At 41.4% G+C, this 576,716-nt stretch overlaps 5 protein-coding genes and 1 long non-coding RNA gene across 18 annotated transcripts; 3 read left to right on the forward strand and 3 right to left on the reverse strand.

Annotated features, from left to right (window-relative positions):
- Window positions 1-7,663: 7,663 nt before the first annotated feature.
- On the reverse strand, window positions 7,664-58,978 carry LRRC28 (leucine rich repeat containing 28). 5 transcript variants are annotated; one of them, XM_074600356.1, is made up of 10 exons: window positions 58,831-58,978; window positions 55,948-56,176; window positions 51,402-51,442; window positions 48,767-48,804; window positions 47,866-48,003; window positions 25,041-25,247; window positions 18,534-18,636; window positions 14,695-14,870; window positions 11,923-12,082; window positions 7,664-8,966 (listed from the first exon to the last, which is right to left on the reverse strand). In XM_074600356.1, exons 2-10 carry the CDS (start codon window positions 56,113-56,115, stop codon window positions 8,894-8,896), a joined length of 1,104 nt encoding a protein of 367 aa, XP_074456457.1. In that variant the 5' UTR covers window positions 56,116-56,176; window positions 58,831-58,978; the 3' UTR covers window positions 7,664-8,893. The 5 variants fall into 5 exon arrangements, with proteins under 5 accessions (XP_074456457.1, XP_074456458.1, XP_074456459.1 ...); XM_074600357.1 differs by lacking the exon at window positions 58,831-58,978 and adding an exon at window positions 57,939-58,031; XM_074600358.1 differs by lacking the exon at window positions 51,402-51,442 and having other exon boundaries at window positions 58,831-58,966.
- A 161-nt stretch (window positions 58,979-59,139) lies between these two features.
- LOC141748900 (uncharacterized) lies at window positions 59,140-99,627 on the forward strand. The gene is made up of 3 exons (XR_012589135.1): window positions 59,140-59,320; window positions 59,406-59,492; window positions 96,860-99,627. It is a non-coding gene; the product is annotated as an uncharacterized LOC141748900 (long non-coding RNA).
- Window positions 83,953-106,809, reverse strand: SYNM (synemin). 3 transcript variants are annotated; one of them, XM_074601588.1, is made up of 4 exons: window positions 105,898-106,809; window positions 99,621-99,745; window positions 93,032-93,105; window positions 83,953-91,501 (listed from the first exon to the last, which is right to left on the reverse strand). In XM_074601588.1, the coding sequence occupies exons 1-4, from the start codon at window positions 106,681-106,683 to the stop codon at window positions 87,687-87,689; spliced, it is 4,800 nt and encodes a 1,599-aa protein (XP_074457689.1). In that variant the 5' UTR covers window positions 106,684-106,809; the 3' UTR covers window positions 83,953-87,686. The 3 variants fall into 3 exon arrangements, with proteins under 3 accessions (XP_074457689.1, XP_074457690.1, XP_074457691.1); XM_074601589.1 differs by lacking the exon at window positions 105,898-106,809 and adding an exon at window positions 92,553-92,589 and having other exon boundaries at window positions 99,621-99,747; XM_074601590.1 differs by lacking the exons at window positions 99,621-99,745; window positions 105,898-106,809 and adding exons at window positions 92,553-92,589; window positions 94,634-96,863.
- Window positions 106,810-158,067: 51,258 nt separating this feature from the next.
- On the forward strand, window positions 158,068-348,189 carry IGF1R (insulin like growth factor 1 receptor). Of its 2 annotated transcripts, none has more exons than XM_074601120.1 (22): window positions 158,068-158,124; window positions 159,064-159,186; window positions 192,165-192,710; window positions 301,538-301,850; window positions 304,925-305,070; window positions 306,873-307,017; window positions 313,505-313,719; window positions 315,709-315,835; window positions 317,162-317,400; window positions 317,879-318,046; window positions 318,232-318,436; window positions 322,771-323,057; window positions 324,572-324,708; window positions 324,935-325,094; window positions 326,143-326,248; window positions 327,651-327,721; window positions 329,983-330,212; window positions 330,460-330,570; window positions 332,579-332,738; window positions 334,967-335,096; window positions 339,687-339,821; window positions 346,001-348,189. In XM_074601120.1, the coding sequence occupies exons 2-22, from the start codon at window positions 159,093-159,095 to the stop codon at window positions 346,365-346,367; spliced, it is 4,092 nt and encodes a 1,363-aa protein (XP_074457221.1). In that variant the 5' UTR covers window positions 158,068-158,124; window positions 159,064-159,092; the 3' UTR covers window positions 346,368-348,189. The 2 variants fall into 2 exon arrangements, with proteins under 2 accessions (XP_074457221.1, XP_074457222.1); XM_074601121.1 differs by having other exon boundaries at window positions 326,146-326,248.
- Window positions 348,190-350,038: 1,849 nt separating this feature from the next.
- Window positions 350,039-367,347, reverse strand: PGPEP1L (pyroglutamyl-peptidase I like). Of its 3 annotated transcripts, none has more exons than XM_074601127.1 (6): window positions 367,103-367,347; window positions 364,416-364,468; window positions 357,246-357,362; window positions 356,514-356,743; window positions 355,468-355,555; window positions 350,039-351,587 (listed from the first exon to the last, which is right to left on the reverse strand). In XM_074601127.1, exons 1-6 carry the CDS (start codon window positions 367,134-367,136, stop codon window positions 351,339-351,341), a joined length of 771 nt encoding a protein of 256 aa, XP_074457228.1. In that variant the 5' UTR covers window positions 367,137-367,347; the 3' UTR covers window positions 350,039-351,338. The 3 variants fall into 3 exon arrangements, with proteins under 3 accessions (XP_074457228.1, XP_074457229.1, XP_074457230.1); XM_074601128.1 differs by lacking the exon at window positions 350,039-351,587 and adding an exon at window positions 353,952-354,470; XM_074601129.1 differs by lacking the exon at window positions 350,039-351,587 and having other exon boundaries at window positions 355,242-355,555.
- A 4,813-nt stretch (window positions 367,348-372,160) lies between these two features.
- Window positions 372,161-415,697, forward strand: LOC141748685 (protein FAM169B-like). Of its 4 annotated transcripts, XM_074601125.1 has the most exons (10): window positions 372,188-372,299; window positions 385,640-385,773; window positions 387,175-387,268; window positions 388,547-388,646; window positions 396,259-396,344; window positions 397,902-398,076; window positions 408,240-408,422; window positions 410,770-410,898; window positions 414,222-414,298; window positions 415,309-415,697. In XM_074601125.1, the coding sequence occupies exons 3-10, from the start codon at window positions 387,200-387,202 to the stop codon at window positions 415,528-415,530; spliced, it is 1,041 nt and encodes a 346-aa protein (XP_074457226.1). In that variant the 5' UTR covers window positions 372,188-372,299; window positions 385,640-385,773; window positions 387,175-387,199; the 3' UTR covers window positions 415,531-415,697. The 4 variants fall into 4 exon arrangements, with proteins under 4 accessions (XP_074457225.1, XP_074457227.1, XP_074457226.1 ...); XM_074601124.1 differs by lacking the exon at window positions 387,175-387,268 and having other exon boundaries at window positions 372,161-372,299; XM_074601126.1 differs by lacking the exons at window positions 387,175-387,268; window positions 388,547-388,646 and adding an exon at window positions 386,038-386,118 and having other exon boundaries at window positions 372,176-372,299.
- The last annotated feature ends 161,019 nt before the right edge of the window (window positions 415,698-576,716 follow it).

Consider the following 576,716-nt stretch of genomic DNA (forward strand, 5'->3'; position numbering starts at 1 on the left):
TGACAGCAAGACCCCTCTGGCAGCTGAACCAGATCCACACAGCTAAAAAGCAGTAAGCTTTAAACTAAAATATTGTACCAGAGCAGCAAGTCGCACTGGGAAACAGACAAGGGGGAACACCACGTCACCGTCACCACCATGCAACTCAACAGGCATGAAGACACTGCGCTTTTCAGAGCCAGAGGAGAAAGGCAGGTCAGAGAGAAAACCATCCCCTAATCAGTTCCTCCCTTACCAACCCCACGAGGACACAGAGCGAACAGCAGTGGCTGAGACCCCACCGCAGCCTTGGATTGTGTCTAAGGAACTCAAACCGCATCCAGCAAGGAGTGACTTCTGAAGGCAGCTTCTTACCTTGCCACCTGGGCAGAGCAAAGTCAGGCCAAAGCATTCCTGCCAGTCGCGTTTTCATCTGAAAGTGTGATGGTGGAGACGTAAGAGACATTTTCACTGCAGAAAACTGAAATATTCCAAGCCATGTTTCAAAGCTGTATTTCTCAATTTGAAATATTACATCAAAATAAATTTATTTGAAATGTCAAGAGACAGATGTTTCAGAATAAAACAGTAGGCTAAGATCTGACATGTAACAATGTTTTCCAGTGTAGTGTTTCCAAACCAATTTTTTGTCAGAATTTTCATGTTCTCTTTCGCCCCGCCTCCAATCTTACCCTTGCAAGCAGAAATTTTATTTTCCAACCAGGTACTTCCCAAAAGAAAGAGTTTTACGCAATAAATCAGGTCTTGTTAAATGAAAACAAGGATTTAGCTACACATGAGATCTGATCCAGAACACAGCAGGGTGTAAATTCATAAAGAAATAGTTGTCTCTGATTTAAACACCAGGTGTGTCGATGCACTTATTCCCAAATGAAATTAAAGGAATTAAATTCTTTCATAACAAGGCACTTTTATTCTGGAATAGGAGCGTCCACATATGAAATTAATCAAGAATAGCTAAAGCCACAGTAAGGTCTCGGGCTACTGACTGTAAATGAAAACAGTAAATTCATTCTCCCTCTTGCAGCTTCTTGCTACGTAACACACTAGATCCCCCCGGATAAATGTTCCTGTAAGTAAGGACTAGTCCCAGCGTGTCTGTAAACACCTCATGATAATACTTCAATGAGATGGACTGGAATCAATATTTTTCATCTTTGCAGCTTGGGGCCAGAGAGCAGCGCGCTGGGCAGGGATGTCAGACACGCCACTCGGCATGGCGGGGAGGGGAACCGGCTCAGCGCTGACCTAGAAAGAAATGTCTAGCTGGTAGGTACCAGTTCCTGCACCATTTGAGCTTCCTTGAGGGAGGCAGGAAAAAAAAAAAAAAAAAGGAGATAATTAAGGAGAGGTTTTCAATTCAAACCTTCTCCCAAATATCCTTATAGGAGTCAGACGTAAGTTTGGCTACACTTTAGATAGAGCTACTGGAGAAATTTGAGCCTCCGTGTTTCATAACGGAGGCTTTAGAGCCAGGATTAGATATTGCTAGATCTAAAAATCTGATAAGAAGTACTGATTTAATATAAATGAATCCATTAATTTAAGTTAGATAGCCTCTATTCATCTTCAGCCAGAACAGAATGCATATTTGTGATCTAGATAATTTTACAGAAACACGTTCAGGTGCTTTTGCCTGATGAAGAACAAACCCGTGTCACTGTGCATGTAACACACTGCTTTAATATTAGTAAAAATGAAACCATGATAGAGTTTGTGTACTGACTAGAGAATGCAGTATCATTTTCTATCTAGGAGTAAGGCCCAAGAGAGGAAAAAAGGGCTGTTATTTGCAACTATATAGGAAAAGAAACAGAAGAGGTATTAAACTGTGAGAGTGATGAGTGTATCAGGAGAAGTACAAAAATCAATCTTAATTCCACAAAGACATAATATACAAACTAACTCCCTATCATGGCAGTTACTCATTTTTTATAGAAACAAAGATATAGAACTGTAAGGTGTGAACATACAGAATAATTAATCCTGGTACTTTTAGAGATGGGGCTCTCTACTGCCTGGACAACTCAGTGTTTTTCACCCTACTTTAAAAGGAGCACTTACCTAGAATTCATATCGGAGACCTTGCCAGCCCTATTCCAAGCTAGACCTTTTGAAGAAAGTTAAAGCTGTTTTTCTTGGGAATTCTTCTCTCTTCATGTATCTTCTACATTGATTTGGCTTTTTGCAAAATGAAAATAGAGAGCCAACAGAGACAGGGCAGAAGCAAAGGCAGCCAAATTCAAGTCCATGCTCAGACTGTTTTCAAAACTTCAGTGCCAGCAAAGCAATCACAGTTATCACAAACCGACCCACGAATATTCAGCTTGATTCTTCTAATTGCTTTAACAATAGAAATCAATGCTTAGAACTCTAAAGTATAAAGGAAACATAAGGTTGATATAATAGCTACAACTACAGAATTATAGGAGTCAGAAAGTGGATCAACAAAAGCAGAATGGGGTGTATTCGATACCACCATTAGTTAATACTTACCCCTAGAAAGAACATCAGTTATCTTTTAAAACATATTTTTTCATAAGATCTACACAGTGTCATCAGTATCTTCAGACCATATCTCCATTTTATCATGGATTACGTGCCCTAGTTGTTTCTCATTCTTAAATAAAACGTTAGACTTCCTGGGGACCTTGCCTGTACCAAACTGGACTTTTACAATGTATTTTTTGCTTTCTTCCTAGGATAGCTTGATTCGCTGTTATAAGAGTGCACTTAAAGAACATTCATATCACCAATCAATAAACAAACTCAGTATTGCACTTTACATTACGAGAAAGCTTTCTTAATTGATCTGAAGAAAAAAAAAAATAATTAAACCTCGTAACTTCATGAGGTTCACAGAAAATGACAGCAGAACACCTTCAAGGCACTGGTCCTCATACCACAGTTGTAGTCATATTTAGCAACAGAACAGCCATCCATGACTGACAGCTTTCTTTGACAGAAAGAGCCAGTCAATATTTACATTCCTCATGAACATAAAGAAGAGCATCAGGGTACTTGAGAAATTAGCCCTTGATTGCCACTTGGAAGGCATCATCAGAAAGTCAAATCACTTCAGCACCTCCAACAACAGAACTGCTTTCATTCTTGAGACTCAAGATCTCTCACAGATGTGTCAAGGTCTTTTGCCTGGGAGCAGGAGATGTCTGAAGGGCATAATGGGTGCTGAAAAAGCATGCTATGAGGGTTTTTTATTATTTAAAATGTCAAAAGGTAAAGAAAGAGTCACTCTCTGCTCTCTTTCTTGCTGAAGTAGCAGACACAAATCTGACAGTCATAAATGGCCACTCCCAGACTCCTGAGCCAGCTACAGGGAATACTGCTAGGATTCCTCAATGCAGAATAGAGGGCTCCACTGTAATATTAAGTGATCACTGAAGTTGGGGGATGCAGATGCAGTAGTTCAATTCGGCTCTCAAGTTCCCAAAACGTCACCACATAGAACGGCCCTAAATCTTGGCTTAGAAGTCACAAAACATCCAGTGCCTTTCCAAGTGAGATCTCAGCTCCTCTCATTTCCTGCATACAATAGCATTATTCAGCCACTGAAGTTTCCACTTAGCTTGCATTTATGCCAAGTACTTTTAATTGCAAAGGAAAAGGATGTTAAGCTCTTCCATTTGTTTTTTTCTAATTCATAAGGGACACAGCAGTGGCTGGTAAAAGTTATAGGTTAAGGGTTTTCTCCCCCCCATCTCACTTCTTAAGGGACTCGCATCCTCCTCCTGCTGCCTCAAACAGAGGTTACCTACATTGCAAGGGTAGGAAAAATTATGTTGTCATTTGCAATATACTAAAAAGGCAAGTCATTGTAAACTTACTAGCAAACAAGCATCAGGGAAGTCTGAAGGGTATCTAAACCCTTCAAGGCATCCATTGTAACTGATGTTCAGAGTCACCTTGACCAACGCAGGTCTCATTTAAGACTAGGTACGCTAGTATTCACCCAATACACATACAGTAATTCAGACAGCATCCAACTCAAACAACTCATCAGAACAGATACAGAGCAGCGGCTCTGACTGAAGCAAAATGCTGCACAGCAAGGAGTGAAATAACTGGAAAAACAGATGCTTAATTTCTACTTATTTTTGGCAACCTTGTTTCTATGATATCTGTTAGATGAGGGGGGGAAAAAAGGTTGCTGAATGCGGCTTAGCAAATAATACATGAACCACAGCCACATGTATGGACTATCAGGGTGGCCCTTAATACAGCCCTATTGAAAGTTGGTTTTGTTTTGATCAATACATAGAAGCGTCTAAAGTAATGTCTCCATATGCGTTTTGTTCCTATTATGCAACACCTGATGAACTACATTGTCTGTGACAAACGGGTTAAGTGAATTGAAGTGGTGTTTTGGGGTTGGTAGTGTTTTAAGAGGTGTCTTCACCTCACCTCTTCAGCCTTGGGACAAGAGACTTATAACTAATTACTATGCAAATGAAATGAAATGTAAATTAAATACCACATCCTAACATAGCTTAATAGCCCCAGGAACAAGAATTTAGTTAACTTTAATGGACTGCAATTCTATCCAAAAATATAGTTTATTAACAAGCACATACAATAAATTGCACCACTAACTTTAAATAAAACATCTAGCAAGCTCACCTTCACACTAAGTGACACGGTTAACACCGAGCAAAAAAGCAATACACAAATGCTTTCAACAGACATAGAATGAACTCAGTTGCAATCAAAGTTCAAGTTGTAATCCAAAGAAGGACACATAAAAGCAAAAGCAATGAAGACTTCACATGAACCTTGCCATTTCTTTCCACCAGACCTTTGGTCTCTTACAAAATAGGTCTGTAATACAAAAAGTAATAAAAACTCTGGATTCAATTTACTCAGCCTCTTCCTTCACAAGTTAACTATAACATTTTGCAACAACGTGAGTAGTATTAAGAGGGAGGTAAGAGGCAAAGATAGTTAAACTTGGAATTATGTTAAGTTCAGCTGCAGATAGAAAGGCTGCCTAGCAGCAGATATGGCCTTCAGTGTCATTGTCCCAGTTTTTGCAAGAAACAAACACGGTAAAACGCATTCTTCTCTCTCATCATTTAAAACTTGATCCAAGCTCCACTGACATCAAGGCAAAAGTTCTTCTGTTAACAGTGGTACTCTGATGGGGCCACAGTGGCCTTCGAAAAGAAAGTAATCCTCTCTAGTGAAAGGTTTGTCACTCTCCAGTCTTCAACTTGGCTGTGATGTCAGTAAAACCTGACACGCTGTTACCACACGGGTGTTCCCTTCATGCCAGAAAAAGGGATTCAGCAGAATTCGATATGTAAGAATTGAAGCCAACTTGGCAATAAACAGCTCCGCTCTGCTCAGTGTAAGATCTTAACCTCACCGCAACGAAGTAAATAGAAGGTTTGTAATTAACTTCAGTGAGAGCCCAAGAGAAGTATCAGGCCAAAACAGAAAAAAACCCCCACAATTCTTGATATTAGACCTTGTTCTTTGCAACGGAAAGGACATTTGTATTTCTGATCCTTTGGGGGAGTAACAGGAAGGTTCCCAAGAGGAGTGCTCCAAATCTAACAGTGTCCATGGTAAAACCGCTCAAGTAATATATTTAAGCAAAGCCAGAGATTCTGTTTCCTTTGTGGTAGAACACAAAAGTTATCTTTATAAGCAGTAGGGCCCCAGTTTCATTAACATGGTGCCTGTTATCACAACATAAACAAAAATTATGCCTGTGCCCCTAATCATATTAAGAGTTAATCTTTAGTGAGAAAAAATTTATAGCAATATCAATGGGTTAAAGACTTATTTTCACGCATTTCTCTCCTGCATCTTTCTCTTTATAATGCTTAGAAAAAAAGCCCAGAAACTTCTGCTCCCACCCTAAGTGAAGAGTTAAGATCTACTTTTATGACAAAAAACCCTTTAAAAATGGTCATTTTTTTCAACTGCTGGAACCAGACTTTTAACCAAAAATTACCTAGAAACATATGCATTAAAGAGAAGTCCAAGTATTGTGACACCTCCTATTGAAAAACAAGTGATGCACAATTCAATCAGCAACAAGCTCCCTCTCCCCTCTACAACTTGCATAGCTGGCTCCCATGTTAGGAGTTATGAAATTCTTTTACAGTAGAACAACTTTAGAAAAATTTGGACAAGTAAGAATGGAATTATTTTAATCTAGAACAATATCACCTAAAGATACAGATGAATACAAACACGGTTCGTATAAAAAACATCAGAGGAACATGAATTTTAAGCTGCATTTTCAGTCTATATATTGGCTTTCCTCTTCCTCGTTTTATAAAAATAGGGTATGACATTTCAGCTTCAATTGCGTGTTTAAGTCATTTATTCATTGAACATTCCATTCTTGAAATATCATCTATTAAAATGTTAGTTAAGATTCATCCTGCTTATAGAACAGACTAAATTTCTCCTGAACTGCACTTGTAGACAATAATAAAGAGACTGATATGAACTCAATAAAAAAATAATCAGATTATGGGAAGAAGGAAAATAAAAAATAATAATACAAAATCAAGCTCCACTCTTATCTGACTCCTAATAAAACAAATGTCAATGTCTTTTAGCTGATCAAGAGATTTAACTGCAAAATAACTTTTAGAGCTTGAATTCAGAAATAAACTGTGTTTTAAAGTCTGTAAGTTCCTATAAAAAGAGGACTAAAACTTCCAACAAAATATCTCCATAGACAACAGAGGAAGCCACAGTAAAAATAATGCTGAAAATTCCTGATCAGAGTATTGTATCAAAAATTAATATTCGTAACACTACCATAGTTTTCTTATCCATTAAAAAAAATGGATTCTGTGCTACACTTGCACATTTCTGATACAGGTATAACTGTACCTAGACAATTCACACCTCAACTATGTACTACTGAAGAAAAAGAAAAAAGCTGAAGACTTATTTTGCTGCTTCAGCAGTAAACCCCCCTGGGTGGGAAGGCGTGTTGGGGATACCAACATTGAAAAAACCTGGTGAAACGACAGAGTCTGATATCCAACAGTACAAAGTCTGCTTGGACATGGCTCTTTCCCCTACTGCAAAGCAGATTTAATAAATGGGCTTTATTTTAGAAAGTTTCACAATTCTTAAACAGTAGATGATACTTGCATTCCTGAAGGATTAAGTTCTACATTTCTTGATGCTAATTCAACTCTCTAAAACCAACCCAATAAAACCAGCAAAGTTTTTACAAGTAACATGCACAACCTAAAAATTCTACCCTCAAAAACTGCCTTTTTGGTACTCTCTTAAGCTCTTAAGATACTCTATTTATTGAAGAAATGCCAGGAAGCCTGCAGCGGGAACAAATGCTTCTTTGGCAAAAGGAAAACATTTTAATGCCTCCTCCCTTCAAAGTATGTACACCTCACCACAACATATGCTAATATACTACCAAATAAGTCTCTTTATCTTGCCATTTTTATAACAAACTGTTTCATTCATATCTATTTCAGCTTGTAACTACCTACTGCACAGAGGAGCACACTGTGCTAAATCAACAAGTAGTTTATACCTAAGAAATTGAAAGTAAAAAAAAAAATAATATATATTCCAAAACAAGTCAAGAGGGGCTAATTTTGTATAAACTGTTTCAGTGTAAAATAAAAATTTAAAGTCATGCAGACTTTTTGGGCCTTTTTTCCATCCTTTGTCCTTTATTTAAAATGAACAAAGTCTAACAAAAAAGGATTCCCACAAATATGATAGCGAGTGGCAATTTGTGCTAAATCTGCCATTAATATACAAAACCAAATGTTACAGCCCTTCTGTGAAGATATCTATGTGTGCATATATACCTAACGACATGAAGATACCATGGATTTCCAGCCTGGATTTCCAGCCTTCTCCGAGATTAACACAGTCCACTGACACACCTTCACAAATCAGCCGAATGCTGAATCTAGAAAAAGATGAAAACCAAGTCTTTGCAGACCTACAGTCTGCAATTGTAAAGATATAATAAATATAGTTAAATATTTACTGTCATATTACTAGGGTGGTTTTTTTTTTTCAAGTGAAATTCGTACTTAAACTCATCTTCCTGAAGAATTCAAAGAAGCAAAAGAGGAAGCGTTTTTAAAAATAAAAAACTCAAGTGGTGAAAAAAAAAGAAAACACACCCTTGAACATGCTGGAACAAGACCACTTATTGGAGACACGGCCTTCCTCACTGAAACACGATCTTTAGTCTCCAGATATATCCTAGTTACTCCAATGAAATCAGTGTGGCTTCTAATGATACCAGAAAGAAAGATTTGCTTTTAATATGCAGATTTAAATAGCACAGTTAACTGTCAAAGACCTGGTACACAACTGGGATAATTCTGCTAGGGAAAATATTATGAGGGGGAAAATAAAGCTAAATTCCATGTGAAAGTCTCTGGGATCCTTCAAAGGTTTCTGTAGGCTTAGATCTATGTACCTGAATCCAGCTGTAGGGGCGATGAGGATGAGGGGGGGAGTAAGTGAAAACTGGTTTGCCATAACTGGACCTTTTTTCTTCCCCCCTGTTAAAGGAATGAAAACTGCCTCAAATGATGCAATGGGTCAACCTGAAGACAGCCACATCTGAAAAATACTGGAAATCCTGAAGTCAGAACTTATGAATTTGTTTGGTTTGTATGCTGCCTTAGAGGAGAGAGAAGTTAATACTTTTAAAAGCTTGGTATTTACACTTCCGAAAAGTTTCTGCAGTTCATCCAAATTTGATAGGATGGGATTTAAGTGCCTCTTAGTGTTCCCGACTGGGCACTTCTGCTGCTTTGGCACATGCGCGCACACAAGTATTCCAGTACCAATGGGATACGACGTCTAATGCAGCTTTAAACTGGCAGCGCTCCTGAGTAGTTTTAAATGTTTATCAACTCAGTAGGTCAAAAGTCTGCAGACACTGGGTGGAGCAGCAGTATGCCACAAAACTAACAGTTGTCCTCCTAGGAAAAAAAAAAGGGGGGGGGAAACAGTTGTCAGTAAAGGTTAAAGCTCCTGGCCCCATTCCACAGCAGACAATATGCTAGTTTGTAAAACACGGGATTAGCCGATCCCAACACTTCAGAAAAAAGAAGGCTCATTTGCTCTATATGTGTGCCTGACACAAAGGCAGGGAAACACTGCAGGGGTTCTCAAAAACCTTCCCGGTTTCTTATGCATTCAGCTTAAAAAAGCAGCATGTGGTTTTTCGTTCTGTGGCGGGTGTGGCTGGGTGTTACAGCCAGTAGGTTTAACAACTAAAAGGAAAATAGCGGGTAATTCTTTGCTTCACCTTTGCTCATGTGTTTCTTAAATTACTGCTTGTAGGCATGAAATAACTGAAGTCCAGTGTCCTCCTTTGGTTCAGCCGAGTGAACAAACTGGGCCCCGATCTTCAGAAAGGAGGATCGACAGGCAGTGCTGTTGCATTGTGCCAGCTATGACAGCAGGGGTGGCAAGATGAGAAAGAGTGATACTAGCCTCACTGTGCTCACAGTGACCCTCCTCCTGCCCCCATCCTGGCAGGGACCTAGATAGCTGCTTTAAAAATGTTAAGATGTGTTTTTTACTAACCCAGAAATCACGCTTTACCCAGTGCTCATGTCATCTGTGCTTTTTCAGATACAGAAATCCAGTTCAACACTTCACTATCCTTTCCTATAAGAGGATACAGAATGATACGAAGTCCAGACAGAAGTTACTGGCATGGATGTGGCATGTGCTAATCAGTGCTGTTCAAAGGTTCAGGATCCCTACCCTGTGTGCTTTCATGGTCACTGTAAGCTCTTTAGAACAGAAACCCTGTGCTTCACATCTTTCTAAACCAGCTATCACACCTCTGCAATTCCACGTAATCTTACCATCTCAAGTGCACAAGCTACAGAGATAAGGATGACAGGCTACCCTGTTTAGATCTCATTTTCTGTGGATTTGCATCGAATGTCAGCTACTTAAGACTGCATTCATTATGGCATTTTGCAGAACACAGTACCTTCTTGTTTAAGGGAGGGAATGCTAACCATTTTTTAAACAAGTGAAAACCATGCAGAAATAAATATTTTCAATTAATATATTTTCGAACATTAATATAGTGTTCTGTGAAAATAGCCTTTAAGTATGCTTTGAGTCATAACTTTAATAATTCCTAAAGGTGTCTACTTACATGTGTATCATCTCATAACTTTTAAGTTCTACAATGAGCAGTGCTTCACAATCAGGAAGTAGAGCTCTCTACTCTAGTCCAAACTCTCCCGTTGCTGGATTATTTCTGATAATATAAGGATTTAGTGACCAGCAAGTAGTTTTCCATCCGTTTCTTAGAAAATTAGACTGCTCTAATGGAGCTCAATGCTTGAAAGAAATACTTTATAGCATGATTATAACATTTTATGCCACCCTGAATATAATGACTGTAATGTGGAAGCAATTAATTTAACTCGACATGAAATCCATTCAATTTCAACATACGACTGAAGTGTAACAGAATGGCAAGTTGAAGTATGCAATCTCTACAATCAGATCTTTCTAAGAAAGATGACTTTTCCAAAATAGCATTTATGCAGCCTTCTGGACGCTGTCCAGATTTAGCATACCTAAGTTGTTTTCATTTCATAAAGTTGAATTGCTTACAAATCAGATACCTCTTACGCCACAAAAATCATGGGAAAATAACCTGTGGTACAGCTCTGGAAAACAGGTACCATCAACCTGAATCACCAATTAGTCTGCTCTTTTTTCGTAAGGATCTTCCTATTGAAAAGCAGTTTTTTATTTTTATGGAAGATAACGGTCAAGTCAATGGATTTCAGCAGGACAAGAACTAAGTGGCATTCTTGTGCATTATATATACCAACCAGTAATTTCAGAAACACTCCTTTTTAAAGCACCTGTCTTTTCTGCTCCCCACCTTTAAGCAGATGCTTTATAAATAATGGCTTGAACATGAATTCCCTACAAAGAACCTGAGCATCACATTTGCTTAACTCCAAATGACTTTTCTTTAAACCTTATTTATTAGGTTTCAAACGGTACTGTAGTTTTGTCCAAGTAGAATGAGTTTAAATTTCTCTGAGGATACTTTTCCATTGCAGAAAGTGGATTTGTTGGTATTGTGGCTCATGGCTGGCTACAGTATCAGCTCAGACTAACATGGGTTAGGGAAAGAATCACTGGAAAACGATCAGTGCTCAGCTTAAAGGCATTGTAAATCTTTATCTACATGAGGGCAATATTCCCTGAACCATATCCCCATTTTGAGTCCCTTCTATGACTGTACTGTCCAGCAAGTCAGAAGTCTGTATAGGCTTGTCTACTTGTCTTGTGAATCCTGCAGACACACTCACATCTGCTACAACCATAAAAACGGAAATATTTTTGAAAAGATGTATTGCTACGAAACGTATGTTACAATGCAGAATGTTTCCACAGCGTATCTCAATTTAATTAGCATGGAAAGAAAAACAAGAATATGTTACTGCAGAACGCTTTCATTAAACTCTGGCTTTAGAGCTTTTTTCTGCCTTTAATCCTACAGCACTTTTATTTGCTGGTGGCATTTTCCTGACGCTCGGGTTGAGACTTAACTTGGGAAGTATTGGAGTTAGGTAGTATTTCCTTCCCAAGGCACAGCATGTGCTGCACTACCACGAACAAGTCAATCCCATCATATCAAAACCCTTCACTATCTTACAGCAATCTGAAACAGGCAAGTGTGATAGTCCTTGTTAAACAGTCTAACAGCGGTATGCTGGTTGTCTTGCAAATAAAAGATTTGTCAACTTTTATATGCAATCAGAGGACAGGGGCTTTAGATCTGAAAGGCTGCTAAGTTTAAAAAAAAAAATCCTTAAGAATATGCTTTGTTCCATAAGGTGTTTTTCTTCCTAAATGAAACCCCAGTGTAATTTCCTGTATAATTACCCTTGATGCAATCCTGCCATTGGAGTTTCCCTCAAGGGAAAGAGCTTTGGGTAGACAATGGTAAACATAGGCTGGCTGCAGCGGTGGCAGTGTCCCAAGGGACAGTGCAGCAATTCCAAGAGGCTTTTGGGTAGTGAGATTGGAGTCAGAAAGTTCAAATCTAGAGAAGAAAAGAAAAAAAAAAAAAAGGCTTGTAACAAAACAATTGCATGATAAAGTCCAACACAACAAGCATGATCCATGAACAATTCAGAAAATCAGCTGTCAAACATTCTTAAGACTTTGTGAAAAGAACAGCAAGGAAACACAAATTATCACAATTAGGGTTGGGCACATGGTACTTCCCATGTATAAACTCAGAAAGTTGAAGTTGAATGTGTAAGTTTAGAATCTGTCAGTATAAAATTAACTGGACCTAAATACCCAGGTGAAAATATTATAGCTCAAGCAAATAATAAAAACCAGATATCATAAAACATTTTCAGACACAAAGATGATCTAGACAGATAATTAATAACAATACAAAATTATGAAAAGGACATCAGTAGTATTTTACTAAAATATTTCAGTAACCAATCCAGCAGGATAGCTAAGCTCACTAAAAAAGCCCAAACTCCACCATCAGCAAAAAGGGATCTGAAATATTTAGAATTACTTGAAATACAATCCAACCTAGCATAATTCTCACCGGTCCAACTAAAGAGACCACTCTACAAAGATCAATACATTCATAATCTCTTAAGTGTGCCCCCACAGTTTACAAGACGCCATCATTTTCACCAAAAGGGACTCCAGGGTCATTTTATAGGAAAGAGCAATTATTTTCCTCAGGCTTGGCCCAAGCGACATAGTGTTTTATAAAAAAATTAAAGCCAACATGCTAATCTCCATCTAGAAACTGAGAGACAGCCCAGACAGGTGAATGAGTTTAGGTGCTGAGTACTCAAGACAAGATGCAGTACCCAATAAATCAGTTTTGCAATATCACACTAGTTTCAGCTTTCAAACACTGTAAGGATTAACCCCATACACAATGTACCACAACAGCCTCAACTGAGACGACAGGCACGACGAACAGTACATTTGCGTCAGAAAGAAAAGGTCACATTCTGTAGCCAAGCAAAGATTGAGGGAAAGTAGTCTAGTCACTTCTGTCATACTTACCTAGCAGCCGCCAAGTATTTAACAGCACCCTTGAAACTGCAAATTTAGGCAATGATAGATCAAATCTGCTGCTTTAATCATATGTGCCACCTGCTTCCCCAGCACACCATTATCTTACACCTGTCTGAACTATGCATTACTCCTGCCTCACTGAAGTGTGGGTGTTGCCGGTGGTAATGCACATAAGTCTTTAATAAGGTCACTCAGAATAAGAAAATATGTATGTGTGTGTGTATATGTATACATAAATATATAAAAAGACTTCACAGTACAGTGTAGCAAACTATAAGTAGGCAAGACAGTTAAAAAATGTTTCACCATGGTTTTTCAGGTTCTGCACCTTGGCTGTAACCAGATATAGTTCTCACAGTCTCGTATAAACGATCTATGAACCATTTCTCAAACTGATTTTACAATGGTATCTTGCTGTTTCCAAACCAAACTTCACCAACATCTTCAGGAACCACATTCACACTGTCGTATTCCAGAAATTATTGTGCAAGTCACAGCTGTGTGAGAAAAGTAGTTACTGATGGTCTTGTACCTGATGTTCTCAAACTCCTTTTCAAAGACTAGAATTTTCCAAATCAAAATGAAACAGCATCCATCATTGTGTAGTTTTGGTGCATCTGATATCCTGATACTAAACAACTAAAAACCTCCCATCTCCCCCTCCGTATGCAGAAATATAAAAAAAGACACAACCTCAAACTGGTCAATTCATCAGTAAATACATCTACATCACTCCACAAAGCAGTGCCATTTCCTGTGAACACAGGCTTGTACGTTTATCCCACCCCTCAACATGAAGCTTCTTCCCTTCAGTGTATTTGCTGCCAACCTCCTCATATGCTGTTCCCGGCAAAGCAATAGTTCGGCAGTTATGATTTCCTCCAGTGGCCATGGTACAAGTGACCCCTCACAATAACCCTCTAATCTTCCCATTGTAACTCTCTACCCTTCTGCTTCCTACTGTCACCTCTAAAGCTAACAAATTCCCAAGATGCCTTGATTAGGGGAGAGTCACAATACATCTAAATCTGACAAAATCTGAATCTGCAGGTTATCATCAGATAGTACTAACTCATGTGACTGCACGATGCATAACCAGATGAGCCAAGGGCCACTTTACAGCAAAGAGCCTGAACTGGGGCAGAACTAAAACAGCTCAGCTGTCACGTTGTACTGAAATGGCCAAGGGCTGCTAGCATTTCTTTTGCCTTATGTATAACAAGTCTGCCAGTTTAGGAGTGTGCTGCCTGGCGAGAAGTTGCATTGTTGGCTGATGCATCTCATCTTGCCTCAGGAACTGTATTTCTCATCTCCTATTTCCATTAAAGAGTTTCTCCTGCAAAAAGCGTCCTTCTTTATACAGTCCTCAAGAAAGAAACCATTTGTAAGCACCATTCGACCTTAGAAATAGTCTTTGGATCTCTGGTTTTTGATATTGGACATCTTTGTTCTAACACAACATTTCAAACATAATTTGATCAAATAAAACTTTTAAAATATTAATCTTTACCCAGCTCTTTGAAGAGCTATTTGAAATGTTCCGATCATTGCCAGAAAAGCACTTCCTGTAATCTGAGGAATGCGGAAATATCATACCTTTTAAAAATCTGTAGTAGGCGTTATAGAGGGTCCTCATGGCCAGTTCTTGCAAAGGCAGCACATGATCTGTTTCTGTCCCTATAGATTTCACCTCTGCTGGCAGGAACACAGTTAACTGGCCCGATGAAAAAGAAAGCAGTTTCACCTCTGAAACTTGAATTGGGGAACCACAACTAGAAGGACACAAGAGATTTAGAAAGTGGTTAGGAAAAAAAATAATAAAAGTAACTTATGGGGAAACCCAGATGACCAACCCAGAGTATGCCTGATACTGTTCTTCAGTGCAGCACCCTTCAAGGATACCTTGCAGAGTACAATACATGTTGGGGTTCGACCAGATGACCTTTAAAGGTCCCCTCCAACCCAAACTATTCTATGATTCTATGTTGACACACATTTTCTATAGATTTGCACCTTCTGTGATGTGCTAGTCGTGGGACAGCTGGAGGTCTTTACTTATCAAGTAACATACAGAAGCTGGAGAAATAAGAACACAATCCCAAGGAGGTGAACAAAGTGCACTACGTGTCCCTAACTTTGCCAACACACGAATCTCTTTTAGCCTCTGAATGCTATTATTACTAAATATGTTACATAGAGGAGCAGTTTCATACCTAACAGTTGGCCTCATGCGTCTTGGATCAACCAGTTGAGAATGGTAAAGGATTTCTCAACTATAATACTTGAGGCAAACTACAACCACCAAAAAAACCCCAAAACAGTTTAAGTGCCACTGAGTGGTTCTGTACTATACTTTTCCTCACCCAGCTTCCTTGGAGGGTGCAGGGAGGTAGGTGAAGGAAAAATAAAGAGTAGCCTAAGCTGTAGTAGAAATATACCCTAGAAAGCCCACTAGCCTTTATCCTTCTCAAATCATATAAGGAAAAGAAAGGTTATTTGGATCCAAGGAGAGAAACGTAGCTTGTAGTAAAAATAACAACTCTTTACGTGATCCTTGTTGCAAGCTATCATACCAAAGAGACACACATAGGAAAATTCTACTAAGAGGTTGGGGAAGTCAACAGGGGAATCGGAATTGTTTATGACAACTTAAATTTGAAGCCAAGAGCAACTTGTTAGGGCCAGTCTTAACAAATGGAACAGAAACACAAATTCGTCAGCCTTCGCAGATATCGGACCTAAAACTGAGGTAACTACACTCAACCTTATCAGATGTGAAAGAAAGCTCTCAGTACTTCTCTGATAACAAAGACTCTCATCTCTTCTGATTAAAGGAAAGATAGCCCAGAGAAACAAGCAAAAAAGAGCAGCATCAAACAGCAAGTCAATAAGCCTCTTGTTAAATATTTAATACTTTCCCACAAACCATTAATGGGGTTAAAATATAATTGGGAATTCAGCAATACAATATTCCAACAATCCATTCCCCAGCAATCCATACCCAATGAGTCAGCTATCACAACAAATATGTCTATAATGTTGTATTTTCAAGCTGATTGACTGATCACCAACCTAGCTAGAAGATACACCCACAAACTCACTACAGTTTCTGCAGTTCAGAGACTGGCCATTTGGTCTACTTTATGTAAACTTTAATGCCTGACCACAACACTGAAAAACAAAGTAAACAAGCAAAACAGACCATCAAGAGGAATAATCTAAGAGATATACACCCTTAAATCAGGATGGATTAGGGAATGAATCTCAACCTATGCATAATACTGGGTGCAAGAACAAAGAATTAAAAAAAAACCCACACGAAATCCTTGGAGGTTAAAAAGTGGAATAGAGGATGCTCTACCTAGCTGGAAAAAATGGAACTACAGAAGAACCCTGGTGAATAAATAACTGAGGAGAAAAAAAGCTGTGACCACCTATTGGCTGCCTTCAACAAGACTGACAGATATCTAGCTGGAGACTATGAAATCCAATCTGCAAAAAATAAGATCAAAATTTATTTTGAGTGGTGAGATCATCACCTCTTACATAAAAGACTTTTTCAGTCAGTCTGACTGCAGGATTCCCAGACAGAGATTCATTACTTACACAATGCAATTTATATTCTATTTTCAGAAATCTAGCTTTATGTTAGTAACAGCAGCATGTCAGATTTTATTCTCCAGTGGATGACCAGACAGAGCACTAAAGCCCGGATCTTCAACTCTCGCCTGACCCATGAAAACCTTGCACTGGTTACTAATGCTGTCTTGGAAAGAACACAGAAATTCTTCACATGGTCATTATTACACAATTTTAACATCACTCAGCACAATCAAATAAGAGCTTTGGTTTCTTAATAATATAAATAAGTGCTCTTCCTATGTTGAAAATTTTCCTTAAAAATAATCTATTATATTTCAAGATGGTTTCAGAACATAAAGACAAATATCTGCTACACAAATACAAAATACAAATACTGTGTTGCTTGCTAAAAATAATTTCTTTTTATTCTTTATTATTAAGAAAAAAAAATATATTTTTTTATTCCACAGAAGCATTACAAGAATTAATTTCATTGCAACAATTTTTGGTCTCTTCTATACTAGATTTTTAAGACTCTCCATCAGAGATACTAACAGCTAGCCTTACCAGGAGCGTACATGTGATGACAACAAAAAGAACTGGTAATATCTTCACAAAAGATCAGGGCAAAGATAAAATTATTTTGACTGAGTATAAAATAAGGACTTAAAAACATTTTAAAAAAATAAAGATACGGTTGTTGAAAATCACCTGAAATAGACAGGACAGTTGGACCAAACCTGTTGGAAGATTTCCTGCATTGTCACTAGTGGTTTTGGTCACAATCAATACAGCTCTGTTATCTTTAGGATCAATTTAATGTCTGTCTTACAATTTACAATCAGTTCTGAAAGAACAAAGGCTAGAAATTATTTTTCCAGAAAAACAAAATTAGTAGGATCTTGAGACTGCACACAGTTCAGCAGAATTATAATCCAACTATAAGTATTTAAATATCACACAGCCAGCTGACACAAGAATATTAGAAAAACCTTAAAATGCCAAGACTCAGCATCTCGCATATTGCAGTAGAGTGCAGGCTGTAGAGAGGGAATTTATATTTAATGCAAGATTTGCTGAGAGCGAGCATACCAGAAATTTATAATTAGATGGTAATGGGGACAATCCTCTTCTGATCAGTTTTACACCAGTAAGGCTCCATTCATCAGTGGTGCTGATCCTAATTTATGCTAGTGTCAGTGCAGAAAGAATTAAGCTAGTGTCCTAGACAGACCACGTTTTTCCTCACATCCTAACCACAAACATGAGACAGCCTACGATATTTTTAAAATCCACATGTAAAAATATACCTGTCAATCCATAATTCCTAAAAAAAAAAAGTTACTTATTTTAGTTAGTAGGTACCAAGACCTACAAGAAGCTGACACTAGGATGTAAAATGAGTGAAGGAGCTGCGTGTGACGTTCCAAGAAATGGCCTATAACTTACAGAAATGTGAGAATTTACAAACTGGTTAGATGCTGCAACACATTAAAAAAAAAAACCCGTTTTGTTCATTCTTTAGTTCTGTAAATTCTGTGAAGCTTACATTTTTGGCCAGCCTTTAAATGCTGCTAGCACTCAGCTTTAGGCCTTACATTATCATTACAAATTGCTTCAGAATAACTGCACTGTCTCTTACGGCTTAAAAGGAAAATACTGAAAGTCAGCAATTAACACAGAAGACTTATTACAAAACGAAAACAGAACTGGGAGCTGCAGTAATCCCCTCAAAGTAACATCAGTTCTGAATCAATCACACACACAAATCAGTTTTGTCACACAGGAAGATATTTTATGAGAAGTTTTATAAGGAACAGGTATGCAAGGCATCTGAATTAATTCATACCTACCCACTGCAACCAATGACTTTATTATACAGATAAGATGGGAGGCCTTTCAGGTGAATATTGTTATCCACGTAAACATATTGTAGCTCCCGAGAACGACCTAAATCTGGGTTTAGAAAACAAGAAAAGTCAGGGGGAGAAGGGATGACATAGCAACAATTATAAGCAAAGCAATTCTCTTCAGTTATAAATAAACTAATCAGACTCAATGTAAGCAAACATAAATTAGTACTTCCCAGTTGTAAAATTTCACCCAATGGTTTTTATTATGGATGAGCTGTTTAGGAAAAAAACAGCTAAAAAGCTGTTTAGAAAATAGCATTTAAAATTACTGAAACAAAACGAAACGCCTTTTCAGTAGCCCTGAAAATCCCGTTATAAATAATTAAATTTTCACATTGACAAACTCCGAAGTCAGTTTGAAGACGCAAAGGGACAATTGATTTCAAGTCTACAGTGCATATTTCAAGTTCATAAGGTCAAACCTGCTTTCATTAACTGGCCTCATGTCACTGAAATCACAACTTCACCATCTTTGGTAAAGTGGTAAAGAAATATACTAGAATCTCCTCTGTCCAGCTTTTTTTTTTCCCCAAGAAGAGATACTTGTTTGATTCCATTCGCCATAACCAAATACAGCCAGTAATCATTCAGAAACAAGTCTGCATGATGCGGTAATTACAGAACACAAGAAAATACACAAGCATTAAACTGCAGAATATTCTGCAACAAAAGTTGTGGTTACAAGTAAGCGATCAATACATCTGAAGGTGTGCTTCTTACTTTATTTCTGTTAAAATATTCATGTCTGGCAGTCAAAAGAGGCAACTACAGCATGTTTAAGCAATACTTTCACAGACTAGAGATATATTACCATACCTCCAGAAAGGAGCATATAGGTAGGGAATAATTTTATTTTGTTTAGAAAATTAAAGTGGGAAAATGGAACAAAATTAAAGGGCAAAATTTAGGCTTCTAGGAATAATTCTCAGAAACAAGTATTTTGCTTATCAGCAAGATCTAGTCAGTGGTAAAACTGTTTGCTATCAAAAGAAGTGAAAAACATGCCAATGTGAGATGTTTAAAAAGACAATCCAAACAGCTAACTAAAAATAATAGTCAAAAAGAGTTTTGAACTGGCAAGAAAGCTGACATGTAGGATCATCTGGGCAACTCATTTTATCTGTAGCTCCTATGTCATTCAAGCTACTGGGTTAGGAAAAAGGCATATGCATTTAATACAAAGCACAAACCAAGCAAACAATGTTTGAAAGCCTCTCTGCCTGGGAGCGGAGAGCTGCAATCCAGACAAGTTGCATTATGAAAAAAATAAAAAAAAAAATAGTATCTGTATGCCTCTCAACTTCTTAAACTTTTACGAGTATGATATAGGAACTAAGCAAAATAAACAGCCATTTGGCTGAAACAGCCACACTGCAAAACAATACTAATATCAACTAATTCCGACTACCCATCTTTATCAACTGTCAGCTACCTTGGTTGGCATAAAGATAAGGATAACCAGAGAAATTAGCATAGCTTCTGTCCCTTTCGTAATCGTGGCCAAGAACAGAATAAAAATCAAAAGAATTTCCATGATATTTCTCAGAAATTCTATCGGGAATAATGATCTCTTATCATTCCCTACCATGACAATAGGTAATACAATCCCTTCTTTATTATTAAATAGTTTTAGTGTACACAAGAGCTCTGGACACCACTTAGTGCAGATAAAGCAAACGATATTTTGAGTGATTCCCCCTCAAATGTTTGGCCATCTTAAAATATACTGAATGCCTTCAGCTGTCACCCACTTGAATGGCAGCTGTAAGCACCAGAAACCTTAAAAGCTCACATTTGAGGAGGAGCTTCAGAGGGTGTGACATTGTCAATTCTTTAATATAAAGAACAAGTGATCATACCAACAGAAAATTAATAGATTCCTTTTCTGAAATAAAAATGTTAACATAGAAAAATTAAGGTTTGGGTTTGGCTTTTTATTTTTTTTTTTTATTACAGGCCCTTGCCCTTCAACAGTCTATGGAGGTTTCATGGACCATAATCTGGGCTTTGTTCTAACCAGAGTCACTGGACATCAGGGGACACGTTCAACCATCAAATGCTTCTTTGACGCTGTCCCAAAGACATTCTAGTTCACAGAGCTATCTGCTGCATCCATCAACTGTCCTGCCCCAAGAAGCAAGTACAAATATCTCTGCTGACTGATGGGCACTGCTGTGAGATGCTGCTGTGCATCGTTATGAGCTAACACCTCAAAAAGATGATTTATTTTGGCTCAGTATTGCAGAGCTGAAAATAGTTTAGTAAAGTTCTGGGATATTTTTAGATGAAACAAAAACATTGTTATCTTACAATGAATAAAAATATTGCAATAGTGAGGCACTATAACACCATAAGATATTTTAAGGCTGGGAAAGGATCAGCCAATAAAATTTAAAGTAGATAGCATGTGCGTGGCACACCTCACGCTTAGAGAATATCGCCTGATGTTGCAGAAGCCAATTATACTAAGAACGGCATAAAACTATGGGTTGCTGGGGTAGCTTGAATGTGCTACTGTTTAACTTATTAATTTAGAGAATGGAAGAAAATTTTTTAAAAGAGGCTCATCTTGCTCATTTCTACACAGATGTATGCAAATGGACTGAAAATCAGGCAAGTCAAAAAAAGCCCTAAAGCTGTTCTTTTCATACGCATTGAGGGGGGAGTTATGCTGCATCTCATCTCTTCCCTCTGTCTTTATCTTATGCTATGTTTAGATTCTAAGTTCTGAGTTGACTGCATTTCCTAGGTAATTAAAGCAAATTTTTGGATGTTAGACAAAATATCTCAGTAGGAAAAATTCAATTCCCAAAGCCAAATAGCCTGTAACGATAAGTGTTCCTTTGATATAGTTTCTTTGCATTAAATAACCGAGCATCTTCTAGTCCCCAAAAGATTTTTTCCAGTTGCAAACATTATCCATAAAGTTTAAATTTAAATAAATCATCACTTTCAAAAGCTCTTTGTATTCCATCCACATTAATTTTTATGTCTTATATCAGTCAACAAATATTGTTAAAAGTTCTCTAAAAAACATGCTTCTGAAGAACTTTGTAAAATAAGGAAGCTGTCCATCTCTGAAAAGGCTAAAGCTACAAAGAAGGTTTTCATGTGGCTTTTGCAAGCACTGTACTGTGTCTAAAACATTTCCACTTTCCTCCTTCCAGGCTCCCAGATCAAAGACCTTTCTCCCAGAAATGACCAAATGCCATGAGTCCTGAACAAACCCCAATTCTATTTTTTTTCTTTTTCTCCCTTTTTCTTTTTTTTTTTTTTTTTAACCTCAGGGCCCTGCCATATGCATTCCACATGGCTGAAGATGGAACAAAAGCTCTTGTGTGTCTGCACTGATGCTCTTTTAACCATACAGGACACAAAAGCAGCATATACTGAGGTAGAATAAGACCTTTGTTTACTGTGCACTGATAATTACTAGACCCATTTTCTAAACAAAAAGTGCACATAAACCCTCAATAAAAAGTGATATAACACTGAATATTTGCTGTCATAACATCTCCTGTACTGCCAGTACACTGGAGAATTTATGGCCTATTTTAATTGTATTTGTACTTTATTACATAAATCATTTTTATTTTTGCAATGTCATCAGATTCAAATTTCTGCTTGCAGTGGAATTTGTTTTCAGGCACTGGAGCATTTGCTAATGGTAAAATTTTAAAGTTAAATTTCTATCAAAGGATAATTTATATTTTAAGTAGATTGATATAAAATGATCAGTAGTTCCATCTGCCATTCAAGAACAGAATTCCTAAGATCATTTATCAGAGCAGCATGAAAGCTACCCTGACAATATTGGGACTGTCCAGGATGCCGTTTCCAGTTCAACTTACACATAGAATTTGGGTTTTTTAAAAAAAATAAATTTATTAGGAAGGCCCAAAGGCTCAGATCCACACAGGCTGTTTCTTTGAATATAAACTGGTATATTCAACAGTTGAAAAAAAAAATTTTTTTTAAATATTGGCATATCCAAGAATTAAGTGCATTCTGCAGAACAAATGACTAATTCATTATTGTTTACCCATATGCTTATTTATGTACCAGTTCTGAAAGTGAGAGAGTGGGATCAGGTATTTTTGTTGTATTTTGTAAAACTGATTAATAATGTTTCACTTTTTTTCTTTAGATGCATGTGCCCACAAACTTCAAAGAATGTACAGGACAGAAAAACCTACATAGTACCTGTCCAGCAGTGCTGTGAAAGTATTGTGCTACTGCTGGAATAAACCTTACACCTATTGATCCAGGAACAGGAAAATGCGGATTTCCATTACAGTTAACAAGAGGCTCTACTGGCAGCTGCAAGGGACATAACTTAGATGAGGAAGAATGGATTCCTTGGCACAGTAGATGTCAACCACCATATGAAATAAAGTAAATCACACTTTAAAAAGCATTAAGCAATATGTTCTAAACATATTTCTTCCAACATGGATGTGTCTAATAAAAAAGAGAAAACAACCTCCATTCTGCCAGGAGATGAATAAAATATCTGCTTTTCAACTCAACTCCCTAACTGAAAAAAACCTGACAATTCTTGCTTGAATATCACTTGTAGATATTTCTACAGTATCTTTCACTGTTACTTAAAGTCATTAACTAGTAAAGTTGGATGTAAGAAGACACACCCGAAAAAATAGCCAACATGTGCAGCTAGCAGAAATAATGCTACAATTATGCCTTAACTTCAGTAATACTCCAAGAAAAATATTTTCTCATACAACAGAAGATAGATTTAATCTTTTTGCTTTTCAATGCACTAACTCTCTGTTCTACTTTATTTCATCACATCTTGACCACTCTGAGGCCTTCTAATTCTTCAGAGGAAGGATTAAACATTTACATTTATACTGTGCTGCTTTCCTCTGAACTCTAGGATTTATGATTCAGTTTCATATCCACAGATAGCAAATTATCTCCAAATGTTCACGAGTGAGTCACTATTAAGAACTACTGAACAAGGTCAATTGACAGTCTTTGATGTTTCCCGTTATTTTAAAAGTTCCTTTTGAATGTTTTGAATTTGAGTCTAAAAATAAAGAAAAAAGAAGGTGTGTCATTATATTAGAGATTTATTTCCTCCTTTTGAACTTAAAACACTTCAGCAGATCTATGGCTCATCCAGGTACTAGCGCAAAAGTAGCAAAAACTTTTAATCTTTAATATTTCACATCTCATCTTACCGAACAGCATCTTATTTTTGCAAAATTAAAAAGATTCAACTTCCTATCTCATGAAATGCAGTTAGAAATATTTGCCAAAATAGAGGAAATTACTTTGCTTAGTTTAGTTCGTACTATGGAATCTGGACAATGCATCCTGGAACTCATTTTCTAATTTATATAATGACATATGTTGGGACATAACCAAAACACTATGCGTAGAGACATTATTTCTACTTACTTTCCAGTAATACAAACTAAGGTGCTAAGAAAATCAGAAAGATCATAAACTTCTTTAAAGACTAAATTGCTAGTACTGAAAAAATTAAGTTAAACCTATACAAATGTAATTAATTTAGAAATTATTATCTCATTTTTAGCCACCTCAATTTTCAGCTTCTTGTCAATGTGATTATCATAACTTCATCTGCACCTAATTAACACTAAACTCCGTATTCTAGAAAAACTATTAATGGCTATGCAAATGACATGACAGATCTGCATGTGTGTCTATATTTCAGCAGCGATCAGCCCATGGCAGGGCTAAAAAGCAGCAAACGCAGGGAAGAGGACTTGCTTTTCACAAACAGAATATACAGTCTGCGCTTACTGACAGCACAACTACTTCCCACAACAAACCACCACACACTGACTGCACCTCCTACTCTCGAAGGCCTGCTCTGACACTTCCAGACTTCGAAAGAATTGAGAGAAAGGCAGATAAATTCTCTCCTGTGCTACTACCATGGAAGTTCTGATGGATGCCAATATACAGCACAAACTAAACCTTTGCTAGATTATGCAGTACTGACATTCCTAATGATGAAAAATAATTTATGTAGGGGTAAACGGGATTCCACAGCAATTTTTAAACTGTAGCTGAAGAATCTTAGTTAAATCATCAGATCCAGCAAACAGAAACAGATCATTACCCAAAGTGGTGGAACTCAGATTACATAGTACTATATTTAAATACAACATCATTTAAACTTTTTTACCCCTCAGTTAGCTAAAAATAAAGCAAATTTGATAGTTGACCTATTGCTTTAAAACAGACATGAAACCTTAAGCTGCTTTTTTTGTTTGTTTATTAACAATTTCAACAATATGACAACTCCATTAGCAGAGTTTGTAGCGACCACCAAAGAAAATCACTTGGTTTTGTGTGTGTTTGTTGTTGTTTTTTTCCTTTTTGGGATGGAAAATTTGTTTTCCTGTCTCTTCTCTGACCCACCCCCCCAGCCCAACGGTGGTGGTGACTCACCAAGTGGCAAAAATGCAAGGCGGTTTCCAGCCATGGAGAGCTCATTGAGGCTTGGTAGTTGGCACAGGTGGCGGGGAACATACCACAGGTGGTTTCGGTCTGCAGTCAAGTACTGCAGCGAAAGGCACATATGCAGCCTTTCAGGTAACGTTATCAAACGATTGGTTGAAATATCCAGCGTCTGCAGCTCCCTCAGGTCTCCAACCTCTACAATCCAAACAGGAGGCATTGAGAATTATTAATGTAACAACATTAATAATTCACAAACAAGACCACAAAAAAACCCACCCCTCACATAAATCAAAGGTCATCAGTTAGCTGTGCTGTTTTTCTCCTAAGATACTGCTCTAGCAATCTGTGTTCAGAACTGATACTAATAATCTCTATCATCTTTATATTTCAAATGTTTTTTTATGAAGAACAGTTATCAGTTAAGCAGTACATATAAATATGAGATCTCTCAAGATAGAGCATTCCTGAATTGTAGCAATTACTACTGACAAAAATATCTAGCAGTTTCCTGGTCCTAAATTAGAACTAGAAAAAAAAAACCAAAACAAAACACATTACATAGTGTGCTGTTATTGAGGGTGTTTTGCATGACCCCCAAACTCATGCAAATTCAAATTTATTTTTTTTTTTTTTAAATTTTGAGGATGCAGGGCTTATATCCACCTTACTTAAGATTTTCTTGCAATGAGACTTACAAATACATGCATAGCACTTCTTGCTTAGTGACAGTCTTTCACCAAGCATGCTTAGGAACAACAGCTCTGTCTTCATAATACAATTCAAAAGACCTAGTTGAAATTAGAAAAGAAATTTCTTAATAACCTGTAAGTTATTTTGTAGGAAGGTATTACAGTAAGTTCTAACCTACAGTTGCAATAATTACAGCTTCTAGAGATCATCTTTTTTAACATTTTAAGAATTTTTAAAGTACATTTTGTGTTTTAAATAGTATTGTCTGATTTTTTTATGTAGGTAATAAAAGAAATTCTTAAAAGTCTGCAATAGCTGATCACACAGGTAGCCTCACTTGTGCAACAGAGTGATTTTCCCTGTGTCTGGCCTGTGGGACAAAGATGCACCTCTCTAAGGACTAACAGATCCATTAAGCAGCTCTACAGGTTATCTCATTGTTTATTTAGTTATGCTTTTACAGTTACTCTAAAAATTGGATAATTCTATAAATTATTATCCCCAAACATGGGGAAACACTAAACAGTTTTGCGTTGTTTTTAAATACTTTACAGTAATGAAACCAGCTCGTGAAGTGCTTGGTGCCCCTAATTCTTACTGCAGTTCTCAGCATCTTGCAGCACCAAATGTACTTTGCTCTTGGCTGAATGAAACCAGCTCTTGCATCTGATAGCTGCTAAAACAAGATTCACTAGAATTTTCTACACTGAAAACACCAGACAATCTACACAGTCCACAGTCTGCACAGTTTACAGCTCTAGCGCCCATTTTTTTTTTTAAAGATATAAATAGGGTAACACTGTTTAAGTTAAAGCTGAACAGAACCTGTTATGCCCTTAAGCTCTCTCTGCAGCAAGAGCTAGAAAATTCTCTATTCCCCGAGTTCTGAGGTAGCACTTTGCGTACTACACCCAAAGAAGAAAAAACACTACATTAATTTCAAGCTGTCTTCTACACAATGGGAAAAAGAAACGGCAAATCTGAAGCTGACCTTGGGAAAACTGCTATGGTACTTTCACGACTGAAAACATGAAGAGGAAAAAAGGGGAAGTTATAATTGAGTATTAGAGATTCTCACAAAAGTACTAATTAAACAAAATGCATGTGCACATTTAAAAGGAGTTTCTGCCCACTGCAAACAAACCCAGCATTAGCTACAATAAAGAATCAACAACATAGTATATCCATTCTTTTATAAAATATTACTGACAGAAGCAGCTGCTATACACAGATGATCACATTCTTCAAACCTCTTAGTTTCGATGTCAACCGGAATCATAAGCTTTGTTTTAAAAGCATTTTGTTTTTTTTACTACAAGATTGAAAATGAATGGCAAAAGCAAAATAATCACTACTAAATAGCAAAAGACTACTGTGCAAAAGAACTTCAGTAGAACTCATTTTTAAAGAGTTTTATATTCATCACAAACAAAGCCATATGCTTGAAAACAGTGACAGGAAAAGAGCCACCTACATTCAGCCAAACCACTGACCACATGCAGTCAATAATAGGCCTAGCTATTTTCATGCACTAACCTTTTTCTCTGCCACTAAAAACAGTTTTCTAATTCAGTTTAGGTCCAAAATCCCATAAATGTTACGGTTGGCAAAGCTGGCAGAGTTTCAAAGGCATTGCTAGAATGATATGTTTCGAATCTAAGAGGAAATAAAAGTATTCTCACTTTATCCTTCATCCAAAAAACACATACTTGCCCAAAACTTCATCCTCTCTACCTTAATCTTCCAATGCATACCAGATGTAAACATCCACTTTCAACATACAGTGCCATATGTTACAGAAACACCCACCAACCCATGATGAAGTTAAAAAGTAAACCAAACAACTTAAAGTGCCATCAGATTAAAGGTATAACCCCCAGACTCCCCATCATAGTGTTGAAAGCTCATTTTGAAGAACATGCTCAGACTTTTACTAATGACACCAAATTGCTTTCAATCTCATTAAAGCAAAGGAAAACAATAAAGAGGAATAACACAAAATATAAACAGTCCATTAATAACTTTTTCAAGCTTTTACTTACTAAATACTATTATCCATGCTTTAAAAATCTTGCAACATAAATACTGAAGGATGCCTTGGCTAACAAACACAGCGAAAGCCTTACAAATCTCTCTCTTGCTATCACCTCATCAAGCACTAGGGCATATATGAGATGGACTGGGGAAATTTCAGGCAGACCTAGAAAAGATAGCTATTCCCAAATAAAAAGAACTGACAAAGAAGGGACTGTTATTCAGAAATCTCTTCCCCGCCCCGCCCCCACCTCCAAGGATAAGCGAGACAAGCATTATACATCACCATTAAACCACATTGAGGAGTTCCAATTACTTTTAAATGAAATTCATAAATGTATAATTTAAAATTTATATTAGCTCCAGGATATCAAAATCAGCATGGAAGAGCACTGAGCCCCATTTTGATATGAGAAGCCAGAGAAAAAAATCCTCAGTGGCTTTGCTAAACCTTTAATGTGGAGAGACCTGAGTCCAAACATGAAGTTCCTGTGCCCGTTCTTGGACCCAAGTATTTCAGCCGTGTCCATCTGCATGGATTACTGCCTTCACATACAGCTGGGCAATTCCATGGCTTGGCCATATGGTACAAACGTGTTCATGGTGGAGTACACATAAAGTGTCTGACAGACTGTAAATCCACGCACTACCATACTTCACAGAAACTTAAACACAGGCTTATACCCAGAGTCCTGCCTACAGCCTTCCAAAGGTGGTTTCAGTGACACAGACGTACACATAAATACTTCAGACTGTATTCTAAAATGGCTAGCAATTGAGTAATTAATTAATCTTTTTCATCCTTGATAATTAGAAGATTCAGAATGGATTACCGTGGCTCCAAAACGCAGCCTTTGCGTTCAGGGTAATAGCTTTCCCGGCCACTTGGAGAAAGGGACAAGTGAACTGTCATCCTACGCGTTTGGGTTTTCAAAAGAAAAACCACCAAACAGGTTTATCTCTCAACACAAAGAGAAAAGAAACATCAGATTTAAAAGGAAGTGAAATCTTGAAAGAATTTCAGGAAGTTTCCAAAGTTATTGACCTTCTAGCAAAACTGATTACATTTGTATAAACATACCTAGCACCAGGAAAAAAGAAAAAAATCTATTTATGATTCAGGTGGTTTAAATGCCAGTTTTTAAAATTAATTCCATGGTTTTACATGAAGGAAAAAAAACCATCTGGAAGTAAGCAGCCTATACAACATGTAATAGTTGCCAAAGGCAATTCAAACTTCCTTAACCTTCTGAGGGTACAGGCATCACCAGCTGCATAACTCAAAAATAACAGTTTTCTTTACATTTGAAGAGCAATCCCACCTTTCCCTGTTGGGCCATAACCCAAAATTTCATCCAAAGATATATGAAACACATACACAATTGGATCTGAGTGTATGGACGGCATGGATTTACTTTAAATCAAACGCTATCTGAGTCTTTCCATCCAAGTAAAGGAAAAGAGGGGACAGGAAAGTGCTACAGACCTACCTGCATGAGAATGCACCTCAAAGCAGGATATTAAGAGAAAGCAGAGAACCTACAAGGAATGGAAAAAGGGACTGATCAGCAAAGAGAGCTGGCACTTAGAGGTCAGGCCACAGAAGTTAAATTAAAACTGCCAGGAGGCCAGGAAAATAGGAACTCACAGACAAACAAAAGGTTTCTCAACAAGAAATAAAGAACAAGAAATGAAGAACTGGTGTCAAAATGGGGTAGAAATTAGGATGCCAGACCAAATATTAAATTAGCTTTTTGCATCATTTTTTCCTGTAAGGATAATGCTGTGTATGAGGACAGAGACAGAATACCTCATGGGAACAAGGACAAAGCACTGAAAATTACCACATCCATGAAATGAGGCTGCTTAAAAAATTTCCATCCCAGAATACTGAAAAAATGGGTTATATATCAAAATTGCAAGCTCAGGCACGAGGATTCTCAATGAATAAGACATTTTCTGGGATAGCAGCCTAGGGCTGGACAAGAAATGTAGAACCTGTGCTCAAAAAAGCCCTCTTAACATCAACTCGGCACTCTTCGGTATCTTAGAACAATTGTTCTAAGGGGAAGAGCAACCAAGGGTAACCAATGACGGGAGCGTCAACAGGAAGCAGACTGAAAATGCAACCCAGATCTTTCCAAATGTAAATCATGTTATACTGGCTTGTCTGTCTTTGAGGAAATTTCTTGGTCAACGATAACACATGAGTACGACATCTCATGGTAAATTACTGGGATGGAGACAACATTACTAGTGGTGGTGCTCCTCAAGGGTCTACTTTGTTTAGAATTTCCATTTTCTACTTTGGTTAAAAAAAATACTAGGTTTTGGTTTGCTGTTGACACAAGCATTTCAAGTACTGCTGATATGATAGAGAACCTAATTATCATACAGGAAGAAGAGCAAGAACATTTAGATTAAAGTGATTGAGATAGAATGAAAAATAACAGAAAATAAGCATGATAAGAAGGTGCTGCGAGTCAGGCCTCTGCTTGAAACAATGAAGGAAGAGGAGGTCTGGCTGTACAGGTTCACCACCTAAGGATAATGAGCCACCAGTGAAAATAATTAACTTCTAGATATAGCCATCACTGTATTAGGAGCAAGAAAGTATGTTAATACACCTTTGTATTGTAGGCAATAACGATGATCTTGCTATTATCACACAAATATTTACATATGCCACCCTGCCACCAGAGGGACACAGAAGTGATCCTCTCTTGCCTGCCACCCACTCCGCTATGCCAGCAGCACGTTGTCACTGTTCCAAGGCTGCAGCACTCTACTAAAAATCTTTGCTACATACAATGGAGTAGTGCTTTCCAGCTTTGGTACTCAGAGGGACATATTCTTACAAATCCTTACAGAATCAAGCACTGCGATGACTGGCTGCAATTTTGAAGCACTGGACTTCAAGCACCCAGCGATCCCCCTCTATCCTGGGGTCTAAAAAGAAGTTGCTTCAGGAAAGGAACAGAAGGTAGCCACTAGAAGTGTCTACCATACTTCACCCTTGAAATAACGTTTTAATCGACTTCCATGAACCTGAGTACAAGATGCATTTTCCTATTAGACCTGTAAAAACATGTGATGGTGAGTAAAAGGTGTCTGAAGTCTTTCATACTTAAAAAGCTTATTACCTGTCCCGTTAGGAAAAAAAAATGCAAGTCTCTGTATATGCCTGTGAATGAATTGTGATACTATTATCAGTTTCAAACTGTAATGGACAGGAAATATAAGTTTAAATCACTAAGAACTTGATGGAAAAGATCTCCTTTAGATCTGCTCTGGGATGTCTCAGAAGGACTTAAATAGATTTTAAGATGGTTGAAACAAATTAAATAGCCTATTATATATTACATTACATTTACTGTCCTACCATGCAGCTCACATTTCATAGCCTATAAAAATTATATTTTCTAGCACAAATTGGCACTTATGATAGACCTGTGCCATCTTCAAACAAGGAAGTTTGACCGTAACTGAAAATTGCCATCATTAAAGGACAAAAAGGGGGAGGCAAACTGTATCACATTTACATTTTGACACGGCTGTATGCAGATCTGTTACTGCATTGTTAGTGAGAGAGCTTAAAAAAATATTCTGTTTCTCAAGCCTAAGAGAACTGAAGATTATTTTTTTCCTTGTATTTTTCCCATGTAGGCTAATATTTGCTCAATACTTAAAGCAAAAAAAAAAGAAGAGGGACTGGAAGAGATATTGTGATACTGTAGCAACTATTTTATGAATAACCTGTTTTTAAATAAGGTGCTGAATATGAGTTCAAACCAAATTCTATGGAAAAAAGCCTCTATACAAGCTGATAATACTCGAATCTATTACTTTTAAAGCAATACTCATGGCTGCGTTTCAGATATCCTGGCTGGAAAGAACAGGGGAAAAAGATCTTCTGGGGCAGGATTGTCTTTGTGAATGAACATAGTCATTCACACTGAGATGTTCCCAATTCTCAGTTACACCTACTTCAGCCATGGACTATACTGACTCTTCTCCAAAACCTTTAAGCAGCAGACAAAACCCAAAACCACCTGAAAAATACATACTTCTGCTGAACATACACAAATAGAACCATTTTTTCCTTAACCTTGCTAAATGTCACACACAAATTTAGTACCAAACCTTATTTATTTTGTACCATCATTCACAAGCAAAGGTGAGAAAAGTGGCTTTCTAAAGTCCAATCGTGCTAAACAATAATTTTGGTTCAGCTGAAAGTGGCTGAAAAGAGACATCAGGCAAGAGGGTCTCATTAAGTCAAACTCTTCTAAAGGTCAGTGGTTCCCCATCTTTTACCATAATTAAGCTTCAATTAACAAAACCATCAGCCTTCTGTGTTTCACATGTCCATCACTCTGCTTTCCTCAGCATCAGCACTGAATCACCAGACAAAGAGCACATATCCAGAGTGGTTATTAGGTTGTGCTCCATGTTTCCCCTCAATGCAGGTTTGGGATTCAATTTTCTTCCATAATTTGATGGTCTCAGTGAGAACAGTTAGAACAAATCATATGATAAAAATACCAGAAATTAACATACATGAGAGAAGTGGAAAAGGTGGGTGAAAGGGCAATAAGGATAGGGAGGGGAAAAAAATTGTTTATGCAAAAAGGTAACTCAAGGCCATGAAATGATCAGGTTTGCTGTTTTTTTAGTTTGGTTTTGGTTTTTTTGTTTGTTTGGTCAGTTTGGGGTTGTGGGTTTTGTTTTTTTTTTTAGAAGACAACCTGTCCTTTCATTTTGTTCTAGTGTACTCTACCTAGTACTTTACTGCCCCACAGCAAGGTACTTTTGCTACATAAATAAGTAATAGATGTGAAATTAATACATTTGTATTATTCTATGGTTTTATTAAATGATATTCCAAATTTTGGATAGAGGAGCCAAATTGAAGTGTGAAGAGAAAGAATGGTACTTTGTCAAGTATGTAGCATGAAAAATTCTGCTAGCACCTTACAGAAAAGTCTCTTATTTAGGAAGTGATGTATTTTTGCTATTGTCTTTCCTTTGAGGAGCAGCCGATTTCCTTTTTCTGGGTGTTCCTGGGTGGTATGAACATAAACAAATGTGACATGAATAAAGCATGAGACCTGTTTCTCTTTTGTTTATGTCTTACCATCTTTACTGTTGTACATCATCTACAGTTCCCTGTGCACTAATATCACTATGTGGAAAGGCAGGGGGAAAGTCTTCCAGAAAAACTTTGGCATAAAATAAAGAGCTAATAATTTGACCTCAAGACGTCAGGCAGCTAGAGATGGCTACTTGAGTACCCTGCTTTGATTAAGTACAACAAATCAGTAATTGCCTAAAATTAAGGCAAACAAAATGAGTATCCTAAGGAGAGATTCAGGATAGTTCAGGAAGCCACAGAGACAGGGCTAGCCCTGGCTATAAATTCTAGGACAGCTTTTTCCTTTCTTCTTCAAACAAAAAACTTCAGATCAACACAAGGACCGGTTTCTCTGACAAACGAAGATTAGTATCTCCTAACCCGTTACCACACCAGTGTCTAAATAATCCAAGCAAAGACCTATCTGTTGTGACTGTTGCTATCAACTGTTTCCAACCAACTGGAAACAGAAACATCTTTCTTCCTTTTCTTGAGGTTAGCAGGGTTCTTTTTTTTGTCTTCCTCTCCAAGAAGTAACTAAATGCATAAGAAAAGCAATTGGTCCAAGTTCGATTTTCATCTTTGAGTGGAAAAGTATTACGCTACATCAAGCCAAGTTATGCTCACTTATCTTACTCTTGGGAGATACCAAAGAACCCCCTTCCCTGAAGGTAAACTCCATAGCAAAAAAAAATGCAACTACAAATTTGAGTGGGATGAGGGAAAGGAAAAGAATCAAAAGGAAGATCTTTAGTTTGGCACCACACTTATGGCAGTGAAGTGGCCGTATTTGTTTTTCAAAGGAATGCTAATGGATGGGATTGTCTTCGCTGAGTCTTATGAAAATAATAGCTCTCCCAGGCCACTGGAAGTTACTACAAATTACAGCAGTAATTACAGGGGAGGGACTGGCTAAACATTCATAGAAAATATTCCCACTATAATAGAGGTGCATCTTTCTCAAATGTAAACTATGGATTCAGATGCCCTTTTCTAGCAGCAGTAACAGGAGCTTCTTTTGCTCCTCCTCACTTGCCCAAGCAGTGTCTGTGTGGCCACACAGCAGAATGGCTAATTCACCAGTTGAGAAGGGTAGGCAGGACCTAGTATAATGATACCGCTACTACTAAGAAAATGGTATGGACCAAATACTAACAGTTTCTAACTAAGATTATCACCAAAAAAGATGGTATCTGACTTCAAACAATACTAGCAATGTCCCAATTTTCAAAATGCTGAGAGCAACTGCAAGCTGTATCTTAACCAGTGGAAGACACTGCTGTTTAGTGTTTCAAATCAGCACAAAGTAGACAAGTAAGGCTTGCAGTTATACTCTAAACCCCCCACTCAGTCATTCTCAATTGCATTCCTTTAGCTACACAAATAAGTAGTCTTAGTCCATAAAGCTCTCAAACATTAAAAATTACCAACTGGAGTGTATTTGCAGTTGCTCAGTATCAAAGCCTTCCATAAAGCATGACAATTTAATGCAGATTTGGACAATGCTAAGTTAAACACGGGTCTTTATTTTAAATACCACTGCAATAAAATTAAGATAACTGAAATACAGGTATCAAACTCTGCATGTGTGACATGAACCACAGGAAAGTTAATCTCACATAATACCTCTTCTTTTACACGTTCTCATTAAAGGCATTTTCCATTTAGATTTAGTGTCAGCAAATGATGCATTTTATTTTGCCTCAATTTATTTAACAGACCAGCTGAGTAAAAGCAAGGATGTCGATAACAAGTAGTATTTTAACTCTCTCACAATGGTATGTATAAAATAAAATTATATTTGGCCAGCAAGGTCAAAATGGAAATCAACACATTCTAAAATTCTTCTGTTGCACAGCACTAACAATTTGTGTTTGTTCACTTTCAAAGACTGCATGACTTTGTTCTCCAAGCTTCCCTGAGCACTCAAGACCTACTAGTAAATTGCATTTGCTTAATGCACAAGTAAAATCAACTACCCGTTAATATAGCTAATCACTGTACATAAGTTACAGAGAGCTTATGGAAAGAAAAAAAACAAACAAGGGAACCAAAGAGACAAAAGTACATCCATAGATAATAAAGACTTGAAGAGTTTAAGAGGAAAACAAGTTAACTTTTAACATCCAACCCTAAAATTTACAAAAACTAAGCATCCAGACCTAATTTCTTCCTGTCACGATTGTTACTTTGATGCAACAAAAAAGAGTCTCAAAAATTTCAAATTAGTAAGAGGTTTTACATGAAAAAAAGAGTAGCAAATTATTTTAGCAGTTTAGTTCACAGGTAATTTTCTTCCAAAAACTGAATACCTGAATAGCGTCTATGAACTAACAACTACTGAATTTCATGAACAAGTTTGCAGCCATGTGCTGTCATAGCAGATACACACAGTTTCACTTTTACCAACCTCCTTACAGTGGTGAAGGATACAATGAACTGCAGTTTTCACCATTTACTTATTTATTTTAAAACAATGTCGGTAAAGGCAGTAAGCATGAACATAATCCTCCTGAAAAGCTGATTTTGCTTGTATGGCTTACTTTGTCTTTGCTTCGGACCCTCCTCTGAAATAAGTCAGTGCAGCAAAACAAAGTTAGAGCTCTTTGGCAGTGGCAGTACAGCATACTGAAGTCAGTAAGGCGCTTCTAATGTAAACCTGGAATTTGCAAAGCAGTTACTACTACTATTTCCTTTTTCACACATTTACAAACTGATGAAAATTTTCAGAGAAAAAAGACCCACAGTTTAATATCTGTTCAAAGCTGAGGTGTTTTGAAACCCTGACTAAACACTATTGAACAGATTGTCTGTATTAAAGAAGTTTTCATACTACAGAAACACAAACACCATTTGTATATGAAACACATCTTTCTCAGCATACATCCAACTCTCCATCTCAGAGGTTCAGTCTCAGCCTTGTCAATACACATCTGTCTTCACCCATATGAACAGCTATTGGCAAATGTTTATGAGAGAGGCCCTTAGAACCTTAAAACCCCCTTTAAGTTCAGTTTTGCTTTTGGGTAACGGTTCTAAAAAGAAAGACTTTTACAAGTATTTTACAGAGCATCTGTTCTGAAGTTTCAGAAGTTTCATATATATCACGTGTGCCTTGAACCGGCAGTCAGTAAAGTCAGATCTTTGCTATAAGAAACATCAGCTGAAGAGTTCAGTGCTGACAGATGAGTTACAAACCAACTTTTTCTAAAATTCCTTCCTTCACTTAGGAAGCCAGACTGACATTAGGCACAATATGACCACTTCAGTTTAGTTTCTCAGAATATGTTAACTCTCAATAATAAGTGATGATTTTTATAAGAACAGACAGTCAAAGGGAAGAGACTTACTAGAAGTCCCATATTGTTCCTCGCATAAAGTAAAGACAAGCCAATACATGCATTGCGCAAGAAGGAGAATCCGCCTCATGACAGCCCCAAGCAATGTTGCTCAGAACATGACTGTTGCCAGCCATATCATGGAAAAACCCTCGTATCAAATTCCAAAGAGGAGGCTTTGCTGTGCTCTCAGTAGAGGATTCAGCATGTTGAGGGAAGAAGCTCCAAAAGGAGGGGAATGACACCCTGGAAGAAGTTTCAGTAACTTACGTGAATTTTATTTTCATGTCATTTTTTCTTATGTAAGAATAAAGTTGAAAAATACTAAAGATTCCTTTCTAAAGTACAAAAGCAAACAACACTCCCCCCAATATCTTAACATAGATCCAAGCATTCTATTGTAATAAATACAACAGTGATTACATTCATATTCAACAGTACTGAAGACAGTTGTACAGCAAATCAACCAGACAAGCAGTGAAGCATCCTGCCTTTATCAGAGATGCCAACAAGAATCTGGAGGGCGGGAGGGGATTTGCTAGGGTTATGAACAGAGTAATGATCTGTAGAGCTTTAGAGCCCACTCAAGTAATACATAAAATTAAAGCAACTAGGAATGTTAGGTTTTATAGTCTTTATGGCTTTTCAGATACATTTATATAACTAACACTTTCAAACACTTGGAGCAAGGCTACAACACAGAATTACATACCTACAAAATTAAATTCATGGTAGTCTGCTTTTCTAAATCTCAGATTCAACTCCACAGGAATAAGACCGACCAAAACTAACCAAGGACCCTCCACTCCTCCTTCCTTCCCTCTGCTATGCAGTCAATAAGCTCACACAGAACAAACATCACAAATGGAATAATTACTGAATTCAAACACAACTGTGGCCACTTCCAGAGTTGTTTTCTTCTGTGGTATATAACTGTGTCACAAAGAATCCTCTACATAAATCTCAAACCCAAGTTTTCAAAAAATCAAACATAAAAACCAAATAATTCTATTTGACCTTCATTATTTAGGTCTGTGTGCCAGGTCTAATCAGTTCTCACAAGCACATTCCACTTCTTAAAAACAGACTGTAGAAATAAATTTTTCAAACTAAAAGGAACAGAATGCATTGTTTTGATGCTACAGCCTGAAGCCCTTTATCTGAGTTTTATCAAAGTATACTCTATCACTGATCAAAGCAGCAATGACAACTTAATGTTCTTTAAAGTTATATATTGCTGCATAAACTTCCCACTTTTGTCTTGTGGCCTCCGGCTCAGCATGTCATTGGGAGCATATTCAAAGGTCAAGAGACATTCTTTCAGAAGCCCTCAGCTCCCAAGTGGCAGCTCTAATGATTGCAGGAGTGGAGAGTAGAGCGGGGTAGATTAATTCCATCAGGGCTCTGTTCTCATATACCCTAGAAAATTCAGGTTGTCGTTTCTTCTGTCAGATGTTTGAAAGACTACTTGGTACATTACTGTATGAATTATTGTACATGGTAGTAGTGTTTCCATGCTGCCCTATTGCTGATTTCATTATTGTCTAAAGACCTTTTCTCACTCTAGTAGTGAAATCAGTATTTCCTTTTCATTTAATATTTTGCATATGCCATGTGACTGGCTGACTTTTTAAAGCAAATTTTGGAAGTTACTTGGATATGTGAGACAAAAAAATAATTTTTTTTAAAAAATCTCTATTTTAACAATTTACTGAGAAATCTCAAATAGAGTTTACTAGAAAATATTATGCAATTTTATGTTTAATGAAATGTATTGAAATGAGTTGTACTTCAGACTTATTTAATAAAAAGGCGTAAGAACATGCAACGTAACTCCCATGCTTCTACAGTTATATTTAAGATCTCTAATATCTCCATAAAGTTTTAAGCTTCAGATGAATGCTTGTCATGATTACTTAAAGCTCTCTCAACATCTTCAAAGTTCCTGTCCACCCTCCACAGAGAAGAGGAAAACCCCTGGAGAAATAAGGCTTACAGTGACTTGAGAAATCAATGACTGCTGAACAGAAGCACGAGCCAGGATTCAAGAGGCAGTACCAAATCTCTTAACAATAGAGAATCCAGTTAAATCTGCTCCCATACTCTGAGGAATGCACAAATCGTCCAAGTACCTCAACATTAGACGCAGCGCTCAAACTCCTTTATCTTGGCACAACGCCTTTATCTCCTACCTAAAAGCCCTTGAGGGGGACAGCTACAAGGGGGAAAGCCCATGGCCCAGAGCTTAGAAAATATACGTGTTCCTGCAAAGATTTTCATTTTCACAAGCGGAGTACTGCAAAGCCAGAAGCACAACAGGCTTGAGAGCACCACTGGTAATAATTAGGTTGGCTTTTCTCTCCCCCGTCCTGATTTCACCTACACCTCACCAGGTTTCTTACTAACTCCTTTTCAGAGAAGGAAAGGAACAGGACGGGGAGGAAGTACGGGGCTGGTGGGGCCAGATTCTGCAAGTCTGATGAATGGTAACTTTCACAAGGATCTCACATGGAAAAGTACAGAACAAATGGCAACATTGGTTCCTTCTCAGAAACTAGTATCAAAGGTCTAAAAATATAGGTATCTGGGATTTTGATGCTTCAGAGGAAATCAAAATTGACAAGAAGAAATTGGGCAACAGCAGGTCACAGGTAGCCTTGCACTGACAGAGTCTTACCCTCTAAAATCACCTTCGTTCTACAATGTAATAAGAAAGCATTTTAGTGATTAGAACTCACATGGCGTCATTCTGAGAGATGTCTCCTTCCAGACATGTGATGCCACCATAACTTTCACTAAGATTCTGTGGCCAGTAGGAATTATCAGATAAAAAGGGAACCATTACAGGTCAATCTCTGCCCAGATCATGTGAGGAATTCAAATGAAATTAACATGGTCTGAAACACTAATGTACAGTGCCCTACTATCAGACACTCTTGGACTTATTAATGAACTCAGTAATCACATGAGCACACTGTTCATATTTTAAATACAGTCAAGCACCAGCCAGGCAGAGACTTTTCAAATTAAAGCATCACCAAAACCAAAGTAGGGACCTAACAAAAAGTGGGACTGATCCAGTATCATTATCCTCTTGCTAAAATACGTAAGAAAGAAAAAAAATAATATTAAATTGGTGAAGTTATGTTACAATTCTGAACAACTTTTGTATGTTTTAAAAGTAATATTAGAAAACTCAAACATTTGGTCATTAGGCTTTTGCTTCAATAGGATTTTAGCTTTCAATTTATTGACATGAAACCTCAATGCCAGTTTCAGTTTGTCCCTGATCACCTTTCCACATACGTAATGACCACAGAAGTCATTTTAAGATCTAGGTTTTATAAAATTGTAGGTACTTGGAAGTATGATGCATTGAGCCATATCACAATTTCTTTTTTTAACTAAAAATATGCTCATTAGGAAAGCTTAATTTCCAAATACTTTTTCCAGTGATTGTGCTACATTAGAATAGCAAATTCTAAGATGGAATTTTCTAGTCCAGTAAGCCTAGTACACAAAAGCAATATTTGAATATGTAATTTAAATGTTACAATGAAAGACATTGATGGCTTCTTCCAGCTGTTTCCTATTAGTTTTCAGATTAATGAATTACAACACATACATACTTAGCACATGCATTTTTGAGAACCTGCTGTGCAACACCATAATGAGAAATACCGCAAGCCATTGTTGAAAGAGATAGTTTTGTTGGCTTTTTTTGTTTCTTAACGTCATTTCTGCTACAGTTACTGGAAATATTTCAGTTCCAGTATGCCCAATAGAAGCCTATCTGGAACAAAAGCATACATTAGAACAACATTTTAGGCTTAAAATATAGCTCTAGAATTTTTCTGACTATATGTTTATACTACTAATTTTTGCCAGCAGCATCCAGTGAAATTATGAACGTGTTGTATACTAAAATATGTTGTATGATACTAACAAAGAAGCTTTTAAAAGCCCCTCAACAAGGGGGGGGAAGTGGAAAAAAATAACTGTAAGAAGGGACAAGCAAATAGAGAATAGTGAGCAGCTCTGTGTACACAGATGACTCATTCTGACACACTATACAGGTGAGGGTATACAGGAAAAACTTCAGTTAATGAAAATTTCCAGGAATTTAATGGAATTTTTTTATTCTCTGTCTTCACTTCTCTCCCCATAAATTTAAAGCACTCTGAAGTACCAGTAGTCCTCCTGAGAATTTAACCCAAACCAAATGCTTGAGCAAGGCAGACTCTGTTATAAAATCTCACACAACCAACATCCTTTAATTAAATAGGTACCACTGTGTTTGGACGTGCACAAAAGCTCATCTGTAACGAACAGCACTTGTACAATATACTACCCTGTGCTCTGGTCACCTCTATTTAGGTCACAAACTCCAACGACAATCAGTGACCATCCATGTTGCCATTTTGTTCCTAAGTCTTCAGAGATGACTATGATATAATTTCCTAGGGGAAATTTTTCTCATAAAAAAATTTCAGTCCTTATAGGCTGTCAGGAAAGGGCTGTGTTGGAGTTTATTCAAGATCAAAACATGTAAAAATCTTTTCCTCTTGGAAATCCAAAGAATGTCTTAAAGATACTATTAGGTATTTTTATTGTGCTTCTACATTAATACAGCCTAATTACTGAAGTCTTACTAATCTAAAAACCCCAATACAGTAACAGGTGTAAGTTTTGCATCTATTTAGGTAAAAAAATAATATTTGTTTTTGTTGAACCTAAGAGCTAATGTAAACCTTGGTATGCTGACTCTGGGTTTTATACAGTAAACTGAATCTAGAAATGAATTATTAAACAGAGCGTATATTTTATAGATCTGTGCAAAGAAAAACTTATTTTTAATAATGAGGCATCAACCTACTTCAAGGAAAACAATGTATTATGATAATAATGAAAAGATATTTTTATTTAGGAGTCCATGCTCCTTTAAACAGTCACATACTTATAGAGTGCAAAGCTCATGTAACCTAATCTATGTTTTCCTCAAATCCCCACAAGTCCATTTACTTAAAAACACCACACTCCTGGATGGGTGCCTGGCGTACCAAACCTGTCCCGTCGTACATATTTTTATACATGTTACTAAATTAGGAAAGCAGAGTGGACTAAGGTTATGCCAACTCTGAAAAAAGAATATGGTCTGCATCAGTCTGTGCCTTTGCTTTTAAAGTTACAATCATTATTTAAGAAATTTGAACTTTACTAAGTATCAAAGCAATCTACCCTAATCAGAGACGGTAATAAAAACAGAAGGAAAATATAGGAGGGGAAAAGGGGAGCACCAAATGTATCCTTCCCCATTTTGAAGTCTCTAAATCAAAACACAGAAAACAAGTTTAAAAAATGAGTTAGAACTACATATTTTAATGCCAGGGTCTAGAATAAGAATAGAATTATTGGCATGCTGTAGCCATGATCAGTGGAAATCTACTGTGAAAAGGAGGCAGGGAAGAAGTCGTGTTTATATGCCTTTAATTAAGATTTACTGAAATACCCTATATCGAGCTCTATTCAGAATTACTAAGTTGGGTATTCAAGAAGTCTTTACAAGTAAATACTGGCATGAATAGTAAATACAGAAACTGTATTTTATAGAGACTTTAAAAAAAGTGAGAGAAATGAATATTCAGTTTTCATGTCTCGAAGTTTCTCTTGCCCCCAATTAGCAAAGCAAATTCCTAAGCAAAACAGACTTAGCAATAATCAATTAACATTCCAAGGTTTACTTTATAAATAGACAAAGCAGTAATCACCAATTATAGTTTGGTTTATAATTTTAGTAATGATTGAACCCTTCTTGTCATTACCACTGAAGTTACCAATGCAAGAGAAAATAAATGATCTACTATTTATCTATAAGTTACATTTTTCAAAATTCATCTTCATGAGCTCTTCCAGCCTTCTGGAAGCACAAGCTGTTTCAGTTACAAAACCTCACTGAACTTACCACTATTAATTTCCTATTAACTTAGAGGGTTATTAATTATGGAGAGATAATTATTAATTTCTTAATAACGGGTGGAAAGACTCAATCCTCCCCAATATTAAATATGATCAACCTCAAAAAGGTGTGGTCTTAACAAATGGAATGGGAACACCCAAGTTCTATTTCTGGCTAACACTGACTCCTGCTGTGGCCTGGAGCAAATCGCTTCTGTTAAAAACACTTTTTTCCATTCTGTAAAACGAGGATAACACTCCCTTATCAGTTTCACAGGATCTTTCTCAAATGCTTTGAAGATGAAGTTTTATAAGCCTACAAATGTATTTTAATGAGGCTTAAACTGACTATATTTCTAAAACAATTTGCCTTAAAAAGGAAAAGGAATTGAACAAAACTGAGATGAAGAGCATATATGCTATTAACCTCCTCTAAATATCATTGAGTTTGCACTTTAAAAATACCAAAGGCAGATGAATACATTTTCCTTCAGATTCTGCCTAAACGAAGCAAAACGGCAACAAGTGGATGCAATATGCAGAAGTCTCAAGAGACAATGCAGAAATGCCAATTTGAAATGGAAGCCACACGTTGCCTTATATGGGGAAGAAAGGGCATTTGCTAAACCTATCTTTGACTCCTGCAGAGATCTGTACCCCCGTTCATCAACACCAACTGCTGGGTGTTGACTAGGTGCTCCCCAGTCACCCGTGCTCTCACTTTACAGATTAAAGAAATAGCATTGCACAGTTTACATGAAGTTTGGTATTATTTGACTGCATTTCATTTCTTTTTGCCTGATCAATGCACTCAACTCTTCATTTTGAAAGTTCCGTGACAACAAACACAAAGGGAAACTTGGTCTAGCCCATCTAAATGCAACTGCTGATAGAGGGTTTCTTCCCTTCTTAAAGAGAACTTTGCCAAAAGATGGGCTGGGATCATAAACCATACCCTATTCTTTGTTTAATTACTTAGCTTTTGCTCTTGACTTGGCAAAACATTAAGCTTTTCATTTTAGTAAATCTATAATTAACTCCAACATGTGCTGAGTAAACATAACCTCATTTTTAATTAAATCTTAGAACAAGATGCTACAACTTGCCATTTCTAAGGAGAAGTATTTCTCAAGTAATGTGCAATAAAAAAATCAAATCCTTGTCAAATATGAAACCTAAGTCCATCTGAGTATAACCCACCCTCTTTTAAGTCATCTGCTGTCCAAAGTGCATTCAGTAACTACAAGACCAAAGTGTAAACTTGAACAGCCATTACTTCACATCAAAAGTTTACAAGACTAAAGTCAAATCAAATCTAAATGGTAAAACAGCAAAACTGAGAGATAACCTTGGCTCTGGGACTCCTGAAGAATAATTTTCCAGTACATCTCACTGGATTATTTTGTATTTTTTTTTTTTTTTTGCAAATGATGCAATAATTCTTACACAAAGAGAAAATAAATACAATTTCTCAAGAATGAAAGGAGTTGAAATATCATATGCATTATAAACATCAGAAACAAACTGGAACATTCTAATTAGTCATTCATAGGTGAGAAGATTCAGAAAATTTACTTCTGACAGCACATTCACATAGGACTAACTCTACAATTCTAAATTAAAATGAGACAAATTCTCTGAATAAAGAGAAATCTCTGAAAAATAAAGTTAAGCTACTATGAAAACATAATGTCAACTCTGTAAGTCAAGCTTATACATGAACTAATATAATACTATGAAATATTAATCAACTTTTGTTTATTCTGCAATTCTAAGATTTTTTTCAAGTAAGATCTCTGGCGTTACAACAATTCCAAATGGCCCTCAAGAATTTAGATTATTTAAGTGCTACAGTTAAATAGTAGAAAACGTCACAAAAATTTACTTCATGTTCAAGAATTACATGTACCAGAGCCAAACAAAAGAACGAAGAAATTGTTACAGAGAGAAGCTACAAGATTTACAGTTTGCAGGACAAAAAAAAATGTTGCGCATTTCAATCAAAAAGTGTGCTCAAGAGAACTTTATATTAAATCTCCTGTTCTTACTCATCTGCTCTCCTCTCAAAGACAGAGTCTCTCAGTTAGAGGTTCTGATTACCATAGAATGTAGATGCTGATGACGTTGCATTAGGCAGAAGCCGGTCCGCTTATTAACCTTACCCAAAATATATTCAAAACATGATTTCAAGAGAGTTTCACAAAACATTTTCTTCCAGCCATTTTATATTATATTTCAATTTCAACATGCTTATTCTAGACAAATTTTTCCCTTTGCTTCTCATCAAGTTTAGCTTAGTCATCTTTCAGCAATTCTCACAAAAATTTAATGATGCATGATGGAAGTACCATTGTTTCAGTGGTACTGCACAATTAAACAAAGTGCCTTGAGGCCAAAGTACATGATCTTATCCATGGGTGATGCAGATTTGGTAGCGTTTGCTAAGCACAAAGGTAGGATTATCATTTACGCTACCAGAGTACCACGACATAGAAAGTGTTTTCTAATCTTTAAGGAGCACAAATTCCATGCTTCACCAAATGCCCTTTTCCCTCCTCATCAGTCCTGCATTGCCTGATCTCTTCAGGAAACTACGGCTTATGTATTCTTGCTGTCTGCATGTATTTTCATCATTCTCCCCCACCTCCACTATTAAAGTTAACTTTGTAAAACTAGTTGGGACAATCATGACCAAACCAGAGAAAAGAAAAAAAGAGGTCTTCATTATTAAAATCTCCCAAGCTCTATGAAAACAGGTACTTAGAGACTAAACTCTTGCCCACCACATTGAAGATAAACCGCAGCATAGGCTCAACCTTTATTAGAGTCTGAAGAATGTCTACAGTCAGAATGAAGACATAAATCTTTTTAGGGCTTCATTATCCATACTATTTAAATTGTTTTAAAATTAGAATTATGCTAGATTTCTATAAGGCAAATCTTAAATACTAAAAATGAATGTTAAGAGGACAACTGTGGAACAAAAACATTAAAAATGGATAATGAATCAACATATGCTATTAACTGCTTTGTTTCTTTCAGTTCTTAATCACAATTAAGGAAGACACAACAGAGAATCATTCTTAAAATATAAAATTCAATAGAAAACTGTGGGTGTTCAGATGCTCAATGGCAAACATTTACCATCCAACTGTTCTGCAGTTGTAATCAAGAGATTTTTCAGCAATTGATTAAGGATATTACTAAGAGTATCCTCCTAGATATCCATGTAGTTTCAACAAAAACTGAAGGTACTTATAACATCAGACACTGGGAAGGGAGAGACAAGAGGAATGACAGGGCAACCACTCTAAGGTAAGCTTTTGGTGTGATGACATCATTATGCTGCAAGTTGGCCTATCTGGTTACACCAGGTGAATACTGATCAGCTTTTCTTAACTGGACCCTTTGTTGTGATAAACAGTTCACTGTGTGATATGTGCAGGACTAAGTCTGGAAGAAAATGATGGTCATGAGTTTTGAAAAGTTACTTCCATAAATGACCACCACCTATACCTGAAAGTTATTTTTTAATGCAGATCTTTAAGTTCTGCAGAAGTACTAGAAGCTGAATTATATCTTAAATGGTTACTTACTATAAATTAAGAGCTTTCTTTCCCTAACAATGCATTGCAATGCAGTAGCTGTTGTAAAGAAAGCAGTTAACATAGAGTAAAATGATGTTCTGCAGTGAAATCACATCTCATCCTAGTTCATTTTATTAACTTTCCTAGCTTTCCTGACAGAATGCTCTTTAATGCTATTACGATGATTCATGCTACCAATATAACTAAGGCTAAAACAATTTATCAAAACTTACTATTTTGCTCTATTTTTTTCAATTTAGTTATTTTCAAACTCAAAGGTTTTGTTATAAAGCCATCTTTGAGATCTTCACAATTCTACAAAGAAAAATATGAAAATATGCTTGGAAGCCTGCTTCAGGAAGTGTTATGTTTAGGAAACATTTAATGCAGTAGATTAACTCTCCAGTGGGTAAACTCTCCCATGTAAGTGAAAGATTAATCTTGCTCGGACTGATAACACTCAAGCTGTATGACATCCAGTCATCTTGATAGTGACAGGATCCGAACAGAGAGGATTAGTAATGATAGCAGTAATGGCATATGTATAAACTGATGGTACACTACCAGCAAAAACAGGAAGACCAGACACCACTGGATTCTCCAGTTTAAGAGTAGGCAACAGTAGCATTATTCTAAGCATGCAAAATTTTCACGCACACAAAACTAAACACACTTCGGGACAATGCTCAGTACCAAATTTAGTAAAATTCAGGAGAAATTAAATGCAGCGTGCCTATGCAGCTGATACCGGTTCCTAATCAAATGTGGTAGACTCGAAATCAGCTCTTCAGTAATGTAAATTATCCGTTTGAAAGTCTTTTTTGGAACCTTTTTAAGTTAACGTGTGAAGTTTTGCAGAAAATGTGTCACTTTTTCTTTGAACAAGTCTTTCTTTCATGGTACAGCACTATAAGGTAAATTATCTTTGAGGAACATAAAGCACACTCAAGTCATTCCTTTCTTTTGAATGTAGGACATCTGAAAATTGATGGAAATTTTATTGGCCTTGGGTCATAATGTTTAACTGGTTTATCTAATTTCATTCCAGAGCATTTACATAGTCATATAAATTTTTTTCTTTCTAATCATAATCATCCTTTGACTTATTCTTATTAAGCTTATTATGCCTAGAAAAGTACAAGGAAAGGACAGCTAGATTTCTGCACCCAAAACTTCAAGGAGCAATTGCAACATATTTCTTGAGAATAAGTAATGTGAATTTACAAACACACGAATGCCACATTGAGAAGTTAGTTAAAATTAGAGCCAAGAGCTAATCCTCATAGATTAAGTTAGACCAGTTTTTTGAAATGCTGGTCTTGGATTTTTATCATCTCTGCAGATCAGAAAATGCAAATATGCCAGAGAAAGATTTAAAAAAAAACAATGGTGATTTTTAGTTTTTATTATTGTTTTATCTGGAAAGATCTAAGGGCAATGGAAGAAGAATAATCACTTACGTCTGCTTATCAAAGTACTTAGAAGGCAAAAAAATATTCAAGCAAAATCTGCCTATGGTCAACTTTTTCTGACTTTGTGTCACATTTACTTTGAATAAATTTTGCCTTTTTATTATAAACTAGCAAGACATACATTTGTTATTTACTGTCATAGTGAGGTAAAATTGCCACAGGCAAACCTGCTAGACATGTGTCTTTTTAGAAAATACAAGAACGGGGCTGTTGAGTGAAAAGCAAGGAAGGACAGACTGGAATCCTGGAAAATTGCACAAAACAATGTTTTATCGTAATGACAGTTGTCACTGTCATTTTGCTTCTTCTCAGGGATGTTCAATATTTTCTTGATAAAATGGCAAAGACTGTTAAATAGATACATTTTTTTCCCCACTTCCGAAGCATTTTCCAGGACTTTTCTTTAAGTACATACAGCATGGCTTTTTTCTAACTACAGAGTATATTTAGCATACATACAATGGCAATCCCTGCCTAGTCTTTAAATGCAAGTTGTACCATGCTTCAACAGTAAGATACTAATAAACTTGGAGCAGATCGCTATGCAAATTAAGTTCAAATGGAGTTTGTCATTGCAATAATCCCTTACGCATTTGTACTTACCTGCAGGTAAATATTTCAGCTGGTTGTTAGCCAAGCGAAGATGACGTAAAGATCTCAGGCGGCCAATCTCTGGACACACAATTTCGAGGGCATTATCACTTAGGTCCAGAAACTGCAGTTTAACGAGGGAGCCAATGGCTTGTGAGAGAACAGATTAAAACATGAATGTGACCCAACAGTAATGTTAAAATCTTAATAGGACTATGAGAGGATAAAAAGCCACAGTACCTAACACCTATGTCTGAGCAGATTTTGATGTATTAAAGCCGGTCTCACAACTGAATGACATAGTTTGTGGAAACGCTTATCTATCTAACACACAGTTCTGCTGGCAGTGAGACAGGGAGGGGAAAAAAAAAAAGTGATGTACAGAACACTCCCATTTCTAGATTCGTCTCAGACGATTCTGCTCTGAAATCACTTTTTCCATTCCTTTGCTTTGAGTCTATCCGCTTTATGTATTCAGAAAGAGTTTAAACTACTTTCCTGAAGTTAGGCACGTAACTCTACAATTAAGGCAAGGAAGAGAAACTACTACAAGTTCTTTATACTTTAGGTTTCAAATCTGTCATGATCTAAACCAGCAGACCATTCTGTGTGGGAGCTGGCTGAAAGCAGACGACACTCTGGATTTTTATTTCTGTAGAGGAGTGCCATTTAGCCTTTTGACTTTCTGCCATTAGAACTGAGGCAAATAGCATTTAGATGCATTTGATAATTCATTAAAAGAATTTAACATAGCATAAACAAGGATATTAGCAACTAAGAGCTACACTGGTATATTTTGTATGGAAATCTTTAACGTTTTATGGGAAAATAAAGGAAAAATAGGCCTCTTCAAAAAAGAAAAATTAATATTTTATGATTCCTGCCACTTATTGTGAGCTGGTAGATTACTTACCTTCAGGTACAACAACTATGTTATTTGAATGAAGGTACCTGGGGGGAGGAGAAAAAAAGCAGAGGACACCACCTGTTACCCTCAAGGACTTCTGCTACATAATCAGTTTGCAAAATATCCAATTTCAGACTGCAAGAACACCCTCAAAGCCATTCCTCTCTATGACCACAAAAGCTGTGGAAACTGTATAAACTGGCAATGGATAGATACTTAAGTTTCACTTAGACTATTAAATGACGAACATAAAAATAAAAGAGAATGACACACAATTATTTAAAACAAAACATTCACAATTACAATAATAATAATGGGCTCTAGTTTTGAAAGTCATTACATGAAAACAAAAAGGAAAAAGAATAAAGTAGACAGAATAACCAAAATGAACCATATTTGATGACCATGTTATTCCACACTAAATACTGGGTAAGAAAAGAAAAAAAGCCCAAACCCACAGAAGTTATACAATTACGAACATCTTCCCCCCCACATAAACTCTTCCACCTTTACTGACTGAAGAAACAAGCACATGATCTACCCACTCCAAGTGGGTTTTTCAAACCTAGAGTTCATTTTTCAAAAGAAAAACCCAATCTTACACATGGTCATTTGGGTAGTTAGTGAGGGTGGCTAGATCTCTAAGAAAGAATATTCGGCGCCCTCTGCTGGAGCACTTCCAGTACTACTAGTAACATAAAATCTATTCTTAGATGAACAAAATTTTCAAATATTGGTATCTGATTGTAAAGGTATACGGAGTAAACAATGTCCAATCGCCTAGGCACACACGGGAATTATTTGCACAGCATATTTTTTCCCCATTCTATTCAAACAGCATTTTCAAAAGTAGGAGCCTGTCTTTTCGGGGAGATAGAGGCAACACAAGGAAAAAGACATATGAACGTTTCAGCTGCATGCAATAACTAAGCCTTCTCTTTTTCTTTAAAAACTGCAGACATTTAAAGTTTACTAAAAATGTAACAAACACAAGGATAGCAGATATGTTTGTAGAAATCATTATATATAACCTCAGGTTGCGAATTCTCCTACTCATTTCAGCTGCAGCTCCTGAAAATACTTGTGAACTATTTCACTCAAGCTAAAAAGTATTTATTACAAGGATCTACACCTAGTATCCCAGCATGAGGGATATGATATACAAAGAAACACAAACAACAGTGACATTTTTAAAAACATATAGTGAAATTGTTAAGGATGTAACTTTCAGGAAAATGAAAGGAAATCAGTTAAGTTTGTCTCTCAAAATTTAAAGCTACCATAACAAATTATTCTTTAAATAATTATTTTGTGGTCTCTGTCAACAAAACACCTCTTATTGTCTGATCAAAACTTCACTTGTACTATTAGAGCTACACAAACCACAAGACCTCTGCCGTTCTCTCAAGACCTCCAGAATGTATGGGATAATGGTGGTACAACTAAGCTTGCTGAACCCCAAATAATTAAGTTTGACTCCTACAATTCAGTGTTTGTAAGAGATTATTTTAAACTGTAATTTATACAGGTTTTCCTAAAGGCACCATCAGATAACACAGAGATTTCCTGATGCCCCATGGCAAACCATTAAGTACTAAGTATATCAAATACACAAATATTTATTTTACTGCTTCAGAGCATAAACATACTCTCAAGACTCAGGCATGATGAAACAAGACTGTCTCTTAAGGAAGTTGGAGACTGCAATGACCTACAAAACAGTTCAATTATACTGTGGTCGCGTGTACCAGAAAGGTGTGGTTTCAAGGGCCAAATTAAGATGACAGGATCAGACAGCTGAATGCATTAGACTACTCAGATATACACCTCCTCCCATTTGGAGCTTTCCATTAAATAAACAGAATCAATGGTGCATCCCTTACTCAACTGAAAGTGAGCCAAATGAGTTATAAGGGGAAAGGAAGATGTCCCTTTTACACCCCCTGCTGCCAATCATACCATACAAGGAAACCGTAACCTTACAAGAAAAGGGGAGGGAAGAAAACATTGACTCAGGGGCTTACAGTTTAAAATTAATTGCCAAAATAATACAGTTCATGTGACATCCATTCTTTGGACAAGATTGGATAAACTACTCTGCCTACAGCAATTATCATTAGTTATTACCCCTACTTGCTCACTCCTGCTCCGATTTGACAATCTGTGACTTGGTTCCAAAAAAACTTTTTACTACAATCAACAAGACTGAGATCATAATACCCCTGGTAGCTGGAGTGAAAATGAGCAACTAGGGATGGGCTGTTACTCTGGCTCTGTCACAACACTCTGACCATTGCATTTGGAGGTTCCAGTGCTTTATCAGGGTGACAACAGTCTACACAGGAGTTGGGCGGTATGTATTTTTTCCCTTAGCAGTGCAGACATTTGTGTAATAGTTCTTGATATAAAATAAACAATAAACTATTTAAAAAATTAACATGGGACTGAATAAATCTGGATATACCTCCTTTAAATAAACAAAAAACCCAAAATCCCAACAAAAAATTATCCTTTCTTGCCGTCCAAGAAAACCCTTCACACTTAAGAGGTAGATTATGTGCAAGCAATACATTCTAGAATTATTTTAAGATAAAATGCATCAGCATAATAAAAATATATTAGAACTCCTACACAAACTCACAATTCCACGAGGTTTGGAAGCTTCTGTGCAAGGTTTTCTGGCTGAAAAAGAGTTAGAAATTTTTTAGGTTTCAAAATAAAAAACAGACACACATATTGTGTACCCAACTCATTTTAATAACCATACTAAGGCATGTCAGCAGCTAGTCACAGAAAAAATGGCAACAAGGAGCTTGCATACAATACCCTATCTCCACATCCCCACACGTTCTCCATCAGTGCAATCTGGGATATGTCAAGGGTGAGCAATTCACTACTGAAACAGAACTACAGCCTAGAAATGGCATTAACATGTCCGCAAACAATGGTAGTCAGAATTCTGAGACTGAAAAGATGGATAACCAAACCTTACTTTTGAAAATAAATTCAAATAATTGAGTTAGTTGAAGCCAAGAGACAGCTAAGAAGCTGCAGCCCTTACAGACTTAAAGCAGAACAAGAACTATACAAGATGTCTAACCATAATGTATTTTATTTTGTAATGCTGCTAAACTGGCAAATGACCTACAAACTGTGTAGCTTAATCAATTACCACCAAGGCAGAAGTGCTGAATCCATCAAACTAGATTTCCATATTTACATATTAACATGCATATAATTTTCTAATTGCTAACTGATCCCTACCTGCAATTCTGTTTCTTGATGGCATTCATAACCATTAACATATATCACAAAATCAGCTTCACAAGTTTCAGATGTCATGTTGGTAACCATACTCAAAATTATTCAAGGTTAAGACAGTTTTATTGCTTAAGAAATCTACTTTAAACATAGATATGTTTTATTGAAAAAAGTTTTTACAATATACATATATGCAGAAACAAATGTATTTTAAAAGCAGCTCGATCACACGGTTGATTTCCTGTTAAAAAAACCTAGCAATTTTCACTGTCATGTAAATTTAAGGTATATTACTATCTAAAATACTTAACTTTGTGTTTATAAATTTATTATGAAGAAATATGCTAACCCGAAAAAGTAATGTCATAATAATCTTATGTAGCAAACATGCCACATCCTAGATCTGAGTACAAAAAATAGTTTGTATGGAGCCACGAATGGGCTACGGAGCAGCAAACGATGGCTCAATAAATGAATCCCTTACATCAAAACCCAAGAAACAGGCTATAACTAATCAATTGTTGCCACCTACTGGAAGGTTTACTACAGTACAGCTATCTACTCGACAGAATTTTATTTGGTCAAAGAGAAAAGCTTAAGCTGGGAAAATATGCAAAGGCTGCAACATGCTCAAGAACAAGAAATTCAAGCTTTAATTTAAAAAATTATGAGGGAATGTGAAAAACACAAATTCACTGTCATCCTACACCGTTTATTAGAATAAGGATACTAACCTGAATCACAAACTATTTTCACATTATACATGAAGGTTATACTTTTATTCCTGCTTTAACTTCATATTGTGACAGAGCTAAACTCAGGAGAGAAATAACTTTCCAGTTTAGCAAGTCTATAATAGAAATTCTGCTTATCTTCTTGAGTGACACAGTAACAATGGGTCTGAGTCAAAGTTGTTCAATACAACATCCTACAATGAAATTAAGTTTAAAAAAAAAACTATTCATGATCCATCAGTTGAAAGGTAAAACTAACTCTGGTCTCTATTGGTGACATGACAACAAACAGTGATGATAATGAATCATCAATTCTGCCACCAGTTTAGTGAAGCTTGCCTCGTCTTCACACCCACTGGACATTTTTCAAAAAGCAAACCTGCTGTTTTGTCTGAACAGAACAGCATTGCATATTCTGAGTTAGTAAATTAAGACCAACTGTTCTTTGATACAGGTAGATCATGTTTCAGACAGTGCCATCAAGGCAAACATGCATTTCCTTTTAATAGATGGGAAAATAGGATTACTGGAAGGCTACATGAGGAGAAGTTGTAAGACTTGATGCTGAGACATAGGTGTGCTATATAGCTTCTTGATCCATTCATTATGTCATAGCCCTCTATCATTTCCATCTTGCCAATGAAGACAAAAATGAAATATTTCTCAGGTAAAGTATATGTAAATTCTGTCAGCATAACTATTCCAACCGTTTTCATAGGAGCCATCTGTCAAGGACTAGAGTCATTTTAGAAGAGCAAAGAAGAACAAAAGCTGATTTAGTCAGCATTTTTCAGAACTCTGAAGGAATGAATTGGTGGGACAAAAGCACCATCTAACTTTAAAGAAATACACTGCAGATTTAGTTTTGATGATTGCTAATAATCCATATGCAATTTAAAGTATTTATTGCTAATGCTTATCACCTTGCATAGAATCAAAGGAGCACAAGAGAGCAACTCTTCCTTCAATAATCTATCTGTTTTTAACTATTCTCAGATGAGATTCCCCTCCCCACGCCCACAATAGAACTAACTTACTACTCCTTTACAGAAATTGAGAGTATTGCTTGTCCTGCCAGCAGCGGACACTAAAAATAACCATTATGAAAGTACCGCTTTCTAAAAATACTGATGACTCCTGCTCTCCCCTATTCCTCCTCTTCTACCTTTTTCTTTTCTGTCTTCTCTTTTTGCAAAGGAATTAACCTAAATCTCTCAACATTCTTTCATTGGGCATGTTCCCTCAAAATCTCTTGTTGCTGCTTTCTAGCTTCTTTCCAATCTACCTAGGTTGTTCGTGAGTATGAAACTCCACTCAATCTTTGGTCCAGCTTATGCTTTAACAGTATCCAATAATTATTTCCTTCTGCTTTTAATGGAGATTGTGGAATGTTCTATGTTCAAAAAAAAAAAAATCTGCCTTTTTTTGTAACACACTGCTGACTTGATCTATTTTGGTCCACTACGACTTCCAACATCTATTCTGCTAACAGATGCTCAGTGAATAAGACCCAGGTTTTTTTGCCTGGTTCCTAGCTATAGTGCTATGCAATTGAATAAGATTCCACCAAATCATATTATGAGCAAGCTATCCTGATCATTTTGAATCCTAATGCTCTGCTTCACACTGTTTGCAAATCATTTTGCCTAGGTATGATCTACATTTTAAGTATTGTTTCAGTTCCTTTATCCCAGGCTTTAATTTCAAACAGTATTGGGCAAGAGCTGCCTCCCTCATTTGATACATCTTCTGTTGACAGTAACCACGTGTAATTACTTTTATACCATCTTAGAAATCTATTGGCTGGTAGTATTAATAGGTACAGAGAGGAAAACAGAACTCAACTGTTACTTATGAGACTTTGTTTTGGTTTCTATTTTATAATTGCTTTAAAAACAAAACTATGATCTAACATACATGCAGAAAAATAATATGCAAAACTCTCCTTAATATAATTTCATCTTTTGAGCAGTGCAAACTTCATGAACCTTCCTTACACCACTAAATAATCACTGAATTTCACAAAGTGTCAAAGCAGAACTGTTTACAGTCTTTGGTTAACTTTTAAGCAGCTTTAATTTGTAACCATGAATCCTATCCTCCCATTAAATTATTAAGCAAAGGACTCACCTAAAAAACACACAAAGCGCTAAAATAATTCTCTACCATACAAACTTAAGTGACTCATTCAAGATGAAGAAAAGGCATAAAATCTTCAGAATCCTGTCATCATTTGGCCCATGAAGTGAAACCTTTATTGAGGATTTCTAATGTATCATTGTCAAAGTTTTAAACACTATTCCTTAAACTGGAGTACTGTACTTTTTCTAGGAAGTACTGAAAAACATTCAGATTTGGTGACTTTTAAGTAGTCAGGCCCTCCAGCTCCTCTGTCATGGCTATTATTTTATTATCATACCATAGAAGAGCCCAGAAAAAAAAAAAAACAAACCAAAAAACTGAATTACTTGGAGACTTGAGCCTATTGACAGTGGCAAGTTTTGACTCTCTATATAGAGAGTCTTACCAGCTCAGAATGTCTCACACAGTTATTTAACTACCCCACACTGAATTCTGAGGTCACAACATTTATTCATGGTGAGAATTTCTGGAGTTCAGGGAAAAACAACAAAACAGGAACAAACCACAACAGAAAAATCACACAACCTTGAAATTAACTTCTCCTGTCAACAGCAGCCCATAGACACAAGTTTTTGCTGGCATCTTAACAGCAAGCTTTGAATTAGACCCTGGGATTGACGATGCCTTTAAAATAAGGCACACGCCAAGGTTAAAGTTGTTTAGTCTAATGAAGGAATGTAGACTAGACTGCATAGTATCACCTGACAGTACAAAGGCCTGATCACTGATGTGAGCAAGATTTATAGCAGTTAAAAAAAAAAAACCAAAACAACAAACCTCACAAGAAAACCCCCAGCAGATCTTCACAGAGCTTCAAAAGTGTAATCATAAAATGTCATAAACTTTCGTTTATTATTCTCTACATTACCTATGCAAGTTCAAACATAATACAATCAAATACTCATATTTCACAAAGGATGACATCGTTCAGGGTCAGGTTTGCTATAAGGTGGTCGGTTTTTTTTTTAAATTATCATGTTTTTTCTGTTCCAAAAATCAGAATTCCTAAACATACAGACAGTAAACATTACAATAAAGAGGTTGTCGTACCAATGTGGTCAGGGAATTTCTTTTCATATAAAGTCTCTCCAAGTACTGCAGCCCCTCATCTTTCAGTAATTCCAAAGGAAAATGATGGAGATTTCGGTAATTTAAGAACAAGTTCTTGTGCCTTTCCAGCTTTGCCTCAGAGATTGTTTTACATAGTTCTGATGCCATGACTAATCCTGTTCCAAGCACCACATCTAGTGCATTGCATCTTCTGAAAGCAGACCCATTTCTAGGAGATAAAAAGAGGAAAAAAAAAAGACATTATCAAGGTGTATGCTATGCATTCTTTTGTGGAGTTAGTTATTACATATTACCTGATAATTTATCTAAACACACTTGTTCCAGTTAATATATAAAGCACCCAGAACATCCACACCATAAGATATATTAGAAGCAAGTCTTTGACTATCTTGTGGATGAAGTTTTGGCATGTTATCGGACTGGCAATAACACGATCTTAAGGTATACGTAATGCTTTTTTTTTTCCCTTCCATTTTCAATGGACCTTTCAGATAATTTTGTCAAAGCTGCCACCACAAGAAAAAAAAAAAAAGAAAGCCCTCTCTACTAACCATTATTGATATCCTACATCTATTCTGTGAAGTGTGCTAAAATAAGAAAAACGCACAATTTATTAGATGACTTATTCTCAGATGCTTAAAACACCCTTACGTAACTTTTAAGCCAGAATGACAAAAGGCAATGAAATTTTGTTAAGCTTTCCCATACAAAACTATCAGAAGAATTTATCAGTTGGAAGAGATATTGGGGATGGACACCCAGTAAGGCCATTTTAAAATAATAAACTAATATATGAGAAATCTGAAACTTACATCAAGAAAATTTATAGAGCTAAATGTGACAACAGATTTTCAGCTCTCTTTACTAAAAATAAAACCAGAAAGAACTAAATGTCAATCTTTAACTGACATTTTCAAAACCAGAAAACAGAGGTATGAAGACAAATTAAAAATTAACTTGTCTCTGAAACCAGACTTTATTTAGCTTATTTCTCATATGTAACCAAAATTCTAGTCATTATTATGTTGTCTAGATTTAGATAACAACAGTCTACATCTTTTCAACTGTCTCAGAAGTCAGGAGAACATAATAAATCCGGACTATTTATTAATTTAAAGTTACCAGTTTGCTAGAGAGTCATGTGTATAAATTGATTTCCATTAATGAAAGGCAAGGAATCGTAATTGCTTTCCACCAATAACATTTTCTATTTTAGTTCATTCCTTTACTGAAGGATTTCTAATCCTAATAGATAATGGAACTGAAGGTACAGAGTTAAAATCATGAATTCTATCTGATTATACAGTAGTTGTAAACAAAGTTCTTACCCAGCTGAAGACTGGTAACTGGACCATACATATAAATCAAGCTACTTTATCAGTTTCAGTAATTCCCTTGATTTGCAGATAAGCAGCTTTTACCAGTGACTTGTGTCTTTCTGGAAGAATACAGCATTTATTTTCTTAGAGTCCCACAAGCACAATTAACCACAGCTTGGGTGCAATAACCTGCACACCTTTTCAAGTGTTGAGTTATCCCCAATTGAAGCCATGCTAAGATCAGTTCTGCAAGCAAATGATTACCCTCTTGAGAATCCTATATAAGATTAGAAAGTATCCATCTAACTTTGGTAAAACAATATTTGTACAAGAAGAACCATGGCTCTAACAGTTGCCTTCATTAGCTATCTTGAGAAGACAGGGCACACACACTGCTGGCCCTTGGCACCAGCAACATTAAAGCTCCCTTATTTCAGCAGATAAAGAAAATTAAATCATTACAACTCCAAATTCCACATCTGTGATCAGCATTAAAATAATTCAAGCAAAAGCATTAGACTTTTTAATGTGCATAGGCTGAAAGCATTTGAGCATTTACTGCTACAACGTAAGAAATTATAAAGGAAAGCTCATCTTTCCCTGAAGTATTTTTTTTTTAAATGAAAAGCTGTGAAGTCACAAAACACATACATAAATACCCAACAGCCTTCCAATTTGTCCAGAGATGCTTTTTAGGTGTCCTGCAATCACAAGCTTCTCTTCAGCGTTGTGACTCCATATACCAACTGGACCGCATTCAGCCATGGCACACATGAACACACAGACGTGCAGGCCCACAAATGCGAAGTCCAGCTATAACGTACTATATTTTGGCTCCTACTTCAAAGAAAAACCCTCCTACTCCCGTCCACCACCAGCCAAATTTTTTCACTCTAAACGATGTTCTTCCAGAGATGAAGGAAAAAGGAATGCCAAAAAAGGAAGACACAACTACGGTCTTTAAGGAAGGTAAAAAGGGAGGATGAGGACGGATAATTAATACACAGTGATTCCCTGTGAGGAGTCAGGTCATTCAGGGGAGAAAGCCGCCGTTTCACGGAAGATGAAGACGGCAATAAGCCTCCCCGAGCACAGGACAGGGAGGTGAGGACAGGCGAAGGTGTGCGAAGGGCTGACACCGGGAGGCCCAGGAGACCCGCAGACCCCCGGCCGACTGGGACTGCTCGGGGGGAAAGAGCAGACAGGGACGGGTGAAAACTCGGAGGAGCCTCGGGGCAGGAGAGGACAAGGCTGTGAGGGGGGGCTGCATGGAGCCGCCCCCCGCTCCCCGCTGCTACTGGGGCCTAGGGAACTGGGGGAGGCCGGTCTGTCACGGGTGGGTGCGTGGGAACCGGCCTGTCCCGGCTGTGAGGGAGCCGCCAGAGGCGGAGGCCTGTGAGGGCTGATGCGGCGGCGGGAGGCCGCAGCCACGGCCGAAGGGGGCCGGCGAAGGCTCACACCCCCTCACGGAGAGGGTAGAGCAAGGGGGGGAGGCACACAGACCCTGTCCCGCTCCCCGCCCGACGGTGGGAGAGTCACTCACCGGCGCCGCCACAGCGGCGGGGAGCTGCGACCGGCCGCGATCGGGTCCGCCGGGCGCCGCCGCCGGCCCAAGCAGCCGGAGGCGGGGCGGGCCGCAGCCGCGCGAGACGACCACCACCAACACACACGACTCTCGCGAGAAGCCACCCAACCCCGCCTCCCGCCACAGCACCGCCGCCTCTTACCCAATCACAAGGCAATTGACCGCCCACCACCCAATCACAAGCTCTGCCCTCTCCTTGTCTTGTGCCCGCGCCTCTATCAGCCAATGGGAGGGCGCCCCACCTCAGCGTCTCGCCCGCCCTCTACTGCGGCCGAGGAGGGGTGTGAGGGTCTGGCTGGCCGTGGGGACGGGGGTGTCTTTCCCTCCCGGTGGGTTTCCGTGTGGCAACATGAAGGCTCAACTTGCCTTCCCTGGTGTTTACACAGTTCCTGGTGTGAGCAACAGTTATATCTTCTTGACAGCCTTTGAAGGAGAATGTCATTGGCAGGTAAAAGTTGTAGTGACCAAAAAACATCTTTCCAGACAAATTTACGGGCAGCTAACGCTACCTTTTATTTCTTTGTTACCAACAGACTGGAGACACTTAAGCAATCCTGCCTACACCCCCAGCCTGCCCATCATGACCGTTTTTACCCATGATGGTTGACCTGTGGAAGCAGGTAAGGGAATCATGGAAGCTCTCTTCATCCTGTTCACCTGATTTTGAATTTAAATCTACATGTATTCCCACATGTTGCAATGATGCAATACAGAAATCCTTCAGTGACAGCAAGTTCCCTCATACTCAGAATATTTAACATTACTGGGTATTAAAAGTTCTTCTTTGCTGAAGATTAGCCCTACCAGCTGCCTAAAAAAGGAATCCCAGACGGAGAAATCCTCTTCCTAGTTCCCACAGGATAATTAACATAAATTCATCTTAACAACATTCATATAGCAGGTCTGCAGGGGAGCCAAGAATAGAAGATTAATACCTTACAGAAGGCATTTCTTCTCTCCTATATATTCACAGAACTTTCACCTGAAGCAAAGCAACATGCAGAAAAAGCTTTAAGATTTTTTCTTGCAGACTCATTCCTCTCTTTTTCAGTTCTAAATAAAGAACAGCAATCTTTAATTGCTCATTTGTCATTTTCTTACACTTGAAAGGCAATTATTGATTTTGACAAGTATACTTGCTCAGTCTTACTTAGCACTTGCAGTCTTTTTGGAGTCGTTTTTTCCAATAAATAATTGGATTTTGTTGAAATAATTTGAGATGAAATAATTTACCCTTCAAAGTTCAACATCCTCCATATTTACCATATCATACTGCATAGGTTTTTTTTCTTACTGTGGTGGATAGCACTTGTGTGTTTTTCTCAGCTGGATGTCAAATTCCAGGAAGTGGCCAGCTTATATACCACCATGGTTTTAAAAACAGCAGCTACATCACACATCTTAATGTTGCTTCAGTCCCATGTTATAAATATCTGAGAAATTAGAAATTAAGCATATTTCACACCAAATTAGAAGCTAAATATGAGCACAGTTAGCAACACATTCCTCAGAGGGAATTCAATGATGTGTCAAACCAAATGTTCTCCAGAATATTAAGTCATAGATCAGGACAGAAACTGTGTTCCTGCCTTCTTTTAACAAAGTACAGATAGGAAGGATTTTTTATTGGGAAGACCTGCTCTTAGCAGAGCCAGGATACTTAATGTGTTTCTTTACACTTAAGTTGTAATGGTTTTGGTTTTTTGGTTGGGGTTTTTTTTGAGACAGTTAACACGGAGGAGATAAGATTACTGCACTCTGATATTTTTGAGAGCAAATTTATGTCTGTTTCTTCTTTTCTGCTCACACCAACAAAGGGGCTACAGAGATCAGAGCAATGCTAAAATGTCTTTGGTTCTGCTCTGTCACGAAACAAATTCAGCTCTCAGGGTGTGCCTTCAGTGGTTGTAAAACATACTGTACACATGGATTCAGCGTAAACTGCGTGAGCAGTTTAGGATCACTAAAACTATTGAAGATGTTGTTAATATATATAAAATACCGGGGCTGTCAATATTTCATTGGGGAGTTTTAAAACTGAGGATTTGAAAGTCTTTTTTTAATCTCTCTTGTTTTCTGAGTGAGAGGATCCCTACTAGCAGTATTTAAAATGTCTCCTCCCAACTGTTAATAGAGTGATGTATATGATTCCCTCCAGACTCTTTTTCAATTGGTAGAAGTCTGTAGAATCAGATGAGTTGTTCTTTGCAAAAGCAAACAAACATCCTCACCCACCTCAACCGTATTACATTTTTCTTGCTTGTTCCAGACCTGTATCAGGTTTATACCAGCTGAATAGAGGTAAATGCCAGTTACGTCATAGCTTTATGATATCCACAAGAATTTCTAATGTGATTTGAATGTTCACACATCACTTTATCTTATGTCTTCCCTCCTGAAGCAGTCACTCGGGATTCTCTATTTATTGTCTTGCGTAGCCTGCAATCGTCACATTCATTCTCAGTCTGATTTCCCCCCCTCCCCCTTGACCAATGCCATCATGATCTCCCAGGCTTGTGTCATCAAATTCTGTGCAGTGCTTCTAAAAAGTGCTGTGCTCTTAGATGTGAAAGCTGATCTCTGAAGCTCTGATCCTGCACAGCACAGGTGTACAGTCTTGCCTGTGTAGTCACAAGGCTAAAAATGATAAGCGGAGCAAGGGACGTTGGAATCCGATCTTCCGTTAAGGAGAGTGCTTGCCTCATGATTGCCAAGTCGTTCCCATCTAACAAGTGAGACTTGTGGGATGCCCTTTTCTAAGTAGATTTTTACTGTTTCTTTACCCTGGTCTAATTCTTAATTTTGTGCTTGTGAGAGCAAGGAACACAGGGGCTTGAAATTTACATCTTGTTCAGAAGGATGACTGATCTTATTGCTGCCTACATAAAGAAACTAATAAAACTTGCTTTGAAGGGCAACTTTGAAGATGCTGATCTATTTAAGTAGTTTGCAGTTGCCAGGGTCTTGAAGACCCACCTTCATCAGCTGGTTTACTGGAACAAATCCAGTAACTGGAGCAAATGGGCACAGCTCCATTGGTGATGCCTTGTTTGTGCCAAACCTATGCAAGCCAGATGAATGTAGCATGAATAAAAAGAGGTGATCATACTTTATCAGATTTATTACACAAGGTAACTATTTGAGACTAACAACTTTGTGAAGATGCAGTTGGAAATATTTTTGTATAGCAAAGCTTTATGCAACCATTTTCTTTTGTTTTGCCAAATGAAACATGAAGAAATTATTTTTATTGAGGTCTTTTTGACAAGATTCCCAGCTCTCAGTTTCACAATACTAGGAGATCCAAAATGTCTTACTGAGCTTTTGGATATAAATTATGAACACCCCGAGGTTCTCCCTAATAATCCTGGGTGAAGCTTTTCCACCCAGTGCTGTGGATACCACTTATATTGAATCACGTGCTGTCCTTTTGTTTTCTGCTTATCCCTAGAAAATGTAACTTTGCCTAGAATTTTGAAATTTCTCATGCAATTGAGTACACAATTTCATTTTTCTGCTCTTGCAGACTTTCTTGCAGACACTGAGAGTAGCTTTCTCCCTCATCTGTGAGGATTACTGATTTAACATTTTTCTTCTAACAAGAGCTGAGGGCCTTGTGTCATCACCAGATTCCACATACTGATAATTTAAGACGCATACTTTCCTACTTTACTGGAGAGACAATATATGCTATGGTGTGATTGTTACTATTAAAAATGTTTTCAGTTTGGATTCTTTCTTCTAGAATTTCAAATATATTAATTCTACTTACCCTTGTTTTCACTTTATAATGTCTTACACAATGCATTTTCAGTATATACAGCTTTCATATACACAATGATACAAGAACTCAATTGGTATAAATTTCGGCAATTTAGGATCTATTCTTTTCATAGGATGGGTTTTTGCATTACACAGACGTTCATTGATTTGTGTCTCATACCAGGAAGAAGGAAACTCACTGAAATGTTCTGGTTTTACTGATGGAGAAAGAATCCATTCTCCAGAAAGCCCTGGCTCTTCTTAGGAGATTTTTCCTAACTTTCAGTTAGTAATTTTGATGTGGGGACAAAGCTGTTTTATTTGAGTGGAATAAAGTTACAGTGACTCATCACAGTACTGCTAACTTCCCTTCCATAAACCTTTTACTTAGAACTCTGACTTTTGCAGCAGTACCAAAAACTGGAAGGCAGATGGAGCTCGTGCATGACAAGTGCCAACATGTCAGTATTCAATGTTTAGACATCATCCATCTTTGGCTCAAGTCTTTTTATTTTCAGTTTATTTGTTATTATATTTGTTAAACTTTAACTGACTCCTTTTTCAATGGCACGGTAATGCTAATGAAAAAGCTAATTTGAAAGGAAGTTGTCTGCCTGGTATAGTTCAAATCAGCATTGAACCATCATCTATTCAAAATAGAAGCTTTTAAAACAGTCTATCGCTAATTTGGGCTGAACTTATTTTTTGAGGAAAATTTCCTGGCAATCACATTGATTATGTTGTGAAATAGATTTCCTCAGAAGTAATGGAAAGTCCTAATAATTCGGACAAACTACAATTTGAATGGAACAACCCTAACACTGAATAAGCGAGCAGTGGGTTTTGGCCCCGATGATGCAGTCTCTGCTCATTCTATATTCCCAGTGATCTAATTAATCTCAATTGGAAGAAGAACAATGCCTCACTGACTGCCCCAGAAACCAAATTCCTCCGTTAATCTGCTAAGCAAATGTGACAATAGGCAGAATCAACGTTTCTGCCTCTGCTCCATCGGGAAATCTCAATATGGGATTACCACAAAGGTAACAAGTCAGCCAGCTCTTCCTGGCTTACTCAGTTGTTAGTCATTCTTTAATGACTGCTAAAGGTGCATGTAGCTGATACGGAGATATTTTGTGTTACCTCTTGTTGACAAGATAATCAAGGCTTTTAAATTCATTTCAGTTAACCAAATATTATTTTTCAACTTAGCAACATTGCTGTATGTCACAAATGCATTAATGAATAAAATTTTGTTTATCTTTTGGAATTCACTTTATGAAACTCCTTAAACTTGAGTGATTTAGTTCAATTAAAGCCACTTAGAATATTATGTCCAGTTTTGCTTCACTTCAAATTAGAAAAGTAGTGAAACTTAAATAGCAAATTTAGGCAGCACATGGATGTTTATTAGTTTCAGGCAGCAAATGGCATGAAATGTTCTTTGGTCTATTTTTATATGACCTCAATAATATTATTTTTTACTACCGCCCTCTGCTGTCATTGGGGCTGTATGTTTTTTTTTCCCTTTGTCTTTTTGCCTGGCCCAAGATCTGATTTCTTTTCATCCTCACTGCACTTCCCTTCAGTTCAACCCACAGATTTGCTGCGTTTGCAATAATTGTCAAAAGATTCCTGAGCATTTCTAATAATTCATTGCATCTAATCAGACCAAAAGTTGTTATTCATTCACCTGAAAACAGGGATTTTAAGCTTATTCTGTTTTTTGTATTTAAGCTGTTTCTACTTCCACATACCAAATTTACTCCAATTCTTTAATCTGGCTATTGCTGCCTAATGTAATTTTCTTTCTCCTTTCTTAGCCATTTATTTTTTTGAGGGAGAAGTCCCATGCTCTTCTGTGTGCTGGAACAAAGTCATGTTTTATAGAGAGACTCCGTATGGTCAGCAAAGCTCCATTGTTCCTATAAATTTGCTCTAAAAATTTGATAGACTATTAAATCCTTATACTCTTCTCTACACAGTTGCATAATTTTACTACGTGTAAGCTTGAAATGGAAGTGTGCTGCACCTGGTTTTTAGTTACACATAATACACATACTTGAAATAACATATTTCCGTATATTTATGAGATGTTTGTATTTCTTAGGGAAGAGTTCTAAGTGAGGTGCCAGATGTCTTGGTTGTGTAAGAGTGACCGTTTTTGTAATTTTATTCTGCCATTCATATCAAAAGGGTGTTAACTCTGTGGCCTGTTACATTGTGATAGAAATGAGGCAGGTGGTAAGCTGTTTTTCATTCCAAGTGAATATAAATAGTGAAGGGGGGAAGCGTGGTGTATACACAGCTCTTTGATTTATGCAAGCATATTGTGGAACCTGTTATAGTGAGGTCAGATATGGAAATCTTCTGTTCCTGAGACCAGTGAGAGATTTGCTTTTAGAGAGCTTGCAGGGTTTCTCCTTTTCACATCAACCATCCCTCTGGTTACAGCTGGGGTCTGACCTTTCTTTTTATCAAATACACTAGAAATAGCTTAAATATATGCCTGGATGTTCCACGTGTTGGTGAGACACTCAGTAGACTGCTTCCTGTTAAATGCAGAATTTTTAGTTTTTGAGAGCAAACCAGAGAAGTCAAAGATACTTGGGTTTTTGCTATGCTCTGTGTATTCTTTCAGAAATTTTTCTTGTGAATTCTGGAGCACTTTGTTACTGAGAAATCTAGTCGTCAAAATTCGAGCTAAAACAGGTAACAAAGGTCAAGACATAATTGGGCTTGAGGAGGCTCTCAGGTAGTTGTAAATTAACAGTCTTGCAGTAGTGACTGCTTAGCATATGTACTTTTTTCGAGTACATATACTTTTTTTTACCTTCTTCCTGGTTTTGTCACATTTGCAATACAACACTGATAAAGGCCTTTCCAGATTATAATATCATGGCATAATACTAGCTACCAGCTCCCATTTTCCTTGGTGTGAGGAGTGTTTTGAACAATATGGCATTGTGTCTCGCACCAACTGTGCTCCTAGGGAACTATTCCAGACCATATGTCTGTAGCAGGTTAACATGTTCTATCTGACAAAAGGAGCTAATTTAGCCTCCTTTCAAAATCAGAAATGGAGACTCAGAGTAATTTCAACTGACTACAACTAGACCCTGACACTGAAACTATTTATCATTTTTTACCAATGGCATAGGAAAAAGAGTCATGTACCTTTTACTCTCTTCCAAGGATTAATACCCCATAATTCTGGGACAGTGAAGTAATTAGGTCTATTAAACCCTTTTAGTGACCTAGTGCTTTTAGCACTGAAGTCATGCTCAATGAGTTCAAGTTTTTTAAATACATATTGATATACTTAGAACAGCCATCCTCTAGTGAGTGATTGCACCTTTATAATGGTAATTCATAGATACACAGAGCTACAAATTAGAGATAGGCCTATAAATACAGATTACCAAAGAAGCACAGCTGCAACTTTATTATAATCCTTATGTCTGTTTCTTTCATAAAATAGAAGCCAGCCTGACAACCACATACAAAATACTTACCAAATTTGGCTGCTGGAGAATACATACCTGTCAATGCTGCAGTCCTTTTATGCAACTGATAAGGAATTTTCATAGATGGACTTTTGTTTCTGTTGCATTTTACTTTGCCTTGAATTGGTGGATCAGTAAGCCAGTGTATCCTCAGTGAATTACTGAGGAACTCTTTCAACAGTAGGAAAGAAAACTAATTTTAAATATGCTTTGACCCACCTATTTGTTATTTTGTAGCAAGAATATGATATTTCTAATTTAATCAGGGCTACAATCTGAAATTTAATGTCAAAAGCAATTTTTCCTTTTATTTCATTAGAGGGAAGAAAAGAAACTAAATAAGGATCTGAGTTTGCCAATACATTTGTGAATATAAATATTTTAGAGCATATACTGGTTCTGTGTATGTTTCTGTTATCATTATCAAATGTGTGGTAAAACCTCTAAAAGATTTTTTAGTCCTTGCATTAATCAAATAACCTTTTTTGTATTTAGTACCTTAAACACACAAGTATTCAATAATCTTGTTGTATGTGAGCAGGACTATGCCCAACATTAAAGACTAATCACAGCTGTAAATCTTTCAAAGAATCAAAATGTAAATAGAGACATAATTTTGATTCAATTCTAACTTGATGAATTTAGTATTGGTAGACAAAGGAAAGACACCTTCAAGTGGCACAAATGCACCACAACAGGGACTATTTCCACCCAAAACTTGGCACAACACATAAAAATGCTTCTGTTAATGTCTCTGTAGAAAGTGCAATAAAAGACATGTGCATCTTGGAATCTATTTATGTATAAGTCACTTTCATATAGTTCCTTAGACTGATCACATGATACCAGTGAACCTTGAAACTGCAACAGCTTCATTCATTACTTCAGCACCGTTGAAGATCTGTTCATTTACTACACCATGTTTCCTCTTCTAGTGTTCTTTTGGGATACAAAACTTCCAAGATGATTTCGTTGCTTCTTTTTTTTTGTTTTTTAAGTACTCTTCCTACTATATGACTCTAACATTCTGCCCAACAAACAAGGGGACTATGCATTTAATCATTTACTCTTTTGGCAGGTTCCAATTACTTTACAGAATCACAGAATCACAGAATCTTCAGAGTTGGAAGGGACCTCTAGAGATCATCTAGTCCAACTCCCCTGCTAGAGCAGGATTACCTAAAGCACATCCCTCAGGGCTGCATCCAGGCAGGTCTTGAAAATCTCCAGAGAAGGGGACTCCACAGCCTCCCTGGGCAGCCTGTTCCAGTGCTCTGTCACCCTCACCGTAAAGAAACGGAAAACAAGAATAGAAAATGACTTTTTTGTTTTCCTGTGCTTAAGTAAAGAACAGCTGACCAAGTTCTGCAGGCTAACGTAATGTAGGTAAAGAAAGCAAAAATCAGGAAAAGCGGAAGTATGTAGTTAAAGAAACATGGGTTTGCTCTAGGTTTATCAGTTCTCTTACAGTTCCTGAACACTTTGATCAGGCTGCTAATAGCCATCTGACACAAATTCGATTTCTAAGCTGTAGCCACAGGACTTTGCAGAGAAGGAGTTCATTAAAATAGGCAATCTCCATACCTCTGCTTATATTTTAGAGACAATGTATAAATAAGGGGAATTGTGGTAGTGAGAAACCTGATCTAACATTGAAGTTAGTTCTGCTCTGAGCAGTGGGGGTGGGCCACTTGGCCTCCTGATTTCCCTTGTGGGGAAAGCGCTCTTGCTGCTATTATAACTAATGTGGTCATTGCTGTAGCATTAATCAATCCTTGTTATAGACTGGGCAGAATAGCTTTGCACTGAGTAGACATGGCATTTTAAAAAAGCCTTTCAGGCTTTCCCTCTCTGTTTTTTCAGCCTGGGCGAGGTCCTTTCCTTGGCTGAAACATCAAATTCTGGCAAAATATTTTCTTCCAGTCCCATGAATGTGTGGGTCTATGAGTAAACATCCTTAGCACAATGGTATCAGGCGGAAAAAAAAGTTAATATTTTATATTTAATTGTATTTATTTATTAACAATAATGTACATCTAAGACCAAAGGAGAAATTTATACTAGAACTGTTTTGCGTGTTTTATATTTTTGAAAAATGGGCATTCTCTGTGTATATCCTGTCCTTAGAGATGACTAGTAAGTAATGCCACTCCTGACCTTCCCAGATTTTACTCAGCAATAAAACACGACAGATGTTTTAACATGTATGTCTTTAACAATGTACAGGAAAATACAGGCAAGGATGGAAGAGCTAGAAAATGAAGAATAATATCGTAGTCTCCTACCAAATGTAGCCATAACTGAGACTGGAAATAAGACAGAGCGAAAGAATGTTTTTGCCCATGTCATAATTTTGGCCTGAGTAGCTACTAGTGCCATTGTTCATGTGCAAGATCTGTCTGTTGGGGTGTTACAGTGACTAAGGTAGCAATTGTTACTGTTCCACATGCTAAAGATAGCAACTCAAGGTAGTATGTTGGTGATACCTAGTTTAGTGTCAGCTCAGAGAAACAGTGCTACCTATTTATTTAATGTCGGCAGTTTATTTGCTTCATCATTTCCTGGGTGGACAGTTTATTTTGAGTGAAAGCAATTCTAGGTGATCTCCTGCCTCTCTCTCCAGAAGTGTGCTACCACTAGCAATTTAAAGTGACTGCCTTTGGCTGGTGGAGACTTCTTAGATAAAGCTCATACCTTTTTAAAACCAGATTGCTAATGCATTGCTTACGCACAAGTGCAAAGAATGCAGATAGCTTAGATGAAACCTGTTTTGTTTTGTGGGTTTTTTGTTGTTGTTTTATCCTATATCCATTATATCCCAACAGCTATGATTTTTTTTTTTAATTGAAATAATTCCCTTATTCTAGCTTGAGATAGGTAGTGATGAGAAATAGATCAGTCTGGATTTGGAAAACAGGTGGAGAAATGCAACACAGTTTGGCCTCTACTTTATATTTTTAAATAATCTTAATATCTCCTTCAACAAGTGGAGAAAGAGAGGAAACTGATAACATGTTCTGATATTATGAAATGGAGAAGCACACTTCCATGGAAGATTTATGTGGTACAGTATGCCAGCATTTAACAGCATATGTCAAGCGTGCATGGGTTGATGACAGGATAAGTTTTATTTTGCTGAAGGGAGGGCTCAGTTCTCAATGACTTGGCCATCCCCAATGCAGAGAAAGCTGTGTCAGTGAAGCTAATAATTTTTTCCTACTTCCATTTGCAGGTGTTTCCTCTCTGACCTCTTCACCACACATACATGATTTTCAAAGCAGTACAGGGTGAAGGGCAAATCCTTTGAGTTTGAAAAATCTCTGATCCTTTTCCTTCAGTTCCTTAGGGGAAAGACTGGAGTTGACTGCAGGCTAGCAAAAGTGATGCCCTTCTACAAGAAAGGCTGCAAGAAGGATCCGGGGAATTACAGGCCTGTTAGTCTGGCCTCAGTGCCAGGAAAGGTTACGGAGCAGATCATCTTGAGTGCCATCACATGGCACACAGAGAACAACCAGGCAGTCAGGCCCAGTCAGCATGGGATTATGAAAAGCAGGTCCTGCTTGACTAACCTGATCTCCTATGAGAAGGTGATCTGCTTGGACGAGGGAAAGGCTGTGGATGTTGTCTGCCTAGACTGTAGTAAAGCTTTTGACACTGTTTCCCACAGCATTCTCCTGGAGAAACTGGCTGCTCATGGCTTGGATGGGCATACGCTTTGCTGGGTAAGAAACCGGTTAGGTGGCTGGGCCCAAAGAGTTGTGGTGAATGTAGTTACATCCAGCTGGCGGTCGGTCACAAGTGGTGTTCCCTGGGGCTCAGTATTGGGGCATGTTCTCTTTAATATCTTTATCAATGATCTGGATCTTTCTGCCTTAAATTCTGTCTGTGGCACAGAACTCAGCAATATGCAAATATTGCAAGAAGAATATTGCAGCACTACCCAAAAGCTTGTAGTATTTCTCTATGCTTTTCTTTATACAAAGCTAGAATGGGGGAGGATCTTTTTGAAAAAGAGACATTCCTCCGTAAACCTGAAATTCAGCTCAATGCAGATAAGGCTGCAGTTTGCTTCATAATATTGCATTCCATATTATGGCTCTAAGTGCAATAATATGAAATGTTCAGGTGGTTGTACAGACTCTCATCTCTGGAAGTTCAGTGAAAGCAAACTCTAGTGAATGTTAGTGCAAGGAAGAAACTATGCTTACTTACTAGGAATTGGTATCAAGGAGGAACCAAGGTAAAACAGGGATTTTGCAGAACTGAGTAAATTATTTTAAAATATTTCTAATATAATTGCTGCAGGCACAGTGTCACTCAAAGATAAAGATAGGCCCATATCCTTTAACCTTCCTACCTGCACTAGCTATCCAGTTCAAGCAGATCTGTTAAATGCAATGCGTCAACAAAAGATAATATTTCCACAGAATGATTTATGCTCAGTATTTCATTGGTATATAAAAGTGCTGCTAGCAAAGTAGTTTCATGCATATTTTAAAAGGCTGTTTCAAGTGACCAGAGACAGGAAGGCCATGAAAGATTTGTGGATGGCAAGTTTATAAAAGGAAAATAAATGGAAGGGAAATAAAAACCCTTTCCAGCAGTATTTGACTTTCCCAACCCATGTGATGGACATAGGCAAACTTCTAGCATCTTGTTCATGACACTTAGCCACGTTCCACGCTGTTTTTAGATCTGTTGGACTGTTTTTGTTTCCCATCCCTTGGTGAAGAGATAAGTTATCTTCAGAAGGCTTAGATACTAAGTCCAGTGAAATTACAGAAGTAGAAACGTGCTAATCAGAAAAGAAAACATACTATCCTATCTAAGTTTACAGTAATCTTACCAGTATTTTACCCAACATTTTATTTCCTTTGTGTTTTTCTGTGTATTTTCCTTCTTATTTTCACTTAACAGTTGGATTATTAGGAGTTATGCTTTCTTGCTTCAAGAATTTAGGAAGAAACCATGGCAACATCTTCTAAGCAAAAAATTCTCTATTTTTGCTGAGCATTGCAGCAGAGAAAAGAGCTTTGATTTTGTCAGGCTACTATAGGCTTGATTCAGCCCCAAGCTCATGGTAAATGGAACAGCAATATCTTGTCCTCATTTTTCATATGTAATCTTCTATTGAGACTAGCACTTTCCTGTTGCCTTTTTTTTTTAACTGGGGCGGGTTCCCCCTCAGGTAGCACCATACCCCTTCAACTTCTGTTCCATTCCAGCAAATTTGCAGATCTGCCACTGGTTCTATCTGCATTATATTCAGAAGGGGCTCTTGCTGATGGTTCTGTACAGCTCTAGCTATTGGCATCCACACAACCCTTAGATACAGGGCTTGGGTCCAAGTCCTCCCCCATAACTCCCTGGAGAGGCATGAAGACTCATACATAGTCAGTGTGGTGATCGAAGTTTGGGCTGCAGGCTAACATATCGATATAGATAAACCCTGGGTTAGAACTCTATCACTGCTGGGACTGTACAGCTGCACTGAATCTCCAGTGGGGGGACAGCAATAAGCATTTTAAAATGGCATACAACCCAATGTCAAATTCACCAGTGCAACTTATAAGGTTAGCAATATTTGATGACTGTAATACCATATAAATTCTAGCTACAGCTTACTAGTCAGCTCTTTTCCCAACAAACTGCAACTGTACATGTAAATTGTCCACTTGAGATTTCTAAGTGCTTTAATTTCCTGGAGCTATTTACAAATCTTAGAGAATACAGAGAGAACTTCCTTAAAAGGGTAAGAAAAGCCACTGCTGTGATTGCAGCCAGAAAAGTTTCTACAGTCAGATTGTCCTTCTATTGTTAGGTTGATTGAAAAAAGAGAGTGAAAAAATTAAAAATGTTTTTGACTATGTCCTGAAGCACAGAAGTCCCGAAGCACAGAAGTCCCATGAACAATCATTCCCAGAGGTGACAGCTTTCTGCAAAGACTTTTATTGTCAATTGAAGACAGTTGTAGATGACATTAAAAGGAATGTCCTGACTTTCTTAATTAACATTGCTGATGAGAAAGGCTCGCACAGGTAAACCAGCTCTTGGAACATTCAGGGCTTATGAAATTAAAATTGAATTGCACCAAAAGCAAATTGATAGTGCACACTTAGGTAGAATATGTTGGCAACTTCACCCATCATGAATTTCAGTTAATTTCAAAAGAAGTTTCAGTGCTTATATATGCTTGTAGTGACTGCCTGGTCTGCATGCAAGAAGGGCATACATGTCCATTCTGAGGTCACTTAGCAAGGCTCTTATCACTATGACTATTTTTTTCAGACTTCCTAATACTCCAAAGACACACAGGCCACAAATAATCATATACCCTAAGTCTTTAGAATATAAGTACATTTTCTCCCAGTTTCAAGTTTTACAGGCTGTATTGGGTAACTGCTCATACTGGTTTAGAGGACTGCTGAAACATCTGTATCAGACAAATTTTGGTCGTCTTCTCATTACAACTCCTCTGGATGCACAATCAATTTGGAGAGGGAAAGTCAACAAATTACAATCGTGTAGTTATTTTCTACTATGCTGGCCTGCAAAGTGATGATAACCTGAGGCAGACTGGCTTTACCAGGGCGGCCAGTGTCAGCTGGTATCAGACTTTTGTAATAACACTTCTCCCCAGCACTGAAAAGCATTCAAGACATTTGCCTTTTGTTTATAGCTCTTTCCATAAATGATATGAATCTGAAGTAACTTGTGAGGCAAAGAGCACTTCAGTGTAAACCTTCAAAGGGTGATACCAGAAACAGAGCTGCACACAGGCAGCCTTGTTTGGAATTGTTTCCCTCTTTGCTTTTCAATGCTTGAGCCCCTTCCAGACTGTGTTCTTTAAAGAGCATTTGAATACAGAGTCTGCACAACACAGCAAGGACTAGGCAGAGAGACATTTCTTTAGCTCTGCTGTTCTTCCCCAGGTTGCAATTGTCACAGTTCCGTACAAGGCTAATTGTACCACATTTCAAAAGCGGATTTGGGCCATGTTCACACTTACTTTGGAATCAGTTCTATCTGCTGTAAACTTTCCTAATTTATATTTCATGCTTATATGTCATCCCTTACACTAGGCAAAACACATTAGTACTTTCCTTAAAATTTATTGTATAAGTTGTGGCACCTTTGATGTGACAATCTAAAAATGTTTACTAAACAGTGCTATGTCTCACTAAACCTGTTTGGTTTTTTAAAACTCATTTGAGAGATGATTAAACTGAGATTAAGAATATTCATGTCATTTTGCTAAAAATGCTCATAATAAGTAAGCGAGGATTTGGGAATAGAACCCAAATTCTTGTTTGTACTTCTGTCCAGAAATATCATCGTAGAATACTAGTCTGAGACAATGATCAGAGCTTTAACATGGATTGTGTTCAATTCCATTGGTTTTCAACGTTTAAACTCTACCATCAAAAGTCAAGTATGTAAAATAGAAATTCTTCTTCTTGAGAGAACCAGCTATAATGAATTACTTGCTTGTCACTCAATAAAATACATATATATATATACTTAAATCAACAAGAGTATACTGTTCTCATAGGAAGTGCTTATATCATCTCCAGATCAAAACAGCTCAGGGGTTTTGACACTATAGGGGCTTCACTTTCAGTGTATATATTTTGCATGTTCACTTAATAAAATATTATTCCAGTCTTCAAGTCCTATATTTGCATTCACATTACAATTATATAGCAATTTTGTTGAAAAAAATTAGATGTACATTTTTTGCATTACTGAAGAGCTAATAATGTCATTTTAGCACAGATTCACTCTCTATCACTAGGATTTCAGTTCAGAGATGTTCAGTGTCCAAATCAGTCAAACTGAATTTAATTTAGACATCTAACTCCCTCAGGCCTAGTTGGAAAATGTCAGCCTAAAATAGCATGTGCTTGAGTACAAACTAGAAAGGCACTTCTGATGTATATATTTGTACGTATAAACAAATGTCACAAACAGAGTATATTGGAATGGCAACTACCCCCTTCTTCACGAAGCTGAATTGCCATTCACAGAATTAAGGCAATGATAAGGAGTTGCAGGAGCAATACTTCCTTCCACTTGCATAGCGCCTGAATAAAATGAGAGAAAGAGCTCCTTAACTTCACCAGGTACTGACTAGTGATCATAGGAAAGATTAAAATAGCCACCACTGAGGTACCAGTTACAGACTGGCCCAAATGCCAAGGGTTTAGAAAGTGAGCTAATGCTCTAAACAAGACTATATATATATATTGGGTAACTTAGGAGTCAAGAGCAGAATTTAATGCTACTCAGTAACACAAACACAGAAAGCAGTGATAATTTATTTGCTTTTGAACAGGACCAAGTTAAATGTTTCTTAGCTTTGTTTTCAGTTAGAAAAATAGGATATCAGATGTACATGCACAAATAATTTAGTTTTGTTTATAGTTCAGTAAATGAAGTGCAGAAGTTACACATACCTCTTTCAAAGTGTACAAGATCAGTCATTACCTACCTGCTGCCCTAAACCTTCCCTGGAAGCAAGTGAAAAGCTTGTCTAAAGTGTGCTGAAAGGTAAATAAAGCACTTAACACACCAGAGAAAACATAACATAGCCACAATTTTGAGGGCACAGGGACAGCACAACAGAAAGAAAAAATCCTGAAGCATGTTCTTGAATGAGGCAATTATTAGGCAAAATGCCAAAGAATTCATATGGGAAATTTCTCTGATTCTTTCACTTAACAGAAAGCAATCAATAACTGTGTTTTTTCATCCTGAGCTCATTTTAAAGAAGCATGACAAAAAACTTCTAGTAGAAATAAAGAATTCTGCATTATCACCTTGAACTACTTAAATCATTCAATATTCAGAAATTCTTAAATAAATAATTCTTAACTTTTTCTTCTTACTATTGGTTTATAGATTTATTATCAAAAGCTAAAGCTGTGAACTTTCTTTTTTTCCTATCAAAATTGGTAATTTATACCATTTATACTGAAGAATGGCGAATTGCTTTAGTGTTTCAGTTGTAGTGTTTCGGTGTTATAAAGAGCTATAATATGTTTCAGTCAGATTCCTTGTAAAGCTGATTGTAAACAACATTTGAATTAACAATTCAAGTATAAATTTACAATTCAATTAAAAGTCAAATAAAATTCAAAGAATTAAAAATAAAATTAGAAACTAAATTATTGGAATTGGAGTTTGTTTTACCAAAAGTTTGTTGAAAAATGTATTTGGGAAAAAAAAGCATTAACGATGTATTCTGTGATATCTGAGATAACTCCTAATGGATGCGTTTTTATAGAATTCAAGAAACTGCATTTAGCTTTTGTTTAGGTGGCTGGAAAACACTTTCAGAATTCTTTCAAGAAAGCTGAAGGTAATATGAAAAATAATGCTTTAAAACTGACAAGTGTTCCTGTTTGTTTCTTACAGACTCAAAACAAAAAATGCAACAGCATTCCCATCTTTGCTTTTTAACATAGTTCAGCAGTAGCAGTGAGTATCTATAGTTTTTTTTTTGCTATAGTCTTTCCATAGAGTACTATAATTTTCTTCAGCTTACCATGAATAGCGATAAAGAAAGAAAAGACAAACACAGATAATAATTTGATCATCTTCTTCCCACCGAATTAGTTAAATTGCATAGCTAGTACTGACATCAGGTTATGATTGTTAAGAATTTTATTTGCAGTGCCTTGATACTAGTTTGCTCATATATTGGTGGTGTTAGCAATCTCACACGCTGATGAAAGTAGAAGGCAATGGGTTACTTCAGGCTTAGTGTGCTATTGCCATGGACAAAGGGAGGCTCTTGAATATATTGTGCAGATTTTCAATGTGCTAGGAGGGCCCTTCCACAGTGGCAAATTTTCACAACTATATATTTGCTCTGTTAGCCACAATTTGCGTCTTCTATTGTTACTAATAGAGACCTTATTTGCATTTTTCCACATTCTGGATTTTGCAAATATTTGCACAGTGAATCAACAGGCTTTACAGACAAAAAGTCTGATAAATACATTTGGATTACATTTAAGGATAATAATTACAGTACCAAACTAAAACTCATGGAAGACAATGGCAAGATCTCCACTCTATTCAGAAGGCTTTGGATGAGGCAGTTTGCAAAAGCAAGTTGGCAGAAACACAGGAAACTATTGCCTATCTTAGTTAAATCCCAGAAAGTAAATGTTGGGTTTAGGGTTTTTTTTGGTTTGTTTGTTTTTTTAAAGGCTCCCCTGTGTTAAGATAAAGAAATTCAGGTAGCAGCCCCTGATGTTATCTTGCACATACGGTTTAGGTATTCATGTCCTGTCTTAACTAAGAGCATTTTAAGATGAGGCCACATACAGAGAAGATTTGAGTTTTGTAATAAGATTTATTTTCATCTTGTTTCCTAACAAAAAGGGAAGTTAAATAGCTCATGTAAGAGTTGATATTTTTTCCTCTCTTCTCTAACCACCAGTTCTTAAATATTTTGGTCACTATTCCTCTCACAAAAAGCGACTGTGCTGCTGAAAGAAGGGCCAGGAATTAGAATGGCTGCATACAGGGATCTTAGCCCAGAAGTAACCAAGACAGAGGGGCGCCTAGAAGTGACAGAATGGGTAAAAGGGCACACAAACACAGCACACATGAAACCTAAGTAGGTACAACCATTAGCTTAAGAGCTGGCAATGTTATAAAGATGCTTTTCAGATAGGCAATTTATACCCTGGCAGATCTTATTCTGGCTGACTCTTTGTAATGAACCAGGCTTCTTCATCTTAGTAACAGAAACTTGGCTCAGCCAAATCATCCACAGAACTAGGAGAGTGCAAAAGCCAGCAGTGAAGATAAATTCCATATTTGTAGTTGCTGCTGAATGATTCTGCTGGAGAATCTGATGCTGGCATCTGCAGTCTGTAACTCATGGAAAAAGTTACACTTTTCAGCTCTGCCATCCAATATTAACAAGTATCTAACTCATTTCTTATTCTGCCAGCATGTTTGAAAGCTTTGTTGTGGTAGGAGGCAGGTGCTCTTCTCCATAACGGATGTAAGTTCTCCATAAGTTCATGTAATGAACTCTGCTATCTTCCCTACTTTCCCCTGCTGTGAATCATGGCATTATGGCGACAAGGGGGCATCAGTTAGAACATCAGTGTACAGCTCTAAGAGACACCAGAGCAACACAGAAGGTTGTTCATCTGCTTGGATCCAGAACTCATAGCCAGCTATATGGTTTAAATAGAAATGTAACCATTATCTAATGCAGTCTAAGCTGACACTCATGTCTGTGAACTATAGAAACTGAAGAACTTGTACATGTCCCCTTCTGCTGTCCTTGATACAGGGCTAGCTAATTGTTGGCAGATAACTGGGGGCAATGATCTCCTCAAGTGACAGAGCCCATCTGCCTGAGCCTTCCTACACTCTTTGGAATTTGGCTGGTGGTTCACAGGCACTGATAATAGGAGATTCCTCCCCTCCGCTCTTACTGGCAGGAAGTGTTTTATTTATGATACCACAAAATATTTGCTCTGCTTCAAGACAAAAGAAGAGCGGTTGTCACTGCTTTACAAACATAATCTTTTCAATGTTATTCCTGTGAAAAGAAGTCCTAAAAGGGAGTCACCAGGTTACATTGCTATGGATTTGGTCATCTCTTGCATGAAGTTAATGTCCCACTTACTATTTACTTTAATGATGTGGGATCAGGGCCCAAGTATCAGCTATTCTTTGCAAATCATACCATATTCAAATAATTGCTAAGAAACATGCTTTTTCTTCTCCCCCCAGCTGAAAGGTATTTGTGCCAGGATAAGAGAGGAATCATTAAGCTGTCAATACATTGAATGGCCTGCCAGCAACTGGGTTACATGAAACAATTTTACTTTAATTTAGCAACTCAGTGGAGCTATTTTAATAACGAGCGTGTCCTTTGTAAGTTTCCAGAAAAGGGAAAACTAATACATTTATTATAGAACACTTATGTTTTTGTTCTGACAGAGAATTATACCCACTTCGGAATGCTAGCACAAATTTTACTTGTGTTTTTGTTTTTCCCTAGAGTTAATGTACAGTTAAAGTGAATTCCCATGCTTCAGATGAGATTAATCTATTTTCAGCTGCAAGTAAACAAAACCATATTTGGTGTCACATAGAATAAACAGCAAATCTCCAATTTAGATTTTATAACATCAGTAACCTATTGATATGTTATTTACTCTTAATTGAACCATGGTGCAAAATAAGATGTACAGTTAGTTATTAAAGAAAAATGGGGCTCTGTTACATTTCCCCTTAAGGAATTAATATAATATTTTATATTTTGTTTATTTTCTTTCTTTAAAAGAAAGCAAGAAATTATACTGCTATTCTTCTGGTCTATAGCATCTATAGTTCACTTCATTTTTTAAAAAAGAATACAGAACATTATAATAAGGTTTTTTTCACATTACATTGCTCAGAAGCTGATGTTTTCCTTCTGCAGGAAAACTCTACTATTCTACTCAGTAATGTGCTGTTACAGGTCTAAGTGGAAGAAATTTATTAAACTTGACCAATTTTTAGAGGAAGACTTCTCAATAAGAATTGTGCAAACTGTTCCTTTGTAATAACTAATCTAATGCTGAATAGCAACATCTAACAAAAAGACAAAACTTCTAAAGCTGAATCCAAGCCACAAAAGTTGCCTGATTCAAGATTCAAAAAGCGAGGCCAGGAGTCTCTTAGCATCGGCTGTTTTTTTGGACTGTTTTAACTGTCCATTCTGCATTATGACAGCAGCTGCAGGGGTAGTTTCCAGCATAGCTGTTTGGAAACCATTTCAATATAAGTTTTTCCAGATGTAGGCTCACGTCTGCCAAATGGTCTGGCTCTTCAGTATAAAAAGCAAATTGGAAGTTGAGACTGGTGCTTTAGCAGTAAGCAGCTTTAATCAATGCTCAGTTCAAAGAACCTGCCTGCCTGAAAAACTGTGATGGTTCCACAGGGCTTCATTTGGAGAGTGATATAAAAATGTGTCAAAGCCTTGTCCCCCCTGCCAAGTTTTTCTTTTTCACTCCCAGTAACATAAATTGTCTAATAATCTATATAAAGTTAGAAGGATTTCTATTGAGGCTTCAGAAAATTGATTTTATACCCAAAATACATAAAAAATACCCACAAATACTCTATGTTATGTATAATTACTTTCTCACACAAGGAAAGGATACATTACCAGCTATCCAACCAATCAAATTATTTACTGTGCAATGAGATGGGATCTTATGGAATAAATAAATTCTGCAAAGGTACAATTTACCTACCAGAAAAGCATCTTTGTAACATTGCTAGTTCTCAGGTTGTAGGAGTTCTAAACTTTAACTCTTCCCCCCTTCAAAGAAACATTGATATTTAGCGAAGAGACTGATGTCTATGTATCACCTTAGAATTATCTGAAGTTTTGTTGAGTACAGTCTACCATTGTAGATTATTCTATTCTATTACTGTTTGTCAACTGTGAAGTACCTGGGCTGTGTTTAGTGTACCACTTCCTACTGCTGAATTAGAGGAGTTGCTTAAAATACTAAATTGGAAGAGTTACAGCTTTTCAATTCACTCACCTAATCTGGGATTCTGATTATTTTATTAGAGGAGGATTCACAGGGAGGGGGATACGCGTACCCTATGGTGTTCTGTAGCATATTTATACAGTACTAATTTTCAGACTCCTTTTCCTCTTCCTACTTTCTCACTCTCCCTCTCTCCAAACCACTGCAGGATCCTTAGATGTATATTATGCCATGAACAGTCAATCGGATGATGAAAAACCATCTGATTTTGCAGATGTAGTTCCAGTTACCACGTATTAATGTCCGTTTCTCAATTACTGCCACTCAAAGTTTGTAGAGTTGCTGGTAAAAAGATTATTTAAAATATACTGAGTGTTGAAATTAAATCTTGACATTCAGAGCTAGTGGGTTGAAAGCATTCAGATTTCCTCCCACTACAGGAACAAGATCTACCTTTGTATGAGGTGTCACTGGCATTTGAAAGATGGATCTCTGAAAACTTGCAAGTTTGTATCTAATTGATAACAAGAAAATTAAAGGTTAATACTTTATAGTATTGCATTTAAAGCCAACCATAAAACTAGTTATTAAAAATCAATTTCTTGTGCTATTTGCTTAAAATTTGGATTAAACAGGCGCTGCATAAATAGCACCACATTATCTTTGTCTATGGGTATAATACCCAGCACATGCTGCATTCAACTGGAAAGTATCACGTAAATGAGAATAAATAAGATTCACAGTTTCCCAAACACAGGAAATAACCATGTACCTGAAAACATTCATTTTCTTTTCTAAGTCTGTGAGTTGATCTGGAAAGGTTTGGGTTTGTTTGGTTTTTTTTTCCTACAATCTTTACTTTCAGATTTAGTAAATACGGTCTTAAAACACTCAACTCCCTAAGGACTAATATTGTGACCCCAGATTATTCATTCCCTCTAAACATTCTTTGACTTCCATAAAATTGCCATGATAGATGAGGGAAAAGAAAAACATCAGTTTATAAGTTCAAAGCAAAAAACAAAAACATGGTATATGAAATATTTTCACTCATTTTCAGGGTGTTCTCTCCTGGCTTTCGTTGGTAATCTAAGGATTTTAGAGTAATTTCTTTAAAAAATCCTAAGGCAAATTTCAAGGACTCTGCTGTAAGAGCAATTCCCTTTGCCTGGACCAAAATATATGAACCTTCGGGTCAAGCTCTCACCAAAACCCCTTGCTGAACAGAAGCTAGTCTGCATTATCACCGATAGCTGAGTAACAACCAGTATTTCTATAACTGCTCATCACTGTACAGTCAAAACCATTTACAATAAATATACTTTACTTCCTAAAATGGGATAGTAAATACAAAGTTATCTTAGTCACACTCCCACCTCAATGCATAGCTCCAGAGGCAATGCTTTTATGAAAGCTGAGAGGTTTAATGAAATTAACCACATCCTTACTTAGTTTGACTGTCACAGGGCAAACTCTGTTACTCAGAGTAATAGTATTTTTCAATACATCTGTATATACTAGTGAAAAATAAATGTATTTGACTTGTCTCTTACTGTTACTCCAGTGAGAGTCTAAGAAATTTATATAGTTGAATTATATGCTATACTACCTTCACTTACAAATCTCATTTGGCACCCACAATAAAAAAAAGGATTGATAGCAATTCAAGAAACTGCTGACGTATTCAGAGCAAGTTTTTAATTAGATCTCTTCTTGGCTGGGCATCTTTTTGCATCATTAGAATCTACGTTCATTTGCACTTCTCAGAGATATTTAGGCACAAGAGTCACACAAATGCCTGATGGAAAAGACAGACAAGTCAAACTATTGGATCGTTCCCAGGGCAGCAGTTCAGATAGCTAACTCTTCAGACTTTTTCCTCTGCTAAATGTCAGATGTGTCACCGTTTTAACAGCCATTGCCTGAAGAGATTTGATGGTGTGCCACCACCACCCCGCTTGATTAATCAAAGCAGCAAGTGAAAAATGAGAAGAGAATATGTTCAACTTCAATTTTATTCCTAACTCATAGAAAGCAAATCAGTTAATTCTCTTGGTCAACTCCTCTGTTTAAGTGATAATAGCAAACAGTGACAGAGGTGGTCATACAGCATCTCACTGTTTTCACAGGATGATACAATAACATTCTGCAAAAGGAAAGCCAAAATTATGAGAAAAATCAACAACCTAAAGCAGCAGTTTCCAATTTAAAAGAGAATTTGCCTTTTTACAGAGTTGTATGAAATAGCTGGCTATCTTGCAGGCATACACTCTCTGCAACACAAAATTAAAATGGCAAACAATGCTGACCTGATAATAAACTACAAGCTGTATCTCCCTGCCTGTTTTTCAGGGCTGCAAAAAAGGTGACAAAACAGAGATCAAATAAGATCAAAACACTGAAACCCACCATGAATCTCCTTCTGACCATTGTCCCAAAGCACAACATTACTATCAGGAAACAAAGCTGGTATGACAGGCTTCTCATTCTTAACAAAAATGAATGTACTCCGTTTCTCCTATCCATCATGAAGACCCAGTGTCCCTTCTTCATATTAAATACTGAAAAAAAAAATATTTTCCTTGAGGATAGATTGGTTACATAGATGAGTACAGGAATAAAATTAATACAGGTGAGCATATTTCTTACACTCTGTCTTTTCAGAATAATAGTCACTGTCTTTATTTCCCTTAGTAAAATAACGACTGAAATTCAGTACAAAGGAAGTAAAATAAAAATAAAATTTAAAATTCATGCAGACATATCTGCTTGTGGATTACAAGTCAACCTGTTAACTTCTTGTATCCACCTAGATTTTAGTTTTCTGGTCTATTCAAGGTAAATTTTTTACTGTAGAATGAATTACATAAGTAAAAGGAAAGTAGAACTTTTAGCCTGGTAGAAGCATTTTGGTTAAAGTATACTGAAAAACTGAAGCAAATTCTACCTAGTATTAGGGTTCAGCATCTCTTAACTCTTTCTCACCTGAATCAAGGGTCTGTAGTTGAACAAAGCAGGCTTCATTCCCATTGGAAATTCCTGCCACACCAACTCCACATTGTGATTAGGTAATGAAAACCAAAACCAATACTAGTGGTTTGTGACAAGCCAATAGGTAGAGATAACATCTTTCAAAATACAGAGGTTTTACTAGCTGAAATAAAGCTTTTCCTTGTTTGTTGGGCACATTGCTTATTATTTTGCTCACATTTGGTTGCAGGGATACATCAGGAAAACAGTTTTACCTTTGAAACTATTTAAATTTGGAGTATGGATAAACACCTTTTCCCCCCCCATTCCTTTATAGAATTTAATATTGAGAGATGCCCATATTTTCATTGCATCTTTAAAATGTTATCACAACTGATAAGTGTGTCAAAACCCAGAAACTGAAATCTTTACCAGTGTATTAAACACCAATCCACTGTGAGTCCCATTCCTTACTATTCAGAGACACGCTTCAAGTTTCTCAGAAATCAGATCTTCACCATTGACAGTTTAAACGGTAATACTACTTAACTTAGTAGATGAAGGCTGAAAACATGTTTTTCTGACAGAGGCCAGTTTCAGTAGAAACTATTTTGCTCATCATGTAATCATCTTCAGAATATGCTGTGATTTGTCAGTAGCTTCAGGTACTGTTTTTCCCTGTTTTGCAAGAAGTGGTGAACTATGCGTTTTTCTCAGTATATTAAAAAAGGATGATCTCTTTAGAAAATCTCACTCTTTCACACAAAAAACTCGTTATGACACATTTCTTTAATCAACAGAAAACGGGGTTAAAGGCATGATATTTTCTTCATTACAAATAAAGCACATGGTTAAAGACAAACGCCACAACAGAGAGAGAAGTACTGTTTAAAAAAAAAAAATCCTTTTCTATTAAAGGTCTAAACGTGCATAAAAAGGTTGTCTTTACTAGAAAAGAGTAAAAGTTAAGACTTACCTTGGTCAAATCCCAGGATCCAAGGAAGACTATGATGCTGGCAACTCCAGAAGTTCCACCTTCTGTGTTGTTTTATACTCTGCCTCTCCCACTGCCTGCTGCTGAACTCGAGAACCACTGCTTGTCCACCCATTTTGTGTGTAATTACAATAAAGAACATGCTATATTTTGCCACCATTTCTATTATCAATGTGAAAGCCTTTGCTGGAATGAAAATTATGTTCATTCTTTGAACCGAAATTAACTCATCAGTCTGAGAGGCCTTAGAGCAAGATATTTATAGACTCAAGGTCCTTTTTCTTTCACAATGCAACCTTAAAAACATCAGACAGGAAGAAAGAGATTTTGCATTGATTTTGATTGTTTAATACGCAAGAGTGAAAAAGTGTAAAATCACAAAGCTTATACCACCACAAAAATGCAGTTTCATTGCAAATGACCAAAACACAAGCTGCCTGCAAAGTTTCACACAGCTGACATCAAACAACCCAGTTTCAACATTCTTACCGTCTTTTTTAAACACCTGCTATTCACAAACATCGCTCAATACAGAGTTCTAGGTCTCTTGCACATCTTTCTTTATATTCTATGTTATATTTGCTTTCTAGACCAGCGGTTTACACATTTGGAAAACAGTGCCCCACTTCTGATCTATATCAGCATATAAATACATAGGTTTTACCCCCCGTATTACTAATTATAATTTAAAAGCATTTTGTTTAATCCAAACTCAGCAGTAAAGTTCTTATTTGTATTTAATGAAAAGCACAACTTATATGAGTAAGCTTCAGAAGTGCATGCTGACCGAGGTTATATCACCAGTCCTTTCAGCCACAGGTTACAATACTTATGCAGAAAGCGATCATACAGGGTGAGTTAGTACGTCAGACAGTAGGTTATATTTGCTCTTACTAGTAATGCATGTACGTACGGCCTGATTCTGCAAATGCAACCATTAGGCCTGCAGGCTGTGATTGTCCACCTAAGTACCTTTTGTTGCCTGAAGGTAGTATTATCCAAAAGCTATTATTATGTCAAAATGTCTCAAGTTAATGACAACTAAATGGAAAATGGGCTGCTTACACAAATAATTTTAAAACTTAAAGCTTTTTTACATGAGATACCTTTGTTTTCACAGCCTGAAAGTATTCATGCAAAGAAACTGTGCATATCTTTAAATGTTATGCTAAAGTACATTTCCAGTTCCCTACAATAAACTAACTTTCTAACAGTTGATGAAAATCCTGATCTTAAATAGAACTAAAGAAAGTACACAGAAGAAATTTTTCCCTCCAGACAATTTAAGTAGAAATGGATCTTGGTATAACCTACTACATCTGACAGTGATGTGTAAAGGAATTTTTAAAGAGCTGTTGTTGCCTCAGTGGAAACAATGCTGATTTTTTTTTTTTTTTTCCTCCTTCAATACAAAAGCCATCTACACTTCATGATTGCTCCTTACTGGTTTATTGCTTCATCTGACATTATAATCCTCTGAGCAGCTGAAGATAAACGTAACAGAGTGTTGGTATAGTTGTTCCTAAGGAGCATGGGTGTTAAAGATTCCAGAAGGTATCAATAAATGGGTTTGATCTTGTAAGCTTTTTGTTGGTTACAAAATATCTTTTCTGCAGATATTCTTACCTCTGTTTTACAGAGAATGATTAAGTTTCATTTTAGAATAGAACTTCAAGAAAACTAGCACAGATTAATTTTTTTTCCACTGTGCCGCTTATTGCAGAGCTGACTTCTTCCTTTATGCAGTTTTTTAATACCTGAAGTACAGAATCTGATTGCTTGCGGTTAGACATGTAGCTGGAAGATTCTGGCTTATACACAATTATTAAAATAAACACAGAGATGTTACCGTCTTTAAAATCATATGGTCAGCTGAGGAAACAAAAGTATATTTTAAGTGTTAAAATTAACAACACCCTATTTATAAATGGAAGCACAAGATCTTTTTAGCATGTATGAATAATTTTGAAAAAATATTGTCCATTACACAGTGAACAGTATAAATAAGCTTAGCATACATGCCTTTAGTGCTTCTACACAACGCAGTTTCCTATTCATTTTCCAGCTGTTGGTTACACTTCCTATTTCAACACGTGATTTCATAGTATATGATCAAAAAACATCCAATCTTGATCTACGCTGATACTCACACTTATACAAAATGAGGAAAACATAGAAAATTTTGCAGTGCAGACAAATCTCATGAGTTTATCTTTGGAACATTAATAGTTTTGTACAGTTTTAAACTTAGTAACTAAGGCACACAACAATTAAACTGTCCCATATCTGAAACAGCATGATATGTCAGTCAGCATGGAGCTTCTCTTTAGCTTTGCATTTACATTTAATATTATAAAGTAGCAGTCAGTTTTGAAAAATCTAGCTTCTGTTAATACTAAGGAATCTGAAAAGTGACTAGCCATGCCAGACTACAATAGTTTAACTGGATTCTAATCTGGATTAGTATACACAAAACTATGCTTACATAACCACAGGAAAAAATTCTGAGTCAGAGACCCCCGGATTGGCACAACAGAGCTATCCGGATACAGGTGTGTTTCTACTCTGCAGAGGTGTGAGAGTGAGTCAGTGAATGTGTGCGTGTGTGTGTGTGCACGTAAAAATAGCAGCTTCTCATTTGTCTATCTTATTTCTCCTATGTGTCCGGTATGGTATCTTCTTACTCCAGTGACAAAAATATTTTGGCTGCTATTTTTGCTTCTCCTAGCACTGCACAGTTTAGTACAGTTACTGGTACTGGCTTCTGATCTGGACTTTGAAGTCACTGAATTATAATTTTAAAGTTAAATTATGTCCTTCATTTAACCAATGTGCAATCCACATGAAATTAGCTTATTTTCAAATTATTTAAGTAGAAACCAACTTTGGCCTGAGGCAAATGTTACAACCAGAAAAAAAGAAGGGGAAAAAAAAAAAAGGAAAATTCAAATCTCAGGTTGGGTTTGAAGGCCTAGTAATTGAAACGGGCATCTTCTCATTTGTAAACAAAAAATGATTATCTGGAAATGACTTGACACACAGTGATCATAAGTGTCATCAATGCCATTTTTTACAAGCTTTCTTCAAAATAGAACACATATTAGCTAATTTCACTGTGTTAAGAAATTAGGCATTATATAATAATGTTTGACACTTCACACTTAACCTTTAGCAATACTTAGTATCAAAGTAACCCATATACTGCAAAATAAGTTGATGTTATTAACATACGTAGCCACTGAAGCTGTAAAGAGTTCTCCTTACTTCAGTGGAAACAATATCCAGACTATTTTTAAAGTTTGCTTCCTTTTGAAAGTTATTAAATGTACTACTGTCTAACAATAAAAAACACTATTTCTCATTATGAATGCTGTGAGACATTTTTGCTTCAGTGTTACCTCTTTTTTTTTTGCACTGCATTCCAGCTATACCAATAATATAATTTTTGTCAATTCTTTCTATGCTTAGTTTGAGTCTACAGAATTGTATTTATTTTTTATAGCTGTAATAACTGTATCTTAAAATATTTTCATTAGGTATTGCATATAAATACGGAGAAATTGAACTGAAAATCAGCTACCTACCACTCTTGTTAGTCTTATATTCTATTTGTGGTTAGTAGCTTGAGATTTAAACAGAATTGCTGAATGTTTTAGCAACCAAGTACAATACAGTATTTTTAAAAAAATAGAAAAGTCCTATTCAACCACACACTTACTAATTGACCTGCTATACAACAAACAAAAAATACAATCCTTTGAATTCCCCAGTAGCAAAATCCTGTCTCTATGGGTGGAAAAATCTGAAATAATTGGACACAGGTCTCTGAGGAAAAACATACTAATAGCACGATTTCTCCCAAAAATAAAATTTCCAATAAAGTAAAGTGTGCTGAATAGGTAGAGGCTTAGATTCAATACTTCTCAGTCCACTATTAATAATCTAAATAGTGTGAGTGTTTCACCATCCCTTTTTTCCTTTTTTTTTTTTTAAAAAAAAAAAGGATAATAAAAAATTTGTATAATCAAATTACTAAGTAGACTTCATTAAAGCGTCCTTTCAGAACCACTGTCCATCATTATCATCATCATCTTCCTCCTCATGGTCCAGATAGAGAAGAGCGACTTTCTTTTCATCAGAAATAACTGATCTTTGGTCTACCATTCTTTGCAACTGTACAGTTTGATCAAAAAATGACTTTTGCACTACCTCTTCACCATGATCTTGAGAAAAACTGGAGAGAACATAGCCTCTTCTATTTTCATTTTCTACAATCTGGTCACTTTCAACCACAATCTGTGATTGATTAGCAGAATGGTCTTGCTTATTGGACATGAGCATTGTTGCTTGCTGTTCTCCACTTTTTACTGTGGATATTCCACCCATCTTTGAAACATCCATTTGAAAAGTAAAAGATGTTTCCTTGGATCCTACTTTAATATGCTTTACAGACCTGCTGCTCTCAGATGATTCTTCTGTTTGTGAAAGATCTTCTAGTGTTTCAGAAATAGGTCTTGTAAAGATTATTTGCTCGGTATGAGTTTCTACAGGACTTATTTTAACGTGTCTGAAAGATCTATTGATATCTGAGCTTCCTTCATTCTCTGAAAGATGTCCTCCTTTATTAATGAGCTCTGGAGTTTCAGAAAGGGAGCCTTGATACGTGATTTGTTCAGTGGTTTTAACTTCCACTTGACCTAGTCTAACATGCTTTATTGAGCCTTCTGAAAGAGTCTGGTCTTCCAGTTCACTGATTTCTGTGTGCTCAGAGACAGGCCCCTGGTAGATGATTTTTTCAGTTGTCATAAACTCTTGGGGACCCAACTGAATGTGTCGGACTGAACTTTCTGTCTGTGAAAAGTCTCTAGTGTCACTGACCTCCACTTTACCAGAGACTGGTCCTTCAAAGATAACTTGTTCAGTATGAATCTCTTTTGGACCTAATCTAAAGTGCTTTACTGATCTGCTGACATCCACAGACCCTTCTGTCTGAGAAAGGTTACCTGAGCTATTGAGCTCCAGAGAGTCTGAAACAGGCCCTTCAAAAGAGACTTCTTCAGTTACTTGCCTTGATCCTACTGTGACATGTCTTGTGGACCTATTGAAGTCAGTTGAAAACTTCTGGGAAAGATTTCCAGAATCAATCTCTTCTACGGTGGTAGTAATAGGGCCTGTATAAATTACTTCTTCTGTGGTTTGGATTTCTTTAGGACCCAGTTTAAAATGCTTCACAGATCGGCTAAACTCTGACGATCCTTCCGTCTGAACAAGATCTTCTGTAGCACTGAGCTCCAGTGTGTCAGAACCAGGACCTTCATATATGATCTGCTCAAATCTCTGAACTTCTGATGGACCAACCTTAATACGCCTTACGGATTTGATCTCATCAGTTGATTGTGGTGAGTGAGAGACTTCTCCAAAATCTGCAGTTTCCAAAACTGAACCATCATAAATAACTTTTTCACTGGTATGATACGCTGCGCCACCACTCCTCCTTATTGTGGATGAGTTATAGATTTCTTGATCAGCCAAAGGAGTGTACTTATCACTGCGGGAAGAAACATCTATTTCTATATTGCTTTTACCATCAACAGCTCTCTCCAATCTCTCTTTTTTCAGAGAGTGTGATGTTGTCTTCTCCTTCTCACTTGCAATTACTTCACCAAGCTGAGCTACATCAAATTCATCAGTATTAAGGGTCTGTGACAGATTGACTTCAGCAACAATTGTCACCAAGCCACCCTCCTCCGTTTGATCAACTTTTTTGATATCAAATTCTAAGCTACTAGAGTCAGCTTGATTTTCTTTTGTTAATGCAGACAGCTCCTCTTTCACGCTTTCTGGGAGACTGCCCTCCAACTGCTCCAAAGCTTCCTTCAATTGATGTTTAGGGTCCTTCGTTTCCTTTGATAAAAGCCCTTTAATTGAAGTCTGAAATTCATGGGGTATTTTAATTTCTTTTTCAATAACAATGGATTCAACATGGGATGTTTCAGCTTCAGGATTCTCTTTTAAAATATGTGCACTTGCTTCCTCCCCTACCACTTGATACGTTTCTTCTGGAGAGCTTACACCTTCATCTCTCTTACTTTGTGTGCCTTGCAAAAATTCATCTTGCCAAGAATATTTAATAGTTGATTCTTCTTCTATATGAATTTGCCCATATACTGAGTCATCATCTTTTTCATTAATAATAGGATGCTCATCAGGAACAGATACAAAATATTTTTGTTCAATAGGTGAGTCATCTTCCTCAGTTACTTCTTCCACATGAGTGAAACTCTCATGGCGTTGCTTCTTCTTTTTAACATCTTCATATGTGAACGTTATGTTTTGTTCCTCTTCATCACCGTAACGCCTCTCTCTCTCAGGGAACGTATCTTCCACTTCTTCTACTTCAAAAGGTGTTGAAAAATCGGTCCTTTCATCAGTGGCATAATCTAGTGGCTCCTCTACAATCTCAACATTAACAGACACGTTCTTTCTGCCCTCTTTTCCTTTCAGGCCATGATGTACTATGTCTTCTATCTCTTCTTTGGAAAGAGCTCCCTCAACACCTCCTCGAACCACTTTTCTAACATCCTGCTTTGATAGACCTCCTAGGTCAGCTTCATCAGAAATATCTATGTTTTCTTGAACTTGAGATTGCACTGTGATCTCAGTCTTTATTTTCCCATCATCTGGTTGTTCTTTCTTATTAAAATAGGTCACTTTTGTGTCTGTTGATATTTGTGAACTAGAAGACTGTGTAAAACTTTTAAGAATGTCAGCAACAATGTTCTCTGCTATGTTTTCAGTTGACAGAGTTCCCGTTTTATGACTTCTGTCACTAATTCTCTCTTCATCTTTCAGGTTGGATTCTGCTTCTGAAATACTCACTTTGTGAATTTCAGCAGGCTTAGTTACATGGTCATCTGTTTCTCTTCCCATGGAAGTTTTAAAACCTTGTAACCTTATTTCTTTATTTTTCTGAAATTCTTTGTCAGAAGCAGGCATTTCAAGACTGATAGGTATCTCAATGACTTCTTTGCCTCTTGATTCCAAGGTCACACCTGTATCTTTTTTGGTTGATTCACTTTTCAAAGTTCTTGCATTAGAAATATCACTCCCTGTTAACTTCTGATTAAAGACTTCCTGCCGGATATACTTTTTCTCCTCAGTCTTCCTTCCAAAATCAACACTTCTTTCTTCTGTTAAAGGTTTCTCATCCATTTTCTTTTTCTCCTCCGTTGTTTGTTTCTCTAGTTTATCTTTTGGCAGAGATTTTTTCTCTTCAGTTGGTTTGCTGCCTCCTCTTTTTTCTTTTATTGTGGTCTGAGTTTCAGTTATGGTTTCTTCATATTTAGATGGTTTGAAATTGGTATGCAGCTCGTAAGTTGGAAACCTAGTGAAGCTTGGTTTTGTTCTTATATTTTCAGAAATCCCTGGCTTCGCATCAGTCTTGTGATCCTTGTCTGATCTTTCAGCATGTGCTGCTTCTCTTGAAAAAGATACTGAGGATGAAGTTGTAACTTCCGTTTTCTTTCTTTCTGGAATTGTCTTTTGCTGCATTTCAGTATTTTTCCAGCTACTGTGGGCTGGAGTAAATGTTCTTAATTCTTTGTGGTCTGTCACAATCCTTTCATCCTTTGTAACAGTCGTCGAAGGGTGATATATTGAACCAAGTACATCTCTTCCAAAAGCTCTCCCACCAGCTGTTGTCTGTGATCCAGTACGAGTTGATTGAGCTGAGTAACGTGCAGAACTGCTAGTATTTGTCACCGGCATTCTATGTCTTGTATCAGTGATCCTGATAGCTGGTGAAGCTTTATTTCTATTTCTTTCTTGATAAGTAGAGTAAATATCAGTATAGTTATATGAAGTGTTTATAAAATCTGCAAAGAGAACACAGTGACCAAACATGAAAATAATGGCTTGTGTCTAAAATAATATAAAATAGAGGGCATGAACTATGAAATTTTATACTAAATTTTTGAAAGAAATAATAGCTTCATTTTTAGCGCAGCTTTGTAAAGGCATTCCTGTAGGTTTTGTGTGATAATTAAGTCTATGCATAAATTATATTAAAACTGAAAGCAAAGCTTTTTGCTAAGTTGCAAGTTCTTGCTAATTTTACCTGATGTAAGCTACTGGGTATTATGGCATTTACTTAAGAATTACACCCTTTGTATTTATATTAATGTTCATTTACATTTACAATTTCTTATTACATAATGTATGCTAATATCCTAGACTTGATTTTTTGCTTCATTAGTCATAGTGGCTTGAAGTTTCTCAGTTCCTATTCAGAATTAATGGCATACCTGCCACCACATACTGGAAATTGAAAAAACAAATACAATCCTTCATAGCCACAAAATATAACAAGGTACAACAAGGGAGAGAAATAAAAGAACCTTTTAGGCTATATCTATACAATTTAATAAAATGGACGAGGAATCATTGTCTGGCTCTAAGACCAGCCAGCACTGCACAACTCAAATTTTATACTTCTAAAAAGCTAGTCACATCTCCTCTGACTTTTGGGAGTGCTTCCTGGTCTGTGCGAACCACTGAATATGCCTAAGCATTGCCTGCAAAAGCACTGGCTACTTCAGATCAAAACTGTGCCAGGGACAATGCTAACAATTTAACAGCACAGGCAATTTTACGTGAGTGTTTCAGCCCAGGCCCTAGTCTGTTAACTTACTACTACAGACATAGCCTTCAACTCTCTTCTGGGACTACTGTCTATGATAGTCTGATTATTTTAAGACCGCACATTGTTAACGTCAGGAGTATTATCGAGACTAATTCTGTTATTAGTAACAACGGCCATAGCAGTCAAATCAAGGGTCTGTCTTATCTAGTATCCTGTTTACAGTGACCAACAGTAGATACATAGGGAAGAGTATAAGAACAGGGCAAGTAAATTGCGATACTTCCCTGGTATACTCTCACAGCCTCCAGAGATTTGCAGCTCCTAAGATAGAAATGGTATCTTTATGTTTAGTAAGTCTTTGATTTTTCTTTCATTACTCTGCTAAAATTTCTCTTTAAACCCATGTAAACATTTTAACACTCACAATGCCTTGTGATGATGAATTCCATGGTTTTAACTATGTTTTGTTAAATACCTCTTGCTTTATACTTCAAAACTCTCATAAGAGCTATGGGCATCCAAAAGTTCTTGTACTATTAACAGCTACGAAACATCACTCCCTACTCTACCTTCTCCACTTGAGTCATGATTTTATAAATTATCTCATATAGAATAGCACTATATTGATTTAAAATATTAACACTCAAAAACTATTCACTTTGCAATACACTTGTACAAGTATGCTTCAGGAATACTGTAACACAATAGCTTCCAGTTATATTTAATTTCATTCAGCATTCATTTTCTAACATTCATATTTTACCTTGAGGCAATTTTCCTGCATGCTGCTCTCTCCATGTAATAATCCACTGGTTGCTCTCCCCTTCTAACAAAGCTCTGCAAAACACAAAAAGGCATTCCGTTAAAATATTGGGAAGAATAATCACAATACTTAACATTTATAAGTCTTATAAATGGAAACAATTATCCTGCAGTTGGGTCAGATCCTGAGTGTTTTTCATACTCCATATTTTTATTACTGGGAAAGAGAAATCCTTAGCATCTTCCAGACTCTTAATTTGCAGAGTCCAGTTCTTGAGAACAATATAATAATCTTAACAGTATGTGACAGCAGCAGACAATACAGTTTTAGATCAAATCTTCCACATAAGTCAATAAACTGCTTTCTGACATGGACAAAATCCACTGATTTCCACTATGGAATCACACAAGCTAGCAATTTTTTTCCAAAATGGTGAAATTAGAGTTAGGAGAAAACAAAGCCAAACAAAACAGATATTCAGTAAAGCTTTCTGAGAGAAACACATGGAGATGTTTTATAAAGAAAAGGCAAAAATGAAAAAATATTTGCAAGCAAAGAGTCAGCAGCTTTCCTGCTGGTAATACAGTACTAAAGGTGTTGTTGCAGTATATGAGGGAACTGTTACACCCAAGATTTCTAAGTTCTATCCTTTTCAAATGAAAATTGAAGGAAGGAATTACTTCTGCTGTCAAACACTGGCTAGTGCTGGAGGAAACAATTTACAGTATTAAAATAACTATTCTTAACTTCCTATTCAATCCAAAAATCAATACAACATATTTTACAACAAAGGACTAGGAAAATTCTTTGTGACAGAAACTGCTTGGTTTCTTTTAAGGACATCTCTGTTTGTCCCCCAGCCTTCCAGTCATTTTTTTTTTTTTTTTTGCAGTGACTCTCCAATAGCTTCTGTAGTTCCAGGAAGCCACCACTTCCACAGGATTACTGTGGTCAAGGCTTCCTCTTGTTGACCAACCAAGACATCATGTTAGCTCAGCAGCAATTGATCGGAAATGGACAGGACACCAATTTGGTCACCTTTACTTTATGAAAATTATATCACCACAAGCAAATAGCAGAAGCAGGCAGCAACTGCTGATGATCCGCTTCATAATTTTGTCTACTGACTATTCTTGGATGCTGACGCACAGAATGGAGACTCTGAGTTGCCTCTTCTATGCTGGTGACACACATTAGCTGTTCTTGGAGACATTATACCCAGCTGATTACTTGATAACACTAGCCATCTTTCCTTTATGCCAAAACTTTGTTCCCTATACAGCATGCACGTACAAGGACCACACTCCCTCAATACCCATCTGACAGCAGCCACAGGCTCATTCTATTCCTGCAAAAGGCTACTACCCTACATTTTCTCCTTTTTACAGTGGTGGAAAATACTCCAGAGGTACATTTCCAACAAAGATTAGCACAACTGAGGGGCGAAACATTTTCAGGAGTAATTCCTCTGCATTAAGAATATTCAAACAGGCACACAGCATACTTTTGTCCTCTTGAGGGGGAAGAGGACAAAATACATCTTCTAGAATTACCCAACTGCTCTAAAGAAATAAAACAAAATTGTTGGCTTCTTCCACATACCGAATACAAAAAGTAGATACTAGGGTGATCTTTTTCAGTCCTAGAAGTTTTAGAGATGATTATCCAGTAAGACTGGGTCTCAGAATTCCTGATAAATTATCTGGTAATCTTTGCACGCTTTCCTTCCCTCCTCCTGTCTAAATGCCTGTACTGTCTGACATAAAATATGTACAAACGTTTTTTAAAAAAAAAAAAAAAAAGAAAAAAAGCAGTTTGTTCTTTTTCCACTTTTGCAGGGCCAGAAGCTATGTTACCCAAAAGAAAAAAAAAGCACTCAACTGCAGCATTCTGGGGCAACAGCCAACAGCCTAAAAATTCTATGGCAGGTTCTTTCCGTATGCAACTGAATGCTATAATCAGTACAGTAAGTTCGGTGTTTTTATATTCGCTTCTAGTGAGATAACCGTTTCATCATTTCCGGTTTTGGAAATGCCAGATGTTTTGCGCTGATAATATACAGCTGCAACATGAAAGTTGTCAAGAGTAAGGCTGGAGGATTATGATAGCCAAGGCTTCTGACTCCATAGGGGGTAGTTGAAAGCAATTTAGGATTGTGATATACACATATTTGCTGGGCATTTCTGTCAAAATTAAAAAAGCAGGCATTTTAAGTGTCATCTGTAGATTTCACAATTCACCTGACTGATCACTTTGGACATTTTATGCTGCTTTTGGTTTCTAACTGCCTCTAGATTCAGGAGAACAATGCTACATTAGCAAAATATTATTAGTAAGGTTTTCTTTGCAAACATGGATTTGCCTAAATTCAGAAGAAAAACCAGATTAGAATTACCTAACATATTTACAGGTCACTTTCCCCCTTAAAACAGGCTTAGATGGACACCTTTATTTCTCTTTTGTTAATCAAATTCAATCCTAGGATAACCTTTATTAGGTAAAAAAAAAAAGTAAAAGCAATTTATCTTCCTCTGTGTTAAGAGGAATTAGGAATTTATAGGAATTAGATCACTTCAACACATAGAGAGAGAATGTTTCCAAGACCAAATATCTGATCTGATGAAGCTAGTGAGTGCCAAACAAATTGTTCTGATAGACGCAAACTAGAGAAGCTGGTGGTGATGTTGCAGGAACATATCAAGGAGCTGGCAATGAGAGTGTTAACCATGACGAAGGAAACTAGGAATGTGGGTAGTTTGACTAAGGATTTCTGGCTGCTGTTAAAACAACAGTTGCCCAGTTGCTGCAGCAACGTATGAAGTCACTAAAAATAAGTTCCAAGAGGTAACTGTATATGGCAAAGGACAACAGCACACAGAAAAGCTGGATCTGAAATATTACTACTGAAAATACATTGTATTTGAAAATACAATGCTTCATGAAACTTCTATAAAATCGGACAGTGAGTCGGTGTTTTACTGTACACAGTTCATAATGCGTACTTCCTCAAGGATATCAGGAGAACAAGAAAATGTTAAAACTGACTTTGGGTTAATAAACTAGCATGAGAAACTGTAGTGTAATGCACTGAGCACTGGACTGGATGCCAGCAAACTCAGGTTATGTTCCTCAGCTTGACTATACCTTCAGTTTATGCAATTCATTTTGCTTGTCTGTTGCTTTGTATCCTTCCCTAATATAACCATTTCAACCATAAGGTCTTCGTGGTGAGGACTGCTTTTAAACCTAATTTAAACTGCCTGAAGAATAGGGTGTTAATCTCAACTATACGAACTCTTTAAGCATTCACAGTAATAACAAAAAACATTCCTCCAAGCAGCACTCTTTAAAAAAATAACCATACCAGCTACTTCCTGGAAATCAGATCCCAATACTTCGTTTAAGTGTTGCCAGAAAATATTCCAACTGCACCTTTAACTCATCTCATTATTAATGTCATTTATCTAAAGTTAGCAGTGACATGTTAGCCAGCCCGGAGCCCCACAGTGTGCTGGATGACAACAGAAATAACTAGTCCATGAAAGCAGGTGGATGAGATAACTTATCTCTCCCCACCCCAACCAGTTTAACAAAAATAAAAGAATGCAGTGCAAATGTTATCATCGTCATTCACAACAGCAATAACTTTATTTCAACTACAGAAACCCAAAATCTCAGACAGGGGCAGTTAGCCAGCAGGCCATTAAAAAATCCTCCTCTCTATATGGGTATTTGGGAAGAGTTATAAAAAAAAAACCTCTCCAGGAAGTGGAATGGAGGAAGCATTTTTAGGGCTAAAGGCCACTCCACATCTTTTTTCCATCACAGGATGGGAGGACAAGGACTGCGTGAAGAACAGCAGATAACTGCATGTTAAATTCCCTGGGTGTGGAAAACTCAGAATGTTCTCAAAAGAAAACAAATACAGGAATAGGATACATTGGAAGGTACAAGTTGTGAACAGCAAATAATGAAACTGACTGAGAAAGCTGCGGTGAGTAGCTGAGGATGGTTTAATGCTGGTGATGATTTCTTGAAGAAGGCATGGAAAGGGTCAGAAGAAGCATTGATGGAGGAAAGCAACCAAAGGAGGTTTGGAAAACATGCCTGACAAGCATATTGAGAGATTATAACAATGACCATGACAAAAAAAGAAAAAAGGGGAAAAAAAGAAAAAAAAAAAAAGAAATAAATGCTTTGTAGCTTCTGCTGCTTCAAAAAGCACGGTGGTAACCTAGAACAGAACATATGCATGACACTAGGATTTCACAGTAAAATATTTTACCCTTCAACAGCAAACATATTTTAGAGAGGGCAGAAAAACAACTTATGGCACAGGCTCTGGGCAGCCTCTGCTATTTGAAGAAAAGAAGCTTCTGATAGCTGAGGAGAAAGGCTTGATAGTAATTGTGATCCTAGGCAGATTTTCTATCTCCTTTTAAAATTAAGAGTCTTACACAGTGAATAATTCACCACTTCTGTCTGGAAATAAAACTTAAGCATAGTCTAAGTAGCTGTGGTTTTGCAGGGTTCCAAGAATATAGAACAAAACTGCAAGACACTGATAAATATTTACTTCAACACCGGTGAAAAACGATTGGGAATGAAAATTCTCATGAGGTATAACTTCCTAAAGCCACATAAGACATATAGTTCACTTCCTGAGCGAGCCTCCGCTCCCAGAGTGGGAAGGGTAAGCAGAATCAGAAAGGAAGTACGCTTGGTCCTTGGGGAAGGGTGTTCCTTGCAACAGTCATCCTTCTTGCCAGTCTAGGAGCAGTGTTGACTAATGGAAAGAACTGGCTTTAAAAAAGGACCTGTAGGAGTTGAAAAACAAAGAGAAAATACAGGGTGGGAGGTACAAAGAAAGCTCCAAGAAGTAGACCAGATACCACACCCTTAACCTGTAATGCCAGGAGGAGACTAGGTGGCTTCACGTGCTCTGGTTATCATAGATAAAAAGACCTGGGAGAGGAACAGGATTTGAAGAAGTACATAGATGAAAAGTCCAGAATTCTTTTACTAAACAGCTTATTAACTGGATCCATACTGATTCCTTCCCACAGCAGTGTCGATAAAGGCACAGAGCAGGGAAGGCATTATTTTCTTAAGCAAAGCGCAAACAAGAAGAAAAGAGGAATAGGTAAAACCACATAAATGTAAAAACATAAATCAAAACAATCCCTCTTCAGCAGCATTGGATAGACTGTTTTCTGATCCCAAGCAAGGCCCATTTCTCTGTTTTCATCTGTAGATCTTTTTGTAGGTCATTTATCCCCTGAAGTCTGCCTTGCCAAGGCAATCGGTGATACAAGTTGCATTCACTAGTATCAGACGAAGAAACCCAACAGGCTTAGGAGGCTTCTTAACTGGACAACACACAAATGCTGCAGGTGATGCTGAATTGTTCTCCTTTCATTAATGACAGCAGGGAATCCTTAGACAAACCAATAATGCTGATATAATCAGTGATATGGCCCCTGGAGAAGTTCCAGAATTTAATGGGCTTACAAGGTTTTACAGAGCAGAAGAACTGATGGTTCACTTATTAACTGCGTCCAAACAGCTAAATATCTGGGCATTAGCATTCCTACTTCTGGATGAATACTAATCATCGAAACAATTCTGATAATTCTGTTATTGTGAAAGCGCTAATCCCATTTTGCAGATGAATAAACCCAAGGGAGAAAGTGTAAGTGACAACAGTAAAAGTCAACATCAGAGCTAGGATTAAATTTAGAAGAATCATATGTTCTAGCAAAGTTTACAGAATTAACACACAGAAAAGGATCACAACTGGCCACCTTTTCCACAGTTTCTCGTCTACTACTGATGCTCCAGACACTACTGGCTTTCCAAGGATCACAGGGATCCCACTCCACCAACAAACATCCAGGTACTGTGGCTCACCAACTGACTGCGTGTGATTTCACCTCATCCAGAAGCCAGCCTTGGTCTGTACCCCATAGCACACAATATTCAAGGCATCTTGAACAGACTGGTTCTGCTGTTTGGTGGATTACAGACATCATTTGCTCACTAGCCTGTTATCAAGCTGCTCGGAAGTTACTCTTTCAAGCTTCTCATTTTCAGTTATGCAACTACAATTGAATTTCATGTTTATCAGTGGATTTCTTTAATCTACAAGTTTCACCCATAATTCAACTGGTGCCATCTTTATCCAGACTTAGATGCTTACTGGTTCATAGCAACGTTACAGGCTTAGGACACAGTGTTAACGCTTTAAGACACAGAAGCGTATATCACATATAATGGGTAATACCACTGTCTGTTTACACAGGTAGACTATGAACAATGCACACAATATAAACAAGCTAATGACTGAGGCATACTCCTTAAAAAGAATATAAAGAATACAAAAAGGAACAGTGAGCTAAAAACTGGTATTAGGAATCCATTCACTCTATTTAACAAGCCACAATACATACAAGGAGTCTTGATCCGAGACTTTAAAAGTAGCTGTCTGTATTTTAAATGCTGGAGAGAGGATGAACAGGGCTCCCGTATTTATGAAGAGGGGTTTAAGTTATCCTCCAATTCGACAGTTTAACGTGACCACAATTCTTACCTGTAGGTTTCAATTTCAAGGATGAGGCCTGCTTTCACCTGTAGTAGTTCTTGATAGTCCTTCAGGTAGTCTGTGATTGACATGGTCAGGAACTGCTTTTCTTCTTCTAGGGCATCAATTATCCTCTAAACAGAAATAGCGTTTTTTAGTTTTGAACTAACATAAAAATCTGTACACTTGAATGCCTAAAAACTTAAAACTTTTAATCATAAAAAAACAACTGAGAGAACAATAAATCGATATGTTCCATCACTTCAAAAATCGAAACAAATCAGCTCTAGGGCCTCCCCATATACAATCTGAAACACATTGTTACTGATGCAGAGTTTTATGCTAAGATTTTATTTTATGCTTTACTAAACTAGTTAACTATTCAAATAAAACCTGTTTGGATGCCCTGTACAAAAGTTATCAAGTAAACACAGCAAGGAAAATACACTCCTTTATAAAGTGCATTTTGTCATTTTAAGGATGCAGATGCACATGTTTAAATCATACTTGAGATCAGGAATTTTGGTGACTGCTTTGCCATGAGAACCTGCACTATTTCTCTTCATCGGTATTTTGAGTTCCATAGACACGTGGGTCCAAATCAGTTTTTGGATTCTAGCATCTGGAGTTATTCATATTCCCCTGAAGGTGAAAGATGAACCGCCAGCAGTTCCTTCGAGCAAGGTTTTCTACAACATTTGAACACCTGTTTTGTAGTCCACCCAGCTTTGTCCTAACTGCTACTCAGAATATATACAAGGGATTGCTCATTTTCATTGTGATAACTAAATGTAACTTCATACCTTCATAGCTGTGTGTGTGCATAGGAGGGATGCAGTTTATATGACACCGACAAATGACTTGAGAGCAGCAGCACTGATGAGACAGTAGGTAAGGATTGCCCACCTTTCTTTAACAAGTTTTGGAAATGAAGAAAGGGACTGATGAGCAGAAAAATACCAAAGTTCAAAATTATCTAAATTTGAACATACTCCAAAATACTAAACGGACGATTAAATACTGAATAACTGCACACAATAGAAAAAGCAATGAAGACTCATGCAACAGAACATTAAGATTTGATTTAAACCAAGACAACAGACTCTCATGCTCTTGAAAAGAACATTGCAGAAATCACGTGCTTTAATCACTAGTGATACCTCTCATATGAAGGGCAAATTGCCATCTTCCGGAAAATAAGCCCCCCCCCCGATAATTGAAAGATTGAGAGGAGCTTGTTGAGTACAGATGCAGAAGTAAAAGTACCAGTGTTAGCTGTTCAGTTCTTACTGGTTTCCTTGCTATGGATAGAATCTACTAACCCAGATGCAATTCTCCGCAGCCAGAAGATTGATGCTAACCAAAATGCTATAGATTACACTTTGTCCTGGGGGCTGGGAAGACAGAAGTTAAACTTCAGCAAAGGCCTGATTCTGTTTTGCTCACATCACTTTGTACTGTGCAAGGACACTGAACTGTCATTTACAGAGCAAAATCTCATACACATGTACAACACTGAACAGGAATTCATGAGAGCATATTTTAGATTACATCCTAACAAATACTTTGAAATACAAACTGGAAAATCAAGACACTGATAGTCTAGTTTTACAACATTCAAATATATGCAGCAACCCTTCAAGTATCACAGTATGCACAATAGCATAAAAATGAAGATTACAGCAGGGGACTCCCCACACTGGTTAATGCCAGGATGATATGCTAACCAGAAGTAAGGTTTAAGAACTAAGAATATAAAGCGCTTGGCATTTCAAACATTAATGGTTTTGTTGTTTGGGTTTTTTAAGTGAAAGTAAAAAGAAAGCTTTATGAAGGAAGCTGCCTGTATCTTCATATACATGTGGGTATATCTCTCTATATAACATACGTTAATCAATTTCTTCATTTGCAGCTGTTGTTAAATGATTACACTGATGTTTTCTTTGACATGACAAACCTTGCCTACAGTCTTCAGTGTACTTAAAACTCCCTTTTTATGGCACAAGACAAATCATATCTGCATATCTGAAAAAGCACTACCCAACAGCCTCATCCAGACTGCAGTGGAGGTAACATCCTGTATGGTCATGCACAGCAGCAAGCAGAACCACTGACCTTTAGCGGCTCTGAGACAGCAATCCTGTTCAAGAACTGACACAATGGAAAATCCCAAGATGAGAAAGGAAGAAAAGCGCCAGGCCCTCTTTTAAAAGGACAAAGCTATCAAGCAAGAATGGACAGGGTGTTGACAGAACCAGAGAAGTCCACAAAATGAGCATAAGACAAGAAAGACTGGATCTCTATAGGACCAATCCCTAAAGGTGATTAAGAGCTCCGATACAAAACATGAAGTGCATCAGGTGTTTGCTAGCTCCCCAATTAAACATAGAGACTAACCTATACATGTGCATGCATATTAAAAATAGCTTTATAATGCACAGGTCTTGTGCCAGTAAAAGAGGAATCTATAGAGGGAATCTGTATGCTGGACTACAGAGTGCGTGGAGCTCTGAAAGACTGGGGATATTCACACCTATCTTAAGATAGGAACTTCAGTCCCTCACCCCCCAGTTCTGCAGTCTGGGTTTGAAAAGCCACCTAGATTCTATCCACTGGATTTGGAGAGCACTCGGGATCCAAAAGTTTGAGTTAAATACAGTGTCCTAATGATTACCATAAGGGGCTACATAACTCAGCCAGCTGTGTAACAGTTCCAAAGGAATTCATTCCAACAGGAGCAGACATTGTATAGACTGGATGGCAGACAGCCACCCGCTTAGCCCTCCAGTCAGTGATGCTTAAACATAATGCAGAGGACAATTGGTCTTAAGTCCTGTTTCCAAACATGCCAAAAAGTACATAAACCACTTTGTCAGCTTGCAATCTCCTGAACTTTGCCAAACTTACATTTTGCAAAAGGTAACCTCTATCGTTACATCTCTGTTTGCTTCATACAGGACTTTCTTGGAAATATTTGCTTCTCAACCACATCAAACCCACGTCCCCTGCAAACCTCCATGATGTCCTTGCTAGAACCGAGTAACTGAATAGAAGTGATTTTCTCACCCTTCAGATGTTCCTTTTCAGGCAGCAGTGGGAAATTTTAGAAGGGCAGTAGGGGGAAAAGAATTTACTTGGGTTGTCCAAGCTGCACCTAACTCAGGGAATAAAGAGAGGTTTCCAGGCTCCAGCCCTTTCCATCTGGTACTATTTACCGATCCCATAGCTCATTGCGTGGCTCAGCAGGGGAGGAACTGACACTCTGCGCTTAGCTGGCTAGAAACTGGTACACAAAAAATGTACATGACATATTGATATTATACGTTCATTTGACAAGATGTTTTCTTCTTCTCTGGAGCTCACAACACTGATGCAGGAACCAATCCTAAACCCACTGTATTACTGCAAAATTTCTGCCTCTTTTCAAAGCAGCAGGATGAGCCACAGCCTTTTTTACATCCAAAAAAATACAGGGCTTTCTCAAATCACTGAGAGTTTTTGTAAGTATTGTCACAGCACACAGCTAAAATTATGGAAGTAAGAGACCTACTGAGTTCATCCCTTTAGCACCCCGGCCCAGTGAAAATTTTCCAAACAGCGTATGATTTACAGCGTGCCTGGTTCAGCTAAATTATAACTCCAAATACATATTTCTATTTAACATTGCTGAAAGCTTTAGTGAGGATAAGGACACTGCAGGAGGCAAAGATGGACATATAAGGCGACTGCATGATATATGGAAAATATGAATAAATCTAATTGCCATTGCAGCTGCAGTGAACAATAATCACTTGATTTAAATCTGTACACACATAGCATTTCTATGTGGCACTTTACAAATAAGCATGGAATAGATGCTCTTTAAAGAGTAGTCTAAAATCCAAGCTGAACATACTTTCACCAGTAAAAGGAACAATGAGGGAGGGGAAAAAATGCTTTGATCACTGGAACAAACCCTGAAACAGCTGCTTCTACACATTCTATAATTTTTCTTCCTGGATGTGAGCAAAAGGTATTTTATTCCTCAGGTACAGTATACCAGCCACTGGAAAAGGCTTTTCTCATTAGAAACCAAACATTTTAAATACGAGAATGTTCAGAAGTTATAATCCTTATGATATCATTTTCACCAGAACTTAAATATTATCTAGATACACATTTAAAGGTAAGACAGCTCACATGTTTCCAGGTTGGCTATCAAAGAACTTTTTTTTTTTCTTGTTGTAGTACTAAGATTTGAAGGTATTGTTCCTGTAAAATCCAAATCACACCAAATGCTTGTGAGAGTAAAACAGAAGTTCATTATCTCGGTATCTAAATAACAATCCATTTTTGAGTATTGAATCAGAACAATTAAAGGGCATGCATTGATTTTGATTGTCTGACTTCGAAACCGGGTTTCTCTGTCTCCACTTGCTCTCCTGAATAAAATTCTGTAACGTTGCAACCAGATACAGAGACAACACACTGGTACAAAAACACCAAATGCCAAGCTTTAGAAGAAAAACTTGTAGCACAGGTAATGAGCTATACAAAATGCTCTTATAAACAACACCATATTTAAAGGTTTTAAATTTGGGTGATGATGACCGAAGATCAATGAAGTTTTCATTATAAATCCCTAGTGACAAATATAGACTGCAAGGAGGACATATTTTGGAACTGAAAATAACTTTAAGTATTAGTAGGCTTATGTACATTTATATTACACCTTAAAAACAGGGAAAAATTAGGGTTTTTTTCTTCTTTACATTTTCACCTGGCTTTGACTGATGGATAGATTTAATTAATGAGGGATTTATGTATAACATCTTCTAAAGCTTTGGAAATGTTTACATACATGATTGGAAGAATGAACTGTCCTGTCAAAAATGAAAATAAGATTCATTTAAAAGTTAAAAGCCTTTCTGATTACTTCTTACATACCTAATGTGCCTCACTTCACACAGCATCTGCAAACCACGCAACTTGCAAACAATCTAGCACTGTACAAAAACCAGACACACAGCAACAGGTTCCCATCCTTTCCCAACCACCAGCATCTCCGTAATCTACCAGGGCTGTTGGACACAATGTGATCATCAGCACGGGGGGTTCAGACAAACACGGAGCTCCAGCAGAGTGTTAATAAGAGGTCTGACAATGAACAAAAGAAACATTGCCCTCAGGAAATCGATTGATGGTCTGGATGATCTAATACATGCTCTCCACTCCAAATCTGATGAACTGATATTTTGCTGTTCCAGCATTTGCTGATCTCTTCACATGCACAGGGCAATTATATTTTGTTATACCAAATGTTATTCTGACAGCAAGCAAGTTCTCAGCTACAGGTGCTATAACCCTCTGTTTAACACCACCAAACATTCACCTTGAACAGATACCAGTCACCTGCATCGCTGAAGTTTTATTTCAAAAAATTCCCACTCTGCTCACTGCCTGTAGCACAATAACGAGTCTTCCTGCCTTTAAACAACTACTACTGTCCTTAACTACACTGGGGCCGACAAGCTTTTCTCTAGGCTCGGGGTGCACAGGACTGTGTGAAGCACCAAGAAAATTCAGATTGTTTCTCTGATGACAACAGGTCAGCCTCAAGTTTCAGGCTAGAAGGGAAGCTTTGTGTCCCACCACATGCGGACTCGTTCACCTGTGCCCAGGGATTGCTCCATGTCCCATGTGCCCATGCCAACCCGAGCAGGAGCCCTGGCAAGCCCATGTGCCAGCTCCATGCTCTTGGGTACTTGCCGAGGGCAGGTTGGGAAGGGAGCACCTGTCACCAGGAAGATGTCCTCAGGGTCACCATCTCCCTTCTGATCCCCACCCCTCACACACAGCTCTCCCCAAACAGAGCAGTGGGTCTCAGCAGGACTCCCTGCTCCCCCCAGAGAAGGGCTCAGCAGCAACAAGCTCTTGCTGGGTCACCTCCTCTTCCAGCCTGAGGAAACCGTACTGCAAGGAGGCAAAGCGGAGCGAGGAAGCCCCCGGCCCATGCAGAGTCAGAGGGAGCCTTCAGAGGGAACCCCTCCCCGCAGCAGAGGGAGCAAGAGGGATGGAAGCTGGTCTATCGGAGCGGAGTACCAGGGTCAAGGGAAATCGGGCTCACATCTCACGATGCGCCAGAACTAAGGGGGAAAAGCGAGTGGGAAGGCAGAAGGAGATTAAGAAGAGCACCAAAGCAAGCACCGGCACGGCTAGAGTCCCGGCGAAGAGGGCCAGGAGAGGCCCGGGATCAGGGGGACACCGGCCAGGGACCGACCAGCCGCGGCGGGGCACTGCCACCCACCTGGTACTCCTCCACCTCGGCGCCGTGGCGGTCCTGCATGGCGAGCAGCTCCTGCTCCAGCCGCTCCCGCAGCCCGCAGAGCTCCCGGCCCTGGCGGTGCAGGTCCTCCAGGTGCTGGCGGCACTGCCGGCTCTCCTCCCGCAGGAGCTCCAGGTCCTCCCGGCTCCGCTGCGCTTCCTGCTCCTGCAGCATCTGGAGCTGCTCCTGGTAGCGCAGCAGGGTCTCCCGGCAGCTTTGGCTGAGCAGCATCTCGTAGGTCTCCTCCAGCTCCTCCAGGCTCAGCCCGGCCAAGGGGGGCGGCAAGGCAGCCAGGTCCATCCGCAGCTCCCGTATCTCCACCGCCTCCCGCCGCTGCCGCTCCGCCAGGTGCCCGTGCTCGGCCCGCAGCTGCAGCAGCAGCTCCTCCAGGGCGACGCACTCCCCCCGCAGCCGCTCCAGCAGCTGCCGCTGCCCGGCCAGCTCGGGCTCCAGCCGCCGCCGCATCGCCAGCACCTCGGCGCCCAGCAGCTGCAGCTGCTCCAGCTCCCGTCGCAGCCCGTCCCGCTCCAGCTCCGCTTCCAGCTTCGCCTGACTCAGCTCCTCCAGCTGCATCCGCAGCCAGGCCAGCTCCTGCTCGGGCACACGGAGCCCGATCAGCTCCTGCTCCCGCAGCTCCGCCAGCTCCCGCGCCAGAAAGCGGTTCTCCTCCTCCAGCTCCCGCACGCGGGACACGAAGACCCGCAGCCGGGAGTTGAGCTCCTGCAGCTCCCTCTTCTCGTCCCATCCCGCTTCCCAGCGCCGCCACATCTTGCCGGAAATCGGGGTCGGAACCGCCACGGACCCCAGAGCTGCGGGCGCTACGCAGCTGCCGCCCGGCCGCGGGGCTCTGCTCGCCGCTCCCGGCAGGCCCCGCCCTGCCCCGCCAGGCCCCGCCCTGCCAGGCCCCGCCCCGCAGGCCCCGCCCCCGTCCCCGCGCCGCTGCGCTGCGGCGCCCCCTGCCGGGCTCTCGGCGCCTTCTGCCGAGGTGCGCCCGGGGGGGAGCCGAGGGATGGCACGGGGGGGGACGAGGCCCCGCTGAGGGCGCGAAGCCCCGCTCAGGAGCAAAGCCCGGCTCTGGGGGAGAAAACCCGGCTCAGGGGTGAAAACACCGCTCTGGGAGCAAAGCTCTGCTCATGGAGCAAAGCCTGGCTCGGGGTGCAAAGCCCAGCTCAGGGAGGAAAACACCATTCAGATCACAAAGCCCCGCTCAGGAGCAAAGCCCGGCTCGGGGAGGAAAACACCGCTCAGGGAGCAAAGCCCGGCTCTGGGGGCAAAACCTGGCTCAGGAAGGAAAACACCGCTCAGGGAACGAAGTGCGGCTCATGGAGCAAAGCCTGGCTCAGGGAGCAAGGGCCAGCTCAGGGAGGTAAACACCGTTCAGGGAGCAAAGCCCCGGTCAGGAGCAAAGCCCAGTTCTGGGGCTCCCCATCACTGCTCTCACCAAACCCCTTCCGTGACATCCCTGTCCTCCCCTCCCCTGGTGGGGGCTGTACCGGCTAAGGCTCAGCCTGCTTTTCCATCACTGTGCCATGGGAACTCAGTTCCCCAGGAGGTATTTATTCAGTTTGTGATCCATCGGCTGCTGTTACTGTACCGTGGCTGGGCTTAAGTTAAGATAAAGTGTCAAATGCCATTTTAGAATGCCACTTTTAAGTTGAGGAAGCTATGGAAATGCCTCCTATTTTGAGCTTGTGTCACAACTCATAAAATCTTTGTACAACAGAAAAGCGTCCCACCCCCCGGGCTGACTGCACGGCAGACGCACCCGCAGCCAGCGCATCCCCGCGCCCGATTCTCCTCTGCCTTATTTTGCACCATATATGGGCTGGATCCAGAGACATCCTTTCATTGACGGCACTGGAACTGGCTCTGCACGAGCTGCTCAGCAAGGAGGCAGCGAAGCATCACACCCTGTATTATCTACCAAATTAGACAAAAAGACGAGGAGTGACTCATTTCAACCTTTTTCATCTCCCCAGGCATTCTTTCTCTCCCTCTCTCTCTCAGACACACACACACACACACATTTAAATTTCACCCAGTGCTGCAGCACTGGAAGTTTTGCAGAGATTTCCTGCTTCACGCAAGGCAGCACAGCTCCCGCATTTACTCCTCAGGACCACTTCCCACCAAAGGTCATGCAGGGAAAGGACTGGAATTTGGCACAAGCCCCGCAAAGCTGGGATCAGGGCACAGGTGGACCACACCAACCTGCTCTGGGCACTGCACCGCCTTCTCTCTCTGTCCCCCCCTTTCCCAAAGCCTTCAACCTCAGCACCTCCCTGCTGGCAGACAGGCCAAATTTTGGCTGCTGCTTTGCTCTCCGCTGAGTAAGTTTCCTTCTAATCTCAATAAAGCCTCCAGGATTTGAGCCCAACCAACACAGATAAATCATTGGCTTGGGCCTAAAAGTCAGCCAATTTAGCCTTGGCAGATTTGCTCCGTCAGAGGTCACCGAGAAGCTGAGATTTACTAAAGACACTTGCCTTTTCTTTGCTTTGTGGTCAAAATCAAGTCCCTCGCTGACACTCGTAACACCTGCTGTTCTTTTATGAGGGAAACCAGTATGCTTCTGGGAAGAGGTGAGTTCCTGTGGTTTACGAGGCTTTTTCTCCCTCTGATGTCACTGCTATCCTAAAAACCCCAAGTAAAGAGTGCACTGACAACTGGCGTACTGCGCAGAGCCACGCTGCAGTGTTGGCAGGAGTGGGGCGGCTGCTTTAAATGAGCTTTCTGGGGTCCACTGTGGATGTCCTGCCAGATGTCAAGCCAGCAGTTGGTTGTCTTTTCTTGCTGACAATTTGACCAATTTTTTTGCTGCAACTATATTCATAAATTTTTATTATTTCATTGTTGAAAACACAGTAGATACCGAACCTCTGCTTTTATCTCTCTTGAAAAAACGCCATAACCTCTCTCTAGATGTTGGGTAGCTTTCCAGGCTGGGGGATCTACTTCTCCATCAAAGCAGTATGTGCTGATATCTGCTGAACAGCCTGTAGGTAATTCCTGTGTCTGGACCTACAATTGGACAAGGGATTTGTGGTCTGGGACAGGGAATGCCTGAAATAGGCAAAGTTTGGGCAAGCCATTTCTGAAGCAGATCTTGAAGTTTTGTTAATTGGGTTCCCACAGTCAGTAGCCCATTGAGAATCCCCCGACCAATGCAGGTGTGTGGAGACCTGAAATGCAAATGAGTCGTTGGAGTCCTTCTCCCTGAAGACTTTAATGAATTAATTTGCACCTGCAGAAAGAGGGAAAGAAACCTGATGTGCTCTACCGGTGATGAGCAAATGGAAAACATACCAAGGCTTTCACTGACACCGTTGTTTCTTTTTCTTTGCGGAAAGAGGCGTGGTGGAGCCACAACTTTGTGCTGTCTCTGTCATCGCAGATGGCAGCAGGAGATCCTGACAGAAAGTGAAGCAGCAGACCTTTGGCGCAGCTGAGACAAGCGATGGCTCAGAGCATCCCTCTTCCCAAGGTAAATCCCTGGTGCCATGGGCCACGTCATGCCCCTGGGAAGTCATCTGTAACACACAGGCAATATTAGCAAAGGTCTGGGGAAGGGGAGGGCAGGGGGAATTTACAGTCTTCATTGCCACTTCAGCGATAGCAGAGGCAAATTGGGTCTCTGTGGTCTCTTCAGCGCCAGTGAAGGTCTTGTGCTTTTGAGAGGCTCGTTGTCAGCATCCTCCAAAGTGTCACCCTGGTAACTCTTAATCCTGCTCCAGCACAGATTGTTCTGCATGCTCTCTCATCTGCGGAGTTTAAAGGATGAAGCTGTCACCGGGGAAATGTTCTGATTCCAACATCCTTGAGATAGATTGACACAAAGAAAACATAGTTTATTAAAATGGTGCAAGATGTTGTGATGCCTATTTATATGGGAGTTTCAAAACACACGTTTGTTTACAGACGGTTCCTGCAATTAGCTCAGTGTAGAAATATTCCCCCATGGTGGGTGGGGAAGGGGTGTGAAGTGCAGTATTTCCCACCTTCACCTTTTGGCTTTCATGGCTACCCTGCATTTATAATAGAGACAACAAAGCAAACACCAACCATTTACTATTTTCATGAATATCAGATACTTCCCCAATACTGGGGAAAGCTGGACTTCAGCTCTCTGCATCCCCTTTGCTGGGCTCCACAAAGCTTGGAAACCCTCAAAACCCAGCTACAACGTCACCAGGGGAGGGGACGTTTCTCCGGGGGCAGGGACTGGCTTCCAGACCAGGGGGATGCTTTGACGCTCCCACAGTCCCCGCAGTGTCTCCACTGTCCTCGCTGACTTCAGTGGGAGTGTCACAGTTTATGGCTTTCTTCTGCAAGAGGTACCTAGGAAGATCGATTTCCTATATGCCATCCTGCTGTATTTGCACCCCTTTGGATAATCCTTTGCAGATATACAACCTGAAAGTAAGAGTCCATCTGCAGAGGAATTTTGCTGTCCATACATTCCACTGCCCCCAGGAGTAAGCACTGTCCTTCTTTTGACCTTTGGGAGTTAGAAGGATGAGCAGTAACCTGGTTTTCTTTCCAAAAGGCCTTTGAAAGCAGGAGCCTTATTTGACTTGGTACAGAAGTGCCTTTTCTAGAAACATCCTCAAAAATATTTTTTTCAAAGGCGGCTCATGTTCTGATTAAAGTATTTTTGTTTCCTCTATCAGGGTGGGTTTTCTTCTTTTCTGCGAGCGGTTTAACCGCCCTCTGCAGTTTTTTTGAAGAGCACTTGCAGAAGTGGTGTCCACCTCTAGATGGTGTGGTTTACTCAGAAGAACTTTATGCCTGGGTCTTTACATAACTTTTGCTCACTTGTTTGAGGTTGCGAACACTCTCCAACCAAACCACACGCCTTTCAGTAGTTCCTTGTTTTCTTAACATGAGGATCTGGCTGCAGCGTAATGCAAAAATCATAAGAATATATTACTTAGATGCTTCAAAAAGGTATATTATACAGCACATATGGTTGGACACGTGAGATATCTACTATGTGACATATCTACTGTACAACTGATAGCATTGCGCATCTTCTGGGTTCGTTCCTGTGCTAACTAAATTAAAACAGAATCTCATTTTTTCTAATACAATGCCTCTGCTCTTGTACTTGAATGTAAAGGAAGAGGGAAGGAACAAAAATGGGTAATACCACCAGGCTAAAAGGGTGGTGGTGTTGCAATAACTAACTCCATACACAGTATTTATACTCCTTTTCTCTGGACAGCCTAGGATGGAGCTATGAAGCTTTAGAGGGGAAAAAAGAGTATTTCAGCAAGTGCATAACATTCCCACAAACTTCTGAAGCTCTTTGAGAGCTGTAGGCTGCTTGGGTAGATGATTCATGACTGTTTTAAGACGGTTTCTGTGGGGCATGCTGCCCAAAAAGCTAAAAACTCTTTTCAAATATTAATTAATTAAGATGTAAAAGCTTTCTGTGAGGCAGATTAAGTGATCGTGACATGGTCTTCATGTCCCCAGCCCCTTTCAGGACATCACAGCTGCTCTAAATATGTCGCATGACAGTCCTGGACAGACAATAAAGAACATCACTATCAGATCTGTGTCATGGAGGACAATCACAACTCCCTGAAATCTGAATTTCCATCTTGGCAGGCACAACTCTTACCCTGATGGTAAGAGGATGGCAGGTAGAGATTAGCTTTGCTGTGCACTAACCAAGGAGTTACACATTACGTGTGTGTAGGGCTGTGCTGGGCTGCATTGTAGACCTTGTAGAATTGCTCTGTGGAAATGTCTTGGAAGAATCAAAATATGATCTATCATTGGACTTGTGATTTTATTTTTTACCAGTTTTTTGATAGTCTGGAGGAAAAGTGTACAGAAGTGTGTCTGAGAAGAAGGAGCATCATAGCTTATGTTATTCTGTTTTAATTCTGTAATATTTAATTCTCTGTTACCCGTCAATACCCAGGAGTGTAAGTGATATGCCCTGGTTAACCAAATAGCCAAGATATAGTTTGTGACTTACTTGAAATAGAGAGTGGTTTCCTTCTGAATGTCAGCATTTCCCTGCCTGAAGGAACAACATGAGATAATTTAACCCCCCAGTTTTGGTCACTTTAGAAAAGCAATGAGAGGACATAGAGAATTAATATCACAGTTTGGGGCCAGGGATGAGGGTCATTTGTTTTGGGGTTTTGTTTTGGAGGCTGTTTGTTTGTTTGTTTGTTTGTTTTTTTAAAGAAATGGAAAGAACACGTAGTTGTCTTCACTGTTCTTGGGCATAGGAATGGTACAGTTAAATTAACTAGGAGCAGAAAAGACACCAACCCGCTTGCAGTGTCCAACTGAAACATACAGAAAGTAATCAAATAGAATAAATGATAAAAAAGAAATTAGATCAAAAAAATTTGCTGTGCTTTCATAAGCTAAAATGTTCTTCATAACACAGGTAAGGAAATTGCTCATGCCGACTTCAATGGGTCCAAGATTTTCTCCATGATTTCTAACCTGAGATTGCTGCTTTTGGAAGTTTAAAAAAAAGGCCTTCAAATAAAAGGAATCAAGTTTTCTAGTGCATTATGAGTAATATCTACTGCTTTTATTTTACATCTCAGCTTAGCGATAAAACTTTCTTGTAAATAAGGGTTATTTCCACTAAAAGGCTATTATGACGTTATCTTTGATGCTGAGGCTGCAGTCTCAGTTCCCAAGCACGAAAGAACACTTTAGGATATAAACGGCTTCGTTATGTCTGCTTAAATACCCTGTTTTCTCCAGGAGCAGCCTAGGGAGGAGCGAGGGCGCAACCTGGGCTGCTTCGCTGCAGCGTGTGACATTCCACACTCCGCTGGCGGGTCCCTGACGAAAGGCCACCAGACAGGAATTAGGCTTTCATGTGGTTATCGCAGGGTGTTGCTAGAGGGTTTCGTTTAGCTTTTTACCAGGAGATTTTTCCTCCCGATTGCTGAGAGGCCCATAAATGCCATCAGAAGTACCTCTCCCGCCGAGCCCCTCTCTGTTTTTGCTTGCTGTGACTGGGGCTGAGCAGCCACGCGGTTATTGCTGGGTCCTGATTGACGCCATGTTCTCCTTCTTCCTCATCCCTTTTGGCCTCCCTCCCCTTCTGGGCCTGCAATCCTGTTTTCAGTCTGCTACCTTTTTTTTTTTTTTCTGCCTACAATCCTGTTTTCAGCTTGGCACCCCATTTTCAGCCTTTTTTCATTCATCCTCTGACCCCTTTTTAGCTTTCTACACTTTTTTGGCCTCTAACCTCCTCCTGCCCTCCCACCCGTGTTTTGGCTGCCCCTGTTTGGGGCTCCGTGAAGGGCAGCACTGCAGCTGGGCTATTTTAGATTCTGGAAAACACACCTGAGAGGCTGTTGATCACATTTTTTAACAGCAGGTTGTTTGCAAGGAAACTGCTGGGAGCGTTTGCACTCAGAATTTAATCAGGCCCGAAATATTCGGAGAAGCCTCAGCAACAGCATTCCTCTTCTCCTCGTCTGTCAGCCGGGCGTCTGTGCAGGCGAACGTGGGGAGAAGTGGTAGATCTGCTCACACAGATACATCTCCTCTGATATTAGCCTTATCATCTTGCTTTCCTGTGTCCCCACAATCTTTTGGCCATGGCTTAGCATCAGCTGTGATTGTTATTTAAGATTAAAAGCCTTCATGTTCTTGGGAGAGGGTGGTACCTCCCGCGTTGGTGGTCCTACCTCACCAGGAGCGGGGGCACAGGGCGAGGAGAGCCCGACAAGGGCAGCTCGCAGGGGCCAGGCTGGTCTCCCGTCTCCTCTTACCCTTGGTAGCTTGGGTTAAACCTTCAAAATGGATGTTTTCAACCCACACATTGATGCGACAACTTCTCCCCCAAGTTCTCTGCACCCTGTTGAGCCCTTTGTGTTGTTCTGGCTGTTTTCACATTAAAGACATGTTTTAAGTTTCTTCATGCACAAAGGAAATGCATTTTCCAAGCCATGCAATTATTGTCAGCTTTCTAAAAAGCAGTGATGGGACAGACCATCTCAGATCTACCCCAGTTTTATCTCAGACTTGTATAAAGTTGAAGCAACTAGATTTGCAGGGCAAATCTTAACGTTCCTCCTCCCATGCCCTTACCAATTTTGACAGTCAGCTAGTGGAGGTGAGTTTAATTTGTTATTCCAGCAATACTGACCGTTAACCTTGGGTCCTCATTTAGGGCAATATTTAATCACAAGCTTAAAAAGCCTTGAAATTAGTCATTTTTATAAAAGATAATCTGAGCCATTTGTGCCGCTCAAGGCCTTGAGAGTTAACAACAGGAACATCTGCAAGACGGTTATTGTGGCAATCAATTGCAAAATACAAGTAACTCAATAATTGATAGTAGACCCCCACCATTAAATTGTACTGTGCTATTTTTGTTGAGCTCAGTGCTTATTATGTGTGTTACACTCATTTATAATAATCTATCTGGCCTTTTCATTTACTTACTCGTGCTCACCAGATTTAGCTCTGGTCTGGTACTGGAAAGCGGGCTGGGTCTAGCATTTTAATTATTATTCCAATTCACTGGATGAAACAAATCTGAATCAGGAACTAACAGTTAGCCACATCAGAGTGATGAATTCTGGTCGTTCAGAGGAATTAATACATGCGATTATTTTGTCTTTGCAGGTTTCAGAGTCCCAGTCCAAATTTCAGGTTTTGCCCTGGAAGAGAGAAAAGTCCCCTGGCCCTTACCTCACCTTCGTCAGCACCTCTGAAGCAACACTGGGGCACAGTTACATTGAGAACCAAAATTACAACTGGGATCTTTTCTGCTCCAGGATCTTTTATAACACCAGGGCTCTCAACATATCTCTTCCCCAGGGACCGGCCTCAGCTTTGCAGGTGAAGGCTGCAGTGTTGCGGTCGAAGGGTGTGGAACTGGAAACCCAGAAACTCAACCCTGCTCGCAGCAGACGTGAGAGCACGCAGAGCAGTTGGCTCTGGACAGACCGCTGAAAAGGGAAGAGGCACTGTGATTTTTGGGTGTCCATGCAGGTGCTCCCACAGCCTGAGGGCATCTGCATCCTTAGTCACGCAGCAAAAGTGACTTGGGCAGGGAATGTGGTTCCTGTATTTCCCCGTGTTAGGGTTCCTGTCAGGTTTTCCTCGCTAGACAACGTCAAAACGAGACAGGCGTGGGGAGAAAGTCCTCGAAGAAGCGTGTGAGGTGGTGCCAGAGGTTTCACAGGTGACACTGCTGTTATTTCTGAGCGAGTGCGGAGGTGGTACGGGGAAGGGCGTTGCTTTGTGCTGTCTCGGATGAGTTGAGAAAACAAGGTCATTAGGGATGCCGGGTGGCTTGGTGCTAGAGCAGAGCCGTGTGTTGTGCAGCACAAGGAAGGCTTTAAAGCTAAGCTGCACGCACAGCTCCTCAGCCTCGCCTGGACTTTCTTGTTCTTACAAATTAAGAAGCTTCATGCGAACCGTCATTTCTCAGAGGAGTCGGATCAGGCGCTTGCTCAGGAGGATTCAGTGATTAGGTTTTTAGACATCTTTGACCAGAAAGTGAGAGTTGTGCAAACACATTCCTCAGCGGAAAGGTCTTTTCCCAGCCAGACTTCCTGGTGCCCTCCCTGGTTTCCATCTCCTACTAGGCAAAGCGCTGTGCTCCCGCTCCCTTGGCATTTCGGAGGGGTGGGCTGATCCCCGCTGCTGTTAGCGGAGAGGGCTGCGCTTCAGTCCCCATGGAAACAATTTGGAGAGTTTTTGAGCTTGTGTAGCATTGCTGTGCTGTGTTTTGCCTTCCTTTTCACTTCCATCAGGAGGGCTGCAAAGCTTTAATGCATTAATGTTTGAAAGCACTTTCAGGTCCTTGAAGAAGGTGCTACAGAGGAGCAAAGTGTTATTACCTCAGATTAACTGTTTCTGTTTTGCCCTGGAGTCACAGCTGTGAGCATTCGCTGCTCTTGATTGAAGCCAGAATAAGGGAGCGAGGTCTTCTTGTAATGATGGCCTCCTGGAGAGCTCTTCTGCCAGCACGTCCGCGCTGCAGAAAGTCACCTCAACACCGACGGGAAGTCTGAGCGAAACTTCTGCGACTGAAGTCAGACTGGGAGTACATTCCGGAAAGCTCGATAGCCTGATTTACGCGGGCAAAATGGAGGGAATTCATAAGAAGAAACAGCACCGCACGGTTTATGCGCTCTGGTGCGTATCTAGACACAGCAGCCAGCAGGACAGACCAGGAGAGAGCTCACCCCACTCTGCACAGCAGGGGGAACTGGGGATCCACTGCGAGGGTCATCCCCAAAAAGCTCTGCTGGAAGACGCTATTCAGTGCTATTAAAATATCCAGCCACTTCAGGAGTGTATATCCACTTAATCCAGTTGCAATTAGGAGGCCAGTTTCTGCTCCTGACTTCAGTGGTGTGAATGCAGAGCTCTCTGGTATAGCTTGGAGCAGATTGCTCCCTGGTGCTGTGGCGGGGTAATGCTGCATATTTGTCTGCACTTCAGGAATGTAACATGCTATGGCCTAAGGGATTTTACATTTCTGTTCCCCACCAAGTGTCTCAGCACCTTTCAGATATCTGCTGCTCTCCAGCCCCACCTAAACTCCTGCTAAACCCATTTCCACTTGGGAATCATTGCACAGCACTGTGTACTTCTGCATCTATGGATTGGGCTCCAGTTTCCCCATCCCTCACTCCTCTGTCTGGTCCCCTGTGGGGCAGAGCCCTCAGGGCAGGTCCCCTGCAAAAACTTCTCCATCTTCTAGACACATTGGCCTCTCCAAATCTGGAGGAGGAGTCTGCAGCTTCTGACTAGCTTTCCTGAGGAGCCTGCCAATAGGTATTCTGTCTGGGCTGGCTTTTTCCTTCCCTTCTTCAATTCTGTTTTATTTTTTTTTAGGGTGGTGGTGTTTTTTTTAATTCTGTTTTTCTTTTCTTTTTAATTAATCATGTTTTTTCAGGAAGTTACAAGTAATAAACAAAAGATGAATCTGCACTGCCTGCCTTGTTATGGGTATGGAGAACTGGAACCACATTGCCCCACCTCTGCTCCTAGTTCCAGCAACAATTACAAAAGCCAGTTTTAAACTGTTTGTTTCAATATTTAAAACAAATCTTTTTCCATACACGCTTTCTCCAGTTCGGCATGATCAACTGAAAAGTAACCACACCAAAAAATGAAGGGATCGATTTCCATCTCGGTCAGGTCCTCACCTGCAAGACTGCCCAAATCCCGGGCAAGGGCGAGGCAACGGGACAGAAGCAGGATGAGTGCAGCCAGGATGGGCCCTTTCTGTCAGCTTTAGGTCAGCTTGAGCCTTGAGCCACCCACATGTATGCCCTCACTTCATCCTCCTCTTCCCTGGAGATGCTCCGTCCCCTTCCAGCCCTTGCAGCTTTTGGCCCTCTCCTCCTCCTGCCTCAGGCTCCCCTTCGCCCTTCCGTACATCCTCTCGCTGCCGTGCCTGTGATTCATTAATGCTTCAGAGATACCAGTGAATGGAAAAAACCTAACCAAACATCAGGCTGTGCTGCTCTGTACATTTTCTATAGTGACTCACAAGTCTGACCAGATAACTCCCCTTCCCTTTCACTGAGTCACTCTCTCCCTCCCAGATAGGCTTGTCTGACTCCTCACTTCACCCCCAGCTTATTATTACTCGCTTTTCTTTGCCGTTCCCTTTCCAGCCCGTGCTCTACGAGGGAGCTTCGGGATGCGAAGTTCTCCCTCACTGACCTGTTGCACACAATGAAGAGCAATGGAAAACACTGACTGCAGCAACTTTGCCTATGGAGAAACCATAAAGCAGAGCTGCACTCTCGCCCCCCCGCTTTCTCCGCTTGGGCTACGCACAAATTACTTTGTCATTGTGGTGAAACAAATAAGGCTTCATTATCATTACCATCCTGATGGGAGTAAACAAGTTTATTTACACTTGAGCACTGCTGAAGAATAAAGTCATAGAGAAAAGTTCAGGGTAGGTGGCCTGTCTTTGTCATTAGGGACAGCTTTTACAAAATCACTGCCCCGCTCGGCCAGACAGGCTGCTATTCAGGCAGGCCCGGGTTAATGAAAGTACGGTGTGTGCTTGTTAAAAGGAGGACTACAACACTTGTAATCATGGGTGGTCACATTTTTATTTAATGATACGTATCTTTCCTTTCTCCAGCATTTGCTCTTAACCCTTTGCCTCCCACTTACGGGTCCTTATGCAATGACTAACTACGACTCGCCAAGTAAAATCTGATACCAGATCCACAACGAGCTAAACCCACTTAACAAGCGATTTTTATTTTTAAATAACCTTTTCGTTAACAGCCCTGAGATTCCGACAAAGCAAAAAGACCTCGGAGCATGAAGGGCCCCACATGTGTAATCACTGGAGCTAAAATAATAATAAAAGAACAACTGCAAACAAACTTGGGGGAAGAAAGGGCTGCAGAACAGAACCGCTTCCTTTCTTTCAAGGCCTTCGTGTGGCCCCAGTGATAAATCTGTTGGGACAAGGATACTTCAAAGCCAGAGGTCAAACTCTGCTCTCACTTGTGCAAGTCTCACAACTCGTGTCAATGGAGTTACACCCGGACAGGAGGCTCAGACCCCCGCTGTTCTGCTCTCACAAATGCAATGAAAGCCAAAGCCAGCCTTGACATGGAAAAATATCTATTTATCTACAACATGACCTTGCCGAAGTTCTGGGTACAATCATGCTACACTAAAAAACCTCCCAACAGCTCCCAACTTTCCTGCTATTTCTTAAGCCTAACCAGTCTGAAGTGCTCACACCTGGATCGTGGGGAATTTCAAGCTCAGATATGTGTATCTTTTTGGCTTCTCTTTGGTATATTAAAGAGCGGCACAGAAGGATGTGCACTCACAAAGGCAGAATTCACCATTGCTCACCCAGTATTTTCACCTGCTGTTACTTCTTTCTGTGGTCACGCACGGAAAGTTTGTCTGTTTGTCTACCAGCACCCCTCTCTCCCCACAGTCATTTTTGAGCATCGCAATCACTTTTGGCAGAGGAGCAGAGTTGTGAAGACACTAAATTTCTCCAAGTTTTAGAAAACCCATCACTGTGTGAAAAGCTCATGCTCCAGTACATGTGAATTGTCATCTGTCACTTACGTATCTTATTCACAAACATTTTCCAATAGTACTTAGGAATGTAGAACCACAAATTACAAGCAATTTTGGGAATGGGGAAGGTTCCCTCCTCAGTTAGACTTTGCATCTGCTGGTCACCCCGACCCGTTCAGGACAGGGAGAGCAAAATGCTTAAGGCAAAGCTTTGTGCAGTGATGTAGCTTAGCTGCAACCCATCTTTTGGTTTCCTTACCAGGTCAGGGAAGATCTCACTGCGGCTCCTGCCCTGCTGTCACCTCGTGTCCCCCTCACCGAGGAGGGGCCAAGCCCGTCTGTCCCCACATCCCCATCCGAGGCCTGGGGCAGCACTTGAGCAGGAAACTTGCTGATACAGAGAGAGAAGGAGCACTACAAACATGTCACTGCCTGCCCTGGTGCTCCCAGCGCTCTCTGGCCCTGTTTTAACCTCCTTTTCAAGGTATATTTATTATTCCGGAGGAAACAGCCTGTTGGCTCCATGAGTTATGGTAAGAGGATGAATGATGGACATTCAAAGTCAGGGCAGCCTTAGCCTGGGCGTATTACAGGTTCATCAAGGAAAACTCAGGTAGCTAAAGATATATTTCAGTACAGTTGTCACAGATTTGTGGGAATTAACTCCAGCAAAGCTCCCATAGCTCCTGGGGGAAGGCTGTGCAGGAGCTAAGCCGAGAGACTGCTGGGGAGCTTGGCAATAGCCGCAGGGCAAGCTGGCCTCCAAGAGAAGTGGCCAGCAACCTCCTTCCCTTAGGCTGCACAAAGAAACAGATGGAAATGGCTTTTATATTTTTCTTCAAATCTAAAGACATTCTAAAAAGTGCAGAAACATTGGCAGTGATTAGCATCACTGAGATGGAGCCTTAGCCCCGGAGCTCCTGGTTGCCTGGCACGGGGGTGCCAAGGAGATGCGGGAAACGGACCCAGGGTGGCTGCACTCCACACACTTCATCCCCAATTTGCATGGACAAACCTGGGGGGTGAAGGCATGCGTGTTTGTCAGGGGGAAAGTCTGCATAAATAAGGAGAACAGGTGATGCACCACGGCAGGAGGGCAAACGAAACCATTGCTGAGGCTGCAGGTGACAAATGGGGCAGTGTTGCCTCTGAAGTAGAGGATACAGATATATTTATTAAATAAATATGCTAAGATAATAGGCAATGCTGAAACAATGTGCATAACTCATACTCGTTGCTTAAAAATCATTCACCTCTCCAAGCGCTTTACACGTATGAGCAGGCAACCCGTGGACCCTGCTGCTCTCCCCTGCGGGAGGCAAATCGAGACGCAGAGGGTGAAGGATCCCGTTTCCAGATGTCGCCCCTGAATTTGGGAGCCCCATATGAGCCTCTCTAAACTAAAAGGAATGCTCTGAAAAAAAAGGAGATGAGAATGAGGGGTTCTTAATGCAGAGTGATAGAAACTGTGTCTCTGCATACCCAGCAGGGATTAATTCAGGTGAAGAAAATTCAAAGTGAAAACGTGAACCTCTCACCTTATTTACTGCTCTATGCTCAGAGGCAGAAACAAACCCGAGCAGGCAACCGAGAGCAGCCAAGGCCTCCCCTGAGCTCTGCAGTTACTAAAGGCATCTCTGTTTTCCTTCACCTTTTTCCTCTTCCTTTTCTGTCCTTTTCCCCATCGTTTACAGGAGGCAAAGAGGAGTCACTTGTCGTGCGAGGGTTAATGAGCGAAGGCTTGCACCTTGCTAGAGCCAGGCAAAAACTTACCAGTCTTCATGTTGTCACCAAGGTGTTGCTGAGCTTACGCTGCATGAAATATCCCAGAACTCCTACAAACTGTGGGATTTAAATTCACAGGCTATAATTACAGAGTCTCCAGCACCCTCCCACACTTTGCAATGCCTCCACAAGCGAGAGCAGCAAAAACACCTGTCCCGGGCTCCTGTGGGCTTGTAGGTCCTTGCCCGCAGCCAGGCAGGGCTCATTCCCTGGCAGGCAGCCGGCCGTGCGGGCTGTCCGCTCCCAGCACAGCCTCCTGCCTGACAAGGATCGTGGGGCGGGAGCCTGGGTTCTCCCGGGTGCCTTTTGGAAAGAGCCCCGAAGCAGAGTCAGAGCGGTCACGTTTACAAACAGGTGCTCACAGCCAGGTTAATTGGATGCCATTTTATAGTCAACTTGATGACCGGCTTAAATGCAAGGCTGGGAGGACTTGGAGAAGCACTGGCATGAAAACAGCTTTCCTGGGATTGCTTCTGCCTGAGTGAGCCCAAGGACCATCACAGCTGTGGGCCCCTGGTGACGCTCCTGAGGCTCTTTGGGGCTCCCCCAGATGGACACCAGCACAACAGACGTGCTACTATCCTGCTTCCAAGGTGGGGCCAGGCCTGGCCTTGGTTCCATCTGTGTAAATCAGGTGTGAGTAAAAGGGTCGGTTTCACTGGGGGGGGTGAGGGAGTGGTTAAACCTATATAAAATGCCCAATTATCAAAAGTGCAGTCCCAGGGTGCTTTGAGTCCATGTTAGGCCAGTACTGCTTGAGATGAAGCCACCTCTGTAGACACAGGAGCATCTTCTTTGCCCCTGGCAGGGATTTAGGTGGCAAGCAAAGTCCCAGAGGCTCTGGGGACAGAGCAAGTAGTCGCTCCAAGCGTCAGCAGGGCCAGGCTGTCTCTGGTTCGCAGATGCCTCTGCCGAGGCTGGGAGCAGGTTCCCTCCATGGGTACAGCAGGGTCTTCTCTGGCATGTTGTTGTGAAGCCGGTTGCGAGCTGATGTCATGGGAGGCTCTGCCCGGGCTGGCACAGGCAGGTTTCTGCACAAAGGTGGTTCTCTCTGCCTCCGAGGCACTTTTTGGAGAGCCCTTCTATGGCATCCTCCCCTCCCTGCCCCCACAGCCGAGCAGCAAGGTGAGGAGGAGAGCTTCCTTCCTCCTCCTGCTCTTCAAGTTATGGCAGTGCTCCGCCAGAGCCGGCTGGCGGGAGAGAAACTCCCCAGGACCTCGCTGGGCAGCATCTGGATCCCCTGGGGGAAGGGAGAGCCCACGGCCCACACCCTGGGCCACCTTGGGAACGCAGCTACAGGCTTACCCAACAAAGCCTGCGTGCCAAATGGAGTAAATGTAAAGGCTGGAGCTGTCGAGGGTATCCACAGCCACCAGCAAACGTGCAGCAGCACCAGGAGATGGTGGTGCCTTGGGTTGTGTGGGGACAGTAACACCGACGTCTCGTGGGGTAAGTGCATCCATGCTGAGAAAGCCCCTCAGCTCCTTCTGCCTCTATCCTTACATACTTAATCTTTTTTTTTTATCCCATGCTGATGTTTATCTCACCCCATGGTGTTATGGGAGGGTATTTCTCATCATAATGAGTTTGAGACTTAATATTGGGTTATCTCATTTGTGGTAGAAGGTGCATTTAGTGCAGCTTTGCAGCGACGCCTGTCCCTTAATGTGTGCATTTGCCTTCTCTCTGGCTGCAGCCCATCCCGCAAGGCCCCCCACTCCTGGAACGAGCCTATTTGCTCCTCAGCCTTCAGTCCGTCTCCCCCCATCTGCTCTCCTACCTGTTGGCTGCTTTAGCAACGAGTCCTGGAGCTGCCGGAAGGACCCCACACAACCCCTCCAGCATCGGCCTGCACAAACATCCTCTGCATCCCGGAGGAGAAGAGGTAACTGATCCATCTTAGGGGCAGCAAGGGCCCTCCATGGCCTCTCCTCCAGGCTTTCCCAGTGGGACACATGCTGGTTCATTGGTGTGGCCAATTGCAACCCCCAAGCAGCTCTGGCTCATTCTGTGCTGGCGTGACCCACGCATCATATGGGCAAATTAATAGACCCCCCCAATAAATTCAAGGTCATTTCTTATGTTGACATTACTAAGTTAGCTACTGTGCTTCCCTGGGAACACAGCACCAGAGCTTTTCAGGTCAGAGGAATTCCCCTCTCGCCACTGCGACCACGGGGCAGCAGCTCCCACCACTGTGAAACACTTGTGCTTGGCTGGAGATAAGAGGGGTGTTTAGGTCTTAGGGGGAACTTTCCACACACCCACTACTAGAATCGCACGAATTGTTCCTTAGCCATCTCTCATGCTCATTTCTTTCTTTGCACCATCTAAATTGAAACGGAGTTTCGGGACTTAGGGCAAAGTGCATTCCCTGTGGGAAGTGCAGAAAACAGACTCCCCTGAGAGGAGGCAGCTCGTGCCTTGTAGCTGCTCTCGGACTGTCCGTGGCACTGCAGGAGTCAGGTTTGCACTGGAAGATTTAGCAGCTCAGAGGCAGACTGGTTCCCAGCCCAGGGGTCTGGTTCTTGCAGGATTAGTGTGCTGCATTGCTGGGCTGGGACCCCACACCATGTGGGACACCCCACCTGCCAACGGGGCGCTCAGGGGATGGTACCATCAGGACCAGCATTTCTCATGGGTCGCTCAGCCTTGCTGATGAGAGGCTTCAATCTGCACAGCCCCTGTGCTGCGATCGGGGCGACGTGAGGTCCTCAGCCACTACAAGGGCTCTGGGAGGTGTTCCCAGCAGGAGCCCTGTGTGGCCGGTGCCCTGCACGGAGGGGCTGTTAGGGCTGCTGCAAGAAGGTGGGCCCCAGCCCCGCTGCACTGCCAGGGTCTTGCCTGAGCACCCTATTTCTCAGCTGTGCTTTTCTGGGGAAATAGCATCCGATCCAGAGTGTGCTGGAGTGATGGGCACCATCCCTCCCGCGCCACAGGTCAGATAACGCTCCCCCTTCAAGAATGGCTCTTTCCCCCAGATTGCCATTGGGATCAACATATCGTGGCTCCACAAATGAACCATTTCAATGGCTGTTTTGACCTTGCCCAAACAAAAAATGAAATAGAGGGATATGAAAAAGGCACAAATAGAGTCTTTCAGTTTTTAGAAGCCCCCAATCATCTGACCGAGGATTTAAACCCGGATGCTTTGCTCTGCGTTTTTCATGAGACCGAGACAGCATTTCACAAATGGCCCCAAATCACTGTCATGTCGACCAACGGCTTTCCCGGAGAGCAGCACGACGCGGCGTAGGGGGGCAGCCGGAGACCCACGCGAGCCGAGGGCCACCCACTGAGCCTCCGCCTGCGTCACACTGGCTCCGGAGGGCTGAGTCCAGCCGTGGGTGTCCCGGCTGAGGTCCTTCAGGGGTAGGTCTGAGGTCCAAGGCTCTCTGCAAAGCACCGCTGGGGTCCCCTGCTCAGCCCTTGCATCCTCCCCTGCGCTCTGCAAGATCACCCCTCGCTCCTGTTTGCTCTCTGGGACCTCCTTCTGTAACTGCACAACCCCCTCGCACTCCTTCGGCGCACGCTCCGCTTGCTCCTCAGCATTGTTCCCCCAGCGGATATTTATTTGAAGGGTTTCATTAAATTATCGCACCAAGATCAGTTGGTACACAACTACAAATTAATTTAGTTTGCATTTTGTCTGACCTAATATTCATTATATTCTAGTCAAGTGGATGTGTTTTCTATTTGACGGTTTGTTTCATGATAAGATACGTGGTCCAAAGTACTATACTTGGAAATAGAGGTAATATTTACAGACACTCCACGCAAATACTGCAATTACCTGATTAATTATAGCCCTTACATTTGGTTCTGCAGATTATACTCTTATCCCTCCTTTCTCCCCCCTCCTTTCCCCGTTGCCATATTTGTATATAGTAGATGGGAATAGCCTTTAGATCTATATAAACAAAACAAACCTGGCTGATTTTAAAGCCTAAACACTATGTGGTCCCCCCCTCTCCCCAGTGCTGTGCTCGCCTGCAGTGGTTTGTTATGGCTGGGATGCATGGAGCATTACCAGCGCTGCATTTTAATAACAATCACAGTCCAGGAGATTGGAAATCGGAGTCTAAACACAGCCCTGAAGAAGGATGAAAAGGGAAGTCAAGAGGGACTTTGAAATAGTGTTAAACATGCAGGAGTGCTGTAACTGCGGTTCCCCTTAACCGCAGAAAATAAGCAAGCTGCAGACCGTGCTCTGGGGATTGACAGACAGACAGCTGTACAAGGGAATGTTACATTTGTACAGCACTTTTCATCCTGGGATCAAAAAGCACTTTAAAAAGTCTGCAACTGAGCAAAATGCAGCCACTGATGTCAACCACCCCTGAGGCGAGATGCAGACACTGGTTGCACCAGCTCAGCATGGGTTATCGGCCGGTTCCCCTGCCCATTTTTTAATTATTTTTGTTAAATTTAGGTTTAATTAGAGGGAAGGATTCAGGCATGAACATTTGGCTTCATTCTTGTCTGACACTGTATTTGGCCCTTCTGATGTCAGTGAAGTAACTCCTAATTTACGCCAGTTTAGGAGGGCCTGGAGATGGTTTTTGTTGCAACCCAAGAAATGGCTGAGATGTGCCCTCTGGCTCAGGGTGGCATTACCCCACTGTTGTTCTTCACGGGACAGCGGAGCAGCCTGGAGCAGAGGTGACCCTCGTGGCAGCGTGAGTTTGACCCCACTGGAGGAAACCGAAGCAGAGCAGTAGGACGGAGGTCTGCTCCGGGCAGGTGGCCGTTGGTGTAGCATTTGGCACATCACCACTCCAGCAAAACCCCATGTAGCTCAAGAGCTGTAACTGCTCCAATATGGCAGCGTTCCCCACCCACTTCTCCCCAGTGCAAAGTACGACGCCGGGGCAGGGCAGAGGAGAACCATGTCCCCAGTTTGGGCGTGTTTCAAATCCGCACGTGGTAGAGCCATGGCACCTCTGTCTGCTTAATGGAAAGGATGTGTGCGATGGGAAGTGAAGGTGGAGGACTGGAAAGTGCTCCCAGCTTGATGGCAAAGGTGTATGAGTGGGATTTGCTTAGAAGATCCTCAACATGAGAAAGGAAGGAAGAGAAAGGAGCACGTGAGCTTGAACCCATCGCCCAGCTGATCCATTTTGTCTTACTTGTGTAGGATTGCTTCCTCTCCCTCTGCCATTTCACCCTCCCCTTGCCCAGCTGGGGGCTGTGCATCATCAGCCTCTGCTGTTTCTAACCTGCTTGCAGGTACAGCTCTGCCCTGCTGCCCCTTCCCATAATCCAAGAACCACCTTCCTGCCCCCTACCAGGAGGTTTCCCAGGGCCTTCCTTTTGTGCTTAAGCACCTTGCAGTCAGGAACCCTACAGCAATGCAGTTTCATTATCTGCATGCCAAATCCATCAATGAGCGGATCTCCAAGGTGAAATAAAAACATGCATTACAAATGAAATGCTCTATTGCTCTCCTTTGCCTCCTGCCATCACCGGAGATCTTTGTGGTTAGTGTGCAAGACAGCTCTTCCCTACTAATTAACATTTAAAAGTGTTCCTCTCTCACCCTGACACCGGGACAGGGGGGCTGCTACAGCCCATGTTGCTCCTTGAAATAATTCATAGCTTGAGAAACACCATTGTAATCCCACAGACCTGTCCTAAAACTAAATCTGTCCTCCCGCATCCGATGCAATAGTCTCTGCAAAGACTGGCTCAGGAGGTTAACTAGATTTAATACGTAAAAAACATCTTTCCAAACAGTGCGTGCCTGATTTTACAAGCAGGATTTTGTTTTTCACATCAGTAAATAGTCTGAGCAAAGACAACACTCCATTGTGTGCGTCACCTGTGAAAAAAATCAGTTTCCACGTTTCCAGTCTCCAGTTGAAATCCCACCTTTTCTTTGAACAGATCATAAGCAGCTGGAGACAGATATTGTCCTTTACTTTGCATCTTTGCAGTGCTTAGTACTACAAGGGCCTAATTCCTCATCGCTTTTCTCCTGTCCTGCAAAACTCATAAAATATAATCCACCTCCATGCGCAGCTTCCCACACAGGAGCAGAGTAACCTGGGGGACAAAGTGACTTGCAGAGTTCCCGCTTGCATGGACTTGTGCTTTCTGCAAACGCTTCTTCGGCTTTTATTAGCAGTCACCAGTGGATTTTGTGCTGAGACCTGTGCTTCACATAGCCAGGGAAAAGCAAAAGAGCGCATCTACTCAGCAACGGCTCAACCTCGGAGGGTGCGGAAAAAGTATTGAATCAATGACTGTTAACCTCTCCGGTCTAAACCAGCGGTTCCTAAACTTATTTTGCCCAGGGACTATTGACATGGCAGCAGGGGCGCTCTGGGGCTCGCTACAGCCATGCGTCTCAGTTATTTGCCACAGGACGTGGCATGGGGCTTCGCAGGCGGGACCACGTACCGCTCTGAAGGAGTCTCTGCCACAGCGTGTGCCAAAGGCAGGGAACCGTCACCTCAGAAACAGGCCTGGAAAGCAAGCCTTTCTTACACTTGTTGTTTATATTTTTCATGGTTATTGGTCTTGCAGCCCTGAACTACAGCAATATCCCCCTTGAAGACTATTGGAAATAGCCTTGTAAATAGGGTGCGACCCTCTGGGAGCGTCCGTCGGGCTCCGCTCAGGCGCAGCAAGTCCCACAGCCACTTTCACGGGACACATTGCTCAGACCAACAGCCCCTTCTGAGAAGTGGGATGAATTACTCGTGGCAAAGCGTCGCACAAGCCTGCTTATAGCTAGTCCTAATATCTCAGTGCAACGCTAAGCTGTTCTTTGGAGATGGTCAGCCTTTTTCGTTATTTCACATAGACCTGACAGCAGCAGGTTGCCACTCTGCAAGCTGGGCACCTACCAAATCCACGTGAAATCCCACTGGGCTTATCGCGACCCCCTTTCATCCTGCTCCCTTTGCTCGCTGCCTCCGTCTCTCACACACCGGTTCAAGTTTGCACATCGTGGGCGCCAGCTCTGGGGAACGCCGCCCCCTTTGCCGTTGTTTGGTACCCACAGATAGGGGCGACGGTGGGGATGAAGTGGCCCTGGCCTGGGGGTGCAGAGCAGCGCTGTGCTGCTGCTGCAAAGCGAATCTCCCCCGATAAGGACCAGGAAGCCAACGCTTGAGTCACTGCTGGGGCTGTTGTGAAAACTCTGCTCCGCTTCAACGCTGCTGGGTGCGTGTTTGGCAACAGAGGGGCGGGAAGCAGCATGCCCTGCTTTTTTACTAACGAGTAAAGGCCTGGCTCCAACACCCACAAGCAGCAAACATCAGGTTGCTCTGTGGTATAAAGTACCAGGAGATACCAGGGGTGAGCACCAGCACTATCTGCTCTGTTAGACTGGGGAGCAGATGTGTGACCTGAGAGATCCCTTGGTAGTAGGGTGTCTTTGCTTATAATTTTTGGATTATAATTTCAAAACTGCTGTATAAGTGAGGGTTTTTTCAATATAGCCCACGTTCTCAAGCATTAAAATGATGTGGTTTTGGTTCAGGAGAGAACAGAGGTATTTCAAGACGGTTCTTACCCCAGGGAGTCTTTCTCAATGAGTAACACCAGTGAGCTTTCCTCCCCGTTTTCACCAGTTGTCGTTGGCATTTGTTAGTGGGCAGTCATTGCTTGTCTCTAGGCCCTGCACACTAAAAGAGCAAAAAGTTTGTTTTTATTTCGTAAAGATAATGCTTATCTTTTCTTTAATGTTTTGCTAATTCAAGCAGCTCTGGAAATTCTCTGCCAGCCCGGTATTTCGATGGGTAATGTAGCATTTTCGGTCTCTGCATGCTATGTCCTTTTTTATTGAGGTACATCTTTCACCTAAAATTCCTTTCTTATTTTACCTGCTGTACAAAGCCCTCAGTGGACACCCACTGATAAAAAAGTAGCCAGGATACAGTCCAAGCCTCTATCTAGCTTGCCTGGCTATTCATTTCTTGAGCGCCCATCACCTTCACATCTACATGTGATGTACAAGAGCAAAAATCTGGAATGTCCCACCAGGAGATTCCCCACCTTAGCGCACCAGGGACTCGGGTTTAATCCAAACAAACCGCAACCGGAAAGATCCTGTTCATGGTCTAAGATGCAAAGAGCCACGTCTCGGTCATTACTTGTATCTCTGGGAATGTAAGCCTTGGAGAAAGAATCACAGTTTTGGGAGCGGATGATGACCGAACGGTAAATTACATAATCTCCCGTAAATGGAGCCCGTTCGTAGCCCAATTACCCGTCCCAGCAGCCCCATGCAGTTGATTGCAGGATTATATAAAGGGCTTTTCATTAGTCAGAGAGCCACAAAGGGAGCTCTTTCCAAGTCCTCCTTAGGATTGTTTAACCATCACTCTGGACAAGACCAGCAGAGCATTCTTTGGATGTGTTAGAGCAATATCCGCCATCCTTGCCTCGAGCACATCCGCTCCACTCGAGCATCATCCCGCAGAGGGGTGCAGGGAGGTGGGCGATGTGTTTCCTGCCTGAGACAGGGTTGGCCATGCACCGTTCCCTGGGGACGGAGGGAGGTCTGCTCTGCCTCTGCTGGGGCAAGACATCTCCAGGTTGGAGGACCCGGCTCCCACCACCCTGAAACACTGACGTGGGCTGAGCAAGGCCAGTGGAAAGCCACCCTGTACCCAACCCCCCCCCCCCCCCGAATTAGTGAGCTGGTGGCGTGCCTGTGCTGTCACAGCTAAACAAGTGAAGCTGCAGCAGGTAGCAGATACCCTTCTCTTTCTCCTGCAAACCGGGGATGGACAGGCTTTTCCCATTTCCCCCGACCTGCTATATATAATAAAGACGCAGAGCACTTGTGACAGCGGCACTGTAATCGTGATGTTGCCGCCGCACCGGAGAATGTGGCCAAGGAAGCAGGTCCTAATCGCGTCCTTATCGCTGCCTGGTGAAGTGACCTTAGAGAAGTCACCTAATATAGCTCGTTTGCCTTTCCCTTTCTCCGTGGCAGAGGTAATAACAGTCCACGGGTGTCGCAGAACTCCATTCATTCACATTTGTTTCTGGTATCTCAGATTATCAAAGAGCAATCGGGAGGATGACGGGCAAAGAACAAGCTCCTATTCACTTGTCAGTTAGAAACAGTAACCTATTTTGCATTTAAAAAGGGAAAAAAAAGAAAAATAAATCCTGAGAGTGGTTGTTCCTTGGCTTTTACTGCTGCTCATTTTAAAATCTCCCCCTTCCTCCACCCCGCGATCGCCTGGATGAAATGTTGACCATTTCACAGCGCACCAAATTGGTGTCTTCCCTCCCCTGGCAGGAATGACAATGCAAACAAAAATAGATAATGCATTTAAAAAATCTACAGCGGATCGTCATGGCGATAAATAATTGTAGCATGTTGCCATAGTAACTCTAGCTGTAATAAAGAGAGGCCTATCTGCAGCTTAGCTAAATTTAGTTGTTCCAAACTATTAAAAATATTTTCAAATACTCTGGTAACTCTTTTTAACATTTCCTAGGGTTAGAAAAAAGAGTTAATCTTCATTCATGCTTCTGTGTTGTCTGCATATTCCAAATACGCTTCATCACTAAAATAATCAATGCCATCCAATTTAAAAGTCGTTAAACTGAGGAAATTGCTGAGGATTTTTCTCTTTCCCACCTCGTCGAGCCTGAGCGTTTTCACCTGGAAGTGTAAAACCTGCTCAGAGGAGATTTCCATCCTGCCAGGCGTGGTGGGAACCCACCCCGGAGCCCAGGATCCGTCCCCCAGCCCGCACTGGTGGGCGCTGGGGAGGCGAGACAGGAGGGCTGTGGGAAAGGGCTTCTGCATGGGGGGTGTTTTGGAGGGGAGGCATTTTGCGGGGGCTGAGCTAGCCCCCAGCAAGCATGGTTAGCATGAGGGTACTGTGCAAGACATATGGTTTATCTCCGGTCCCAAACTGGGCTGTGTGTAACTTTCCCAGTTACCTGTCTGCTTTAAAACGAAGCCATATCTGATGAGATTTAAGCACTATTTAGATGTCCAAAATCCCTCCCTGTCTCCCTCGGCTTGTTGCCTCTTTGCATGGGCAGCTACGTCCTGCCTGGAAACCTTCCCTTTGCCAAGTGGGATTTATTTTTCTGGAAGGAAGCCTTAACTCCCGCGATTCCTGATTTTTTTCAGATTTTGACAAAATATGGTCTCTTTTAATTACGTCTCACTGGAAGGAGGGATGAAAACGCGCTGCAGGGGATATTAATTTTATTAATTTTCCTGGTAGTGCTACCTACGGGCTGAAGAATCCCGAGTTACCCCTCAGGTTGCGCACTGCGTGCCCTTGGCTGAGCATGAGCCCATTGCTCCTGGTGCTCCTCAGTGGAAAGGAACTTCGTCGTTTGTCTCTAGAGACGGGGCTTCCAGATTGCAAACTCTCAAAAAGCACTTACTGGCTGTCTGATTTTGAAGCCTTGGCTTCACATTTCTGAGCTTATCTGGCTCCACGACAACAGAACTTCCAGAATTGGAGATTTTCATGTGAACACGCGATAACCGGCTCTGTGGTTTTCCGAAAAGCAATCGGCAAAAATACATGTGCCTGAGAGCGACAGCTTCGGGGATGGTGCCTCCTCCCCACCTTCCCCTCTGGGACCCTTCGCTGGGGTTTTTTGCAGGGTCATGTCGCTGGAGTTATCTGAGCTTTCTTCACTCCTGCGATGGAAGTGTGGTTTCCACCTGCACTAATGTAGGATTTTTCCCGTAAAGCTTGAATTTAAGCCTGTCGTCTGAGCTGCCTGCAGAGCAGCGGGGAAACCTGTGCCACGGCCTGGGCTCCATCCCACGGTGGCTTGGCAGCAGCACATCTCCTTCCTCGTGGTGGGACCTGCTGGGTTTCCCTGGACACCTTTCTCTAGGATGTCTTTCTGTCCACCCCAGGGACAGTAGGATCAGCCCCTGTTGCCTTGCCTAAATTTTCTAAGGCAGACAGGCTAAAGGACACACTTTTAATAAACTCAAGTTGGAAAATAATTTACTGAGCATTTTCTCATAGCTATTTATTTTGCTATCAGCCCATGACACCGTCTTAATGGCACGATGAATTATAGTTGCTGGAGGACGGGTTAACATGTTAATAGCCCTCTTCCACAAGCAAAGCTGTGTCTCTAAAAGGCACTTTTTAGCTAGTATAATGTTCTGTGTTTGAAAAGAAACAAAAGCAAGTCATTTTATTGTTTTCTCGTTGAAAAGAGATGGCAGCCTATGGCTCACAAACAACATGGCATAAAACCAGAATGTACAGCTCCGTAGGCAGGAATACCTGAACTCCAAATAATCATGATTTAGGGAAAAAGAAGCTATCCCTTCTTGCTCCGATGCAAAGCCAGAGGTAAGCATCTGGAGTGCTCTTTAACACATCAGTGCCTGCAATTATGGAAGTTTTATTCTCCGTGTGCCCTAAAAATCTATTGAAGTCAAGGAGAGGGCAGGAGCCTCAGCCGCGAGCTCAAGCAGGGGGAAGAGCCGGGTGATTACGGTGCTGAACACGGCCTCCGAGGTCTGCTCAACCTTTATTGTGGACTTTTAGTAGGACCTTAGGGAAAATCACCTGCAAATGCTCCGCTGCTGCTGTTTCCAAACTGCAAAACAAGACTAATGCATTTACCTCTCACCCTTTGATCCGACGGGGAAGCTCTTTGCAGCAGGAGATGGTGTTTTGCTGGTGCATTTGCTCATCACCCAGCGCTTCACAGCTCCAACCGCAGCTGCGCCTTGACTGCAGTGGTAAGGTAGAGTTAATGACAAGTCTCTAGTCCTGCCCTCCTTTAGCTAGACAGCAGCATTGCTCTCCCTGCTAGGGTCCTACAGCTCCAAATAACCACACGTTTTGGTGTCATCAATGGGGGGATGTTCTAAGGGCTTCTGTTCTAAGGGCTCGTTTGAAGGTTCCCACTGACAAATAGCAAAACTTGCTGTTGCGCCAGACGGTGCTGGGATTTGACCCCCCATCTCTCAGCAGATGTTGCCCGTTCCCACGTGCCCCCAGCCCCGGGTGAGCTCCCTGGCAGCGGAGGCTGAATCCCCCCCAGCCTCAGCTTTGTGTTATCACCTCCCCCTGTTTTTCCTTCCATACTGCCCGACCATGCTCATGTGCGATGGCGATGTTGCAGCCGGCGATGTCCCGTCCTCCCCGTGACGCTGGCAGGAGCTCCCTGAGGCTGGACCACAGAACCCCTAAGCAGCTGCAAGGGAGGGGAAAGGGATGCAGTGCCTTTTCCTTGGGATGATTTCAAGTTTTAGGAAGAAACTAGAATGTGGCACAAGGATGTAAAGGCTCTGCCCTGGACAGGGCAGGAAAATCTGTTATGGCGAGAATTGCTGGGGACGATACAATGAAAACCACCTGCAACGTGGGCAAGACAAAAGCTCGTGTCTCCCTCTTGCTCAGCCTCTGCACAGCGCGGCTCCCGGCGCCCTCATTTACATTTAAAACTATGAAGAAGAGCGCATAACCCTGTCTCATTCATGGTCTGTTGTGAGCTGATACTTTGGATACCGGGTCTAAATTAGGTTTTAAAAATAGACCAGTGGTCTTTTTCTTTTTCTTTTTTTTTTCCTTGTTATAAACAGAAATCATTATCTCATGGAAACATTTAACCTCAAATGGAACCTCATCTAATTTTTGCTGTGTTTATTATAGCCTGTGAAATACGAATGAGCATCACTGGTATAACTCTACATGATTATTGAGCTGTGACGGGCCAGCTGGAAAAGGCTCAGCTGTTCGGACAGAGAGCCGAAAGTTCTGATATCGTGCTGATCTTTCTTTGAATGATCCTAACCTCTGAGGCAGGTAATACTGGCTCCGAAGGCTCTGGGAATTGCCCTTTCTCATTGAGTTTTATTATTTCTGACCCTGGTCATGGCTGCAATCAGGAAACACAGGAGTCAATGGGAAAAATGCATATCAGATTGAAAAGTTACTAATTTACTTGGAAAAAAAAGGGAATTAAAAAACATTGCGTTTACACTTTTATTTGTGTTTTTTTCCAGATGATTAAAAATGTCTGTAGTGATGAACGTCCGTATTCATTCTTCCCATTTTGATACAAGCTTAAATAATAAATGTAATTATATAATAGATAATAAATTAAATATAACATATAATAAATACATATATAACAAAACTGTGATGGGAAAATTTTGACTGATTCTACAGAAAGGTATAATTTTGTTTTAATTTCATTTCAGCTAGTAGTTTTGCCATCAGAAGTTTAAAATCAAAATAATAGTTTCAGCAAATCTTACCAATCCTGCAAACACATCCTGAAAGCGACTGTGATTTATTTAGGTTGAGGAATTTAAGGATTATCTTCTTTGGCTCCGAGTTTGTACAGCTTCTGGGACACTGGCATCACATTTCATAGCTGGGTTTTCCAGACTTTATTCTAATAATCCTAATGATGGCTGATAATGCCATGAAAGGGCTGCACACAGGTATCAAAGGTGATGTTTCCAAGACTTATCACTTACATGTACAACTCAATTAGTGCAATTAAAAAAAAGGTATGCTGATAAATCTATGCCGACTAAGTCTACCACATCTTCCTTTACCTTTTGAAGCGGCACAGGCATACACTTTGCCGTCGGATCGACTTCTCTGGGGGTAGGGCAGACCCCTGCCACCACGAGAGCCACGGCTGCGCTTTAACAACCGGTATTTTGGTTACTCCTTCTAACACATGTTTGTAATAACTCAGATTTTTTTTTATCATAGCCCCGGTTTCTGGTCACCCCTGTGATGGATACAGAGGGCCAGCATTCGTTCTTCTTGAAAACGAGTTGCTGTCACTGAATGGGCTGGCATTGGGTATCTTTAAAAGCAAGTGACCGGGACATCTGTTCTTGTAAATTAAAACCAGGGTGCAGAATATGAATTAGAAGTCCAACCCCAGGAAAGTATTTTACATATGCTGAAATTTGAACAAGTCCCCAAAACAGAGGGTTTTTTAACCGTGTTTAGCCCGCAGCCGCCACCCTCCCACCTCCAACAGCCCTCGCAGCATCAGGCTAAACATCAGCAACGTCCCCACCACCACTGCGGAGGGTGCAAATCCATCAGGAGCGGATGCTGGTGGGAAATTTGGAGGCTGAACATCGCGGGAAGCTCTGGGCTTTAAAAATAAAAGGGTACAAGTTCAAGGGAATTGAAGATCATCAGAGAAACTCAGTTTTACAAGTTGGATTCCTGTTAAGAAAATAGCTGCATTCCTAAAGCACTCAGCCCCTGGCTTTCCTCTCGGTGGTTTCACACCAATACAACTCCCCTGGGTGCAGCAGAGTTACACCTCATTTACTCTGGCGCTACCGCGGTGGAAATCAGATCTATCTTAAAGCAAAGCCTGACGCCCATTTTCAGATAAATTCCTGTGACACTCAAGAAAACGTACTTTGTGAACAGCCCAGGTACAGGACCCTTTTTCACAAAGCCTCTACAGAAATCTATCGGATAATTTTATATGTTTAATTCCACTTACTGGCTATTCACTTAAAAACCCTAAGTTGGAAAAAGCCGTTCTTTTTCTAGAGGAAACAAAAAACACCAAAACGTTTTGTTAGTTTGAAAAAAATAAAAGAATTATCTGTACGGTTCTCTGGTCAATTGACTGGTGTGTGTGTCATTTGTAAAGCGGTTTAACTGCAACAACTGATGGTGCTCTAGAGCAGTTTCACATTAAATCTGTGCTTAAAAATAGTTTAATTTTAAAAAGAAAAGTTTAAAATGGTCGCTGAGGAACTGGTTACAATTAATGGTTCTTCATGAAATGGACAGACAAATATTTCTATTGAAAATGGTAAAACTGTTTTGAAGAATAAATCAAATATTGCAAATAGAAGAGCAGTTCTACTGTTCTCTTTCCATTGAGTTTTCGTACTTTTACAAATGATACTTTTGGGGTAGAAACGAATGTTACTTAATTTCAGCAATGCAATAAAAAAGTTTAATTTCATATGTGGGCAAGTTTTTTTATTATGGAAATAACTGAATAAAATTCTGGGGCTTTTTTCAAACAAGAAAATAAAATAGATGAATAATCAAGAGTGCTTCTAAGAGCTACATATGATGAAAATAGAGATAATTGTGGGACATTCTTATTATTAGTTATGCTATTTAAGAATTTTATTACCTTTTAGGAGTCCAGCATTTAATTTTTGTGTGGTATAATCTTTGCTTAGCTAAACAGAGATTAATTTATATTCTGCAATAAAATGTTATCTAATATCTTGGGGTTTTTTATTGTCTATTCAAAACCACCCAGAAATGAGAAATCATTCAGTGCCTTGTGCTCATTTATTTAACGAAGCATATAATTTAAAATATATGCAGGGGCTGAATTCTCTTTCTAGGTTTCCAAATACCCAATACTCGTCATTACTTTGAAGTAATAAAATAAAATAAAAAAAAGCCATTAAGCCGTTTAGATGCCAGCATCTGCCTATGAGTGGGAGAACGTTCCATGCCTGTGAGGTGCCGTGGGGAGGGGAGCAGCCTGTTGAGGGGACACCCACCCTGGTTCCTTGGGGTGGTCTCCAATGGCTTTTTCCTCCTGGCATCTTGTATCTTCACCGCAACAGTCCCGTATTGCCCCGTGGGAGGTGCAGGTTTCCCCCTCTCTCTAGAGAGGCCATCATTGAGGTATCGGGGCATTGAAAAAAGCCTGTTAAGGAATAGGGCTGATAAGCCATGACTGGTGCATCTTGCTGATCCATGGTCTGTAAGGGCAAAAGACCCATGCCTACAAGGAGAGAAAATGGGTGCAAATTAGGAGGTCGGAAAGAGTCGCGAAGATCATTATGGAAAGGACAAACTGCTCCCAGTGCTGTTCGGCTTCACTTTTTGAAACACATGGGATCCCCACAGGGAAGGATGACGCTGGGCAAAGACGTGTCCCACACACCCTGGGCACTCGGGGGAGCAACGGTTCTGTGTTGGGGATGTGCCAGGAGTTTCCATCCCCCCGACCGTCGCCTATGGTGCGGCGCAGGTGCAGCAGGATCCAGAAGTCACCGTTGGCTCTCCAGTGAGTGGGGAAGAGCATCGCAGCGTCCACCTACAGACAAAACAGAAAAGAGTTAACACTGAGAAGTGTGTGCGTGACTCTTACTGTCCTCAGAGCTAAAACAAAAATTTAAAAAAGAGGTTTACGAGCAATTAAATGGTGCTCAGCGATGCCAGGCCCTTCTGGCTTAGCCAGGGAGATGGTGAGCACATTTTAGAAGGGAATAAAGATTGCGAGAGCTGCATTTAAAGCACCTAGACAGTGTGCAACTGGTTTGCACTGTGTTAATGATATACATTTAATTTTCTGAGCATCCCGGGCTGCAGAGTAGAGTGACGTGTTGAGGGGCAGAGTTGAGAGAGCGTGTCAGAGGGCGTAGAGCTGGTGCTCAGGACAAACTCCTTCCACCCCAACTAACTTCCACTCACACCGGGAGACAGCCAGCGCAGCTTCTAACAGGCACGGCGCTTCCCAGGCACCTGGAAAGTTGCCAGCACTTGTCTTGATGTCAAAAAGCGTTGAGTGCTTCGTCATAAAAATAATGTAGGAAGTGATTCAGCCAAAGTAAAATACAAAAAGAGAGAATGGTTTTTAGACTTCCAGTTATTTCGTTTTGTCATCAGCCTAACGCAGAAAACTTTTAAGAACCATCCAAACTTTGCATCATCCCGAAAAATGGCTCCAGATGAAAGAGAAGATCTGCGCTGTAACGAAGTTCTGGCTGATGGTATCTTTATGAAAGAGGTGAGAAGGAGCACAGGGAGTGAGCTGCCTCTGCAGCAAGTGAAAAATAATGTATTGCTGATCCACACATTCAATTTGGGAGGATCCTTCGCAGCCAGTGCGAGGCTCAGGGGCGGAGGGAACCTGCTTTCCAGTAGTGTCACTACAATTATTCATAACACAACGCTGATTGCCCAGTATTTAAACGTTTCATTGGTGGCCTTTTAAGTAAGAAGGAGAAGGTGGCTGGAGCCCAGCGTGGAGGCTGGGCTGCCCCAGGCTTTGAGTCCTGGGCTCTTCCCTCAATTTGCCAAGCACTTAAGCATTTGCTGACTCGGGGTTAAGGAAGGTGGAGGCACCGAAAGAGCCTTATTGACTCATGATATTTTCCAGCCCGGCTTGTTTGTTTTCATTGTGCACACAAGTCCTGTTTACCTTGATCAAAGATGGCAAAATCAACAACAACACCATGCAGACAGGGACTTGCAAAATTCCTACCGAAGGCATGACTGTGCCCCGACCTGCAGCTCCGGCTCTTCCCCCCCGTCCTCTGTCTTTCTGCCATCGCACATCGTTCCTGCCTCACCCAGCCCGTACTGCGCCCTGTCTGCCAGGAAGCGCCCTCAGCCTCCAGTTGCTTTTCTCAAGAGTGGCAAAGCGAAATCCAAGTTCCCCCGGCAGGACCGGCAGTGGGAGATGGGAGGAAGGAGGCTCACGGGCATCCCGAGCTCCTCTTGCTCTGCTCACGGTGTGGTTGCTGTACCCGCTCTCCTGCATCCCTCTGGACACGGCAGCCGCCATTGGATTTTCACTTGCACTAACACCTCCTTGTCGTGATTTCTGGAAAGATGCGGCCGCTTGAGTGTATTCCCCGCTCAGGGGCTTCCCTGGCAAGAGAAGGCAGGCGTGCAGCCTGCATTCACTCTCTGTGGGTCTGCTCAGCTTTGGAGGGTTAGGGAGAAGCAGAAAAACAATTAGGACGGCCCTGAAACGCCCCGAGCTTACAGCAGGCGCCGAGCGAGTTCCTGCACAGCCCCAGAGCGCAACCCCTCCTGTTCCAGCGGGAACAGCACGGCTGAGACTGGGATCTTCTGCCCGCTCCAGCCTCTGGAAAGCTTCTGAACGCGCACTCCTCGCAGGAGCCATTGCAGACATCCAGAGTGTGCCGTAACAACAGAATTAAAACTGGAGAGTTATGCAAAATCCATCTGCAGTTTACAGGCGTGACGCAACGGCCCAGCCCCGAGCAGCTCTTGCACAGGTCTGTGGAGCAGTTGCAATACCGACGGCCCAACCTTAAGCAATGTACAGGGGCCTCAAACAGCCCTCAGAAATTAGACAAAAGGCATTAGAAATGCTGTTTTCTTTAAGAATTTCTTCGCTCCCCGGGTCCGATTCTAATTGTTTAAATTTAAAAGGCCAACTGATTCTTTATTTTAGGTTTCCTCCGTCCAGCTGAAGCCTGCAGCAGCTTCTCTGTCCGATCACAAGGGCAATTTTGTATGCGAAAGGCACCGAACAAAATTTTGGTCACGCTACGGAAGACTTCGTCACCAGGATGCCCACCTGTGGTCTTGTCTCAAGACTTCGCAACTCCAAATAACATGAAGAAGCCACTCTTTCTGAGCAATCCCCATGAACACCCTACACCTTTCATTTCCTCAGCACCCCAGCTGGGAAGATTTTATCAGACAATAATTCCACATATCAAAGCAAAACAAAGGAACCAAGGCAAAGCCCGCTGGCATCAGCATAGGTAGCCAAGGTGGAGATAGCCCGCACCCAGAGAAATCTGCTCCGCGATTCGGTGGTACGGTGCAGTAAATTGGTGTAAAATAAACAGCGTCTATTTATAGTGGAGCAGGGCCTGCCTGCAGGCACTGCAGCTGGGTGGTGGTTGGGTTTTTTTTCCTCCTCTCTTTGCTCTGGATGAATGAGGGTTTTTCAATGAGGATCCAGGTTTCCCGAAGCGAAGTCCACCCCACTTCTTGCCGTGAACCCCCAGACAGTCCCTATGTCATGAGCAAAATATGCAGCGCCCTAAAAACCGGCGCGGAGTCTCGCCTGGGTGGGATCGGGACCTGGAGGGAGCCCCATGGGCGCTGGGCACCAAGGGCAGCCCTAGGGCGAGGACCTGGGGAAAAACACACAGGTGGTTCCCACCACCAACCCCTGGCACCCCACGGGAGCTGGGCAGCACCAGGCGACTCTCGGTAGCCCCCGCGGCCATCCCCAGATGGCCACGGGTCAGTGGCTTGGCCTGAGCTTTTAGTGCTCCAAAACTGAGCCCGGCTCTTAGAGCTCTGAGGTTGCATGCTCAGACACACACACACACGCGCAAGCAAAATGATTTCCATGCCTGCACGGCTCCCATCGGATGTGGGTGGTCCCGGCGAGAGGAATGCGAGCGATCGGATTCACGTACCGTCTCGCTGCCGCTCAGCACAGCGCCGGAGACCTCCGGGGATTTTTCTGTGGGCGATTGACCCGGGGAGCATCCAAGCTCCGGCGCGTTTTCCACGCGCCTCTGATCAAAATCTCAAAGAATAAACTGATTTCTCCCAAAGTAAACGTCCCTAAAATGACAAAAGGTTGGGTTTTTTGTTTGCCACCCCCACAAGCGCAAAAAAGGCGGAAAGAATAAAGTGTCGCTAACCCCCCCGGCGCCTCACCACGACACAGATTTACATCTCTGAGTCAGATCTTTGCAGCTCCCTGCATATGGTCCGCATGATATGCAGTTCCTGGCTAGTGACTCACTCAACACCAATATAAAGAAATCATTTCAGACCGAGCAAGCAAACATCCCAAATTTTGCCATCTCAGGCTCCGAGAGAGGAGGGACGCAGCCGGACCTGGCTGAGCCTGACTCGGCTCTCGCTGGGGTGACTCCACCGGAGTTCTGCCACTGTTTTTTAAAAGCTTCTTAAAATTGCCTTTCTGTCTGATTTTTGCTGCGGTCGAAAATAACATCTAAGATTACTCGAATTGAAAGAGATAGGAAGAATGCTTTTCTCTCCTTCTTTCCAGGTTGTTCACTTGGTTCATTCGATATCACTTTGCGGACAGGGTATTTGGTTTCAGTGTTTCCACTGTGCGGTCACTTCAGTAGTTTCCTTTTGTTCTTCACGTGGGTTTTTTTTTTCATAATGATGTAAAGAGAGAGAGACGAAAAACCTCTTAAAATATGATGGTTAAAGCCATAAAAATTGGCAGGTGAACTCACACATGTCAGCTTGCAGAAACTAAACCCAATCAGCTACTCATTAATAAAAGAAGAATTTACTGTGGAATTGATTAAATTTCCAATGGACATTTGGAAATGTTCGCTGAGCTCACACTCAGATCTGTGGTAACATTTACAGATCTTGTGGGACATTTAGTTTGCATTTTGATGGCTATGGTACTTTTTAAATCATTTTAAATACATGCAGGAACAATTCAGCTGCCATTACAGACAAAAAAATTATCACGATAGGGAAAGTTGCTGAAATGACGTCATCTAGAGTTTTCACAAAGATGGTTGTCAGCAGATCCATAGGAACATCGCTGTTGGATTTGTGGCCTGAGCTGGGTTCCCAGCACTCTTCCCTCTGTACATTCAGAATTCCGAATTCAGAAGCTGGAAATACTTCTTGCCTGTAACTGAGCAAACAGACTTAAAAAATCTCAGGCATTTAGTCAAACAGCTATCTTTAACCTCTGTTCTTTTTATTTAAAATAGCAATATGAAATCTAAAGCCATTTAACTAATTGGAAATTGTTACACTTAAGCATGTACAAAAGAATGATCAAAAGGGATGCTACAGCCATTAAATAATCAAATAGCAATACCATTAAGTAAATAATTAGTATGGGCAATAAATGGCTAGACTGCATTGAGGAGGCCTCTCATTCGTCCTAATTCGGGTCTGAGCCTTTGCCCAGCAAAGATCACCTAGTGGTGTTGATTCTCTGTTGAGGGATAAGAACAATTCCGTTCCTTTTCCAGGCTATTTCCTGCACAACATCTACCCAGCCCCAAGTACCAGCATTTACATTGTCAGCAGTCCTTCACCAAGGAAAAACTTCCAGAGAGTTCCCGGGAATTCTGATTGAGGAGGAAATCAGTATCCTTTTTCCTTTAGAGTACTCGGAGACGAAGCACTACTGTATTCCCTGATAGCAGAGCTGGTGGGGACGTGATTTCTGCGTTCAAGCACTAAGCCATTGACTAGTACTGAAGAAGGGAGCAGCTCAGAACATACTCACCTGATGGCTCTTCCGTAGCTGCAGGAGAATCTGGAGGAATAACAGGTACTGACATAAGCAAGTGTGATAGATTAGGTGAATAAAAGAACGGGGGGGGAACTGAAGAGCACAAGCTTACTTTAACCATAGATAAGGTCTGTGGAAGAATTTACGGCCGTGTTGAGAACAGGATGCTACAAATGGTACCCAGGTGATCTGGTCCTGAAATCTCCATAGAGATGTTCCACGTTACCATGTGCGTGTTCTACCCTGAGCTGCAGCAGTGTCTCAGTGTCCCTCGGCTCCCCTACGGACCGGCACACCTGTAGAGACCCGGGACCAGGAAAATAGAATGTAGAGAGTGTGAACAAGGGCAGAAGTGTCTTGGCCAAGGCTGTCAAACAGGTCAAAAGCAAGCTTAGAAGTAAAACCCAGGGCTTTGAAATCCTCCTCTGGAGATGGTTCCTTGGACCACGCTGATTCCACATGAGCCACATCACAAACAGACGATAAATGACAATTTTTCTTATTAAAGAACGTGGACCCCTCAATTATGCAGGCACAGCTGCCGTAGTATCAGGCTAAACAACTTCTGCTCACCAGTAAAAAAGGCCCCCAGAAAAGAGATTTAAAGCAATGCAACTCCTTTTACAAATGATTTCTAGATCTTGACTGCTTCCAGTCTACCACCACGGCTCTGGAAAAGTTAATCCAGGCTATGCACATTCCTGGGAGTGGATCCCACCAGACAATGTAACACTCTAATTAGGTAGTACCAAGGCAACTGTTTACAAGTCTCTTCCAAATGCCTCCCTTGCGTTTGCACCCTCCTACTACAACGGCAATATTTAGTAGAAACGTCCTAGGTATAATTCTCCTGGGGCTTATTCAAATGTCAGTCAGCTCAACAGAAGTACACTGTGAAAATGGATGAAAACAAAAGAGGATGAGTTTCTGTCTTTCTTGGGAAGCAGCGTGTTTGTCAGGAGGTGGTTTCGGATGCATTAGTGAACGTTCTCCAGTAGGGGTTGCCAGAAATAAAACACGAGCCCACTGTGCAACGGGCTGCCCTGAAGCCTGTGCTTCATTGCCCAGGCCATAGTCACAACGAAAATTCATCTGACAGCCTGTGGCTCTGCTGGGACAGGAGTCCCTGCATGCCCTTGCCACCAGTCCCTTCCAAAATCACTAGCAGCTCCTCCATGGGGCACCTTGGCTGCTTGGTTGTAACACAGCAAGGAGTGAATGCGAAAACGCAGCCACCCTCATTAATGTTTCCCCTGCAGCCATAATATAGCGGCGTTTCTTGCTCTTGCAGCGGGAACGGGTTCTGCTGAGCTGGGCTTGAAATGAAGCAGAAGACCTGGTGACTGAGCTGCTCAGGGGACACTGCAAGTGCTCCTGCCACTGCACATCCCAGCAAGGAGGAAGCGGCCAGTGATGGAGAGACATAAAAACTGTGCTACGGGAGGTTCAGAGTATGATAGATGAGGTTCTGCTGTGGCTGTCTGCAATATTGTCCTTTTTATCCACCTCACACCATATGCTCTTAGCAAAATAGCTATAATATAAAGGAATCGCTTCACTCCCATTGAAATGCAGCTGCGTTAGACTACTCAGCTGTAATCAATGAAAGAAAAATGCTCGGTGCCTTTTAAGCTGTAAGGGGAATTTACAGAGGCATAATGAAATTATTCAGTGTGAATTCAGCTGGGCTGCAAGAACGGGCAAAACCTTCCCCTTCAAAATCGTGAAGCAGAACTTTATCCAGAAGTTACTTTGGCTTTCGGTGAGCCCCAGAAGAAAAACGGCACAAAAAGGTCATGGATATTTCTCAGCTGGTATGACTAGGTCTGACTCAGACCAGTGGAAGTTACAGGATATTGTCTCGGAGGGCTCTTGTGAGTTAATAAAAAGTTTCCCGGAATGATTTGCAAACCTGAATTGCACAAAGGAATACAATGAAAGGAAATGGGGGAACTCAGGTTACACAAAGCGTTGCAGAGCATTTGTGAAAGTAATTTTCTAACGGTCATGAGTAAAGAGTTGTGGTCTATGAGTTTCTGGGATTTTGCACACTGCTAAATACGTGTTTGCCTTAATAGCCAACATTTCAGTTACTAAAATAAGTAGCTTCACCTTTCCATTGTTTTAGAAAAAAAGCTTTCTTAAGAATGCTTTCTACCGAGCCAGTTTGCACTTCATAGTCAGGCTGGTGCATCCTTTTACAGACGAAGAGGGTTGGATTAAAACTGCATGTTTGCCTTGAAAATAAGCTGACCCTTCAAACACTTGTTTGGGAAAGCCATGAAAGAGCTGAGGAGGGCTGGAAGGAAAGAATAGATGGTACAATCTTCAAGGAACAACAGAATAACGATCCTAACATCTGGCTTGTAACTCTAATGCAAATAACATAACAATAAAATGTGCTATTAAGTTTTTACAGTGGAATATCCAGGAAGATCATCAGACAGGTGACTTCAAAGGAACTCTGATAGTTTATGCCAGGTGGGGATCTCCTTTTATTTGCAACACAGGGCAGGGTTTCTGGAGGTAACATGCAGGTGTGGATGATGTGGAGAAAACCCAGCTAGAGGGACGAGCTGGGGGAAATAAGAGTATACCTGTGTGTATACGGTAAAGGAAGGAAGCAGTTGGAATTTCTCTCTAGGACCAAAACCTGAGAAGTCCAGAGGACCTCTAAGGTGCCAATTCGTGGTTCGTTTTGAATGTGAACAGCAGCTGGGGGCCCAGAGGAGACACAGGTGGGCGAGGATGGGCTAGGATGTGACTGGTGGGACAGTGCTGGTAGGTAACGTAAAGCTGCAACTTTTCCCCTGACACGTGTCTGCAATTACTTTGTTTTCCCTGCCACGTGAGGCCCCGTAGCTCAGCTCGGGGTCTGGCCCCTGGAAAATTGCTGTTACACTGCTACCAGTAAGGTTTCATCAGGGGTGAACTCCACCGGGCTCATGGAGTTTCCTGGGGCTGAAAAGGCCTCGAGAGCTCCCGCTACAGACCCCTGGTTTTGGAACGCGTGTACCAGCCACTCACCAAATCTCCACAGAGGACCTGTATGTATTCTCCTTTTCTAATCACTCAAATTCAAATAATAGTCAGATAATAGCTGTAAAATATTAACCTGTTATACAACATGTTCTGTGGAAGTAAGTCCTGGTATGAAGGCAACTTCTTCAGTGTTGCTGTGAGAAAATTACTAGTGAGAAATGACAGGCTTAAAACAAAAAGGAAAATAAAAGACTGAGAGAATGGAGTGATACAGCTAGATATTCTCCTTTATTTAGAAGCAGGCAGCTACCACTGGACTATTCAGGATTCTAGCATTACTATAGAAAAGCCCTAATCAATATGCATGAAAGTTTTTTTTCATGGGTTTGTGGTGACAAATTTATGTAAGTTTATCTGGAAGATTTCTAAAACTAATAGCATTTGTCGTATGAATATTATACAATTAATGTCTAGCTGAAATACCAGCAGTCTACTATTAATTTTAACATAAGAATGGGAACGTTAACATTATCTGAATTCCAATTACTGTGGGAAGGAGCAAAATACCACTAATGGGGGAAAAAAGCTTTTCTTTACTACTCCATTCTGTCCTGCGCTCGCTGCCCAGGTGCTGGGACGTGTTTGCTGCAGGGGGGCTGTTTTAAGGCATTGGGAACTCAAAATGAAAGAGATTTTCTGAGCAAGATGCTCCCAATTTGAAAATGTGATCACGTTTGGTGTATCACAGACTTAATTTGTGTTAGCCTCGCATATGTGACGGTTTATTACCAGAAATCAAATTTTCTGAAGCGGCAATGCCTTGTACAAACATTGCTACTGCCGTTCACTCACCTCTTACTGATGGCAAATAAGGGATGCATTGCAGTCACAACGCTCTTGATCACTCCTTGATCAGCCGTCCTTCCAAAAAAGAGTAATTTCAAATCCACTTTTCATATGTACAGTCCTGCCCTATGAAACTGCATGAGTAATTCAAGCTGAGCTTGGTGCGGTACTCCAGTAGTGATCTTGGGAACCTTCTCCAGCAGGTTTTGGGGGTTGTTTAGTTTTTGGGTGTTTCTTGGGTTTTTGTTTGAGGATTTTTTGGGGTGAGTCCTTCCACAGGCATCTTTAGATGGAATCTCAGAAAAGATTTCAGGGCACAGAAACCCGTGATCAGCTGCTAAGGCTTGTGTAGTGCCAGGAGGCTGCTCCAGGCACGATGCTCCTGTGACTCCTACAGAGAGGCAGAGGAAAGTAAAGCCCAAAGGCAAGGCAGTTTTTAACCTTAATTTCCAGCTATTCTCAGAGAGCAGATGGGAAGATGGAGACATGTTCCGTTCTCTGGACCGTCACAAAAATCCATAGGCTGCAGTGGGGAAAGGGCTGTTGGCTACACTGCAATACAGCTCCAGTCTGTGCTTGGTTGTCCCCTGTGTGAACATGGACAGTCTGACTTCCAGGAGTGCTCTCATTGGGGCAGAAGGGAAAGAAGTTGCCAAAAAAGTTGATTCTGTCTGGGGGGTTGGGTACAATGCCCAAAGGCTTGCTCACGCTTCAGACCTGTGTCAGGTCACACTGTGCAACACTGGAGATGCTTTGTGTCCTGACTTGGGATTGAAGTGGGGAGGTTCTTAGAAGAAAACAAAACTTATTCTGCAGTTGAAAACTTCTCTTCTACTACAATTTAGCTAATCCCTAGACAGTGAAAAGCCAAATTCCTGCCTTTGGTTACACCAGCATCAGTGTGGAAAACTCTCCTTCAATCACAGTGACCCCACTGCAACCCTGAGCAGCATTGCCCAGCATAAGCCAAGCACACAGACAGCAGAGAGGATAACAGTTTTACTAGGGACTGGAAGTGCTGGAAATCACCCTCTGGTGTGCCAGAATTCAAGAGTAGCAGTACTGCTCATTATACGATATTAATAGCGTGATTTGGAGAGGCCACTGCTGCATTCGGGCTCTGAAGTTATATAGTGCCATAAGCTACTAAACACATAAAAACATATTACCCTTTAAGATCTTGATTGTCTTCAGTTTACTATGCCTACTCAAGAGTGTTACGCTTTACAAGGGACAATATTACAGTACATGTGATAAAACTACTGTATCATCAGTGCAGCCAGAGTGGCTCGTGCTGTGCTCCATGGGGGGAAGCCAGGAGGCTTCAATGTTTAAATGCCAGGATTAATGCAAGGGATACAGGGAAAAAATAGTGACTATAGAGGTCCACTCTTCTTGTTCTTCAAGAGTAATGACGTGCTCCAGAAAGCGGATACCCTTCAGAGCCTCCTCTTGAGGTACTTCTGACCTGGTAAAATCAGAAGATTATTTATAACACACTTTTCTCCCCATGCCAGGCTCTGCACAAGTATTTCTAGTGAGGAAAAGCTTTGGCTTGAGCTGATGCAGAATGGTGTTTAGGACCACCAGCATAAAAAGTTTGAAGGGAAAAAGGCTCCCTTATGGACCACATCTCCTACCGTTGCCTCCTCCATCTTTTGACTGAGAAAACTTATGACTATTTTCCCTGAGCATTGTGTTCATGGTTCTTCTGGCTTTGTCTAAGAAGTTGATAGTCCTTTAATATATTTTATTAGTTAAATGGTATCTTGAAGGTGCGCAATGCTCTGAGGGGCACGGCCAAATGACACGGTCCTGCTGTCTGGCTCCTCGTAGGAAGGCACTTTGTAGAAATCCTTTCTCCTTCTTGAGGCAATCAGTCCTCTGCCATGGTTTCCCCTCAACACACCGGACAGGGGTGCATCTGCTATTCACTTGTTCTTGATCCTTGAGACCGTAAAGCTAATAGGTTACACCAGAAATCTGCTCTGAGGAGTCCAGCTACAAGAGATGATAATCTGGATTAAGAGCGATTATAAAGACCCCACGATTATGGCATGCCTTTTTTTTTTGATTTGTGTGTAATAGCTGCTACTAAGAGTATTTGGAGTGGAGCAAAGGAAAAGCCACCACCTAGAAAGAAAGGAAGAGAGAAAATAGCTCAAATTTCCCCGGCACCCCTGTCACACAGCTTGCTTTCTCACCAGGACGTCTCCCTTGGATGGAACCGCCCCTGCTGCCTCCTCAGGAAAATTCCTGCAAATTTGCATGTTGGAAAGTGAAAATAACATTTCATAAACATACACGGGCAGATTTGCGCCAACTAGAAGCCTACGAGAGGATTTTTCAAAGGTGTATTTGACAGTGAATATGGTACAACTAAATGATTGGAGGAACATTTTGACAACTTGACTCGAGCAGGTAACAACGTGGCCTCGTCTCAGTTATTTCCATCTGGATCGAGAAGGTGGAGAAAGCAGCCAGACATCCTCCTATCTCACTCAGCAGTTTATCTTGAATTTACGGAAACTAATCTATGCCAAACTCTCATGAGAATGGCCTTCTCTGATAAGATCCTGCCCCTACGATGATGGACGTCCCCCTGAAAAATCTGCTCTCACCAGATTTTGCTGACGAATGGGAATCTCATGCCTTAACACACATCTAACTTTGCCTGGAGATTACAATACTATTTTAATTTATCTACACTTACAGTAGCAAATACTACAAAATGCAAATCCTCTGGTATGAAGAAACAGTTATGTAAGACCTTATTCAAAAGTGTCTTATTTAAGAATGCACTTAAGCATATGTTCAGTTTCAACGCCACATCCTAAAGAGCGAGGGTCTTAAAAATACACCTGAGAGTTTTCCTTCCCCTCCGAGGGATTTAAGTAAAACATTATCTAATGCAACTGGATGTTTTTCTATGTAAGATGACTTAGCAGAAAGGCCATTCCTTCAGACAAAATCACGTTCCTTTTCAGGAGAGATTCTTTCTAAAATAATTTGCATTAGAATGTTTTTTCAGTGATGTTTAAAAATCATTGCAGAACAAATAATGTGCCACAGGAAAAAAAAAAAAGGAGACTAAATGAATTCTTCCTTTTAAGCCTCAAAAAAGAGGTGATCTTGGTCAATCTTTAAACCAGGGAAAGCGTGAGTTCATGAGAATGTTTCAGATATTCAGATATACTGGGGCAGAACGGCAAAAGCAGCTTTGCAAGACTAGCAGGTATTTTTTCCTCTACAATCTCTTGAAAAGACAGACTGATTTCTTCCCTTAGGGACAGCAGAGAAGTGTATTAAGCTTTGGTTCATTCCCTGCATTCAGTGAAGAGAGCTTTTGGGAAAGATGCCCAGATACTGTGGACCAAGTTCAGCTCCCGCGTAAGCAGACAGAATTCCCACTGAAATCAATGGGAGTTGCACCTGCTGACTTTGGAGTTGAATATGGCCCAATATGTGGATACTATAAAGGTTCTGTTTCCAAAGTTTCTTCTGGCTTCTTTTATGGGAATGCAGACCTGGCGCCAGGAACGTCAGAAGACCAATAAATTCACTATGGGAACTTCCAGGCAAATGACAACTCTCTCGCACAAAACAAATCCAGAAGCTCACACGATGCTGAAGGACAAATTCTCAGTGTTCCCCCAGTTCATTTGCATGAATGCCAGTTTCAGACATGCTCTGAGAGAAGAAATTGGGGAGTGTGTGGCTAGGAGAGATACTAGGGGGAATGCTTCGATTGGTTTGCCCAAATTATTTGGATAAATATCTTAATTATCCCAGATATTTGTTCACTTGCTGGAATAGTGGTCCGAACTCACTAAGAAAGGTAAACTACGTGTATATAAGCTATTTGATGGCTGGTCTCAAGAGCTGCTACGCTATGTCTTCCCAATTTGGACTGAATTTTAGCTGTGACTGTCTCCAGGGGCAGAATAAAAGTACAGACAGGCAGGAGGAGTCCATCCAGAAAAAAAGCAGTAGCTTGAATGTATCCACATGGCGTTGAATACAGAGGAGTTAACAAAAGCATTATGTAAAGGAGACAGTTTGTCTCTGTTGGGGTTATAATCGGCTGGTAACTGGGATTTAAACAACTGAGATTCAAAGTCCGCTTTTTGAGTAATTTCTCTACTGTGGAACCAGTCTAGTCCCATCGCACGTGTATTCTTGGCAAGTTGTTGTAGGTTGTGGAAGTAGAGAAAGAGAAAACTAAGACTGCAATAAAAGAAATAATCTTGGAGCCCCCACATTTAAAAAAAAAATAAAACAAAAAAAAAATCAGAAAGAAAAGACAGTTTTAATGCTTTTAAAATTCTAAACAAAACCAGCTTTAGATCCATATCCCATACTCTGATTTGACCTACAGTTTGAAAATGTTTGAAGTTGGTATTTCTGGTTCAAGCCCATTTCGTTAATAGACAAAACAAGAGCCTTCTAAGCCTTTGACTCACCTGTTTAAATGCAGTTTTCTAAGCAACCTATTGAGAAGGACACATTCACTTCATAGCATGAGCATCATGCCCGCTCTGAACACTCATGAGTGTTATAAAGAATAAGTTAGAGGAATGGGATAAAGGCAGCGAGTACCCAGGTGCCAAAGGAAAGCCATCTTTCAAAGGAATATTGTAATTTCTTGTATTTGGCATGTCCTGGGAAAGACTGTTTAGAAATTTCTTTGCCAAGCTGCTTACGATTAACCACCTTCTTTCCATGTCCTCCATCTCCAGACCAATATTCCTCCTGCTGGCATTGAACCCATATGAGTCATCCATTTTGAAATACGTGGTGGTCATGCAGTACACTAATGTGCACATACACACACACAGAGTAAATCAGGGGAAAACTGATGTCAAGACCTATCAAGTATGAAGGGCCTTTTAAAACCAACCTTCAGAATGTGCTAATATTTACACATTCCCAAACCACCTGGAAATATGTTCCAACTGCTTTAAAGCATTTTCAATATCATTTAAATGTATATGCAGCCATTCACAGTTGTGCATTAATTTACCCTAAAAATCTAATGATAATTTGATCTCTTTGAAAAAACACCTGGCCCAATCCTGGCTTTTATAGGAAGTCAAAAATCCTATTTCAACCAAGAAGGAGTCTGGTTTTCTTTTTCCTCAACAATTTTTAGAAACATTTTTTTTCTTGCTTTTGAGGCTGGAGATCCAATTTATTAGTTTTAAGGCTGGCCTTTTCTATAATCTTCGTGAATAGACATTTTTCTTTCTTCTTGGAAATGCAAGAGAGTTGGGATTTCATTTGGTTTGAAGAAGTTTGGATGCTAGCATGTCACAGAAATGACAGAAATCTGAACAAATGAAAACTTAAAAATATAGATCTTGTTTGCATGTAAGGTTTAGGTCTTTTTATAGACCTATATATATAGACCTAATATATAGACCTATATATATAGACCTCTGTCAAAGATTTGACAGAAATGAATAGTTACAGTCCATAATTGAACGCCCTATTGACTTTATTTTGGGTTCCACTTTTATGTTCTGCTGAACCAGACCAAATAATCTTAATTTTCATATACCTAGCTCCATCTGGACTCAACTGCAAATACACACAGAAACAAGAAGATTATTTTGAAGTCTATTTTAAATAAGGAATTGTATACCTGAGGTTTAAAAAAAAACAAAACCAAAAACCCTAGAAGCATTCATGGTCCTTTTAATTCTCCTGCAGATAAAAGGGGCGAGCTTAAAGTCACTAGAGTCAATCTGCACCTGTGTTTCTTTCTTCCTGGTAGCAATAATTATCCTCCTTGCGAATGAACTGTGACATTTAATTGCCTATAAACACATTTTAAGATCTGGGGATAGATGTTACTATTCAATTGGGAAATACAGCGAGTTTCTCCCAGGTATCGATATGATTATCGCACGCCCCTCTCGCTGCCGTGGGTCGGCACAATGTCGCCCCGGGGGGCACCCGGGTGCACCCGGTTTACGTTCAATAGGATTCATGCACATACAAAGTTTAAGAAGTGCAAATTCAAAGTGCTCAATGCAAAAAAAAAATCATATAATGTAGTAGGGACAGATCCTTTCTACCCATTACGTGAGGTAAAGTCTGATCCCTCTCCTTGTTATGCTGATGGAATTCTTGCTGGTAACATTACATATTGAAGTTAAAATATACTTTGCTTCGAAAGAGTTAATAATACAAGATTAATAGCTGTTATAAGCACTTTGCAGACATCAGGAATTTGTGTTATAAAATGTAATAAGCACATCAACAGATGGTCTGGTAGATGCTTATAAGCCACGGTTACAAGCACGCGATTGACCTGTTGGACTCTGTAACAACCTCCACAACTGACTAGCCATGTATTCAAACACCTCTCAGTCATTCATTAACTCTTTGTAAGCTATTTACGCGCACGCCATTAATATATAGCGTGATCCACGTTGCTACCACCTGCAACCGGAGCAGGATAGAGCCCTAATTACTTGCAACAGTTTATTAATTCAATACATTAACGGTAGGCACGTTTTGACAGCCACAGTGCTGGAGCAGGGAAGCCGACAGACGCTGGAAGTGAGCGGCAGATGTTCCCCTGCACCTATCGCTCACTCGTGCCGCCAGGCTTACCTTCCAGGTGTCTTTTTTTGACTAATTTGTCACATTCAGAAACACGAAAGGGGAGACAAACACGAGAATGTGGAGGTTTGGTAGAGAAGTGAAATTGCCATTGCCGTGCCGCGCCACGCCGGCTCGGCGCGACGGCAGAGCGCATCGACAGCCTTTTAAAACGCTGTCAAAAAGGCACAAATATCGGCATAATTTATTGGTGGCTATTTTAGGCAGGTGCACGGGAACTCTAAATATATGGCATTCACCGCTTGCGGCAGTTGCTATGGATATGGTATCTCAGGCCTGTAACTAAGGTTATAAATGCTGTTGTGTGCTTATTATTGTTGTTGTTATTAAAACATGAATTTTATAGTTATTCCTGCTCAGCTTCTGCCCCTAAATTGTCCATGTAACTGCATACTTTGTTTGAAGGAGGGACGTGTGTGGGAAAGAAGTAATAAACAATACCCTTCCTTCCTTTCTTCTTTTTATTTGCTCCAGAAGGCACCAATTTTGAGCCACTGTTTGCAGTAGTATTAGGGCCAGGAGAATTAGAAATCACTCAGAGCCAAAGAAGTGTACTTCATTTGGGTCTATCTGATTAGTACTCTGGTATTTAAGCCTCGCACACCTCATACATGTCTGTTTTAATTTTTTTTCCCCCTCCATTTCTCTTAAGAAGTTGGTCTCCTGCAGCTGCAGGGATTCTGCTCAGCCCTCTCGCTGATACAGCGAGGTGGTTACTTCTGCCCAAACCCTGCCCAACGCTTCAGATCTGGGAAAGAAAAGACGGCCGGTGGACGGAGAGGCTCTACAGACACCTCGACCACTGCAGAGGAGTTGACGGCAACCTGCCCACCCGGTGTCCACCTGACTGTGCGCTGTGCTCCTGTCCCCTTGCCAAGAGGAGACAGAGCACTTTCCTGCAGCCCGTGAAGGTCATTGGCATGGGATGCAATTCACAGCAGAGCAAAAAGTGGCAAACGTTAAAAAATGGGCAAGCCACATTTTGCCTAACATCGAAGAGCTTGTTATGAGCCTGTAAAACGCAGTTTATCAGTGGAGATTTTGGGGAAAAAGGAGCCATGTCCATGTATGTGTCCTTCAGGTATACAAATCACACCCAAGTTGTGTAAAAGATGTATTACGTCGCCCAGACATAATTCCTACCCAGCACGCTACCCACATCTACCTACAACAAAAACGTTCAGCCTGAAACAGAGCCTGGACAAGGTGATCTGGCAACACCAGGAGCCCCTGCAGAAGAGGAGGTGGCCGTGGTGGGTGCTCTCTGCCGCTGGGAGCCTGGCAGAGGCCACGCATGGAGCTGCCGAGACCTTTGGAGGAGCAGCACCTCAAGCAGACCCAGGCAATGCTCTGCGACGGCTGACCTTCGTCCTGGGGAGCTGACACGGTTGGAGAAGGCAGGAGAATAAATTTCAACTACTCCCTTACGCTGGTAATACAAAATGTTCAGATGCTTAAAGGTTATGACAAGCTAGCGTCTGGTAAAGAGGTCAGTCTGCCCTGAAAGTGTTGCAGAAGCCAAAATAAAGTCTAGTCAAGCCTATGCGGAGTATGAGCACTGGGGCAGGGAAAATAGTGAGGCCTCTTTCTCCCCAGAGGTGGCCCCAGAAAGCAGCGGTAAGGCTGCTGTTAAAATTAAAATATGGCTGAGTATTAGGATATTTGCCTTGGGCAGATACATGTTTTGAGAGACCGGGGTCAGTGGCTGTTTTAACCGCGTTGTTTCATCCCTACTGCCACACTTCCTGAATTTTCCACTTAAGCGGCATTTTGAAGAGGACGCAGGTATGCTGGTGGCATTCGGCATCACACTCTAGAGGGTAAAATGTGTGTGTGTGTATTCATGTGTTTCTTTCTGTCCATCTGTCTATCTCAAGGACCATAAACCAGCAACGGAAAAAGGGGATGCATGCAGCCCAGTGCAAAGGGAGAGGAAGAATCATTGTAGAACCAACGGGACAGAGAAGAAAGTAATTTTCTACCATAAGGGAAAATCCAGTCATGGCAAAATGATTTCTTACACTATTGAAAATCATAGTTTAGACTTTATGTGCAAAAAGAAATGAGGGGAAAACTTTGCACAGATCTAGATGCACGATATGCATGGTGTGTACCTTATTTTTAAAATGTTTTATTTTAGTGGCCTCATGTAGAAGACATTGCCAAGGATTGGGACCCCAGTGAACTGCTGGGCAATGACAAAAGAACAGCGACTGCTACAGTTTATAGCTGAGCTGCTGGGCAAGAGACAGCCGGCTGAAAAAGTGGAGACGAGGTCTAAGTTGGTGGCAGAATGACCTGGCAAAATAAACAAGTTAGGAAAAAATGGAGGGATGTTTTCAGCAAATCTCAGCAAAGATTGCAAACGGCCACAACTTGGGAAGCCTTCTCCTAACACACCCTTGATGTGTTCAGATGGACTTGGGGAGATGACGATCTACAGGATTTTTGCATTTTGACTACCTCATTTAATCCACTTGCTGAAATGTTTCCCTTTTGGATTGGGTATTTTTATACCCAGTCGGTTGTGCTTTCTTGTGATGAAGTTCCAGCAAAATATTTTTAATCCCTTCTCAATCCAAGGAAAGGCTTAAGCTATTCAAGCTGCTTTTAGGATCTGAGTGGTGTTCAGACGTAGGATGCCAGATCTGGGTTCCCAGTAAATAAAAACTTCTCACCATTCATATCGACCTCCTTTGTGCAGGTCTATAGATAAAAACAGAGGCAAACAGTGTTGACAAGCAAAGAGATTTCATCATGAAGCACCTTTGCACATTACCATGAAAATTACCTTTAATTTGTCCAAATTAAAACTCTTTAATTTTGCACATGTGCATGTAGTACAGTTTCCTTGAGGTTTTCATCAAAGATATGACCATGCTGTGGTTGTACACGTTGAAAAATCCTGACTTAAATATTTCCGCTGAAAATAAGAGGACCACTCTTGGAGAAAGATGCCAACATACAGGAGCAGAATCTGATTAAAGGTGTGCACTGAAGTTGAGCGTGTGTATGTGCATGGCTGGCACTGAAAGCTGCCGAACACATGAGAGGGTAAGGAAAGCCAAACACTGGGCAGAGCTCTCAGCCTCTTACGAGTACAGAGCTATGGGCATCTCAGTGGTCACAGAAAAAGGGCTTCTTCCCATGCATCTCCATGGAATACAAGGTAAAGATGTCCTGGTGGAATCCAGCCAAATAATTCCTAATTATGAATTTCACATTGGCAGCTCAGGAGGATGGAGAACACTGCGAACGCCACCAGTTCAACACTATGCTGTTATTATCATTTTTTTTTTTCCTTTTAAAAGAATCTGACAGATTCCAGAAACAATGTTACGACCCCTATAGGACTGTGTTTCTATGAGACTGTAAGCTCTTTGGGGGCACAGCACATCTTTTTGTTCTCTGCTTGTCCGGCATCCACCACAACGTGCTTGTCCATGACTTGCCCTATTCGTCAAAGTAATGAAAGAAAGGCTATTTTATAATAAAAAAAGTTCTTTATGACAGCAGAATGATAAATGGTAGACGCCCAGCTCCCACTTCAGCTCTGTCTTTACACAACAATACATTAATTTGTAAATAACCCCTTCCAATTTATGCTGCATCAATGCCACAATACGCACAGAGAGGACGCTTGTTCTGCTCAGTATCCGGCAGTAGTAGCAGGCACAGCTGTACCAACCAATAGTAAACATTTACTGGACACGAAGACCTTTCTGGGCTAATTTAACTGAAGCGGGGAAAGCCTGTGCACAGTTGATAAAAACTATGGAAGACACACGCGTGGCAGTCCAGGACAGTTTCATACAAAAATGCGCAATTCTCTTGCACTGAATCTCGAGAGGCTTGTGCCAGCACCCAAATGGGGACGCACACGAGCTTGGAGTTGTTGCCACAGTCCTGGACGTGCATGCAGGCGTGGCACTTCTGCCCCGTCATACTCAGGGAAGATTTCCCCCCTAATTTCTGTGACGCAGAATAAAGCCTTTTCATCTTTCCTAAGGGGTATGAGAGCTAACATGTAACTAAGACAACAGTAGGCCATTCCGGCACAGCAAATGGTATAGAAGCGGATGGAGAAACTAGAAGAAAAACACGTATAAGGTTGTGGAGAATGATGTAGTAACGTAACTGAGACTATTGTAGTACAAGATGTTCAAGAAGAATTTAGGTTTAGACATGAAAACTTAATTTTGACATTTGTGTTAATAATGTGACATTTGAATATTTCTTAATGTAGCTTTTTTTTTTTACTAGACTATGGCTAATGCTCACAGATGTCTGCTTTCTTATTCTTCAGCATAATTTCGCTATCTCCCCATGCCAAAGTATCGCAACAAATCTGTGATTACTCAGGACACCCATATGCCATGCAGCATGGCTACTACCAGCTTTGGGGAAACAGCGGGAACACGGCCCACGTTTTCTGATTCCAAAAAGCCCGAACCTTTTCCACTTCAACTAATCCCGTCTCTCCCCATTTGGGGCCTGGGCATACAATGTCGATGCCGGAGATGAGCAAACGGTGGAGAAAGGCTCAGGGAACAGACGATTTTGGGGCGTTCAGTGGATGGTGAGCATGGAGCAGGACGCGTCCCAGCCTTGTCTGTCCCCTCAGGTGAGCCAAGCCTTGGCCTCCCTGGCCCTTGCTCCTGCCTGAGCTGCATCCCCAGCTCAGCCCAGAGGGGCGACTGCCATTAAATGCAGTAAACAAACACATGGAAGATGTGAAAACCAGAGCTATGTGTTTCTCCTCCTTTTCTCTTTCCTCCTAACTCGGTCCTTTCCTTTTTATATATATATTTTTTGTCATTTCTGAAGAACACAGCAGTGTTTCCGTGAGACGGGTTTGCTGTCTGCGCTCTCCGCCTGCGCCCCGCAGGATGCTCGGTGCGGCCGCCAGGGCTCCGCCGCCGCCTCCTTCCCCCGCTTCCCCGGTAGGCGCCGGAGCAGCGGCGGCGCCGGCAGAGTCCCGAGCACCGGCAGAGGCCCGACGCAGCGGCAGAGGCTCGGGGAGGCGGCAGAGGCCGGAGCAGCGGCGGCAGAGGCTCGGCCCGGCCCCACAGCCCCGCGCGCCCGCAGCCGCCCCACTCCGCTCCGCGCGCCGCCGCTCCGGCTTTTGCCTCGCGCCCCGCCGCCGCCGCCGCCTCCGCGCGCGCCGCTGCCGCCGCCGCCGCCGCCTGGGCGAGGGGAGCGCGCGCGGGGGAAGTGAGCGCGCGCCGCCGTGCGAGAGAGGCCGCGCGCGCGCGGGAGAGGGCGGGCGCGAGCCCCGTCCCCGTGCGGCCGCAGAGAGGAGAAGCGGCGGCGGCGGAGCGACGCCGAGGCTGTTGTTTACCAGCGTTCACTCTCCGTCGTGCAAAGGGAGCCAGCGCGGAGGAGGAGGAGGAGAAGGATAAAGATAAAGGGGGGAGACGCGGCAGCAGCGCGCTGCAAACTCTGCTGCAAGCGGGCGGCGAATTAATTGGGAGGAGCGGCAGACCCTTCCCCCCCCCTCCCGCCTCCCCGGAGGAATTATAGACCCTTCGCAACAAGCTCCTGGGCTTTGACCTTCAGCAAACCGGATCGCCTTCCTCGTCCCCCCCCCCCCTCCGCTCCCGCCGCCCCCCCAGCTCGCTCGCTCTCACACACACACACAACCCGCCCCCCCCCTTCCCGGCTCCCCCTCCCCCTTCCTTGGGCTGGGCAGCGCGAGGGGAAGGTTTGCAGCGCGCGCACACCCAGAGGAGGAGGGAAAAAAGGAAGGGAGGAAAAAAAAAAAAGGAAAAGGATTTACAAATTCGCTGGGTGGTTTTTGTTGTTGTTGTTGTTGTTGTTGTTGTTGTTGTCGTTGTCGTCGTCCTTCCCCCCCCCCCCCCCCTTCCCGCCCCCGGCGCGATGGCAAGGCGGCTGGGAGGGATGCGAGGAGGAGAGCTGCGGGGGGAGGAGGCGGGGTGCTGAGCCGCTCCGCTCGCCCTGCTGCTGCTTTGTGTGTGTGTCCTGGATTTTTCTTTTTTTTCTTTTTTTTTTTTTTTTTTTTTGGGAGAAGGAGCCTGTGGCAGCGGCGCCGAGGAGAGGAAGAGGAGGAGTAGGAGGGGAGGGGGGGGGGAAAGCCTTTTTAATTCATTTTCGTTCCAAATTCCGCATTTCGAGTCTCTGCAGCTAGCCGGACTTGTGGTAGTGTGGGTGGTGGTTGTGCGTGGGGTGTTTTGTTTTTTTGGGTTTTGTTGGTTTTTTTCCTTCCTTCTTCCTCCCTCCTCGCTGAGCGGGGAGAGGAGCCGGGGGGATCCCGCCAGGGTAGCCCCGTCCCCCGGCGGAGGGACGGCGAGAAGCTGTTGTTGTTTTGTAATAAGATTGTCTGGGTCGCGCCCCCCCCTCCTTCCCACCCCTCACCCCCCCCACCCCCCCGCAGCCCTCACGGTTTTTTTTGTGTGTGTGTGTTGTGTGCGCGTTCCCTCCCGTGTGCGGTGTTTGAAAATGGAGGTTGAAGATGCGGACTGCCAGCCCCGATGTGCCTCATGTTTGCGGCTCCTGTGCACCATGTACCACTGCAGCCAGCGCTGAGGGGGAGACGGCGGCGACCCCCGCCCCGCCGCCCCGGAGCCCGCCCCGCCGGAGACAGCGTCGCCCCGGGGCTTTCATGCCTTGTTGTTGTTGCCGTTAATACATCTTGAATATCTTGTGTATTTTTGGTGTGGTGTGGTTGCTCCGGAAGATCAACACCCAGGGACCTCAAAAACCCTCCGGTTTGCCAGTCCGAAGGGTCTTGTGTGTGTTTTTTTTTTTTTTTTTCCATTTCTTGAGGCAACGTGGATTTATTTATCCGGCCCCGCTTCTCGTCTGCCTTTTGCCTCCTTCGTTATTTTTAGAGGACGGAGAGAGAAAAGAAAGCGAACAATTTTGGACTTTTTTTTTTTTTTTTTCGGAAAGGGGGATTTAGTCCAATTAAAAAAAGAGGAATGAAGTCTGGCGCTGGAGGAGGGTCCCTCGCCGTCGTCTGGGGGTTTCTGCTCGTCTTCGCCGCACTTTGTCTGTGGCCAACAAATGGGGAAAGTGAGTACGGTGCGAGTCGGCCGGCGGGGGGGTGGGGGTGTCGGCAGGGGCGCCCCGGGGCGTGTGAGGGAGCCGCGGAGGGGCTCCCGGTGCGGGTGTGAGGGGCGGCCTGTGAGGGGGGTGCCGGGACGGCGGCTACCGGTGCGTGTTTGGCGGGGGGAAGAAAGGGGAGCGAGGGGGTTCCCCGTGTGAATGTGTGTGAAAAGGTCGGTGAGGGGGTCCCAGGGGTGTGTGTCTGTGATGGGGCTCCCCGGCGTGTGCGGTGTGGTTGTGTGAGGGGGCTTCCCGGTGTGTGCGTGAGGGGGTCCCTGTGTGTGAGGGAGCTCCCGGGGCTCCCCGGTGTGTGAGCGTGTGGGGCTTCCAGGGGGGTGTGTGGTGTGTCTGTGAGGGGGCTCACGGGGGTGTGTGAGGGGCTGGCTCCCTGTGTGAGTGTGAGGGGTTCGGTGAGGGGCTCCCCGGGGCGTGTGTCTGTGAGGGGTCTCCCGGGGGTCCCTGTGCATGAGGGGCTTTGGGGCTCCTGGGGTGTGTGTGAGGGGGCGCCTCTGTGCGAGGAGCTCCGCGGCTACCGGTGTGCGTGAGGGGTTCCCTGTGTGTGAGGGGGCTCCCGTGGGGGGTGTAAGGGCCTCCCGGGGCTGGACGCCGTTTCCCGCCGCGGTGCGCGGGTTTCGCCCCTGCTCGTGGGGAACCTGCGTGTTTTCCCTCCAGTTAACGCGTCTGCTCCCCCGACACGTTTAACGACGCGGGGCCGCACGCCTCCATCCCTCCCTCCTTTCTCCCGGGGGCGGCTGCCCGCTGTTACACACGGGGCGGGCAGAGCCGCAGCCCCCAGCCCGGAGGAGGGGGCCGCCATGCCCGCCCGTCCCCTCCTTTGTGTTTCCCTCACCTGACCCGCGTACTCCTGACCCCCCCCGGGGCCCGCCGCCGTGTTTGGACCTCCGCAGCCAGGGCTGCGAGCTGCGTAGTAAACACTTGCAGCCCGGGAAAGAGCTTCATCTTTGTCAATATTGAGCGTCTGTGTGCAGTAACCTGCCGTAGCGAAGGAGGAATTCCTGGAAATAAAGCGCTTTGGCGTTTATTGCCGCTTTACTGCCTAGGAAGGGTTTCACTCGCTCTGCTCGGGGTGCAGAATCACGGTGGCATCCCGCAATCTAAAGGTCGCAGTCTTGCTGGTTGGTTGGTGTTTTTTTAGGTTGATTCTTTACGTTTGTGCGTAAATAGAAACGTTTGATGGCTGGATGGGCTATATCCCTAAAGGTGATTTTTTTTTGTTGTTGTTGTTCCTCAAGCAGCTGCATTTAGAATGAAAATAATGTTGCACCCAGCGTGAAGGTTTTTGTGCCGTGGGCTCGGCAGCTGCGAGCGGCTTCCCCCGCCCGTGCGGGGGCTGCTCCGGCAACAACGCGGTTCGTCGCGCGGGACCGACCCGCCGGGTCCCCGGCGCACCGGGCTGCCCGGGTCCCTCCCGCCGCTTATCGTCCGCCCATCGCTCTGTCTGTCCGTCCGCGTTCTTCGGGAGTTGCAAAAGCCCCGACTTTTGTTATTGTGCGTTTCAAACCTGCGGTTATGTTGCAGTGCCCGCCCCCTTCGGGCGCAGGGGGAAATAAAGGGGGCAGGGACGGCTTGGCGCTGCGATTGATTAGGCTGCAATCATCACCATATTAATCCCGGCGCTGATCGGTTTTCTTCTGGTATGTCGGGTTCATGCTGGATTGAGGATCTCTTGCATGAAATTAGCCTTCCCTTGTTTTCTGGAGCGTCCCTGTAGGTAGGGAGATGGTAAATATGCCTTGGAGCCCAACCATTTTAAAAACGGCTCCCTCTCCTTCGGCATCTGCAGAAACAGGGATGTTTCTTTACTGCGTCTTGATGCTTGTAATTTCTTCTGCTGTGGTTTTTTTTTTTTTTCAACATACTCCTTGAGCTGTAGTTGTGTGCCTGTCACTTTGAAAAAGATGTGCTTTGTTGGAGGGAAGGAACGGATAGATCAATTTTCTCCCATTTTAAATGTAAAGGGAAAGAATTTAGGAGCTAGAAAGGCTTTTTCTAAAAGTAGTAGTTTCAGGTTGAGAAGAAAGGGAAGTTCTTTGGATGCACTGACAATGAGGCTAACTACAACAAAATCAAAATGTGAGCAAGAAGCGCAGAGATGGAGTCTGTAATGCATGTTGAGTAATACTGTGTTTCATTAGCTGGTGAATGCCAATTAACTCCTTGCAAATTAAGGCCCAACTTAGGCTTTTGCATGGTAGTGGCAGGGCCAGCTAGGGCTGGAGAGCCGCAGTCTTACATCTATGAGTTTAACTTTTTGGCTAGAGCCAAAAGTTTAGGTTTTCGAGAAGGAAGATTAATCTTTAAGTTTAAAAACAAAATCCCAGTGCCCGTCTCCAGGGAAGGGCTTACAAAGGATCGAGTAACTTGGAGAAACAGAACAGGAGAGGAGGGGGAAGGTCTAGCATACCCATAAACTGCTAGGATACACGCTTAAAATTATTTTTTTCTTGCCTTACCTGGTACAGAACATCTTCAAATAAAAATGCCTGCCCAGCTCTGTCAGTAAAATAAGGCAGGACAGTATGTTAGGATTTTAAGTTGCACTCCTCTGAAGTGTTTGCGGTTGCACTTAGTTAAAATGACCCAATTAAGAACCTCCCAAATGAAATATCTTCTTCTGAAGAAGATCTAGGCATTTAAATATGGGAAGATAGCCTGAAAAACTTGTCTTAGCTGAATACTGCCTCTAATCGATCGCCTTTGTAGTTTACAGTTTAATAGCCTTTGTTTTCACGAGTTATTGCTGAAAGAATTTTGCTGTTAGGGGGAAAAATGATCTCCAGAGCAGATGTTTTGCATCTCTTCATATTCTTCTCTCTCTCCACAATAGTGGAAGGAAGATTAATCTTAATTTTTATTTGTTTTTCATATATACTGTGTCACAGCTAAAAGGCACTTCCATTTTCGGTCAAACAAGCAAGGCATTCCTAAATAGGAATACAAAGGAGTTACAACAGGAGGGGAGAGACCCGTCCCTTTAATGCTAAATTATATAAAATCTGTTCGTGGTTATATGACAGAAACCTCTTAAAAATGCAGGTAGCTTCAGTGGAAAGCTTCTGATTCAAAAACAGTCATTAAAAAATTCAGAGAATTTCCTGAGATCTTGTTAGAGCAGCACGGAAATAAAAATAAAAAGACTCTTCGTTAAGTATGTGCTGGTGTAACAGTGCATTTGATGTGCAGAGCTACAACTGTTGGAGAATGCTTCATCCTGGCGGTGGGTTTAAGCGTAAACACTGTGTTTTCTTCCTTTTTCTACCTTGAGCACGACAGGGTTTTGATTTTCATCCTTGTGTACATTTACAGAGGGAATGTCTAGAAGGGAATGGGTTAAACATTTAGAATAAAAATAATGTTTTCAGGTCTGGTGATACTTCAGACAGACTGATAGATACCTTGATGGATATGTTCATGTTCGCTCTGAGCTTTTGTTTGTCTATCCAGGCTATATTTTATGTTTCTGATGTTAATAAACAGTAGCTCATGCTGTGTGTGTTTAATCTCTCTCGCAGGTTGCTTAGTAAATACCCTCATGACCTCCTGAGTGTCAGCGTTATACACGCCTAGCTTTCACATCAGCGTTTTCATATACACCTAGTGGTTAGTGAATGTTGTTAAATGGGAGTTGGATAATTCCTCCTCTAATTGAGGTTGTGAATAGAAAATGCCAGAGCGTTGAAGGAATTGGTGTCAGTCGGGTTCACCAGAAAGAGGAGAGGAGGGAAATGTTCAGGGAGTGACGGGGATTGGAGTCCATGGGAAGGAGCGGTGAGCCAAGCAGTACTTTGAGTTTTTTTGATTGTGTTAGATTGCACTTTCAAAGCGTTTCCATACCAGAACTGGAGCAAAGGCTTGTGTGACTCAGAAACTGAAAGGGTTAGGAAATGGTAGTGACTTAGCTAATATCAGGCAAAATGTGTTGAGAACGTGAGAGAGCAGAGGAATGGGTGTGGAAAGATGAGTGTTAGAAGTTTCAGTGCCGAACCAAGATTTGAGAGAGAGAAATACTCTTTGTGTAAAGTGAACGAAATTTAACTTAGTTCTTAAGTATGTGGTAAGAAGTGAGGAAAGGAAGGGGCTGCAGAGAACGAGAAGACAGATCAAATAGTGTAACTTCAGTGCAACAGACAGCGTGGTTTATTTGATTTAATAGAGAAATTTGATAAACTCATGTTAATTTTTATGTCAGCTTTTCCCTGACCAGTTGTTCCTTCACACTAATTCTAGAGTATAGTAAAAGCACAACTCCAGTGACACTAAAATTGTTTTCATCTTGAAATATACACGCAGAATCTAGTGTTGAGGACTTTCTATGTGATTATTTTTGAATCTGTCTTTGTTGGTAAATAATTAAATTCTATCAGTATATGTTACCTTGGGAAAAGTTGTTTCAAATCTGTTTAATTTTCTGCTAATCTGGCATTTACTAAGAAAATCTTGGAGGAGAATGTCTTCAGTGAGGGAAATTTTTATTTCTTTTTTTTAAGCATCTAATATTTAGAATTAAAATACATTTCAGCACTGAAACTATGAGCTTTAAAGGACAATTTCAATTCATGTTTAACTGAAGCTTTTTTTCCCCTCTTTCCCAATAATTATTATTTTTTTCTTTTTATGCTGAGGTAGATTTTACCAGTGATCACTGTAACTATTAACTCAGTGAGACCAGAAGAGGCAGTTTTGTTAAGTGATTAATTATATTGTGTGTATATTCCATCTGTGTGAATTGTGAGCTACCGCAAACTTCAGTGTAAAGAAGTTTGTTTATGGTCCTGAACTTTGAGAGAGAGAGGAAATAATATATGCAGGAAACCTGTTTTTCTCACAGTGGATGTTAACTTTATGATCCCACACAGAAAACAACTTATCTAGCTCATCATCTGTAATGGCCCTAAAGTTCATAACTTACAAAATGTAATGAATTAAATTGTTTTTTAAAAAAAATTAGAGCTTTTATCTAGATTATCTGCAGTTAAATTAATAACTTCATGAGCATGATTTTCCTTTCTTGAAAAGTTGATGACCGGGAAGCAATGGCAACTTTCTGAAAAAGTTCTTTAAACTTTGGTTTATGAAACGAAATACATTCTTATTTGGATTTTAGTGTAAAGCTTTCACATTTGGAAATGCTTTGTGATGTTATCAAGTAGCAGCTGTTTCTTATTTATATGTGTGAGTGCGCACATAGGAATGGGTAAGCTGCAGTTTGTTATTGAAAACTATTGTGTATGTTACTAAATTTTAAAAAAAGCAGCAGTTTGAGTAATTGTCTCGAGAGTCTCATAATTAAAGCTGTTGCAGATTTGTAGTTTCAGTTTATTTCCAATCTTTCTGACAAAGTTGAGCTTTTAAGGTTTCTGGGCTTAGGTGGTAATGGATCATGCTGCTTTTAAGAGTTCTGCGTTCAGAAAGACTTCAGGAATGCAATGATGTGTTTGAAAGGTAGAAATACTGTTTTAAGTATTTTGATATATTTGACATGTATAATTTTTCTATCACTGTAAATTGTATAGACAGCCTCTTTGTGTAGGTTAGTTGGATTAGTTTTTATGATTTATGAAAGCCACTTTAAAAAGAGTAGTTTCAAATTTTTTTTTATTGTACAAAAGCAGAACTCAACAAACAGCAGTTGATGAAGACGCATTTGGCGGTTGTTAGCCAGTTTGTCTTGTGTGTGGTTTTTTTGGGTTGTTTTTTTTTTCCCTCTTAGCCAGTCATGACAGGTACAATCTGGACTGATTTCTGTAGTACTATATTTGTCTTTGAGACAAACTTTGAGGATGGGCAAATGATTAGCAACATACAGTGTTCATTCATATATTTCTGTGCTCTGCAAATAGAGCTGTACCAAGTCCTTAAATTCAAAAATAGACTGTAGTTCTTTTAGGCAGGACTTATTTTTGCTAAGTAAGTTTGATAATAGTTTGGCTTATTCATTAATTAAGGAGATATGTTCTGGCAAAACTGGTGTTAGCATGGTGCTGTGTTGTGAAGGTTTAACTTGCATTTATCACTGAAAGTTTTTCTTCTTAACCTTTGCAAATGCTAAATATGAGCAGTTCCCTTAGGATATCTTTCAAGACACCAATTAACTTCTTCGATGTTGATATCCAAGAAGTTGCTGTTGTGGCACAGAGTTATTTAAAATGTGCTGAAAAGCAGAATTGTTATTTCTGCATTTACAGATTGATTTGCATATGGCTTGTAAGCTTTAATGTCATATAATTTTATTTATTTATTAATTTTTGAATATCCAGGTGTGTATATGTCCTGTTACTCTATTCCTTTCTTGGTAAACTTGGTGATATGAGCAGAAGTAAGCGTCTATATGTTTCAGTGACTCCCCAGATAGTTTTTTCAAGGAGACTGTTTTTGACCTGCCCAGTGAGAAGGGACCTCACACCCCAATAAAGTACTACGGTTATTCCTCTAGAGGCACAAATCCGCTTAGTAAATATTTTGGTAGAAACAGCAAATGTATGCTTTTGTAGCAACACAAAGTTATTTTAATAATACCTTGGAGCAATAATTTATGGTAAGATTGTCGCTGAAGAGAAGTGCCAACCAGGTTATACTTTAAGAACTTCGTGCTATGCTGTTGACTTACAAAAATGTGTACCTTATACAAATAAGAAACTTTTTAAGCAGGGCATAGGTGAACTGCACATGTATATGCTTTACTGTAATAGTATATAAAATAGGAGTGTGTCCTGCATTTGTGAATACTTGGTTTGTGAAGATGTGTGTTTCAGGCAAGTCCAATGACCTAATGAGTTTGTTTGGCATGTGTTGCCAGTGAGGCACATAGTATTGAAATAGCTGTGCGACCAGTCAGGCCGAGTGTTATCTGCACACCTCTTATTGGTGCCATTACATGCTGTAAAGATAGCTCTGTTTACTTGGAAGTGTGAGCATCAACTCTGATCAAAACACTTTCCCTTAACAGGTGGGCTTTTTTTGGAGTTCTTTGGTGAACATCCTTTCTTTGTGTGGAGGAGGGCAGTGTCAAAATGTGACAATATCAGGCAAACGCAGAGAATATGAGAGTTCCTAATGATAGAGGCAAACTTTACAAAAGTGTGTTTCTTCCTGCTGTTGAATGGGTGGTGGGTCATTTTTACTGATTGTTTCCAGAAGCTTATAGTTCTTTTTCTTCAACACGAATGATTCACAAATTAGTACACTACTCATTTACGTCAGCTGCTTGTACAATACTGTTCAAATAGCAAAAGGTTTGATTGGAGGCAGGAGAGAAGAATTTTTTGAAATTCAGAATGCATGAAATGAATACATACTGAAGTAGTCAAAGATCCCTTGTACTTTATCAGAGAGCAGTCTGCTTGAATGAAAGGTACTGTACCTGCTGTTAAGTTTATAAACTTGGTTTATACAGATTACTTTTTAAATTATTCATGATGCTACATTACAAGTATATCTGACAGGTTTAAAATAAATGGCTTGATGGTAAGAGGGAACATGCATAAATTAGAGCTGGGATAATGTGCTCTTTGAAGTATCTCTTCCATTTGTTACTACTGGAATACAGTAGGTAGCTGCAGCTGAATGTGTGATTCTGAAGTATGGAGTACATCATTATCTTCAAACTGTGTTGTAGTGGCAGTTCTTATGTAAGACAGATGAGATGAAGTGGCAGGGGGGACTAAGGTGCTCACTTGGTATTTAGTTATATACACGTTTCTACTGAAACGTGGAGGGTGTTAGTGGGATGAAACTTCTATAAGCATAGCAGTTGAAAGAGTCTGCTGGTAGCTGTGAGTTCGTAAGCTTAGCATAGCATCACACTGTTTTATTTACTCTTTTTTTGTTAGTGTTCCTGTGGGTTTGTAAGAGGAGTTTTAGTAAGGTGATAGGTTTTCCCTTAGACTTAGTGGGATGCTGTATCTGGTTTGCTTATAGATCATGGTGCTCGGCCTGAGAAGTCTTTTTGATCTGTATGCACAGAAAAACTTTGCAAGAGCTGAACTGTTGTGTTTGAAAAAGGTTATTGGTGGGGAAAGAGAATTCCAGATCTCTGGGAAGCAAAACCATCTTCCCCAAACATAAATTGACACAGGGCTGGTTTTCCTGATTTGTAGACAGGCAGCTCATTATGTTTGAGAAGCAAATAGTTTATGGTGTAGAAAAAACCCTAAAATGACGTGTGATAGAGCAGCCCTCAGAAATAATCAGAAGTTTTTCTGAAAGTGGAAGGTTGTCTTATAGAGATGGATAGTTCAAATCTTAAGTCTTAATCAAATGGGTACAGCATTTTGGAGCAAGGTCTGGTGGCAGCTGCTCCTGGAAACAGTTTATAACCAAACTTTAAAAAGAGAATTGGCTTGGATTTAGGAAGGGCTTTATCCCTGGATCTCACTGGGGTCGTTTCCTCATTATTTGCATTGGCTTCAGTTTAGAGTCGTCTTCACGTTTTGTCCTTTTACAAATAGTATGTTTTGCTTCCTTGCCATTCCTGTCACCTCCCCTTGGGTCCTTCTGCGTGAGAGTAGTTTGTACCTTGAAAGGCTTAAAAAGCCCATTGTGGTCACCTCGTGGGAGGAGTGAAAGCACTGGCACTGCACTGTAGGAACAAACACGTATTTGCGCTGCTCAGCTGATCTTAGACTAACATTTGGCTGTAGTGTTAGAGTTGAAATTGCAATGGAAATACCTTGTTTGTCTCATCCCCTGTGCTCTTTGCCGGTGCAGAAATTCCTTTTATTGTGGTGTTTTTGTTTCTTTCTCCTGGGGGTTTTGATGTGTAGTTAAATTGTTACTGTTGTCTTCTCTAGTCAAATTTCATGTATCCCACTGGGGATTTGGTTTGTTCTCCAAAATACTGATGGAGTTAAATAGTGTGGATTGTTCTTAAGCTTTCAGGTGGCTCTACTTTTCTTTTAGCTGAGAACCAGTGTTAAGAGAGGCACTTAACATGATGATGGCACAAACTGTGTTAAGAGTTCACAGACCCACTGGGATGGAGCAGGGAGCCCACTGGAATCGTGATGGTGTCTGGCTGCCATGGTGGGATTCCTAGCTGCTGCTTCTCTCTGTTCTGTATCCCCAGCAGGTGGAAGCAGCTTGTGGTTCTGTATTGATTGTAGTTAACATCTTCTTTCAGTTTATTGTGGATGAAGCTTTTTTTTTTTGAGATGGATGTGCATTTTGGTCCCTTGCAAACTTCCTGGGAAGTATGGAGGGAATGAACATCCATCTGTGTCAAGATAAGCATTTAAGTTGCTGGTTTTGTGTGTGCCTTGCTCCTGTTCCTTGGATCCCAGAGGTTCTGAGACTAGGGGAAAGAAGGTTGCAAACCAGTACGACCTATGACCATTTCTGTGTGGAGGAGGTTGCCAAAAGTCAAAGGGTCTGTTAGTCCTGTTGCTCATGCACCGCGGATGTGGGGATGTTTTAATAAGTTATGTTGGTATTTCCTTGCAGCTCTTCCAGTGACTTACACCCATGATGGACGTTGAGTCTGTGCTGTTGTTACTCTACAAAAGAGCAAAAACAGAGTTTAAGAAAAGCACATTTGTTGATCCAAACTTGAGACTTGGCTTCGTTTGAGCCTGCCTGGGTCTTGTCTGGGAGTGACTGAAGGTTTTGATTGTTTGTCTGTTTCCTTTTTTTGTGTGTGTGTGCTAATACAATGTTTGTGTTTTTGTCACATTGAGTAGACTGACTACGTGGACAAATATTTTCATTGATATTGTGTCTCATCAGGAGGCGTGTAATATGTGTTTAATACTTAAATTAGGTTATGAGTCCCTTTTAAAATCCAAGCTTGTATATGCTTCGATGGGTTGTGGTTCTAAAATGTGGCCAGCGTTACCAGTGAATGAACAAAGGTCCTTTCAAGTTGCTTCAGTTGTTATCCTACAGAAATAAGGCACAGACAGAGAAATGCATTTGAGTGTGCGTGTGTATGTGGCAGTGGTTCTGGACTTCATTTCACATGTGTTTCTGCTGGACATTGTTTTTACATGGTTTGTGTTTTGTGTATCTCTTTTGGTAGTTCATTGTTAAGTAAACATGTTGAGTTAGCTGTAAGGCTTTAGTGCCAAATGCCCACTGATGAGATGTATTAGGGTTTTGTTGTTCCCAAGCCATACTGAGAAACAACGGCTTTACAATTCAGTACATTTGAGGAAGATTACAAAAAGAATTCGGGGTGGATTGCAATCAGCACTTCAAAAGCAATAGCTTTGGAGTAACTGCTATAACACAACACAGCCCATGGAAAAACACTGTCATCTTAACAGATGCAGTGTTATTTTGGAGATTCCACTGTATAAATACATGGACTGTGGTTAAATTTTGATGGCAACAGATGCAATCTCGGTTCTTGATTCTTTCATCTCTTTAATATTTAAAAATATCCAACAAAGTAAAAGAAAAAACAACATCCAGGCTGAAAATATGCCTTGGGTAAATTGTTGGGGCTGTACCTTTTGGGCCTTGTTTCATTTCAGATATGTCACTGCAGATTAGACTTGGGCAGAGTAAATGCTCATCTCTGTGAGGGCGTCTCTGCAACTGCTGCTACTCACGGCTTATTGTACCATTTGCATATGAATGGAATTATTCAGCTATACTTAAGAAATGTCAGCAAGATTGAAGTCAAAGTTGGTTAACCTGGCAAAAAGATATTTCCAGTATTTTTCATGAAAGAAAGTGATAGTATGAAGACAAGAATTACATATTCCACTGGCTAAGCCGACATTGTCTGAGGATTTTCTTGATGTTTTTGTAGTTGATATCAGTGATTTTATTTTTAAATTTGTCCGCAAGACATCGCAATGTTTGAGGGCGAGAGAATTGGAATGTGTGAATCAGATGTTGTATCGTAATGCTGCACAGTTGTGTTCACATTTGTTTTTCTTTCCAGATTTGGTTTTGTTTAAATACTGATTTGACAAATACGAATTGAAAGCAGGGGTCTTCTTTTTTTATGATCAGCAAATAAAGCATCATAGCAAGATGGTGTTATCAGTGCATTCACCTCTGTCCATCCACTAGTTTGGTAGAAAAGCCTGAAGTTAAATTCTGTAACTGGATTTTAAAAAGGGACCGGATAATTTTTGTGAGCAACGACATTGGTAGTCATGCATGCTAAAATAGGGAGTGATCACATCTCGTGCTTCAGAAGCTGACAGTATGCAAGGGTTGGGAAGAAATTGTATTCCTCCTCCGGGTGTTTGTATTTCCCTCCCCATTTGTGAAAAAACAGAGAAATGCTACCCTTGAGGAGTGGTTAAAGGACTTGTTTTTAGAACCCTGATGTGATTTGAGATGCTCGTGTGACTCTGCCATCCAGGTGAAGGCACTTTCACCAGGAAGCTGTGTGTTGTCAGGCGTTCAAAGACTGTACTCTTAGCAGAAGTATGAGGGTGGGGGTGTTGGAATCAGCTTGGCTGATAAGGAGATAGTATGTTACACTAAAAATAAACCCCAGATCTTCACAGGCGACTGTTAAGATTACCTGGTATCACATGGAGTTAGAATAAAACAAAAGTTGAGGTGGCTTGAGCATCGTTTGGCGTCCCTACGAGGATGTGCTGTGATGTTGGTTGTTCGTTCGTTCCACAGGATTTCTCTTCATTATTCAGGAGCAACTGCGTTTATGGAAGTGTGGAGCTATTCAGTGTTTCTTGCTTGTTGCATCTGTGGCCATGGCCTTGTTTACTGCAGTATCAAAATACTGTTCTGACCTCAGGATGGCTGTCGCTGCTGGTGGTGTCTCATGCCTCAAGTTCATCTTTAACACCCTCGCAGCTTCCCCCAGACCTGGTGAGATGAGAAGATGTGAATCCCGTTTAATAGGAGGAAGCGGGTGGGGGAGAAATGAAGAGCAGAGAGGCAGAGGATATAATTGTCATGTCCACCGATTTTTGCAGGGGGAGGGAGGAATGCTCCATTTAAGTTGTTTACGTACCCTGGTTGGGTATGTCTGCCTCTGTTCTCCCTCTCTATCAGTAATCTATCTCTCAATAGTGTCACATGCTCACTACATGGCTCCTTGATGTCTTGGTTGAAGAAAACAAGGCGAGACTGCAAGGCTGGCTTTGTTGGTGTTGATCCTGGTGCCCAGAAAGTGATGAAGATAGTTCTACGCTGTGGGTCTGTGGGATGCTGTGTGCCATCATATCTGCTGAGATGTTCAGAGGGTGGAAGGGTTCATTTTCCTCCTGGCTGATTTAACTAGCAAGTTACACTGGCTTATGGAAGGGCGTGATGAGAGCCTGAGGGGATGGAATCGTGTGGTTGAGAATGGGGCGAGGGAGAAGCAAAACAAATGGTTGCTTTAGTGCAGTTCTCCAACAAGCCGTACTTTGTGCTTTTTGTGTCTTGGCCATGAAAGGTGGGTTTCGGTGACTCAGCTGTGCATCACTCGGGACTCTGGGACTGTAAGGGGAAATAGCTCCTCGGGGTTAGGGAGCATTCACTATGTAGATGGACATCTCTCTGCATTGGTGCTGAGGTGCAGCATTGCAGCCCACCCCTTGCTGGCAAGGGGCAGCTGCTGCAAAGACAGAGCCTTGTCCTGAAACGGCTGTGAATCTCAACAGGAGGAGTAGCGTGTTACCATCCAACCATCTTTGCAAAGCCGCTGAATTATTTTTATTGAAATATGGGGAGTTCATTTGTTTAGCGAAGACAGGCTTCAGTGAAAGCTGTAGGCTAAGTGCTTGATGAATGTAATAGTTTTACAGAATTAAAAACAATTCTGGTGCTTCCGCTGGGCACTGTGACTCTGCATAGCTTCGTAACCTTCTGGTGGACATGTCGTGAATTTTAGTCCCGTTTGTCCTTCAAAGTTTGTTTCTTCCTTAGTATGAAGGCCTCAAAACACTACTCTACCATATTATAATTTTTTTTCTTTTATTGAGATGGAGTGCGAGTGATTTTCATAATGACTTAAAACAGCATGCAGGAAGAGCTTGCTTTAAATACACAGTTTTAATCTCATTTTGCATATTTTTGTCTGGATTTTTTTTTTAATTGGCTGACAACTGTTAGAACACCTTGATTTGCAGATACAACCTTTTTGGAAAATACAGGCTTTTTTTGCCAACGAATAGCATTTGCCATTTCTGCACATTCATCTAAATAATTGGATGCCTTGGATACATTTACTCAGATCCTTAATTTTCACACTTCTAAGTGACAAAATGGCAAATGATGTGTTTTCTGGTAGATTACTTCTCATTTGTGTTACTTTTTTTTTAGTTGAATGGAAAATGGAATTTTAATTGAAATGCAGATCTGAATTTTGAGACTTAATTAAAACTTCAAGTGTGATGGACAGGCATGATTTAAAAAAAATCAATAGAGAAAATAGTTTGTTATTGTTTCTCAAAAGTTTAGAGCTAATAGATCTTGCTCGCTGTTTCACAGGTTTCTATGCAAGAGTCCTTTTTAATTTGGAAATAATTGCTCGTTGAACCATTTGAGTAAACTGAGAGGCACTTGCAGAAGTAGCTGTTGAACGTAAAAGCTATCTTAGCATTTCAACAAAGGGTGGCTCCAAGAGAGCTCTGAACAGTAAATTCATCAATCCAAACTTTCTTGTATAAATTATATGCTTACTATTTTTATTTTATTTAAATTACAGTAGGCATTTGCCCTAATATATGCTGTTATAATTTCATGTTAGATTTGTAATTGAGTTTATTTTTAGAAGAATGCATGTAAGTGGTTTATATAAAATGATTTTCTATTTTTGTAAATGAAATAATAGTTTTTTATTGACTTTTAATTTCATGCAAATGTGGGTTTTTTGGCTCGGAGGTTATGTAAGCAGAAAGAAATCTAATGATTTGAGAGTGTTCTCATAATATAAAGAATAGAAGATTGGTTGTCAGTAGCTAGGGGCACTGCTAGGCAGAGTTAACTCTTATTTAGGCATGTTCAAATTGAGTGATGGATGTTAATAGGGTGCAGTACAATGGGTTTATATAAAAAAAATTGTTTGTTGCTTGTTCTTCCTGGTTAAACTAAGAAAGCCAGATTGTAACTGCGTTTGGAATCTGACAGGGAGATAAGAGAGATGGTCATAATGTGGTGATTTCTCAAGATGCCTGAACATGTCACAATCCATGGCAAGTCTGATGGACAAGGGAGTGTTAATTGTGTGCAAGCCAGACTTGCTATTTTTAATTTGGCCTCGCTATCGTGTCTCTTCACAGATGAATTTGAAGGCTAAGGGGAGTTGAGTGATGACTCATTATTGAGTTAGTAAAATCACAATTGATCTCCATTTCCTGTTGATTCCAAAATTACTGAAGTGTGAAAGCTGAGAGTGACTGATGACTTCTTGGAGGGGAGTTTGGGGGTGGAATGTGGAAGTGACTCTTGTCTAAAGTAATTCAATGCTGCCCTGGGTGTTAGTACAAAAATGTCTATAGTGAGAACAGGTGTGTGTCTGAGATGGGAGGCTTTGAAGAAAGTGTGATGGTCTGGCTTGCTGAGTTATGATAATCTAAATGATAATCTAAATGATGAATCTAAATAATCTGAAATGAAGAATCTAAAATCTGAAATGAAGTAATGATAATCTAAATAAACTAAAATATGCTCTTCAGCAAGGTGGGGGGGAAGAGGTCTCTTAAGTAGCTACTGATAGACGTTTAAGATGAAACTTTTCATTAGTCCTCTCGGTATTGGCAATATCTTCTGATTGACCTATGTTTCTGTCACTTAGCTCAGAAGATTTTTATCTTGAAATCCCTTTGCTCCCAGGTACTATTTACTGTGAGAGCCTCCTGCTCTTTTGCAGCGTGACTACCGAGTGGACGTCAGACGGCACGATGGCAGAGAATGGGATGTAGGGACAGCAGTGTTGTGCAATGGAGGAAATCTTGCATATCTTGGTTATTGTTTGCAATTATCTTTTGATGAATCCTTGATCTCCTCATTCTGTAGCTTTATTCTTGTGGTGAAATGGGATTAATGCTCTTTCGACAGATACTAATTAGAAATGTGTTAACGTGCAGGTAAGATTTAAAGTTTCTTTTTTTTCTCCTAGTACTTACTGTTAGCAAAACTTTTTTGTTGTTAGTAACTATTAAGTTACATTACAAGACTCTGCCCACATTGATTATGTGGCAGTAAATTCTGCTGAAAGGGGGTTTATTGGAAGAAATTAAAGGGAGGATATATGCTGTTCCACTTGGAAACAAGCTATAAGGAAGCCTTGAAGTATTGCTTCAGGAAGAGAAAACTTAGTTTAGTTCCCCAGAGGAATAAGAGGAGGTGTAAGGTAAGGCCGTCCCTTCTCCTGTGTTTGTTGCATCCCTCACAAAATCCTGTTTTTAAATAATTTTTCTGAAGTGGTAATTTGGAATGCAAAATAACAGTCTGTGTTCTGTCTTATAACTATTCAGATGGTCTTTGAACCGTTGAAACATGTCATGGGTGTACATTCTGATATGCTGTGTTAAAACAGAAATAAAAACGAGGAGAAGGAGAAATGTATTTTTTTCCTTGGAAAGTGCGTACGAGTTTTTCCCAGTGTTGCCGTATTTAGGATTATAGAAAACTGAGAAGCAGGAAAAAGAGACAGTTGATCTTGCTGTCTGAGAACAGCTTGGTTTTCAAATTTATAAACAATTCAGGAAAAAAAAAATCTTCAAGGCTTCTTGACAGGCTAGGTGTGTGGTTTTTCACATTCAGAAAAGTTGATTCAGTTGGTTTGGCTTTTGCAAGGGAACAACTAGTGAAATAAATTGCTCTGAGAGGGTATAAAGAACTTTCCTTTCCTCTAGAAAAAGTTGGGCAAACATGGAGCACTGAGTTGCGTGGTTGCAATTTGGTGAACCGTGGAAAGGACACTAGTTTTCAAAGAAGTTTGATGTTTCTTCAGGGTGTTGTGAATTCAGAGCTAAGAGTTGCCACACTTAAAAAGACATGTCTCAGTCTTACTGTGGGTTATAGGAGCTTCAAGTGAGCTTTATTAGGGTGTGATCATGGCAGCTCTTAAAGCTGTCGCTTGCAGAGAATCTTCAAATACTTAAAATACTTTGATACCTTATACCTTGTCTTGTAGGATCTGTGTTGATATGTCCCAGTACAAAAGCATTTTGTTAAACCAATTAAATGTGTAATATTTTTATAATACTTGTGTTTTGGAAAAATCAATATGACCAGTTTCCCTTTGAAATGACAAGAAGCCTGTTGTGCTGACAAAGTAGAATGCATTAGGAAGTGGTGCTTTGTGTCCTCTCAAGAGTAATGTGCTCTTGTTTTTTCTTAATCAGCGGGATGTTCTCCTGTATGTCAGATGTCTTAGTTGTTTTTGTGATCTGTATCGGAGAAGAGCGAGGGGAAAAAACGTCAGAGAAGCAGAACAGGTTTAAATGCTTTATAATAGCAGAAAGCCTGCAGCTTTGTATTTCTTTGTTTTAGTAAAACTGGTAATGACCAAGTTAGAATTGGACACTTTGTGTTTATGTTTGTGTTTTAAACAATAAATAAAAGAACAACTTGCCCTTCAGAAGAACGTAATGTGTAGCCTGCTGAAATACTCTGGAGCATAAGGGATATAATTAACCATTTTCCCTTTAGCTTGGTTATGTTTCAAAGGGTAACGCAAGACGTCTAAAACATCTGAAATTGCTTGTTTACCCATTCATTGAAGTAAGGATTTTTCAAGTTGATTGTCTGAAAATCAAACTACTTCTTCCTCTCTCCATTGCCTTCCCCTTCTTCCTCATTTCCTGATCTGCACTTTCCAAATTTGTAATAAGTCAAGTACTGATGGCCTTTTTTTTTTTTCTTAAAAAAAAAAAAAGGCACTTAAAAGCAGCCATTGAGGAGAAAAGTTTATTTCCTGTCACTTTTGCTCAAGGCTATAGAGAATAGATCTTGGAAGTTTAGGCACTTGTTCAGGCCTTTCAGAGGAGTTTTTAAAAGATGCTTTGCTTTTGATGCAATGAAGGAAGGGCAAGGACTTGAAAGGGCTGACAGCACAACAAGGGTTTGGCTTATTGCATGAATGAAACCTCTTGCTGTGATCCTGAAATATGTTGCTTTACTGACCAGGTGCTCAAGTAGCACAAATCTGTTCTGAACTGTTTATTTTAGTATAGTTTTGGTACTATTCAGTGGAAATGGGCTGAAAGGGGACAGAACCTGAAATGCTTCCAACTTTTTTTTCCCCATCTTGCCTCTCCTTGAAGAATATGAATTAGTGTGAGAAAGTGTCTTGTAGCTCCCACTGGGTCAAATAGAGGTTGAGATAAAAATGCATATCTCTGTGTGTATTGTAATATTGATTGTCATGTGGTAAATAATTCCTTGGCAGCAGGATTACCAAGGGAGCTGGGCATGTTTAGCCTGGAGAAGAGGACGCTGAGGGGAGACCTCATTGCCCTCTACAACTACCTGAAAGGAGGTTGTAGAGAGGTGGGTGTTGGCCTCTTCTCCCAGGTTAATAATGACAGGACCAGAGGAAATGGTCCGAAGTTGTAGCAGGGGAGGTTTAGATTAGATATTAGGAAGAATTACTTTACTGAAATAGTGGTCAGGCACTGGAACAGCCTGCACAGGGAGGGGGTTGAGTCACCATCCCTAGAGGTGTTTAAGAAACGTCTAGATGTGGCACTTCAGGGCATGCTCTAGTGGCAGAGATTGTAGGTTGTTTGGTTGGACTCGATGATCTCAAAGGTCCTTTCCAACCATGAAGATTCTATGATTCTATAATTTGTAAGTTTTGGTGCAGTCTTTCTGCTGGCTGTGTGCTCAGACTTGCTTTTTGTTCTTTGATGGAGATCTTTTTCATTATTTCCTTTTGACCAGCCTTTCCTTTTAGATAAAATGTCACCCTTTGGATTCATTAATATGGCTGGAGCTCACTTGATCTGTTAGTTCAATGTCTACTTTTTTTGGTTATGACTTTTTAATAAGTTAGTGGTCTCCACAAAGACCCATTCCCGTCTCTCACTCCCCCCTGCCCCAGTGTGGGTGTGTACATATTCACACCAAAACAAAGATTACTTCTGAGTCTCTTTTTCTTTTAAATTCTTTGTTTTTTATTTGTTCCATTATAAACTTCTTTAAGTAGAGTCTGTTCCATGCATTGCATTTTAAGGAGACACACTGACCTGTGTGTTAATTTAGATTACCTCTTTTTCTTTCTTTTTTTCTTTTTCCCTCACAAGTTGTCTTAGTTGGGATTTTTGGATTAATTTGACAAGGAATATCAAAATGTGACTTGGATTGGAAACGAGATGTTTCCACTTTAGTGACTCCACTTTAGCACTTAGAAGTTCTGTTCGGATTCAGTCTGAGTTTGGGAAGGGAAGATGGTGGTGGGGACAAGTCTGCTTTTGTTGTCCACTGAGGACACCAGAGATGACTGTGGCTGTGGTGCTACCCAACGCAGTCATTCCTGTCGCTGGAGGACTCCCTCTTTTGGCTGGTCACCTCTTCCGAAGTTGGCTAGCAAATTTTCCGTTAAAGACTGTGTGTGACCTTTCACAGATCTGGGGGCGGTTTGTGAATTCAGGACTTTTTTCTCTTTGTGTTCCCAGTTGCTGGTTAATTGTGGAGGAAATAAAAAGACCAAGTCCTGGTTTCTGAATCTGGAGTTGAATGAAGCTGGCATGTGGTAAAGCAAAGTACAGTCCGCTCAGATATGTTTTCTTAACATGGAACCAACTAGCCTTGCATAAATACGGTGGTTTTCTTTCACAACAGCAATGGGAGGCCAATAGAGCTGTCAGACAAGTGAGGCGAGGCCAAGGACTGTCCTGCAGCTGTGCTCTCCAGATGATTTTGCTTTCAAGCTAGCAGTTGGAAAAGTGGTGTTTTTTTGTTGTCTTCCTATTCAGATCCTTCAGATCCTTTTTACCTATGCTTTTTTTTTTCCCCTATGTTTTCCATTAATTCATGTTTTTCTTTCTCAGATCACATGTAGTTTAAAGCTTTGCAGTATAGCTGTGTTTAAACGTGTATATGGCACTGTTACCCAATGTAGTTATGCCGTCAAACACCCGCCCCGTAGGTGCAGTTTATATTGGCAGGAGCTGTTTGGCTGGTGTGACTTGGTGGTGTTTGGGCAGGCAAATCATAACTACAGGCAGACAAACCTTTTTTTTTGGTTGTTTTGGGGGTGTCTGTAGTGACATATCCTTTGCAGTGGAGATTAGATTCTTCCTTTTACCTTACAGGATTGGCAACTGGTTTTACTATATGTTGGTGGTGGGGGATCCTGTAATGAGCTCTGGGTTTTCAGAGCTTGGTGAAACCTTTCTTGTGTCCTAAGGAAGCAGTCTTGCCAAAGCTTTGTTGGATGTAAACTAGTCTGGATCCAGAGAGAGATTTTCTCTGATGCAGTCCTGTGGCCTTATGAGTCTTGTGAGCAGCTTCTGCCTGTATGACAGTTTCTTCCTGTGAAGAGATGTGCAGAATTATTTCTGCTGGTGGTCCCTCTGTTTAAGAGATGGTATCTATTGAACATCAGGTAATATTTTTTTCCTCTGTCTTGCACAGTACAAAGTGGCTGTATTGTTACTTATGGTAAGAATTTCAGAATGCAGTGAAACTAAAGAATAAGTCATTCAGGTTTATATATTTAAGAGTGTATTACTGTGTTCACGTGGTTTCTCTTGGTTCCCTTCGTCTGTCTAGCTCCTCTTATTTGTTGCAGTGAACAAAGTTCATTGTTTAAAGTGATTTTCAATTTCAAGTTCTCTAAGGAAAGATTTCTTATCATAGATTAATTATAAATCTACTTACTATAATAATTTAAATATTAAGTGGTAGACACTTGTTAACAAAGACAGAGCACTCTGCTGGAGAAACATGCTTGCTCAGCAGGCTGCGTGGTTCCAGGTGTTCTAATGCTAAACCAGCTTTTGACAGCAGTAGCTCACTCCACAGGTATCTGGGGAGGATATTTTTATTTTAATTCGATCATCCAGGTCGTGGTGGTTGGTAAGTTCTATTGCAGTTTTGAAGGCTTGAGTCTGGAAAGATGGTGTGTGTCCCATATAGGTGAAAACTGATTTTTGAGAGGATGAGATCTTCAAGATAATGATCTTTTCAATAATCATGCTTTTCAATAATCTGTCAGGTTAAATTTAGTAAAGCATATTTAGATCCACTTTTTGTAGTGAGTGCATGTAACTTTTAAGTTGTTTTTCCAAGTTAAATCTTGGTTTGTATATTTCCCTTCGTAGATATCCACTATAATACTAAATTGAAGCCTTTTTTTAAAAAAATGTGTCCCATGTAACACTCCCTACTTCCAATCAGATTTCTAATTTTGTATTGTTCTAAACAAATGTAGAGCTGTGGAATTGGACAAAGATGTTAGTACTAAGTAAATATATTAGTCATCTTTTGGTTTACTAAAAGTACCAAGTGAAGAGAGAAACCATATTTAGTGAAAAATCAGTATCATTTAGTAGTTACTAAATACCGCTGATCTTAAAAAAAAAAAAAAAAATACAAACCAACCTACCACCCCACCCCCAAATATAAATGCAGAACAAAATAGTTAACTTTCATTTTGTGTAAGAATATTATGTTTTCGTATTTAAGTGACAACTGAAACTTAGTGATTGAATCGCATTGGTTAGAGTTAGCCTACTGTTCTATTCTTTCACTTGGTAGTTTTTATCTTCTTGATGTTCTCCATCTCTTCTGTCTGACTCAGATTTCTTCTAATTTCTTATGCCGTCTTCCTCCTGACCAGAACAAATAGTGAAATAATACTGGGGAGTGAGCAAAACTCAGCTTAAGTATACGTTCTCCAGCTGTATCTTTATCTAGGAGTCGGTTGTATAGGGTAAAAATAATGATGAAGACAGAGATCTCCATCTCAGCCTTGATTTACCGTCTGGGATGAGTGTCTGCAGCCACAGATCCCAGCAAAGGGAGGTACCTGAAGTTGGGAGCATCTCAAACATCCAGGTTTGATATTGCTGTTTGGTTTGGCTCATCTCCTATAACTTCTTGGATCCCTTTCTTCCAACGCTGTTCCCCCAAGGAGCAGAATAGGTGATCCCTGATCATGAGTTGTTGAATAAAATGTGCTGTGGCTGTATTTCTCTGACCCGGTGTTTTCTCATGGGTGGGTTTGTCAGAAATGCATTGGGGCAACCTTTTGCATCCCAGACTCTCCAAAAGTACCAGCCAGAGGAGGAATGATAATTCTCCTGCTTGCCCTGCCATTCCAGTCTTCTTCTAATAAAAGTGTATACTGTGACAATAATTGCAGTTGCCAAGCAATAGAACTCGGTACAGCGAGGCTGAATAAATGCCTAAACCATTTTGTTAACTGAAATTATAGCATTGTGCATTACCCACAATGCTTACAGGCAGCATCTAAAAACCTGTATATAGGGTTGTAAGTCCAATGTCTTGGGTAGTATATAAATGTAAAATTGAGAATATGGGCTGAAATGTCACCTTGAACTTAAAAGTCAAATGTGGACAAATGACCGGGACTAAGCACTGTCGGCACTTTATTTTAAGAAGGTGTATATTTACTGTTTTTTTTATTATTATTTTTCCTGTTTTACAGTTGATGTCAATTAACTGCTAAACAGGATATCTGTGTAGGTATGTTGAAAATCCTCTACTTAAGATAAAGAAAAGCTTCCAGTCCTCAGAGAAGTGAAAACATTGGAGTTCTGGTGGCTGACTCTCCCTAAAAGGGCTTTAGTTTTCCATGCTAACCCTGTTTATCTGGTTATTTCTCACCTGTGTACTTTAATAGTGCTCTGTTTATGGCAAGACTCACCTTGACTGGTATCACAGAGGTGGGTGGTTGTTCTTTTCCCCCTGGTTATTGTGCTCAATAACCCCTGGTTATTGAGACAATAAATACCCTGTGTGAATGTTGTTGTTCTCATATAAAGGACACTTTACTTTGTTGGGCTGTGTTTGTGATGATAAAAGCGAGTTAAAAGCATCCAGTTGGCCAGAAAAGTGAGTTCATGTAAGAACTTCTACTGGTATAGCAACTTTGGTTTATATTTGCCTTAAATTGTGTTCTGGTGTAACTGTTTTTTGTTGATAAGACCTGAACTACTAGTCACCTTGTCTTTGGTGCCAATCCACATGCTTTACCTTGTCTTTGGAGGCGAAGGTTCTTTTTTCAATCTGGTTAGCTCATGACTGGAAAGTCCCACAGCACCTGCATATATGTAATTTAATACCTTTAAAACCCTTTTTGGGGATTGCAAGTTGGTCATACTTCAACTGCCTTGAGAAAGCAGGTTACAGCACGACCTATGTGATTTTAAGCTGCGTAGGGAAGGGAGGAGTGGGAGGGCTCCCTGTTCTGTTAATTGAAGTTTCATAGTGCTGCCTTTTTCCTCTGTGCAATTAGATGCTTTTTTTTTTTTTAAACTACCTTAAATCTCTGTTCAGGTGGAACTACGGGATTAAGGGAGGTTTTAGTTCAGTTTGTTAAAATAGAAACATTACTATGGAGGGCCAGAGAATGTAGGATTTCTTGTGTTTCATCATGTAAGAGATGGTTAGCACAGGATAGTAGGGCCATGTGTTGCATATTGTTAAGAGTAATTGCATCAGACTTGTAATTTTTCTGTGGATCTAAGTATAACTTCCTGATGACTCTGTTAAATCTTTTAGCTGACCATTATGGATGCAATTATCTGTTACGATACTGTTTTGGCAATTTGCTTCTAATGAAGCCTGAACGATCTGGCTTGGTTGGCCAGTTACTTTTTAAAAATTAGAAAAAAAAAATATTCCCAAAAAGCTTTCAAGAGAGGTGGGTTTCCTAGATTACTGTAGGATGGCAACTCAGCAGGCAGCTAAAAATGCAAGTCTCCTTAAGTGTGAGTTGCTGAGCCCAGCCACATGATGAATTTTCATTCTGGAAGAATTGGCTGCTTATCCTGACTACCTAAGTGTATATCCCATAGGTTTCTGTCAGCCAGTTGCCGAGTCACTTGGATGCATAGACAAGTGTTTTAAAAATAAATAAATAAAATCATGCACACAACTGTTGGTTTTTTTTAAAGGTGGAGAAGAACAGTCCCCAGGAGAGACAATTTCTGTTAAGCTCCATTGTCATCACAGATTGTGAAACACAAATTCAGTGTTATAAACAGCTTGTAATTTCAGACTTCCATTTTTGCTTTAGCAGGCATTAAACTGAAGCTACTGGCATAGGGTTTAAACATTATTATCACAGTTAAAAAAAAAATGTTTTACTCCCATAGTTATTGATCATAACACGCCACCTACTCACTTCTATGTTATGTGTTTTTTATTGAATGGCATGCTTGTATTTTGTGGTGCTGTCTGAAAAGTGATAATGCAGGGTAAGAAAGGGTACAGGGGTTTGAAGTCTTGTCTTTCTTCCTGTGAGGATGGAGCTCATCTTTAGTGATTTAGGCATTACCTGCTTTCTTCTGCAAGTTTGTGTGTTTTTTTTTCTTTTTTCTTTTTTTTGTCTGTTTGACTTCGACAATTTTCTCACAACCTGGAAAATTTGATCAATCTGTGACTCTGAAGTGTTGCAATGTAGTTTATGGAATTGTTCTGGAGTTGCACTCAGACAGCTTTCCCTTCCTTGTAAATACACAGAAACATCTTGCCAGAGGTTGGGAGTATTCAGCTCCAGCCTTAACACTCAAACAATGGCTCTCAATGATTGACATGTAGTAGGCATTAAGAGATGAGGAATTTACTGTAGGTTTGATCTTTGTGTCAGGTTTTTGTCTTTTTTTCTTCTGCTTTGGTTGAGTGGCAGAGAATCTTGCAGGCATTGTCCGTGACCTGGGCACTGCAGATCAGAGTTTAAAGTTTGGTGCTACTTTTACTTGGTTTGATAGCCAGGTGTTCTGGGGTGGTCATGCAAGCTCAGCCACTTGAGTGTTACTAGCTCTACAACACCTTCCTCCATTTTTGCCCTGTGTACCCATGAGGACAAACAGAAATCCGTGCCGACTGAGCCACTCGCTTGTGTGACGCTATTTCAGTAGTAGGACGTAACAGATGTGGCTTCAGAGGAACCCCTGAGGGTTGTGCTGGGTCAGTGCAGTCTTGGTGAGAGAGGATTAATTTAGAGATGACTTCGTCATGAGGATGCTTTCATGTGAGCTAGGGTAAATCTAGACCCACTTGCTCTGGTGAGCTGTGTAGAGAAGACATCAATCAATATTATTAAAGGGATTCAGTTCATTTTGTTGGCTTCATTTTTGCTAAGCTGCTGTTCCTGTTGACTTTCAAAGTAAAATTTTGGCAGAGAAGAAAGCAAGTGAGATGAGGGACAGAGAAGTGATTTATTCTGAAAATCTTTTTGTGTAAACTTACGGGCAATTTGGAGTAAGTTCATGGAAAGCAGCAATGCCAGAGATATCTTTAGCCAATGACAGCTGAAATTGCAAGAGCGAAAAGGCAGAGCCGGGTTGAGTTTGTGATGTGGGTTGTAGTCCTTCTGTGTGTTATTTTTTGTGAATGTTTTGTTCTGGCCAGCTTGGTAACACAGTGGCCCTTGGATTTGCAATATATAGCTAGTAGAGTGGTAAAAGAGAAAACTAAAGTAGGATATGTGTGTCTTTCTAAGGGCTATGGGAGACGAGAACATCTATGGAGAAGGGAAATCCAGTCGCTTTTTAAGCTATTCGTGCCAAATTTAATTGGCCTCTTGTGACACCACTTTTTCCTTCCAAATCTGGGAGAGAATTCTGTAAAACGTTGTTAAGAGCGATGAGTGACACAAGGTAAATTAATGATAATAGACTATATTTCTCAGAAATTACAAGGTACACTGCAATATAATCCCCAGTCCCTTGAGTGTTTAGAAGGTTATAGTGGTCTGGCTTTGTCCTCCAAAGCTTAACTTTTAATTAAATGAAGAAAAGCCCCAAGCCCTCTTCCTGCGCCTTAGATGTGTAAACAAGAATGTTCTTAAGGCTTATATTCAAATGGAAACAGTCGGGTTTTTGTTTGGGTTTGAGTGTTCCCCTTCATGTTTTGCAAAGATGTCAGTGCTGTGCTGGTGCTAGAAATGCAGAAGTTAAAATTCAATTATGTACCTGCTTAGCAAAAGCTAAAACGCTTGATGTTTTCTGAATTGCGGGGTGCCTTTTACCTGTTCTTCACACAGACACACCCCGAGCCCCCCCCCCCCAAGAGATGTATCTTCATAAAATCTTGGTAAATGTAGAGCAGTTTATGTAGCATATTTGATGAAGAGGAATAGTTTGGTGGTTAGGGAGACAGATTGAATCATGTGGTGTACGTTTAGTTCCCTCCTTATTACCGGTTCTGACATCCCAAGAGGTAATACAGAAGCTGGCTTCCCTGGGAAGAGATCTAGTGATTGATGTGACACATGCAGGATAGGTGAGCTTAGAGAGTACAGAAATTTTGTGGGAGGTTGTGTAAGTACATTAAAGACACTAAAATATATATTTCATTCATAGTGTCACTACGAAGGCAAAACCAAGAGCTCAGTGGGTGGTGGAATCCTGTGTTAATGTAAAGTGTCATAAGCAATCTCTCCAACCACTGATTTCTGTGAACTCCACATTTAATTTCTTCTTTGCATAGTATGCAATTAAAGAATCCTTAGACTTCTGTAGTAATTTTTTTTCCCTGTATCTGCAGATGGTGCAAGTATGCTGAAACTTTTCATGGTCTTGAAGGGAAATTGTGGTTGCTCATTGGTTCCTTTTCTGTCTTTCTACCTTTGCCTTCCAAGTCTTGGAGTGAAACTACAGGGACAAACTAGGCCTAAGACCAGGCCATGGACTGCAGTACCTCCCTGTTTAGAGACGACTGAATAAGAACACTTAAAGATTTTCTTCCTGAGGGCTGTATGACAATCATGATGTGTGTGTTCATTTTTTGTTGTGGTTTTTTTTTTTTTAAACAAGTGTAATACTTAGCAGTAAGAATCAAGAGAGAGGTTAAGGTCAAGTTTTACTTTTCCCTGTTTATAATCTGTATAGGCGTACCATTTTCAGACTCTTCCCTCTCTGTTTCCACTGATGTGTCCTGCTTCTCTTCTGGACAATTGCAGTCAGGTAGAAAAGAGACTCCTTTTAAATCTGCTGGTGGGCTTTATCATGTGTTTAATTCCTTTTTCCTAACCTAATTCAAATCAGTTCCTCAGATAACATGGAGATTAGGATGCTGTCATTGGCCAAAGTAGTTCTTTAACCTTCAAGTGTCTTCAAGATATTTTTTTGAGCCATTGGGTTTTTTTCCAATGTGCCATACAACCCCTCTATTGAGTTGACGCAATATATAGTCAACATGTCAATACGTGTGCCGTTATGCAGATCTAAATGCACCCAATGCAATAAACATGTTGGTTGTTGTTACGAGAGAGGGATGGTAACTCTGGAGATGTTTGCCTTAAAAAGCGCACTGCATGCTGTGGATCTGGGATGGGGGCTGCTGCCTGTGGCCATATGCAGTAGCTGCTTTGGACTCTGTTTTTCAGTAGGGACCTGCCGTAGATTAAAACCAAAAAATATGTGATGAAAAGGAAGCGTCTCTGTTGAGAATAAATAACAACACTGTTCAGAAGGTGTGCTGATCTCCCAGAAAGACCCATGGCTCTGAGCTGACATTACTGAAGGAGGATGTGGTCATTAGAGGAGTTTGGGAGAGCGCAGTGTTACTGTGTTCAGTAACATCATCTCTGAGCTGACCATGGAGTAGCAGTAGCTGTCTGGGAATGCAAACCTCTCATTGAAGTAGAGTGTGCTCAGAAAAAAACACTATTGGCAGAGTGAGATTTTTCTTGTGGTGGTGGCGTGAGCAAGCTACTCTGCTAAAAGTAGAGCTAGCCACAATTGTTTTTTTGTATTAAGCCTTGTAGTTCCTTCTTTGTGTAGGAAATCATCCAGTGCTGATGGTAACATACTGTACTTGTTACCACTGTACAGAATTCCAGGGTAGACAAGAAGTTGAGCAACCCCGTGCCCTCCGTTAAAGGAACCCTTTTGAACCTTGTGGATCACAGACTTTGTCCTCAGAATGTGTGTTTTAACCCGCCGGGCAGGAAGACAATACGGAATTAGAACAAGTAGTGTGCACCTTCAGTGCTTTCTTTCTGCAACCAGTGTAAGGGGATATGTTCTGGGGTTTTTTTTTTTAAATGGAAAAGCTGCTGGTGTCCGAGCTCCTTATTTAAGATAAAGCTTTGCATCTCTACTCTGAAGTAAAGGAAATGGTTTTCACAGAAGGGAAGTCAAAAGATGGGAAACAATGGAAAATCCTAACTTGCTTTGTTAACACACCATGAGTATATAAAACGGGAGTTGATTTAAAGATTGCTGGTTAGATGTTAATGGCAAGCAGTCTATCCTGGTTCTCATTTCAGAAATGTAAATGACTGCACAGGCTGAACAAGTCTCTGTTGCTAGGGAAAGCCTGACCCAGCTGGAGCAGGCTTAGGTTGAAAAGGCCTGAGACTTGCGAAAGGGTTGTGCTGGGATGACTCGATGACTCAGAGCTGCCATGGTGCTGCTTTGTCTAAGAGTTGTGGTGTGGTTGGTTGTTTTTTTTTTTTTTTTTTTTTTTTTCTTTCTCTGTGTGTGTGTGTTAAGGGAGCTAGATAGTCATGGTTGCTCCATCTTTAACCTCTGGCTAGTTGAGAGGATACTGAAACCATTCAGTGTAGTACAACCTTTTAACATTACCCAGAAAAGTAAAGGGACAAAGGCAAGGCTTAAAATGTGAAGGTGTGTATTTTTTCCAAGAACTACACCATGATGAAGGTTTCTTGTAAGAAATGAATTCTCTTATTAAAAACAGTGAATGCGCGAACTGTCAATCCTGCCCTCTTAACACCTTATTGATAACAAATTAACTGCTATGAAGGTGTGTACAGCTGTGACAGATGCGGTAGCAAGCAGACGTTTTATTATTGGCTGAATGGTGAACATCAGCCTTTCTGCTGATCTGTCTTTTGTAGCATGCCATTTTGCAAAGAGAATGGTTCCTTCAAAACACTGAGGGGCAACAGGCAAGTCCTTTTAGGAGTAGCTAGTGACCTCAATAACTAATGGATACATAAAAAGAATGACGACCTGCGGGATGGAGTAAATGATTATTTGATGATAAATGATGATTAAATAGCAGGTGTTTTTCAAGGTGGCAAGGTTCTTCTCTTCTCCAGAATGTTTTTTGAGATGAAAATGAGCATTAGCAAGTCACAGTTAAGGTTGAGAAGAAAATACGGGATCACTGTACCCTGAGCTCTTTGTGTCACACAGAGCTTTGCTTTACTCTGCCTGATCTGCGTGTACTCAGTAGCGTCAGCTCACTACCCATGTGCTGTGCAGGGTGCATGCGTGTTCACAGCCTCTGGTCTGTTCCTTGGTGCCCAACCTGGAGCAGCACTAAGAGCAAGCACTTAGGCTTGCCTGGTTATTCTGCCAGACTAAAGAATAGGCTGCAGGTCACATTAATTACTCCCATCGTATGAACCTGTTATGTGCAATCATTTTTCCTCGTAGTTCGTTGACCCCATCTCAGCTGCGTGATCAGGCTTGGATGTGTCCTCTGACTAGGAATGGGCTGCAGGTCTTCAGAAAGACCGTACTGTGAAGTGGGGTTTTCTGTTACTATTGGAAGTTTATATGTCCTGCTGCTTGACCCTGGGATGCTCCCAGAAAAGAACAGCACAAGTGGGCTTCTTGTTCCATAGTAGCTGAAACTCAGTACTTTTGGACTAGAGTGCTGCTTCCAGGGAGGCATTTGTGTTCGTCTAGGTAAAGAATGCATTGCTTCTCTTTGCTGTTTTACTGTGTTGGGGAGATATCTTTTAAACAATTAAATATATATTTCTTTAAAGAACTAATTTCTCACTCAGAATTGGGTGCTTAGTTTAGAATAAGCCTGAGAAATGATAGGCAGTTTAAGGAAAGGCTTGGAAATCTGCAAGCAGCTGAATAAAACCAGCATGAATCTGACTATAGGTAATTATCCTGGGTATTTATAATCTACACAAAACTATTGAGGCAGAGTAATAAACAGATGTTGCATTTTTATTTTCTGTTAGTGAGCAAAATAAATACATAATAGTTAATTTCCAATTCTGAATTGAACATGGAACAAAGGTAAGTAATACTAGTCATATTAAAAAAGCTCTATAAGCTGGAATATCAAAAACTGTTAAATGGAATATAAATGCTCTAAAGAGCGTTTTATATGCACTTCATTCTGTCAGACAGACCAGTTTATATTGTAAGTCCATATACGCTTTCTCTAAAATGGGATCCAAAGAAAACACAGCACAGCCAAATGGAAACTGTAGTTGACTTTGAGCTCTGATTAATTTGTTTCTCATGTAATCCTTTTCAGGACAGCGAGAAAAACGTGAGAAAATGGTGATGTGCTGTGGTGTAATTAACTTTTGTGAACAATGTGAATTTTTAAAAGAAACATCTCTTTTTAAAAAAGAAAAATTCCATCTTCTTTAATTGGAACTGTTTTTTTCCAATGTCAGTATGGACCAAGATGTTTGTCCTATTCCATGTTTGGGTCTCTGCAGTTCTCATTAGATCCATGAAGTTCTGCAAAACACAGCTCACTAGATAAACTAATGAGTTCTTAAACCAAAAACGTCAACAGCATGCTCATCTGTAATTAATTTCTAACATTAAGCCCACTGGACTTTATCCGTTTCCATATTAAGGGGATGATGTTTCATAATTGAGGCAAGTGAGTGCATACTTTTGCCATAAAGTTCTAGAAATCTCATTGATTTATAAAAGCATTAAATATCTAAAATTAAGTAACTTTCAAGCTGAAACAAACATAAAGCTAAGAGCAATATGACTTTTAAAGCCCAGCCTCAGAATAGACGCATGAACAGATATATAATGCTTTAGTTAACAGTTGCTGCCATTTCTCTTACAAATTGTTCTTTAGGGTATTGTAACTCAGCTGTTTTTAAACCCATCACTCTGGAACCTTGCCTACAAAATGTCAGCGCAAGTGCAAATTTTATTTCTTTAACAAAGTAAAGGGCTTGGAGCAGTTAGGCTTTCTAAAATTTTATGGCAGTAAAATAAATTTTGCTACTTTTGCTTTGCCGCAACAGGAATCGTATTCTTCACCTTGTCCTGCCAGCAGGTAGAGACAGAAACCAAAACAGTTTAATTGGAAAAAACATTGTGTGTTCCAACTTGCCTTTTTTAAAAAAAGAGAAGCCCAAAGTCGACGTGTAAATATGCTTATGTTATTGTTGGGCTGTGCTTTGGGCAGAGGGCACTGTCTCTTGAGGGTGGGTGGAGGGATAGTTGCTTCAGAAGAAAATTTCAGAAGTTGAAAGCAAGACAGCTTATTAAAGGAAGTTAGTCTGGGTTGAGGTTGTCTTTCCTACAGATTTGGGAGAGCAGCCTGCACTTCTGCCATGCTTGACCAGTACATCTCTTATCAGATCTACTGTTTTGGGAGTTCTTTAACATTCTAGTTGTCCCATCTGGCTTCTAAAGCTGGGTAATGCCAACCCATTCACCTTTTCTAATATTTTCTTGAAGTTAAAGCCTTGACACATATTCCAAGCAGCAGTATATACTAAAATGGGGATTTCCTGTCTCACTGGTCGTGATGGCCAAATGTTACTGTTTGTACATTATTTTTGGTGTTTAGTTGGTTTTGGGGTTTTGTAGTTTTGTGTGGGTCTTTTTTTTTTTTTTTTTTTTTTTAGCGGTTTAGGGAATGAACTTCCTTGCACATAGCTGCTTCTAGTGCAGGAAGTCCCATTTTAATAGCCTCTGCTTTCAGCTCAGATCTTTACAAGAAGGAAGATTAGGTAATAGTTTGTGTAGAAAACATCTGTTTCTTAAAAAAGATCTTGCCCTGTTGTTTTTTATGTTGTTCCTCTAATAAGAGTCCTTTAGTCTTTTAAAAAACTTAAAAGTCTTTAAGTCCGTGTTGGATATTAGAGTTGCTGTGGTTTTAGCATGCTCATGTTCTGGATCCTTTGTTAGCTGAAGTTATTAGCCTTAGATAAGTGTTGTGGGATGGAAGGACTGCTTTCTATTGTCAGCGCAATTTCTGAATCTCTGGACAATTTGTCTGGGTTAGAATTTAAGTTTTTTGGCTCCAGTGTTTGTTTAGACCTTTTCTTTGTCTGAGGAAAAGATGTTGTTAAAATAATTAAGCCTAAAAAGAGAACCTTTCCACAAAATTGAATTGCTTGGGGTTTGTTTAAGTTTTGGCTTGCTTAAATAAATTGGCATTTTACTTTGTTTGCTTACAAGCAACTTACTGCCTATTCCGGGGAATCTTTTTTCCATGTTTTCCACAGAAGAGACCAATTCTGAGGGTTTCCAGGAACTGTAGTTCTTTTTTTTACATCAAAGTGCATTTTATGTGACTATATGTGATTATTACATTATTAGTACACTTTTCTCCAAGCTGCTGTAAAATTTTTATGGTGATATGTGTCTAAAATGGGAAGACCTAATACATAGATTTATTAGGGAATAATCCTTTTGGTCATTGTTTTCCTGAGAGTGTATTGAGTTCAGCCTTCTGTTTTCAAGGGGAATTCTTCACTGGGATGCTGTGTGTTCTTGTAAATAAATTTATCCTGTGTTTCTTAAAATTCAATGAACTCTCTTGTATCTTGCTGCCAAAATCAGTGAAACTTGGTTCGCTGGAACATGCAAACAGGAATTCAGTGCATTAGCTACAAGTTCAAGCACTAACGTTTCTTCCCAGTTACAGCGCGGGAAGTGCTGACCAGCTTTCCATGGATTTTGTGGTGTTGCTAATCTATTGCAAGACGAGCGTTCAAGAATTAGGGCTAGTTTGGCTTGTGATCCTGGGAAGAAAGAGAGATTTGAGAAATAAGTTGTAATTTTCTGAGAAGTGTTGCCCTTTATGTGCATGTATCTTGGGTGGTGGTGGGGAGTAAATTAGTAACGTGTGACCAGTGGATCACTCTGTTACCTGACTTGTTTGGAGTCATGCGGCTGAACCCCTGGTCTGGTCACGCATGTCATGATGTAATTTGAAGCAGGGTGCGCAAATGCATTTGGTTTATGCCTTTCTTACTGGGATCATAATCATGTCACTCGACCTGCTGTGGGCCAGCAGGTCAAGGGATGTTATTCTGCCCCTCTACTCCACTGTCTTGAGACCCCACCTGGAGTTCTGCGTCCAGCTCTGGAGTCCTCAGCACAGGAAAGACATGGACCTGTTGGAATGGGTCCAGAGGAGGCCACAAAAATGATCAGGGGGTGGAACACCCCTTCTGTGAGGACAGGCTGAGAGAGTTGGGGTTGTTCTGCCTGGAGAAGAGAAGGCTCTGGGGACATCTTACTGTAGCCTTTCAATACTGAAAGGGAGCTTATAAGAAAGATGGGGACAAGCTTTTTACCAGGGCCTGTTGCGACAGGACAAGGGGTAACGGTTTTAAACTAAAGGAGGGTAGATTTAGACTAGATATAAGGAAGAATTTTTTTACAATGAGGGTGGTGAAACACTGGCACAGGTTGTCCGGAGAGGTGGTCAATGCACCATCCTTGGAAACATTCGAGGTCAAGTTGGACAGGGCTTTGAGCAACCTGATCTAGTTGAAGATGTCCCTGCTAATTTCAGAAGGGTTGGACTAGATGACCTTTAAAGGTCCTTTCCAACCTAAACTATTCTGTGGTTCTACCTTTATGTTCCTCAATCTAATGCAGCTCTTTTGAACAGCAATAGTAAAATATTTCTCTGTCTGCTGAAGAATATAGATAGGTTGCATCTCTGTGCTGGTCCTGATAGTGTTTACAGTGGTAGGGTAAATGAGATGAATATTCAATGTGGGTGTTAATCAAATACTCATTCTTTATTTTAACATTGCAACCTAATTAAAAAGTTAAAAATCTTATGGCTGTCAGAATATCCTACTTGCATTCTGATTTCAAAAGGCTTAAAAGCGCCTTATTTACTAACTTTCCTTTCTCCTTTTACATTTTCAGTTTGCGGGCCAAATGTTGACATTCGCAATGATATCCATGAGCTGAAACGCCTGGAGAACTGTACGGTAATTGAGGGTTTCCTTCAAATTCTGCTCATCTCTAAAGCAGAGGATTACCGCAACTTCCGCTTCCCAAAGCTCACTGTCATAACTGACTATTTGCTGCTGTTCCGTGTGGCAGGCTTGGAAAGCCTCAGTGACCTCTTCCCCAACCTTACAGTCATTCGTGGGAGGAACCTCTTCTACAACTATGCCTTGGTTATCTTTGAAATGACAAATCTTAAAGAGATTGGGCTTCACAATTTGAGGAACATAACCCGCGGGGCCATACGGATTGAGAAGAACTCTGACCTGTGTTACCTCTCCACGGTGGACTGGTCTCTCATCCTAGATGCAGTGTCCAATAACTACATTGTTGGGAATAAACCTCCAAAGGAATGTGGGGACTTGTGTCCAGGAACAATGGAAGAGAAGCCATTGTGCGAGAAGACATCTATTAACAACGAGTACAACTACCGCTGCTGGACCACCAACCACTGCCAGAAAAGTAAGATTTGAGTAGATAGTGTGTTTTCGTTACCTCTTTCTGAAGTAAAGATTTAGTTTTGTGGTTTTATTTTAAGTTCTTTAGCAACTTAAACTTTATTCTAGTTGTGTATAGTCCAGATAACAAGTTATCCAGAATAGATTTCTCCCTAACCAGTAAAGGAACGTCTCACTTGATTAAAAAAAAAAAAAAAATCACTAAACCAAAACCAACAGCAACACAACAGAACCCCACAAACTTTCTGTGTTACTTCCCTATGGAAAAGATGCAGAGTAAGTCTAGAACTAAAGTCATTATAGCAACGCTGGAACCAGTTTTACCTCCCTTGAGGACTGTGTCAGGAGGCGGCTGGTGAATACTATCTCCTCCTTGCTGAAGTGACATTACATGTGTGCCAGAGTCATTGCTGTACTGAAGCTGTTAACTGGATTTACTTTGTTGTTTGCTTCTCTTCGCATGCACCTTCAGAAATTCCTGTAATGATAAATTCTGTACGTAAGAACTTTTTTACTGAAATCAGTTTGTGCAGTACAGTCTGTAGTGTCAAAGAGTCAATGGATATCTTGACTCTCAGTGAAATTATCCTTGCCTGTTTTGTTCTTATCTGCCATGACGGGGTTTATGTCTTTCTGATAGCAAGTATTAGCAAAAACAAAACCTGATCTCTTCTCACTTTTTAAAAATAGAGTAAACAAATACATAGTTTACTCAAATAACATGATTACATGGCAGGCTTTTTGAGTTCATCCTGTAACTTTACGAAAGCTGAGCCCTGCAGTATCAGTAGGGCTTAATTACAAGCAGTCGTCACTGGGAGGAACAGTTCCTAAATTCCACTTGCAGTCTTGATCAAAGCTGGTATAATGATAGGAAGCACCACAGTGTGAGAGAAAACAGGAACAGGGCTATATTCAGGTTACCTTCATTTGGGGAGACTGTTTTTTCTAAAGTGGCTCATCACCTGGTTGTGGAGTCATCATATTCAATTAGAACTGAAATTAAAGTACCTTGTAGGGCAGTTTCAGTCAGCACATGCCAAAAATATCTCTGAAAAAAAAAGGCATTTGTGGGGCTGTGCTTTTATCAATACTTCTCACAGGAAATGAGGTTTGTTTTTAAACAAAGAAAAGAAAACCCCTCAGCTTGTTACTGGGAAACTTCGTAATTTGTCCAAGGTAAGGGAGGTGAGCTGCATTGCTTTCTTATTATGTGTTGCTATGAGTCGTTATGCTTCTGCAGGCCAAATTTATCTCTTCGTTAAAAGAGTGTAACTCTGTTGTCTACAGAGGGTGACTTAGATGATTCCTGTGCAACCTCATTGCCTTTAGTGGTTTGAATGAATGTAACTAGAATGTATTTAATGAGATACAACAACTTACTTTCTGTTGTGCGCTCTGGCTATTTGGAGTAGACAAAAGTAACGTGCCAGAAAAGCTTGTTGGCTTCTAGCAGAATATTAAAATAATTTGGATCACAAAGTGAGAAAATATCTCTTTAAATAAGATGAGGTCATAGTTATACTGTGATGGCAGCACTTTCAAGGCAAGGGTGTAGGTAATGTTTTTCTTTTGCTATATGCTTTCATCTTCCTTTCGTGGGAGATAGTGAAGAAGAAAGCAAGTATTGGAAAAGTGTCTTGAAAGGCTTGTTAAGAGCATTGCACTGTGGAAAACCAGTGTAGGTTTAGATTATTTTAGGATGCAGAGTGTATAAAGAAGTGATCAAGTTCTAATCAATAAAAGGAGTGAGAAAGTTGGACCTGTTTAATCTGTTGTTTGTGATAAGCCACCGGCTTCAAGGAACAAGACTTTAAATTTGCCAGCCATTCATCTAAATAAAATAACAAACTCAAAAGTACTCCCATTCTGAGAAAAAACAAGGGAGGTATAAATGTGCAGTTGTTCAAAAGGAAGCTTTTTGTCTATCCTGCTAGATTGCTTGGATGCTTTGGCAATGAACTCCTGATCTGGAGAGGACTGTTGCAGTACAAAATTGCACAAGACATGAAAAAGAATAGAAGCAAGGACTTTTAAGTTACTGAGTGTTTAAATCTGCATTTTCCTACCAGTAGAGATATGAGACCTGCGTTATTTTCCAGGGACTATTTTTCTAGTGTAGTATCTAATTTAACCCTGACATTCTCCTTGTGCGTCACAGTAACGTTAAACTGAAAATGCTGCCTATCACTCAGGGTTCCTTTATGCGTTTTTGTTTTCTTCACTCTGGATCTGTGGAGGAGTGTATATTAAATCTCTTTTGTCCTTGTTTAGGTTTTATGCTGAAAGATCTCAAGTTGGTGGGTAAATGTTGTGTGGGAACACTTAGTACTTTAAGTAGCCTGGCTTCTGTTTAGTTTTGCTGTTGAGTGGAAGTTGTTTTTTTTCCTCCTTTTTCTTGCTCACAAACAAAGGAAGAACCCCTTGCTTCCTTCAATATAACTTGTGCAGGAACAATGTTGAGGGTGGAGGGAGGAGAGAGGGAAGGATGTGCTGTGTTTGACTTAGAATAATCCATGGACATTTCTATAGTAGGACAAGCTACAAGGAAGCTATAACTTTCAAAAAAACTTTTTTTCTAAGGTTCAGCGTAAAGCGTCAGTGGCTTCTCTGCCAGTTTTGTTGCCCTGGTTTCTGTGGAGTATACATTCCTTTTCCTTCGAGTGCCCTGAGGCAGCAGCCTTACTCGTTTGCTCGCTTTGGAGCCGTGGCATGCTATGTTAGGTTTGGCATGCTGTCATCTCTCTGACTTGCACCTACTTTTCTTTTGGCATCTCAAATGCCAGCTGTACTTGGGTTGCAGGTCCACATAGAAGAATCCCTCAAGATAAAAGGAGAGTACTGGTGCTGTTTGCATCAGTGGTTGTGCTTTGGGGCACAGGTAGAGATGGAAAAGATGATAAAAACTGAGCGTCCAGACATACAAATAAGATTATGGCCTTTTGTTTTTCTTTCAGCAGTTGTGACTGCTGGAAATGTCTGTGGAAGCTACCTGCATCTTAATCAGTGATTGATGTGAGAACTGCTGTACCCCTTGAAAGACTAGTCTCTTGACACGCTTGCTTTGCCTGTCCATTGGTCTACTGTAAAGAAAACTTTCATTGTTTTCTGTATTCCTTCTGCTGATGACTAAGTTTTGAGGTCTGCTGCCTTAGCTTTGTAAGCCTGCAGAAACCAAATGTAAATTACAACCTGGAAAGCTTGCCTGGAAGTTCAGGATCCTTTGTCTACCATAACCTCGGTGTTGTTTTTTGAACAAGTCCAGCTAACGCTTCTTAAGACGCTTTTGCTTTTGCTGGAGTCACAAGAAATGAACTAGCCAAACTGTTATGTGGGAAAGAAATAGCAAAACTGCCAGTGATCCATATATAAGATCTATGGTGTATGGGTCGTTTTTTTTATTTCATTTTAACTTCATCTTAATTACTTGTCTGCTTTCCATACACCCCCCGAGTTAAGATGGAGATGCTCTCTGTCAAGTATTAGCTGAAACCCTTCCTTTCCTATTCAGAATAAAGAAAGACTAGGGGTCTTATTATGGGGAGGACAGCCTGTTAATACTTGCTCTGAAGGGGTAATGGCTTCAACTGCAGCTTCTGTGTGAAAGGACAAGAGCACAGTCTGGAAGTCTGGGTTCTCCGTTTGTGAGAGAGCAGATGATAGTGCTGTGCAAAGGGGGTGAAATAGCCACGCTTCCCGTAAAAACAGTGCAGGTGGGGGTATCTGCAGTGCATGAGGGACCTTTAAGATTAGATTTGCCACTAGCATAAAAAAAAAGTACGTTTAAATTGGCATTGTAGAGGGAACATGGATTAGGGCCATAAGCATTAAGCACTTGTTTCCGAAGAGGCGAATTTGACATGAAAAACAATAGCTCACGTAGATTGCACTTCACAATACAACAGAAGAAAACTTTCGGCTTCCGAATGTGTGAAACTCCAGACCATGGAAAAGGCATGTGGGATTTGGAGGCTGATAAAGAAGCAGATGGCAGCTAAGCACAAAATGTTTTTAATGAAAATGTATCCTTATTCCTTTTTGAATTGGTTTGACAGTGGCCTGAAAAGATATGGTGTATGCGGGGAATGAGGAACAGGAGGGAGAGAATGACAGTGAGTGGGAAGAGTGGTCCATATGTACCTTCTACTAAAATGTTTAAACATATGGAGACAGTAACATGATGTATTCTCACAAATATTCGGAATCTGCTCCTGTTTGTTTACATGGAGCTCAAAAGATAATGCAGTTGAGTGGTATCGTTTGACATAGCTTCATTGACTTGTGCGGTACTTACCAGTGTACGCCATCTGGGAATCTGCTCCCTGTTGATTCAGCAGAGTAGTGGAGAAAACCATGTGCTAGGATTTTTTTTATTTTTTTCCCCTGTCTTATTTCCCCTCTCTGAGGAGTATTTGCTATATTCCCGTGTCTATACATGAACTATGTAGACATGAAGAGAGAGAAAGAAGTTGGGAGCCGGAGATGCCGAATCAAATTGTGCTTAATTTGCTTTAAATTACATCTGCATGCTTTTCTCTGTTTGCTGCTTCATTTAAGGTTTTTTGTGTTTTTTCTTAAACCCTGAAATATAGTAAAATAGTGTATATCAGCAGAGGACAACATGCTTTAAAAGTTTTACTCTTTTAACAAGCAAATTTTATGTGGTATAATGTTAAGTGAAGCTAGTCTGTATAATGCCAATCCTACTTTTGTTGGGTTAAAAAAAAAAGTATCGTATAAACCTGAATTTATTTTGAAACTGACAGGTTCTTTGTCCATTTGATTGGTATGAAAACTCTCCAGCAAATGAATGTCTTCTGAAAGGAATAAACAGAAGGGTAGACAGAAAAAAAATAAATTGTAAAAGACACAGTTGGTGTCACTGAGTTAGAAAAATCTGGAGCATGTTAAAAAAAATTTTGTTAGTGTTTTCATTCTGAATGAAGTTTTTTTTCTGACTTTCACTCCCCTCCTGAGAAGCCTGTTCTTCAGCCAGAGGTTTCCCAGAATTTTTATTATGGCTGTGAGAGCATATTTAATTGGTAAGCTTGAACGGCCGCAGAGCAGTTTAGGCCAATCTGCAGTTAATTACTGTAGCAGTGGTTTATATTCTGAGAAAATGGCTAAAATTAAGCAAATGTATACTTGCTGTTTTTCTTTGTTTTGTTGCAAACTGCCATAACCTGGGAAGAATATCTTGAATCTTGCAGCCTGCACTAGTCGCCAAAAACTAGGTGCTAACGTTGAATACTTGTCTTGGCTTCCTAGTTTCTTGTGGCAGAAAGATGTGTAGTGCCTTTGAGAGGACTTCAAATTTTGGAGTTTTGTTTTCCGGTATTAAAAAGCCCTGATGCAATTAACTGGTCCATCATGACACCTTGCTATGGATTTAAAAAAAACAAAAACACTTTTAAAAATCCTTTAAAAAATATAGACCCTTTCCCTGCTTTTTGGAATAAAGAATAAAAAAAAAAGTTAGAAGTGTTCTTAGTTTTTTGAAAATACCTAGTGTCTTTTCTACTCACATGTACATACACGTTACACACTTTTCTCCTTACAAAACACCGTATTTTACGCTTGCTTCTTCAACTTGCTTTATATTTGTCAGTCCAGAGGTGTATTTATATTCACCAGGTGATGTGTAGCCATGTTCTAGTGACCATGCATACTATTGGAGAAGCTTATTTCTTTTGCTATTGTTTCTGATAATGGGGAGGGGTAATCCAGGCACTGTGGAGTGATGCAGTAAATGTTGCCCTGATTTCAGTGTAAGTAGAATACCTTGCAAGTGATAGTCAGGGTGGTTAAATGTATATGCCGATTTATTCGGAGTAATATAAGCTCTGTTTTGCATAGAGACATTTTGATTTAAGAGAAATGAGGATTAGCAGTGCTAAAGTTAACCCCAACAGCCTTGCTCAAGCTAGGAAGTGGAGGCAGAGTTTTTTGTGCTTTATGTAAATACATCTTATACTTGCAATTAAACAAGAGCGTGCTATGATTGAAACCTGGCTGGACAGAAAGCCCTTCTGGATCCACACTGCCTGTTTTCCATGGCTTCAGATATTTGCCTCTTGAGACTTTGAAATCCTGAGTAATCTTTATTGCTGCAACAATATGGATTTACTTGAATTGTCTCATGCCAAGTAATTGCTTCACTGTCAGAAAAACAACTATAAAAATTTAATTGGAGATCACTTATAGGAAATAGTCATTCCCTGGTTTTATGGATTGAGTTTCTCTGATGCTGTGTGGTAAAGGGTAGGGAAGAACAATAATACCAGTCCTTCTTACAAGAAGATACAGAAGCATCACTAGATTGTCACACAAACAGTGTGCAATCTTTTAATTTGTAGTGCTTGAAAAAAAGTCGTTGTCTAACCTCTCGTTATATGGAGGCTAACAAGAGAAGGGAATAGGCTTTGTAGCCCGAGGGACATGAGGCTGTGGAGCAGAAGGGGACAGGAAGATGATGTCTGCAGTCACATTCAGTGAGTTTCTAAGATGTTGCTTATTTATTTCAAACTTTAAAAAAAAAAAAAAGTACTTTAAAACCCCAGTGACATACTGAAAGTACTTTCAATGGTACTATATGTTAGTGATGTTTCAGAAATTTGGTAATCTGGTGCTAGGTAGGACTGCAAACAGAATGCTTTTGGCTTTACTTGCATCACTTGCTGTTCTTAGCGACTTGCTTTCATCCTAGAGGAGATTCAGGATGATGCGTTGTTTAGTGAATTACTTTTTGTTTTACCTTTCTGTGCAGCAGTACCACTATGAAATCAAATATGCATCTAAACTTGAACCAAATCTTTGAGTAACCTGCTTAACATGGACTTCCAGGCCCCATTGATGTATGTTAGATAAATGTTTGTTAATAGATTAGACATTTATATTGGATAGTTACTTACATGTAATGTAAGACTTTAATTTGATGATGAATTTGCAAAACAACTGGGAGCTGGGAAAAGCTAGCAGCATTATAGGGAAAATGTCAGAGAAATGTCAAGTGTAAAAGCAGAAGAAAGCTGTATTTTTGCTGTGTTCTTGCAAATGTTGCAGGGACAAGGCAAACTCAGCTTGGCTTAGCATTTTCCACATTCTCTGTTGTGGCTCTTAACCATGCAAAGAGTCCGTCTTGTAGTGAGTTGCAAGGTTTGGGTTTTTTTTTTCGGGTGTGGGTTTTTTTTTTTTTGTTTTTTATTTCTGTTTTGACAGTTAATGCTTGTGTGGATGTCTTAACAAGGGGTGAACTTGAACCAGTCGTTTTATCTTGGTGGGGGCCCTGAAAAGATCTGTCCTCCATCCAGCTGTCTGTTTTCATGGAATGTATAGAAATATGTCTTTCGTGATGACTGATCTGTGATTGAATTTGTGTGCAGTGAGGCTGAAGGAGATTTGGAGGTGGGTATGTGAGCAAACTCACTGAACTTGCCAGCCTGCTTTTTTTAGCAGTAAAGGTAAAACTTAGGTTCAACCCTGGATGGGAATCATGCCCTCTAAAATTTTGAATAGTAGGTGCCATTTTCCTTTTTTCCTTCCCCAAACAGACATGAATGTTGGAATGAATTGTCCTTAAGCATTTTCATAAATTGTTTTCATGTGGCAAACAAGTTTTTCAGTGTTAAACAGTGATGAAACAGCCTTTGTTTAGCCTTCCTTCCCACTAATAGTGTGATTTCCTTCTCAAGTCTGTTTATGACTCTGAGAATTAACTTATAATAAAAAGATGCTAGGATAATAGTATGTTAATACAGATTGTTGAATTGCCTTTTTCTTCCGAGGTGAACTCAGTCTGGTTCAGTTGTCGACTGCCTCTTCCCCTCCCCAGCAAAGTTTTCAGCGTTTGGAATGGAATGTGCATGTGCTATCAGACGAGCACTAAAAATGATTTAGCAAGTAGTTTGCCCACCATAAAATGGTAAGGGTTTGAGGTGCCCATAACCTGTTTTTCTAAAGCTAGAAACCGTATGCCAGTCTCTCAATTATTAATTTTTTTTGTTTACTGTTTCTTGCTGGGCAAAGTGAACTTGCAGTTACCTGCCCAAAGTGTAGTTCTGTATGCCCTGGCGAAGTATTAAATGCATTTGTGTAGCCCTTGACGATGTAGGCGAGAATGAATTCAGCATATGAATTGAGGATCCCTCTTGGAAAAGCTGATGTTTTTTGGAATTTGGTTATGATTTGCATGTTCAGAAGGACTCGAGAGACAACTCAGAGTTCTCGTTGTTGCTAGTTAAAGTTCAGATTACGCTCTTAGGTGGATCAAACTTCTAGTTTGTACACAGTGTGACCTTTCTGATGTGTTTTTTCTTTGTTGCAACATATTGGCTTGATAGCTGCTTAATTGTTCCCTTCTTAATAAACAGTGCTCTAATAGCTGTTGAGACTCATCTCTTCCGAGCATACTCATTGTCCCTCCATTAATGGCTTCTCTAACTTTTTACTAGCATAACTCAATTGAGGGGCCTGTTTCTCCTCTTTGCCCCCCCCCGCCCCCCCCCCCCGGGTTGATGTGTGATGGATGTAAAGCTTGTAGTTTTGGGAAATGATGCCATATAGGAAGCATGTTTGAAGTGTTAAGCGCGCAGAGAAAATCTTTTATATCAATGCAGGCCTTGGGAGGAGGAGATGTTTTTCTATGTATAGAAACTTCCCGTATAGGATGGCAAGAGAAGGTTGCAGGGGGATTGCCTGTCTCTTTAAGTGGGTTTATAATTGGCTAGGAATTTTTGTCAGCTTAGTCACTGCAGCATTCAGCGGATGAGGGGAAAAAAACCACAGGCCCCAACCGTTACGGCGTGGATAGGCTCTGTCATCCCAAAGGAATGCATGTGAACAAAACACTTTGTGCGGTGCAACCGTTGGCCTAAACAGTATTGCATTCTTAAAGCAGGCTCTGAGTCACATGGAGCAGATGGATTGTTTCACTAAAATGGAAGTTATGTATCACTGAGCACTCAGATTGAGCTTTTAAGTGTGGTTCGAATAGGTCACGATATGCGGATGTGATGAAGGGGTGTAAAGGTAAAGAAAAAAAGAAAAAAAACCAAACAAACAAACAAAAAAAACCCCCAAAAACACTAACCCAAACCAAAACAACCAGCTCCTTGTTATGTGGTTGAAATACTTTTTGTGTCATTAAAAAGGCAGGAAGGTCTTCTGCTTTGTTAATCACTGGGCTGGCACACCGGTCTAAAGATTTCTCTATAGATTTCAGACAAGCATGGTCTTAATTCTGAGGCACTTTGTATTTGTCTGGGAAGCTTCATGCTATCCAGAGTAATCCAAAGAAGCCCCTGTTTTTTAGGGGTGGAAAGAAAAACAGCAAACCAAGCCCCAAACCTATTGGCTCTTCTCACAATGAAACCAGCTGCTGCTCAGCTTGTTTTTCCCCCACCCTGCCCAGCCTTTCTCCCCAAAAATCTATCTTCAAGCTGCTCTCTCTAGTGTGCACAGTGTATTGATTAGAGAGACAAGTAGCTCAGTCTCTGTGGGTGGTGTTACCCTTTATTTGGTTTTATCTCTTCCCTTTAAGGGATTTGAAAGCATCTGATAGGAGTGTTGCCAGTCTCCAGCCTTCAAAGAGTGCAGAGGAGGAGCTGCGACTTCTGGCTAAATGAATTCAGAGCTGTCAAGTGACTATTTTTTAAAATTTTTTTTTCCCCTTCCTGTTTTGTGGGGAATCCTCTTTAAAAGAGTGGTCTAGGATTTAACAGAAAACACGGCCTCCAGTTGGTCGATATTGACAACTGCTGTCATTTGGCAGGCTGTTGCTGTTTGGAGTGGAGCAAGTTTGGAGGTCTTAATCTGGTTATCACTAAGGCAGGTGTTTCAGAATTACTGCCTCCCTATGTAGTATTAATTGAATCTTAAATCATTACAACACAAAGGGGAAACATTGACTAAATTCCCTTCCACCTCTGGAGCTTTCCTCGTGAAGGCAGCACGTGAATAGGAACTCTCTCTTAGAGAAGATGCTTTACTTTTTAAGTGCTTGATGAAGGCTGTTTGGCAGAATCAGAATTGACTGGTCCACGTGAAACACTACATGCAGAACTGAAATTGCAGTGAGTCACTGTCTGCTCTGCCTTTTGTGATCTGAGAGTCTGGGATAAAATACTGCAGTGGGTGTTACAGATAAAACCCAGTATGCAAATCCTTAATTCAGAGATGAAGCATTCTTCCTCTTCTGCTCACTGCAGTTGTTTGTGTGCATCCATTTCTCTTCAGCAGAAGAGAAATTAAAATAATAGTAATACTTTGCTCCAGGAAATGAATAGAGAGGGGTGGCAGGGAAAACAAATACAGCTTCCAGCAAACCAGCTGTAGACTACGTTAAATTCAAGGGCTGATTTAGGATCAAGTTGTTTACAGGAGAATATAAGTCATTGGAATATATCTTACAATTAGAAAAATTCATATTCTTTCTAGGCAAAGACTTTATTCTTTTCTACCCTTAGGAAACTTCTTGGTATGGTTAGAATTATCTGCACATGGCAAATTATCTTTTTAGGAGAAAAGTGAAATATGTGGTAAGAGAGAGTGAGGCGGCATTTTTGGAGTCGGGAATGCAGTGGAAATCTTTCAGTATGGCGGTGCCTGGTGAAAGTTGTAGGCCACTGAAATCTGTGGCAATTGCAGGTCCCAGCCTCTAGCTTCTTGTGACTTGAGAACTGGGCTGCCTGGTTTAAAAGAAACATTTTTCTCTGTGAACTGGCGTTGCTGTAGCATGGCACTGTTTTAATCGTACTGGGATTTGTGTGCTGTATCTGTGGTGGGCTGTTAGGGCTCTGGATGCAGTGTCCATATGCTTCCCGGTTGGATAAATTCAACACCATACATGTAGTACCCTAAAACTTCAAGCTGTGAAGCTTTTCTTGTCTACTTATTAAATATTTATTAAAATGGTAGCTGGCCCGGGATGAGGGAGGAGGAGGAAGTAGTATTGAACAACGTGGGGCTTACCAGTCACCATAAACTGTGCAAAGCTCTGTGCAGATCCTTCAAGAGATGTACTTTGTTTACATTAAGCATGCTTAATACACAATATCTGTAATAGGGTTACTTCAATGAAATTGCATAGCAAGAAGTAAAATGTTTGCTTTTCTGTATCTGCTTAGTGGGCTGCATGATCTGACCTGTACGGGAGGGTGCTGTCTGGACAAAGAATGTCATGAGCAAGTGGACAGCTATTTTGCGGTGTTATCCTACTCATTCTTCTAGTATCCGGGAGACACTGGAGTTGGTGTGAATAACTCTGTGCCATGCCTGGTTAATCGCAATGCCTTAAAGCAGGAGTTAAAAAAAAAAAAACCAACAAAAAAACCCCCAAAAACCAAACAAAAAACAAACAACCCTAAAACATCCCCACCCCCAAATCGTACTAGTAAAGGCTGAAGGAAAAGGAGAGTTCCCTCCTTGCTTGTTATCCCAGCAGCAGCAGCAAGTGTGGCAGTAACTTGCCTGGGTTCTCACAAGCTGTGCTCCCGTCTTCCTTTTAAAACCTCTGCCTTTTCTGTCCTCCCCTTCCGATACACATTTGTGAACCTGGGAGCGTTCCCTTTGCCTGGTTGCTCCTTATCGCTGTTCTCTGCAGCAGTACAGAAATGATGTGCCTGTCTATTCCATTCTGCTGCTGCTTGGTAAACTAATGAGCAGAGGCACTGCAGCTGCCAGGAGGAATTCCTTTCCAGCAGTTTTGCGAGAAAAGTCAGCAGGATTAGGGCATGGCTAAAACTTGATGTTTCAGCGAATCTGCTATGCAAACCATTTGGGTGAGGGAGAGAGCAACCAGAGTGGCAACCAACTTTGCTTGAGGCAGAAACGAACTGTGGGAACAAGAATGAGACTGTCTTGTTCTCTGTAAACCATAGTGCTGCTTAGAGCATTTTGGTGTGCTTGAGTGTGTGTGTGTGTATATATATATGTATGTATTTTTCTGCAACAACACCCCAAGTTACTGTCTGTTCTGGCTTAGAGGAAACAATTATTTCAAAAGCTTTTCTTTAATAGCCTTTTGAGCTGCTCTGATGTTTTGCTGTTTGGATATGCCAGATCGTGCAGTGGATCTCACTGTTCTGGAGCACCTACTTAGTTATCTATCTAGGCAGGGAGCACTGAGGCACCTCCCAAGTATTTAAAAATAGAAATAAACATCTCATACTTGCTCTTCCTTCCTTGATTAAATTTATAGGGTTTGTGTTGGGCTTGTTTTGGTTTGTGTGGGTGAGTGGGTGTGTCTTGTGGATGAAAAAGTAATTGCAGGAGAGCTGGAGTCAAAAGAATATGTTTCTACATTAGTTTGGAAGTCATGAGGTCTTTGGTCATTTTACTTTATGGAGTCAGTTTACATGAAGATTCTGCTTTCTATGCTTCTGAGATATATATATATATATATTTTTTTTTTTTTTTTTCCTCTTTTGGTTCCCAGTGACTGTCTAGTGAAATGTAGCTTCTGTGGGAGGTTGCAGTTGCAGCAGTGAGAGGTAATCTCTCCGGTAGCTTGGGCCATGGCCATGAAACATTTGAAGTATCTGGAGAGAGACCTTGAACTGTGTTACCTAGAGGAGAGAGTACAGAAGGTAGATCTCGTCATGGTACTGTTGGAAAGACAGTCTGCAAACAATAGCTTTATAGGATATGATAAGTGAAGAAGTGTGGTGGTTGCAGTAGCCAATAGAGGAAGAGTCTACAGATGTGATTATAGTAATGTGTTCTTGAGTAAAATTAGGTAAAGCAGGTTTGATTTTTCTTGTTAAGTGCTTTGTTGTGCTAGTAGGTTTTTTTCTATTCTTGTGAAGCAGGTGTGGTTTAACCTACCTATATGCTGCAGTAATGAACACTTTATACTGTTGTATGTAATATGTGGAAAATAAGATTAGCAGAAATAATAAAAACACAGTGTTTGTGTTGCTGCAGATGTGAGAGCTAATGGGACACCCAGAGGCAAGTGATGAACCAGTTAAACAGGGACCAGGCACTCTGGTTTAGCAAGCCGTTCTATTCTGAATGCAAGTAAAGGATACAGGTTAGACGGTGATTGCAAACTTGTTTGTTTGACTTTGCCTCTGTGTTTCCTGAGCCAAGCTGCCTTAATTATATGAGGGATTTGCTTCTCAAAATGACTTCCAGATAAAACATTATTTAGACTTGAATGAATCTTACATCTGTAGCAGTTGTGTCTCCAGGTGAGGAAAGTATTCCTGAGGGTCTGTTCTACATGCATTTCCTTTGGAAGACATCTATTGACATGTTTTAGTCTGTTTTCTCTCTACCTATTGTATAGGAGCACGCAAGGAAATAGTAATTGTAGAGAAAAATATTCTGGGCCAGAGGGTCTGCTCTGTAGCATGCATTATAGAGGGCTGTTTGATTTATCTTCAGCACTATTTTGTGAATTGGAGCTCTAGAAAGCTTCCAGAGAACAGTAATTGTATAAAAACTTTGAATTCTGTAGTGTTGGATTACTTAAGTGATACATCACTGGCAAACTTGTTGCTTCCTGTCAAAACGAAGGAAGTGCTGATCTCTGGTTAGCTGATGTGAAAGGCTTTTGCAGATATTGATGAAACACAAAGAGTGCAAGCCATCTGCAGAAAGGTTGCCTCTGTGGACTGCTGCCCAACTGAAATGACAAGTTGTCTTTTGTATTACTATATACAAGCCTTTTTTTACATCCCTTTCTGCAGCTATTTCGGGCTGTGCCTTGGGTGGACAAACTACTTGGCAGCTTGTGTCACAGTGATGCACTTACCAGGGGCTTCAGGTAAAGCATAGACTGAGATGAGTTTGTAGAGGTCTGTCCTCGTCAAGGGAACTTTCGTTGTGGAAGCATCTCTTGCTCCTGTCATGTTCTTACTCTCTGGACATTCTGCCAAAACCAGTTTGCAAACTAGGGCTTCTAAACTAATGCTAAGTATTTCTCCATTAATGCATCATGTTGCATCTTGCTCCATCCTAGGAAAAGACTGATAAAATAAAAGGCATCTGCCAATATATAGGAAAGATTTTCATATATGTCAGCTTTCTGTCGTTGACAGAACCGTCCTGCAGCTTTGCCACTGATTTCTAATCTTGTTTCCTGCTCCCTGTGTCATCAGTGTGGGCTTTTTTTTTTTTTTCTAATATGAAGTAGTGGGGTTATACTGTAACGTAATATTTGGGTTCTCATTTTAGTGATTTATGTGTGTTATGAACATTTCGTGGGAGAGGGGCTCAGCTCTTTCTGGATATGTTGATTAAAAAAGTGGTGAAATTTGGGGTTTTCAGTGAGATACTCTAATTAATTTTATTTATTTTAAGAACTGTTCTCGTCTACAGTGCTCTGATGGGTGGTGTACAGCTTAAATGTAAGGTGCCTGAAACCAGTAGTCCTATTTGAAAATCTAGGCCAGAGGATTTTGCCAAGTGTAAACAATGTCTCATGGTGTGAAAAACAACCAAACAATTTTAGTTCATTAATATAATTTACTTGAAGACAGACAATGCACTTGACATGGCTGTTTATACCCAGGCTTTTACGCAATTCGTATATCTGATCAATTTTTAAATTGGTTGGTTTAGAGCAGGCCAACCAAAAGTGGTTTATTTAATCTATAGTAGTAATTCCTAGATTGTCCAATTACACTGGATTTATTTATTTAAGCAGGCACCTTAAAACTAATCTTCCAGCTGGCTTCAACAGGAGTTTCATTGGGCTGTTCCATTGCTTTTTTTTCCTTTTTCTTTTTTTAAGTCTGGAAGGCATAGAGCCTTTGATTATTGCAGCTATTTCTGCAGTTAAGCTGGGAGAAAAACCCAGTTTAACTGTGGAATCAGGTCCCGTTCAACTCCTGTTGGAGCCAGCTGGTGGGTATACACTCTGATTTCACTGTGTTTCATGCTGGAAGCTCCAAGGCCAGCATCTGGATCTCTATGATCTGCCCTGGAAGCAGAGATGGGAAGGATGCTGCACTCGTGTCCCGGTGGGCAGCAATCTCATCAGAAATGCTGCTGCTCTGTTTAGAAACATTCCTTTCCAAAGTTGCTTCTCCTCTGGCAGCCAGAATAATTTGGTTTTGGGGGAAAACAGTCATTCGCAATGCAGTTCGTACAGCCTTCTTGTAACAGGCGGTGTCTCTTGGCAGTATGAGCTACTGGAGAGCTTTTCCTCTCTCCGCTTGCCTTTTCTCCCATGTCTACCTGGTTAGAGTCAGAACAGCACCCGAGCTGAGTCTGTCTCGTGCTGCCCTTTGCAAATACGCGATGAAAATGGAGAGTTGGTGTAAGCTCTCTTCTTCCTACGTGTAAACTCCCTTCTAATTTTGTGGGCTGGAGAACAAATCTGCCCTATGCGCGGGTCATGTGCCTGTAATTGGGTTTATGGAATCTCCCCAGTCCTGTGTGTTCCCCAGGGTTTGTTGTTGTCAGACCTCATTTTACCCCCCACACCCTTCATACTCTTTTGTTAATCCATGAGTTTTGGGAATGTCTGAATAGTGTTTATTGCTTTTATTGTTTGGGTGGGAAAATGGCCATGGAGCTTTGATTGTTTTATGGTAGGAGAAAGGCCTTGTGGAACCCCAGGCACTTTTTTTAACCCCAAGAAGGAGTGCAGAAAAGTAACCAGTAATTTAATTTTAAGTGAAGAATCTCTTGCTGGTTATAGCCTAGGGACATGTTTTATTTGAGTCCAAAAATCAACCAGAAAATAAATTTAATTACTTTCTAATATGTCTTGTTAAAGCATAGATTGGTCTGTACTGCAAAGGAGCTTTGGAGCTGCTGGTGAGAGAGAACGTAGACTTCAGTTTTGATGGTAGATTAAATGTTGGATGTCAGCGCTTTCTTTGATAACAATGTTGTTGAGATTCCCCTGCATGTCCATAGCTTGCCCTGTAAGTTAACTTGGGTCTTCAGCTTGTTTTGTCATGCCTCATTTGGAAAGTTTTGATTTGGGAAGGGGGAAAATAACGCTGCCTGCTTTTAAGCATCTAAAGCAAAAAAGTGCAGAAAGCTGGAGTGGCTCATTTTGAAGCTTGTGAAAGAAGTCTTATATGTTTTTCTTCAAAGAATGACTTAGTTTTATCTTGTTATATCTTTCAAAAGCTCGGTCATTAGATCATTGGTGTTGTTAAAGTATCAACAGATATTTGGATGTCTAGTCCTGAGGTTTGTTTTTGAAAGACACCTTTCTGCAAGGGCCCTTTGTCCCACACATTTGATGTGTATTAAATGTATTCGTTTTAAAATTATGCTGAGCAATGCTCCTTATACTCTATATTATTGCTTTTTTTCCTGTAGGCGCAGAGAAAAAATATTTAATTATTTACTGTGTTCCCAACAGTTTAAAAATAAATGTTTGTAGATGCTTTGTGTCTGTGTTAATTTATATGCTAAACACTGTTGATAATGATTTGAAACATGTCAGCTTGTTTGATATTTTATGTTTTCTGTGTACAGAAATTTACATAGTTACGGGCTTAAAATTGTTGTGACTATCCCTGGTAAGAGAAAGAAGGTAATTTATTACTGTTGTTCTCTACATAAAATACTTTGAATAATCCCTAAACTGTTTTTTTTTGTTCCCTTTTTCAGTATTTTAAAATGCTTAATATATCACAGTATTTAGATTAATCTGAATTTGTTCTCGTGTTTGAATTTTGAAGGTCTTTACCTATATTCTGGATGATGCATTGTATGTGCTCTGTGTCTTTCTGTGTATGGGCAGCTATTTAAAATTGTCTTGTACTTTATGATGTTAGACTGGGTTCAGTTTATATCTCTGTCCTATGGTTGCTTTGTGGGAGAGTCACTTAAGTTGCAGTGTCCCATCTGTCCAGTAAGGAGGATAATCTTATTTAACGTGAGTACTGTGGTGCACCAATTACTGTTTGTGAGTGGTTGCAGGTGCCTTTTAAACACAACATAAAGAATTGATGAGCATCTTGCTTGGAAAATTTGTTGTTAAATGCTTTTTTGTTACTGTATAACCCTATTTTCTTATATTGCACTGGACCAGTGGTGCGCATGACTATATTACAGTCAGGCAGCTTGCTGCTTCTGGAAAATAAATCTGGTTGGGTGCGTGTGCTAGAGTTTTTGTGGAAGCACATGTAAAGCACATTAAGCAAAAGAGACTTACATTCATCACTTGGGTATAAAGATCCAACAGGAAAGCTTACAGATTTTTCTTCCAGCATGCTTTTTAAAGAGTTGAGGTATTGTAGAGGAAGGAAATGTACACAAGAAGGAGTACCTGCTTCTCTGTTATTTTTTTAACTCCCTGATTTCTGTCATGTTCCTACTCCTATACCTAAGGCAAGAACAGAATACATTAAGTTTTTTGGAGTAAGAGAACAAAAGTAGTCTTTTTAGATAATATTCTGATTACCTTAATCTTTATCATAATAATTCATGTTGCTCTGTTGCTATGGGTGGGGAAGTAGCTAATGTGAACTAACTATATTTGCTCTGGAAAGCCTGTTTTTTTTTTAAAAAGAATTAAAAAAATTTTTTTTTTAAATGCATCTCTACAGGAGATGCTAAAGTTACCTGTTAGCAGCTTGAATGAAATGTGTATAAATCAAACTCTAGCTCTTCTAAAAGGTTGGAAATAAGCATCTTATTTTATAGTTCATTCATGATCCAGCTCATTAGGAAACGATCTGTTTACTTCTATCTGCATTAAAAAGGAGACAAATTTCAGACCCTTTTCTCATGTTCAAGCCCAATCCAGTTAGGCATAGAAAGTATGTAAGCAATGTGACTCCAGAATTGAATGGTCAAGGTGACTGGGAAGGTGAAATCAATTATCTGCTAAAAGGTTGGTTCAGGTATGTCTTTGGGAACATGGACGGCTGCTGTGGTATTTGCTAAGAATCCTGCAATGTGTATGCATCCTGACATCCTTTTTCCTCATTGTGAGGGGGAGTAGAATGACCGCGGAAAAATCCTCACAAATGAACCATCCTCTTTCTTGAACTTGTACTTGAAACATCTCCGGCTTTTGAGTTTGATTAACAGTGGTATCAAAGCTGTTTGTCTCCTTTTTGTGTCTGTATCCAACCAAGTTCAGTTGTGAAAGAATAATGTATATTTGGCCTAGGAAAACAGGTCAGTTCTGTAGTTTAAGTGTTTCTTTAAGCGGTAGTTGGTGGGTAGCCTGCAGAAAGGAAGAGTGACTTACTTTTGTTGTTTCATAAAGGTGTCAGCCACGCCACAGTCCTGCAGTGTCTGACTTACTCACTGATCTGTTGTTGGTCGGCAAGAGGCCGCTCCAAACAGTGCAGAAAAAGCATCATTTGACATGAAATAACAAATCTGGTCAGAATCATTTGGTCCAGGTATCGCTCAGGAGTATATTATGAATAAGGCTTTGGTGCATATTTATTTTCAATTTAAAGAAGCAAAGCAATGCTGATATGTTTTTGGTTTGGGTTTTTTTTTTTTCATAGTCTGCTCTAGTCACCTGGTATCTGTGAGCATCCTTTTGTAATCTTCTAGGAGCGTGACTGTTCCTTGGGGTGTAGAAGAATTGGGAAAGGTTTTCCTGTAATAAAATAAGCCTTTAGCAAGCAAAAAATTTATTGAGAGGGGTTTTTCTTTTAAATGGAACAATTTCCCTCGTGAATAACTGGTTTGTGGGTAGCAAATACGTAAATTTAAATGTGGTGGGAGAATGTTGGTAAGACAGAGGTCTATGAACGTTTCTGAGATTGAGCATTAGCAAATTTCGTCCTGTAGGATCTTTTCTCAGTAAATATGGTATGTCTTGAAAAGGTAAAGTCACCTAAAATGCGTGAAGCTTAGGTCTACGCATCAGGGAAAACATCCTGATTCTGAGGAGCATTTGGCTGAGGAATGATGCCATTGGAAGGACTGGAGGAAATTTATGCTCGTGTATGGGGAAAATGAGATACAGATTACTTAAGTGACTTGATCAGATTCACTAAGACAGTAATAGCGGAAGGAGAATCACATGCTGCTTGTCTGGTAATCCAGCTAGAAGAAGGTTGTGCTTTGCCAGCTTAGTAGCAGTGACAAGGGCATGGCCTTCTGGGAGAGTTCCCTCCATGAATTTGCTATACCCATGGGTTTTTAAACAAAAAAACCCACTTTGCTGTGCATATGTTTTATGTGTAACTGTAGTCTACAAACTAACATGAGAAGGTGGCATGGGTTTGTTTTTATTGCTCTTTTATTCACCTGCTAGAATTGGGGATTTACTGAAGTGTGAGTGGATAGTGAACATTTCATTTGTTGAAAATAAAATAAAGATGCAGTAAACTTGAATTCTGAAGAAGCTTAAGTCTTTCAAATAAATCCTCTGGGGAGCCATCTCTGTGTACTGCATTGACTGAGAAAGATTGACTTGGTCGGGTTACGTTTGTAGAAACAAACATGTTTTCCAAGACCCTAGTTATAATTCATAATGCCTTGTTTATAAAGGCTCTTTTCCCTGTGAGTTGGCTGGAGCGCTGTAAGTGGTCTCTCTGCTCTGTTTGGATTCCCTGTAGCTGGGTTTGTACGGCTGGAAAGCGCTTCGCTTTTGTGTGGCTCGTAATCCACTGTCTGAGCATCATCCTTTAGTTTACTCACAAAGAAAGCCTATGTTAGCTGTGCAGCAGATGAGTTCAGCCGGCAAAATTTTTATCAATGCAATGAAAGTGCATCCAAACAAGTGGAGAAACAATGGGCTTTTTTTCGCAACTCATAGGTGGCAGACAGTTCTCTGGGGCTTGCAGATGAGGCATCTGGATTGCTCCTCTTCTGGTGTAGCTTGGTATTTTCTTCCTGTCTGACACACATGGATTTACCTCTTTGGTCTAGGATGGCTGCTCTGCCAAAGGCTAGGGCTGGGCAATATTGAACTGTGACCTGCAAAAGTTTACTTTATAATCTTCCTTGTCCCTATTTTACATGGAAGACTCCCCTGGGAATCCCTAAGGGAAAAAAAGAGGGGTTGGAGGTGGCTGATTATTGAAAGCAGTTCAGTGTTAGTAGAACTGGGCCAATTTGAGAATTACTGGCACAGTTCTGTGAATTTATTCACTTCATTTGGCTTGTTACGCTTTTTGGATGCTACTTACATGAAAGAAAAACTCTGGATAGTGAGGAAGAAACTATTTTAGTTGCTTCTCCTTCCTCTAAATCGAGCAGGGTAGCACTACCATTTCCATGCACCAGCAACGTGAAAGTTGCAACTTCTTCCCGCAACATTTGCAGAGCTGTACGCAAGACTACTAAATTCCCCTCATCTTCCTGCCAAAAATAGTAAACCTTTTAAAAACATGTGAAGCATTCCAAAGCTTGTGAGTACCAGTGTGCTGAGAAACAAAGTCTTTTGCATTTTAAGAGTACCATTTTAGGTGTGCTGTGGGCTTATTTGTATACTGCAGGCGTGCTACCTTGGGCTGCTGCCTTGTCAGATCTTGCACGCGAAGGAGGCTCAGACCTACTCAGTTCTGGAAGGGAGAACTTCAAAGAAAGCTTAAATCTTGGAAGAACGTGACTGATTGAAATTGGTATTCTATTTTTAATTACTGATGCTGCAGCTTAGTACTGGAGGCATTGTTGTATTCCAAATGGTATCTTTTTGACTGAGTGCTCAGCGGCGATCTTCACTGCTTGAATCAGCGCTTATGGAAGGTACTTTTTCTCTAGAATCTTAGAAACTAAGTGTAAGTAGTTCAGAGTATGCAGCTATTTGACGTTTTCCTTGCTTTTTCAATTTAATACTGTCACTGTGGCTTTGTAGACTTAACCGTGATGTACTATTAATCGCTTTCAGAGCAGCTGCCACCTTGCTCCCAAGAAGTGAGTGAAAACAGTTGACGCTGTTTGCAAAGCATGTTGGGATGTTTTGAAATGAAAAGCACTTAATAAACATTATTTAGATCAGACAATCCTTTTATTAAGTATTTGAGCCCTGTGCTTCAGGATGCTGTTCTGAGACAAGAATTTAGGATTAGAAGGATAATTTTGCAGAAAAAAAAAGTAGTATCCACATCACATAAACCCCAACAATTTAATGTTGGAAAGTGCTTTTACATGAGGCTCATGTTAAAGTTCTGCCAGAGACTACCTTTGCATATTGCCTAGTCTGAAACCGTGAAATGCGTGAAGTTGTATCTGTGAAATTTTTTTTTATTTCAAAAAAAGTCATTGCAAATCAATCAAGTAAAAAGAAAAAAAAAAAGCCATGCTTATATACATTTAAGTAGAAGATGGATGAAGTATTTGCACGTCAGATTCGCACAAAAACAATACATTCTTTCAAACAATTACATATTTTACAAATAGGTCATACTTAACCTGGTAATTTTTTGAAGTAATCATAAAAGCATTTATTGAGTGAAAAGAGTCTTTTGTTGCTTCAACTCTAATCCACATCAGTTTTTCTGATTCATCTACCCATACTTGCCTTTAAAATGTCTTGAACTTTGAAATGCACAAATAAATTTCATCCTTGTAGTTGGGAGCAATTTATTTTTAAAAAAAAGAAGGGGGAAAAAAAAGGCATTGTTTTTTCAACTTTGCCACACCCACCACAAGATAAATTCCTTAATTTTGTGCTGGGTTGCAGTGTAATCACAGGGAAGCGTGCTCCAGCAGCTGCATGCATTCAGTTGCTGTTTGTGACCACACCTACGTAAGTCAGCGTTGAATGTGGATTTTTGGGATTGTGTTGGAAGTTTAAAAAAAAACAAACCCAAAAAAACCCCCAAACCAAAACAACTTCATCTGGGCATTATTTTTATTTATAACAAATGCTGAAATAGCTGTGAACCGCTCTTGCTACATGCAAATTTACTTCTTAAGTGAGGTACAAGATCAGAAATATTAAAAAAAGTAAGGCAAAGCACTTTGAGTTCTTAAGAGTAAAGACATGTGTAGTGTTTGTGTCTTTATTTGAAGAATCATGACCTAATCTTATTTATAAGTATGTAATGAAGAAGAAAAGTATGCTTTCCTTGTGTGTGTCATGTGAGCACCTGCAAAACGATGACACTTACTTCCTTTAAAACGAAACAGTCTCTGCCAAAAAGGCTGATTGGTGGCACTCAGTGTTGATTTAGGGTCTTACTGACATGCTTCTCTACTGGTGTAAGTTTGAAACAGTAGTGAAATTTTTTTTAGGCCCTGTGACTGCTTAAATGTGGTATCAAAATGAAGGCCATACTTGCATCATTACCTCTTCATTGAAGCTGATGTTCCCCCTCATTGCTGGGTAGGAGGACATGAGCTGATGGTTCCCAGCGTGGGGCTGGGATGGGTTACTCATCTGTTGTGCAGAGTCAGGCGGAAATCCCAAAAATTCTTTAGCTGTTACCACTGTGAAGAAAACCTTCAAAAGAAGGTGAGGAAACTGAAACCTGCAGAGTCGGAAATAAATCTTGATGTTTGGGTGGGTTTTTTGTTTGGGTTTGGTTTTTTGAGTGTAGTCGTATTTGGTTTTTTTCTCTCTTGAGTCCCGCTTTGAATTCTAGGGATCTTGTCTGAAATGGACCCACAGTTGTTAATGATCACAAGAGAAGAGTGAATGTTCAGAGGGGTGGTGGGTTGATAGAACATCTGATGAGTCTCTAGTAGGAATATAAAAGTTGTACGAGGGCTAGTGCAGTGGCAATGAAATTGATGTTTCATACATATTAAACGAAGATACCAGTCATCAATTCCAAGCACAGCTGTACAGAAAAAGCTGTGCTTTTTTCCATTTTTTTTATTTTCCCTCTCTCAGTAGCATGGCTGGCTTAAATGCTTCCTTGCCCTGTACCAATCTCTGTGCTGGTACAATTGTTTATGGGCTTGAGCAGTGACTGGGAGCGGAGAACTCCATCTGGGTTAAAAATAACTTGGTCCCAAAAAATAAACTGTATTTTTAACCTGGATCAAGTTTCCTGATCCAGAACACTGTGCAGCCCTGCAAACGCTTGTAGTGACACAAGTGTGAAGGTGCTGCCGGGGTCCTGGGGTGCAGCTGAGGCAGTTTAACCCAGGTTTTATGTTATAACTGGAGTGCAGTAGGCTTGGCAAGCAGATATGGAAACCGGTTTCTGCTGTTTCTGAGGCCTGCAGCAGAGGGATGTACTTTGTGGGTGTTTGGGGCCTTTTTGAGTGCTAAGTATTCTGCTAGCATGTTTTACATTGTCATTTAACCAATAAGGCGTATTTTTCAGCAATAATAATTCTCAAAAATTCCATCTCTTTTAATACTGAAGTATTTTAGTGGAATGAGTTGGGGAGCATCTGGTATGCGGTGGGGGAAAGAAATGGTAAAATCCGAAGGCTCATGAAGTGCAGTTCTACGCTTTGCATTCTCCTCCGGTACTTGGTGGGTCTCTGCTGAAAAGGTAGGATGGTTTTCAGGGCCTCTCAAGTGGGGACAGAATACCATACCTTTTAGAGATGTCGAAGGGCTGGCAGTGATCTGTATGTCACTCAGTGGAGACCTTTGGTGTAAGTGCGTGTCATCCACTTGATCGGATGTGCCAGTTCATGAGTTGTCTGTCTATTGTCTCCTGTCACCCACCCTAGGTGGCCTCTTATTCACATGTCTTCCACTCCCTAGAAAAAAATGTATTGAGCCATCTTCTAGCCCCAGCAGTGTTATAGAAGCAACCCGGTTCCGTTGGACTTGCTTTTAGCAGGCAAAAATGCTTCCTTTTCAATTCTAGCAAAAAGTCAAGTCCTACTTACCTTACACTTGAAAAAGAAAAAAGAAAAGAAAAAAAAGAACATGTAGTTGATAAGGAGCGAGACACATCCTCCCTCTCACGTGTAAGTTCTGCCACAGGGTTCAGTCATCTGAATGTGGATCTTAATTTCAGGCTTCTTGGCTTAAATTTATATCCTGTTTCAGGGGATGGGGACGAGGGTGGAGGTGCACATCATGGGTCTGTAGGATTTTGCCCTCATGCTCTTGAGAATGCATCTGGTTGAGAGAACTGAGTCTGCCTTGGGTCAGTCTTCTGCCTTCTTAAAATTTTGCTTCTGCCTGAATGTTGTGATGGAGGGATGAAAGTTGAGAAGACAGGATCATCTCACAACTTAGCCACCAGCATTCTGGAATCAATGGGACCATGTATGATGGAGGGTTGGGGTTTTTTGGTGGGGAGGAGGAGAGTTAGTGTATGTTGGGATGTTCTGGGGTTTTTTTTTCTTACTTTGTTTTTATTTTGGTGGTCTTTTTAGAGAGGTAATTTCCAAGTGTTGGAAACTGGAGTGAAACAGTTTTCCTTTTTTTTTCTTTTTTTTTTTTTCCCTTGCACTTCACAAAACTCTTCTAGTACAGTAAATCTACTTTTGGTTCAGTTAGGGATCTAGCAGTGGGATGCCTTCGTTCCTAATATGGCAAATACTGCATCTGCTTCCTATATGTTATCAGACGTGTTTTTTAGGTCTGGGTTGTAATCTGCAAAGCTCTTGTGGAACCGGCCCCGGTTATTTTAGAGGCTGTTTCAGCCCATGGTCTGGAATAACGCAGTAATCGGGGACTCCAAGTGGACAGGGCTTAAAGTGATGCTGTCTGGGGGTGATGAGGAGCTTGCTTGGCAGCACTTAGCCTGGAACTGTGTTTTGCATGATAGGAGCCTGAGCATGGATTTTACTGTTTTTGGGGTGAAACATGAGAAGGCTGGTTTTACAGAAGGTTTGTCTGCATTGCTAACTGGCAGAGTGTTCCAAGTGAGGGGACTTTCTGAAGAAAGTTTCTTTATGTCAATACCTGAACATAACCTGATTCTTCAGGGCTTTAATTTTTTTGTTTTACATAATTGCCATGGGGCTTATGTCTGATTTTTTTTTTTTGTCTTGTTAGGCAATATCTATCATATTTTGCTGTAGTCAAAAAGTATCTGTTTTCTTGGCTGTGTTGCGAGCGTAAGTTTAAGTAATCAGTTGTAAGAAGTGCTGACTATCTTCTAGCTTTGTAGATGTGTATGATTTTCAGAGGTATCCCAATTTTACGCTCCCTTCTGTTTTTTTTAGGTGAGAATAAAAAAAATTCCAATTCCTGAAAGTTCTCATGTGTGAAAATCCAAACTACTTGTAGATGTCTGTTACTGAAAGAAAATGTGTGTTCAATATTAGACACTAAAATGTTTGACAAAAAACTTCAGAGTGGCAACAGTGGAGGAGATGGGGAGAATAATGTTTGTTTGAAGATCAGTGCAGCCTGGAGAAGAAATTTATTATGATAGTATCAGAATAAATAAAGTTCTTCTTTGGTGTAGTTTTGTTTGTGTCTTTCTAATTAGTGTGGTTCCTTGGGGGCTAGTTTCTGCTGGAGATTGACCTGTATGGGTTTATAATAAGGGTGCACACAGATTGTTTTTGTATTTTATTTTCTTCTAAGCAGTCTTTTTTTTTTTCTTTTTTACAGTTGATGTATGTAGCACTTTGGTTACCAGTATCAAAGGAGAGAATTCCTTGTTAGTCATTTGTTCCTAGTGTGGGGGAGTTGTCCCAGATTTAGTGTTTCATTTGCAAACTGTTTAAATTCTGTTTTTTTTTTTTCTTAGATTTTTCCTGTACCCGCGCTTTGACGTTTGTCCATGTTTCTTACTTAACCGTAGCAGACTCTATGTGTCACTGTTGAAAACTCCTTTTTGAGCCGTGCTCTTTGGTTTTGTGGTTGGGCTTGCAACCTGTTTCAGAACTTTGAACTGTTGTTGTAATGGGGGAGCTGGTGAGGTGCATTAGTAGGGTCATCTATGTAATTTCAAAATGCTCATTTCAAAAATATGTTTGGGTTTATGTCTAATACACTTATTAGACCACATTGTGTCAAGTTCAAGAGGGTCCTTCTTTGATTACTTATAAAAAAGATTAGTAGTTCTCAATCACTGACCCTTTGATCAGATCTCAGCCATAAATTGTTTCCCTGACCAGATGAAGCAACACTGTTTGTAGTATCCAAGTGAGAAATTTTGTGTGCTGACATAGATGTGGTGGGTGGTATAAGCATCTAACGTGTAAGGTCTCCGTTTGGGTATGAAATAGATGGGAAAGTAGTAGCAAGCATCAGATTGGTTTTGGTGGGGTAATAGAATGAAAGTTTGTGGGATAGATAAAAGGAAGCCATGGTAGCAGTTCAGAAGAAACCATTGAATTTGGGCCATGGCTTCAGAGTGAAAGCTGTAAGAATAGTTATCTAGTCATGGCCATCGTTTTCTAACTGAACTCTTGACTGCAGCTGCCTTGGCTTCTTTCTCTCTAGTCTTTACCAGGAATAGTCTTTGCAGAGTTAATTCTGGCTCCTACTCAGATTTTGGTATTTCTCTAGGGATTGCTCCTAGTCTGTCTCTGTCCGTTCACATTTACTGCTGATCTGACCCGAATCAGAGGTGAAAGACGGAGCAGGGGCCCCACTTGCAATGAAAATCAGTTTGCTTGGCATTACCTCAGACTGTGCTTCTGAAGCTTTCCTTGTGCCTTTCTGCAGTTCTCCCTCTGCAGCCTGAAGGAAGGGTGGGTTTTCCCATGTTTCACTGGCCAAATTCAGCTTAACTGCAGTGCTAAAACACAGGTGGTGTTAGTCAGAAGTCTTGGAGGGCCTTGGGGCATCTCCAACACAGGGTGGGCACAACAGTTTGGGCACAGCTTCTCAGCTTTGGCAGTTCGCAAATGGGACAGGCAAACGCTGCAAGTAGCTGTGATTTATTTTGAGATGATGAGTGTGCCTCCCGCTCGCTCTCCCAAAGGCCAGCACTCTGCTGCAGGAGCTAATGCGTAGGGTACTCTGTCATTTGAGAGCTAGGGAATGCTTTGGGCAGACTTTATATTGCTGGTATCTCCCAGTGCTGTGCCACATCTGAGAAGCTAGCAAGTTACGCTAGCCTCACTGTTTTTCTTCACTTAGGTAAAGTTCATGCAGTTTATGAAATTTGTTTGTCAAGTTTTATGCAAAGGTTTTGAACAGTGGGTGAACTGTAATGGGGCTGTCTTGATTTCTGGGAGGCAAATGCTGTGAGATTCCGTGTTCTTGCCGGAGTGGGTTTGCGTTGCTTCTTCAGTTCATATGGGATTTCTCTCATGGTCATTATTGACCCTGAGAAATGATGATAGTGACTAGGAAGACATAAGTACTGGAAGCTGTTGTGCCCCATTTGTTTGGGGAATGTGGTCTTGGTTTGTCCCAGAAATAAATTCCACTTCTGGCTGTAGCTGTAGGGATGAGGGGGTAGTGTAATGGCTTCTGCTCAGTGTAGTGTCTAGGTCTGTCATTTATAGGTCTCTCTTTGACTTGATTGTCATAAAAACACTGCGTTTTCCAGGCTTTTTTTTTTTTGCTTAATTTTCATATTAAAAAGAGAAAAGGCAATAAATGCAAACTCCAGTTAGGAGTTTCATTTTTCTTCTTTGTCCTGCATCTCTGACATCAGCAGCAGCTTGCCCTGACAATGAAATGGAACTTGTCGCAGACTCTCTCAATTGTGGCACAGTTACTTTGTTAGGAGAAGCTCAGAAATTAGGCATAATTGGCATTGCGGATGAAAGGCACAGGCACCCTGATAAATGTTTGGTTTTACTTCTAAGATTAATAAAGCCAGAATCTGTGAAAAAATAACTTTTGGACTATTGTAAGCATCTAGGTCACTCAGAAATGCGTGTTAACTTTGTGGAGCAGAGTTTCTTCCACTTTGATCAGGTGCAACTACTGATCATTGCCTTTCTTGTACTTCAACCTTGTCATCTCCCCTGGAGTCACCCAGGACTGAGAAGCTCCTTTGAATGTTGCTGAGGCAGACAACTACTGCCCAAGGCTGGGGGCTGATCGTCTGCACCCTTGCTCCCTCTTCCAGGCATGGGGGATGTTGAATGTTGCTCCTTTGAGTAGACGGAGCTCCCTGTGTCACCAGTGGGGAAGGTGGGAGGCTGTCAGCAAGGCTGCCATGCTGGGTGCTGCCTGCCACCACCGTGCAAGGCAGGGGATTGAGCCTTGCTGCCTGTCCTGCCTGCTGCCTTCCCTTCCCCAGCCTAGCTTTATTAGGGTTAGACTGTGCGTCAATTAAATTAATCTACTGATGTGTTTTTATGAAGAATTGAACCAAATTGCTTTCCCACTCATGCATTTACAGATAGAGGAGTAGTTTTTCACATAGTTCTATGAATTATTGATTACTCTGGGCTTCCTTTCCATCTCAGATACTGCAGCTTTCATTGAATGCAAAGTTAGAGATGTCCCTGCTCTGCAGCATCACTGAGATCAGTGTGGCAGGGAGACTCCATCAAGTTCAGTGTTACGGTGAACTAACAGTGTAGCTAGCGGAAGCCCTGTTGGACACAATGGTAGTTTAGCACTGATAATCACCATTTTTTTGTAAATGCTTATGTGGTTAGCAGTAGGTATGCAGTAGCTCCAGGTCACTGTGACTTTTTTTTTTTTAACCTTGAAGAAAACAGTGCAGTTGGAGAGCTGTGTAGCATGTGTGTGTGGATTCTCATGTCCCCATCCCTGTGGTGTCAGGCTAGAAGAGACTTAGATTGCAATAAGATGAATTTTCTAAAGCTTCCAGTATTGATCTTGTATTTTTACTGATAATGAAGGGATAGGAAAAAAATCATGGTATTGGAATTATGTACTTTGCTTAGAAAATAGCGTGTTGCAGTTTACCTAGACAGCAGGATTTAGAGCAGAGACACGTGGAATTTTCTGTCCTGGGGTAGATAATGAGCTTATTCTGTGTGCTGCGCTCAGCCTAGAACATAACCATTTTATCTGTGACCTGAGTGTGTGTATTTTTTTCTCACTTATAAGAACTGAACACTGCTTTCTTGCTTGACGGTCTTGCCTGTAACCAACATTGCAGTAGTTCTTTTGCTGGTAGTGTTCTCTCCTGTACAGAAATCCACTCCTGCTGCATGGCATGCGGCATGCTCCTGCGGTGTCTGCGTTTCAGTTACCGTGCAAATGCCTGAGTGCCTCTCTTGAGGGAAAGGCAGTAGAAATACCCATAACGTTGCTGCTACTCTAATCCTGCCCTTGAAAGCAAGAATGTTTATGGAATCTTGGTCTTATTCTTTAGGTTTTGCATTCCTCAGTAAATAACAGTATTTGACTGTAAAGTACCATTTGGGGTTTGAGTGAGGAAATGCACGAGGCCCAAATGCATGAATCGGGATGCTTTCGTTCTGTGGCCTGCGTAGCATTTGGGTCTGCCTTCTGTGCAGGGGGGGAGAGCAGGCTGTGAAGCCTGTAAGGTTGTATTTGAGCTCTTTGTTGCTTATCACGTGCTTGAAATTTACACTGTCTTCCCTCTTCTCCCTCTGGAAAAGAAACACCTCACTGTCCTTATTCTTTTCGTGCAGGATGAAATGAAGTAAATCGGATTTTTATCAACTGGGGTAGATGCTCGGTGTTCTGTGGCATAATGCTCTCTGTAACAAAATACACTGAAGTTGATCCTTTCTTCTCTCTGACAGTAATGAAGAGGGTTGACTTGAGGCAGGAAACATCTTCCCATCCTTCTCTGATAATCTAGTCCGTTTGGAAAAGCTTAATCACTGTGGCCTGGTTAGAAGTGTTTACTGTGTGCCAGCAGGGAAGAACTGCAGCACTTATCACCCCTCCTGTTTTTCCTGTCTTTAAAAGCTTAAAACCGTCACTCCTCAAGAATTCCCCATGCTGCAAATCCCCATTTCTCTTGTGTGCTTGCATTTCCTAAATGAGCCTTATCTGTAGTGACAGGGCTTTAGTGACCAGTTGATCTGGGTCTGGGTGGCTACTCTCTCTTATCTTGCCACATTGACTTAATTTTGAGAGCAAGTTCTGCTGGTCATAAATGGAAATTACTGCAGTTCTTGCTGACTGTCCAGCTGTTTGAATCCTGCTTTAGAAGCAGGATAACAGTTTTTAGATAAGAACCCTTAGAAGAAAAGGAGTTGGGGGTTTCAGACTATATGCCTTTCTGGTGGTTGAATATGGGAGCAATAAACATCTCTGCCATTACCATTAATGTAAATTCAAGCAGATCCAGCATCCCGTGGTGGCTGTGCTGACATAAATTGTATTAGTGCAGAGGACACAGTTGAGTGATCACAAAATCACACAAAATTCCAAAGGTGGCACATCTATAAATTTTGTTTTAGAAGCTACACTTTTTTATTGATTCATTTAATAAAACAAGTAGAACTCGTGTGGAGAATGTCCAGCCTGTAACGGCAGGCACCAAGGCCTCAGTGTCCTGCAGCTGGGTTTGGTGACTGTCCCTATCGCTTACTTGGCAAGGAATGAAATAGACCTGGTGTTGAGTGGTTTTGAAAATCCACCAGCAAAGAGCTCAGTCTGTTCTCTGACGTACACCAGGATCTTCTGGGGAGGGAGAAGGAGAACAGAGAACGCACCAGTGTGGTTTTTTTTCCGGAAAATGTCCCTGTGTTTGAAGGCTCCAGTTGCACAAACTCAAAAGGGAGAGTGAGGCTTTGCCGGCAACTCTTTGTCCCCATGGATCTTAAGAGTTCTGAACAATTAGTACGACGTCAGTGTCAAAACGTGTTTGAAATCTCTCCAAGGCTTATAGCTTACGTCGAAGTCCACGTCAGTTGTTTTCCATGTTAGAAGGGATCCTTCTGATTCAAACTAGATGCATGTGTCAGGACAGTTCAGTTTACAATAGTTGCCTGTGCCTGCCAGGCTGTTAGGTCAAATAGATAGCAGGAAGCTGTGGCTTTCCATGCCCATCCGTCTCATTTAACCCATTGGGAGCCAGAACCATTGTCTTCCCAGTGCAGTGTGGATGTACAGCATGTGTTCAGAGCACTGAGACTTCCCTCTCTTCTTAAAAGGCATCTGTGAAGGATTTTTGGTATTAAAAGACATATGGCTATAGGTTGGGGCCCTTTATATGAGCAGTACACCACCCAAGCTTAAAACTATATACCATGGTGTTCAGGAGAGGCCAGTACACCGTAGCTCAGGACCCTCTTTAGCATGTGTTGCTGTGTTGTTTTACCAGATTAAAATCTTGAGCAGTTCAGCAGATACAGTAAGTGGTTGCAGATAGGAAACCTACGTATAACTGAGGAGAACGTTACTAGCTCTTGCAGGGACCTCAGTGATATCATTTTTCTCTATCTTAATGAAGCATTACAGTTAGTTTACATAGTGATAAATATAATAATCATTGTAGCAATGGCTGTGTGCCCAAGATGCCTAGAAAGCTGAACATGAAATCTTTTTAATGGCATCATAATGGTCTTTGTAAGTGTTACAGATTTCCTAGTGTTATGTGTAATAAATAATGCACATTATTTTCCAGTGGACTTGTACAACTTGACAGTGTGTACACACAGAAAAGACTTTATCTTGAGAAACTAATTTTCTTCTGTGGAAACTTTCTCTGGTTAGACAGTGTTCGGCAGTGGTAATGCACTGCCAGATAAGCAAACTTACTACACCAGGCTTGTTGGGGAGCGAACGTGTGTTTGTGGAAGCGGGGGGAGATGAGATGAAAAACACATACTAGGCCTTGAAGAGTAAGTTGGGTGCCTTCCTCTCTTCGCTAGTACATTTTTGTGCATTAATTTCTGTTTTGTAAATAATGCATTTCACAAGAATACGCAGACTTAACACAGTATGATTTCCTTCCCTTCTCCCTCTTAAATTTCTCAAAGGAAGCAATCTGCAGCCAGTGTGAGATGCTTGTTTGTGGATTCTGCTTCACTTGGCAAACTATGACTCTTTTCACTTCGGGTCCCATTTCTGGCAAGGGTCAAATGTTTAACTACAGAAATCAGCAGGAAGCTGTTGAACTAAGATGCATCAGGCAAGAGAAAAGCTGTTTGTATTTTTTTTCCTTTGCTTCTTCTAGCACATTTGAACTAAAAGTATGTGGAAAAGTGTTAGGCCTTTGAATTTTTAATATTAAAGTGTATTCCTTCGTCATGTTCAAAATTCTACACCAAGAGTGTCTGCACCACAATAATTTGTTGAAGATGAAACATGAATTTTCAGAATTAGTGCTGAATACTGTATGGTCCCAACTTCCTTTATGCTTAAGGATAGGCGTTTCCAGCAGCTCTGCATTTTTAGGGTGCATGAGTCAAGTACGAGTTAACAGTCAAACTATTAGCATCTGAGTAGAACAAAATACTGCATCCATAGCAACTACATATGACACAATTTTAAAATCAGTGATTTAAAAAAATTCATTCCTACGCCATCATGAAAAGTAAAAGGGGAACAAGTTATAAGATGAGAAAATATTGATATATCTGGTGACTTTGAGCTGTGATTTCTTTATTTCTTTGACCAATCTCAATAATTTGGATTATCGTAAAGAGCACAGTGCCTCAAAAGCATCTGGCATGGTGGTGTTGTGCAGATGACTACTTGATGAAACTCAGTATTAGGGACTTGTTTTTCCTGTGATTTTGATGCTTTGGCAGGGAAGGGAATGAAAAAGAGATGAGAGAAAAAAGGTGGCTAGTGAATAAAATATATAGCCTTTTCCTTTAGGAATACAACATATGGGTTCTGTCTCTTGAGGAAAGTTTTTAAAGTCTTCGTTCCTGTTATGTCAAGCAGAAATAAGAAAGGTCTTTTAAAAATCTAGTTTCATTATGAATCTTGTCCAGCAGAACCTTTCCAGAATACCTGAGTGCTTCTTTGGCTTGTGTGGTCATATTATTACAACACATCCTTCGAACAGGGACTTCAGGGTGTCTCTCCAATTGCACCTGTAGCTGAGGAATGGCACTTGCCTGACAGCCCTCACAGGGAAGAACATCATCATTGTCAGGCAAGAAGCAAAAGCTTACATCTGTTTTGATGCACAGCGTTTTCTTTTTGTAGGCCCAGTGCAACCTTCCAAGTCTAAAGAATTTTGACGTACCTTGTGGACCTCACCACAGACTGTTACATTCATGTTTTTGGGTGTTGGGGAGGTTTGTGTAATAAATGCAGGCACTTTCGTTTTGTATATTTGGAAAGAAATATTCACATAATATGCACACAAATTTAAATGTTTTTATATCATGTGAAAGATGATGAATCTAGTGAATCCTTTGTATTTTAATTACCCTCTGTCACCCCAAAGACTACCAGTTTACAGGGCTGAGTAATTCCAGGCTAATAGTCATTGATCATGTCTGGTGTTACTCTGTTTTAATTGTTGCTTATACTTCTGGTCCTAACCAGAGACTTCTCTGGTCAACCCACAATGCCCAGATGCCCTTTAGTTGCAGTGGTCAATATGGTGAAATGCTGTGGTGGATGTGGAGGTCTCTTGTCTTTTCCAGGGTGACTGGAAATGCAGGTTATGTGTTGAATCGCTGAGTGCCTCTCCAAACTGCGAGCTCTTTCCTCCTCCTTGCATACTAGAAATAAGCATTTTTGCTTTGCCCTTTTGGACTCTTGCTGCAAGCTGATGTGCGGTAAGGTGCTGCCAATACCTCTCTTTCCTAATGGTTTAAAAAAACCCTGTAAAATCTGCTGGCTGGTGGAAACTTCAGTGAGTTCATTCAAACCACATTAAGTGGGCTCGCTGATGTTTCTTCCTTCTCCTTTGGCTACTGGGTGGCTGCTGGTAGAACAGGGAGGTTGACAGTGAGGGGTCGGTGCCTGAGGCTGGTGTGTGGTGAAAAAACCTGCTTTGAGAAGGAGAAACAAAATCCCACTGTCTGTGAAAAGCCAATTAGTGTGGGGCTGCATGGTGTTAGAGCTAACCTTGGCTCTGTGGTGCACATTGAGGGGGACTGCAGAGCTGTGTGGCCCTTCCTCAGGGCATGCGTTGGCCCAAGTAATAGGAACGGAGGCAGCCACAGCCCCTAAATGTGCCCTGCTGAAATGCAGAGGCAAGGACGCGTGAGCATATGTTGAGAAGTGAAATGGGAAAAGATATGTCCGGTTGCTACAGCAGCTTGCAGAAAGCCAGAGGGGTCTGTTAGTTCAAGCTCAGGGCTGGAGGTTACCACATCCAAAGCTCAAATTCAGGATAGACAATATACTTCCTGTGACCTCAAGTCAATCGCTTAATCTGAGTAATCTTACTTTGTGGTTTGCTTTCCTGTTTAAGGTAGGGGTGATACTGTTAGCTGCTGCTGTCTCTCTCAGGTGTGTTAGGATTAGTGGGTTAAATTTAGTTAAGACATATCAGGCAGAAGTAGGAGATAAGTGTAGTAAAAATGCTGCTGTTACCAGAATACCACCCTAGGAGTAATCTTCTTGCTAACACTTCAGTCCCTTGAACTGTTTAGGGCAGAACAAGTACTCTAATGTTGGAAGCCTCTACATCGTACTGAGGTATGATTATTATTGTCATGCTTTCTCTCATATAATGGGTGAACAGGCTTGTTCACAAACACATCGGTTACATATATCAAATGAAGCTGTCACTTTAATGCTTCCTGCAATGTTTAAAAATAATGATTATATTGCGGGGGGTCAGGTAGGTGCATTGATAAAAAGGATGACAGGTTGCAGCTGAGCTGGAGGAAATTCAAGTTGTCTCAGCCTCTGCACAGAGTTCTCACTAAGACAAGTCGTACGCCTGGCTTGGATTACCTCCTTGCAACTCCGACTATCTGGCACAGATATTGTTTCCCTCCAAATGCTGTGGAAGCGAGGGTTAACTATCAGCAGAAATTTCGACTGCCCAAATTGGCTACTTCTGACTTTGCTAAGCAAGATAATGAGTTACCTCTCCCTGATGTAATAGCTTATGGGTTTTTTAAGGCTTTTAAATAAGTCCTTGTTAGGAAGTAGTGTGGTGGGAATTGCCAACTCTTTTTTTTTTTTTTTTTTTTTTTTTCTTCCTTGGCGAAACCCTAAACCTGCCTTCAGTCTGTGAGAGGGGATTTTTGGGGGTTGGGTGGGAGGAGGTGCAGAAGGGGAAGGGTGTTCAGTGTTTTACTTCTGCCTTGCCTGGAATGCTTGAGATTGAGTAACCAGGGTATCATCTGGCATATCTGAGGCCAGTGCTAAAGCTTACAAAAGAGCTTAAGTCATTTCAGTAAATGAATTTAGCTGTTGTCCGTCTACATCCTGTGCTTGTTGAGACTTTGCTGATTCCCAGCTGTTTTCTATTGCTCCTATGCCAGCAGTTGCTCCACCTCCTCTCAAGAGCTGGTGGAATAATTGGAGCGCTTGCTTCCTCCAGGCAAAGTCAGTCAGGTTTGCCTAAACCTCCTCAGTGATGGGAAGTGCGGGGCTGGCCCGAACTTCTGCAGGGGGTTGGGAGCGCTCCTGCGGTTCCTCCCTCATCTTTGCAGTTGGGATGGTAACCTTCAGCAGGAGAAAAATGGCAGTGGCTTCTGTTGCTGCTATTAATTGCATTTGGAAAAGTGATTTTGATATCCTTGGGAGACCTTGTCTTTTGTATGCGCTTAAATGCACTGGTTCTAGTGCCGTAGCAGCTTGCTGGAGTAGAGGAGGAGGAGGGAAACAGTAGGAATGCTTTCTGCAAATTGCTCAGATTTCCTGGAGGCAGAAAGGGACAGGAATGCCATGGTAATGTTTAAATCTATGTGAAATAGGGCCTTTGCATGTAGTCGTAGGAAGACTGACCTCAATAAAAGAGTAGGAGATTAAACAGCTGTTTATCCCAGAGAGTGTGAATTTCCAGAAAAGAGGAAAGATGAGTTAAGGTTTCTGTTCGTCTTTTCAATATGCTGGCTGTACTATCCAGGTTAACATCCTCTGCCCCATTTTATCAATAGAGGAGGAGAATTTGAGCTTTGTAGAGATCAGTTTATAATCTCAGTGATGACTTCTATATTCAAAGCAGTCCTATAGGATTGGTGTACTACACAATGTATTCACATTTCTTTTTCGAAGAACGAAGAAAAAGATAATCAACATTTCCCATGAATTATTTGTCATGGTGAAAAGCCAATTTTTCAGTTATTTTGTCCCTCTGATTCAGTAAACGTCTCCAGTAAACAGTCTTTTTGAAGACAGAATGTTTTTATTAATTTGGAGGTAGTCAAAGTACAGGGACAAAATCCCTAGAAAGTTCTATTTGTGCTCTGTTTTTTAACAAACGTAGCCTGGGAAACTCAAAGTACTTAGGGGATTATGTTATGATTTGCTTTGAAATGCAAGGAATAGAGAGCCAGGGCTGAAACCTGGCCTGTGGCTCTGAATGTTTGGAGGTCTTAAGCTGTTTGTATGTGACCTTTTTGCCTGGGCTGGAGGGAAGCCTCTAAGTCTGCATTCAGTTAGCCTTGCCTGGGTGATGGGGAGTTGCTGTCCTGTCCTAGTAGTACAGCAGAGGGGCTGTGAATTAGAAGGAAAAACTTGCCATTGTTAAACTTTTCCTTTAGCAATTTCATTTTGAAATACAGGTGAGGAATGCACTTCTTACTGTGTATATACAGAGATAAACGAATTTTTATTACTCAAATTTTTATGAGTAACCATGCATTAGATATTTTAGCTTAGAGTATCAACACCTACAAAAAGTGACTGACAGCATGCTTTTTTGTTTCAGCTAAACAAAGAAAACAAAATGCCATGGGTATTTGAGGTGCGTGGAATAGATTTGTCTTCATTAACTGGGAGATTGGAAAAGGTTTTAAACAGAGAAGGTGATCCAAATTTTTGCTCTTGTTACTGAAATGCAGCCATCCTTAGAGCATCTCTCTATCCATTGGTCTGTGTTAGTCATGAAATACTAAATGTTCTGCTGGGATGAGACTAGGCATAAATGTAGAAGTTATTAGTCAGAAATCTCTCAAATACTGGAGGGTTTTTTTGAGTCCTGGAGGAAAACTAGAGAAGAATTTAAGTTTTTAACTCTTGTACTCTTCAAAGAAATCTTCCTTCACAATCGGCTATAATTTTAGTTACACAGGTTAAGGCTGGTGACATTGATTTCAGTGTAGCTTCTGCCACTCTGTGGACAGAGGAGCTTGTATGTGGTCTGTCTTCACGTTTTCTTCTGTCCCCTCCTTTCTCTCTCCCCCTGCTTGCGCTGTAATACTGAGATTCTGCAGTTTTTCAGTTGTAGTAGCTGCTCAGTGGGAGTGTGAGAACTTGTGATGTAAAGCTCAGTTCTCACTTTTGCATTTCTTAGTAATTGATACAAGAAAATAGACCATTGCTGAACTACATGAAGACTAGCACTCAGTGGCTAGTCAATAAAATGTAGTTACAGAACGCTTCAAAATAAGAAAAAAAAAAAAATCTACAAGTGGCATCACTTTCACCATTCTCGCAATCTTGTTCTTGGGGCACATCTCAGCTCTGTAAATGCTCTTACTAAATTAAAAAAAAACAAAACAACGAAAACTACTTATTAAGTTTTGACTAAGTAGGGGAAAACTTAAGGAAAACTTAAACAGGACTTACTGCAAAAAAGCCTTTTGAAGTTAAGTGGCTGAAATAATTTTTATAGATTTAGTTTAATATGAACTGAATATCTAAAATTAGAGTCTGCTTTTTGCATTGGTTTATGTTCTTGCATGTATTTTGTTCTCAGTTATGAAGGTTATGTTTTCTGAGCAGGGCTTAGGAATGTGGAACAAGTTATGGATACTTAACTTGGCAAATAAATTTGTTCACACCTTGTTTTCCTTTTGGGAAATTTGCTGGGAGTGAGGTGGTATGAAAGCAAGAAAGGAAGATGTGGAGCTTGTGGGCAAGTCACAGACTTTGTAAGATGGCAGCACCAAAACAGCTTCCTGTGATTGAGCCTGCTGTTGGCACTTGTGACCAGCAGTGCTATATAGATAATCACATCTAAAAGGGTATGAATGGGCTGATGAGGGTGGCAGGGTGTTTTGTTGGTTTCAGGTGTACAGGCAGAGTTATTTTTACATGCATTATGAAGACTAGATTTTAAAATTTTTTATCATTGGCTGAGATATGTTTATGTAAAGCTGTTTGAGTTCTGGAGCTTAGTGATTCAGATTTTCCAGATGCAAACAAAAGGCATTGCTTTTGGAGGTGTGCCCTTTCTAACTGATAGCAGGAGCAGAAGTAGAGACTCTGACAAAGCCTGCAAGGTTCATGTTCTAGCCCAGGGAATAATCTAGTAGTTGGGTTTTTTTCTTCATGGACTCTGTTTCATCAAAGTTTCTCAGTTAGAGATGCTTTTTCTGAAAGCTGTTGGTGTCAGTTCGGGGATAATGAAGGGGGAAGAGGATTTGGGATTAAAATTACTTGCTGCCTGATGTGTGCTATAGATAGCTGTGAAATAGTGCAGTTTGTTCGGGGACAGCTTTGCTACCTGGAAATAGAAAATAATCCCGGAGTGAAGCTGTGTCCCGCCACGCAAATTTTGTAAATAAAGGAACCTTGTCTGGAATGACAGATGAATCCACGCAAGGACAGGGCAACCTTTTCCTCTGTGTTGTCAGAGGCTTGTAGTCACAGCCCTGCATTTAAGACTAGTGTTTTCTGCACTTCTGTGGTTAAAAAGAAATAAAAATTGTGGATTGGTCAGGGGGGTCAAATAAAATTGCATGTTTGATAAACGATCTTTAAACTCGTTTCTAATAATTTGGCAGCTCCAATCTATGTAGTGTAAAGGGGCTGAAACAAATCCTCTTAAGACTGAAGTACTGCTCTGCTGGTGTGCTGGGAGCAGAAGGGCAGTGACGTTCTGTGGTTAACTGGGATGCTCGAATAATATTTTTCCTCCATTGAAACCTACCGTTTGCTTTTGAACTTATGGATGTTCTTTTTCTGGAAAAAATATGTTTGCTTAGCCTCGTGTTCCTGATAAAGATGTAGAGTTCAAACCAGAATAGTTTATTTGAATTTATTTTAGTAATGAAATACTAATTTAGTTCTCCAGTGGTCAGCTGGCCAGAATTGAAACTTTGAACTGGCACTGGACTGTAGAGCACTTGAAGTACTGTTGTTATAACAGGGTCACTGTCAAATTAGTTTTAGCCCTAAATTTAAGTCCTGTTTACTTAAAAAGTAAGAAGAGAAAACAGACAGTGGAATTGCCTGATAAGAATAAGAATGTTTTCTGTTTTAGTCAAAAATTGTTGGTTTATATCCTCATCCATGGAGGGATCAGCCCCAGCCCAGCAGCACTGATCTGCAATGCGTTTGCAGCTGAAAAGTGAAACTGGGAAGTGTGAATTTTGGGGTGGAGAACATTTAACTTTACTGAAAAGCAGGAGGAAAAAGTAAATGTTGCAGAGAAGACGTGAAATGTATGTCAAGTCGATTTCAATTGTGATGATTGATTAGAAATAGGTGAATAATTACGAACAACAGTAGTTAACACCAGCACTCAAGAATTCAGTGTTTTATAGTAATGAGCCTTGCATATTTTCTTTCTCCTAGGATAGGTATCAATTTGAGCTAAAAAAAAAATTAATACCTGTAGTATGATTAACCCGGTACTTGAAAACACTCCTTTCTTCAGACTGACCCCTTGCTTTTGAAAGGAGGACCTAAAACTTCGAAGCATTGCAACTCCTCCTTGCACATTGAATGAAGTCTGTACCTTCACGTCTGGTGAAGTGACTTGTTCAAGGTCACGGTCCTTGACGTTGCTTGAAATAGAAGTCCGATGCCAGACCTTCTGTCCTCTGACATAACCACCAGACGTGCTTTTCCCAAGTGCATTCTAGAGCCGTGATGACTACTCCTAACTTGAGAACATGAGAAAGCTGTGTGGAGAAGTAACGACGGAGGTTTCACCAGCCACGGTTTTAGTTTCTGCATACACAGAGTATGTTTTGAGTATGAAAAGGCAGTATATGGTCAGGTGAAGGTACAGGAATTACAGGATGTCTGTGGAAAACATGGTCCACATTTAAAAGGGTTAGGGTGAGGAATTGCAGTTTTCTCAAAGGGAGTCAGTTTGCTTAATGTAGTACAGCAGTTTAATAAAAAAAAAAAAGGCTGAAAACAAAGTGAATGTAAACAGTTAAATGTTTCTGTTATCACTTCACTTGAATTTTGATGTATCAAGCAGGTATTCCTCAAATTCTTTCTGCCTCTTCATGAATTACTTGAACAAACGTAGTCTTTACCAAGGATTTATTTTGGTATCTGGTTGTCTGCAATCTGCCTGCTGGTTTTTCTCATTGAGGTGTTGCAAAAATTTTTCCTTCTTTGCTTGGCTAAAACGAAAATCTTTAAGTGCAGAGATCACTTGCCAAGTTTGAATGGAAGAAATGAGTAAGCATTAACTTGCAATGCATAGATATGTTTTCCACTCACTGTTAAAGACAGCATAGGCTTTGGTAAGCAGCATCTTTGATACTTGAGAATTTTAATATGTTGCTAGGAGTTAAGGTTAAAGGGTAGTAAATATTCATTGCTCTATGGACAGCTTGTAACAGGGCTTGTGAAAAGCTAATTCATAAGATGAATATAAACCTTTTTTTTTTTTTCCTTTTCTTTCTTCCTCTCCTTCCTGGGTATACAGAATATATCCAGCTTATCTGGGAGAAGGATGTGTAGATGGCACAGCTTCCTGTGTAGCTTTTGCATTTGGAGTTTTCCCCAAGAACTGTAGGATGTATTGTGGCTGCATTAGAAGCAGAGCCTGTGCCACATTTATTCAGCTCTCTAATAATCTCAGTACTTGTCTTCCAGCCTTGTGTATTGCTGATCTGAAATTATTTTGATATGCTGTCCTTTAAATTTAAATGTCTTCAAATCCTGACACAACAAGCAGCGATATAGTGTATTGTGATACTACTTCGTGGCCAAGGTAGACCAAAAATGGGTGATTTAAAAAAAAAAAAAAAAAAGTGTCATTTATTCACAAATTTATTGCAAAAATTCTTGCTTGGTGTGTGTGGCAGGGCTTTTTATGTGTCTGTTATCTGGCGTAGGCATTTTGTTTTATTATGACTAATCAACTGTCTCTTAAGCATGCTCTTGACTCGGATGGGTTTTGTTTCTATGATGATTTCACTTTCAGCTCTTGAAGGGGAGCAGTGAAAGGAGAATGCTTTTTTCGGAATAACTCGTAGTTGGATTTTGTCCTGAGCTGTGCAAACATCCATACCCCCCTTTTTTTTCTGGACTTCTAGAATAACTATATGTTTTAAAGAACCTCTTGAAACACCCCAACAGGAAGCGAATCAAAAAGTCTTCACCATCTCTCCAAGACACTTGTGTTAGGTAAAATTAATCTGTGGAAGTGAATCCCTCCAGTGTCCAGTAGTGCCCTGTAAGATGGCCTTGGAGAGAGTGCACAGCATCTGTTTTGCCTGAAACAAATTTTCTAGTCCAAGGGTGCTGTGTATGTGTCTAGGATTTTCACTTTGTACAAATCTGTGAAGAGTAGATGACTTGCTTGTAATATGTACCTATGCATTTTGGTCTTTCCAAGTTTATTATTGAATCAATGATGTGTATATACACATCAATAGCAAATAGTTTTGAAAATGGGCTTGAATGTCTTAAAAGTGCAGGTGTTCTTGCAATTACTTAGTCTTTTTCAGGTTTAAAGAGCTGTGTTGCAGGTTCTTCCCTTTTGTCTGTAAAAGGTGCTGAGACAGTCCAGGTGCCTTTTTGTGCCTTGTTCACTGGTGTCCTGACTCCACTTGAAAACATGGGTGTATGAAACCCAGGGCTCTGCGTTTAGAGCAGCAAGGTTGCTTTGTTTTTTATTTCCAGAGCCTGGTAAATGTCCTTAAATGTGTCAGATGCCATTTCAGCACTTTGCCAGAGCAGCAGTTGGAGCAACAGTTGGTAACACTTAGAAGCATATCTGATGGCTTTAGTCATCTGAATGTTGCATTTTTGTCAGTGGTGCAGGAGAGGCGAGCTGGGCTGGATGGCTCGCAAGCCATGCAGTACCTGAACAGTGGTTTTGAATTTCCCTTAAGGCAATAGCAGAGTTCTGAAACCCATGCAACAGAAAACATTAACGTTTCGTGCACTCTACTGAAAGCTTTTGTGTGCTGTTGAAATAAGCAGTGTCTCATGTTACTAAAAGAGATGGAAATAGACTGTGAATTTGTTATTTTCTTTTTTTTTTTTCCCCCTTAAGTTCAGTTCCTTTGTATGTTGGCTAAGATTCTTGTCCGTAATCTGTGGCAGGTTTTTGCACTTGGCCAAATCAGCCTGTTGAGGGGGGATAGAGTCCATCCCACATGGTAAAGCCTATTTATTGCTCCCTGGAGGGAAGGAGGCTTCAGATCTACCACCTGGACCTCTCTCCCTCCCATCTTAGAGCTTGCTTGGCTGCTGGATCTCTCCTGGCAGCCACGGCTGGCTTGGGAAGCCTTTCATTGCTTCCTGGAGTACTTCCTGAAAAGTCTTTAGGGGCTCAATGAGATAAACCTGCTCGTTTCCTCTACGGTTTCCTGATGACTGGTCTACAGTATAACTTTTCCTGTTTCTAAGGGGGGGGTGAGTTTTTCTTCTCCACCCACTTGACTGGCCAGTCACAGTTATGGGGTGTTGGTTTGTCCATCCTTTTGCTGTAGCGCTGTTTTACCTTTCTTGTGTTATTTTCATTGTTTTTTTCTCACCCGGACAGTTTAAAATGAAGTCTTTAAATTTTGCCAAACCTCTGATGGCCATAGGACTGTTTGCACATGCTTCAAAGTGGGGTCAAACACAGAATTGGTAAGTCCATTCCTTCCACTGCAAAGCAATGCTGCAGGTGGTAACTGTTTGCTGACGCTGAATCTACTTAATAAGCTATTTTGTAGAAACAATTTTAACCCCTCAGTTGAGTGAAGATAACCCCATCTTTGGTGGTTTAATTGCTGCTGTTTGTGTGTTGCTGTCCAGTTCAAAATACAAGGACTCAAATACACTGATTTACAGATTGAAGATATTGTGATCATGTATGAGTATATAGTGTATTCTATGTATGTGCACAATGTTACATATAAATGAATAATGTGTTTGTTCTCGGTAAGTAGTTTGTTTCTGGATTCTTACTTTAGAAAAGAGGTGAAAGTTGATAGATGTTCTGTCTAGTTGCAGTCTGTATCATCTATTTTTCTTATTGTCTGTTTATCATACAGTCAAGTGGTATTTTAACTGCACCTCCCGACTGATTTATGGTAGTTACTTCTAACAATAAAAATAATTTCTGCTAATTTAAAATAGGCAAATGTAGTCAGTGGATTAAGAACACAAACGTGAACTTTGTTTTGGGTGGCAGAAGTGGAAGTGAACTTGCATTGGTGGCTCAGGTTGTAATTAGATCTAAGAAACTGGAAGTAGTATAAACTGCAGTGTATTTCAGGCTCCCGAATTTGCAGAGCTTTGAAGTAAAGGACAATAAAGTGTAGCATGTGGAAAAAAATCTTGAGGACAGTCAGCAGTTTAGATGGTAGCTCAAGAATTACCTAACTCCCTAGTTCCCACTCCTTGGGAAATGTAGACAGTTAAATGCATCTTTAGCCAAATTGGCTGCAGGAAACAAAATTTTAACTGTCTTTTTCCTTTGAATAAGAGTTAAAAAGTCCCCCAAGGAAGCTATTTAACATTAGCAGTCACTTCTTATTGAAAAGTCTTGATGGTTCTTATATTCAAAGTAATTGTTAATGGAGGATTTTGTTTTCATTGTGCAATTAGAAGTAACAAAATACACTGTAAACATTTCAGTTTTTTAAATTTTAAGTTTTTGTCACCACTCCAAACACCTGAAATTCCTGACTTGAACAGTCTGTCCTTAGTTTTGGTGTGACATGTTGAATGGTATCATTCTTACAGAAGGGGTATGCAGTGTGTAGTGCGTATCTGCTGCTTAACTGTTCAGCTGCGTGGAAGTGAGAGTTTGGGGTTAGAAAACTGATGAAATGGGGACTTGTGGGTTTTGGTTGTGTCTTGTTTTTCCCTGCTGTAAAGGACGTGCAAACCTAAGTGTTGCATTTGTATGTGTCTGCAAGAGCCTGTATGATTTTGTGGAGACATAATGAATTCAGTCTTGCTTCATCTGTGCATTTAAATTTGGGGAAATAATTTGGGGGAAATGTGAGAACTTGATTTGCAGTGCAGGACTCGAAGGCTTTGACTGCTAAGCTGCTTTGTTTTCAGTTACTGCGGGCAGTTTCATTGCACGTGCCCACCCTTGCACGAGCCTGTGTCAGGAATGCCATCTTTCCAGAGCTGGCAGTGGTCTCATGTATCCCTTTAATTTAACTTAGGGATCGTTGCTGATACAGAAGCAACCTGTATTTTACTAAGTATAAAACCACACATAGGCAATGTCTGTGTGATCAGATACCAGTGCTGGTATTTCGGGTGTAGGATCAATGTGCTTTTTCCAAGTTACTGATTCTAGGCTCTTGCCGTACACAGAAGTGCCTTTGAAAGGCCGAGACCTGAGCTCTGCTTGTCTTTGGCTTTTGAAAAGCTTGAGCTTGAACACCTGGCTGTGCATCTTGGAGTCACTAGTTGCTCAAAACCTGTACTGCTCTGTATTAGTTCCCTTTTCCATGAACAAGTTCTTTCTGTAGCTGAAATTAGCAGGTAGCCTGATATCTTATATTATGTGGTGATGACACCGTTTTCGCTAGCTTTTGTAGTCCATACAAGTCCTTACTGGTAAGAACTTGTGGCAGAAGAGGAGAGCAGTATATGGCAGCTTGTCAGTTACATTAATTTTTATTTTTTTTCCTGGTAGTATTGTATTCACTGTGGGGGACACAACGATGACTGAAATTGCTTTTAATCTCAGCATCACGGAGTAGCAGCAAGCCTAACAGCTGCAAGCGTCTGCTCAGTGGGGACCTGCTGCTGCCAGAAATTGAGCTGATAATGATGAGCAGTTCAGTAGTGTAATTAAGCTCGTATTAACTCCAGCAGCTCCTCCTACCTTAAACATAAAAATCCAGGAAACCCATCGTGCAGGAGAGCTGTTCGGGGATGGGTCCTGTTGTGTAGAGTGCTCTGAATCCCTGTGTTAAAAAACAAAGGGAAGTTCAGAGAAATCAAAGTTGGTCGTAGAGGAATGTTTGATACGAGCATCTTATGGTTTCAGGACATCTTTCACGTCAGGTTGCTGGAGATAGTTCTTCAGCAACCCATTCACAGCATGTGTGACTCTTGTGCTGTACTGGAGGATTCCTGAGAGTAGCTGGGAAAGTTTCCTTGCTTCTGAAACTGGAGGAAGGTGGTATATAAGCTTTTATCGAGTCCGTGCTGTGGTGGGGAGTGGGTGAGCAAGGCTTAGAGATCCAGGAGATGCTTTCCAGCCTTGGTGATTATTTTTCCTGAATTTCTGAGGTGTGATTTATGAAATATACCTGAAAAATAGTGTCAGTAAATGCTGACAACATTGACTGTGTCATTCAAAGGAAATTAATGCTCTGTTCAAAATCAGGGAGGCGTTTGAGGAATGCAGAAATAAGTGCTTGAAATAAAACTGCATATGGTATAGGCGTACTCTAAGGATGTTCGTTTGTTTCATTTTCAATTCAAAAGACTTGTTCTAGCTGGTGTGACATCTTTGGAGGAGCTGTTGTCTTTTAACCTACTTCTCCAAATGTCAGATATGGTTACTCTTCTGCATTGAGTTTATGACCTGTAAAAGGATAACATCATCGTAATTTTAAGCTGTTCCAAAAGCTTCTCTTTTACTTGATATAACTTGTATGACAGATCTTTAAACCAGGGATTTTTGGTTAAAAATGCTTCTGGGCTAAGACTTCAGAGAAACTTACAGCCCAAAGGAAGTTCTGTGAAGCGTGTTTGTTGGTAATATGCAAATTGATTAAACTGGACATTTTTTTCCCTGAAATCAGCTGGTTTCCCTGATACTGTGCTTTGGCTGAGACAACCACGTTTAATAGTTTGGAAGAAAATCCTTAAGATAGTGCATTGATGATAACGTGCAACCTTGTGCTGATAAAATAAGTTATTTATTGTGGCTTGGGAGCGAAGTGTCTGACCAATTGGATGCTTTATCGCAGCCTGACACAGTGTCTCATTGTCTTGCAAGGGCAAAATGACAAGTTCCTCTATGCAAATCCTCCTTGTGTAGCTGTGAGTAGTAACAGTACATTTTTCAGGGGTTATTAAAATCCATGAATCCTTTAGAAGAGTGGCCAAGTGGGGTTGAAATGGATTTGCACCCCATATAGGAGTAGTGTGCTTCTGTCATATTTGCTGTGTGGATTTTAAAGCACTGCAAAGTCAAAAGTGCTAGGAAAAGTAAATTTCTAGTGACTTCCCAGAAGTATAAAAATATCAACTGTGCAGGAATAAGTTTTCATTGCTCTCTGTTTTGTAAATTGCTCCTGTCATGAGGTGGTCAGTTCAAAAGCTTGTGTCCCGTACTCAGCGTTGCAGGGAATGAGCGGCTGCACAGAGAAACAAGTCTGGTGTGACCGGGACGTCAAAGCTTTGTAAGGTGTTTTTCCCGAGTCCAATCAATAAATAAACACCTGGAAATCTTATTCTTGCACTTTGTTCGGGTTTAATGCCTGGGGTTAGAGCAAGGGAGTGACGAGGCAAAGTCTGCAGGAACTGTGCCTCGCTCCTGCTTGTTTTGATGGCCTGAAGTTGCGCGGTACTGTGTCATGTGTGTTTCCGCTTTCCCCTGTCTGAAATGAAAATTTCACTCAGGAGTGTTTTGAAATCTTGTACAAAGAAAACACTTTCATATCCTCAGAAAAAGCTGTGTTCCGTGCTTCATTTGCAGTTTTGATTCCTTAGAAAGGAAAGTAATTATGTTGTTGACTGAAAGTCTGTTTAATGCTTCAGAGAACAGGTTTCTGTGATTGTATTTTTTTGTATGATTTTTTTTTATTGCACTTTTTTGAGACGTCGGAGGCTTTTTTGCATAAAGATCAGTGAGCGTTGCCTCAAAAAGGCTTGTGATGTCTCCCCAGAGCTGCCCCTTTCACCCATACCTGAGGAGGATTCTTCCTCCATGTTACTGGGAAGCTGGAAGTGCGGTTTCTGCTCCAGGTGGCCGACTGAGCAGTCGGGTTCTCCTGCTGCAGCTCTCTCAGTAGAGGTGGTGTTTTGCCGTACCAGAGGATGTTTACGTGCCAAGGATGTGTTTTTCAAAGAAGTGCATGCATGTAAATCAGTCTGTGTTCATGACTTTTTTTTGATTTCAGGGTGTGGTTATGGCAGGCCGGCTCTTTCAGTACTCAGAAGTCATGAAAACAAACAGCAACAAGAGGGGTGAAGCAGATGAAGTGCTGAGGAGACGGGGAGCGTGTGCTTTTAAAAGTGGTGACTAGGGAGGGTAACTCGGTGCCTCTCTCTCCCGCCTTTGCGAGGCCCTGTGTCTGTTTTAAGCTGCTCCAGGCGCTGCAACCTCGTCTCGGCAAGCGTGTCGGCGTGAGGCACCTCGAAAGGGGGGGAAGGAGAGGGTGGCCTGTTTCTGCCCTTTGTGTGTGTGTGTGGGAAGAGGAATGACATGGAGTTTGGCTTTCCATGCAGCTTTTTTAAACCCAGAGCCACCCCAGACTTGAACTGAGGATGCTTGTTTGCCATTAGACCAGGGGTTTTGTTGTTGCTTGTATCCCAGAAAGAGGTTTCTCCTGGCTCTGGTTAGGAGCCGGTGTTGTTTGAGCTGGCTGTGATTGGGAGGAAGGAGGGAGGCAATGAATATTGTGCCCTCTTGTTTTTCTCTTGTACAGGAAGAAAAAAAGCTGAGGAGCCTGTCCTCCTCCTCCGAGTCAGCTGTGGTTACGGTTTGCTGAGTAGGCGTGCGTGTTTTGAAGGGAAAAGCAGCTTCAAATTAAATCAGCTAAATACTATGCCCAAATAAGTTTGGGGAAGTTCCCCCACCTTGGACATATACTTGCCTAGAGCTGACAGTTTGGGGTAAAACTGGTTTATGATAATTACTAAAACTATTGTATGCACTGGGTAGCTCTTGAGCTATATAGGAGAACAGGTTCGGTGCCCTGCTGAGTTTTCCATTTTGATTGCTGTTGTTACTGCAGCTGGCTGAGGTACTGAGCCGCAGTGAGAAAGTAGAATAAAGTATTACGAGTAGTATGATCTCCCTCCTGTAGGTACATCCAGATCTCGCTCGTACAGCAAGGGTGAGCTGTCTGCATGTGTACTGTGCATGTTATGTTGGGTGACCAGTGATCAACATGAAAAAAGAGGATTTGGAAGAGGACTTTGTAAAATTAGAAGACAGTTGGGGAGGCAGAAGTCAGCATCTTCCATGCGGTGGAATTAGAAGAAAAAAGGATGCCCAAGGAGTTTCCTATAGGAATCTGACACCACAACAAATTAATCTGAAAGTTGACAGGTGAATGTAATCATATTATGAAGCAGCTCTCTAACAGTATTAGAAAATGATACATAGAGAGAAACCAAATTCCCCCACTGTTGTGTTTGGCCTGTCACTGTCACACACAGCAAAATCATTTAGTTGAGAATTTCAGTTAAAAAACAAGCTGATATCTGAATGTTTGTCTTCAGCAAATGCTTTAGGAACGTACTACACTTCAAATTTGTGAACAGCCCTGTTGATATCAGCTGAGTACTTCAGGAAAGTGAGAACTAACTTCAGTTGGCACCAGTTCTTTCCCTATGAAAACAAATGTGTGCTCTGTAAGGTGTCCTGCTTCTCTTTTCCAGTATCAGCTATGGAAAGTACTGGGACACTTCAGTGAATTTTTAACTGAGGCACACATAGATGCTTTTAGATGAAGTGGTGACGCCTGCAGGCTCAGTTATCAGTACAGCATTGAAATACTGGCTATAGGTGATGAGGAGCGGACTGACGGGCAAGTGAAAAGATTGAAAGTACAAGAATCTAACAGTGTCCACGCAGCGGTAAAATGGGTGACCTGTTGCTGAGATAAAATGGAGGTAAGCGACGTTCCTGTTCCAGCTGCGACTCAAGGACTGTGCTCAGGGGTTCAGTGTTAGGACACAGGAAGCAGCTGACACTGGCTTGATTTTTGCGTGTGATCTCTCCAGTGTTTTGCAGAGAAGCCTGGCTCCCAGCCGTACACCTTCTGATGCTACTGGTTGTTGCCAGTGTGACAGGAAATGTTAATTCCTTACTTTTGTCTTTAGTTGCTATATCTTTGCTAACAGAAATACTCTCTTGTTATTTTGTGATAGAGATGGAAACTCATTTGCTCTGCTTTCTTTGTGTATCTTATCTTTTTTTTTTTTCCTGCCAAAGTGAAGATGTGATTTGTAGTGGTTACTTTTTGGACAAACTGATCGGAAATGAAACGTAAACGATTCTGTGTATTTTGCCAGCACAACTGGAGTTCTAAGTGTACATCCTGTTTGTCATTTTGTTTTGCTGTTTTGTGAGGACTTTGATCATGGTGAAGTTGCAAGAAAGTACATAATGATGTTTAAGTGGAAAAGGAATGTATAAAAGCTGTTTTACTAGTCATAAGCCAGTGCTCAGCTGTATGAGAGACTTTGAGCTGACACCCCCAGGAAAAAAATAGAAAAACATGTGGGCTTTCTGGCTGGCTGCAAAATTATTACTTTTGATGAATACTAAATACCAAGCTGTCTCCTCTGGAGTTTCTGGTTCAAGGTGAACAAGTTATTTCCATCCCTAAATGTTGTCTTCGATCTTGGTAGATTGCTGATATTTGATACCAAGTTTCCTCTTGTGAAATATGATCACTGGCAGTTTGTCACTTCTGGTTTTTGTACTAGAAGCTTTAAGTTAGCTATAGGGTTTTGGGGAGTGTTTTTATGGGTCGTAATGTTTGAGTACATGTGATGTGGGTATTCTTTGGACCCTCCAGGACAAAAAGCCTATATCTTTGTGCTGCTGAAGGTTGTGGAGGATTGAGGTTAAGACAGAGAATGACTCTTTCAGATTGTCATATTTTCCGTAGTGAAAATACCTGATTCATGAGCTAGAGGAAGAGCTGTGATTTATAGGCTACAAAAACAACCAAATATGTTGTTTATCTGAAAAGTTTAATTTGCTTTTGATACTAAAGAGCAGGGTATAGCAGAGCTTTAAAGGATACCATGCTCCAAAGTTTGTTGGTTTGGTTTTTGTAACCTGAATGGGCTATTTTACTTGCCTCCGAGGCTGTGCAGAGGCTTTCTCTTGTCACATAATACCTCTGCCAAAGGACTTATTTTAGGGGCAGATGTGCAAAATCTAGGGAAAATCAAGCAACTTCCTTCTTACTAGGTTGTTTCCTAAGATGTTGTGCTATGCAGCAATGATCAGATGTTTCTATACGGAGAAGCTTCAAGCCAGGACTGTGGAAAAGGTTGGTCGTTGTGTTGTATGTTTTCTTGTAAAAGTGGTTCTTTGATTGTAACTTGTGACATTGCTTTGTTCATTAAAGCAGCGCTAAGATACATACATATACATATATAATGTGTGTATAAGTATTATGTTTATATATACATACATACATATATACAAAAATAAAAACATTAGTACTGACTTTAGTTGGTGATTTTAAAATGTAGTCAGTGCACAATAGCTTAGCTCAAGGCATGTGGCCTTGTGCATTGAGAAAGTGTAACTGTTTGGTCTGTGTCTACGGTAAACAAAAAATTTAGTTTAGACGAATCAGGCCAAACAAGCAGCTAAACAAGCGCTACCCCCGATTTATCTCTTGTTCTGCTTAAAGTAAAGATACAGGAATGTGTTCTGCTTAGCAAATGGTTAGGTGTTTGGGTTTTTTTTGTTTTTATTTCTTCTTGCTGTTGAAGTGCCCCGTACTGCAGGAGGCACAGATGACGTACATGAGAGTTCGTTATTACAGTTCTGCTCTAAGAATTTTCTGTCCTAGCTAGTGCTGTTTTAATTAAAACAGTTTCACAAATGTAAAGGGAAACGATGCTCATAGCAAATTGGTGCTGGAGTATTCATCAAGAAATGTCCTCCTGCAGAGCTTGTGGGTTCAACGATTTCTTCTGGAGTCTGAAATCTTTGTTGATCACACCTGTGGGGAACAACAGTTGCAAATGGTATTCATCAAATGCCAGTGGGAATTTCTCCCCAGAAATATGCTTTAGACTTACATAGGCAACTCTCAAAATATTTTACAAGTACCTCTTTTGGGGAGAGATGCCAGCTGTGGTTTGTGTCTTTGGATCTGATAGCAATATGCCTGCTCTTCAGAGGGCACAGCTATGGGTAAAACCAATGTCTTCCAGGTTTCATGGGTATGTGAGATGAGGAAATGGAACCTGAGAGGTGGGGTGGGAGTGGGGGGACACCTCCTGCATTTTTTAAGTGCTTTTTTTGTGGATCTGAGCTGATGGATATACATGTGGAGTAAACAGTCGTCTCTCAGGAGTTTTACTACCTCTTTTCGGTAACTGAATACATGCAGGTGGGTAAGATGTGGTAACGGTTATCTGGTTGGGTGTTTGGAAACCCTATTTTCTTTCGAAATACCTGCGAGATGATGGATCACTGTTGAGGATCTTTCACCATCTCACAGTATTCTGTGGGCATTTTTATGTAATGTTGTCACTGAAATACCTGCACCTTTAATCTGTTAATCTGTTTGATTCAAGTTTGAACTTGTGTTAATTCAAGGCTTCCCCCCCCACACCTTTTTCCTTTTGGTCTAGAGAGAGAATTGTTTTGGTGATAAAGATGTAGCTGGGATCTTGGGTTAGTTCTGCAATACCTATGGGTAATTTTTCCACTAGTGTCAATGGGATCCTTCCTTTCCTCCTACTCTGTGTAAAATGAACAAATGAGCAGGGTCAGGCCTTCTTTTGCTGCTTGTGAGTTGGTCAAATGCCTGCTGTCACTTGCCTGCTCTTCGGGCTGGGGGCCTCTCTGGAGGTTTAGCAAAACGGAAGAGAGATGTTATTTGTCATCTTTTACATTGTCAAATTATGCTAAATTTGGAATAAGGAACTGCTTTCTTAAGGGAATTACTTATCTTCTTGGAAAGTTGGCTGTAAAACTAAGTCTGTTATTAAATGGCTTTGTGAGAAGTGGATTAAAACTTCCTGATTTATTGTTCAGCGGGAGAATTGTTCATTGTTCAGCAGGAATTTAGATTTGTTTAGCAGGAGAATCAGAAATGAGTAACTCATACTGATGGTGACGGTTTCAATAATTTATTTTCTGATAATGAAATAAGGTCCTTGGTCAGGCCTTGGCCTCCTCTGCCATCTATCAGTAGTTACTCAGTTTTTGGGCATTGCTTATAAATGTTTTGCTTAGCATTCCTACGTGTGTGCAAATCCTGAGCATAACAGGTGCATTCTTTACCCTCCTTCGTGCATCTTCCTCACTCCTATGCACGTTTTCTATTTCATTTGTCTTCCTCTTTTTTTTTTTTTAACATTTTGGAAATTCCCCTTTGTAACTACAAACAGTGTACTGTATTGCCTGTGATTTATTAGTGCTGATATTGTTATGGCACGTTTGAGTCTTGTTCTACCTAATTAAAATGTTCTGAAGGAATTCTGAGCTGTAGATGACGTGAAGGCAAATGTAAGGGGTAACAGTTACCTGTATGCGCCTGTAAGCTGGGGATCCATAGGAAAGCTTTTTCATTGCTTTTAAGTTAGCAAAATTTGAGGTGATAATTTATTCTTGAAATCTTGTCTGTCTTGATTGTTTTTCCGTAAAAATACATCGATTCTTTTTTTGTGAGGGAGCGGGGGCCGAGGCTGGCCGGAGAGGTGCTGGGTGAGACGGGGCTGTGCCTGCTGGCTTTCCCCCTGTCCCACCTCCAGCCGTAAAGCCACTCCTGGGAAACAAGCCTGCAAAAGTCTTCCCACCCTCCCAAATTCCAGGGTGAGGAAGAGATTTGAGAGAGGAATAGCGAGTGACTGCGGGAAGCAGTGAAATGCTGCTTCAGCCCGTGGGGGGGGCAGGCGGGCGCTGCCGGCGCTGGGGCTGCAGCTGGAGCTGCCGAGCAGCCATTTATGAATGAGGCACCAGAAGGGGGAGGAGGGGATGCGGATACAGTAACAGCCTGCTACTAGGTTTCATTCACTCGTTGCAGTCTCGGTGCAGTTGATGCAGTGTTTTAATAATACTATGTCCTATTTACTTTAAACAAAATGCATTCCTCCTTTTCCTAATTGAATCTGTTGTGATTTACTCTCCTGCCACGCTGTTGCCCTCCTGCATCTCTTCTCCTCCTCACCCCCCTACCCCCCGCTCCGTGAAGCTCACCCGCATGCTACAGGTCATGGCTCCTGGTTTTGCTTTTTCTTTAAAACAAACCCGTGGCCGCCCCGTTTCTCAAGCACGGGCAGAGCTCTGCACCCCATCGCCCCCCTCCCCTCGCCGCCCTGTCTGCAGGCATGGGAGCAGCACAGTGGCCTGTGTCACCAGCCCTGACGTGGCTCCTGTCAGAGCATCAGCCTGGTCTGAGGCACAGGGAGGGCTGGGTGAAGGGGGACTGTGGCTACTGCAGAGCTCCCCCTCCTTCCTCCTTCTAGCTACTTTAGGTAGCCCATTATTTTCGGTACTTCAGACCCCTTTGTTGTGACTGAATTGAAGCCGGGTGACAATGGCACCCTTGCTTCCTATTCACAGCAAAATGAAGAGACAGGCCATTGTCCTGAGCATAATTGAGCCTCTATCAAAACAAAAACACAAAGAGATGGGCAACTCAGTTAAAGCTGATTGTTTGAGCTGTAGCACTGGAGGCTGTTTAGGACTAGAAACCTAATTACCAACAGTAAGCTTTTTAAAGCCAGTGCAGCATCCCCTTTTAGTTTAAAGCATGTAATTCAAAAAACTTTCTGTTTTTAGATGCTGAAAGTTATTTACCAGTATTGATATCTCTGATGACATCTCACAAAACCCCTACTTACCAAATTTTATTTTAGTTTTTTTTTAAAACCAAGCCACGTCCAGATGAGATCACAAGTTCCAGCATCAAGAATACCTCCTCAGTTTAGACAGCTAAGCCAGCAGTTTCATAAAATATTGAAGTAGCATGTACTTCGTTGAGTTTATACTGTCTTGTTTCAGTACTGCAGTTTTCATTTGCCCCAGTAAAGCTATGCTGTTAGTTGTTCTTCCTCTCTTTTGAAGTCTCAAAACATAATTAGTAGTTTTCCACTTTTACTACATGAAGTGCAGCATTTTTCTGTAACCAGTCTCATAAGAACTGCCATAAAGTGGCCAAAATTCCCCATATGTAAGTTCATTCTCCTAGCCTAGATGAGAAGTTTTACAAGGCACTTCCACTGCAGTGCTCGTTTGTCGGCTGGAGGAAAGTGAAAATGTTTGTGGAGGTTAGTGGCAAGTTGATCCTGCTGCTCGTCATCCTCCTGACTAACAGCCTGGTCTTTTCTGATCATCTTCAGGTAAAGGGTAGTGTACACTGGGTTAAAACAATAAAAAACCCAAACAACTATATATTGGTATTTCCAAAGAAGTTGGTATTCTGATCATTTGAGCATGTGCTAGAATTTAATCCACTTAACTCGTGCTAAGTAAATGGTAATTTCCTAGGAGATATTGGAAGGTGTGCCTAATATATGTAGGGAGACAGATTTTCCAATAAGCAAAATCATAGAATCGTTTGGGTTGGAAATGACCTTTAAAGGTCATATAGTCCAACCCCCAAAAAATCTCAGTAAAGACTGGGATCTCCAAGCTGGCCTGTGACTTCAGAAAGAGTCTTTAAAAGCCTTATTTGGCCGGATATGGGAAACCGATGAAAAGGTTGGGAAGTACTGTGAGGGAAACTAATTTCCTGGAGTTTTTTATGTGATCCTTTGAGAATTGTATCTAGGGGGAATGAATTGTCCCGGGAGTGAGGGTAGAGGTTCATTGAGCCTTTTTCCTGTTAATATTGTGATTCTGAAATAATTTTTAAACTGAGTAGGCATTTTACATTTTGGAGACAAATGCTGAACTGTTGGTTGAATGTGTTGTTGAGCAGCTCCGAATGATGATGGCTGTGGTGAAGCGAGGGGAAGGTGGAAACACCAGCGTTTGTTTGAGCAGAGAGGGTTGAGCAGAGCTCCCCTCCCCAGAACAAAATCTGGCCAGACCACTTTTCATTCTGGTGATACCAAAGTAAGCAGGGATAAACTTCTAATGATATAAAACTGAGTAATCTGGTTCCCCGAGATGTGTATCCTTTTTAGTGTTGGAGTTAAGGGCCTCTTTCTGACTCATATCCACTAACACAAGTTTAGTGTAGACACAAGTTTCTGTCTGAAGAAAAGCTTTAAGGGATGAGTAAGCTGAGATGACTTGAGAGTCTTGTGGGCAGTGAAAGGCTGGCTAATAACAATTGGAATGAGGCTTCAGGTTGCTACAAAAGATGTCTGCCGATTATGTTAGTTTTTCAATGATGAGCAATACACAAATAATAGAATATAGTGCTGAGATCAGTTTTCATGTAAATATTTAAGTACTTGGGGTGTAGTATGGGCATAGGAGTTGCACCTCCAAGACCCGGCAGATGGAAAGCTTTAAAGCAACAGAACCAGGCAGATGTGTCTGTTCTTCCACCCCAGCCAGCCTATAGTCCTATTTGCATTTTTTCCCCCTGAGATTCAACCAGATCAACACTTTGTTTCCGTGTGAGTGTAGGCTGCAGACGTGTTCAATATGACCTCACCAAAGTGGGGCACAGACATCTGCGAAATCCTGCTCTAAATGTTTCAGGGAGGTTTTTCAGGCTAGTTTTTATTTAAGTTTTCTACAAACAAGGAAGATGCTGGAATGTTTTGGGTTTCTTTTCTGGAAGGACCTTTTCTCTCTGCAGTTCTGCATCATTTATGTTGGTCGGATGCTCAACCAAGCACGTGCTACTTAAGTATTTTGTGAGATTGTGGGCTTATCAGGTTTAGTTCAGGAGATGCCCTTAATGCCGGAACTTGTGATCTCTTGCGGACCTGGCTCACGAAAAAAAACCACAAAGTTTGGGAGGTAGATGGTTTGTGAGTTGTCATCAGCAGTATCACTACTTGTAAATTCTTGCCTTGCTATTTTTAATATTTGGAAATGTGCAGAGCCTGTCAGTTTGCCAGTTTTACAAAACTGTTGAAGAAAGTGTAGGAAAGAGCTCATCTTGCACCACATAAGTGAGCTCTTCCTGTCGAGGTTAAGTAAGCGGACTCTGAACTCCGCTGATCAAAGGCAGGCACGCTTAGCCAACGAGTAACTTTAGAGGTTTAGCTCCAGGCAGCGTTCAGTGGTTGCCCTCCAATTCTGAGCCCTCTGCTAATAAAACTCCTTTCTCCTTCCCTGAGATTTACCTAGTTGTACATTAGGGACTAGGATTTGGGAAGGGAAATGGGGAGGGATGTGTTTGTGGCTTTGCAGTTTCAGACACGTTCTTTGGGGGTTTTGTAAGCTGTTTAGTGAAACTGAGCTGAAACAAAGAAGGAAAATACCTCTTAGTTTCCTCATATTAATATATTATTAAACAAACAAACCCCTAACAATTGTCAGTTATTTTTGTTATGTGGAAAATATATATTATTTTATTTTGTGGTTATCTTTTCTTGAAATTACATTCATTTGTTGCCAATGGTAGACTAAGTGAAGACTGAGAAGGAGATAGGGGAAATCCCGGATTTTCTGATCTTTACATCTAGTATGACCTAAGCCTCTATTCTGTGCTTGCTAGGTGATTTCCATTTGAGCAGCTTCAACATAACAAAATTAAAGATTCAAAACGAGCCTGTGGGGTAAACTGATGGACTCTTCCCATTCTTCAGAGAGAAGCCACGTGGAGAGGGCCAAGGCTGGCTGTGTGCAGAGTTCTGTGTAGGTACGTGGAGCTGTGACCTTGCTGCAGGTTAAGACTGCACGAATTACTGGCGTGGATACTGTTTTCAGTTCACACATTTCAGAAGAAACTCCGTCCTCACGCATCTTAACTGCATCTGCTTTTAAAATATCTGTGTGATCTCCACGTGAATTCTTTTTCCTGTGCCATACACACAATGCTTCCAGACAACTTTGGTGTTTTGAACATAAAGAACATGTTATCTGCATCTCTGCTTGTCTCACTGATTTCTTTCATTGCAGAGCTTTTTTTGCATGACGTAAATTTGCCCTCGCTTATTTATGTCTGGGGCAGAAATTTATCTGTGTTTCAGCAGCAATGGGCTGATAAATAAGGTGATACCATGTGATATTATTATGTATTGTTCTGGGGTTTAGTTGATTCTAAGCTGCTGAGGTAGTTTTTTTAATTGCCACTGACTTGGGCACTTTTTTAAACAAATAAATGAAAAAAAAACAACAACAAATAACCAAACCCAAAACCCAAACAAACCAAACAAGCCAAAACCCACCACCAAAGCAAAACATGGCCCTTCTGTGTTTTTATATGCTGGAATTTTTGCCTTGGAGGTAATTAAAAATGTAACTGTTCCCTTTAATGGGATTTCTACACAGCTGTATTTTTTACCAAGCATGTCTGGGTCCAGCCGGTTGAACAGAAACATAATAAACATGAGAAATGGCTGGCATTGTACTCAGAGGTTCTTAAATATATGTGTGTGTGTATATATATATATTTATTTAAGAGCAGATCCTGTACAGCAGCCTGAGTTATACCAGGTAGCCTAGAGAACTTTTTGAAGTGACCTTGGCAAGGACAAGTGCAGTTAGGGAGGTGCTTGCTTGGCTTGTCATGGTAAGCGCATCTATCTTCTCTGGTCGTGTAGACCTATAGACCATGTTGTAGTTGCTGGGGGGTGGGGTTGGGTGTTATTTGCTTGTGTGAGATTGTTTGTTTTGGGTTTTTTTTTCTGTTTTGGTTTGGTTTTTGTTTTTTACACTACTGTAGCTTCTCTCCATGCCCCAATGTTCTCCATAAATAAAAAGGTGAGCTTGGTCATGGGTCAGAATTGTAATTGCTTACCATTGGGGGTGACTTGCTTTGGTTAAAAGTGGCCCCATCTATGATAACCTTGCAGTTTGTCCTTCTCTCAAATCATCATAACTCTGTACTGGAGACTTGTCATCTCATGGCCAGGGATGAGAGACTTTTATCATAATTTGAGCACCCTGACTTCACCGAAAGACTAAACTGTACAAAGGAGGCTCATGGGAAGGGCAGTACAAAATGCCTTGGCAGCCTTGGATTGTACAGTTTACGTAGTTTTTCAGTACTGTTTAGGTATTTGCTCCTGTAACATGGTCTTGAAAGAGTCCTGTTCAGAAAGAGAAGAATTTTGTTTTCAGCAAACGTTTATGGCAGTTCTGTCTCCCTTGTATGTCTTCTTCCTCCATAATCCAAAGACGAGCAGTTCACAGCTAGCAGCTTTGCCTCTGTGTGCTGTGTCTGTATCCCTGTCTTCACCTTTCAGCTTTCCAGGTACAGATTCAGACAGACCTATGCCATTATCAAGATCGAGATGTGCTCGCTCTTTGCCTTTGCTCACTGCTGTTTTTCAGGGTAGCTACTACTGTGTCTCCAGCTCTGGAACTAACAACCATGGGGTCCAGGAGTAGAGGTTGTGGGTGCCTGCTGTGACTGTCTGACCTCTTGCTTTGAGTGGACTGGGACAAACAGGTTGGGCAGAAGTAGCTGTGTTTTTCAGTGGTGCTTCTACCAGGGCAGTGAGACTGGTAATGTAAACCTTCACCTTAATGGCAATGCATTGCCTATGAAAGTCTTGGCTTGTAGCCTGGGAAATTTAAGCAAAACGAAAAAGTGATGATTGTGGCGATGGCAGAGAAGGTTGTTGACCAGTGATATCTTGGCTGCTTGGCAGGACTGGGAGACTGCTGCTTCTCAGGAAACAGAGAGCTCTGAAGCGCAGCCTTGGAAAAACACAAAAACAAACCAACAAAATCCCCCAAACAAAAGACCAGCCTCAGCACAGAAACAAAAATCTTCAACATCAGAAGTTTGTGAGCACTGTTTCTACCTCAGGTGTCTCTGGCTGAAGGCATAGCTCTTGTTTGCATGGATTCTGTGTGGGATGAGGAGCCCAGGCTGGCTGCAAGGTGACGTTGAGGCAGAGCTGCTCAGAGTCTCTCCTCTTGATAGACTCTGGAAAATTTGAAGTAAATAAAAGTTTAGTAGGCATTGGCCTTGTGTACATCATCTAGCAGCTGAGGGAGAGGAATCAGAGTGAAGCTCAGACTCTAAACGCGCAGCCTCTGAAATCTTAGAACAACACAATATACAGCATTTCCTTCATGCTGGTTCTTTGTCTCCATCTCTGTCACTTAGAGTAGTACCTCTTCCAGTAGGGCTTGGGATGCTGCCTCTTCCTAAAAAATAATCAAGGTCTGGATGATGGGGTCTGAATAATACAGTTCTTGGTGTGAAAACAGAGACTGCAAGATGCAAAACTAAATATTATGTGATGAGCCCTTGATGGTGCTACTGTTCATAAATAGGAAACCAAGCAACGTGCACGTGGAAGTTGTCTCTGGATTTCTCCTGATGTACTAGGGTACTGAATGTACTGTATCAAAGTTATTACGTGCTGTTTTCCTTCCATTGCCATCTGTTATCTCTCTTCTGGTCCTTATCTTTAACTCTGCAAATCCTCTTAGAAATTTCTTGAAAATAACGAAGGGGGAAGCTGGCTCTTAGGTAATGCTTTTATTCACGGAGCATTTGTTTTTATTTGCACCACCCTCTTTATTTCATCCTTGTATCTTTCTGTGTATTTTGGGTGCAAGACTAGCATGAACTAACTTGCTGATGCCAGCAATCTGTAATTTAAGAACAAAGTACTGGAAATTTTAAGTTCCATAACCTTGTCCCTTCCTCAAAGTAAAAAATAAATAGTATTAGATGTGCCAGCCTGTTCTATCTGACGAACATCCAACGTACAAGCAACTTGTTTTCGTTCTCGTAGAAATTTTTCTTTCCCAATCTCAAATTTTAGAGACCCTGAGAGTGAGCCCCTGCTTCACGTAATACTTGAGAATATCCAGGTAGTGGTCACCACATGTGCCAGTCGGTGAGATAATACCATATGTTTACTGTTATTGTAGGGATTTAGTTTGATCTTGGAAGGGCAGCATGAGCTTCCAGGATGCTCTCCATGTATGGTACTAATGCTCCTCAATCACTGTTTTAGTATTCTCGTCTCTCGTAGAGTGTTCTGATCTAATGAATAAGGGGAAATGAAAGAAAGGCAGGCAATAAGATGCTAACGAAGTTTATGACATTTGGGGTGTGAAAGCAAGGAGAATTTGTGTTAAGAACATTCAGTTATATGCTTTGATTTGCTTCTAGGATAAGAAACTACTATCTTGAAACGCTGCAAGTCCTTACGGCTGCAGAGCTGCTTTCGAGTATTGAGAAGTTTCAAAATGGGGTAACAGAAGGATTGTTCTGTTGGTGATGGTGGGAAAGGACATTGCCCCCTTTTGGTAATTCAAAATCCTTGGGTTTACTTGCTCTCAAAATGAAGCCAGTCATAAGTGATAGCTGAATATGATACTGTTTGTTCCGTTTATATAAATTTTGCTGTGAGTTGAGTTCTGGCAGCTTTGCTGAGTGGGATGCTGATATGTTTGGCCTCTGTAATGGCTGTGTGGGCTGTCATTAGGAGGTGTTTTGCAGAAGTTGCTGTATCTTACCTTCTCACTTCGTTATAAAGCTTAAACATGCGATCTGCCCTCTCCCAGCTGGCACTGTATTTGTAGGTCTGAAATGGTTTTAAAACCCTTGGGTTGCCAGGCTTGCACAGCATGCAGCTTGTATTGCAGGTTGGTTGGGAGCTGCTGTGCTGTCATTCTGGTTTTGCACCCCGAGTATTTTCATTAGCAAGGTGCTTGCCTCTGAAGGAGAGCACCTCGCTATGTAATTGTGAAATACTACCTTGCATTGTGAAACAGGATTTCCACATTCCGATAAGCCTAAACACATGATTGTAACCCAGGCTAAGTATTATACCTTGCTATTGGAAATTGGGAGTTGTGTTTGTAAAGGAAAATGCGATGAGCTGGAAAAACATCAGGATCATGAGGAAAAACATAAAGTTACATAAATAACTTAATTATTATTAATAATAAAGTTACCAGGTCAGACAATGCCATGTCAGGGGCTCTGATTGAGAATGGTGAGAAGCTCCTTGCTATGGTTAAGTAGCTTATCCTACAGGATCACAAAAATAAAGCATGCCAACAAATCAGCTCTTAGATAATTGAACTAAAATTTAAGGTATAAAGGAAAACTGCCTCTTTTTCTGTCAATTTGTCCATGCAAGTTAACAGCAAACTTCATGGAGACCACGACACTGGTCATGCCGGTATGTGGGAGGTGCTTGTTGGTGTTGTCGAACAGCTGCACCGCATGTAAAGAAGGGAAATGTAGCTTCTCTGTTCTCCAGAAAAACTCTGGAGATTTCCCTCTAAATTATCTGTATGTGTAGAGGAATTTTAACTTGCATAACCATATGAAATTCTCTTTAGAGTTTAGGCAAACATGCGTTGTGGAGGCCTACAAAACATCAAGGCAGAAATGAAGAGAAGAGCAGCTAGCAGATAAGCATTGCAAATGCTCAGATACTTATCTGAATCTTTTTGGTTTAGAAATTGGGTTTGGGAATCTTGAGAGAGCCTGTTCTCACGATAAGATGCCTTGTAAAGCCCAGACTCCCACCAGTCAAGAATAGCACACGTTTAGCCATCCATTTAAAGGATTGAAACCCTGTGCCGAACAGAGGTGGTGTAAGATGTGCCTTGCATCTAAATATTACAGTTAGGGCCTCTGGATAAAAGTTCTTAGGAAGTATGAAATCTGGTATTAGAAACTTAAGTGTTTTGTTAACTAAATGCTTTTCTTCAGGTGCTCATGATTTTCATGAATTTATTTTGAAGTGTAATACATGGTGAAAAAACCAGTAGGAATAGGTATAAATGTAGAGATTTGCTTCGTTAATAATTTGTGGAGGTTTTCTTTGTCAGCTATTTTGAAGTACAGTCAGTATTTTTCCAAGGCAGTTTTATAAAAGATATTAAAAATACATAAAGTTGGGTTGTTTTTTTTTTTCCATGCACACCTGTATTTTTTTCATTCAGTTCATAGTTGAGGCCCCTGCAGTATGAAGCATTTCTACTTTGCCCATTTTACCCGGAGTGTTAAGGTAATGCTTGCTCTGAAACCTTTAACTTCTAGTGACGTTTTGAGATGGTGTGGTTGGTAAGTGAGGACACCATTTGTGAGGTAACCTTGTTTAATTGGTGGTAATGTTTAAAAAAATAAATAAAGACCCCCAGTAGGTGCTGAACTCTCATTTTGAGATCAGGATAATGCCTTTTTTTTTCCTTAGACAATCATTGTCTTTTGCATTGAAAATATACGGCAGTAAAAGTACATAGGTTTTAGGAATTATGAACAACTGTTGGCAGGGGTTAATTCTAACTTGTATTTTGTTTTGTCCTTGATTCTACTGGTAACTTGCTTACCTGCAAGCACGAGAGTCCATGTTTTCAAGTTTCATGTCAGAAATAAGAATTTTATAACGCGTTTCTTCGTTCCTACGTAAGATGTCAGTTTTTCTTGGGGCTATAATAAAAAGCGTCTAATGATCATTCTTTCTACTAAATGTGGTGTTAATTGGAAAAGCGAGTGTTTTGTCTCCCAAGCTCATTAGAAGTTTTATGCCCAAATTTGTAGAAAGGCAGATCTCGGTCCGTGATGCTGTTTCAGTGAAGGCTGGCTCTGGAGATGACGGTGCAGAGCACTTCTGCCTCCCTCACACTGTGCGAGTGTTACCTCCACTACCTGCCTTCCCCTGACTCTCTTAGGAAATGTGAGCAGGCTCAGCCAGAAGGATGGGCTGTTGTGATTTTTAACCATGCTCTCAGAGTTTTGCTGATGTCCAGATAACCTCCACAACTTGGGTAATGCAGGTACGGAAAGTCCTGTGCGAAGGTGCTCTTTGTTCTCCTCGTGCGTCTGTGTTCTACTTGCATACTTTTTGATAAGTTAATGCATTGTAATCCGGGCATATTGTCAAGTCACTTCTATTTATGCTATTTAAAAGGAGGGCAGCCTTGCTAAATTCATGGGGTTTTTACATTTTAACAATTTGCTTGTTACTAAGCTTGGAGACAGAAGCAGGGGAAGATTTCTCGCATCTCCAGGTGGGTAAGAAATTTTGCCCTTTTCTGCCACTTGGCTCTAGTGATCCACACAAGGGCCTGATCTCCCAAGCCCTCTGTAAACCAGGATGTGGCTGTCCCAGTGATCGTGTGATCACCCTTCTCCCAAAACCAGCTGTGCTCCTCTGGGCTGAGGGGTTTACTGAGCCCAGGCTAGAGCTTGTCATGGCAGAGGTTGTTGGGAGTAGTTTGTGGAATGAACTTCTAAAGCGGTTTTGGACTAAATTCATCACCTGCAGAGTCCCTTGAGAAGCACTGATTTTATCCAATTTTTTCACTCTGAGTAACGTATACATACATTACTGTATCTGTCACACATATCTATCAATGCCCTAACTTTAGCCAGAACCTTCTGTTACCTGGGAGGAGGGAAACACAGAGAATCACCGTAACCCCAAACTAAGCTCTTCTAAGTGCGTGTATTGTGGAAACATGTTAGTACTCAGTTGATGGGTGGGGGTTTAAATCCCTCTGCAAATTGTCAGTAATGAGCCTGAAGTTAAAAATAGACATATATGTTAGAGAGCCAAGGGAAATACTTCTGACCAAAAAAAAAAAGGTGCTTTCATAGAGAACTTCATTAATTTTTTATTTTTTTTTTAAGTGCCTTAGTGGAGTTTGGTTGAGTGAAGTTTACTTGGTGTGAGCATCCAAACTTTCAATACATTGTAAGCGGATGTGCCAGGTGGTCATGGAGTGGGCAGGTACTGGAGCTGCAGGATCTCCAGAGTGAAGAGGTGCATAGGTGCCGGTGCTGCCGTGCTGGGGCTGACAGAGGTGAATCCAGGCAATTTTGACGCATAGCAGGGAGGGATGCTTCAGCCTTTGGATGCTCGGGTGTGCTCTGGGGCTGTTGAGTGACTTAAACTCTCCTCTTGTAGAAAAGAACATCTTTCAAATACACCGTCATGTCTCAAAGCATGTTTTTAAAAGCACGATCAGGTGAGGTCAGTGGTAAGGTGGTTTTGCTCCATTAGCTTTTTCCCATTTTCTGTATGCCTCTTTATGCAGTGTCTCCATCTGTAGATGCATCTTGGAAAGGGTTTTTTTGACCATGTTTTTTCATTCTGTGTTTTTCGGCAGGTTTTGAAGCAGGCGGCATTTTGCATAAATTTGTCATAAATTTGGTTTAATTGCTGTGGCTAGCACCTGTCTGTTGTTTTCTTTATGCCTGGTGTGGTGGGTGTTTTGAAGTGTATGTAGTTCAGATCAGTTTACCTGCACTGATGCATTTATTGCAGTTGTTTTGATCCACTTCAAAAAAAACCCAAACAAAATAACCTGATCTGTTGCAAACTTGGCATAACTGCGCTCTTGCAACTGGCTGCACGTGCTCTGCTTTCTTCCGTTGTAAAGACCAGTCTGTTTGGCCTCCTAGCTGACTTAATGCTATTATATTCAGTTTACACAGAATAATATGTTTTATATAAATAGTATACTATGGTAAACATTTGGCTTAGGGGAGATTATAGTGCTGAGATGGTTCTAGTACGGACTGCTAGTAGTACATAGAATTAATGCATATTTCAGGCAGGCAGGGTTGGGCACTCCTGTTGCTCTGGCTTGGTCTTTTCCCAGCCTTGAGTACTTCCTGATGCAGCTGACATAGAGATATATATATATATATATAAATAAAAATTTTGAATGTGCTTATCTATGAGGTGGGGTAATCAGCTAAATAATCTGTTTGGAAGAAGTGTTTTGCCCAGAGCCCCGGGACTTGTGCTGGGGTTTGGGTTCATCACTAGCTGTGTACCGGCGGCGTTGTCTGGGACATGAAAGGCGGGCGGGAGTGCCTGTGCTGGCGGGCTGGGTACTGGGGAGCACTGGTGCTCCTTTGATGTTGCTGGGGCGGGTTGTTTTCTAATTCCTGACGTGAAGGAGGAAGGTGAATCAGTCCGGGAATTACAGCTCTCAGGTTTCCCAACTCAAATAAGTGACTCAAAACACCTTATAGGCAGAAAAGATCTTTTCATTGTTTTCTTTTAATACCCGCGGAACAGCCCTGCCTGACCTGTAGTGGCTGCCCTTAGACCGCTTTTATCTTAAAAAGCAGCGAGAGGCCATGCTAGTTCAGAGGCCACTTGTTCAGCCGGGAGAGCAGCGAGACGGGACAGACATGCAAAAGTGGGTGCCCACTGATGGTTGTTACAGGTGCCCAGCACCCCAAAACTGTCCCACAGCGGTCACGTAGGTCCCCTTCTGGGGAAATCAGAAATGTGTGATGTCTGTGGCAGGGCCTGAGGGGCTTTAAAATGAGCTTTGGTTTGTTTTGGGGTTTTTCAGTTGTTTTGGGCGGGTTGTTTGTTTTCTTCTTTTTTTAGCAGGAGCCCTCCCAGGGCTACTGCTTCGAAGTCCCAGCGGAGAGACGGGATGGCATGGGAAGGCAAAGGAGTAGGAAGGGAGCGATGCCGGCAGAGCAGGAGCGAGAGGCCCCAAGCCCTGAAAGCCGGCCTTTGTGTCCCCCTCCCCCCGGGCCCTGCCGAGGGCAAAACATGACACAGTCTCACTATTGTTTGCTTGGAAAAGGCTACGGCATCCTATTGCAATTATTTATGAAAGAAAATATTTGATGTTTTTGTGGAAGGTGGGTGGGGGAAACTGAATTTACCTCTCTTCTTGTTTGGAAGTAGCATTTCTTCCTTTTGTTCTTCCTGTCCAGTTCCAAAATTTTTCTAAACAGCTGAGAGTGCCCATGCCTGTAATCTGTGCTACAGTGAAAGTCTTGCTATTAAAACACATCCCCCCGGCCCAGTTCCACAGAGGTTTATTTGGTGTCATAAATAAAGATACCCACAAGTTCCTTCTAGGGATTTGGTTCACGTCCTTTGTGCTTTTGTCTAGTATGTTTTACAGTGGTAGCATTTGGAAATGTTAGATCTTCCTCGTTTTTGCCTGAAAGCGTAGGTAGAGTGAGAGAAGCAAGGAGCTAGGGAAGACTCAGAAGAAGATGATCCTGATGGAGAGGCTCAAAATAAATGACATGACTTGAACCAGTTTTTCTCGGCTTGGGGTCCTCTCTGCAGGTGACACAGAAGGCATCGGTAGTGCAGATTAAAAGTAATACGAATATTCAGAAGTCTTTATGTGCTTGCAAAAGAGAACTAAACTGGAAAATACTAAAAGTTATGAATAAATACTCAACACTTGTAACGCCTTTCAGTTTGTGGCAGTGCTGTGCCAAATAAATCTCAGAACCATTTTCCTGAAGGCCAAGTGGTCCTTCTAGGTTTGTTTGAACTGGAGAAACTCCGTTAGAGATGACTGATGGGCTGCTATGACATGGTTTCCAAAAGAAATCTGCCTGTGACTGATACTCATTGTATTATTTCATCACGTGAATTCTGGGAGCTTGCTTCATGCGTACTTTGGGGAGATACTGTAGCTGGTGGATTTGGGTACTTACATGCTTGTTTTTGATCTGTCTGTCTATAGGACTTGTCTTGTGATGCCTTATCTTGTGTGTTGTTGCCTCTAGCATGTCATGGAAGAGTCCTCTTGCAGCGGTGACTCCTCTAGTCTTCCTCTTTGAATCATTTTTAGGCTGATACTTCTAGTTGGTTGGTTGAGGGTGTGTTACAAAGGCTCATCGGGAACCGTGGTGGTTAGTAGGAAAGGTTTGGAAACTTCTATAGTCTCAGCCAAAATTGGAGTGAGGGCAACTCAATTTCACAATTCTTTGGAAAATTTGTATCAGATCAGAGAGTAAACATTTTCCTTTTGCCAAAGGAGCTAAAGAAGTACTATCTCCCTGGAAGCTGTGGGACGATTTCCCAAGGCCATTCCTGCTGCAAGGTATGCTCAGGTGCGGTGTCGCTGGGACTGTTCTTGGTGAGACGTATCGAGGAAGAATGTGTGATGAAAATGCATTGCTTTGTGCAAAATGGATCGCTCAGGTTTTTAGAGCATTCTGTAAAGTGTGTGATAAATGAAGAGATTGTTATGTTTCAGGTCCTGCTTAACGATTGCAGCCTGTTTTGCTGAAGTCAGGAAAAGCTTGCTGAGCCAGAAGGCTCGCTGTGGTGCTCTAAGCATTCCCTTGTGATAGTAGCAAAGAGCATATCTATCTTCTAGCAGCTGTCTCTTGTCTGCTGCAGAAGATCAGACAGACTAAACTGTACCTGTGTTGTCGCTGATGCATGTGGGGTTTACCCTGTTAACCCCAATCGACATGTGTTCATGAGAGTAGATTCTGCGTTTTCAAGTCATTTCTCACATGGCAGCAAGGAAACTTTGATTGCTGAGATCACAGTTGGTGGAAAACACCCCTATGAAATACCATATTCCAACCCACACAAGGTAAATAAAAGAAAATCTCACTTCTGTATTTGCTTAATTTCACCAGTGTTTTTTCCCCCACCTTCTTACTGTCTAGAAGTTAAAGCTAGAAGAGTTTTATAGCGTTTTTATTTCATTTGCACATAAAAGCGTTCAGTTTCCTTGTGTCTAAGGAAGGCTGAATTACTGTCTTAGTAAAACATGCTGAAGTAGGAAGCAGTATATATTAAAACTTGAGCTACTAAGGCACAGTCTTTAAAGTGGTTCTGGGGATACTTTTTAAAATAAAACCCAACACATTGATTTAGTGTCTTGAAGTCCTCATGCCCTCTTAATATAGAGGAAATAGTGGCATCATAACATGTAAAAATGATTAGGCTGGTGATGCTGTGTGTGAATTTAGCTAGAACTAAAGGTTGAATTTATACAGTGGCTTGTGGTACTGCCTTTCCTGCATAAGCAGCTTTTCTCTGAAAGCTTTTCTTCGTAGGCTGTGTTAGCATAGCAATGCAGCCTGTCCGCAAATTGGTCCCGTTGTAGGGGTGCTGGCCTGTGCTTATGCATGGGAATGGGTCAGAGGCTTGGCGTTTGTAGGGTGGCCATCCTTTGGGATTGTGCTCTTCCCATGGGATACACAGATGGTGTGGTTTAAGGGAAATACACTTCACGTGCATGGTGCTGGAAGTGTGCAGAAAATGCATTTTATACATACAGGAACTAGTTTGGGAGCACAGGTGTATCTTCTTAATTGATTTTGTGCAAATTGTTCATAAAACACTTGAAATTGCAGGCGCTGTAGGTAAGTTTTGATACGTTAATAAATGAGTACAGTACACTGTGTCTGAGATGAGTTACTCAGTGCTGTGTTATGAACTCAAGCTCAGCATTAACTAGCATATTTTTGTACTTACTTGAAACTGATCTTCTGCCTGATTGATCTGTGTTCATGTGCACATGAATAATTCATACATACATGCATTTATATATATGAATGCACACACACCGTAGTGTGTGTGTGCTAACTAGAAAACCTACGGTTTAGTAGGTACACAGAGGCAGAGCAGCCCATTTTTTTCAGTTTATTTTTCCAAAGATTTGTTGTAGACCAGATATATTTTCCTGCGGTTGTATGTGCTATAAAATAATATTTTTCAAGATGGGGAAAATATCATGTTACTTCCACTCTCTGCTTTTATGAAATCACTTGAGAAATTAACATTCTTTCGTATCAGGTTACAGGCGTCCGAGTTCAGAAGGGGCGAGCGTGCACGGGAAAGCAGGATGTTAACTTGGAACAAAGGCAGCTTCGCCGTGGCGGAGGGTAAACAGGGGACGGTGCCGCTTTGTGTTGGATCCCTCATGGATGTTCACAAGGGAATGGATGCTGGAGGGCTCTTCAGCAGTCTCCGGAGGAATCTGTCCTGCTTGTGCACTCTCTTCATACATGTTGCGTATCCGTGTGTAATGTGCATGGGTGGTGTTAACTGCGCCTCTGTTGTTACACTGCATATGGTTTCCATTTTCCAGTCTTCAGGTCTTTTTTCCGCAACAAATTTCTTAGAGTTTTGCTTTAACTCTTGCTGCCTTGCTACAAGCCTGCGACCCCTGCTCAGCCTCCTGGCACTATCACCTTTCCCCGGCTCAGAAACCCAACCGAAACAGAGACGTAACCTCGAGAGAGGAGAAGTCTCTCCGTTCTGCTGCTGCTCTTGCGCGGGGAAGCCCCGAGGTGGGGAAGGCCGGGCTCGCTGTGCCGCCGCTCCTCGCGGCCCGCCGGGCTGTGGGAGGTCTGGAGGTCCCCGAAAGGGGGAAGCTGAACTGCAAACACCGAGCTGAACAGCGACATGATGTCACTGGCAGCCAATCAGGAGGGGTGACGTCACAGGCCTGGCAGCCCCTGTGCCCACAGAACGAGAGGAGCAGCCAGTTGTCCCTTTCTCACCTCTAGGAGCTGGTGGGGATCCCATCTTTTGAAGTTTATTATTTGAGAGTTAACTGCACACAAAACACGATTCACCGCTCCTGCAGTTCATGAGATTCAGAAGTTTCCCAAGACTGTAGAGCTTTGTGGGGGCTCCTGCAGCTCTTTCATGAAACACATGATGAGAGCAGGCAAACTGTTTTTTTTTTTTTTTTAATAGAATTTGCTGTTCTGCCCTGCGTGTGCTGGGCAGGATGTGTGTTGCTATGTGTTCTCTACTTTTGATACGTATAGTGCACCATCCTTATTTCCTTATCTATTCTGTGCTACACATTTGAGTCTTATTTTTCATTAGCAAATCCCATAGATAAGCTCCACATTACTCACATTATTTCTGTTTCCTCCTATGCAGTTAGCAGAGGGTGAATCAGGCATCTTGGTGGTTCAAGCTGTTGGATGCTGTAAGACCTGTTTATTATTTCTGAGTGAAATTTAATAGGTTTTGAAACGAGAGAGCTGAGGCACCCTTTCTGATACTCAAAACAATGACTGTATGTATGTACGGTTTGAGGTAGATTTAAAAAAAGAAAGGGGGGGGGAGAGAGAGAGAAAATTACACTGTGTGAGGACATTGTTGGCGCCAGCCAGAGGAGAAGGATGTGAGCAAACAGGTCTAGAACAAAAACTTAGTCTTAGAGGATAGGCAGGGTCCCGTGTTATTATTTCTAGTACTACTTTTTAAATTTTTCTGCAGAAATACGGTCAGCGAAGAGGAGGAGGGAAGGAGTAAGGAAGGCTGTCACTTTTGTCGTAAAGGTTTTGTATGCATTTGGGACAAGGAGAAGTCATGTCAAGGGATGCCGATAGTTTGAGTTTTCAAGGGTAGATAATTTTGTCCTGTCCAGGTATTTGAATTTCTTTCCTATTTTAGTGTACATTGGATTTCATGTGGCACAAGAGATGTTTGATCAACTTTAAGGGTAGGCATGTGACCTGATTCGGGATGTCTAAAACTATTGTTGGAATGAGAGTTAAGCACGATGCTCTGGAAGCAGTACAAAGATGGTGTTAAGATTGTGTTTTGGGTCTCACTTTCACGAGAAGGTAGAAAGAGGCGCGTTTTCCTTATAAACTGAGAAATCACAAGGTGAAAGGCTGTGAGCGGTTGATTCCTCCTGACCCGTGGCAAGTGGCTGGTGAGTGAGGGTTGCCTCAGGCAGGAAGCTCAGCAGTGAAGCAGCCTGCGTGTCCTCCGCTGGTGCGGAAGCTGTTCGTATCATGACCCAAATTAAAAGTTCTTGTTTTCATAGTGCAATATAAAAGTGATTTAATGTTTTGTAATTGTTTTCTTAGAGGGGAAAAAAAATATTTATGTGAGGTTCATTTAAAGATGCAGCTACTGTAATTCATCTATGAAGGAGTTGGAATATTTTTAAATGTATGCAACAGCTGAGGATAGCTGTATTATTAAAAAACCACTCTGGAGCTATAAATCAAAAGGCCTCTTTGAATTTATTTTTTCTTCAATGCCAGGTGTAAGGAGAACTCCTGTGTCATTAGGCCAAAGGGAGAGAAGATTTAGGATTTCAGTCCTTTTCATAGTTTTCTTCTTTTCTTGTAAAGAATCCTGCTGTAGTGGCAAGTACTGACATCAGAATAAAATGCTTTAGAAAAATAATTAAAACAACACTACACATTTAAGTTCATCTTAGGGTGGTTTAGCAGCGTTGATGCTGAGCCTAGGAAGATGTTTACCATATTTTATGGCTATCAATATGTTCCAAACCAGTTTAAAACACCTAAAGAGATCATAAAATATTCCAGGCTACAGCTGATAGATGGCTGTTGGTGTGGACGCTTGTTTGTAAGTGCGTGTATAGAGATACAGAGCATGGATTTCCCGTTTGTGTGAAAATCAAATGAGCCAAAAGCACATGAAGTGTTTCACATGAGATAAGCAGGGGAAGATGCTCAGATAGGAACCATTAATACTGCGCTGTTGACTGGGTTTCCTGTGCTCGTGGCAAGCTTGGATGGGTGCTTTAGGGCTTCTGTAACAAGTAAGATGAAGCCCAAACAGATCTGAGTCCCCTTTAAACAGAGAAGTTGCAGCTTTCTGTACTGGGCAGCCACTCTTTATATTGTTGAAAAATAGCAACTAATTATTTTTTTAATCTTAATATATAGGGCAGCTCTCATACATGGTTTCCTAGAGGAACACTTGTTAGTTGAAAGCAAAAACAGTACGGCTTAAGTGTTTCCATTTTTAGCCTGTCTAATTCTGGGAAAGTCTTATGTAGCTGAGTTGAAAAATGAAGACTAGACATAATGGTCTTTTTGCTACCCACAATTGTGACTCTTAAGTCATTCCTGATGCATTAAAATGGTAAATTTTGTATTATAACAGAAATTGGAGATGTTTGTGGGGCTGAGTTTGCCAGCACAAAGACTGTAGATGCAGTTGTTTCAAAAAGTGTGATATAAAAATGCAGCAGCCAGTGTGGCCCAAACATAGTGTATCTTTGCTCCTTCATTGTGTTCTGCAATTGTAGACAGTCAACAGTTTTTTCTCGCTGTTTTTGGTAATAGAAATAATAATTTGACATTGAAAATAGCTTATCTGTAAAGTAAAACTGTCGAAATGTTGAGATGCTGAACTTGTGCAAAACCGTTGAGGTCGTTTTATACAGTTTTATGTTCCTATGTTGGATTTGTGAGTGACATGAACTGGAACGCATGTCGGTAGTGCTCCAAGACCACATTCGGATACTTAGATCTGCTTTTTGGGTCACGCATTGGGAATTTCTGAACTATGGCCTGGTTCTCTCTTCATAGTTAAATGTGGTGATTTGCAGAGGGAAGATTTCCTGCTTGTAGCATCAAGGTTAGGGGATGTGGTGATCACCCAGCTGGTAGGTGGAGATGACTCCGTTTTTGCCAGGTGGCTTGGACATCCTTTCCACTTCAGCTTGTTCACTGCACCATGAGCAGTCCTGTCTTTGCCAGCAAGGATGCTTCGGTAGAAGGATGGTGTGGTGGTGAGATTTTTCTCCTGTTAAAACACAGACTGGCATTGTTTAAGAGGCCAGACAGAGGAGCTGGGGATCTAGCTGTAGGCAGTTGGTAAGGAAACGTTGGCTGACACTAGTGCAGGGGTTGAAATCATGCATCTTTCCATCAGAGTCTTCTAGCATATTGCATGAGCTTTAATTTCATGGCAGTAATTTCACCAAAGCGGTATTCTGAGGTTGGACTTTACTTCTGAGTAAGCCGATATTAAGTTTAAATTGATAGACAGAGCTACCAAAAGGGCTTGGATATATTTGTGCTTTTTGTTCTGTCCTTCCTCTTTCCCACTTCTCTCTTCTTGGCAGCTGAAGTGACAGCTCTGCAGACGTTTCCACAAGTGGCACAGCTGGGCGTTCCCCAAGCGCTTGGTGTCTTGTCCGAGTGCTACAAGATAGCTCCGCTGCTCTCCCTCTAAATTTTGCCTTTCCCTAGGGTATAAATGCTCTGTAGAGAGCCTCTTGGTCTCCGGTTAAGCTCTGATTGCCTCGAACGAAAGAGCAGCAGGCAAGATAGGACACAGGACATGTGGCTTACGTGGTCCAGGGTTCAAGTCTGTAGTTGATGCTTATTTGAAAGCACCCTGAGCGTGTGTCCTGTTGCTGCCTGATGCCACTGTGTGATGGGAAGGATTTTTTTAATGGCTTTCTTAGAGATGCTGATTGTTGGTCCCCCTCCCCCCAATACTTTAATTCTTCTGGTGCTGTGCAAATAGATAATTTAAGTATACCCTTCAGTGTAGGTGACAAACAGGCATTTTGTTTTCAAAATGTGTACTTCTTTTTAGCTGCATTTCATTCTGGTGTTGCACTTTGAGATGCTGGCCTGTAGAGGGATGATGACTGCTTTAATTCAGTTTGTTTCTCTGGTAAGTAGACTCTGAAGAATACCGGAGGTTTGTTTTTTGGGTTTTTTTGTCCCAAGAGAGCACCATCCTAGTGACTCCAGGCTGTTTTGGAACATTTTGTAGCTTTTAAGTCTTGTATCATGTACCGGTTATGACCCTAAAAGAGGGTGGCTGTATTGGCATTAGTCTATTGGAAATTTCTTCCTGGATATGATCATGCTGGAGACCAAAACCATTTCAAATGGATGACAAGAAATGACACCAGGCCACTTATGATCTTAGTATGGCTCAGTGAAATTGTGTTGATACTCTGTTTTCACCATTTTTTTTGGTGGAAAAGTTGGTGTTTCTTTCTTAATACAGGCTTTTGGTAATTTTAGTATCTTGAGACTTCTAGCCATCTCATTTCTGACTGTAGCTTCAGGAGAAAACAGCCACAGCTGATTCCCTTCCACTACATCCACATGAATCTTCAAAGTACTGAGGCTACTAAAATACTGTAGAAAACTATTAAGCTATAATCAAAAACTAATGAAAACAGCTTTTTAAGGAACTAGAAAAGAAAGTGGCTGACCTGTGCTCAGGATTTCCTACTGCGTTTATACATGTGCCTTCATCAGGAGCATGATCGGCCCTTGAATGATGGGTTCTCACTCTGGGTCATGATCTCTGGATATTTTTTTCCTGACATTAGAGGCTGCTGACTGTGGAGTGAAATCTACTTTTATAAACTCAAATGTGAGCGTAAACTCTTGTGGCCGGTTTCAGACTGTTGAGATTTTTGTTTCGCAGAACTGTCTTGTCCAGTGTTTGGTAGCAATGCACTGGATGCAATGAGGCATCAGGAAGGTTTCTTTGAATTAAAGCCTTGTAAAAGCGAGCCTCTGCTTAGAGGTACTTACAGTGTAAAAGTCCACCTTATTTATGCAAATACACCATGAAAATTTGAAATACATGAATGATCACATGGGGTAGGAGCGTCTTCTATTTTTATTTAGAAATAAAACCTTTAGATTTCTTTGAAACGTCACGTGTTGCATCTTAGCTTAGACAGAATCTTTTAGACCAAGTTATGATGCAGGGTCTAAAGGTAGAAAACCAATTATTTTGAAGAGGGCACTATTTCAAAGGCTGAGGTTTTTTGAAGACAATTTGGTGCCAAAAGCTTAACCTGTTTTTCATAAACATGGTTGCTAGTTGGAGCCAAAACAAACAATTAAGGTCCTCAAATGAACCAGAGTGAGGAATCATAGCTACCCTTGCAGACTGCTAAAAATTGTAAGTGCAGCTAAGTGTGAGTCAGAAAGGAAGTTCAGGAGTGGGGACTCGGGTGGTGTGGAGGGTTTCCTGGTCACTTCTTCCTCACTGCTAATTTTCTTGGAGGTGTATGAGAAAGATTCTTTAGCAGTGAGAATCAGAGGTGAAAAGTTGGTTGTAAATTGTATTCCTCTCCTCTACCTTACCTTGTTTTTTTCTGGTGACACGTGCTCCATGAGCTTAGGGTGGCTACATCAGGTGGTAAAAGATTGAGTGAAGCTTCAGAGAATATTTAAAGATACCCTGTCTGCTGAAGGCATGGCCCATGTGTGGTTTACAGTCAGTTGTTTGGGACTTCCACGAGTGACCCAAGATGTCATGTAGAGATCCATGTAAAGATTTTATGGAATGGATGTAGGGGATTGGAAAGACTCTGGGGTCTGTAGGCATCTTGGGCAAGTCCCTCTATGTTTGTGCTTAAATTTCCTTTTCTAAACTGCCTTTATAAAGATCTACAGGAGAAGTCCATGCATTTTGCTTGACTTACAGCATTGTAGCTATTACTTGAGAAATGCACTGGATGGTCCGCTTTCTAAAAGATACCATAGCTAACCATCGTAGCAATTGAACTTAACCTGCTTTTTGTAGACTTCTGTTTGGGAAATAGTTCCAATCTATTCCAGAAAGTAGAGGGCTGAATTACAAGCGAAATACCCTTTCTTATGGAGAAATATTCTGAATTTGAGAGGCACTGTGTAGTCATAGTATTTCACTTAACCTGTGTGCTCCTTTCTAGGCAAGTTAGAGAGGCTGGCAATGAAGGTTAGGCTCTAGGAAGCTGTAAGAATACTGTTTTCTCATGTGTTCTGTTATAGTCACAAGTATGGAAAGGACAGACAGAGGTGAGGATTATTCACAACCATAAAATGAAATGGAGTTCAAAGTTAATTTTAAATTTACCTACATAAACAAAGGGTGGTAGGGTTTCTTCTTCTTTTTACTGTGCCTGTGAAAGAAGTGGCAAACTGCACATTATTTATGAGCTGTTGCAAATATTGGACTTCTGCATGACATCTTCACCTCATACATGCCTTGTTGGAGAAAGAAGAATAGCTGGCACGTTTTGTTTTCCAATCCTCCAACTCCCACAGATGTACCCTGGTTATCTGACTTGGCTGTGTGGCAGCCCTTGGCAGTCCGGAGATTTTTGCCGAGTGAACTTGCAGGAAGTACTCTGAGACAGATCAGCTGGATGTGTGCTCAGTTAACTATAAACAAAATATTTGTCTTTAAACATAAACCAAAAAGGAAATGAAGCAAGGAAATGTTAGTAATCCTCCTTAAGGAGTGTAAGTAACAATGTCAGTGTTGATTCTTTCCAAAAAAACATCATCTCCGCCTGTTAAAATGTTTTTCTGGTGGATGCAGAGTTTTCACGAACACTGCGGAATTCCTACACAGTGAATATACCTGCTGGTCATTGGTACAGCAGGGCTGTGGCATTTTTAAAACGGACCCTTTCCTCAAAACTTTAGGACCTAAATCACGGCTTCAGGATCTACATATCACTGGAGAAGTTGCTTGAAGCGAGCAGGTAAAGCATACTTGGAAAGTGATACAAGGACAGCTTCGTCAGCCAACTCTGCCTGCAGGAGCTGCTCTGTCCTCCTGGTGCGTTGGCACCTGGTGATGGGGAAGCCTTCTCCTTGTGAGCTCGTGGCACTGGATAAAGCAGAGGTGAAGCCTGTAGCACGGACGACAGAATGAGGAATCGCACTGAAAAATGGTTTTATCAGCAGCACTGACCTCTGAGTATGGGACGGTGACACAACCCCAGACTTTCTCATGCTGTACATCCTGGGGTCAAACGTACAGTGAATTTCTGTGCCTGTAGCATCACTCTGTCCTCTCACGTTTTTGTTGTGTTCCTACACACGTGCAAGGGTAATAAACTCACAGTGGTTCCAGGCAGGCAAAGATCTTGCCTTGTATTGAAACAATTGACATATGTACTACGTTCAGTCTCCTCTGTAAAAGAGCAAGTACAGCCTCTCTAGTAAACTGTGGCTGTTGTAGGCGTCTTACCTGTTTCTCTGCAAGGTGGGGACTCTATTGTAATTGTCGTTGGTTGATTCAGGACAGGGACCTGTGAAGGTGGCATATCCAAAGCAAGAACCTATCTTTTCCCCCTTCTCCCCAGATTTCCTTCCCTGACTGTTTTGGCATTCTAAGCAGTAAAAAAAGACTGTATCAACAAGTGGTAGGTTTTTCTCTTCAGTTATTTTATATCTTACAGTCACATTATCCCTTACAAAAAAGGAGCTGTGTTTTCTCGTAGAATATCATTATGTATGATCTGGTTGAGTTTCTGGCGTTGGGCACCGTTTCCCTGAGAGCCAGCGAAGGATCTCGGGTGCTGCGCAGGATGCTAAACAGGGTTTGTGCAGTGCTGCCGGCCCCTGGCTCCTGCTCGACTGCAGGGGTCTCCTGAGCCAGATGAAAAAATTCTGCCCTGATCCCCTGGTGGCTCCTGGACGTTCCCTTAGGTGGAGATGGACATGTCCCTGGTGAGCTGCAAGTTTCATTAAAACTCAAACTTTGAATTAAGTAAACATGCTACTTCAGGACTGGTATGGGGACTTCAACTCGTGTGGGAGCCTTGCTGGCGAGGCAGCCTCTGTGCATGGGCATAGTGAAGGCATTTGTAGTATTGGGATTTTCTATTTAGTATATTTATTTTCATGTTGAAAATCAACAAGATTTTCTTACTGAAATCAACAAGAAATCAAACCTACTTTTGTAAATGTTCCCAGTTGCAATAGCCAGATGACAGAACCTTTTTTAATAGTTTTAGTGAGGAGAAATCAGATGTCAGAACTACTGAGAGCGGTGATTTAGTAAGTACTTAAACCTGAAGGAGGATAAACCTTGATTAGTGGAGACAAATCTCACATACTTAAAGGCACTTGGAAAGAGCTTTTAACTAGCTGTCGCATGAGTAAATACTATGCAGGCAGAAGCTGAAATTAATATCAATGTGAATTTCACGTTGGGCAGCTTCTGCATTTACTGCAAAAACACAAAATATCCTGTTGCCTCTCTTGTCACCCCACAACCAACAAATGTTGCCCTGGTTGCAGTGGTAAAGCCCTGTGAGGGGCAGAGCACAAGAAAATTCCTGAAATACTTGAGAACTTCTTTGGAAAGCAGCTTTGACTGTTTGTTATCGCTTTGTTTCCGAAATAAATGCTGGGCTCCTTAGCAGACAGAAACAAATGATGAACCTAATGCTGGACTTCTTGCAGCCATGTCTGTAGTAGGTGGGGATTTTTTTCCCCCTCTCAAAAAGGGGGGCTTCTCTCTTCATTTTTGGCTTTTGGCCCATGTTACCAAAACATTTGCAGGGCAGTAACATGTATTCTTTCATCTTGAAAGTGGGAAATAAAACATATTTGTTCCTATATGCAAATACCCTTTTCCCACCAAAAAAAAAAAAGTTTGCTTTGTAAATCCAGTCTGGTTTTCTCCTCATAGTGTGGATTCCTGTGAGCTCCGTTTCGGAGGGTGGGCACGTGCGCTTTCAGGTTATCATGGTGCGGGCATAAAGGGGGTTCACAGCTCTCCCGCCGGCGTTTGTAAGAATAAGTGAGACTCCTTAAAGAAAGACCCCAGTGTAGTGGTTGAAATGACCTTCTTAGGAAATGCCGTTCATGCCGGAGCACATAACCTTCCTCCCCATGTCTTCCCCTGCATAGGAGGGGCTGTGGGATACAAAGGAGCCTGGGAAAGGCAACGCAAATTCTTCTGTACAATGGAAGCTCAGAATCCCATGGTATATACGCGGGTCTCTGTCTTCCCCCTTAAAAATGTTTTTCTTTGCCCTGTAATCAGAGAATTTTTTCCTTATTAATTTTACTTTGGGTGGAGAGAAAAGGGAATGATCTTTTGTTTGGATGGAAATCGCTGCCGGGGGCGACAATTGGGCTATTGTTGGGCTGTAATTCTAGTCTGGGGCTCCAAGGGGAGGTGAAAAGGAGGAAGAGGAATATGAACAAAAACAAGTATTAACTCTGTAATAATCTCCCATTGTTTACCTGAACAAGGATAGCCAGAGGTTTAGTGTTTTTTTGGTTTTTTTTGGTGTTTTTCTTTTCTTTCTTCCTGAAGGGAAACACGGTGTTATTACAAAGGGTGATGCTGCTCCCCTGTGAGCATCAGGGAGAAGGGGGGAGAAGGGAACTTTTTTTTTTTTCCCCCCATCTAGCAGAGGACATGCAGTTATGTTTCTAAAGCCAAAATCAAAACTGTTAGTTGAAGGCAGAAACAGGCCTCAGGAAATGCTGTTTCTTCTGGCAACAAGAGACAAAGATCCTTGTTCTTTAGACCGGTCTTTGTATAATTCAGAACAATAATAATTTTTTTTTAAATGTCTGATAAAGAATAAGTACTCATTATCATAATGTGTTAACAGAGCTATAATTAAGATTGTTCTTGTCACTTTTCTTAATATACTGTCTTCCTTTGGGAGATCTTAATTGTTGAAAAAAAAAATTGCTGTGTATTTACGTTTGACAAAAAGAGACTTGGGGACTGAGCATTTCAAAGCTGCACCATTTGCTTCGCTGGACTCTTACGTGAATGTGAGAGAGAGAGAAGTTGAGAAAGGAGTAAAAAGATCCTGTGGATTAATTTAGGTGTTGCCCAGGCTCCATCCAGGAGAAGAGTGAACTGGTTGCTTTGTAGCTTCCTATAAACTTTCTGTCTACCTGATGTTTCCAGATCACCCCAAATATCCCAGGATTGCTTTGGGATCACTCCCTTTCCCCCACTGCATCCCTCCCGAGGGCATGCCGACAAGGTATTTACACCACCAAACTGGTATATATGCCTCTGCTTTGAAAAAGAGAGCCTGCTTTTGAGGTTGAATAACCTCTTTTATTATTTTGATTACACTTGGAAATGTTCATTTTTCCTGTGTATTTGATTTCAATTACACAGTATTGATCTCGAATGCTGATGCTCCCCTGCCCCTTTGGGTCTCTTGATGGAGAAGTCACGTGTACTCCAATGAAGACTTTAATATTCAGCTTTCATTTAAACTGTGACTTCATCCTCGGTGAGACATAGGCTTTTAATGCTGTTTTCACATGCGGCCCTGTCAGGTGACGGTGCTGGGGAGGGAGGGAGCTGGAGGTACCTGAGACTTGTTCACCTTCAGCTTGATGGCTGGTTGCCTGCCAGAAATAGGGGAGGTTGTTCATTCATGCTTTTAATTTTTATGAGCGTTTGAGATTTAAAATGTTTTCTCCTTGTTTTCGGCTGTAGAGTCTTTCTATTTAGAGTAAATAATCGTATTATAAATTAGCATTTCCTGGAGGAAACTGTCTGGCTAAAGTGCTAGGTCAACAGCGCTGCATCCTTGTACCAGCAGAAGAGGAAGGATCTAGTGTCGTTACCCAGAGTTCGAGAGAGTCGACATGGAAGAAATTCCTGTGAACAGGACTTTCTGCTCCCCACTTTTTTTTTTTTGCACAGATGGATCTGTTTGGTTTTGATTAAACATTAATAAAAAAAGCAATTTATGACTCCATGTAAGTGGTATTAGATAATTCTCCTTTTATCCATGGTAAATAAAAACATTGTTCAAGCATGAACAAACAACCGTCTTGGCTTGGTTCTACTTTAAGAGTAGATCGGGAGTGAAGATTGTAATTAAAATTGCAGATTTCATAATTGAATGTGTTTTTATTTCATGAGAATATTTAGTTTAACTGTAGCAGGATAACAAAAAAACCATAATGGAACTAAGCATCTAAATGTTTTGCAAAGGAGTACAAAAGTAAGATGTGAGAAATTGTTCAGTAGAAAAATATTTTATGAGTAAGGAGGGGATTCTTGAGTAAGAGGAATGATGAAACATTTGGACAGCCCACAGGATTTTGGGGTCTGAATACTCTTGATTCACTTCAAGGGTGAACTGAATATCTGCCCCGAGAGCTCTGACAAACAAACAGAAATGAATTTCGAGTACGGCTGCTGTCTGGAGGTAGCTGGGGAGACCGTTTTCCCGTTAGACTGAATTACAAGCCAGTTTTGCCAATGGATGCTTACTATGGAAGTGCAGAGTCTGGAATTGCTACCCCACCAAACACACTCTTTGCGGTTTGAGATGAAGGTACAGAGCAGTGATGCGCAGCTCTGTAAGCTTGGAAGAAGAGCCAGGATGGAGCGGTCATTGAGAGGTTGGGCTGGGAGAGCAGCTAAAGCTTGGGTTCATTCCGATTCTTGGAGCAGGGAAAGGGGGAGTAAGTGATGACGACTGCGTCTTCCAAAGCTTGGGTTCATTCAGATTCTTGGAGCAGGGAAAGGGGAGTAAGTGATGACGACCGCGTCTTCCAATGTGTTTGTGTGTCGTGTCCGTCCCCCCCCCCCCCCCCCAAATTATTTAGAGTCCAACTCCAGATGATATCAGGAAATGGGAGACAAAATGCTACTGGTGAGTGTTGTGCAGGATTATTAAAAGCTGGTCAGTGAAATGACGTATCTGCCAGGGGTTGCTTCTGGCTTGGATTCTTTCTTCGTGTTTTAATTTCCTTTTGTAGGGGGAAAGGAATTGAGATCCCTGAGTTGCCATTTGGATCTAGGTGTCCAGTAGACTATAAGGCTGATGCGGATGAATTTTGCAATGGGAAAGCTGATGTGCCATTAGTTATGTGTACAGTTAAAAACTAACTGCGGTGGAAAGCAGCGAGTTCTGCCATCCCAATTTCAGTGTACCTGCTGGTTGCGTGATAATGAAGTGAAATGCTGCTCCCTAAATTAATCAAACATAGTGTTTAAATGGTAATAAAGACAGCTGGCTTATAAGAATATTGATTAATATAAATATAATACTTTTATTTGAAATGAGCCATGCAACAGTTTGAGGGCCTTCCATGCTATAAATGCCACCTTACGGCTTTCTTGTACCCTCTTGGGAGCTGTAGTTGACTCTAGTGTTGTGATGTGAATTTATGTCACTTGAAGATAAGACTTGTGAGGAGACCTGTTGTCTTCTCAGACTTTTACTCACAGCTGGCATAGGAAAAAAACAACTGGACTGGAGTCTGGTATGTTGTTTTTTTTTTCTCCTTGGTCTAGAAAATAATAGGTTTTGGAAAGGAAAGTTAATTTCTGTGCACTAACAGTATCTCCGGGTGGTAGAAGGAATGTGCAGCTACAGTCCAGTTATTTATAAGAATTACACATGGGTTTAAGCATTTTACCTGCAATTAGTCTGGCAGTAACTGTGATTTTTGATTCTCTTTGTTTCTTTCTTAAGGCTGAAGTACTGAAGAAAAGTCTTTGTTTTGACGGGTATGTGAATAGTTCTGGACCTTTGTGCTCCTCTGCACCTTTTCCAGTTTTATTCCATCCTTTTTGAGCTGAAGGAGAGCCGAGTTGCAGTCTGTATCTGAGATGTGAGCAACCCACATGTTTTCAATGTTATAGTGGAATTTCTTTTATTTTCTACTGTGTGTTATTTTCAACAGAGTATTTTAGCAGTGTGCAGTATCTGCAGTGCAGAGTCCCCACTGGTGCGGATTTTGGTGAGGGTCACCCCTGTGGGTCCCTAAGGGAGGATGCAACTGTGGTGAGAATGAGGAGAGTTATTCTGGTGGGGTTGGGCACTGTGGCTTTCTGTTACGTGATGATAAGTGCTGGACCATTTGTTGTGCACGAATGATGTAGTAGTAGTGGGAAAAACTTTTTGGCCAGCTTTGGCTTGTTCTGTTTGTTAGTTTTGTTTGCACCCGGAGTGCAGGGAAGAGGATTGAATAAAGCTTTAGCATCCTCTCAGTTACTGGGCCAAATGCCGCTACTTCTGCTGCCAATAAAGCCTACAGAAGATGTGTAGGCATGAGGAGTGTGGGAGTTTCAGAATACACAGCATCTCTTAATTGACACGGGATTTGTAAAGTGCAGCTTGTGTAACTGGTGATACCTAATCTCTCTTGTCCCTTCCAAGAGGCACGTTGATGATCCATATGCTCGATGGAGGTTTTTCTTTGTTTAAGGGAGATAAGAATTGCATAGTTGATCAGAGATGTCTTGCCTTTGATTTGCCTGCAGGCTTCCAAATTTAAGCCATAAATTCAGAATATTTGCGTGCTAGATGAAGGTTTAATCTTCTAAGTTAAAAAAAAAAAAGTTTTCCTCTTACAAAAGGAGATTTACCATCCTTCATCCCTCTGTTTCCCCTCATTTTTGAGAGGAGAAAGAATCATAGAATCATAGAATAGCCTTGGTTGGAAGGGGCCTTTCAAATCATCTAGTCCAACCATCGACCTAACTCTGACAAAAACCATCACTAAACTATATCTCTAAGCACTACGTCTGCCCGTCTTCTGAATACCTCCAGGGATGGTGCCTCAACCACTTCCCTTAGCAGCTTGTTCCAGTGCCTAATAGCCCTTTCAGTGTAAAATTTTTTCCTATTATCCAGTGTAATCCTCCCCTGGTGCAACTTGAAGCCGTTTCCTCTTGTCCTATCGCCTGTTACTCGGGAGAAGGAAGTTTAGGGATGAGGGATGGGACTTCAGTGTTTGGTGTGAGAGGCATAGTGGAAGATTACACCATGAAGTCAGGCGCTGTATATTGCTACTGTTCTCGCAACTAGGTGGATGCATGAAATACTACTTTGCAGGTATTTTGTTACTTGATATGTTGTCATTCCTCCCAACTGACTTGACATGTCTAACCCTGCCTGATCCCCAGAAATTATCATACCGCTTTCCCAAGCTTCCTTGTGGAAGAACCTGTTAGGGCAGTGCTTACAATAGCTTTGGCTTTGCGGATGGAAGGCGATAGCTCGCGCAGGCCGTGCTGCATGGGGCCTCAGGAGATTGTCTCTAGGAAGCAGGTGATAGCTAAATCATAGAATCATTTAAATTGGAAAAGACTTCCAGATCATCGAGTCCAACTATAAACCTAACACTGCCAAGTCCACCGAAAGCTGGGTTTAAGTAGCTGAAAGGGTAAGTTTTGAGAGACTACTTATGTGCAGGAGAGCAAAGGAAATTGGGAGAGGGAGGAAAGTAGAATGATTTATAAATGTTTTATTACTAGGTATAGAAACAAGGTGTGCTGACATCTGTTTTTCTTTCCCAGTGCAGTTGTTGCAGTGTACTGCATGTGGAATACCTTCAGCCTTCTTTGTGTCACTGTCCTCCTTAAAAAAACAACGCAAACACACACAAAACCCCTACAAAACAGTGGAAGTGCAAACTCCACTAAGCCTACAGAGAATAAGCTTGCTTTTGTTAACTGTTGAATTCTTTAGACTATTTTTCCCCGGAGCCTGTGCATTCCAGGTTGAGATTCCCTGCTCTGGGGGTTTGAGGCATCACCCTCGTGGCTGGGCTCCTGTTTGGCAAGATCCTGAAGTTACTTCCTAACTTCAAGCACAAGTAATGCTGTGAGATTTCATGTAGGGTCTTCATAGTCTTAAAGTCAATCGGGGGTTTTCTTGTCTTCACTATATCAGGAATTTGATGGGCAAGACTTTAAAGTGAGTACTGGGTTGAGTTCAGGTCCTACTTACTTGGAAGATGCTTTACAGCAGGTTTTTTTGGGTCTTCCTTCGAAGCCTTTCTGTTTTGAATCTCAGCACCCTGACAACCCTCGTGTCTCCCTGTCTTCTACTGTGTGTTTGAACAAGGGAATTGGTAGTGAGGAGCTGGGCACAAATCTGAGAGCACCTTTTTCTCCCTCCCTGCATACCCCTCTGCTTTTTTTTTTTAAATACACAGATTTTGAGTGTTATGAAAGGGTTCGTTCTGGTTACTCTCTGTTTTGAGAAGATGGAAACAAAATGTCAATGATGTTTCATTTAAATTTGTGTTTAATTTAGTGTTTCCTGATGTGTGATATGTAGGCAGGGGTGGTAGTGATGTGTCTGCATATGGCTGTGTAAAAAATTAGGAACTGCTGTGTTCTTTTAGAGCACTTGAAGAATAAATCGAGGCCAAATTTGTGCTCCCTTATGATACTCTGCGTGTTGCCATTGACTTCAGAATGGCTAGGCTTTTTTTCTTTGTATAGTTGTGCAGTGATATAAAGGAAGACAACTTTTTTCCTGGTGATCTGATTTTTCGATTATTTTTTTTTAATGTTGCAGACTGCTGCTGGTGAACTTTTTCCTTTTTTCTATTTTAACATTTCCTACAACACAAATTGCCTTTAAAACACGATTCATAGCCCATTCCGTCTACAATACTCCAAATGTTTTCAAAACTCTAGCTAGTTACAACACTTAATGCACACAGCTCCGGTGCCTCCCAAAAATAGTTACCTGAAGTGAAAGACAGAGGATGAAATTGAGCTGCCGGGTTTCAGTCTGCCCGGGCTGTCTCCCCACATGGGCTGCGCTCACATTCCTCCGGCCGGGGGCCTGGGCCTCTTTTGAAAGCAACCTTTCAGGCTCATGAAGCTGCATTGTGTAAACATCTTCAGCAATAATTTATTCTCTTGAAAGAGGCCAAACTAATCCTCCCATCCTGGTTAGAGCTGCCTTTAAGATGTCAGGCTGAGCAGCACATTTTCTGTCTTGCAACAAGCGTGACATCACACGGATATAGCAACATAATGTGGTCAAATACCATTTTAAACAAATTTTAAAATCCTCCCCCGTGGGGTGGCTGTATTGGGAATGTTCTTCCTTCATCTGTATGCTATCAAGCTAAACACCAAGTCTTGGTTTTGCTAGAATGTTTCTGTATGTGTAGGGAAAAAAACCCAATCCACCGCTGATTTCAGTGCATTGATAATTTCCCTCCCCACTTTGTTTTTTGCCTTGGAAAAAAAGCAAATGCTGCTTGTAAAAGATCTTTATAAAAATCTACCTGCATAGAAAAGTAAGTGGAATTATTTTCTGAAATTCAGAGTGTTCATAAACATAGTTAGTTGTAAACAAGTTCATAAAGTCCTTCTGAGAAACATATGACTTTGATTTTTATTTTTTTTTCCTTTCTTATAGGAGCAGCATTCTTAACTTCTGCCTTACAGTTTTTTTAGCACAGCCTCAGAAGCTCCATGTTGTTTTTGTCCTGTAATAACACTCTCCTGAGCAAGGACATGGCATCTTTGGGGTTTACCTCTGTCTCCAACCCCTGGGAGGTTGTTTACTACTTTCTGCCTGGAATAACAGGCCCATCCCAGGGATCCTCCCTGGGGAGCAGGATTATTGGCTTCTGCCAAAATACCACCTCGGTGCTGGGCTGGGCTGCAGGGCTGGCGGCAGCGGGATGCTGCCTGTGGGGATGCTGTCGATGGGGGTGGCTGTGGGTATGGTACCCCGGGGGCAGTGGGATGCTGCCTGTGGGGATGCTGCCAGTGGGACGGCGGGATGTGGGACACTGCTGAGCAGCAGGGCAAGCAGAGCCCCCCGACGGTGCGAGTTCAGCCCGTGTCTGCTCTTGGTGAGGGGGGAAAGAAAACAGTGAGACCCTTTTCAGGAGTGAGGTGTATTTAAGCCTATATTTGGATGCTGTGCCTCTTCTAAATTTGGTTTCTCCTCATTAATACAGGAGCTGCTTTAATCGCCCTGTAGGGAAAAACATGGGGTTGCTGTAGGGTGGGTTGTTCTGGGTTTTTTTTATGCACTTTTTATAAAAAGGCCGAGGTCTGTTTTGGAGGGCTGGAGGCGAGGGAAGGTGGAGGGCGGCAGGGAGGGTCTGCTCTTCTGAGCTCCTTTGTGTGGCGTGAAGCTTCCCTCTTCACCTCCCGTCTGCCTGATGAGGGTGGCCCTCGGGGAGGGGGCAGAGCCTTTGCCTACTAATAACTGCGTTGGGGCAGCCATGGCAGCCATTCTGTAATGGCTGTGTTGTGGGAGGGGGATCTGTATGTGGTTTCCATTGCCCCTTCCCCAGCCAAAGGCAGCCTATTGGGTTTCGTGCCGGGAGGCAGCCGTCTCCGGATGGGGGGAGCATGGAGAAGAAGCATGGCAGCATTGTGTTAAAATAAGTGTTTTTGTACCTTTTGCTGTGACCTGAATCAGGTTTCCCCCTGCGCAGCAGCCCGATGCGCTTGCAGTGGGTGTGATGGAGGAGAAGTGGATGGAATTATTTGCATCGGGGCTGCTGGGAACGCGTGGAATGGAGCCGTGCGTGGGAACGGGGCCTCTCGCCTCCCGGGCTCCTTGCCCAGCTGCCAGCCAAGGAAGCCAAGCTGCCGTGCTCTGTTGCCCCATGCTCGTACGCAGGCTTTTACCGGGCTCATTGCACACTTAGATACCTCTCCTTGAGTGCCAGAGATGTCTGTAACTAGCTCCCTTTTGTGACAGGGGGTGGGGATGGGATTTGAACATCGCTGCATCCATCAGGGGGGCTGAAGGGCCTGGTGGTCTCATTTGCTGGCAATGTCCTGGTGACCTGGGCTGCTGCACCCATCCAACTTTGATGTAATGACCAGCAGAGACCTTTGCGTGTGTACAATTGATGGTTTGCCGTAATTCCTTCCAGTTGCAGCAGCATTCGGAGCATGGCTGGACCCTTTAGGTACCTCTGTGCAGGTAGTAATGTTTCAGAGAAGATGCTGATAAATACGAACAATTATGAAAGATTTAAGAAGAAAAAAAAATGTGTAAAAATACAATTCCCTCACAGTATTGCAGTAAGAGTGTAAAGGACTTTGGGTACTAAGCTTAAAAATCCAGACACCCTAAGGAAATACAACAAAATTGAATTAGTTGCAGGAATTAATTCATTTTTTAAACTCCTGCTATTAATCATTTAAATTATCTGAGATGGAAATTACAATCATAATAGGTACTTTTTGCTGTATTTCAGGGTAATCTTCCCTCTAGTAATTTGACCTAGTTTACCAGTGTTTTAATTCCACTCTCTCATTTTGAACATTTCCTTCTTGTTACCAGCTTTGTCAAGTCTTCTAAATGTTTTACGGTCTGCTCCAGTCCAGGATCAAATGGGACAGGCATTATCTTCTGGTTAGAGAAAAAGTGTTGAAAAACAGTACTAGTGAAGTTCCTTAATAGAACAGATGCATCTGACCTGAAAAAAGACTTGTATGCTCCAAAATTCACTCCTTCCCCCCTCACCCCCCTTCTCCAACAACATCTGATAAAAGATTTTTCTACCATAGAAATCCCTTGCTTATATCCTTAGACCATTCAAGTTACAAAACCCTCCGGCTAGCCACCTTTCTGTCTGTATGTGCTGAAATAAGAGGGTTTTTTTTCTGTTTCACACATCTAGTAGTCTTCTCTAGTGAAGATTAACTTCATAACTAGGATGTGCTTTTCAAAAAAACTATTTGCCTTTTGTGAAACTCCTGTGGAGTTTCAGCTGTAATTATTTGTTTGATATGAATTCCTTTGTGTTGCATAAATGATGCACATGCTCCAGGGGAAGCGGCAGATTCTGGAGGCGATACATTTATCGAGAAATCTTGCTCTGTTGTGGTAGTGCTCATTTCTAGGACAGATGTACTTAACTAATTTTTTTTGAATTAAATGCAAATCATGGGTAGTGCAGGGTGGCAATTTACCAGTGGCTTGTGAAATGTGTTTTGCCATGAGAAGTGAAACGTGCTGCTTTGTGTGGCAGTCAGAGCACGAGGAGTTACTTCACGTATTTATCAATGAGCAAATCTGGCAGGTCTTCAGATAGAAGCTGAAGAATTGTGTTAGTGTTTATCCTTTTGGCTTGTGCGCTAATATATTTAGTAGGAGTCCTCTTCAAATGTACGCAGTATGGTAGAGCGCATAAAATCACTTGTAAGGAATTAGGCTCAACTTCCAGGAAGTTAAGATCCCTATGGCTAGGGTAGCAATTCATACTTCGTGAATTTTGCAAGCAGTATTATATCACTGAGGTAAATGTAATGACTTTTTTTCCCCAAAACTCTCTTCTGAGTGAAAGTTACGGGTATGTAATTTCCTCTTTTACAAGAAACAAGTGGTTTTCATGTACTGTATAGTGCCTGTATGTAAAGTATCACATCTTTGCATTGATTGTGAAGAAGCTGGCGTTCTTTAGAAAATAATTTCTACTGCATTCTCATTCCCTCACATTTTGCAAGAATGGAGCATTTCTATACCAGGGGGTCATCCTAACCACTGTGGTTTCAAAAAGAATCTTTTTTTTTTTTTACTTTTGAAAAGTAATGAATTAAGTACTACTTTAAAAAAAATTAGTTCTGAATATCTACCAGTTTAATAAGATACTTACTTTTCATTTGGACTTGTCTGGATTACATGAAATTTAGATAAATGAAACACCTAGTGACGTCCTTTCTGTTTCAGTTAATCTCCTACCTTGTGGGCCAGCACAGTTTCCATGGTGTTTCAAAAATGCAATAGGTAGATTCCTAAAAAGCTTTTAAATCTAAGTGTATGCTATTAACTGGTTTCCTTTCTGGAACAATTTCCCCCTCAAATCGCACCACTCAAGGCTACATGATGCAAAATAGAGCGACACGCTGGTATGAAGAGCTTTGTGTGGTGTGTGCTCCCTGCCCCTTGTCCACAGTTGGTACCTGGACCACCTCTTTGCCCGTTCCCTACACTCCGCTGTGGGACTGCGCCCAAACACTGCGTTCCCGTTGGTGTTGGTGCTCCAGGCTGTCCTCGGCAACGTTGTCTGACGGGCTTCCCGTTACCTTCAGAGTTTAGCAGTCTTGGGTTTCTGTGAGCAGGAGTTACTAAGCTTCTGTTTGGAAATGAGTCCCCTCTCCTGTGAAGGCTCCAGGCTGTGACCTGGATCTTCAAGGTTGTCGCTTCCTTGCTGCGTCAGAACTGGATAAAAGTCGTATCTCTCTTCCAGCTAATGTTTACATTTCTAGTTGATGAGTTAACCCAAGTAAAACAAATGCAGACTTTGAAAGTACTGGAGTAGCTTCCATCTGGGTCTCTTAGAAGTTTTCTAGCCCAGAGTAGGAGGCCACAGTGCCTGATGCTCCTGCATCACTTGCCTCCCTTACACAGGGCTCAGATGATTTAAAAAACCAAAACCAAACCCCTAAAGTCAATCACCACATCATCAGCTCTGAAAAGCGTTGCTGTAAATTATTATCCAGTGCATTTAAAATAATAGAGCATCTAAAGCCCCCTGGATTTGCTACCTGGATCTGCAGATTCATCGGGTGTCTTTTCAGTGAAAGAAAAATAGCGGCTGAGAGCTGATGGATGGGTGGATGGCCTCTGCAGCAGATCAACACGGGGTGGGAAATGAGGGGAGGATAGCGTGTGACTGATAAGTAGCACTTACTGTAAGGAGCTTGAAAAAAAGGAATAATCTGAGAGTGGCTGTAACTTGCAGGAATATCTCAGTTGTGGCTGTACTGAAATCTCTATTGCAGCTCTTCTTTTTATATCCTTTGTCCTTTGAAATGCCTTGCTGTTAGGGTTGGGCTCTTATTTATTTATTTCTTCCTCTCGGCAGCTGCAGTGCTCAGACTAGTAGGCTGAGATGCTAACAATGCACTGCCTGCTGCCAAGAAAGGAGGTATTTGCATTCATTTTCACTTTCTTATTCTGAATACAAAAAGACAAATAACCCCCCTATGGTCCCACTGAGTCCTGCCTCCCCTGAAATGTAAATACATGTGCTGGTACATGATTTAGAGTACTTACTGGTGGTGTGTTACATACATCAGCTTACCAGGCAGGTAATAGAAGTATCCATATTCTGTAAAACAAAGCAGCCTTACAGTATTCCAGAATAGCCATTGTAAAAAAAAACAAACAAACAAACAAAAAAAACCCCAACCACAAACCCAACCAGTAGTAGGTTTCATAGCAGTTATTTAACCGATTATAAGTCTGATACTTTACTCACATTATTTTTTCTGAATGGTTTTCTCTTTTTCTTAAAATTGCGAATTGTTCATACTGATCGTATCGGGAGCAGTCTGTGTACAAAAGAGGCAAATTGTTTGTGTTTTGCACTCTTTCAGTAATTTTGACAACGATGCAAGAAAGAGGATGAGAGACTTTGTTTGAAGTTCCTGCACGTGCGGCCTTTGGGGTGCGGAGCTGGGTGCTGGGGTGACTCCGTGTGGATTCGGAGAGTTTGGGGTGCGTGAGGGGGGGAGCGCTGTGCTGTGCCGCTCACTCCCTCTCACTGGCAATCTTATGAATGGGAAACAAACAGGATCATAACCTTTCTGAATGTGGAGCTTGGGATGTGTTGACTGGATTATGAAGGCAGCAAATTAAATAAAGGGACAATAATTTGGTGGGGGGGAGGAATCAGAGAAGCCAAGAGATGGAAACTCCAGGTTTTTCATATTGCAACACATTGACTAAAACTGATATCAAAAATAACCCTATTGCTGTGACACTTGTTTTTCTGTGTCTGCTCCTTTTTTAATAAGCCTTTCATGATGATTCAGAGCACTACGTAGAAATTCCCTATGCCATCTTTTTTTAATGCATTAAGTGATCTACAGTGTGTTTCTTTTGTGGTGAAACCCCATTGCCTAAGTATGAAGAGTGCACAGTGTACATGTGTCTTTGTTTAATTCAACATGTTTTCCTCTTTTAGTACTGAAAATAGGACATTTTGGTTCTTCAGCCATCCCTGCAGCGGAGCAGTGTGTTTCCGAGCATGCGGGGCATCAAGAAGGGCAGGGAGGGCACACGGCGCATCGCTTGCAGGGACACGCTTTGCATCTCCCGGACACACAAAGCCCGTCTGCTTTTTACAAACAGCTCTTGCAGCTGGGTGCGTCTTGAAGAAGTCACACCCAAGGAAGCGGATTTCTGCAATTTCGAACTGGCCTTCTGTTCTGTGCAGTTCGCGCTTCGTTTTTCCTTTCCTCCTGAAACGTCAGTGTAAGGAATCAGAGAGCTGAAGGGAAAAAAATAAATCCACTGGTTCTTGTTTAGAAATATCAAATAACCTCCAGTGTGGGATTTTTTTTATCTTGCTGTCTCTGTGGTTAAGAGAGGTAGAGAAAAGACACTTGAAAGCCTACGACAGTGTGGCCTGTAGGAGCTTCACAAATTGATTCAGATGTTCCATTCAGAGCAGAGATTTGATACAGGGTAATGAAATCAAGTGGCTTAAAATAATCTTGTATTGATTTTTATGGAGAGAAATCCATACCTGCAGAATCAAACTGTGGTTATGGTAAGAGCTGCCTTTATGTTTTGCTTTGTTTTGTGCGTGTTGAAAAGCGTCTCTTCTGTGCTTTGAATGGCTGCTTCTGCTTCCCTTTAATTTTAATCTGAAGTGGAGAAATGCGTGCTGAAATGCCAACGGCGTAAAAATGTTCTGTCCTATGCAGCGTAGTAGGTACATGTGCAGAGTCCTGAACAGATGTTTTTGTGAGGATCTGCTGCGCTGCCGTGGCTGGGTCTGGCGCGGGGGCGGTGGCTGTCCCTGCCCGTGGAGCGGGTGCCGTGGGGCACTGCGGGGGACGCGCCTCGTGATGCTGCTCCAGACTCATAAACAAACCGTCACGTGTCCCCGCAGCCCCGCGCGGGCAGGGATGGACAGCCAGAGCATTATCCTTATTGGATTTCCCCTCCGAGCTGGTGCTGATTTGAATGTTTGGGAATGAGTGGTGAATGAAACAACACAAGGCGCTTTTTTTTTCCCCTCTCTTTTCCTTTTTTTTTTTTTTTTTTTTTCCTCCACTCTTCGTTTCAGCTGTGGGGTTTGGGATTCACAAAGAGTCGCTGAATCTGTAAGAAGCTTCTCTAAAGGCAGGTGCTTGCAATGCAGCCTGCCTTTTTTTCTTAACAAAAATATGTTAGCATGAGCAAGCACTGTGCACTTACTGTCATGTGAGAGAGCGTAAAGGTGCAGATAAACTAATGAATCTACTTGAGATTTTAAAGAATTTTATTCTATGCATCTTTTTCTCCGTTTGTTGACGTGTAGTTTGTACACCCACCGTGTAAATCACACGTTCTGAATGTGAGACAATTCTTTGGACCAGTCTGCTAACCCTTGATTGTGAATCGTTAGACTTTAAAAGCATTTAGCTCTACATGTAATTATAGCTCAATTTGTGTGTGTTGAGTCTTTTTTATTTACAGTGTGTACATTATAAACGAGTAGGATACTGCCGTAAAACAATATATGCTGCAGTACTTCACTAAGAGCATAACTTAGATCATGAGATCAGATTTAGAGCTGAATACTTCTTAGTTGTAATCTTCATCTTTAGGTACTGGAGCTCAGCAATCCTTTAGTTTGTTGGATGCGTGTCAACGTTGCTGATTTATCAAGCTAACCCTGATGTAGAGCAGCAGGAACTAGATGCACACTTTCATGAGCTTTGTAGCTTCTAGTTTTCGATAGGGTTGCCAGTAGACTGTATTGACGCTTGGGAAGTGCCAGGTTCGTGATGATACTTTATTAGTGGTTTGTAGGGAATAACTGATGAGTTTGCATTTTTAGGAGTCTGGGGTAGGGAGGAGGCTAGAGGAGCTCTGAGCTTGAGGAAGAGAGTGCAGCGTACAAGCTCCAGAAGGATAATTTAGGCCAACAGGGGAGCAGGGGAAAAGCTGATGTACAGCAGGAGATTACAGTAGGGTGAAGAGGATGCTGTCCTCATCTATCCACAGATAAGATGGGTGTCAGCAAAGCTATATGCTGCCATGCAAGTGAGATGAAATCTGAGGGAATGAGAAGGCGGCCAAGGGGCTTGTGGACTTGTAGAGTTTCTTTTAAGTTTAGTTTGGCAGATTTCAAAAGATTTTAAAAGATCTTGGTTCTCAGAGACGTTGCTATTAAGTTATTTGTGCTGAGCCTATTCTTTTTTTTGTTATCCATTGCACCAAGAACCACAAAGTGCTTTTAAAATTGTCTTTTCTCAGAGGTAGTTAATGTTCAGGGACACATTGACCTGGTAATGTCATTCTCTAAATGATAATTTTTAAGCCAGATACTTTCGTTAATCTTTAAAAAGGCAGTTTGGAGAAATCTCCCTAGTTAGGATGCAGACAGTTTGGGCCGTGTCCCAAGCCATGGAGCTGTGGGCAGGTCACGTAGACTCCAGGTTCCTTATTTGTGCTGTGGGTGAAATCCTGTTGCTTCCCCACTGGTGTGTTGAGCAAAGTGGATAAATCCAGCAGTGACTTCAGGGTACCTGAGCACTGTGGCTATTGGTGGCTCGGGAAATCCAGCCGTGGTTGACGCAGGTTTTGGAGTAGAGGTGATACCAGACATGGAACAGTGGAGTTAAGTGGGGACCAGAGGTAAAGCGATGGGACTGAGAAGGTGGGAGTCACGTGTGTCTGAAAGCGGCTAAACTGTGTGTGTGCGTCCGTCCCACAGTATTAGATTAACATTTCTTTTCTCAAGTGCCAAACTGGGCAGTGATATCTCTTAAAAGCTGATATTGGTATGAAGTTAATTCAAAGATACTCAGTGGTATAAACATGTAAACTTGCCTAGGTGGCACCATCTGCATCTGTGATTAAAAAAACAACAACGGGACAATGAAACAAAGAAAACAATGTAGTTTTAAAAGTGAAAATAATTTGTGAAGTCATTTGGCTTACTACTTAAAGAAAACTCCAAAACCCGAAAAGCTCTTGAGTCAAAATACCAAAGATAGAAACTTTTGGAAAAGATATTTTTTCTTATAAGAATCCTAACACTGTTTTATGTCCTTTTCGCTAATGCAGTTTATAATACTCCTTCCAGCTAAACCTTACAGTTAAATCATGCGGTGGTGACTTGCATGGATCAGGCATGTATCACCGTAAAGCCCTTGGCTCAGTGCAGTGTCGTCACACACTCCTCACTTCTTTCCGTGCTGAAGATGGTGACATTTGTTTTCATCCTTTAAAGTCTGTAGAATCTTCACCAGAATATCTTTGCATTTGTTCGTCACAAAGGATCCAAGTCTGGTATTACAAAGGTATTTTACACTTCAGAATAAGGCTGTTGTCCACTGTTAGGGTTGAAATATCTATTTCTTTGTGGTTACTGACATACCCACTGGTAGAATTTTTTTGCAAATATATCCCCCAAACCAAGCTGGTTTCTAAAATAGTTTTTAAAAGGTAATCTGGCTTCTGCTTTGTCTTTTCTCTATTAGGTACGAAGAGCCTGGCAAGAAAGTACTTGAACCCCAGGTCCTCTGAATAGTGTTCTTTAATTGTGTACTGAAGTCTGTAATTCTGGGCTTGTTACATTTTAAAAGAAAATTGTTATGGTTGTGTAGTGTCAGGGGCTTTTGCATGTAAAGACAAACAGCTGCTTCTGTTCCAAAATCTTTTGCTGTAACCTGGAGTCACTCATAATTTTTTACTACACCTGGTCCCCCCCTGCTTTAAAATGGGCATCAAAACCAACCACCCGATTAGATTTCATGCTTTGTAAAGCATTTTGAGAATGGCTGATTAAAAAGCACTGTATAAATGTGAAGTATATATTCTTCTGTTACCAAGCGTTCATGAAGTTTAATTTGTAGGAACCAAGGCCAAGAAGCTGATGTTAGTAGGAATAAGCTCTTTAAAACCTGGGAAAGCGAAGTGGAAGGTTTGTCGAATGAACTGTGGGTTGAAAAGCACTTCCCAGGAAAGGTATGAGTGGATTAAAAGTGTCCCTTGTGGGGAAGGACATGATGTGGGGAGGAGGGAGTAATTAGTCAGTTTGGAGATCCCTTCTGTAGCAGTTAATCCTCCAGCGCCAGCGTGGCCACCAGCGGATACTGCATCCTTAGGGATGATCTCTGAGAAGCTGCTTCACTTTCTGTCATCACTTTAACAAGCTGCGGGGCCTAGATAAAGTGCATCAAATGAATCTGCGAAATATTTAAGCTGAAATATGTATTAAGGGTAGTAGCTGGCCCAGCCCCCGTATTTTTTCCCCATGTCATTCCTAATTCATAAAAACAAACCATAAAAAACCCTTGAACTTCGTGCAAAAATCTGTTGCTCTATAATTTGCAATTTAAATGATACTTCTCAGTATTTGACTGCAGGCAAAATCAGCTATTCTATTCCCATCCAATTTAATGCTTTTACTTTTGGGTGTGTGTGTGGGACATCCTGGAATACTAATTATTTTTCCCCTCCCTGTTTCTTGTTTCATAACCATCAACAAGCAGGATCTGCCGTTATTTGGTAGTTCCCTTTTGTTGTTTTTCAGTGAAGGCTCTGTCTGCAAATTTGGATTTGTGTGATTTTTTTTTTTTTTTTTTTTTTAATTAGCGTGATTTTTAGGCAGTATGTTCAGGCTAGTGTTTGTGTAATTACAGAAAACTTTATTTAATGTGTATGGAAGTTTAGTAACTGCAGAGAAGGTGGGGCCTTCCCTGCTTGAAGTAGGGACGTGTCCATTCGTTGTTTCATTTTGCAGTCGTAAACATTGGAAGAGAAGTGTCATTTCTAATGGTGGAATTGGGAAGCGTTTCTCAAACTGAGTGTGGTCTGATGGCAATATGGCACTGTCCCCCCACGGCTGGCCAAAACCCCCACTGGGCTCCTGTTATAGTCATGAGTATCTGGACCAGAGGTGATAACATAACTCTTTGTCACAGCTTTGCTGAATGTCAGCATTAAACATTTCTGGAGATGATACAATATTGATAACTCTAGCATAGCCAGAAATATTTTGTTCTTGGGCTTTGTGTATTGTAAACATACACCTAGAGAACTTAGAGTGGCATGGCTCCATGTTGAGAATAGATGAGTAAAAGGAGAAGGAGGCACTTCCGAATAGTAAAAAACCAGCGTAGCATCATGAGGAGTTGAAAATGGGCAGCATGACGATGCATTCACCCGTTTGACCTCTATAAACAAAGATATCTGCAGTTATTGGCTCAAGGAGACCCATAACTGGAAGAAAAGGTAATTGCAATCTTGTTTACTGCACTGTTATTGAGAAATAAAGCTTAGAATTCATTAAATTTCCCATTTGTAGGTGTTTGTAGGTGTCCTATAAATCTAATAATTTCTAGGGTGAACGAGCTTGTGAGAAGGCTTCACAGTCTGTCTGAAGTCTGCACATGCTGCATGAAGAAGCTATAAATACTTCTATTATTGAATTGTATAGTGCTTGTTTGTTTTGGGAACCTGCGTCTTCTCCTACACCTAATGCTAATTCTCTACAGAGTAAATTAAATGCTTAATGGAATTTTAACATTAAAAGAGAATTTTAAAAAACGCTAGAAAAGGGTCAGTCAAATTAGGATGCTTTTGTGGAAGAACATCTGTGCTTTAATTACTGCAACATAGACTTTTTTTTTTTTAATGGTGTAAATACGTGGAACCTGTTTTTTTTATAATTTCAAAAGATAATACTAAGATTTGCTGTATTTAGTCCTTCAAAGACCTTTTATAATTTTCCTCCCTGATTTTGATGGAAGAAAAAATATTCCGTATTTAAGTCATTCCCTCAAAGTGACATGAACTTTAGCTTCTTGGGCTAAATTTAGATCGGTTTTCTTCTTGCTAAGTCAAAGGAGTTTTTAATAACTTTTGTCTGGTGTTTTGGGTATGCAAAGTGATGGAACACAATTAAACCAGTGGCATTACTGTTTAGATGGTGAGAAGTACAAAATTAATTTTAATTTCTTTTTTTTTTTTTCCTTTGAACATCTGACTCATCAGAGTTGTCTGTTAATCGTGACAGCTTTATTGCAAAGCAAAGAAAGCAGTTGAATAAACTGGGGAAAAAAAATAAATTGCAGCACTCCTGCTTACCTGCAGGGCTGTGACCCTGGGATAAAGGGAATGTTTCCCTTCTGCGTCTCTGATGAGAACAGCCGGATTTCAAACGGTGCCACTTGGTGAGTCTGGGGCCGTTGCTGAGATGACTTCAGCCCCGGTGCGTTGTTTCAGGTGGTTGTAATTGTTTGCGAAACATGTTTAGGGGCTCTCCCCGCGCCAGTACTTGTTCTGAGCGTACGGAATGTGCAAACAAACCAGACACCGGGTGCCATGAGGGCTTAAGGTAACATTTCTTTGTCGTGAGTACCCATGTCTTCAGGTGCAGTGTGTTACTCTGCTCAGCTTTCAAAGCAGCAATTATTTTGACTGAACCAAAATATACCTTTCATCTTCTTTCCTTTGGAAATCTCGCTTTGCTGTATGGGCTGGTTTAGGTGATTGCTCGCTTTCTCAGCTAGAATATTCTAAGGAGAAATTTATTTTGCTAGACGAAAACTTTCTCATTTTAGTTAAACAAATTCGGCCATGTTGGCCACTACTTTCCTTGTAATGCTTTTTGTAGGTACGGAGGCTTAATCTTTTTAAGCATAGTCCAGATATTGCCACATTTTTCTATGTGAAGCCTGTAGATCTCTGGATAAATACTCCCAAATTTGAATATGGTCTGACTCCTCAGCACTGGGGGGTGGTAGTTGTGGAAATTACCGTAGTCGTTACATGGAGGCTGGAGTGCAAGGTGATTATATGAAAAGAGAAAAATTTTCCTTTCCCCGTCAGTGCTGGGCAGTACTCTTTCTGCTTTTTCTTAATTCCTGATATGACAGCATCATTTGGTGCTCTTCTGTCTCCAGACTTCACAAAGCTTCATAGGAAGAGTTGTGGGTTTCTTCATTTTTGTGGTTTATTATAGCTTAAGTACTGTAATGAATCTAACTCCATGGGAGTTAGACCCCAATCCCAGCCACCGCAACATACTTTGAATTTGAAAAATCCACCTGTGTCTTTTTCTCCCTCTGTATTAATATTTATTTATATTGAATGTATATAGGATCTGCAAATTAGAAACAATTTCTGTGTCCGGCATGTGTTAAAAGCCCATCGATTATGAGGTACGTTTTTCATGTCAAATACTTAGGCTTCTCTCTGGGATTTATGAACTAGTGAAGTGTTTTTGTTTAAAAGATGAGACGTGGTTGCGTGATTCTTGGTCAGACCGTAGCACATTCATATGGATTACGAGTGTTACTCGGCCCTCATTTGTATGAAATCCATCTTCTTCCTCATTTTGCTGCATTTATATACCTGTTAGAGTCTCCTTCTCTGCTGCCCCGTTGAGTTCAGTGACATGCCAGCATCACTGAACATGGTGTGGTCTCAGGGGGGAGTTTTGGGTAAAGTTGAAGGGGTTTGTCTCCTTTTGATTTTGGGAGGCCAGTGAATAGTCTGATGGACTTCATTGTCAAGGCTTGGATTTGCCTGGTACTTTCAGTGCCTCTGTACCGTAGGTGACTGAGGGGGCAGCGCAGTTAAGCGTTGAAGTGCTTTGGCTTGCAGGCACTGCTAAAATAAATAGGGTAAGTGTGTAGCAATAGCAGTATGGTTTGGGCTGTGAGCAGGCCTGGGCTGTAGACAGTGTATCAGTAGCATCGATACAGAACCTGGTGCCAGTTAGGGATGTAATTGCACAGAAATGGCCTCTAATACCAGTTACAAGAAGAGCTGCCAAACCCACAGCGCTCAAGGCCTCTCCCTCTGTGTTCGGCCAATGCTCGAACGAAACAGCCCCCAGCTTGTTCCTCCGGGACACAGGCCTGCCTTGTTAGGAAATCGGTGAAGTTTGGGAACCCACAATACCTCACATAGCTCTGTGTACAGTAACGGAGGGTGGAAATAGGGCCATAGGCATGAGCAACCAGACGAGTTATAAATATAGAATAGTCTCTCAATTCCAGTTTCGTTAGTCATGGGAGGACAGTGAGAGTTTTATAAACTTATAAGGAATATACAAACAGTTCTGAATTTAAAATAACTCTGTATAATTTTTTTAGTGTGTGAAAAGAATATTCTTTTTTGAGACCATCCATGTAAGTATCTGCTATACGCAGTGTGTAAGGATCTGCGTATTTATATGTTAATGTGAATGTGACTTGAGATGACAAAAAAAGGTACTGGAGGGGAGAAGTGTAGCTCGAACGTGCCAAACTGTAGCAGAAAGAGTGGGAAGCAGTGTGCTTCCTACTTCGTGCTAGTACCAAAACCATGAATCCCCCCCTTTTTCTTTAATAAGTGCCATCTGATGCTGTCTCCGGTCAGAGCGGCCAGGCGGCATCGCTGCAGCCTGGACCCCCTGTCAGATCCAGCGATACAGCTCACCTTGACTGTCCTTCCTACAAATAAATAAATAGAACTGCCTGGTACTCTCTAATCTGATCACAAATCCGTACTACAGGAGAGGATTTAGGAAGTCAGAGGCAATGTAATTATTGGGTTTTTTTCTAGTCATACTAATAGGAGTTCCTCAAAAGCATGTGCATGTGTATAGGCAGAGACAGCTCACCCATCCCAGTATTAGCTGTGGATTGGGCTCCATGGCCAGCAGTGAGGTGCGTGCCCTTTGTCCCCCGAGTGTATTATGTGTGTTTGCAGTTTCTGGGGGATGGCATAGTAAAGCGTGGTTTTTCTCGTTCAGTTTATTTTATCAACATGTTGGAAGAACTGAAATAGTTCTGTCTTACAACGAAGGATGTTTTTAAAGATAATGGACTAAAGTGCAGGCTGGATGATGTAATGTCATCCTCCAGTTAGGTTAGAAGAAAACACTGAGCAAACTCACGTGCTGTTCCTGTTGGTGCCCCTCGCTGACCCAAGTCACTTTTTTCCAGTATTTTCTGATTTCAGGTGTTACAGTCCTTTGCTTGGCTTGAGCGAGCTGGGGATTCAGAGCTGCTGAAGTTGCAGTGGTTCGCTTGGGGCTTCTTTTCGGGTCACGGCGATGTCCAGTGCCTCTGTGGATCAGGAGCATCCCTGAGCTTCTCAGGGCAGGCCCCGCAACCTGGCACAGCCTTTCCTAGCCGCAAACAGAGCTGTTCAGTAACCCACAAGCAAACAGGCAACCGTTGGCAGCAGTTTTGTTCTTTGGAGATCAAACCATGTAGGATGGCGTTAAAAGTTGATGTCCAGACAATTGAGGATCACTTACAGACTATGAAAGCAATTCGCATCAAGTCTGAGAAGATACTCAACATTTTCCTTTCTCCTTATGAAGCACTTCCATCCACAGTTGTGGTATATGAGAAGAAATCAATTTCAATGCATATTTCAAGTCAGTTTTATCCTTCTGCTGTCCATGCTGCCTGTAAATTTGTTAAAATGCATTAAGAGATGGATTAATGGGCCACCTTCCGGTCTGCTTTTGGGTCCTACAAACTCTGGCACCTTCTGTATTCCCTCTCAGTTTATAATAGAGGAAAGATTCAGAATGAAAAAATCATTCCATGATTATTAAAACCAAGGAAAGAGCCCACCTTTTGTTTGTTGTGGGTCTAAAGAGCACAACCTTCCGTTGCTGTCAGATTTGCTTACACTCTCTTGTATTTCTGGAAGTCGTGAAGGAAATACTTTGTTTAATCGTTTCGAACATAATTGCCGTTAATATTGTTTGAAGTGATGTTGATCTTAACAGGATGCCTTCACTTGCAATGTGCAAATATCGTAAGTGATGACGTACTCCCAGATTTCCTAGTCCATAATTGAAAACAAATGCACCCAAGTGTCTCTGATAACTTTGCAAACCATCAGTATTCTTGCATCTTGTTTTGCCCTTCCATTGGAATTCTCTCTTCTCAGGTTCCTAAATAACTAGATCTTAGTCCTGTTTTTAGTGGGTTATCTCACTAGCAAATGAACAGCTTGAAAAAAAATTGCCCTGTAGTAAAACAGTTTGAATGTTCTTGCTCTTTCTGGCTGTTTCCTTGAGTGTTAATCTTTTCAATGATTAAAACTCATCAGATTTTCTTATTTGTTGTTAATGCAGGTATCCTACTTGGAGATGAACAAAAACTTTCTAAGTTTGCCCTACTGAGCATATTGTAAACATTAGTTTTACTGAGGCTTTTTTTTGGCCTTTTCATTTTTAGGGTAATCAGCCTTTGACAGTGCTGGTGTCTCCCCCTAAGATGAGTGTTATGTCTCATTGCCTATGCCAGAATGGTAAACCTTTTGATGGGCTTAATGCATAAATACGAAGGGCGTTCATGAAACAAAGCTGGAGTTGAATCCCTCCGAACCAGTGACTTTTCTTTTTTTATTTTTTTCTCTCTCAAGATTAAACTGCCATTATCCTTCAGCATTAAGAGAACTACATAATTTAGGCCAGTGTGATAATGTTATCAAACTGCCTTCCTCCTTTAGAATAAATCTGGAATGTGAATAGTATTCTTCCTCCAGCTGGGATTTTGCCAGGAGATGACTGACCAGCACTCGTTACTTGCAGTATATTAATTAAATCCTGTAAAGCTTATTGCCTTACACTTGCAGCATTTGGAAGACAGGCAGATTAAATCTTGCTTTAAGCAACAAGAACCAAAACCCCAGTATATTACTCGTAATCTGCAGTGAAAAGAAAAATAATTTGCTTGAGAGCTGTTGTGCGTCAGGCCTTTTCTTTCCTTAAGTGTTACTGAGGAGTTTGGGAACTTCAGTTGCCCCTTTAGAAATGTGAATAAATTTGTGTCCCTGAGTGGTGGGTGACTGGAGCGGATGGGGAGCGGCTTTTGCTGCTGCAAGGTGACCCCCGCTTTCCTGCTCTCAGCCCCACTGACGTCAGGTTACTCTTCTGATTTGCACCTTCCAGTGGGAAGTTTCCCTTTTCATAGAGGAAATGTTTCTAGAACAGTGGAGCACTGATGCTGAAACATTCCCAACCAATTTGTTTACCTGGTGTTGAAGATAGAGTAAAACTGGCCTGAACGCCTCATAGATGCTTGTGTATATGCCTCAGTTGGGTTTGTTTATGTACTGAATTCATACTGGCGTGGAAGGGACAAAATGGACTTGTTTTTTTCCTCTTTCTCTCGAGTGCCAGCTGCAATGATGCCAGTCTGAGTTGTGCCGGGCAACATAAACTGTTTTGAAAGAGAATGCAATTTGTGCTGCCTGGGTTTGTCAATAAGTCGTGTTTATTTGCACCTTCCTGGTAGTTAGTATTACGCACTTAGCAGCAAATGGAGTAACTGTACAATCCCTTGGTTCCTGTTGACTGTGGTCTAAGGTAGTTGTTTTCTTCACTTAGGTTTCCATTTGCTCCAATTTTGGTGTGACGTGAGTAGCTGTAACGCTGCTGGAGCTTTTAGCTGGGTTGATTGCTTCACTTGCAGAAAACCTGAAGGGATGGGAGGTTTTTACAGTGCCAAATAGTGTCCCCGAGTCCTCTAGTCACTCTAAATAAAATGGATTTAGCACACGTGGTGTTAAGTATCGCAGCTGGGAAGCCTGGAAATATTTTTGAGGTAGCTTCTAGGGTAAAGAATGAATGATAGATGGCCAAAAGTGGTGATGGTGGTGGGGTCATCAAACTCCAGTGTATGCAACTGAAATATGCTTTGGGTTGTTTTCATCACCATTTTTAATAGGCTTTTAATAGGCTAAAATGTTCTTTTTGGTTGGGAAGGAGAGCTACAGGTACGTTGCACTTAGGCTTTTGTGTGTTTGAGGGATTACAAACTGTTCTGTGGGCCTCTGGCTCCTCGGAGCTGGGCTGGTCTGTGTGCTAGTCTGAAGTGCTCTAGGTGCTAAAACTGTTGTGAGGGGAAGGGAAAATACTAACGTTGAAGAAAAAAATTGTAAAACTAGAAGGCACGGAGTACCTCACCACAAGAGTATGTTCCAGCAAAGTGTTCATTTTATTGAATGATGAATGTTTCCTCTGTTTCATAGGCCTTACTGCATCTGGTGGTATCTGAGAGTCGCCAGGTGCTGAGTGGTGCTGGGCTTTCTTCTCCTGACCTTTCTCCGCTCCTTTCTTCCACTTCCTTTGCTCTGGAATCATCTACAGGTGCTTCCAGCTGAGCAGTGGGATCCAGCTGCTGAACAACTGGCTATACACACATTTAGGTGGTATTGTTTTTCAACCCTACAATCCTGAGGAAGGGGATGCAAGAGTAGATTTCTTCTTCAGTCTTTCACATGGTTAAAGATTGAGCAGTTAATGGGCTGATGTCAGGTTGGGCAAATCCTTTGAAGTTTTTTTTGAGGTTCTGGATGCTTTGTCACACCTACACCTTCACTTAGGGGATATGGCATACAGCACCTGTGACAAACTGAAATACCAAGAAGCAAGAGACCAAAAAGCTTTGTGTGGAAGCCGACCAGATGTAGTTGAACTCCAGATAGATTTGAGTAGCGGGGAGAAAATAATTCACACAACAACTTCAGAATAATTTCAAGATCCATGGAAAGGTCTGCCGGATAGAAATGGGCTGGTAATGACTAGGATGTAAACATGACTGATGAAATGATCTCGAGTCAGACAGCAGCTTGCAGGCTGTGGACTTAATGCCCTCTTCTTGCTTCTTGGTATAAATTTGTGTAGACCTATACAAATATTTTACTGGTGGGCATGGCTGTATACATATTAGAGGTTTAAAGAGGAAGGAGATGATCACTTTGAAGTCTTAGCATCAGGGCTGGGTTGAACTGAACTCTTAAATGAGATCTGGCAGTTAATTTCAAAATCTGCCAAACTTTATGCCGTAATTACTAGAAGGAAAGCTGTTCGACCTGGTAGTGGTTTTTCCCTTCACGATTTTCATGGAGCATGAAATACCAGGATTCTGAGTTCAGGGGAAAGATTGAAAAGACAAAAAAATATGTTAATATGTTGCTAATACCTGGTTTTGTACCATTATAAAGATTTTATACAACTGCTTTAAGTGGCCTCTTCAGTTCTTTGGAGATGACTTGTACCCATATTTCTGTGATTGGAACACGTTACTGCATGTATTTAATACGTGTATTTCCTTATTGCGGCCTTTATTCTGTAGTTATTTGATTCCAGCCCTGACTATGAATCACTGGAACTGGATTTTCTGAGTAATGTCTCTCCAGTCTCTCTATTCTCACAGTATACTGGGCAAAAGAAATCAGGTCTTGTATAGGCTGCTTGAGCATTTGAAGTCAGCTGTTTGAAAGATCGTACCAAAGTTTAGACCATTAAAATGCAGTATTTTAAAAATTCTGTCATGTAGAGGGATTAACATTCCAAAAATGACCGTTTTTTTCTGTCTTTGTGGATAAATTTAGACAGCTAATTTTTTCAGTAGTTGGCTGGGAGAAAAGGCTCTCTCCCTCCTCTGGTTTCTCTTCAAAACCGGGCTTTCCCCCCCCCCCCTTTTCTTTCTGAAACATTATTTAATGTGAAGGATGCTCTAAAAAAGCAGAAAAAGCATTAAAAAAAAAAAAAAAAGGAAGGATTGAGTATCGTTTTATAAGGAGAGAAAGAATCTTTTAAAAAAATATTTATCCCACACTTGGCAACCTTTTTCTCACCCGCATGTGACTGGCAGGGTGCCAGCCTTGGCAGAGGCCAGTGCCTCAGCTTGCCAGAAGCCTTCCTCTTCTGGCCGTGTTTTCCCTCCCTGTGACTGATTGTTTATTCACCTGATTTTTCTGTTTCAGCGATGCTGAAGTCATGGCGTCTTGGAGATAAGAACACTTTGTCTGTCCCAACTGTACAATAGCCATGATGTCAACGTGGAGTGTTTGCAGTGAGCTGTAGTTTTGTGCGCGCTTCACATAGCAGGAGGTATGAGATGTCAGAAAAACTTACTACTACCTCCTTCGCATGAGGCTGTCCAAAAGGGAACTGCCGTAAATACAGAGAGATGATTTGTTCCTTGCTTTTTTTGGAGAGTTGTGTTTGAGGATTTCCCGACCTTGCTTTGTGTTTGCAATTTTGGTTTATCATCTTGGGGATTTTAATTGAGAATAATGAGTCTCTGAGTCAGATTCTCTTGGAGCTCCTCTTGTTTGTAAGATCTTTGCGTTTAGTTTTGAAGTATCTCCTTTCTGTATGTTGGGTCTGAATCTGATTTGCTTAGTAAGTGGGCATCCTGAAATGAAATATTTTGCCTTTTTTTGCGAGTGATTATAGTATCTTAATAGTATTTGGAAAATCTCCTGATTTTTCCTGACAAGGAAAACCTTTTATGTGAAGAAATCAGGGAGAAGGTGAAGCATGGATGGTCAAGGAAACTACTGCTATTGGTTTTGCTCCAGTAAATTTGACTTGTGGCTGCCGGTACTCTTGTAGTGTCCTTCTGTGAAGATCTGATGATTATTCAGGCCTTTCGCTCCCTAGACGTAAATAGACACTCAGGTCTCGTCAAGCCTTCGTCATCTCTGTAATAAAGTCATGAAGCTGCTTAAGGGTCTGCCCTTCTCCAGGTCTTGCTTTGACTTCCTTCTTCTATGGCTGCCCTCCAAGGTCTCTGAAATTTTCCATTATCTTGGTAGTTCCGTGTGATAACAATTAAGCGTATTTTTCCCTTGTGCTTGTCAGCAAGGATTTGTTTGGGGATTTGGGTTTTTTTGTATACAGTCATCAGCCTTCACGATCCAAGGCACTGTTGTACCTGGCTGATAAATTCTGTCCCCAGACGTCAGCCCACTATTTGCTTATATTTTTCTCTCTAAGGTTCTTGCGGACTAAAGTCAACAAGTTTTTGAGCATATTTAAGGGGTTTTTTTTGGCAAAAGTATTTTGGAACCTGCATTTTAAAAGTTTTGGTACAAATCTAGCAGCCCAAGTAGCACAGTTTGGGAGGGCGCGGGGGAGGATAGATGGGGCTGGATTGTAAGGCCAGCCAGTGTTGGTCAGTAAGATTTTTATAATGGGGATATCAGGGAACTGGCACGTAAGGCAGATAAGACTTTTTGTTGTTCATAATATATCCTACACACACACAAAAGTTCTTGTTCTGCCTTTTCAAAGAAACAGGATACCCGTATTGTCTCCAGGCTGAAAACTATGCCAACGTTAGCAAGAACAAGCAAAAAATAGGACTGAGAGAAAAGTGAGGTTGCTGAGCTTTTAAAAAATTATCTTTAAAAAGTTTTCAAGAGTTCTTGTTAAATTGGTTGCGATTAAAATGCTACAGTAGTTTTGAAAACCTGTTTCACTGATTGCCTTTTGCATGTGAACTTGCGTATCCTTCTGTGCTTCAATTTATGTTTCTGTAGACGAGAGTCAGCAGATTTACCAGGAGATGCAGGGAATCCTGTTTATATAGTGGACTGTTCCTGAATGGCAGAGGCATTAAGGGAATACAAAAGTCTTTCCCAGGAATGAAATAAACTCGATCTTTTTCTACTATACTTATCTGAGTGCTTAATGTCGCAGTGTTTGGTTTTTAGCAAACTGTCTAGAAGAAAACAAAAAAATCATGTAGTTATTCAATACTTTTAGTAATGAACTTCGTGGAGGCACGGGATGTGCATGGTTTGTTTTTTTCTTAGCAGGGCTCTGAACTGGAAATGTAGCTACCACACGAAATCGGAGTTCTGGCACCCACTCAGAACAGCAGTCCATCTGCTAGCAAGACATGCTAATTTTTTATTTATTTATTTATTTTAATCCCTTACTAGTCACAAATGCAGGCAGTACTGTATACCCTGAAGGTGAGAGGCAATTTGGGATGCCTTACTAAGGTGGCACCTGGGCAGACTTTACTCCTTTTACACTAGTGCAGGTTACGATCAAAAAAAGCATATATACCTGCATGCTGGTTTATTTTTGTGTAAGGGTTTGGGGTGCATGGGTTTGGTTTTTTTCCCTTTTAAAGAAAAAAAATAATCCAGCATCTTTGCTCAGTGCATTATTTAGCAGTGATTTCCTCTGTGTTCCTGCTTTCAGTAGTCTTACAAGTAACTGGCTCTGCAAAAATTTTCTTAATTTAGCCTGCATGGGATATTTTTGCGACCTGGGCAAGTATCGGCCATCCCTGTGCCCCCACCTCCTCCTTCCACTTTGTTCTCAGAGTCTTCTACTTTTCTGCCTGGTTTCACTCTGAAAAAAATGAGTATACAGGTATGGAGCAGTGCTGTTGGGTTATAATAGTAGTTAGTGCCTAAGGAAAGGGTTGTAGGGTGAAATGATGTTTCTTTTCTAATTGGAAGAGACAGATGAACTCCTGGGCAACTTCAGTAGTACCTGCTGCGTTCAATTCAGCATATCCAACCTATTTTTAATGCTAGTTTGTTGTGTCAGTGGTACAAGTAATGGCCCTGTCAGATATTGTAAGCGGGTCTGCTGCTGATTCTTCGTAGCTACCTGCTAATACAGGGGAGATACTGTTAAGGCTCTCAGGTTACTTGGGGCGTACCTGCAGGTTGAATTTTCTCCGCAAAATCTGTTTTTGACTTAATTGTATAAGGACATCCCAGCTTTGTACCCAGGTGCTTACACTTGCAAAGTCGGCGGTTAGGGCTTAAAAAAAAAAGTTAATAAAATCAAGCAAGATCAACACAGAACCATTTTGATAAGAAATGCAAAGTTCTCTGATGGCAGTTTTACAAGCCCTTACCAAGGTGGACACTACCTTAAAGCTGGCAAAAAATGGCTTCTTAAAATCAAAATTTGACGTAGGATGTCTTGATCCTTGGTCCCATGTCATGGTTGTGGTGCTCTGCTCAATACCGTTGTGAAAACATACTGGAAAGCCTAGACCTCATTATGGGAAGAGGAGGGGGTCAAGATTTTAGGGTGTTTGGTGCTACACTAAAACAACACTGTAGTTGCAAACTGGAAGAGAAATTGCAATGCAGAACTTCTGTGGAACTGTTATGGTTTCTTAAAACATTGTCTTTCTTTACAAGCTGGGCTCTGCTGCTTCCGTGTTCATTTTGGGTTATTAACTTCGTTGCTGGTTCTATGCTTTTTTTGCTCAAATCATTCAGTTTAAATGTCTTGTGGTGCTTTGCTTGGATCTCCCTGTAGTTGTACTACTGAAATTTTGTTTTATGCTGTTATTACTGGTACTGTGTTTTAGCTAAGTTAGAAAGTGGAAAGCAGTTACTTAATGCAAACCAGATTTCCTATCTGTGTTTGTTTACAGAGCCTCTGGCATACAGCTCACATGGCTGAAAGGCCATACAACGCTGTAATCAAAATGTTGCTGTTACATAAATATAATGCTGCCGCTTCTTTTGATGTAACAGTGGTGAGCTTGTCTGCTGATGATTCTGCTCTTTGTTCGTGTCTTCCAAGCTGAGATGCTTTCATGTAAAATGAACGTCTCCATAAATTTGCACCCCATTTTTTTTTTCCTCCCTTTCATATTTTGTTCTCTGAACCCAGAATTTAGGGATAAGGCAGAACTCTGTTAGGCTCTTCAGGGGAAAATAGTAGCTCCATGGTTCCACAGCATTTGATGTCTACCATCTGTACTTTATTAAACCTCATTTTGCATACATAAGCAACATCGGGATGCTACATTGGGGTCAACCTAACCATGTGCGCTACAGTATAGCAGTGCTTTATTGTACACGTGTAATTAAGTTGTTTAAAGGAAGCTTGTCTTCTTGCCAGTAAAAGACCAATTTGAAGTACAAATAGGAAAGACAAGAAATGCTTAGAAAGACAATAAGTCAGCACTCAAAAAAAAAAAAAAAAAAATCAACCATAATACTAGGGCTATGGAATAGGTTCCAGTACTTGGCAGTTTCCATTATCCTTATGTTGATCTTGCTTTCAGCAGTTTTCCTTATTATTTAATTGGTTCACGTTATAAATTTGATCTGAGGAAAAAGATATTTTCAGGCAACTAAAACCAAGAAAAAACAGGATTTAATTTATCAGTTTTACAGGAGTTGGTTCTTTCGCAGAGATACTCTAGAGCCCACGGAATGAAAGCATCGAGTTGGATCAGGGTTTTTCCTTTAATGCCATTCACTTTATTTAATAGCTCTTGTTCATGCTGCCGTCCTTTCTGTCTTGCAGTGTGCCCCAGCTCATGTGGCAAGCGAGCCTGTACAGACCAAAATGAGTGTTGCCATCCCGAATGCTTGGGGAGCTGCACGGCACCCGACAACAACACCGCCTGTGTGGCCTGCCGCAATTACTACTACGAAGGCGTCTGCATGCCCACCTGCCCTCCCAACACCTACAAGTTCGAGGGCTGGCGCTGTGTGACTAAAGAGTTCTGCTCCAAAGTCCCTGCCACTGAAACAAGTGAATATGAGAGGTTTGTGATTCACAACGACGAGTGCATGGCAGAATGCCCCTCCGGATTCATACGCAATGGGAGCCAAAGGTAATGCAGCTTTTGGGAAGTCCATCAGAGTTGTCACGTTGGGGTTTTTCCATCCCCTATTCTGTGGCAGCTTGTGATGCAAATCATGTTAGGTAGAAATGAGAAAATACAATGGGGAATTGCCTGACTTCCTGGTAAAGGCTTGCTTAGGTGAATTCACCGTTGAAAGGTCTGATTGTGTGTGGTCCTGTGCATTGTCAGTTGCCACGGATTCTTCTGAAGGACTTGAGGAGGTCAGTACAATGCAGAACCAGGTCTTCTAGTAGACAGTAGTAAAATGAAAGCGAAAGCCTGGGAACACACGGTTGGAGGTTGGCTGATGACCATTATCATACAGAACAAACCACAGGAATTAACTTGCTTCACATATTATTTGCTTTATGTGTGCTTGCATTTTAGACACATATATTCTTTAGTGTATTTAATTTTATTTCCCTTTTTTCACTGTTTCCAGAAGATAACACTGGTGTGTTAGAAGGGAACAGTCATGTAGATGGTGACAAAAATAATGCAGCAGCTGACAATGTTATACAGAACGATTTCTTGCAAGAATGTCACTCACCTGCTCTTATTTAATTCTAACAGTTGGAGTGATGCATGTTTATGATTTTCTTATTTTGCCAGTGGTTTAAGCAAGCAGCCTTAGTTGCCTGCTGACCCTTGGAAGTTGGGGACTTTGAGTAAAGGGTAGTCAGTGTGCTAAAATTTGTAGTGCTTCAGTACTGTGCTAAAAAGATGTCTTTGTAGGCTATTCTAAGATGATGGGCTTTTTTGGAAAGGTGGTTGTGGTGATACCTGCACCAGTTGTGTGTCTGTGCACGTGTGTCATCCATCTGTTTGATCAAATAGTAAGGCAGTCTCCGGTTGACATTTGGATGTAAGTAACTTAACGCTGCCTTTGCTCGGATCCAGATATTCACCTGAGAAATGTTTCTTTTGTTATCTACTTGAGCTTGTAGTACCAGCTGTTTGAAGTGCTTACACTGAAGTGCGTGGCCATCCTGTCTTATCTCAGTGTTGTGCGCTGCTGCAAAGATTGAAAGGAGCTGTAACTCAAGGCCAGTGAATGTTTTGTTCCCCAGAGGTGGTGTTAACAAATAGTTGCAAATGGAAAGCGTTTCCAGCATTCTTTGTACATTTAGTTGAAATGCCTCTTGCTTGTGTCGGCAGCTTTTAGTGGTTTGTGGCATGTTATAGTGCAGGGTTTTGAAATAAGAGCTTACTACTGAAAAAAAGGAAGCTTCTTCCTTTTATTGTTAAGGTGGGGGCAGGGACAGGTGACATTATAGTGGAGGTCTGCTACAGGCCACCCGACCAGGAATACTGCAGCTGAGGCCCTTTATAGAAAGATAGGAGCCAGCCTCATGTTCACAAGCCCTGGTTGTCCTCATGGGGAACTTCAGCCACCCCGATAACTGTTGGAGGGACAAGGCAGCAGGGCATAAGCAATCCAGGATGTTCCTGGAATGCTCTGACTTCCTTCTGCAAGTGGTAGAGGAGTGAATGAGGAGAGGAGCTGTGCTGGACCTTGTTTTCACCAACAAGGAGGGGCTGATGCGGAATGTGAATCTCAAGGGCAGCCTTGGCTGCAGTGACCATGAAATGATGGAGTTCAAGATTCTTAGGACAGTGAGAAGGGCACACAGCAAGCTCACTGCCCTGGACTTCAGGAGAGTGGACTTTAGCCTCTTGAGGGATCTGCTTGGTAGAGTACCATGGGATAAAGCCCTGGAGGGACAAGGGGCCCAGGAAAGCTGGTTAATATTCAAGGATCACTTCCTCCAAGCTCAGGAGTGATGTATCCTAACAAAGAGGAAGTCAGGCAAAAATGCCAGGAAGCCTGCATGGATGAACAAGGAGCTCTTGGACAAGCTCAAACACTAAAAGGAAGCCTACAGGGCATGGAAGCAAGGACAGGTAGTCTTGGAGGAATACAGAGAAATTGTCGGAGCAGCCAGGGATCAGGTTAGGAAAGCTAAAGCCCTGACAGAAAAATCTGGCCAGGAATGTCAAGGGCAACAAGAAAAGCTTCTGCAGGTATGTCAGCGGTAAAAGGAAGAGTAGGGAAATGTGGGCCCTCTCTCCCCGGAAGGCAACAGGAGACCTGGTTACCCAGGGTATGGAGAAGGCCTTATTTACCAGGAGGAGTGATCAGAGGGCATGTTCTGTGCGCACATGAAGTGTTCAATTTTGAGATGAGTAAACAGACAGTATAACATGGAACCTTTAAAAAGCTTCTGTCACCAAAGGCTAGGCTGGCCTGAGTTGTCATTCCGCTAAAAAATGGTTATGAGTGCTCGTGAGCATAAGAAGGAGGATAAGTGAGCCTGCACTTCAGTGTTTCCTCCCAGCTTCTGGCAATCCGATTTCTCTGAGTTCGGGGCTGTGTCTGTCTTGGTGTTTTATAGTCAGTGGTGGACCTGTTCTTATTCTCTCTGTAGTCCATTTTGAACCTGCTTAGACTTCTGGCCTGTCTTTCCCAATTCTTGTTGCAAATTAGTTTTGCCTCGCATCAAGATGTGTCCTGTTTTTTTTAAACTTGCTGTTTTAATTCCTGTTATGCTGTAAGAAATAGGGAGTAATTCACTGTTGGCTTTCTCCACATCACTCATGACAGTTGCCATGAACATGGCTGGCCTGTTCTGGAGGTTGGGCCTGGATTAGCTGAAACTTCCAACAGCACTCTGAGGCTGTCTGCATAGATGAGAAGGGTGGTCTTTCTGGGTGTAATTTTGACTAAATGCACAAGTGCAAGGGCAGTGGGTTTTACCTGAAGCACCTTCCACTTTGGAAGGACCACAAAGCCTTTCGGAAGCTGGCAGACAGAGGATATGGGTCCATTCATTCACTCCCATGTTGTTGTAAATGGGAGGCACGATGCTCCAGCCTCTCGGGAGTCCAGTGGGCAAGTGTGCTAAGTTATCTGCAGCCCTCTGCACACATATCGTAACTTTCATTCTAGCATGAAGGATTTGTCTAAGCTTTGGAAGGAAACGTCTTTCAAAATTTAACTCAAAGCAGTCCAGAGTTGCATATCGTTCTTATTTTTTTGCTCTCCCTTTCTTTCCTCACAGCATGTTCTGCAGTCCTTGTGAGGGGCCTTGCCCCAAAATTTGTGAGGACGGGAAAACGAAGACCATTGACTCCGTCACGTCAGCACAAATGTTGCAGGGATGCACGATTCTCAAGGGAAATCTGCTGATTAACATCCGTCGTGGAAGTAAGTGGTTGCCCTCTCTTTATGAACTTCTGATAAGGCTGCTTTTAATATTTTTTCCTTTTGTCTGTCAGCATAATGATAAGAACATTAAAAACTCAGCAAACTGTTTGTTTTCCAGTCCCATAGCAGTGCTGCTGTTTGATTTGGCCCACTGTAGCGCCATTCGCCAACACGCAGATGGAAGAGGTAGTCAGCTACCAAGTTACAAGGCAGCAAAAGCTGGTGCTTTTGTTAGCTTTTTTTGGCAGGACAGGGAACCAGGATTAGGCAGTGGGATGAGCAATAGTCCCAAAGGAATGATAAAGCCCCAAGAAGGTGGAAAAGTTGAAAATCCTTGAATCTGGGTAGGTGAATAACTTGTCTGCAAGTAAGGCATGGCACTGTAAGTCTGCATATCCTCGCTTTTTAAGACAAGGTGTGGTGTCTTGGTAAAACATGGAATCCAGTGTGCTGAGAGCTCATATAAGCCTAGTGCTGTGCCTCTGGATGGTCATCATTAGTGAGCTGGCCACTTTTGTCACATGTCTTGAACAAGCTCTGGATTAAATTTGTCAGAGCAATGATTCATCAGCCAGGGAAGCGTTGACAGTTGATGAGCTCTTAAAAGCAGAGTTAAAATCACTGTTAGTTTTCATCGGAGATGTATCTCCCTATGGAAGGTCCTTTTTGGTTTCATGAATAAGGTTGAGAGATTGAGATATATTTGATTCCCTTTCTCCTGCTGAATTAAAGGGTTTAGAGAGTTTAGAAGTCTAGGGTTTAGAAACAGCAGCACGTAGATTATTTCATCCATGGTCCCACTGCTACAGGTATTTTTTAAGACTCCTTAGAGTGCTGAGGAGCATCTCCTTTCTCCCAGCTTATTTGGTATGGGAACCAACCATTGGTATTTGGTAATTGGGCTTCCCAGCCATCTGTTAGGACCTTGGGTTTTTATGTCAGCAATCACACCCCATAGCAGCTTCTCCCATCCTGAATGCTAAAATACTTCCCCTCACAACTGCAGTGTAACTTCACAGGATAATGACACCAGGCAATGGGCATGGGCCAGGGATCACTGGAGGCAAGGAGTACAAAGCTTGAGCCTGGTGGCCCCCTGGTACCCCTTGATGGGGCACTGCAGACCTAGGCAGGGACAGTACAGTTCCTAGCGAGGGGACAATACTGAAGAGTAGAGCTTGCTCTGCAGTCGTTTTAATAATTTATCACAGAAAATCACCTTTAGCAAGATATATGGAATATGCTCCATGGCATGAGGACGTCCTTATGGTTTTTATCTTTGCTGTTTCATCAAGAGTTCTCAGTTTTGTAGCCAAATCTTTTTAGGTCACTGAAAGCAGTGCTTTATGCCCCAGAGAAGACCAGTAGTGCACTACCTCCACCTCTTCATCTTCAGTCTCATTCTCTTTTCCAATGGAGCTTTCTGCCTGAGCTTTGCTCTGAAACCGAAGAGCAGTTCCAGTCTCATGGATGTGTACATTTACACAAGGGTCTTTTCATCCCTGCCAGAATGCTGGCTCAACATTTGGTGCTGGCTTCAGAGTGCAATGTCCATGGAAAAAGCAGGTATACCAGTTTGGAAAAGCAAGACTGGTTTTCCACTGTTGCTCTGTGGCTTTATTTTGCCCTTCAACCATCTGTCCGCACAGGCAACTGTTACTGGGGGAGGAATACCAGCGTCTCTCATTTTCAAAAGCAACAAATACAAACATTTTCTTTTACTGAACTAATACTGCATTAATCAGAATAGCAGTTAAAGCTATGAATTCTGCAACAATAAAATTACATTTTTCTTACTGCAGATAATATCGCCTCAGAACTGGAGAACTTTATGGGTCTGATCGAGACAGTAACAGGGTATGTGAAGATTCGCCATTCCCATGCGTTAGTCTCCCTGTCTTTCTTGAAGAACCTGCGGTATATTCTGGGAGAGGAACAGGTGGACGGGTGAGTGTTCAGATATTTGTAGATGCAATTTCACTTTAATAGAAAGCCACAGAGAATTAAGTCTCCTGATAAGCATTTATGTACCACTTAAAGAATCCTCTCTTCCACTAATATACAGCGTTTTTCTCCTAATGAACGCTCTTGCACAGTCACCGCTCATTTGGATTACTATCCAAATCAGCAGATTAAATTGAGTATATTAAAAGTATTTTTATGGTAACTTTGCTGTTGCTTTTCACTTTAGGTTTTTCTAGGAAGATTCTTTACTTTGATAAAGTGTCTTTGTTCTTTTTGCTCTATTTTATTGAGAAAAGAGCATCTTCAGAAACAATTGGATTTCCTTGCAACTCTTTACCGTTGGCTTTTAGCAGACTTCTGTGGAGAATGTCAGCTGAAAGGAAACCTTGAACCTTTGCTAACCAGAGATTGAAACTGCAAGTGACCCATCTTGTATGAAATTGTTTGCAAGTTGCAATTGTTTGCAACGACTTGAAATGCTAACATTAAATGAATTATCTCCTGAGCAGAAAAAACACTGGTCAGGAAAAGTAAAGCTGATGCTCTGAAATGTTTGCTGTGGGTTATATGGCTTCTGTAAAGTGTATAATGACACAATGTGTGATACTTTTTGCTGTATGTGACTCCTGTTTTCCTATGGTGGTAAAAGGCAGCTGAGACAAAAGTTTTTATCTCCACAGAACTTGCAGTGCTGAGGTGTGGTGATGGTCCTTCAGCAAACTGCCTTGCTCTTTCTCTTCCTCAATCAAGTAGCCACCCCAAGTTTAAACAAGTGTTCTCTGGGAGAAATAAGTCTGCGTCAGTAATGACAGAACTATTAAATGAAGAATTTTGGGAAATCATATAAGAAAAGGTGGTGGGAGGGTCATGGGAAAGGTTGCTTGTGTCTGATTTATCTGCCCCAACAGGATAAAGTTACAGCATGAGGGATTCTTCGCAACCTCCCTCTTTTCTCTCAGGCTAGTCTTTGGTCAGCCTTAAATTCTTAAAATTCCACCATCTGACAGAGCGAGTTAAAGGGCAGCCCTTCATCCTGCACTTGAAAAGCACACTGTCTTTTTTCAGTAAGAACATTGGCTCTACGGAAAAGCTTGTTTCTAATTGCAAATCCTAGAGGCTTGTCATTTTGCCGAGCACAAGGCTCATTCAGCCCACTTACGATGTGGCGTGCTCTCACAGATACTCCAATTATCAATTTGTCTTTTCTTCTCTCTTCCTCTCTCCCGTGCTCTCCTTAAATTTGAGTTTAGCTTTGTGTTTCAAGTGGTAACTATGTTTGTATGTCAGCAAGAAGGGCTGATATGAGGGGAAATGGCAGGTTTTTAAATCGATTTTCCAAATAGAGAAGTAAATGGTGCGGCTTTGAAGAGGAAAATCGGGCTGAGTAGGGGAGGTAAAACAGATACATAGTACAGAGCTACTTGCGCTAAAATTCACCCGTGCTTGGAAATTACTGCAGTTACATACTTTGGGTCAGGGGCAGTCTCTTTGCTTGGAAAACGCCTAGCATAATTTAGGCCTTACCACAGTCTAAATAACGTTTCCGAAAATACTAAGATGGAAGTAGGCACCTGGCAAGGAAGAACTGAGCTTGAACTTTGGTGGAGTTACGAACAACGGGGAGTAGGGTCTTAACCTGGGAAGTACCGGCCTGCTGGAACAATAGCTGTTTATGCCAGCGTTGCCTTGGGGGTGAGAGGGAGGTTAACTTAAGATCTATGACGATGGTTGTTCATTACACAACTGACCCCACCACCACCATCTCTTTTTTTTTTTTTTTTTTAATTGAACTGGACTAACAAAACAGTACCTCAGTATTTCTTTCTTCCTTATTCAGTTGCTTGTGCCTGCCTTGGTTATCACAAAAATTGGAAAGTTTAGAGGCAGTTTGTTTGTTTTCAGAGTATTCGTTGTCTCTTTTGAACACCATGTCCATAGTGAATGTTGCTCCCACAGCAAGAAAAAAATTTCCCTTTGCAAATAGGGATCGTGCAATGGAGATGTGCTGCAGGGGTCTCGGTGTCCGTTGCAGGGTTTTGATTCTTAGTCTGGCATTGGCTCTGCCAGGCCCTTCTGCCGGGGTGCTGTGTGTTCGCTGTCATCAGCTGCAGCTGCTGTGTTGATGGATGGCATGTGGGCAGCACTTCTCAAAACATCTCCAGGTTGGGTACTTAGAAAATGAGCAATTTGTGGCCTTCAGGAGCAAGTGAGGAGACAGTGGCTGAGGCACAGTTCCTGTTGTGGTACTGATCGGCTGCTGACGTTGTGTTTCAACTTCTGCAGCAAACTGGGGACAGTTTCTATAAAAGCAAAACAACCCTCCCATTTACTCCATCATTTTGAAGCAGAGGCATCAGTAGCTGTCAGGCTTGTTGGAAGGTGTGAACAGGATCTCTAGCTGTTGTACGGCTCCTCTCTGAAGACTTTACGGTTTGTTTTCCTGGGATCATTATTGTCAGATTACGGTGAATTCAGAGTCGGCACAATAGCGGCAAGGCTTGTTCTAGCCAGAACATTTCAATAAAGCAGACGTGCTGTGTGTGAGAGAGTTTTAGGAATGAATAACGCCCTCCAGGCTGGTGGCAAACACAGGTGGTGAGCATGGCTGCAGTGGCAGGCTCCTACGGGGGGAGTGAATGCTCCTCAGCTTCATTTTGTTTGAGGGGAGTCTCTGAAGATGCTGTTTCTCAGCCATCCACGCGTAAGCGAAATTTCAAAAAGTGAGTTGAGGAGTTTGTACATTGCAGTGTGAGGCTGGGATGGCGGGGGCAGGGTGTGTGTGTGTGGGGGGATGTGTTAAGAAGCTCATCAGTTTACCTTTCTGAACTGGACGAGGAAACACCGAACTTTAGTATTGGTAAGGTGCATTACTTCCAAATCCATGGGTTAGTATAAAAGCCCCTAGTTTCCTACCCATGTATTTGCCAGTGGAGATGCAATTCTTGGCCAAAGTCAGCTGTTTCTAAGTTGCTTACAATTTACATTAGCAAGATGTGTGCAAGTATCTATTGGAGACAGATATTCTGTTAATAACCTCAGTGGTTCTGTTTGAAGTGCTGGTGGGCAAATGCAAGCAAAAGAATATACCAGCACTAGCAACGTTTTGGAAATTTGATAAAGTTCAGGCTTGTAGAAAAATGGTGAAGAAGGAACCTGTTTAAAGAGAGACTGTCAAATGGAGTATTTTGTTCAGGTATTGTTCTCTGTCGTGGTGCTGTGCTATGTATGTTTGACTGTTGTTGTCAGTTCCTCATCAGGGATCAGGGTCACGCTGTGATACAGGTGTAGAACATATACCATGTTAATAGACAGTTCGTAGCCAACATGTGGCATGTTTTGTGTATGTAAAGCAGTAAGGGTTTTCCTTTTCTCCTGCCTCGTGCTGGTTGATGTCCCAGCTATCTGGTCTAGTGGGATTTTCTGTCTTTCTCGCCATTTGTAGCATTGAGAGATGAATGTCTTCTAGTCTGTATGTCCTGCAGGGTTACTGTCTTGTCCCAGGGTAGTCACCCTGCCATAAACCTCTGCTGCCTGATCGTCTTCAGTAGCCAGCTCATCCCCTGCTCTCATTCACCATCCTCTGCCACTTCTCATTCCTTTTTTGGTGCAAGTCTCTTGCCTTCACGGATCATGCCTTGCTCTCTTACTCAGTGTACTTATGTGGTTGTTACCCCTTTCAGGAGCCTTTTGTGTCCTGTACACTATGGAGGGGGATAAAGAATGATTGAAATCTTGTTGAAACATTTTCATCACAGCCATCTCCTTTTGGTTTGGATCTCATGTTCTGCCTCATAGCTTTATGATGGGTGAATGTGCACAGATGTAGCATTGCGCGCAGATAACAGTGCGAAGCAGGGTTTTATTGTATGCAGTCAATAATTAGGTGGCTGTGGGTGCTCTGCAGTTGGGGATGCACATCGTGCTGTGGGAATTCTCTCCTGGGGGTGTGCATGGGTTCTGCAGGTCATCTTGGGGTTTTTTATGGCAAGCCTGGGACCAGATGTGCCTCCTGCTCCTGTTCAGAGGTTTGGCCTGTCCCTCAGGAGCATAATTTCTAGTCATTCCCTTAGTTACTGTCTCGAGGGTTTGATTGACAGTGCGCTTTGTTTTCCTACAGTGAATCTTTCATTCTTTATGTGCTATCTTCCTTGGCATCGTGATTTTTTTCCAAGGCTGTTAGAGCCAAAGTCTGATATAATCTTTTATAACTGTATTTTTAACGTAAGCCCTAAGTGCGCTCTGGTTGCCCTCTGCACCACCTTTCAAGCCATGCAGCACTGCACCTCCCCTGTGACTGAGACTGTGTATAGCCCTCCCAATGTGCTTTCCCCGGTGCTTTGAATATTGCTAGAAAGACTTCTGCTAATTTATACTTCCAGTGTAGATATGAACCCTTAGGACCTGTTTGCCTTGCCTCAGATGGCTGCTCCAACTTGTGCAGATGGCTTTACCGTATGAGCCACAGTAACTCCCAGCTCTGGCCCAGTCGCTGTGCAGTTGTGGAAAGCACCGGTGTGTGCTTGATTTGCCTCGTTTATTCACACTCTTGAAAGCTTAGCCACATTGCTTTAATGCAAGAATTATCTCTGGTGTCTAAAGCCTAATTGCCACAGTTGTGAGCAGGAGACAGGCTAGGCTGTTATTAAATATTTCAGATGGTTTCTGTAGTCGTGGAGCCACACCTCTGTTTATTGTGTTCAATCTGAATCCAGTTTTTTGGGTCTTTCCTGAAAAGCTTAGTTGCCATCACTTAATCATGTGGCTAATTATGGTGAAATGCCTTCTTTTTAGCAGTGCACAGGGAGCTGCAGGGATTTTAGTCATCTGTTACAGTGTAATAAGTGTCTCAAACACAGTTTTTTGGTGATGTCTGTCAAATCCCACATGCCAGTTTAGCATCCTTGTTCTGTCCTGGCAAGATGCATTTAAAGCACAAACATGTATGTGCTCCCTCGTCTACTGAGCACATTCTTGTCAGCATCTGTCGGAAGTGATACCAGGTATATCGACTTCATTAGCAATCAAGTCCTGGATAATTGGGAGACAGTTGGAAATAGGAGAAACCACTTCTCTTTCACATTGTTGTGAAAATACTCTCAGCATTTTGGTATGATAGAAGAAACCGCAACCGTGGTCTGCGCAGATTGCAAGCAGAATGCGCAGTTTTCACTTCAGGCTGGGTAAGGGAGGAATTAATGTTAAACTTTAAATGACGTAGTTGAAGGAAAACGGTAAATGAGTAGTATGTCAGCTTCTGATGAGCCCCATGGTTTGTCTGCCATGTTACCCTTCAGAAACTCCGAGTGTAGTTAAAAGGATTTGTAGAAAGTCTAGTTTATCTAGACTTGGGCTTACCAATGCTAAATGGCTTGCAGAGGTTGCAAGGCTTCATTGTGTTAATAATGGATTCTATGCTGATGTAGTTAACGTTGGTGGGACTCTCCACAGAAGAGTATAATACGTGCTGTGATGATGGGTTGGTTTGATTTAGGTTCATCAGCTACACAGACCTTTAACTCATTTCCCAATTGCGTGTTCCTGCTGCTACTATCCCAAAACGTCAGTGTCTTTGCAGGCGTTGTCTTGCTGCTGATGCAGAGCCTGTAATCTTGCTTTTGCTGCACCTGGTTTTTTTTGCCAATTCAGCACAATTGAGTGGTACCAGGAATTTCTTAATATATAATAGGATTTACACTCACAATTTTGCATGTAGTATCTGTGGAAATAAAAGATGTTCATGTTATTCCACTGCTGTGCTTAGGGAATGGGCTTGGCACATTCTGCTGCCAGTATAGTTAGTTCTGTGCTTTGAAGTGTGGATCCTGTGCTGTGCAGTCAGTGCAACTGTTTACAGTCAGGTTTTGATGTATAGGCGTGACTGTACTTGGCACAACGTAGGAAATCTTCATTGGGCCGAGAGGTAAACTAAGAGGCAAGGAAACCTCACTGTGCAAACTCTTACAGTTGCTTTTGTACACATAAGCAAGACATCTGTGTTCACGATTTTATTTTATTGTCAGAACCTCACTGTGCTTTTCTTCCCATAACGTATGTGAGGTTATTGCTTCCCGTTTGCCGCAAAATGGAAAATCCAGTGTAGAGACCTGCTGTTCAGAGGACGTGGATTTATATTCCTCATAGCAGCTTCTATGGAATTATTAAAACACATGTTGGAGTGGGCTTTACATGGTGTGGTGTCAGCCTTGGAGTCCTGTGTTATAGTCATTTCCCTGCCCTCTGACTGAAGTGAACATTTAGGGAAAACTTGCTCCGTGCGAGAGAAGAAAATCTTTTACTCTGCTGAAGACCAATTTAAAGTAATAAGAGGAAACACCAAGTTTTTTAAAGTTGGTTAAAACTTTAAGTGTTAAAACACAAGTGTTTTAAAGTTTGCTTATGTTAAGGTATTCTTGGTTGGAATTGGCTATGAATTAAAACTAATGTTTTTCCTTCAAAAATTTCTTTCTAGGAATTATTCCTTCTACGTGCTTGACAACCACAATCTTCAGCAGCTGTGGGACTGGAACCATCATAATTTGACGATCAAGGAGGGAAAAATGTACTTTGCATTTAATCCTAAACTGTGCGTTTCTGAGATTTACCGCATGGAGGAAGTTTCAGGAACCAAGGGACGACAGAGCAAAGGAGATATAAATCCAAGGAACAATGGGGAGAGAGCCTCTTGTAAGTATACAAACAACAACAAAAGATCTTGAGGCAAACTGCATAGGAGGGGGTCACCAAAAAAACCCCCAACACACTGCCAGGTTGTTGACCATTACAATATTTGGGGTTTAGAAATTAGAATAGGCTTTCAGGTTTTCTACTTGTTCAGTTTTTGAAATGTAGCTGTGAAAGTACGTTCACTTGTGTGGAAAATGATGTGGTTACACAGTCACTATCTCATCTGGAAAAGCCATTTGATGAAGATGACTGCTTTCCACATACCCTTTTTTTGTGACAGCAGCATCGTATAACAATCGGAACATACCTGGGAAATGAGAAATAAAATCTAGTGTTCTGGTATATCCAACGAGCAGCAGTCTCTCTGTTTCCTTTGCAAATGTACATCATTATAGCTATTTTCCTTGCTCAGATACCTACTCTTTCTTGATAATGAGGCTGCTGAATAACAATTCCATAGATACCAACACAGTTTCTGTTTATGTTCAAGCTTCTTTTCACCTCCTGCCGAATATTGTACCTTGTTGCTAGAAATGCTTGTTGTAAATGCAATTATCTGTGCTTTGTTTCCAAATTATTTACTTCTGAGTTGAGAACAGGCTTTAGTGTTCTACAGTGTTCCTAAACTTCAGTGTCTCTGCATTTCATTTTGGATTCTGGAATGGTCAAAGTTATTGGAAAATCCTCTTTTGGCTTTGGTGATCTTCACATCAGGTCTCCAGGTGTAACCAACACATCTAAAAGCAATCTCTCATCTAGGAATTGAGATGGAGAGAATGCTTACAAATTTGACCTCAAACTCTTAGAACTGACAACGCATTTTTCTTTGGTCTTTTTGTGGTGTTCTTGGAGCTGAGTAAATTAAAATGGATCTTGTGTGTAAGTCAAGTCCCCTTGTTCTGGATGGTGTTTACAAAACTAGGACACGTACTCTGCTGAATGTCTCTTTAGGCATGATGCATAAATGCAGATGGCATAGATCCTTGTTGTAAGCACACTCCATTCTTTGCACATTCAATAGAGCAAAGGCTTGCAGTCCTGGAGGAGTTACAGACACACAGCCAGTCCTTACTACTACTGAGGCTAGTGCCAGCCGCTGCCTGTTTTTTTTAAAAAAAAAAAAAAACCATTACAGAAAGCTTTCTGACTCTGAGAAGGGGAAAAGAATCAACAAAAGCTCAACTGCCTTTGAAAAGATAGCACCAATAGTGCCAGTGTACATGAGGGTGAAAACCCCTTTATTTTCAGAGACTTGTATGGAACATTAGAAGCTAACTCACAGTTGACACTTAGAACACAATTTCTCCATCCAAGAATTAAGTTTTTAAAATGCTATTTTGTTTTGGATTGGAAAGCTCGGTGAATTGGTAGTGGGAAGCCATTCATTTCAAAGCTGCCGGCTTCCATCCAGCTCTGTTCAGAAGAGTTGCTGGAAGCTGCTGCCATCAAATGGCTGTGCCGTATATGAACTGAGTTTTGGAGTTCTTGGTCCAGCCTCTCTTGAATAGGAATGTAAACTCCTTTGTCCTTGCCATGTTGTTCACTCCCTAGAAAAACAAATTGTAGTTGTCAAAAGTTGTCCTGGAAAGTGAGAGCACAGAGGCCAGTTGCTGCTCTGTGTATGCATTGGAGTTGGATGATGAATTTAGTGCTTCCAAACCAGTCCTGTGAATAAACAGGACTTCCATTCCTTGCTCAGGGAGAGTCTGAAGTAGTTTTCAAGAGCTTTCTGATGATGCATTAAAAGGAAATCTACTTCAGAAAAAATAATAAGTAGCTCCAACGTATTCTAAAATGCTTGCCAAGGTCACTGCTTACCCCCAAGCACTCAAACGTATTAGGATGAAATAGGAAGCTCCACAAAGACAAAGGCTGTTGTTACACTGTGGCATCATAGGCACTACTGGAAAGACTAATTAGCTAAAACCTAAGAAACAGCAAAAACTAATAGGTGCTAACTCTGTCATGTCTTGTCTTTTCGTATTGCAGGTGAAAGCCACATTCTGCGTTTTGTTTCCAACACTACGCTTAAGAATCGGATTAAACTAACATGGGAACGGTATCGCCCTCCAGATTACAGAGATCTCATTAGCTTCACTGTTTACTACAAAGAAGCGTAAGTAGATGTCGTCGGAGACTAATTGGGACAGTGCAAGAGATAGTAGACACTTCTATTCTGACTTTTGGTTTACTAGCAAGAAATGTTAGTCAGCAAAGTCCTTTGGGTAATTCCTAGTTCATGCAGTTTGCATATCTCATCCAGTTTACGTATTTCATCCTCAAATCCCACTTTTGTTCAAACTCTTTTCTTGGTGGAGCACAAGCCCCCTTTTAAAAAGAGGATTGTTTTGATTAAAGCCTACAAATTAATCCAAATCCGTCAGGAAGCTTCAAATTTAGAAAAAAAAAAAAGAGATGGATGGCTTGGCGGTTCTCAGGTGTCCGATTTGGAGCTCTTCCTAAGTCGTCATGTTTATTGAGATCTTTTCCTTCTCTAGTCGTAGTACTGTCTAGAGAGCATCAGAGATTAGGAGTTTGCCCTATCACTTCAGTGACTTGTCTGCTCAGGGTTTGGAGTTATTTAGATTATCTAGCTTTGGTAGTTTTCTGCATCAGCATCTCTTGATAATGAAGGTGTGGGCAGTTGCTGGAGACATCCTAATTTCTTGGGAGGTGTCTCTGCCATTGCAGGTCCGTGTAGTGTCTCAGATTTAAAATAGTCAGAAATGCAAATCAGGACGCTAATAACTCTCCAAGCAGTTTGGAGGTGTGAAAGGGAGGTTCAGAATGCTGGTAATGACATACGGAGCAAGGCTGAGAGATGCAGAGCACAAATTGTTAACGTCCAGCATCAGTTGAGAAAGAGTATCACTGTGACAGTGTACTGTGATGCAGTAAGCTTAGTCCTGATGAGTCTATAGTCATTAATAACAAGAATAGTACTTCATACGCTCTTGCACCAGTGTTGCAACTTACGAAAAGTAGAAGTATATGACTATGTAAGTGTGTTTGTGTTGTGTGGAAATAAAAGGGGAAAAAAGCCTGTTGGACTGGTCAAGACCAGTCATGAAAGTTTAGGTTCTTTATGGTAGAAAGCTCAGCCACTATCAGTAACTGTTTGGAGTTGCTTCGGTTTCATATATGGTTAGCTAAAGCCTAAATATGTCTGAAGTATTTCACTGTCTGTTTTGGGTAAGATTCTTGGAGAACCTAGCCCTTATTGCTAGTGCATGAAGATAAGACCCACCGCTAAAGCTGATGTCTCAATGTTGTAGTGCTTGGAAATAAATACGAATTTTATTCTGTTTTGCTCTGCTATGGAAAACAAATAAGCTTTATTTGTTTTACTGAGCAACATTGAAGTGAGGCACTGTCATAAATATATGACTATTTTTAGGAAAAAATAAATATTTTGTACTAATTGTTTATTTTATTGTTTCAGACCATTTAAAAATGTGACAGAATACGATGGGCAAGATGCATGTGGCTCCAATAGCTGGAACATGGTCGATGTTGACCTGCCACCGAACAAAGAGAACAATCCTGGAATTCTACTGCAGGGATTGAAACCTTGGACTCAATACGCCATTTATGTCAAGGCTGTTACCCTCACGATGATGGAAAACCATCATATTCATGGAGCAAAAAGTGAAATTGTGTATATACGAACCAATGCTGCAGGTGAGACCTGGGCTCTTGGGTAAGAGGTAGATATAACGCTGCAGGTATGCTTATTCTATTATTATGCAAGTTCTGCTGTTAACACAGAAACTACATTTATGTGCACATGATGTGCATAATGCTAAAAAGTTTCAGTAACTATGAAAGCAGCATTAAGATTTGAATTAAAACTGTGGTGGTTCAAGCGTTATTTTCATTGAGAACCATGGGGATTTTTTGGAGTTAAGATTTCAGACGTTGTGCCATTGGTAAAGGTAAATTTTAAGTACAAATTCGGATAAGGACTGTAGATGGTTACAGTTGAACCCTTAATAACCATTGTTAGTGGGGCGTATGTAGGAAATCTTTCCTTCGAAATAGGATGCTGTTTTTTCTTGCTGTATGGAAATGGATTGGGATTCACTTTGAAAGCTTACATCGGAATATGTTGTAGAATGCTCTAGGTTTAAATGCCGCCTTTTTCTTTTTTCCCCTCCAGTGCCATCCATTCCCTTGGATGTTATTTCAGCATCCAACTCCTCATCCCAGCTGATTGTGAAATGGAATCCTCCCTCTCTTCCCAATGGCAACCTCTCATATTACATCGTACGCTGGCAGCAGCAACCTCAGGACAGTTACCTTTACAGACACAATTACTGCTCCAAAGGTAGGAAAAGGAGACATGGTTGTGTTGAAATGCCAGTGCACTTTATTTACAAGAGTTAAAGCCTACGCCCTGCTTCACAACGCTTATGTGAATAGCAGCAAGTAGAAGGGAATGGGCAAACATGGATTGTTGCTGTATTCATAATAGAGAAGAGAAATGAGCTGCCTCTGTTCTTTTCTTTTAAGATAAAGTCCCAATTCGAAGGTATGCTGATGGGACCATTGATACAGAAGAAGCTACTGAACCCACCAAGCCAGAGGGCTGTGGGGGAGAAAAAGGACCTTGTTGTGCTTGTCCCAAGACAGAGGCAGAAAAACAGGCTGAGAAGGAGGAAGCAGAGTACCGGAAAGTCTTTGAGAACTTCCTTCACAACTCCATCTTCGTCCCCAGGTAATGGATTTTGGACACTTTCTCTTTGCAAGTAGGGCTAATAATTTTCATTTTTTAACATTTCCTAGAGCTCGGGCTTCCTGGACGTGAAAGTGTGTGTAGATAACACCTGAAACGCATAAACATTGCCCTTCCTTTTGTGAGACAATCTGCAGCCTTACTTTGCAGTATCTCTTACTCACTAATTGTCATCTCTTTCTCTGGATTTTATCTAATAGTAAGGGTTCTTACCTATATTGTTCAAGGACTTCAGTGATGGTTTCTTTTCAGAGTCAAGAGTCACTGGAGGAGCTCTTTGTCTATAAGGGTTTTGGAGATGAGCAACATGTGGCAGACAAAGGGTTTCAGATGTGATCTTTTTCTAAATAGCCATTTAAGTGCTTGTGTTCTAATCTGAAGATTTATTTGCCTTTGAAATTGAGGGCGTAGTCACCTCGCAGAACTGAAACTGGTCTTCCTTTCTCACTGCACTAATTGCAAAGGACATATTGGTTTCCTGGGTCTGTGCTGCAGAGAAGTATTAAATATGCCCACGCTTCCATGCTAAACACTACTGCACACATTAAGTTGAATAGTAACGATTTTATGCTGCAACACAGAGTAGATACTACTGAATTAATTGGTGATTTTGATCCTTGAGCTTCCAATTTATCCTTCATGTAAGCTGTTCTTATTTCAGATAATTGGATCCTGGGGCCTAGCACACATTGTATAGCTGCTATGTTACAGTCTTTAAACAATCAGATTCCAATCGTGTGTGTTATCTCATTGTCTTTGGCAGGTGAAATTTATGGTGAAGTCCTGTGCTTGAGAACCCGAAAATGGGGCTTTGCTGCTCATTGAAACTGGTTTATTTCACTCTCCATTGTGATTTTTGGACTTTTATTCAAGGATGTGTTGGAGTGGCTTGTTTGGGGTTGGGACTGTGGTGTGTCCAGAGCTTCTTTGCTTTGTCCAAAAAATGAGGACCTAAATGCTGCCTCTCTTTGGAAATGCTAAGTATCGTATCTCAGCTGTGTCTGGGTCACGTTTAGCATTTGTGGTTGAACTTGTGCTGTGATTCCCTACTGGGGATGAGAACCAGCAGCCAAGATGGTACAGAGAAGTAACAGCCACCATGGCTGGCTGGCATGTGATTCCTGAGCAATGTGAAATCTTGTTAAGTGCAATCTGATTTTGGACTTTATGAAATAGCACAGCAAGGAGTTCTGAAAGGCATGTGTCAGGTCTGAACCACTTGAAAAAAGAATTTTTTAATTTCACCAAAGCTTTGTCATTTAAAATGTGTTATCTTCTCCCAAATTTTTTTTTGCATTTCCCCTCCCCTCCCCCCCCCCCCAAAGGAAACTCATCAAACCTTGAACTCAGACAGTAACAAATAAACTGACCAGTTCACAAAGAATTTCCTGAAAGCTTGACCGTTTCCCATTTTTCTTAACTTAATGTCATAAGGGTGTGTTTTGTAACAGTTTTGTAGCAGATAAGGTACAATGCTCAGAAATAGCTGCATAGCTGAGCAACTTTATGGAGACTGTATGTCAGGAAAATTAAAGATTACGAGCTAGTGAGACATTTACATGGTACAAATCTAAGCAGCTCGTTACTGCTGCTGATGTCTATTTTTTTTTAACTTTTTCCCAAGGGACAAGTTAATTAATGTGTTAATGCAAGCCTCAGTAGTAGTGTTTCCAGTGTTCTACCTGTCTCCAGGATATTATGAAAGAGATGCAGCATGTAATACAGCATGAAAATATTTGGCTGGGTGTTTTTAAGGCTGTTGAAAAAGCCTGTTGATCTAATCTTGTGTGCAACTTCTGGATGACCCCATGCGTGTTACTGCGGTGGTGAGGTAGACTTCAAACATTAGGACTCCGGTTAGTCTTCAAGAGGCGCTCACAACCGCGGGAGGATGAGTTATTCTTCAAGTTTTTTGGTTCTCTAATGAGCAGGATGAGACGGGCTCTGTGCGTACTAGAAAGTATCTGAGAAGTAACATTAAAATTGCCATGAAGTATGAGAACGGTATGAGAATAGTTAGTTAAATGACCCACATTTTTTTTTCTTTTTTAATTTCAATTTGATTTAATTTTTTATAGTGTTACTTTTAATTTTTTTTCTTACATTTTTCTTCCTTCCTCGCCTTTAACAGAATAGATGAATTTTCATATTTTTATCTCTAGACTTATTTCCTTGGATGCTTGTTTTTTGTCTTTATCTGTGCCTTTCACAAAAGCAGGAAGCTGCTTGACCGAAAAGCAATGGTGTCAAATCTCTTGATGCTTTAATCACGTTTGCCTTGTGGCTGTCCTGCAGGTCTTTTTCTCTTCCTCATATGGCTGTAGTTCTCACCAGCAAGTTTTGTGTTGCTTTCTCTTTATCTTTTTCCCCAAAGGCAAGGTAGCACTGTAGTCGTCCTCTCCATCCCCCCACATACCACCAAAGAGTTGAAACTTTGTGCATCCCATAAAAACAGTGATAGATAGTGTTTTGCCTTTTGGGATCTTGCATTGGCATGTGCTTTTGTGGCTGATTGAAAATGGACTTTTTATTCTCACTACTTTTGTCACAAAATCTGTACAACTGTTCATCAGTTCAGTGCTAGGCATCCCATGTGGTTTTAGCACTTCAAAAGTTTTCTTTCCACTGAGTTAAAGCAGTAAATGAACCCTAAGCAAGGTGAGTAGGTTTAGTAAATTCATAAACAGCAGTATAGAGGAGGCACAAGTGCTTACATCTCCTGTGAAACTCCCTCATACCCCACTGACAAGTTAAGACATTTGTTTATATGTTGCTTAAAACAATTTCTTGGTAACTTAGGAAGTTTTTTGCTTGTCTTCATTTATTTCTGTGCTGTGGATTATATGGCATCTGAGAGTGTCAAAATGACAACTTAAGACAGAGTAAAAGCATTTTGGAAAATTTTGTAGTGAACTCCTTAAAAAAAAAAAATAAAAATACTAATTTCATCCAACCTCTGCCAGAAGATTTCCAAACCAAGTCAGCCTGGTTTTGGCTCTCTTTGCATCATGCTGTTTTGTGGCTGAATGTACTAAGACAGTATATTTGACAGTGAATTAACTTCTCCTGTTGAGTCATCTTTCTTCCTGTTGTGTGTTTGAGGGAGGCCTTATTTGCCTGATCTGTAACTCGCTCCCTGATAGAAATGTGTTAGACTTCACCTTTGTCCTTGATAACCGTTGCACTGACCAGGTGCTAAACAGGCACTGACTAAGGGATTTCAGGCGGGATAGGATTCAAGCCAAAACGGGTTTTGTAGCGTGACTCTCTTACGTTGTTCTTTAACTCCCCTGGTGCATTGCTTTCCAGGTGTCAGCAGTCCTGCAAATGCCGGAGACTAGGAGAGCAGGAGCTGGAAAAGCCAGCTTGCCTGCTGTAGTTAGTGCTCCTGTACAAAACAGCCTTGGATCTGACACAAGAGCATGCGACAAGTCTGATGTGTAGCATTCCACATGTTGGTTAGCTAATACCATCCGAATGTCTATAAAAGTATTTTCATACTGATGCTTGTACTGATGCTCAAGCTTGTCCGCTACAGCAGTTTCTTAGGCTTGAGAAAGTAGTAGTGTTGCTGAAAATCCTCAGGTTCTTAACTCTGCATAACTTTCATGCAGATGCCCGGAGGCAAAGCAAAGTTGGTCAGTGAACTCTTTGCCATACACAATGTTAGTGCTGTGTTTTCTCGTTTAGGAGGATTGTTCCTTTGCAGAGCTCTTGTTTGGATGAGAGAAGTAGACGCACACAAATTACCACACGGTAGTGGTGGTTAACGTTCATGGTTTTCAGCTGCCTTCCAAGGTTTCTTTTCTAAGCGCAATACATTCAAAGTTCTGTAATTTCATTGCAACTGAGAAGGAAGTTAAGCCTACTGAGAGTTAGCTTTGCTAATCCAGCAAACTTCAAAACAGTTTTTTCCCTAGCCTTTTCAACCTTTAACATCTGATTTTTATTTTAAGCGTCAACATCACTGTCATTAAATACAAATCTAGGTTGTTTATTGAATAATAGTGAAGCCGTTTCTGCTGTTCGGTTTACTGTATGAGGTCAGAAGTTTGCACATTTATCTTGGAGCTCAGTGTGAGCTTCAGAGTTTTGGTTGGTATCTGACCAAAAGAGAGAGTAATAGGATGTGCTGACATGCTGCAGGTTCTGATGAAGAGAAAGCTTTCGTCTTGTTTTGCAGTTCCCTTTATTTAGCTTTTTTAATAGCAGAGTTGCATATTTTACTGGTTTGTTGGGTTTTCTTTCAGAGAGCTGGAGGAAAAGTGGTGTTTCTCTAGAGAGACCTTTGCTATACCTGTCTGTTTGTTCCACAGACCCGATCGGAAGCGGAGGGACGTGTTCCGAATCGCAAATGCCACTTTGGCTACTCGAAACAGGAATGCGACTGGGACAGATCACTTCACCAATGTTTCTGACACAGAGGAGAGTGAGGTGGAATACCCGTTCTTTGAGACCAAAGTGGATGGCAAGGAGAGAACTGTCATCTCCCATCTCCAGCCTTTTACCCTTTACCGCATTGATATTCACAGCTGCAACCACGAAGCTGATACACTTGGCTGTAGCGCTTCCAACTTTGTTTTTGCAAGAACCATGCCTTCAGGTACGCTCTCACAAGTATAAAGGTTTATTTCCTGGAGAGAGAGCAATCTCAGGCAGGACAAAACCCCCAAAACCAGATAGAAAAACATTGGGGTATAATAAAAAAATTGTATGCAAGAAAGTGAATTGGACCTATATAAAACTTTGTTACAGTAGTTTAATGTCCTTGACTGGTCTCTTGTGTACTGAGTGATATGTATTGAGTCTCTCCTGTGACCTGGAGAAAGGTAGAAGTGTGTGCGTTGAGTCCCGAGGTCATTGTGAGAGGGTCTGTTTCCCAGCGATGCAGGTGAGACCCACAGACAGGGTGGGTTAAAAGGTTTTACTCTCCAGTTCCCTGTATGCTGAATGGAGACAGGGGAACATTTCTCTGCTAATGTTTAGTTTAGCTGTGTTCGCTCTGAACTGTTTGCAGATGTTAGAGTTTTGCTGGTGGGAACGTTTGCCAAATGTTTCTTCTGTCACAGAATGACCATGCATTTGTCCAGCCTGGAAACAGGAAACAAACTGTGTTGTTTTGTGCCCGGTCGCCCGCGTCTAGAGTACTTCAAATAGGAAGCATTGAATGCTGTACTCATGTTTGGGACTTCTACAGATTGTACTTCTTCTGAGAAGAATAGAGATGATTTTAGTGTAAGCTCATATGCATCCAGCAAAGAGCTTCTGACTCCAGCAGATGTCTGGGAATATTTGATGCAGAATGGTAGCAATTTTGTTTTGTTTCGGGAAGGAAAGACTATCATAATCCAGATCCAGCTGTGCCCGCGAAAAAGCAAAAAGTATTGCTTATTTCAAGGAAATAAGGAAAACTGTGAGATCAGGGAAAAGGAAATAAGTGGTCCCAGATTTTTAGCGCATGGCCCTGAAAATTAAAGGCTGAACAATTCTGCTTTCTTCTAAACCTAACAACTGTATTTTTGAAAAAGTGACTTTTTTGCTTTGACTGAAGCAGTCTTCATATTCCGGTTAAGGTTTGAGTAAAACACATAAAACTATCAAGAATGAAGTAGAGATAAAGGAATTTCTGAATTGACTGATGAGACTCCATTTTAAACCGTGACAGATTTCCTAAGACTGGATGTTTTAGGAAGGGGGTGTCAGTGGGTCAGATCTTAAGTGTTTACAGCCGTTTGCAGACAGGTTGCTTTTTACAGCCATTTGGTGGCAATAGCTGTGTCTGCACCGTTTCGGTGGAGGGGAGAGTTTGAAAGAAGAACCAGATGCTGATTAACAGGTTGTTAGACACTCAGAGCACAGGGACTACCTCAGAGCCCGTACCTGGTGAAGCTGTATACATTGTACTGTTTTTTCTGGCAATCAGCAGTTCAGACATTGCTCATTTCTCCCAACAGGCCCCTGACCAGTGCGTTTTGTTCTCTGCATCTTTGAGTAGCGCTTACCGCAATGCTTTGATACCTAAAGAGTAGTATGAACCTTTTGTTTTCCTCTATTTTTGCATAAGGTCCTGATTCAGTAATAGATTTTCTTCTCACATCACTTGTAAATACTTTACAGAGGGAGCAGATAACATTCCAGGAACGGTAGCATGGGAAGCAAAAGAAGAAAATACCGTCTACTTGAAGTGGTTAGAGCCTACAAATCCAAATGGGCTGATACTAATGTATGAAATCAAATATGGGCAGCATGGAGAGGTGAGGATTTGACATTTCTCTGTTAAGAGTTACTGCTTTTATCTCTAATTTATATACAAAATGGCGTGCTGCACACCAAAGATAGTAATTCTGATTCTGAACACCCAGCACCAACCACCATGCCATTTCTTTGTTTTGTTTAACAGTTTTTGAATTCCACAACTCCTCAAGAATGAAGGAATGTGAAGATATTAACGGGAACTGTAAACTACTTTTTTTCTTTTAGGAGAAGCGGGAATGTATTTCCAGACAGGAATACAAGAAGCTTGGAGGAGCTAAACTAACTCACCTGAACCCCGGAAACTATTCTGCTCGAGTTCAGGCCACTTCATTAGCTGGAAATGGGTCGTGGACTGAGCCAGTCTCTTTCTATGTGCAACCCAAATGTAAGATGAATGTTTGTTGGCTGCGTCAAACCGCGGGACTATTGTCTTTTTAGTAATTCCTGATGTTTACGTATGTAACTGGGCATATGAGCCTCTTGCGTGTACTCTGAATACTCATTTGCTGGATGTTTCTTTGGGATTTCTTCTCTGTTCTGTTTTTCGGCAATTTTGACAACCAGGAGATGTATCTGAGGTGTGGTCCTTTTCTTGCACACATTCTCTATATGTGAGAGGGGCACGCAAGTGGTCGGTGTGTAAAACACGCTCCTGTGGCTTCCTATGATGTACAGCTCTGTTGGGAATGTAGTTTTAGCCATAACAACACAGAGTTGGATTCTACAAAACCTGTGACAATAAGGCAAACCTGCTTTAAATTGCAAAATAATACACGAAACCAATAATTTGTTTAGAGGCTGGCAGGTTTTTTTAAATATGCTTTGTGGTGTGACCTGTTCTGAGTGATGTTTGATAAAGATAACATCCCGATGAAAGGGTGGTCTTGACAATGGGAGTAGTTTATATTTTGAAAGAACGTCACCATAGTGTCCACAAAGACCCTCTCAAGAACTTCTGCATTTAGTTGTAGAACGGATGCATCCACAGGATACTGGAGCTCCCATCTTTTATTCCTTTTTGGTTTTCTAATTGCTGGACTTTGAAGAAGTTGAAGTAAAGAGCAGTGTGTGCATATTCTGAATATAAGTATAAGCAATTGCAAGGTCATCAAAAGGTGGGAAAAAAGGTGAATATGCAAGTGTACAATTACATATTGTTCACTGAGGAATGTAAGTCCTTGGGCATAACTTGTGAAAACAAACCCCAGACAGACACTGTTCTGTACAAAATTAATACTTTGCGCTGTCTGTTTTCTTCTTCTGCTCATCTGCAGTCAGGGAGTGTTTCTGAGTACATTTTTCCACATCAGACAAGAAAATGAGTACTTTGATTTCTTCCCTGTATGGAAATATACTGAGTGGGTTTTGAATGTTTCTTTGTTAGCGGAGATTTTATAGAAAGCCTGATACAATTGTTTTCTTGTTGGTTGCAGCAGCAAACTATGGAAACTTCCTGCACTTGATAATTGTGCTCCCGATTGCTTTCCTGCTCATCATTGGGGGATTGCTGATAATGCTGTACGTCTTCAACAAAAAGAGGTGAGTTGTACGTGCTTGTGGGGAATGTTTATTTTCAAATCTGTGCCCATGGAGCAAGTTAGAAATTAAAAAGGGAAACAGCCTTCAGAGGACTCGAGAAGCTAAAGTAGATTCTGTCTTGCTGGTGTTTAAAAAGAGGTGGTTTAGAGTTACCAGCGAGCATCTGGCTGCTGCTTGAGATATGAAGAGGCTTTTTATTACAGTATCGTGTTTGAGAGGGAAGAGGACGGGTTGTCAGGAACATATCCAGAGGGACTATGGTGGCAGACGCTGAACCTATATAATCACAAGCTTTGACTGAAATACAGGTCAATATAAATCATGAAAGCTTGTTTCAATTTAGGATAATTTGATTTCTGGCAAATTCTAGAGGTTTTTTGAAGTCTTTACTTCCACTTAAAAAATTACATCCTGGACAGAGCAGTCTAGGGGACTGGTCTATTGATTTGTTTTCCTCAGTTTTGTTTTTTGTAACTAGTGATTTGGTTTTTTTATTTAATTGAAATACATAATGAGAACTTAATAAAAGTCAGTGCAAATGTTCAGCCTTGCAACTTTCTAGATATGGAGGTTTTTTATTACACTCATATAAATTATACTCATTGAGTATCCCATTATTTCCAGCTCTAATTCATTTGTGTGCAGACGATAGCAGCAGTCCTCCTCAAACACTTCAGAAAGGGCTTTGTATCCAGTGAAGTACAATACCTGCTTGGCCTTCCCGTGGGCTCTCCTCAGTGAAATGCCGCATAACTCATCCTTCTTTAAATTGTTGTTCTAGCCCACAAGAATCTTCTGTCTTTGATTTTCTGAGGTCTGACTGACGAGTTTATTTCTACAGCCTGCCTCCTGCAGGAGCTCTCTCACTGCTGAATAAATATGTCTTATTCTGAAAATCACCCCAGTAAAATGCGGGGGGGTGGAGGAGGCAATGTGTGTTGTTTTTTTTTTTTTTAAATAAAACAATAGAAATGCTTATAAAATAGTTGAATGGAATTCCCCATTAAAAACTATCTTGTCCTTTGGTAGATCACTTCTCTCCCACAGCAGAGCAGGTGATGTTAAAGTATGTTCTCAGCCACGGATCTCCCGGGTGCGTGGCCGTACAACTGCCTGCCTTAGAGGAAGGTTACCCAGCAGCTAAGAGTACCTTGTGTTTATGCTTTTCTGGTGCTGATTTGGTATCATGAAGACTGCAGGTTTCCTGGCAAAGCTGTTCTGGGCTGTTTTCCCATTGATTATGTGAAGTAGAATAAGAACTTGGTTTGTCCCCTTTGTCTGAAAAGCTCTCCACATACAGTAAATAGTCCTGTGTGGTTGAGCAAATGGAAAAGCTGTAGAAGAGGTGGTCTGAAATTTACTTGGGTTTAAAGATTAAAAAAGAAAAAAAATATTTCGACAGGAACAGTGACAGACTGGGCAATGGAGTACTTTATGCTTCTGTGAACCCCGAGTACTTCAGTGCTTCGGATGGTAAGTGTGGATTTACGCTTCTCATGCTTTTACTGTCATATATTCTGTTTGTGTCTGACTGTGAAAGGTACGAAACTCTAAAAGGGATGTTGTAAAACCGCTTTCTCTCTTCGTTTTATTGGCACAGCCATGGAGTCCCTCATTGATAATACGTAAATGTCGCCTGTCTATTGAAACCAGGGAGTTTTTGAAATGTCTCCTGTAGTTTATTCAGCTGAGGCAACTTTGGATGCATTGGTTTCACTTTCAGGGTACTGTCTACTCATCCAGTGATGTTTTCACTGGAACGAGGAAGAATTCATGAATTCATCATCTTTCACGTTTGCCTTTTTAAGCCCTATTCTGACCTATCGGAATAAACCCACTGCTTGTTTCTATGTAATTCTCATGTGGAAAACAGTAACGCTCACAAAAAACAATACTGTCTCCTCAATTCCTATCCCAATAAAACTCTCCAACAACTTTTCACAGTTACAGAAAGGGAAAAGCAATATTGTGGACTTCCAGACATATCACTTGCAGAAATTCTGTGTTAAAATGAGCACGGATGCTTAATGTAATACATATTTGTTTCTCTTAATATCTGCAGATTTTCTGCAGATAAGCCTGTTTTTCTCCAGCTGGCAAAACAATATTTTAAAGGTAGTTTCTAGTTGACCTAATGTATTTGTGACTGATTTATATGTTTGACGATGACAGTACATAGAAGTAATAGACCGTAGCAGTGTTTAGATCCCAGCTGGTACATTTGTGTTGAGTGCTCTGCTAACAGAGTGAAATAATCGTAGTTCTGAAGTCAGATGTGTGGGTTTGGGGGGGCATCTTTAATTTGTTACAGTTTTGTGTGGATGATAACGCTCGCATGTTTAAATCCAGGAAGTAGAAAATTCTTTAAAAAATTCTTTAAAATTGCTGTTCCTAGAACAGCGTGCATATTTTTGGTTTTGCTTTCTGTAGGTCTGTATTATTTTCCTGTGCTTCACAATCGCAGGAGGTTGTGCCTGCTAATGGTGTAAACGAACTTCCTGCCGGTTCTTGTGTTGGCTGTCCCTGAGCAGCTGAGTGAGCCTGGCAGTCCAGGGGTGCTCAGCTCTGCGTCTCCAGACAGCCCACGTGCTGGGATTGCTGTGGAACAGAGAACCCTGGAAATCCAGCTTTCTGGCTTAAATGAATTGTTTTAAAAAACAATAAAATACAAAAAGCAACCAGGTTACCACTGGAACCCTACTTGCTAGATAATTAATTTATTCCCCCCCTAGAGGTGTGGTTGTCTGTAATGAGTGTGTGCCCATGCTGTACGGATTATGTACACGTGGAGCTCTTCAAGTGCAGAAGGAAGATCAGAACATCAGATGAATTTCCTTGAGGCATCAGTTCTTCTGTTTATGGTTTAGTTTGCTGCTACTTCTGTAGAATTCTTGCCGGAATAGCGTTTCCAAAAGGCCCCAGGAGGCTAATGGGTTTAACCAGAGTGGCAACAGACTCTTTTACTGTTATTTTTGGTAGCGGCACCATTAGGGTTAAAGGTCTGTTGATGTTCATGCTATAATCCTCTATTTTTGCATCCTGTCACTTCACCCACCCAGAGCATGTGACACGACCGTCCCCTCCTTTGGTGACTGATAGGCAGCAGCATCAGTGACTGCTCAGATGTCTTCTTGCCTGAGGCAGTTCTCCCTCCTGGCAGTCACCTTCTGAGATCTCTCTTCTGCCTCAGATCAAAGGCTTGCAGCAGCAGCAGCAAGTTCTGCCTTTACTGGTGCAACAGTGTGTGTGCAAGTGATCAGAATAGTTTCATGCAAAGAGCCTACTAGATCAGAGAGTCTCTTTCCCTCTAGTCATAACGTCAATCTGTTAATAGAGAATACAGCAGACACTAAACTGATACCGATGATCAAGTATGTTTGATGCTGTCTGGAAGAATTAGAAAACCAAGGATCCCAAGAAAAGCTCAAGCCTCAATTATTGATTCAAGCCTCTTCCCACCCAGGTTTTGTGCTTTGAGGTTCCTTATTTCTATCCTCTTATGTCAGTACCATAGTGAGGCCACTTTATACATTTCTTTAAGATTTATTTGTGTGCCAAGCATCTGTCTAGCCCTGTATGGGAAAGAACTATTTGCATACATCGTGCAAGGTCTCAGCATTGTGTCTAATGTTTTTTTACAAGTAAAACTGTTAGGGCAGTTGATATCGTAAAGCGGTGGGTGATTGCACCACTTGCAAAAGCGGAACATCATGGCCTGTTCTTTCTCTCCATAGTGTATGTTCCAGACGAATGGGAGGTGCCCCGTGAGAAGATCACCATGTGTCGGGAGCTTGGGCAAGGTTCCTTTGGGATGGTGTACGAGGGAATAGCCAAGGGAGTGGTGAAGGATGAGCCGGAGACCAGGGTGGCCATCAAGACTGTTAATGAGTCTGCAAGCATGCGTGAGAGGATAGAGTTCTTAAATGAGGCCTCGGTGATGAAGGAGTTCAATTGTCACCATGTGGTAAGTCATGAAAATGTGACGAGGCTGTGATTCATACAGGGCACATCTTCACTGACTGAAGCGGGAACTTGGGATTTTAGCTTCAACTCTGCGCAGCTTTATAACATTATTGTGAAACAGGAGTCAGAAAGTGGAACCAAATCTACTTTCAGACCTTTCCCACAGATTCACAGGTGTTTGGGGCTACAATATCGACATGAACTAATTAGCTGTATTTGTAACTGAATGTTTATTTTTCCTCTTCCAGGTTCGGCTGCTTGGTGTTGTTTCTCAGGGCCAGCCTACGCTGGTTATCATGGAGCTGATGACACGTGGGGACCTCAAAAGTTACCTGAGATCATTGAGGCCAGACACAGAGGTGAGTCATGAGTTGCTGGATGTTTTTTTTTTTTTTTTTTATTTCTTCAGTTAGAATCATCTTGAATGAAACAGCATCACGTTGGAAGCAGCAGGCAATTAGCCTTTCTTGCCCTCTCCTTAAGCTCTAAGAACAAAACATGAGCTGCTCTGTGATCTGCAACACTTGTTTTCATGAGGTAGCTATTGGAAATAGCCCAGTGCGCTGCATGGAATAGGTCCCTTCTTGGGTTACTGAGTCCTGTTTTTGAGATTTGAATTAAGTCTAATCTAATTTCTCATCAAGATGTTAAACAAAAATTTGGCTGGTTGAAGCTTGCGTTTTGGGATAATTGCTTCTTGTTGCATATCCTGCATGTTGCCTCTGCTGCAAAGTGAAAATCTAGTATCTTAGCTAATATGCATACTCTAATATGTAGGCCATCAGTCTAACAGATAAAATTGCCACATAGGATGCAGGGTCTGAAGGGTGAAGATGACACATAGGTCACTTGCCACTGAAATCATAGTAGACTATGTAGAAAATGAGCTCAGAGCTTTTGCCCTAGATATAAAAATTCGGATGTGAATAACTTAAAGGAGCAGAACATGAGCACAACATGTGCACAAGAGAGTGAAGATGGTATAAATGGAGGGTGCTGTGTGTAGCAAGAGCAGATTGCTTAAGTGATTGGATACAGAAAATAATCATACTGACTAAAAGATTCAGGAAAAAATAGTAGGACTATTGACTAAGGTCTTGACTAGCATTTATGATTCATAGTATTTCAGGTTATATTAAATAGTTTCGGTTGAATTCAACAAACTTCATAAAAAGGGACAATGACATTATATAGAAATTACCAAAATGATGAGCTCTGTATTTGGCTTTTCTCTGTTGTATGCTGGTGCTCTCCAAAGCAGTCTGTGGTAGGGCCGTGACTAAATTCCCTGTCTTCCTTGATGGGCAACGTAAAGAGTTGAGCGCAGTCTTCTGAGGACCTTTAGAGGAGACAGGCAGGATACTTCAATAAGGTGCGGATGGGGGGCTTGCCTGATCACTGGCTTTACTGATAATTTAACTCTTCCTCCTGGGGATTCAACTCACCTTGGTCCTTCTGGTCTTTCTTGGTTTTATCTTCTGGGTTCTGATAGGGGATGTTGCATTTGGGTCTTGGGAGCCTGCAAGTAGTGGGTATGGCTCATTATCTCAACACAAGGTAGCACAGTTTGAAAGTGATGATGGGACTGGACATGAACACTTCCCATGGAGGGTGGGTAAGGGACAGTTTAATCTCTGGATGGGGATGTGATAAAGTTCAGTGGCTTGATCTCTGTGTGCTTTAGGATCTTTATCATTAGTAGAATCCCGTATAGGGGGCTGTGGTTTTGGGTACTCTGTCAGTGATGGTTATCCAAGGGATGTAAAGCTTAGGCAAATTCACACTGGTTAGAGATGGTGGGACTTCACTGATTGTGTATGAATACCTGAACTCCTTCATCCATGAGATTGAGAATGGCAGAAGCCATATATCCCTGGATGCTAAGGAGTGAATTAGCTTCAGAAGAGATTGTCCCATAACCTTTTTTGCTGTTTACAAACAGAAGTAATTTAAGAGACATCTGGTTATGGAGGACTGGGGAACAGGAAATTAAATCATTTAACATTTTCTGGTTGTTTGTGATGATGGTAAAACAGTAGAAATCTCTAAAATAAGCCCTCTGCTTTGTATCTCAGAACTTGTGTGGCAGAAGGATAGACATTTAAACTCCATAGTTGTAAGAACATCCTTATACCAAAAAGTCTTTCTGTCTCATATTCTCTAAAATAGAATGACCTGTTATAAAAGAACTATTTGGGAGATCTGTTTGTAACCCAGCGTGATATGGCCATTTTTTGGACTAAGCAGATGCTATGTGTACATAATGATGAGTTTCTGTTTAGCCTGGCTCATAGTATGCTACAGTTTGATGTAGAAGTGGTTACTCTTTTGTTTCCCCCTTACCTGTTTTATCTTAATCTTGCTCAGAGTAATCCTGGCCAGGCGCCTCCAACTCTGAAGAAGATGATTCAGATGGCAGGAGAGATTGCTGATGGGATGGCATACCTCAACGCCAACAAATTTGTTCACAGAGACCTTGCTGCGAGAAACTGCATGGTGGCAGAAGACTTCACAGTGAAAATTGGAGGTGCGCTTTTGTGACTTCTGTACAAATAAAAAACGTCATCCTGAGAAATGGGCACCTTAGAAGGCATTTTAATTTTTTTGAAAGACCTTTTTGAAACTTAGCTGTAGTTTAAATTTCTGCAGGATGAAATGTGTTCCTTATGAAGGCTTGTTATGATTTAAGACCTGTGAGCAGTCAACATGGAGTTGAAACTCTTGGAATACCTCTACTTGCTGTTGTTCCAGTGAGGAAATTGTATAGCATGTGGGTTTAAAAAGAGGTAGTGAAGCAGTGATTTGAGGTGCAGATGCTGCAGACATCTGGGTGGATGGTGTCGTTACCACTGGTGTGTCATTCCCTTTGCTGTTAATGCGTGAAAATAATCGCGCCTCCTGGTTATTGATTCAAGAATAAGAATTTTTAGGATTATTTTAAAGCATTATCTGATTTGGAAGAGGAATGTAAGGCTTGACTTCAGCTGGATGCTTTCCAGTCTGAACTGGAGTTCTGCTTTCCAGACAACAGAATGGTTTTTCCTCTGCTCTGCTGTTAGAACGCCACTTTTTTTTCCCTTCACCATCCCTCCAGAATAGTGCCAGATGAGTTTTTTCAGACCTCTCTCCAGAGAGGGTGATTTTAAGCTTTTGGCTGTTTTTGAGTTATGCATATTAAAATAACATGTATAGCAACAGCCTTCTGCCGTAGGAAACTAATTCTTTTTCTCTGAGCTTAACTCAGCTATTTTGATAATTTGTGTAAGTAATCCTGTCATTTGGGAGAAAGAAAAAATGATTTCATTTTGAGTCAGTTAATTAGGAAATAAGATCTTTGGGGGATTTTGTGCATTTTCTGCAGGTTCGGGGGAAGTCAGCCTTGAATCCTTCCCGTTCCAGTTTTCTCACTCTTCCTCCCCCCACCAGCATGTTTTACAATTCTTTGAACTGAAGATGGTGCGTTTCTTCCCTTTACCATGGTACATGGTTACCCCGAAAACATTTCGTGAAATAAGCTGCACTGCTCTCATTTATTTATCGATATTTAAAATCCCTTCATATAGAAACAGTTTAGGAGTATCTTGACTGCAACATGCCAACTCAGACTGTTTAAATCTCAGAGGAGGAGCTTTATGCTTCACTGTCCTATGCTTGTTGCATATCTGTTTCTTATTTGCATTACATTTCTAAAGAATTTTCCATTCAGCCAGGATAAAGTCACCCTGGTGTGTGGGAGTGATGGAATAGCTGCACAGATGGGCTTTTAGTCATAATCTGTGAGGGTACCAGTGTCCATAGCAGACAAAGACCCAGAAGGATCAGTGGTCGGTCACTCATCCAAGTCGTAAACTGGTAATAACGCCTGTGAGAACTGGAGGAATTCTGTCCTCTTTCCACTCCACTTTTCCCCCCAAAAAGGGGCAACTACAGGTCTGTATTGTTAAAAAAACGGATTTTGCCCTAGGACCGCTGTGTTAGCAGACGGCATTTAACATTAGTAAGAGATTTGGTGCCACCTGATCTATTTACTTTTTGGTTAGCGTCTGAAAACACAGTAACTGGCTTAAATAGGCTAGTCCAAGACCCAGCAGTTTGGTGTGCATCAGGCTTACTGTTCAGGAAAAAAAGTCTGCATTAAGTCTGAATTACAGTCAGGAGATGAGCATTGTTAGATCCAGGTCTTGCAAATGTTTATGTATTTACAGCTAAGGACATGCCTGTAACCCAAAGTGTGTCTTTAATATTGGTCTGTGTTAGCCAGCCTAATTCTCTGTAGCATTTGAGATGGAATATTGTACAGGAACTGGAAATCACCTTTGGAAAGAGAGGAAAAAAAAAAAGGCAGCATTTCCCTCAACATGTGAGATTCTATTAAGTACTAAAGGAGCTCTTTACACTCCTTAAAAAGAAATCATTGAATTTAGAGAACAGATTAGTGACTTGTATGACCTTCAGAAGACTTAGCTTACCACAAGGCTTGAGCATAAATCCTGGAACGTTTCATATTAATATATTTAAAATATTCAGTCTTCTCACCCACTGAAGTCAACGGTAAAAATGTCTATTGGTTTTGTTTGGGGGGGAAGCTCACCAGCCCTAAGGCAGCAGGTAAAGTGCCTGCAAAGTAAAGTGTCCTGGTAACAGACTGCAGGTTCTTTGCACCAAACTGTCATTCTCTGCTGGCTACAGTGACTTGTACTAGGGGAAATGTTCATCATTTTATCATGTAAACTTAAAGCATTTATACCTTTCTAGATTTTGGCATGACAAGAGATATCTACGAGACAGATTATTATCGCAAAGGAGGGAAAGGTTTGCTGCCTGTCCGCTGGATGTCCCCAGAATCACTGAAAGATGGAGTCTTCACAACGCACTCCGATGTCTGGTAACAAAAAAGGGGTTCTGAAAAACTGTCTTTCCCTTTCTGCTTTGTAGCCTCTTTTCTTGTTTCAGTAGGCTTAACTAAGTATACTGCTTCTCCTGTCTCTTCAAAGGTAACTCTCTCTTCCACTGTGAAGTACTTTGCTTTATATTTCATATTTCCATTGCAAAATCAAGAACTCGTGAGGTTGAATTCTGCCCTCAGAGAGAGCAGAATTAAATGGATTTCCAAAACTGGAGGTGGCAGCACGTTTCCTGCTGTGGGTTGTAAAATCAGTTGTACAGTGAAAAACGTTGCTTTCACCTGGAAGAGCAAGTTGTCATTTTTCAAATTGCCCTCCTTCAAGAAAAGCATTAGAAATTGCCAAGAATATAGGAAGGTTCATAGTGCTGACCTGCTTTTCTATCAAAACCTTCTGTCTAAATAACTCTACTTTCCCGCAGATGCTTTGTGTACACTAGCAGGTTTTCTCTTGGGAGTTTTCCCTTGTGTATATCCTTCTCCATTTGGAGTTTTGTTTGCTTGTTTTATATACCACGAGATGCAGAAATAGGTTTTTTTCTTTAAAAGCACATTGCCTAGTTGCTTTATCTGTGAAGTTATTAATAGAGGCATTCAGGAAATTTCAAAATACACTTCTTAGAAGAAGTAATACTCTGGAACAATTCTCCCCCCCCCCCCCCACTTCCCCAAACTTTTGCAGATAGGTAGGGAGGACTTGGCAGGAGATGAACGTGCACTGGCGAAACCTCTACTCTGTCTTCTATGGTTTCTCTGCCTTCCTAACAAGATGTTTTTACTGCTGATCCGTTACAGAATTGGCAGCTGATTGCCTCCAAACGTCTAGAAGCCCGTAGAATGGTGTTTTAGTAGTAAACTGCGTTTTCTTTAAACAGCTTGAGGATTTTGGAGTTGGTGGTCTGTAGTCCACAGCACCAGCTTTGAGTGAAACGTTCGTAAGAGGAATTACGGAGCAAGGGAAAAAGCAAAGCACCAGAATGTTGCTTAAATTTTTTTACATATGGCTAGTAACTTATTTATGAATCCAGTAACCCTCAAACTTGGAAAGCGGTGAAAATAACCGCTTTGAGTTGAAGGGGAAGCCCTGTATCAGCCATTCATCTAATGGAACAGCACAGGCATGCTTTTGGCAGTGTCCCTGCAGTAAAAGAATTTTGGGACTTGTAATGGCTTCACAAAGCAGACAGAAATTTGGACTATATCACTAGAAAATCCCCAGATGTAGAACTGAGCGAGCCCGGAGCGAAGAGCTGGCAGACCTGCCCCTTCTTGCCGCACAACAGCAACTTTGAAGCCCAGCCGTCGATTCCAGCCATTGTATCAGCAGCGGCTGCAGCCTGTCAGGCGTGCGCTGCGCTGACGTGCTGCGCTGACGTCCCGCGCTTGTTCCATACACGCTCTCCTTTTCACCTGTGACTGCTAAGTGACGTTACTGTTTAAACATAACTCAAATTCCAAACAAAAAAACCCACAGATGTGACGCCAAATCAAGCGTCAGAGGTAAATTAGTACTTTAGTTGTTGCAGGAAGTACGTGAGTTCTGCCTTCAACGTTAGGAAGATTTGGTGTTCATCGGTCATTCAGTCCAAAGCAAAGTCGAGCAAAAAATATTGCAGTTTATCAGCGGGACAGTCTGAATGAAATATCCTAGCCAGAAGTCACATCAAGGAAAGTAGCTTACTGATTACAAGCTTGGAAATCTTAAGAGGAGGAGGAGTAAAATCCGACAGACTTTTACTTGAAAGTACAGAGAGGAAAAAATTGCTTCATGGGGAGGAGGGTCCACGGTTCTCATCAGTATTTCAGACAGTTCCTCCTGGGGGTGGCTTGTCATCTTAATTGTTAGAAGTGACTTGTTCGGAAGTTTGGGTCACATAGGTGTACCATCCTGAGGTACAAAACCCAGGACTATGCTGCTTGTTTAGAACACGTATACATGTGCGTTTGCCACATGTATCCCCAGCTACAGATTCAGAAATTTCAACCTGAATTCCAAATGTCGTGGAGTTTGACTTGCCACTGTCATGAGATAGTGTCTATTTACTTGTTCTGCTTATGGCTGAAAGAATCATTCCAGTTTACCTCTTACTGACTTTTAGACAAAACACAATACATTGAAGGTCTCCTCATGCCAGGAGAAATTACCTGACTCCTTGCATTTGTTCAGATTTTGAAGTTGCTTCATGTAAACTGCGTAGCTTGGCTGTTTTGGGGGCCATTTGTTTTCATCAAACAGTAAAAAATGTTGAGCTTGTTTTTCCTGCCTTTTTGGTAGGATATTGTGACATCTGGTTCCGTGTTCTTCGAGATAAGTTTTAGAAGCCAAAATGTCAAAAAGACAAAACTGTGTGAGTGGTCAGAGTCCAAGATTTATAAGCTGTAAGGTGAAATGGCAAACGGCAAAAAGAGTGTCTGGAGGTTTTGAAGGGTGGAGCTTTATTTTAGCAATTCATTCTTTTATTGCTTTTCAGACTGAAGAATGAGGTAATTAGACAAGACTGTTTTTGTTGTAGTTAGGGAAGGAGAACATTTTAAAATTCATGTAATACTGTTCAGGCTGAGAGTGTATTTCTATAAATAAGTCCTCGGCATCTTGCGTTCTTTCAGAGCTGGTAGTTGCCTTGAAGGAGCAATGTAAGTTTATTTGTTGTGATAATATGACTAGTAGGTGCGCAGGACTTGTTCGCGTTATTCCTGCAGCGATCAGAGTAGCTTCAAAGGCACCAAAATGTTGAGTTGACCCTCTGTCCCTGCCTGCCCTGGAAGGCAAACAACTGCAAGTCTGTCTGTGGCTTCTGGCTCCAGATACAAACCATTTTAGATACAGTGGGTAACTGAAAGATAAAACCACTCTGCCATAACCAGCTAATAATACCGGGCTCCTGTTTTCACAACAATACCCTATTGAAACCAGGCTTTTTTTCCTCTAAGCTTGACTCAGCACTTTAGCCACAGAAGGCAAGGCAGCATCTAGGTTTTCTTTCTTTGCACAGCAGCTCTAAAAGTAGATGACTCCTCAGCGCAGGACAGACAATTTGAGCCATGTCTGCTCAATAAACTAATTTTAAACGGAGATATTTTTAGAAAGTGTCAATACTTACGTCCAAACCACCCAATTACATAACTATGCTTATCTTTCTTCGCCGGTAATCAATTCCTATTATTAGACAGACTTGTTTTTTTCCCTTCTGCTGTCCTTTGTAGTTAGTTGGAAGGAGCTAGAAGCTCTGTTTCAAGAACATAGTTACACACATGTTGCAAAAGGGGTAACTGAGTTTCTCCTGGGGGGGCTTAAACTTCTTGCTGCTGAAGCAGCAAATTAGGGTCTTAGTACAAGAAGCTGGAGAACGTTCACATTTCTTCCATGTCTTTTTCAAAAATTGGTTTTGTTGCTTGCTTCTGTGAGTCGAATGCCTTGATCCTTACTTTGCACTTTTGCCTCAGAATGTGGACGAAACCAAATGAGAGTGATAAATGGAAAGTACTGCCCAAAAAGTGTTTTTGTGCCTGGGGAACAGAGGTTTGTTGGTTTGCTTGCTTTTAGTGGTAGGCAGATGAGATGCCCAGGTGTGGTGGTGTGCACTTGCTGTCTGGCTCTCGGCTCGCTCGAGTGGTAAGGGAAAAATGCAGCTTTTAAATCAGATTTGTGTGACTCAAGTATTTCTGATGAAAAGCAGCTTGCAGTGGAATGAGAGCTTACAGTTCTGCATTACTGCCTTCTCAGCTGCTATCAGGAGTACCTGAGATAAGTTACATGAAGATTTTTAGTTTAATTTTTTTAACATACGTATTTTTTTCTTGCTATATCTGTGGCTTGGGGGGGGCTTGTGGAGCTCACTTTAAATAACCAGTCTCTGCAACTTCTCCACCTGCTTAGAAGGTTTGATTCCCTGCACGCAGCTACACATGGATCTTTTTGCAGACTTTAATGATCAGGTGTGTCTGTCCAGCCTGAGGTCCTCTGTACAGCAAGTGCGGAGAAAGGAACAGAAATTTTTAACTTTTTTTTTCCTTACCTGCATCTTTGCTTTTGCCCTCTCCACTGTTCTTCCCACCTCACAGTGCACCTAAAGTCTGAACCCAAAGCCATGGGAAAGGGAGATGAGATGTGGGCTGATTCTTCAGGCAAGCTCGCAGCTTAAGCCTCCTCTGACTTAGGAGGCTTCTGATGAACGCGGTGACCTTGTGTGGCTTTTCTACTGATTGACCTGTCCAGAACCAGTGTAACCAAGTCATACTGGACCGCTGAATGATCATAATCATGACCAGCTCTGAGCTGTAGATTATGGTGTGAAAAGTGGAGATGGATGTTACCAGTCTTTTCTTACAGAGGCTGTTCTGAAGAATCACTCAGAACTGGGAGCCTGTTTCTCACTATTGACTAGAAGTGTTTGAAGTCAACAGGCCCTTATGCTAGGTGACGTGGCTATCACCGTAGCTGCATACTTTTTGAGCAATTGGAATTTTTTGGTAAAAGAAAATGCCCATTGACACCTGCCTGCTCAGCGTCATCTAAGAAAAATAGCCTTGTAAAGATTGCTTGGCTTTCTAAAGTTCTGATTTGTTTTCCAGGTCTTTCGGTGTTGTGCTTTGGGAGATCGCAACGCTAGCGGAGCAGCCATACCAAGGCATGACCAATGAACAAGTGCTCCGCTTTGTGATGGAAGGAGGTCTGCTGGAAAAACCAGATAATTGTCCTGACATGCTGTAAGTGTCAACAGTTACCTCTGTTCTCAGTGCACACTTTATTCTTCCTGATCCCTTCGATGTTTGCTTCTGCTCCATCTACCAGAGGAGGGGTTAGTAAAGAGTGAGAGTAATGTGAGGTGCTGCTTGAACAGTCTCGTATTTTACAGTAGTTAGAGGTACCAGAAAACAACTTTGCTTGTGGCCAGAATCTCACTTTGGCCTATCTCCCCTAATAAGGAAACAAAACCTAATCTGTGTGTTCCTGAATAAAATTAGACTTAATAAAAGCTCATAAGTGACATTTGCTACAGCAGAAGACTTTGTGCCTAAATCTTGTCCTTTCTGCTTAAAGTAATTCTGTTGAGCATAAAGAGGAAAAAAAGAGCATAGGACGAGCTGAAAAGTATTGTGCATAAACTGGGGAATTCAGCTTTTTGGTTCAGCATACAGAAAGATGAATGTATTGTTCCTTTGTCTGAAGCGGCGTTGGATCTGCGGTTTCAGTCACAGTGCTCATCACATTGAGATAAACAAATCTCCCCTGCTAACAGTTTCCCTTCCTGTAAGCGCAGAAAGAAGTGGGCAGAAAAACCTTTGCCTGCCCCTGGAACCAATACAGAGCCTTGCAGCAGAGGAGGGTGCGCAGTGCAGCGGGCTTCAGTTTTTAGCTTTACATTGCTGAAATACTTCTGCTGGCTTTTGTGTGCAGCAGTTTCGGTTGTTCAGACTTTATTACTTTGATATACTTCCCAAACTGGCTTTTGGGAAGGAAATACTGCGTCTTGCAGTTATTGAAATTTGTTGGAGGCCCACAGAAGGGATACAATCACTTAAGGGCCTCAGCTGCTTGGGATTCTTAGGAAAAGAGCTTTTTTGGCTGGATCCCTGGCTTTGGTTTCAGATGACAGGCAGTGTTGTTTTGTTGTTTGAGGGGGGTGGGTGGTATATGCAGGGGGAGGTGTAGCTGCCATGTGATTCCTCGGTTTCACATTCTTTCCCTTCCACGATGCTGAGGAGAATTTCTGGCAGTCAGATTGACTGGAGATTGTTTAGCACGGTCAGAGCTGTGTAATGGAGGGGGGGAGTAGGCAGAAATGGGGGAAGAATAGGGGGTGCAAAGGGATCGGCTCCCCGAGTCCACAGGGAAAAAATACCTCTACAGTGCAAGTAAACTCGGTAAGAGATTATGAGAAATTCCCCATTAACCTGGGGCAGGTGTGGTATGAACAGGGCGGCAGGAGGGGAGTTACAGCAAGAAGGTCTCTTTACTGCAGCCCACCCGGCCCGTTCTCCTCCCTCCTCCTCCTCACAGATAGTCCTCTGCGTGCTGGGTGTTGCTACTGGATGAATCCATTTTCAGGGTAACTGGCTTGTGAGCTGGGAGAACTGGGTTTGTGTCTGGCAGAGCAAACCTTTGCACGGGTGTATAACAGCAGAGGCCTGTTCTGTGCCGATTTTAATGAAGAAGCTGTTCACACGTTAGTTATGGCCACCAAGCCTTCAGCCCGACATTGCGGAGGTACAGAATAAAAAAAAAAACAAACCTTCCTTTGAATTTTGCAGCATCTCTCTATCAGAACAAGGAACAGGGCTGAACTCAGAACTAAGGCACATCCACTTTAGTGGTGTCTCTTTTTTTGGTGATACAGTTGTGTATAAAACATCCTGATTCTGTCCAAAATGCAAAGAAAAAAAAATAATTGAATGTGTTGAGCTTAGAAGCTTATTTTGACTTGCTTTAGTTCCCTTTCAACTTGTTTTGCCTTTCTATTAGGACAGACACCCAAACCTGCTGAAATCTAAACAGGCTGTTGTAGGAATAACAGTAGGGAGCTCCAGGAATAATCTTCACCTTTGTTCCATGCTCATGCGTTTGGCACCCAAAGCACCTATTTTGCGTTACTACGGTGCTTTTCTTTACCATGTTCTCGCTTCTTTCCCTGCCTTCCATCCCGTTTTCCCAAGACGCTGTAAAGACGCTGTGCAGCACTCGGTAACCTGACGAGTGCTGCCAGCCTTGAACCTCACCAGTGTTGCTGCTGCAGGCGCAGAGACCTGGGCTGGAGGCAGAGCTCCTCTCCCCTCGCCCGCTGTCTGATAACCTGCTGCTCAGCACCCACCTAACAAGAAAATTGCACAATGGACAGAAAGGTGCTTGTAACAGAGTTGCAGAGAGCCCTGAAATTGCAGAGGGACCTTGCCGTGCACCCCCAGGCAACTGCTCTCTCATCACTCCATAAAACTCTGTAAAACAGGGATTCCTCTTTTTTGTGGAGGTTCCTAAAGATTCTGTGGAAAGACAGGTCTCTTGGCATGTCTGTGCCAGTGGAAGGTGTTTTTTAGACAGCACAGATTCTTACTGGTGGGGGCTGAGTGGTCCGTAATACTATAATATTAACTCACAGTATTACCCCAAGCTGTCCAGAAAGCAAAGTCCACCTCCTGCAGGGAAGTCAAGGTGCGTCTTGTGCTTGGTCCTGTGTGAAAGCAAGCGAGAAGGGGAGCCAGGAACTGTGCTTCTGTGTATCTTCTGTGGTAGGCTACAAATGCAGAGATACTTTTTTCTTTAAATTAGTTTTACTTCGAAACAACTGAAATTATGGGCAGACCACAAATTTACCTTTCTGCAGAGAGAGGGGAATATGCTGACATACAAAAACCTCCGGAACAGGTGGAGGAGGTGGACTGCTGTGGGGAAGCTTGGATGAGAATAGAGAGAAGAATCTTGCTGCAACTGTCACCGAATCTACTATTTTTAACCCTGCAGATTACGTGACTGTTGACACAGCCGTGCACGCTCCAGCCACAGTGCCGCGGTTTTCACAAGGGTCTCTTGTTGCCCCCCCTGCACGAATGCTACGTGGTGCAAGCGGTCTTGGGTGTCCCATCTCTCCTGAGACTGCAACAGCAGTAATGGTTGTTAGTGGCTCTGCTCTGCTAGCCCCTGGGAGCAGCCAGTCAGTAGGTTTAGATGGATCAGAGACCCAGGACACTTGAAGAACAGGAGAGGTTCTGTTCCGCAGCTTGGTTGGATCGGACGCTTGTGCAAAGGGGAATTTTACGGCACGGTTGTCTTGTGCTTCAGAGAGGTGGTAAATCCCTGTGAAAAGGCTAAGCACAAAGGGAATGGTATTTCTAGAGGCTTTTTACTCTTACGCAGGGTGAAACAGGACTCAGCTCTGTTTATGCTACACCCTCTTGGCATAGTTTGCATGGTTTTACAGACAGAACCATGCAATAAGACAGATGGTTCAATAAGATGGTGCCAGGAGGAGCTTTGCTGTTTTTCTCCTCTTCCTGTGTAATAAGCTCTGTTTTTATGTACTCCCATTGTTATGGCAGTGTTCATCAGGTGATGGCTGCGTGGCAGGAAGGTTTGTTACAGCTGAAGCTTTCAGACAGTGTGTTCCCATGGGGCTTTTAAAAGTTGTGGAGGCTGGAATTCCACTCTGTTTTTGAAGCAAAATTGCTTCCCCCACACGTATTGTAGATGACTAGACTATTTACACACTGCTGATTTTCCCTTTGTTCCTGGCGAGCGCTCGGTTAGAAACCAGGCTCTGCCATGCAGAGGTAATGTCAGCACGCAGCAGCAGAACGGGAGAGGTCTATTCACTCCCCCGCCCCCCCCAAATCAAGTCTGACCCAAAGCACAAACTCAAATGGAATGCGGCTTCTATAGGAACTTTCCATTTTCTCTTTTTTACTGTCTCAGTGCAGAAAGTAACTCGGTTTCTGCTCAGTTCTTTGAGCAGAAGATGCACGGGAAGGACACTGGCTGTTCCTCTGTGTCGTGACGATGCCTCCAACTTCCCCGAGCTCACTTGCCACCAGTCAGAAATGTACTTTATAAAAGTGCTCAGGTTGTATTAACAGCCTGTAAATTCTTCCATTGTCTACTGGCAGGGTGTTTTTTTTGTTTAAGATAATGTAAGCAAGGTCTTTCAACCCACAGAGTTAAAAATAAAAAAAATAATCCTTTTATGGGAACTCTGTAGGGTTTTTAAATCTGGAATGGCTTAAAAGAAACATCACATGTCCTTGTTTGTGCTGATGTCACATGCATTACTCCACTGCTTGTGGTATCTCCTTAGCATTGCCCTTAGGCCTCGGGGCGACGCGCCAGCAAATATCCAGTGTTCTTGGCTCCGGCTAACGCTTCTATTCAGGGACACAGCAGTCAGCTGGAAAGGAAACAGCAATGAAGTAACAGAAATGGATTTTATATATTTATGTCTCAAGCTTTCCTCCTCGTTTGTGGGTGAGGGTATAGCGCAGTTTTAGAGTTTGGCTTCACTTTCGCTATGAAAGGCGTTTTAAAGACTCAGACCCAAGCAATAGTTTAACAGTGTTTATATGTCTACGTGCCCGTTACAATACAGCATCGAGTGCCCGGGGAATTCTCCCAGCACAGATTGGTTTTGCCAGCTGCTTTTTGGGTGTCACAAGGCTGTGCTCAGGTGCCTGACTTCTGTTCATGCAGAGTTGTGCCAGCTGAGCTCTAACAGCGGTATTTGTGGCTTCAGATGCACTTCAATTGAGATTGCTTTTGTTTCGCATCCCAAACACTGGTTCACCTCAGCTGAGAACATAGTGCGCCCTGCAAGGAAGCGCAGCAGTACTTCCCAAGGAGCGCATTGCCAGGGGAGGGGATTGCTTTGCTTTGGTTTTGTTTCAGACGAGGGTTCCCAGCCCCCCGGGCCCCGCTGTGCGCAGCGATGCGCAGCAATGGGCCTCAGAGCCCAGGGCTTCCCGGCTGGGGGACAGTCCTCTTGAAGGGTTTGGTCCAGAGCAGGGACTCAGGAGACATTAAGACATTACTCCGTGATGGACTTCAGTGCTATTCAAAAAAGGAGTGAATTTTTGTTTGGTTTTGTCTCTTTTTTTAATTAAAAAAACAAAAAAAACTCTTCCATACGCTGCTGCAGAGATCTAGTAAACTGCTGCTGGGGCGTGAGGCAGTGAGAGCTAATCAAAGCGTGAAATAGAATTGCTTGCTTACTTGCTGAAAATCTGTGGAAGTTATGAAAATGGTATTGTTTATAGAACTTATAGAATGTAGGATTTCTAGAATCAAAACTAGAAGTTTAGGTGCCCTGGCAGAGGTGGGGAGGGGAGCCCAGGCTGGGCGCTGAGGTCTGCCCAGGACCGCAGGGAAGTCAGAGATGGGGAGGATTCTCCGGTGCGTTACCTTACCTGAAAGAGTTTTCTTTGGTGTTTTTTTTTAAGATCCGTTCTTATTGTAGCACAGAAAGTAGTAGTTTTGGCCAGTGGTGACTTCCTACACGCAGCATGTTCTTCCGAGCACTGTGTACACAGAGGATTGGCTCGAAGAATTAATGTTAATCTTCCTTTTCTTATTTAAATTCATCCTATTACTTGCGCTGTGTTAACAGAAGCCATCCCTATTCCACCTTTGCAGACAGTGAAATCCTTTCTTGTGTTGTGTTTAAAGCTCAGGGCGATCTCTCAGGAATATCCAATTTTGCAGTGTCATGAAAGTGCTGTTTTCATTATGTACGTATTACTGGTTCATCTTGTGGTTTTGTTTTGCCAGCATGGGACATTGTACAGATCTAATCATGGATGTGCTTAAACAGATGATCTCACACGCCGTAAAATATTAATGCATCCCTGGCTGTAAATGAAAACAACATAATTTTAAAATAAAAGATTAGAGAACATCTTGGAGATTGGCAAACGTCTTTGGGGGATTACAATTAATTTTAATGTAATTTTCTTCTTTCAGGGGAAAAAAAGCGGTGCTTTACCTTGTGTGTATTTCTGATTTTAATTGTTTCCAAGACCCTATTGATAGGGATGGGCCCGGTGGTTTGAAAAAGGTCCTCGGAGGGGCGCTATCACTAGCTGTGATGGAGTAAGCACTGGGTATTTTGGAGGAAAAAGGGAGACTAAAAGTACAAAATGCTTCTGGATGTCAGGACTCTCTTATGGGCAAGTGGTAGAAGGGGCGGAGAAGGTTGAGATAGGAGCGACAGAAGTAAATCAGTGATTAGAAAGAAGGTCGAAATGTGACACGGGGATCTCAGCCTGTAAAAATTCTGTCGCTCTGTCTTCCATCAGGATTGAATGATTTTCCTACAACGCGTGGTCCGAATCAGTCGCGGGTGGTTGGGCTCCAGCCGGGGCTCGTAAAACACCTCAGTAAATGGTTTTGCTGCGTGTTTCCTCTGCAGGTTTGAGCTGATGCGCATGTGCTGGCAGTACAACCCCAAAATGAGACCCTCCTTCCTGGAAATAATCGGTAGCATCAAAGACGAGCTGGACCCAGCATTCAAAGAGGTCTCCTTCTTCTACAGTGAAGAGAACAAGCCTCCGGATACAGAGGAGCTTGACCTGGAGACTGAGAACATGGAGAGCATTCCTTTAGATCCCTCCTCCACCCTCCAACCCACTGACAAGCACTCAGGACACAAAGCCGAGAACGGCCCGGGCGTGGTGGTCCTTCGGGCCAGCTTCGAGGAGAGACAGCCGTACGCACACATGAACGGGGGACGCAAGAACGAGAGGGCCTTACCCTTGCCCCAGTCTTCGGCCTGCTGATCCTTAGAACCAGAATCTCACAGAAACAAAACACAGAAAAACACATGCATCGGGGGAAGAAAGAAAGAAAAAAAAATTACAATATATTCAAAAGCCTACTGTACCTCAGTGGATCTTCAGAACTGCCATAGCTGCACTTGGGAGAACCCTTTTTTCAGTAAACAAGTTATCGTATTTTTCTTTTTCAATATGCAAGCAGATGTTTGTTTCAGTAAAGGACTCCATTCATGGGGCACACAGTCGGCCTTTTAAAACTCTAATGTTAACACTTAATAGCAACAGAAAACTTGAGATCTGATGTCTCTCTCTCTCTCTCTCCTCTCTCTCTCTCTCTTTCTATCTCTCTCTTTGCTTCATAATGGGAAACATATCTGCGTGCAACTTCAACCGTACAGCACTTTTATCAGATCAAAGATATCGCAGGCCAGGTGGCTCCCCGCTACCCTTGCGAGCACCTGCCTAACACTGTAGGTCTTTATAAAAAAACAAACAAACAAAAAAACCAACAAACAAAAAAAACCCACAAAAAAAAAAAAAACCAACACTAAAAAAGACTGGATTTTTAATGTTGCTCTTTAATCTTTTTAGGAACATGTAAAAGAATAAAAAAGGGCCATCATTCGTCCAAGGTTGTTACCATTTTCAACGCTGCCAAATTTTGCCAAAAAAAATGAACTCTTTGTTTTTTGTTTTTGTTTTGTTTTGGTTTTTTTTTGTAGGCATGGAAGGAGCACAGTAATCAGCTGCTCTGTTTAAAAGAGATCCTGACCAATACATTCTATTCAATCATACACTGGTATTTAAAAAAAAAAAATCAAAAAAAAAATCAAATTGTCTAGATCTTTTTTCAAAACTGGACAAAATGTGATTTATTTTTTTTTTCTTGTGATGGAGAAGATAAAAGGGATGGGGTAAAGAAACAGACCTCCCTCCACCCCTGTTCCCATCCCAATGAATTCTGGACAAAACTGGCAGTGGTGAGCTAAATAAACGTGTGCATTTCGTACAAAAAAAAAAAAAGTCAACCGCACGCCAAAAATGAAACATGAAAAACATGAAAATAACCGGCAGAGATCTCCATCGTTGCAGCCTGCCCTCCTTCACAGGCTTGCAAGGAAAAAAACACCTAGAAACATAAATTGGAGAAGACAAAAAAAAGCAGTAACCGGATTCAAGTATATGATGCTTTGTTGACCTTTTCTCTTTATTATTAAGACTTCTCGAAGGGTCTTGCAGTTCTATGTTAGACCATGGATCATTTGCATACACATTGTCTTTTGTGTCACTTTTATAACTTTTTTACGGTTCAGATACTCATCTATATGTCTGTACAGAAAAAAGCTGCTATTTTTTTTGTTCTTTATCTTTGTGGATTTAATCTATGAAAACCTTCAGGTCTGCCCTCCTTCCTTTCCCTGCCCTCCCCTCCCACTTCAACAAATTTTCTTATGCTTTGTACTATAGTGTGTAACTTTTACTTCCTCCTTCCCAGTAACTGATACCTTTCATATGATTTGCCATGAACTGTTTAATGCCTTTTTATAAATACATTTCCTCTTTTTTCTTTTTTTTTTTTTTTTTTTCCATTAGTTGTTTTGCATCATCTTGGCTGTGTGGGCAACAGGGCTTTTGAGGGGGACATGGAGAAAGAAGGGACACCCCGCACGGAACCACTCTAGCAGTGCTGTGGTGTGGTGTTTTTAAACCCCGGTTTTCCTTCCTTCCCTCCTTCCTTCCTTCCTTCCTTCCCTCCTTCCTTCCCACTAACCTCTGCCCGGACAGCACGCGAGTCTCTTACAGTGCAAGGCATGATACAAACTCAGGTCAGAAAAAAAAAAAAAAGGTTAAATATTTAGTACATTCTCGTTCAGTGTTTATACTCATTGTTGTACAAGGGTCCTACCCCTCCTTCCCTCCCCGCTTGTTTTGGTTGTGGCACACATCCACCCACCCATCCCCCCCCCTCCCCACACACACACATGCGTATTACTTTTTTTATTTGTTGGGTACAACAGCAGACACCAGGCTTTTGGGTCACTGATTTTTAAAGAGACTATTTTAACCCTTCCACCCCGTGAATAAGAGCTATCCCAGTTGCAGCTGGTGATGCCAGGCATCTTAGGGTGGCCATTGAATCCCTGGCTCCAGCAAACTCCAGCTCCTCGCCTAAGGAGGAAGCTCCTTCCTAAGGAGGAATCCCTCCTGGAGGGTGCCCTGGGCTGCGCTTTGCAGCCCCTGCTAAAAATCCAACCCACCCAAACCCACCACCCCATTGCCATGGGGCTGGGTGGAAAGCACGTAGCTGGGGCCAGTGGCTTGGCTAGCAAACGGTTAAGTGTTGGCAGCTATGGCAACCTGCACAAGTCCAAGCTTGTTGCTTAAGTCGTAGACCAAACCTCAGAACAAGAGCAAAGGAGTGAGCTTGTTTGTTCAGTCGCAGAAGCCTTGGTGAGAGGGGGAAGGAGGGGCCATCAGAGGTCTACAGCCGAGGAGTGGTCCCAGTCGCTCAGCTTACCTTAGTTACAGCATCTAAGCCTTTGTTTCGCACTGATCCAACCAAACGATGGCAGTGAAGAGGTGGTTCTGGGATGGAAACGTCTAAATCTTTTGAGTAAGAACAAAGAATTTAAAATATACTGATTGCTAGTTTTGACTGGAGATTTTAAAAAGTTTGTAGTGCTTTTTGCTTGTGTAGTTTAGGTCCCATTATCTTCTCTTGCCTCTGTCCCATAGTTATTTTTCACTTTTAAAAATGAAAAAGACAAAAAAGTTAATTAAGAAGGTATTCTATGTAGGATTTTTTATTTATTTTTGTGATATCAGTTTAAATCACTGTAGAGATGCCCCATAATAAATTTAAATACTGAGATAAGGGTTTTTGAGTATGACAGGGGGACAGTTTTTGATTTTTTTCAAACATTTATCTACCTCACTCTTATTTTTTTATATGTGTGTATATACAAAAAATACATCTCACATTTCTCAGCAGCCATTAAATGCCGTTGATACTGGTAACCTCTCACTCCATATACCACATGCTCTAGGTTCTGGAGGGGAACAGTCACTGCCTGTCACAAAGGGTCACTTCAGAATATTTGCCTCAATTCCAGGGAGTTTCTCCAATTTTTTTTTTGGTTCGGATTCATTATTGTGAGGAGAAATCCAAGCGTTGTCTGACTGAGGGTGACCATTCTCTAAGGAAACACGGAGACTTTTTAATGTGCTGTCACGGCAGTCCTCGTGTCAGCAACAAAATGCTGCGTGTTTAGATGAGTGTAGACGTAGCTGACCTGATGCGAGGACTTCAAATTACGAGTATTTGATGAAATCTGTTACAGAAATCAATTGTTTACAATGTTTGAATGTCCAGAGGAATGGCTAGAGTAAAGGGAATGGCCTTTCTGTTTGTCCTGTAGAATGGGCGAAGTCATTCCTGCCAGTTTTCCCTCGGATGCCACAAGCACCAAAAAGACGTTTGGCTGAATCAGCACCTAAAAAGCAATTGTCTGGTCCAGGACTCGCCTTGCTTTCTTGACCAAAAAAAGAGAAAAAACCTGTCACGGGCTGCCTGATGATACTACTACATCGAGTTTACAGCTTTGGATCTTTGCTGCTTCTGTTTGATGAGAGCACTGATTTCTTTTTTTTTCTTTTTTTCTTTTTTTTTTTTCAAAACTAACATTGAATTGATTTCTTTTGACGTGCCAGTAAAAAATTCAATTCCCTTTTCTTCCCCCATTTATATGCTTCATAACTGTGGATTCTGATGGACCAGCCATCAAATTTTAACTGCCCTCTGACAGCGTGTAACTGGTTTACAAGCACACAGGACTAACACGAGCTTGCCGTCAACTTGATGGATAATGTTCCTCTTTTTCCAGCTCTGGCAGCTGTTGGTGCAGGTGTTGGTTGTGGTGTCTGAATAACGTGGTGCTTGGCTACTCCGAGTTGTACGCGGCCTCTTGAACACACAGCGCTGTGGTTACGCGCTAGAGTGTGTCTTTGGAGGGAGGATTTCTCTCTAGCCCTGAGAAACCAGCAAAATTTAACGTTTTTACTAGGTTGTTTCGGTTTTCCATTTTTGATTAGGTTCCAGTGGCCTTTTGGTGCAGTGACTGTTCCCCTCTCTTGCACATATTGATTACCACAACTGGAGATCCTCAGATCTTTCAGCTGGCTAGGAGGGTTTTGTTCAAACTGTCCAAGTTACTGGGTTTTATAATTGTACGTAGGTGGTTTTAAAATGCATTAGGACGAAACACTAATGACGTAGCACCCATCATGATAAACATTTCAAAAAGCACTTCGGGAAAGACGGTCGCGTGACATCACGTACACGTGCGTGGTGACAGTCAGCTCTCCTGGACCAAACCACCTTCATGATACCATTGCGTTCTGTGTTTGCAATTCAAGCTTAATTCCTTTTTTGTTCTGTTTGTTTCCATAGCTTTTTTTTGTTGTGTTTTGTGCATTTTGAATAGCTTTATTCACATGGGTTTTTCATGCAGACTTCCCTTGGACAGTAAATCAAGTTGTTTGTGCACGTGAACAACTGAGAATTAATGTTGGCTTGATAGAGTCATAATATGGTTTGTAATGTTGTTCTTCCCTGAGACCACTGGCTTGTCTGGTATGGAAAATTTATTTAGAACTTCAGCTATGTTTGAATAAAGTTAAAGTAATCCAATTTATTTATAAACTAAAAACAAAAGCCCACCCAGCCCTGAAAACCAGCACTTTGACAAACGGCACCAAGCTGTTTTCCCGCAGTGGGATAACAAATCGGCATCGCTGCAGGGAGCAGGCGCCTTTGTTTTTAGTGCTCGGCCATTGTTCTCACCTGCCTCGCATTTAAAAGCTGCTCGGTGGCACGGAAGGTGGTTTGGTTGCAAAGGAACGTGGCTCCTACGTAAAGGCAGGGGCGCCGGCTGCCTGGCACTGCGGGAGGCGCGCTGGGGGGGGGGCGGTGAGCTAGACGCAGCGGCCGAGCATGATGGAAAGCGCGAGGCCGGCCTGTGTGCACCAAGTCTTTCTCCGCGTGATGCCTCTGCTCTTTCCAGCTGGTTCGAGGTGATGTCTGGTTCTAGGCACGTTCGCACTGATGCTCCTCTTGGTCTTTGAAAACAAACGAAAGCAAGCCCAGTTTGCCCAGGACGACTGGTCACCAGATGGAACTGCTGTCAGGTCCTCTGGGAACTGCCGAGGGGTGTTCAGTACAACCTAAGTGAACAACACTCCGATTGTTGGTATAACTCCATACATATATATCTATATATACATATATATATCTGCATATGTATATCTGTAATATAGATATATATATTTAAACCCTTTTCATTCCATTAGTACAAGTAACACTTGTTTCCTGTTATTCTTATTTTGTTTGTCAACCGTGTATTTAATCACTGGGCTGAACAACAGTGGAGGAAGGTGCAAGGGATCCACTCCTTACTTACTAACCAGTGATAAGAGCCAGATATTGCAACTTAACCCATGAGTAGTTGCGCAGACAAGAATTTAAGAATGATGTTAGAAACAACAGTAGTGGCCAGGGGTGCTGAAGATACAGAACTACAAACAGGCAGGAGGGCTTCGAAGGATGCCTCAGTTCAGAAACTGGTGGCTCAGGGAGGGCAAACGGCCTCTGAAATGGAGCGCGGCCAGTAAATCAGAACTGAGAAGCGTTTGTGTGGAGGCGCATGAAAACAGAGGATACAGAAATGGGTATTTACAAAGACACAGGGCTTGGCAGAAGTTGGAGGTAGTTTCCTGAGCTTAATGCGTGGGACGGCATCAGAGCTCAGGTATCACAATTCTGGTCGTTGGTACTTGTAAATAAACCTCTGGACTTCCCAGTGGGGCGGTGAATTCAGTACCGGGAGTGTAACGGTTGTCATCATTGGTCTGTATCAGTCTCAACGTACAGTTGGTCTGTTTTGCAAGTACCTTAAGACTAGCACTAGTTTGTGTGTGTGCATACGCGTGTGTGTTCATCTTTTTTTTTTTTTATGTGTTTTGTTGATTAGTAATCCATTAGCATTTTCCATAGGGCTTTAAGTCCAGTAGATTACGGGTAGTCAGTTGACGAAGATCTGGTTTACAAGAACTAATTAAATGTTTCATTGCGTTTTGTAAGTACATAGAATAATTTTATAAAATGTTTGTAGTCTATAAATGCCTAAAATATAATTTAAGGGCACTTTTCTGTGTCTGTGTATGGGTGTGTCTGTATGTGATCAGTTTTTTTGATGGTACCAGTTTACTAGCTAGCTTTACAATATGCCAAAAAGGATCGCTAACGTGTCCAATTCATGGCGTGTCCCCCTACCCGCCCAAGCTTTGTGTCCCAGTATATAGCGAACGAATAAAGGAGTTGGGGAAATGTTCTGTATCTTCAGTATCCTGGTCTTCCAGAGCCCTCTGGTTGGGGTGGGATCATCTTAACTGGTCATTTCGCTTTACTGTCTAGGGCAGTTAACTTAATGGATTACGAGAACCTCACTGGTCGGGGAAACAGAACGGGTTTTGCTGCTACCCAGTCTCACGTGTGCTGTTCAGTACCTGCTTTTCGCTGGCCGTGTGGTTTGAAGGACGCGACTGCATAAGAGAAAGAGGGAAGATGGTTTTCGTAATTGCTATTGAAGAACTAGGTGCAGATTTCTTTACTTTAAAGTTCGTATGCAGCCTCTAAAGACGCTGAGCACCATTTGAAGCTTTGTTGCAATGAGCAAGGCAGGGTCCCTATTTATTTTTATTTAAGACTGTCGAAGATCCCTTCCCCCTCACTCCCCCCAGATTGGACTAACCACGTTGCTGAAGGGTTACGATGATTTAGATACTGTTTAAAAATCAGCTCTTCTGTTTTCTGAACCAGTGAGGTTTGAGATGAAAGGATTGGCCAGAGTTCGTCTACCTCTGGGACAAAAACAAAACTAGAAAGTGCTAAGGAATGGATGCAGTTGCAAATACAACATTTTCCAATTTTTCTTGTTTAAATTTTTCTAAGAGAAAATTAAACAATAACATGGCCAATTTATTACATAAAAAGACTTGCTGTGTATAAATTATTCCTAAAGAAATTCCTGTGTTTATATTAAAATGAATCAGTAGATAAAAAAAAAAAATTTCAAAATGTTTTTGTATATTCTGTTGTAAGAATTTATTCCTGTTATTGCGATATACTCGGGATTCTTTACATTATGAAAAGAAGAAACTTTGTCTATTTTGAATGGCTGAAGCTAAGGCTCCTTTAGTTTCTCTTACTCTGCTTTTTTCTAGTAGTTTCAGTACTACATGATTTAAGTTAAATAAAAGAATTCTGTATGCATTTGCCTGTTTCTGAATTTGTTGCTCCTTATGCAAAACGAGTACAGGTTAGTAAACGCAGAGTAAATCTCTGGTTTTCTTCGGCCTTTTTTGGCTGCCTTTAATTGAGCTACTCTGAAGAAATCTTAGTAGAGGTCAGTACTGCCACTATGTTGTGTTGAACGCAAAAGTATTTCCCTCCGGTGACAATGAGCCTGTGGACCCTTTCTTGATGGGACTCTCAGGCCGGTTTGGAGTAGGTAGTTCCCTTGAAAAAGGTAAGCTTATTTATTCATTTATTTATTTATTTGAAGACACCACGCTTATTTACCGTACAGCAATCCATAGACGAGGCATTCAGCCATCCAGCATGTGGGTATCAGTTTTCCGTAACAGTCATTAGAAAAGACAGGCAAGAAAACTAGAATTATCTTGGCGTTTCCAGTTCCTCTGACTCTTGTCATCAAAGTGTTGGCTGAAATAAGGCATGATGGTGGCCCAAAGCTTCATCAGCTCTCTGCACTGTTAGGTTTGTCTGTTGTCCTTTTGACTGACGCGATGCTTGAGGAACGGGCTTTTGTTTCCCTTGGAGAAATCCCAGGTGTCCACATTAAGCTGCTGCTGTCCTGTTCTAGTGACTGTTTTTGAAAAATGGCTGCTAATTTTATCTCGTCCTTGTCTGTCATGGGACTAGCAAGATTATCAAGGAGAGCGGGCATTGACGTTCCCTGTGTGCTGAAGGGGAAGCGCTGTAAACCTGCTGCACCCAGCTTTCGTGGCCCAGTCCTCCTTATGTGGCTGTGTTAGAGACATGGAGGGGGAAGCAGAGAAGTGATCTGTCACTGTCCGACTCCCGGTTTTACAGTTTGGGACCTCATGTGGTTCCTGTTGTGGAAGTAACATGATGTGCCACAGCACAGCGATTGCCTTTCTTGGGACAGGTTAGCTTTTTGATTTTGATGTATAATTCCCTGAATAGCCATGCTCTGTTCTACTGAAAGACCGTTGTTGTCGTGCTGTGCTCTGTGGAAGGACTACGGTGTTTTCCTTTGGGTCAGGCACTGAGAATACGGGGTAAGTGGTGGTTTGGGGCAGTTGAACCCCAATTACTAATAGCATTACAATTCCAGCTGGATTCCAGCTTGTTTACTTTCTTTTCTGGGTTTATAACCCATTTCTGATATGGAAACTGGCATTTAGAGCACATCACTGAGAGATAATTGTAAAACTTCATGGAACAGGATCCCTACGTGTGTTTTGTTTTCCCCCGTATTTACATTTTTTACGTGGGCACTTTGCATGGCTGAACCATCTCTCTGGACGTGGACAGGGGCTGAGGGGACCTCTGTTATCTCCATCCAGTGCTCAGTGTCCTTGTGGCTGTAAGCATCCGTCTTGTTCAGCACGTCTTTAGTAATGTCTTTCTAACCACCGGAACTAGGATTAAGCATCTAAAATGTTTTAAGTCCAGTTTCATGCCTTTTTAAATCTGAAGCAACCTAACTGTTACCAATACAGACTGCCAATCACTTGTTTTTTCTCTCAAAGAGAGATCTAAACAATTGTTTGGGTTTTGTGAGGAAATTTCACTGAAAATAACATGGAATATACAATCCTTTTATGTAAGGGTTTAAATGATATTTAGATTGGCGTCATTTAAGAGGTAAGGAATTGCATTCTAAGAGATCCTCATTTTTTTCTTATATGATTTGTCTTACTCTCTTTCTTCCCCACACTGTTTTAACATTTCTAAGATAATTGTCTGTAATGCTTTTCCTAGAAACTCTGCTGTTACCGATTTGGATAACGGAGGCACATGGATGAAAGCTGCTCTTCCGTTGCCGTAATACAGAGAAGTGTAGTAGATATAATCACAGATATACCTGCAGTATTCAGAACAAAACGAAACCAGAAACCTGAATTAAGGAACAGTAAACTTTGATTAAATTTAAATATTCTTTAAGTAGCCAAACCAGCTCTGGTTTGTGAAATTATTAAAAAGGTATTTGCTTAGTGAATAAAGGAAATGCTGAAATAAACCCAGTTTGAGAAACAAATGTTCCTTATCTGATGGCTTGGTTTCTCAAGACACCCACCCAGAAGGAACTTTAAATAAAAAAAAATAATCGCAAGATATACATTCTTTTCTAGGCTTCTATAGGCTATGTGAGATGGGAAAGGTAGCACAGCCCACTGGAAAGCCAGAATTTTTTTGTGTAAATCATACAATCTTGGCATCTAGAAGTTCTTTTTTTTTTATCACCCTACCTTTTCACCTACAGGTGAAAATCCTGAAATTTAAGGCCAAAATTGTCTGATTTTTATTTTTTAAAAATGAGATAGTTTTCTGTGTTTTCCTTTTAAATGAAGACTAGCATAACAGAAAACTGCTTCAGTACTACCGAAACACGTAATGAGATCACAGACATCGTTCAAACGGTACCTGTAATTGCTCTGTTCTTCAGTGTGTGTATTTACATTTTGTATCCCTCCCAGTTGGGAAAAATAGATTAAAATCTGCTACTAGTCAGTATTGCTTTCAGACTCTCTTAATAGCTCAGGTTTACCAGGGTTGTTAATCACAGGGTGTGCTATGTTGGAACTTGTTTCTTTTGGAATTTACAAATCCATGGAAAAATATCTACTGGGTGTAGTTTTTTCATGAAGGCTGCTCTGCATAAAATTTAAATTTATCCCAATTTCACACTTGTGCCCCTCTGAAGACTTCGCTTCAAAGTGATTTTGGTTGGAGGAAAACTCATTGCAAAGATTTGTCAAGGTTAAATAAGCTGCTTGAGTTACTTCTGCTTTTACTGTGAGACCCCGATACGGCATGTTTACCTTCCCGCATCTCTGGAAAAGATTACATCGATGCCTTCCACTGAAACGTTTTTCCAGAGAGTCTTCATATTAATTGTAGATTCAATCTTTTCCGGGCCGTCTAGCATGCAACAGCCACCTTCTGGGTGAAAACCACAAGCATCCATCTCATGGTAGCCTTTGTTCTTCCCACACTGCTCAAGGATGATGACTGCTTTGGCGGATGAAGCCAGCCCAACGTGAACAGTAAGCTGTTTTTTCCCACCAGAGTGAATAACAGGAAATTAAAAATGAGACCTGTTTTTTTAAAAACACTTAATGCAGTAGTGCCAAGCATTATGTGAAATACTAGCTTCAAGGTAGGGAGTCTTGCTGTAGCTCATGCCTAAAGAAAACTCCGATAAGGGATTATAAATGAGGGCAAAATTGTGCTTTAGTTTATTTTTGTTGTGTCTAGTCAGCTCAGGACTTCAGAGCTGTGGTACCTTTTTTGCAATTTATGGTGGATATTTTTTTTTCCCTTTGTTCAGTGTGCAGTTGTGCTGTTTAAATGGCACGGGGTTAAATAAAACGCTAATTATTTGTGTGCTCCAGATTTATTTGAAACCTTTATCACAGTTTTAATAGTCACTTTCCACAGTTGTCTGATGAACGTATTTTGCAATACTCTTGGAGATCTTTTTAAAGCCCCAGTCAGAATAATAATATTCATAAATGAAGAGGGGAAAATTGTGTAACTTAGTAATTACTCACCAGTGGCTGAAGAGTTTTCCATATTGTGAAGACTTGCTCCTTTGCTTTTTGGTAAACCGCCGGCAGCTGCATGATCCGCAGATCTATGTTTTTACCAAGGCCTCTCTCGGACAGCTCCTGTGTTTACAAAAAAACCACCATGGACTTGTACGAGCATTGTGTTTCTCAGACCGTGATACAGAAATCAGGCTGAACCAACGGAGAAGACACAGGAAAGCAGCGTAATGCTGCCTAACCCTAGACATCGGTCTGCAGCGAGAGTCAGCTGTCCTGTGGTAGCTCTCCCTTTTTTAACTGGAAGAGACTAAATTGTGCTAACCAATTTCCTAATGTCACGTCCATGTGGAGCCATTGTTGTGTTTTCCAAAGGGACGCTCAGTCTCCAAGTGGGTGGGAGTGGTTACGGCTTGGGGACCGGCCCATGGGGAACCATGAAATACAGAATCTCGCAGAAAGGGCCTGCATTTAGACTTCGATATAGGCAAGAGCTGTTCCCCTGAAAACTCTAGTAGATAAACCTGCACTGTCAAGAGACACGAACTAGGGAGAATTCACCTTAGTGACTGTGAATTCATCTTAGTTAGAATGTCACTCAAGTGACAAACAAAAATTATGCCCAGGATTGAGGTGAAAGTAGCAAAGGCACCCTTCAAAGCAGCAGACTGGACTGATGATTTTAAGGTGGTCTGGAGAATAAAGGTCACATGGAAATGGCCGGAAGTTATTTTGTCCGTGGAAGAGGGCTAACGAACAAGGCATAAGCCTCTAAGTAGAAAGCAGGCTACTGCAATGGCAGGATGCAGACGGAATGCATCTGAGGTGGAATGATTTGCCCCAGAGAAGTAAAATGGTACTTGAAAATCCCTGTTGCATTTGAGTAGACCGCTACCAAAGGAGGGTACAGATGAAGTTTCTAAGAGGAACACAGGCAAAAAGCAGCAAAGGTATGTGATTAGCCCAAGAAACCTGTAACTTTTTATTAACTGTCTTCTCAAGCTTTCATTTCTCACCAAGGATATTTGTGCGGATGAGGCCCACAGTTCTAAGCCGTGCTAACTGGGAAGTTTGCCCTTCAACACTGGCTTCCTATATAAACTGTTCCAATTTTCTTGTCAGCGGAAACATTGATTAGCTGTGCTCAATAAACTATTTGACACAAGCAAGGAAACAATGCCTGCAGGGAAGCAAACACATTTAGAGAACAGTGCCAGCCTTTTTTCCTCTGGGCGCTGACAGTCTTTGAGAGACCATTGCATCATCTTGCTTAAGAATGCTGTACTGTGTCTTAGCTTCCAAAAAAGAAAACCCCAGCTGGTTCACAATTAGCATTTTCTTTTCTAAAGCATCTTTAATTTTAACATTTAATGAGATTCTTCCTTTTTAACTGTAAGGCCTAGAGGACTCGACTACCCGTAACTTTGGTACAGAATGTGGAGACCCAAAGTAAGTTGTTAGGCTGTTCTCCTCTCGTGCTCTCTGGATTGACGTTCTGTTGTCACCACTTGTCATGGGAGAAACACGCAGAAATACTTCAGTGCAGGACAGAACCCTAAGCTGGCCAATAGCAAAGGGCTGGGAATTTGTGTCAAAGGAAGACAGTTCGCTATGTCCTAAACAATTTCAGCACGTTGTCAATAACGTGTATTACTTTGTCGTCTAAGAATCCTACCCATGGGCTTATCTCCCACTAGACCAGATGTTATGCAAACAAGGAACAACAAAGAAAAGGCTGTTCCTTGTCTTAGCCTTAACCAAAACCATTTTTGCATTTAAGGTGAGAGACTGAAGATGGTCAGAGGAGGATGACAGCATCTGGAAAATAGAGCTCACACTGGTGAGTTAATTCAGTAAACAAGTGTCTGTCTTTTGTAGTTGAAGCAGCAAAGGAAACTTCAAAAGAGGACAAAACTTTTGGAGGACTTCTTTTATGGGAAAAGTGGTTCAAAAGAAAGCATGGAGATTCGCTGTTGGGAAGTTCTTCTAAAAGGGAAATGAAATGCAGCTTTATCAGCTGACGACATGGAGTTGTCGGCAAGTTGTGGTCACAGTCCTGGTCCACTGGAGTTCTGTTGTTACACAGCCCTCCCCGAAGTGAAGTGACTTGCACAGAACAGGTGAGCTCAGGTGCGGTGGTTGTGTCACACGGGGTGTTAGAAGCGTCTCGAACTTTTAAAAAACTCCAGAAAATTTCACTGAGTTTGCCTGAGTTTTCACTGATTTGGGTTGCCGGGGAGGGAGGCAGGGGACTGCATGTGTTAATCTTGTGAACCTCATTCGAAAAGGCTTGTGTTGGTGCAGAAAGAAACCCAGAAGTTACCAGTTGACCCACTCAGTCTGCAAGTATGTTGCAAACAACCTTTTGTTGTTTGGTGGTTTTTGGTTTGCTTTGGGGTTTTTTGTTTGTTTTTTGTTCTCAAATCCTGCAGATACCTTTTTAAAGCTGTAGGGACGGAAGAAAGTTCCAGAACAGAAATGAAGGAACTAAATACCTATGTTGTCTTAGTTTCACAGATGATGAAACTAAAGCAGAGAGGGAGAGGGAGACAGAGATTAAATGACAAATTTCCAAAGACCACATGGTCAGTGGCAGGATGAAAAACTGCACTCAGAGATATGATCCTCATCTCCCGATAGCAAACATCATTCCCAGAAGCAGTTGGAAATGTGACCTGTTCTTTACACTAACAGTTTAATTACTATGAATGTTGTCACTCAACTTACATTTGTGCCCTATTAACTGGGGACTTTGACCTTGATGGTAGACTGCCCCGATAGGTTATTTAGCTGCCAAGTGCCAGACAGGAGTTTCTGAAGGAGACACAGAAACAGGCTTAGATCAAAGGTTATTAGGTGGGACCATCAATCTGTAATACGGAATAAATAATTCAGGGGATCTGGGATTCTGAGAGTCCCGCGTGGTGCTGAAGAACTAACACTGTGATAACTCAATGTGATCTGTCAGCAAATGGGGAGTAAACACTCGGTGGTGTTTTCCTTTAGAGAGAATGTCCTACACTTCCAGAGTTAAAAGTGCTGCTGGTGGAGCTTTCGTGCATACTTTAGGAGGGTATTTCAGGTGAATGGAGTTATGAGAACCATAAAAAACTTAGCGAGACAGGTTTCTAAAAGAGAAGCTGTCTTTCTAGTGCTAGACAACCATGTCGGGCCATGTGACAGCGTCTATAAAAGGTCTGATGCTTTTCTCAATGACCCTGAATTGACAGGTTCACCTGTACTTTCAGATCCATTTGACTATCCTTTTCCCTGAACATTTGAGGGGTACTTGCTGAGGAATCAGAACTCCGTAGATGCAGTGCTGACGAATGCCTTGCGTCCGAGTCCTCTTGTGTTGTGATGAGAACCTGGCTTCGTGCAAAACCGACAGGGTACTCCTCGCATCTCGCATTCTTAGCAAATAATATTTTCATATTGTAAAACAGACAATGCGGGACAATGCACTGCTACATAGGTGTGAATAAGAAATCAAGCATTCAGAATAAATACCCTTTCCAAACCGGCAGAAATAGAGATTTGGAGAATTACATTAACATTTATCATCTGATTCCTGGGGATTTCAGAAAATGCAAATGGGCTTATTCACTGAAAAGCTAGTAGTAAATAGTTAATTTGTAAGAGAAACAATATCACACAACCATTTTGGAGTGCCCAATGAGGGCACAGGAAGGATGCAACTACTGGTGTGGGCTGTGTGCTCACTGGATCAATCTCCCAACAGCAAGAAAAGAGGGTCAGGAAAATGGCTGATCCCATCAGCAAGGCAGAGTGCAACAGCATCTTATGGAGAAGCTCTAGGAGGGATCTTAAGGAAGCAGAGGTGTCTAAGAGCAAGTATTGCTCAAAAAAGTGAAGCCATTGCTCTTTGGCAAAGACTACATTCCAAAAAGCTGGGAGGGTGAGGCTATGCTTTGAGAATTGGAACCCTGGGACTCCTGTTACACGTATTTTTATAGGATTTCAGATGATTTTGGTGCAAGAGCTCTTCTGGGATATGAACCCATTGGATGACACGGATCAGTGTTACAACATCGATGAGGGTGCCATGGTATCCAGGTTTTTGATAAGGACTCAGTTCATTTTAAGGTAGTAATTCAGATAGTTCTGAATAATGTACAAAGGCATTACACGTGAGCAATCATGTTTAGTAGCTCAGTTCCAGCTGTTCAGGACTTTCTTGAGAATGAGTTTGAGTGTACTCTTACTTGGTTCTCAGAAAAGAGACTCAGCGGGAGGCCTTTACTTTGGTGATCCAGGCAGGAACCCCAAAGCCAAAACAGGGTTACTTCCAGATGTAAATACTAAATTTTGCTATCTTTAATATATGTGCATAAGCTTCCTGAAGACCATAGGGCTACTCATGTCAACAAGGCCAATGGAACAATACTACGAGATTGCTATTTAGCGTGGAGAAGCCTATCAGCATTCAAAGCACTTCCAGATTTGCAGCAAATTTCCCTGAATTGTCTGAATTAACCACCTTTGCCAGGGAACAGGAAACCAGAGCAGCATCCCCAGTATGAATAAAAATTAATTCCACACAGAGGGTGTCACATCAGAGGGAAATGGATCTGTTCTCCTCCATACACAAGGGCTGACGTCTGTCTCATTATGGAATGCTGTAGCCCTCATTAGGTAACTTCCTGGCATAGCCAGTGCGTGGCATTGCTACAGAAAACTCGTCTCATCGGTGCGTTTTCACTTTAGGCTGTTTTGCTTTCAGATAAAGAACAAGTTTTATTTTCAGCCAGAAGAGGATGATATTGCACCCAAAATTAGAACCAATAGGAATCAGGAAATAATAAGCAATAACATTGTCAACTGGCAAATATTTGTGGTTTAAGGCACATGTCAAGTTGGAGTTGAGATAATTTATGGGTCTCCTGTGATGACTGAGGTGTGGAAAGGTATCACAGAAGTATTTTGTTTCTTGTTAGCCTACAGGGATAACATCCCTCATGACTTTGAATGTGTAATTGATTTATTCTTCCGAACACCAAATTGCAGTCAGCATTCTTCACCCAACAAAGCCAGAATAGAAAAATATGTATCGGTTGGCACAGTGCACGAAGCTACAACTTTGTTTTTTTGAAAAATGTACTAGCTCCTTGTGTTTCAGTTATCTTGGCTTGACCGCTCTTCATTGTCAAGACAGGTCTTCAGTAGCTGTCACCAAAACTTGTAATATGGTTACAGTCCTGTAGAGTCACCATCTTTCTAACACTATATCATGGTTTCAGTTGGGATAGTTATATTTTCTATTAGCAGCTGGTATGTTTTGGATGTGGGATGAGAAACACTTTTGGTAGCGCACTGGTGTTTTCACTTGTTGCTAGGCAGTAAAGGCCTTTTCTGCTCCTCATGTCACCCAGCCAGCGAGTAGGCACCAGTCGGGGTGCACAAGAAGTTGGGAGGGGACACAGCCAGGACAGATGACCCCAACTGACCGAAGTGCTGTTCCATGCCATGTGACGCCATGCTCAGTATATAAAGCTGGAGGAAGGGGGGAATGTTCGGAGTTATGGCATCTGTCTTCCCAAGTAACTGTTACACATGATGGAGCCCTCCTTTCGTGGAGATGGCTGGACACTTGCCTGCCGATGGGAAGCAGTGAATTAATTTCTTGTTTTGCTTTGCTTGCATGCACAGCTTTTGCTCTGTCTACCAAACTGCCTTTATCTCAACCCATCAGTTTTTCCCGCTTTTACTTTTCTGATTCTCTACCCCATCCCAACTCGGGGGGATGAGCGAGCTGCTGCATGGTTCTAGTTGCTGGCTGGGGTTAAACTACAACACACTACTAGTACTTTCTTATAGCTACTTTTACAGAATTGAAATATTTATGGGCTTATTTCAGTCTCCCTAAATAGAACATAGCACCCTCAGTTTGTTTTACTTGTCTTGCTTTCCATTTTTACCAGTATTATCTGTTATTTCTTGCAGATATTGGACCAGTCTTACAATTCAGTTTTACTAACTTGACTGTTCTCTAACCGGTTTCAGATTTCATTGTGTTAACCTTTTTTCTACCTTGGAATTGCTAAAAACTTGTATGAAAGACCCTCTTAAAATAACTCTGAGCATAAATACCTTATGAGAGTAACTGAACCCACGGAACGGCCATTGTCTGTGCTAGGAAGAATGAATGAACCTTGTATGTGACTTTTACACATACTCAGCAAATCTCTGCAGCCGTTCCTACTGTTTGAACGTATATACTACGACCTTTCGCACTTTAGACTGAGCTAGAGTACTAAAGTACCAAACTAGTAAATTATTTCATTGTAGCAGCCATACTCTTATATACAATGGTTGGGTATTTCTTTTCTAAGACGTATTTAAAGACAGAAGTTATGTTATTGTTAAAACCTAGATAATACTTTAAAAATGAGTAATCCTGTTGCTGAAAAATAATCTATTTGTGGAAATTCTTGGTGTGTCCCAAGAAATGTGTGTTCACATAAAAAATAATTACAAAATAAAAAATTGTAACAGACAAGTTTATGCTGAAACCCAGGTATCCAAACCCTGTCTTTGTATCACCCAGCTAAATTTGTTCTAATACGCATACTTAGGAAATAAGCAGGCATTTTCAAGATTCCATCTTAGACATGTTGTTACATGCTAGTCAAGGTATATGGAGCGGGAAGAAATCTGAATGACCTTGTTTTCAGTTTCAACTGTAGACTTCACTGTCATTTGAAAGTGGAAGCCAAAGCTGAGATGCATAAACAGAACTGGCATGCTCTAGGTTTTGTGCTCCTGAAGTAGCCAGTAAGAACTCAAAAGGCTACACTTGTATGGGAAGGAAATCGCCTCACACAGACATGATAAAATGAGTCGTGGTACGAGACGATCCATTTACTGAAGACAGAGATCACCTGTGGCATACGCATTACTTGCAGAGAAGGCACCCTGGGTGAAAAATATCCTTTTAAAAAATCAAGAATAATATTTTGAAAAGTGCTTAAATAGTACACAAAAAATATCTTGCAAATAAAATAATGTTTCACTTATTAATTATCCTCTTTCTTCCATGTTGGGAGTCTGCTCCATGAGGCACTTTCTTGAAAGGAATGGAAAGCCTGAAAACAGTTTATATTGGGATCTCCACAAAATAAAACACCTCCCTCCCTTTTTTTTTTTAATGCTTACCTTCACTGCTTCCCAGCTAGAATTAACCAGGTATTGTCTAAAGGGACCAAAACCTGAAAAGACAGAAAGGTGCTTTTAACCTATGCTTGCTTTGCAACTGTAGATTAGGTGCCGACATGTATGCACGCATCTATTTGTGCTTTATCGTCATATTTTTGGTTGAGTTTTTTAGATATGATTTAGCCTTTATAACACTTAAGGGAATAGTATTTTCATTTTTTATACGCACTGATTTAAGAACTAATCCTGCAATCTTCATTCATGTCAAGGCTTACGTATGAGATAATCTTAACTGAAGCCGGTAAATGTACTGGAGCCAACAGGACAGATCACATAAATGATGATTTTTGGGAAAGGATCGTCAACCATGGAAATACCACTATGAAAAGATCCGGTGTTAAATATTCCCAGGTCACAGTCAATGCAACATTCTCATTGTTAAGCTCATGAAGATGAAGATATGCATATTTAATAAGAATGTTTGAAAGTAAAATTTAATTTCATTTATAATTTTTTTCTTTAATCCCAAATAATGAAAACGTAAGTGTTCTGTCAGGGAAAGTGTGCTTTTTGTGGTGCTGGGCAAAATCCCTCCCTTTCCTTTTTTTCCCCCCCAGTAAAGCAGAGGAAGAAAGGGAAAAGGATTCTTCGAATCCTACGTACTAAATTTAATTTTACGCATCCTTTTTTGTGAAAGACTTTTTTTAAATAAAAAGGAAAAAAAAAACACGTTTCAAGCTAGATAGACATTTTGTCACGAAAAAGTTTGATGGAAAACTCCCACTATCTTTATTAATCTCCATTACTGCTCTCAGTCCAGAGTGTTGCCACGTCTTAGATACTGGGTGGCAGGAAAACAAGTTTGTGAAATGGTTTTAATGCTATAACTGTTAGATATTTAAAAATCCTTAAATGGACAAATACTTGACAGCATATGATTGCTATTTTGCCCAGCAAAGGGTACGTGGGGACAATTAAGCTTAAATGCAGGCTTATGACATCTTAATTAACGCTAGACTTTAAGCGTTTTTTGATTTGTTAATACTTATTTTGTAACTGCTCAATCTTTTCTCTTCAATATTATGAAAAGCTGAATATGGTGCTGATATTTTTGACAATGTTTTCTCCGGGTTTAATTTTGTGCTATGGAGAGGGAACAGGGGAAATAGTACTCATTTCCCATTAACAGGCAACATAAAACCTCACTAGTCCCAGTCCGCTTTCAGAGCAAAACTAGGGTGCCAACTACTCCATTTTGAAGCTGTAATTGTTGTGCATGTTTGTGTGCCTGTGCGCGCAGAACTGCAGAATTACAGTAAAGTTCTTAAATAGCTCACAACGAAATACATGCATCTCAGTGGTGGCAATAACAAAACTACTGCTTAGGATAGTATTGTTCTATGAAAAGAAATGACTAAATGTAAGAGAGTTTTACAGTAGTGAAATACCTGCAACAACTTGGGAGTGCTACTGGCTGAATATTATTAGGCACTATCTAATAAACTGGGCTCACTGCCAGCAGGTTTATATTATAAGCAGGTGAAAATGTGACAGAGGCATGCTGTGATAATCCCTGTAATACCTTAAAGATGCACCTGTGTCTTTAATGGGATAGAATAGTCTAAAACTATTTGAACAAGTAGATTTCTGCACCTAAATGGCTATCTAAGGGGAAGAAAAAACTAGTAAGGTGCTAAGAAGAGTGTGCCCATCAAGGGTATGTGCCATACATATCATAGGAGAGAACCAGATCATCAGCCTTTTTAGAGGTTAGCAAGTACCTCTTGCTCTATTTTGCACTCCCATTCAGTTCAACTGCAATTATGTCTAGAGCAAGCCAAACTAGTTCTGCCCATCTTGCAGCTATTTAAAAAAAAAAAAAAAAAAAAAAAGGGTTTAATTGAAAACAGCGAGATGCAAATCTCTTTGATGTAGCTTCAACCTCATTCCTATGTCCTCAGATGGCCTGCAGTGGAAAATTATCCAGCAACTCACATGTCAAGATATGTGTAATGATTGTCTTTAGATGAGCCAGTGGCAACAAGAGGAATAGCAAGGAGCAGCATTCCTTAAGAGCTTTAACCTTTTAAAGCTCAGAAGTTTCTAGCTGTGATTCAGCAGTAGTTATAGCCAGCAAGAGAAACTCCAAATTTGGTCCCTTGTGCTGCATGTTCAGGCACGCTCCTTTGGTATATTAAAATTTAATGGTCTCGTTTAGCAGTGATGAGGCAGCATCTCCCGTTTAAATCTCCCTTACCTTGCCATGAAACTGAGACCCTGAAACTTGCCATGTGTTGTTCTAATTCTGGACGCTGACTATGTGACATTGTGATGCAACCTGGTTTTCTTGCTTCAGAGCTCCTTTTGGGTAAGCTTTATCTAATACTAGCCTGCACTGCCTTTGAGCTATGTGGTTTGGATCAGAGAGAATGTCAACAACGATTAAAACATGGAGAGAATGAACAACAAACCAAACTGGATGGCAGTAAAGAGGGCAGACTGCAGTCTGTTTCCTCTGACATGCGTCTGATTTTCTTAGGAAGGCAGAGCAGCAAGTTATTTTCCATTTGGAATTGTTAGTATGACCATTTGCTACTGTTTTTCCCTCCAGGGAACTGTTTACAACTAAGATCAAGCATGTGTGCATACCATCTCTCGCTAAAGGAAGAATAAAATAAAAATCTTACCAGTTACAACCACAGTGTTGGAATTCGAATCCATGAAATCTATGCTTCAAAAAGTGCAATCTTGCTGTCTTTCAGTTCCAAACAGTATTATAATTCATGTATCTGTGGCAAACTTCATTTGGGCACCTTTTTTTCTTCAAACTGTGATGCATCTGGATTCACAAGACAAGGACGATTTCTGATTCATGTAACTTTCAAAGCAAAAATTGTTATGTCTCTATATTAAAGATAGAAGTCTGACTGACCAGCTGACTGACTGGGACTGCCCCAAACTCCTTTTCCTTTCTTCAGGCATGCAGTACTATTTAGGAAGAACAGGAAAGGCTTAAAGAAACTTCTTGCAAAATATCCAGCAATATTTTTCATCAGAAACCTGTTTATGTGCAAGTAAACAGAAAATTAATTGAATCAATTTTATCGTATCTCTGTGAATATTCTATTTTTAGCACAGTTGTAATTCGCGTTAATCGTGAGGGGTGACTTAACTGCAAAAGCATATCTGTCCGTTTCCACTGTTCTTAGACTTTTTCTTACTGGCTTAAAAAGCTCAGGGGTAATTTTGCTGTTCCTCTTCATAGCAGTTATGCAATTTACTAATCTTGAGCTTTATCTTCTGCTTTTTGTGAAAGACTCCACGCAGCTTACACTTTTAAAACCAAACACCAAGAGGAAAATGTATGTATTTGCTAAACCAAAACATTTACTCAGTAATATCCTTGAAGAGGCAACATGTTAAAAAAATCTCACTCCAACTTGTAAGGTCAAAGGAACTCTAGAAGCTGAGTTATAGCTTGCCGAAACTGGAGAGTTTAATAGCTGGTCTGTCTTCATTAAACTGAAGCATGAGAACCAATAGGGGGCCTGAAATCAAAACATATGCACATTGTCACTGCCCAAAACAAAAGCATATGAAAGTTCTCTTGGGAATTATAACTATGTGGGCAGAGGGTTTCGCTGGGTCTTGTTTTGAGTAGGAAGTGTGTGCATGTGTGTGTGAGAGAGACAGAAACATGCTAAGAATAGAAAGCCACTATATAATCTCATGAGAGCTGGTAATTGTGAGACCTTAAGAAAAAATCTCTGAAGAAATCTCTTGGATTGGGTGGTGGCTGAATGAGGTTTGGAACGATGAGCTGTGTGTCATTTAAATCCTCCTGTGCTGAGACAGAAATAAATTTGTGGATTCTCTTAAATAAAAAGACCCTGATTCCACCATCCATCTCTTCCCCTGACTAATATAACTTGCAAAAGTAAATTTTGCTAACCACTGAGGCTGAAGATGCAGCTAATACAGTAAACACAGAACTCTCTGCAAATAAGGCAAAATCTGCCACTGACATCAGTGAATTACATCTAAAATTCTACAGTCTTTCATCCTCCTATGTCAATTAAGATTTTTACCACTTAATTTTTCTTTGAGACCAGTTAGTAAAACTTTTCCTATGATACTGAACAGGACAATGACGTATCAATCTTCTCATAGTTATTTCCAATTAAAGAAAAAAAAAAGCTTGATAGATATTATAAAAAAAATATATCTAAGTACAGGGTGTTCTAATGAACAAAGCATATGCAAGGAATAAAGTAAAATTTAAGGTCTATATAGTTGCTTAATTGATTTCCTACACGAGAAATTATTTAAGTGCTTTGTTTGGGACATTATAGCTGCCTTCTAGATATACGTGAAGGGTATTGCTCGAATGCCATAAAATACTAGGTATTTTATTAGATATTGTTGCATAGCATAGATACAAGTCTATTAGATCCATGCACTCTGAAACAACTGATATTATCTGTTCAGAGAGTAGTACTAGTTTTCAAAGTGTTCAGAACTGGCAAAAGAGAGTAGAAAAAAATATGGAGCACGGAAGATTAATTATGTCACTAATCCTTGATGAAGAAGCTGATAGAAATTTTGGGGGCAAAAAAGCCCAAGACGCTTTTTAATGACTCATCAGTTAAATAATTGTCTTCAGTAGTTAAGGCAGTCCCCTTCCGTAAGTAGAGGTTTGCTCATTTGGTAGTAAAGATTCTGAGACCTTTCCAGTGTTGTTATCTGCTTGTGCAAATGTGGGAGGAATGCTAGTGATTTGAATAAACCAGGAATCTGAAGTGCACTGAAATTCATTTTCGCACTGATTTAATTGATTGTTTCTGTTCCCATGCTTTACGTACATAGTAGCATACTTGGAGAAATAATGCATGTATTGCAGCTGCACTACATTTCTGTAACAAGCAGAAAATAAAGGATATGGTAGTTCCAAAAAAGAATAATAGAATCATCTGGTTAGGCCTAAGTTCTACTGAGAATCTTATTCAGAAAATGAAACCTTTTCTTTCCTCTACCATTTCTTCAGCTGAAGTTGAAACTACTCTTGCGTTTTTTTGTAAATGTATGATTGTAGCTTTAATATTAGCACTCACGTGTATACGTGCCCGTAACAATAAATACCTAAGTCACTGGATATTTGAGGTCTGTGCAAATTAATCCATGATTAAGAAACCAAGCCCTGGATATTTGAAGGCAAGTCACAGACACAGCTGACTCAGCTAAACACGGGTTGTTTTTCTTCTTGCCATACACAAATGTGATTGGCATGGCTCTCATCTTGAGGTAAAAAAGAAATGGAAGCAACTCAACTATGAAAACCCTGGTTATCACCTTGAATACTTTCCTGTACAGTTGTCTGACACATGTAAAAATTATTTGAACTGCTGAGTAAGAGAAAAATATATTTTCTGCAAATGCATTCTGTTCACATTGCAGAACTGCCAGAACACTGCTTGAATAGCTTTTTAGTACTGATGGTAACAAGAACTGAATATGGCCCTTCATTTAGAAACACCTCTTTAATTTTTATCTCTTTTATTATTACTTACATATAGATTTTTTATTTCTTGTTATTGGCAGGCACTGACCAATGTTTGAAACTGTTAAGTGGAAGTGTTTAATATATTCCAATTTTTATCTCAGCTGTTCAACATTTAATGAGAGAAGGGAGAAATCAAGCTGTTATGCTATTTAACATTAAACTATAATGGGACTTTAAATAGAAATTTCAGGATCTAACACTCTATATTTCTTTTCCATTCTAATAAAAATAAATGATCCTCAGGAAAGACCGAAGCTGCTCTTTAGGCAGATGGAATGCAATGTCACAAAAAGAGAGGAGACAAACATTTCAGTGCAAATCTCACTGTTCCCTGTGGACCAATGCCTCTTCTATTACAAACTCCATACAAATGGTAAATGACAAAGTGCAACAGCAATTTCACTTACCTTTTTTTGGATAGAAAGTGTTATATAAATACGGGAACAACATAAAATATATAAGTTCTTCTGCAACTGATACCACTGATGTACACCCAGTGCTTAGCAATAATGGAAAAATTGAAATTGTATATAATTTTAATGTAGCCAAGCTGTCGTGTGGGTCATCTTGCAGTATTAGCAAAAACTAACTGCTTTGTATGGACAGAATTTTTTTATTTTATTTTTAATTGTTTATAATAGTTTAATGTAGGGAGAAAGTACTTTAGCAGGAGAGCATGCAACTCAGGATCAACAGGTTGCTTTTGTTCAGGTGTCATTTACCATGCACAAAGAGACTCTGCAAGCAGGATTCACACAATTTAAGTAATTATTTATCAGCTAATATGCAAAATAGTTAGCTAGGACTAACAGATTACTAGACTAAATAGTGATATGCTTACCACTCCTGATCACAAAACTGATGGGTCTTAGCTGGCCAGGAAGTTTCCAATACGCTGGGGAAAGCTGGTCTCTGCCATTTGTTGGTATGGGCTGATCCTCTGCGTTACTGAGTTCTCTTCACATTTTCTGCTTTTCTTTCCTTCTGTATCTTTTCTCTTTAATCTTTCCCCCAGCTAACTATTGTCATCCCAACAACAATGCTTCTGTGACTTTGCCTTCTTGTCTTTCATGTCTTTAGCTCATGCACTTTCTCATAGCTTAACAATTTTCTCGGTAAAACTCAGGCAAGGCCACACAGCAATGCTGTATCAGACTTGGCCTTGGATCATGGTACAGTCAAACCTCTGGGCTGAGTGTAACATGGGGAGTGGTGGAAGGTACAAAGCTTCAAGCGATCGCGAGATCGTGGTGAAATCACTGATGTGCTGTAAAGCATGGCGTTGTGACAGCTGCTTTTTTTGAGAGCATCAGCGTATGGGCTGAGATCGCTTTGTCCTGTTGAGAAAAGAAAATATGAATCTACTTTAGTATGTGTTTTAAACCATTTGAAAGGAGGAGCAACCTTATGGAGTTTTTGCTCCCTGTGCTGTCAGGCAATGGAGTACCGAACGGTGATGTGAAGCACTCAAAATGCTGCCTTGAAACCTTCCCTCCGGGTCACAGCGTTCCCAGGCGGTGCAAGTGCAAAGGTAAGTTTGTCTCTGTCCACACGTTCTGTTATTTCCATGTACTTTTCTCTTCACGTCTTTTACTTTGATACTTGCGTCTGCTATTTTAGAAATAACTAAGCGACCATACACCCGCCGTAGGAAGGTTCCCAGGAGTCAACACCTGGATTCTACTTTCAAATTTTGACAACTCTGTCTTCATTTTAATCTCTGTACCTCAATTTTATGGTTTGTAATAACGAACAGCAGGCTGCTTGCCTAGCTTTTCCAAAGGCCTCCTTCACACCGACAACAACCACTGCAGTGCATTGCTGAAGAATGCTACGAAAATGTCATTTTTGCACTTATTTTCCCTCGTAAACCTCCTGCTTTTCCCACCCGAGTTTAAAGAAACTGGCGTTAGCTCTAGGGCTTGTCATTCTGGGCCTTTTAAATGAAGAACTTGCAACTTTTGCTCGGAGTTTTCTAAGTTAAGGCGCACTCCTGGGCCGGGCCTCGCCGGCGGAGGAGGACGGCTGCCCCTCAGGCTGCGGCCACCCTGCTGGGAGCTTGCAGCCAGCCCCCGCTCGCCTCTCCAGCCTTCCCTCCTACAGAAACTTCGCCAGACTGTTTACCGACACCTCCCCCGTCCTTTTGTTTCCCCAGCCGCCCCACATCCGCCATCCCCGTCGCTTTTCCTGTCGGCCAAGCCCCGGCCCGCCCCTCCGCGGAGGGACCGGGCAACACCGCCGCTCCGGCGGGGGCGGGCTGCGGCGGCCGGAGCCCGCCTCGGAGGAAGTGATGGAGGCCGCGGGAGGAGGAAGAGCTGCCGCTGGTAAGAGGGGAGGGAGAGCGCTCGGCAGCTCCCCCGCGGCCTGGCCCTCCTCCCCTGCCCCGTCTCTCCCCTCCTCACGCCGCCTCCTCACGGCGGCCGCCCCGCTCGCTTCGGCCTCCCTCCTGCTCTTGCCCTCATGCCGGGCCTGCTGCCCACCCGCAGAGGCTGGACGCGGTGCCTGGCTGTCGCACCGCCCGCCCGGGCTGTCCGGGGCCGCCGCCGGCGCCGTCCCCCGCCTCCTGTGAGGAGCGTCCCCCCCCCCACGCCGTCCCCCCCACGCCGTCCCCCCCGCCCCGAAATGGCGGGCTCCCCGCGGCACCGCGGCCGGGCTTTCCACAAACAGCCGAAACGCCGCAAAACACTAAGGCCTTTCCAGGAAAACTTTGCTCAGGCGCCAGCGGTCGTGACCGGGCGAGCCCCGGCCCTGCGCAGCCGCGCTCCCAGCGCCCTGTTTTCCACAGGATGGCTCGGGGGGAGGCGGTCCAGTCAATGCCCCCAGCACAAAGCTGGGGCAAGCAGAGCAGGCCGCTACGGAGTTTTTTGCCCTTTTCCTAAGTGTACAGGTAACGTTTCCAGGTGTTAGGGTAGTCCAGACCTGTCCTGAAGCAGAGAGGAGCTGGTCTGGGGATTTCTGTCAGCTTTGGTTCTGCAGGTGATGCTGGTAAAAGGCTCATCTCCAAACACCTGTTTCCAGTGTGTGTTTAGAGGTCTCGCTCCACAGGTGCATGTGTTTGGGACTTTAATGACTAAGTGCTTGAGAGCTGCTAAAGAGCAGAGGGAATTCTGTGTAAAAATACTTCAAAGTTTTTAAGGCCAAATCTGAGGCAGCATCAGCAAGTGTTTACCCAAACTGAGCAAAAACATGGTTTAACAAAAGAAGCATGGTTTAGCAGGGACAAAAGGAGCAGTAAACATGTTGCTTCTTGACCACAGAAGAATAATTAGTTGGATTATTTTGGTATAGGGGTGAGATATAAAAGCTTTTCTACATTGCAGAGTACTTACCCTTTCTTTAAAAAGTATTCAGGAACAACTTTCTTTGCTGATCGTGAGCTGACTCTAGAACAAGAAATATGTGGCCTCTAATGATGAATTTTTTGGGAAAAAAAGTCACTCACCCCTCATCTTCTATCAGCAGAAGTTAATTTACTGGTGTTTCTAACAGTAGGCAAAGAGTTGCTTTGCCCAGCAGAGGCCAACAGAGGGAACTCAGCCATTCAGTCTGTGGTGGACTTACAGTCTGCTTTGAAATGAACAGACGTTACTTCCCAAATGGCAGTGCTCCTAGTGCTTGGTGAGGGAGCTGATTTTAGGACAGGTGGATCTTCTACACATGCTCCACCGTGGATTTCCAAGGGAGTCTGGCATGTGTAGTGTTCCTGGTTTATATTTGACTAGGAGCACTTCCAAGAATCTCTGTTCACGTACTTGTTTGGATAAGGGCCCATTGCATCACCTCAGTTAGCTTTTGCTCTGCTTTCCCTCCTGCCCTGTTTTTATACTCTTCTTTCTTAATTTGTCACGCTAGCAGGTAAATGGAGAGAAAGTGAATTTATCTTCTGAAACGCATTTTAAGGTGCTGCCATTTATCTAAAGCACCTACTTCATCCCCTTCAGTAAAATAATGATGTTGTTCATTAGTTCCTCTAGCTGCTCATGGCTAAATGCGCCGTAGTCAGATTGCTCTATTTTTTCTCCTCCTATCAGCCACTTATGAAAGTCAAACATTTGTAATAATGCTATTGGCTTTTTTTGGAAGTCTCTCAATTCTGCTGATGTTTTTAAATAAAATATCTCTAGATGAATGGGACTTGGTTTTTCATGTCCAAGCATACATTGGCTGTTGGGCACTTGAATGAATGTCTACGTTTTTCCCGTCTTTTTCATTACTCTCCAGTTGAATGTTTAGAATAGTTATTTTTCCATCCCCTTCCTCTTTGGGAACAGATGCTGTTGTTTCTAGGTATCGTCCAGGTTTTGGCTTAGTTATTTAATTGGATATGCCTATCTTTAAAATAATTATGGAACAATTGGTAATAGGTTGAGTGTACAGCACGCTTTAAGAGCATTATTGGAGTCAAGCATTAGCTCTTCTTGTGCGAATAGTGCTTTTTAGTTTATGTTGTGCTGTAATTGAGGTGCTACAGCTGCATATTCTTGAGGTCTGTTCCTGTAACTGTTTCATAAAGCAAAATTGCTTACGCATCCAAGTTTCTAAACCCCTTTATAGGTCTTAGGCAAACCTTACCATTGAAAAGCAGGCCAGCTGTTGACCTAGAACTTGAGGTTCTTGTTTTAAATTCAGCCTTGTCACAAGTTCTTTTTTATTTTAGAACACTTTCCAAGTCAGATTTGTATGTGTTAACCATCTGACAGCAAAGCTAGGAAATACATTCAGTGAGTAACAACATATATATGACGACTCTGGAGCCTGAGAAATAGTTACTGGATGAGAAACCTGTACGTCTAGGTTAACAATTGCTCTAGTGAAGCCTTAAACTTCCATCTGTCTCTCTAGGAAGACAGAAATCTTCCTGCCTTCCGTGAAATCCATGTTAATCAGTTTACAGGCAGGAGGTCCGCAGCCTGGAAGGTGGAACCACAAAATTCAGGTAGTATATAGCTGCTATATATGTCATAGAATCATAGAATGGTTTGGGTTGGAAGGGACCTTTAAAGGTCATCTAGTCCAACACCCCTGCAATGAGCAGGGACCTCTTCAACTAGATCAGGTTGCTCAAAGCCCTGTCCAACCTGACCATGAATGTTTCCAGGGATGGGGCATCTACCACCTCTCTGGGCAACCTGTGCCAGTGTTTCACCACCCTCATTGTAAAAATTTCTTCCTTATATCTAGTCTAAATCTACCCTCTTCTAGTTTCAAAACACTACTCCTTGTCTTATCGCAACAGGCCCTGCTAAAAAGTTTGTCCCCGTCTTTCTTATAAGCCCCCTGTAAGTACTGTAAGGCTGCAATGAGGTCTCCCTGGAGTCTTCTCTTATGGATGAACAACCCAAACTCTCTCAGCCCGTCTTCATAGGAGAGGTGTTCCATCCTTCTGATTGTTTTTGTGACCCATATATCATGAAAGTGGCCCTCACATCTAGAAAAGCTACTCAAAGTTCTACAATGACACTAAGCAACAACATACTCCTTCAGTATAATTAAAATCTCACGTATGAAACAGGTAGAATTTTATTCAGACTGAGGAGTGTGTGTATCTGAGAGGTAAGGGCTGTCATAACCTCCTTACTTTCCATGCCACGGGTAAGGCAAGTTGCCGAAACCTTGCATTCTTTAACGTAAATATGTAGTTATGGTCTAGAAGGAAAGAAATCAGGAAACGAAATCCTAGCTATTTCCCTCAAAAAAAAAAATACAGGCCAAACCCCAGCAAACAAATACGAATCCCTTTTCGTAATAGCATTGCAGTGAATACACTCCTTCCCTTGAGGGAAAGTATGATAAAACAAACACCACAGGAGAAAGTCTAGCCGGTTTAAATTTGCAAGTGGGAGGTGTACAGACATTATGGTTGTGAGTGTGTTAGAAGAACCTACGTAGTGCAGACTGGTATGTATTTTCCACTTTGTATAATGGTTGTGTACTGAGAGACTCCCAAACACTTTGTGTGGCAATTCACAGTTCTGGTGTGTTGTCTTTGCAAAGTGATTGTCAGACCCTCAGGTCGCACATATCCGAAGTAAACTGGGTCCTGCTCGCTTACTGGGAGGTCTGTGGATGCTTAAAAATGTTGTGTTTGTAACCTTTCAAACTGCTGCCTGGTGGCTAGTCTTTATAGTATTGCTGACAACAGATGGCAAATGGCTCTGCTGATGTAATTCTTGCTAGTGTTTCATTCCCGTGAAGTTGCACAGTTTCAAAATCTCGGAAAGTGCCTCCATATTTTTTCAGCATAATGATTTCAAGCCAAACTAAATAAAAACATTTTATATTGGTCAAATTCCCATGGTGTCATGTGACATTTTTGTAATGATTGCCTTGCAGCAGTTTCAGATAAGTGCATGTTTGGTAGCAATTTAAGGCCTGTGTCCTTTAAGTAATGCTTATTAGTACGTAACAGATGCCGTTTAGAAACATTATGCCTTTTAATAGGCTCTGCTTTTAGACTACATGTTCTCATTCCAGGCAGACTGTGGATCAGGCAAGCTTGGAGGTATGCTGTCATTTATGCAAAGCCTAAGTCAATTTTCTGGTCTGAAGTCAAGCCATGTGTTTTTCCTTGTTTCTTCCATTCTGGTCAGAGCTGCCTTGCTGTGTTTTTCCCCCTAGTCATATCTTTGGCTGATTGTCAAGCCATTACAATCAAAACCTTTTGCATTTTTAACCACCAGCAGTGGTTTCTTTTGTCCTTACAGAACAGGCTGTGTAAACTGAATTTAAACAATCTCAGCCTACTGTCAAGAGCACAGCAAGCACAGAGTTAGCCCTCTGTTGCCAGCCTGTCCTTCCTTCTCTGCTTCTTCCTCCTCCCAAAAGGAGAAAAAGGGAAAAGCAGAGCCATGCTGATTTTGGAGCACCTTCAAAGACATGTAGAATAGCTGACACAATGGCAGAGAAACAAGAGAGATGTTTGCATATTTCCTCCGCTACATGCAGCTGTTTATTAAAGCAAGTTCTGAGACAGGCTAAGAGGCTTGTGCAGGTGACGTATTAATTTGCAGCAGCATAACAAATTTAGCAAAGTGGAAATTACTGGGGGAAGGGATTTTTTTGTTTCTTTCCCTTTTTTTCTGAAATTAATTGCTTTGTTTTGAGATTAGTCTGGCTGTACAAATTGCTCCTTGCAAGTAATTGGGAGAAAGGCTGCTGCTTTCTTAGGCAGACTTATGCACTCTACTGGTGGGAGCAGTAGATTTGTCAGATGTGTAAAGCATTTGCAACTCAGATTATACGGCATCTGAAACTGGTATCCCTGAAAATCTAGACAGTTGTCTCATATTTTCATTGCTGTATCGTTTGTTTGGAGAACAACAAACAAGCCAGGGCTTTTGGTACACATACTGCCATAGTTTGTATGAAATGAAGACGGGCCATGTGTAGTGTGGCCTGAGGTTTCCCACGCCTGCGTTGAATGATGGTGGTAACAGGGAAATGTATTTAACGCGGTATTTAAACACTAGCCCTGGTCTCAGGCTGTGACAGTGGGTGTTTCAGTAATAATTTTAAATGCTCCTTGGTCTTAAAATATGGCTGTTTTCTGAAATTGTCCTAACCGGCAGTCTGGCTGGCTTCTCCCCACGGGATGAAATCTTGTTCAGGCTAGACCATTTGCCAAACTCAGTTGTCATTTCCTGCCATTTCACTGTTCCTTGTTTATCACTGTGGGAGACATTGTGTTCCTCTCTTCCCTTAAGTTATAGGATGACTTTTAAGTTATAGGATGACTTTTGACCAATGCATCCTCCTTTCTGTCTTCGGTCTTTGTGAAGGATTGACTTAGCACTGTCTACATTTGAACTTGTGATTCAGAAAAGCTCCGCTGCTGTTCATGGAATCTTTTCTGTCATTTTCCTTTCAAATCAGCCTCTTTGAGTAATGAAAATACTTCAGTGATATATTTCAGTGTCATTCAGGGCCTCGCATTTCTTCTTTGCTTAGATTTTGAGAGTCAGACTCTAATTTGAGGTCAAGCCTGGACTATGAACTTCCGCTGGCATAGCTATTTTGGCTATGGGTATGATGAAATGAGATGTAGCACTGATGTTGTGCTGGGAAAAGCCCCTGATATGGACATAGTCATTCTGGAAAACTTGTCTGTTTTTCTTGTATATTTTATTTCGTTTAGGGGGTAGACAAATAAACTCACAAATTTAGATCTTTTTTTTCCTTACATGTGCAAGAGAATCCATACCACTGCCTGTAGTAGTTGAAGTTAGACATTTCCAGGAACATTTCTGCCCATTTCTTGGTTGTATGGAAAACAGTACATATTAAGAACTCAATTCTGATGTTTGCAGGTTCAGAGGTATTAGCAGCAAACCTACTGAATCAATGGAATTTCCTTGAGGAAAACCTGATGTGAACATGAACCTTAAAGCCTTAATTAATTACAATCCTGAATGTCCTTTTTCTGTGGGACTGCATCTTCTCCAAGTTATTCTGTAAGCTCCCTCCTCCTTTTTTACATCTAAGCACTGTGAAAAAGAGAGTTAAATGTGCAGAAGTATGAATTCCTGATATGTCATAGTTGCAGCTGGTAGCAGTTCCATAGTTTAACAGTATGCTACAGTTTTTATTCGTAAGGGCTGTTTCTGGGCCATAATACCGCAGCTTTTTTCAATTACATGAGGTTAGAACTTTGTGCAAAACATGCCAGTCCAGATGTGCATTCTGTGTATAAAAGGACAGGAGATAGCCTGTTTACACAGATGTATTTTAATTTATCTGTGCTGTGAGTTGGGTGTGGCTTCATTTTTGTAAATGTAACACTGCTAAAATCCATCCGAGGAAAAATAGATATAGTTGGAACCTGTTTGCTGAAACTTTCAGTAAGGGAGTGCTGCAGGTTAGAGGTGATTAATGCCATTATGTCATTTGTTCAATATGCACTTGCTTTTCTAGATTTTAAAACATTTTTAAAAATGTGGTTTCATCTAGGTATTTTTACAAAAAGAGCTAAATAATTAAATCAATTATTTAATTCCTTTGGTTTTTTTTTCAATTTCATGAATTGCAGGTTACTTTAAGTTTTGTAAAATAAATAACACGTGACTTATAGACCCTGGTCATGCAAGGTTCTGAGGGCCTTCAAAGCTCGTTGAAGTGAGTAGAAATTGAAGGTGTTTGTTTTTCAGAGTTAGGCTCGTCTAGTCGGTGCCTTTGCTAAATAGATGTATATTCTTCAAGCTTTTTTCTTCCCTTTTCTGAAATCAGTAGTAAAAATGTGTTAGCAGGAATAGGATGGCTAGTATGATAGCATCCTGCATTTGGGATGCCTAACATTTGGTCTGCCCTCCATTTGAGTGACAGTATTTGCAGTAATGACATGTATAGCTACAGCTGAAGTCATCTATTTAATGTTTGGTTTCTTAATTGGGAAGGAGATTAGGATTATTTATTTCCCTTCTGCTTTCATTTATTGATTCCACAGCAGAAAGTTATTTACCAATGGAAACTTATATTTAGTTTTTCTTCTGAAGCCCTTCTCACCATTTGAATTGTGACAGAATAGTAAGTAATATATAAATGCCATTTTTGGATGGAAACATGGAAACATAGAAGCCTGTTAATGCCAATGCTTTTTTTTTTTTTTTTAATCCTGTACATTCCAAGAGTGATTGCTCTATTAGTAACGGTGAAAAGCATTGTTTTCATTAATGATGTACAGCATGTGGTTAAGAGCTGCCTTGCCGTGTTGGACAGATATCACACCACAGCATTTGCCCACTAGCTCTACTGCCACCACACATTGTTATGGTAGTGTAGTTTCACTTACACTAGAACTTGGGTTTTTGACATGTACTTGCTCAGTTCAGTTCAGGATGTGAGAGTCAGGTTCTGCATGTACTCCTGGGAACGTGCCAGAGACCTCTTCCTTCCTTTGAACGGTTAAACAAATATGGTTGTCTAATGATAACCACATGCACAGAGCTGTTCAAGCTCATTGGATGGAATGGAGAAGAGTTGGTGTTAAGCGCTGCTGTTCAACACAGAGGTCCCACTCCTGTGAGGGGGTAATGGAAACCACTTTGTTCTATGTGCGTGATTTAGAAGGGCAAAAAAAGTTACCTTTAGATCCCAGGCATTATCATGGTTGTGCTGCCATAGTGTGGCAGTGACAGTCCACAGGAGAACAGAGAACAATTTATGTTATATGACATCTTTGTCTTTTTATGTTGTGACTTCAGAGGCACTGATAAGGAAAATGTCACACCCTTTTGAAGTGGTAGATAAGACATACACTTAACTGATAAGAAACCAGACAGAAGATGAAGTGATTTGTTGGAGGCCACAAAACCACACCTGTGTTAAGAATAAATCTTAGGAGTTCTGGTCTCAGTTGCCTGGTTTAATTACAAGAACATTCCCTCCTAAATATTGACATGATAGACAGTCTTTTTGTGTTGCTGCACGAATGTTTGTCTCATATTGCAAAGTGTATTCTGATTTAAAAGAAGGGGAAAATACTTCTTAGTCAAAAAACCTCATGGTAATGTCAGAAACACTTAGAATCTGCTGAAGTTTTGGTGGATTTTTTTGTGTGGGTTTTTTTTTTTGTGTTTGTTTTTGGTTTTGTTTATTGTGAAATATATTGGCATGAAAATAAAGGCAATAGTAAAACCAATAAATAAAAGCAGTACTGCTATTGCAAGCATTAGAAATGGCAAAACTGAATAAAAAATAACGACACTTGAAAGTTAGAAATGTTAGCTTCTTTTTATCTGTCTTGTTTCTGCACCACTAGAAATCACTTAAGTATTTTTCATACTTTTACATGTAAAACTATGCACAAATTTGCACAAATGTACAAAGATGTACAGTCCAGATATAAATCCTGTTGTGACTGATGGCTTTTCTGTAAACATTCTTAATGGATGCATGTAGTATCATTCTCTGTGTTTGTAAAACATGAAAAAGTAGTTGTAGGATAAATGATTAATTCACTTCAGACATAACACTTTTCATGCTTCATCTACAGTGAGGTTGATGTATTTTGCTTTACAATCTGGCTGCATCCTAAATGTTCTTACAAATTTCTGACATGGGCTTTTCAACAAGTAAGTCTTTCCTGGGAGTACCAGCAGTACCTTAATGCGTCGTAATCAACCCAACGGTGTGTCTAGTCTGAAATAACTGCACGACCAACTTGTTGGCTTAAGGAAATGGTATTAATAAGCTACATATGAATGCAGGAATAGAAAATTCTTAACAATGATAGCAATTACCTCTTGTTTAATAAATTGTGTATTGGGTTCATGATCAAAAAGGACTTAAGTATATTGGCAATACATACTAATTTGAAACTTAAATGCGTATTTAAAACACATTATAAAGAGATAGAGTTGATTGTCCCAAGTTGTAACTGATTTGTTAGATAATGGCAAAATAGTAAAACTAATATATAGATACTAAACTGACTAGCCTAGAGAAAGAGAGCTTGAGGAATTCAAGTTATTTCAATTGCTTCAATTGCTGTAGGATTATATTTATGAGATAAGTCTGTGGTTATGTATATTGTAGGCAAATTATTTCTATTATGGCACAGGGTTTAGCTGCAGAGGATATAGAAGGATCATCAAAAAGAATCTTCAGAATATCTGATTAGATTGAAGCATGTCATTTCCCTTCAGGCATTACAGCAGTCTGTAGTTTCGCTTGTGGAATTTCACATACAAGTGTGTGCACCATGTGTTTTCTGTTGTATTGAGAATAAATTCTTTTGCCCATGGAAAAATATTTCCTGCTTACTTTAACTGATAGAATGAAATTCTTGCTGAATCTGTAATGATGGGGGTCTGTCTCTAATCTACAAAAACTAATTTCTAGCTTAAGGTAGAATATTGTCTTCTGTTTTGTGATTGCATTTGTCATTTATCTATCTGGTGCAGAACATAAGCATGTTATGTTAATCAGATCTATCTGGATTCCCACATATGGATCATAAGTGAAGTGAACTTTGTCTGACTTCTACCTCTGCAGAAGAATATTTGTCCACGTCCTGAAACCACTGTAAAATTCAGTTCTCTATTTTGGAGAAAATCAGAGGTGGAATAGCAGTGGGTTTAGAAAAAGCTGAGTTTAGGGGTCAGGACTGAAACAGGGGCCTTGGCTTATGCCTTATTGGCAGAGTTGCGTGGTGTTTCAGGCTGAGGTACCTATAGGTGCTGGAGGGTAGTATCTCATAAAGATGACTGAATTGTATGGGCAGTACCTGCTTGATTCTATAGCTGGTTTTATCTATAGCTTTTCACTTTAAAAATCATATTCTTAGTGCAAATTGATGACAGATCGCTAGAGTGAGAGAAGATGCACTTGCACATCCTCACTTGAGAATGTGGCCCAGACTGCTCCATGGAAACAAAAGAGAGGAAAAACAGAAGCAGTGTTAGTTTTTGCTTTAAAATCCATTCTGTATGCTTGAAATGGAAATATGCCTATTCAGATTTCTTATTTATTTATGTCTAAATAAGTTGGTTTTTTTCTTCCCGTGGAATTGCATACACTTCCTCCTCATTCACCCTGAATGCTGGTGCCCTGTAAAAGACAAAGTCTGGTACCTGTCTGTAAACCCTTCGTTGTCACTGCTGCCGTAGAATCCGCCTAGATGATGTCTTGACCTTGTTTACCAGCTTTGGCTATTTAAGATGGCACCCCTTCAGCGCGAATGTCAGGAATCCCTCTAATGCAGTAGGCCTCCCGTTCTAAATTTGCTCTCCTTATGGTTTATGCTCCCTCCTCTGTGGCTGCAGCAAGAGGCCCCCTTTTTATGACTCACCCCTCCTGCCCCCCTTCACTCCCTCCCTTCCTCCCTCCCCCGGATGGTAACCCTTTGTGCACATCGCCTGCTGAAAGAAGTGCTCGCTGGGTGTCTAGTGGATTGGCTGCCACAATGTGCTCTTTTGTTGCCGCTAGGTAAGATCAAATTCAAACGAAATCCTATAGTTCAAATTAGGTTAAAAGGCTGTCCTTGGAACTTTGCAGTGTTTGGTATCCCAAGATGCTGGTAGGGGCCTCAGACTGAAGCACTCACAGGAGAGTAGCGCTGCTTTTCTTTTAAAGCAAAGTTAAGAAATTATTTTGCATTTGATTTTGGAACCTTTTTAACATCCCGTTAGCCGGCAATAATTATTGTTGTAGTCAAATGTCTAATAACACTAGTTATGGTTAGACTTTGTCAAGGTTTTTTTATTTGTTTCTATATGCAAAAAAAGAATAAAAGGGACATATACAAGAGGGCAAATATAATTTCTTCACTTTGTACTGGGGAGAACAGGGAAACACATTAGTTGATGTAAAAAAAATTTCAAATTGGTGATTATTCTCCTGCCTATGGCAGCTGAACAGTATTAGTGATATGTCCATGTGTGTGCAAGTTTTGGGGGGATGTTCGTAAAAACCACCCTTAGCACAACTGACTTCTTGAGGACTGTCCAGGGTATCTCAAGTTAGACTTCTGCTCCGTGTTGTCCCTGAAGGAACTTCAGTCTCTCTCCCCCCTCCCATATATACAGAAGCCGAGACAGATTTGTTTTCTTCATGAAAAATTTCTGGATTTCTCCTTTATTGGAATATGTGCTCCTAACACACTTGGGCGTTTTCAGAGTATTACACCGGAAAGACAAGTTAACTGGAAGTCTAAAAGCATTTTTTAGCGAAAAAAAAATACTTCCATGGAAAGCTGTATTAATGGAAAGTTGATCAAAAGTTTTCTCTAATGCCTCATGATTTAATCTGTGACATTTCATCCTTCAAATGGTCACTATTACCTTAGAATACAAGCATATTATGTACCAGAAAGACAGTGTAACTTTGAAATTACTAGTTGTTTTGTTCAGTGAGGAGAAAATATGATTGTGCTTATTAAGTTGTTCTGGCTTAACAATGGCAGGATGTAGCCTTGTAAGCAGCATCTCATGAATAGTACTTATTAGCATGGACAATATTTTTCTTTGTGCTAAACTTAAGTCTTACATGCTCCTCTCTTGCAAAGAATTAATTTACTAGTAAATTTACTTCAGTAACTAACTAAAGTTTTTAATAATGATCTTTAATTTCTGTCCCTTATATGGCATCTTTGCTTGCTGGTGTTACAGCGGAAGGCCGCTGCAGAAGAAAACTGCCACTGCTAAGTACTGGCTGGGATCTTATAATGGGACTCAACTTGCCAGTGTTGCAGTGCTGCTTTCTCTCCCACTTTGGCACATACAAACATACTATGAAAACCATTTACAGAGCAGCTTCTGTTCAGCATTCTGACTACATAGCTTTGCTGTCAAGTCTCAGGATGTAAGCTGATTGCCTGCAAAGGGCAGGAAAATAGTGTTTAAAGCATTTTAAGCAGTGCTGGGTGGTGGTGAATTATCGGTTGTATTTGGTGAATTACCCTTTTGCTGAGGAATCGGATACTGATCACTGCCAGAGGGATGATGGTGGGACTGTGGGCAAATAGTCTGACCTGGTACTGCAAATCCCATGCTCCTACTGTTACATGGAAAGGTATAATTTTCAATATGGTACTTTTATGATTCACACTTTATGAATCTTAACATAGACTTAATATAGTTTAATATGGCCCTGGTAAGACCGTTCATTGTCTCAGCCGTTTACTTTGTACTTACTATCAGTGCAGTTATTTCACATTAAACTTGGATCATGGGAGCTGCCATGTGAGAGCAAAGAAAGATTAAAAATGGAGGATTTAGAACTAAGATTCCAGCTATAGCAGCATGGTGGAAGATTTTGTCTTCAGTTTGGAGCTTACAAGAGTTGCAGGTGTAGCTTGTTGATTGAAAGCCCCTTAAGTTGAAAGTCTTTCTTTCCTATCATAGAAGACTGGCAGAATACTATTTGGACTTCCAGCCCATTTCTTCTGATGTTCTTTATCTTGAGCTGGTGATGAGCTGCCTATCATTATGATTTTTTATATTGGAAAGGGGTTGCTTGGTTCTTCAGAAGCACTGAGTTGGATGTTGCATTTAGGCAACCGGCATCAGATGTATGTAATTTGTGTTTGCATGCAATTAACAAATACCTTGCATGAATACCCCTCAGCATTGAGTCTCATGGATTAAGTAATGTTGCATAAAAGATGGTGGCTACTATTTTGGGAACTCTTACGTAGGTAAGTATTTTAGTATTTTTTGACATTATTTCATTGTTGTGAAAGTGCCCAATTGAAGTTAGTCAAAAAAGAAAAAGAGAAAACTAATGATATACAACAGATCGTGGACTGACCCATAAAGGGGCAGTCTTCCAAGAAAGAGTGGAAGCTTTGGAATTCTTTTCCTGTTATATTTTTGGACAGTGCTAAAACTCAGGCTGTGTTTTGAAGAAGTTTTTTTGCTCTTCCAGCTTTAAAGCAGTTTACTTACACAAAGAGAAATTTGAGATTAGGTTTGTTGAATTCAAGGGAGGCAAATGCAATTTGATGCTGTCATGGTTCTACTTTGTAAAACTGTATGTCAAGAGGCAAATAATATATAGATAGGTTTTTACCAGCCTTACTATTTTAGATCAGCATTATACAAAAGGCTCTAATGGGAACAATAAGGGCTCAGCTACACCAAGCAGCTGTTGGGGAAACCAAGGTTTTACAACTTATGTTTCGCAGTTCCTTTAAAAAGTAAAAATATCTTGTGTTTTATTTTAACTCCAGGTAGCCTTTACTTGGTAGACACGCTAGCAGGAGATCCAGAGGTTCTGCAAGTGGATGCTGAAACATACTATGAAAAACTCTTGAAGAAGTCATCATCCACTCGTGATGTTTTTTTGATCCCTGGAGAAGAAGAGGTAGTAAGCTGATGTTTTTCATACTGCCAGTTAGATACTTGCAAACTAATTTGTTGGTTGTGCTCATAGTCTGTCTGTAGACAGGGGTAAACAGGTGTGGCTGGATTACAAATCTCTTAAAATCAGCAAATTCTGCATTGTTTCAAATAGTTTGCATGCTGCAAATGAGAGAGAAGCTTAAACTACAAGTCTAAAACCCTCTGAATGTGAATGAGGGTTTGAAGTACTTAGCTGAACTTTGCATCTTGACTTGCCTTCTTACAGGACTGAATCAAAAGTGAATTTGGTAGATGTTTATACCATGGCATAGTTCTGTATTCTGCCTCTACTGTGCAGTTAACACAGGTATTGTGATATAATCTATCTTTTATTTCCATTCTTTTCAATATTTATATTGATAATTTGGAATATAGGTTCTCCCAAAGCAGTTCTGATCAGATGTGATTGATAGATGGTATAAATACTGTAGCTGCCAATGCTTTAGGGTCCATTCCTGAGCTACCTGGGGAGTGGATTGGAGATGACTGAACAGGCGTATTAAAAATTCTGACTTCAGTCAATATATGAAACCTAGATCATAAAAGGTGTGCTGGGCTGTTATTGTACTGTCAAACTGTAACTGGATTAGTTGAAATAAGTATTTTGAATACGGTGGCCTTTCTACAATTTAGGAAAATCATATGCAGTAGTTTCCAGAAAAATGCGATCTCAGGTGGGTAGCTTCATCCGTCAGCCGTGAATGTAGCTAGCTTTAGATACTCTTTTAATGCCCTCTAGTGGACCATGTAGGGTTAAATACAAACAAACCTGAAAATGCAAAGATCCCCCAGTTCAGGGCTTCTAGGTCTCAACCTCTCAACCTCAGCCATTCATGCCTTGGTTGTGCTTTTAGAGGCTCATTTGCTGTTCCATTAGAAGGGAGGGTAAATTAAAGACCCAAGCAGTGCTGTGTGTATTTCTGCAATAGGTAGACACAGTGAGATCAGTACAGGTGGACTTCTGGCTTTTGATTCAGAACTGTCTTGATTTTGTGGCTTGTCATCAAACCTTAAATATATCACGTGACTGATTTGAGTCTCATAGCAACACATTTCGCTTTGCATTCATTTAATTCAGGTCTAATCTAATCTGCAGTCAGACAGCTAGTCAAGGGCATAAGTAATGGTAATGTTCTTGCTGTATTGTTTTTTTCCTTATACCCTATAATAAATAGTTCAATGAATGTTGATATTTTGTAAATAAAAATAAATTAACAAGGTAAAGCCCCCATCCCCAGTGAACATCTGAGCTAACAATCTCTATTACATACCTACAACCTGAAGGATGAGGGTATTGGTGTTGAAATAATGACTGTGGTTACCAGGCTTTTTTTTTTTCCTCTGTGTGTCTGAATTAAAGCAGGTTTCAAGTGGCAGGACCGGCAACCATGAATAATTATTTAGCAAGTGTTAAGTGGCTGTCAGTCCATTTGCTCGGGTCACGGAACTTCTTTTTGGTATGGCATGGTCTTTGGTCAAGCATTCAGTACGCAAATAGCGAGGATTATTGCTGGTCAGGATGGAAGCGTTGTCAGCATTCATACGCAGAAGGTTATGCTTGGCTCATGCTGATGTTGTTCGCACCTGTGAAAGTGCACATTACCTTATAAAACAAAATAACAATCATAACACTATTGGAAATAGTATTGGCCTTTTCATTATAGTAATGCTCCCAGGTGCCATAATGATATCGATGCAGTTAGATTTGAAGCATGCGAAGAATGACTGAATCCCCAGAACATACTGAGATTTTGGGAAGCTCATGAATACGGATTTCAGGCAGTTTTCAGTTTTTTTCCCGGAGTCCAATGTTTGCATAGATGATCCCAGGATTCTAGCACTCATAAACTGGTGAACACTGGTTTGAACTTAGAGTTGTCATCTTGAATAATCCATATTCATACTACTCCTTCCTTGCACCAAGAAATATTAAATGTATCACATGACTGATTTGAGTTTCATAGCAAACTGACAAATGGGTGCAATTAGAGAGAGAGGCACACCCACACATACACAATGGACCAGATTTTTGAAAGTACAGTACATACTGTGCTACATTATGCACGCTCTTTGCCTGTACCTAAACTTACATGAGAGCATTTGCAATATTCATATGGAAATCGTCATCTCTATGCATATAGAGCTGTTTGAGCACAGTAATTTTGTGTTTATGTGTCACATCATTTAGAAGTTTAGTCTAAGACTGAGAGCTTGAGAGCTGCATTTTGATTTTAGCTTTGCCTTCAACATAACCACCTTGTGCCAATTATCTACCCTCCCTGTGCCTCACAGATAAACTGCCCAGGCACTGCCCTAATGCTTTGATACTCCCTGTACCCTGAGGCTTAATTCATTGTTTGCAAAACACCACAAGTACTCAGCTGGACGATGCTGTAAGAAGTGCAAGTTGTATTTGTTTTTATTTGATGTGTTTGGTCTTTCACAACACCATTTGTCTGCATGTAACTCTGTTCAAAGCCAGGTTATGTACTAATCATAGTAAGTCAGCATTAAGGTCTTCACTAACTTCGGTAGCTTGATTTCTTTTAAATTAACTTCACTTAGTATTAGAATACTCTGTATGTTTCAGCGCCTTGAAGTTCAGGATTGAGAGGGTGTTGTGCTAAACTTATACCATGTGTGTTAGTAAAACATATCCTAAGTGCATCTAATAGATTAAATACTTCTCTCGAGCTTTGCAGTACAAACAGCTACAGGGATTGTTTGTTTTTTAGGTTAAACTTGAAGATTCCTCTGTGTGTTTTGTCCCTCTCTACCGAAATAATCCTACTTGCAAACTGTTGCTGTTAACTGATCCAAAGGATAAAGAGACAGGTTAGAATTGGTCAAAATCTTTTGAAATTTGAGTAGTTGTACTTTCTTTACTTTTAAGATGGTCTGCTTGTTTATATATTTAAATGTATTGGGGTTTATTTTGAATATGATGTGGATTCAGTTTACCTGTCAGGGATTTGTGTTGGTGGGCTACTGATTAGAAGGGAGGATTGACAATCAGGGCTTTTAAATTCCATGCATAGCTCTGCTGGTAGCTGAAAAATCACCTTGGGTAAATCTATTATTCTTTCTGAGTTTGTTCAACGGGGTGATATTTTTCTGGTTCAGGATGATGTGAAATTTAATGCATTATAGTTTGGATAGAATTCTGAAATCCTTAAACATGAGCAAATACATATGTAAAATTGTATTAGGTCTTACTGATTATTCTTCGTATTACTTTTCCTTTATGATATCTTCTCCGGTCCTAGGTTTAATTGCCTCCTATTTCCAGTACTGGTGTGTGTGGGGCAAATTTGGAGTGCAACCATGCTCAGGAATTGAGTTAAATCCATTTTATTTGGCAGTTCTCCCGAGATACTCCTTAAACTCTACCAGCTTTGCCTTGCTTACTGCTAGTAATGCTGGTGTGTTCCCGTTACAGCCATGTGTCAGCCTGACAGGGATACACTGCAGTTGTGTTACAGGCAGCAGAAGTCAGCATGTGCTTACTGATGTTTCTGTTTCAAGAGTCACTGCTTAGAGTATCAACAGGTTGTTAAGATTTGATCTGTAATTGTATCTAAGTTTTATCTTCCTGCTATCAGAATCGCAATAGCTTCAGACACAGCCTAATTTGTTTCTACTTACTCTCTTAGGCAAGTATCTTTGACTATGGAATGTGAAAAAATGCAAATGTAAAATAGGTGACAACTCTTGATACCACTGTCATTAATGGAAAACTTGACTCCAAGTTGCATAGTACCAAAAGCCCAGGTTGCGACCCACCTGGATTAAATTAGGAGTGTTGGAGCTGTTGTGAAGCAATGGGCTATAGAATTTTTGGAACATCTACAACAAAGACATGAACCTATGCATTGACGCATTGTGTCACTTAGGGAATGCAGAACACACGAAACCTCTTAAATTTTCAGCTTCCTAATGTGGCAGCAAACTAATGACATCTGTCATTAAAAGCATACTTTTTTTTTTTAAAAAAAAAAAAGGATAAGCTATAAATTGCACCTTAAACACTTTAATAGCCAGTATACTTAATAATACAGCAAGGTAATGCAAAGAAATCTATCACTCTATGTTCACTTCCAAAGCGTGTCAGGTAACGATCTTACACTCCTAGAACAGGTACCATTAGTGTAACTAAGTGTTCATTGTTCAGTCCAAACCCTGTAACCAGGATATTTCTTCATAAGAACAAAAAACACATTAAAATAATCTGTGGTTAGAGGTGAACGCTGCAAAGTTTTCCAGCTCCTTTTACATACAATTTCAATTGGATGTTTGCTAATGGGTTGTGATTCACATAGTTGAAGGCAGGAGGCCTTTGCAAGTTATAAGGGTAGTCAAAAGACTTTCTGGTCCCTCTGAAACTATTGATATGGAATTACTTTCCTGACATTGATTTATATATTCCATTAATGTTTTTCTGAAGAGATAGGAACTGGTGTGATAAAGGAGAGAAGCATCTACATCAGAGGCCAGATTTGCACTATGAGTGCAGTTGTGCATACCTACTGACTCATTCAAAGGAATGTAGTTGAAAACAGCATTAAGTTAGTTTAGGCTGCACAAGAGGAATGGGGATCTGTAACAACTGCAATGCAAAAATGAAGAATTATTAAATAAATGCAGGTGAAAGCAGTGCATTTAGCACAAATCTTCGGTTAAATGATCAAATAGTATTAGGAACAACAAGTATTAATGAGATACATGTACACAAGGAAAAAAATGATTTCCCACAGGAACAAGTCAAACAAGTCCACATTGGAGCCTAAATTATACGATAGCGATCTACATTAAAAGCTTAAACCTAGCAGAATAAACACCTTATTATATTATAAACAACAGACTGACTGACTACTGTGACCCCTTTGCAAAACTTTAGCTTGAGTCACCAGCCCATAGTCACAGAAACGGTCTCACAGAGATCAGTAAGTCTAGTTATTTAAGTAAGGCCTACATCATCTGGCTTTTAATATTTCCTTTTAAAAGTATGATTTAAAGCATTTTACTGGAATTTCTTTGTTTCTGGATTTTAAATGCTATAAACGTGGCCAGCCTTCCTACACACATAAACTTTGACTGATGTGATACTTTTATTTAGATTAATTTTAATAAATTTGTTTTAGTTCTCTAAAGTTTGCTGGGGTGTGTGAATGTGTGTGTGCATACCTATACATATGGGTATATACATTTGAAGTATTTCGTCCAAATATTTTTCCGACAGTTCAACAGATTTGGAATTGACTCTTAAGACAGCAGACTCTGTTAATGTGGCAAGTCCATCTGGATTTGCTTATTTATATGATCTTTTGTTCTGATCAGTGAACGGATCAAATTGTTTCAAAACTAACTCCTTCAGAAAAAAGCAATATTTCATAACTCAGACATCATTACTTAAGGGCACGGGCAGAAAGTTAAAACACTAAACAGGTTACATCATTTTTTTCCCTCCCTTGAGCTTTACACTTTCCTCCCTTGAGCTTTTCTTCACGTGTGGGAGAGGTGAACAATCTTGCCGTAGTTGATCTCTTTCTCATGTGCTGCCTACTGCACCTGCATTTCAGTTTTACTTCACACCAGGAGCGCTCTTAGAGGAAAATTTCCTGGTTGTCCCCATGTATTGTGCTTCAGTTCATGTCAAGGAGCAGTCTTGGAGTGTGTGAACTGGGTTACTTTTGGCTGAAATGAAATTAGAGGATGCATTCCAGACGCACATTCACGTGTCCCAACCTCTAATGGGCTTTTAGTTTTCAGCACTAGGCTAGAATTTGTGAACATCGCCTCATCTGCACTAAATGTTTTGCTCTGTGAATTCAGTTTTGTTAGTGTTAGTCTTACTAATGCAAATATGGTGCACTGATTTTTTTCCTCTTGCAATTCATTTGGACATTTTTGAAGCCCAATGGGGGAAGGCAACCAAGGATGTCCCAGGATATGCTGGAGTATGGTGCTTTCCTGAGAAGCAATTGGAAACAGGGTAGAAGAGGCAGCTAGTAAGTGTGTAGGATGTGTTTAGTTGTGTATTTCTCAGGTCCTGGTGTCGATAGTGAAGCAGCAAGAAGTGTTAGAATCCTCACTGCTTGGTTCTGGCACAGCTCACATGATGCTCTGAGAACATATTATAGTGCTCCCAAAGCCAGAACCTTCCTCTGCTTTGGTGGTTCTACTGACTGGTGACTGCTTTTCAATTTAGTTCTCTTCTCCAGCTCTATCCCTGACACCATCAGTTCCTTCAGCATCACTCCAGCATCTCCACCTTTGCTCCTGGTGGCTCCCCAGCATCCCTCATGTCCTAAAAAATGAGCTCTGTACAAAGCCTTGACGATGGCTCAGATTAACCACTACCTAGGCAGTATCTTAATCTCAATGAGAAAACTGTATACCTTATACGTCTTAGGTTCATACGGGATAGGATCTCCTCTTTCAGCTTCATTTGTGCTTACATCTATAATGGTTAAGTATTGCATAGATAAAATGATGTATATAATACTTACGAAGTAATATCCACTGTAATATATGTATTTTCCCACAGTTCCCAAATAAAATATTGTCACTGTAATCATTTATATTTGAAATTCTAATAATTTAGACTCTGGAAAAATACTGAATTTAGCAGCCTAGCTGCAAGTTTGCCTGTGAAGAGCTTTAAAGTTTGGTGGCATTTAATTCTTGAAGTTAGGTTAAAGAGGGGTTGATTCCAACACTGAGATTTATATCTGATCATCTTGATCAGATGGGTTGTCCAGAACTGGTTCGTAGCTTGTGGTCTGAAATGACCTGCATATTTCAAAGAGAAAATGGATATGGTAGCATTTCCATAGGACTTGGTCTTGGTTGGGAGCATTTTTAATTTATTTTTGATGGGCTGAGTGTTCTGCTCTGTTATTATATCTGTACAGATATTTTTATGAGAGTGTGAATTGTGTTCTAAGGGCTTACAGAGCATAGCATGGGTGATTAACATCTTTATAACACTAAATAAACATACCCTATTGTGGCATTTTCTGTATGCTGTATAGAATAATTTACAATAACTGTTAGATGCCACGGAACATTTATCACAAGACATTTGCAACAAATCACTGAGTAAAACTCAAATTGTAGAAGAAAATGTAATTGGTTTCAGGAAAGATATTTATCTTAGATAGTTGGACGGATGACACTACTGCAGCATCTGTATGCCTCCCAAGCTTTAATGTATTTATTTAGATAAGACTCTTAGGACAGAGAGAGAAATGCTCTTATTACATTTTAAAGATAGGGAATGGGGGGACACAGCTACTCAGGGTATGTCAATGTTGCAGAATGCCGTTTAATGTAGGATCTCTGAACTTGCCTCATTATCATAGCTGACCTAGGCTCAGTTGCACGGAACTACTTGTTGGGGTAATTTACCGTTGTCCTTCCAAAGTGGAAATTTGGCAAAAGCAGCCTCTCTAAGTGTGCCATCAATCTGAAATACTGCCAAAGTTAAGGTAAAGATGACTTCATCTAAAGTAAAGAACTGGTACATTCTATATTTATTAAACAAACTCAACTCACATCTCTCATATATTAGCAATGCCTTTATTTTAGTTTGTGACTGAGTGATGCATTTCAGCGATTCAGATGAAGTCCTGGGAAAAAGAAGTACCAATCCGGATATTGCTTTAATTTCTCTGCTTTAGTCTGTGTGTAGAGTCCTGATGTGCACATTTCATTCAAATAGTTGCACACCAGTGTGGGAACATTTGGCCAGCATAGCCTAGAAAGTAAAAATATGATCCAGACCTGGGTTGGGAAGGGTTCCATGTTTGCCTAGCAAAAGGAGACATTTCATAATCACAATTGCATTATGCGTAGCGCCTAATTCAACTCAGTGTTTTTTAGTACTGTATTCCAGATACCCGTAGTAGTATGGAATTCTGTGTTTCACAGGCTCTCAGCTTCTTGCAACACTCTGAATATGTTTGTCTGACTGCACGTGATCAAAGTACTGAGGTTTAGCAAGCTAGTGCTTACAGGGCAAGCCACCCAACTGGGCATGTATATACTCCATTAATTGTGAACTGAAATGTGTTTGACTTAATCCATTGCACCTAGTCTTGCAATCACAAGATCGAGCACATCAAGCCTTGGAATTGCAAGATCATTGTAATCATGTACATCGTGATTCACAGGGGTCAGGTGATGTGTGTAACTTACTGTTGGCAATAACCTGATCTCTTGTTATCAGGTGGACATAACTGAATGCCTTTGAAAGAACAACAAGGCTGGGAGAGTGAAGGAACATGTGGTCTCACAAAACATGTTTGCATTTGAAATAGTGTTCCTCAAAGTTGATTATAAAATGAAAATGAGAATATGGGGAAGCAGGGATGGATTTAACAGCGGACCAGATGTTGGCTTGAAAAATTATAACAAAAAGCAAAGTACATATGTTTGTAGGAAATCTGGAGAAATGTTTTTCCTTCAAGGAAGGCATCCATATAGATAAGGTTGCTCAAGTAATGTGATGTGACAGTTGCTATGTCAACTAGTGTTCCTTTCCACACATTTAAATTATTGAATAGCACAGTAAATGTTCTATAAAAGTAGCTCTTTAGAACATGGTTATGCATCTTCCTACTTTCCTCAAAGATTTTAAAAACTTTTCTGACCTTTACTATGTGTGTTGTATGTGTCTGAACTATGTGCCAGACCTCTCTGCAGCTCCCATTAAACTCAGCATTTGGCCCATTATGTCCCCTTTGTCTGACTCAGCTGCCTTTGTAGCTGCATGTTTCACGGATATGTAATGGAGCAGTGGCTGCTTGCATTTGAAAGCAGAGTGAAGGGATTGAGGGAACAGATTGAATCCATCACAGAAAGAGTATGAAACTCCCATGCAAGTAAGTGCATAACATTTAATGAATTGAATCTGGTGCTATAAACAGGCATCTGCCCTTGCGTGCAATATTTTCTTCATTGTTAACCCAGTACACGGAGTGTAGCGCTTTTTTGGCATGTACTTTAATAATTTATTTGAAATCTAAGCTAGCTAAGTGGCATCTCCAGCCTTAAAGCCAGTGGGAGCTGGTAGAGGCTGAAGCAAAAAGGGAAACTAACCTGCGCACACGATCAACAATTGTATAACCGGAGGCTAAAACAGGTAAATGATGGATCTTGTTAAAGCCATTTCACTTCCTTATGTGTGAATTTCTCTCTAACTCATACACAGTTTTTAACTTTCCTATGTCCCAAGTTGGGTAGCTTAGAAAGCCAGTAGACAGTGCACTCTCCTAGGACTCGAGGTGTGAACTCCATGCTTTGCAACATACTTCCTATATTATATTTTATCTTTTTGTCTAAAAACAGGGGTGCTAGCTGCCCTATTTGAAGACAGTAAAGGTATCCGTGTTGTTGAGCACTCCTGAAATTGTGGCCATGTACTTTCTTTAGATGGATGTCACCACTGTACGGATAATAAAAGTTCTTTTTGCTGAAATATTTGCTGCTTGGTGTGTTGGTGGTCATAAATGATCAAGTTTGTGTGTTTATTCTAAAAACCTAATCTAAACCCTTAAAATCAATTCTGTATCCTTTGAAATGACCTTGTGTTAAGACTTTTCTTTCTGCACGGGGCTCGGGAGCAATTGCAGTGTCACTGTTGCTGCTTCAGTCTCTTGTAAATCTAATGGCAGGCAATGAATTCTTTAGATGAACATGTAGGAGTAGGGTTTAAATACTTGTTTCTGCATAAGTGAAAAATTCAGGAAGAATGAGAAGAAGTGGGGTGCAAGTTTTGCATAGCACCTACACAAGGACCTTACTTATGTGTAGGTTGGTTATACACTTTTGCTTCAGGGCAAAGTGTATCATGATTATGTGTGCATATATCTGTCCTTCGTTGATAGAAACGTCTCTGCATTTGAACTTCCGTGAACATCTGTCCATACAGAGATTTAGGAGTCTCTACTCTACAGGTAGAAATACATAGAAATTCAATCACAAAGGCAGCTAAAAAGCTATTTGATAAAGCAGATACGAAAACATTTGTGTTTGACTTGCGTGGGTGCATGTGGACAGGGGAAAGCCTGAAAGAAATTTCAAAAATGTAACCTTTAGCTACGTAGCGCACTTTGTCCCAAATGCCACGCAAGCTTACTGTGCTACTGAACAGATATTATGCAGGAAGAGCTTTATTCATATGGCACACAGGTTGTGACACCAAAGTCACATCAAATTCCTGAGAAAAATTACCTTCCCTTGGTGCCTCATGTGGTACTGAAAATTGGATATCAAGGGACATGGAGGGGAAATTGAAATACAAGCATTTTTCTGCTGTCTCACAGCAGATCAAACTGGAGTCAGGTGGAGGGAGAAGTAGATCTGAGGCTGCTTGTGGAAAAGTCGGAACCAACTTTGCATTTATTTGCAGGTAATGTGTTCCCCTGTCTTTTTCTTTTTGTAGTTTTGGCAGTTTATTTGAACCAGTGTTGGTGGCCTGTTGAAGAAGTAGTAAAGACAGCTGATCCTTCTAGAGATGGGCTAATTTCGGTAAGGATGCTATTTTAAACAGTTACCTTTAGCCTGGAATTTTCCAGCTAGAACAATCCTGTGTAATTGTCTCTGGTCTCCTATAGCTCATGCTTTATACAGCCTGTGGGATCTGGGCTACATGGCTCACCAAGTACATGTCTCCCACTGCACAGTGACACACACGTTCACCTTCTCTAAACAATTTTGTGCGTGCAATTCATGATTCATCTGTGGGATTTATTAGTTTTTGTTTTTAGTTTACCCTCACTGCCTACTAAAAAAATAATCAGATAAACAAATTACTACATGAGCAGGACTCTTCAGTGTTGCTTGACTGGCTGTCTGATGGGAGGTATTACTGACCTTTGGAACGATGTCTTATCTAGCTAGTTATGATATTTTTTTGGTCTTGACTAATGTTTATATTGTGTTCATTTTATGAAATGGTTGTTACTTAGTAGTTTCTATATCTGTAATTCTTTTTCCAAATAAATTATCTTAGTAGGATACAACTACTTTTTCATAAATTGAGAGATTGGGTAGCCTGTAGTCTGTTTTCAACTAAGAAGTCAAATGCCTACTGCCTGTGAGCTTTGTGTTGCCGTGATGCTATTAAGTCAGTTCTGTTTCCTAACCAACTTTCTTTGTGCAGCTTTGGTCCTTAATGATTCAGTTCCTTTATCATCTTTCCCAAATATCTGCCATACATAGAGTTTAATTATTCACCGAATTAAGTTGGCTTTTTGTGGGTAACTGAACTGGAGGGATTTTGAGATAAAAATCCTTGCAAGATAGAACTTGGAGCAGAAGCACAGGCTTTCAAGTATTTGCTGTATCAACAGAGAATGAAAAAAATATCTGAAAACTTGCCCCTTCTAGCTCGTTGCTAAGACGTAAGTTGTCGTGGTTTGTGGAAACTCTCATTTTCTTCTTCAGCATTCATATAAAGCTTGTTGGCACCACTTCTTACCTTGATCAATAGGATCTTGTTCCTTTATATTCCTTCATCTCCCTGTCCTGTTGGTTGTCTATTAAGAACCATGGCATAAAAACTAATTGTTCATGTTACACCTAGGTTATAAGATGTTTGGGACGCACTGTATTTGTTCTCTGTTTTGTATAGTGTCTACCTCAGTAAGGTCCTGGCCCACTAAAATTCTTTGATGCTGTGGCAAGACAGGTAATAGAGGAGGGCTGACCAGGATAACACAGTGAATCCTGTCTTTATTTCGCTTTTGGGTGGGATTAGATTGCCTTGATCCTGTTGCCAATTAGATACTAGATACTTCTTTTCCTGCTGCTTTAGAATTCCTCTCTGTGACAACAGGAGATATGTCAAGCTTTATAAATTGTTACTTAATTATTCTGTGCCCTCTGGATAGAGGGTGGAACACTGCGAAAAACTGTTTTTGTTATTCTATCTGAAACAATTCATGAGGTATTTTCCCCAAGTTAAGTGTACATGTTTCCTGACCTCCTCCTTCCCAGGCCTTTTTAATTTTGAAGCCTTTATGAATCGCAAAATACTATTCTCTGCTTCATTTTTCTCTGGTCTGTTTTTGTTTGTTCTCTAAGGTCCAGACATTTGGAGAAAGGATTGTCCTCTTTGTTCTGAACTACATTATTTTTGGAATGCTGGAAGGGAGTTCAGCTAATGATGCATTTTTTCTACCTCACTCTGCCACCGAGTGTGCCAAGATACTCTGGAGAGATGGCGAGGCTGTTGCCTTTTACTCGGTCAAGATGAAAGGTAAGGTCATTTTAGAGACACATTTCCATCGGTTCCTAATAGCTAGAAATGTAATCCTTTTGTTTATCTTTCAGTATAAATAATCCTGGCTCTCATTTACGTTTTTATATCAAATCTCTCTTAGAATAAATCTGGGGAACAAACCTTCCCAGAATTTGGAAGCCATCCATATTACTTTCGTTTAAACATGATGGCTCCAGACTCTGTTCTCAGTTACACTGAGTGATCTGAGGTACTGGCTTCTTCCAATAAAATACGCTTTAATGTAGCCAAGTAGAAGGTTGTACATCTAGGAACAAAGAATGCAGGGCCTACCCGCAGAATGGAGGACTGCATCCTGGAAAGAGTGATATCTGTGAAAAGGAGTACAGTGGAAGTTCACAGTGGAAAACCAGTGTGTAAGGAGTGGCTGGTGGCGAGAAGTGGCAATATCCTTGGATGCTTAAGGAGCAGTGGCTGGGTTGTGTAGAGGAAGGTGTATGCACTAGATCAGTCCTGGAATGTTTTGTCCGGTTGTGGTACTCCCAGTTTGAAGGATGATCATTAATTGATTTCATCATTAATTGATTAACTAGCATAGAAATGAAACAACGTATTTGATTCTTTAGGAATACTTGCACCAGTATAAGCTTTAGTAAAGGTTTTTTATTAAATAGAGAGTTTATATTAACACAGGTGTATTGCTATTTACCAGTCTAGAGTGGAAAAAGCTTCATTAGAATAACTCCAGGTATGGAGTTGAGTATGTATCCCCATGTGGGAGCTGGTTACCAGTCTGTGTTTGAGATTCATGGGTGTCATCTTGATGCTGGCAGCTTAAGTGTAGAGAAGTTGGTCTCTTTGGAGGTAAATGTATTGTTCAAGTCAGCAATCAGTAGCCACGTGTCCAAAAGGGGAGAATAAGAAACAGCTTGAGAGCTGTACAGATACGGATTGCTTTGGATTCTGCAGGACAGTCTGAAGGGGCCTTCTCTGGTAGTCTCAAAGGCCAGCAACAATAGGAGATGTTCTGATCTTCTGCTGCTTTGGGATGTGCAGGATCCTTATTCACACTGAGGTGTAGCTTGTTACACCACTGTGCTGGTACAGTGCTATCAATGATGAATCAAGTCTTAGCCTATGGTAAAGGAATATTGTATATATCTGTGAATATGTTGATGAACTGATTTGTAATTGGCAAACGCTTCAATTGCCGTAGTACATTTTCCTTTAAGTCCATAAATATTTCTGAGCAAAGCTCTTGGAAAGAAACACTTGTACGGCCTGTAATGATTCATGCTTCAGTAAAATAAATTTGCACAGTAGTCTGTTATGGGTGGAGTATTAGCCAAGTTGAAACTGTTTCTGAGTAAGTTGAGAGTCACAGTTTGGTTTTAAACCAGGTCCACATAAAATACAAATTCTTCAAGTCCAGCTTTGTCAGCATCTGTCTTTTGTTGTCAGTGTTTTTTTTCTCTGGGCAGCTATATTTGTTAGTTTTTGGCCTGTGTCACAAATTACTGCAGTCTTTTGCCAAAGCCTTTTCGGGAAGCTTGAAATGGATTGTTTTTGCCCCTTTTTGCAATTTGCTGTATGCATTTAGAAAATAATTCCTCTTTCTGAAGTTCTGTGATTTCAATTTCATACCAGCCATGCTCTGGCTGATCCTATTCTCTCTACTTTCTACACAAGCCATGGATTTATTATGCCCCAAACAGGCTAAGATAAATATCTTCTCTTAGAAGTTGTATTTCGCAGGGTTGTTTTAGATTTTTTTTTTAACTTTTTGTTTTTTTAATCATAATGTAAGTTCTTTTTCCTTTTACTCTCCTAGTCAGAACATTTGGTAGGGGCAGCTTTAAGCACAGGACTTTATTTTGTGCTGGAGCTCTGTTACAGCTTCTGGTCCTAGGAAGACAATATTTTCCTCTGTGCCCACCATGTGATTCTGATTCCCTTTATTTCCATGCTTTGCAATTACCTGGCCATCCTTTATAGTTTTATTTTCTTTGCTAGGTAATTGAGGCTCTCATGCTGATGTTGTATTCAACTGTACTTCTCATCTGTGAATTTTCCGTTATCTACAGTACAACAGAACCATGCTTCAGTGGAGCCAAATAAGCCAGAACAGATCTGTGGAGCATGGCTATTTCAAACATAAGTCATCTGGGTGAATCATAGAAACGGTGACCAAGGAGGAGAGACTGTTCGATCTTTGCTATAGATTCAGTCTGCCATTATGCAAACTAAATTTTCAGTGGACTTAAGTGATTCCAATTAACTATCTTGGCAATATCATAAAGTCATTTCCATTTGCTAGTTCCTTGGTGGCCTATACAAAGTGAACCTGGTGATTTTGGTCCAGTTCCACACATCTATCCATCTTACGAGCATCCTTAACTGGATCTCTTTTGATGGTCTAGCTAAAGAGAGACAGATGGTCTTGAGCACCCGTCTTGCTCAGGGACACAGTGACTGCAAGTCAAGGTTTTGAGACAATTTGGCAACTACTGACACTGGTCATCCTGCACCTGTTGTGTGGATAAACAGAAGACTCATTCTTCAAGGCTATCACTTTTCGTGAACATTAGACACCTTTATTAAAACAAAATTTATTCATGACTACACAGATCATCACCCAAGCCTCCCTCGTATGTGCCTATTCCTGTCCAATGACAGGCATGCAGCATTTACCGCTGGGTATACTAAAGATTGATGAGACGTACTAAGCCACTAATGAGGCTGATAAGACACTTTGTCACGTGCCAAGATAAATGTCTCCAATTTTATCTATGTCAGCGGCTTCCATATTAGACAGCTGAGGAGTTAGACCTCGCTGAATGTAGCCACTTAAAGGTACAACAGGAAATGACCGTTCCCTGTCCCTGGCTCTTTCTTCGCAGACAGCAACCTGAAAATGAAATATTTTGGAGAAAGGCTTCATATAGATACTTTGGTTTTGAGATCTGTTTTATATTCAGAACAAAGCAGCCCTGGCCCAGTCTCTGCTATTTCTACACCAGAGCCTTAGAGATGGTCTTTGGAAGTGGCTATCCAAGCTAAAATCCATTTCACACCTTTCTTCATACAAACCTTCGCAGATTTCTTTTAATACTTCTGTGGCCCAAGTGGTATTCTCTAGAAATAGGTCCCTAAAAAGATAATAGGATTTTATTTTTCACTGATTACATACATTTCTTTTAGGAAAAAAAATTAAATCAGAATTGAAGTTAACCTGACAGATAATTAGCTGAAATCTTGTTGGATAATTGCTTTTCTCTCCCTCTGTTTTCTAGCAATAATATTTTTAATGTGCATTTCTGAGGCAGACTGAAGGTTCTGGCTGTAATAAAAATTAAATGACTACATACCAGTCAAGACATGAATTCATTTAATTTTATTGAAGCCAGAACCTTTGTTTCCCTTCTCACATACAAACTCACACAATGGGTTGACCTTGGGTTCTATTCAGCAGAATTATTCCCCACCCTTTACACAAGCACTCAGCCTGCTTAAGGCCTGTCCAAACACGTGTGTGCCAAGCCAACTTGTTCAGCAGGGAAATAGTCAGTATGCACAACCTTGTTTTGTTTGGGTCTGTTGGATGTGGGGACTGGGTTGTTTTTTTTTCTGGTTTGTGGCTCTTAGGGAATGCTAATGGCTGTCTGCTTTCCTGCCCTTGTAATATCTTTTTATGTTTACCATTTTGCTGGCTCATAAGTTGGTCATTTGGCACTCGTGACCTAACCAAACAGATCAAAAGCTTTCAAAGGGCAGACTGTATGAATACTTCCATGTCCATCGCCAGTGCTCTTATTTTCCCTCTCTCTTCCCTCACCTCAAAACTTTGTTTGTGTGTTTCAACAATGAAACAAACCTCTGAAGCAACTATGTGCGAGCCCCGTGGTCACCTCTGGGCCACCATTAGCTTACGGTAACCTCTTTGTTATTGGATGGGAACTAGAGACAAAGTGGCCTTTGTTCCAAAGGTTGGTTTGTTTGTTTATTTTATTTCAAATGGCTGTGGGCTATGACTCTTCTAATATGTTTCCCAGGGACAAGGTGAAGAATGGCTTCATGGTTTCTTTATTTACAGTGCCTTTAGACATTACAAGTTTTTGTCGTCTTCTCAACACAAAATTAGGAGCACAGACATAAATCACTCAGCTCCTGGGATTGCTGCACAGCAGTCTCAGCAGGATTTATAGGAGACAGACTATATGAGATAATAATAAACTTATAAGGACACTTGCAACATGCAGGAGTTCTTAAAGCTATTGACTTCATGAGGAAAAGTTTATCCCTTTCTTAGAATGTATGGTGCAACACTGCTGGAATCCAACATCTCTGTTGGGCTGGCAGCTAACAATGGGACTGGGGATATACTCAAGTTTTTTGGCTCCTAAGAAAAGAGTAACTACCCATCATGTGTTACAAATATTGAAAGGTTATAAATACCACCACAAACCATCCTTTTCCAACAATGTGCTTGAACATGTGTTTGAAGTTAAGTGTGCGCTTTGATTAAGCAGGGGTGGACCAAGCCTGGATGTGAATTGAGTGGTGATGTAGCTACATACTCTGGTTGTATGGCTGACTATGTGTGATGTGGATTCTTACTAAATGGAGAGCTACAGCCTTGACAAATCAGGGTGTGGAATTATAGTCATGTATGCTTTGCTGAATTGGCATCCTAGAAAAGAGAGTAATCAGAGTCAGGCCTGGTGACTATCAGCAAAAGGTACTAGAACAGAACAGAATTAGATCTCAGTTTAAGGTACGTATGGGGATGTGATAAAGAAAAATTGGATTTATTAAGTAAAAGTATTATACTGGAATTTAGGGACAGTCGTTCAATAGGAGATCTGTGAAATAAGTCTTAGTGAAATGATGAAAGTTTCATGTCTCAAGACACTGAAAACTAGACTGAGTGTTACACTAGTAAGTGGTAAGAAAGAAAACCGAGAAGGTCTTGATGAGATTTAAGCAACAAAGTAAACTACCGTGTACCCAGATAGAAGCAGCATAAAATCTTTATCAATATTTTCTAAAAATGAAAATAAATTGGTGAGATGTTTCTATGGTGACCTTGTCCTATATGTAGGTAGTTGGTGAACTGATGTTGGTCATTCATTTCAGGGTTGAATGCTTATGCTGTCAAGTAGTTTGAGGTTCTGTTTTTATGGTATTCTGCACTGAATGGAAGTTGTACAGTGAATCGCTAATGTACCTCCTACAATAGGGGCATATAAGGAAGCTGTCCGAGCAGCAAGAGACCTGGTTAGAAAAGCTAAAGCTCAGTTAGAATTAAATCTAGCCAGGGAGATCAAGGGAAACAGCAAAAATTTCTATAGGTATATTAATGGTAAGAAGATGACTAGGGAAGGTGTGGGCCCCCTCAGAAAGGAAATGGGAGAACTGGTGACAAGTGATATGGAGAAGGCCGAGGTTCTCAATGACTTCTTTTCCTCAGTCTTCACTGGCAAGAGCTCCAGCCACACTCCCGGAGTCACAGAAGACAATGGCAGGGGTTGGAAAGAGCTGCCCGTTGTAATGATCATGCTCATGTAATGTTCAGGCTCATGACCATCTGATGAACCCGAAAGTGTAAAAGTCCATGGGACCCGATGGGATACACCCATGGGTACTGAGGGAACTGGTGCATGAGGTTGTTAAACCACTCTCTATTATGTTCTAAAAGTCATGGCAGTCTGGTGAAGTCCCCACTGACTGGAAGAGGGGAAACAATCCCCATTTTTGAAAAGGGAAAGAAGGATGAACCAGGGAACTATAGGCCAGTCAGTCTCACCTCCGTGCCTGGTAAGATTATGGAGCAGATCTTCCTGGAGGCACTGCTGAGGCAGAAGAATAACGAAGAGGTGATTGGGTACAATCAACACGGCTTCACCAAGGGCAAATCGTGCCTGACAAACCTGGTGGCCTTCTATGAGAAGGTAACAACATCAATAGACAAGGGGAGAGCAACTGACGTCGTTTACCTGGACCTAAGCAAAGCCTTTGACACTGTCCTGCATGACATCCTGGTCTCCAAGCTGATAAAATATGGGTTTGATGGATGGACAATTCAGTGGATAAAGAACTGGCTTGACGGTGGCACCCAAAGAGTGTCTGTCAGTGGGTCCATGTTCAAGTGGAGGTCAGTGACAAGTGGAGTCCCTCAAGGATCAGTACTGGGATTGGTCTTGTTTAACATCTTCGTCAGCGACATGGACAGTGGCATTGAGTGCACCCTCAGTAAGTTTGTTGATGACACCAAGTTGTGTGGGGCAGCTGACAGGCTGGAGGGAAGGGATGCCATCCAGAGGGACCTTGACAGGCTGGAGAGGTGGGCCCATGCCAACCTCATGAAGTTCAACAAGACCAAGTGCAGGGTCCTCCGTCGGGGCAATCCCAAGCACCGATATAGGCTGGGCAGTGACTGGCTTGAGAGCAGCCCTGAAGAAAAGGACTTGGGGGTGCTGGTGGATGAGAGGCTCAACATGAGCCGTCAGTGCACACTTGCAGCCCAGAAAGCCAATCATATCCTGGACTGCATCAAGAGAAGCGTGGTCAGCAGGTCGAGGGAGGTGATTCTCCCCCTCTACTCCACTCTCGTGAGGCCCCACCTGGAGTCCTGCATCCAGTTCTGGAGCCCCTACTACAAGAAAGATATGAATGTGCTGGAACGTGTCCAGAGAAGGGCCACGAGGATGATCAGAGGGCTGGAGCACCTCTCCTATGAAGACAGACTGAGGGAGTTGGCGTTGTTTAGTCTGGAGAAAAGAAGGCTCCAAGGAGACCTTATTGTGGCCTACCAGTATCTTAAGGGGGCCTACAAGAAAGCTGGTGAGGGATTTTTTTTTTAGGATGTTGGGTAACGGTAGGACTAGAGGGAATGGATTAAAACTAGAGATGGGTTGATTCAGATTGGACGTTAGGAAGAAGTTCTTCATCATGAGGGTGCTGAGACACTGGAACAGGTTGCCCAGAGAGGTGGTGGAAGCCCCAGGCCTGTAAGTTTTTAAGGTCAGGCTGGACAGGGTTTTGAGCAACCTGATCTAGTGGGGGGTGTCCCTGCCCATGGCAGGGGGGTTGGAACTAGATGATCTTTAAGGTCCCTTCCAACCCTGACGATTCTATGATTCTACTAATAGGACCCTGAGTTATTTAGGATGAACATTAAAATTTTGGATCCTGAATGTCTGTTCTTAACTTGTTCTTAACTTTCTCTTGACTCCAGTTTGAGTTTACCATACATGATTGCAAAATAAATCCCTTGCTTCTAACTTTTTTGGCAGTGTTCACTGAGAACTGAGTTTTAATAGTTTGGAGGCTTATATTTGAGTCTGTATTTTGTCCACATGTAGAGCATTATGTCGTGTCCCCATGATTTCACATGATTGGCAATGTGCTTATTAGCAAGGACCATCTGTCCTTGTTCCAATGGGGATAGAGTTTTCACAAGGAGCTGGGGTGGGACACAGCTGGGGTGGCTGACCCAAACTAACCAAAGGGGTATTTGATACCATGTGACGTCATGCTCAGTATATATCTGGCAGGGACGGGGGGCAGGAATCGCAGCTGGGGAATGCGCTGGGCTTTTGGGTTCCAGTCGGTGAGCAGTTGTACATTAATCGTATTTTGTATGTTCCTTTACTAGGATTATTGTTGTTTTCCCCTTTCCTTTGCTGTTCTATTAAACTGTCTTTATCTTGACCCATGAGTTTTGCCTTTTTCTTCTGATTCTGCCTGGCCATCCCACAGCTCGGGGGGTGGGAGTGAGCGAACAGACACGTGGTTCTTTGTTGCCAGCTGGGGCTAAACCGCAGCAGTCCTTTTTGGCGCCCTACGTGGGGCATGAAGGGTTGAGATAATGACAGATCTGACTGGAGTGTGTTAAAACAAATTTGTTACACACATTTATTATATTAGTTAAATACTCGCTGGTCACATTGTTGCTTTGTTTGTTCACATGGTTGTGTTATGTAGATTCTTACATGCACTATGTACTCCCCACGATGCTGTTTATCACCTCTGGAAGAGGGATCAGGAATATCATTTTGCTGTCCTGTGTAATGTTGACTTATGATACAGTAACAACACTGTTCGTGTGGTTATGTTGGTATGTTTATGCATCATTGGTGTTCTGCCCATGCCTTGGGTGCTATCTCTCAGAATTTATTAATAATCACACCCAATCTATGGGGGATACAGCGGGGGGATACTTTCCCCAGCTCTTTTGCTTCCCTTTTCTCCTTTGGGCCAGGTACAACAACTTTTGTGAATTTTGAATGTCCTTGGGATGTTTAAACCAGCATGTTCCTATTGCTATCTCTCCTGAATGTTTTTCAGGTCTTGTTTAGGGTTAAACAACTATTTAAGAATACCACCCAGAGATGTGCCCCGAGGCTGGATACTCATGGGTGGCATGGCATGTGGGAGAATATGGGCAGGTATCTAGAGAACTTCTCACCTCCAATGGTTTGAAACGTCACTCCCGAACAACTACAGGACCCTGACAGAGTGATAGAATATTTGAAAGGAAAATGCTGTGGTTATTCCAGAGAGGCTCAGCTCACTGCACTGCTGGGCCCTGGCCAGTATCTGCCAAACACTGCTCAACATTACACAGCATAGACTTCCTAGGCATAGACTACCTCAGAGGAGGGTATTTCAAGGACCCAAAAGGGTATCAGTGGGCTTTTGGTGTAGCTGCCTTGGAGATGGAGGAAACTGAACAAGCTTTTGGTTTTTTTTCCTTTTTCTTCCACTTCTTCCTACATCCCGCCACAGGGGGGGCAGTGAGCGAACGGCTGCGTGGTTCTTTTTTGCCAGCTGGGGCTAAACCGCGAGTGAACCCCCTATTTTAACACTGACAGTAGTAGTTAAGTGATGTACTAGTAGCACATACCTGTGTGATAAATTACCACTTGGTAGAAATTGAGTGACTTACAAAGGAGCACTTACAGTACTTTCTTAAAATGCACCGCTTAGTTGTTTATGGCTTTATACCCAAAAGCCTTAAGTAATGTCTATACTCATCTTCCTACAGTGGTGTGACTTTTGTGTGCTGCAGTGTAAGGTTGAACCTAACCTGCTGCTGTGAGTTTAGCTTTTGCTTGGATTCTACTTGTTGCTTTCTCAGACGTGGTTCTTCCTCTCTGGGAAGTAATTTGTTTCCCTGTTATGTGCTGGCTTGTTGGTGTTGCCCAGCTTCTGCTCTGTTTTCTGACGGAGGTGAGTGATGGACTCTGCCGTTCCTCTGGCCCCGAGTCACTGTGAGTGTGAGCAGTTAGGGATCTGTTTCCAGTTTCATGTGGAGCAACTCCAACACTTTTTGTGTCGTTCTCTTACCAGCAAAGGTTTGAAGATGACTCCTGGGTATGTGGTGACAGTTAACTGAAAGAGAGAAATATCCTTTTGTATGGTTGTCTGTGGAATTTACTGAGCTAGGAAATCAAAGACTGAATATGCAGTAAAAAGGTTGTATAACATTCCAACCAGTAAAAATCAGAAAGGAGGTGTAAATAATGGGGCCAGTCAAGTTTCATACTTAAGAGTATTATCATACCATTTGCAAAGGCACAACAGCAATGTATGCAGAGGCTGAGAGAGCCTCTCTTCTCTCCCTGCAGTCATTTGAAATCGTTGTCTTAAATAGTACGGAGAGTTTTCTCTGGGAGCCTTCTCCACTGTCCAGCTGCGTCAGGCAGTAGAGACCTTCTGAGCGTTTAGATCATACTCGGTTGTGTGGTTCAGCGTATTTCATAACATGAGTTTGTGGGGTGATTTAGCAGAATAGCCAAAATCTAAGGAATATACTGAGATTACATATAGAATATTTATGCCTCTTTGGCTATAGACCAGTTACATCTTTTCAGTGACCTTTCCTGTGTACGTTGGCTGGCTACCTAGATGGTCTGATTATGAAGAATTGGAGTGTGGAAAATACTATGGTGAGACCTGTCAACTGCATCTTGAGCAGGTCCTCTCAGTTTGATGGCACAAATCTTCCTCCTGGAAAGTGTTTTACTGTCTATGCAAATACATTTCAGTTGGGGTCACCCTCATAGCCTGTGGAAAGGTATCAGGGCAATACTTGTGGCTAGAATCACACAGCAATTAGTACAGCAATACACCAGTTTTGTTTTCAAATTCATCTGTTTTTTACTGTCTGCTTTCAGGGAGCCTATGTGATGGTACAACCAGTCAATGTTACTTGCTGCCAGTTTTGGATACTATATTTGTCCGGAGAAAGTACAGAAGAGGTGGCCTAGGGATGAAAATGCTGCATGATTTCTGTCAGTCTTTCATGGCTGAGGATGCCTTGGGGATCAGCTGTCCTATTTCTGCCGCGATGTATCAAGGTAAATCATTTGATGTGGAAACGTTAGGTAAGGGTTATGTATAATGTATAAATTTCAGTATGGTCTTGGTAGGATTTTCTTAACTGTGTAAGAGTTCAGTGCCCTTGTCTGAACTGAACTGTTGTTAGCTTACAACTGGTTACTTTTCTTGAGACATCTGGAATTTCCTGTAGAAAGGTAGGCCAGTTTTTATGTAAGACAATGAGAAGTGTAAAACTCATACTGCCTGTTTGACATTTTGCATTCTTACCTCACTCTCTCTCTTAGAAATAGAACTATGTCATTGCCCTAGACAGTGACTTACCCATTTTATTTGACACCAGAGGGAAAAGAATCATAAGATGTTGTCAAGCCTACACTATGCACATAATGCTCTTGGAGATACTGCGTTTGTAAGAAAGCTCATTCATCCAGTCACATTAGTGCTTGTTTTATATTGACTGTCTTTGAACATTTGGCACTTTCAAAAGATCACTAAGTAGTTATATATCTTCTCTTTGTTCAGGTTGAAGTTAGGGTTTTGCTAGTACAATTTACAGAAAATATCCGTGCTCATATTATTTATAAAACTGTTTTCTGTAGAAAAGCATTTTTTCCTAAAGTTGTTCTCTGTATGGTATACAGTCTTTGCTGTCATTTTTTGGGAGATGTTTCTATTGGCTTAGGACTTTACAGGTATTTCCTAATAAGCGTCAACAAACTTTTCATTGTATATGTTCTTTCTCTTGGTCAGAATGTGCCATTGAATGTATACAAGTGTACCCTAGGAGTTTCTAAGATACTGCTACTTCTAAATTCAATAATACTATTGACAACGTTCTTTCTCTTCTCCCTGTAATATCAATTTTTTTTATGGCAGGCATCGATGGTTTAGACACTATGGATCAGAAAGCTGCACTGTTTGTTTGTTCATGCTAGCTATATAATGCAAGACTGTGTTTTCATCTTAGTTAAGTTTAGAGTTAATAGTGAATAAATTTGACTTGTATCATGTTCATATTAGGTTTTCTAAGTCCTACTTTTATAAAAATACTAATACTGTAAGTTAAATTTTGAAGTCACTGCCTGTTTTTAATTTCATTGGAACCACAATCTCATACTTTCACAAAAAAAAATGCAACCTTTTACTCTAAATTTCTGTACTGAATGTGCAGTTTTCACTAGCGTGTTGTTTAATGTGCCGGAGGCCTAAAAGTAAGTAAAAAGCCGTTTAGCAGATATCTTTGTTTTGGTATATATGTTACTTTCAGTAGCTTTTATTGAAATGATTAATTTAGTTCGGATATCCTTGGATAAAATTAATGACAGTGATCTGCTCATTATTGTAAGGCAAATGTTTACATACTAGAATTAAGGTTTTTGTTTTGACATCCCATTGTTAAACTCAACTGAATGTTGAAGGTAAATTACCCTTTCTGTAGTTTGATGAACTACAATGGACAGAGGAGAGCATGAAAATAGTTTTGTTTACAGTTTGCTGTCTTAGTACAGTTGATGGAACTGATATAATGGTGGCTAAGGAAAGTTTAAAAATCACATTTAAATTTTTTGAACTGTTTGTTCTACAACATATTCCTCCTCTTGTCTCTGCAGAGCCTAAGGAAACCTCTAAATAAGGCAGATTTCAGTTTGATAATATAAGCAAACCTAAATGTGATTGTTTATCCAAATTATATTAATGTTCAGTGATTACTGACAGTGATAGGAATCTCTGGGAACATGGTTGCTAAAGGCGATCGTACATCTGACACAGGCACCCCTGTTATTCTGCTGTCAGTTCTTCCTATTTCCTGTTTTCCACGCCCAAAGAAGTAAACGAAGCCCAGCAATGGATTATACTGTAGCCGTAGTAAAATGGAGGGAAAATTGAAAATTGTCCCAAGAACGAACTGATATCAGGTTTTGTTTATAAATAGAGATTAGAGTAGCATTCTTAATGGTTAAAGCTGGAAGATACTGAAACACCTTTCATTTCAGAGTGGTGAGGGTGAAAAACCCCGCACTGCTGTTAGTCTAAAACCTGCTGAGTGTCTGGCGATAGTTCTGTGATGCAGTGCCAGAAGAAGGTGGCTCAGTAAGTCATTTCAAGTATTTCTGCAATTACAAGAAGGAAGATAGACTGAAGCAGATAGACAGGATTCACTTGTGCCTGTTTAGGTCATTCCACATAGACTTTTCCTAAAAGACCCAACTAAAAGAAAAAAAGGAAGATGAGAAGAAAGAAGAAAAGATTTCCAAAGGAACTAATGAAAGTAGGTCTGAGAGTATTTCTGGGATAGAATGCATTCCCTCTTCCACTGTACTCTTCACTCATTCATGCTTTTACCCCTTGGCTTCTCTTATTCAGTTTGCCAGAAGTTCTTGCAGTCTTATCCTGAGGAGCAGAAGCGACTGTGGGAGGTGGAAGCACCAGGAGATTGGAGCCAGCGAGTGAATATCTGGTTAAAAATTCAGATGGAGTCATCCCCTTCTGGAAGTGAGTTAAAATAAACAGCATGAACTTGGCCATGTTAGTTATATAAAGACAAGAAAGAAAATCGAGCATTAGGTAGTGATAGTAGATAGGTGGTTTCTCTGTTGTTTGCACGTGGAGAAACTACTGAGTGTGCAGTCCAGTTCACTGGTCTATTCCCAGTGAACAGTACAATTCTTAGAAATTATGAGGTAATGAAATGGAACTACAGAGCATCTGAGAGATACCGAACAAAGCCCAGTCTTGGCATAAAGTGGCTGTAACTCCCATTGCAGTGCACTTACAGCAGGGTAGAAGTTAGCCCAAAAAATTCCCGTTGCACAACACAATGTCTGGGTTATAGAGGGGGGTTTGTTTCTCTGAAATTATTACAAAGAAGATATTTGTATGGCCAATGGGCAATGTGTTTAATTACCTTCAATTTGGTGCCAATACCATTCTTGGATGGAAACACAAACGTTTTCATTATGGCTTTTGGAAGATTCAAAGTACTCTGCTACAGGGTAAATCCTTCTTGCTGGGAGCATTTTCTGCCTTCTTCACAAAAGATAGCGATAGAGTAGGAAAACCTTTTGACAGTTTGTACGGGGATCTTGTTGATGTAATCTGTTCAGCTGGCTTGGGGATCCAGACAGGCCCCTCTGCTGCGTGCACACAAGCTGTGATAAGCATTGGGTTCCAAAAGAAGGGCACACATTGTCTCTTTCTGGAAGTGCAGCAAGGAGTGCTGCAGAGCAAATTGCTCCCATGCCTTCCCACATCTATCCTGCTTTGTGTTGGCTTGGGGACCTTCCGTTGAGACATTGCGTTTCATCTTGTCTGCAGCACTCCACAGGAGAGTTAAGTCAGAATTTAGCCCTAGGCTGGTTTCCTCTGAAGCCATTATATTTATGTTCCTCATGCTTTAAACCAACAAAAACTGGTATTGCTCTTTCCTTTAATCCATCTTGTTAAGTTCAGTTTATTAATGGCAATTAAAGAGAACTATGATCAGATCAGCAAACAGAAAGTGGATCCTGGAGGAAAGTGTACTTTCTTTTTTCTTTCTTCTTTTTGCCATCTTCTACAAAAACAAGTAAACAAAGAGAAACAACCCAAAACATGGGTAAATATAATTCCACTAGAGTGGCTGTCAGTAAAAAAATACATGCCAGGCCTGGGAACTGCTTTGACCAGTTCTGCACATTAATGAGATCTCTTCTACAAAGAAAAGAAGGAGGGAAAATATAAACCAGAAATGGGGTTGTGTGTTTATATATATATTTATGGATTGCGAGTTGCAATGTGATTTTAATAGTGGAAGGGAGCTGAAGCACGTGAATTTGGCACTAAAATATGTAATAAAAATCTGTTTTTTAAATTATATTCTCCACTCTGGTGCACAGCTTACTGGGCATCATTTTTTTTACACTGAATGTGCTGAACAGGCTTTAATTCATCCATCTTCAGTGGAAAATCAACCCACTATAAAAACAGGATCTAAAACAGTGTGTAATACATTTATTAAATCTCCTTTACATATGGAATCTACTTGTGTGCTTCTTGTGCTTCTATCGTTGCAGTTCTGTCCGTCTTTCATACCCAGAGAAATACCAAGGGAGGGTACAGAACAGATAACACCTGCTAAAACTAGGGGAGAATTTCCCTCATTTTACTTTTGTCCTAAAAGCAGCATTACTCCTGCATAGCTCTGTCTGATAGCTGGTGAGGAAATAACAAGAGAATTTTCCAGAGCTTTTTGCTATCTGTTAATAGTAGATAAAGCAGAAACATTTTATGAGTGCAGAAATCCTTTATCATCTGACCTAGTGTGCTGCTTACCATACATGTAAAGAGAAGCTTGTCTTTCCAGAGTTGTGGTATAGGGACACAGAGAGGAAAATGATGTGGCATAGAATGGACACGACTGGAGTTGCACGATTTAGACTAGATATAAGGAAGAAATTTTTTACAATGAGGATGGTGAAACACTGGCACAGGTTGCCCAGAGAGGTGGTAGATGCCCCATCCCTGGAAACAATCGAGGTCAGGTTGGAGGAGGCTTCGAGCAACCTGATCTAGTTGAAGATCTCCCTGCTCGTTGTAGGGGGAGTTGGACTAGATGACCTTATAGGTCCCTTCCAACCCAAACTATTCTATGAGTCAATGATTCTGTCTTTAGGGGGCCACTTGGGAATATAGTACTTCGTTCCTACTTACCCTGTTATGTAGAAAGCAAAACACAGTGTAATTCAATATTGTCAGCTCCAATCTGGATCTATGGCAACAACAATGAAAACAGACAACTCTTACTCTGCTCTTACTTTTTAGATCCCCATTGACATTTGCAGTGCTATGTTTTGGAACAAAATTAAGAAGAAAAATTGAAAATTCTGCTCAAATTACATTCTTTTCCCACAGTACTCAGGATTAAATACTGTTAATGTTGTTGTAAGAATTCTGCTATCATAGATATTCCAAAAAAGGTTTCTATAACCCTGAGGTCAGAATTTTAAATTTTGCAAGGTTATGTGGCTGCATCTAGTGGCAGTACAGATAAACTGCAGCACTCTGTTTACTGCGACTGATACTTCAATTTGGACGTGCGCAGATACAGAGACATATAGATACATACATATTTCTGTCTGCATATATACATATATCTATAAAAATAAAGCTCTTTAGCACGTTGTCACACATAGCTGCAGTCGTTCATTCTGCACTGATTCTTATTGTGTGAAAAATGGAGAGGTTTATTTACAGCTAATAGTCTCAGCAACAGGAACACAGTGACATTTCTCTTCTGGGGCAGATTGGAAGAACAGAAATCATTTTACGTGATTTGATCCTGGTTGCTAAATCTACCAGGCAGCGAACTGAGCTGTTTTGAAGTAGTTTAGTAATATACATAACACATGTAAATGTGAAGCTAATGCAAAAAATAAGCAGACTGAGCAAGAACTAAAATCAATTTCAAATGATTGCATATAATCCTTTACCTGAGCTGGGCAGAGTATCAGCATTTTCTGTAAAGAATGAAGGGGATATGGGTTTTCTGGGTGTAAGAGGTGAACAATTAGGTATTTAGCAGAACTTTCAAGCTAAGAAAGACCCAGAGACATTCTGGTTCCTGTGTAGTTGTTCACCATAGTCTTTTATGATAGTGTCATCAGGCACCTTGTTTTGGTTAATTAACGAAGGTGAGGCCAGAGGGGTTGAAGGTGGCATTCGGGTGGCTTTTTCTGGTGCCTTTTTTTAAGTGAAAATTGCCATTTAAGTGAAGTCTGCTAACATTTTTTCTTTTCACATCTCTCTCTTGGGCAAAACTATTCACCCCATTTCTCCAGAGGCTGAAGTGGGTTCTCAAATGGAGTATGCTCAAACCAGTGAACCCAGACAAACAGATACGAACCAGATGAATAAGGTACAGTGACTGATTTTCTATGTATGGCTTTCCTTTTCATTGTTGGCCTTTTACCTTTTTAGTGAAGTACTGAGGTATAAATATGAGACGCCATCACAGAGAAATATAGGTGTGTTTTACTACTGAGGCATAGGTTAATGTAGGTGCTCACAGTTATATAATATACACATATAATTGATTCATGTAGCTAATTTGTATAGCTCTGGTAGTTTGAGAGGCTAAAGAGTACTGGACAGTTTTCACTAAATGTTTTAGTTTGATCCTTACTGAGATAAGGGAACTGTAACAAGCTGGCAAACAGTGAATTCCAAAGTTTGCGTATGCAGTGGCCTTCTGAACTGAACTGTGATTTTTTTTCCTGTGCCTATACAAGGGCTTGAGCGTGACACCTTTAGAATGAGTAAGCCAAACTCTTTACAGTCCTAATTATTTTATCCCACTACTGAGTTGCAGATCTGACTGTGCTTAGCTTTTTGCAGGATGGAGGCCTAAAACAGGCTGAAATGTTTGAAAGAAGCCTAAACCTAGTTAGAGGAACATGTATCTGAGAAAACAAATCACAGTAATTAAGCTTTTCCAAGTAATTAAAAAAATGGAGAGACGAGTGGGAGCAAAACAAAGAGCTGTAGGGGTTGTTTCCCCAGCACATTTTGGTTGCCACACAATTAAATCAGTTTGTTTTCTTCAGACATGGGTCTTCTGGGGGAGCTATGACAGCACTGGCCCCTGTGGTGCACGCTCTTGCGTTATGTGCTGTGGTCATGGCTTCAGAGCCCACCCAGCCAGATCAAGGCTCCGTGTACTCCCAGTTTTCTTTATGCTGACGCTTCTGGGAACTCTGGCAGAGCAGCAGGAATGAAGCCGTTCTATACAAACAATGCAGCTAAGTTTCTTGCCTTGCACGTTTATGGTCGCCTTGGTTGACAGAAGCATTTTATATTAGGATCAAGTCACTGTTTATGTTGCTCATGTGTAATTTGGTGTTCCCTCTGTCTTGGTTCTAATTTCAGGGTGTTGAATACATTCCTGGTGTTGGGAAAGTGGCAGGAGATTCCACAGAAAAAAAAGATGACACAGCAGCAGCAGGGACTCTAAACACACAAGGGTCTGAACAAGAGGACTTAGAACAAGGTGCAGGCAACACTCAGCAATGCAAAGGATTCAGAAAAAGAGCAGGCCCCAGGGGCTCAGTTGGAGACAAAGCCACCAAACAATTTAGAATTATACCATAATTGCACTTTCAGAAATCAGCAAAATCTGTGGTCTTAAAAATTATAATTGACTGTTCATAATTTGTAACGCTGGAGAGATTTCTTCAGGTAAGGTATGAATTTTTTGCAAGGCACATGTTCTCCATCTTGTGTTTTGTTTTAAATAAAGCTTTTCTTTGATAATTGTCCTTTTCTTTCTCTTCTTACCAAGTAATTAAGTACTAGTTGAGCCTAGTTATTTGCCTGCTCTGAAAAGATTTTATTGGATTGCATGAGATGTCCAAAAGGGAATAATTGGAGGGCTTGTAGATACTGATGTAAGAAGATATTTCTATGGAAACCACATCCTGCATTATGGAAGAGAGTTACCGCAACACACGTTGGTATCAGAATGACAGCTGTAACCTTCCTTTCAAAGAGAACAATTGATCTTGAATTGCTTTCATTTGAGTTTTTCTAGCAGAAAAATCTGCCTCAAACCCTGTGGCGGACAGGATGGCATACAAACTCCATTTGTGCGGAAAAAGTTTGGTACAGAGAGGAAGAGCGAGCAAGCTACAGGCCTTAAATTGCCTTTAAATTCAGGCACTGTGATCATGTCACGTGTAAGGTCAGGATGTAGAACTTTGTGTAGATTACCTATTGCATGTTTTATTTCCTCTAGCCTCTTTCCTAATGTTTTGCATTTAATTAAGTTGCAAGCATAACATATTTCACCGGATTACTCATGTTATGGCTTGGTAAAGAAATTTTGTTCTTTCACCACAAGCTGGTTCTGTATTAGAATGGTTTTTTTTAGTGGGGAATTTCTAAAACTTGGATGTTGTATTAAGGATTACAGGTGAAATTCTTAAGGATCAGATCTTTTGTCCAGTGGCAGAGAAAACTTTGCAAAGAGGAGGGCTCAGTGGAGAACTGAGCAGAAGGGTCTTGTTTTGATCAACCTGAATAGATCCAGCAGCTTGTAATTCCTTAAGTGGGTGTCTTGGAACAAGGAGAAGTAGCTATTTCTTTCCAGAAACTGATCCAGCATTTCCAGGGAGACAGTTCTGTAGGCAGGCATTGTAGATACACTGTAAGGATGTATATTTTTGCCCCTGTATGGCATAATTGCTCACACATAGCCCTGTCACCCTGTTTTTGTTTAAGGTCGTGATTTAACATAGCATTTATTCATGTATCCAAGTAACTCCTCCCATGGTGAGCTGCTTGGTAAGCCATATGCCTGAGACACATAGAAATCAGACCTTTCTAGGCATCTCTTTGAAAGAAAAAAAAATTTAAAAAGCTATAATTGGAACTTCCAAGTGTTTGCCAAGAGAATTAAAACACTGAATTGTGTGCCAGCCTTAATCATGTTGCTATGGTTCTCTTGTCTCAAAGAGAATGCATTTAGGACTAACTTTATAATCAGTTGATCTTCAGGTTGTTGATTCATTAAGTTGCAAAGAGCATGCTATAAGGACTGCTAGAAACTGTGTGTCCTCTTGTGCAGCAGCCTACATACTTACTTAATGTATAGTTAAATACATACCTTTTTAAAAAATATACAGTATTTGTGAAAAATTGCAGTACCAGTTGCTCCTAAGCATGATAGAAAATTATATCTCTCCTCATGAAAGCTGATTCTGGAGTTGCAGTAGCCTAGCAAACTAGCTTCGTGTCTAGTTTGCACATAACAGCCTATATTATAATTGTCAAGGTAAGGTAAACTGGAGTTGGTTCAGCAAGTGGGGGCTATTTAGAAGTTAAATCTGATTTAAATCTTTCAAGAAAATTTTATCTAAGGCAGCCCCAGGAAACTCTGTAGGAATTTGTATTAGAATAAAGAAGATGGGTAAGGTACTGTGTGTAGAATGGGCAGACACCTAATTTGATTAAGTTCATTCTATATCTAGGGACACGTTGAGTCAGAGGAAAAACCAGCAATTTTTCAATATCCCCAAACTGAATTTCTGTTTCACCTCTCTATTACCCAGTGATCCACTGGCTGCATTAACAGCCACTTTGCTGGCTGTTCTCCCAGAAGAGTTGCTTCTTTCCTCTATGTAAGAATTGTCTTCCTTGATTATGTTTAGCTTTCTGTTTTCCAAGTAAAGCTTTTTCATCAGAAATGCTCATGATGGCAACTGGGCATATTATAGAAGTAAGCAAAGGTGCATTTGGTGAGATGGTGTTGGCAGATGGCTCGGTACTTTCTAATCAAAGAAAGTGATCACATCATCCTTCTAATCAAAACTTGTAACAATTAGGGATGTTCTACATTCAGTTCATCTGCCCTGCCTGGCAAATGAAACACACCGAGCAGAAAAGTTGAATAAGAGGATACAGGCATTTGCCCATCAACTATATCCAGTAAGGAACCAGAGCCAGGAGTTCTTAGGTCCTACTTAACAGTACTAAACTTCTGGGCTACAGGTTGCAGGGAGACACAGGCTTGCTCCATATTTTTTCAGAAATGCTGACTTACAGAACAATTAGTCTGCATATTGATATTCTTTCTTTTTTTTTTATTTTTATTAGTGCTTTAAGGTATCTGATTAGTTTAGAGTCTTGGACCTGCAACTCGTTCTTGGCAGTCTGAAGTGCTTCTTAGTGAGATCACAAGAATCCTAAGAGAGTCTGAAGCAGAAACAGATCCAATATCTTCACTGTCTTAATAGAACATAATAGGAAAAAAACCAAACAAACAAAAAACCAACCCAACAGCACAAACATATTTTTCTCACAGTGGAAGTTCTTTTATTTAAAAGAAATACGCGTTTACTCAAGGGTAGGATTCTTTCAGAGTGCTGGAAAAGTTGGCAAAGGCTTGAAAGGCATTCCAGTTTCTGGAGTAAAGTTTTCAAAACCTTGGATTTAATCTCTCTCTGAATCTCCACTCCTGGTGGTTATGGCTTGACACGGTGGTATTTCTGCTTAGGAGACAAGGAGGTAAGTGTGTGTGCGTGAGAGATGGAAGACCTGATGAAAGGAAATTTGTACCTATTGTTCTTATAAGCATAGACACTTAAGTCTGGCCTACAAGTAGGACGATAGACATCAACATTAGTGTTAGTGGTGATCTGGGTGGGTGGGTGCCGACTAAATAAAGTTTTTGAATCACTCGCAAGAAAAGTAAGCATATGGATTTTACGGCTAGAAATTTCATTACGTTGATCTGTCATGATGTTTCACATAATGTAAGCCAGACAATTTCATGCATGGTTGCTGTATCAAAAATCATTGGGTTTGGTTGAAACAATCCATTTTTTAGAAAGATCGTTGTGATTTTCAGATGTTGGGCAGTGGGATATCTGCCATGTTCCTTGGCAAGTTGTTCTAAAGTTTCGTGTTTACAAGTGCACCCAATTTTTTCAGTCTGAATTCACGTTGTTTTAGTCTCCTATGATGGATTTTGCTTTTCTATTTGATGCTGAGCTATGGCTCTGGTACTATCAAGATTCTTTCAATGTGAGGATGGATACTGGGTAGACGAGGTGCTTAGTGACGTGGTTTAGTGGTGGTTTTGTCAGTGTTAGGTTGATGGTTGGACTTGATGATCTTAAAGGTCCTTTCCAACCTAGACAATTTTATGATTCTGTCATGACATCATGACATCATGAACAGCGCTGTTTTTTGGATCTGTCTCTGTGAGGCAGATTTTCCTGACCTTGATTAATCCTTATTTTCCTTTCAGAGAGCGTTTAAATTTTTCAAATTCCTCTTAGAAGCCTGAACGTCATCAGAGGCCCAGTTACAGTTACAGTCGTGTGGGTTAGCATTTCCCAGCCGCTCTGACCTGTGGTTGTAAATCATCACGGGATTCTTTTGTACTTGTGGGTGTCTTAATGGTGAATATACATGTAAAACCTAAACGATACGGAGGAATTAAGAGGTATCTGCTTTAATGTGTTGGTTTTAGTGGCCACAACGGCTGCAGTGTGCCACTGAAAATGTAGTCGCGATCCAGAGTCATCTTTATTATTACCACGAGATGGCACCATTACATAGCTTAACATTGTTGTCATCTCTTGGGTTCTTGAGACGGTGCCTGAGATTTAAATACGTCACTGGTCGGCTTGACTTCTTCAGAGAAAGGTTACCCGTTCAGAAAAAGGAGGATGATGGCATGGTAAAGCTTGTCTTGTGTTTGCCATTCAGTCTCATTGTATCTCTGGAGTTTATGTTGAGTGGGCCCAGGACTGAGGTTTTCAAATATTTGTGAAGCCAAGATGAAGTCATAGAGTAGCAGGAAATGCAGACTGCACCCAGGTTGTGTCCCTTCGTCCTCTTGTCTCATCAGGAAGCCTGTCTGGGTGGGACTTTTCCCTGTTGTATTTCATGGTTTCCCAGCACTAAATGGTTCTCTGCTCAAAGAACTTGAACATCTAATTTTCTGTTTCTGACCCTTCTCTTGTGTATTACATACTTTGCTTCATAGTACTATTGAGCACTTTTCTTTTTTTCATTTAGTAGCAGCAGCCGTGTAATACCCTGTTAATGTTGTCAGCATTAGAAAAGCAAGGATGGTCTATATTTGCCCTAAAGGCTCAGTTTCTTCCTTTGCTGCTTTGTTTTGTATGTGACCATTCCAAAGGAGAGAAGAGCAGATTCAGTAAGCAGACGATTTCATTTTAATTTTTATTTTTAAATTTTTAAAAAATGTTTAATGTTTAGCTTAATTGATATAGTTAACACTTCAGTGCAAACATAAAATTGTATGTTGAAGGCAGTTCTCCATCTTAATCAAAGATTGCAATGCAAACATTTCAAAGCATTCCCTGTTTTTTCCCTTGCTCCTTGTAAGCCCAATGCTAACTCTATTTTCATGGTTTTTCGGGCTTGCAATATCACTGTCTGCTAAATGGTAGGAGCTCTGTGCAACTCTTAGTTTATCACATCAGGAACTTGGGCTGATATCCTTCCCTCCCATGACGATGATGACATTAATGTATTTTGGGATCTGTTCGGACACTCACGGGCTGTTCTTGAAGGATCTGCTAGAAGTCACCTTACAGAAACTTCTGATACCTTCTTTCTGCCATGGTTGTTGTGTTGAACTCTTAGAGGATTAGAAATACAAATTAAACACTTCTAAATAACCACTTTTCACTTGTATTACTTGATTATGAGAAGTTGAGCCATCCAAAAGACTGTCTTATAAGTAGGTGACAAAGTAGGAAAAAACAGCTAACTTGTCTGAACTCATTAGTCTGAAAAACAGACTCACTTGGCACCTTTGCATTGACTGTGTCCAAACAAAGGCTCAGTGACATCCTTAGAGCTGAGTGCCTAGCTGATGTAATTGGGATTGATTCCCTCTGACTGACCCGTGTTCCTAAAGAATGCCTTGGCAGGCCAGTAAAACGCAGCAGTTGATTTGCAGTCGTTTAGGGGTGGTTCAAATCACATTTTAGTGTCCTTTCCTATGGATGAAGAAGGGAGGGAACAGTTTAAACCTAACTGGATCCTTCTTAACATTTGCATATCAAGGATCTTGCGGAAACAGATGAAATTAAGATGTCCAAATAGAATTTCTGCTGTGTCAAATCTGTTGCTCAACTGCATAAACAAAGAATGCATCCAGCTGTAGTTGGTTGTTTGCTATTTACTCAGGCCTTCCTTTATATATTTCTTATTACAGATGAACATGCAATAAAATCTAAGTACACAGGAGACAAAATTAGGAGTTTGTAATTAGCCTGCTTTTCAATTTGTTTCCTCTTGCAATCCAACTTGATGGTAAAGTATCAGTTTAATCTTCTCTATTTGCCTTAGACTTTATCCTTGCGTTATTGAATTTTTCTGTCTTGAAGGTTGTTGGGGGTTTTTTTTGGTGGTGTTTTTTTGAAGAAATCTTTTTGGTTTTAATTTAAACTGAAGGCTCCATTTTTGGAAGATCAATAAACTCCATCTGGAAGAATTCTTTTCTCCCAGCCACCTGACACTTAGATGAAGTTGAACTTTTTTTTTTTTTTTCCATTCTCCGGGAGGAGATCAGAGGTTGCATTCACCATGATGAGTACGTTTGGGGATGTTGGTATTCATTCACCAATATCTGATTCGTAAATTAATAGCTCAGCCTCTCTGGACTGTGGTGTGTTAAAGGTCAGTGACCATGAGAGGAGAAACACTTTGGAGCTATGTGTGCCCTTTGGTCACAGGAGTAGCCTTGGCATAATGGCATTAATTTCATGCTGCTTTTAGAAGATACAGATGTGCAGCGTACCTTCAATCCTCCTACCTGGAACCAGTAATCCCCTCCCAGCTTTCTGCAAGGAGTAGGGAGGAAGAAAAGAAAAACCTTTCCTAAAAGGATTAGTTCAACTGACTCATTTTCTAAGTTTCTTTTTGCTTGGCATGTCCCCTCTCTTACCAGCCTTTGCTAAGTATCTTAACTAAGATGCTTTTTAGGTAAATGCTGTCTTCAAGCACATGATATGAAAGAGCCTTCTGATTCCCCCACCCTCACCAGATCTTGGGGCTGGCTCAGTCTTTTTTAAAGCTATTTCCCTTGTGCTGCATGCGGAGCCCATCTGCTGTAATACAGACTGAAATGCTGCTTTTATCCTTGTTTGCGTAGAAGGTTGGTGGGTAAATCAATTGGAGTGAAAGATGTATTGTCCCTCTTTGCTCTATGTCACAAGCACAAATATCTTCTTTTTAAAGCATCTCTTGGTAGAAGCCAAAGCCTTTGGCACAAGCCACCTCTGCTAGTTTGACCTCTTTTGTGCATCTGGAATGGAGGAGCGGCTCTGAGAAGCACAGAACAAAACCAGCAAAATAGCAAGAGAAAAGGTCAAGAAGGGGTCTTGCTCCCTGTAGACATCAGAAGTTTCTGCAAGATGATATTTAGCATGTCCTGCCTGAACAGTTAAGGCATCAAAGACACTGGCACTTCGACAGGTAATATCCTTGTGACTTGTCAAATAGATCGCAAAGCACATTGCTCTGCCACGCTGGGGATGGGAGGGAGGGATCTAATGTCTTTCTACTCATTGAGGTAACTGAGACCGAGAGCTTCAGAGAGCGTTTGGCTTCCAACAGATGGATGTACCATGCTGTGCTCTGTCCTTGCCTGGCTTTTGACTTGCAGGCCTAAGCTTACAGAGTGGTGCTGCGGTCCTACTGAGCAATGGGAGGGCAGGTTTCTACCAAAGAGAGCTGACATCAGTTACAAGCAATAGAAGTGCTTCATTTTTGCCTCTGTATTTTTGCCTGGTTACAGCCTTGCAGTGTCTTAGTCTCAGACCAGCCAGTCTCTTTGATGCAGCATAATTGCAATGACAGAGATGATTCCCTGTCCCCTCCCATTCTAGCAATGGGATCTGAAGGGAGGTAAGACATATTCTGATAATTCACCTCTCAACTTTGCAGGGTCAGGACAAACCATATTGCTTGCCCTAGCCAAGGGAAAAAAACATTAGTATTAGAAATCCAGGAGGCAGCCAGTATTCTGCTGCTCAGGACCCAGAAATGCCGGGAAATAGAATCCTGGCAGCTTCAATGCTAGATTATTCAATGTATTTGTAGCGGTGGATTGGTGTAGCTCTGATCACAAAGAATCATCTTTGCCAAATCCCATGGTTGAACCTCTGCCCAGGACAATAAGCTCATACGGTGATGACACGGGCTGAGTTGTGTTCTTCATTGTTGTTATAGATTTTTCACAGTCCCCTGGTTTCATCTGCAATTTTTCATGCACAGGCGCAGTTCTGCTTCTCTCCTCTTGTATCCTGCCCAGGAGTGGCGTGGAGCCTCAGACACGTCTGCTTTCCCTCACAAAACCCTGCCAGTATGTGCAATCGATTCAAAACAACTTACCCTGCATTCACTTGTCCTTACTTAAAAGTAAACGTGGGCTGCCAGGTTTTGTATATAATGCCTGAAAAAAAGAATAAAAAAAGGAAGAAAACAAGCAAGTACAGAACAGAACTCAGCTGATACAGAGGCACATGGTATAATGCCACTTTGGCTAAAATCTTTTCTGAATGCTGGCACTCGTCCAGGGCGAAACTCACTGTGTTGCTGCGTTCTGATGCCAGCCTCGCTCATATAACAACCGTATCAGTGCGCATCAGTCCTGCCTTTCTGGCCACGGCCTCCAGGTAGTTTGAGCCCCGCTGTGTCCTGCTAGTGGGTGCTCACGGGAGCCAGAATCCCACGTTGTGCACCGCTGCTAAGGGAGCAGTTCGAACCCAGGGATGCTCAGGCTAAAGTTAGTAGCCGACTAATAGGACCACTTGTTGAGAAATGCCATTTGAATCTGTGGCTTCTGGTGCTGAGGAGTGACTGTGTTGTGAGTAAATATTAGCCAGGATATATTTGGGGCTTTATTAAATTCCTTTAAAGCTTTCCAAGTCATTTGCAAAGGCGCGGATGAGAGCTTTAGCGAGATGCTAGGTTAAGGAAGAGAACGAGACTGTTGTCTTGCAGAAAGGGGGTGATGAATTAAAGCGCCTTTGTGGAAGAGTGTCTCTCTCAGCATCAAACTGTAGTTTCGACCTTCCTAATTAATGTTGTTGTTTTTCTTCTTACTGTGGTGCGAGCTGCCCTAGCCTGACCTACTGGTTCACAAGATAAAAGGGGTTAGCTAATCAGAATGGAGATCCCCTCTACTGGCTTATCCAAATCTTTACTAAAAGTGTGATATCCATGAACACAAATAGAACAACACATCTAAGAATTATGTATCTGGGAGTTTAAAGGGGAGGGAGGGGTAAAAAAAGAAAAAAGTCCATATTGCTTTGACGTTATTTTAAAACTGAAACTGAATAGGTCAATACCCCTTAAGCTTTTTGGTCTTTAATTCTCTTAATGGTATGGCAGAAATCGTTAATTGTATTATTAAAAAAGCTTTGAAGACTGTATTAATGTAATGTGACCTCGGATCAGTCAAGATCACATTTTCATTATGATTAAAAGATTCCTTGTCCTGAAACATTGATCTCATCTTCAGCGAATGTCAGAGGGAGAGGGGATGTTTCCACATCTGGGCAGTAGATGGCAATATTGCATTTCATTCTGCAACGCGCTCAGCTGGAAGTGCTCACCTCAGAAAGGGGCCGTGAACTTTTTCCCTCAGCTTCCAAGAGCGGGTTTGCACTTACATAGTGTATTAAATATTCCAGAAGCAAAATAATTGGAAATTACGTTTTGAATCCAAATTTCTTCAGTGACTGATGTCAGGTGGCTGAGTTACAAACTGCGTCACCCAAACAGTCCTGATCCCGCCTGTCAGCTCTGAGAATGGGTATTTGCGTGTTAGAGGCCATCACCATTGTTTGCCTTGTAGCAGGGATTCGGTGAGGCAGTAGATGACCCCTGGAAGTAACGTCTCACACTTGGTTACTGTGCTTTTTCTAGCTTTTTGGTGGATTTTCCACGTTTGCATCAAGAGAGTGAAACCTGTATGTTTTCATGATTGGGGAAGTTCAGAAAGGAACCTAGCTAACATGGTGTCTGCCTTTGTACCTTACAGCAGGTCCTGGAGAGGATGAGAAGAGACACTTTGCAAAGAGCTAGGAATCGTGAAGCTGTGTGTTACGGGGTCTTACACACGTCGATTGTGCTGTGCCCTAATGTGCTATGCTGCTGAGTAGGTGGACAAGGATTTCAGAAGGAAAGTGACATCTGGGGTCAGCGATTTATGAAAATGAAATATGCTGTGGCAGCTCGAAGATACGGTGTATGTAAAGTGCTACTCCTTTGTTGTCCTGTGGGCATATACCGTGTGTCTCCACAGTTTTGTGAGGTACCAAGGTAATTGCCTTAAAACTCCTTGCTACACAGGGTGTTGCAGGATGCTAGCACACACACTAAGTGATGGGAAGCAGAGGGGTGCGCTGGCTGGTGTTACAGCTTCAGCGCCGCTGACTTTTCTATAAATAACTGCTGTCTGCTGTAATTGGTCGCATCACAGTCCGTGGTGATCTTTTATATTATTGCTGGCTGCTGGAAAACTCCCGGAGGCGTAAAATAGATACCAGGAAGATCCTGCACCCAGCAGTGTGTTTCCCCATGCGGCACAACAGGGTAAAACAGAAATAGTGTTTACCAGGAGCTGATGAAGAATTTTCTGCAGCAGGAAAGATGAAAAAAAAGAGATTGCACCTCTGAAATAATAGCAGCAGGCCATCTCTCATGCAGGATATTGCTGGGTCTTGTGGAAAGAGAAAATCTTCCTAGGGTTTCTAGTGGTGAACTAAATGGGTATTATTATTTGCCTCTGACTTACTTATGGTGTTTTTCTGCTCTCCATAAAATAACAGTGTCTTGCAAGAAATGAAAACTAGAGGGGAAAAAAAAAAAGTAAGTAGTTGGCTTGTGTAAGATGTGGGGGGGTAAAATACGTAGTGTTCTCTGTCCTGAAGGATTCCGAACACTTCACAGACCAAGAATGCTGAATGCTACCTGCCACCCTCCTTTAAACGCAGCCAGCTTGGAGTGGAGCACAACACTGAGGTGAAGTTGCCCAGCATCAGGAGCCAATGTTTTTATTAAGGGAGGGCAGAAAAGCACTGGAGTTAGATGTTCAGGAAAGGATTTGAGTGGAAAGGGTTCAATTTTTTGCTTTGCACAGTAATGAGCATTTTGAAATAGTTACTATCCCGAGAACTGCGAACTGTAGTGAACCACTGTTGAGCTGTAGTGGCCCTAAGGCCACCAGGTCAGTGTGGGTTGTGTGTGTCAGCCCTCCCACTTCATTTCTACCTCTGTCTTAAGCTACATTTGCCCCTCTACAACACACAGCACAGTACCTTACATGCGTTAGAGAGTGCGTGCGCTTCACTGGCCTAATAAAAACTTTGCTCATGTCGACAAAGAATTTATTAGAACTGAAATCTTTCCAGCATTACACAGAAGCTGGTGCAGAGAACAGGACTGTGGAGGGACTTGTCAACAGCCTCTCAATTGGCTTTTGCTGACTGATATTTCAAGATTAGGTGCTATTGTGGGGCATTTAATGTAAGAAAGGATTGCTGTGAGATCTTAGCTTCTGTCCTGGTTTTTTGCTATCGGTGGGAACTCTTTGATTGCAGCAGTCTAGTTCTTTGTGATTTGGAAGACGCACTGAAAGTCCACATAGCGTTAGGTCAGAAACATATTCTTCAAAATATGCCAGGAAACTGTCAATGTGACAGAAGTGGGGTGAAAAGTCTATGGGGAAGAGAAGCAGGATGCCTTCTGTGGCCTCGGACAGCCCCACCAAGTGATTCCTGGGGCCTGGCTTGAAAGCAATCTATATTGCCTTTTTTCATAAGCGAGCCATTGCTCACTTATGAAAAAGTCTAGGCTATTCTGGCATGGATTTGCTCATCCAGGAAAGAATTAACTTGCTGTGACTGGGCAGGGTGCCTAGTTGTAGTAGGACATTATCTGCTCTATATACTGAAGTCTCCAAAGCAATGAAGAATCTGGTCCTTGTGCAGCAGAGCACTCCACTAGCATGAGACTGGACTAAGACTTATGCCTGCTGATCTGCAGCCTTGGTGTCAGCCCTGCTGTGTGACAATATCGGTTTATGTGGGTAAAGATGCATACCCAGCGCCATATTCAGACCACCTGACCATGTTTAACTTTCCTTGCTTTTCTGTCTTCTTCCAGCCAGGATCCACTATCCTACATAGTGAGTGTTCTCAATTGTTCATTGTGCTCATGAAGTTACATGCCTGCGTTTATCATAGGTGCCACCATAAACAGGCTGCATATGGCCTACGTGTGTGGGCTGGTCTTAAAATATTGCAACAACAACGGAATGACTAATTTATAGCAATTTACCCTCAAACAGTAAAAAACCAAACAAACTGGAAACATTGTGGAGGTAATTGACAATAGAGTGCAGAAATGGTAGGAAGAACTTTAGTAATATCTGAAAATACAGATGGATAATTTCAGATGTTTGCCTTCATTTGAAGACTGCATAGGTAGGAATTTGGGATTGAGACTCCTCAAGCTGAAAGTGAATGTTGAGAGAAGACAATACCCATTCAGAAACAGCAAAGATGGTGACCTGTGAGAAGAAGGAAAGCTCTGGGAGCGTAAAATCCCAGCTAAAAACAATGCTGGAGTCAAGGAAATGAGCACATCTGGTGTAGCTCCTTGAGATCCAGCAGTAATCCTGACTTGACCAGTTTGTACTGGGAGAAGACAACAATAAAACAAAGAATTATGTTTGGAGAAGATTGTGGTCTGCAAACTGCAGTACAAAAGCTTTTCTTACCATCAGACTTTGAGGACTGTGCACCAGAAAAGAGCTGCTCCAATCTTCTGAAGTCAAACTGGTGCTTTCTACCCTGGTCTGTGCTACTCTGGTACCTTGCAGAAAGATAAAGGTAAGCTGGTGAGACACCTTCTGCCTGTTTCTCTTATTCAAGCAGGTCTTTCTCCTTAAGATGACTAGTTCACGTTGTGAGTAACTAAATTTGGGAGGGAAAGGGAGTTTCAGCTCCTAGACTGCTGATGTAGAGTTAGATTTTTGTTTCACTAACAGTTTTTTTTTTTTTTTTTTTTTACTCAAGTCTTCAGGTACTGGAAGAAGAAATGAGCGAACCCCTCTGACACCAGTTTTCACCATGACGGTAATTTGAGTAGAAACAGCTTTGCCTGCAAATAAATAAATAAATATTATATGAAAAGCTTCGGATGGAGCTGCCATGTTCATTCTTGTTTCTAAAGCCCCCACAGGCCATGTCACATATGTGGGTCATGAGGTCTATCGATTATGTGTCAGACCCTTAGGTGTCAGTAATCAATAACACTAACCTGCAGAAAATGCGGCAGAGATTTGCTAAACCAAGTATTCTCATTGTTCTTTTTCTTGTATTTAAGTTTTCTGTGCCTCGCTAAAAATAACAGAATACATACCAGCAAAGGCAGGGGAGACAAAAACATCATTTGGCTGCCAACTCATTTACTGTCCATTTTCGTCTGATTCTGCATGATTGTTGGTGAGAAGGCAGGATGAGGAGGGGCAAGACAGGAAAGGGTATTTCCAATTGAATGGCTTCTGAGAAGTAGAAATGAAAGTGATTGAGTTGGGAGGACCTAAACATTTTGACCCCGACAGCTTATTAATATTTAACAAGGTGCCAGATTTTTCTTTGACACTGGAAATTGTTGCGACTGTCTGTCTCCAGCAGACTGAATCTGCTTTCTCAGTCCACCATATCTAATGTACCTGCTTCCAGTCTTGAATAGTTTTTATTCACAAATGCTTTCCTTTATTTGCTATTTATGAGAATAAAGAAGGTAGTTTGGCCGATCAAGTTGTGAATTTTTTCATTTAAACTTTGTATCTCTTTATATTCTCAGTTGGTCACTGAGCAGACTGTGGTTTTCTTGTGTTGACGGTTGTTTTTAGAATCAGCCCTCAAATAACTTTTAACAAAACGTTTATTTGCCTTTTTAGTTTGCAGATTGCGCGTGAGCTCTTCACTGTGACAGTTACGTCTTTTAAATGTACGCAGCTCTGATGAGATAAATATAACAATTTGGAATTCGTATTCTTATTTGTATTAATGCAGTACTTCAAGATGGTATACGAATTGGGATCCTATTGGGGGAGGAGAAAAGCCTACGCCGTAAAGATAATGCAGCATCGAACGAGCAATATTCAATAGAAGAGATGAAGAGAAGGAGAAAATAATATCTTTATGTATTATTTAGGTGGTCTGCATCCCCACCCTTTTGGTGCCTGTCTCTGTCTCTCTGCATTATCTGGGTGGATTAGCTTCCTAATGTAGATCCGTAGACCTAAATGACTTTTCCAAGGTCATGTAGAAAGTTTGTGGCAGAGCTGGGTATCGAACCAGTTTACCAAATCTCAGCCCAGTGTCCTGAATATGGTGTTTGTTTTTTTTTTTTAAAAAAAAAAAAAAAAGGAATTTCAGACGTCTGTAAGCGTTTATCTTTGTGTAAGTGATGGAGCTGCTGGGTTTGTCTTTAGAAATTTCCAGTCAAGACCATGAATTCTGAGTGCTATTTTTCTGAATGCTCCACAACATAGGTGTAAACTTTGAGATTTCAAAGTGTAAGTATTTAGGGTTTTCTCTTGGAGATAACTATCTGTCTACTTCGGTAATTTTTTCATTGCACCCCAAGATGGATGTCAAGGAACTTTTCTGTTTTGCTTGTTGGAAGAGTAGTCCAGAACATCTTTTAAAATTTTATATTATTTTTTTACTACTCCACCTGCTCTGTAAAGTCTGATTCTGATAATTCATCTGTTCCCCTTAATAGAGCTAGGCAAACGTTTGGTGATTTGAGTTTACAATGTGTATTTATGCCTTGCCATTGGGGAATCGGCTTCTGTTTTTGCATTTAGAAAGTTTTAAAATGAAACCTGAAAATATTTTCCCTCTCTCTACAACGTTTAAATTGCAAAGCACCCTGTTGCTGCCTTGAGCTTTCTGCATTGTGTAAAATCAGTCATTTCAATGATAATCCACTTACTTACAACTGTGCTCAATTACACACTTGTGCTGTGAGTTGCCAAGTATTTGCCTAGTTGCAGAGGATAAAGCCTATTTGGAAAAACTGGGTAAAAAGTGACTGCCAGGAGGGGTAAACCTGGAGGGAAAGGCCACCAGGGGAGGAAGAATGCTTGAATTTGAGAAGAGAGATGGAGATAAAGAAGAAACATGGTAAATGCTGAAAAAGCAGAGAATCACGAAACAAAAAAATCGGGAAGAGAAAATATGAAAGTAGCGTGGCGTGGTGGAGGAGGTCTGGTCCAGCAGATGGAAGAAAAGATTTATGCCCAGCTTTGCACGTGAACTTCTAGGTGACCGTGGACCATTTGTATCACCTCCTTGTCCTCAGTTTCACCTTCTGTAAAATAGGTCCTGTGGTACTTACCCTCCTCTGAGATGCATGGATGGGGAAGGCTAGACAAGAGCTACAGTAATACTGGTTATTCTGATTTATTGTTTTTCTTTTGCTAAGCCAGCATTTAGCCAATGGCACTCTGCCCTTTCACTTGTAGGAGAACTAAAAACCTAAAGAAAAACACACTGCTCCTCGGCTCTCTTTCGGGAAAGGAGGGAGGCTTTTAATTATTTAAGCATCTCCTTTTCATGTTGCTTCTGGTTTTTGAATCGTTATCGTTATAGTTGTTAAGGCTATAGGCTCTACATAAATCATTTAAATAAATAATAAATAAGTCATATCATTAAGTAATACACTGGTATTATTTATGGCTGTAGGGAGAGGGTAAGAATACTGTGGATATGATTTGTTTAAAATGGAAAGAAGCCTTTGTTAGGCTCATTATTTCAAACACCGCCTTCTGGAGTTAAGGCATTAGCCTTTGGAAACTGTCCTGGGAGGTGGATTTGCTCTGAAAGAATTAGCCACCGAGTTGACTGTCTCTGATTCTGCTATCCATTGGGCACATCACGTGTCCCGTGGCACGGCCCTGTCTCACACACCTCTTGTTCCTCTTGTTCTTCGTTTTTCTCTCAAGGAGGACCAAAGGTTTTGCATCAGGCAGCACTCAGCGTTGTGGTGTTCTGGGTGGCGATGCTGTCCTGGGCGGACACCACAGCGTCATCAGCCTTTACAACTGCCCAGCTCCTACGGCAGCACACGTAGAGCGTTGCCTCCAAGTTATTCCTTTGCTCAAGAGAATGAAGGCGTGATATTTACTGGGCTGCTCTGAGAGTCTTGTCTCGCACCTTTATCACTGAAATCCTCTCTCCCTCAGTAAAAGCAGAACCAGTCATTTCAAGTTGGAATATGTCTATATTTATAATACGGAATCACTTCAAAATCTTATTTCTGAAGTGAAAAATCAAATTAATTTATTTTTTAATGTATTGTAGTTAAAGAGTGTTCTACTTAATTCTTATCTCTGCTCTGAATTTTTTTTTGTCTGATTGTTTTTCCTTGTCTGGATTTTCCACATGATTTGAGTATTTGAAAGAAAAGAATTGTCCCAGCTAGTCTTGCTTGTGGTCATCATTGCCAAGTGGCTGGGGACACATCAGTTCTGTAATTTGATGAAAATAAGCAAGACAATTATATAAGAATTATCACTGGGTGATGAGGAGAAGTATAATTTTATCAGTAATTATTTTCTGTGCAGGGTGATAAGTATCTTTACCCAACTGGTACCTATAAATGCTTAACTGTTTTTCAGGAGGACTTCTTAAATCCAGATGAGTCACGTAGTCCTTGGGGCCCGCCCCGAAGGTGGCCATGCTGCTGTGTGTGGGAAGACCGGTGCATGGTGATAGTGCCATTCCACACCACACCAAAGGGTGAAGTCTGCAGGGAAACCTTGCGATGCCTCGTGTGCAGTAGGACAAGACACAGAGCCAGTCAGCATCCCTTCGCAGCTGCTCTGTTGCATAGGTAAAACTTGGGGTGCCTTTTAGTCTTGAGGGACAAGACCAGGGGAAGGAGCTTGGGCAGGTGCTGGTTGCTCTGGAGGGTTTGAGATAGAAGTGGAGCAGAACCAGAAGGGACAGCAGGAGGAGGCTTTTGCCACTGTGGGGTGAGGTGGGACAGACCACAGCTCGTCTTGTTGGGAGGCGCCTTCCTGCTTCTCTAAGATGTTACAGCCTTACATTTTCACCTTCTCCTCCACCCCAAAAGTCACAATTGCAGGTGGTTCCCATGCTGTTGATTGCTTTTCCTGCACCTTGGGCCAGCTTTGGTGGAAACAATACCAGTTCGTCTCTGAACGCAACATGTTTTCTCTTCCTAGGGATATGCTAACTTTCAGAGACTGGATGACCTCTGAGTCCTTTATCCCTAAGCAGGTCCTTTATCCCTAAGTACAGGAATAGTTTCACTTTCTGAGGTGCTATGTTCCACAGGTGGTTATTTGCCTGTGTCCTGAATGCCTTGCAGAGTTGGGAATAGAAAGGAGGATGCATTATTGTCGTAACTTCACTGAACTCATTGATGTTGATCTTGTTTACGCCTCATTTACTGCTGTGCACACCATTTTCACAGGAATCTTTTTAAAAAAAAAATGAAAAAAATTGCATTTCAGATTCAACTTCCAAGCACGTGCTTGAAGTTCTAGAGTAAGTGTGTTGTAGGACTTACCTTCTATATAACTGAGGGGTATAGTTTTCCACTGGCAAGCCCTGTCTTAAGGATGTATAAACACAATTTCCTGGCCTTTGCTTTTGAATCAGCTAGGTTGGACCTGGCTCCAGTGAGGTGGAAAAACTCTGAAGTTTCTTTTCCCCTGGGGCAGGATCCATCCAATTCATTGCCAGTGAGAAATAGCACCAAGTCAGCATGACTAACATTCGGAAACTTCCTGCTGTCCTTACCCTTACTGCGCGTCCCCAGCTGGGACTTCAGCTCACTGCACTTAAAGGCAGAGGTTCAGTGCACTAAAGCAGCTACTGCATTTAGCCAGCACACTTTCTGATACCCTCACCCAGTCCCACCAATCACTGCTGTAGTTTCCCCCTGCTTATTCTAAATTGGCTTTAATTTTCTTTTAAATAATTCTTAAGTGTGACTTTTTCAGTATAAGACTGGGAACTATGACTAATTATAAAATCATTACATGATTAAACTCAATTAACTTCAAATAACCCTTGAAATTTGCTTAATGTCAGCCCTTGGCCCTGCTTGAACCAATAAATATTGCTCACCTTTTGTAACGGGTATGAAAAGAGGTGGTTGCAGAGCATGATCGTTCAGAGTCAGCTGAGCCAGAGAACGGCCTTACAGAACAGGGTTAAACCCAAAGAGTTTGGGTTGACTACTGCCACATCAAGAAGGGGAACAGTCTTCTGCTCCTAGCTGGGATATTTTTTCCCCCCAATATTTTTCTCTCAAGTTAATAAGGTTTTAAAAATTCTTTTCAGCCTTCCATTCAATGGTCCCAATCTGCTTTGCAAATGTTAATAAGGGTTGAACCTCACAAAACCGCCAAGGCATGGGAAAGTACTGTCATCGCCATTTAGACAAGGGATACCAAGGCATAGATGAGTGAATTGCACACGGATCAGTGGCAGGAGCAAAATCCTAAGAGTTCTGATGTCCTATTTTATATTTTAGCTAAAGTTCTTTCTTGCATAATCCTGCAAGTTTCATATAGCTGTATGAGAGAAAGAGCCTCTTTTCTCAATTATTGGGCACATCTGGTTGTTGGTGTTTTTTGTGGGTTTGGGGTTGTTTTTTTTTTTCACTTTATGAAGCCATCTCTGGATCCAGTCTGTCTTACAGCTAGATCCTGGCAAGAGAGCTGGCAAAAGTGTGCAGAAGAATCCCAGCAGCTATATTTCTGTGTTCAGTTCCTGTGAGGACAGAAGGGGATGTCATTATTGCTACTATTCCTGGCAATCTGCTCTGACTGGGAAACTGGAGCGGACAGTAGCATTGTTCTCACTGAAGGTAGACAGTAGATGATGGATAGCATTTTTCCAATAGGTAATTAGATGGGCATGGTAACTAGACAGTCATAAAGATGCCTGATCATCTACTCCCAAACGTCCCTTGTATGGTGTGCTGGCCACGAAATGTTCTCAGAATTTTATTGACTTCCAGCCCTTCTCCATGAAAAATCTCAGCTTTCTTGCCGGGTCCTGCCTTTTTTTTTTTTTCCTTTTTCCTGGAGACAGCACATAGCTCTGCAATTGCTATTGAAATAATAGTATGGGAACTGGCTCTTAAGGAAGCGGGAAAACAGTGGATTAATGTACCTATCTATGCGCAATAAAGCAGTGTGTTTGGTGTTCAGATTTTTGGAGACTCAATTTTTTTTGCCCGTTTACAATGAATGTGAGTGGATCACTGGTGTGGACTATTAAGAGTCTCCTTTTTCTATTGATTGCTGGAACTTGTGTCGTTCTTTATAGACTCTTGAAGGACATCACACGAGATCTCAACCCATCTATTAAACAACAGAAGTAGTGAGAGAGAGACAGGATGTAAACACTCTTCCCTAAACATAAGTGTTTATATCCCCAGCTTGCTGTTTGAGTCTGGTTTCGTGGCTGGGAGTGCCCTAGGGTCATCATTGAGCAGCTTGTTCAACTGTGACTTCTGAATGATGAATGTCTCCACTTAAATTACAGATCACTACCCCATAACAAAAATCACCACTATTATTGGCCTCCGCAGGGGCAGCAAAGGGTGACTGGACAGTGGTGGAGGCCTTCACCTGCTACAACACTGCTCTCTCCCTGACGATAAATGGAAATTTGTCAACAGTCTGTCCTGTAGGATGTGTAGTGGGGAAGTTTGGCTTGGCATTTGCCGTTCTGTCTTTTTACTATAGACAGAGTTTTCCTGTCTGTGGTACTGCCCGACAGATTAGTTAGGGTCAAAAGCTGAATACTTGGATTTTTGACCTTTGAATGAACTTCTACAGTGCTCTGTCCTGTACTTGAGGATGGTTTGAACATCAGAGGATGGGTAGTTCATAAAGACAGAGACACAGTTGTGTTCTTGAAATCACAAGAGTGTATAAATTCCCCTTATCCTTTGGGGGGAAAAAGCCTCCCCCAGGGGTCTAGCTCATGCTTACTCTTTATATTGTTTTGCTCCTTTTGCTATGACAAGTCCTGACAAAAATAATTTAAAAGAAACAAGTTGGGGTCCAAGATGTCTGGGAAGTGAAGGGACTGTTATGTTTAATTACTTACATGAAAACTGTTTGCAGACTGGAATTAGTTTGGGAATGTCTCTCCCCCTGTTTAAATAGACAAAAAGCTAGTTATCATAGCAGACTGCCTGTTCGTCATCTACCTACTGGGGGCAAAGCAATGTCCTAAGAAGTCCTGTTTTCCCTCAAAAATGAGCAAGTGTAGCAGAAACCGCAAGAGTGGGCGTCCAGTAAAAGTTTGTGCCATTCCGGGGTGTGCTGCAGCCAGTGCGGAGTTGAGACAAACGTTTGGCAGCAGCCTGCAGACCTCCTCTTGCACTGGTCGGTCAAGAGCCAGTGGTAATACCTCCCTGCTGCCCCCCGACAGATTGATTTTTGACCCTTAACTCCTTCCACCTGCTAATTACTTGATCACACTCTCTCCCAATGCCCTTTCCACCTGGTGGTGGCCTGGTTCTGTCATTCTCCCATTCTGCTGCTGCCCTCTCCACCTTTTGGCTATTTGTTCTTAAAACCCTCTCCTCCTCCTCCTGCTGATCATCCCAAATACAGTAATTAATATCTAAAATATTTGGATATCCATAATTTTTTTTTTTTATTTTGATGACTCCCAGCAGTCTGGTCTCTAATGCCTACTGGTTGGTGGGAACAGGAGAAAGGGGAGTGAAAATCAAGGTTTTCCCTTTTAATTTCTGCTTTGTTGCTGCTGGTTTGACCTTTAAGCAGGTGCCTGGCTGTGGTTTGCTTGCTGATGGTTTTTACAGAATGGTCCCTTGTAAATATATACAGAAAGGGCAGGAGAGTAACTGGAGATTGTAGGCCGCTCTTTTATTTCCTGGGAGCCTATTAAAGGCAGTTTCCAGTTTATCCATCCATCTCTTTGTCAAGTTGCCTCCTGTGTCCATCCACTTGTGCATTTATTTAGTGGTAATAGGAGCTACTGTATCATCCTCTAGGATTGTAACGGTATGTTTCAGAATAAAGCCAGAGATGCAAAGTGCACTGAACCCATTATAAAAAAACAAAAGGGCTTTCCTTGATGGCATTTAGCTCAATAAACACAGTTTGTCAGAGATGTCTTTATCTCCTTACATTTAAGCGATTAAATGTTGGTAAAAATAGCTTCAGAAATAAAACATGAAGAGAGCTTCTGGCAAAGCCTTGTCCAGTTTAATTCATATATTAAATATTTGCTAGTAGGGTCAAAAGCTGAATGCTTAGATATTTTGCCCTTTGAATGAACCTAGCTAAAATAAAGACGAGGAAATCAGTTCTGCAGAAGCTGCCTCTAGAATACTAGGATCAATTTAAACATCAAAGGATGGAGAGATCATACAGGCGGACAGCCATATTATTCTGCACAATTAATACTCAGAGAGGTGTTTCCTGAATTCTGAATCTTGTGCGGGGAAGATAATATTAAAATTTCAGAATTTTAATTATGTAAAAGACGGTCCTTGATCCTTAGCTCCTGGAAAACACAACAGTTTATTTTGCATTAATGAATGTAGAAAACATCCCCCAGTCTGAATCTCTGCATTGATGCAATCTTTTTACAGTCAAATTAGCATTTATATTTCTAAAGGTAATTTTTAGACAACACAATAAATAAATGATATGCTGGTAACCTCCAGATGGATAAGGTGGTGCTCATACGGCATTTACAATGCAAATTGGCAGAAGATTGCATAATGGCCGGCTCTGCTGACCTTGGGCAGTGGCGAGCAGGGGGATGACCAGCATTCCAGGTCTGGTGCCGGTCCTCACACCCCTGCAAACTCCCCGTGTCCTGGCTGGGAATGGCTCTCTTGGTCAGGGGTTCGCTACAGAGCACAGCGAGTTTCCACGGGGGCAGGATCTCTCCTGACGTTACATTTACTGGCAGGATCTGTATTTCAGACCACTAGGTTCAAAATACACTATCAGTATCCCGGTGTAGACTTAAATTCTGGAAAGGTTTCTCCAAACTGGAGTTTCTTTATTTTAGGGTTGAGCTGGTTGATACTGAGGTCCTGAGAAGAAAAGAGAGAGCAACAGCCAATTGCTCTGAGCAACTGGAGCTGAAATTTGCCTGGAGTCTGATGTAAGTCTGTACATCTCCACACAGGCTGTGAGTCACACTTGTGCTTCGGCTTTCGTTAGTAGCTTTAATCTGGTTTAATAATTTCTGCATATGCCTTATTTTAATAAGATATTGACACGGATTTTAGGATTGAGGTGAATGATTTTTGTAATTCAGAAGTATCATTTTAGCATTGAGAATTTTTGATGGCTACTAAAACTTCACTTTTAACTTGAACTTTCTTTAGGCACTTAAATAAGCGTCCTCGTTTTTGTTACGTGATTTCAAGAGCTCCGGTGCTTTTAAAGATCACACCAAGACTTTTAAAGTTACCTAACTTAACTATCAGTCTTTTGAAAATCTTAGCCATGATGGTTTTCTCACTGTGTATCTCCAAATCTGTTTGCTTGTTTTTTAAGCAGAGTACTGTATTGCATGATTTTACCATACCATTTAGTTTTGGATGGCAAATGGTATTAAGAATGGATTAAAATAAAGTAAGGCCCAAGGTCCTGATCTCTGTCCACTGAAATAAAGGAGAATTTTGTCATTTACTTCCATTGGATCTATCAGAGAAATTCTGTGTGATGATGAATACGCAGTATTTGCTTAGTTTGGCTCATGTGGTAGTCAATGGAGTGACTTGACTTCAGAAGCAGAGCCTTGCCTTGCTCTACGTAATTAACATTACAGTGCTGTAGGTTCTGCATATGAAAACCCAGGCTATTGTAAATTGTGGTTTCCTTGCCAACCATATCTCGGCTCTCGCACTTCTGTAGTTGTCTCTATGATGCTTTGTGCAGTATTATTACCCCTCATCTAATACTGGAGCTGGGCGGATCTGCAAAATCTAGCTATTATTCTTTCCATTTGAAATACATTAATATGAAAATAAAAATGAAATTCAAGATGTTTCACTTCCTGAGTAATTATATTCTGGAAGCATTAAAATAAACAGACTTGACATTGTGAATGTTTCAAAAAGATACTTTTTTTTTTGGCAAATGCTCGTAGCTAATGAATTTACATTCATAAATATAAGCATTTATATCAGAATCGTGATTAAAGCATTAAAACTGGCTCTTCTGCCAAACTATAGGTCGTATAGCTTGAATTTCATCTTTTGAAAATTTTATACTTGGAGCGAACTGCTTGCCAGCAAATTACAGACCAAGCCTTATTACCAGGAATTACTTTCTGGTGAAATTCAAACAATGAATATATATTCGTGTGTGCAGAGAGGGAGGAAGCTAAATTCAGTGGTATTGTTGCTCATTGAACATTATTTGGGCAAGTGGCCACATAGAAAGGTTTCTTGAATTTCTTCTTTTTTTCTCATTGATTTGTCCCCAGAAGATATTGGTCTGGCTGGATCCGCAGCTGTGGGCAGGGTTCATTGGTTCTCAACAAATTTTTGCATGTTCTTGGCAGCATTTTCTGAATTGGAGATATCTATCTATCTGTCTGTCTGTCTATCTATCTATCTATCTATCTATCTATCTATCTATCTATCTATCTATCATCAGAGTAAATGTACTTATACTCTCTGCTTAAAGTATCAGCAAGACCTTGGTCCTGCTCTTTCCTTGTTGAGACAATTGTTTGCGTTGCTTAATTCCATGTCACCTTGACCTGCCTCGTGATGTCCATACTTAACGTTTACAGTCAGGCTATAACTGCAGCATCTGAGGTGTGATTTGGTTCATTGCCCTTAGTTGCAAAAGTGGGATGTTATTCTGCTTTCCTCCTGAAATCAGATATCCTCTCTGTTCTTCTGATTCCTTCACAATCCACACTTGATAAATTAGAGGTTTTGGCAAGCTTTTGAAGACCGATTAGTTCCTGGCTTGCAGTGCAGACATAAGTTGAGTGGGTGCAAAGGAGAGGATAGTGTGTTGTCCTGTGAGGACACGGGCGAGGAGGGAGAGGTTGGAATACCTTAGGCTGGCCCTGCTGCCAAAGGCAATGTATTGCCAAACTATGGCCTAATTTTCTTACCTAGGATGTGTTTAAAAGAGGGACTGGCATCAGGAACAGGCCATTAAGCAATTGAAACTCTAATAGAAAAACATAACCTTATCACAGATTTTTTTTTAAAAAACCCTCAGAAAATAGCTCAAATATAAGGTTAATTGGAGCCAGAAATGTCAAACTAATGTAGCAATTTACCCTGGGAGACTGCCCTGGCCTTTGAGTATAGCAATAGTACAGACTACTGAGTAGGATAGTGAAGAAATATAATAGGATTTTATGTAGTCCCCTGTCATATTAAACGTTCTTTGCAATTAATTTCTTGTTGCAATGTTATTTTCACTGACCTATTTTTTTTTGACCTCCTACAATCTTTAAGCTACCAAAGTAGGGCATACGGGAATTCACATTTCTTAAAAAAAAAAAAAATAAATTAAAAAAATCTTAACTTAAACCACTATCAATATACACATTGCAGTGTAGACTGATATTAACTCAGAGCAGTATAAAAATGCCATTGGCTCATTCTAGAATAGCCTTTAGTCTGTGAGCTGTACTGATCCGTTCAGGAAAATGCTGCTTTTGAACAGCTCATTCAGAAACAAGTGGGAGTTTTCTTGGACTGAGAGTTTGAGGATGTCTGCCCTGTGAATGAAACATGATAGGTGGTCCTCTTTTCCTCCTTCTGGTTGCTGGCTCCGTTTCTTCTACTGTTAACTGGACGTCACGCTAAAATAGCTTGGTATTGCAATCTGGTCTGATGAATCCAAAACTGCTGGACTCAAAATTAACAATGACAAAATCCCAGAGTAGTAGAATAGGAAGGGAATCCTGATAGGTTCCAGCTGTTCCAACTCTAACTGTATCCCTTCCCACCTGAGCCAGATACATAATCCTTTTTCATTTTTTAATCAAACATTACTGAAGTGATGTGTTCTATGTATTTTTATACAACTTCCAGAATTTGCTACAGAAATGGCTGTATTTCTCTGGAGGTCTAATGTTTCCTGAAAGCACCTCTTTGTCTAAAGGTGTGAGTGGGTAGGATAGTCAAATCCCAAAATAGATCACTCCGGAGGAGTATGAAACCTCCATCACAGAAACAGATAGATGTCTGCTAGAAACAATCAGCTGCTTTGGGAGAGAAGGAGAGCTATATGATATGATCTCTGGAAGTCCCTTTCACTTCTGTTTTTCCATCATTGTAAAAGATGGAAAGTGTCACCCCAGGAGAGCGTACCTGGTGTCCAGGTTTGCAGTCAAGGTGACCAGCTCAAAGGAGAGAGAACAATACAGGCAACAAAACTTTCTGATCTTGAGTGAGAACTCTTAACATAAGCCCAAGTGTTTTCCAAGCAAGTGTCCTTAATGTTTTTCCCTCTGGTAGTAAGGCTTTTTTTTTTTTAAAGTGGAGTTGGAACCGAATATCATTGAATCAAAGAAGGCAGCATTAATCAAAGCACATCAAAGAGGTTCCTCATCAGTTGCCTGGAGCAACGGAATCTACAATGTATCATCTTTCTTATGCTAAGCCGGAGGAATTCAGAGAAGAGAATTTTGTCTGTTTGCTCTCAAGTGAACACAGAAATAGTATTTTCAAGGTTTCTTTAATCGTTCGGTGAATTGGTCTGTTTAGCCATCGTGATTTCTGAGTCCCAGACTTAGACTTCCCAATCAATCAAACTGACCTTTAAATACATGGTGGATCTGCCTCTCTTGGCAGAGTTACAGAACTGCGTCCCACTCTTACATTGTCTCTTTACATTCTCTGTCTCTCTAGGACAGTAAAGTGCTACCCCCGAATGATGCCGTGTTGCCTCACTACAGATGCATTTCGCTCTTAGCTGATAGTGCTTGGAGGGAGCAAGCAACTCAGCTGGATAAACAAACATGGTTCTCTGTTCAAGTAAAAAAACCTCCCCTCAGATCAGTATTTTCTGGTGTTCCCCAATACAGAAATCGAGGGTGCTTGTATTTACTGTCTATTTCCAGAAGATCCATTTGTTATCTAAAAATTCATGGACACAATTCAGCCAAGTGATTACTTGGGCATAGAAAGGCCTGAATTGTAGATCTCAGCCAGATTTAGTCTTACACTTGCTTGAGCAGTTGATAAAATGCTCACCAGCAAAACCTCTTTGCCCAGCCTGCGGCGTTTCAGGGCAGCCCTGACAGACACCCAGACCTTTCATGTTTGATTGCACTTACCAGAAATAAAATCCATCAACACGTGAGTGTTGTGATCAACCTGCACTGTTGCTGAGGCTGAAGCTGTGTTTTTATGGTTTTCTAGGTCACATGTTGGGCACCTCCTTACTAACGAGTCCCAGAGCATTTTGCAGAATGTGTACCCGTGGGCTGAGTCGCGTACCCCAGCTCAGGGCTGGAACGTGTTGGCAATTCAGCGTGAGCGACACTTCGCTCCGGTTGTTAAAAGAGGAAGTGAAGAACAGAAGTTCCCCAACTGGAACTGCAGGGGGAAATTTAGTGCAGTAGAATGTAATTATCCAATCTGGAATATGGCCAGGATCCTGGAGTTAATAATACCCTCTGCTCTTGCAAAAAATGCCATAGGATCTTTAATGACCACTAGTGGTCAGCGGGCTTCACATCGCATCTCATAGGTAGATATTAAACAGATCAGAAGTGTAGGTATTTCAGTCTTTCGTATAACACAAATATTTCTGGATGGCCTCTGGCTGCAGCCTTCAGGTTCAGGAGGGAATTGAGTTAAACAGCCAGGGAGGAGACATTAGTCTTAATGAAAATGATCCCATTAAAGGCAAATGATATGCAATTGGTGAAGCACAGCTGAGATGTACACTGAAGTCCCCATAAGGTACACCAAATCACCAGTCATCTTCGGTGACCATCAGCACCACGTAGTTTGGAGGAATGGAACAGAAAAGGTTAACAGCATCCTTTGGATAATAGGGTCAGCTCCTGTGGAAATCTGTATTATGAATTTACCCGGATTTCTGTAATAGTGGAAGCTATGCACAAATGAGTTGGGAAATGGGTGTAAGTGGCAAGATTACATTGTGTTAATTAGCCTGGCATTGACGAACTGTACCAAGCCTGGGAACCTCCACAGCAGGAAAGAGAGCACATCACAGAGAATCCCTTTCGTCACAACTGACTTGTGCCATGGGACTTCAATTAAAAACCAGACCAGGCCACTTTTAATCGCTTTAATGAGAAATTAGTTTTAAAAAAAATACCTTTTTTAAACTGTCTGTCTACTTTTTTGCAGTGATGGCAAATGAGGTGCTAATTACCTTTCTTGGCTGCTTTTTCTGAGCACAAGGTTTGTTTTTCTATACTGCACCTGGCACCATAGACTCTGATGTTGGGGATCAGTGGGCATTACTACACTATCAGCTGTAATAAAGAGTAGAAGGCCGATGATCCTGTATGTCCGTTGTTAAAATGAAGAAAGACTTGCAGAGTTCTCCCCCTTGGTACATCCCAGTACATTGGTACTTACACCATAACCGTATTATCTCAGGGAACATAAGTCTGCTACAGGATATTGCCACTTTAACCACCTGAACTTCCTTTTAGTTCCAGTTTCAACTCAGTGTCAAAAATATTACCCCTGTTTAAGATTAATTTGTGACAAAATGTCATATTAATACAGCTATATTTCCCAGGGGATAAATACGGCCTTTTGAAGAGCAGCCATGGCAGAGTGCTATATAGGACTATAGAGAATTATCAACAGGCTTTTGCTTTAGCAAATGTCATGCTACCAGAAGAATGGTGCAGTTTGCAGGTAAGTATAGTGTACAGGCTGTTTTATTGTAAGAGTGAGGTTATGATATTTTCGTCCTATTAATCCATATCTCATCCCTAATTATATTAGCACCTCTCAGTGACACCTGATTAAGAATCTGAGGAGGAAACTGTCAGTTATCTATAAATCCATCAGCATTGTATCATGTTTATTTTTGGCATCTTAGCTATTTTGGGAGGCTGATGTTTACCTTGAGGTTTGTGCATCATTGCTAGAATTACTTCTGATTTACACCAATGAGTGTGCAATCACAGTTGAGCCCTGTGTGATGCTGAAGAGTTTACTTCTAAGGGGCTAAATCCAGCACCAGTTGTAAGCAACCGTAATTCCAGTGAAACCAATAACAGCTGCAGCTGCATGTACTAAGGCTGACTTTGGAACAGTTTATCAGGTATTCTCTTTGTACTGGAGTAGAATAAACTTTGTATTTCATTGCACCTTCGGTACCTGTAGTACGCCTTGGATATGTCTGAGCTATTGAAACCAAACTTCTTAACAGCCCTCAGATGTAAAGAAAGGGAAGATGAAAAAAAGTCCTAAAACTAATCTCTTGCCTCACAGCATTCCACCAGGATGACTCAGAAAATGACAAGGGAACCAAACTGCAAATTAGGCTCTAGTGTTTGTTGAAGACACTTCCCACTGGTAAAAATGAGTTATTGAAACAGTAAAGCTGAAGACTTCAGAGAAACTTTGATTGACAACAATAATTACAGCTATTCTTGTTCCTATAAGAAATACAGCGCAGGCTAGGCATAATAAATGTATGAAAATGATATTCTAAATCTGAGCAGAAGTAGATGTAGGTCCAAACAGTTTAAGTGTCTTCTGTACTGATTTCTGTGCATTTTTATTGTTAAAAGTAGCAGTACTTACCAGGCAGGTGTGTAAATTTGCTTCACATGACTAGTAAGCTAATGATTGAATGTTTTCTAAACAAGCCTCTGTGAATAACTGTTGTCCTGCATCAGTAGTGTTCAGTCTGGTGGAGCAGTTTGGGGTCGGTACCCAAGCCAGGCTGTGTGGCAGCAGGGTCAGGCTGGGAGTTCTGCAGAGGTGCATTTCATGGGACACTTCCACCTGACCTTTGTGTCCTGTCTCTGGAGGAGATGGCTAACGATTGCTTGAGCCACATCCAGACACTGCCAGAGTGGTCAAATGATTTCTTTTGTACCTGAGGACAACCTCGTGCTCAGCCTGAGCTTCCACCGTATTCCTCATAGGCAAAGAGGGGATAGAGGTGGAGCGCACGGTCTTCTGTATCTGCTTGCAGCTTGGTGCCTCAGGTGGAGAACCACTGCGAAGACCTAAAACTAGGAGCTCTTCTTTTTGGCTAACCAGGCTTACCCACATCTGGCATGTCTGTGTTACCAAACATCAGGCTTTTCTAGGCAGTGCCTTAGAACGGGGCTGGGGTGCAAAAGGGTCAGGAGGACTTGTCTTAGATGCTCTTTCTTACGGGTCTGTATCGTCTAATGCTATGGTGGACTAACATATGAGAATATAAAACGATTGTTTTGTAGCCAGTAACTTTTGGTTTTGTCTCCCCAACTTGATATCTGCATTCTGTTTCCTTCTCCTGCTGTTGCAATTACGCTTGTTACCAAAAGACCCCATATCCCTCCCAACCTTCTCACATGGTGAAGGCAGGTTTGTAGTTGTACTCTGCTAGCAAGTGATTCCAATTGCTCCAGCAGAGGTTTCTGCAGTGAGAAGGTCACTTTCCCTCTTCCCTGTCCTGGTCTGAGATCTGGATTCATTTTATGACACCAGGCAAAGTGTGGAAGAAGGCAGCACTATGGCTAACCCTTCTTCCAAGGCCACAGCAGGGCAAAGAAAGTGACTGTGGACCAGTGGTTGGTTTTATTGAACCTGTTAGATCATGTTGCTGGGAGTTATTCAGTAGGGTTAACGTTTCCAGGGCAAGGGAAAATAAGAGGTTAGTCAATCCACAAGTGCTGAGAAAGAGTTAAATTAATGGGGGAAAAGGAAAAAAAAAATTTCTTAATGCTGCAGAAAGATTATGCTGGCTTACTTATCAGGTTCACGCTGAGCCCAGTCGTAATTGGAATGTACCCTTTGTAAAGTTTATTGGGTCCTGGGGCAGCTTGTTACTGAACCGGTCAATTAATCTATTTTTTTTTTTAATGAGTTAGGGGATTTCCTTTTGTGGAAAATCACCAGGAAACCTGACCAAATGCCCACAGCTTGGGGAAAGCGTGGCCTTAACATATAGAAAATCCTTCCTCCACAATTAGGAGAGGAAATAGACACCTCCCCTTATGGGCAGCGTATTTGACCAATCCAGGGACAAAATAGATGGGATTTCACCATTGACTTGCAGGTTGTCGAGGGAGGATCACCATGAAACAAGATTACTTGAATGCAGCTTGGTGTTGAAGGAAATAAAACTGTTGAGTCTCCCTGCTGAGAGACAAATGATTTCCATTTAAAAACCTGTTTGTTCCATGCTGTAACTCCCAATGTAGCAATAATTAATGATATCAGAAGGTTACGAAAGACATTCTGTTGTGCTTGCTCTGTTCTAGGCATGAAATTGGATTAACATGAAGATAAACTTAGACTTTAAATCTGTTGAGGAAATCAGTAATTATGTCAAAATTCACAACTATTAATCTGTTTAAGTGTGTCAGGATACTGTTCATCTATCAGCAAAACATCCTGCCTTGTCAGAATTCTGTCAAAAGGTTAATTTCTTAAAATACTTGGATTTCCAATAACAGGATGTTGTGAAGATGCAGCTTATTGAATAAACACAAACAATCTCACCTCCAGAAACATGGTTATTTCTGTTTCAGTGGCATCCAGCCAGTACCCTCTCACGAGGAAGAATCAATTTGCAAGGTATTGAATAAACCCTTGGGCTCTGCTGTGGAGAGGTGACCACCCATGAAAACAACTGACATAAAAAAACCATGAGGTATGTCAGTGCATACTTATTAAACGTGTACCTTTGCTGCAAATGAGCACACGGAAACACTATTGGCTTTAGGGGCAAGAAACGGAGGCAGTTACAAGGCTCTGAAATTGTTAGGTAGAAATTCCCTGGGTGACTGGAAGGGGAAGGGACTCCATACTTTATCTTCTCAAATATTTTAGGAGTTCAATGCCGGCCCTGATTCTGCTGTAGCTAATTTTAATCTAGCTGCTGTGAAAAACACAGAGGTGACACAGTTGTGTGAATATGCGTGCAGCGATACGGTCTGCAGTGAGGCCTGCTCAGGTGTGGCTTTGTTGCTACTGACACTCGTGAGGTAGAAGCTGGGCTGGGGATGCCTACAGAAGTTGCAGTCATACCTTCCCATTGCAATTTAGATTCACCCCGAGGGAACACGTGAGCGTTGAGTGCCCATTTAATTAAGTAGCCTGGTAGTGCACTTGTATTAGAAATAGAAAAAAATAACCTTCAGTGCTGGATTCCCTTCTCAGTGGAAATGGAGGTGGTAGGCACCTGTATAAATCTATTAGGAGTGGTTCTCAATACCATCTACCATGAAACGTGCATCTAGAACCACTTGAGATTTAGGAATCTGTCTAGTGCAAGAGTTACAGTATTTTCATTCTTCCTTCCTTCATTTAAAAATGCAGGCTGAACATACCTTACAGAAAAAAGGAGGTTTCAAATCAGGAAGATGGTTAGGAGGCCGAGAAAGCCATTTCTGTGGTCATGTATTGTTGGAGCATCACAGGGATGGTATCAGGCAAAAGGCTGGCAAGTCTCCTAGCAAAATGTTAATTTGCTTTTGTGCACAATGCCGGCAAAAAGAGATGGTGTTTGTAGCATCAACTGTGTAGTGTGTGAGAAAGGTGTTTTGCAGCTGCTGAATGTTTGTAAAACCTAAGCTGAAGGTTAACAGGTAACTTCAGTATTTTGCTGAGCAGATCTTAAAGTAATGAGATACCGCTATTCCAGAAAACTGGAATGTTATGCCCTTAGGTAGAAAAAAATTATACTAAGGAGATATTTTTTACAACTAATAACCATTTTTTGATGTGCCTTCATAAATTAAAACAAGCAAAAAAAGCTTTTTATGTATATGCCGGCCATGTCTAGCCTCTTCATAAAAGTCTGTGGTGAAAAAGAGTATACAGTCTCCACAGGTATTTCTTGTAGCCATGAAGTGGTTTCTCAACACTTCGAAATCTCTTATTCTGCTTAACTGCTAACTCCTTTCTCCAGTGGGGAACATCTTGTTGCTCTACTCTAAAAAACTCGTTCACTTGCTGGAAAATGGTTCTCAAATCTCCTGCTTCTCTTCTGTTTTCTAGATGAGCTGTCATCTTAGTAAATGTGAAGAAAGAGGGTCTGAAGGCAGAGAGTGGCTATGGATGTATTTTCAACTCTGTCGCAGGGACAGGTGGCTCCCGTTCAGCAGGACTGGTACTGCACTGGCTGACCCATGGGTATAACATGGATTTTCCATTTCCCAACTTGAGGTGTTAAACCATCACAACTCCGTGCTGTGCCATGTGGCCTTACTGGTAAGTTGGGTATTTCTGCGCCGTGCTCGATGTAGACATGTTGTAAGTGTCTCGGCTGAGATCATACGGGTGCTGTGTGACTGGAAGGACAAGGAAGCCCAGGCTTAACCTCCAGTGACAATCACAAGATATTGCTTGCTATTGTTGACATTAGTGAGAGCTACAAAGTGTTTGTGTGTGGGAGTTTTTTAAGTCTCTAATGTTTATAAAATATCCAAACCGATTTATATGAAATTCTGTGATCAACAGACAATAGACAATCAAGAGATTGTCTCGTTATTTTTCATTTTATTATGTACTACTTCTTGTTATCAATTACTTCTTCATTTTTCCTATGCCCCTGACTCTTTTCCTTATCATAGCTGCTTGCACGGACTCAGCCATAAAATCATCTCTCTGTGAAAGAAACATCCTTCTATTTATTGTGTCTATTTTTTGTGATGACTTTTACTTTGAATTTATTTAACAATACGCTACTTCTTTCCTTTCACTGCATTATAACTGCTCTTTCCTGTGTCATTTGGAACTGGCCAAAGTTGGCAGATCTCAAATTTCTTTTTCCTCTTTGAAATGTGCAGATTCTTTCTCCTTCAGTGATAATGGGCATTGTGTTTCCTTAGAAATATTTTTGGGGGCCTATTATTTCTCAGCCACTTCAGTTGGCAAACTGAAGGCTTGGAAACAAATTAGCTTGGATAGCAGCCCAAGCTGTCAAAATGAGCCTTCCATTCATTACTGAATCATCCACCTCCTGCATTTAGATCTTCAGCCCCACTTTTCCAGTAAGCTTCTCAGTTGAGTTCTTGGATTCTTTTTTTTCTGTCACTTTTGAACTCGCTACTCCAGTCTACTTCACTTACGACCACACAGCAAAGCTACCTCCCCATTATCTGGAAGTAATGAACTAATAACGCCAGTATAGAGGGCACAGCTGGTCATCATTTTTGGTAGAAGACATTAAAATTGTATTTTTCTCACATATTATTTTTCTGTGAGTTACCTGAGGCTGAGGCCTTGATCACTTTGTCAGGCAAGAAATTCCAGGTAGGAAAACTGATTCCTACACAGGTATCATTAAAATCATATTATTAATCTTGCTCTGAAACGTTCTGGGGATGAGGTAGGAAGGTCTTGAATCCCTTACACATTTATGTCCCTTAAGTATTCTCCTCCACTTCTTTCGGGATTCGGTGTTGGTTTTGTGTGTTTTTTCTGCTTTTTTTTTTCTCCTCTCTCTTTGTCAACAAACATTTTCTCAGAGGAATAAATCTCAGAAATTTTTCTCTCTTCTCACTTCATGTCAGTATGGACGTTGATTGTCAAGGGAATTTTCAGAATGAAACATTTTGGTTTCAGACATGAAAGCCTTTTTCAGCCATTTTAGTAAATGTTTTTCCACCATTTTAGTAAATTTTTTGTATTTCCATTTCAAACTGGTTTTTTTTAGTGCATCCATTTTTTTTTTTAAACTAAAAAAAATTCTGATTGTTAGTGAAAGGTAGTTAAAACAAGTTAACAGTTTTTAAGATTCCACTACTACCTGGAAATGGGCTGAACTGTGTTGGGGAATTCGTAGAGGAGAGTAGTATACAGGCAGAGTCATATCCTTGACACCCTTTCTATGGGGTAGACAAAGAGAGCTGGTATAGAGATCGCTACGTCTGATCCCATCAGGCTGAGATGGCAACTTGGACTTACTGTTTAGGATATCTCTGGAGCGTCTTTCTGAGGAGAAATTCTGCAGGAAACACCAGAAGCCTTCAGATTTCTACTGAAAATTTCTTACAAAACCTATGAGATTGCCCTTGATTCTACAGTGCAATTCTAACTGACTGAAATCTAGGTGAAGGATGGCAGAAGAAGCAAATTTCATGGCCAAAACCCACACTCTGAACATGTACAGCATTAATATTAGAGACTATGGAGAAATTTCCACTGACGATGCAGCTGTTGGGATGAGATGTACAGGAAGGAATAAGTGTCAAACCTGGTAAAGTTTTGAAGATAAACAGTTAGAAAAAAAATGCATATATACAGCAGGAAGTGAACTTTAGTCCTTCATTACTGGGTTTGAGGCTGGTCCAGAAAAAGCCTTAGATGTCTTTGTGGGAATGGTCACAGCTTTCCTTCTCATTTGTCTCCAGAATCATGCATGCCCCTCCAGTCTGAATACAGAACAGCATGAATCAGGACTTGGACAATGAAAGCCTTGGCCAAAGATCACAAGGACTTCACGTACCTGCAGACATGTGGAGAGAGCTGGGGAGGGTTATTCGGCTGTGTGACAGTCTAAAGAAGGTACCTGTTCCCTTGGCTACTACTGTGTTGTTTTGCTCTCAGGCACCTTTTGCTGCTTTGGAGCTGTACGTTTTATTCAGGCACTCGCTGTTGTTCCTAAGCCCAGGTTGGGCTAATAACCCTAGCAATTCTGCTTTTGCTATGGCTGTCAATAGGGAAGCGAAGGATAAGCTGGAAAACTGCTTTTAAGTTTTAGATTCACACTTTGGTTGTAAATAACCGCCGCTGTACACAAAAGATCAGCATAATAATGGCATGGAATGAACTGAATAATGCACAAAGTCTAATAAACCTTGATTTTTCAAATAACAGAACTCTGATATATCGTAAAATCAGATCATGAAGAAACAGCTTTTTCAATTGTATCTAGCAGGTGCATCTTCACCAACAGCACGGGAAGTCATTCTATCGTGTATAGGGATGGCAACCTTGAAGCAAGAGTTGAAACCACGAGGCTGTTCAAGGACATCCTCAGGCCTCTTGCTGTCAGCAGCAGTAGAGTTATTCATAGCTGTGGCGTGAAACAGGTACGGCATCAAGGCAGCAAGAGCTTGAGGTTTTTCTGATTCTACAATCAGGTGAAAACAAATGTATTAACTATGCAATGGATAAGGAGAACAAAAGAACAAAAGCACAGCAGGGCACCTGTGGCTTTTCTGTGATGTATTATGTAAATTGGGGTAAATTTCTAAGACATTTTATGCCACATAAAAATGGACATTCACATGACCGTGAGTTAGCAAGGAAGATATGATTGCTGTTACGCTTGCTGTGATGAAACTTTTCACTCTTTTTTCCTTAACCAACTTCTCTGGAACTCTGACACAACTATAATTCTGTTACAAAATAAAAATTTAACTGGAAAATTTTATAGGATTTTTTTTCTAATCAAGGTAAGTCTGTTTCCCTTTTTGGTATGCAAGAATGTTGCCTCCCAAATTAAATACGCATTTAGCATAAATACACTGTGGTGATTATTGCAATTCAGGGACTAACGATTTCCTTTTTCTCTGGCTTTCCTGCTATGCGGTTCGTTGTGTTTCTACACTTACTGTGGTGAATTAACTCCCTGTGGATAATACAGCTTCACTTGCGGCAGATGTCAAGACTCTTAATCAGAATGCAAGTAGCCTCAATTACATTTCCGTTAACTCACTTTGGAAGTGAAGTAAGTTAAATTGAATTAGGCCTACTTTAATTCTGAATAAGTATGTCCACACAGATATTCAATGCATTTTAGCTAATCTGTTCTAAAATTTTATTCAGATTCTCTTTGCAAGTGCTCTCCACAGTACAGATGGGGATGATGGAGATAAAGAGTAGGGGGGATAGACAGTGGTTGAGAACATTTGGGTGTAAAGGGTTGAGTTTGGTCCACCAAGCTTCTTGATTTGAACATAAGACACTGTGCTTGGCTGAGGTGTGCTGGTCAGGAAGTGGAAGAGAAGTGTAGCTCTGATGAGTGCAATTCCGTAGCAAACAAGAAATGTATTTGACCACAATGTACAAAGTCTGGACCTTTGGCGCCCAACGTGGGGCACAAGCTTCCAGTTTGCTCAGGGAATGTCATTCCTAAGTGAAATGTTCTATCGTGCCTCCTTAGAATGACATGTATTCAGATAGGAACTGCTTCATGTCTGCGTCTGCAAAGCAGTCGGCGCTATGGGATGGAGCTGCGATTAAGATGGTTGAAATATAAACAGACATGCTAAATGAAACCAAAAAATGAATCTCTTCCTTTCTCTGTTAGCAACAGTGGCCAACAGCAGAACTTCTGAGGAGGATTAAAAAAAAAAAAAAAAAAAATGCACACTAACTTGTGCATTCCCCAAGCACAAATTAGAAGGGGCTCAGGATTTCCTGAGCCAGAAGTGGAGTTTTGGAGCTGTTATTAATTGCCCATAATGGATTTTTTCCATGCATTGCTGAGCACTTTACTAAAAAAGAAATGTCCCTCTTCTCCCTCCACAAGCTTATGTCCTCCCAAAGACACAGTTATGTGCTGCTTGGGCTGCTACCTATAGCGCTTTACTGAAAAAGAAATGTTTACTCTTGCCTCTAGGATTTGTGACACTTGTATTACCTGCCCGTCATTTATATGCAGAAAGCAGTTTTGGGATTAACCCCACAGGTACATGGCCACTGTGACCATTTCCTGGAGGTCACCATCAGCAAGCAGCAGGGTTAGTGAACAGGTTTGTCTCGCAACCTGCATAAACATTGGTTACCAGTGTCTACCTTCAGCAAGTCTGTTTCGTATCCCCCTGTTGTGCAGTTGGCCCTGTACAAGCTCATGATCAGAAAAGAGCTTTACTCTGAAGAGCGCACAGCATAAACTGACAAGGGAGAAGTGACCTGCCTGCAGCTGGAGAACAAAGGGGAAAATACAGTGCTAGGCGTGATTATGTGAGAAGTAGACAACACAACAGAAAATGGCCTTATGCAACTTGCAAACTTATGATCCACCTATGTCTTGACTAAGTGTACAGTCCTGATCATCCTCTCTTAAAAAGGATGTGATAGAAAAAGAGAAGGTACAGAGGAGGGCAACAAAGATGAGCGGAGTTATAAAATGACTTTCCTAGAAGAGATTAAATAAAATAGGGCAGTTCAGCTTGGAAGAGAGACAAGCAATATAGGTGTGTGTAAAGTCATAAATGGCATGGGAAAAGTGAATTGGAAATGACTATCCCTTGTTATAACACAAGACTAAAAGGGCAATGAAGGGAATTTTCAGGCAGCTACTTTAGACCAGAACAAATAGAAGTGCTTTTTCACACAGTGCATAATTCACTTGTGGAACTTATTGCTGACAGATATAGATTCAAGAAGCAATTAGACAAATTCATGGAAAATAGGTCCAGCAGGGGCTATTAAACACACTGATGCAGATGCAACCTCTGGCTCAGGAAATCCCTAAATGGCAGATTGCCAGAAGCTGGAAGGTGGAAGAAGCATCACTCTAGGCCTGACGTGCTTTTCTGTTCTTTCTCTGAGTAACCACTTTGGGTTGCTCTGTAGTGTGGGTTTCAGGCCTCAGTGGAAGATTGTGCCTCTTAAGCTTTTATTTATTCTTTCTTGGGCATTGCTCATAGTCCGTGTATTACGTCATTTAATTCCCTTTCCTTACAGGGCTGTGCTATATTTTGGAGATTTGATGTTTGACAATAGTTGAATTATACAATATGAAACATGAAGTATCAGCCTGCTCTCATGACAGTACAGTAATGCATGAACCACCACAATCAACACAGGTTCCCCATGCCTATCCCTGCCCAAGCAGATGAATGGTAAAGATCGGCATTTAAGCACTTTTAGAAAGATATGCAATTGAGGGTCTGGCAGAAGAAGGGAGGGAGTGAATTCCAAAGTACCTACCAGTAGACCATCATTCTTTTAAACCACTTTCAGATTAACAGTCACTGGTGAGACTACATCCAGCCTGTCTGGCACCATTAGAAAGAAAGGCTCTGCATCTCTAGACTTTTGCCTCTCATAATTTCCAGTTGTAGAAACCTGCGGATTACATTAATTCATCTGTAGAGGATGAATTAAGCCAAAGAGATTGGTTTGATGGAATAACGTCCCTGAGCAATGGATAACACCAAGGAAATGGCCTCTGCCATAGCTCTGTGATAGGAATAAGCAGCACCATGTACAGTCACAGAGATACAGAGGCACCCGCTGCCTCAAGAGAAGGCTTGAGAGATGCATGTCTGTTCCCTCAGGAGGTGGCCAAGTGTACTTATTTTCCTGTACTTTTAGCTTCTGTAGCGGAAATAAGCACCTAAATTCTTTAAAGAGCTGAGCGTCTATTAATTTAATAGGAAAATATGCTAGTACCTTTTTGAGGCTGCTGCTAGAACCTCATTAGTAACTTAACCATTTTTCAACTAATCTTCCTGTTTTTCAGGTTATTAGACAGCGATGGTGAGGGTCGGGGACTTTCCAGAGATCCCACAGTGGGTTAGTAGCAGGACCGCAGAAAGAACCCAGGCCCGTCAGTTCTGAGGTCTGAGCACCACATGCTGTTTCTTTTCAGGCTGGCTGTTGATTTGAAGTAAAATATTTACCAATAACCAGGCAATCTTAATGTGACGTCTTACAGGACAGTGATCTATGTAAAAGCAATCTGTAATGTGTTCTGCCCGGTTCCAATGAATTCACCTGCTGTATTGTTTACAGAAGGGAGTATTTTCTATCCTTGCACGAACCTTGTCAGATTCCAAAGGGAGACACTGAGAGAAGAGAAGGATCGAGCTGTCAGATACAGGCTCTTTTGCAGTGTAGTATCAGATATGCATGCTGCATGTACAGGAATGAAGGTAACTGTTAGAGTAATTATTAAGGTCAAAAATACATTGTCTTTCCTGCCTTGGAAGAAAGAGCTTGGGAGAGATGTAGGAAAAAAGCTTGTTTCTCATGGGCACCGTGGCACAGTGAAGAGAGGCTCAGAGAAGGGTAACAGTAAAAGAGTTACTTGTTCTGAGGTGCCGTTCTCAACAGTCCAGCAGGTTTTCGCATTGCAAAAAATAATAATTGTTTATTAGGCGCCTACCCATCAACTGATGCCTCGGGTCCCTCTTGCAATTAGGATATAAAACAAATCGGTCTGTTGCACGCACTGAAAAGATTTTTCATCTGTTTCTTTCAGAGCAAGTACATGACACTAGTTACTCTAAGGTTAAGTGGGAGGGAGTTCCTGGGAACTGAGGTTGTAGAAGTATATATACAAACAGTATCTTTTTCCAGATACAACCAGTTTGAGGGTTATGCCCATGCTTATTAAGGCAGAATAGCATGAAAAGAGTTTGAAGATTGGAAGCATATCTTAGTGCCTGCCCATTAAATGCCTGAGACGCGAGAACCAACTTTTTAAACTCTACTTTTATGATCGTCAAGTCTGTGACAGGTCAGTGTTTAGTCTATTATCTTATCAGCTAGTGGCTACATATTCATTGGAGAGAGATGAGCTGTCCATTATGTGTATTTTGTACCTTTATGATGAAAGATAATTTGTGTAAAAGCATCCAGAGCGTAGGCATTTTGGGATGCTTTTAACATATCAAAAGAATCTGATCTGTATCTGTCTTTTTCCTCTAGCCAAATTATTCACCAGGAATACTGATTCTTTTATTTCCTTTTCATTCCCTTTCCACACTTTCTGTTAAAGGTTTACTTTTTTATTTTTTATATAACGGGAGCAGAATGGGGAGTGGAGGCTAAGACACAAAACAAAGAAATAGAAATAAGGACCTCTTGGATTATCTTTTTAACATTTTATTCTAATTATTTCTTGTATAAAAAAAAACCATTTTTTTCTTCCCTCTATAAATTTTCCAGTAATTTTCCCTCATATTTGCCAGATTGGAAAAATTTAAAGGAGGCAAGCAAACAATTCAGAAGAGAATATGACTTCCCTATAAACTTCTACTTTGTTATTAAGCTTATTTTGAATGAATTGATCTTAGTTTGTGTCTCCAGTTATCCAAGAGAGAGGATGCTTCTTTAGCTGCCAGATGGGAAGCTTGGAAGCAGCGTTAAGTAGTCCAGTGGGCTACGTCTTGGGGTTGCAAATCTCATTTTTCTGGAGATGTTTTTGGTGAAGCCAGAGCGGTTTGGAATGATGTTCAGTCTTCTGAATCATGTGGGATGTTGGGGATATGCCACAATAAATTTTTTGACCAGAAAAAGATATTATTTGAGATATTGTTTGGCTGGGAAGCTGTCTTCCACCCTTCCTTCTTTTCCATGTCTGCAGCAGTCCTACACTGTTGCCATGGAGTTACAGCAGGCTGATCTACTCGCTTTTGCAAGCCTCTCAAACTTTCAACCCTTTTCAATTTGCTGGTCTTCCCCTACCCCGTTTTCTTCTTGTACAGGAACTCTTGAATTTAAGCCTTTTGACAGCTCTTTTGCCTTTTTTTTTTTTTTTTTTTTTTTTAAGTTAAATTTCATAGACCTATTTTGAAGGGAGCCATTTAGGGCTCTGAAGACCAGAAATTAAAACCACCGTATAAAAGATCTAGAAAGGTACGGAGCACATTAGTCTGGTAATGATTATTTTAATGGTTATTGCATTTATTTTCAGATGTTTTACAGAGCATATACAATATATATAATATGTCATCTTGAAACAAACAAGTGACTTGCTCCCATCGACCATAGGAATGGCTGATACATGGCTTTATGTAGCAAGGGAATTCATAGCTTTGAGCTGCAAGGGTTTGTTTGTGTTTAGAGTCTTTTCTTTGTGTTTTAAGAAAATGTTTCATGCTCCTATAGCACCTTTCACTTCCAAGGGCTTGCTCCTGATCTATCAAGATGAGGAATAACTACTTGATTTAAGTCAGGGATTTATGGCAGTATAAATCCATGGCGAGATCAGTTGCTGGCTCAAATAGCCGAGTTTCTCCAAGAAACTTTAACTGCAGTCTGCAGCAGCCAGTCAGGCAACAGAAGTAGTTTCAGTGGAAAAAAGGAGAATATTGAACATTCTGTGCTCTGGATCCTTCCCCTTCTCCTTTCCCTCTGATTTGGGCTGCCAATCTCAGTGTGCTTCCTCAGCCTCATCTTCCCACTATGTTGCTTCTCTTGATTTCTGATTTCTTCTGCTCCTGTCTCTGCAATTCTTGACATTTGCCTTTGCAACTCAGTTTGCCTGGTCCCTCTTCTCCCTTCACAAGCTTATGTCCTCCCAAAGACACTGGACACTGGCCCAGGTTGGCCAGAGAGGTGATGGAGGCCCCATCCCTGGAGACATTCAAGGCCAGGCTTGATGAGGCTCTGAGCAACCTGATCTAGTTGAAGGTGTCCCTGCTTACTGCAGGGGGGTTGGACTGGATGACCTTTAAAGGTCCCTTCCAGCCCAACACATTCTATGATTCTATGAAAGACACAGATACGTGCTGCTTGGGCTGCTACCTAGACAGTGTTCAGTCCCCTGGTATGCATGCAGCCTAGAGTCCATTACGTGGTTCTTCCTAAGCTCCTTTTAACTCCTTGTAGCTCCTTTCTTGTTGAATTCAGTCTCTTAGTCTTTGGCCTTACGGGTTTGTGTGAGGTTTTGGACTGGCTTCTCCAATTATTACCTTCTTTCAGCAAGCCATCCATCAGAACAATTAAACCAACCCTTATTCCCTTTCCAGTCAGGAGGCAAGGTGTTCCTATCATTCAATAAGTGCTTGCTTTACATGCAAAAGTGCATGCCTGCATTTTGCTTTCAGTAAATAGTGCTGCATTTTTAATGAGCTTGTCCCTAAGTAACAGATTGTGCCTCCAAATGCTTTAAATTTCTGTCTTTTCAGATTCTAAAATAAGTTTTTGCTGACTTCTTGTTGGTAATGGCTGAAGGGGATGGTTTTCAAAATATGCATGGCCGGCACCAGCTGAAGATTGCTTTTTATTTTACTCATGCTGAGTGTGGTGGTTCTTTTCTCTCATTTATCCCAAGGAAGCTTGTTCAGATGTCCCTTGCATACTGTAATTGAATCCACTGTAGAATCTCAAGCTTGTAGCATTTTTCTCTGGGCCTCTGGAACTTCCTGGGGGTGATAATCTGCATTTAATGATGAACTTTGCAGGCTGAAGCCTTGTGTGAGAGACTATCCAAGGAGCAAGACAGGAAATATTTTGATATGCTCCATTTTAATTCAAGAGGTAAATGAGGGCACCGTGGGTCATGGCGATAAGTGTCAGCTTCAGGCTGAAATGCTCAGCTCATTGGCTCAACAGTTTAAACAACAGCATATGCGGAGCCTCACCTATTGCTTGTTCTGAACTCAGACGACGGTATGAAGAGAAACACAATTCTTACTCTTTAGTTTCTGAAATAGATTTGGCAATGTAAACTCCCAAGGGTGTAATGGTGCTTTTTGAATTAAACTCAGAATCAAGTGACTTGATTCTATTCAGATTTTAGGTTGTGGGGCCAACTTCCCAGCTGATGCTACTCAACACATTTTAATAAAGCCAATGATATTTTATGGATGTCAACAAAGCCATACTGGCTTATGCTTTTTAAGAATCCAGCCCCACACCCCTTACAAATATTTCATTGTAAGTGCTGCAATATGGAAAGATATTTGAAGATTTGGTTTCAAAACAGGGAGCTAAAATGCTTTTGGGTGAGTTAGGAGAGGAAGGAGTTTTCAGGGAGACCATGCACAGCCATTATTCCATCGTATCACGTATAGCCCTAATGTTATGGCCAAAAGATGGGAGGCCTGAGAAGAACAGCTTGTCATCTGAAGCCAGCGTGAGCCTGGGATGTAACTGAAGGGAGCGGAGAAGCGTAGCATTAATTTTACTTTATATGGCGGTAACGGTTATTTTAATGTTTCAAAGTGAGGAAGAACTGAACTTACTTCCAGACATGTGATATATGGATCTGACCTGATAGAGTACTGTAGCCTGATCAGGTTTCTGGCATATAGAAGAAACTCTGGCATGAAATTGGAAGAAAGTCATGAACAAATTGCCTCCTGGGAGAGCTGAGGAGGGCCAGGATGAAAGTGAAAAGAGGGGGAAGTGAAGAGAAAAAAAAAAAAAGTAGTTGTGCAAGGTGCTGAATGTGAAAACAATAAGCTTTGATGTGATGAGCATCGGCTGGGAAGCAGAAGGATCTGAGGATGGCAGAGAAGGTAGGTGACTGGATAAATGGACTGGAGGGGATGAGGGCAGAAGCCTGGAGGGGAGAAAGCTTCAGTGAGATGAGGCGTGAGATGACTAAGCCTTGGCTGAAAGGCTTCAGCATTATAAATTGGGCAGGCAGATTTAATGGCAGCTTTGCCATCTGGGAGAAGAGGGAGGAAGAGCTAAAAATGCCCCTAAGAATATGAGTCTGTGAGAAGGACATCGCCACTGGCAATGTGGAAAGGAAGGAGAAAACGTATTAACCCCCCAAAAAGGCTAACAGTTCAGAGGCTGAAATTCTGAGCGCACACAAGTAGGTGGGGGGAGCAAGCACCGACTGCCCCATGAATCCCCTCTGGATCTCATGCGGCGGGTGGGTGGTGCACAGCTTTTCCTTCAGTTGAAGGAAGGGGTCACACTTCTGTCAATTCGGTGTGCCAGCCGTAGAGCTTGCCAGAGAGGTGGGAATTAGGTATCTTAAGGCTAAAGTGAATTACTTCTCCCAGAGCAAAAGGGGATGTCAGGGAAATAATGTGGCTCTCCATGATACCAATTTACTGTGCGGTAGACCTGAAGTATTGTATCTCATCCGTTGCCCGTATCTCATCCAAGGCTCTGCCCTGGAGCTCTTTCTAGCCTGGCTAACTAACGCCTGGTCCGTGTGGAAGGAGGCTGCTGCCCTTCCGGGCTGGATGCGGCTGCAGCGTTCACGGGGAAGCTGTGCCAAGGCACAGCCTTTCCTCTACTGTGTAGGATACTGCGGTTCCTTGAGTCCCTTCTTTCCTTTCTCTTCACCCCTCCTGGTTAAATCTGGTCCTAGTTTTAAAGCACTAAGTCTGCTCGGTGATTTGGTACTTTGAGAGAGATCCTCACTCCCGTGCTGTGGGCATCAGGAACGTGCACGTGGGAAGGACGTTGTTTGGAGAGGCCTTGGGAGCTCCCTGCTCCCCTTCTGGCACCATCCAGAGTTTCTGTCTTCTAGGTACACCCCAAACCCCATCTTTTTCTTTTTCTTTTTTTTTTAAAGGGTTTTGTGGCTCTTTTTAGGCCCCATGCAATGCATAGTATAGGATGGCAGTTGTGAGGCGGAGACTAAGATTGACCTAAGGACCTTAAACTTTATGTGTCTTTTTGGTATGGATTTCCCAGGCTGTGACTGTAATGTAGCTGCAGATCCCTTTTCACCGCTCCTTCTCCAGCTCTGGTGTGTTTGCCCTGGTTCACGTGAGCCAGAGGCTTCTCCTCTCCTTCCAAAACGTGCCACAGCATCTTCATCTCGTCCTGCCCAACCTGATACACCTCTGCAGGGCACTGAGTTTCAGTGTGGCCATTGTCAGTCTGGGTCTTTTAAGCTCAAAAGTTTGATGCCCACAGTTTGTCAGTGCTTTTGAAAATCTTGGCCAGATGGCTTTATAAATGCAGAGAAATAAAATGATAAATGCCAATATGGCGAAAATGTGACTGTTCAGGGTATTAAAAGGAGGGCATTTCACAGGGAGTCTCTTCCACTCCTTTTTCTTTTCTAAGAATGCCCAATTTTTTCAACAAGCCACTTTCAAATATGCAGACATCAAAAGATCCTGCGTTAAATTTATCCCTTCCGCAACTCCATGGACTTCAATAGTTGCACCAACACTTGTTCCCATCTTTTGTAGCTGATTAATTTATGTTCATTTTACTTCTCCGGTGCCAATAAAAGAATTTAATAGACCCTTATTGTTCCCTGCAGATACCCCCTCTCTGTGCGGAGAGGCATCCAGCTCTTCTGTGGGTTGGCATTGTTGTTCTTTCTCTTTTTGATTTCCTTCACGTAACAGAAAGAGATTACACTAGGGGAGCTGGCTGTGTACTTGGCTCTCCAGGGAATTCAATACACGCCTGCAATTAACCTGCATTTAACTGGCCATTGGATGTTGCTATTCCTCTACAATAAACACAGATGGTAGGCAGTTTTGACTGAGTATTTGTATACTGCAGGTTGGCACAGCTCAAGTCAAAATAAATACAATTTCCAGACGGCACAGATCCTTGCCTCTCCTTTTTGCTTTTTTTTTTTGACAGAGGAGGGGGAAATCTGAATAGTATCCAAAAAAGCTTCTTGTTTGGCCCCCAAAATAAATATTTCCCCTAAAAGCTGAAGTTGATTTCAGATCTCAGTCCCATCAGTCTGTCAGGGAGACAGTAAAAGGGGCGAAAAATTTTAATCAGGATTTAGCAGGAAAAGTAATTCAGTAGGAGGGAAAGTACATTTTGAATTGCACTTAATATCACAGGCTCTCATCTTGCTAGTGCTTGGAATGTTGCACAGCTTTGCTCCTCTCATGGGCAGCTTGAGTTCTGTGGATTAAAATAAGATTTTGAAGGTTTGTGGGCGAAAATACGTCTCTATGTGCTTCTTAGTCTAGAAAGTGAAAAGAATATGTTCCAACTGGAATAGCTTTTTCTTTACTTGTTTGCGGAGGGAAGGCTGTGGGATGGAATGAGCACCTCATTAGCTATTAATTATTTTCCTCATTCACAAAACCAAGAGGTTTCCTCCATTTCCAAAAGGGGGTTGTCTGTGGGAAAACCGGAGCTCTGGGAAGATTTTAAAAAATAAAATAAATAAATAAAAGAGCGTGGTTGTTAAGTTTAAAGAAATTGAGCTAAGCATATAAAAAAAATCTGCCACCAGGGTCAAACTTGATGCCATGTGTATTTTTTTTTTTCATTAAAGGAGTGCAGATTTTGAGCCCAAGCTATTATTTCCGGTGACTTGAGGCCCTCCGGGGGCAGCAGTGAAATGGAAAAGAGCACGGCAGCCTGCTCTTGGAACTGATGCTCACTGAATCTGAAAGGTCATGTCATGTTTTCTGGCAATTGACTCAATGGGTTTGGATTCTACAACATAAGGTCGGGCCGTTTTCACTCAGCACATGTTTACTGGGGAATGTGCCTTCCAGTTGTTTTCACATTGACCTTATTACCCTGCCACACTGATGAGCCTGGCACAAAAACTACTTTTTGTATTGCTGTGTGCACCACACTCCCTCTCCCACCCCCCAATATTGTTACTTTGGGCTGCAGATCGAGCATTTGGTGTACGCTTTCCCCCCGCTTCTTTCCCACTGCTTTTTCTGCCCCTGTTACAACACAGATGCGCAGAAGTCCACTGACTGCACGCTTTGGAAGGACAAGAGGCTGCAGTGGGACCGACTGATGTTTGTTTCCCAGGTTTTGAGATAGGAAAGCTGGGGAGGAGAAGAGGAGCAGGCTGTGGATTGCAGACTCGAGCAGGAGGGTTTGCAGCACCTGGTGTAACAGCCCTTCCCAGTGCTCCTGCACTAGGTGCAGCCAGGAGCTGGATAGACGCTGGGAGGGCAGGGCTCACGGCCCGGGGCAGGGATGTGCTCTGCGCTGGGCAATGTTAAAGGGGATGGAGGCAGCAGTTCCCTCTCCTCGTGGTAAATCTGCTCCTTCAGTGCAAAATATACTGGCCAAGCTTTACAGGGAGGAATAAAATAATACTGCTATTTCTGCAAGCGCATTGGCAGCTCGCTCTCCTTGCAGCCACAAAAGTTCTTGTGCTAAGAACACAATATGCGTCTCTGCCACCTTTTCAGGCTTAAAAAAGTGTTTTGGGCTTCTGTCAATTTTAGGAGTTATAAATTAAAGACGAGAAGTTTATTATTACTTGGAACGCTCCTATGTTTTAAGCCAATTGAGACAAAAAGGAGCTAAGACATTTGCAAAAAGTCATGGAGAGAGACAAGGAAATAAACCCACAAGTGCTTTCTTCTACGAATGCATTGCTTAACCTTGTCCTGCCTCCCGTTTGTCAACCCTGGATGCCCCAATAAGAAAAAAAATGTTGCACTGCTTCGTCATTGTTTGGATATTGCTCTTTCAGTAAGGTCAGAGCAGACTTGCAGCAAATCCACTAGTCAGAGACCGAGCCACACTGTGATGTTGCACAGGAGTGTCAGGACCTTGGGAGATGAGAATTTTGATTCTGGTTTGGACTTCGCTGCCCGAGCATGGCACTGGCAGGATATTTTTGTAGACGACTTCACAGTCTGCTGCACAGAAACACTGTGTAAGACCTAGGGATCGGTTATTACCTTAGTACCAACAAGTTATGAAGTGGCTCAGGTGCAGGTGCTGCAGACACGACTTTGGGCATGTTTCTGTCAACAAAATGAGAGCCTGTCAAGGCATCAGAGGCATCAAAGAGCGCCTGCTACATTCACCAGGATATGAGGGCAGTGTCAGCAGTGTTTGCCACTGACCAGCTTGATTTAAAAAGGAAAAAAAAGCATAGCAGACAGTCATTACTTGCATTAGGATAGCTTTCGTCTGTGAATTGCACTTTAGGAGGAAACTTGCTGGAGAACTGTGAAGGAGGCTTTCTCGATGCTACGGGGAATGTGCCGTGACTGGGTTCCTACCGCAGCTATCTCCTGTGTCACATGCTTGTTGCTAGTGGTCTGAGTATATCCCTGGATATAAAGCACCGTGCAGAAATACTCAGCGTAGCTCTGGAACAGGAACTGCTACAGCCTGTTGCTGTTTCAAGGCCCATGGACAGGCTGAAGGGGAGATGTTGCTGAGGAGGAAGATCAGCACATTCACATAGTTCCTCTTCTTCAAGGAGGGGCTGATCCTGCTGTGTAGATGCAGTGGCTTCGTTACCACATAACCAGTGGGCAGCGTAGAAAAGCCCGTCGTGGCAGATTGTTCCCAGTGCCTCATCCAGAACGTGGCTGCTCATACAGATTTTAGAACCTCAGCGTTTGCAAGACGTGCGAGCTCATCTGCTTTCTTGAGTCCATCTTGGCTAAATCACTGCCTGACCTAAACCCTAAAATGACGTTTTCTTGAAAAAATCCTGGCTTTTGTATTCACAAAGTAAAGACTATTTACTGAAAAGTACAGACTATGCAAGCATAGCAGCTCTAGAAAGTACTTCTAAAAGTGTGTTTCTTAAAGTCTGGAAATTAATATTCATCTCACCTAGAGAACCAAGCCAGAGAAACACATGTCCGTTTTGATCTGAAATGGAGAGTCAGTGACACGTTGGCACTGTTTGAAATTCCCTCATTTTAGAATCATATTGATTAGACTATTTGCTTTGATTCTTATAGTTTGAATATGGTTTCCCAGCAATTTTGTAGTGCTGCATGCAAATTCATTTTGACTGGTAGCCATTTTAATGGATCAGACTGCTGATTTCACAAGAGCCTAAAGGGTAAAACGCCTTGGAAGAGTATTCAAAACTCAAGTAGTTTGTCTTGGAAGGAAAAATTCAGTTTAAGCTCTGCGATACCCTTTTTTAACTAAGATTGCAAATGCCCTATGGCTGGCTGTTCTGTTCTCACTTTAGGTGACGGCTATGGATTAAGAGCCTGAGGCTTTGGCTAACGTCTGTAGGCAAGGCAATGCATCCCCAGGGCCTAATTCGAGGAAAGTTGTGCAGGTGTCATAATTAGCAGTTTCCTGTTAAAGCTCCACAAATAAGCTGTAATCCTCAAGGCACTAGTCTCCAAAACCCCTTGCAGATTTGTTTTCAGACCAAATAATATTCATCTGTAACCTTTTTTTTTTTTTTTTTAATTGCCCAAGCTGCACGTTTAACTACCCTGGACCCACTGGCTTAGATTTTGCCGAAAATCAGATGTGAACAGGGATTAATGGTTCCAGTTGCTCACACTACCTAGCCACCACACCGACTGCAGCTTGCCCTTAAATGAGGCCGGGGTGCACTATAGGTGAGTCAGAGCTGAATGGAGGACTTCAGTTTCCTATGTTATCCCTCCTCACCCTTCAAGGCCAATAAACATGTCATAAAGGGAGGAAAAAACCTGAAAAGTTAGGAAGGAAAACACAGCCCTTAATGGTCTCTACATGTGCTGCAGCCACCTTGAAGTGAAAGTTGAGGTACCAGATTTTTTAGCACTTGGACAAAGAACGCCTCCCCCTCCCAAAAGCAACGGCACATGGACTCCCAACACAAGTGTTTTTGGACTGAATAACATGCGTGTACATCTGCAGTGAGGGAAAAAGCACAAGAGGGAGGAGTGTGTTAATTGCAGTGCCAGTACATGTCAGGCAGATACAGGAAAGTTTCTCAGATCCCATGATCAGCAGGGCATCTGAGGACTTTAATGTTTTTCACAGCACAATAAAACTACCAGTGCCAGCTGGAGTCTTCAGCCAAACTGTGTGCCTTAGAGCTTATATGTTTCACATCACTGAAGGCTACATAATACTTTCAGCTGGCATTGCATTCCATTTGATATGTCTGGGGATGGAGATAGTTCGTTAAATAATCACATCAGCTGATGTGTTAGTTCAAACAATGGTTCCTTTCCCCTCTCTCCAAACACATTTTGGGAGTATTAGTTTGAACGTGGGGCACAAAAGCTTTTCATCTCTGTTTTCTTGATCTCTTTCTTTCTTTGTTTAGCCTCTAAGTGTTGACAGGTTGTGATGATGTTACTTCTCTTGGCGTGAATTTTTGTGAGACAAAAAGAAGGATCTGGTCAGGTTTTTCAAGCAGATCAGAGATAAGTCAGAGAGAAATGAAAGCTTCAAGGCTTGTTTATTCTGAAAGGGAGAATTTACCCTCGGTACTGGATACGGTGGGTATCAGTATGTGCTGTCTCTTCAAGCTGCTAGTAAAAAACCCAAAAGTTACATACATGCAAAGCGCATGGGAAGAGAACCATAATTTTACTATTTAAATGTAAATAAAATATACTTTGGCCAGCCAGGAAAAATCCTTGGTCTTCAAAAGTCCCTTTAAACCATGAAAGTAGCACCTGGGATGCTGAGGTGCTTATGGAAACATCTACCTGGTGGTGTGACTGTGCCAGGTTTGACGACCATGCGATTGTCCAGTTGGTCATAAGCTAGGCGGAACAGGAGAGGGAGCTGCTGCAGGCATCTATGGCTAGTCATCACAAATAGCTCTGTAACGTTTTCTTTAGTAGATCCTCTGTTGAAGTTTACGATGTGTTTTTCAGTGATTCAAATATGCAAAATTGAAATTTTGGAGCCGGTTAGGTATTTAGGTCTGTGACTTTCAGTGTATGGATCTAGAGGTTATGGATAGTATGGGAAAGGGAAAAATAACATATATAAATTTTTTGGTCAGTTCATTTTGGAAGAGAAGTCTGTATTATGAATGAGATTTTAGAAATCTATCTGGGTTAGGGTTTGTCTGGGAGGCTGATCTCACATAGCAAAGTTTTCTAGATCTGACAGAGGCTCTGAAGGGATTTTTGAGTGGGCTTTGCTAGCGCATGAAGCATCAATGATGCAGCTAGTGGAGAAGTCTGAGGCTCAAAAAGGGTCACAGAAGACAACCTGGATGCCACAAAAAGGCCCAGCTGCATGCACCTGTGTGCCTTCCTGACAGACAGTGAGGCACCTGACTTATTCCAAAGCAGGGGTTTTCACTAAGTGCAAGGAGCAGCCATCACACAAACGTATTTCTTAATGGAGAAAGAAAAGTCATGGATGTTTTGAGGAACCTACCCCACCAGAACCTTAAAAGCAAGAGCGAATTGGAGCTTCTTTAGTGAGCTCTAGGAAGAGAAAAGAGGAATTCTGTTGGGATGTAATGAATCCCACTCTGAGTTTCCAGATGCAAAACTGTTTTACTTCCCAGTTCTTGTAGCTTACTGTGCTTGTCTGCATAGGTCTGATACCTTTCACTCCAGGTGATCTCAACCAGCATTCTCTACCATTAAAAAAAAGTAGACAGCCCTTAATCTTGCAATCTTACGTGTCACATACAACAAAAAACCTGGGCAGATGGACAGGAACAGATTCCAGCTCAGATGGGCACCTGCAGGGCAAATGTAACACCTTGTGTTCATTTCCTCTTTACACTCTTCTGGAAGCAGCAGTATGAATGCTTGCGTGGTGGGGAAGCTTTTCAAATGAATGTAAAACAATGATGATGAAGGACAAGTTAGGATTTAAGTACCTAGTTTCATTCTTGTAACGTGTGTTACAAATGAGTAGGCAAGCAATTGGCTTCCCTTTTGTTGCTGGAATGCTAAAATTGCAGAGTTTTGTCTGGTTTAAATCCAGGACTAGAACCCAGAAGGAGGGCAGGCTGTTAGGGTTTGCTCTGTATCTGGTAAGGCAGGAAGGATAAGGCATGTGAAATGGAAAGGTCCCTGCACCCTCCCACTTACCTGGAGATGGAAAGGGATTTCATGTAATGGTTTCATCCTCCTACACGGATCCTTTGCTTTCAGAAGTACTGAAGTACTTTATCCTCTGCATTAGTAGGATTGTATAGCTGTGTCTTTTCTTTCTTCTGAAGTTTTCATATGAGGATATTCTAGGAACCTTCAGATATGAACCTATACAGATGACGTAAAAGAAGCTATCTGACTTGGTGTGTTCTTGAACTTGGTTTCTATTGATTTCTTTCATGTCTCCAGCCTTAAGTGTTGCTATAACATAAGTTGTAAGTGTCCACTTTTCCCTGACACAGAGAATTTTCTAGCAAAATTTTGGCAAGGCGATAAAACCTGTTTTCCTTTGTCCTCACTTTGTTGTACAGTGCTGTGTGAGTGCATGTAACTGAAGATAACCCATTGCAATCTCTAAACCTATGTTATGCAAACAGTTCTGCGCCTTCCTGTTTCTTTTCTGTGCAGGAAATCACACTTACCAAAAACCACGAGTTGCTACTATAATATTGTGAAATGTTGAGACTATTTACACTGCCTGTAAATGCTGAGGTTTGAAGGCCAGTTCCTCTTTGCTTCCTACATAATCCACGGAGAAAGCTGAACTCCCTCTTAATATTAGGGTTTGGGTCACTTTTTGGAGAAGCCGATCTCTTTCCACAGCTTATGTAATGAATATGATCTCCCAGGAGAGACACCTACGTTCGTGCTAAATTGAAGTGGTGCGCATGTTGCTTTCAGTTGTAGCTGTCCCCTCCACATCTGTCTGAAGAGACTGAAACATCCGTCTAATTATGAAGAGGACCCTGTGAAGAGAATTAGAGGTTTCAGTGAAGAAAGAGCATCAAGCTTTGTTTGAAGCTGTTAAGCGCTCAGAGCGGCCCAGCACAGCAGTGTGCTTCTCGCTGTCTGCACTGCTGAGTACCTTGTGTCAAATAATGATGCCACCTTTGCATATGCAATCACAAGCTCTGTTGAGTTGTAATATATGACATATTTAAGAAAAGCATTAAGAGTTACACATGAAAGACAGGATCCTTCTTATTTCCTGGCGACCCTTCAAATCTTGACCCTGTTCCAGGAAGAAAGCAGCCTGTGAAAACATCACCTCCTGCAACTCGGAGAGAGCAGCACATGCTTCATACGCTGGAGGAGTTGTGAAAATCTGTAGAGCATCATGTGCTTGTGCTTAAAAAGCAGCTGTCCTTATACCTCCACTCTGAGAGCAACATAACCGTTTACTTAATATTCACCAGCTCCTTGATGCGGGCACTGTGAATGCCACAGGTGAGAGCTGGGTGTAAACCTTGGTGTGCTGTAACTTCCTCACCACAGGTCTTCAGCAGGAGTGCGTACCATCAAAGACCTTCTCATTGAAGGTAAAAATTAAAGTGATAAATTCCCTCATTCATCTTACACCTGGAAGTTACTGATACTGAAGGACAGAAGTGGGAGGTGCGTTGACAGGGTGGTGCCATATCACAGAGGCGTGAACAGAGGACCTCAGAATGAGGTCTTTGATATCTGTCTGGAATCGGGAATATCTTCTCCTTCAGACTTCAGCACCTTGTCACATTAGGCTATATTATGTCAAGTTATGTCACTCTGGAACCCTATCAGATGCCCTTTATATTTTTGCACTGACTGATTTAAAGTGGGTCAATCAATGAAATCAATGGCGATGAATATGGGGCAGAAAAAAAGAAATGCTTTCTCACGCAGCACAGGAACTTGCTGTCACAGAAGGTTACAGAAGCAAATACTGTGGATGAATATCAAGACCTGAACCGTTTAATGAGACTGCTGATCTTTGGAAAAAGCGATGCACGCAGGAGTGTCTCTTCTTTTCTGCCTTTGCTTCTTGGTCCTGCCTCCTTTCTTAATACATTTTCTGTATTATGTGGCATAACTTGTGTTAGAAGTAATTAATTTGGTTCTGAAAGTTGAGGCATGGGTTGCTCCAGGAGGCAGGTCAACAGGCTTCATGCCCTCCAGAGTATGAAGTAAGAGAAATGCGGTGTGCTGATCAAAAATCTACCAGTGTTTCTTTAGTGAAAGAACATTTTTTATCCCCCCCATGATCTACTAAATATCTGTCTGTCCCTGCAGTACTGAGAAATTCTCTGCAACAAAAGGTACCTTTTGATAATCGGTACACACTGTTCCTATTGCAGCTACTACAAGTAGGTGAACAACAAGCCATTTTCCCTGAGCTCCATAATGAAAATGGCCTTCTGAGTGCCTAAATACTTGAAAATATATGTTGTGTTGAGGAACTGTTGACAGCTTTGAGTTATTCAGTACCTCTCTGCATCTAGCTCAGCTTTTCCAAAGTTCATGAAGCTTTTGTGATAGACTGGAAGTTATCATGCCATGACCTAGATGCTGTTTTGCTCCAGGCTCAGTATGCTCCCTGTTATTAATCTTATCATAGAAAGCCTTGAATAACCTGATTTGAGTCTCTCAGTGATGAACAGTACTAGGTTATGCACCATTTTGATCATGAACTCCTGTACATGAAAATACCCCGGGAGTGTCTGCTTTGCGTGTGCGTATGTGCAGAATTACAAGACCCATAGTTTCTGCCTTCTGGACCTACAGGGATAAATCTTAAGTTTAGCAGAGAATTCTACCAATTTGTTCTATTATCTGAATTACCTCCTAGCTAGTAAACAAGGGCTTCTATTAGAAATGGGCAGTAATTTATGAGACTTTAGAATTCCTTCTCCCTAATATGTGTGTGTTGCTTCACAAACATGCTACCACTATGCAGTTCTGTCCTCTGGCATTTCTGTAGGACTTGTTTCTAGCTGCCCTTCAATAAAGTCTTCATTTCAGAGAATAATTAAGTCATCTCCCAGGTAATTTTAGTTTTGCTTAAGCCTTCTTCTCATGCTTGAACACTAGTAAACTACTGAAAAGTAGTTTACTGAAAGTAACTGAAAGTTATTGAAAACCATTTTGAAGTCCTTAATTATTATATCAGTAATGTACAAGCAGTGGGGATGCTATTATAACAGTCAAAAGAAGAGGGGTCTTTATCTGATCCCTCTCCTTGGTACCCACAGGTTTTGGCATTTCAGGCAGTCAGGAGACAGAGGTACCACTTAAAAGTGAGAAGAAGGAAAGCCATTTGGAATTGGATGGTATGCTACATACTAGGAAAAACGCACTGGCGGGCTGTAGATCTGAATAGTCACCGAAATAGGTGGATAAATTCAGAATCTCTGCACTTGGATCTCTCTTCCCAGTGCTGGCCCAGCCTCCCTTTGAAGTCACGTAAATTCTTTGTGTTCATAATGCCTTTGGCGGAGCTCCACATCTCTGTTTTCTGTTATGTGAAGAACTTCCTTTTGCTTGTTTGAACATAGCTTTCCTGGGCTTTATCTAATGGCCTCTCAATTCTTATACTGGAAGATATTGTGACAAGTCCATTCCTGTCCAACATTTCCAGACCACTTATGATTTTATAGATCCCTAAAATAATTTCTACGTCATCTCTTTGCCAAGTTGAAGTCCTAAAGAATTTGTATGAGCCTTCCTCAGACAAGTTTCCATACCGTCTCCCTGAATCTTTTCCAATTCTAAGAAATCCTTTTTGACATGAATTGTCCTCATCAGGGAAAAGCAGGATTAGAATCTGGATCTTCTGATGGTGAGTTTTAATTTTGAGGACATATGATAGTGCCCTCTAACATCTGCATTTCAGCGTTTGGCTTCTCAAAAGTGTAGCGTGTTGGTGATGTGAGGATGAGCTGCTTGTCTCCCTCATTAGGTTATTCTTCATCAGTGTTTTAAGAAACAGACGAAACCCAAAGAAAGATGAAGGCAAAAGCTCCAATTACATTGTGATCCCAAATCCTTGAAAATGAGCTGGGGCTGATAATGTTTTTTAAGTGGGATATACTAATGATCTTGGGATACACTAATGATCTTAGCAGGTTGCATCTCCAAGCCAGCTTTTACAGGCAAACCTTTCTGAATTAGAATCATAGAAAAACAGGAAAATTGTTTCAGCAGGACCTGCAAACCGAGCAAACATCTGCAGTTGTAGACACGCAGTGCACTAGGTAAATTCAGTTTGTTTTCTGAAGTCTAGTTTCAACCATCTGCAACCATTTATCTTGGTTCCATCACTTTGCATGCAAAACACTGTAAAAATCCGAAAGCCTACAGCTAGCGCAATGTTATTTTTTTGCTGCCAGTACATCCCCAGAATGTGGACTCAGTGCCCTGGGGTGTTTTTTATTCCTATGGGAGACTTCAAACCATAGCAATCAAATGGACCCCAAACAACACCCTAATTATTAAAAGACTCTGGCTTGTCTGCTCCTAACGGAACCCCCAGCTCCTAAGCTACTTGTTAAAACCCTTAAGCTAATAAGGCACTCATCCAAACACTGACCTTGGGCTGACAAATACAAAAAAATCATCCAAACCCGATCAAACTCAGTTTAAAAATTGAATTTTGGAACAATTAAAAAGATAAATAAATAGCTGAAGCTTGGAAATAAAGACGTACCCTAAGGTAGTGTTCGTGATTTAAAAATTATTTGAAATCCTTAAAGATTTCATGGCAAAGACAGTTTTTTAGCTTTACTACTACCACTGCAAGTTGGTCTCACTGTTACTTGGCTGAATAAGAAGACTTGCATACTGGCATCTCTTGGATAATTTTAAGAAGCAACCCTGGCATTAAGGACCAATAAAACATAGGGTTGTTTCCATTAATAACCTTCACTGATTAAATGAGAGAGATAAGGAATAAAGGGATTCAGAAATGGAGGTCATTGTAAATGGGCCATGCAGACTATCTTTTCCCTACTTCTGAATCTTCTTTGGGAGTATGAAATGTTATTACAGTTTTCAGATTTACAGACAAAACATGAACAATGACCGAAAACACTGCCTGCAATTCTAATCAGCCACATGCCACTGAGCTTACAAAAGGAACCTCTGACTCTATTCTCACGGCTGACTTTTTCTCCTTTCTCAGTTGTGTTTGGGAACAATCCACAAATTGGTGATTTAGGCTGCTCTGTGGCCACCTAATCTTGACTCTTCTTCTGAATTCTTTTCAGAGCTAGCTGGATAATACTTGTATTAAGTTATAGCAGCCACTTGTAACCCCTTTTCCACTTCACCAGGCATGGAGGTATTTCAGTTTCCTCAAACATTCTTCAATCTCAGCGTAAGAGTGGAAGATGCGTCGGCTGTCTCGTTTGTTCTAACTGCTCTAAACATTGTGCTACAATGATTGCCTATTATTAGAAACTCTGTGAGGCGTAAGTCCCCAAAACACTGTATTCAACTGTCCTTTTTAGGCTGTGCCTGCTCACAAGAGTGTCTGCTTCTTCAGAGCCCACCACTCTCAATTATCTCACCGGACTAACTCCAAGCTGCTTAGTTGTTCCCCTCCGTGTTGGCTTGTGTTTGGTGGTATCTTTTGAAGTACCCTCCCCTTGCATCAAAGCCTTGTGTTTCCGCGGCATCACTTCACTGACTTGCCCAGCAATCCTTGCTGGGACATCTGTACCATATATTCATTTCTGACCCAAAAAGCCTGGGGAAGATTAGGCATGACAGTACCAGTGCAAACCTATTTCTGCAGAAATAATAACAGTAATAAAGTAATGTGTACTCTGCAGAGGCTTTGCCAAATGTAGTGTTGTGACTGGCTATTTATCAGAGATAGAGACTATTTATTTCTGATGTTACCCACACCATCCTTTTTTTCCCAGATAAAGGACACTTCTAGAAAAGCTTTCTTTTATTAAAACCCAAATCTCCACAGAGCTCGTCTACTTACAGGCAACGTGGAAGATTTTTAGCCAGTCGTACTTCTACTTTTTCTGTTTCTATAGACTTTATTTACCCTGCTAATATTTGTTGCTGGGTGTGCCGCTTTAGTCCGACTTAGTTCAATTATAATTAAGGTACTTGGGAGACTTGGGCTCAACTCCCACCTTTGCCAGATATTTTGAGTACTCTTGGTTCTTGACCTTCAAAATGGGGGACAGAAACACTTCCTGTGTTATCTTGTGTGATTAGAACATCACTTCTCAAGGCTTTACAACTCCCATATCTCATTACATGTCTGTGTGGTGCCAAATTTAACAGGATCTCTGTTGTTGGTACTTCTGTGTGCTACTGTAACCTGAGCAATACTTCAGTAAGGTAGGACGTGGTGTATCTTCAGTAGAGGGTGAAAATTAAGATGGCTCTTACCTTTCCTTGAGACTGTTCCACTGATTAATGTTGACAAGCTTTCTACAGTTAGGATTCTCACAATCTTCTTTCAGAGGTGGCAAAAATTAAGTACAAAAGAGGGCAATGCATTGCACAGCTCCCTGGCAGGACGCTGGCAAGAAGTTTGGCGTCCCAGCTTAGTTTATAGTATTTATTTCACTGCAAAGTAGTTTCGTGTCAAGTAGTTTCTTACTGTCAAAGGCACTTTCTATTCACTTCATAAATTACTATGAGCTTTGACAAGTCCTTCAAATTTGGTTTCCCCTTTCCTCGCCCCAGTGTGTTACAAAAATGGCTTGATGGATATTTTGAAAGTTGACAGGCCAGTAGATCTTTCTGAACTAAAATACATTCTAGGTTTAGTGGCATCACAGAAGCCAAGAGGGGGAAAACGGAATAACATGAAATTGTATTCAAGGATTATTTTTTTTTTTTCTATAGCAACAAACCACAAGCTTTTGCATCTTATCGGAAGCTTTGAAGAGACGGGAAATCTGGGTTTAAAAACACAGTTCTTCCACTAGCATCAGTGAAGCTCTGGTGAAAATGTAACTTGTTCTGGCCTATTTGTATATTTTTGGTTTATGACACTGTTTCCTTTTATACATATGTTGTATAGTTAAAGCAGAGAGATTCTTCTTCATTGCTTTTAAATGTTATTTCCCGGTTGCCTTGGAATCTTTTCCAGTAGTGTGTGCTCACTAACCCTGACTATTCAAAAATAGTGAGATTAGACTGTGTTATTAATTTTCTAATCTCTCTTCCCCTTTTGGTTGTTATTTTTTGTTTGTTTGTTTTCTTTTTCAAATATATAATTTATTTGGTTCATTGTTGTACATCAGGAAGTTGCCTGAGCTCTTGATTTTTTTTTCTTTTTTTTTTTATCAAACAAGAGCACATGATCTTCTTACGAATCTGTGCTTTCATTTCATTAAAATTGCATTTTCCCCTTAAAAAAAGATTTTCTTTAAGTTACCATTTACTTTTGACATGAATTTAGTATGTTAGACATCCATTTTATTAATGTAGCTGGATGCAACTTGTAATAAAATGCAGTGAGGTCAATGCCTAGCAAAGAATTTTATGAGAGAAGGCATTTGAAATGTGATTTTTAAAATTATTTATTTATTTCCTTAACAATGTTTCTAATAACAGTTTGGCCCAATTGACAAGCCTGAGTGGACTCCTTAAACCTTAGTCCTAATATCTTGGGGTCTTCTGTCAGCTTCAGCTACCTCCCTGCTGGAGGTAGTGCTTGAACACGTTCTGACTGTGATAGCGGCCAGAAATGGGGCTTTTAGTAAGATAATGCATCAGGTAAGGGCAAAGGGAAATCCTCAGCATTTACTGGGCATTTCACCTGAATAGAATCTGAGTAGGAACATCAAGATGTGCCGCATGATACAGATTAATAATGTTAATAATGGTGTAGAGGAAACCAGCTTCTATGTTATGGCTATTCAGAATCTAGGACATAAAGCCCTGCCGTTTTGAGTAGGAAATATTGGTCAAGACGCCAGCGTTGTCCCTCGCGCTTTGTGAAGTGTGTCATGGGATCTTTAGTATCCATCTGGATGATATGGAGAAATCCAGATTGAATGGGTGTTTAATTTCTCGTCTGATGGGTGTCATTTCCAGTATCAGCCTCGCTTATCATAATGCTGCACCTGACCTGGGTATATGCGTGCCTCTTACTGTGAGATGTGACAGATGTTACTTCTTGGCCTACAGGCAAGACATTAAATAAAAGCAATGTGAGCAATGCTAAATTATTTTTACTATAATTTTTAGTTCTACACGTAGTCTTCTAGAGGTGAGTTTAAAGGGGAGTGAGGAGTTACCAGTCAGCAACATCAAAACTTTGTTTCTAGATTTTCTCCCTTAGGTACTTTAAAAAAATTCCTACTGTGTGGAAATATAAATATGAAACATTACTAAGATAAGAGGAGAAACTTTTCCTCAAGTTAGTGGACTAGAGCATCAGCAGATGGAGAACACAACTCAGTCACTGATACATGCCTGCTGAGGATCTAACATGTTTTGTCCTTTGCTACTCTTTTGCTCTAGAAATCTAAATTGAAGCTTTTCTTGGTTTTTCTTTCTTGATTTTATTTTTTACCTTGACACTGCAGATTATATGACTGTACATCTTTCATAAAGTGCCTTGAGATGTTTCAGCGTGATAAGGTGCTAATTAAATGGAAGTTGTTAAAGTGGGAGAGGGAGTAAGAGTTCAGGGCTACCTAGTTTATACACTAGTTTAGTTGATGACTTTAGTGAAACTAAACAGGAAAGCTTCAGGCACTTCTTACAAAATCACAAAACTTATGTTAACTCATATTAGATAGCTCTCAAAACTTTATTGATTCAGTTTGGATGCATACTCAAATGCCAGTGAATGGCATCTTGGGTATCTTTACCTAAGAATGAATCTTGGGTAAAATCTCTTGAGTCTCTAAGTGTGTCAAAAAAAATAGCAGTTTGAAGGTCTTGGGGATACAGCTCGTTCTTCCTGCCTTCAGCACAGTGACAAGTTTCACCAAAACTGTCCTCATCTTAACTCTTCTCTTTTGTGGCTGCATTGCATGTTTTATACTCTTCATAATAGAAGGGGTTTTGTGATTGGCTGCTATTGAGATCCAGCTGAAATTCCAAGGTCCAAGGAAGGTATTCATTCAACAAATTTATTTATTCATACCTCTAATCTAACAGTTCTTGGGACCATATTTCGCATTTGGCTTGTACATCTTATTTTACGTAACAATTTAAGGTCACTTAGAATGCATCCCTAAATGTCATGCTCCTCAAATTGTAATTGCAATCAGAAAAATGTTATTTGTTCTGAAAGCTGTAAGGAGGAGACAGCCACTTACGTTTACCTCGTGCTTTGTAAACAAAGCTTTACCCTTGGGATAGTCAACATAATGTCTTTAGATCAAGATGAAGATCACCATTTACTAGGTAGTAAGAGGATCAGGTAAATACCCTAAACTCTGAAGGCTTTATGTGAAGGCCTTACGTGATTTTTTTTCAAGTAATGGGTTTGTTAAAATGGGGTGTATAGCTTAATGCAAAAGTAGGTGGAGTAACAAGGCTAACTTTGTAAATTGCTTGAGGGACACGAATTTGTCTTTCGCTGAGGTAAAAAGAGAAAGAAAGAAAATGGTACTCAGATGACTTCAGATCTTTGTTTTGGATTTGCTTTGAACTCTAGAGGGATTTTTCCAGTTGCTGAATTAGTTTTTGCCATGCGCCATATAAATAAATCTAACAATTCAGTATTTGGTTCTGTATCTCGGTAGTATTGGGAGTATTGATTCCTTAATAACCACAAATTTGGCTGAACTAACTCTGCTACATAAAGAAGACTGGAAAAGGCGAGGCAGCCCATTTCAGTGCTCAGATCTGAAGCTGGAACTAGAAGATTTGGAGGGACACTCAGGAGCCAGACACACAAGCCAGAGTAGAAATGAAGGGTCAGGACAGGGGCCTGAACAATCATGGGTCTCTCAGCCTCTCCCGAAGTGAAAGATGCTTCAGAAAGACTGGTTTCTCCAGTCTGTCTTGCTTCTCTGCCTTGGTTGTGCATCGCAGAGGTGGTAGTAGCTGTGGCCTCAATGGCTAGACAAAGATGACTTAACTTGCTGTGGCCTCGTAGCTGGAGAGAGTGGTTTGACCATTCGTAAATGTATCTTCAGTGATGTTGGCTGAGAAGAACCTCTTCCCTTTATAGCATCATCTAAGAACCAAGAAGTTTTATTCTTGCATGTTAGAAAGGTGATTGTAAGTGATAAGTTGAAATGACGAAAATGTCGAAATCCAAGCACAAAAATCCAATGGAAATTTGGGAGTTCGCTTTGAATCTGCCACTTTTATCAGAGTTTGGGTATTTTCCCTGCTCCCTACAGGACCTACACCTTTCTGTCATCTTGTCTTCTTAGTGATGGATATTGTGTTTGCAAAAAGAAAAAAACCACCACATTATAGTGAGAGAAGGAGGCTCAGTATAGTTTTTTCCTCAGTACTGTTTTCAGGACCTGAAATCTTGTAGATACAGGGGCTCAGAGCTGTTACATGAGGACAGGATCGATTCAGTCAATCAGAGGGAAAACCTACTGTCAGACTCTCAGACCTTTAACCTGCTCCTCAGAATTATTAGAACTCCCAAATCTCTTTGCAGGCCTTTTCTATTAGACAGATATTCCCATGTTTTGATTTTTTTGCTCCAGAAGTAATTTTTTTTTATAATTACCTTCATTGAACTGCACTTACCATCTGTGAAGTGAGAGGCACTTAAATGATTTATTAGCCTGGGTTCCTAAAATGTGCTGAACAGCATGGGATTGATCTGGCTAGTGACAAATACAGGATACATGACAATGGATAGGTGGCCAGTGTTTGATGGAGCATCGTGCTGCTCTGGTGGGGGCTTGCTCTGCGGGAGTATGTTGGCTCTCTTCCAGTTGTAGAGTAGATCGATAAAAGGCAGGTGTGCCTTGGCTCAGAAATACAAAGAAATGCCTTGAAGCACAGTTCTCCTGTGAAAAAATCATGGGGCACTGTGCCTCTTGTTTCTGAATTAACTCCCCATAAAAGGCTCTAAAAAGCTTTCTGGCAGCAAAGAAAACCTTTCTAGAGTCCAAAAGTTATTTCAGATTCTTTCTTGTCTGTGCACTGATTGAAATTCTGCAGACTGATTTTCGTCCTCACTTTGCTGCTTCTCTTGCAAATAGTATCCATGATGTGTCAGATGCTTTCCACGGTCTTTCCTCAACCCTGTACAATGTCGTTAACATTCAGTAGGGTTCAGCAGAGGTAGCACAGTATGGAGCAGGAAGCTGAGCTGTGTGGATCTAGCTACGAACATAATTAGAAGGCAGTGAAAGACTGTAGGTATAAGCACTACTTAAAGAGGGGAATATGGTTCCTAGCTAAGCAGGAGAAGGGAAGGAGGAGTATCTGCCTTTCATGCAAGCAAATCCTGTCTCTGGTAACAGGCAGGGGCTCCTGACTTACATCTCCAGCTGCATTCTCATCTGAGCAGAGGCTGTGAGACCCTGCTACTCGCAGAGCAACATTTGCTTCCCCGTGTAGCAGACATTCACAACTTCTGCTGACCTCAGAACTCAGCAGGAGCTGAGATGAAGCAGCTCCAGCCCTTCACAGCGATGAGATGCCACCAAGCAGCTGATCTCACAGATGCAAGTGACTGCAGGTGAGCCAGAGCCTCCTCTGTGCAGATTGCCTGGAGGATCTTCACAGGAACACTGGCAAGGAAGGTTGCAAAGCTAACTTCAGTGGTGTGCTCCTGCTGGGGGTTAAGCATCTGCCTTCCCCCTTCTCTCAGCACAAACAGAGACAGTAAAAAAATCCTGTACAGACACTGTGTTAATCCTTCTCTTCACCCTCCAGTTTAATGTATGCAGAGAGGCACAGGACTGAGCTTAGAAAGAATAACAAAAGGGATGTGCGTGTGTTGGTTTAGTCCAAGCCACGGAATAGCTTGGATCAATGCTGTGATTTAACAAGCTGGGTTCCAGATCTGGCTGTATGTTGCAATAGTAAATAGAGACTGTGCTGTGGCTGGCAGCTGGCAGCAAAGATGTGCAGGGCTCTCTGAGAATGGTTTGCAGTAGCAGATAACTCAGTGACTGAACTGATGCAAGTTGACAGTGATCGGCTACGAACTCACCCCACAGCTTTTCTTTGCCCCCAGCATTCCCCTGCAGGCCTGGGCAAGACAGACCTGCCGCGTGGTGTCCTGCCTGGCAGGGGAGGCACTGGCATAGGGTGGGCACAGAGCAAAACCGGGCACCAAATGAGCCAAGCAGGAACTGAGAGGGAAAGGAGATGTGAGGAGATGTTGGAGGGCTGCATGGAGAGTGTGGGGTTGGTAGGGAGTTCTCCCTCTGTCTTGGGCTCACCTTTACGTTTGCAAGATGGTTAATGGCCTGGAGGGGAGTAGAAGGAACGCCCCACCACAGGAGGTTATGCCATATGTAAGGTCTGATCCGAGCTCCTGAAATTTCTGGGATTCAGCTGTCATTCAAAGCTGCACAAACTAGCATAGCTGTTACTATGTTTGTGCTCTGTACTCAGATGACCTTGAGCTAAGTTTTGGAATCTGAATATTCACGTCTATCTAGATACAGGGTGTTCCTCTGTCTTCTAGTTGTGATTGTTCTTAGCAGTCCAGTTGCACCACTTTTACTTGAATCAACATCCACTTCACCTGCCAGGCCACAGATGTTGATGAATTTGTTCCTCCACTTTTTCCATAGTTATCTCTCCTAAAATAAAGGTTCTTTTGTCTCACAGTATGCACTGTAGCTGTTTCTCCTCTATCTACGCTTTTTCTAACCCATGCCCAGTTTTCAAGGCACCCACAATGAGGCATCAGTGAAATCGAACCAGACCTACAGTCTGAACTACCCTGATCTTGGATTCAGTTCAAACTGAGGGCCGTGTTTAGGGGAGGGGGGAGGAGGTCCCACTTGGTTACCTTCAGGAAGCACAAAAGGAGTACTGGGAGAAGAAAACCTCAGGTAATGTTCCTCTTTACTGGCTGATGCATCCATAAGTCCTAGAGAGCGGCACGTGGCCAAATGGAGTTGGTGAGAAGCAGGGACAGATGGCAACATGTGATCTGGAAGGAACACAGGGTTTTACACCCAGTCAGAGATGCAAAACCAGAGCCCTGAATACTCATGATTCTTTTGGTGTAGTTGACATAGTCTGATTCATTATCCAGCTAATAGAGGCTGGCCTCTATTACAAGGATTAATTTTGGTTTCCTCTTTATTTTGAATATGGCCTTCTTCCATAAAATGCTATTCCTTCTGACCTCCAAATGAGTGAGTGGGTCCATTCATGGTGGACAAAAAAAACAGAGGAGCAAAGTGGTGAAGAGGACGGATCTATGCAGCCCAGGGCATAGGACAGCAACATTATGCTGCAGTGAAAGCTTTAAAGGGTCTTTCAGCCAAAACTCAGATCTTGTCCCTTTCATTTCACAGATCTTCCCCTGGCTCCTTCTGGGCCTATGGCCCGGGCTGCAGAAGCCAATCTACCAGCGTCGATGTGTTTGCTGGAGAAATTGTTATTGAGCAATGGTTTCCTGAGTGACACGATACGTCCCCATTCCTGGAAGAGTGATGGGCACACCGCTTGCTGCAGCTGGGCCCTTCCTGCCGCTGAGCATCGAGCTCAGGTGAAGTGAGAGAGAAGTGCAGGAGGCGTCACAAATCCATCCCCTGTGAGCGCCCGAGCTCGGCAGGGGGGACTTGGCAGGCTGGAGCCGGGGCGGCGCTGGTGGAAGGGTGAGCGGTGAGGCAGGAGAGCTGCCAGCTTTGTTCAGAGTTCACTCGTGGTGCTCACTGTCCTTGGATTCAGAGGGCTTGGGAGTTCAAGGGAGAAAAAAAAAAATAAACAAAGAAGTGAGAAAGGGCTAGAGAAAGAGCAAAATATTTTTAAAGCTCTGCAATGTAAACCCATGAGTGATGAATCTGCAGGGCACAATCGAGTCTAAACTGGCTTTGGGAAACTGAGGATAGTTCACTTGTGCTTAATAATTAAAGGAATGATTCGCTTTCCTACTCGCTACACTAAAGATGAGTGAGGTTTTATCTCTGCACTGCTAACAGTGCCAGTGACATGTTCATAATGCTGTAACACATTTCCCTGCACATACAGCAGAGAAGAGGGCTTGTGGCAATGGGCCAGAATCACTTAGATCATTTTACCAGGGGCACACCAGAGACCAGGGGACCCCATCAAGGAGCCGCTTTTTCCAGTCTGTAGCACCCCATGTTGTGACATTCCTCGCACTGTTGTCCCCCTGCATTACTTCTGACGACACAAAAAATGATTGTTGTCTTTAGATATAAAAATCAGTTTAACTCAAGCCAGGGTCAAACTGCTGTCGGTGTATTCAGATAATATGTTTCAACTTAGTTTTGTCACCCTGTGAGTTGGAAAATTGCAGCTCTGGGTGAGGTCAGTTCAGGGTTATAAACTTTCTTTGTGAGCAATTGAGTATGAAACAAAAGCTGATTTGCTCAGATACAGGTAACGTTGGGGTTTTTTTTTCCCCTCTTTAAAGTGCAATCCTGCTTCTCCGTGTTCGTTTTAAATAATTCAGCTTTGCGAAGCAGGAGGGCTTCTGAAATTTCAGAAATAATGCATGCAAAAGGCTGGCTTTTATACTCCCGATGTCTATGGGATTCTGCAGCATCCTGGCGTGATGTGTGGGGGTGTGTGTACATGTGCTTTTTTTGTACTCGCATGCATACTCACACACTTGCTTTCTCTGTATGAATTGATTATGTTACCCAAATACCTCCTAGGGATCTCTCTCCCTGTCTGTGGCTCTGGTACAATTTGTTCTTGAAATTACTCTAGGAATCGTACAATCCTGTGTTAAACACCCCCACACTGATACAGATACAGAGAGAAAGCTGATAGGCATTAAAATGAAGTGGTGTTTAAGTAATTGCTTTTCTGCTCTCAGAATATTTCCTTCTGATAATTTGTTTCTCAGGAGCGATGTAGGTTCTGTCTTGGGCCAGGAGGAAGAACTAGATGACCCCATGTGAGGTCTCTTAAAGCCTGTGAGTCTGGAATTTTAAACACAGTGTAAGCTGAGGTGTTCCACCAGAGGCCAGGTTATCAGCTCCTCAGGTGAGACAAGGCCAGTCTCAGCTCACGGTGCAGGTGCCATGGCTGGGCATCATAGTGGTTAACACAGAGTTCGCAACAACTCATCCCAGAGAAACCAAACAGGGACAACATGGCCCCAGATGATGGGACTGCGGGACAGAAAGGGATTCAGAAACCAAGGAAGCAAAGTGGAGAAGCTCCTCAGAAGATAATATTTTTTCTTGTCAGCATGAGGAGGGGTGTACAGACAAGCCTGTGCAGAGGTGAGAACTTGTAGACTCTCAGTTCCCTTTGTCAGTTACCATTTCAAGAATTGCTTCCTCATCTCCTGGGGCAGGACACCTGCTGACTGATCGAAACTTACAATAATGTATTGCCCACCTTGGTATGTTAATTTCTTACCTAGTCTATTATTTCTGTTTTATGGAATTAACGTCTTCCAAAACTGCCAGAGTCTCTTCTCCAGCTCAAAACACTATTGCATTTAGCCTTTGTTCTCCTGATAGCATAGAAAGTGTGTTGTATTCAGCAGTGATAAACTGTGCGTGCTGAACATGACCCAAATGGTAGTTAGAGGTGGCAGCATCTCCCAAGGGAGGCACTGAGTGCACCCAGGCACAAACTCTGTTTTTGTGCCTGAACACTGCTGCCAGAACGCTGCTGATGCAGCTAGCATGGAATAAATATTAGTCATTGGGCATTTCTCCCAGAACGTCTTCTTTTGTATATACTGCAAATCACCCCCGTATTTATCTGTTTTGTGCATACATGGAGTGGGTGGTATGTGGGGAGAATCTCACGAGTTGTCTTCTGTCCTCCAAGTTTCTGAAATATGCATTTAGTTGATGTCCTCACCTAATGAAGACATTCCAGTTTTCTCACTTATTAGATTTCTGGCATTTTGCGTCATTGTTTTTGTTCTCATAGTACTTTACTCAGATGGCACCTACTCTGTTTTCTGTCCTTCTGTCTGATTTGTTCTATCCCTTGCTGTGTCTTTTACATGAGGATACATGATTTCCCTGACTTTGTCCTTAAAGAAGCATCAGCCAAAGCTGTTTGTGCCTCTGCGCTTGTTTGCTTTCCTCTGCTCTCCAGTTTAAAAGCCTGTTCACAACCTTTGTGATTTTAAGTGCCCCTAAGACTATTGTGCAATGAGTCAGAGACGTCTGTCCCTCTCGTATGGGCCCTCTCCCTTCCAGAAGTGTCCCCAGGTCCTGACAAATCCGCTCTTTCAACCATCTTCTCAGCCAGGTATTAAACCCTGACTTTTCTGCCTCTATTTCCAGTCCTGCATGGAGTTACTGGGAGTGTTTTCAGAGAATATTAATTGTCTGCAGTTTCCTTCCCCAGAACCTAAATTTTGCTTCCAGAATCACTTTCCTGCCCTTCTGTACATGATTTATGCCAAAATGGACTAGGCTTTTCCCCAATACCCCCTGAAAGCCAATTCAGACTCCTCTGAGATCTGCTGCCTTAGTCTTGGCAGTCAAGTCACCATGTAATCCTCTCTGGGGTCACAGCCCCACCTGCCTATTTGTTGATGGTAGGAATCAGCTTCAAGCCTGAATTGCGGTTTTACAGAGGTGCCTTACTATTGGCCGGAGACCGACGTCTGATTATGCCAAGAGACCAGGTTTCAGATGTGTGCTTTTGGTTGGCTCTCGCATGGCCCCGTCAAGTCCTTGCCAATGGTTCACAGACATGGGCCCTTGCTCAATACTCTGCATTTTAGTCTCAAGCCTGGATAGTCCAATGCCTGAGTCCCTTTCTTGAGTGCTGGCCTGAGTGATTTGGAACCAGAATCAAGATTTGGAAAGACCTCCTTATTGCTTTTGGCAGAAGGCTTTGGGTTTAACAGGCCATTCACTGTATATTCCGACTTCTAGATGTCTGACAGCACTCCTGGAGCAGTAGCTCTTACTAGGTTGCTCTGCAAGTAGAAACCTCCACCAGATGGGCACTAGGATCTCATGGACAGACTCCACCTTGCATGCTCTTGGGAGGCGTCACAACTTCACGTCATCAGCTCTGCGTGGTTGATGCCTGACATCTCCTGTGCAGCATGATTTGCAGCTGAGCTATGAACTGAGCATGTGGACACATCCAAGGCAGCTCATGCTTTCTGGTAGTCATTGGTTTGCTACATGATTCAGTTGTCCAGCATGTGTGCTGTGGGTTGGGTGTAGTACATGGGCTCTACCTATTTTAGAATTTCTGACAATATCCCATTGGAATGTATGGCCTGTTAGTTTTTATAATGAGCTAATCTGTAGTCAGGCATATCTAAATCAGAAGATCCTCTTAATCTAGACTCCAAGGTGGAATTTATGGTCTTCTCTAGTTTGTAGTCCCTTCAAGGCCTGCAAGATCCTCAATTTTGTGTGACAAATCTATGTCAGTGTGCAATTGCAGATTTTAAATTTTTTTCTCCCTTCTTTAGCTGTGTTCTGTTCCCTTCCTTCAAGCAGCAGACTATGTACGAAGTACCTGGTACAGTCCTACCAGCCACAAAGACTCATTTGAATTCAGCACACCCCATTGTCCTGCTGAGTGTTCTATCAACGTGCCAACTTCGCTGTATTAACCCAGGAGGAAGGGAAACTGCAAACCAGTCAATCCTTGGGCTACAACAGGTTTATTTTATTTAATGAAGTTTGAGTCACTTTATGGCAGAACTGGCTGCAATTCCAGCTGAGCCCTTTTAAGCCTGCACATTGCTCTCTGCTGCACACTTCTGGGGTGTGCAGCCAAAAATGTAAATTAATGAAGACAAAGAGGAGAGATGTTCCTCACATGGTTATTCTTCTCTCTTGTTAGGGCACTGATGCTCAGGCAATACTGGGAGAAGCTGCAATGTTATCACTTCACTCATCACAGTAATGTTAGTCCTTTTCTTGGGGAGATCTGTGGCAAGTTGCTGTTGACCACCTTTATATTTTCTAGATTTTCTGTCTCTCAACAAAATCACCCTTTCCTGCAGTATTTTGATATGCAATATCGTAGATTATCTCATGAGATTTTTTTTTTTTCTTCTAGACGTATCTAAAACATCAAAGGTATTTTGCTGGAAAAGTAAGTTAAGAAACAATGGGTCAAAATTGGAGAGGTGCACAACTGGTATATGCCTGTGATAACTATGGCCCAAGCACATTTCATTTTTAACTTTGCCATCTTTCTCTGCCTCATGTAATCATAAATAAGTTAAGTGCTTTGCAATCTGTGGAATGTGTTTTTTCACATGACCACCATCTGGGCTGCTATTTCTCTGGCCTCTTGTACCTCTCTTTGTTGTTTGGGTTACTGATAGTTGTGTGTCTGGTGGTGTTTGATTTTAGCTTTCTCCCCTGACTCCTCAACAAGTTACAGCTAGAAACTTTCCCTAATTTTATCTTAAAGACTTACACTTCTTTTAGCCCTAACAAACATATCTGAATTCTACAGTTCGTTGCTGTCAGTACACTGTGTTTTGCTTTTAACAAGTGAGTGTTTGTCTACAGGAGGAGGTATCAGTCAGGAATAACTCTGGATTATCACTCCGTGGAAGCTCATGTTTAGGGCTGATTGCCCTTTGGAATGGGTGCAGATTATTTGTACTGTTATTCCAGAATCCGTGTCTTGTCAGGGAGTCTTCAGGCTTCATTAATTTTTCTCCTGCCTGTTTGAACTCAGTGTCCTGTGTTGAACAAGGCTTAATTTCAGCCTTCATCAAACCTGCTTTCTCTTTCAGCTGAGATTTCTTCCTGGTGCAATGGTACCCCAGGTATGCTGGGGATAGGTCTGTCAGACTGGTTGCGTGTTAAGTGCTTGCTGAAGTTGATGGAAACCACTCTGATGACTCCAAGGACTATTGGGCTAGTCCCTGAGAACACTGAACCAAACAATAACCAGATGTATTCCAGGCTGCCACTTCCTTAACCTTTCTTTTACTTTATGTTATCAGAATAGTCTTTTTTTTTCTGAGCAGCGGGTTCCTGTTCTGGCTTTCATGATTCTGAGATGAGAATAGGTAATTTTGAACACAGAGTCACTCTCTCATGCCTGATCTGCAACATTTCTTCACCCCCAGCTGAGGACAGTGAGTTCTGAAGCTTCCTGCAGGCCTTGTTTTGGTGTGTGTCAGTGTGATGTGCTGCTCCACTTGGCGTGCTCTGCTCATGGGTAATTTGATAAGCGATAATCATGGCCTGCAAGGAATGCCAACCCTGTCGTTCATGCCGTTCCAGTTCATGTCTTCATTTCGTCTGGAAAAGCCACTGTGTCAGCTACTAGTGGACTTTCTAGCCTTCCCTGCTTAAAATAGGCACTTGTCTCTTCAACTTTTTTGTGTAGGTGAAAGACATCGTTTGAGGTTTTTAAATTAAATCATAGAATCATAGAATGTTTTGTTTCATTTTATTTATTAAATCTTAGGCAACGTTCTCTTCGTTCCATGATCTGGGAGAAGAGATGTGTATCACAGGCTGTTGTTGGACCGTGGAAGGTGGAAGTCTGCCCATGAGTTAAAGTAGACTGTCAGAGCTCAGAGTGGTCTGAGATGTGCTTATAGATGAGGGTAAGAGAGAGACATAAAAGGAAATAGTCAAAAGCACAGAGGAATCAGAAATGCCAAAGAAGCATCTGTAAACTCTGACTTCATTTCAGCAGTGAAAATCTGCTTATCTCAGTCCCCCATCCATGTTGAAATACTTGCATTAATTTTCATTATAAGGAGAACTGAAGTTGTAAGATTACATGACCACAGTAAAAGCCAGTTTGGCAACATCCTGACCACTGCTCTCCAGGTCTTTCCTCTTCTCTTGTCTGCTTTTTGTGCCGATGTACTCCCACTCTTATACTAATTCTTCCCATTCCCATTTGCCTTTTGCTTTTCATCTTCCGTATGTGCCCCCATAGCCCCTCTCATCTCTAGTAACTTTTCTTCTCCTTTAATTTTAATTCTCATGAAGGAGAGGGACCCTCCAGCACTGAGGTGTGCCAGGCATGCTAGCAGCAGTTTAGCTAACACAGGTCTGCCATGGCATCTCACAACTTCCTGAACTTTTGCTAGTCCAGGCTGTTGCATTTAGCGAAGGTATGTGAACATTGTGAGACTGGAGAGGTGAAGTCTTAATGCACATCACTAAAAGGTAGTACATGGAGGTCTTGTGCTAGACTTGCACCCCTGGACTATACAGGGCTTCTAGCTCTTCAGGTACGTGAACTGACAGTGGTCTACAGTGGACTTTAGAAACCATTTTCTGGTCAACTCAATAAGACCTGATTGAACTTTGCTTATGTTACATTATGCTGTGTTATACTTACGACCCTACTGAAAAGATGTGGAGGGTTTGTCTGCAGTGTAGTTTTGACCCTTCTCCATGGATGTCCAATATGCACGGCTACTGGGGGCAGTGATGGATAAGCAGGAAGACTTAAAACTATTTCTTTCTCTTCTAAGCTGAACTGAAGGCCTCAGCCCAAAGGAAGCTGTGGGGCAAAAGAAAATCTCCTGCTGCAGGAATGGTTGTCAGAGGGTGCCTGACAAATGATGTTCACTTCCAGCGTTTGTTACTGTGCAGTGATTTAATGACCTTCACATCTTGGGTAGGGTTGCTTTGATTTGTGTGCTTGGTGCTTACCCAGACTCCAATGGAAAGCCAGGCTTAAGAGGTGCCATGTGGCTTAAGAGGTGCCATGTGTCTGTCCCCTCCTGGCAGTGTGCTAGAGCTCCTGCACTTCCAGATTGGAGTTGGGAAGATGCAGAAGTAGCCTTTGGAGGATGGCGCTGGTTTAGTATCCTGTTGAACAGCAGGTCTGTTTAGTTGCTTACAGACAGCTGGGCTCGGTAGAAAATGGATTCAAACCGATATTTGCTCAGTTCTCCCTCTTTCACCTTTTCACACTAACATTCATCAGGAGTTTAAAAATTCATTAAAACTTCTGTGTGCCAATTGGTAAGAGCAGCAGACTGCTTTCACAAGTGAGGAAGCAGAAGGCATAGGAAGGACCAAGGTCACAGCATCAGGCTTTTGGTACTTCTCTCTTGCTGTGGTACAAAGCGCTGCACAGCTGGAAGAGCCCCTAGGAGGGATGCCATCACCTGGCTTCAATAAAGAGGCCTCCACTAACAGCAGTGGGGTGGGAACAGTTTAGCCCAGCTGGGAGGCTGGTCATAGCCCTTGGACTCTGTGCATGATCCCAGGGGTTTTCTGCATGGCACGAGAGATTTGCTTTTTGAACTATTTGCAGGAACACAAAATGCAAATATGCTCAGAGACGTGTTGTGCTGGAGTGGGAGAGAGGCGGGCTCTCGGCTTCAGTGGTTTCATAGTGCTCCCTGCACCTTTGTCAAAGGTATAAATAAAAAAGGGGGAAAGTCCCGGCTGCCGTGAGGGCCGAGGCCGGCGGTGAGTGCTGGTGCCCGCCGTGAGGGCCGAGGGCCGGCGGTGAGGGCCGGGGCCCGCCGTGAGGACCGGGCCGGGGCCGGCGGTGAGGGCCGGGGCCTGCCGTGAGCGAGCGCGGGGCGGTCGGTCTCGCCGCCGTTGGTAACACTAGAGGTCACTCTGTGACCAAGGATGGAGGCCGGCGGCTGGGGGCCTTGGGAAGGTCAGCGGCTGCTAATCCGTATAAATTACTGAACTACAAGCAAAATTTGTACCTAATTATGAACCGCTTTGATGCGGCGTTGCTTCTGTCCCAACTCCAAAGTGCCGATTTCCTACAGGGGAAAAAAACCCTCCCGGCAGTGGCGTTCCCGTAAGGGCACCCCGCACAAGGCTGGTGCTTTAGGCAGGGACTGGGGACATCTTTCCCCAACGGCGCCTTTCTGAGCTGGAGCTACCTGCCGCCTCCTCTCCCCCGCACAACTGTCAGCTGTCTTATCAGCGTGGTCAGGAATTCATTTAGCTGATGCTGCCTAGCAAGCCTAGGGGTAAAGATGGATTTAACACAGTCACTAGACATCTGCGTGCTAAACTCACTGGCTGTGGAACCTATATCGAAAGGATTTAATTTTATTCCCTAATAATCCCTTTTCTCTCAAACAGGTCAGATGAGAGAGGCTGCTGCTGCTGCCGCAGCTTTCAGGCTCGCTGGCGTTGTTATTGGTTTCAGGGCTGGTCAGTCATGCAAGACATCTGTCTCATCTTGGTGAAAAGTTTTCCTTTTAATATTATTTTATTGAACTCGTTTACTCTGGCGACTCAAAAAAGAAGGTATCTCTGCTTTTCAGTTCCTTGAAATACCTCTGTAGAAGTTATTCTGAGCGAAAAATTTCAATGATTTCTTGTCCTACCCCTGAAGAGACAGATAATTTTGGGTCAGCTGAACATACTTGCAAGTTGGCTGCATAGTTAGCAATTAATTCTGGTTGAAAAACAACAAATATGAAAAATAGTTTTAAAAAAATTAAGATTTTCCATTGCAAAGTATGCTTCATTTTAACCAATAAATAAAGCATGTTCTCATCCTTCCCGCAGTCTCCCAAAGGATCAGAGGTGAAACACCTGATACGAGACTGAACAAAACATTTGAGTTGACCTAAAGCATATTCATTAAGTTTTTTTTTTTGACTTTGGCTGTAAAGGCAAAGCTGGTTCTTTGCACAGCTTTATTTGTAAACCTTCTCTTAGCTCCTGTAGAGGCCAAGTGTCTGCTGACAGGGGAGGGAATATGCCCCACGTCCCTTTTTCTCCATGGAACATGCCATTAATGACCCAGTTTTGCTGGAGGTTTCTAATGCTCTCACAAGGGCTTCGTGGCACGAGGAGGCTTTGCACTTCCCCCATTAGGGCAGGTACCTGGTTGTGGCTGGATTCCATGGTAGTGCAAACAACTCACAAATCTAGTCAGAAATAATTGGGATAACAGGGACTCCTTAGTCTTCGTTCACTCGAGGGTCACAGGACGTCAGATTTGACTTTGCTATTGAAGTCAGCTAATGTACTGGAAATGCCTTCATTTTCTCCCTCTTGAGGCACGGGTTCAAATCTGCCATAAATTACAAGTGACACAGGTTCAGTAGTCTTAATTAAATCCCGCGAGGTTATTTTTGTGTGTCAACACTCCCCTTCTCCTCCCTTCTGCACCATTTGGAGCAGGCGAAGGGCAAGGAGGACTCCGGCCCCGAAGGTGGAAGTTCTTAGTGCAGCATTCAAGTGCTGGAGTTAGCTCAGGGCTGGGGGTACGCCCAGACTCTTATCTGGCCTGGTACCAATCTTCCATTGAACTTGTAATGTAGTGTATATTCTTCGTACATTTAAAGCATTCAATTCTGTGCAAGATCGTTATTCCTTGTAGGGAGATAACTGGCTATAGAGGATTGCTGTTATCTACAGCATCTCTCCAGCCTGGAATTCATTGATTTCCGATCTACTCTCTAACGGTGCAGAATAGGGGTGATCAATGCTACAGTGCTGATGTGAATAAAGCGTGCCCCCTAATCTGCATTATCAATGGCCCACTTCCTGATATCCTGAGCTGACCTGGTCATGACTGTCTCTTACACAGATAAATATGCTGGCTGTTGCTAACATGGCTCGAAAACCTCTAAAATAGGAACGAATCGGATTCGGTGTAGCTTTTCCAGGGAGTGGCTAGGCTGACTCAAGCCTCTTTTAAGCTAATGCTTTTGTAAAGGCACTATATGTTGCTAGCATTTCTCTTAGCGTGGATTTAAATTAAAAGCTTTAATTGGTCTGCTGATTTTCCTAGCAGCATGTTTAAAAAAAAAAACAAAACCAAAACCAACAAAGCTAGGAAAAAGAATCCCCGAGCCCCAAAACATGCCACTTACAGAAGAACTGTTTAGAGAGCAGGTTTTTATTTAATAAACAGTGATCAATTGAATTGATTAACCATGAACACATTACAGCAGAGTTTGTTGTTGCTGCTGCTGCTAATTGCAGTTCATGTGCATGAGAATATTAAATGGCTGTTTGCAGGATCATTTTCATGCTCTTTTCATTTAACAGAATGGAGAAAACAACAACTGTTGACAGTGATTTTGGTTAGGACTCAAGCGCTGCAGACTGTGCCCTCAGGATGCCTGTGCAATAACTCTATCAATTGTGGCCATTTACTCTGCACTTCCAGACATTTCTGCAAACCTTGCAGCTGTTTTTTTACTAATTCGCTTGGTAATTAGATCTTATCATGCTGGCTCCATGGCTTTACATAAACTGTAAGCATTTGGAGCTGCCACGTAAGACATTTTAGAGCTGTCGGTGTTGGTTTGCAATGCTCTGTAAAGACCAAGGTGTTCTCAAAAAGCAGTAGAAATAGGGAAGGAGTTGTGACAAATGACTTCCTGCTGAGTCAAGAAGGTTTCCGTAGAGGAAAGGAGTTCCTTTGCTTAAAATAAGCACCGGAAGCCAAACATCATTGATGGGTTTCGTCCTGCTGGATGCTGAGCACAAACTGGGAGCTCTGCTTCTACCCTCTACTTTACCCTCCAATACACATCTTTGCCTTTAATAGGTTTTGAGGGCTTCATTAGAAGTATTTTACCATTTTAGATATCTCATTGATGTTAAGGAGAGGAATACCATGATCCTGTGAGCTCAGGGTTGAGAGTTGGTATTAGTCGTGCCCAAGCAATATGGATGGAAAGACAGTGTGCCCTTTCGTGGCAAGTCACCTTGGAATAGCTTTATGCAGTGGTATGTGTAACACGATTCGAGAACTGTGGATCTAGGTGCTGCTTCTGGTGGAACGGGCTTACTGACACAGACCTATTGATCTCCAAGGAGAAAGTGCTCTGCTGGTGACTGCAGAGCTGGGCCCTGTTCAAACATCGTAGCATCTGATGATCTTCCCATACCAAAAGGAAAAGATAAGTCATTCCTGTGCAGGCTGAGAATTTGCAGTGAAACAGTTTTGTTCCACAGCAAAAGACGTTGGGGCCTCTAAGGTCTCTTCCAGTTAGATCTCTTCATTGTGGTGAGGTTGTAGAACAGGTTTCTATATGACACATCTACACTGGCTGGTGGGTCCAGCCACACCAAACCTCAGGGCAATGAAGATGGGGAAGAAATACTTCAGCAACTAGATGCAAGCCATCTCAGAGCCTGATGCAGTGTTCACCATGTAAAGAAATTCTGCTTGCCAGTCCTGGGCTAACGTGGCTAAACTGTGGTGAATCTCATGGTGGTGGTTTGGGCCATGTGGGCCTACTGACATAGCCGTCTCCTAGCCGTGGTCTTGCAGTATCCAGCTCCTGGTAGAACAGCTGCAGCTGAGAAGAGCATCGCACGTGCCCCTGACAGCTAGCTATGAACTCCATTTTCAGATCACATCTTTGGTTCTGCCAGTTCTGTGCTGTGCCAGGGAGAGGCAGAATATGGTTTAGTTTCAGGATTATTGCTGGCTGGCTGTAGATCACTTCAGTCACAGTCTGGTTTTCTGGTTTGTACTCTGTGTGCTTTGCACTTCCCCTGGGAGTACAAGCTAGGCGGAGTGTGCTGCAGAAAAGTGTCTTTGCTCTTATGAATTGAGAGATGTACCCCGTAACATCAGCGAAGGTCCCATAAATGGCAACTTTGCAAGGTTTGCAGCTCTAGAGTTGCACCTCGTTACGGATGAAACTCAATTAACAGGACCCTGAAGAGAGTTTGAATGTAACAGATGTCAGAGTAACGTATAGCTCTTAAGCTTTTTTGTGTTTAAACAAATCACTACAAAATTTTGCAAGAAAATCTCATGAAGGATGCAAAAATATTATGGGAAGAGGCAGCTTTTCCAGATGGGCTTTGGTGGTTGTATCTGTCAGGTGATACTGGCAGATGTCACCATAAAGATATTTTCACCACTTGTAAAGGTAGTAGTTGTAATGCAATAGCTGTGAGGGTCTGAAGAGGTATGTGAGCCAATATCTGTGGGGAGAAGGGATAACTTTTATTAGATAACTGATACAGTTGGGAAAAAACAGATAAACTTTTGAGGACAGGAGCCCTACTTTCAGGAATTTTTCTGGAGTTCTGCAAAGTCACAGTTCCAGGGATATACAGGTCTTTTGGAATTCAGTTTGATAGCACAGTGAGACTTTCCAAAGGATGCTGTGGTTTTCGGCTTTTTATTGAAGCAGAACTCCTATACCCTATGGTGCTTAAATTGGTACTCCAGTTGAGCTGATCTCTGCAGACTGACTAAGATCTGTCTGTGGCATGGTGAGAGAATGACTTTGGGACCCCTAGGGCTGATCCCTTCAGAGGAACTTTTGCCCTGACTCTCTGCGCGCCGTGAAGGATACTAGTAAAAGAGGCAGAAGCGGTTCCTTTAGAAGTATTAGAAAAGTCTGCACAGGTAGTCATTTCTCCTCCAGTACTTCAAAGTTGCTGTAACATCTTTTATGCAGTATCGTCATCTCAGTGAAATTGTGGCTATATCTTAGTTTGTAATTGTGCCAAAAATTATATTATGGGCCCTTGGGTGAATTCACTGAATTTGTGCTGTAAAGTGTAATAATTTCAGAAACACACAAATTTGGACAAGTTAATATGCTCTGCATACATTTTGTGTTACAGACCTTGGCATTTGCCAGGAGCCGATCCAATAATGCATGGCTTAGAAACTCCAATGTGCCTAGTATATGTGCATTTTGTATCACAGGGACACCTTCCAGCCCAGTGCAGTAGAAATCTAAATGCTTTTGCCAACCTAGATAAATGCAATAACTGGAAAACTGAGTGTACAGATAGGTAGATAGATCTAGGTATATCAGGTATTTGAAATTTCTTTGAGTAATAAACCCTTGGGAGAAGTTTAGCTTCAGTGTCAAGCTTTGATCCAAATATATACCGACTTTAGAACAGTTTAGTTTGAAATCTTTAAATTAGTGCTACTATACCTCACAGATAAATCCTCCAACTCACTAATGGCTGATGTGCTCATAAATTTCAGTGATGATGGTGAAACAGGCACTGCAGGTAGATGGATCTCAGGACAACTGAATGGTGACAGCAGCATATGCCATTGGGATTTTAATAATAGCAGCAATAATAACAACAATAATATAATTTTTCTTTTTTTTTTGTAATTTAAATAAGTGGGTTAAAACATCTGTATATGTGTTCTGCAAAATATAGAGATAGCTATCCCAGCTCCGGACAAATGAGGTTGAAAGCTGGATGCAGTATGGTCAGACCTGCATGACAATTTAATTACCCCAGGAAGCAAGTGCTTTAATTCGGAGGTAATGCTGTGCTAATACAGCACAAGGGCTGCTCTCTGTGCCATGTAGATATCTTGGGTCATTTGAAGTGACCTGGGACACGTGTATGTGGCAGGACACGTTCCTGTGGATATGGTCCTTGGGTCCAAGCCTGGCACTTTAATCAGCCAGGCACACATCTGCCCTTGGCTGCACAGTACGGGCTGCGGTGGGGAGGGTGTTCTTATTCCTATTATATGGGAGCTTGTAGAGAGAGAATTTACTCCTCAGGTTCTGAAAGCTCTGTGTGAACTTCAGTGCCAATTTTAATCAAAGAAATGTACTGTGGATGTCACCTGCATTTTTATCCAGTTCTCTTTGACAGAAATAGAATTTTAGAGTTCTGCTAGAGACAGAAAGGGCAGAAAACCCCACTTCTAGACTCCTTTTGCTTGCTGTTATTGTGCTGCCATAATTACCTCTAAACATAATTACGGGCAAGACAAATGGCATTTTTAGCTTTGGTCTTTAAAGACAAGAGTTAATTTCAGGCTTTGACCAGAACTATGTTAATTAGCCTCTACTCACTCTCTTTGTATGGAAGTACATCACCCTGGACTTAGCATAGGTTGCCTTTCCTGTATCTTTGAGTAATGAAAGGACACGGCATGGCAACCAAATCAAGGGCTGCTGCATTAACAAGGCCACTTTTCTGCCCATTTATCATCTATTAAAGGTGCACTAGTTTGTAAAGTAACACCACCTTCAGCAGGGCCGCCAAGAACGGCTCCTCATTTATTTTCTGCATGGTTTAAGTTGGAGTTAGACCCACCTTGTAGCTCAGAGGTGACAGCCAGTAAGAAAAAGTACACTAATTGAGACATCTCAAGGGAGAAATAGAAGAAAACTGAAAAGGTAATTAGAATGAGAAGGTTTCAAGCTGGGTAAGTAAAATCGAATGGAGGTGCATATTAGGGGCTGTTACAGATGGGAAAGAAAGTACTTGGAGAATAAAAAAAGAAAAATGAATATTAGAGAACAGAGCACCCTTTTCACACTTGAAGAATAGAGGAGAGATAAAAAATAATGTAACAGTGGAGATACAGGCTGGGGAAAAAAAGCGCTCCAGAAATATGAAGGACATATTTAAATGTAAGAGAGAAAGAATGGGGAAAAATAATAGAGCAGATCAATTACTGGAGCTGTAGCCAAGGAAGAAGAAACTGTCAAATGAATATTTCTGGAGCTGTGGAAAGGTCTTCCTTTATGGGGGATGTACGGTGTGTTTGGTCTGTGTAGGAGGGGTTTCTTTTGGGGGCTAACTCAATATTTGAACTTGCTGCAGTGTCAGTAGCCCACCTGGAGGGAGCGTTGGGGTGAATGCCTGCCTGGGCAGAATTGGATTAATTAGATGCTATTTGGCAGAGCTTATAGCTGATACCAGACCTTTTTCTAGTGGTTGAAGTTTTAGCCCCACAACAATATTGCCTATGTGTCCCTTTTGCTTTAATGTCAATAGTTAGGGACATGTTAAGGTCCAATCCCAATTTTTCCCATTTTAAACCTTCCCTTACCTGCTGGAAAAGAATCACCTGGGTCACCGCCAGGTCATTTCCACCTCACACACAGGGAAGCTGAAGTTGCACTACATTCCCTCAGGCAGATGTAAACCCAAACCAAAGCAGACAGTCACATGAAGAGAAACACTTTTGTGGTTAAGAGTGGAAGATGGCCATTGCCTTCCGTTATGGTCGCAGTTGATTAGGCAGAATTTCCCGTTTTGGCCCTTCTGGAGGCAGGAGGCTGGAAGTGAAGATCATCTTCATAGAGGAGATGGAGCATGGCTTCCTCTGGCTGGGAGGCAGGAAAGTGGGACCCCAGAGCCAGGGCCATCGCAGGTGACTTACTAACCCTAAAACACCCATGATCTCAATAGCCGGTGAGCTGGAGGGACCAAAGTTTATCTCTGTATTGCGAGGAAGCGCTGCACAGAGGTATCAGAGCTAACTAAAGAAGAAAATCATGCTTGCACCCTCAAGCAAATGATTGAAGGGAAATCAATAGGAGTCATGTGTCCGGCTTCTTTGTGCGACTGGACCGGCAGTACTTTTTCACATTAGAACTTGTTGTACAATGTACTGTACAACAGCCAATACATTTAATGCTGGTTTCAGTTACTAAGTTGTATCCTTGAAATTAACATTCATTTACTGTGGAAATGGAATTTTCTGATCCAAGTACAGTATTTGTGGTTAGTCTCGCTAGAGTACTTTTCCTACGCATTGTCTGTTAGATTTTTCTTTTATAAGCTTCATGGATAAAATAGTCAGAAAAGGGTTTGTTGTTTCATAAAAATTGTATGGGCTTCTGCTGAAAATTTTGAAAACTTTGAAGCTATTAATAACGTACTGGCATGTTTTAGGCACTGAAAATTTTTGCGCACTTGTTCAAAGCCTATTTTCATGTTTCCATTGTAATTTTTTGGTATTTAAGAAAATTAGCATAAAAACTGGAAAGTGAAAAAATTTTTAATTACATTTCAGAGCTCGATTCTGTTCTTCCTAAGAAATAACTAAAAACAATTGAAAATTTAGTAAAATCGAGAGAAGAAAAAACACCTCAAAACTTAAAAAAGGTAAACATTGCCAGACACTTCAAAGAGAAAATGTAGCATCAAATTAAAACAAAACAGAAAACCTGTTCATGAGGGTAGACATAACCTGGCTATTTCCCATTACTTTAAAAGCCATTTGTGTGGCAGGAGTGTTCATGAACCATCAGGACTGCAGCATTTGGTACTAGATGCTGTCCAAAGAAAGAAAGAAAATGTACGTTTACACCCCAAGTTAATTACCTTAGTTAAGGAAATGCTCTAACCATATACTTCCAGGACAGCAAATAAATCTGTACTTTTCTTTTGCAAGACACAGTGAGCCTTCTGCGTTAACAGTGACAAGTTCAGTAGAAAATGACGGTGCTCTTAGTACCGGAGTTTCAAAGATCACAGACTCACTTGAAGGACTTGAAAAACAAAGAAAACTCCGTGACAGAGAATATTCTTCTTCATTCATCATTTGAAACCCTGCCTCTAAAAGTGCTAAGAACAAATTATTTTCAATAGGACTTACCCCCAGGGGGTTTGGTAAAAGGGGCTTTTCTTTTCCAGCTGGCTAATGAAACATGGTCTGCAGAAGACCTTAGTGACTTGGATGGCAGTTCTGAGACTCCCCCAGACTCAGCAAACTTTTCTGATCCAAGGAACCAAAAAACAAAGATGTGTCACAGGACTGAAGGAGCTGGGTAGACAGTGCTCATTCATCAGCTCTATAAGCCTGGAAATCTCCCAGGGAAAGGTGGAAAACAAATTAATATCCCATCTCCAAGCTCCTGGAGGTTCTCCAGTGCTCAATTGTTCCAAGTAAGGAAAGCAACTTTCGTAGTTGGGAGAGATCTGTCTCGCTTCCCCTCCAGATAGAGTTACACAGATGGTTTTCTCAAAAAGCGAGCTAGTGAGGAGCTACAGTCTGTCTTTCCTGTGCAGAGTCTGTTTTACCAGTGCTAAATGAGCATTTACCAGAGACGCCTTCTCAAGTTGGTGTTGAAGATTTGGGATTTACAAAGTTGTCTTTCCTTCCTTGGAAGGAAACGCAGACCTCTTTTGTCACCTCCCTTAAAAAATGCCCTATTCTATCGCTTGTGGACATTCCCCCCGACACCAGCTGGTGATCTGCTTGGAAGCAAGAAGACAGATAGCTCTGAGGAAAGGCAGCAACCAGCAGGCGCATCAGTGACTGGTTTTCAAATGGAGGAGTCCTGAATGTAGAAATTGTTTTCTCTCACGTCAACGATTTTGTTATTTGTTGGCTTATGCAGCTCTAGGGTGGCTCCTTACACTATGTGGCCAGTAAGAGCATGGGGTTCATATGTATATACTTTTATTTCCACCTGTATTGGTCCATGCAATTAAACCACTAATACCACTGTAGATGGCCAGAGGTATATATAGATACATTCAAATTAGCTTATTGTTATTGATAATGACCATGTGATTCCATCTTCAATAATCATTGCTTGGTTACACTTACAAAATATCTGAATTGGAGCAACATGTGTCAGAACTCACCCAAAATATTTCAAGGTTCACTTATGGTCCAATTTATATTTAATAACCAGGGAGTTGCTAAATGAACTTCACTGTTCTTGGAGTAGACATCTGCCTGGCAGGGATTGCAACCCTGTCACCAGACTGTCCCTGTTAACATTCATTTTGTGTAGAAGCTGAGCGCCACATTCCTCGAAAGTACCTCATTTTTCCAGCTGCTTCTTGTTATCTGTGTTTCTGGTAAGAAATTTCATCAGTTATTTCATGATAGTTGAATTCTGCTTTCTATTTGGGTTTAATATCTTATGTACAATTGTGCATGGTATATGTATAAAATGTGTATATGTTTATGTACTTATTTTCTCCATGCCATGATATTGTCGTCTCTGTCAGTGTTCAGATCTAGGCAGACAAATGAGATGAACAAATGGAAACCAGTATCATTAAATATCCCCCAAAGCTTCACCCAAATGTTGTAAACAGGTGGAGAGAACAGATAACACATACCCTCCCTGACTTGACTGCTGGGGGGGCGATACACGCAATAGGCGTTTGATGCCCTTCAGCAGATAATCTTGTGATTTCTCATCACCTGTCTATTTTTTGAAATTCTGCCTGCCCTTTTGACAAGTTTAGCTTAAACAACATCATTAATTGGGCTTTACAGCCCAATAATAATTACTAATACTGGGCACCACTGCCTGTCAGCCTGTTTATTCCTAGATAGCTGTCTGCCGTAGCTTTTCGGTCTCTCTCTTTTTCTTTTCTTTTTTTTTTTTTTTTTTTTTAAGCAGTGGGAAAAACACCTGAATAATTCAGCAAGAACCTTTTACATTATGAAAAATATAATCAGCTGGAAAGGGTGAGATATCTTATTTCTACAGGACGCTAACTCAAGTATTACAAGTGACTGCAAGATTAATGCCAAAACGCAGTAGGTGTGGGTACACGTTTCTCTTATTGTTCAAGGCAGTCTCACCCTGCACGGAGGGCTAAGAGAAGACCGTGTATTCCTCACCGTGCTTACCTAATGCCATTTAATAATTTAAATCCATTAATCGGTTAAGATGAAGACTTAGTGTTGCTTGACTCACCACCACCCAGTGGAGTGTTTTTCTGGGCTAAATAAGAGATCTTAAAATATTGTCTTCTTGCAAGGGAACTGAGCGTACCACAGCTTTCTTCATAAGAGGCTTCAGGTTCTATTGTGGAGGTGTGTGTTACTATGCCAAAAATGCTTAAGTAAACAATAATGTCCGTACATCATAAGTAGATGTCTGAGAATATTAGCTGTTTATTTCACTGACATACTCTGAAGAGTCTATGGGGGGCTCTTTTAAGAGTCAGGACCTCAATGTAATATACAAGCTTTGATTCTGATATTTCCCTTGATAACTGTGCTCTACCATATTGGGGTCGGAAGTCAGCAAAGGTTCATTGGCTGTTGTAATGCTCACTGTCACCAGTAATAAGTACAAAGGACTTGCTTTAAAAGCTGGCTTATAAAACTTTAAGGAAACTTGGATTGCTTAAGTGAACTTCCAAGGCTCTTCAGGGGCCAAGTGCACTTTGGTTGTCTACTTATATTAATTTCACAGAGTTTAAAGGGTCAAGCAATGCAGTTGGTGATGCTTATTAATTTATGAAACGCAGAATCTTGCGCTATCTTGCTTTGACCACTTTCACTCTCCTTTTAGAAAATTTAATATACATTAAAGCTTGCTAGACAAGGGCGCCCTAAAGGATTAAGCCCAAAGTTCACAGCTGGACTAAAAGGTTCAAAGTCGTTGTATCCGCAACACTGATTTGATTCCAAGTGACATTCAAACAACGGAACCAAATTGTAGATGTTTGAATGTGTAAGGAAACAGCAATTAGAGGAATACCACAGAATGGCAAAGGATTAGGATTTATTTTCTTTAAAATGGTAAAACTGATTACAGTCTTATTCTTTCTTTCATGGGGGGATGTGTTTGATCACATCAGCTTTTGGGGTCAGTGGTTGTCAAGAACATATTTTGTTGTTACAATACAGCTTGCCAAGCTCTAAATGTTCATGCAGTCCTAGTAACTTTAAAGAATATATTTGATTGTTGTGGCAATGCTGAACTGAGTTCTGGGTAGGGAAATATTAGCCAGAAGGGAAGAAGGAAAAGAGAAATGGATAGCTGCTGAAGTAACAGGATTAGGATTTAGAAACCTGACATAATCCTATTCAGGGGTATTTCTGCATTCTGTTTACTTGCTTTTGAATTGCTTTGGTGTCTTGTCCAAGGGAGATAATTCCAGAAGTCATTCACACCCGGGCTGCAAATTCGATACTGCATTCAGGTGACAAATGGAGTGTGATTGCAAAGCTACCCAGAAAATTGGAAATCAAATTGGCTGTGATGGTTGGTCTATGTGGTCTCCTTTTGGAATCAACAAGAGGGAGAAGAAAATGAAGGACAGGAAAATGAAGTGTGTCCTACTGTACAGAAGATGAGTTTATTTAGCCAGAGTTGGTAAAGGGGGAAGCAAATTTCACGTTATGTCAGCTCCGATTCCTGAGGTCTTAGGGAACATTCACCTCAAGCAAGCAGTTGTACTTCACTGGAAATTTGCTGTTGCAAAGAGAGACTCTAAACCCTGTAAGGGAGTCCCAGTGGTGAGGAGTGTTTACGTTGCAGCTGGGCCCAAACAGCCTCAGATAAGATTGTGGGGCCCTGTGGTGCATCACATGCTGGGAGAAAGTCTGGCTGGAGAGAATTCATAGCTTTCATGAGTGAAAAAGGACAAAAATGTGGGGAGGCAAAACAGCTGGGAAGAATTTTGTGTGATCCGCGGCACTTCATTTCCAGCCAGGGAACAGAACTCACATGTCCAGGACTTGAGCAGCCTTACCCTTGCATTTTAAACCCTTTCAACAGAGAGAACAATGCAGAAAATCCCACAGGACACGTGAGAAGGGGGGTTGTGCTGAATCCCTGTTATCATTTCTTTGCATTTACTTGCTAACAGAAAATATTTTTCTTATAGAATAACCTCTGAGATTTTATACTATGGGGTATTTGGTTTAAAATGTACTGTAACCTTGTTTTTTTTTTTTAATTGATCAGATCAGCCTTGAACACTCAAAGAAAAATCTGCCTGCTCTGAATATTGCCTGAGGATTTAGAAAGGTCTTTCTTGGAAACAGAGGAACGAGATGAAACAATCATCTGTAAAGCATGGTAAGAGAGAAAAAGAATAAAGAAACGAGTTATGTTTGACTTGTCTTCTTCCAAGAGATGATTTTTTTTGGTTTTTAGAGTAGATTTTAGATGCGGGAGATGTTGTGGGAGCTGTTCTCTACAGTTTTAAGATGCAGATTTATCATGGCACCTCTGAGGCCCTGTAGCCTCTGCAGACCCATCTGTAGTCATGTGCATTGTGTGCCACATACGGGAGGGAGTCTGAGAGGATCCAATCTTTCTCCTCACTGTCCTCCACCGGTCTTTGTCACAGAAAAACACAGAGAGAAAGAAGATTTAAGAGATGAACAGGAGCTGCGCTGACCATAGACTTTGTCCAATGAGTAGGTATGTTTAGAGGTGTAATTGTCTTCCTGGTGTTTCACTAATGCTGATTGCTTTGGTATGTGAAAGAGCCCTGAAATGCTACGTTTGCCATTCACTCTGCTAGGAACTGAAAAGTTGGTTGTCTGAGACCAGAAATGAATGACTGGCTGTCAGAGGTTCTCATGCCGCTCGATGCATTTCCAGTGCCTTGCTAGAACAGGTTTCAAAATACAGGCAATTTTTCTCCTGCTCTGGTCACTTGTAAACCAAAACAATTTCTTTGTTTTGGCAACTGGGTTTGCAGTAAGACTGCATTATTTACCATTTGAGTTGTAGGAGAAACTTTCCTAAGGACAACTGTCAATAAAGTAAATGTTTGCTATCTTCCACCTGAGCAGAAGCAACACTAAAATTTCAACTGTGTCATTAATAATCAAGGAGCCAATGGATGCAAGAGCAATGGAAACGCCATGATCACTTACTTTGAAAGGGATGATTGTCAGTCACACCTCGGTGGCATCTGCTTGCAGGTATAATGAAGAAAGATTATCATTGCTGTAAGTGACTGCAGCCACTCTGGTCAGCAAATAATAAAGACATTGTCACAGTGATCAGACCTGCCTCCCAGGTGCTAACAATGTTAAGTGATATCTCAGTGGTGTTTTGGATCCTCATTTATGTGACTGCAATAGAAAACCAGAAGAAAAGGACCCTTTTTTTTTTGTGACATAATTAATTTCATGCCATTCTCTGCACTTCTAAGCAGAAAACTTGGTTTGTCATGACGAAAGTCTCCTTATTTGTGCACCAATGACTCAGGGAAGAAGCAGTCAAAGACTTTTATAGCGAAGACCTTGGTTTAGTATTGATACACCTACCTAAAATGTCAGCGTATGAGTTTCCTCCAGTGCCTCTTTTGGATCCTGACGGGGGGCGACGGGAGAGTGATACTAGCCATGAATGCGAGCCATTAGCTGTGTCCTGTGGAAATGTAGAAATAAAATATTCTTTTAGTATTCCAGCTCTTCCTGGGGTGCTAGCTGCTGTTGGGAATTGTGCAGAGTACACAGAATCCTTCTGTGTCTGTCCTAACTCGCGTTAATTTGTAGCTTCAATTAAAGGTGTGTGAAAGGAGCTTAGATAAATTGCCCCATCTTCAAGGGACAAATGTGAATAATAAAATGGACCAGCCCAGTTCTGCTGGAGCATAGCTAAAGTGAGAAGCAAGGAGACTTCAAGACATGGTTCCCTTTTACAGATCAAATCAAGCATCCCAAAGGCTGCCTTGTTTAGCTGGCTGCTGCCCCTGGTTGTCCTGAGTAGGTTGGTTTGGGTAGCAGACTGGAAAATATAAAAGGTGCAAGAGAAGTCTCTGACTTTTAAATCCTTTTAACATCCCCAAATTTCTGTTGTGGTCACAGATGATACAAGGCAGAGGTGATAAATTCACCTGCTCTTCTATCAGGCAGGTGCAAAAGCTCTGGATTTTGCTTTGGATCTCTTGCCTTACTTGATGAGCATATTCCAGCTCAGTCCAGAACAAAGAGCTAAATCCTGCTGAAACAATCGGTCCCCAGGGGCTTGAGGCTATTGTCTCTAATGTACATATAAAATTCAGTCATACCAGCTGCAGATGAAATCACAGATGAAATCTCACTAATTAATTGCATGAACTTTGTTTCTGCCTGGTTTGAGATTCTCTCAGCCTTGCATAAATATCTGAGCACCCATACTGTACACCTCAATGGGGCTGTTGATTTTTCCAAGGAAGACTAACAATTTTTGTGCCTAAAATAGCCGTGCAATTACTTCTGCTCACATGGTCTCGCAGTAACAAAATGGTTTCTGAAAACTGGTTTTGTTCACACGTGATTGAAAAGTTGCCCTATGTTGTTCCGCCAAGTTAGGCACTGATTCGGGTTTATGACCATATCATTAATATTTTAGTACCGCATCAGTAACTAGTTGCTATTAATATGTAGTGAAACTGTGATATAAAAAGGGAGATGTTCCCAATCATTTGGCAGAATTTGCATTACAGCTGGATGAAATTTATAACACATCTTCTGCAACCTACTGGTCTGAACTCCTGTTATTAATTTCTGCTGTGTTTATTTCTCCTTTATGTTCACTTTGGGCAATATTCTATCAAGTTTCCTGGCAAGCACAACAGTGGATATAGCTAATTTCGGCTGACTGCAGGAGAAGGACTTTGTGGAAAGTGAATTTTGAATTAGTGCTAGTATTTGCAGCAAAAATCTCCCCCTGAGAAGTCTATTCCCCTCAGCCTGGCGTCAGCAGCACTTAAGTGCATGTGAATAGCCCTATTGACTTCAGGTGGGCAGCTGTTTAATTACCTTCCTGAATCAGGGCCAGGACCAGGAAACAAGCTCCCACCATAGGACCTGGGTGCTCGCTCAAATGGCTTGTCTCCTGAATGCCGAACTTCTGTGAGTGACCCGCAGGTTGTTTGACTAGGTAATTTGGCAAATACTTTCCAGTTGAGAATAAATTTGAGGAAATCATCATTCGACGCACAAATAGAGGTGAAATTTGTAGAGTGTATTTTTCATGACGAGGCAGCTATTGCCCAGATTTATTCAGCCTGCTTGCCTCTTCCTGTTTCAATACTCCCAGCAATCACATTTTTTCCTCCACGTTTTATTTAGGAACTCTGAAATGACAGGTCTCTTGCCTTTCTACCAGGAGAGTGGTGTGCTGTACACAGCATGCTGTACACAGGAGGAGGAGGATAAAGAATGACATGCTACTCTGTAAGCTATAACTATTTTTTTTCAGACCCGCATCTGCTCTTGTCCCTCTTCTGTTCTCAGATCGCTCTTTGGCTTCCCTTAGGAATCCAGCTGTGTCATCACATTGTGTGGCATCCTAATATTTCATACTAAGCTGTAAGCCAATTAGGAATGACTACTTACCATGCTGAATCATAGGAAGAGAAAAGGATAATGTGTCCTTCATATAACGAACCTCCTCTTTTTTGGCAAGACAGATCACCTGTGCGTTATATTTATAAACCCTGTGGCTTTTCACTCTACCCAATTAGGATGCAGCTTCCTTTCACACCACTACAATATTTTAAGGGACTTGTTTACAGATGGATGCTTATTGAAAGCGCTGACCTGCTACCGTTATACCTCATACCACCTTTCATCTTCAGATACTGAAACACTGGACAAAACTTGATGTTGTGATCACCTTTAACAGGATGGGAACGTGACTGCAGCAAAATATAAATGCCTTGTCCTGAGTTCCTAAATGACCTGGTGACCCCAGATGAGGGCATAAACATTATCGCGTGCCACCCAGAGTTGAGGGACATGTTGATTAAAGTAAAACTGTAAAATAAAGCCTTTTATATTTAAAAGGAAGAAGAATGAACCATTGATGTGTATTTGGGAATGCGTGAAGTGTTTAGTAATAAGCATCAGAGAAAGATATTAAAATTTAGTTCCCATGCTGAAGTAATTAATGGGCTATTACTCCAGGTGTCTAAGCTGCCTGGAGGTCTGGGATAAATAGTGTTCCAGCAGAGGATGAAAAATATGATTTAAGATTAAATGGAATTATGTTTGTTCTAACAGAGCACTTAGGATGCTCTCTTCCTCCAATTGCTGTTTCTTTTTCCCAAGCTGCTAAGTAGATATCAATAGTATTTATTGTCTGGGAAGAGATGTACTCCTTTAAATTTGTCTTTGGATCCTAGCAGTGTTACAGACTGGAGACTCCCATGACCTGTGTCTGGTACCTGCCATCTTTCAAACCATGTCTAATCTTTTTAGCCTTCACCGTGGCACCCTCACCCCACAGGAGCCAGCTAACTACTACCCTCAGGCGACAGATTTTGTGTACAAAGTCACATTAGGCTGCATTCACATCAGAGTGCTGGCTGCAGATACATCCAGGGAGAAAGGATGGCCTCGGATTCAGCTTCCCAAATCAAGTCCAGACATTTTTGTTGGCTCTGCCGCTAGCAGCTGCTAATAGAGGTTGTAGCTAAACAAAACGTGCGAGCCTCTGGTTTAAGGCTTCTCCAGCAAGGTCCAGCCATACCCAGCTAGGGTTCAATTTGCAGCTTTGCTGATCACATCCCTTTGCTTTCCCTCTAGAACAACCACGGAACCACCAGGAAAGAGTGGTGGTTAGTCAAAACACGAACACCTGTGTCTGAAAGCACAGATGCAGGCAGCTGTAGGGGATGAGGGAGATCCTACTTTGCTTTCCAGGGTAATTAATCCTACCTGTGCTGAGCAAGTTTGAGGGTTCAGATCTGCTTGGAGAACTCTGATGGTAAGGTAGGGCTAAGGATGTTACAGCGTAAGAGCTTCTGCAAGTAGAGGACAAGGCTTACAGTATTATTCCTGCTAAGAGAAATCTTCAGTAAGTTCAAGTTAGTTCTGCTGTAAAGGTTTTGTGCTTTATGTGAAATAACGCTTGTTTTGTAAATGTAGGGGTTTAGAAACCTCTTGGCCTTCAAGAGAAAACTGCCTGTTTAGGAGCTGTACCTTTTTGTATTGTTATTCAAAAATGTCTCAGTTAATCATTGCTAAAGGCCTTGCCAGCCTGTGTTGCAAATTCCTTTTTTAAAAAATGCAGCACGTATATAATTCATGTGGCTCCTTTCCACATAGATAAGGACTTGTCTCAAATGTCAGGGTGGGGGAGGATAGGATACCTGACCCAGAGGGCAAGAATATTGAATGCACCGGTGTTGGACTTGACATTCCCCTAGTATTCACTGTGATAACATCAATCTCAAGGAACCCTCCTGTTATAAATGCAGAGCTGCTGCATTTAATATACATTTCCAAAGGAATTTCATAGTAATTGAGCATTAAATGATGTCCACTTATTGTAAAGTGTTACCGTTTTTATTAGAATTTATAAATGGGCTTCAGCAGAACAGAATATACCAGATTCATACCACCATCTCTATTAGTCTTTACGCTATAATTGTCATTGACCGCCTTTACTGTATTATTTCTAGACAGTTCATAATTTTCCCAGCTGAACAAATGAAGATTTGTGAGCAAAGAAAGGCACTGACTGGATTATGTAGTGCCATTGATTTTTATTCTCCTTGTTTCACAGAATACGTTTAAAAATCTTGCGCTCTCTGTGATGGGCCTTATTAACTCTCTGAGGAGCCGGCGTGAGTTGGATGGCAGTAATGCGTGCCGTTGTGCTGCGCTAGAAATCTCAGCTCGTGGAGAAGATGTCAAAGCTGACCTTGGGATAAATCTGCTGGATGTCCAGGTATGACCCAGGCAATCTGGATTTGGGGGCCTTTGCCCAGTGCGTGGGTTGAAGTGAACCATTATAAATCTGTAACTGCAAAAGAAACTGTGACCTGAGGAGTGCCCAAAGGGAACAGGCTGCCCGTTTTGCAGGCAAGGCAGTGCCTGTGTGGGAAACTGCGTCTCATTCAGTAACATTTAATCCTGAGAAAGATGACGGCAAATATTGGCATTTCCTTTCTATGAAGACGGTGGCTTTTGCACAGGTTATCAAAGCACCGACCCACGTAGCCTCTCTTCACTGCAGCTTTCAAAGCTTTTCAAGTTTGAAGAACAAAAACTTAAGTGAATGTTGAGGGTTTGGTTCAGTTTGTGGGGAATGCTGGTTATTTCGCTTTGCTCTTTGGTGCCATTTGGGGATGCTTACACATTAAAAATTCCTGAAAAATAGGTTAACCGTAAAATGGTTTTTAAGATTGAAAAAGGGTAAGATTTGAAAATTGAAAACCGATACTTATTTGCAAAATTCGACCCAAGTCTATTAATTGTTTTAGTCCTCCTGAGACTTAAAAGAGGTAATTAGGTGTTCACAGCAGAAAGGATCTTACAGAACATTGCTATTCTATTTTGTTGTCATTAACAATAAATAAATAATGAGCCACCAAGAAATAGGAGAACTGTGAATGGAAGTTATGGCAAGAATCATTATTTCTGTGTATATTCTTGAGGCTTGAATGAAATGACGTTTGTGGGCTAGAAATACGGGTCTTCCCAACCTTGGCTGATTCAATCAAGTCTGGTGTGGTAGTATCTACCTTTTAGATGCCTGTAACTTTTATTGGATCTTGATGCATTATCTAGCTCAGATTAGCAATTTGGCTTTTTAATTAGCAGGGCTTCACTGTGGCCTGTTTTTCTCTCCTGCTGATCTCTGCATTATCTGTAGAAACACAGCCCCATGGGAAGATAACCAGGAATGCCTAAGACCTTGTACAAAGCACTAAATGCTGTTTCCGTACTAGAAAAAAAGTGAACAAACCCTTATACCAATCTATGAGTTTCTGTGAACTCTCCAGTTTCTGGGGGGTGGGAAATTCACAACTAAAAAGAGGAAATACCTGTCCAGTTAAGATGAAAGAAGAACATATTTGAAAATTGTTTTCTACAAACGCACCCTCACAAATAGCCCTTCTTTTTGTACTCAGACTTTGGATAAAGCGGCTGTTAAGGATTCCTGTGCAGCAGAATTCCCCAAAGCGTCTCTCCATTCAATATACAAGTATTTCTGACTGCGCAAGTAAGGAGAGGTACAAATGCAGCCGTATCTTTGCCCTCGTTGTTTATTAATACAGCAAGTGCTCACACAACCCCTGCTCCTTCTGAAAGCCACAACTGGCCTGTGTGTTCCGGTTTGTATATGAAGCATACGCAGTTGCACTCCACAGAGCAAACTTTTCACACAGCTCTGATAGAAATGAGCCCCTGGGGACTTGCAGGATGCTGCCTTTGCTCTGTGAGACACTGTGATGGCAAAGCCAGCTATCAGTTGTTAATCCCAACGCATCATACAAGACACTTTCTATCTCCTCCTGTAATGTTAATGCAGCTGGAATTCCATAAATCAAATCTCAGCAGTAAAAAGGTTAATAAGTTTACACTATATAATTGAAAGCCATATTGGTGATTAAAAGGATTTTATATATCAGTTTTCTGGGTCACCAACTAATTATTTTTGGTGGCCTGTAATAAAACATAGCACCATAGGCAGATAGTGGCTGTAATCACATAATATATGGAAAAATGCATTTACATTTATTTGAGATGAGGTTGTGTATACCAGCTTGTTGAATAGCCTTTGGGGTGTATCTTTCCTAGTTTGGAGACAATGAAAGACCTGCGCGCTCCATGCACTTGGTTTGGTTCATACAAAGTTACTGGATTGAGTTTTGAGGTCTGGTGCTCTCTCTCCAGAGCTAAGCCCAAGGGAACCAGCTGTCACCTGTGATGGAAAGGTTCTGCCGAGGCACTGGGGATCGGATTGCTATTATAATTCATTTTAATGCATTCTGCACGTACTAATCATTTATTGGAACAGGATCTTCTGTAATAGGGACGTGACTAGGAAGAGACAGAGGCGATTGATCATCCTTGCCGTAGAAAGGATAGTTAAAAAAACAAACAGAAAAGAAAGCTGCTGTACAAGGGGCAGGTGTGTGCACATGCACGAGGGATTGGGTATTCAATGTGAAAAATTGAGAAAGAGAAATTAAAAAAATTCAAAGAGAAAAATTGAACGCAAAGCTTGTACTGAAATCTCTACAGTAAAAAAGAAACCTGTACAAGGGACAGGTACATGCATGTGCACAAAGGACTGAGTGTTCAGTGTTGAGACAGGGAAAAATTGAACTCAAAACTTGAATTGAAATTTCTACAGTTCTATCAGACCGAAATACCCTTTGGAACAAAACACCCAGACATAGAGGCATTTCAAAGTTGGACCAGTTAAGGGCAAAGGTGTGCATGTGGATTTGCAGGAAGGTGCTGCCCAGGCTGTGGGTGTGTGCGTATGCACAAATAGCTCACAGGCTACTTCTGTAGTGTCTGGAGGCTCCTGTGGTCCTGCGCGAGGTAACACAACCACAGCCTGTGTTATGGTAAAGCAGCCCACTGCTGATCTCGATTGTTCTGCTTGTTAAGCAAAGGGCAAATCACAGCTGGCAAGTGGCACGATTCGGTGAGGACTGGGCACATCATTCCCACCATCAGGGCAGGATCTGAGATGTGATCAGAAACAAATGCCCTGATGTTCAAATCAGTCCTGGACAATGCTTGCAGAATCGCTTTGGAGAGTGGGATCTCCTGTGACAAGTAGGTTTCTGTAATATTTCTTAGATCTTTTGGCTGCATCTTTTTAATTGGCAAATCATTAACCCTTAAATGCCCATTGCATAGAAGCAGTGCCATGGCATATTACACTGTAATGAGTAAAGGTTCAAGTCCTTTGCCACTAAAATTATTCGCTTGTCATGTACTATATCTAAATAGGAGCTCTTCCACACCGAAAAGAACATCATTTTAATTGAATTAAGTTCTTAAAGTGTTTCCTAGCAGCCTGGCTAAGGGGATACTCGGTTTTAAACACAGACTGAGGAGGTTAAAAGCTGAATGGCAGTTGGGTGAGTAATGGCCTATGAGTCAGCTGCTGAACTTGACTTGACAACCTCCACGTCGCCACCAAGTCAGAAGGCATTCGTGTGACAGTTTTAGTGTAAAGAAATAAAAAAAAGAACTGGTAGTTTTCCCTGGTAGAAGGCCATATCAGGGCTTTCTGAACAAAGATTGAGAAGGGGAAAAGTTAAGCAGTAATACTGAAAATGCAGAAAAAGTGAGGATATGTATTTGAATTACTTACGTGGATGGGATGCATCAGGTCTACCCCTCTGAAATTCAGAGGTAAAGCAATCTAGTGTGAGAGTCTGTGCCTGCTGGAGGGGCTGTCCTGGCTGATGCTGAGCAAACCTCTCTCCCAGGGGTCTTTGCAGCTATAAATTGGTTAGATTTGATTTGAACAATCTGGGGCTAAGAAAGAGCCAAATAACACTTTTGCAATCTGCTGTTGTTACAAGCTGGAACAGCAGAATTGCTTGCCTTTCTGTCACTTTGTTCGGTCTCTCTTTGGGGAGATTTTTGTCACTGGATTGGTAATAGCAGGAAGTTGTTATTTTTTCACACATAATCAGCAGCAGAAAGAGTGCGATCCTGTTTCAGCATCTATGTGCCTAAAGACATCTTTGTTAAAATTGACAAGAAGGGTGAGAACCAAATCAAAAGAGATCGTGAGGTGCCCTGGCCAAGGCCTCGTGGTAAGGTAGTCCACGGGAAGAGAGACATCTCAGGGCTTTCCTGGGAAAGGACTTCTGCCTCTGACACAGCTAATCCCATTCTTCTAAATAATAAAATCACAACAATATGTAAAGAGAGGGAAATAAGCAGTCCTGTTTTATAACATTATTAGAGATAACAAAAAGAAATTTAAGCATCCGCTGTGTATAGTTCACTTCTTGGGACACATATGTGATGGTGTTCTCTGGATGGAGCTTCTGTCTGATACATTTTCAGCAGCGTAGGCAAGGGAGGGGAGGATCCCCCAAACCATTCTCTATCTGTCCTAGAACAAGAGGTCAGGACCATAATATGGCCTCTAGTACTCCTTGTCACTGAAATCCTTTCACTTCACGCCTTATTGCATAAGTTCAATATACTTTTCGGCTAAAGCTCTCCCGAGCACTTAGCTCTTTAAACTCCCAACTCAGCAGGTGGCTTATTTAAATGTGGCTGTCAGGTTGGCCAGTGGCCAAAAGCGAATGGCTCAATGCGTGAACCACAGTGTTTGGGTTTAATTCTGCTCTCGTTTCTGCCAGCAAAATCCTCCTGGCTCCGGTGGGGTTGTGTGGGGTACAAGTGAGTGCAATATAGGGCTGTCTGCTCAACTGTTTGTCAAATAAATCTATGGCCAGTCATTTGCATTATGTCAGCTAAACATTTGCCTGGCGCTTTCGCATGTGCGAGCCAAGGAGGAATTCTGGATTGTTTGAAATGAAGGCCATCATTGTCAGCTCTCACTTAACCAATAAGCATTTCTTCCGTAGCGTGTAACTTATTTTGCAACCCGTGGCCTCAAAGAGGAAAAGCAAAGTTTCTCTAAACATCCAGTATAAATGGGGATATTAGCAGCTTAATTGATTCTTCGAAATTCGGGTCTTACGGCTGAACAAGCAAGATGGAGGGAAGGGGGAAGCATGTGGTTTAAATTAAATATATGGAAAATAACTGCTGAATGATAAAAATGTATTTTAAAAGTAAGCAAACCTGTTTTCCCTCTGCCTCTCCATTAAACGTGTCAGGAAAGGGCCTTTACTACTAGGTGGTAATCGGAGAGGAAAAAGCAGTGCTGGCAGAGCAGTCAATCTATCACATCCTCCAAAGCCTAAATGTTGCCAGCAATTAAACAAGTTAGTAGGGGAAAAACTTGACAAGCAAGTTATATCACAGAATCATCTCGGTGGCAAGGTATGTCGGGCACTCTTATCAGATTCCCTCATGCAACCCCAAAGATTTAAAATCCAAACCCAGGAATGCACATTCAAACCAAAGTGACTGTTTTCTTTCCTAGACTACCCAGGCGCAGGGAAGATTAGAATGCTAAAAATAAAACAACCTTTCCCACCTCCCCCTTCCTCGCCCCTCCAAAGTCAAATCTGTCCAGGTTGACTGCTCCATTAAATTCAAGAACAAAAAGTTATAAATTGAACATACGGAGAGCAGTGCCTTTTCTTAAAGTGATGTTTCCTCGCCTTAATGGATTTAGCTATGGCAGGGAGTCAGAGAGAAGCTGTCTTAACTAAATCTTTGACTGATTATGCATTTTTTTTTTTCTATTCATACAAGATAGATTCATCATTCCAATTTGTCAAGCTGGCGAAGTTCCAATTAATTACACCAGGAAAAGCTCAAGCTGCATTAGGCCTCTGTCAGGCCTAATCTAGTGCCTCATTTACTGGAGCCCCAAATGAAGAGATATCAGAGGTGTTGTTCCTCTTGGTACTTAATTTGATGAATGCCCTAGCAGCACGATTGGTGGCAGAGGTGTATATGTGTGTGTCTCTTCATCAGCCACCACTGCTGAAGTCGTCATGCTTTCTCTACTAATTTGAGGGCTCATCTGTATACTGGATGTTTTTTTGGAAGGCCTATTCTTCATAGATATGCCAGAAGGTTTCTTCTGTTTGTGCATGTGTCTGGGTGTGTTTCCAGATATGCTGGACCTGATTCTGATCTCGGTGATGTGATGAGATGGGATTCAAGGTCTTATATGTAAATGTAAAGCAATACAAGTTAGATTGGATGCTATAAAGGGGCTGTAAATTTTGACATCCTTATTGCTGTGTGTTTGCAGAGGAAGAGCAGCTTTGGATGGCGCTTCGTGTAGTGCTCGTAAGAAAGTGTGGGTTACCATCCGCATTCACTGTAGAGAAGTGTTCAAAATGCTTGAATAACTTGAACAACTTGTTTGCTATATGGATTTGGATCTCTGCTAGAAATGCATACGTGCTGTATCCGTGCAGTGAATAAGGATATGCGGGTACAGACAGACTTTCTGACGCCACCCTGGTGGGTTACTATAGAATGTGTGCATCCAAGGCTAATTCTTAAATATTTTACAGTAAAGACACTATGGACCAAGAACATATGTTTCTTTTCTGCAGCACTTTACGTACGAATTATTCAGCATAAGGTGCCAGAATGCCAATATGTTTAGCTTACTTTTGGCTTTTAACCACTGCTGTGATTAAAGATGTAACTGCAGTAATGCTGTCACTTTGCACATAGGTTTAGGTGTCTCGGAGAGGATGCAGCATTAGCCAAGAGTAAAGTAGCTGTGTACTTTGGCTGAGAATAGTACTAGAAGTCTTCATTTGCCAGCAGTTACCATGCTGGGATTCTGAATTTATTTTCTACTGACTGTATTTGAGGGACTGGTGTGTGCAATGATGATTTTTAATGGCAGCTATCAGACATGCATATGGTGCTCAGTAGGAGACCGTATTCAGAACAGTGAAGGAGAGAATTGATGCACTGATGACTGTAGTACGACAACTCCTCTGCAGACAGTTTGGACCTCAACTGGTGCTCACTTTTGGAAGAGAGGCCTTTGTCCTGAGAGTTTGTATCTGCTAATACATCAAATTTGCATCTGCCATCAGTGTGTCAAAACGGGGTAAGCCCGGTTGCGCTGGAACAAGGGTGGCATCCTAAAGCTTGTAGTTGAGATTTTGTAAGCATTCCTGTCTTGTTTCAGGGCAAAATCGAATAAGGAAATTTGAATCAGCATGGGAAATAGTGAAAGTAGAGGTAGACTGTAGTTGTAATGATCTCTTTTCACTCTACACAAGAAGGTTTTTGCTGGACATACACATTTGTGGTTGGTTCTTAAATGTTCTGCTTAAAAAGTCACTGTGGACCAAAACCATATGTTTCTTTTCTGCAGTACCTTATGTATGAATTATTCAGCATAAGGTGCCAGAATGCCAATATGTTTAGCTTACTTCTGGTTTTTAGCCTTATGTTTTATATTAAACAGGTTGTTTAAACTCACCTGTTGAACTTGAAATAACTAAAAGCCTTCGTGTAGTTGGGGCCAGGCAAATCTTAGTGGATCACGTGAGCTCTTGTAGTTTCCAAGTCGCTAGATTAGGCCTTTGGTTATTGTATTTGTACCCACGTGCTATAGGCTGACTTGGTTTTTCACCCAGCAGTTCCTTTACAGTTGCTGGTATTTGTCTTTGGTTGACAAGTCTACTGCAGTATTCAGTGAGTGGTTTCAATGTATATTAATGCCAGTAGGTACCTGAGGCTGTTCTAAGCTGTCAAGGGCAATGTACCCGCTCTAGGTGGAGATTGTCTTGGCTGGTTCTTTTCATATGCACCACCAACATAGTGTTGGAGCAAGCTCTGTCCGTTAGAGAAATGAGAAATGTACGTTTGTCCTTCTGTTGAGGAGACAGAAGGTTGGAGGCTCAGTGGATGTGTCCGTGGTCTGTGTTCTGTGCTGATTTACCAAGGGCCTTAGCAGTAATGTGTCCCTGGAGCTATACTGTACTAACTTGTACTGTTACACATGAAAACTAACTGGCCACAAAAGGGAATGTACACAACATACTGCCAAAGGGCCGTTTTCACCCTTGTTGTGGGCACCAAAACGAGTTTTATTCACTGCTTAAGTCCCATGTAACCTTTCAGAATATAGACTACACAGTGCAACGATCACAGTGGTTTAAAGACTCCGATGGCTCCCGAGTCTTTTAGACAAGACAGAAGTGATCTCTTAGAGACACAAGTTGTCCTGAAAAGGCCATGATCTAACAGAAATTTCTGCAAGGATGTGACCCAGAAAGCTAGAACTGTTCTTCCTTGTGTTCTCAGTGAATTTTCATCTGCATCCAGTGCTAAATTCAAACTCCGCAGTAGTTTGGGTCATCACACTAGCATCTAGCTCTGAGGAATGATTACAAATGATGAGTTATTACCTTTAAATACGGGGTAATTAATGCTTCCCACTTTGACTTTAATGAAAGGATTTCCTTATTGGGGGGACAAGGAATATATTGTATCAGTAATGCCCCTTTGGGAGTTATTGGCAGAAAGTCTGTGGTTAATAATTTGGAGTAACAAATAAATGTGGGCAACTTGTGATATATGTATGGAAAAAGAGGTGTCAAATTATTCGTTATGAATTATTCTGCCAGTTCTAATAATAACCCAGCTGTTGAGGAGGAAAAGCAAGCTAGATCTGTCAGTGCAGACAGACCCTTTTGCAGTAATTCTATCCCTTTCAAACGGAAAAATATAAACTTCCTCTGAGAATAGAAAATTAGATAAGACAAGAAGAATGGGATCCCTGCTCCAAATCTATTTTTTTAGCTTAATGTACGCTAATGGATAATAAAAGATGGTTGATTAACGACTGACCAGTACACCAACCAGCTGAAAAAACACATTTTGGCAGTCAGCGCTTGCAAAATCCATAGGTTAAAGACAAATTCAACCTCTGTCACTGCTCTCAATATGGTCAGGTGTCCTTATCCAGGTAGAATTGGTTTTTTTGAGGGAAGGCCAGACTCTGTGTGTGTGTTTTTGTAATACATATATGTGTGTGTGTGTACATATACTCACATCGCTGACTACATCTTTAGGCAGATTTGGGGAGACTATGTCTACATGTGATGCCTGAAGAAACTTGATTGAATGGCAAACCAGTGTCTGGCACCTGCAACTGGGTGCAGGTCTGGGGCTCGAGAGAGGCTGGTCCCATTCCTGGCATACCCGCAAGTTGCCATCTGACTGCAGACAGGCTCTTGCTCTCCCCGTGGGCTTTTTCTGTTCCTTTCCTCAGGGGTGGTGGTGAAACATCATCCATTAGTAGTTACAAGCTGCTTTCTTACCTTTTTGATAATAACAAGTGTAGCTGTTGCTTTTTCTGAGAGGATGGTGTAATTAATACCTATGTATCAAACTCAGCGTAATTTGTGAGGACTGCTCTGCTGAGCCACCAAAGCTAAAAATGAGCAGAGTCTCTTAACCCTTCTGGATTTGGAAACTTGGCCCCAAAGTCTCTGAAGACACTGAAGGAGATTTCTCTCAGCCTTGCTAGCTTTGAAGACACGGTTAGCACAGCCTGAGCCAAAACAGTTAATCTGAAACCACGTGAGTTGAAAGAAAATAATTAGAAGATTTCAGTAGGGCTTTGTCATGTTTGAATATATTGCCTTTAAATATGTGGGGGAAAAAAAAATATTTCCGCTATGCGGTGCTCGGTCAGGTTTAACACTCTCATGTCAAAGGGTCTGAAAACACTAATACTCTTTACTGATGAACCCTTTTCTAAAATATTAATAACTTCCCCTGGCAGCCTGTATGTCATCCCTGCTTTGCGTCTTGCACACTGTGTTCACGTCTGATTAAAATGTGAGCTGTCCAGGGCAGGACCCGTGCGTTCAGTGCTGGCTTGCTTACTGGTGCTATTATAAATAATTAAGATAATTATCCAATATGTTTATGACAACTGACTGCTTTGGGTCGGCTTCTCTGAGGACTCCTGTCATCAACGAAAATTCTGCAAATGGAGGGGTTTGCAGACTCTGGCGCCAAAGATGGATTACCTAGAAGCTTTCAGAGCTATAAACAATGCACTTTCCATTTGCCTCTCCGTACTGTATGGACTTAATCAGAAACTGTAATTTTATAGTGGGAGTAAATGGGTGAGAGACATCAACAGCACGAGTGAGACAGAGGCATTGTCTTTTGCGATGCCAAATCCCAGAATATTAAGAGTTTGCCAAAGGCGTTTCAGAGATAGGTTTCCTATCTTCATCAATAATTTAAAACATTCCCAAGTCTCCTCTGAGTAGCTCAGAATAAGAGCTGAAGGCACGGATGTCAGAAGGCAGAGTGACTCCCAATTAGTCAGGTAGAGTGCTTTCTTGTTGACTCAGCCAGGGCAAGGGTGGCTATAAAACCTAGGCTTAAGTCCTTATAGATTCCTTAATAGTTTTTTCTTCCTTAAATCTGGGATAATTTGTAAGAGATGAGTGGGCAGTCCAGTCCCTAATCCACCGGGGTGCTCATTAGTGTCACTGAAAAAACACATGGGCTGTTGTGTAAGCTGGTGGATGTAGTTGCTAGCAGAAAGTGGGCTGAAGAATCAGCACCATATTGTGCGTAAGCAAGACCCAGAAAGCCGTAGTAGCTTTTAAAAGCTCCTGGAAACCGTGGCATGACTTGGGGGCATTATCGGCCAAGGAGAGTTTGCAGTGATGCCTTCTAAATTGGTGCTTCTTTTTTGAAAGCATTGCCATTAGGATTGCCGTGTATACGTGGAGTTATGAGGAAGTGACGGTGTTTTGTTCCTCGCACGCATGGCTCTTATTAGAACATTTTGGTGTCATGCAGAAAATTGCTTGTGGGCCCCTAAAACTGGGTCACATGAATGAGTTCTCCTGAGTCAGCCTATTTGCAGCAGCTCTCTGGCTGCGTCTATCTGGATGTGTCATAAAACTCTTGAGCGTGCTATCTGTTTTTGAGCATGCTAAACATGTTTATTTACCACAAGGCTTATTGTGCACTAAACTCATCCACATGGCAGGCAATTTTCTAGTACTTAGGCCACTACTTGACCCAGCTGCCATGGAGAAGGCTATATTAAGCCCAGCTGATCAGGGCTGTCTCCACGGTAGAACAGGAAATTAGTCTCTATAGCTATAGGACTGTCAGCTTTTCGACATATTTCGCACAACTAATTTCCCATAATGTACAGATTTTCCTACCATTCTTTTTTTTGTGTGTGTGTGTAAGATTATTTTTATATTGAAATCCCTGATGTGGTATTCATATCTTAAGCCTGATACTAATTATGTTTTGGAGGGTTTTTTTTTGGTTTTGTTGTGGTTTTTGTGTTTTACTTTCTCCTGACACTGCTTGCTGCACCTGTTTATGTCTTACTGCTTTTCACTGCATGTGACTCCATCCAAAACATGATGGTTCCTTGCACTTGGGTTAGAATTGTGTTTTGCTGCACACTTCTAGATTTTAATCACAGCTTTGCAAGGCTTTACTGGCCCAGTGGCAGCACTCAACTGTGAAGCTTTCCTCCTTTGAAAAAACAGCTACTTTTCAAAGCTGTCCCTTGTACTGTTGAGATCAGATTTAAATAGCTGGATAGTAAGAAGAAGTTGCAAGTGCTGTGAAGATAGGAGAAGTTTTAGAGATTAAAGGAGCTCTGGAAAACTGCAGTTTAAGAGAGGATGAAGAGGATGGGATTGCAGTGAAGTGGGGATTTCTTTTCTCCCATAGGCTTGTGTTTCAGCACTGACTTCTGTCATCATGCAGAGTTGCGGATGTTGTTGTCCAGGCCTCAAGTCCTGGCTCCTTATTATATCTATATAACATCAGGAATCTCATTCCAAGAGGAACAGGTTTTCAGCTCTGCAACTCAGATTTCCAAGGAGCGGGGCATTTCTATCAGTGAGGGAAGCAGTGGTACAGTGTCTAACATGTGGTCTGTGTAGGCAGATTCCCTCCATGCGTGCTCATGGCAAATAAAAGGTAATTCATGGATCTCAGATTAAAACTCCAGATCTTCGATGCTCCAGGTCTTGTCACTGCTTTATTAATATGACAGAATTTAGTCAGCTGCAAAATATGGTTTGACGTTCAATCCCTTTGTTCTGCGTCCTTAAACTCCCATGAAACTGTGTGATCCTTGGCAGGACCAAATTCTCATCTAAATTGCACTGCTTTGAGGCTAAGTAACTCCTCTACACTGCAAGGGTTTTGTCCTTGCTCTTCCCTGCTGTAGAGTGCCAACTTGCCTATGCTATGTGCCTTGGGTTTTGCTGATCGGATGGCTAGAGAGCTGGTAATATGCCACCAGGCCAGTGGCTTAATGCAGGAATTACTGGAAGCAGCAATCTTGGAGTGCTTTTTATGAGGATAACAAGGCTTTTGCAGACATAAAAAGCAGGAGAAATGCTTATTAGTTATGGGGAAGGTGAAAGGCTTAGAAAACTGATTAGTGTAGCAGTGTGGTCAGATTGAAATGAAAGCTCAGTGGCATAATCGTTAATTGGGTGCTTACTTACCTACTAATTTGAGCTTGGATGTCAGCAGTACTGCACTTCATCTCAAACCAGAGGTCAGGCTTTAATGCTACATCATAAATTACGTAAAGGCACAACACTAACAATTAGGTAATTATGGAGACCCATGCTGTTGCAATTTAACTGGGCAAGTTCAGGGCAATCATGACAGGAATAATGCTTAACCCTGAATCTGCTGCCTTTCTTTCAACCTGACAGCCAAATATATGTGGCCAAGGAGGTACCTAGCTGTCTGGCAGCCCACAGGTTAAAAGCATCTTCTCCTATTAGTCAGATTCATCAGATGGCCTGGGCGAACTCTGAGGCAATATTGCAAAAACGTTAATTATGGTTCAGAAAGAAAAGCCTGTATTTCAATCTACAGGAGATTCTGGGCAGGGCAAAACAGTCGGAACAGTTTTTGTGTGCAAGGCACCATTGTGGGTTTTTTATTTGTTTCTAAGCCAAGCCTATGTATACGTTTGGTTTATTTATGTGGCTAAAATAAACCACCAAGCCAAAAATAAGGTTATCCGCAGGGATCTCTTTGCATGCATCCATGCTGCACAGGACAGACCCGCAAACCTCACGTTTTGAGTACTGGAGTCATTGAATTTCCCCCAGCCTCGTGCTTGTGTCTGCCTGCCTGGCAGTGCTGCTTTCTGGGTCAGAAGTGGGGTTGTGGTGCAGAGATGAGGCCACTGCAGAGAGTGGCTCATCCCCAGCTGTGTCCCTGCTCCGATCGTGCTAGCAGGCACATTGCCCAGCGGCAGCCTCTGCTGATTCTTGTCCCAAGAGCATTCAGCGCGGTTCCTCATGGTGTCCATGGTGGCTTTAATGGGGAAAGAGTTCAATCAATGCTGGACGCTTGAAAATTCAATCCACAGAAGAGATATTGAAGATCAGGGTGGAAAACATCAGTCGGGTGGATGGGAAAGTGATTGACAGTGGGATGAAATTAATAATGTGGATCTTGGGTTGCTCAGACGCGTGGTTTCAGACATAAGCGACATACCCTCATCTGGAAATACGTAATGAACAATGATTTCCGTGGGGTGTTAGAAGCCTACAGGCTTTATTAGATTTAGGCTAGGACTTCTTTTAGTGCTGTCCTTTTAGTTTTGCTCCTGGTCCTTTTGGCAATCAGGTAAATCGCTCACACCATAATATTTTATTACCTCTGTAAACATTGAGGTTTTGTTTGTGCTCTGGGTGGGGCTGAGTAAACTGTGCACAAAAAAGTAAGTACCTCCCAGTGGTATTTTGGCACAGTTTTCCTTATTCATTACATTTTTCTATAATTCCAGAAGAAAAATGGTCTTTTGAGGAAGTATCTCCTATTAATAGCAATGATGTCTTACGGCGTATTGTGCAATCACGTCATATGACAACATTTTTATTCCTGGGTTGAGGGACTGAGTGTGTCCATTAAGTTTAGCAATCTCTTCCTTTAGCCTTGGTAGCTAAAATTCCTTCAGGTGCTAAGTTTGTTATAAAAGTGCTAGGAAACCCTTAGATGTGGCACGCTACTTTGAAAAATAATCTTATAACCTTTATATATATGCTGCAATATAGTGTGGTCAAGTAGTGACACATCTGGTTACCTATTATTAAGGGTTGAGTTATGGTATACTTTTTGTTTTAATTAGTCTGAGATAAACAAAAACTCAGGGGCTGTTCTGCTCTGGTAGTTTTCATTTTTCCTGCAGCCTTCCCTGCCCTTATGGGTTTATTAGTGTAGAAGAAGTGGCATGTCATACTTGCAATGTCTAGACCGCTGTGGTAGGCCAAGTGGGAGGCTGTAGACTTGGTCTGAACCAAACGTCCATAATACAGTGCTGGGGTGCTCTGGGTAGGTCTACTTTCCATCTAATTTGGTAGCTAGAGGCTATCCCCATGCCCAAATTCACTAACAGGCCTGCAGGAGAGGCTGCAAATGGTGCAAATAGTGTTGGGAGAGGAGCTGGACCTCTTTGCTCAGGCTGCTTGAGAACTGGATTTCTTTTTTTCTTCCTATTAGTACTTTTTAAAGGCAAAAGCAAAGCCATGGGCTGGGCTACACCTGGTGGGTCTGAAGAACCCTGTGCAAAAGTTACTGGACTCAGTTCAGCAGTGACCAGGAGGGATTTTCTGGCCTTTATAAAGAGATGGCTCAGAGTAGGGGTACCAGCGCTGCCTTCAAGCAGTAAAATCAAGCCTGTTCTTTGGCTGCTGTCCTCGCAGTCCTGCCTGGGGGAGAGCTAGGGCAACGGGTGTTGGAAGTGGTCTAGTGCTACACAGGGCTATGCTGGGTCTGAATGAGGGTCTTAAAAAGTCTTTAATGGGCTGGAAGTGATCTTCAGTGCAGGGGACATACAGGAGTAGCCTAGCAGGCATGTTGACAGTTTTGCCCTCCTAATAAATTTGACACTGCTCTCCTGCAGCATTTGTGGGTATTTATTGCCATACATCATGGCATGAGCCCTTTTCCAAAGGGGCTGGTGCCTTGGGTCTGTGACAGTCTGATCAGCGCTTTAGACCATGACATAAAAAGACGAGCAATTCCTCCTGGCAGGCCTTACTAGCAAAAAGCATTTTATAAATAAACCCTCTTATGGGGGTTGCAAAAGAGAACTCAGTCCTTAAGATGGTGCAGACCCAAATGCCTTCAACTGCAGGCCAAAAGGAACTGCTGTTTTTACACGTGTAGCTCCTGTGCCGATCCCCGCGTAGGCAGTTGTTCACAGCCAACATGAGGACGTGCCCTGCAGATCGGTGCTTGCCCGGTCAGCCTCGGGCCAGAGACAAACCATTGCCAACCATGGAAATTTCACTGCAGTATTTGGTCTTTCTTTTAAAGCTGTAGCTGCTGGAAGGAAGAGAAGGAACTAGAGTTGCAGTTTTCATTTTAAAAAGCACAGGTTTCTAGAGCTCAGAAAGAAAGCTGAGCAACATAAAGCAAGTGTGCCCTCAAGGTTCAGGAAGCAGAAGGTGAGTGAGAGGCACCTGCAGTGATTTCTTTTAGAAGGATCGCTTGATGTTTGACCTATTCATGTGGCTTCCTGACACTGGTGTCAGGACTTTTGCATCCTTGGGACTGGCGCCAGCATTCACAGGAGCAAAGAGCAGAGGCTGGCGCTGTGGTTTGCTCATCTGGGCATGATCTCAGGCGAATGTGACAGTGAAATGCTGTTCCTGAAGTATATCAAATGTTTGCATTATGGGGCAAAGACACAGCAGCAATGAAGCACTTAATGCACACAGAGGTTTGTGCACCATAGCGCTGGTGCCCATTCATTGGGTTGATTCTTTAGCAGCCATTAGTAATCCTGGACACGTTTTAATTATATCCCTTTCCTCTCCCTACCCTGCAAAATAGAAGATATCCATAGAAAACAAAAAGTTAACTTTCATCAGTCTTTCTGTCTTCCAAAGCTTGGGCCTCTCCCACTGTAGCGTCTTGAATACTGATTACCACGGGATTTATTCCTAGTGGATTGGGAATTGGGTTGAACTGAAGAACACCTGAACTGTACAGCTGACCAAGTAAACTGTGTAATCTCTGCACACCGGGAACAAAGCTACAGGTCCAATTTACTCAATATCTGCAAAGAACTGAAAGCTGTGGCTTGTTCCTTGCTCATCCCCTATGTCTCTGGGTTACACTTCAGCATCGATAGTGCAGGAGATCACCAGCAATCCGGGAGTTCAGCAGTCCCTGTGCACAAAGTAAAGAGAGAAATATTGACAGTTTTGCTGTGAACGTTTTTGCTTGCATTGGTGGTTTGTTATTCACATGTACAGCAAGGCTCTGATATAAAGTAAAGATCATTTGGGATCCTCTCTCTGGAGAGAAGTTACATCTCCACAGGTCTCTGGAGCCTGGTGGTTCAAAATAAGGTCACTGAGTGAACGGCGGTATTTCCAGGTGGACTCCTCTGTCACTGAGGAGGATTTATGTGGGGTGGGAGTATCCTGGTGAGACCTGCAGGTGACCTGGGTAAACTCAGGGGCGCGAGACCCATTTCTCCTCTCTTCTTGCACAGACAAGATGATTCCATCGATCCAGTGTAAGCTATTTCACTCGCCTCCCATGCCAGGGAATTTTGCCGGGGAGTCATGCCCTTCCCTGAATATTGGGGAGAGAAACCAAAACTGAAATCGTGCACCCTGTCACTTGGAAAGGCAAAGGTCTGATTTCTCTCTATACTGACTTTGCCCCACCGTGCTCTATTTCACAGGTTATACCAAGACTTAGTTTTCTTTGTGGCAGCGCAACATTTCATGCCCTGGGCTGTGACTCCTCTGCTCCATGCTGGATCCTGTCTGTGCACAGTCCTGGAGCTGGGGACTGGAACCCAGAGGAATCCTGTATACCAAAGAGCCCTGATAGAAAGTGCAGTAACCCTTGCTATAGCCCTGCATTACAGCCCCTCCTACCTTACAGGATCAGCTCCTGGGACTCCGCAAAGCCTCATGCGGCGTTTCAGAAGCGTGTTTAAGGTCAGCGTGCCAGTCTAACTTATTTATATGAAGTCTAGATGCTTTAGAACAATTGTATGCCTGATATAAAGCTCTGTTTGATCTGGCTATTTTCTCTCTCTCTTTTTTGGACATTTGTTTACAGTCAAATCTGAAACTTTAATTGCCTTTGTCTTTGAAAAGCTGAAAATAATGACTTTTGCAGAACCAAGTTCTCTGACTGGTGTATAAAGCAGAGATGCACCACTGTACACCAGTACATGACTTAAACGTGCATTGATTTTTTTCCAAGTGAGCTTCCAGCAAGCAAATCCCATCACACTGCCACTTAGCCCCCCCAAATGCTCACAGGTGCAGTGCTGCTTGCACTGAAATTGAAGTTATCTTGAGGAAACCTGGCACTATGTGATCTTGTCCATAGCTGCAAGCAGTAACAGCAGTGCTGTTGTAACTGTACTACTGCTCCACCTGCAAGTGGGGGGGTGATGAATTTAAACAGGACGTTGGTGGCAGCCAGTGGTGCCCAACTGCAGTAACTGCATGGCCTGAAAGGACAAATTCTGTGTATTGGTGGTGCAGCTGCCTTTGAATAAAAAGTTCCTGACTAGTCTGGGCACTGGAAGTCAAGTTGCAGCAGCATCTGGGGCTTGATTTTACTTCTTGGTGAAAAAAACCCTTAAGAGTTCCTATTGTATTAACATTTATTTTTGATACAAATGGCAAAACAATTCAGCAAATGGAATCTTTACAGCTGAGAGACCGAGTAACAAGGGAAAGAAAATGTCAATGCAAGTTAAAGCAAATTTAATAAAGCAAATAAAAACAATATACTGACACTGAAATATAATCTTAACGCTTTGACTGCAACTAACTGAAGCCAGGAAATTCTCAGCTAAGTGTTCCCTCAGCCCTCTTAAATCAACCCATTTTGCTTAGGCATTGTTGCACATAAGCGCCTTTATGAGATGGCCCCAAAACACTGGATGATAATATGAACACTAAGAAGATATTTATTTCGTCAGCTGTGTGTTTGGATATATCTGTGATGGATGTATCAGCACTGATTCTGCAAGCTGTTGAAAAATCAGCTAAACTTTAAGTATGCGCTTACACAGTTTGCAGAATCAAGGTCACTGTGCTCCAGGAAAAGTGCAATCCGTAAGGTGGTAGTGAAGACACAACAGCATTACCGAGGTCCCTTTGTAGATACTAAAGAATTGATCTTCACAAATTCTATACATGAAGGAACCTTCACTTGCCAGATGGGAGGCTGAGGTACTGGGAGATTAAGCTATTTACCAGCAGTCTCAGAAGGTGTGTGGCAGCGCCAAGACTTGAATGTACCCTCTCAGTGCCTCAGTTCAGCATTTTATCCCTGAGATGTCCCACTCATGGACTGAAAAAAATTAAAAGGTTCAAAACTTGGGGAATCTGAACTGCCCTGCAGGCGTGTTGTAATTCAGTGGATTTTAAGCAGAGCTGAGAAGGGGGCTCGCCATGCCTTGCGGTGGGTTAGCATTTGATTTTGGGAACCGAGGGCCTCCAGACCTAGAATTGCCTGGAGTCCTGCTTGAATCAGAGACATAGGACAAGGGCTGGGTCAGGATGGAGCTGCTGCACATTCCCGCTTTGGAGCTAGGAGAGGACTTTGAGATGGGTGATGAGCACCCTGAGAAGCATGGTTTGCTCAACAGCAATTTTCTTTCCCTAAAAAAAAATTCTCAGAGAAAATTCTGGCCTTGAAAAAAGAGATAAGGAATGACACTTCCATTTTTCTCCATCTTTCACTGGAAATGTGGCCCTTAAAATCTATTCGGAGTTCTGATTCTTCATTCTTATGCAAAAAAAGTCTTTCTCCCATGAATCTTGTGAAAGCCTTCAGAGACTGCTTGAATTATTAGGTCTACGGGTCTTTTGGGTGATATAATGTAAGCAACAGTTGGTGCCAAGGGCTTGTGCGTTTGTGCCCCCACCTCTGAGGAGTTAGACCAACCACCAACCAAATTTGAACCTCCTGATACTGTTTGCAGTTGAATAAGAAAACGCTGATATTGGCCAATTATATGCCTCAGTTGTTCTTCTCGCTTATGTTCAGAAAATGCACCTAATATTTCTCTTCCAGAAGCGCAGCAGAAACAAACCAATTTCTTGCCCAGATTTGCTGTGCTGCTGGATTCCACGCCCAAGAAGCTCTGACCTGCTGCTGCCTCTGGAGTCCTCATTGCTAGTCCTGACCGTCTCTTTATTGAAGAGCCTTCACAGCCCATATCCATCCTGCTTATCACTCTTACTCAGTATTGACAAATCTATGCCCACTTCTGACAGGCCACAACTAATTGATTCTCTACTGGCGAAGTTTTCCAGCACTTCTGCAGTATCTGGCCTTATGAGTTCCCCATGGACTCAGAGAAAGGCAGTGAATATCTTCAGATGTATCTATTTTTGTAATATTTAAACTACACTTCCTCTCTTGCTTTCCCACTAAAAGCCTGTTGAAGACAGAGGAGCTGTGACATGGTACCGATCTTCGTTGCTTTTACTTTCCCCCCCCCATATTTTTCATGCACCGCCACATGCGGGTTGCTTCCACACGGTGTTTCTATTTATCAGGCTCAGGCTGTGAGTTCTGTGGGACTGGGGCCGTCATTTTGTGCAGCCCCCAGAATACTGGGATCTTAGTCTGTGCTTAGGACTCCCAGAATTTGTGGCAATACAAGCATTAAACTGTCTCCTCTGCTTGTATGCAGGAAAATCCAGTAAACCCATCCGGATATAGCTCATCCCTGCTTTTAGTTCCTTGGCTGTGGCCTACGCTGTTTGTGGTTGACTGCTTTGGAGAGGCTCTGGGTGCTCCTTCTGCTGATCTTTAGCACACCCGGTGATTTAATGAGGCTATGGCTACCATGCTGAAAGGGTTAGATGCACAGATAAATATCAGCACCTTTCTAGGTTACGAGATGATCTTGGTTTGTTCCTGTAGTCTGAGGGTAGGAAGCTGTTTTCTTTCCTAAAATCCCATTTATTCATTGTGGTAATTCAGGGCCTGACTTTTCTTAGCTGTTACCTTTCTGTGACTACAGGGCTGGGCCAAATCACAGCGTAGTCTGAGCTGTCAGTCATTTTAATAATTATTATTAACCCCCTGCTGATGCTTTTCCACATGAAAGCAAGAGTCTCTTTGGCACTTTTCTTACTTTTCTTTAAAAGATGGAAGGTGGAATAACAAAGTTCTTAATTAGCTGAGCTGGTGTTGGAAAGCTCAGTGTCAGATTTCCAGGTCAGTGTTTGATGGAGGAATGATAGGGGGAAGTGATGCATCGACATTGATTAAAGAGCAGTGATGAAGCAAGATAAAATTGACATTTAATTCTTCCCAGCTAAAGTAATGTGACTGACAATACTTAAAGGTGAACAGTCTTATTTCTTGAATCAACAATGCAACCTGTAAAAACATCCGTCACAGCAGTCTTTTCTTAATTACTAACATCTAATTAGCCCCAAATCACTGTAGCGCACTGATTAAAATAAAAGGTGCCTGCCACTCTTTCTATTTTGGGTATATCTGAGAAGGGCAGAGGATATGAAATTAACTGGCACTTACAATTGTTTCATCCAGAGACCTTGCAAAGACTCCTCAGCTTTTCTCTCCATTCTCCATTCTTTAGTCAAACAGAACAGTAATCCCAGATGAGGCGGTTTTTTTCCTGGAAGCTGACCGGGGACAGCTCGCTGGAAGCACCGAGAACCCTCTAGAGGGGTGTGGGAACACTGCAAAAAGCCAAGCTACTGCCTTTCCTGCTGTTAATAATGGGGAACAATTAATATTTTATAGGACTAAAGTTGTTATTGTTTTCTTTTTAAATGTAGTGCATTTTTAAGCTTCTTTAAGCTAGCAATTTAATGTTGCCTCACTTTAGTAAAAGACCAACCCATCCTCCTTCCTTCAAGTCGACAAAAAGCTTTTGATGATCATTTCCCATCCCTTAGCTTTCTTCCCTTGAAAGAAACAAAGGAAGTAACAAATATAAATCCCCCAACACCTTATTTTCTACGAGGGGTCTGAAGTGCAGCTGATTACTCTGTGAATATGTTCGTCTTGCAGAAAAGAGCATTCAGGTGATAACGCTTGAAGTGGCAGTTAGTGCTCATTTTCGAGCTCTGATTGAGTTGAAATATTGCTTGTTGCACCAAGGTGACTAAGAAAGATCCCAGAGAAGTAGCATCCTTTTATCAGTAGATGGTAGTATAACAACATGGAAGGAGCGTAGCTGCTCTAAGGTTGTCCCAAGATCCAAGCTGTTACACTTGAATCTTAAATGAAAAACAAGACAAAGAGAGGCAGAGAATAAGTTTAGATTCCTGTTATGTTTCACTTTTCAACGAATAGTAGTTTACAGCAGAGGGAATTAATGTATGGTTTTATTCATGATTTATGCATAGTTTATCTAGAGCAGCGTGAATAATTGATTATTCTTGTTCTCTGGCAGTGCAAAAAAGTTAAAATAAATATGGCTTTTTTGAAGCAAAATAAAAAAAAGTTAGGAAATCAAACAGTGAAAGGGAAGGAGCAGACTCTTTTGTGTCAAAATAAATGTTTTATTTCTCTCCAAAACAACTGTTTTGTTCCATAAATGCTTTGCTTTTAAGGATGGTTTGAATCATTTAGCATAAAATTAAAGGAAATTGACAAACAAAACAGTTGTAGTTCAGTTCTGGCTTGTACATATCAAAATAACGGGTTTTAAGCATTGTTTCCTTTCCTGTCTCAATGGCAAAGAGTCTGGTGAAGCTGGGACAAGCTTCCCAGGAGATGGGTGCTGCCAAAACTGAAATTATCATGAGAATGTTTCAACCAAGGCATCGGCCGTCCTGGCTCTTGGTTTGGCTCTGCTGCACGTGAATTTCTAGCTATGAAAATACAAATAAAACAGAATAAACCTGCAGAGGGGCCTCATCCCTCTGTAAACCCACATTTGCAAAGCCTTTTTTTTTTTTTTTTTAAATTTTTTTATTTAATTAAAAGCAGACTTTTCCTGTATGCGAGCTCAAGGATCCCGGGGGCTGGATTCACGACGTAAATGCACTTAGGCTAGAGAGAACTGTATTGATTTCTGTGAGTAGAGGATCTGGCCCAGTAGGAACAAACTCTGCTTTGCAAGGTAGTATTGAATTTGTATGTGTTGAATTCTGTGCTTTGGAATTAAAATCAAGGATTTTAAAGAAAAACAGAAAAAGAGAGAGAAAAGGAAAGATTTGCAGAGATACTGACATCCACTGTTTTCACTCTCCATGTCGTCTTATTAGCAAAAGCACCATTGGAGGCGTGATGTTGATGAAGATAAAGGGCTTTTTTGGTTACAACTGGATTCTAATCCAAACCCTACTCTATGTATTTGGTAACGATTGACAAATGACAGCTTTTCTTTATGAAAATATAAGGGGGAAAAGAATCTATGAAAATTTCAGATTTCAAGCATATTCTGATGAGGTCTGTAGCTTACTGAAGAGCAATGCTGTTTTTCTTCACCAGCAGATTTTCTCCCTCTCTCAAGTTCTTTCCTGCTACAAATGTATTCGAAATATTGTCTATTTTTAAGTCCGCTCTAATAAATGTACCCATGAATTAAAATCAATGCTACCGTGCGAATGTATGAATGAATAATAGAAGAAAACTGCTAATAGCACATGCACAAGAAGGACAGGTTTGTCATCAGAAGTCTGAGGTGTGAGTTCCTGTGTTGTTTTGTTGCACACTTTTGTGCTTTTGCAATTTAAGGCGAGTTTAGGATCTTTGTGGCTGATCGTCTGGGATCAGAGGTCACAGAAAAAGCAGAGCCAGAAAAGGCTGTTTCCTCAGCACATCGTGGGTCTGGGCAGCCACCTTGGGCCTGGGGATCCATGCTGGGTGCCCTTGGCCCCTGCAAGGGGAGTGTGACCTTCTGTAGAGGGCCAAGAATTTGTTGTTGTATTAAAACCACAATTTTTTAAGTTTATGCAGTGGGGCCTGTAATTTCAGAGCAGGTGGAGTTCACTCCTACAGTGCCCAAGGTTGGGGATGCTGTGGCCAAAAGGAGACCAGGGAGATCTTGGTGGTTCTCTTGCTCTTTGTGGCGAACCTGGACCTCCAGCCACGGGGCTGTCTTTTTGGAGCCGGGGCTGCTATCACACACTGGTTTACAGTGTGATTTTTCTTTGTCTTGTACTGGTGAACATATCTCTGCAGCACGGCTAATTCTGCTGTTGGAGGCTGTGCAAGGGTTGTAATGAGAAATGGTTCTTCACCCTCAGTCCGTTTAGGGGTTGTGTGTGTATGTGGGGGGGTGTGTATATACATAGGTATCATTTCCCCTATTTACACGTTTAGTGTCCCTGAAAGAAACTCTGTGAGGAAAGCTCTGCGCAAGCTCTTACTGCATTTATTTTGCTAAATCTTCCCTCGTACTCTCCTCTCGCTCTGCCTTTCCGGGGGCTGTGCCGAGGGTTTGCTGCCAGACACGTGATGTGATTGCAGGAGCTGTGGAGAGCTGGAGGGGGAGGCAGGGGAGGTCTTTCACCAGCAGCATCTTTCTCCGTGCCCAAGAGGACCTGTTTTGTGTTTTGTGTAGTGTTGCTGGCCTCGGGTACAAATCCTGCTGAGCCGTTTGGCGGGGCAGTGGCTCAGTGCCGGTGGGCCTGCCTGCGTATCTCTTACTGATACAGAAGTACCGCTCAGGAAAGGGGCTGGTAAACTGCGACTGAGCGAGCTTAGCACTTCAGGCTGCAAATGACAGAATCTGTTAAAGTGCAGATATATTCAGAGCACGTGGAAAGGGAGAAGGACAGACGAAGGCATTTCAGAGTACCGGAGTGCATAAAAAAAAAAAGTCATTGCCTGGTACACGCGGTACTTTTACGGGGACACTCAGGCTGCGTAAGTAATATAGTAACAGTGCAACTCATGCCGCAAATGCATTCTGGCTGCGCCACAAGAAAAGCTGTCATAGGGAACTTTCTCTTTATGCATTTCCATCTAAAGGCACAACACGCAGGTCAAGGGTTTTGCTGCCACATCTGAACAAATGCTCTGGCATCTCTTCAGTTAATAATTTTCTGAATGAATTGTCTTTATGTCTTAAATTTTAAAAAAATGGAAAAATATGTTAAAAACTATCCTGATAAAATGAAAGCATAACAAACTGTCTGGGCATAGACAAACTGACCCAGCTTATTCTGATTGGATGTAAATTTTGGGTTTTGTGTGTACTGAGAGGAGAGATGATACCCCAACCACAGGCTCATCTTGGTAGAGACGTGTGTTGTACTTAAAGGAGAAGCCCAAGAGATGGACGAGGTTTATGTCTGTGGGGGAGCCTTCCTGGATGAAGAGATGAGCTCTTATCAGAAAGAATGGTGCAACTGAAGAAAAAGCCTCTCAGTAATTTTTGGTGGCTTTAATTAAGGTGAGACTGTTACTACCATGCCTGAGCACCCATTCTTTTTATCTAGTGCTAGAAGGCCAGCTACATGAACGTGGAGCATCTTGTGCTAATGGGTTAAATCCAGCTTGGCAGGAACATCATTGTTCCTTTCCAAAGAGCAAACACACACATGCGGGTGTACATCTAGGTACTAACACAACTTGGTGAACCTGTGCTATGAAACCACAGTGTGGTAGAAAGCATGATAGCTACTTGCAGAAGCTCAGAAGAAGGAGATGCAATAAATCTTGCTTCTTGTTCAGGTAGGGGAACCTTCAGAGAACAGGATGGCTAAAACAATTCAATCCTATTTTCTCAATTCTGTTCCGGTAAAACCAACTGTCTGGTCCCATGAAAGATGAGCTGTTCCCTGAGAAACTGCATGAAAGGTGTGTGTGCCCCTGGATGTGCTTGACAGGAGAGGGCCCAAGCTTTGTGGCTGAGGCTGGAGAAGATGTTTTGCAATGGCACATGAGGGTTTGCTTATCTCCAGGGAAGCCGGGCTTTGTGCACGAGGTGCCAGAGCATGAGCAGGGCAGCAACGCTGTGCTGTGAATATATAAAAAGCCGGTTCCCAGCAGGGGACTGATGGTTACGAAGGCCCTTGTGAGGCTTAATGCCTCTGTAGGCTTGTCTGCACGGAGCAGGTTGAGAACAGTGGAATCTCCTCATCAGGAAGACTATGTGCTTGGATATTTAAGTCTTAAAGATATTTTGCTGATTAATTTTACAGAAGTTACTGTTTGAGTGCTTTGGAGAAAGGTGAGCAGAAGTGCAGGGTTTTACAGCAGAGAGGTCAGGAACAAGAAAACTGGTAAAAAAAGGACACTGTAGAGGAAGGAGAGTAGAGGAGAGAAATATGGACCCTCCACAGCCTGTGTGAAGGAAGAGGAGATTGCCCTGTTTATAACCAGTCTCACCTCAGGTCAAATATTACTCAACAGGTCTGGGGAAAATGACAGAAGAAAACACACCAGGAATAAGTAAGTCTGATAGTTTTTGTTGGGCTGGATACTGGATACTTTTTGTCCTGGCTAGAGTAAAGAGGAGATATCCGTGTTGGGAGGCCCTGGGAACAGGCAGTTCTCAGGCCTGATGAGGTGGGACCCAGCTCTGGCAGCACGTTTGCCGAGGGAGGGAGAAAGGGGTCCTGGTTTTTATTTGCACAGCTGTAGACCAGAGCTCTTCCAGCAATACGGCTCTTCTTGCAGAGAGGATGCTGAAACTCAATAGGAGTTTCCATTTCCTTCACTTCTGAGCTAGTGCCACTAAGGGCTTTGCACAGCTCCTCTGTTGCACTCGCTGGCTATGGTAATAAATAAAAAGAGATCGCCCAGGTGTATCCAAAGCCAAACTTTCATCTGCAAACTGCATCTTTGATACTGGGATCGTTATTCACTTATCCGGAGCTTAGACAAAGATGAGGAGCAGTTCAAATCCAGGGCAGAATTCCTGTCATGCAGGTGGATGCTGAAAAACAGGACAGACTTGTGTGTCTGCTGTGTTCAATAACAGAAAGGCCGGGATGAAAGCATTTCACAGGCTTCTCTGCCTCACCGAAGGCTTGATTGAGAACATAAAACTCTATGTGTAGACAGAAGTTGTTTAACATCACTTTTAAATACAGTCAAGTTAGTAATTTTCATTGTAATTTTTCCAGCTGGTTGTGTGCAGGTCACCTCTGGAGAATACCTTCTGTACTCTTAAAATTGGGAGTTAAGTTATATTGCTGAACCAGCTCTATTTAACTAAATATTTGCTTTTGTATCATAATGGCCACCCGTTTTTTCTGGTAATCACTGTAAGAGAAAAATACAGCATGCTTACGTAACATCTGATACTGGATTTAATTCACTACCATTTTTGAATTGTTGGTGGCTTGGGAGGTATTCTACATAGACTCTGCTCAGAAACCTAAGCAACTCTTATCTGAGTGCTGTTCATCAATAACCTGTAACTAATTGCATTAATAACAAGATCAAGTAACACACGACTTACCTTAATTCTTCTCCCTGCAGTCATCTGTCCTCCCTTACTGTGGCAGTCCTTAACTCCAGGGACAGGATCCTTTCTGTTTGGGGTGGGAATCCTCTTCTGGTGGACTTCTACAGCTTGAACAAGTCACGAGGACTCCTATTCAAGTCTTCTGAGAGAAAAAGGCACTTCTAAGGTGTGATTAATCTCCTCCAAAAATAGAAGTTTAAAGGAACGAGATGAATAGCGTTCTAGGAGTGCTTATTTTGGTCTCGCCAACTACCTTAGATGTAGCATTCACAACATCTAAATATAGATGTGATGAATTTGATCCTGGTGTCATTCTGTTAGATCTGATGTAAAGACTGTTACAGTCAATGGAAATATTCTCATGTAGGTGTAGTTATATACTGCATTGATCTTATTCCCCGATTCCTTACTGCGCATTTTAATTTGAGCCAATACTGTCTTCTCTTTCAAGAGGTGGAGGGAAAACACAGTCAATTACACCATGAAAGCCACGAAGCTCTTTCAGTGATCCAAACTGACTGGGAAGTTACATTTGAAACCATTCACCCATTCCATTAAAAAAATACTAGGGAGCATGCATCCCTATAAAATAATGATGGGCAGAATAAACTGTCTGAAAGTATCTCGCCTACTCCATACCATTTAATCAAGAAGCAGCGAGTGGAACTGGCCTAACATTTACAAAGGGAGAACTGACACAATGCATATTTGAACACCATGAGAAATAGCATCACCGGGGACAGAGAGTGAGTTTAGTTAATAATGAATGGCACATCCTATAAAATACCATTACACAGTGTTCAAGGCCCAAGAATGATGACATAATTATTAGGAGACTGGGAGATTAAGATATAATTTAAAAAAACATGACAGGGGAGGGTGTAATTGGGGAGACAAAATACACAGGAAGTTTGTAATTTACATGTCAAAATACCTTTTTCATGTTTTGATTGGATTGGACGCCGCCTTTCCACTTCATTTATCTTGGCTTCAATTAGAGGCAGGAGAAATGACATCTCATGTTCATATTCTTGACACACACTGCTCATAGACACTTTCTAATTCTAACAGACAGTGAGGGGAAAAGGGAAACTCGATTCTGCCTCTGTCACGGACTTCTTAGTTAACCCCTAATTTGTTTCTAAATGAGGCTGTCACTGTGGTTCAAATGAATATGCGCTTAGGAATCAGGGTGTGCGTTTGGGTATTAGCTTGTAGGCAGGGCTTTGCATGTTGCATGGCTGGTTGTACCCAAAAGCTGCTTAACTGGGGGGGAAAGAAAGAAAAAGAGAAAAAAAAGAAAAAGCTAAGAGCATTTTACACCCCAAAGAAGAACTTTCCTGTATGAATGGTGCAGACTTTTTATCAGAAGAGCCATATTCACAGCGTGCCTATAATCATACAGAGCCATCTCCAAAGCAGAGGATGTGAGTTGTGATTTTCCCCTTTGGCAGAATTTTTGCTCTTTTTATTTTCTGTCTGTCTCTTTTATCTGGTGTCACCATGTGTTTCCTATCGAGCTCTGAAGTCTGCTTCCATTTTTTACAGGAACTGTGCTCTGTTTTACACCCATCCCCACTAAAACACATACACTAGAAATGTCAGAGGTGTGTTTGAGATAAAGCCATGTGTTTCATCAGGGCTGAAATATCTGCTCACCTGAAGGCATGTACTGAAGTCTTTCCTCTCTTGGCAACTATATAATTATCCTTTTAATTCTTCTTGTGCTTCATCTCAAAATCTGAGTTTTAGATTTTTCCAAAGGCTGTTGATTTTGGTTTCCTTTCTTTGCGGGGAGGAGTGCCCAGTTTGAGGTGCTTGAGGGAGGGGCAAAAGTTTGCCCCTCTCTAGGACTTCTGACATCTAAAACTGGGGGCCCTTTAAAGCGTCCCAGACTGACCAACTGCAAATAGAGGTACTCAAAATCATCAGTTGCTCTTGAAAATACGGAAGGCAAGTTTCAGGCTTATCAGTTACTCTATTCATTGAATTTCCTTATAAAGCAAAATTGCTCCTGGAAATGCTAATCAGGAAATATCAGAGAAATAGCAGTCCTTGAGAGATCTCCTCTGAGAGGGCCTTTGACTCACCAGACGGAGAGAGAAATCTGAGCAGCTGTATGAGGTCTCTGCATATTCTGTACGTGTCCTGAACTCCATCAGAAACCCCAGAAGTGACATGAAACTGGATGAAGTGGGCAGTGCTGCTGTTGCTAAAGCTATTGCATTTTTGATATTTAAGCCACCTGCAGCCATGCTGGGATCATTCACCATCAGGCTGCCTCTAATACTGGCAGGAGCACATTACTCCTATTAAGTACAGTCATATCTGAGCGTCTTGAAGATGGCTTCAATGGCAAGGTAAAAAAAGAAGAAAAAATAAAAAAGGCTATGAGATAAATAACTGACTTAAGACATATAGTTTGAGTCAGACCAATCATTCATCCAGCCTGGGTGTCTTAGATTGCCCCCAAAAGATGTTGTCCAGGAGGAATATGTGACTCCAGCTACCTTGTGCAGCCGTTTTGCTTCAAATTCCTCCAGTATCCATAATCATTGGATTAAAGATGTTAGCGGGAACATTCCTGCCTACACCTTTGATGGACCTATGTTCATGAATTTCTCTGATCCCTTTAAACCCTGCAGATACTGACTGCATCCACAGCCTCCTGTTGTAGCAACTTCCAGAAGAACAGTGTCGCTTCACACGGTTTTTGCAAACTGCTTTTCAGTAAAGCAGCCTAATGTGCATTGTAAAGTTTACTAGCTAGAGAGGTTGTATTCAATGTCTTTGGAGTCAAATATTATGAAGCTTTTAAATATATAGTAGTTTGAGTCAGAGAAGTAGCCCACTGCTCTGCAGTCTCCAGGATAATATGGTCAGATTCTCCCAACGCGTATTTGTAATGTAAACCATACACATAATCTCTAGGAAGGCAGTAGGACCGTGTGTAAAGTTACTAAGGTACATATTTGCTAGTTGAGGAGCCATCTAACTTTTTCAGAAAGAATTGTGGCCCCAACATTGATTGCGCTGTCCCAGCTCCCTACCAAACAAAGTAAGTAAATAAGAAATAATAATAATAATAAAACCACCCTGAAGTAGCTTTGGCTGTCAGGCAGAACTTTGGCATGGTAAAGGGAGATGTCTCAGGTGTTCCACAGTCTAACAGACACCTTGGTAGATTATGGATTTTACATGAACAGAATTCGGATCATTCATGAATGCATGAATGGCCAAAAAATGGGTAAAAACCAGGAGAAGGAATAAAGCCGAAGAAATAACTCATGGACTAGCCACGGCACCAAATCCATTCTTAGCTCATGTTAGCTAAGTTGATGAACAATTTCAGTCGCCCTTCATTTTGTATTTATTTGAATAAAACCAATTCACAGTCACATGCATCCATCCCATTTCTGCTTAACACTGACATGTACAACAAACCCTTTCAATGTGAGTACTTCCTGTGGCTGATTCTGGGTTTTTTCCTGTGTCTCATTTGATGGTACTTGAGAGATCAGTACAACCTTCCGTTGACTGTTCTACTAAGAATTACACGAAAGAAGAGTATACACTGGCAATAGACTATCATCAGAGACCAATAGTTTGCTATGAAGAGGCTTGTAGTAGCAAAAATTATGTTTGCCACTGTGTTGCATGACCTACTGTGAGCAGGGGTGGATTGATCATCTGGAAGAAACCTTGGACTAGCTAAAAGAAAGAATGTGCAATAGAAATCTGTATGCCTTTATTTTAGTATTCATCATGAACAAGGACAAAATGGAAAACACAGGCCAAGGGCCTTACCCGAAGGCTGTGGTACTCCAAAGACTCAGGCTAGTGCACATTGCATACATCATTAAGCCACTGGCAACAATACACTGAAGCCCTGCCCAAATTTCAATTCTTACACTTCAAATAGTCTCAGCTCTCACCAGACAAATTAATATTTAATGCACAAGTGCACGCTGTAATATTCCCAACTCTGCAATCTAATATTAACAGCTATTTCATAAACCAACAAGGCCCATTCAATTGGTGACCATTTAAACTATAACACGCCATTAAACCCTGAAAGCAGCCGTGAAAACGTGACTAAGATACATGTTTGTCAGTCCGTCACTAAAAAAGGGAATGTAGCAATGTCAGTACCAAAAGTCAGCTTATAGTTTGACCAAGGCTGTTCCCAACAATAAAGGGAGTCGTGAAGCAAATTCCTTCTTGGACCTGCAGTTTGGATCTTAGAGCACAGTAGATCCCACCCACAAATATATATAGTTGTTAATAATCTTAATTGAATCCATAAGAATGTGTGGCACCATCTAGCTTTCGTTTTCTTGTGCTTCTCTATGGATGTGTCCATAGAGTCCCCCATTTCTGTGCTAATTCTGCAAGGGCTACATGATTCGTGGATATTTAATCAGGGTGGCAGTGAAGAGGAGTGGGAAGGCAACTTCACCCCTGCCTTTAGGAAGCCAGTGGTGCTCACGTTATGAAAAAAATGCTGATAAATTGGAGAGGATGCAGAGGATGCAGAAAAGAGATGCCTCAAGTAATACAAGGGCTGGGGAAAATGCTTTGCTATGAGATACTCTCAGTCTCTTTAGTTTGTCATAAGATTGAGAGATGACTTCTTTTCAGTGCTAAGTGCCTCCACAGCAGGAAAACACTAGTTTGTAAGAGGTTCTTTAATCTATCAGTGAAATTATAACAAGAACCAGTGTTTGGATGCTGAAATGACTCGGGCATACGCTTATCTCAACAAGTGTAAATAAGCAATGGCAAGTTAAGGGTACTGGTGGATTTTTTTTTTCTTGTCTCCATGTAGGGGAAGAAGCTTTTCCTAAAAAAATATACTTATTCCTTGCTGTTTGCTTATGAGGTATGGAGGAGAGGGGCCTGAGCGTTATACAAGCCTGAGTAGTCATTCTCCTTTCTGTTCTTTCATAGTCCAGGCTTTCAAGTGAGTTAGACCTGAGTCCACAAAGGAATGCGGAATTTGGTGTTGAAGGTATTGAAACACATTTGAAGACTTTGGCTTAAGCAATTAAACTCTTTTTTTTTTTTTTAAAAATATCATTAAGCAAGCAGTTTTATATGAATTGCCTTCAGAATACCGAGGTACTTCTCATTTTAGAAATAAAAGGGAAATGGTCTGAAATTAGGTAGAACAGCAGGGTGAGACACTGAACCAAGACAAAGTGTGACGTTAAGGGTGACGTGTGATATTACAGGTGATGTGTCTGATGTTAAACGTGCGGAAGTGGAGAGATCTGATGATCATAGCCGGTCCTAGAAATGAGCCCTGGAAGAGCCTGTCATGAAAGCAAGGCAGATCTGTTCCAGAATCATCACGCTAACTTTTTGGGGGCCTATAAGCGTGGTAAGGAATCAATGCTGGGCAAACAGGACATTGCAGACATGCTACTTCTACATTTACAATAAGTTTATCAACTTCTAAACAGGAATGACTCTTGAATTGTTTAACTGTATAAAGCCACTTTTGCATTCTTCTCAAATTGTGACCGTTTGTTGTGCACAATGCAGGCATTTCATTACATGGGCAGTCATTACATCTTTGCAAATATTCACCTGAAGTGCTCTGGTGTTCTTGATTCCCATATTTTGCACTTACTGACTGAGCTGAAGGCAACACCTTGAAGGCCTGCCTGTGCAAGCCCTTTTAATGGGCAGCCTTATATCATCTGTCTGATAAGCAAGGGGAAAAAGCTTGTCTGAACTGCATTTCAGCATGACGTTACCATGTGTTGTTATATCTCACACTGAATTTTAGCATCCTTTTCAATATGTTTTCTTTTCGTTCTTTTTTTTTTTAAATCGTCCCTCCCATGCAAATGAAACAATTTTTTTGTGAAGTAGTAGCCTTATAGAAAGGGCCCTAAAAAAATTTCCTTAAATATCCTCCTTCATCTAAATAAGTATTTTAAAATGTACAGGGGCTCAGCCTGTGGTTTAATACATGCATTTTTGAAGCTGGTGTTTTTGGAGGTAGGAACAACCTATTGATAGATGACTTGCAAGTGACAGGTTGTAGTCAAATTTGACCCAGGGCAGAAGTGACCAAAAGCCGGTGAAGTTTGATATCTAATCTGAAATGACCTGTTTGTCTCATTGGAAGTCTGAGAAGTTATTCAAATCAGAAAAACCAGCACTGCAGATGGTACCAACTGTCACTCCTTGTTGGCAATCACATTAGAGAGGGCAAGAACCTGAGCAAAGCTTTTCAGATAGAGGATTGCAGCTATCTGTCTGCTTGTCTGTTGGAGCTGGTATAGAAGGTAAATCTGATTTGTGGAAAAAAAGTTCAAAAATGTTCAAAACATACTGATTGCTTACTAAAAAAAAAAAATAGATTTTTTGAATAAAAAAGATACAGCTTTCTGGCCTGGTTTTCAGTTCCTGTTTTTTCTCCCTCTACACTGTCCCATTTCTCTTTTTTTTTTTTTCCCTTTCAGTATTTTGATTCTGAACTAAGGATGGAGAGAGTAAAAGGAGGAAAAAAATTCCAGCTCAAATGGAATGAAACCAGACATCCTCTCACAGCCTTCATATTTGGATTAAAATTTATCTTTATGTTGTGTTTTAGTCTACTGAATAACTAGAAATGATCTAAAAAGTCTGTTTTACGGATAAAAGTTTTGTCCTTAGCTGTCTGATTGTCTATCCATGACCATTCTGTAGGAAACTACCCCGGCAGGGGAATGACCCTGGTGAGGTTCATAGTCTTGTGCTGATTTCTGTAGAGCAAGGCTCTGGCTATTGTAACGACGTACTGCAGGTACAACGGGAAAGGATGATAGAGTGGAGGGTCTGGTAGTGTTTCTTGATCCTCTGAATTAATCTGTTCTCTTCTGGACATTCCTCCTCAGACGAATCCCGTTGCCAGCTTTTTCACCCTTCATGGCGCGCATGCCATTGCCTTGGTGTACCTTGACACAAGCCACAGGGATAACTGAGGGTCAGCTCGTGGAAATCAAGTCATTTGACCTGAGGTGTGAAACAGTCTAGGAGCCACTGGATGGGCTGGGATGTTGAAAAGGCAGTGATCATGTTACTCTTCATTCAGCCTCAGACACAGCAAATGAGAGTGGTTCAGCAGGGGAAAAAAAGTGTAGCTCTCTGTGCAGCAGACCTTGCTAGGATGAAGGAACGTTATTTCTTTACGTGATGGAGCTGTAATGGTGATAATGATATCGCTGACTGGAAACAGCCTACATTTTCATATCGCTATGACAAGTAGGAAGAGAGATGCCTCAGGTAAAGCAAACAGTGAGTCAAATGTCTCTTTGAATCAGACAAGGCAGCTTAAGGGATATATTGTTGGCCGGTGAGCTGCATGGAGAAGCAGCTGAGAGGCATCATCCAGACTGCAGAGACCTGGGAGCGTCTCTGAGCTGCCAGACTTAGGTGTCCTTCCAGGCTGCATATGGGGACAAAAACGAGCTGCGCGTCACTCCCCAGGTCTTCTGCCCCTACCTGCACTTTGTTTTCTACTGAACGAAAGAAATGTGGGTGCGTGAATATTAAAAGCTGCAAGGTACCCTGGTCACGTGCCCTGACTGGATGAGTGGGGACCAGAGCCGTACAGCATGATGCACCATTGCTTTAGAGATGACCAGAAGACTTTGATCTGTCCCTGTTTTGCAGATCAATGATCACGGGCAGCTCACTTCATCTCTCCTTGCTTTGATTTCCACACCTGTAAAAAGCAGGCAAGATTTTGTCCTTCATTTTTAAAAGACTTGAAAATCTCCCTCCAAAAAGTGCAAAGCAATAAGTGGGAGTTATTACTCAGAAGTATTTTCTGTTTCTGATTGGCATTGCCTGGGTTAATTCTGAGCTGTCAGTCCGTTCCTTGAGAGATGATCTTTTGCAGACTTCATGGTATTGCTGCGGGACAAGTGCTGTATTTTTGTACAGTATTATTATTGGCTTGGAAATAACCAACACAAAATGATTTCTTTAGGTTTTCTAGCAGGAATCCCAGTTATTCTTTTCTGCTGCATTACACAAATACGCAACATGTGATGGTACCCAGTGATGGGAGACAGCGGCTTTATAAATAAATGCAAATGATAAACACAGGATGTGTTTTGTAGCACTAAAAGCTCTGCCTAGACAATTACTGGTAGGAATGGACAGCTTCGTTTTCACCTGTGTACAAGAGTGATACTTGAATTTCTAAAATATCTAAGAGAAAAGGGAATGATTTGTAGGGAGTTTGTTAGCTTTAGAAACCATGTGTGAAAACTTAGCTTTGAGTTTTAAAGCCTGCAGTTTTGGGGGACTGTTTTTTGTGGGCTAAGGAAAATATTTCCTTTTCTTGGCAGTTGAAGCTTTTCACTATTCTTTGGTTACGTCGCCGTGCTGAGCCACAGACCCCAGTGTGCAGTCAATTATATACTCATACTGCTTTCAGATTCACTTACCCAGCGATGATGACTGTCTGTGAGCAAAATCCATCAGAGAGTTATTATCTCCAAAGCAAAAGCCTCAAATGTTCAGGCATCTAATCCGCCCCTGAAAATCAGTACCTGTCCTCGAAAACACAAGACCTCAAATGACTTATTATTTTGGATGCTTGAAGGCTGGAAACACTTTTGAAATCTTTTCTGTAGCTTAACAATTCAGGGTTGTCTCAGGTCCACTGGCCAGTATTAGACAGCGTAAGAGACGCAATCTATTACCTGTGGTACAAAAGGTCATCTGGATCATGTTATAATTACATGAACCTTTTCTTTGTGCACCGTGATACCCACAGTAATGCTAGATAATGGTTTAGGTAGCATGCTAATTGGCGGTATAAAATGAGTGTTTTAAGCAGTGAATCTCTAGCTATCCCGGTATTTATGATATGCACACGATTAGCAAATGTGCGTCTTAGTTCTTCTAGACCTGTGATTCTAACCACAGTTTTAAGTCTGGTGTTGGTTTTCCTTTTTCACTTTCAGGGCTTGGGGTATCCAGGCTTAGGTTAGTTTACTGTGGCTGTTTTCCCTCCTTGTCTCCAGTATTTACTTGTTCATGTCATAGTTTAAAAGCAATTAAACCTAGTCATGGTGGTCCATGTTGCAGGAGTTTCCCATCTAAATGGACAGTATAGCTGCTCTTGTAGCATCATGGCAAAACTTTTCGTATTCCAAGGATAACTTCTGTCTCAGACTAGAGTCTGAGAAAGCATAATAAGTGTAAAGCTCCTGATGAAGTAATCGGTTTATGTAACTGTTGTCCTAGTGCAGTATTTTTTAATCGTAGTCAATCAGCTTAAAGATGTTTACTTGCCACGATTCCCAAGTCCTGCAAGGGACTTGAAAGTTGCTGGGTCATTGAGTTCGGCAGCTGTTCAAGAAACTTGTCTGAAAGTTGGCGTCAAATTTGAGCTAATCATCCAGGCTTTATCTCTTGCCAATTGATAGAGAGACAGAGAGGGCTACCTAGAGGTATGCTTAGTTTTTTCGGATGAATCACCATAGACAAGAGACCATTAAACTCTGAGCTAAAGTTAACTGAAATGAATCCCATCTATTATGGAGAAAGGTCAACAGAACATCTTCACTTGCCTCCACACTCTACAAGCCAGAATATATTTCCCAGTAACTTTAAACAAATTTAATACCAAGCAGCAGGGAGTTTCTCTTGTACATGGCAGGAATGTTGCTGGAGGGACTGAGCTTTGTGTCCTGTATTCCTGCAAAGTCAGGGAATTTCACAAAGCACATTTTTGGGTTACTCAGGAAGTGGATTGTGCCTATTTTTTCACAAGAAGCCCCAAACCCCGCAGCAGTGCTTGCCAGCTTAATCCGAGAGAGGAACCTCTCTCACCCACCCCCCGAATAATCCAGTTTCTCTCGACAGAATTGCTGAGGACAAGACTCACAAGTCTGACTGTTCGTCTTCAGATGGCCACATTCCAGAATAAGTGCTGCTTTGTCACCGTTTATGAAATGACTGGGAAAAAGTTCGTCCAGAAATACTGTTTCACTTCTGTGTCTGTTCCTGTTATGGTGTAACCTTTTAAGGCCAGAACATCTTAACCTCAGAGTATTAGAAAAGATCGTACAAATTAGTGAGATATACTGCACAGATAAGTTGGTCAAGTGACGGAGAAATTAGTAACTTGATGAAATGAAGCTCAATCATTTATCTTCATCCTTAAAAATGCCTTTTGGGACACCTTCCTGTGGTCATTGTAGTGAAGGAATATTTCATACCTACTGCGTCATCTTTGCACCAGTGCAATTGACTATGCAAGTCCAGTATTATGGAAATAGTGTTGCAGGAAAGCCAAACCGAGTCAAGCTAAATCTGTACCACTTCCCATCAGCTCAGGATTTCTTGCTGCTGGGCTGCGCACGCTGACAGCTCTGTCCCCTTCCACGCACTAATGCCCTTTGGAGCACGCTTTGAAATGCGGCAGTCGGTACAGCGAGCAGGGCTCTGACAGTCCTTCCATGCAGGACTCCAAAACACCTACTGGGACCCTGTGACAATCCTTTTAGAAATCAGGACGGGATGGCACAAAACAGGGACATCTGGCAGGTTCAACAGAATGGATCAACGGCAGATTCCCCTGTTGGTGAACTTGGCCAGCAAGCCATTTCAGCAGATGTTTGTCCTTAGGCATTGAATGCTTTCTGGACGCATCTTTCCTCTGCCTCTCAGGAGCAAATGCCAGCACAATGGAAATTCACATAAGCTCACTGACCAACATTAGGAAGTGTTGACCTGACGATGGGCTTCAGCATGTAAACGGGGTTCCTTGAAAGAACAGAAGCTAATGCCTCCTCCAGGGAGTTATAATGAAGAAATTCAGAGTATACGGAGCATTCGTGAAGCGTTTGTCAGTGGTTGTTAGGTACAGTCTCTTTTATTTTTGGAACAATTTCATCTTTCCTGACGTCTATGATTTGAATGCTGTATTGACTCTGCTCTGTATACTTTCAAGCAGGTATATTAAAAATGCAAGAGGAACTGCATTTTGAAGGGGGTGGGAGAAAAGAAAGAAAATAATTATTGTTACACATTGGAGCATATTAATGAATACATTAATAATTGATCCACTGTTATGTTTTCCCCTAATAGTCATCAAAATCTGTATAAACCTGCACTACAATACATAACATCTCATTACAACGTTTGCTCAAAAAATCAATGCATATCTAAGTTATTTGTGTCAAAACTCATTTATTTCCACAATAACATGGACTGTCAAACCTTGACATCCTGTTAATAACATCCAGTGCATTTGCATATTATTCAAATATTTCCTTTTATGAAATGGGGGACTTTTACTTACACCGTCCTACTTGCAGTGCTTCATATATTTGCACATTAGCTCAATTCACACAGTTATAGAAGGGTTACCTGTGGCAACTAATTATACTGCACTTTATGCATATTAATGAGCCTTGCGAGCAGCCGTTCTCTGTTCTATGGTGAGATGAGGGGGGAAAAAATAACAGTGTAAGTGGGAGACCTATTACAGGCAAAATGCAGGCGAGTGGAAGACAGATATTTTATAATGTTTTCTCTTTGATGCCCACAGCCTTTTAGAACAGACTAACCTGAGTGGGAAAAATACCTCACAGCAGTCCCAGCAGCTTTGAGGTCAGATGTGAAAAATATTACCTTTTCTTTTTCTTTATTTCTTTCTTGGTTTTTTTCTTTTCTTCTTCTCTCCCTCTCTTCCCCCCTCTGCTGCTACCTTTCGTTTCTGGATCCTGTCTTTGCAAGGTGCTGAGTGCTGCCCTCAACCCTGGTTGAGATCAGCATCTCACAAGATCAGGCTTTTAATGCGTAGCCTAAAGCCACCATCTGCCCTCTGATGAAGTCATCTTGAAAAAGGCCTTTTCACCTGCGCAGATGAGAGCGTCATGTTTTGTTTTGAAGGAGCGTTTCGGCAGCACATGCTAGCAGGAGCAGAGACCTTGCTGTAGGCTGTTCAAGCGATCCCCGCGACCAGGTGTCACAAGGACAATGAGAGGAGTCGAGCCATGGGCACGGGAAGAGTTGGCAGCCCCACTGCAGTACAGAGAAGGGCCACATCCTGTGCATGCAAATGCACGCAAAGCGATAAGGATTTCTTCCCCGCTGTAAAAGCAGGCAATCTGTCAGCCTAGAGGTCTTGCAAAGGGCAAAAATCATCAAAGAAGGGGAGCGTCAGTGTGTTCCTGGGGGGCACGCAGTGCTAAAGGCTGAGCTTCCTTGCCGGGGTGCTTCTTGGGATTGTCTCCACCTACTTTAAAAAAAGAAAAAAGCTCCCGCTTTGACACAATGGAAGACAGAAAAGGAAGATTTGATTTTATGCAACAGCAGATGTCTCCTAAGCAGTAATCACAGTGTCAGATAGAAAAACTAATCATATTTCAGTAGCTTGTTCAGATCTCTGATTAAAATTCAGTGATACCATTCCTGGATCCTAAAATGCAACAGTCATCAGAAACAAAAGAGAATGTATCATAATTAATGCAATTAAAAGAGCCCTTTTCTTTCTCTGTCTTTTTCCGGGTAAGCTCTGCTGACCTTACCAGAGATTAAAATTACTCTCCTCAGGACTAAAATCTGATTCAATGTGGGAGCAAGAAATCCCAACTCCTTATAGCCCTCCCCAGGATGTGAGTACATGGGGTCTTGTGCACATGGGAAAATAAATAGTCTTGGTTGTTTACTGCCTTCAGAAGAGGGGAGAAGGCAGATAGAGCTGTGCATGCAGCCTCCCTTATATTGTTTTTTCTACTTACAGATTTAGTCAGGACTGGCAGTTAGCACCCCAATCTACCCTTTCTAGGACAAGCCAAATCTCCAGATTCTGAATTTTTTCACAGTCAGTCCCTGGGCCACCTGCTATGCAAATCAGCCGGAATTTGCTGACTAAATCCCAACTAAAACCAGAGCAGTTTGAGTGTCGAGTGCTCAGTTAGTGCAGTGCTGGAGAGATTCAGGTATGGATGGTGCTGGGTAGCCCTGGGGCGATTCCTTTGCCATCAGCTGGCCTAGCGGAGATCTGAGTGGAGACACACAAGATGAAGAGTGAAATCAGGCAGTGCCATTTCACACCGATTGCGATTTCAGGTCTGATGATCAGTGAGCTTTCACAGGGAACACTTTCAGAGAGGATGTATTTGGCTTTGAGTATGAGCTATTTTTGATCAAAACCAGAATGAAAATTATTTAAATGATACACATTGAAAAGAAAGATAAAATAGACAGACTGTATAAAAATAGTGCATTCTAGCTGAATGTAGGAGAGTGTTTTTTAGCAAAGCCAGTATCTCAGTTTTGTGATGGAGGACCTGGGGAGAGGGTCAAACAACAAAGGGGATGTTTGATCCTCCTTTCCCTGTTTACACTATCTGGAATGACAATGCCCACTTCATTTAAAACAAGACTATATACATTCCTTTTTACTTTACAATGGCACTTGAAGACTTTTGTGGACCGTATATAGCTTAATTCAGCATTTTGGATAGATGGAGGGCTCCTATTGCTTCTTATTGAGCGAGTTTTGCTCTAGCGGAGGTCTTCAGAGTAATTATTTTGCGCTGTATCCCATACCAACTCTGAGCAAAGAGTAGGAATATGAGTGAACGGCTAGTTAAGAGATACAAGCATTTCTCTTATTCCAGAGCTTCTGAACTCTGAGTTGCTACTATTAGGTGTTAAAAAAAATACTCTGGTACTTCACTAGAAAAGCTGACAACCTGCTGTCTTATTAACATAACTCTAACGTGTCTGAGAGATCCAACACAGCAGATTGATTATGTTCATGTCTCAGCCACAGTACTGATGATGATATGCTAGTAAATATCTCAATGCATCACAGGCTTCGAGCACAGAAGACTTTCCGTGACATTTTCTGAATGAGATATGAAAATGAGAAGGGTTTGTGTGTCTACTCTACTCAAGTAGCTAAGTCGAGAAGGCTGCACTGTTAGGCAGAAGTGCACCTGGCAGCGATGATTAACTGTGTGGTCTTGGTAGTCTCTGTATTGTAGAGATGTCACTCAGACCAGCAATGCGATAGCTCGATCTGCAGATTCCCAGAGTAAGAAAAAGTCAATTTACAAAGACTGTTTTCTTCCTGAAGGAACAATAAGTGAATCGTGCCTAAGTTGAGAGATTGGCCTCACTGGTTCTGTTCTGTTTCTGGTGGAGGGGAGCATGATAGGCCAGGAAAGGAAGTGGGTAATTATTGCCTTGAGGCAGGTTAATTAGCACAGGTAAGGAGCATGGCTACAATCAAAAATATCTGTCTTTACTTCCTTTCTTTTATAGGTTTTCTATGTGACTAGACAAGTCACGTAGGTTTTTTTTCAACCTAGATGTAAAATGAGAATAATAGTGCTTTCTTTCTTCTGTCCTTTTTCTGGCTACCCGTATAGTGTCTAGCACAAGGGAACTCTGAGCTCAGTTGATCTCTCCATGTGCTAAAACAATAAACTGAAAAGGTACAGCAATAATAGAGCTTGGGACATCAGAGGTTATTGCAAAAAGATAACCCAGGAACGAAGATTTCAGTTGGCCAAGACTTGACTCTGAATTGTTAGGTTTGAAGTCCCAAGGGACTTTGTAACCAGGCACTGGGCTTCGGACAAGAAGGAGGGTGGCAGACAGTCCTGGATTAGGGATCCCCTCTCATTTTTTGCTTCTGACAGCTGAATTATTCCACTAATGCCATCTATTCTTTGGACACCCATGCTCAGTGAATAACTCATGGATATTCATACAGGTTAACTTAAGGCACCTAATTAAATACCAAATTTATAAGGCCAGTTTCTCTAGCGTCATGATATAACCAAAGTAGACAGCTCCCCCGCAGCACCTCAAGGTTTTTCTGGTTTGTCTTCAGGAACAGCTTTTCCCTCCAGCAGCTACCGGAGCACTGTGGGAGACCAGGCTTTTAACTTTGCATCAGTGCTTGCAGATGTGAACTCTTCCAGAGCTTTTGGGATGACGGGCAGCTGCATTCCACCCCGTAGCAAATTCTTCAGGCAGATTCATCCAAAGAGGTAGCCAATGCAGTAACCAGGGATCCTCACCACTGTAGGGGGACAGAGCACACATAAGACTGAAACACCATTTCAGCTTTGAACTTCTTTTGACGCAGAAGCTAATATCTCTCTGTGACAATGACAGCGGGAGAGGAAATAAACTCGCTCTTCTTACTGAGAAACATGATAACTGAGACAGGAAATCAAAGACAGACTAGGTGCTGGGATCATTCAAGGAGCCCGTGTGTGGCCTGATCTGGCAACAACTCACGTGTGTCCTTGCAGGATCTCCCTCTCTGTTTAGGCCTGTGCTGCCAAGGACGTGTTGATGCTGCAAACTTTATTGCAGCCTTGGGTTTTAGGGGAACTGAGAGCTTCTGCAAACGGCACCACTGCAACGTTGACACTTACGGGATTTTATCGCCCTTGGCAGCAATTCTTTCCTAATGTAAAACTGAGCTACTGTATCTTACAGGAAAGGACCTAAACAATGATGTATTCAGGCTGATGGGACTGGATTAACCCATTAATAAATAGGAGGTGAAGAGAGCAATCTTGTTGAACGTAATGTATGCTAATGATGTGACCTGGCTAATGGAGCCCTTTTCTATATTCTGTCATTGCGCACATCAATTATGCAGCCTCAATTATCATCCTGTTTTTGTATCGTGTGGCTGAGAAATGAGAGACTTAATAGAGATGTTTCACCCAGTAAAATGCCTGATTAGGTTATGAAAGCAGAAACTCAAGGAAGAGAAGAAAAAAAACCAACTTTGTTACATTATATCCTGATTTAATTAGCCAAAAGATATTATTCTCGGTAAGGGCCTTTGAAGTTGTAGAAATATTGCTGTAGGCTCAGCAGCAGAGATGACTAACTGTCTTAATACCTACAGCAAATGCACTGACATAGCACTTACACACAGACAGATCTTAGCTAAGCATCACAAATAAGGCCGAGATCATTGTTTACTCCATGTGGTTAAGGTTTCTGATTAAGGGGAAAAGGAGGAGAGAGACTTTTGAGAGTCAGAACTGCAGTTACAGCTAGGAGGAAAACAACAGCAAGCCCGTGCTACTAGTGACGTCTTGGTGCAGGTGGTAGATTGTAGGGTGTGTGGTGGCTTTTGATATCAGTTCTCCGATAAATAGATTTCCCTGTCTTTGCTGGGTGGTCCTCTCCCTCCCCCTTCCCTTTTTTCTTGTCTTTTTACATATAGTTACACTGAGTTACCTTGGGACTCTTGGGAGTCTGTGTCCCCATCGCAACCCTGGTGATGGGGACACATCAGGATCGTTGAAATCTGTCAGGTTCACTCCTTGTTGCCTCAGGATGGCTGCAGGTATTTCTTGTGTTTCTGACATGGATGCGAATGATAGTCAGCCCTGCAGGACAGGGGAGGACCTTGCAGACAACCCAATGTGTGACGAGAAGTTACCAGAGGGAAAAAATGGAAAAAAAGGCCACTCTTTGGCAGTAGTTGAACTTTCCCGTAAGGGTGGCTGGGACCATCAGCTTTTTCTTGCCAGACAAAATCTGTAGCTTTTGACAAGGTGGGGAAAAAAAAAGTAGTGGAGAAGGAACTAAGCAGTGGGATGAAGGTGGGCTCAGTTGTCATCTCTGCAGTCTGTAGGGCAGCTACAGACTTCATTGCCTTCAGCCGCAGGGGGACTTTGCACCAGGGAGGTATCTGTCCCTTTCAGACCTGGTCTGAAGACAGCTCTTTGAGTTTTCTTCCACTGTGGCAGGAGAATAACTATAAACTCCATTTTTTATTTCATTTTAGAAGTAATCGGCCAACTAGATCCCCGATAAAAATCACAGCTCTGATTCACACAGTTTTTGACTGAATTGCAGTGGCGCAGAAAGCTGGTGTAAAGCAAAGGTGAATCGGGTCCTTGGCGTGTGTCAAAGTTGTTAGTTCTTTCCTTCCCTCGGGGTCTCTCCTGCTGTGATAAGGAATGATGTCATGCTCATTGAGAACATGATTAGAATGACAAAACGCCCAGAGTGCTATATTTACTCATCTGTTCTTGGCCAGTCCCTCTTCTAGTCTCAGTAAATAAATTTGGAGACTCAGGGAGAAATAAACACCTGGGCCAAATATTCCAGCTGTAGCTCTTGGGTTTGAGTGCCTCCGCTTTTGGGTGTCTGTCCGGAGAAGTGCGAGTTTGCAGCTGAAGCTCCTCTTAACTGCGGATGTCTGTCGCTTCTAAAAATGGTTGATATTGACCTAAGCTTTTAAACGCCTCTCTCTGCGGCAGCCAAATAAAATAGCAATAAAACTGTGATTTGCGAACTCAGAGCAGCGTGTTGTCACAAGCTGTACTTTATCACTGTTGCTAGCAGGCTGCGTAACTCAGCATTCAGTTTCCTTATTATCGTAGGCTTTGTGGACAGTTAAGCCATCTTCAGATGCCCTGTTCACACCAGCCCAGTGGTAAGTGTCCAGGATCTGATGTGCACCAGAGGTAGCACCAAAGAGCAGGAGTCACGTGTATGAGGGTGGCAAAAAGTGGTCAGATCACTTGCTCTCCACCTAAGGAATGACATTTAAAGACTAGGGGCTATGGCAAAATGAATTTTATTGATTTTTGTTTTTTAAAGTACCTTGAATTTCCCCCAGCCCCAGAGAGCTAATTTTTTTTTTTGCAGAAAAGAGCTGTCTGAAACTTTTAAGATGCTATAAGAATTTTAAATTTGAAAACGAAATTAAAAAATCAAAGGTTTTTGCAGTACGAAAGCTCCTGTTAGAAGCAGCGAGGTGGATTGATTCTTTCCTTCTACAGATTTTCGAATGATGACATTTAAATAGTAGAAAATGGTGGGTTTTAATGTCTACATCCCCCCTTCTTGCACACATATGCTCCTCACAAGCTCTACTGCAAACTTCAGTTTTAATTTGTGTGCCTTTGTGGACAGGAGTGGGGTCATGCTTTTGAAGTATATGCTTCATTATTGCTTTGTGTACTTTCCTATTAACTTCAACACAGTATCCAGCTTATCATCGCTTGATCCTTCATGCATCTCAAATGCAACACTAACTGCTAGGCTGCATGTGTTTCCTGACCTTCTTTTCATTTCTATACAATGTCCATATGATCTATCATAGCTTTGAAAATTCAACTGCAGGGTAGAGATTTCTTTGCCAGAATTGATCCTTCTCTTTTCCTCAGAAACCATCAGATAAAGGAATACTTGTGACAAATAACCATGAGAAAGATCACCACATTAGAAATCTTTTGCTTTGTGCTGCGCTAGCTCTGTGTAATTTGGACGGGTCCTCAGTTACTTGTCTTTCACCTTTGGGGTAATTATTTGCTTGCGAGTGATGAAGATTCTTGATCCCATTTTGACCTGCAGAACTTCTGATAAGGAAAGATTTCCCTTCAGGCTTCGGTCCACAAAAGCCCAATATTCCTTCTTTTCACCATCACATTATATTAGTTGGAGAAGCTGTACAAGATGAGAGGCTCATTATCGCTTTAGGGTCATCACTGAATGACTTTATCCAACGGCCTTCAAGCACTTCCACAGGGGCTTTCACATCATCCCTATTATAATAATCTTGTATACATTGTTTTAATTTCTATATCCTTTTCATCCAGCTACTGAGGGAAGAGTGTTTTGCCATTATTAATGTATTTAGCCTCAAAGCTTGTGAGTTAGAGAAAACTTTATTATGCCCAGGGCAGGGGTGGGTGAATTGAGGAGCAGAGAAAGGAGAGCGTTTGCTAATGGCCCTGAAGCCCAACTCGCGCCTCCCTCGCTCTGTGTGTGACTCAGTGATGAATAAAGTCAGGGCTAATACGGCTTCAAGCGGTTCTTTCCTATGGTGTTTTGCTGTGTGATAATATCACTACTGTTTGTTTAACTAAGACAAAGTTATCCTGTGTCTCGTGACTGGAAGAGGTTGAGTTTTACTAAACTTGGACCACTTGGAGTTTTCTGGTAGAAATTAAAATATGCCAAGTATTTATGAGGAAAGCCAAAATGTGGGGTACTTAAAAGATTAAGACTGAAATTCAGAAGAGCTGTAACTTGGGTACTGTATGCTCCCATTTGCTTCCCTGCAGGGACCTGCTTTCCCATGACACACTGCAGTCACATCATGGGTAGATGGCTCTGACAGATCGTGGAAGTTGGATCTGGGATCCAAACACCTGGCAGGTGGCAAAGGGAGAGAGCACAAGGCCTGCTCACTGCATCCCTGCTGAGGCACCTTCTTTCACAGAAAGCGGGCCCTTATCATGAGAAATGCTCAGTGAAAACTGCGTTTCAATTGAAACTTTTTGCCAGCTCTACACTTACTTTCATTTGCAGTTTCTTCTAATGTTTTGCGCACTGGGTCTCTGTGCAATGAAAAATGCCTCCTAATTCAGAGGTGACCATTAAAAATGTGTGTTAACAAGGCAGCATCGTTTACAGGCAGAGCCGCAGCATCTGAACAAAACTGCCTTAAGTGTAATCATTAATGGTTTGCAACAGCACTGACTGGGTCAGGATAGGACATTTAAAATTCAGCCCACGCACTTTCCATTCCAGAGACTTTTGTGGTTTGCACAAGAAGGGTTATCGATAGTTTATCCAAATGTTTTTTGACAGACCCTTTCACACGTTCCTCCTAGGTGGTACAGCACACAGGGCTGCGTTTTAGCACTGTTGGTTGGATGTTACCCAAGGCAGCTGTTCTGCCCTTGTTCATCACAAAATGATCCATAAAGCAAATTGGGATATCTAAATGCACCAGGCTGTTCACAGATCCCACAGCAATTATTTCGGCGTGTTGGATGTAGAAATGTTTGCCAGAGGTGGAAAGCTAGTTGCAAATTGTATGAAATCCGCTCTCTGCAAGTAGTGGCTGGTCTCAGTCCACTCTTGCTTGCTCGAGGAGAAGGATGGTCTTGGCAAACCATCCCAGCACAAAGTAGAAGGCATATTTGGAGCGGAAATATTAAATGCAGCCCATCATGGATGGTCCAGGTTGGAAGCTGGACTAAAGGACAAAACTAATCTTTTTCAGCCTCACTTTTTATGCGTTCTTCAGCCCTTGTCACCCAAGAGCAGGGCTGCTGGGCTGAACCCCCTTTGGCCGCTGGTTTATCATCCAGTGGTGGGGACATGTTGAACCCACTGATGTCATATCGAGCTGACATCTTTTTTCTTCTTACATAGAGGAATTATCCCAGTGACCAGCCAGCTCTCTGCAGGCCCTGGCCAAGAAATGATTTTACCGCATGAGACCTATAGATTGCAGTCTGGGAACAAGGGATTAGGACTCTGAATGCCAAAGACGATGGATATATGTGGCTAGAGCATATGATCAGATGTATGTTTATCATGTGTGTCTGTGTGGATGTATGTTTTTGTGCATGTGTTGCATGTAGAGATGGTTATTTGATAACTGTCAGGCATGAACAGTATGGGTGAGCCCTCTTCTCTGTTTCTGTGCCTGACACACATGTACACGTGTGTACAGTGAATGCTCTCTCTTTGTGTCTGTATATAAAGGCAGGGAGAGCTGTGTGAAATTTGGACCTTTGCTCTCATGTGAATCATTATCAGATCATTCCTTTGCTGAACTGGTTGATCTGATTAGAGGTGGCTTAAAAAAAAAAAAGGGAAGTGAACAGGTGGCAGACATAAAAGACATAAATACACAGCTGTGCATTATTGCTGATTTTATTGCTATTTTATAATGTTGTCCGTGGTTATTTTACAACAATTTTCTCTATTCGTGACATTGCTGTAAATCTCATTGTAAAACGGCCCTCATGTGCAATGAATACCATTAAGCAAAACGCAGAAACTTAGAGAATCACTCTTTTGTTATGAGAAGAGAGGCAGGGAGAGAGATGCAGCTAGGGGAATGGTGGAAAACCATGGGGAAAGAATTAAGGGACCGGAACGCCTGTTACGTAAGGAGGGTAAATCTCCACATGCGATGCCATAAAAGCACTGGAGGATAAAGCAATAGCTCATTTGACCCACTAGATGGAGATGGAAAGAAGCATTTTCTACATGATGATATTCCTGGTAGCTGCCTGCTATGTACTCTGCTTCTGTATTGAATGGCTTTTACTTACAGTATCTTAAGCCTATCCTTAAAGCAATTACAAGATTTCTCCAGAGTAACATTTGGCATGTGCGGGCTATATCTAGGCTTTTAGCACCGGCTAATTTGCTTGGCCTAATTTTGTATATGTTCCCATTTATATTCATGGTCAGTATCTATTGTAGTTACAGGCTTTTTCATATAAAAGGTACCTCATTCGTTTTTTAATTTTATTGAGAATTAATACAGCTTCTTCTATGTCAGCAGGATGAGGCTAGAGAATTGGAGATATTTTTCCCTCTGAAAATCAATATCTTAGTGGCTTTATCCATCATTAACTTTGTTCACTTCTTTAGTACCTGCGAAGTCTTTTGTGGTCAAGTCCTCTGGCCACAGAGGACTGAAAGACAGATTTCCCTCTCTTTTGACAAGTCCATCACCAGTGCTCACTCCAAAGTCCAAAGCAAATCTTGGCAATGTCCTGTCATGAAAAATGTCAAACTCTCTGAAATATTTTTGTTGGTGATGCGCTCACCTCCTTTTTCTGAAAGCTGATTTTATCACAAAATGAAGCCAAAAGTTTACCAATGCCTCAAACCCAGAAATGTTGGGATTCAGGGTAAAACAAGCCCAGAGCTCCTGGCACATAGTGTTTCTAAGAGAAGCGGTAGCGGGGCTGCCCAGGCTGCAGCAGCCTGTGTGCCGCACGGCTCCACAGCTGCGCTCCCTCACTGCCGTCGCATCTGGAGTGCTCCCAGCTCCTGTGTACTCCTGCGGCACCAGCTCTGCCTGCCTTCCCGGGCACTCAGCTTCCCGACGCAGAGCCTGGAAGCCCAGCTTAGCTAGCAAAGCCTGAAGAAAACAGGATTCCTGTACAGAAGCCCTCTTGGAATCCATGCCCACGGACCCACTGTGACGTGTTGGAAGTTTACAGGGCATTTCTGACAAAATGGTTTGGATTCAGCAAAAGAGCATCTTTCACTGAAATGGTGTGTTGCCTGAAAATTTCTGACCAGTTCTGCACTGGTTGCTTTGGGATGTGGGGAACGGTTCAATGAATACCTGAAAGTAATGGAGCATCTTCTGTGTTGGGAGCTGAGTGTCCTTGTAATGCTCGGGAACTGGAACAGCCTTTGCTGTGTTTTCTGGGAACCTCTTTTATTGAGGTTTAGCTAACGGAGTTCACTGTTTGACCCGGGCAGGCTAAGAGCCTGCAGCTGAGTAGTTGTGGCAGCTCTACTGATGGATGGTGAAGCACAGAGCTGCTGCAATTCGTTTGCCCTTGACTGCATGACCATCTCTTGAGAACTAGGCTGGCTTACAGTCCCCTTCCGCTGTGCAATAAGCTGTATTCTTGCAATGTACCTGTTCTATTGCTTGTAAAGACTGTGATGGTTGAGCAGAGAAAGTATGTTTGAACATGGCCATGAGTATTATACAGATCGTGTAATGCTAACCCACAGGGCCCTGCTCCAGCCGTTAAGGTTGTGTATCTCCATGCACTGTTTGCCCCTGAAACATTTGCTCCAGTCTCTTGCAACCCCCAAAGGTCTGGCAGCTCCAGAGCAGCACTTATTCTTTCATTCTTTGCTTTTCTTTCCTCCATCGATTGTCATTTACTGCATGGGGCAGAGAGGTGCGTAGAGATTTCTGCACCCCTCAGACAGCGGCTGTCCGTTTGGAAATGTGGGTCCCAGGGCTCAGCGTGCTCCACACCTGCAGGTCTCAGGCTTTGTAGGGCAGAACCTGAGACACTTATTAAGCTGTTTATTCAGTGTTGCTGTCACATTTCATTCTTCAAAGGAATGAGATCAGAAACCACTTCAGCAGACCCTTCTCTCTCAACAACCAACTTCATGAATCACTTTCAAGCCTGCCAAATGTCAGCAATGTGAACGGGAGTTATAACACTTGGGGCTGCTCTTGCAGAATAGCTTTCCCACACTCACTTTGGCCTCCACACAAGATTATGGGTGATTTTTAGGAGGTAGTGATATACAGGATATCAGAGTAAACTCTGTAATCGTCTGCTGTGGGCTTGAACTGAATAAACTCCACAAAGGAGAGAAGTAGTGCAAGTGTCAGTCCTCTACCAGGGGCCACAGCTTACCAAGGGTGGGGGGTTTGTCCTCTTCATGATTGGGAAACTTCCATTAGAAGAAAAGAAGGACTGGGTCTTGATCCGGTGGAGTTGCCTGTAGGCTTGAAATGATGCTGAGCTGCGGTTAAAGGCAGGTACCACTCCTGAGCGACTGGCACTTAATGTGGCTTAGCCGTGCTGTCTCATAGACCACGGCTCTGGGCAATTGCCCTGGTTGCTTGTCCCCAAAAAACTGCCTCAGGAGTCTTTCTGCAGTTAGCAATCTGTTTTAATCCCTAGAGAGATTATTTACTCTCATACTTCAGCTCTTACAGCTGAGCCGGTGCCTGGCCTTCATTTCGGAGCTGCCCAAGTGCTTGCTGTAACAGCTGCCTCGTTGGAGGTGAATTTTCAGCTGTGCCAGAAGAGGTTTGCAAGGAAGTTTGTGTTATACTTAGTCATGCTGCTTGGTTCCAGCAATGTTATTTGTCCCGCAAGACCACAAATGCAAAAATCACTTACAAATGTATAAAAGCCCCCAAACCACTGAGCACCAGGCAGAAACACTCTTTTACAAGCCACTGATTGCTCCAAGGGTCTCTCTGGCACTGAAAGCCTGCCATTTGTTGGCCTTTTGTAACCAAATACACAAACTATGTCTCTCAGGTGGCAGGGCGAGTTTGTTTCCAAATCTAAGTGCTGTCACCAGAAGTGTTTTAGAGCAGTGGAAAATAAGTATTTGTTTAAAGAGGGATTACACTTTCCAACTCAGAAATGTGTCAGGTTTTTCAAACTGATTGCAACTCTCTCTGGAGAGGAAAAGTGTGTTGTCTGGCTGTAAGCTGAAGTAGAAGGAAATTGGAGTAAGGGTTTTTTGATGATATTTGAGCAATATCTTTAGAAAACCCTTAGATAAGCAGCAAATATGTCACTGCGAGGGATAGTCAGGGCTCGCTAGCTCTGTAAAAATCCCACTTCCCACTGGGAACCCAGAGCCGCTGCCCGGCGTGGGGAACACGCCATGCCAGGGGCTCCGCACACCAGCTGTTTTTCTGTGGTAGGTGTTGGTGTTTGTAACAGCAGAAATTAAGTCTGTGCAACACGTGCACGGTTGCAAAAGGCAGATTGCTCAGCTCATGTTATGTATGCGAAGGGCCGTATACTGAGTATGAATCTAATCTTTCTGTTATTTGGTGCTCCAAATTCCAAAAATATGACTTTTATTTCTCCAGTACAAATGACTGGGCACTGTGAGTATTCTTGTCCCCACCGTGAAGCTGTGCTCCCAGTTCCCAGTACAGCAAAGCAGTGACAGAGGAACGGGAACGTGTGACCATACAGGGCTAGGATGAGGAGTTACTGTGTGTTGAGAGCAGACCAGAAAATTTCTTCTGTGGTTAAATGAGCAGAAGTACTCAAATAGCAAGAGTTTGGGATGGCATTTGAAAGGGAACCCCGCAGGTCAGTCTGTTTGACCTCCAAAGGTGGCACAAAGAAATAGTAGTTTGCTCCCCTTCATGTGTGGTGACAGCTTTCTGTGCTGGGGGGAATATGACCGTGGACATCTTTAACATCCCTGAGCGTGATAGAGTCGTTTATCGAAGGACCTGTCTTTTGCATGTTGTACACCCATGTATCTATTTCAGGGTAGAGCAGCTTCATTTAAACTGCCTGGAAAGATTAAATTATATTATTCTCTTAACATGACAAGAGGGTGACAGACTCCGGTTTCACCACACAATGGTACACAGCGAAGCGGAACTTGGAACATGTACCTGCTCCCTCCTGGGGAGGAGCGTATCGATTGAAGAGCTGTGTAGGGTATTAGAAGGACGAGAAAGCGTGGATTAATTTCGACAATCTGATGTAAAACACGAACGTCCCCTTCTTGAGCTAAACTGCAAAGGGGGGTTCTGGGCCTGTCAGGTGTCACAGTGCAGGCAGAGCAGGGACTCCACGGCACCGCGGGGGATGGAGGGCCAGCAGAGGAACAACTTTAGGTTTTTTTTGTTTTGTTGTCAGCTTCTGACCTCACAACAAATAAATGCAACTTTGCATAGACAGAACAAAATAATCCATCTTATTTTGCAGGTGAGAGCAAGAACAGTCCCTTGTTTGGGCACTAGCTGAGGGAATTAACAGAATTTTGCTTTCCAGAGCTTCTCCCTGCCCTTTGGCAGATCTGCATAGGTAAACTTTGATTTTGATGGAAGTCTGGCACAGATCATCTCTGGGCCTCTTTTTCTTGTTTGCAAAACATCGTTTCCCTACCTTACAGGAGTGTCGTGACAATTCATGCATTAAAGATTGTGAGATGCTCAGATTTGGAGGTAATTCATACAGGTGACTTGATGAAGATGGACTGCTTTGCTAGAAGAGAGTTAGGTGGACATTCAGTGGTTGGTAATGTAAACATCAAAGTTCTGGTAGAAATATGTATTTGGCTTGCAAATCTGTCTGTTCTCCTCGGTTTTGGCAGGACCTTGAAACTCTTTGAGCTTTTCTCTAATAACATGGTAAAGTGTCTCCAGTGCAAGCTTTCACATGTCCTGCAGAAATATTTATTGGACTAGGAAGAAACCATGGAGCTGTGCTGCTGGCTTAAGCTCCTGAAGGCATTCATGCAGTGGGAAAATCAGGTACTACGTTAGCTGTGACAATAAATCCTACAGATTCTCATAGCTAATATCAGAGGTCCTGTAGACTTCCTTGTATCCCCTGTTGCTTACTGCTTACAGTTCCTTATGGTACAGGAACGCCAATGGCAAGCTCATACTCAGTGACTTTGATGCTAGAATAGGCTCTTGCTCAGCACTGAAGGGAGCCAGTTGCTCCAGGATGCTCTCTCAATTAGATGTTTGGAGGAGGAGGGGATTTGTCAGGAGGGAAGACGGCATTGCTTCTTCTTTCATGCCCAGCTTTAAATAGCTTCCTGGGAACACCAGAGCTCTGTACGCTTTCTCCCAGGTGAACACATCAGGGTCTGACTGTTCTGCACAATAATTGTAAACCTTCAGAACTCGGAGCATGAAGCATTTAAAAATAATGAGACCTCTTTTTGTATTTCCTTACATGGGGTCACACCATGACATCAGGGGAATTCTGCTTAAAAACTGACATCACAAGACTGCTTAGCGACCACTGGCTTGACTAAGTAGCTACCATCGGTACACGTGAAAGCCAGTTTGTTTCGGAAGGTTGAATTCCTAAATACTCAAATCATACACACAACTGCTTACACAAAGCATTAGTTATGCTTAGTTCACTAACAAGATTTATGTGTGTACTGTGCTAGAGGCAGTGAGACCATACTGTGCAACAAATGCTGTTCTCTGACAATGGCGACTGGCGCTCTAGGTTAGATACTGGTAATTTATCACAGAGGCTTGACAAGTTTAACAATACATCAGGTAGATTTAGTCTCACTTTGAGCTTAATGTTCCTCATTCTCTTATGTTCTAGAAATGATCCTTCGGTGAGGTCCAGAGGCTGGGAAGCTGGCTTAGAGGTGTAATGGGACTCACTCATGGCTATCGACAAATGTAAAATTGTTCCTTTGAATATTGTCTGCAGCCTTTAAGACGCAGACTGCCCGACTTTAATGCTGCCAAAGGGTGTTTCGTGGAAGAGAAAAATCTTCCTCTTGATATTCAGCAGTTTCTTTATGGGGTTGTTTGGTCTCTAGACATGAGAAAATCCTGGCAATTTTGATCATTTGAAGAGAATGAGTAATGCGTAGTGCTTAGTACAGTGTGTCGCTCTTCAAATCACTGATTATGCTTTATTTTCTATTATGTCGAATGGAGTGATTCTATTATGGACTATCATTTTCTCTTTTTACTGCGGTTTATTTCAAGGATTCCTGCTGGAACCCTATCTACAGAACATTTCTAGATTACAATTGACTGTCTAAGACTGTTTCAGGAATACTTAATGGGCCAACTCAAATTAGCTAATCTGAAGAAGTGAATTTTGGCCTTGAGAGCTCTCTGAACACACGCTATTCTGCAAGCAAAGGGAAAAGGCTGTCTGCTGTCAGAATTTCAGTAGGTGTCAGTGCAGATTTTAAGCTGGATGCTCAGCCTGAGTATTAAGGTTCTTTTCTGTGTGAATTTATCACAGTCCTGTTCTCAGTTATCAGCCCTTTGTACAATTTAACCTCCTCTTTCCACACTCTGATCAAAGATTGCTGGTGCATAGATGGTCACTAACTTAGATAAAGGAGACAGCACTAAGAGGGGTCTTTTGATCCTGCGGTCATAAGTCTCCACACAACCATGACCCAAATATCCCGCCTGTGTAGCTGGGGACTGTACCAGAGACACCCATCTGGCACAGGGTGAGATACTTCACATCCATCCTGGTGTGACCTTCAGTGTCCTTATCTGGCAGGAATTACCAAGCCTTCGTGGGAAGATCAAAAGAGCTCATCTCATTCAGCCCATCAGCATTTGGGCCTAACTCTGATTGCTGTCAAGAGTACATCAAAGGTAAACACAAGAACAAATAGGCAAAAAATGGCCAAGAAGAAGGGTGGGCTGCCAGCGAGAGGCTGTCTAATTTTCAGGAAATGATGTTCAGTTACTGAACTGAACATCAGTTACTGTTACTTCAGCCTTCAGAGGGCATGTTGTGATGGGTGGGAGCAAAGACGGAGCAAGGTAGAAGGCAGCAAGCGGTCAGTTTATGGCAATTTATTGCAGATTTTGGGCAGTGTTTCAGCACATTTCTCTTTTGATTGGCTCATCTGACTCTAATTACTACATTTTCAAAACTTATGTGATATATACTGTCAGAAAATACACTGCTTATTGATGGGACTGAACTCCCGAGCATGCTCTTCAAACTACAGAATTATCTACTTTATTATATTCTTCCTCTTTAGCTTGAGGAAATTATAAAAAGGAAAAGAGCAAAATTATAGGCTGGAGGCATATCTTTTGCCCCAAAACTCTTCTTTCTCTAGTTATTAAATCTTGCAAAGGTTCTATTTCATAAACTGAGATGGATACAGAGGCTCCGATCCAATAAGCTGGCTTTCAGTGATCATTATTAAAATATCAAGGAATAATTTAATTTTCCTTCTGCATGGTTTTACTTTCTCTTCTGACTGTTTGAGACATAATCATTCGTGTGTATGTAATTCAGAGCTGAGGAGTGCACTGAGAATTCAGGGGCTGAGGGAGAAAAATGTCAACGTGGACCCGAGCCTTTCTCACCTATTTTCTATGTTTTCTTCATTTGAGTGGCATTTATCAAGTGCAGAGAGCAACAGGAAGACTGACATCCTTTAGAGAGCAATGCAGAAGGGAAAGCAAGGCACATCCAGGTCAGGGCTATTTATATTAAGTTTCTCACCTCTGCAGAAGACTGTGGGTTAGGTCTGCATAATGAGGTCTGCGTGCACCTCTGAAGCTCCACCTTACAGCTGTCCACCATGAGAGTGTATCTAGTCAGCAGCCTCGGGATGTGCTTCCCGCTCCTCACTGCTGGCCAGAGCTGTTCCGCATTTAGTAACTGATGCCTTTTTCTCCAGAGATGGTGGATTTCAGGATCGTTTTTTGGCACTGCATCCCCTTTTCGGGGAAGCGCATAACTAGCTATTTCGGTATGGGTTACGCTTACACTGTGTGAAGCTCAAGCTTGTTCGTTTGTTTGTTTGTTTGCTTGTTTAAATGAAGATGGAGTTAAATGCATGCTTAAGTGATTTCCTGGTGGTGGATCCAAGTTAGAACTTTGTGATGATGATTAAGGAGCCATTAGCAAAAAAACCCCAAAAGGTTAGGTCGTATTTGATAGCAGCCCAGAGAAGAATGTGAGTGCCCCTCTTATTATTAAAATATTCCAGTGCATTCCCCTGGTCATGCTTTCATTGGGAAATAGCACTTCACAGAGAGGCCTCAATACGTGTACCTGTAAAATCTCTTGTGCGTTTGATGTTGGCACTTCTCTGAAGATGTATTTTTCCAACACAAGCCTGAGTCAGTAACAGACGGCTCAGAGGAAAGGCTGGGCTCCAGGAACAAATACAGCTTTCGTCTCCTCTCTTTGAGGGCTTTGGATCGCAAAAAGAAATGTAACCTGGCTGTTCGGTGTGCTTCTGTTCTGTGTTCAAAAGTCTGATGTGGAGGAGACCAAGAGCTGGTAATCAGGATTGAGTTAATTCCTGCCTTCATTGTTGCTGCCTTGCAAACTTCAAAGCAGAAAAGCTACTCTCTTTACGCATACAAGCATAATTTCCAGAGCTGAAGCAGGGTAATTTTCACATGCAAATTCAAGAGGCGAGCCTGCCTTATCTGAGCGGGTGGACGTGCTGTTTAATGGGACAACAGCACCTCTCCTTTACTTCCTAGAAGGGGAGCACGGCAGCTGAAATAACAGGTTTTCTTTTGCTGTTGTTTTAGAGGAAAAGATGTGCACCTTTACGAAAGGGGAAAATGCCACCTTGTGCCTTGTATTTATGCTTTGAATCGTGTGGAATGCTGGAAAAAACAGAATTCAGTTTACCATCTAGAGCTTTATATTACATTTTTCATAAGCTGTTGGAAGCATAATGCAGAAATCAAAGGCTTGGCAAAGGAACAGGCCAGCTTTACAATCCCCCTCATTCTCAGGTATTTGAAATACACAGATTTCTGGACATTAATCGTAACGTTATTAATGTAGTGGGAAAACAGGAAAATTTATAGTATTTACAGTTCTCACTGATGTTTTTTTTTCATATTCTCTTTGGGACAGTAATTTCTCTCATTTGTTATTTCAAAAGCCGCCTTCTTAGTCTTGAATATTGGTGGTTTTTCTCATTGACGGTAACAGCGGAATTATTGGGAAGGAAAGTTATTCAAAGCAGAGAAGAGTGAGTTCCAGGGAACCAGGCAGGATAATAATTGCTGGTATGATTTAGGCAGGTCACTTAGCAGGAGTACCTGAGCTTGCAAAGTCATCTCAGAAATGACCTGAAGGATTAAGTTGCTCAGCTTCTGAAAACAGCTGTAGCTTGTGGGTTTTTGGTTTTTTTTTTGGTGGGTTTGTTTTTCTTTTTTAGCAGATCTGCAAAGCAGGCTGTGGTTTTTCGGTGGGGAAATGTGGCTCTCATGCTTCCTTTGCTTGATGACCATATTTGATTCTGCCTGTAGCTGGGCTGCCTGTCGGTGGCATGTCGGAAGCGGGCAAACCAAGCAGGTTTGCAAGCGTGGCCTCAGGCATCCGTTGGTCCTCAAGCATGAGCCTGTGTGCAGGATGCTGGGTATAAACATATAAATAGCTAAAGCTCATAAATACTTGGCAAGTTGCATTTTCACAGCAGAGCCTCTCTGCGTTAGTTTCCTGTGCGGGTCTCAGGTGTGTGTGCAGCTTTTTAACATGCTCAGGAAAAAGCCTCATCCCAATGCAGAGTGTTTTCGGGTGAGGGCGGTACCTTTTGCTGGACCGACTGTTCCTGAGGCTTGCTCTCCAACAGCATGCAGGGAGCCTGTTGCTGTTCTGTGATCCAGGCACATGGGCCAGCATGGGTTGGCTGTCACCTCCCTGCACCCCAGCGGTCTTTGGGAGAGAAACGACTGATGACCTCTGCAGAAATTGAGGACTTCATTGTTAATTGCTATGGACTCTAAGTCTGATTAAAACCAACCTTTATTAAATTAAATAAGCCCCATCTGTTAACAGTATGTGTGCCTTTCCACCGGAGTCAGAGAAAGCAAGTCAAAGGGAGCATCTTTCAGCTGATATTCTTGTTTCACTTAAGGTGCAGAACAGAGAAGTGGCTTAGTCCTTGAAGTGTAGGCCAGATCACCCCAAGTCTCACGTCTTTAATGAATAAACCCAAACCCCATCTCCAGTGACTGCGTGAAGTGGGAATGGGAATAAAAATCTAGATTCAATGGAGTGAATTTCAATGGTTTGGGCCCCACTTTGCAGTGTTGATTTTAAACGTGAGCCAGGAACTTAAATCATACTATGGGTGAAGTAGACCTGTGGCTCTGTTCTCATTCGTCTTTTAAAGAATTAAATGTGTTGGGATGACATTTCTCCTCAGGTTTTCAGGTACTTCTGTGGGAATCTTAGTGTGAAGTCAGATGTAATCTGGCTGGTCGCTTTACTCCCCTGGTTTCTTGCTGCTTTTTCATGCCCCTCAGATCCCGGAGTCAGTGAAATACAGAGGACTTGCCATTTGTGTTTGTCTGTGTGCATCTGCCTTCCCACTTGATGAAGCTTTTAACTCACCCTTTGATATGCATGCAAAATGATGCAGAACTGAGGTCTAAGTATGGAGGAACCTTTAGTAAAAGAAACCCTAAGGAGGGGAGCTTGGCAGAATTACAGTACAGCTGATAAGATAATGATGCCTGTGTTCCAAGTCTCCCCTCCCTTCCTGAAACAGCTTCTTGAGGTATCTGTATTCTGGGTCTGAAAGGGTTGCTTGACACCATTTCCAAATCAGCCCAGATGACCTGCTGATATGAATGACCTGATATGCTAAACAACCTTCGGAGGGATAAAAGAGAGCTCTGGAGAGAAAGAGGCATCTCTGGGTCAGTGATAGTGTCACATATGTTCTCTCACCTTGCTTTTTGTGGCAGTGGGCAAGCAACATGGAAATTGTAATGCCCGGATGAGGCACCAACCTTTCTCCTACCGCAGCTTTCAGGGAGCTGTTTCTCTCTCTTTAAATTGTAGATTGTGTTCATGCTTTTGTTTTTCAACTCAATTCTGTCCATGTTCTCCCAATCCAGCTCACCTCTTGAGAATCACAGAAATTCCATTTAATGAAATGCCCGTTTGAAAAATCCAGCTTCCATTGAAATCAGTGGCAAAACTCCTACTGATTTCATGTAGGCTGAGTTTTTTTCTGAAGTCACCAGACAATGTGGTTGAGTCTCTTTGATTTGTTGATTGACAGTTGAGACTCTATAAAGGCAGTGGTCCTTCCCATATTTAGTTATGTTGAAAATATCACAAAGATATCCTTTTATGAAGTGGGTTATATTGTGTTCCTTGACCTTGGTCATGTGAGCAAAAATTAATTTTTATATGTAAGTAGCAGAGGTAAACATTAAATAATATTTTGGAGACACTTATTTTGGTATTGAGAAGAAAATGCAAAAGGTTTATTGTACATTCTGTCTCAGCAAGAGGAGAGCAACTTTTACGTGACCTCTTAAAGAGCGTATAAAAAAGATAAAAGGACGTAATTAAGAGAAAGTTGAACTCAGGCTGAACTTTTCAGCAGATACTGGAATATTGTCCCAGGGGATGTTGTGGATGCCTCGCTGTCTGAGTCACTTATAATAGTGCTAGGCTGAACTGTTCACTAAAAAAAGTACAGTGGTGAATAGGAACATCATCCTTCCTCCAAGGGATGCATTCTGTAACTTCATTGGTCATTTTCCTGCTCCTTTCTGTGATAGTTTTGGCCTGTTTTGACAATTCCCTTATCAGAGAATAGCCCTATCTTGCCTGTCAGGTCTTCCAAATCAGTAAGACTTGGAGAGATATGACTGTACTAGTGACTCACGCCTGGTTTTTTATATCAAACCTTTCTACCGTCTCCATGGAAAAAAGTTCTCTGGCTGAAGTCAGGCTTCTATAGCCAAGCAGACTTCTTCGCCAGTGAATTTAGGATGAAAACCCATCGCTTTTAACAGAGATCAACAACACTGAAGAAGCCATGTGGTCTTGGAAGATGCACACCTCATAAATCAAGACTAATAATAATGTTTAAAAGCTTGGACAGTTTCTTCAGAGAAGAGACCACAAGTGTAGTATGCAGTAACCAAAAAAGCCGAGTGTCAGAAGTAAGCAATGTGTTCATACAGGATAGAAACTGCAAACTCTGAGAAAATAAGGGAGGAATCTTTCTCCATCACAATTTAGAAACAGCCAAAAGATGGGTATAACATATATAATATATAATAAATAATCATCCTTATACTAAGTAGCTGCTCCTGTGGGCCGAGAGAGTAAAGAGGACCTTCAGCTAAATGGGCCATGGGCTTGACCAGGTTTAACACAGGAAATCTGTGGAAAAATTAAGCAAGAAAGAAAATCCCCTTAAAATCAAAGGAGAGGACTGTGGGATGTTCGTTGTCAGATCAACTCATCCTAAAATCTGTCCAACCAGCAGCAGAAATCATGTCGTTATTTTGAAAGTACTTGAGCCCAACCTACCATTATCCTGACAATCCTAATCAATCCTGCTGACTCTTCTTGTGGTTGTTGTGTACCTGTCTCCTAATAATCATCTGTTGTACTGGGTAGCAATGCAACTTCATCGCTGTCACAGCGCCTTCTGAAATTACGGGATTTTTAACCGAGTGACTAGTGATTATGATCAGACTCCACTGGGTGCTCCAAAAATCCCAACCAATGCACAAATACTTCTTTCGATTGCTGCCTTTGTTGCCCTGCCTGTATTCTAGCTTAGCAGATTCAGAACTTTAATCATGTGTGTCAAATGTCATGCCTGAGAATGTCCTCCTCTATTTTAATTTTTCCTTAACCTCACCAAGGTTTTGCTGAAAGAGACAATTCATCAGTCTCCCACGCCTGTGAGGGGAGACTTGGGCGTTGGCAGACCAGTGCTGGGGAAGAAACCATAAGTGGTGAGGTGTGGGGAGAAAAAGGGGGAACCAGTCCTAGTTTTCTTTGAGCATGAAGCCAAGCTTGACCAGCAGCTGGCCTTGGATAGATGGGCAAAACTGTATTTCTGAGAAATTTGGGAAAGGTAATTTATCCCAGGGGGGCTTTTGGATATTTGCTTGCAATTACATTTGGTTTAGGGAAGTGAACAGAATTTGCTCTTTGGATTTTCATTTCCATGCCCAGAGTTTAGAGTTGCAGGTACCACCTGTTAACACTATGCAAACAAAATATAATTGACTCCCGCAGGAATCCCTCTGAAAGGCAGCACCTTGGGATTAAAGTTGCAGAGCCATCTATCTAAAATGATGTGGCAGATTTAATTAACGTGTCTAAAAATACACAGGCTGCAATCAAGCCTTTGCTTCTGCCCGTGTCTGTTCCCTGAAGGGGAAGGCACATAATTTTCAAAATCTTGGGTTCTGTCAGCCACCTGTGAGTTGAATTTATTGATGCATGAGATTATCATAAAATTAATTTGGACACTGCTGAATTATGAGGTTGAAAACAGGTTGAGAAGTAGTTTCTCACCCAGTTTAAGCAATATGCTGTCAATAATGTTCTTTCAAGCCCATATGTAGAGCGTTCCTAGACAGCTACACTTACAAACTGTAAATGCATGGAGATTGGATGCATATAGCCTCTTGTGGCAGAGAAAGATCTCCACAGTGTGGCACTGGGAAGGATTTGGAATGACTTGAATCCGAGTGGCAGATAACTACAGACATCAAATACGTTTCACTACTTGCCACTCAGGAGACAGATCTTTGCTTCAGAGTCAGAAAATGGCATAGCACCGAAACAGCCGAGGAGCCTTCAGTCAATATGTCTATCTGTCTATCCATCGCTTGGGGTTTCAGGCTTTATATCCGCTTTTTAATTAAAAGAACTTGTTTTTGTTAAAGCAGTAGTGGGCAGCGATGAAATGCAGTTTGCTCAGACTGCAGTAAAGATGTTAAGGGAAAAGAACAAATAACATTTCTTATAGCGCTGCCACGGTCCGCATAGAAGTTGCTCCCAGTGAGGCTTCTCGCGCTGGCAGGTTTTGGCATTGCTTTGTGTCAGTTGTTCACAAAGTTCCTCCTAGGCTTTAGGGTGCCATAGAGCGCCTGACGTTAAATGCCCGTGGTCTGGCTGAATGAAGCCATATTAATGGCTTCACTCGCAAGCCCAGACGGGAGATTTCAGGTCAGGTTCTTCTCTGGTAGAACTTCAGTGAGTTCAGTGAAACTCTCCCAGAGCATTGACCTAACTAACCTCACCAGCAGTAATACTCCTTGGAAATGAAATAACACTCTTCATCCAGAAATTTCAGACCCTGTAGAAAGACGTGTGTGGGAATGGAGTGGGGAAACAGAGTGCAACTGACTCTGGACACTGGCATCCTTGGTCAAATTTTAAAAATCCCCTGTTTCGCTGCACACGCAGTCCCGTGTGACAGGATGCAGCTCTGCTGAGAAGGGGCTTAAGGGAATTCAGGGTTTGGAGCTTGTAACTCAGGCTCTTGGCAGAGCCAAGTAGATATTGCCTGTTATGCTTAGTTCATGTTTCAAGGTTATCTTACAGTCTAGAGATTGATAAAAGCACTTTTGAGAAGCTGAAAATTTAGGATCGGCTGGATTCCAGTGCCCGTGACTCTCGGAAGAAGGGCTGTAGGTGCACAGACTTTATTTCAGCCTGGTTGTGATTGCTGCCTCAACTGCCTGCTGATTATCTGCCTTCGTTAGCACAGCAGATGGCTGTCAGTGCCCTGGTAACACAAGTGGCCTCCCCAGCCATTTTTATAACTACACTTAGGGAATAGATGTAGGTGCCAAGGTGACTGTTCCAGTTTTAAAGCCCAGTAAGATAAGATGATTGAGAAAGCTTTAAATAAAAGCTAACCTGTGGAAATCCCTTGACAAATCATCCGTTTGTGAACTTTTACTTCCTCTTGCATTGCCTTAATCTCCTCCATCAGACAGGCTAAAGAAAGTCCAAGGGTACAAGGTAACTATTTTAATTTATACCACCAACCTCATCCACATTAACAGCTGGGGCTGTTTGCAAAGGCCTTCTGCATGTGGGATAGCACGTGTTGGAGGGCTAAAACCTGGGGTTCCTTCAGAATGGAGTAAAAATACAAAATAAAAATGAGAAACTGTAAAATATTTCCTTCTGATAAATAAAGGGCGGAGCAGAGAAGAACCGTTGTGCAATGCAAAATGCAAATTCACGTCTCTACCTTCAGACTTCTTTGCCATCAGCAAAGGCCTATGCTAAACTTTAGGAGTGCATTTACGTCTCTACCATTGTCAGCAATTGTTTTGCTTTGTATTCCTGATTGCAGTAGGTTTGCAGGGGGATTTTAGTGTGCCTGCAAGTATGAGAACTAATCTAATGAAGTCTGGTGGGCTGCTTACGTGCCCTGTTACCAGATCAGGGCTGTACAGTCGGTGTCGTGAGGCTTAATGACTTTGCACAATGTTAAATTGCGCATCCTCTGGGAGAGAGGGTTCTGGCTCTTTTTCAAGATCTATAAATAGCCTGGAAGTCAGCCTGATTTCTTGTTGAGGAGTGTGGGCACGGTGCAGGCTGGGTGCGTGTACACGTGTGCTGGGCAGGGAGCTCCTCACCTGCTGCGGGGCCTGCAGTCAGCCCGTCTCCCTCTCCAAAGACACGGTGGAAAACACCGCAGGGAGAAATGGGCAGTTCCCCCATACAGGCTGGGTTCATTTACTTTTTCACCTTTCAAATACCTTACAAAAATGTCAGGAGGCCGTGAAATAGCTCATCTATCCCCCCGTGGGCATCCTTCCCCCAGGTGGGGAGGAAAATGTCCAGACCTGGGTCAGATGTAAGCAAGCTGAGTCTTTTGGAGAAGGAATGGGGATGTGAAGATGAGGAAAATATCCAGGATTGTGACTAACAGTTAGGGAGAGCTGTGAGACGTAACAGTCCTCCTGTCACTGCATCTGCCTGGGGTTGTGCAGAGAAACGCACGGGTGATCGTGAAGCTCTGCAGAGTGCCACGATACGACAGAAGTAGCCCTTGTACGTGGGATTTACCTACTGCAGTTGTGAGAGAAAGGAATGATTGCTGCAGCCTCCAGGAAATGCATTTTATTAATTTATGTTACTGCTTTTTACCCACGGGCAGGAGAGCAAGCACACAGCTGATGGTTGATTCCCGGCCCAGCAGCGATCCGTCGGCTGTGGGTCTGTCTGCAGCAGGAGGCACTAGGAAGCACACCAGGGCTACCACCAGCCCCAATAAATAAGTTTACAAAATTGGTTTTATAGCAGAGACTGATTAAGTCTTTTGGACTCCAAAGTAAATGTTTCTTCTGGAACTTCTCGGTGGATTTTTATTAGAGCTGGCTGGGGCTGGAGGAAGCAGCCCCTCTGACGTCAGAGGCTTTATATCAGGCTGTTTCCATTTTTATACTGTGCTCCTCTGGGCTTTTCAGGCATTTCCGCAGTGTAGCAGATCCGCCTGGAACTGCTTCATTCCTTTCTGCTCTGATTTAAAGCCGATAGAAGTTCTTGCGTGTTGCCAATTACTAGAACGTGTTTCAGCCTAATTTCAGGTATCACTTGGAGTTTATATCGGCGGATATTTAGTTCTTTGGAGCACGAACCTTGGGCAGACCAGGTTTCCCATCTATAAGAGAAAAAGGTGCTGAGCCTACTCTGTTGCTGGAGATACACGATCACGCTCCCTCTCCCTGTGTGTTGTAAAATGTGTAGTGTTGCATTTGCTGGCTCCTGGCCAGGCATTTGAGCCTGTTTAGCTGTGGCTAGACTTGTTGCATGTGGTCTTCATTCATCACAAGCTGTGTCTGAACTTGGCAAGTGCTGCCTCGGCCACGGGCGGCAGCTCTGCCAGGTGAGCCGTTAGCGGCTGGTCTCGGCTGGAAGTCTTCTTCCTGCAGATCTTGAGCGCAATTCAACCGTGCTGAGCAGCAAACCGCAGCTACGCTCACGTGCATGCAGTAGTGGAAACAGTTTGACACGCAAATCAGAAATGTCACTTCATTTAGCCAACGACTCTTGGCTGAGAAAGACCTGGACTTGTGCTCGGACCTGCGAGAGACCAGATGGTTAATGTGGTCATCAGCCATTGCACCGTAATCCCACATCAAAACTTGGCTTTCCACAGAGTTCTGTGAACAGGAGTGAAATGTAGAATGTTAAATACAAAGCAAAGCAGAACCACTCCATTATAACCTGCAATGATGGGAATTCAGTGCTGCTTTTAAGCACCAGGGTTCTTAACTCCAGGCTTTTTCTATTTGATTTTATTTCCCAAACCCTGCGTTATCTTGTTAGGAGAGACATTATTTCCCTTTGGTAATTTCTCTTCCCTTCCTCAACTCTCTTGCATTTTTAAGCTCACAGTGGGGAGATTAAAATTTATAGTTGTTGGAGCTCTGTCTGTCTTTATTTCCCCCTTTCCTAATTCTTTATTTCCCCCTTTCCTAATTCTTCAACTCATCATGTTAAAATAGCACTAATTAAATCTGTTCTCACTTAAAACGCAGTCCTGCCTTCAGTAGGCAAAATTACATCTGGACTCTTCTGAATCGGTCTAACCTTGGCAGTATTTCAGCAGAAATCAGTGGCGCTGCGCTGGGGTAAGATGGGTGTCGATAGATCAGAGTCAGGCCTCTGGTTATTTGAGTTCTGCGCAGTCAGTACGCTACTATCTGTCAGAGGTTGTTAGCTCACATGCGAGGTTATGTGAGCACAAGTACATTGCTCGTCTGGGTCAACCAGGGCTCAACACCAGATCAGCCAGCTAGGAGAGGGAACGGCAAGGAGCCGTTCGGATCCTCTGCACTGCTCCGCTGTTTTGGAGAAGGTTTACTAGCCCAGGAATAGTGTCCAGCCCGTGGCGGCTGTGTGCTGCACCCACATGGGAGAGTCTGTGGAAGTAATAAAGGAAAGACACTGTCAGAGCTGGCGGGCAGAGTCCCCTTGCATTATTGCTTTTTGCTGTCAGGTTTATCCCAACCTTTCAATACCTACATAATGAAAAATTACTGGTCGACTCCTGCGCAAGCCTTTGGCTGGTGTGTATTAGGAGAGCGGAGAGCACTTCTTGGATCGTGTGGGTATCTCCGTGGAGGTAATATCCCAGCCACCTGAATTCAACACGTGCTTCCAGCTGGCTGTGGCACTTTTTCTCATGATCTGTCCTGGACTCCTGTAGACAGCTGTCTTTCAGAAGTGGCTGGATTTAATGGCATGGGAATTTTTTCCTCCTGCCAGAGGTTTTGGTACCAGCCTTTGCATTTGTTTCCGAAAGAAGAGCCAGAGGCTCTGCAAAGTCCACATGAGACACTGCGGTTGCAATCGACCCATGATACAGCAGCAGTCTCAAATGCTGAGATAGATATGCAGTTAGTAAATAGCTTTGAGAATTCTTTGGAATAGAAGATACACATACAATATAAACGTAAGAGAGCTAATTATTTTTATTGCTAGGACTGTGCTGGGCAACGCTGCTGGGGAAAGAGCACACATTGCCTTCGATTTCTCTTGGGATAGAATAGGAGACTTGCTTAGACCCGAGAAAAACTGCTTCTGTGCCTGTCTCTGATTCATGCAGCGTAGTTAAATGCCATGGGAGAGCGCTTGTAATACAAACACTTTTGTTTATAGGCAGACATTTAATTATCATATTACAGAATTCTCAGGAGCAGCTGCCACATGAGATTTCTGGCTAGGACATTTAACATAAAATTAAAACACAGCGTCACATGCCCATTTAGCTGAAAACCTGAGCGTAGTATTTGCACTTTCCCGTTCTCTGTAAAGAGCTTCCTGGATGATATTTCTGTGCAGATTAGTCATGAGAAGTCGGCGTGCTGTAAGCTCGATGACGTCTTTGTGACTGGATCAGAGAACAAATATTGTGATCTGTTCAGCATCGGCTCCCTGCGAGCGATTAAATTTCTTCTCCAAGGAATCTAGGTCATTTGCTAGGATCAGAGCACTGGCCATCTATGGAAAGGAAAACCAAAATGGATCATTTCCATGCTTCTGAATCCAAAGTTTTATTGATAGTCCTGAATGCTTTGGGAACATGCATAACCGTCCCAGTACGCAGTGGAAAATAATGCTACATATTAATAACTCTATGTGAAGGAAAGCTTGGAAGCCTACTTCTAATCCTGATATGGTTTGCAAGATTTAATCCTTTTTTTGGGCAAGCAAGGATTATATCTGTGAGTAAGCATGTGCAGGACTGTGTTTTCTCTCCTCATCACTCTCTGTTTTTTCCTGCACCTGTCACATCTGCCTGCTGGGTCGCATACCCGGCTCCGACACTCTGGATGCTCTGTGCGCTGGTTCCCTGTTCTTCTCTTCCTGACAGTTTGGTTTAGTCCCCGTGTCCAGGTCGAGATGTGCTTGCAGAATTCCAGCAAGGGCTCACTAATCATAGGTAAACTCCCCAAAAATGACACAGGAACTTAGCTCCCTGTGAGTCCAAACGCAACAGGATTTCTGAAGCATCTGAGTCCTCTTCTGGTGCTCGCCTGCAAACAGCGTCTACAGGAGCTAGGTGCCAGGGTTTCTAAAACAGTGATGGCAACAGAGAAAACCCTTTCCTACAGATATAACTAAAAGGAGAAATCTGCTGGTTTCCTGGTCTGTTTTAGCATGCATTGTCAGGAAATTAGTCTACGACATCTTCCTGCACCAAGAACAGGAGATGAACTGGCCAGGAACATTTTACTAACCTATTTTTGGAACACAAAATCCCATTTATCCTGTAGAAAGATTGTCCTAAATGCCATCTAAAAATTGCTAAGTGACGCTGCTTTTGCACTGTGCTGAGCTATAGGATGGGCGAGAATCAGTTGCTCCAGGTCAGGACATGTACCTTCTCTCAGGATCTGCCATCCATTTCTGCTCCTCACTGCTGTCCTGTCTCTGCGTCTGGTCTTTGCCCATGAAGCCATAAACAAACCTGAGTGCTGTTCTGCTTCCGTGTGATAAATCCACAGCTGTGGGACTCACACGAATAGGTATGGATGTTCACAACTTCGCATGGTCTTTGGGGCTGTGGCTGGTGAGCCGGCTGTCCTCAGTGAAGGCTGGAGCTCTCTGGACTTGTGCACTGCTGTTCAAAATTCAAGCAAGGCACAAAATGTGCTGTAACCTTTCCGTACTGGCTCGGGGCTTCTCAGCAGTGTTAGCAAATGTGGTCACAGCACTGCAGCTTGGATGAGAGCCCTTGAGAGCCGCTTTCCTGAGAAGCTTCTGCTTCCGCTAGGCACTGTCTCCTCTCTGAAAAAAAAAAAAGCCCCATTTATTATACCTCTGTCTTGTTTGGTGCCAGTAAGGAGGAAGAGGAAGACTACTTCTGCCTTTATAGATATCTCGCAGTAGTAGAACTGGTTGCTTTTTTTTCTTCAGCGTATGTAAAGCAGCCCATTACCAGGGTCAGTGGCCACTCTGGGCAACGGTCTTCATGTCCGCTGAGAGCTGGATCTCTGTTCATGCTGCAAATGATGCTTTACCAAGCTGCTTGACTGGTGCTGTGGCCCCTGAGCTCACCAGAGACGTGAGCACATCCAAGTGCAAATAGTGAAAGTGAAAAAGGAGCAGGGGAAGGAGAAAAGCATTTGGGGGGGGCGGGACGACGGGACAGGACAGTGTCATTTGTTTATTTTAGCTTTTTTTAATTCCCTCCCCCCTTTATCCTGAGGTCATGAAATGTTTTTTCCAGCAGTGTCATAGTATGAAGAAATACAAAAACACATACTCCTGTTGCAATATAATCTGCTGGTGGAAACCATGTGAATGTTTTGAAAGACCGGGAGTTTCTTCATAGATGAGACTGATTAGCGTGTCTGAACTGTAACTCAAATCACTAAGCATCTGCCCTGCATTGCCACACTGGATATGATGAAAAGTGACCCATAGTCCACCAGGAGCACAATTCATTCTTTGACACACTGGGTCTGGGGATTTTGAAGAAAATACTTCAGAGATGGGGGGGAGAGGGAAGGAAGGTAAATAAACCTAGAAAATACCCTGTGTAACAGCTGCAGGGTTGGTGATGGGATTCCAGCTTGAAAAAAGTGGTCCAGGGACAGTTTTTCACAGCTGCACTTTTGTGACCTTAGAGTAGCAATAACCCTGGCATGCATCTGAGTAGAAAACTCTGCATTTGAAGCAGGCACCTCATTTCCACTGTGCTTCTGAGCGAAGCCTGAAGTCTCTGTGAGTTTCTTACACAGATGGAGCGAAGAGAATGGACAAGGGATGTGGGATGTGGCTTCAAAGGCTGTATGGGAAGGATGAGATGTGCAGTCTGTGAAGGAGCATTGCAGTTGCCGTTCCTGCTGGGAGCAGGAGCCCCAGGAAGAGCTCAACGTGGCTGGGGCAGTTGGTGGGATTGGACCTGTGGGTTTCCCAGGGAGAGGCCCTTCCGTGGCTTGGGTCTGCTTTATCTGAGAAAAGGAGGAGGCAGTGCTTACTCGTGTTGGTGTTTCTGGGATGCCATCTGAGCTCAGATGGCTCTATCTTGAAGTGGCCAGTGGGCTTGGAAGGGAGGGGATTCACACCGTGCAGCTGTGGATGCATCTTATGCGTCATAGCTCTTTCCAGGAGTGAAAACTTCGAATTTCCCAGAAGTCAGGCTTTTATTTACAGTGCACCGAGATAGTTGTCTTGCTGGGGCTGCTGAGGTATTGCCGAGAAAATCTTTTCTGTGAGGTAAACTAAACCTCACAGATACGCCTTGCAAGAAGGGAGGTACTTGTCTCCAAAAACCATCTCCGGTTCCCCTTTAACTAAACCCGCAGCGCTAAGTCACTGCTGTATGAGCTTGTACGAAATCCATGACGTTCTCGGGAGCTGTGTGACTGTGGGGGCTGGCAGCTGGCGTGTCCGGGGCCGAGCCACCAGTGAGCAGCGGCCACGTGGCCGTGGCTGGGACACAGCCACACACACAGGCCGTATGAATGAGCAGGGCATCCGTGACACGTGAGGCTGAAGTAAGCGCTCGCGGGTTTCTGCATCTCCGAGTCCCATTGTGGTTTTTGGTGGGGTTCGTTCTTCCTTTTTACATGAACTCGCTTTTCACAAAGTCTCAAGTTACTGCAGGCTCATAAATGAGATCGTTAAGAAAAGCTATGTGAGACCAGTACGAAGTGGCACAGGACCAGAGGTTGAAACATTACTGTCATTTTCCAGAATTTCATAAAATTGCTCAAAATCAGAGGCTCATTTTTATTTTAAAGCTTCATTTAACATAAAAGCTGCTGATTTTTTTTTTCTCTTTAGCAGAATAATTAAAACAGTTAAATAGAATTTAAGAAATAATTAAGGGTTTATCTAGGATTGTGTTTGATAAATCTTACCATATTTTAAAAAATTATCTACAAAAGATTATTCTGATAAATTGTATCTAAATTCCAAACAACTTTTTCACTAAGCAGTATTATTTCTGAATTTCACATCTTTTCAAAAATTTCCTCTCAGTATTTTCATCCCGTTAGAAAATGTTTAGCATTGAACCCTGTCAAATCTGGAAGACTTGCTGTTCATTACGCTGCTCGGTCAGGTCCTTGTGATTGCAGCTGACTGCAATTAATAATTGTAATATTCAGTTTTAATTACTTGGGGTACCTTTCTTGTTCGTCAAAGGTGTGTTTGGCACTTGCAGAAAGCACTGTTGACTCTCTTGTCTTTCACTGGGGGGATTAATCCTGCTGGGTTCTTACTCTAAGCTCTGTGGGACCAGGAGGGACTGCACTGCTTCGCTTTGCGCAGAGCAATGACCGTTTCAGCCCGGGAAATATTTGTGTCCCCTCAGCTGGCCTGTGTGACTCTCGAAGCATTAACACGGCAGAGAGTTAAACGATACTTAAAACTACTTTAGGATTCAGATGACTGCAAAACCCGAAACCTCCGTGGGCTCACATATGCTTCACCACGTTTGCAGCGCGCGGGCAGCAATCTGTGAAAACACAAACAAGGGCTGTCAGAAAATTTCTGTTCAAAGGTCAGTGGTAAATGACAGACACTTAAATGTTGTTTTGTCTCTGTTCCACAAGCTGGAAAATAATAGGACTGGATTATGATCAAGAACTCTGTTTTATTCCCCCCAGTCATTAGTTTTGTGGTCTCCCCTACCCTAAAACAAAGTACAGCTGATAGTAAAGGGAGGAGAGCTTTGATGGTTCATTTGTTTTTTGGATGTTTTTGGAGTTCAGCTGCAGTGAGCACCGTTGTCTTTGACTGGGGCTTGGTCTGTTTCTCCTAACGCTTTCCAGTCCGAGACTGCTGCCCGCCAGGCCGGCTGGTGGCTGAGCCCGACCCTCTAATACCTGCGTGCCCCGATGCTGTCAGCTGGGGCAG

The sequence above is a fragment of the Larus michahellis genome, chromosome 9, assembly GCF_964199755.1.
Source record: "Larus michahellis chromosome 9, bLarMic1.1, whole genome shotgun sequence".
NCBI lineage: Eukaryota > Metazoa > Chordata > Aves > Charadriiformes > Laridae > Larus > Larus michahellis.

Bases quoted from the DNA above. Each gene is read 5' to 3' on its own strand.
- LRRC28 (XM_074600356.1), bottom strand. From the start codon at position 56,115: ATGGCATCAGAACTATGTAAAACAATCTCTGAGGCAAAGCTGGAAAGG. The intron at 48,805-51,401 runs GTGAGTTTGTGT...TCCTCCCCCCAG, and splicing joins CTTCCAAACCTCGTGGAATT to GTACCTTCATTCAAATAACA. The intron at 48,004-48,766 runs GTAAGTAATCTA...TTCTCTCACAAG, and splicing joins CATAGTTGTTGTACCTGAAG to CCATTGGCTCCCTCGTTAAA.
- SYNM (XM_074601588.1), bottom strand. From the start codon at position 106,683: ATGTGGCGGCGCTGGGAAGCGGGATGGGACGAGAAGAGGGAGCTGCAG. The intron at 99,746-105,897 runs GTGGGTGGCAGT...ATTTCTGTTTAG, and splicing joins CCGAGGTGGAGGAGTACCAG to AGGATAATTGATGCCCTAGA. The intron at 91,502-93,031 runs GTAAAATATGAA...TTCTCTTTGCAG, and splicing joins TGCAGGAAAATTGCCTCAAG to ATTTTATAAACACTTCATAT.
- IGF1R (XM_074601120.1), top strand. From the start codon at position 159,093: ATGAAGTCTGGCGCTGGAGGAGGGTCCCTCGCCGTCGTCTGGGGGTTT. The intron at 301,851-304,924 runs GTAATGCAGCTT...CTTTCCTCACAG, and splicing joins ATACGCAATGGGAGCCAAAG to CATGTTCTGCAGTCCTTGTG. The intron at 325,095-326,142 runs GTAAGATGAATG...TGTTGGTTGCAG, and splicing joins TTTCTATGTGCAACCCAAAT to CAGCAAACTATGGAAACTTC.
- PGPEP1L (XM_074601127.1), bottom strand. From the start codon at position 367,136: ATGGATTCGAATTCCAACACTGTGGTTGTAACTG. The intron at 364,469-367,102 runs GTAAGATTTTTA...CTGTCTTTTCAG, and splicing joins CAACACTGTGGTTGTAACTG to GTTTTGGTCCCTTTAGACAA. The intron at 351,588-355,467 runs GTAACAGCAGAG...TTGTTCACTTAG, and splicing joins TGCCTCCGTTATCCAAATCG to GTTGTACTGAACACCCCTCG.
- LOC141748685 (XM_074601123.1), top strand. From the start codon at position 382,803: ATGGTAACCCTTTGTGCACATCGCCTGCTGAAAGAAGTGCTCGCTGGG. The intron at 408,423-410,769 runs GTAAATCATTTG...TCTCTTATTCAG, and splicing joins TTCTGCCGCGATGTATCAAG to TTTGCCAGAAGTTCTTGCAG. The intron at 414,299-415,308 runs GTACAGTGACTG...TTCTAATTTCAG, and splicing joins ATACGAACCAGATGAATAAG to GGTGTTGAATACATTCCTGG.